Source organism: Anas acuta, chromosome 1, assembly GCF_963932015.1.
Source record: "Anas acuta chromosome 1, bAnaAcu1.1, whole genome shotgun sequence".
Lineage (NCBI taxonomy): Eukaryota > Metazoa > Chordata > Aves > Anseriformes > Anatidae > Anas > Anas acuta.
The window spans coordinates 196,780,434-197,262,784 of NC_088979.1; the positions used below are offsets into that span (position 1 = coordinate 196,780,434).

Here is a 482,351-nt window from a genome sequence, read left to right on the forward strand (position 1 = left end):
GGAGGCTATAACATCACTTTCTCTGCTACAAACAGGGAGCTGTGCACAAAAGTTGAGCATACTTTGCCTGACAGATGGTTAAGTCTAGAACTTCCTTTTTGATTTATTTTTTTTTCACAGCAGGTTTCATTCTAATGGGAATAATCTATAAAGCTGGCATGTAAATTAAATAAATTAAATGACAGACAGAAATCAGTGGCCAATCGAATGAGGTGTGGTCCCACCCACCTACTGTTCTGTGAGTGGGGTATGCTGATGGCAAGAGGCCATCTTCCCTGGATCTAGCCCTGCACATTGTTTTCTCTGTACCTTTCCTCAGAAGAAGAAGCAGAAAATCACCTCTAAGTCATTATAATGGTAGATCTGGAAGTCCCTACACCTATGGGCAGCATAATAAGATTTCCCCCAACAGCAACAGTCCTCAAATTACTCAAATCCCTATCGGTCCCAGAAACACATCCCTGGCTACCAGTACTCAAACTAAACTTCTGTGCTGTCACATACAGCAGGGATCAAGGACTGTGGGTATACCCCAGGTCTCCCTGTGCAGAGTGATTCTCCCTCCAATGAATTTCCTCTGCACCCCTCTGAATGAAGAAGACTGTGGAAGAAATGCTCTCAGGTTTTTCCAGCAGTGGATGGTGCTCTTCTTAGCAGGCAAACTAAAGAAAGAGTGTTTGTAAGCAGATGCCCTGAGAGGTGGAAGCAGGCAGACAAAAACAGAGGACACTTCCCTCATCATAGTTTTCCATTTTCCAATTATTTTCAGCCTGAGGAGTTTCCTAAGCCTGGTGTGGTTTGTCTGCTTGGTAACCCCCAACAGATGTCTCTTTCAAGTACTTACCTGATCTTGATTGAATCCACATAGGCTTCTTGAACACACAACATCCTTTCGTAAGGCATATCATAGAACTGTTACTCACTGTCAAAGAACCATCTCCTTTTGGTTCTTTTAAATCTCTGCCTTCATTTGATGTGCCCTCCTTCTTGTACAGGAAGACAGTGAACAATCAAGCCATCATCGCCCTGTCCATGCTAGACATGATTTTGTGGAACTCTTGTATCATATCTCCTTTCAGTTATTTTATCTCCCTACTCAGATGTTTTATGTTAAGCAGAAGCACTCACTGGTGAAATTCTCTCCATATGTTGTAGGGAGTACCTGAAATTTCAAGATTTTGAATGCTGATATGAGAGCCAGTTTGCTAATCTCTACTCAAGTGAACTTCATGGCGATCTCACTTCTTAAAGCTATGCGGAATAAAATAATGTTTGCGTGTTTGGGGGATTTCATATACTGAAAGAACTTCAGAAATTTAATATGGAATCGTTGTCCTGGCACTGAGCACCACTGAAAGGATCCTGCTCTGTCCTCTTTGCACACTCCCTTCAGATATTTAAACCCTTGAAAAGATCCCCCCTGAGCCTCCTCTTTACCAGGCTGAACAGTCCCAGCTACCTCAGCCTCTCCTCACAGCAGAGGTTCTACAGTACCTTGTTCATCTTGGTGGCCCTCCCCTGGATTCTTTCCAGTATGTCCAGGTCTCTTGTACCGGGAGGTCCAGAATTGGACACAGCACTCCAGGTGTGGCCTCATCAATGCTGAGTACAGAGGAAGGATCATTTCTCTTGACCTGCTGGCAATACTTTGCCTAATGCAGCCAAGAATATCATTGCTGACTCGTGCTTGACTCTGTCTGTCCTGTCTACCAGGACTGCCAGGTCCTTTTCTGCAGAGCTGCTCTGCAGCTGGATGGCCCCCAGCATGCCCCAGTGCCTGGAGCTGTTCCTCCCCCATGTGCAGGACTCTGCATTTCTCCTTGTTGAACTTCATGGCATTTTTTTCAGCTTACCTCTCCAGCTTGTCAGGGTCCCTCTGGATGGCAGCATGACCGTCTCTGGTAAGTGAGCCACAAGCCACAGTTTCATAACATCTTCAAATTTACTGAGCATGCACTCTACCCCATTACCCAGATCATTGTGAGACATCACCTAGAGTACTGTGTTACATTCTGGGGTGCAAGAAGGACATGGACATATTAGAATGAGTCCAGGGGAGGGCCATGAGGATGATCAAGGGGCTGGAGCACCTCTCCTATGTAGACAGGCTGAGAGAGTTGGGGTTGTTCTGCCTGAAGAAGAGAAGGCTCTGGGGAGACCTCACAGTGGCCTTCCAGTACCTAAAGGGGGCCTACAGGAAAGCTGGGGAGGGACTCTCTGTCAGGGAGTGTAGTGATAGGACAAGGGGAACTGTTTTAAACTGAAAATTAATAGATGTAAATTAGATATTAGGAAGAATTTATTTATTCTGAGGGTGGTTAGGCACTGGAGCAGGAAGCCCAGAGAAGCTGTGGATGTCCCATCCCTGGAAGTGTTCAAGGCCAGGCTGGATGGGACTTTGAGAAACCCTACTCTAGTGGGAGGTGTCCCTGGCCATGGCAGGAGGGTTAGAACTAGATTATCTTTAAGGTCCCCACCAACCCAAAACATTCTATGATTCTATGTTAAACACAACTGGGCCAAGTGTTGACTCCGCTTGTTACTGGCCTCCAACTAGTCCTTTCAGCAGTGGCCACTTCTCTCTGGGTCCTGCTGTTCAGCCAGTTTTCAATCCAGTCTTCTCATCCAGCACATACTTCAACAGTTTCTCCATGAGGGTCTTATCAGAAACAGTGACAAAAGCCTTACCTACAAAAAGAGACCAACACCCTCCTCGCTGAAACCTCCTTTGAAGCAGTTGTAGGGAGTGATGAGGTCTCCCCTCAGTCTCCTTTTCTCTAGACTAAACAGACCTAGTTCTCTTAGCCACACCTCATAACACTTGTATTCTAGTCCCTTTGCCAGCTTTGTTGCTCTTTTTACATTCTTGAAGAAAGCTCTGTTGAGTCTTCTTACCCTCTAGCAGATCAAAACTCCTAACCAACGTGGTGTCATCTGCAGACTTAATGAGAGTTCACATGATCCCCTCATCCAGTTCATCATTAAGATATTAAACAGAACTCGCCCCAGTACTGAGCCCTGGAGAACACCACTTGTGACCAGCCACCAACAGGATTTAACTCCATTCACGATGACCCTTTGGGCCTGGGCTCCCAGACAGTTTCTTACCCAGAGAACAGTAGTTGCCATGGGTGGCTAATTTTTCCAGGAGAAGGCTGTGGAAAATGGTATCAAATGTCTTGCTTAAGTCCAAATAAATAATATCTGCTGCCTTGCCCTCATCTACTAAGTGTGTTGTTGGGTTGTCTTGTAGTAAATGGAGGTCAGGTTATACATGTAACACCCAAATCTCTGATTTTAGGTTTATATACAGAGATAAAGGGAGCTGGTACAGGTGAGCCATGGCCTTCTCCAGCCTTTTGAAGGATTACTTTATTTCCATTTGTCATCCTGCAATTCCTTCCATTATTCTAATCAAATGTTACATATTTGATAAATACTTTATACTGCTGCTTTGGGGATGGTAACAATAATGGTAAGTAATGTTTGTTTAATCTCCCTCTTTGGATTTCAGTGACAAAGCACTATTAGTCAGAAAGACAATAGGGACTGAGTAGCACTGTGATAAGAATTTGACAAATCAACCAAAGAGATAAAGGTATAGGATCCTAATTTGAGCAGTCCAAAGTTGGTTCAGAAGGGGAGAGAGATGTTCAAGTACTTCAGGCTGTGAAGGTGAGAATGCTCCAGTAGGTTTTGGGCCTAGTGAGGTTGATTCAAGCTGGAATTCACACAGGTCTCATCATGGAAAAATAGACACCATTAGATTATCAAGTAAGTACAACATGGGAGCCAGGCAGCACACAATTTAATAAGCACAATTCATAGACCTGAAGGACCAAAGAAGTGGATGTGAGAGTCTCCCTGCCCTTAAAAACTAGCACAACAATTAGAGAAATTATTTGAGAAGGGAAAAATTGGGTTTAGGCCTTCTTCATTTTAAGTCAACTCAAAAGGTTTAGAGGGCTGGAGATACCCTTACAACCTACATCTATGCTAGTGAACGTGACAAAGCCAAGGCATGAGACCAAGTACTATCATACAATAACTCAGTCAAATCAGTGGCAGGAACAGTTGAATTTTTCAGCTGGACCAAGTAACACTCTTTCAATAAATACTCACATATGATTCAGGAGCTTGCATAGGCAAACAGGCTGTATTGTTGTGGCTGTCCTGTTGTGGTGGGGAAGATAATTTAGATGAAATGTCATATGTCAGTTAATCTTAGGATCATAGAATGGTTTGTGGCTTATTTTGCTTACTAGTAAATATGCAGCCACAAAAGTTAGGAGTAATGCAGTTAAGCTCCAGAGAGAGGTAACATTTCAGACAACATAGGGCTTGTATTTCTAATGTATTTCCCGTTGCCTAGATGTCCCAATCAACTAGGTTTGCTCAGAGGACTGACTGAGTTACTTTTCTAAAGTTAATCTTTTTCTTTATTCTTGCTGCTGCAAAGAAAACCTTGGCACCTATAGCAGCAATCTGGATTCTATTCTGAGAGCAAATCTAAGTTTTTTTTGGATCTAGTCGTACTGTAACATTGAAGAAGAATAAAAAGAGGAGGATGCAATTGTACAGTAGGGAAAAAAACAGATTAGAGTATGTATTTCTCACTTTACATACCTCTATTGTTGCCGTTTTCATACAAGTTCAAGCTCAGGAAAGACAGAAAAGCTCAAGCTCAAAAAAAGAGAAACATTAAAAAGAGCAGCCATCCTAAACCTCAGTTAAACATGATACTTTATGATGAATTAGAAAAAAAATATTTTTTTTTAGCAGTTTACCCTTAACTAGATGGAAATGGTAAGAAGAGATCTTAAAATGTGGTGGAAATGCTCCCATAGTAGCTTTAATTTCAGCTAGAAAAAAAAAATGTATTTGTCTTTAAAAAAAGGTTGTAAATATAAATGTCAAAAAGGTGAAATAATTTGGACTTCTATGGGGAGGGTGGATAAAAGACCCTTTCACAAGGGTCTTTAACTTCCTATTATGGGAAGAGGTGGTGTTTGTTTACACTTTTTCTAAGTGTGCAGATACTTATTTTAGATCACTGTTGAATTTTAATTGTAATGGAAAATGAGGGGAGGGGAGAGGAGGGAAGGGGAAAGAAGAGAGGGGAGGGGAGGCGAGGCAAGGTGAGGAGAGGAGGGGGAAACACTTATTTTCTGTGATGAGCGTATTAACTGCAGTGAGATTTTTTTTAATTATTTTTCCAGGATTTAATATAATATAGTCTGTTGGGTCACCTCTGGGAATGGCTGAACTTCACAAAGTTGAGCCAATGCTCTATGTGTGACTAACCATTAAATTCACCGTATGATGAAACATTATGGTACATATTCTCAAGAACAATGCATTTAATCAGCAAAACAATTGGAGTCACTTGAATTATGGAACAAAATATAAGTAGATCTAATACTTCCAGACTTAAGTATATTCCACATTGTTTTACAGAATAAAAAGTTCTTCTACCGTTAGATAACAGTCTTGTTCTATGAAATCCAAATAGTAAACAGCTTGAATGTATCATGAAAAAATAATGCCAAATATTAAGCACATACAGTCAGTCCATTTTCTAATGAGGAACAGTGGATTTAAATTTAGGTCTGTCACTTTCACTGAGGGTTGTCAAAAGATAGAAAAAAGGTACAGGAATCAACAATTTTTTTTTTGTTATTCATAATTATTTCACAGTTTTGCTATCCAAACCAGTAAGCACTAATAAAATATCTCCAGGAAAATAACACTTGATCCTATAGCCCTCCTGGCCTGTGTAATCAAATAGAAAAACAAAACAAAACAAAACAAAAACAATATAAAAAAAAGCCTACACCTTGCATTTGTAGTAGAAATACTACTACTGATCAAAGCGTAGATGAGCTAGGCAAGAACTTCTTTCATAAGAGGGAAATGAGAGATGAGATGCAAATTTGTAAGTTTTTTAAGCATAAGACTTTGACTCCCTTTGCTTTAGTTGATGGAAAATGTATTTTATATATTATCTCAAACTAATATTTTATTTATAAATTCCTCCCTAATTCTTCCAAAGTTCAAAAATGTCAGTTGGGGAGACATCGCTATATGATGCAAATCACCTTTTCTACTAAAATTAAGAGTTTGTGGCTCTTAATCAAATAGTTCATGGAAGAGATACTTTCAGAGAGCAGACAAGGCTCAGCAGCATAGCTCCAGACAGAAAGAAAAGGATGACTGATGCTCCAAGATTTGGAAAAAAATTGAAGTGGAATGAAGAGCTGTGCCAGACTTTGGTGTACAGTTAGTCCTTTCTGAACTGCAGAGATGAGCCAGAAATTTACATGCCCCCATCATAATCTAAGATTTAGAAACCTAAAGTTTCACTGCAGAGCAAGAGTCTAGAGGGTTTCTCATTTCTGAAATTCAATATATGAATACACTTGAGAAAGTTCTGCATCCTATTACTTATTTCTTGTTTTAATTAATGTATGTTCTGTCAGAAGTGGGTAGAAGAAATAGTGTGACAGTTTTATTGTATTTCAGATTATATCAAGGGTTTAGTAAGTGAAAGACCAAGTGCTACTGACTACATTTCCCTTTTAGATAATTTAAATGGTAGATTTGTTTTGACACGTTATCTTTTGGAAAGGCTGTCTGTTACCTATGCCAGGTATATGAGTTGTGTAGTGAGTACTACTAATTCAACACTAGCTGATGTGCATCACTGCAGAAAAATCTGTATGTGTGATAATGAATTAATATAGAAAAATGTCATAGTTTAGCCAGAGAACTCCTCTCGTGTTACCCAAAGATTGGATAGGGTCACTGCATCAGTGTTTTTAATTATGAGTCAGTGGAAATTGCATTATTTCATCTCCGTGTGTTCTTTGCAGATCAACTTGATATTCCAAGGACCTATGATTACTCTTACCATAATGGTTCTTCCTTGGTGGGATAATCTAAGGTTTAGGTTTTCTGTTGGATTTGGCATGATTTTTTAGTTTCAGCAGTCTAGCCAGAGATACTATTTTGACTCCTTTCAAACATCTATATATAGTACCTTACACCTACTTGGACAAGCATGTGAAAATATCAAGCATACAGGTCCTTTTTTTTTTAATATATGTGTGTCTGGTAATAGTGTAAAATTAAATGATGGTTAACAACTGATAACTTCATTATAAAATAGGAAAAGTAAGACTTGCTTAGATAACTGAATTTGGAACATCTCTAACTGCCTTTAACCTTGGTTCTTTTGTCCCCTTACAATATCGAACAGGTTTTTATAAAGCTTTTTTTTTTTTTTTGTACAAACAGTACTCTATTCTAGGAATTGTTTGGAGAGATGTACTGTGATATATCATGACAAAAATTCTTGTGTTGATTTCCTTTTTGGCTTCCTGAAGTAAATGATTAGTTGCATATTAACGTTAGGGGAGCCAGGATTTTACTCTATGAATCTTGTCCAAAGGTAAGAGAATCATACAGCCTCATACATGAGCCTGATCCTCCACTCATGCTGCCAAATCACATGAAGAGGCCGAGTTGCATTGGTGAACCTAGATGAGGACACTCTTTCACCCTACTTCCTCTTGTCCACATTGTATAAAAATTAGCTGAGATGCATTGCCATATTTAGAGAGATTTATCCCACCAATCTTGAAATGTGAACAATTGCTGTTAAAAGATGACTGACCCCCTTCATCATCTATTTGTAAATGTATAAATGAACAACACGGCACATCTAAATCTCAAGTGGATAAAATTTGACAACATGAAAGTGTGTAGTTGTTATTAGGGAGAATTTTCAGGAAAAAAAAATAAGATAGCTGGTCTTGCATTACGCAGTAATTTTATGCAGCAAAGGGGCAAGGCAGTATTTCTACTACCTTTGAAAGTCTCTGGCACTAGCTCTTTGCAAATTCAATGTATTAGTTAAATGCTGAACCAAAGTGCTTGTGTTGTGTGAAGACTTAATAGGATGATGGTTTTTGTTTTTATAATAATCCACTGCCATCACAGACTATAATTCCACTGTTCTCTATAGTTCTTTACAGGCAAAAAATAAAGCAGCTGTCTTTGAACCCAGGACTTACAGGATCTGTCTGATCCATCTGAACCATCCATTCAGTTGGCAGTCAACTTTGTTTACCTTTTTCCTGGTCTACTTTGAGATATGGATAAAGGTTTTGGAGGACATATGAATTTTTCTGCAGGTCTATTCCCAGCTGCTTTTTTACATAGAATCATACTAAAATATTCTACATTACTGGACCAAAATGATAGCTTCTTCTACTGGGTAAGGAATGTAAGACAGTTGCATGGAAGAAAATGTACAATTTTAATCACCTAGCATGCCCAACTACTACGTTACTGCATTTGTGACCATTGCAAACCCTTAATATGCATGATTGAACCCCTTATGCGTTCCTGTACCATGGTCTCACAATAGTTGTACTTTCAGTCATGTGAAAGGTGAAGGGCCTCAAATGAGCTGCTGTACCAACATTGTTCTAATGTGGAAGATCATTGTTTGTAAAATAATAATTTGGAAATAAGGCAAGGTTCATGGAAAAGTAGAAGAAACATTAAGGCTCTTGTCTGAAAGCAAACAAGTAATGAAAACCAATGAGTGAGTACGGAGTAATTTAAGTAATGAAAGAGAAAGAAATCTGGAAACCTGGAAAAGACCTTGAAATTGAAGACAAGCAGCTTCTGTTAGACTTGTTGAAGGAGGAAAAGTCAGTGACAGGGTGAAAGGAAAATGTTATATAGTAAAAGCATAGGAATGATGTGCAGTGTTCTGGGTAGATCTGAGCACAGCAAGTTGCAAGTCTGGAGGCCAAAGGAAAGGATGTTGTAATAATCAAAACATCCAGCCCTTCATCTTAAGGGAATTCAAGCTGAGTAAATGAATAGGAAAACTGTTTTATAACTCCCATATAGAGGGAGCTGGCAAGTTTAAGACAAAGCTTTGTCTTAATTTTGGATTCATTGCAAGAAAGGTCTATAGGGTCATTGTGCTGGGCTGGTGCAAATTGGCTTAAATCCTCCGAATATAAAAAATGGAATAGAATGGAATAGAATGGAATAGAATGGAGTGGAATGGAATGGAATGGAATGGAATGGAACGGAATGGAACGGAACGGAACGGAACGGAACGGAACGGAACAGAACAGAACAGAACAGAACAGAACAGAACAGAATAGAATAGAATAGAATAGAATAGAATAGAATAGAATAGAATAGAATAGAATAGAATAGAATAGAACAGAACAGAACAGAACATTTTTAGAATAGAATAGAATAGAACATCAGAACATTTTGACCTTGCTCCAGAAGATGGGGATCTTCCTGTGTACCTGTTTCACATTCTGTTTCCGGTATTCATAAATAAATCCATGATCTACCAGACCCAACCCTAGATAACATCTAAACCCAGAACTGCTGCTGTGACTTTGTGCGTTTCTATTTGCAAGTAATTCCAATTTCCTCATAAAATCACATGAAAAGGAACAAACTTCCTATAAAAGATTCCCTCTGGTGTCCTGTCTTCTGGTCTTTCTGTATGTTGGTAACTTACATTTTTGCATTTTTTAAGGGAGCTTTGGAGAAAATTTTTGAAAAATATCAAAGCAAAGTTCACTGAGAATAATTTAGCAATGAAGGATTAACCATTCATAGAAAGAAAATGCAAAAGAATCATGTGGGAAGAAAAGAGCACAGAAAAGGAACTTGAAGACCAGACTGCATGGGCAAAAGTGTTAACAGGAGCACTTACGCAGTGTAGGAAACAATTCTGAGTATGCTAAACTGTGCCAGAACAGGCAAGGAATTTGTTATGACATAAAGGTAGATTATTTTCCACCGATTTTTGTGATAGAGGTTTCAATTTCTAAATAAAAGACATCACCCAGCAAGCCAATTTCTGTTAAAGATTTCATGGTACCCTTCCTCTCCGCTTCTCTCACCCCTCCTGCAAGATAAGAGTCTTGCAGGTTTAGAAGACGTGTTTAAACAAGCCCTCCACCACTTCATATGTCCGTCTATCAAAGGCTCTTGTTTTGCAGGCAATGTCTGCTAAAAGCTTTAGGTGTACCTAAGACTGGTTTTATGGAAGTTCAGATGAGGGGGATTTACTAAAAAAGGCCAGACACAAACTTTGACATAATTTAGTGCTTACTGGAAACACTGGGGCTTTGTTCAGAAGTTAAGCCTTACCTCTTTAAAATACAGTTCTTACCTTCTCTCTTTCCTTCAGATACCTCTTCTGAAGTTCCTTCAAAGCAGCACGGAGACAGGAATGCATATTTCTTTATTGTATTTTCTTCAAAGAGTCTCATTAAAGTTATGAAGTTACAATGTTGAGTCTACAAAATAATGGCAAGATGCCTTGTAATTCTTCCTTACCATTAAGTTCTCAATCAACAGATTCTCCCAGCCCCCAAGGGCTGTGCTCAGGAAAGCCTTAACCATCAAGAGGATGAAACATGACTGTGTGCAGCACCAAAGTGGAGTGAAGGAGCTTAACATAAAGCCAAAGTAAAGCAAAGTAGTTGAGAGACTGGCAGATGAGTGAAGAGCTGAAGCACTTTCCCCCAACCCCCAACCCCCTTTTTTTTCCTCCTACTGAGCAGCAATTTTCTGGCTCCTGATTTTTCTGCTGTCTGCTAAGAGGGAGAGAGTTTCAGATGAACCAAGCCTATATGCAGTGCTTAGGCCAGTGCTCAAGGTTACTGAAAGGCAGTTAAAAAACAGAATTATTGTCAGGCATGGTCAATATGGGTTCATGAAGAGAAAGTCCTGCTTTAGTAATTTCATCTTCTATGATACGGTAGCCGGCTTGGTGAATGAAGGGAAGGAAGTGGATGTAAAGACCTTTGATACTGTCCCTCAGCTGGACAGATTGTGAGTTGAACAGTTGAACAGTTGGACATGTTCACGCTATGCTGGATTATGAACTGGCTGAACAGCAGAGCTCAAAAGGTCATATTGAAGGAGATGCCTGGCTGGAAGACAGTCACTAGCAGTGTTCCCCAGGGCTCAATTCTGCAACTAGTTGTGTTCAACGTTTTCAGCAATGATCTGAATGCACCTCAGCTAAAAGCTTTAGGTGCACCTAAGTGGTTTTATGGAAGTGCATATGAGGGGTATTTATGAACAATCTTTAAATCTTCCGGAAGGATGAGAGAAACTCAAAGTCAAATGACTGCCTTGTTTTCTGTAAAGGAAGAATCTAAATCCATGTCTTGTGAAGAATGGGTGTTTGCTGTAGCCACTGTCATTTTGGTAACATGGAGACAAGAATGTCTGTTTCTGGTTTTGACCAAAATTTGTACACTATATACAAGAAGACTTTTTAATGAAAGTTTTATCAAAACCAGAAAGTTCCTTTGAAAAGCGTTAATGAATTGGAATTTCCTGATGAAAATGTTCCACCCAAAATTCCTGAATTAACTCTACTGTTCATTTTAGCTAGATTTGGATCCGGTCCTCAATTACTAGAAAATACTTTCTTCCTCTGCAGAGTTAACTAACAAAAGTTCTTTCAATGAACAAAGACAGAGAAGTCGTTATTTCTTTTTTGTTTTCAGGGAAAGTTCTGAAGATGTTATAAAGAAAAATCCTGTGCAGGCAGGTGAGGCTAGAATTGTGACTGTCATATAAATAATCATACTAGCAATCAAACGTGATTGTTAGATAACTTAAAAAAATAACAAAGTAAGCTTGTGAATATGGACTGTAAAAATATTTTTGAATGAACTAGAAGCTTGAAAAATTTTATCATTGTTTTGATTTTATACATGAGATAATTTGCAATCCTGTTTCTTTTAAAGAAAGACTGACATCATTTAAGAAACATGAAGTATGCAAGTGATTGCACACCTTAATTTTCACAATATACATGTAATTTAAGGAAATGAAAACGTTTCAAATTCATGAGGTGTTTAAAAAGTTTTCATTTACATGAAAAAACAAACAAACAAACAAACAAAAACAGTGGTAAAGAAGAATCTTACTCTGAGGACTCATTGAATATATCAGTTTGATTCCATTCTGCTTCTAAAGAATATGAGACAAATCTAATAAAGAGTAAAGGTACCTGCTAGTACTTAACACACTGACTGTGCTCAGTTTTTGGCTATCATGCTGTTAAGTATGAACCTAAAATCCAAAGTCTGGGGTTTGTTCTATACTGCAGGTGAATAGGCATCAAGAAGTGATGCAAAAACTCAATAGCAAGAATGGAGATATGCATGGAGTAGATCCACATAAAATGTAAGCACAGAAGTTTCTGAGATTGTTTGCACTGCACCTTTTTCCCCTCAAAAATAGGGTGTTCAGGCCACAGAAAGAGATGTCTCCATGTGGTCTAATTTGGGAAATTCTCTGTTAAGGACAGGAATTTTCATGTATTCCTTTCAAGGCCTAAACAAGTACTCTGATTTCTGAAAAATAAATTCTTGGTAACAGTTTCAGCATTCTGCATGATAAGTATCATATACTATCCAGTACTCAGAAGTCACTCAGTGTTGGATTTGGGCATCCAAGCTAGAAACATCCAAACTAATTTGAGATGTCTGCAAGGTGCATGTGCACTAGGGTGGAACTTCTTTTCACATAAGGACATGAAGAGAATCTTTTAGGATGCCATTCATCTGATTGATATTACATGGCTAGTGGAATGAGATGAACTTCTCCCTAGCAGTGGCAACTAGCTCAGCTGGGAGTGCATATGAAATATTCCATAAGGATCTAGAAGTGTTGTGATTGCCAGAGTTTGTTATCATGGGAGACTTAAACTTCCCAGATGTCTGCTGGAAATACAGTATCGCTGAGAAAAAGAAAACTTGGGAGCCAGTTCTAAAGTGAGAAGAAAACTTGGGAGCCAGTTCTAAAGTGCAGAGGAGTCCAGGAAAGCTGAACATTCTTCAGGAATGAAATCTTGAAGGCACCGGAGCACAGGTTGCTCTGTGCCAAAAGATGAGCCAGTATTTAACAAGATGAACAGAATGGATGAACAGAATGCTTCTTCTGGAACACAGGAAAGAGAGAGGGGAAGGGAAAGGGGGGTTGGGAGGGAAGGGAGAAAGAGGGAGAGTTTATGACCCTTGGAAGAAGGAGCAGGTAACTCAGCAGTACTATGAAGATGTTGTGAGGTTATACGGGAAGGAAATTAGAAGTGCCAAAGCCCATCTGGAGCTCAACTTGGCCACTACAGTAAAAAACAATTAAAATGTTTTTATAAGTACATATACAAGAAAAGGAGGAATAAGGAGACTCCATCCTTGACTAGATGCAGGGGGAAACCTAGTGACAAGAAATGAGGAAAAGGTTAAAGTACTTAAATGATTTCTTTGCATCTTTATTAGTATTTATTAGTAAGACCAATTCTTTGCAGGGTACACAGCCTGCTTGGCTGGAAACAGGAAGCAGAAATAAACCCTTATGATCAAAGGGTAAATTGTTAGTGACCTATTACACCACTTGGACACCCACAAATCTATGGGGCCGGACAGGATCCACTTAAGGGTGTTGAAGAAGCTGGCAGAAATGCTTGACAAGCCACTTTCAATAATTTACCATCACTCCTGTCTAACTGGAGAGATACCAGTTGACTGGAGGTTGGCGACTGTGACTTCAATTTACAAGAAAGGCAGGAAGGAGGATCTGGGGAATTACAGGCCTGTCGCTCTGACCTTGGTGCCAGGGTAGTTCATGAAGCAGATCAGCTTGAGGGATACTACACAGCATGTACAGGGCAATCAGATGACCAGACCCAGTCAGCATAGGTTCATGAAAAGCAAGTCCTACTTGACTGACCTGATCTCCTTCTATGCTTAGTGGACAAGGGCAAGGCTGTGTATGTTGTTTACTTGTACTTAAACAAGACATTTGATACTGTTTCCCACAGCCTTGTCCTGGAGAAACTGACTGTTCATTGCTTGGATGGACGTACTGTTGACGGGGTAAGAAATGGACTGGGAGCCCAGGTCCAAAGGGTCATTGTGAATGGAGTTAAATCTGGTTGGTGGCTGATCACAAGTGGTGTTCCCCAGGGCTCAATACTGGGGTCAGTTTTGTTTAGTGTCTTAACAATGAACTAAATGATGGACCATGTGCACCCTCAGTAAGTTTGCAGATGACACCAAGTTGTGTGGGAGACTAACAGCACCATGCAGCAGTATAGGCTTTGGAAAGAGAGACTGGAAAGCTGTCCAGCAGAAAAGAAACAAGTACCCAGCTGAACATTCATCAACAGTGTATTCAGGTGGCCAGGAATGCCAATGGCATCCTGGCCTGCATCACAAATAGTGCAGACAATGGAACTAGGGAGATGGTTGTCCCTCTGCACTGATGAAACTGCACGTTGAGTACTGTGTTCAGTTTTGGGCCCCTGCTACATGAAGGATACTAACTCAAGCATGTGCAGAGAAAAGAAGCAAAGCTGGTGAAGGGGCTAGAAAACAATTGTTATAAGGAGCAGCTGAGGGAACTGGGTCTATTTCATGTAGAGAAGAGGAGGCTGAGGGGAGATCTTGCTCTCTCTAGCTATCTTAATGTACGCTTCAGCGAAGTGGGTGTCAATCTCTTTTCTCAGGTGACAAGTAATGCAATATGATGCAGTGGCATTGCTCCAGGGGAAGTTTGGATTGGATATCAGAAAAAATTTCTTCATGGCTTTGGAACATGCTGCCCAGGGAAGTGGTGGAGTCCCCATCCCTGGAGGTATTTAAGAGATGTGTGGATATAGCATTTAAAGACATGGTTTAGCTGTGGACTTGTAGTGCTAGGTGGATGGCTGGACTTGATCTGAAAAGTCCTTTCCAACCTAAATTATTCCATGATTCTATTCAATGGTTTTATAACTTTTGAGTTGGGGTGAGAATTATCAGAGTTAATTACATCTTAATTACAGCATAACAGCATAAGCTAGACCTTCCATTCCAAGATTACCTACAGATGATAAGCGTTTTAGGCAATTAATTCAGTACATAGGTAAGAATAAAGATCCAGACTTTTAGATAGGCACAGAACACTCCAATTTATTTGTTTATTTATTTATCTAGTTATTTGTCTGTTTGTTTTTTGTTTTGTCTTTACATTAACTTACTCATATGGGTCTTGACATACTGAAGTATTCCAGGTAACTGGAAAAACATAAATACTCTGCCAATATTTTAACAGGGTTAATGGGACATTCTGGTAAATATGTGCCTGACAGTTTGACATTGACAGAGGGCAAAGTAATAGAATGGCTGATATAGGGCTTTACTACTCAAAATCTAAGGTAAGGTAATTTAATTAAACTCAGTCAACATGGGTTTATAAAAACAACTCATGTCAAACTGTCTTTCAGTGAGATTGTGCATTCCCATTGATAAAGGTAAATGATGCAATGTAGTTAAACAATGTAAGGTATTTGTCTGTTCTCACACAGCATTCTAAGAAAATTGAACATTTTAAAAGCAACATATGACATATGGAGATTAGAACCTCGCTAGCTATTAAGTCTCCAGATACACTCTGTTAACAGGGAATTATCAAATAAATGTGTTTCTAGAGGTGTTGTTTTTGTTGTTTTTTTCCTGGTTCAGACTACATTGGCATTCAATATTTTGATCAACTGGAATGAAAACACCCAATTCCTAAATATCTTCACATGTCAAATCATGAGTGAACTGTAGGTAATGAAGAGAACTAGTTAATATGGCCTTTAATATTGACAATAAATAAATATATATTTATATATATATACATTATAGTAAAAATGCAGGGAATGCATGCAGGCAAATGTGGTGACTTGTGTAAATGTAAATGGAGGGCTGTCACTGTGGATTTGTAGCTAATCTTCATCCCAGTCTGAATCATACCTATCATATATAATGAATATAATGAAAATCAAGAGAAGTAAGTGAGAGGCTTGCACTACCTCCATGATTACTACTCTGGGGATATTAGATCTTGTGAGAATAATTCTGCTCTAAGAAGAGGGTTCAAAGAACTAGAAAGGGTTCAGAAAAAAAAAGTCAAAAGTATAATTGAAGGTTTAAGAAATATGCATGTGAGTGACAAGATGAGACAACTAAAGGAGCTTAGTTTGTCTGTGGGAAAAAAAAAAAAAAAAAAGAAAGAGAAAAGCCGGAGTGCAAAAAAAATAGATAATAATTTTATGTGTTTTGTTTGTTTGTTTGTCTGTGTGTATGGTTTTTGTCTGTATTTTTCAGTGTAGTAGTCAAAATTCAGTGTAAGAGCTGCATATTAAGGGAACAGACTCCATGCAGAAAACTGCAAAGTGTGAGAGAAATTACCTACTGATACAATCTTTCTAGATTATAATCTATCTAGTAATAGTAATTTTCTTCAATAGAAAATATTCTTAATTAAGGGCATGTGTTTTTCTAATTATATGGTTTGTTGAGATAAAGTGTTTAATATATCTCTAATGTTAATACTAGGCAATTGCATGCTACTGCTTGTTGCAGGACTTACACTGGAGACCAATGGATTCTGCACCAGATTTCCAAATATCTCTGGAAAACAAAAGCATTCATGTTAAAGACCAAGTTGTATTCACTAATTGTATTAAGTGTTGTATTTAGTGTTAAACTGAATTATGGTGAAGTATCTGAAGCACTATTCCAAAGACTCATGAAATGTCATTGCATGAAAAGTATGTTCACAAAAACTCATGTTACAATTGATAGAGGTCTGAGGGTTATACTGAAAGCAAGGCTGGGCTTGTAGCAAATGCATTTAATTATTTCATGAAAGAAGCAATAAATTACAAGAAGTTGAAAGAGAGACTTATAATTCTCCTCCTGTGAAAGTTAGGAATGTTTCAGACTGAAAACATGTACAAATTCAAAAGCTGTTAGTTCTGACCAGTAGAGCATATTCTCAATCCCTTACCACTAGCATGGAAAGAAAAATAAATGGGCAAGTACAAACAGGTATCAGGGTTTTGGAAAAATGCAAAATAGCTGAAAAATCATTAACCTTAAATTTCACTAATGTTTGTTTGCTTGTTTGTTTTCTGTTGTTGTTATTGCTATTTCCTTTATCTCTTTCACCCATGGAGTTACAATTACAGAAATGAACAGTAAAAAAAGCTTGGGGAAAGTCTAAATGTGGAGACCTGGCATGAAGAGATATACATTGATCCATATCTTTTTTTTTTTTTTCTTTTTTTTTCTTTCTAGGAAGCACAGACATACAACTGGACAGAAGGCAGAGAAATCCTCTGAGCAGCACAGGAAAAAAAAAAAAAAAAAGACTTGCGCCAGCTAGGGAAGAGGTAAGGTTAGGCTACCTAAACACAGCAACTCACTGGCATCATTTTTCAGGCGACTCATCTAGGTTTTAAAGCTGTCTTCCGCTGGTAAATATCCAGGGAGGTGATGGTACCAATTCTGGTACCTGCTTTACTCCAGAAAGGAGTGGATTTGCTGGGTTTTCTTCCTCCCAGAAGGTGCAAACTGTAAAGCTTATTCCCAGTAGGCAAATAGGAGCTGTCACGTGCTGTACAAACATCAGTGGAAAGAACCCCTGACGTGCAGCATTCAACACAAAACAGATACTGTCAAGATCATCTCTGTATAGACAGGCAGGAAGGAAAAGCAAATACATTCTGCTTATACTCATTTACACGTTGTGTTGCTCTAAGCTTTCCCCAAATATTATGTAAATGGAAAAGTAGACCTCATGCTGCTGTAAATCAGTAGTTGTGCTGTGGTGGCAGGAGAAAACAGTTAAGGGATTCAGTTTTCTTCCAAGAAAAATCATACTTTTCAAATCCATCTGAATCAGAGCCAAAGGAATATTCCTTATCTGGCTGTAATAAGCGTTCTTTCAAGCAGGGATATGTGACTGACACACTATGCTCAGGAGAGGTCTGTGCTGCTGGGAGGTGGAGGGGAATGAATTATTGGAATATGGGTGCCTAAGTTATTTGGATTTAGAGGCCCTGAGAGATGTAGGCACCCACCTTCTATTGCTTTTTAATAGGATTTGGTCTCCTGCAGCTTTGCAACCTAGGAGTTCCCTGAAATTTATTTTCATAAATAGCAGTTCATATTTTTATTAAGGAAACCACAGATGAACTTCACACCTGGGAATTCTACCACACACATCCTGAGCTGGAAATTACTGAGGAGGAATTAGGGTATTTAAATTCAAGAATTACTGTAAAATTGCTGCTACACAACAAAATCACTGTTGTAACATCAACAATTATTGTACTTGCATTTGGACATATATACATATATATGTAAAACAACAGAAAAAACTTTTTTGTTTGCACCAGACAAAACCTTTGCATGCAATGAATCACAGCACAAACCAATGGACAGAGCTGTGCTAACGACAGTTCTTAGAACTCCTTTTCTTGTTTCACATTGGCTCCCACAGTAAATTAGTAACTGGCGCAATTTCTTTGTCTCTACTGTTTTCTCTCCTGAAATGAGGTATGCACTTTTTTTTTTTTTTTTCTGTTTCAAGACATCTAGCTTTTGAACAGGATAGATTCTACCTTTAATAAGCAGTCTTAAATATAGAATTTTATGCAGTATCTTCACCAGACCCAAGACTATGAAAGGTGAAATCCAAAATCCCCTCCACTGTCCTTCATATGTAACTATTTCTCCCAGTTGTAACATTGCATCTGTTTACCCTATATGTTAATTCCCATTCTGCCCAGTGGCTGGATTAACCATGTCCTGGATGTAGAGACTGAATCAGTCTCAATATAAAGACAGCTTGGGTCAAATGAGCTTTATTACTTCATGGACAGCTTTACCATTGCAGCTACTGTGCTCCAGAACCTTGTCGCCCCAGAATCACTACAAAAGTGAATGTTTGTACTAAGCCTGAGTTAAGAAACCCAATAAGGCATGAGCTGTTTGTGTGTGGAGAAATCTCAACTTTCCCAAAAAACAATGAACATTGTGCTGTTGCTTTGTGACTGGGGATGGAGCTATTCCTCTGGCATGGCCAGCTCTCAGATAAGTATAAATAAGTTCAGCTGAACTCCAGTGACAATTCTGAAGCCTTTTGGATGTCTGCACTCGATTTCCTACAGTCCAGTTATGCCTTGCTCTGTTTTTATGCCTGATGTCTTCTTTAAAATGATGTTATTCAGGTTTTTTATTATTATTATAGCCCCTCAGAGTTCACTGTATTGGAGAGATTTTTGTTGTTTGTTTTAACACAGAAACAACTGATTCCCCCAGTGCCTGTTCAAAGCTATCCTTTCTTTGTGGGGACTTGAGTCCACAATGTCTAACAGGATCCTAGGTAGAAGATACAAGGTATCATGGTATTGAAGTTTTACAGTTTCTTCTCTGAAAGATCATGTATTTTGCATAGCCTAATGTTGTACAAATGAAAATAAAGAGAGAGCAAGAGCAAAAGACAGAGACCGAGACCAACACCAAGAGAGAGACAGTGACAGAGAAAGAGGAGACAGCGACAGAGACAGTGACAGTGACAGTGACAGAGACAGAGACAGAGATAGGGACAGGGACAGAGACAGACAGAGAAGAACATACCCAGGACTCTGCAGCACCCAGGTAAGGCAAGACCAAAAACCTGCCTCCAGGCCCTGCTCCAGTAAATATTTAATCACTTTATGCAAAGCGTGAAAGGTGGCACAGGAAGGATTTAGAGGGCTTCCAGCCCAGAAAATTCTGGCACCTTCCTGGAATGTGGTAAATATGGGGCAGTGAAGGACTTTGAAGTCAAGTCTCCCGTCTCCCAGAGGAGAGCTTCAATTACAAGGCTTCTGAGAAAAAGCAGAGCTCCTCTTCCTTACCGTGGTCATCCTGCAGAGAGTGGGGGAGAGAAAAAAAGGGTCTAAGTGTGCTGTGTGGCTATGCTTCACCGGAGCCAGAGAACAAGGCAAGTGTTCTCCTGCCTGTCTTGTGAATCCTGATGGTGTTTTGGCTAGGAGTAAAAATCCTTATAGTTCAGGCTCTGAGAATATGTGCTGAGCAAAATATGTTTGGGAAGACTAAAGTCTTTACCCATGGAAACTGAAGTACTCAGGTACAACATATGATGTTGGGTTCTAACAACTATAGTAATTCTGTCATTTGAGGAAATAGCCTTCTGTACACTCCCTCTGGACTGGAAACATTAACAAACCATGATCTTTCTCCATCCCTCTGCTTGGGGCACATTCAAGTAATCCAACTTATAGCAGCTCATGGCTTGGAAAGGTACATACTTTGCATATTTAAAAACTGGCTGGATAGCTGGGCCCAGAGAGTGGTGGTGAGTGGAGTGAAATCCAGCTGTGGTGGTGAGTGGAGTAAAATCCAGCTGGCTACTAGTCATGAGTGGTGTTCCCCAGGGGTTGGTGTTGGGGCCCATCCTCTTTAATATCTTTATTAATTACTTGGATGAGGGAATTTGTGCACCCTCAGTAAGTTTGCAAACGACACCAAGTTGAGGGGAAGTGTCAATCTGCCAGAGGATAGGAAGGCCCTGCAGGGGGACCTGGACAGGATGGGTTGATGGGCAGCAAGTCAAGAATAGTGTGGCCAGCAGGAACAGGAAGGTGATTGTCCCCCTGTACTCGGCTCTGGTGAGGCCACACCTCAAGTTCTGTGTTCAGCTTTGGGCCCCTCACTACAAGAAGGACATCGAGGCTCTGGAGCATGTCCAGAGAAGGGCTTTAAAGCTGGTGAAGAGCCTGGAGCGCAAGTCCTGTGAGGAGTGGCTGAAGGAACTGGGGTGGTTTAGTCTGGAGAAGAAGAGGCTCAGAGGGGACTTTATTGCTCTCTACAACTACCTGAAAGGAAGGTGTGAGGACCTGGGGATCAGCCTCTTCTCACAGGTAACTAGTGATAGGACCAAAGGGAATGGCCTCCAATTGTGCAGGGAGAGGTTTAGGTCAGAAATTAGGAGAAACTTCTTCTCAGAAAGAGTAGTCAGGCAATGGAATGGGTTGCCCAGGGAGGTGGTGGGGTCACCGTCCCTGGGGTGTTCAAGGAAAGGTGTTTAGGGACATGGTTTAGTGGGTGGTATTGGTACTAGGTGGATGATTGGACTAGACGATCTTGAAGGTCTTTTCCAACCTTAATGATTCTACGATTCTATGATTCATTTTCTATTTATTCTCCCAAAAGGATCTGTTGAAAATTTTCATGCTAATTACTAGACTGAAGAAGGTCTGTTTACAAAATGGAAAGATGCCTGAAAACCATTGTCATTAGCTTAAATGCATGTTTGCATTTTTAAACACATAATTTTAAATTTTGGATGACATACTCTGCTTTTTGTTGTCCCATTTTGTACTACGGTTTTGCTTAATTATTTTCTAAGATGATATTTTTCAAAAGTAATTAAATTTTTGGAGAATCATAGTAAATGTGTGGAAAATAGATTGAAATTTTCATTTTTTATCTATTTTTACTTAAAAAAACAGCTGGCTATGAGAAAGTAAGTGGAGTTAATATGAAAGTATATTCATTTTTTAGCTTTTGAAAAATAAGATATACTTGTTATACTCTGAAGTTCAATAGCTTTGGAAATTAAATATATTTTAAAAGCAAATATCTTTCTTCCCATCGTTAGTAAATAAAAAGATTGGATTTTCCTTTTTGTTCCCAATAGAAAAAAAACATACAATTATGTCATGTCTAGAATCTACTCAAATAAGTTAGGTACAAACTTAATGAACTGAAGACATACAGAAAAAAATACATCCCTGGCATCTGCATGTGGAGGATTATCTACAAAAATTGACTGATTACACTAGTCTTCTTAGATCTTTAACAGAAAATGCATAAGCTTTTTATTAAACAGCTCTGCTAAGTTACTTCCAGACTTTTTCTCATTATAATTTTAACCTATTCCGTATGGCTGAAGGGGAAAACAGCTAAAAACTGAGAAATAGAAAATGGTATGTCATACACCTTTTCTGTCTTTGCAAAGACCTGGCTACAGTGGATTTCTTGAAGGGCAAACCAAACCAAACCAAACAACAACAACAACAACAACAACAGCAAAAATATTTTTCTCTCATTAAATATTTAATAGGGAAAGATCCTGATGTGTAATTTTGAAGTTCCCTGTGGTATATTCAAGTCACTTGCTTGTAATCCTAAGAACACACACTGTATTATAGTTGGGAAACCAGGACAGGCTGGAAGCAAAAGTACTCACTTCCACACTGTGAGATGGTTACCTAACATAGTCTAACATATTAAGACCTGATTCAACTTATCTTGAAATAAACAGCATAAAACAACCAAGGACGTCTCTTTTCTTTTAACTGTTATCATGTAAACTACATCTAATTTACAGAATGTGAAGTCAAAAAATACTTTTGAAAGTGTGTACAAAACCCTGCAATTTTTACCACGTCCAGTAGTTCAATGAAAGAGAAAGAGTGAAGATTTTCCTACATAAAACCAATATAAACACAACTTTAGATCTACATTTTCATATTACAAACACATGCATTGATAATAAGAATGATGAAAAAGAAAATAGAGAGCACTGCTGTCTTGGGAATACACATTGTTTAGATGAAATCTCCTCTCTTGCTGTCAAATACTGAGACATCATCAAATATTTTTTCACCACCAAGCATAACTTCATATTTTGCCCATATCAATTGGAATACCAAACATGGAAATGGGCTTGTTAACATCATTAAGGATATCTCATCTTTAGCACCAAATTATGATGTAACCCTGCCAAAGGACAAGTGGGAAGCACCCCTGAGCACCGAACAATTTGGAACAATTTGGCTTTAGGAGGCCAAACCATAGCTCTGAGAAATGGAAAGATGCCACAAGGAGGCCAAAGCTTTGAAGTCTGTTACAGGACCTTGACAAATGAGCTTATAACAACATACAGAGGTCTGGAATAATATTTTCCCCACTTGTTCATCTGTGTTAAACTCTATGCAAAAGTTAGAGCAAGGGTGAGAAAGTAATGATTGCTCCTCGGCTGCTGTTCGCAATGTAACTGCTTAGATTGCATGATTAATAGCAGAATGACTCCTAAATTAAAGAATCATACCTGGAGTCCTTTATTGTTCAATAAAAATTGCAGAAAAAAGTCTAGTTTGACTAATCCTGATGCCCCTGTATGTCACCTGCATTTCACAAAACTGTTTTTCCATCCTTCTGCTTGGGTTTGTAAGTTGGAGTGACCACAGACTCTGCTCTTTCTGCAGTATATGAGTGCACTTCTGCTGGCTGGAACAACAGAGAAGCCAGCTCCTCTGCTTAGATGCATTTCCTTTCTACTATACGAAGTGGGGAGCAAAGTACTTGCAACGCTGGACCTGCACCTTTGGGGCTGTGGGCAAACGTTATGGAAAAAATGTAAAATTTCATCACAGCCATTGAAGAACCTATTCAGACAACATTTTTTTCTGGCAGATATCCTTGTAACCTAAGTTAATTGTTCTGCATTTCACCTACTTAGTTAAACTGTAATGTACAAGCATAAAAAAATAAAACTTTATTGTTTGCTAAATATGGCAAACGTCCCATCTATGGTTTTAATTAGTTACAGGAATATATAACATCAGTCTAAGCCCATCAGATAACATCAGGTACATCTCAGCAAAACAGAGTCTAAAATTTTCAAACTTCTTTCGATTTATAATTCCTTATGAACAGTTCAGTTTTGCCACAGGTTGCTGAAAGTTGTCAAACCATTCTGACACCATGGACATTGTCCTTAGGATGCTCTACCTAAACCCAAAAAGTTGATTCTCTACACCCATTTCAACTGAAGAAAACAAATACTAACATACAGTAACTGTAACCTCTGTGTCAAAGAGAGTGAGTATAGCAAAAGAAAACATTTCTAGCATACAGGTATTTTCACATCTTGAAAAAGCAAAAAGAGATCCAACTTTGAAACATCATCACAAAGGATGTGTTGTATGAGAAATGACATGAACTATTCAAAACTGCACTGAAAAACTTTGAAGCACTTGACATTAAAGTAATAGTAGAAAAGTATCAGGTTCATTCTACTTAGTTTTCAGGCAACCATCTTAGGAGTGTAGTCCTCTTGGGATCTTTATCTAGACAGGAGCCTTGAAGCAGCTAACTCATGATCTGCATTACTCTTCCAGGAATTTCTCTCTTTCCTCTGTTGAAGAAACCTAGGGCAACAACACACTGCAACAACTACTACATTTAAGCAGTGAAATCTGGATGTAATGAATCTGACCTTAGGAAAATCATTTTCGCCTCAGATATAAACCCAGTTTTCAGACTGAGACAATTAAATATTTGATCTTCGGCACTTCCAAATGGAGAAATAAGCACTGTGGCTCGCCAACAACATCACAGTACATTAAAAGATAATAATATATTTCATGAATACCAGAAAGTCCATTCTTATTAAAAGGTTTCAGGTCAAGATGCGCTATTCCCTTGATTTCTTTCTCTATTTAATTTTCATGGTGTGACGGTAACTAGTTCACAGTTTGGTGATTGATTTCCTAAGAGTGTTAAAGCATGCAGTAAGTCAGACATAGCCATTTCAAAAATCCAGACAGTGGGGCAGAGCAACTCTCTGCCAAGTTGTCCTGGAAAACTATGTGAAATAAGGTTAAATCATCATCATGAGATAAGTACAGGGATTTAATAATTTAGGGATGTCACCCACTAGATCAGGTTGCCCAAAACCCCATCCAAACTGGCCCTGAAAAAATTTGTATTTCAAGATTGAGAGTGGTGGACAAAGTTTTCAGAAATTAAATAAAAACTATTTTTAAAAATCTTAATTAGGGACAACAACAATTCAGATGTTCCAGTTTTGTTGCCAGGAATTTATTTTTTTTTCCATTTGTTTTTGAATATGTGTATATAAGGCTATATCTTTGAACAAAGAAATTGGGTAATGCTGAGAAAATAGCATAATTCACGAGCTGCTCTTTGATGTCGAGTGGTTCACTCAACAAGCAGTTCAGTTTGTCCTGAATCCAACTTTAACAGCAGCCTGATCAAATTTGCATGTAATCAACCTGTCCCTTGGGTGTATAACTGACTGTTGAGGGTTTGGTCAGGAAAGTAAACTTCTTATCTATTCTGTCACCAACATACATTTGGGTATCCATTTGATTGTTTCTTACCAACTTTATGTGTAACTTCCACAAGAACATCAAAAATAACAGTATTCTTTGCAATTTTTTATTAGAATTCTGCTTTTCAAAACACATTGAAATTTTGCCAATCAGATGTAAAGCAAACTTTGAGAAATCAAATAACACCTATCACTCTAGTAGCATGGTTTAAATCTTTAAAGTTCACAGTCTACATCTTTTGGCAAGTAGTGAATATAACATATAAATATCCTTTTTTAAAAGATATATCTTTATTTAAAACTTTACTTTCATATATAGAATATTTCAAGAAAGTCAAGTCAATTTAAGTCAGTTTGTTAATAGTGATAAGAAGCAGCCTCCATGTGTCATTTATTCTTACTTCTGTTAAAAATAATAATAATAATAAAAAAAAAAAAAAAAGTAGTTGAAAGACCTCAAACATTTTTGGTTTCTAAAGAAGAAACCATATTGGATATTTCAGCTAAATCCCTTGGGAGAACATTAAAGTCAACTCTGAAACATCAACAGAACGTCTAAGCAAAAGGAATGGTAAGAGAGAAATCATGAAAAGAAAATATGATAGTTGTGGGGATCTTGAAAGTTAGATAAACTTTTAATGATATAGCTGTCTTAAAGGCATTAGCCTTACTGTTGCCTGTAGCAGTATTAAACTGCAGCCATCGTTTGTACAAATGATATCAGGCTATCTGGTTTACTCTCTCTCAATTAAAAAGTTTATGTTTCTTCTCCACTGAGACTTGGTGTTAATAAGAAAAGGGATATATTGGAAACAGCTTTTGCAGGTAACTTTAAAGTTTTCTTTTGGCTGATAACATAAGTTCTTTCTCCCAGTGTTTCATCCAACCACACCCTTCTTTTCAGCTCTTAAATATATATTTCAAATATTCCTCTACTCATATGTTGTTAGGTTTTCTCCTTTCCCTCTGCCAAACTTCTCTTGACTATTAATATAGAAATTACATTCCAGATTTTCCACTTTTCGAAACTATATGCTTTCCTGTCAATTAGTCCAAACCATGTTCACAGTCCTTCTACTCATACTTGTGCTTATGTCAGGAAACAGAGACACTTTATTTCTCTGAACTGAAGACTATCTAAGGAAGATACACTCTTAAAAATAGAGAAACTACTGTAATTGTCATTACATATTTCAACTGTGAAAGAATATCAGACTTTTTCATGATTGGCTCAACAATAGAAAAAGTATTAGAATTAAAACAAACAAACAAAAAACAGGCACACACACAAAATAATAATAATAATAATAATAATAATAATAATAATAATAATAATAATAATAATAATAATAATAATAATAATAATAATAATAATAATAATAATACACCTATTATACTGGGCTGATATATTTTTAAAAGGTTAAAAATAAATACATAAATTATTATCAGATCTCAATTGCTGTAGTTCCAGATCAATGGAAATTTGGGAGTGTTTGATTTTACTGTTGGACAGAGGAAGCATTAATTTAGATTGCTTTTTCTGTCAGAAAATTAAAGGTCATGCAGAAGTGGATGGAGTTGAATAGGAAATCTGGACGGGAGGAGAAGCAAACTTTCCAGCATAGGGAAAGGCAGGTCATACCAGACTTGGGAGGAATAATGATCAGCAACAGTTGGCACAAATAGCTTCCTCAAACCAGTGACTTTTGGGGATATTTATATACTCAAAATATGTGAATATATTATATATATATATATATATATATATATATATATATATTTGTAACAACAACTCTAAACTCTCTGTTCTCTAAAAATCTTACTAAGCTGTGTAGCTATGTCCTGAACTAGAGGACAAGCTTTAGATTCAGTCAGAGTAACTCTTGGGCAAGTGTGACAGGTAAGAAAGATCCCAGATCACTCTCATTTCAGATGTTCTCTAGAGGAACAGATCTTTGTTTTCCAAAAGGTCTTAAAAGACACATTCTCTAATTCCTGTGGTAAGAATCACAATGATCTAGGAGCATCAGTTCATGCTGGCCCCAAACTGCTACCTCAGACATTTTTATTTTTTTTTGTAAGCTAGTTGAAATCCAATAGCTTTCAGACATCCAAACCAACCATCTCCCCAAGACCATCATCAGCAATTTATTCCATACCAGCTGGCAAAGCACAGGCTACGCACCTCGGTCTATCTGTACTTTTCCTTTCTCTCGCGCAACATTTGTCATGTTATATGGGGAAAACAGACTAGTTTTTATGACTTGATCCAACTTCATCAAAGTAAATGCAAGAGTTTCCAATGACCTCAGTGGAATTTGGACATGGCCCTTTACCTTCCTGTGTCTTTGAAATATGGATGACAGTCTTTGCATATCTCTTCTGCCTCTAAGTCTAGTACCTTATAAGCTGTTTACAGACAGCCTGGTGACTCTTGCTGCTTCTCTTTCCACCATTCTGTTGATGTTGTTTTACTAATATATTAAATCATTTATATGGCAGCTTAGCAACCAGAATATATGAAAAATAGATGTCAGTCTTGAGCTATATCTGTGTGGAATTTGCACTTTATCTCAACAGCACAGCATTGCTCCTGTTCATGGAGAAAACAGCTGAGTGACCAGGTCTGTATGAGCTACAGACAGACTCTTCACTGAAAAAAAAAAAAATATATATATATATATATATATATATATTGTCCTGGTTTCAGTTAGCACAGAATTAATTTTCTTCCTAGTAGCTGGTGGAATGCTGTGTTTTGGCTTAGGATGAGAAGAGTGCTGATAACACCCCGATGCTTTAATTGTTGCAGAGCAGTGCTTATACTAAGCCAAGGACATCTCAGCCTTTTGCTCTGTCCTGCCAACGGACAGGCTGGGGGTGCAGTAAGAGCTGGGAGGGGACAGACCCAGGACAGGTGACCCAAACTAGCCAAAGGGGTATTCCATACCATCTGACGTCATGCTAAACAATATATAGGGGTGGCTAGCTGGGGGGAGGGGGCCGGACTGCTCGGGGTTAGGCTGGGCATCGGTCAGCGAGTGGTGAGCAATTGCATTGTGCATCACTTGTTTGTACATACTATTATTACTTTCCTATTATCACCGTTGTATTATTATTGTTATTATTTTATTATTATTTTGTTATTATTATTTTCCTGTCTTATTAAACTGTCTTTATCTCAACTCACGGGCTTCACTTTCCATTTCTCTCCCCCGTCCCAGAGAGGGAGGGGGGAGGGTGAGCGAACGGCTGCGTGGTGTTTAGCTGCCAGCCGGGTTAAACCACGACAATATATATATACTAATACTAATACTAATACCAATAATAATAATAATAATAATAATAATAATAATAATAATAATAATAATAATGAGAAGAAACACATTTTTTCATGTTTTTGTTGAAATTATACTGAAAAAATCCTTGAGTATCTGAGGCTGGCATCCATGGAAACATAATATTTGCAGGTTTGAATCATAAGAAAACTGTAAATGGCTGCATGAATTTACAACAAACGTTTAATTCCTTCAAGCAGGGAAGTCACAAGAGTTATGATTTAACAGACATGAAACCAATAAAGATGCATGACTATGCATATCCCTAACTTGATATTTCTGATACTACTCTGAAAAAGACAATGTTGCCTGCCCCATTCCCCTTGCCTCCCCGTACCAAAACACTATAGATATAATATTTCAAATTATATTAATTCCTCTTTTAATGTTTGTTAATTGCAACAGGAATAATATTGGAAATTTTGTTCATTCTTCTGACCCTGTTTCAGGTTTGCATTCTTCTTCTCTCTGCTGAGGTAAATGTATCTGACCCCTATTGTCATTCTGAACTGTTACAATATCTGAGCACTGTTCTGTTACCAAAGATGTTTAAGCAAGTCTTAGTTCTAATAGAAAATGTCTTCAGATTATTTAGTGGATCGGCAACCTCCATTATGTACCCATTTCTCAGATGTCTATTACCCACTCTTCTGCACTTGATCAGTCACTTCTTAGCTTTTGTTGGCACTTCTTAAGGGAATCTCCAACACTTTCTGAGTAGTGACCTGTCACTTTCTTCAGCAGCTGGACTGCCTTTTGTGTAGTGTGGTTTCTCACTGTGTTTTTATTCCATTCACCTAGTTTGGGGGAAAATGAGAAGAAATAGAGTTTTCTAAAATGTATTAAGTAGTGTGGGTTTCACAATTCCTCACTACACAATGACATCCTTTGGTTTTGTTTGGGTTTACAGGCATGCTGAAAAACAGATAAGTCCCTAACTAAAGTCACAAACAAACTATCCATTCTATGGAGGCTTAAAGCATTACTGAGGGGCAGTGCCTAACCACTAGTGTTTCCTTACCATCCAGTGAATGCAAGATGATTGTGCATGATTCATTCTTGTCCCTGAACACTGAACTACATGGTCTGCACTATTGCACCAAAACATTTATTTCATCTCCTATTTTAAACTTTTCGGAACAAGAATTCTCTCTATTTAAATTGATTCATTTTAATAAGCATGATAGGCTTGTGTTCTTATTACTGGATATTTTTGTAAGACTAGCTCCAGAGCGGTGGTATTACTAGAGATCCTATGCATGGTTAAAAATAAAAATAATAACGTTTTAATTTAATAGATTGGAAAAAGACCAAGACATGTTTTAAAATAGCAGTTCTCCAAATTTTAACTGAATGGGTTGTCAAGTAAAAACAATTTCTATGCAACATCATTTTCTTAACTTCAAATATTATGAAAAACAAACAGTAACAACAACAACAACACAAATAAATAAACATACAAGCAAACAAAAACTTTTTAAATAATCTTCTGCTCATGACTTCCAGACCACAGAACCAGGGACTTTGGGCTACAGTTCAGAAAGTGCTACCCATCAGTGTTGGAACTTTTTCAGGAACTGGCTTTGCAAAATTTTTAAGATTATTTTTTTTATTATTATTATTTTTTCTTCTCATACATTTCTTAAACGGTCTTTTTAAACTTCAAGATTTTAAAAATCTTGAAGAATAATAGTTTGTGAATGAAAGGGGAAAATACTGCTGTGATTTTTAGTTAATATCACTGATAATAATAGTAATTATTTAGACACTGTTAATAAATGATATTATCTAAAATGTTTTGTGGTTCTAAACCCTGTTACTAAGGTAGTTCATAATCTTCTATCACCACACAAAGAATGAATCTTATCCTTACTGTTATGTCAAGATAGTCTTCATGGAAGTATTTAGATATGTAATTGGCAGAGAGAATAAAAAAAATATGCCTAATACTCCTCTGATTTTCCTATGGAATGATCCAAAAACACTACAATTTTTATGTAAAAGTCCCTTTTTTATGCAAAATTAGGGACTGTGTTGTATCAAAGACATGTTCATTGCTCTCCAAAAGCAATAAAAGTCCAAAATTGTTTAAAAAACAGAAATAAAGCAGAAGCTTTGAAGTGAAATAATTGACATTTTCAGATAGGAGGTATAGCACTGAGGTACTTTAATCATTGTAAGCTCTGGGGGTGCTTAACACCACCATTTATTAACTTAACCCTTAAAAATCATGATTTCTAAGAATTTTTTTTTTGCAGGAGCAAATTCAGGCTTTGACCATGTGGAAATAATTCCAAGATTTTCTATATATTAAGTAACAAAACAACCTAAGTTATCTGAGCCAGTTCTGAAAATGTGACATACATACATGTATTTCACTGACATTGAATATTACCTAGGGTATAAATGCCTGAAGGTCCTTTAGAAGTTGTGTAAACATGCATTAACTTCTTTTATTCTTTTTCATAGGTTCCAGTTCTTTCTGAATATGTGGGTATAAGAATTTACAATAACATATCCCTGTTTTTAAAATTCAGTTAAAAATAAAGCAAACTGACTTTCTGTAAACAAATATCAGATTTATTCAGTAAGGTTATTCATTGTAGGTCTAGAGAAAGTATTATCTTCTCTTTACGACTGTGATTACTTTTGTTCCTGATATGCCAGGTGGTTTCAAAGAAGATTTACATTTTCCTATAGACTTAGTCAAAGTACTGGGGAGAGCAACTGTGAAGAGAAAAGATGACTATGACTTCATATGCATAAAATATATTTTCTATGAAATGTTTCATAGTTTACTGTAACATCAAAATTATTCATCCATGCAAAAAGGATACAATAGTGATACCAGATGTAAGATGTTCTATATAGCTCTAACAAGGGAAAACTGTTTGAGAGATAAGGATACTATTAGAAAGAATGCAGAAATTACAGTATATCTGTGTTATAGATATGGAGAAGAAATTGAATAGAAAGAAAGATTCTAATAACTGGGCTCAGCTGGACTTCTTTATTCTGGACATTTCAGTGTATATGCCTTAATATTTGTTGGCTAAATTGCATCTATAACCAGACAATACGAATTCATCCTGCAGTTTGGCCTTTGCATTTAGCAGAAAGCCATATAAAATTCATACCAACAAATCAATGCAAGATCAAAATCTCATTTCTCACTTCTCTCAATGCTATTGTTAGAATCTTAACAAGCAACTGTTTGATATTATTGTTTTGTTTTTACAGATTTACAGATACTATTTTACTATTTTATATTATGTAGTAAAAGAAATTCCCTACTAGAATTCCAGGTCTTGGGTGTGTCTGGCATTTACTTTATCTGCTTTGAAGGTCTTCTCAAGGGCTGTGTCTGATTGATAGGTTGCCGCCCTTAATGAACTGAACATGAGGCACATCTTCCTCCCTGTGCACATTCTCTTCTTTCAACATAAGCTTGCTCTGGGGTAGTTATTTGGCAAGCGTAAAACGGCTGAAATGAAAGAATAACTTGTAAAAATTTTGAAACCTCGGCTTAACACTTTTTGTTAGCAGTAACAGTTGAAAATGATAAAAACTGTTTAACCTAAGTGAAAGATAAAGTATTTCAGGGAAAAAAAAAATAAAAAATCACATGGATGTTGATCCATATTAGCTTTTATACATTGACCAGGTTACATTGAGCAGGTTAATCTGGAGTAAACTAATGAAACTAGTGTGACAGGAATATTTGGAAAATGTTCTTAATTAAACAAATTTAATGAAAACAATATAACCAGCAGTGTTATTTTTAAACAGTTAAGCATATTTGCACAAAAGTATTAGCACCACATGCTGTCCAAGAAAATATGTTGGAAGGTAATCAGGGAAAAATAGAATTAAAAAGATATTATTATCTATCTACTAAAATACATATCTGCAGGACCCAAAATGTAAGTAGAGAGTAGCTAAAGGTAGAGAAAAGCAAAACTGAAGTTTTACAGGAATTAAACACTCAATACATCTATCTGTCTTTGTAACTCAATCAAAATCACAGTCATTTTTCATATATGTCATAACTTTCAAATCTTTTTTAGAGACCCCAAATCTTTGGGTCACTTTTATTTTAGTAACTTCTATCAGATGTGGAGTGTTGAGGGAAAGATAAGGCACAGAATTTATGAGCGTATCACATTTATTAGCTAGTACATGTAGACGTGAGCTAGGACAGTTATGTTATGGGAATAGCTATGGCTTGCCTTTGTGTAGATGAAGATATAAGTGAGATATAGACTAACATACATTCACAGTACTGCGGTACAGTCACCTGATGAGTTTCTGTAAGTCAGATATCCATCAGTGAAGTGAAGAAGTATTATATTCTGCTGTTCCTTAAAACAACTAATCCTCAATATTGCTGATTTACCATCCTCTGAATCAACACTTTTTCTTTCAGATTTCTCACTGGTGTTTTTCTTCTGAAATATAAACTATCATTAACACAGCAATCTCACTTCTTTGTTTCCACCATTTTATTATGCACAATTTATGTGCATAGTATATGCTCTCTCACAGATTAAGAGAAAAAGCTGCTGCTCAATGCTAGCTGCACCTACTTCACACAGCCGAGCCTCCCAAAAGGTGACCTGAGCCTTTTCTAGGTGACCCTGATCAGCAGGTTGGTTGGACTAGATGATCTTCTGTGGTCCCTTCCAACCTTGCCCATTCTGTGAAAAGTGGTGCGAGGTCACATTGCTGGTTATGTAAGTCTAATGACACATGGAAGTGCAGACTATCCATGTGCAGTTGACCAAGATGTTATGTTCCCTCTAACACGTGTTTGTTACCTGTGGGCTTGGTGTCTGAAATTTATATTTAGAGATGAAACCTCATTCCAGCTATGTACATTGAACTCATACTGATCTCCATCAGCAGAGAGTCTGTGCTGGTTTTCAGACATTATTGATAATCATGATATTGATAATTGATCATTTTTAGACTTTATTTATAGTCTACCACAGCAATCACTGTCTGTGGGCATGACCAAGATGCTCATCAGTAGCAAAATATTCCTACATTCAGCTGTCCTTGTTTGCAGATGTGCTGCACAGCTGTTTAGAGAAATAACTCATTATCTGTCAGAGAAATAACTCATTATCTGTCAGCTATCAGGACATTGTTATTTAACCCACCAAACTTGAAAGAGAGGCAAAAGGTTTTAGGTGCTTCAACATGAACAGGTGAATCTGTGTTAGTCTTCCTTACAAAAATTACACTCATATAGTAAACCAAACTTGTCTTTCCAATGGACACTGTCAATGGCATGATGACAATAATCTTCTGCTTAGTTCAATGTTTTAAAGTTTAAATTCTTTCCTAAGTACAAAGATTGAAAGACCTAAAGCTAGATTTCATCCTAGATGTTAACTGCTTAATGTCAGTGAGGGTTTGTACATTTTATGAAGTTTTGATAAAGTCAGAAAAAGGAAGAGTGTCACATCATTGTGACCATTCTGTTGTTGACTTTTTTGTTCCCCCCTGTTTTTTTCTGTTAGCACTGGAATGCCTCAAAAATGGGAAGGAAAGATCTGCTGTCAACAACTATTTAAAGACTCTTTCTGCATGGATCATTTGTGGAGCTTTTAGAGCAGGTTTTTCATTTAACTCCATATTGAGATGACTGCCTAACATAACTCTTAGCTCAGGGTTTGCTCCCTTAAGTGTTCACTTTGGATTGCTTAAAAAAAAATACAAAAAATATGACTGTATTTGATAGGAAAAACAAAAACAAAACTAAACTAAAAACTAATTGGAGAATCTCAGAAGGGGAAACTAAAATCACCCAAGATTTTTCCTTCAGTACTTCTATAAGATCCTCAAATGAAAGTTGGCTCCAAAAGACAATTTCCTCCTGTGCCATGGATGTTTTCCATCAACGTTCTGGTTTTCCTTATTAATGTCCTAAAAATCCCACTGTGAAGCATTTCCCCTGTTCTTTCTCCTAGAACTGACAGAAAACTTGCTGTTTTTTTCTTCTTTTTAGCAGGCTCATTTTCTTTAAAAACCCAACAGGTCACCTAAGGAATTTTAGTTATCCCCTGATAAAATACCATTTTTTTTTCTTCAAATTTCACTTGTTCTTTGGTTCAGAACAATGACTTATCTATGTTGCTATTGACAGTTGTATTTATTAGTTTTGTTTTCCTGGCTGTAAGTCAATTATGACAGTTACAGTCAGAAACTTATCAGATATTGATACGACACTACTTTTTTTTTTTTTTTTTTTTTTGAGCACAGGAGATGAAAAGTTTTTAGATATGTCTTGACACCTCTTCACTCTTTTTTTTTTTTCCAATATAAACATGTAGACATAGTTTGCCACCTTGTGGCAAATCTGTTTTTGAAAACTGCAATATTGCCATAAATTGCCATAAAAACCACAACTATTGCCATAAATCATATCTGACTGCAATTATTGTCTCTAATCTAAGTCTGTAGTTGAAGACAATGAATTTCAAAACAAATGAAGTCTTGAAAACATTGACTGTCTTGTTTAGAAACCAAAATACATTAAAAAAATATTTTTCTAAGTAACATCTCAATTTAACTGCTATTTGCAGCCAAGAAAAAAAATTTAAGTATTGTTCATGCTAGCCTTGGATGTAATATAATTTATGCAGGCTGTTGACCGCTAACTAACTAAAAGCAAAATCTTTCATGTGTAAAGGTGTAGTCTCATTAAGGGATTTTTTTTTTCTTCCCTGGAGACCAGTGTTTATGGTTAAACTACCACAAAACATAAGGTATTAAAAGTAGCTGATGTTTCAGTTTGTCAGTGTAACCACAAGTAAACATTTGAAAATTTGACTGGGTCAACCAGAAATAAACATATTGCAGAATTATTTTCTGTACTTTACCACACATTTTAAATAAAAGCAAGAGCTTGAGTAGGCTTACATATATTAATGAAAAAAAGGTAGAAACAGAGGTCCTAACACCTTTCTACCTAATTTAGAGATATAGCTACAATTAAAATGTGTGTTTAACACATTAGACGTGTAAAATCTACCTCCTCTGTCTGGTATATTCACTAGTCAAATATTTTATAAGAAGGTATACAAACAACTGTTTTGGACAAACATCTGAAACCTGAGTGTCAAAGGATTCATTTCTTATTGTGAACAGGGAAAAAAAGTTCACAAACCCCAGTTCACCATATGCCAGAGACACCCTCTAGAAATTGAATCTACATTGTCCTGCTGAATGTCTCTCCATAGAATGTCATTCCACAGAATGTCTCTCCTTCCTCCAAATTTTTGATTTTCCTATTATATATTCCTATATTTTCAGTCATTTGAAGAGTTGTAAGTTACCTGAAATCATTTTCTATTGGTTAGCTAGTAGAAAGAAGAAAAAAAATATATTCTTATTTGGGACAGACTGCTGTTTTGTTTGTTTGTTTGTTTTCTGGAGGTCAACAAACTAAGTTACGGTGTTTGTGGAAATACTAGGATATGCTCAGATTTAGTAACTCATGTTTCAGGTCGTCTTATCCTTAATTTTTTTCAAATGTAAATCCAATTTTGCCTTTTTTTTTTTTTTTTTCTTCTGAAGATATGTCCTAAACATTCTGGATGAAGGGATCAAGTGCACCCTCAGTAAGTTCACAGATGACACCAAGTTAGGTGTGTGTGTCGATCTGCTCAACACACAGGTAGGAAGGCTCTGCAGGAGGATCTGGATAGGCTGGACTGATGGGCTGAGGTCAACTGTATGAAGTTCAACAAGGCCAAGTGCCGGGTCCTGCACCTGGGGTGCAATAACCCCAAGCAGAGCTACAGGCTGGGAGATGAGTGGTTGGAAAGCTGCCAGGTGGAGAAGGACCTGGGAGTGATGGTTGATAGTGAGCTGAATATGAGCCAGCAGTGTGCTCAGGTGGCCAAGAAGGCCAACGGCATCCTGGCTTGTATCAGAAACACTGTGACCAGCAGGGCTAGGGAAGTGTTTGTCTCCCTGTACTTGGCTCTGGTGAGGCCTCATGTTGAATACTGTGTTCAGTTTTGGGTCCCTCGCTACAAGAAGGACATCGAGGTGCTCAAAAGAGTCCAGAGAAGGGCGACAAAGCTGGTGAGGGGTCTGGAGAATAAGTCCTACGAGGAGCAGCTGAGGGAGCTGGGCTTGTTCAGGCTGGAGAAGAGGAGGCTCAGGGGCGACCTTATTGCTCTTTATAAGTACATTAAAGGAGGCTGTAGAGAGGTGGGGGTTGGTCTATTCTCCCATGTGCCTGGTGACGGGACGAGGGGGAACAGGCTAAAGTTGCGCCAGGGGAGTTTTAGGTTAGATGTTAGGAAGAACTTCTTTACTGAAAGGGTCGTGAGGCATTGGAATAGGCTGCCCAGGGAAGTGGTGGAGTCACCATCCCTGGAAGTCTTCAAAAGACGTTTAGATGTAGAACTTAGGGATATGGTTTAGTGGAGGACTTGTTAGTGTTAGATCAGAGATTGGACTCGATGATCTTGAGGTCTCTTCCAATCTAGACAATTCTGTGATTCTGTGAGTGCATGCAGAGTGCCTTTTAATTTTGTATGTTTCACTGCTTTGCTACAGGCTCTGAGGTATAAGGTGGATGTAGAAGAAAAATCCCTGTAATTTAGGTGTTTAATAATTATCCATAGGACTGCTATCCTAGTAAATTAATCGCCTACCACTTGCTACAGAAGAGTAACCAACAGTTTTTCACATACAGCTATTCACATGGAAATATTTCATTGGAAAGGGTTTTTCTCAGCTGCAAATGTATTTTCATTCAAGTTTTTAATTTTAGACTGTAAAGAGCAGTTGAAAAACTATCCAAAAAATAAAGAGCAATTCACGTAATTACACCAAACTGGCAGAGATTTCCACAACAAATCAGGTGCTTCTGTAGCATATAATGTACTAGCCCATTTGCGGATGTCATACGTACCCATACGTGGTTCTCTGGATAACTTTATCTCCATGTAGTAATAAAAATTGAACTGAATTGAAAGATAGAAAAAGAACCCACGGTTATTTCTCCAAGATATAGGACTCTACAGTCTTACTCTTCTTATGAACAAATCTTTCCTGCCTCCTCATCCTTACTGTTTGAATGTATATACCATTTACAAGGCCTATTTTTAGCTTATAGATTGATAAAATATTAATATATTATTCTGTTTCATCTTGCTTTATGGGCTGGTATTGCTATGCCAAGACTTCTATTTCCTCCTCCTATTATAATAGGTTTTCATCCTTTAGAATGCAGATACAAACCCCCATTTTGGCTCCATCTGAGGAGCAATTAATGTAGTTACAAAATGAGGGGAAACTAGATGGCTTTAGCCAGCTTCATCTTTCATTATCTGTATGCCAGACCAGTTTACTAGGTAAGAATACATAAATCTTAAGATTATTTTCACTTTCTGCAGCTATTTTGAGAAACAAAAATAAGAAAAGCAAATGGTTAACCCAGAATTGGCCATTTTCTGTGTTCAAGATAAGCACTCTACTATTTAACAATAGTAAGACTGAAAATCAGTGCAGAGTGGATCAATTCCTTTCCTCCCTCTGCCTACCTCTTTGTTCTGTTGTGTCCTTAATGCATAGCTCTCATGCAGAAGACAGAAAACTTGAGCTTTCTTGTAAAAACACAAGGGTTCAGGCTTAAGAGCTTCCTGATGTCTGAATTAAATGAATTTAGACCATCAGCAGATCAATCATACACTGCTGATCTACTCTGTTTTTCTTTTCTGTAAACATTTAACAGTATTGGTGCACCCAGAAGCACTAAATAATGATTTATTTTTGAGCCTCTAGCATATAAAAAGTCAGCATAAAATAAGGATGATTAATATTCTAACACATGTTGTCTGTAATGACTACCAATCTGAACTTTTAATAAAATCAGTAGCAGATCAAACCCAATGATGAAAAGATGAAAGCTGGAATCTCATGTAAATCTGAGTCCCAGTGCTTTGAATAAAAGGGGAGAAACACCACTAAACACCATGAATCTTCAGTAAAATTATGGGAGCCATGTAAGTCAAGAATGCAGTAACCAATTTTTTCTCCCTAAGTTAGTAGCCTTTGGGCTAACATGAAAGATATTCAGCTCTTACTGTGCATAGATTAGTCAGTCACTAGAGGTAACTGCCCGATTAGGGAGAAAGTGCTTTTAACAGTAGCTGAAGAATGAACAGCTGCAGATATTGTTACTCTATACTTCCGATGGTATAGCAGATTTGCTCTTCCCTTCATGCTCTAACATAATATGTAAGCTACCTTTGGGGGAATAATAGATAATGTAATTAAGTGTTGTGTAAATTTGTATCATTGAGGAGTTTTGCCTCTAAGCAAAAAATTTTGGAAATCTCTGAACTACAATGTGTTAATGAATTTAAATTACATTCCTTACCAATTATCTGATAACCAAGCCAAATTAACGAGTATTCTAGAACTTGTTCAAAGTTCTGACAAAAAATATGCAATTTATCAACTGTAAGGATTTGTGTACATAAGCCTCAAAATCTCCTCAAAATCTTTTTCATGAAAATACATTCTTGCTTTTCCAAGGTGCAGTAGAGACAGCAGATGTTGGTGGGAAGAGGTAGATGTTAAGCTGATTTATGAGGCAGCCTCACAGTTTTTTAGAGTTAAAAAAAAAAAAAAAAAAGTATTGACTCAGACTTTCTCCTAAAGGGCTAGACTCAACTCTTCAATTCATTTTGTTAAACAATCCTTGTCTGCATTCCAGAAATTCCTCTGATTTTTTGCCTTAAGCTAAATGACGAGTATTTGATAACTTTGAGATTTTTTTCCTCAGTAACCTTAACCCAAAACTCTCCCTGTTTTTACACATAAAATTTACCCTGGGATCTAGATAAATGCATGTAGGTGGTCATTCTATCTCTAAAACAAATCAGACCTAAAACCTCAGGCACGAGCACCTTTAGGGACTTCAGATTCATGTTTGAACCCAAATATTGAGGCTTATACTCTCTTCAACAGATAAGCAAACAGTAATCGGAAATCAGAGGTTTCATCTCATGCTGCTTAGAGGGAACCTTTGAAGGATGTAACATCATCTCTTCCTGTGTCAGAGAATAATGGATGTTAAAAACCACCCAACAAGTATAGTAAGGCATTCATATTTTCTTATGTATGCTGAGTCCAATTAAGTTTTCATGGGTTCCTGCAGGATTTTGTGGGTTTGCTTATTATGGAATGCCATAATTTTTTTTGGAACCCTTGGAGTTAAATCAACAGTCTCATGTATGTAAAGAAAATTGTTTTATCTGACATCTGCATGTGGGGGTTTTAACTTGACTTACTGTAGTAAAAAGGCTTATGAGGCTTTTTCTGTCAGTGTGCCCATTCATGTGCATTCCTAATTTTGCACTTCCGTTCTCTTCCCAGTGAAAATGATACTTTCTTAAAAGAATCCAACAGGGGAGTAGAAGTATCAAAGATAATTAAGCTCCTACCTGTTTTGTGAAAATGGATGACCAGCTACAGGAAGAGAACCTGCACGCTATGCCTAAGGGAGGAAAAATGGAGATGTTCATGTTCATGCCTCTGCCTCATGGGAAGAGGTTTTAACCAGTTCCCAGACAGGAAAACTTTCAAATGAAGCCTGTGCTTTCTTAGACTCTGAAGTCAGTCAAGCATAAAGCAGAAATATATGGAGCACAAGGTTTCCTTATTTCCTGTGCTTATGGAACTCTTCATTTAAGTAATTAGTCTTCATGACTGTATATAAATAGCTTATATAAAGGGAATGTTTCTGCTATTTTTTTAATTTTATTTATTTATTTATTTTGAGAGACAGAGAGAGAGAGAGAGCAGATGAAACAACAGTTGTGCAAGAGATTTCCCTTTATGAATTAACCTAACAACTGCAGGGTCAATTACCTCTTATCCTCCCATACAGCAGCTTGGAACAGCAGCTGTCTGTTGTGTTCTTGCTGCCTGGAAGGCATAAGAATATGTGATAGGTACATTGTTTTAATTAGCATTCTTGCATGGACTTACACATACTGTTAGATTTAGTACATGATGAAGGAGCTTGAAAGCTGTCAGAAGGAAGGCAGCTGTATGAGGTTGTTTTGATCTCTTGTTTACCTTGAATTTTCCAGGAAATGGCCTGATTTCTTTCTAAAGAACATTGCCAGTATGTCTTGTGTCTAAAGTATGGCTCATTGCTTTTCAGTCTCATTTCCTAAAAGTCCTGGCTGAGCAATATACCTCGTTTGCCCTGACATGCAAAAATAACCATGACTATTTCTTAAATTTCTGAAACAAGTTATATGGGAGACATACTTTCTAAGATATGCCTGAGCAATACTTTGGCTCTTCAGCCCTGCTATGATACCACAACATCTCATACTTTGCTCTAGAGGTACATGCAGCAAAATATCTTTGAAGGATTTTTTGTGGTACTTTTTTTTTTTTGCTTTGCAATATTGTCTTTTCACCAAGAGAACAAGATATAGCTGAGAATCTATTACTGTTGCAGACACTTCCGCCAAAACAATTTGCCTCGTCCTTGAAACTGGCAGCCTTCTCCTCCTTGTTTTTTTCACAGTTCTAACTGATTTACCAACTCTCTCTTTCTCCTTCCTTGTCACGTACAATTTTGGATTTTAAAGATTCCTAGATTCTTAATGATTTTGGGAAGGTGAGTCTGTCTGTGAGCATAAATTCTAAAAAGTTATTCTGGAAGAAAAAGCAAGAACTGAATAATCTAGGGGGAGAAGGAAAGGGAGAGGGAAAAAGTGCTCTGTCCCCCGGTATATCTGTAATGTCCCTCTGTTTTTAATCATAACTTTAAGGGTTTCATCCTGGGTTATCTACATTAGTAATCCCCAATGAATAAAACATTAGCACCTTTCCCCATGATAGCGCTATCCTGAAAGTGTTTCTCCACATTCCTTCACCCACACCTATTAACCAATAAATCTGTCTTTTAAAAAAAATATTGAAGATTTTCTGCTTTAACATTTCCTCCCTCCAGTCTAACAACAACAATGAAAAAAAAAGGACAAAGATTTCCCTTGTGTGAACAATGAGAGCTATTTTAGAGACCATTAACAAGATTTTTCTGAAAGCATATACTATTATCCGGCTACTGGTGCTTTTATTCTCATTATCAACAAGACAAATCATTTTGATTCAACTCTATTTATACATGTGGTTGACCAAGAGAAAATGTTTTTAAAAAGGCTCAATGAGGTGTTACTTAAATGTGGTTTTCAGCTTTAAGTGATTTATTATCTATAAATTGAAAGATTTCATTCCAGAAGGCTCTAGGACGCTGCACTCTTCCTCCTCAGTGCAAGCCGTGTTTGAGCTAAGATTACAGCAGGTGAACGTTTTAATGTCTGTTCACCAGACCCTATAAAATAATTATATCCAGGAACCATTTGGTTCTCATTAGATACAAGACTGAAGGAATAAAAACTTTTGAAGGAAGGAAACCTCCCTTTCCCAAGCAACACCCCACACCCTCATACAAATATCTTATAGACAAGTTCTTTCTCTCCTCAAAATATGCTTAGTAGGCACAGAAACCCAACTTCATGGACCTACCACTGTTTTTTAAATCCCCTGATGTTTTCATGTCAAAGGGCATTACTAATTAATGGCGTGTCTCAGTCTTCTTCTCCCTTACAGTGTTTTTCCTTCTGCTATATTTCATAGCTCAGAAGTTTTGAGTGGTTTCAGTTGCCTATTCTTGCTCTCTGTTGTCTCCAACTATTACTTTGAGCAGTGCTGTGGCTCTCTTGTATGATAGACCAGGGAATCATTGTCACTAGTTTGGAAAGTCATTTCAGTGGAGGCAGAAAGCAAACGCTCTCTTTCACATTTATGATTCTTGCTTTAATCTGTTTGCTACATTTTATGTAGATGAAGATATTCAGAAATTCTTTCTGTCTCAGAAAATCCGTTATAAATCAGACCCAGGAGATTCTGTTTCAATCTTCTCAATAGACCAGGCATCAGATAATTGGGTTAGAGCTTCTTTTTTTTTTTCCTCTCAGAACATATCTTCTTCCAATTTAAGGTGTTCTAAGAATCTGTGATTCTGTACAGGACCGGAAGGAATGGCATGAATGTGTGACAGGGGAGGTCTTGGTTGGATATTAAGTAAAAGCTCTGCACCGAGAGGGTGGTTGGACATTGGAACAGGCTCTCCAGGGAAGTGGTCACAGCACCAAGCCTGCCAGAGTTCAAGGAGAGTTTGAACAGTACTCTCAGACACATGGTCTGATTTTTGGATGGTCCTTTGTGGACTTAGGAGTTGAGTTTGATGATCCTTGTGGGTCCCTCCCAACTCAGGGTATTCTATGATTCTATATTTTTCTGTTTCTTTCCCAAGGCCTTTGCTTCATTTTCTGTGACCAGAAATGTCACCGAAGTATGATAGGAAAAGAAAATTATCAGCAACTCCAATTGGGTATATAATGGACAGCAGAACATTGCATTTCTCAAGTCCAAAACCTCTTTTTTTTTTCATGGTACATGACAACTGTAGATCTTTTGTCATAATGTCTTATGTCTGGAATGGCTGATTTGGCAAGTCCTTAAAGGTAAACATTTACTGTGATTTTCTCTGTTTTTCAGATAATTAATTCATGATAAATTGTGGGAGTAAGATATACAGTTTCTTATGGGAATTATACTGAGTATTTATTTGCATCCTCAAGTGCCAAACCAGTTCCATGCATGCCACTGGTTCCAAACAGGCCTTCAAGCATCCTCCAAAATTTCTTTAAGACCAATGTGGTAAAGTTACTCTATTGTTCTGGGATATACTCATCAGATTAACATCAAGTACAGAACGTAGAAAGATCTTTCTTTCATTGATTATTAACTCATTAAACGTCCATTGAAAAAATACTAAGTAAAAAGGAGAAGCAGCTGAATTTTTAAGGTGTAAGTTTGTTTGCCAGAATTTCAAATTTATCATTATGACTCATCCTACATAACCACCATTTAAATTTCCTGTGTTTCTGAGATGTCTCTAGTTTGTAGCTGTCTCAGATGGTTTTAATTACAAATACACAAGAATAATTATAGTGAACGTAGTGAAAAAACACAGTTCACAGTGGACCTTGAGATTTAGGTCTACCCAATGCAAAAATAGGTTAAAAACAGCCTGTTTATATCCTACCATCAAGAAGATGGGTAGCAGATGTTGAATAATATTAATATATAGTGCAGGGGTACCAAGGGTGGTGTCCTTCCATCACAAAACACGAGTGTTTCTGTGGTTGTTTGTCTCATCATCTGCTATGAATATTTTCATCACTGTAACCACTTAATATGGTCTTCTATTTCTTATGGAAGCTTGACTCTAGGGTTTTAAGAGATGAGGCAATCTCGCATGCTGTAGAGACAGCTGTAGCTATGCTGTTAAGGTATTTTTAGTTTTTCTGAATTACAGAAGTTTGCCTACCTAACTTACTTGATCACTATATTCTTCCATCAGCAGACTGGATTCTTTCAAGTTAAAGAGAAAAGCTCTCCAGTTCTTCTTAGGTCATCCTCCCTTGTTTTATGTTTCATTCTTTATCAGGAACAAAATTAATTAATTAAGACAGGAAATGGAGAAAGCAAAAGCCTGGGTTAACTTTCTTTTTCTGCTGTGATTTCTCTTGCTTTCTTGGTCATATCTTTGTATGTCTTCTTTCCTTCTCTAGCTAGCAAGGTGCTCTTAGGATAAATACTTGAAAAAATCTTGAGTTGTGAAAATACTATAATAATAGAAGGAGATTTCTAACTTAGAATCATAGAATCATAGAATATCCTGAGTTGGAAGGGACCCTTAAGGATCATCAAGTCCAACTCTTGACACCACACAGGTCTACCCAAGTTCAGACCATGTGACTAAGTGCACAGTCCAATCTCTTCTTAAATTCAGTCAGGCTCGGTGCAGTGACCACTTCCCTGGGGAGCCTGTTCCAATGTGCAACCACTCTCTCTGTGAAGAACCCCCTCCTGATGTCAAGGACTTATTGTTCTGCACCCATTTTCTAGAAGAACATTTTTTTTATTAGTTTGAGACTGTTCCCCCTCACTTGACACCCTCCCCACTCTCTTTTCTACCCAGTCTCTCCCCACCTCCTCCCAGCAACTTGGAAAGCATCTCAGTTTTCAGACTTATTAAAAAGTAATATTTGTCAGGAAAGGATCTTCTTCTTCAGTGTCCTTCCTCTTTTTTTCCTTCCTCATTTCCTTCCTCTTCCAAGGCTCAGGTTGCATGACCCACATATCTTATGAGTTTAACTACCCATTATAGCATTGCTGTGGTTGAACCTGACAGGCAGCTCATAACCACACAGCCATTTGTTCACTCTACCCAAGTGGGATTGGGAAAGAATAAAATAAAATAAAATAAAATAAAATAAAATAAAATAAAATAAAATAAAATAAAATAAAATAAAATAAAATAAAATAAAATAAAAAAATAAAATAAAATAAAATAAAATAAAAAAGGTAAAACTCATGGGTTGTAATAAAGACAGTTTAATAGGATAGGAAAGGAAGGACAAATAATAGTAATAATAATGATAAAAGAGTATAAAAAACAAGCGGTGCACAATGCAATTGTTCACCACCCGCTGACCAATGCCTACCCAGACCCCAATAGCAGCAGCCCCAATCCCCCTAGCCAATTCCTCCATATTTATTGTTGAGCACAGCATCACGATATATGGGATATCACTTTGGCCAGTTTGGGTCAGCTGTCCTGGCTGTGTCCCCTTCCAGCTTCTTGTGCACCCTTGGCCTCCTCACTCTCAGGGTGGTACAAGAAACTAAGAAGTCCTTGACTCTGTGTAAGAACTGCAACAACCAAATATCGGTGTGTTATTAGCATTATTCTCATCCTAAACCTAAGACACAGCACCATACCAGCTACTAGGAGGAACATTAACTCTGTCTTGGCTGAAACCAAGACCTGCGTGTTCATGAGAAGACACTGACAAGAAACTCAGTCGTTTAGAATGGACCTGTTATTTTTGGAAATACAAATCTTTCCCCTGCCAATAAAGTTTATTTAGTATTCCAGTCAAAGCACACTTTCCTGATTAATTTTCCATTAAAAAATAACTCATAAATTGTGCTTCCCAGCCTCTTTATCTCTCCACAGGTAAAGATTATTGTGTGCTACAAGACACATCTTTGTGGAAGTCCCTTAAAAGTACATCTACAGTGTATGATGGTTACTTTATCATGAGGAACAGAGAATGAGAAATCCAAAATACAGAAACAAAGATCTTTTTTCTCTGGTCGTGCAATAGAACTGGCCAGAAATACTCACAGTTTTAACGTGATTAAACATTGGCTAGGGACTACTGCGGTAGAGGTTCCTCACTGCTTAGTATTCAGTATTACCTTTTTCTAAGATAAGCAGAGCGTCCTGGGATTTTTCAGGAAATTTTGATTTCAAATCATTCCTGTAATTGCTGCTATAGTTAATAAGACTTGAGAACATTGAAAATGATTTCAACAGGACTTGAGAACATTGAAAATGATTTCAACTAGACACTAATACAAGGACATTATTAACATAAGTGATCCTACTTGTGTGTTCAGAATTGAAAAAGTGACATGATAGTCACTGGAAGAATAAAAACAGCAGTAAAAGCTAAAGGAAAGAGAAATTTAAAAAGCATGTGATAGCTGATTAGACTAAAGACATAGCTGATTACAAGTTTATTTTTCTTTCCCCTTGTGAAATGGCATTATTTACTTGAAATGGAGACTAATGCCACATAATCATCCAAATACTAAGTCTCTCTTCTGCTACGTATGAGTTTACCTGTATCCTAAAAGACCCTAAAGCCACATCATTGTGATAGGAAAATAGCACAGATTCATCCATTTCTTTCACATTGAACATTCCACAATTAGATTAATCTTGGGTGATTACAATGTCAGGGCATGAAATGTAAAGATACTTTCTCTTCATTCTTGGAGTACTGTGTTCTACTCTGAGGCCCCAACACAAGAAGGACAGGGACAGAACCAGTCCAGGGGGACTTTAAAGAAATAAGAGAAGGAATCACTTACGGAGTCTAACATAAGATTAATTCTGCTAAAGTCTGGTTTAACTTCATAGTGTGAGCAATAAGAAACAAGCTTCCTTGCCTTGACTGCTAAAACCAATGTGTGAAGCCTATCTAGTCTTAGTTCATTTAGAAGCACCAGATCTACTCTTTTAAGGACTGTTTTACTGGTCTCTAATTCTATTATTAAAAAACTGACACTTTCAAATTAGTGCACTGAATGTGAGGTAGATCTTAGCCTGACGGTCCAGACACAATCACATCTGTGAGTCCATCATTTTATGCGTGCCCCACTAACACCGTTCCTACATGTAGCTCTCCCAGACATGGGTTGTCTATGTCCAAAACTGAGCACCATCAGTCAGTGACTATGCACTTATAATTACATTGTATAAATAGCATTTTTAAAGGGACAAATTGCCTTGAAAAAGTATATCTTCACATGCTTACCCATGCAGGAAGAGTTTTAGCTCTAAAATACAGAATAGTTTATCTACATGAAGATCTTTGATTCTCTCCTAAATGTCAACAGCAGGGGCTTTTGTCTCCTGACTGCTGGTACTCCTTTTCAGGTATCTTACTACAAGCTGTTAAAATTTGAGCTTTTAAAACAAGGAAATCTGCAATAAATTTAGGTCATGATTCACTAAAACTTTATGGTTTCAACCTCCTTCACTTAACCAGGTAATTAAGAGCTTAATCAGGAGCTAAGTGGTTGAAGCTTAAGTGAAAATGTATCTGTGATAAAGGAATGTTCTTTGCATATGCATATGCAGAAGAACTAACAGAGCTGTAAATGAAGTGGTACAAACAATCATAGCACATATTTTAACCACAGTAGGATGGTGATGAGAGATTATTATTATTGTTGTTGTTGTTGTTTTCTCCCTGTAAGAGCCCTAACCCCAAGAAAAAGATAATTACTTAGAAGTTCAAGGGAAAGATAACACCCTGACATCCAGCATGCAAGAGGGCAAAACACTGATGTAGTCCCCAGCTAGCTTGTAAACACACATGGGTTCCACATGTTCTCTTCTGATCTGATTTCTGTCTCTGAATGGAAGGGTAGGAAAAGACATTGCTAGTCCTGGGGACCCTGACTTTTTATCAGGCCTGTGATGTTTGTTCAACAGATCCAGCTGACTGGCCCTTCTTTAATGTGCCCCTGCAAATGCTGCCATAAAGCTCCCACATAGCTACCTTTCCAAAACTGCCCTGTGGATGGAACAAATCTTTAAAAACTGGAAGATTAATTTACTTTTTAATTAGGTTCTTGTATGTCTGTAGCATCAAACTATGTAAACACAAGATCTCATTTTTATAGACCACAGTTATAGCAAAGAAAAATATTTAATAATTTGCTTAAAAAGCTAAATCAATAGATATTTTCAAAACTGGCTACAGACAGCAGTACAAGGTATGTTGTTGTTGTCAGGAGACCAGAGAGGAGACTGAAAGCTAGCAAAAGTCCAGGGAGATCCAGTGCTGTGGCTTGGTCATTTTTTCCTGAGCATGATAAGGCAAAAAGCCCAAAAGAGATTCATGATGAAGTATATAGGTTAATTTTTTCCTGGGAGAATTAGAGATCCAAAAAGATTTTTTTTTCATTTTTTGAATGAGGACAAAATCAATCCCCGGATTTTCATAGTGCAAATTAAAATAAAATAAAATAAAATAAAATAAAAATAAAATAAAATAAAATAAAATAAATAAGCCCACATGAAATGTATTTTTTCTGAAGTGTTTTTCTTGGTTCTCATCTTTAAGACAAAGGACTCCTGACATGTTCTATTCAGAGATATAGAAAGAAAGGTAAAGAACTTTAGCAGTACTGATAAATCCTTCATTTGACCCCGAAGAATGGTTGTTACTGTAACATGCAGGCACGTACAAACTCTTGCAATACTTTATGCTGCAAATAGATTTTTTTTTAACATCATCCTGAAGACAGAAGATTGGAAGAGGGATAAATTCATCACTTTTTTTTTTTTTTAATTATTATTATTTTTTAAAAAGCACATAATTCTGGGACATTGAAGCAATGCTTTCTGGGAGTTCAGATATAGTATAATTGATTTCAGAAACAGCCAAAAGCTTCACACCAGAGATACTGTTGCAATCACTTAAAGCTATGCTCTGGCCTTTCAAGCCAAAGTATTTGTGTATACTTTTTTCCTCAGCCTTCCTACTTAGAACATCATGTTTGTCTCCACTAGCCAAATCATAAAATCTGGCAGATGTTGCAGTACTTTGTAAATAGGCCTAAAAATTAAGAAAGCCAATTCTTCATATACTTTAGATCTGTCACTGGAGAGTGCTGAGATGCTTCTACATAGAACATGATTCCTCTGGTTCTTCCTTTGGTCATTCTATCTGAGGATGGTCTATATTTCATTACATCTAAGAATGATGCACAAGGCAATTGTTCACCACCCACCAACCGATGCCTAACCAGTTCCCAAGCAACAGCAGTCCTCACCCCCCAGCCAACTCTTCCCAGTTCTGTTGTTCAACATGATGTCATGTGGTATGGAATTATTATTTTTTTTGGCTAGTCTGGGTCAGCTGTCCTGGCTGTGTCCCCTTCCAGATTCTTGTGCACCCCCAACCTGCTTTCTGGCAGGGTGGTATAAGAAGCCAAAAGGCTTTGACTCAGTATATGCACTTCTCAGTAACGACTAAAACATCAGTGCATTATCAGCATTATTTTCATCCTTCAGTCAAAAACACAGCACCATGCCTACTACTAGGAAGAAAATTAACTCTATACCAACTGAAACCAAGACACCATGAGCAGCCAATACAATGTACTTTAAATCAGGAATAGTCACTTTCAAGAGACATACATTCAAGAGACACTTCAGGAGACATTCCCAATGAATTGTAGGGGAGGCTTAATAAAATGTATGGATATTTGCTTTTACCAGTGAAATATTATGTCTCTTAAAAGTTACATAGGAATTCTAAACTTTAAAATTAGTATTGTCTATTTATGTATTTACCACTGTTTTTCTGAACACTATGAATGTAGAGGAGGCAGCCAATATGACAAACAATAGTGGACAACATTTGAAGGTCCTAATTTTTGTGTTCATTATGATCCTTGCAGAGATCATAATGTTTAGTGGTTGATATCACTCACTTTGTTTTTCGTTTCTTTAAATTAGTTCTATTAGTTCTGTTTGGTTTTGGCAAACTGAACTGTGCAGTCTGCTTTTCTGCGGGTGTGAGGTCTTGCTACCATCTAGTGGCTAAAATGAACCTTTGCATTATTCTCAGTATGCTGACTATTCAGGGTTGGAGGCTATGTCGTGTCCATATCTAAGTAGGAAAGTATGACTTTTAAAGTATGATGTATATCATAACAAGAAAACTGTGCTTTAGACGTCCACCTATTTCAAAAGAGAAATCTGTGCATAATTTTATGTTGAATCTTTCTAACATTCTAGTTAGTGAGACCTGCTACATCTCACTCTTGATCTTCAGACGTTCATAGTGACTAACTCTGATATGAATAATGAGAACTTATACCTAATGGCAAAAAATCTGTTATAGTGGATGCTGGACACAAAGAGATATATTGTCTAGATAATCTTTACAACATCTTGAGTTTAACAGATAGACATAATTGGTGGAATAAAAAACGAGTGAACCACCCAGGACATGATGATATTGTACTGGACAGCAACAAAACATAATAAATAAGCTGCTTGATCACTGTTCATAACTGTCTTCACTCTTGTTTCTGCACAGTCCCCTTGCAAATTCATTGTCCTTTGCAGGGAAAATAGATATATTTCTTATTCCCAGGTGGGGAATATCTTTTGGATTTTTACTAACATCTACAATACTGGCTCAACCATCTAGTGACAGACCTATTAATAAACCATAAAAGTTGAGCTCAAGAATGCTGTATGGATTGGTACTTTGGGTAACTCTGGGAAGTTTGATACAAGAAGACTGATTCAATCCAGCATAGAGAACAATACTGGTAGTTTCCACAGCCTTGTCTTTACCACAGGATCATAAGGTATTCTATTATTGGTCTCAAAAGTGCTTTCTTGTATTGGTAAAGCCTTTTTAGGGTAAATCCTTATTTTTCAATAAGATCTGGATGCCAAAATTTATTTCAAAGCTGTTTTTACTGTTTCACTGGATTCCTGAAAATTACAACAGTTAGGGTTTGTTTACTTATGCATTCCAGACGTGAAGCCTTTGCTTCTTCCCCTAGCCTTAGGGAAATGTCTAGCCTAAAGGTAATAGCTAAGTGGAAGTAAGTACTGTACACAAAAGAAATCCTACATTGAGAAATACCACTGGAACAGATGGAGGAGAAGCAATTGTAAACCGGTAAAAACAAGGATGAAAACAGCTCTGGAAAAGTGTGGGAATTAAAGTCTTTTCTTTCCCAACTTTTAAATGTTTGATGTTATGCAAGTGTTGCTTTCATCTCATAATAACAGCACAGGTTAGAAAATACAATTTAAACGTGAACATGAAAGATCCATCACATCTCTACCTATTGGCAGGCCAAGATGCACAACCTGAACATGTTCAGTCTCCCTGCAGCCTCTTCTGTTGCTGAACCAGTATCTGAGATGATGTCAAGTGTATGAAGTCAAAAAAAAAAAAAAAAAAAAAAAAAAAAGATTCTTTGTGGAGCTGTACTTGCACAGGGAATGTATTATGCAGTACAATTCAGGGCTTAATGGTTTTGAACTAGAAAGCCCACACCACGTCTGCAGGCTCAGATCTTCTCCTGCCTTATAACACCAACATGTAAAGTGTGTCTTCATGAACTGATGGATAAATCAGGCACAGATGGGTAAACATTGAGCAATTGATATCTAGCTATTCAGTAAATAGAAACTTTAGCTTCATCTAGAAGCTAATAGGGTTGCAAGACTACTTCAAAGCTGAAGAGTTTAGGGCCTACTATTGTTTCAAGCATGTAGTATAGATTAATATACTTTACCAGAAGCAATCCTCCAAACTAAAAACACCAAGGCAAATTGGCAGTCCCTTGTGTGGAAGCTGCTTTGTGGTTAAACAGATTACTAATGCAGATCCAGCAGCCTCAGCAAGGACTTGATTTTTCAGTGAAAGTCTTCATATCCCAGCAGCCAAGAGTCAGGCTACAGTAGAAGGGCACAGATATCCCATAGCTGTCTTAGGCAGGTGTTGAGGGATTCTTGAGATAGCAAGGAGGCCATGACTTGCTTCCTCTGAGCAAACAAAATTGCCAAGATGAGTATGAGAAGTTCCCATGATCTACGCTCCCACACACACGATTGAGGAATTAAAAAATATTGTTGCCAGCAGCTGGCTTCAAGGACAAGGTCTACGTGACTGCTAATCACAAGGGGGGTGTTTTCTTGCAGGTGGGCTTGTTTTCTTGCAGTTGTTTGTCTGAGAGTTTTTGACCAATAATCTTGTGTGAGACACTATCCGCCCCTGTTAAGTTTGCTATAAAAGTCAAGCTGTTCGGGTAATAAAGTAGAGCATGATCTGACCATACTAGTGTCTGGAGTGTTTCGGCCATTCTTCCTGCAACAGGCAGGTTGTCGGATGTCAATAAACAAACAACACTGAATTTGGTGGAGAAGTTGATGTAATAATAACAGAAAGCTGTGCTGAAAGAGATCTCCATATTAATCTAAACTATTGCCTAATGACAGGATCAAGTTCAATTTCATCATCTGTAACAGATGCTTGTGTTGAATTTCATAGAAGCTTCCATGACACAATTTCAGTCTCCTCAGGAAACCTCTTCCAGAGCTTTGCATTCCAAGGCTTTTCTGTAATCTAATCTCAGCCAGTATGTCAGTATTAACAGAGAAAGCAAGCTTTTTTCTCGCTCTCTCTTTTTTTTTTTTTTTCCTGAACATTTTTTTAATGTTTGAGCATCAGTAAGTCACCCTGTAATTTCTTCTTTGTTCACTAAGCAACGCTAATTGAATATGTAACTTCTGTAGGAAAAACAGACCAATTTTCTTCTTTGTCTAATCAAAGTCTAAAGACATATTGGGATATGCAAACAGATCTGAATGTTCTTATTTCTGGATAGGGACACTAGTAGCTTGTTACAAATATGACACTGGCTGCCATACTTCCAGATTCACCCAGTTTGTGTTCCTTGATGACAGAAATCTGCAAATCTGTGTGGAGTTCCTTTATTCCCAAAACTACCACAATAACCCAAAACGTGACAAATCAATTAAAGTGTGTGTGTATATTTCTGTATATTTATGTATGCTTATATTAATTAAGAGAAATGGAAACATTCAGAGATAAACTTAAGTGAACATGAAAGGGTATAATTGTACCTTCCTATCCCCAAGCCCTCTATTATTAGGAGTTTATACTTTATCTAGTATAAACTGAGTCACTTAAAACCACCTGAAAATTTGACAGAGATTATATGTTCTCCATTTCCTATGCTTAATTTGAACTTCCAAGGGAATGACTGGTTTGTGCCCAGGTTGAGGGATTTTGGAGAAAGTCTAAAACATATACTATCGTGTTCTGCCTCTGCAGTGAGGTATAGGTGTCACTTTCATCTACAAATGGAAAAACATCTCTCAAAATACATTGAAGAAAAATCCACTGAAACAAGCTATGCTACAAAAATCATGGACTGTTATAAAAAATTGAAAATGTATAAGTACATCTTCACTTCACTTTTCAACACAGTTGATGGCAAGACCACCAATTGCAATTCCATATCAGATGACTTCATTCCCCTATGCCTGCATCATGCAGCACTGGTTTCTCTGTTTGGTGCTGAAGCAGAAGCTTCAGAACAGACTGAATGACCCTCCTGTGCCTCCCCAGGTACACTACCCCTCTGTAGAACTGAGGTGTTCTACCTGAGTCTCAACAGAAAACACTGCACTGTCTGATTTACTGGCACTCCCATCCCAGGCCAGCTTTAATCTGTAGGTCTCTGCAATTTCATGGATGTGGAGCTATTGCACCACTGCACTACTTTTCTTCCTTCAATTTGTTCTGACTGCTCCTAATGCATTATTATGAGCTCTTTTAAATAAAAACACTGACAGATGGCATTTCTTTTATTAATCCTCCATTGTAGTTTTCTTATTAATAGCAGCATATCATGGTTCCAGGCCTGCACAGAATTTTACTAAAGTGATAAAGATGTATCTTTCATTGTCAGCTTGTCTTTTGCATTGCCAGAGATATTTTTTTAAAGTCTTACCTAAATTATGAGGATGGAGAAGAAAACAAAGCAGGCTTTCTCCCTCTGAATTATATGATAGGGATGTCACTGAAGTAATAGGATGATTATAGGCTGAACAGAAAATCAAGTTTCTTCAGTTCTTGTTAATACTTTTCACAGGTATAAAATACCCAGAGAACTTCAAGGCACCCTTCAAACTTTTGTCAAGCACAACTTTTGCTATATTTTTCAGTTACTATTCTATACCTGTACATTCTAAGATGCATAGATTTACTGTTGCCAAACACATCAGTCACTAGATCAAAATTCTTGAATGTCTTTGTGTTAAAACAGGATTCTTAAGCATCTATTCATCTTTATTGTATTTAACTCTAAATATTCTGAAGGGTCAGATGATGTTTTTCTACTTGATAAAGCAGTAAGATTAAGGGAAAAATGTGAAAGGTATTAAGGCATCAAACTGAAACTGAAATCACTGATGGATGAGCCTTGTATGTTTTTTATACACATCTGTTCAGCTGAACTTGCATAGACACACAGACAATCTAGTGACCTAGCTACTTTTTAAATTTCCAATCAAGGTACAGGATTCTGGTTTTAATATCTGGGTATTTCTTACGTTAAAAAAAAAAAAAAAAAAAAAAAAAAAAAAAAAAAAACAAGTCTGGACAGAAAAATTACAGAGAGGAGAAATATTTATCTTAAAACTTACAAAAACCTAGAATCATTTATAGAGAGCAAATATTTCAGTTTTCTATGCAATTGTTATGACAAATTTTCTTCAGAAAACAACCAGTGGAATCAAGCTGGCAAAAGCAACAGGGTTAAAATTTCATGGTTTCCAGTTAATGATTTTTTTCAATGAGAGCACAACAATCTTCAGCAAAGTTTTCTCATTTTATAATATATTCATACCTATCATTCCTATCATACATCTCTGTAATTTAAAGCAATACCATTTTGAAAGACAACACAGCCTAAGGGATCTGTGGGAAGGAACTAAACCTTTTGTCTGTCTTTAATTAGCAGGTGGGAGAGAGGTGATGGTTGAATTTAGATTAAGCCAAAATTATACAGATATTTGGCTTTAACACTTTTCCAACAATTAGAATAAGACAGTATTTCTCTGTTCAAAGACCTCCTTCTATTCATGAAAGATACATTATATAAAGATTGGTAGATTTAAAAAAGCAAGTAAATACAGAATATCTGATACAGAAAGAGAAGGTAATTTGTATTCCAGGCTCTGGCATTTTATAACTTGCATTTTTTCCAGCTTCATTCTTTGATTCTTCATTCAATAAACTGGTCCACAATTGTTAAAAAAAAAAAAAAAAAAAAAAAAAAAAAAGAAAGAGAGAGAGAAAGAATCACCCTTAATATATACCAAAGAAATGTGCCTTGAAAGATGGTGGTAACTTTTCAAACCAAGACATCTGAGTTTCTATTAGCTTTAATTCATTAATGGAAATTATCTGTTTCAGTAATGAAGATAATAAATCTCTTCACAGATGAGCAAAATTTAGCACATTAATAAAGTAAGTAATTAGGACAGTAGCTTGGTAAAAGTTCAAATTGCACAGTCCAAGAAGCCTAGTGTAGCATTTGTCTAACATTATAGTGTTAGACATATATAACAGGTAATAGCCCTAACAACAGCTCATATCCACCCTCCCCCCCCCAAAACAAATCAAAACAAAACAAAATAAGTCTTACGAAGAGCGACTGAGGGAGCTGGGATTGTTCAGCTTGGAGAAAAGGAGGCTCAGAGGCGATCTTATTGCTCTCTATAGGTACATTAAAGGAGGCTGTAGCGAGGTGGGGATTGGTCTATTCTCCCATGTGCTGTTGACAGGATGAGGGGGAATGGGCTAAAGTTGCGCCAGGGGTGTTTTAGGTTGGATATTAGGAAAAACTTCTTTACCAAAATGGTTGTTAGGCATTGGAATGGGAAGTGGTTAGGCATTCCCAGGGAAGCGGTTGAGTCTCCATCCCTGGAGATCTTTAAAAGACCTCCAGATGTAGAGCTTCATGATATGGTTTAGCAGAGGACTGGTTAATGTTAGGTCAAAGTTTGGACTAGGTGATCTTGGAGGTCTCTTCCAACCTAGATGATTCTGTGATTCTGTGAAAACAAAACAAACAAACAAAAAGTACCACCACCAAAAACAGATTTATGGAGGAAACATAGAAAAATTTGAAGATCTGTTGCCATGGAGATGTGAAGCTTCCTTCCATTTTCTGGGAGGGCGAGGTTATCTATGCCTTGCCCTATGACATGTTTTGAGCCCCATGTCATTGCATTCATATGGATCATGTTAAACATGGATGCAGTGAACAAAACAAAACAAAACAAAACAAAACAAAAAACAGACTTGTTTATCATCTCTTTCTGCTCACTGTAAAATCTAAATATATTCTGGAGAAAAGGTAAGTATCAGGAATTAAAAAGGTAAATAAACAAAACAAGCAAATTGGCTTTCTCTTTTGGAGAGCCAACTTTCTGAAATGTAACACTATGACTTGAGGCAAAAGAAAAGGTCATATGCCAGTACAAGAAGGTTTGAGCACACTGAAGCTACTCCATTATATAGTAGGCATCAGCTACAAGACAAGTATCAAAACTTCCACAAATTTATTTTGTTTTAGTCATGTCTGTGTGGTTTTGTTTTCCTCAGTGCTCACTTGCTAAAACTAACTGTTTAGGACTATTTTTTTTTGCCTGCTTGCAACAAGTTTTGTTATTTTTTATCTGAAGTCTCATATGGGTAATATCAGAATAAAGCCTGATAAGTTGTGTCAGAATCTGCTTTCTCATTACATTTAGATATTTGTGCTTAAAGTTTGGGACTGTATACAAGAGAAATAGAACATTTTCAGTTATCACTTTTAAAACAGAGATACAGTAATAGCAGATTTCAAAGTCAATATTAATGTTTTTTTTCCTATTCTGACAGCGTTCTCTTACACTCTGTGGAGGGTACATCCCATATGTGTCTTTACAAAATCTACAGTGTAATTTGCCTTTCTCGGAAGGCATGTTTTCCAAATACAGCAGGATTCTTCCAGAAAAGGGTTTAGATGTAGGGAAAAAAAAATATATGTATATAATCACAATAAAACACCCTTACCTGTTTTTTCTCCCCTTATTATTTTCAATACTGAAAGTTATTCAGTACTGAAAATAATAATGACACAGTTGCCATTCTAAATTAGTAAAATTTACAACTACAGAAGTCAGACAGACAGAGTAATTGACTTGTCTAAAGTACAACGAAGGTCTAAATACTAGTGCTAATTGCATAAGTATGGAATAGATGCACCTAGAGTATAGAATAAGACCTGACACAGCCCTAGTTAATGTGGGGCTTTTGATGGAAATTAGAGTCACTGAGCAGTGACTCAACAAATTCTTTTATGTGAGGTGAGGCGGTTTTAAAAAAAAAAAAAAAAAAAAAAAAAAAGGAAAAGAAAGAAGAAAGAAAGGATATTTTTTTTTTAAAAAAAAAAAAAAGTAACTTCTGATATTAAGAAACTATAATTATTTTCTTTCAGAAATAAAAATTAAATAAAAATTATGGAGTCACTTTATCACAAAAATCAAAGGATTGCTAACAATGAAAAGTCAATGAGAAACACTTCACTCCTAGAGCCCTTTAATGTACCTAAGAAATTTCAATTTCAATTTCAGTTTCTATTACTTGATTGGAAGCAAGACTGTGGTCTGAGAAAATAATTTGTATTTGCTCATTAAAGACTTTGAAACCTTTTTAAGAAAAATGTTACTGAACTTTCAAGTTAGAAGACAAATCACCTCATGTTTCTCTCATTCTTAGATCTCTACATCGACTTAAAGTTAGAAAACATTCATTTCAAATAAAATGGTACTTTGAATATGGGTGCCTGATCCTGTTAATTCAATAAACATACTAACCAGTTAATTCAACTGTGTATTTTAGAGGGACAAGCAATTATTGTTATTATCTTACAGTTTTTTGTTTGTTTGTTTTAATTGCTTTTCATGATAGAAGTTCTTATTTAAGAAAAATCAAGATATGTTTTGTTCAGATTTCAAAGTACTGTCACCTGAATTTAAGACTGTGTAGACAATATAGATCTTAAGATGGTAACAGAGAGTCTGGAGTTCAATTTAGTTGTCTAAACATTGTCATTAAGTGTTGAAGTGTTTCTTTTGACCTACAGGGCAGATAAAGTGCTCTAAGAGTTCCTTGTTGCTTATTCATTTTTACCTATCTAGTGTTGCTAGTGATAAAATGGTTCCTTGACTTTTCTTTTTTACCTTTTCCATTTTCTTCCTCAGAGAATGGCAATCTACTCTATGCCCTTCATTATATCTTCTAGGCCTGTAAGGATGTTTTTGAAATTCAAAATTATCTCCAATGTTTTTAGGATTTTGCAACTGAACTGGTCCCCACTCATTCTCTCTGAAGAGCACAGCTCTCCCACAGGCCCTGTGGCATGTTTAGCAGCCATGTGCTGATGTCTCATGGTTGTTCTGGCAGCCTCCATTGGCTGTATTGGTTAGAATGTCATTGACTATGAGATCTTACACATTTAGCTCGTAAAGAGAGCTAAATGTAGGTGTCTTAATCTTGAAATGAATCCCACACAAAGTAACAGATTAGTCACTGCTAAATGACAAGTTTATCATCATATGTCATATATGATTTCTATGAAAAGTTAGAATAACACTTCATAATTCATTAAGTAGAGTCACATTTTTGGAAATACAGTGCCCCACAATTTAATTAAAAGTATAATGGAAGTGGAAATGGAAAGAAACATTTAAGAGAAGTAACTGTCCCATTTTCTGCTTTTTCCATTTTCAATTTCAGTGCCCAAATCTAGAAAACAAAAAGAATATAAGTTGCTATAGCCCTTTTTATTAAGTCATTAAGTCATTTATTAAGTCATATTGCTAACACTTTCTAAAGATAAAAGAATGAAGAAAACTCTGTATGGGAGTGTGTGGAATGGAGTAGGAAATAGAAACAGAATAACTATTACCATTAATTGAGGAGGCAGGAAAGAGAGGAAGAATAGAGGGAAATGTGACAGACATTTCTCAAGGTCCTTCTGGAAAGAGATGTCACAGTAGTTCATACATCCATGCCATGTTCACACATACAGGTGACATTAATAAGTAACAAATATGAAAGTGGATAAAGACTGAGAGAAAAATATTCATAGACACTGATCTGACAAAGCAGTGATGCTGAGTATCATAGCATTTTATGGCTTTGGAGAATGATCTTTGTCTCACGCAAATCATTAGTTGGGAATTACAATTATGTGATTAAAAACTAATCAACAAGAATACAAACACCCCAATTCTGTGATTCTGTGAAACACACTGTGAAGATCAGCAGAACAATGCCATGCTGAGGAACCCTATAGTTTCAGGGCTAGAGCACCTTCAACCAGCTTATTTTTGGATAGCTGGGACTTTCAAAATACAGTTGTGAGGCCATCATCCCCAGCACAAGTGCCCTCCCAGACCACCTTGCATACAGAAAAGGTTTTTGTTTGCATGTGTAGAGTATTGGTCTGCAATGTTTGGGGATTGCATAAAGTATTGCAGGGTATTTTAAATGTATTGTGGGGATGTATGAGACTTACTATGGGAACTTTAGGGAAGGATAAAATGTGGAGAAAGACAGTAGACAAGGTAAATTGGGAAGGAACATGCATGAAAAAAAAAAATGGAGAGGAAACAAGGGAAAAGCTGTTCAGTTGTCTTTTGTCTTTATGCTTGTCAGACTGAGCCCTGCATTTCATCACCCCAGTCTGCTCTGTCTTCTCATTAAGCCCTATTTCTAGTTATCTTCTGTGTGAAAAGCCCTTCCCCATCTCCACGGACATGAAATATACTCCAGTTCTTGTATGAGTTTTGAAGCTAGATAGGACACAAACATTCTGCTCAGCATTCCTCATCTCAGCTTCACAGTCCTTCACTTCATCAGCTCTATTAAAAGAGGAAAAGGCAACACAGTTCTACTGACCCACAGAGTTTTACATTGAGTTACGCCAGCTTGGTGTCATACAATAATACAAAATTTAATAGTAAGCATTTGATTTTTTCTGAAACTTAAGTCTGTTGTTCTAGTACTATGCTTAATTGAAATTAATGCAAGCAGAATTTTCTTGCTTTTGATTCATACACTGTATTTCAAGACACGTTCTTGTAGCGATTTGGTTTGGATGAGAGTCTAAAGAAAGGCCTTTTCAAGTGTTAAAAATGCTGATCTCCTGACAAATGCAAGCAACTTTCTTGAAATTGCTGCAGATACACTCCAGGTAACTCAAGCAGTTTCTATAGGTGAGGTTTTCTGTGTTCATTTAAATGGAATTGATGTTTCGCAAGCCTCATTTTGCTCCTAATATGGTACCTAAATGTGGTGCCAGAAAAGACTGGAAACTGACAACAGCGGTGAGAGATTTATTCCATTTATTAGGTCAGTTGTCTCTCTTTGGCAGCTTTTCCCTTCTCAAATTATCTTCAGGATATAAAGTAACTAAGGTGGAAGAGAGTAATTTGTCTTCAGTATAGGTTGTGGAGCCAAAATTTTTCACAATCATTTTGTTTGAGATGGATCTTTTTGCACATTGCACTGATGGTTATATTCTTCTTTCTTTATTAAGACCAAGAACCTGCAGGTATGAAGCTTAAGTCCATTTCCCCTTGATAGCTTCACCCTTCCACAGGGACTGAAGTACTGTCTTCATCCTCAGCCCTTAATAGTGTCGTCTGTTTTCTTCATTTTGTGAGTAATAGTTTCCAAAGTGATTTTGTAATCAAGCAGACAGGCAACCAGCCAACCAACTGCCGGCAGTTCAAGAGCATCTTGTACACATAGTGTGATAAAACGGGGCTTCTTTGGTTGTAATATGAATTAGTCTTGCCATATAATCTTAATGATACAATTATAAAACTTTGTTTTATAACTGTATCAGTTATAAAACTTTATATCAATTATAAAACTGTATCAGTTATAAAACTTTGTTTTATAATAAATATTTGTTTATAACTAATTGTGTATTTTTGGCTTTCTAGAAGACTTCTGAAATCCCACTGATCTTCTGATAAGACCCCAAATGATGAGGCATCTGTTGCCACACAACTGTACTATACAGTAGTTGTCAGTGTAATCTATACATTGTGGTACAGATATAATGTTAGCTGCAGCATTTTTGCCTTAATCAAAGGGATTTGCCTGTGCTGAGAATATTGAAAATTCAAAGCTGAAGGAAAGTGTGGACAGCAGTGTTGACACTGCTGACTTTACACTCAAAATGCATTAACATCTTTTACAGATAATGATAGGCTGAATTTTGAGGTACAAATACTTTTTCACCTGAAGAAAAGGGTGTGAGATGTTTACAAAAAAAATAAAATAAAATGTAGATATGAAGATTACTAATTTGATGAAACTACCTAACACACATTGCCTGAATACTATGGCATAGTCTTTATATTGAGATTCATACTTCATATCTCTATTTGGGAAATTCACTACTTTGGAATACGAACTTGGCAAAGACAGAACCCTGAACTTTAGAAGAGCAAATTTCCAGCTGTTTAAAGAACTAGTGGATGAGATCCTCTGGGACACTGTCCTAAGGGACAGAAGAACTGATCAGAGTTGGCAACTCTGGCACACTTCTCTTAGAGTACAAGAGCTCTCCATTCCCATGTGTAAGGAATAGTGGGTAATATTGGTGGTAGGGGCTGGTTGGACCAGATGATCTTGGAGGTCTTTTCCAACCTTAATAATTCTATGATTAAAAGCAGGGAAGGCAGGAAACCAGGACAGCTGAGCAAGGACATGCTAGTCAAACTGAGGTGCAAGAAGGAAATGCACAGGCAGTGGAAGCAGGGACATGTGGAAGCAGGAAGGAGTACAGGGATGGTGTCTGGTTGTGCAGGGATGGGAACAGGAAAGCCAAGGTACATATGGAACAGAACTTTGTAAAGGATACAAAGAGTAACAAGAAGGGATCCTACAAGTAAATTGTTCAGAAAATAAAGGCCAAGAAGAGTGTATGCCCTTTGAAACATGACAAGGGAGAACTGGTAAAAATAGACATGGAGAAGGCTGAGGTACATGAAAAGACATGGCAGTCAGATGAAGTACCTAGTGACTGGAAAAAAGGAAACATCACTCTAATTCCTAAAAAAGGTAGAGAGAAACATTCGGTGAACTACAGAGTGGTGCATCTTACCTCTATGCCTGGGAAGATAATTGAAAAGATTTTCCCACAAGCAATATTAAGGCACATGCAAGACAAGGTATGCCAGCCAGCATGGCTTCACCAAGGATAAATTGTTCCTGACCAATCTGGTAGCCTCCTATGATGGAGTAACTGCATCATTCAACAAGGGAAGACCAACCGATGTCATCTATCTGAACTTCTATATAGCCTTTGACACAATCCCACATGACATCCTGATCTCTAAATTGGAGAGACATGGATTTGAAGGGTGGACTATTTGATGGATAAGGAATTGGCTGTAAAGGTTCAGCCAGAGAAATGCAGTCAACAGCTCCATGTCCATGTGGGAGCCAATGATGAGTGGTGTCTGTCAGGTTATTAAAAAGTAACCATGACCTATCTGTCTAGATATGGTTATAGAAACCCAGATCAGCACCACTCCTTGGAAAAATCCTACAAATAAAACAAAGATGAAACAAAAAAGGTTAGTCTGACACTCAATAAGTTCAGTTTAAAGTTAATAGAGAATGATTTTCATTTCACAGGGCTTTATAAATAATCATGTAGAATTTTATAGTAAGGGTGGTTAAAATTCCAGATGGATTCAAAATCCTTCTCCACACACCCCTACTTAGCATGTGCAAGCACACGCATACTCTCTGTCTCTTTCCCTTCCTCCCTCTCTCTCTCTATCTCTTTCTTTTACAGGGTCATTTTATATAACTGAACAGAATTTCCCATATAAGCCCCTCAGGTTTTAATTTAGTTTTATAAAACCAGTACTGCTCTGTCTTCACTCCTCTCTGAGTTCAGGGACATTTCATGTCTCCCATCCCACACACCCCTAAGCTAGATTCTCATACACTGTTATCTTCGTTCTTCTTTTTTTTTTTTTTTTTTCTTTTTCATAACTAGTCATAACTAGTGATGTGTTAATGTGGAAAAAAAAAGAAAAAAAAAAAAGGAAAAAAAAAAACATTGATTTTAAAATTGCCTTGATATAAAAAGAGGGGTTCGTATATATATATACATATATATATATATATTTTATTTATTTATTTATTTATTTTTTTCACAAGATGCCCAAAGCTCAAAAAAAATCCATTTCTATCAGGTTGTCAGACATACTCCAACGCTGCTACCCCTAGACATCAATACCTCAAACACTAGGTCTTTCACAAGAAAAGACTACTGTTTGTGCCAAGCTTCTGTTGGAGTGAAATATGGTTTCTGTTGGAGTGAAAGGGTGTAGCTCTGGGTGTCTTCTGGAAAACAATTACCCCAGTTTTGTTCTGACAATCTGAAATGCTTGGCAGCATCTTCACTGCCTGTTAAGAGCACGCTGCACTGTTACGTAAAGAAGTACAAGCTACAGCTTGTCCTTGGTTATGTACTTGAGCTTTGTCTGCTTTTCTGTTTTGTTCATTTTATATTTCAGGAATAATTTAAAAAGAATGAAATAATAATTTAAGAAATAAAGAGCTATACTCCCTGTAGACCCTCTCTTCAGATGGACATAGCAGAAAAGGTGACTTTTTGCATCTTTAACACTGAGGTGCAATTCTCTGAACCTCCTCTTTATCTCCTTTCATCCAGGTCAAATATTGTGTGTGAAGCTAGATGATGAAAGAAAGAATGGATATACAGATTCTTCACTTTCTCAGTTTTCTTCACCTTGGAGCAAGGATTGACTTGGAAGTTGCTTGAGAAAAGGGCTGGCTGATGTAAATACACAGCTGACCCAGAAACATTTTGAATTAGACTGTCTCTGGACTTCTGAATGACACTGTTACTTGGAAAACAACACCCAGTATTTTAGCATTTGGGGCCAATGCAAAAAGTTCAAGAACAAGAGTCATACATTATTAGTAACAACATATCAGAAGAAAGAACTCAGAGATGTTTTTGACATAGGCAATGAATGAGGCACTTCTTTTCTGTTGTAGTAGTTCTCAGCTCCTCATGGAGGAGCTTGTGTGCAAGCTACAGATCAGATTTTCAGTGGGTAAAATATTACCTTTGCATTAGCAATGTTAGTACAACATTCAACCTTACATGATTTTCAATAGCTTAAAACCTTCCATTTGGCAGAACAAAATGAGCAGTCAATTCATATATCTTTTGGGCAACATGTAGATGTATAAAACATGAAAAAATCCCTTTTATTATTTATTTTTATTCTAGTATCCCAAGATTTAGTCAGAAAGCTATAACTCCTGTGAAAGATAATACCTGAGGTATTGTTACACAGCTGACAGTCACCAACTCTGAAAAGATCTGTTGAAATCAGAATTTTGCAGTGGGGATGCATGATCATTATATTCCGCAAAAAAAAAAAAGTTTTTTTTTTAAAATTGATTATTTATGTGTAAGGAACAGTTGCAAGCATGTAGCCACTGATCAATTCCATTTATTTTTCTTTCAAATAACTTTAGAAAATGACAACAAAGCCCTTCTTTATATATAGATAGCCACACCTTTCATTCAAAATGATTGCTAAAATTCATTCTTCTAATCTGTTAGAAGAAATACTTCAGAAATGTTTACTTGTTCTCTCAGTTTGGCAGTATGCAGTATCCAAGACAGCTGACTCACAAAGCAAAAGCTCTTTATCTGAAAGTTTGAGGAAAAAAGTTTTTTTTTTGTTTTGTTTTTGTTTTTAATAATTCAACACCTTTCCATGGAATTTCCATTGTCCTCTGACCATGTTCTGAACAAAATGCTGAACAGATTTACTGATATTTTCCACATAAATTCAGCCTCTGGCAAACACCTGGTGTTAAATTGCAAGGCAGCCAGTTAAAGTTTAGAAAGGGAATATGATTGAAAACAGAATTTTAAAGTAGAAAATGTAAGGCAATTTGATAAGCTTTGCTACTAGATCCGCCTTTAATCTGCAAGTAATTACGTGGCTGGTACGCAATTTGAATAGCATAGTTCTTTGGGTTTGGATGATTAATAAACTCCATGCATTCAAATGGCTTATTAGTCAGCTCTTAGCACTAGTTTTTTAATCATGAGATCAAATATGGACAGAACAAAGAGTTGGATAACTACTGTCCTACTGTCATTCACTGTTAAATCTGAATGATTTTGTGGTAGTTATCTGAGATGTCAATGTTTCCAGGATGTGTGCAATTTTGAGTTTCCAGATGTTGGCTTGCACAGAAAACACATCACACTTTTCCCTACTATTACTTCTCCCATGAAAAGAATTTCTATAGCAGATGCTGTGCTGCTATGAATGAAGAGAAGCACTGTGAAACACAAAGTTGTCAACATTGCAAAGTCTGAGAAACTGAACACTGGAAAAGTGTTCAGTGGCAAAGCAAAAACTATAATGTGGGAAGGATAGAGATTATATATGATATGTATCAGATTGTAAACTGGTGCCAGTTCTTTGTTGCAAAAAAGAAGAGCACTGAAAAGATAATTTGTTAGTAGTAGTAGTAGTAATTATTTGAAATTTATTTTTATGTTCTAAAATAGGAGTGAGATGGAGCTTTAGATGTTAGGACTTGTGAGGGAAAGCTCTGAGCTAATATATATGTGAGCTAATATATATCACATGCAAATCAAAGTAAGGTATTCAAGAATTTTTAATTTTAAATTTTGGAAAAAAAAATGATGACAGACAAAAATTAATAAAAATCATTTCAAAAAAGATGTAGTTTCTCAAATAAGTTCATAACTCACTGAAATCCATGGAAGTTATTAAATACATCAGATGCTGAAAAACAGGTCCAGGTTGATTTAGGTAATCATTCTGACATTTATCATCTGTCACATTTACTATACCTCAACCTTATCTTAAAAGCTTTATCCCCATCCGTTTAAAATGAGGTGTTTCTTAGCACTATCATTTAAAAAGGCCCAACATGTACTAAAAAACTAGATGAAGCTTACATAAGGAAAGTAAGTTTTTAACTGATTGTAATGAAATGGGGAAAAAAAGGAATGCCCATGTAATAATGATGATGAGGTTCAAGAATTATACCTAAGAAAAGACATTCCTCTCCTCTCCTCTCCTCTCCTCTCCTCTCCTCTCCTCTCCTCTCCTCTCCTCTCCTCTCCTCTCCTCTCCTCTCCTCTCCTCTCCTCTCCTCTCCTCTCCTCTCCTCTCCTCTCCTCTCCTCTCCTCTCCTCTCCTCTCCTCTCCTCTCCTCTCCTCTCCTCTCCTCTCCTCTCCTCTCCTCTCCTCTCCTCTCCTCTCCTCTCCTCTCCTCTCCTCTCCTCTCCTCTCCTCTCCTCTCCCTTGCTTTTCTCTTCCCCTTACCTTCCCTTACCATCCATTCTCTTTCTCTCTGTCTCTTTGTAATTTGCCACTACACTGTATACATTTGTATTTCTGCCATATACTGATGTTTCTTGTAAGGGTAGAATTCAAAATATTTCCTAGATAGGTGTTTGATATAAATTTGTTTATACCTTGACTAACCATTATGTATGAATTTGAGTTTGTTTAACTCTCTTGACACAGATGTCAAAGAACAAGAAGTCTTTACTGTTTTTAACTGTTGAATACTGCAACAAGAACTTATCCAGATGTCAAAAAATGCCAGATGTCACTAAAATGTCTTTGGACTACTCACTCAAAGAAGAATTGTTGGCACTCAAGAGTCTACATCAAAGTCTGTGGAAAGCAACAGAAAGGTTTCTTCTGACTTAATCTGAGTCTTGATCTGATATCAATATAAATTGTTATAGGCCAATTCATGCAAGTGGTATAGGATCAGACCATGTAGGAGATTTTATTATTTATTACGAAAACAGTATAAATAGATCTGTTTTTGATGTCTCAAAAGAAGAACAAAGGGGGCTGAAGTACTTTTAAAATCTTTCACCGGGACCAAAAATATAGAAGGAACAATATCCTACACTACACAAGAGAAAAATCAGAATTTAATTATGTTCTGTACAAATAAAATCCAATTTCTACTAAGAAACATTCATTTCCAATGAGCAGACAGACCACTGTTCGTAAGATATTCATTATACTTTTTAAAAATCACAGTTGCTAGGAATAGCTCTATTAAAATTGCCTGTATCTGAATTCCTTTGTGCTTACAATTATCCTATTACTTTTGTTTCACAGATCACTTTATTTTATGTAGGAAGCAACAATCAGATATTATGGACAGATGTGTAATAGTTAGGACCATGGAACATTCCTGGATATAGGTCTTAATATTATAATAGGTCTCTTAACATGGTACTGGCTGAGCATGGTACAGGTGTGGGCCAGCTAGCACAATTGGACATGGTTTGAGAATTATGAAAAATCAGGGCAGATTCCCAGTAAGTGGTTTGCAGACACACAGTGTGATTTGGAGTCTGAGTTTACCAACAAGGGTACAGGGTTGATTAGAGCTGGGCATACTAGAAGAGAATGATCCTGAAGAGATTTCATTTACTAGTGCAGAGACAGCTAATGTGCTTCATCAGACTTGGTCCTAGTTAAGAAATGCAGGAATTCCATAAGAAATCCTAGAGGAACCAGTTCCCATGTGAAAGAATCAGGAGGTGTGATGGGGGAGGGAAAAAACTCCCTCGAGTCATTTATGCTTTTTTTCTATTGATCTGCCAAACACAGATCCATGCTATAATTTGCAGCAGTGCATATGTTGTGCAAGCAGTATTTATGAGGACAAAATAATCCAGATTTGTCAGTAAAGGAGACAAAGCAGGCATACAATGAGCTCACTTTGCATCTGGAGCATATCAGGCTTCACAAGAACACTATGTGTCATATGTAACCTACAAGATAGTGATTGATCTTTATAGCTGAAATCTCAGGGGACAGTTTTGTGAAAGATGACAGCATGAATGTCAGTAGTTAGTCTAGCTCTTCTTTGAAATGCATTTAAATGGGAAATAATTCCACTAGACAAGCTTGATCTCTATAAAACTTGGAAATCTGGATCACAAGATATGTCACTGATAAACATCAGCTGTATTAATGTAATTTTACCAAGGAGTAAGAAGTTATTGATCACACTCAGAAGAAACTACACAATATCACGATCCAGAGAATAAAACAACAGAAAAACATAAGTTTTTTCATATATTATCCCACATTAAGCTTAACTAGTGAATCACAAATTCTGAAGCAAGTCATAGTGTCTATCAGCAAGTCTATGTTTTGCTGTAAAAAGTGCACAACTTCATTCGGATTTTATTTTTTTCCCCTGGAAAGAAAAGGTGAGGATTAATTACTGTAATTATGATAACTTACAATGACAGAACACAGAAATCCAGAAAGACAAAAATCTCCTCTGGGTTTTCTGCAAATGACACTCTATAGTAACATTTGGCAAAGACCAGTAGAAGTGTTTCAACCTTTGAATCTGAGAATTTGTCTATATATGGAGATATAAGAGAGGTTATGGCAAATACTGTTTCACCAGTTTCCTTATATCATATCATACAAGTTAAGCATCACTATGGTGTGACTGACACTGGCTGGCTTACTGAGTAACATTATTGCTATTCACTTGGGCACTTGTATACATCAAGTGGAAAGCGTTCTTGACTGATGTTGTTAATATTCTGAGCAAGAAACACCTCAGGCACCCTATAGGACATGCTGTAGAAACCCATTCAGCACTGATTTTTTATGCTTCTGAGTTTGATTTATACTTATACACATCTAATCCAATGTTCAGATTAGTTCAGAATTTCAAAAAAAGTTCATTGTTTCTCAGAGATATACAAGAGACATTAGAGTTTGTTAATCAGTGACATCTACAAATTTACGTAACAGCCTTATAGTTTTAAGAGTTTTCACTAGATACTAAGAATTTGGTATGGGAAACTGCAGAATTGAACTTCTTCCATTACAGGAAACTCTAATAACCACCAGGTAAGATGTAAGGCTGAAAGATTATTTCTTGAAGTAACTCTGCTGAAATTCATGACATGTTCAAACATAAGAAATCGAAACAGAGGGGCTGAATTCAGAACATTCTGTGTGTAGAAACTTAAATGCTAAGATACTATTCATAAATTTTCTGCTAAAGAGCCATAAGATAAAATATATAAAATGTACAAATGCTTGTACTGCACACTCCTTTCCCTTTCCCAGGAAGTGTCCTAACTGCTTGGACCCAAGTGTCTGCATTTCACCTAAACTGCATGTTGGGATTATAAATGCCTCTCTGAACCTCAACCCTAACCTGAGAATATAATATTAGCTTGAGCCTGTGGTGCCTTGAATTCTTTGCCAGAACCTCCTCCTTTTCCATGCCAAATACACAAATGACACATGCGTCGTACTTTCTGTGGTTTGGCAGTAATTTCAATCTGAATCTGAGCCAGGCACATAAACCGTGCATAAGACACCTCCATATGCCACTGGTTACATGGCTTGTTTCCAGATGGAGTGCAGCCAAGAAGCTATTGAGGTGATTGTGGGGAATCAAGGTATCCTGCCTTGGTGCCTGTGTGGTGCTCAGGACTGATGTCAGTCCTAAAGTGCAATTCTAGTCCAACTGTAATTAGCAACAGAGATTCCAATGTGTCAATGAGGTCAAATTTACCGAGACAGCCCTGAGGGGTGATAGATAAGCATTCATCTCCTTGGGATTTGAGTTGCTGCTATACCATTTATAATGAAGTGGCTCAAGGTTGATGAGCATAAATTAGATTTTTTATAGCCCTTTGCATTCTGTAAGGTGCCTTAGAAGGCAGGATAAATTCTTCCTTTTCTTAAAGCATCACAAATGTTAAAGTACTTTTATGTCCTTTATCAAAGTTAATAATATTAACAAATTATTGAACATACAGAGTATGAAATGGGAGGAAAACTAGAAAAGGTGAAGTGTGAAGAGTTGCTTTACCTTTTAGTGAACTCTGTTTCATCAGCTTCACTTTTCTTTGGGCCTAATTCAAGACAGAGAAGTGAAGCAATATTACTAGATGGCTGTAAACCTCAGGGAAATCCTCTATTGAGGCAATGATGGTCCTTAAGGGAACGTTAGGCTTTATTGTTTCTCTGGTTCTTTGAACACCATGTTCTTGAAATCATTAACATCCAGAATTTTACTCTCTAATCTGGGATTGGCTAGATAACTTGGTTATTTTAAAGATATGTATTATAATATTCTATTGAATTTCCATTTCTGCTTCAAAAGTAGTCCACTGGGAAAGGAGAAACATTTCCGAAGGCTCAAACCATAATGGAGAAGACACAGAGTTAGAGCTTCTACAGTCAGAGCTCCTACAGTATTGCCCTAGCCTATAGAAGATGTTAAATTCAAGAGCATGTTTAGAAAATATGATAATTATTTTTTTATTTTTTATTTTTACCTTGAAATACAGGAACTTCAAATGCCTTCACAACAATCTTTTGAAAAACATATTTACACTTTAAAAATATTTCAGCTTTTTTATTATTATTATTTTTTTTAATTTTACTACAGGTATTCTTATATGTCAAATGTTTTCCACATTTAATAAAGGATTTGATTATAACTTTGTACTTTGTTTAACTTCTTTATACATTTCAGAGCATTCAGATATTTCTTTAGTATGGATAGCTTTATAATATAATGTATAATTCATAAATGCAAATGTTTATTACTAGACCTGGATCATAATACAGGTTCCAGTGTAAATTCCAAACACTAGAGATGGCCATGATTCCAACTCACATCTGTACTAGTTGAAATCTCATTAAGTATTCATTAGATTAGGTATGCATAAGTATAAATCAAATTCAGAAGAAAAAAAAAAATGGCATAAGAAGTTTATCTGAAAAACAAACTTAAACATAAAATTCTTAACTAGTGAGAAAGCAAGAGGTGATGGGCACAAACTGAAACACAGGAGGTTGCAACTGACCATCAAACACTTAAGTGTGAGGGCAACAGATTACCGAAACTGGTTGCCAATAGAGACTGTAGACTCTCCCTCCTTGGAGATATTCAAAAGCCATCAGGAAATCATCCTAGAAAACCTTCTCAAATGCTCCTGGGCAACCTGGTACTACTGCTTGAATAGGTGGGTTGGACCAGAAGACCTACAGAATTCCCTTCTAACCACAGTCTTTCTGTAATTCTGTAAGTATTTCCACTTGGGTCAACCTTACTCTACACAGTGCAGCAAGCAGTCATGTCACTTCCTTATAGAAGAAAACATCAAGAGTAAAATAGCTTGTGGGCTTAAGTTTGGAGAAGGTGGTAAACAGAAAAACAAACATTGTTTTAATCCACTTCACTTTTTTTAAGATTAAAAAAAAAAAAAAAAAAAAAAAAGGTGAGTTTGGTTAGTTCCAAGTGAAATTTTGAAAGGCACAAGAAGACAAGAAGATGGAGCTCTCATCTAAATTGCATTCAAAAATATTCTTCCATCCAAAATGCAACCAATTCTTTGTTCTGGCTCCCAGATTCACCATGATCAACACTTCGTCCATGAATAGTTACACACACTCATTTGAAGGATCATGAACAAAATTTTATGTATTTATTTTAGTTGAACTTGTGTCTCACCTGATTTTCTTCACAAATTCTCAAAAATGAGTGGTTTATAACCCAAGGCACCAATTTTACACTATGTAATTGCTGTAAAATCACATTTATTTAAATACATACTTTACACATTCGAGATAAAAAGGGAGTTGATACCTTGCAGACAAGAAGGTCAAGAGCATAATATAGCTGGAGGGCTGTTGTAGGGTGAGAAAATCAATTAAGTAAGGATAGTTTAATTTTACCTCTTTTTAAAAGCTTAGCAACTGGAGGACGAGCTACGTTATTTATATTCCAGCCAGTGATGGGAAAAGGCGGGGGTAGCATTTTCTGAGAGAAATTTCAGGAACCTCTGCTCCAGAAGAAATTTGCATGGACTTTTCTTGCCTTCCACCTCACTTCCACTCACTTCTTCTACCCTATTTACTGAAGAGGGTTTTAGGGCAGTGTTGTAAAGCCTAACCAGGCAAGAAATGAAAATGGAAAATGTTTTTGTACTTTCATCTCACTCTCCCATCTGTCAGGGCCTTGAGGCCATCAACAGGTATGTGCAACCCTCACCACTTCCAGGGCTTCCCCTACACTTCCCATTTCCACCACCCCATTCCAACTCCCCAGGGCCATTGGTTTCTGCTCCAGTAAATCCATAGGATACTGCGTCCAGCTTGGCCATAGCCCTGCCCAGACATGGCCCCTCTAAACCAGGCCTACCCGCAGGCCAACATCTTGTTCTGAAATTGGCCTGCCCCCATCTTCAAGGACATGCCTGGGCCTCAAGGTGCCCTGGCTGTCCCCAGCCTCTCCTTTGCCCAGGCCACCAGGCCCTGGCTGGCAGTCCCAGACCTCAGACCTCCAACCTCAGACCAGGGAGCGGCAGACCTTCACAGTGCCCATATGACAATGTAAAGGTATAGTAGAAGCTGACATTTGACTGTTATTGTTGGTCCTGGCAAGGAAATTAATTTTAGAATCTCTGAATATAAGAGACCAGAGAGGTGCCTCCACGACCTGATTTGTTGCCTTGCTTTGGTCTCTAATGGAAGAAGGGCATTGTTCTTGTAGAGCATTCCCCTGTGAAGAAAGAAGTGGCTACTTCTGTATAAACCACATAATTTTTCTTCTTCTTACAGTGCTAAAAATGGATTTATGTATCAGCTTATATAACTATATTTTATAGGATTTTTTCCTTCTAATATTTGATTTAGAGGGAAGTTTTGTTACATTTTTGTCCCAACTTGTGCAATGTGGTCCATTACTATGGCTTTTCAGAAGCAATATAAGCAATAGTCACATTCACTCCCCGTTCTGAATGGTCATTCCCAAGTTTGAAGGGCATTCAGCAACTTGATGAAGCTAAACTTTCTGATTAGAGAATTTCAGAATGAACATCATTGTTAAAATTATCATCGTTCACTAGGGACCAAGCCGCAGGCTGGCTTTGAGGTTTTCTGCAATAAAATACACAATGAACTCATTGCCCTGTCTGCCAACAGCCAATGTGAGGCCCTTGACAGCATGATGATATCAAACCTCCAAATAAAAAGCAATTCTCCTAGCAGACTGTAGCTTCCGGCAATGTACATAGCTTGATACAGTCATTAGTTTTTATGCAGTTTTAGAGCAAACGTTTTACTAGGAACCCAATTTTCTTCTGACAGAAGAGACTATTAGACACCCCAAGCATGACAAGTGTCAAGAGCTCCTTCCAGCTGAAACATGCTGTTGACAGAAGGTGGTTTGCCATCAAAGCTATATCCGTATATTTTGTTTGCTTGGTTTGACCATTTAAAAAACAGAGGACTATCCTATTTATCTCTTATGATCTCCTCTACTGACTATGGTTAATATCCTTCCTAAAAGTCTGCAAAAGGGGCCTCTTTAAAGGCTGCATTCAAAGAATGCTTTGATTTTTGAATAGGTAACAGCCTTGAGTTTTGCATTATGCAAGGACAGCTGGCAAAGCATGTGGGCTGTGAAATAAGCGGGAGGCTTGATAAAATCCATCCTGAAAGAGAAAACAAGGTTAGGAGCAATGAGCTGTGACTGACTAGAGCTGTGGGAGCTTGGAAACCTTCTCTCCAAATGCAAATGCTTAAGGTTACTTATTTGAATTGTCTGTTGAAAGACATTGCATTCTGCAACAGGATGAAATGAGGAAAGATGAAGCTCAGTCCTCTCTTTTGTTGTTCTGCAATGCCCAACATCCATTTCCAAAGAAAGTGTGCAACTTGGAATAAGCTACTTCATTTCTACTTGAGGGGCACATACTATATGGGAATATAAAGCCAACTGTGTTCATCTTTTTGAATTTCAGAGTATTCTACATTCTACATACAGGGATTTTTTATTTTCCTAGTCTGCTTTCAGACATAATAATTACATGTATTGCTTCATGACACTGATCAAGAATTTCTCATTTAAGTTTGCTGAGGATGACCAACAAAATACGAGATTTTCTTACCCATTAACTTCATAAAGCATGTCCTAGAGACAAAGTGTACATAAAATACAGTATTAAACAACAACAACAACAAAACCCACATTTATGAAGGAATACAATATTTTTTACTACATTAATACAACTGTAGTAAAAACTCTTTAAGTATTCTAGTAACCAGGCAGAAATAACACACCTAGAGACTTTATTTCTCATTTTTGTGGAGATAGTATAGATCACCTCAGCCAACATTAGCACAATTTGTGTTGTCTAGATATAACATTGCTGTCTTCATTAAAAAATTGAGTTACAAGCAGACAAGCTAACTTCACAATAAATTAGGTGGAATAGACAAAGATGTAACACACCTGAAATAAAAATCAAACCTGATAGACTGATGGCATGCCAGCATGAAATATCAAACAAAATTAACATAATTAACCTTTAAGGAATACTAAAAAGCAAGCTGATTTTATGCGCTTAATGGTGTGTTACTTTATTAAGCTTTAACGTTGTGATTACACGAGTAATCACTTATATGAACAATCCTATAGAAGACAGGATCCTCTTTTTATATTAGTCTAATTCAGGCATGTTTATTTTGTGAGTCATTCTATTAGTTTCAAAATAACTTCTCAAGTCATGCTGCAAATAAATTATCTTTTAATGAGAATTGTATGCTAATTCATTGTTTGTACCAAGATTTAAATCATGGAAAAATTAATACTGAAGTTGTCTCTGACTTTCTTGGGACACTTGTGAAGGATGCCAAGTATGCTTCTCTGCAGTATCTGTACAGATGCTGTGGAAATAATCAAGATGAATAGACATAGTATAGTCACAAATCAAACAGTTACAACATAGGTGCCAAAGATGCATTTAAGCTGACTGCATGGTATGCAGGACCAGAGCAAGGTCAAAAGCTGGAAGGATGAAGTACTAAAGACAGATAGGGAGCTGCAGCTTTGATCTTTTAACTCAACTAAATGCTGGAAATGATTTGTGTGAGAAGCTGCTGTTTCACACAATGAGGTGTGATACAATCAGTGAGGTAATCAATAACTTTTTGTCTCAGAAAAGAATATCTTCTGTCCTTCACTGAGTTTCTGTCAGAAAATTTAATCTGTGCTTTGCAAAAGAAAATGTTTTATATCATATACCTCTGAAAAAGTACTGATTTTTTAGAAGTTGTTTTAAAAGTTACTGTAGTTTATATGAACGATTAAGGAATCTGTGTGGAAAGATACACTTTTTATTATGGTAGGGTTGATTAATCCCTACCAGAGCAGATCAGAAGTGGTGGATAGGGACAGCATTAAAAAAATAAAATAAAACAAACTAACTCTCCAAAGAAACATTTAATGGTTCAAAGACAAAGACAATTTCTATTTCCCATTTCCTGTGCAGAAATCGTGGAAGGACTTGAACTAAGGAGATCATACTTGATTAGATTAAGTGATTTTGGAATATATAAAGTACATTTGGAAAATGTAAATGCATACAATTTGATAAAGTGATTTGTACTTATTAGTTATGATAAAAGCTAGTCTATAATAATCTGCCCTTAACCTGTGAAGTTTAAATAGAATAAAAGATTTTAAATATTCCTACAATACAGGGATATATATTTAAAGGAGACTTGGAATTTCACTGAATAGTTTTAGCTTGATTTCACAGTTTGGCAAAAAATATTTTTTTCTCTTAAATGCAGTTGCCATTTAATTCAATAGGGTCTACATGCATACTCCCAAAGCAAATTCTGACAATTGGAATTAGTGTTTTTCTGTTAATGCCATTTAAAGTACTAGGCAATTGCAGGCTCGATGGCTAACCATTATGAGAATTTTGTGTATTCAGGCAGAAAAAGTTTCAGAGGATTTGTTCAAAATAAAATACCTTGTAAAATATAAAATCACAGGAATGATTAATAGTATGAAATGTTAGCCTATGGAACACTGCATCAGAAAATTAGTATTGTAACCTATACACTAGTTTAAATATGATATTTTAGTGAAAAGAAAAAAAAAAAGTTAAAGAGAAACTACACTTGCAGTAATGTAATCACACTGGCTGCTGCATTGCTCTTGTCCATAAAATTCACCATAACACGTCATTGCACTGATGGTGAACTAATAGCTACAGATTAGGTGATAACCATGGCTATGGAAACCTACAAAAATTGTTTCCTCATTACTGAAAAGAATGTAATATCTCCCTTTGGAGTCTGATCTATCTTTTGCTTTAAGTATCTGAAAAAGTATGTCTAAACCATTAGATGGATTTTTTATTTTTTTTTTCTACCAACATTTCTCCTTTAAGTTTTATGAACTCAGGATCTGGATGCTCATATCTACAGTTCCAAAGGTCAAACCCTGCATTTGTTTTGGACAAGGAAAAAGGATTTTCTACATTGTTCAAACTCTTACTGTTAATAAAAATATTCTACTGATTTAAGAAATTAAATTAAAAAAATGCATTAGCATGAAAATATAGATGAATGCAATCCCAGCTTGCTAAGAGACACGTTTTGTTTGTTTGTTTGTTTCTTGTGCATTCTAGAAAGAGGCATATTTTCATAAACAAGAAGGCAAAATGAGATATGTTCAGTACTAAGAACAAATATATATTTTTAATTACTCATTCTATTAGTTATACTTTGCTAAATATATATAACTGTCCTCCTTTTTTTTAAGAAAGATATAATAAATCAGTTATAAAAATATACATACACACAAAAAATAGAAAACACTTTAACAATATGATATTGTATAGTCTTTAATAATAATAATAAATAACACTAAAATGTATTAATCAAGGTATCCATCTACATCTGTACTGAAAGTCTTTCAAATGATGTCTAGGAGAAGGGCGATGAAGCTGGTGAGGGGCCTGGAGAACAAGTCTTATGAGGAGCGGCTGAGGGAGCTGGGCTTGTTCAGCCTGGAGAAAAGGAGGCTCAGGGGTGACCTTATTGCTCTTTACAGATACCTTAAAGGAGGCTGTAGTGAGGTGGGGATTGGCCTGTTCTCCCACGTGCCTGGTGACAGGACGAGGGGGAATGTGCTTAAGTTGTACCAGGGGAGTTTTAGGTTAGATGTTAGGAAGAACTTCTTTACCGAAAGGGTTGTTAGGCACTGGAACAGGCTGCCCAGGGAAGTGGTGGAGTCACCATCCCTGGAAGTCTTCAAAAGACGTTTAGATGTAGAGCTTAGGGATATGGTTTAGTGGGGACTGTTAGCGTTAGGTCAGAGGTTGGACTCGATGATCTTGAGGTCTCTTCCAACCTAGAAATTCTGTGATTCTGTGATATATCAGTTTATTTCTCTACCACTCTATTTTTACCACTCATAGTAATATGATTCCTTCACTATTTGTCACAGACATTAAAAGCATAACTGACTTCCAATTAGTAGAACTGCATATACACCCCAAAGAGAGTCAAGGCCCACTTTTATCTACATGATGTGAAGGCATCAGATAATTCGTCGCATATGGAAAGGAGCTCTAATGTCTACAGGTCAGTTTCCCATGATCTACAGAAACTGAGGAAAACATTTGTTTACAGATATATCTTGACTACTGTAAAAGACACTGCTTCAGGAATTATTAAATAAAGTATAAAATTGATTTCTGGGTACTATTGTGAAAGAAAATTAAACCTGCAGCTACAGAAAAAAACATCAAATCAAATAAACACCATGGGGAATACTGGAGTACTTTAAAAGTGGTGTTGAAGTTTTCACTATTCTATGTCCTGAAGACAAGAAAGAGGTAGCAAAAGGGAACCTCTTCCCATTTTGATTTTTTTTTTTTTTTTAGAATCTTTTCATTCTGTACTTATTCCTCTGAATACCCTTTTGTTAAAAAGAAAAAAAAAATGTTTCCATGGCCCTTGAACTATTTGTAGTATGTACAGTTTGTGCACTGGAACTTCTATCAACCATTGAGATTATTTATGCTATGACTCCACCTATTCCTTTGTATATGATTCTCATATTCACAATGTCAACCAGCAAAGCTTAATAAAAGTAAAAATGATAGCTTCATTAAATGTATGTGTTTCATATAAGGAAAGCCACATATAAGATATTCTGAATTTGTCCCTAAATCTTTGAATTTCTCCATGGGACTGACTTTAATATCACAGCCCACTGTGAGTTTAGGATTTGGATTCACCTGTCCATTTTGGTACTCGGGTTTGTTAATTCTCCTGCTCTGTCACAACAGTAAAGAAAACAGCAAAATTGTAGGTACCCAGGAGTTTAATGCCTTCTTAGGGCAAAAGCAATTTGCTTCTCTAACAGTGAAATATTCTAATATTCTATCAGTTTTAGAGATTATTTTCAGGGTGATGAAAACAATTTAAAGTTTCAAACTGAGTGACTCAGATGATAGGTATTTTCTTCCCTCCTCTGTCAAAGAGAGTTTCAATTCATACACAGGTTTCTCTTTCTTCGATAAGAAAGAATTCTTACAGTAACAGTTCAGTGAACAAAGACAAATATTTTGCAACATATATGGATTTCTGTATTCTCTACAGCACTTGCTTCCCTGTGAAGAAATTCTCCAAAGCAAAGAAGTGAAAGGAAGATCGCTCTGGATAAGTGCAAGGAAACTATTTTAAAATTACCTTCTTTCTTAGGGAGGATACTGCAAAGGGTGAAAGAATACTAAATAGTGTAGAGATTATCAGTCCTGCAAGTGTGACATGTAAGAATTTATTTTTCTTTCCCAATTTAAAATTTAAAAATTGCAGAAGTCAGGATAGGCCAGTGCTTGCATCTCCTGGCTTTTTCTTGGTCTTGCTGATGTCACGGTATTTTTATATGCAGTCTAGTACATTGAGGCTTTATTAGAATTTACAGTCCAGGACCCCAACAAAAGATCTGTGTTCCTTTCCTGACTTGATCTGATTCCTTCAGCAGATCTCCTAATTGGTGCCTCTCAGTCCTTCTGCTGAAGGAAGTGAACTACTGACTTATCCTGATCAAAGTTATGCTTGGTGTCAGAGAGGTACTGCACTTTGCAGTAAACTCCATGTAATTTAAGGCTACATTCATATACTGGTGATGTTAAGCACCTCTTGTTTTAATCTTAGTCTATTGACTTGATTCAACAGAGCTTTTTCATAAATTTTCTTCATTTTTAAAAGTCTTCTACATCTCCTGAAAGTGATATCTTCTATGTATACATAATTTACAGAATAATTCATGTATTAAATTATAGAAACATTTAAAAAAAAAAAAAAAAAAAAAGTAAAAATAGTAAAGAGCAAGCATATTTTGTCTTTTGAAATATTTAGCTAGTGACTTTCCAGGGACTCTCATTTTATTGATAAATTGTTTTAGCAATAACTCTTAGATGTTTAAAGATAAATCCATGCTGTAGATAAATCCTGTGGAAAAGGGGAGTTACTATTAGAGTTCCTTAGTTACTATTAGAGTTCCTTCAGAGTACAACTTAAAACTATTTGTCTTTTTTCACTTCAAGTACAGGAGTGAAAAAAAAATCTCAGGAATGTAGTAATTTGATTTAAAATACAGCTATGTCATTCAGATCAAATACATTTAAAGTAGTTGAGCCTTCTGTCTCTTTTTTTAATTAAAAATATCAATAGACTTCATAGGCTGATGAACATTGGCCATTCACTCATTCAAGTTATTACTGTTAATAGCAATATCTATCCTTCACAAATTGTTCTTAAACGTGCCTGGGGATCTTGAGACCAACTGTGTAGCTGGAGGGAAGGATCCTATCTTGGCTGTATGCATGCCAATAGCTGGAGGTGTCCCTTCTACAGGATGTGCTTTCTGAGGCGAGAGATGTTAATACTGGAATGGCAACCATTGCGTAGCTGTGAGTCAACCCAACCTCGGGAGTCCAAGGTGAAAGCTGCCAAGCATACTCATACAGACGAAATATGAAACTTTCAGAAATGTAATATTATAACCCAGAAGAGCAAAGTACTTGCCCCCAGGACAAAGGACAATTAAGATTTTGCATAACTTCATGTTATTGAAAACTATAACAGCAATTTCAAGTTAGAGAAGTCATTTTAATTCATGTATCAGTAAATTCATAGCTAAAGAAAACTTCAGTTTTGGCACATCAGGTCCACAGGAGTGCTAAATTAAACTAGCCAAGAACCCTTTTAAACCCTTACCTCCATTTTTTTTTTTTCAGAACTGACCTATTACATTTAATTTGAGAAATACATTTATTTTTAATACACTGTTCTACATTGTGACAATTTAGTGTGGGGAAAGTGATGAGAATGTCATAGGACATTGGCTTTTATTACAGAAAAACAGCAGCATCAAAGCCTGGATCTGTTTTTCTGTTGTACCAAAAAAGTATTCTCATTTTGGCTTAGACTTTCTGAAAACCATTGAGATAGATCACGTAAGTGCAAAAAAGATGTTAGTCTCTGTTTCATCTGTTTGACTTCATCTACTCTTTTCTCCTTTTTAGTCTGTGCCTGGCCAGGGAAGAGAGAAGCTCTTCATGGAAGTTGTGGTCTCTAATGTTACAATTTCTAACTCCATTGGGCCTAAGTTTGCTGTAGTACATATTTACCTAATATTTTAGAATTCTTTGAGGTACATTTTCCCCTAACATAATGCAGACCTTTTGTTGTTCTGGTTTGTTTCAGGAGAAATTGTTCAAGGTGCTCATGTGGCTTTTTTAGCATACTCTCCTGACTGTTAGCTGGTAGGAATCATTGTTTAAGAAGGCAAAGAAGACTAGATGACTGAAATAACACTTCAAATATTAACCAGTTTAATACTTCCTGTCCTAATTCCACATCACCTGAAATAAAACAAAATAAAATCTCAGTTCTTCCCACTAAATGGTAGCATAAATTGTATGAGGGTCTCATAACAGAAAATGTCCAGCTTTCTATGACCATGCTTTTGCATCATATGCATCCTAGGGTGTGATGATCTGCTGACACTTACTTTGTTGACATCTAAGGATTCCACTTAAATCAGGCATGAATGTAATTTGCATTTATTTAAATGAAATTTGAGGAAGTCTGTAAAAGAAATGTTACATATCTACCATTTTTGGGGTGAAAGTGGAGGTTTTCTGATCACAGAATCACAGAATCACAGAATTTCTAGGTTGGAAGAGACCTCAAGATCATCAAGTCCAACCTCTGACCTAACACTAACAGTACCCACTAAACCATATCTCTAAGCTCTACATCTAAACGTCTTTTGAAGACTTCCAGGGATGGTGACTCCACCACCTCCCTGGGCAGCCCGTTCCAGTACCTAACAACCCTTTCAGTAAAGAAATTCTTCCTAACATCTAACCTAAAACTCCCCTGGCGTAACTTTAGCCCATTCCCCCTCGTCCTGTCACCAGGCACGTGGGAGAACAGGCCAACCCCCACCTCGCTACAGCCTCCTTTAATGTACTTATACAGAGCAATAAGGTCACCCCTGAGCCTCCTCTTCTCTAGGCTGAACAAGCCCAGCTCCTTCAGCCGCTCCTCATAGGACTTGCTCTCCAGGCCCCTCACCAGCTTCGTCGCCCTTCTTTGGACCCGCTCAAGCACCTCGATGTCCTTCTTGTAGCGAGGGGCCCAAAACTGAACACAGTACTCGAGGTGCGGCCTCACCAGAGCCGAGTACAGGGGGACGATCACCTCCCTAGCCCTGCTGGTCACAGTGTTTCTGATACAAGCCAGGATGCCGTTGGTCTTCTTGGCCACCAGAGCACACTGCTGGCTCATATTCAGCCGACTGTCCACCATAATGTAATGTCCACCATGATGTAAAGAGATTACTTCAGATGCAAGAGACATTTCCCTTGGTGTTGAAATATTGAGATTTTCCTGTTCCTTGCAATCAATATTTGAAAGCCAATCTTCTTATCTTTACAATGAAGTAAAGAGATTACTTCAGATGCAAGAGACATTTCCCTTGGTGTTGAAATATTGAGATTTTCCTGTTCCTTGAAATCAATATTTGAAAGCCAATCTTCTTATTGGGTAGCTCCATTTTGTATCTTTTCTGTCTTGTCATAAACAAGTTACAAAAATATATGTCTTTGTTGTCACAAGCCAACATGGATATTTTTTACCTTTTAATTCTAATTTTCATTAAGATTTACAGAAAATAACAGAGAAGGGAAATTTAAGTTCTAAGTGTATAACTGACTTCATAGGCTATACAGTCACAGGAATGATAGCTAACTTAAACAGTTGTATCAGTTAAAGTCAATAACAATTTATATTAAGTACAATTTAAATAAGTTAATAATGTGTGATCAAGTTCTGCCACTGTTCCTTACATGGATTTGTCTCTTTTCCCTCTGGAAAGCCCTTTCACTATGGGATCAACTACACTATAATTACACAGTGTTAAGCCTTACCTTGGATGGTAAAAAATAACCCAAATAATATTTATCTATCATTTTTGATACACAAACACATCTATCTTCAAACTATAATTAAGGTGTTTAGAAACAACCATTCTTAGTACCTCTTACTAGGAAGCCTGTGAGATGAAATAAGTTAAAGAGCAGAAAAGGTTAGGAGAAATACTAGCAGAAGAGCAGTGCTTTCAATTAATTGTGCACATTTGTAGAGTCACTATGGAGGGGAGGAAGAAAAACTGAAAATATTCAGTTTTTTCATAAATATTAAGGAGTTGTAAGCTGAGGTAAAACCAGCTGTGTAGTATAAAATCATAGAATGGGCTGGACGGGACCTTAAAGGTCACCTAATTCCACTCTCCCTGCCATGGGCAGGGATTCTACCTACTAGATCAGGATGCCCAGGGCCCCGTCCAACCTGGCCTTGAACACCTTCAGGGATGGGGCATCCACAACTACTCTGGGAAACCTTTACTACCCTCATAGCAAAAAATTTCCTCCTAACATCCAATCTAAATCTTCTGTCTTTTAATTTAAAACTATTTCCCCTTGTCCTTTTATTAGTTGTTCTCAGTTTTTATAAGCCCCCTTTAAAGTATTGGAAAGCTGCAAGGAGGTCACCCTGGAGCCTTATCTTCTTCAGGCTGAACATCCCCAGCTCTCTCGGTCTTTCTTCATAAGAGAGGTACTTCAGTTCTCTGCTAGAGAGCTCAATTCTTTCTACTTCCATAGCCTGTTCAGTGAAAAACAGGCTTCAGTTCTCACTTGTGCATGGGACAGATGCTCAGCTCTGTATTCCTCCAGTAGCAATTGACATATTTTCAAGCACAGTTTCTAACCACTGGCTCTGAATGGTTAGATATATGTTCTTGGTTTTCAAGTTTTTGTTGTTTTTGTTTAGGTTTTGTTTTCTAAAATAGGGTCATTTTGCATATGCAGTACCTGAACAGATCTTAGCACTGAAAAACTTGTGATATATCTCTATTCCAAAGAAATATGGTCTTCAGAGAATGAAGACCAACCTAGAGATGTCTTTTAGAGGTGAAGCATATCATGAAGAATGTTGTATTAATAGAAAACATTTCCTTCACAAGAAACAGTTAGCATCATTGCAAACACACTGCGACTGCCAGGCATACAGCTCAAAGCCAAAAAGGTCTCACCAAAATCAGCCTCTGTTTATTACATCTCTGCTGGCTGATAACCTTTGCTGAAATAAATAATAATAATAAATAAATAATGATAATAAAAAAGATATTTAATACCCTAGGAAAAAAAAAAGAAATTATAGCAGAGCTCAAAAATAGCTTATAAATAAAATACTGAAGTGACTAGGAACCATCAAAACTGATTTAATTAAAACAAAGTTCAATGAGTAAAAAAATTAATTTTAAGTAAAAAAATTGCAAAACCTCTTCTTTCCATATGGTTTGACATATCCTGTATCTAGGCTTGCTCAAATGTGTCAAGAAATACTATTGTGGGCTTATTATACAACTTGTCTGTTATGTATTTAACCTTAGGAGAAGACAGGAAGACTCTCTGTGTATGAAAAGTGAGCAAGAGTTTCACAGCTTTCTGAGATATATCAACCAGAAGTCACAAGACATTTGAGAATTTATCCCTCTCCTCCCTTCCTACCTCCTCCCCCCAAAAAACAAACAAACAAAAAAAAATATGTTGAAAATTCCTACTGTCATAAATTAGAAAATGTCATGATGAAGATTGACTCCTGAATAGTGGCTACTTTTGAAACAAGAATGTCTCACTGGCTCCAGCTGAGGAGACAGGAACCCATCCATACCACCTCAGGATCCTCACTGTGCTGAACCACAAAGAATTATGATTTACCTCTCTGCTTGCTCAGAGACCTCTCTACTTCATGACAATGTGTGCAAAGAAAATGTCCTCAGGCTTCACTGCATCTTGTCCCAGGTTATCACACAAAAAGGTGCTTAAACATACTATCGTATTTCACAGAAGTGTGATGCAGTTCTTCCTGAACTCGTAAAGTGCTGTCCACTGAAATGATGAGGGAAACAAAACAAAACAAAACAAAAAACTCCACTGTTAGGCATTCTTTTTTTTTGGCATATTTGTACCTCCTTCTCCATCCTGTTCTTGTCTTCAGGTGTGGTGGAAAGAAGGCTATATTTCTCTGCTTCATCCTGCAGACCATCATCTACATTTGCCCTCTCCAAGGAATGTGAGACACCCTAATTAATTTACACAGGTGTCTTCAAGCTAATTTTGCCAAAAGCTCACAGTCTCTCAGTTGCAATCTCTACTGTGCTTGCAGTTCATCACAGACGTACCTGCCATCACCTGGGTCCTGTTCAAGCTGCATCTCTCTGGTCTCTGTGGGGGCTAGCCACGTAAGTAGGCATCAAGCTTTTAAAACATGGTTTGTAACCTGAAATATGCTGAGCTCCACAGTGCTGCACAAGCAGCTTTTTTGCAGAAGAACTAGCTAATTTAAAACTTGTTTGGATAAAACTGCAATGCAGTTACTTCTGTGAAATTCATGAGTTACGGATAACCAGCTTTAGTACGCTTTTCCTGTGACTGCAGTATAGGCATACTTTGACATGACAGTACTCTGCTGCTTTTTGATATAAATAATCTATGCCAACCTAATACTGGTTTTAATCTTCATCCATCATGCAAGTGTTGTGCCAAAATTCATCAATAACACAAGTCTTGCTAGTGTTATAAAAGGACCGTCACCTTGTGGTGTGTGTCTTTTCTATATTAATTTCAATATTATATATGTATATTATAATTAGAACATAAAGAATACTTTTATTTACACATAGATTCCTGCAGACTCATAATCATCTCCTTACACTGTAACAATCCTGCCTCCAACCAAGTGAGTAAAGACCATGCAACCTATCCTTTTTACTACATCCAACTCACAGCTACCTGAGACAAGTTCCCTGGAGAGTTTTAGATCTGCCTTTTTATGGGGAAACAATACTAGGTTAATCTAGTTCCAATTTTCAAAACAAGGAGATAAATATAAATGGAATGTACAGTATGTGGATAGAGAGCACCAATACCTATTTCAGACTCTTTGCGTTTTGCTGTTAATTAGTTTCCTGCCTCACCAAGATAAATTGTCTTTAATTTATAGCCTGCTTTATTGTGGTAAATTAAAACAAGTGTAGGATAGATTACTTATTTAGAAATAGATGTGTATCTGTATGGGTGTGACAAGTTCATAAAAAGCTTAAAGAAGGATTAGCGTACACCAGTTTAATGACCTATCTTGTCAATAAGATTAAGCTCTAAAATTTGACCTACTGACCATAACTTGTTTGGAGAAAACTTGCCAGTAACTTATTCCACTTGCACTGCAACTGAATGTGTGGAGAAATAGCTCACTTATAAATAAAGTTATATTGTAGTAGTCATGGATCTGTTGCCATGCCACCAGCATTAAAGCACTCAAGTAATTTTGTTATCCATCCAATGACAGTTATAGAAAAAATTTACTCTGTGGCTGGTGCACTTGCACTAAAAGTTATTTTAGCAGCTCAGACCATAGATTTTCTGTGAGTTTACCACCAAAAATGTTAATTACCTTAGTCTTTGAGGATATTTTATGAAATAGCTAATGCTTCATACTATGTATCCCAAGAGAACTCTGAAAACTACTGTTAGAATCCTAGTGCTAATTTATAGAAATTCACTCACTATTCTAGTCTTCAACTATTTAACATATTCTGTTTTGTATCAGTATTACACACACATGCAATTATGTTCATTTTCTTGAGTGATTGCCATATGTAAGCTATTGTCTTTTAATAGTGATGTACAATTAACTCTCTTCTTTGCAGGAACTATCACATGGAGCTGTTCTCTGCTTTTTAGAGCTTTTTCATGCCTCTGCCTTCTCCCGTTAGTCTTCCCTTCGGTACAGTTTGTTCTGAATTATCACTAGCAAAAGCAAAGACTGTGAAAAATCTTTGATCAAACCAGCTGAAATTATCAGTCCGTTTTAACAAATAAACTGAAAACTGGTTAAGCCATTGGTCAAGGTGGTTCATATACCACTCAAGGCTTGAAAATTGTGTGATCAGTAGTCAGCAGAGACTGTAGATCTAGCATGCTTGGCTATGAGTTTGGCAGTAGTCGATTGGTTGTGCTTAGCCTCCAACATTTAAGTAAGAAACTAAGATTTATGTTCTCTGGATAGTCAAAATTTCCACTGAAACTTTTTTTTTTTTTTTTTTTTTTTTTTTTTTTTTTTTTTACCCCCTCTTGGTGCATCTTGATCCCATCCTCCTTTTTGGAAAAGGTGTCTGTTTGTACTCAAGTTTCTGTAGAATGCAGTCTTCCTGCAGTCTTCCTTTTCTAAGAAGTTTGGCTATTTAAAGAGAGAAATACCAAAAGGGTATATTATCTCAGCCAGATTGAATGTTTCTAAACCATTACACATGCTGTAGTACCTCCCAGTTCTCCATGTTATCATCCATCATATGTTTTATGCCTATTACGGTAATGACTAAGCGATTATTAATTATGACACATCATTTTTCTGAGAAGTGTCTAAAATATAAATATAATGATTGTGAAGGAGACATCTCTTGAGAACAGCCTCTAATAGCTACAGCTGACAATATTCTGTGACATGTCAATTGAAGTTTATGCTATACAAAACAATTATCCAAGAAAAATACAGTAAAAATGCAAGTGAATATTTTGTGGCAGAGACAAACTAAAATATTACAGGCGTAATATTCACTAGTATTATAAAACACGTATATGGCTTTCTAGCTGTCTCAGACACAGGGTGTTTCTGTTGTCAGTTGTACCAGTTTTTATTTCTGGGTCCTCTGTTACCACCTGCTATTTCAATGTCTAAACAAAAGTTCAACATATTAAGACATCTGCTTCCCTGGTGGATGTTTCTGAATCTTAAAAATATTTGAAAAGCAATCCTCTTTCCTTTCAATAATGTTCTCTAAAGGTGCTTGTCAAATAATGTGATTCCATATGCTTAAAAGGATTCCATCCTTTTATTTGCCTATTTAGATTATAAACGAATGGGACTCCATACAATTCTTATAATCCAGATTTTGAAGGTTTGAAAACTTATCAGTTGAGATAGTAACTATTTGGTTCCTTAGACTGTGATTTCAACTATTGTTACCCAGAGTGTCTAAAGAGATGAAAAACAGCTGTGCAGGTCTTAAGCTTTTTGCTTGAAGTAGAATACAGAAAGAGACAGAAAAAGAATATAAATTAAATAAAGATGGCTGTAAATGTGAATGTTCTATATTTAAGTAGTTATCATTATTACTGTAGTAAGGCTACAGTTTGAATATGAAATGACCAAAATATGCATCTGAAATGTACTTTTAAGAGAGTTTATATAAAACCTTTATACCATTTTTATGTTAATATAATACTTGAAGTTTATGGCTCTTATAAAGCATTTAAAAGTGTAACTTTACCTTGAAAGCTATCTGTAAATGAAAGTCTACTTGAGTAAGGACACTTTCATTATCTTTATTCTTATCTACACTAAAAAGGTTTATCTACAGTAGTTATTTAAACTGGAATACTGTACTGAATAGCTATGCTACTTTACACTCTCCTTTGGATGCAGTAATATGAGGATAGAGGTGTTTCTTAAAGTTATAGTAGAAATGATTTACATTGATGTAACCACACAAGTTTAGAAAAAAAAAATGAACTATAAAGGTTTAACTGTATGCATATGTAACTCTGGAGTGGCAATGAAGAACAGCACAGAAAAAAAAATGCATAATTTAAACAGTGCTAATACAATTCTTTTTCTAGGACAGACTATACTAATCTAATTCTCCCTCTGTTTAGTACAATGAAAAACTATCTGCTTTATGGCTACTTCCAGGGTTATTCTCCTGAAACAATTTTAGAGACAGATGAAGTTTTTCACTTAATATTTCTTGAGGAAAAAAAAAAAAATGTATTCAGCGTTACTGAAATGTATTGAATGTATATTATTTATAAACTAGAACCTCCCAAATTATAATGCATTCCATTTTATAATTCATTACCTTTCAGGTAGAAAACATGGATGAAAAAATATTTTGATTTTATTTGAAAAATTAGAAATCAACTTGTTCTTAATCTTGAACTTAAATATATTTATGTTCTTTCTGAATTGACAGATCCTTGTTCCCCCTTGAAACAAAATAACTACCCACCAGCAGCATTATCTAGCCAGCACTACAAGTTTGACAATAATGTGAATGAAGCTTTGGGGCTTTAATACCCCATCAAGTCAGCAGCTCTCATGATACATGTTGTGGCTGAAACCTGAACCAGAACCTGGGTAATGTGTTTCCCTCAGCTTTCCCTGTCATCTGCTATGTATTTAATACTTTCCTGAGTTCTGCTCGTTCTGTTTTCCTAATTCCACCTCCTTTTTGCCATTACTGTTATCATCTTTGACCTTTCTCTTGTGTTTCACTGCTCATTTACACACCTTGTTATGCGTTTAGCACATATGGTGAAAAACTAGCTGTGAGTAGAAGCTGTGAATGCCCAGTCTAAAACTCACTGTATGTGAAAAGCCCTCAAAGAGTTTTGGATCAGGACTCTGTGAAAGAACAGTACTAAAACAACTCCCAAGTACATCATTGCCATTGCAGTTAGAAGAACGTTCCAAAATTAGCTTCAGCTTCATTAGATACACCCAAGTAAGTGAGTCCATCAAAGAGTATTTTTGTACTGGCATTTGACTGCTTCTAAAAGTTCACTAGACTTATTTTAATCTTTTGTTTTGTTTTTACACATCTTAAATGCTGACAAACTGTGTGTTGTGATATTGCAGAATCACTACTGAATTAATATTACTTTGTAAGAGGATAATTTATACTAGATTATGATTGCAGACAATCCCATGCATTTCTCCATCTGGCCCAGGAAACAAACTCATGAGCATGCTTAAATTCAAATGTTCAAAAAATAAAAGCAGAAAGGAAATGCTATCACATCTTGTTCTGCAAATAGTCTCTGTGTATAGGTCACTGGAAGTTGGGAGAATACAGAAGGGATGTCTGGCCTATACTGATCTCTGAAACACATCCTGCTAGTGTTGAGTTGCCATGTTGCAACTTTTTTTTTTTTTTTTCTGTAAGATTCTATGCTTTTTCTTGTTTTTTTTTTTGTTTTTGTTTGTTTGTTTGTTTGTGTGTTTCTCTTGAATCCTGGAGGTGTTATCTATCTCTGTTTCAGCAACCTTCTGCTTGCATTTTTGCCCTAATCTTCTTGCATGGCTCTGTTCTGTGAACTTTCTCAAGACTTTCAAGAATGCTTTCCAAAGTGAGAGTCACAGCTGCCCAGTGGTGTTGTGTCACTGGCAGCTGAGCTGAGGCTTGGGGAGGTGGCAGGGAACCAGAACGTACATGGATCAGATGATGCAGAGGATGCAGGAAACTGGAAATGTGACCACAACTTAGAAAAGTATTTGTCAAGAACAGGGAAAACAAATGAACAGTATTGTTATGGAATAGAAAGTTTTCAAGCTTTCTCCACACTCTTTTTACTCAAATTTTTTTTTTTTTTTTTTTTTTTTTTTTTTATGATTTTATATTCGTATCAATACACTGACTATAAAAACTAGTTTGCACAGAATTAAAGAAATCAATCCAGGTTGGTTTTCTGCAACTGAACACCATTAGCAATATGATAAAAGTAGTCTGTAGATTTCACCACAGAACTCCCAGTTCAGTCGTACAGTAACTACAGTATTTGTATAAGGTCAAGCAAAATTGATTTTTTTTTTTTGCTTTTGGACATTACCTTACAATAAACAAACATTAAAATCAACTTGAAACTTCTTGTAAAAGTATAAAAATCCTATTAACTTCTAAAGAGAAAAGAAATATGAATTAGAGAATTGAAAATAGCCATTTTTGTATACATTGTAATTTAGTATGCTGTGTTCATACAGCTATTTTCAATGATAAAGCACAACTTGAAAGTGTTATCTTGGACAAACAGATTAAAAAAATAGCATTGAACTTTCATCAGTTTATTTTTTATCAATGTAGATTATCTAATTTAACAATGCAGAAAAACAGAAAACCCATTTTTGTGCCAAAATTCTGGCACAGTAAGATCTAACTTCCATAATCTGCTTTATAAACTTGGATAAGTTAGTTCATATCTAGCATATCAATCTTTGATTTTGGAGCACAAGAATGTTTCACAAACACATAGTAGCTCTATATATTCCATTACATCAAACATCCTGCAGCAACCTGGACTTTTAACATAATTTCCTCTGCTGACTCAGTTGTTTCTATTAAGGGATTTTTCTTCCATGAAAAGAAAATAAAATTTGCAGAAAAGAACCTAAATGGGAGGATGAATGCATTTTAGCAAAAATGTATAAGCGTATAACCATATTGTGTAATACGCGTATTTGTTCAAAAGGCTAAGCAGATTCATGGGAAAGTTTGCATTAGATCTGTTTTTTTTTTGTTTGTTTGTTTGTTTACTATTCTGTGTATTTGATGTGTTTTGTCTGTCATCTGCCACTGCTCCATCAGGGCCACTTTAAGCAGGTTGTGTAGGACCACATCCAGGAAGTTTTTGAAGCTGTCCAAGGAGGGAGGCTACACAGCCTTTTCCACCCCAGCTTCTCTGGACAACTTGTGCCAGTGCTCCATCACCCACACAATAAAGAAGTGTTTCCTGATGTTTAAATGGCTCCTTTTGTGTTCTACTTTGTGCCCACTGCCTCTTTGCCTGGCACCAGGCACCACTGAACAGAGCCTGGCTCTGTCCTCTTTGCACCCTCCCTTCAGGTGTTTATACAATTGATAAGATCCCCTCTGAGCCTCCTCTTCTTTAGGCTGCACAGTCATAGCTCCCTAAGTCTCTTCTCAGAGCAGAGGTGCTCCAGTCCCTCAATCGTCTTGGTGGCCCTCCACTGGATTCTTTTCAGTATGTTCAAGTCTCATACTCCGGGGCCTAGAATTGGACACAGCTCTCCAGGTGTGGCCTCATCAGTGCTGAATACAGAGGAAGGATCATCTTTCTTGACCTGCTGGCAGGACTTTGCATAATCCAGCCAAGAATACCATTAGCTTTCTTAGCAGCAAGGGCACATTGCTGACTCATGTTCAACTTGGTGTCTACCAGGACTGCCAGGTCCTTTATTGCAGAGCCGCTCTGCAGCTGGGAGCTAGGTGGCCCCCAGCATGCACCAGTGCCTGGAGCTGTTCCTCCCCACATGCAAGATTTTGCATTTCTCCTTATTGAACTTCATGAGGTTCCTGTCAGCTCAGCACACCTTTCCAGCATGTTGAAGTTCCTCTGGAATGTATTTGGAGGTTGATGCATTTTATTAGTGCATGGAATTTCATTAATAACATTAGCCTTTTTTTTTTTTTTTTCCAAAATGACAGATCTCTTGAAGATGAAAAGTACATGTTAGTGATAATCTCTTTTATTCTTCTGAGGAGTTTCCAAAATACCAGGACTCCTGAATCTGGATATCTAGCCCATTTGATTACATCTCTGTTTAAAAATAAATAAATATATAAAATGATTTTTTTCTCAATTACTTTAATAAAAGATTTCTAGCATAATTCATTGAAAGTGGTACCTGACAGTTTGTGGTATTCTGTCACACAACCAATTTTGTGTTCTAGCTTCATAGTCTCTTGTTATGAGGGTTGAGTACTCCCCAAACCCAGTGTTTAACACATGATCCTCAGGCTTGTAGTTGCCCTGACTCAAACAACTACTGTTGTCTGTCCAGTACATTGCAGACTACGTCAGTACTCACACCATAAGGACAAATGTTTGCTAGATTTCACTGGTCCTGTGTGGGTTTAAGTATGGTGGTGCAGCCACTGTTCATGGCCAAGGAGATTGCTTCTGCACATCTCCTTCTTTATAAGTGATATATCACTGGAATGGTCTACACGACAGGGTACTCAAATTTGGAAAGCCTAACAGAGGGGGAAAAGCAATCTGTTTCAGTAATGTGAAAGTTAAAAGAACAGATCTGATGATAGTCTGCAGATATCTATGCAAGGGGAACGCTTTTCTTGGTGGAGCTGTCTAATCTAACAGATGAGGCTGGATAGTGACCAGAAAGAAATCACACACTTTAAAATAGGGGTAATGAATCATTGGTACAACCTATTTTGGGAAGGAGGAATGATGGGACTCCTCAGAAAATGAAGGACTGAATGAATAATATATATGTTTTTAATCAAACATAAATAGCATAAATTTTAGTTTTAAAATAATAATAATAATAATCTAAGCCTGAAGTAGGAGTTCATTTATCTTACTATCAGAAATTGATCAATTTATTTTGTAGAGCCAAAGTAGCAGCTAAAATGATGCTTAACAGCCTGAGTAAAAATGGTCATTTGTATTGTAGGTAATGTGATACACTCCCTTCCAACTTGAACCATTCAATAATTCTGTGATGAATCCCAAACATCAGTGCAGACTGGGGGATGCATGGATTGAAAGTAACCCTGGGAGAAGAACTTGCGGATTTTGGTGGATAAAACTTGGACATGAGCAGGCAGTGTGCACAGGCAACCCAGGAAGTCAATCATATCCTTGGCTGCATCAGAAGTGTGTCCAGCAGGTCAGAGGAGGTGATTGTCCCCCATTACTCCATCCTTGTGAGACCCCACCTAGAGTATAGTTCCACTTCTGGAACCCCTAGCACAAGAATCATAGAATCATAGAATCATAGAATAGTTTGTGTTGGAATTGACCTTAAAGACCATCTAGTTTCAACCCCCTGCAATGGGCAGGGACACCTCCCACTAGATCAGGTTGCTTAATGTCCCATCCAACCTGGCTTTAAACACTTCCAGGCATGGGGCATTCTCAGATGCTCTGGGCAACCTGTTCCAGTGTCTCACCACCCTCAAAGTAAAGAATAGTCTAAACTTACCCTCTTTTAGTTTAATGCCATTATTCCTTGTCCTATCACTACACTCCCTGACAAAGTGTCCCTCTCCAACTTTCCTGTAGCCCTGTTTATGTACTGGAAAGGCACTAGAAGGTCTTCCTGGAGCCTTCTCTTCTCCAGGCTGAACAACCCCAGCTCCCTCAGCCTGTCTCCATAGCAGAGATGGGCCACTGAGCTGTTGGCTGGAACTCTTTGAGTGTGATCATGAAGCCAGTTCCTTACCCACTGAATGGTCCATCTGTCAAATCCACATCTCTGCAATTTAGAGACAAGGATATCATGAGGGACAGTGTAGAATACTTTGTGCAAGTCCAGGTAGATGATATCTGTTGCTCTTCCCCCATTCACCAATGCTTTAACCCTGTTGAAGAAAGACACCAGATTTTTCAGGCCTGATCTGCCCTTAATGAAGCCACTTTGACTATCAGCAATTATTTTCCACGTGCCTTAGCATAGCTTCCAGAAGAATCTGCTCCATGATCTTGCCAGACACAGTGGTAAGACTGACTGTTCTGTAGAAAGAAGACCTAGATGAGTTAAAGAGGGTCCAAAGGAGGGCCACAAAGATGATCAAAGGGCTGGGGAATCTCTGTTTTGAAGAAAGGCTGAGAGATCTATAGTTGTTTAGTCTGAAGAAGGGAAAGCTCTAGGACACCTCACGGTGACCTTCCAATACTTAAAAGAGGGCTTATAAAAAAGATGGAGATAGACTTTTTACAAAGGCATGTAGCGATAGGACAAATGGCTAATGGTTTAAAACTGAAATAGAGTAGATTTAGATTAGATTTAAGGAAAAAGTTTTTTACTCTGAGGGTGGTGAGGCACTGGAACAGGTTGCCAAGAGAAGCTGTGGATGCCCCAACTCTGAAGGTGTTCAAGACCAGGTTGGATGGGTCTTTGGGCAACTTGGTCTAGTGGATGGTAACCCTGCCCATGGCAGTGGGGTTGGAGTTGAGGTCCCCTCCAGCCTAAACCATTCTGTGATTCTGTGGGGAAGGAAAAAAAGGTAAACAAACAAGCAACAACAAAACAGAATAGTAAATAACAGCACAACATTAGTAAATAATAACACATAAATATTATCTTTAATTAAATTATCTTTTTTTTTTTTTTTTTTTAAATAAACAATATATCTTCTATATCTATTTCATAATACATGATTTAATTTCCGTAATGTAGGCCCAGGAATGCTATGACTACAATTCACAGAATATTATATACTATATAATTAATATTCACAGAATACTATATATTATATATATGTATAAATGCTATGTATATAGTATTACATATATAATATTATATATATATATAAATTATATTATACATTCTATACATGTATATTGCACATTATATAAACAGCAAACATAGTATGCATATTATGATATATATGTGTACGTTTGTATGTGTGCATTTATAGACTGTTTTAAACTATGTAAAGCTATAGTATTCATAGTACAACACAAAGTATAGCACATTATATTATAGCACAGTATATCACGCTGTTCCAAGGATGCAGTAAATTGTCACTCACAGAGAAGGATATTACTCAGGGGAGTAAGCTTCACATAAATCAAGAACTTTGCTTGGAAAAGGCCAGATTTTGCTCAAAGTCATCTCCATTTCATGTGCCAGGTTTGCTGTCAGGACTGTGCCCAGGAGAGCCCTCCTCATGCAGGAGTTCCTGTTGGCTTCTATGACAGAGAGATATTCCTCAACATGGGCTCAGCATGGGGCAGGTGTTTAGGGGAGCTTTCTGGCAGAAAAGACAGGTTTGGTTCTTGCTAGACATTGTTTTCTCCTTCCTCATCATCCACTTGTTTTCAGACCTGAGCTGATTCTTTATTTTTTTAATGGTTCTTTGCTCTGTTGTTTTTCTTAAATTCTAGACAGATCATCTCATTGGGATCCTTTTATTTATTTTTAAAGTTATTGGAAGAAACTCAAAATCCTCTTTATTGCATCTGTACTCTTCACTCCAAACTATCCCTTGGCATCCAATGTCAGCTTCTTACCAATGGACTTCATCACCTCATTTCTTTTACTCTTTGAGGTCCACAAATAAGGAAGATTAGGTTCATAGGTGTAGCAGTGAACAGGAACCTCCTTTCCATAGTGCAAACATAACTGCTTTCATTATACCTATAGAAATCATAGAAATCATAAGAAAGCGAAAAAGCAAGAAAGCAAGAAAGCGAGAAAGAAAGCAAGAAAGAAAGCGAGAGAGAGAAAATGAGAGAGAAAGAAAGAAAGAAAGAAAGAAAGAAAGAAAGAAAGAAAGAAAGAAAGAAAGAAAGAAAGAAAATGCGCTTCCTTTTCAAGTAAATTTAGTGCCAAGAAGAAATTATACATTACTTGACACCACAGTTCTGACCCACAGAACTTTGCCTCAAGGCTTCTACAAATTATGACAAGACAATGAGAGGTTGGAAATGTTGAACCAGTCAGAAGACCATAACATAAATTCATTGATGATGAGAGTGTGTGTAACTAGTTGGCTTAAGGATACAATTTTTCCCCATGAGCATACACACATTACACACATGCACATACACACACATAAACACAAAAGTAGTAGAAGAGAGCATGGAGGATAGAATATTCTGGAGAGAAAAAAAAAAAAAAAGAAAAAAAAAGGAGAGGATTTCTCTCATCTATTCTATGGATGGTCTGATAATGGTGAAGAAAAAAAGAATGTGGGAAAAGGAAAAGAAAGTAAACCTCTAAGTCAGTTCCTCAACAAAGCTCTATGTCCTGTGTTGTACCCTCTTGTCAAAAATCTGCACACTCTGTCTACATATACGCACACTGAATGCATATATGCATTCATATATGTTCAATACTGTGGAAGAAGCTAATATCAATTAAGTGTGTTTATTTATATAAGAATTATGAATGCAATTATCATTTTATAATTTAGAGAATAGAGCATTTTGAAATGATTTTGACTTTCTCTGCATGTTTAAATAGCTATCTAACAAAGCACTGCTCCTAGGTGGTTTCTCTACTGTACCCCTCTCCATTCGGTCAAGACCAAGTACATCTGGATAAACGTATGTAATGTCTTTCTCCTGTTCTCCTGCTCTCCATATGAAGAATTGGAAGGAACAAATTGGGCATAGTATTGCTTCTGCTCTTTTCAAAGTTCTGGGTATGCACTAGGTTTGGATGGATATCAATAAACTTCCCAGGAAAGACAAGAATGCATGAGAAATAAGCACAAGTTGAGCTGAACATTTATCTGCATTATTCATTTCTCACAATGCCTTGTTTTCAAGCAGAGAGCAGACACAATATCATTTGTCTTGGGTGAACAACTGCAGCAAAAAAATGTGTGGGAGGTCATATGAGCCTTCTCCTACCTCTGCTCAGTCTGGCCACTTTAAACACATCACAAATTCTGCTGACAAATGATCCCATGCTTGAGCTTAAATCACAGACACAGGGTAGATTTCTACTGAACTACAGGAATTGAGAAACTGTCTCGATCTAGGCCAGAACAAACACCTTACAAACAAGCTGTGGATGTAGAATGAGTTACAGCTGCAAAATTACCAGGCAGGGACTGAGGCCGCCTCTTTCCTCTGCTAAGGGTAAGGCTTTTGCAACCTGCTGCCACATCCCAACATACTTTTCAAGAGGTTCTGTCAGCCCTTAGCTTCCATGAAGAATCATTCACCCCTCCCGGTGGTGTCAACAGACATCAAGCTACTGTCCCTGTGACTGATGAACTGGGAAAGGTGATGGATTTCACAATGAATAACATGTGTGACATGAGATGTAATTCTGTAGGTTTCAGGTGACTGCACCTCAGAGTGTCATAAAGCTAAATTCTGATTTTAAAAAGATTGTTGTAAAGTAACCAGAATGTTGTTGTTGTTGTTATTGATTTTAAGAGTACTGCGAAGGGAAAGAAATCATGTTTATGCTCTTAGCACTGCTAAATAGACCAATCTCAGTTTGCTGTACTTCACAGAAAAACAAATATATAAGGCCTACCTGGAGATAATAAAAAATATAGCCAAAATGCTGTTTAACTCTTATATCTTAGCATTTGTTCTTTAGGAAACAAGTGAATATGAAACTTACAGATGGGAAAACTGAGAGAAACAGCCTTACTCAGCTCCCAAACATAACATAACAACACTCCTGTCTATTAAGTACCACTGCCTTAGCAGTGAATAACTCACATCTCCTTTAATTCCTTTCCAGAATGCCTCTGTAAAATGTAAGCTCTTGACAGCATTTACTGAAAAATTCCCCACAAAACCTTAATGATGCAATCATATAAGCACAAGGGATCACTTACATAGAAGTTGTGAGAAAGAGAGAGAGGGATGATGTACATTTCCATCAGACCAGGAGGAACATGGCATCAGCTGCTGACTCCACTCTCCTGCAACAGCACTTGCTAAGGTAGCACAGGCAGAAAAAAGTGAGGGAATAGGATGGAAGGATGAAGCCTAGTATTGTCAGATTGTTGTGACAACAAAGAGAAAAGGAAAAAATGTAGTGGAGTTTACACACAAGTAATTAAAGTCAGTATTGCCCTTTGTCTCCTGGGCAGATGGTGGCCCAGATCTCTGCAGGAAATTTTTGTCTGTTTCTCTCACCTTTTCTTTCTCCTTCTTACTTTTCAGTAATCACCCTTCCATTATCATATAGAGTAGCAGGAACAGACAGCTAAATGCTTGGCTGAGTGTAACACAGCACAACAAAGACAGACATGTATTCATTCAACCCTGGCTCTAATGAGACCCTCTGCCTCCCTTTACAGAAGGGAAGCTGGTTCGCTGCTCTTCTGCCTCCCCCTTGGGAGAGCTTTTTCTTATCCATCCCCCCTCATGATACCTTGCAGAGATCTAGAGTGTCATCTAATCTTAATTAGAACCACGTCTGTCTTCAAAATCCTTTAACTAGAGTCTGACATTTCAAAGGTACAGGTCTCACATATTTATTTATTTATTTATTTATTTATTTATTTATTTATTTATTTATTTATTTATTTATTTATTTATTTATTTATTAAGAACACAGACCTATAGAGTGGAGGGAATCCCTCCTTGACACTCCCAGTACAAAGAACAATCAATAGCCTAACAGCAATGGAAATGTGGACTGTGTTCATTTTTCTTTGAGGGAGGAAAATAATGAGCTCAGCTGTTCAGACGGTGAAACAGCAGCTTCAGCTGTCTTGTGTATTTCACGCACAGTATATCAAAGTACTTTGTCATAACATCTGTCACCAACCAATCCATCACCAGTCAATCACCATGACACTTTGATGGAAGCCATACTATCTTGTTATATCATGGACTGCACGCTGGGAATATCATAGAAGAATGAGACTATCATACACCTGATGACACACTGGAGCCCAGGACTGTACTGCTGCTCTGCTGCTTATCAGTAAAAAAAAAAAAAAAAAAAAAAAAAAAAACATCAGTGATCATCTTGAAAACTTTAGAAAAATTTCTTTCTTTTCACCTTTCTTGGAATGGACTTTCCTTCTCCTTCACCTTATCCATGTTCCTTGGCAGTGGCCCTAAATCAGTCTTTTCCTTTGTCTCAGATTTTGCAGATCCACTCAGTGTGCAGGGTCAGGGACCATACAGGCGCAGCCCTGGTCATACAGCAGATTTGACCAGGTGTGTTGTGTCTGTCTGGGATGGAGTCACCTTTCCCTGCAGCAGCCCACACAGTGCTCTGCACTCGTAGCTGGAACAGCACTGATATCACTCCAGTGTTGTGTCTATTGCTGCGTAGTGCTGGCACAGCATCAGGACTCCTTCCAAGCCCCCAAGGGCCAGCAGGCTGGGGGTGGGCAAGTGATGAGGAGGGGACATCACCAGGGCAGCTGACCTAAACCAATCACAGGGATATTCTGTAACACCTGATGTCACACTCAGCAATAAAAAGGGGGGCTCTCGTGGGGGAGGGGGCTGTTCCTCCTGAACAACCGTTATACGTTTTGAGGCCCTGCTTTCCAGGACATGGCCAAACATCACTCATTGATGGGAAGTAGAGAATAATTTTTTTTTTCCTTCTCTCTGTGCTTCCGCGCAGACTTATTGTTTCTTTTGTTTCTTTTTCTCCCCATTCCCTTTCCCTTTAATTAAACTATTCTCATCTCAAACCTCGAGCTCTCTGTGTTGTATTTTCTCCCTCTTCCTCTTTGAGGAGAGGGGGAGTGAGAGAGCGGTTGTGGTGGGGCTCAGCTGCCCACCCAAGTAAAACTACCACACCAGGCCATCTCAGTGAGGTAAGGATACATCTTCAAGACTAAACCACTCTTCACATCTTTCCTCCTCTAGTCTCCTATCACTTGTCTCAGCACATATTCCCAAGCCCACCTCTCAGTCAATTGAGGAGGAACAGAAGGTTTTGCTCTGAAGTGTTTGTGACCGGATCCAGGGCAAACAAAAAGGCAGTCCCAGAGATGCATACTTCTCAGCCCAGGTTCAAAAAGCTGTCTCTCTGCCCTTTTAAAAGGGATATTTCTATGTGCATGACAAAATACTTAGGATAGATTCATATAGGAGATAATTCTTCATTTAATTTTCTCAGAACGGGAAGGATACAAGCAGATTTATTACGTTTTCCAAGCTCAAAATGTCCAAAGTGTAAAAGGAAGGAGAAGCTTAAGCCCTGGAGCCCAGGAAAGATCAGTAAAGTATCACTGTCCAAAGCCTGAACGGACTCTGTAAAATCACTTTTCAAACTCTATGTTGTAGATAGCATCTTATTTAGATTCACATTGCTCTTTTAGAAGAACTTGGAGAGGTTCCATGTTCTCATTGACAGACTCTGACACTAATACAGAGCAAAAGACACTATCCTGAAATACTGAAGAGAAGAGTAACCCAAGCTTTCCATTAGTTCCTTTATTTTGCAAAAATGTTAAATAACATATACTTCCAAGAGTTCTTGGAAATGTGGGCTCAGATTGCGTACAAAAGGTACAACACATGTTCCTAATTACTCAATTACTATACAATGTATATATTTATACAGAACAGTAAGAAATATACCTTGTGATTCCTCTCCATGCTGTGCAGGATTATAAAGTAAATATTCAGTTAATCACAGGAATCCCACCAAGACATTTTAGTGATCTCACATATCTGCTTAGGTTTCTAAGTGTATTTTCTTCACAGAGATGTTGAAAGAAACACAATCCAAAATTCAGGGTTATTAACGATTTCCATGTATTGTTTACAGCTTTATTTTTGTGTGCTTCTTACATCTTAAACCACCATTAGTTTGCAGTTGAGGAAACCGATAGAAAAAAACATGGTTGAAACTGGACAGGGACTTACACCACACTAAAGTGTCTCATCTAAATGAAGTGCTCACAGATTAAATGACAGACATTACAGTGAAGGATCATCTGAACTTCTTTCAACAGATTTTGCTTTCATTTGATTTATGTGTTGTCATGTGAAAAGCTGTGCTCATAATCCATCTGATCAGCTGGGTCTCCTTTGAATGTTATGGTCAATCAAATGGACTTAAGCTAAGGCAACTCTGATTAGGCTCCCATAGCATGACAGTTTATTGTTTGATTGTGGTTGTAATAGTTGGAAAGTCTCATGATGATTTAGCTGCTGAAGAAAAAGAACATCTATTAGATCTTTCTGTGTAGAAAGATTAGGTGGCCTAAAGTTTTTGGATAACATTATTAACAGACTGACTGGAATGCAATAAAACTGTGCTGTCACTCAAGCTTCAAACAGCCTCCACATAATTTAGCTTTTCAAGAGAGAAGGCAATACGACAGAAAAATGTATTTCCTTTTCTGTACCAAGTCAGTTAGTTTGAGACAATGAGTAAATCATGCCAGATCCACCTTGTACCATCCAAAAAGATTTTCCCATTATATTTCACAAAGATGATCGTGGAAAGATTTCAGTTTGGAAGCTGAAATGCCACGTTTAGGTCCCAGATTTGATAAAAAACATCTGCTAGAGAAGGAGGAAATTGCTGTTTAACTTTCTATCTGGGTTCATCAAGACAGAAGTCAGCTGGTATGACATTGTGAGAAAGAAGGCAAAAGGTACTTGGACTGCTAAAACTATCGTTTCTTCCTAAACTATGATGATCTTTCAGTTACCTTGGGAGTGTGTGTGGGAGTGGGGAACAATGAAGAAATGCTGTGTGACTTCCTTTGCCTCTTTCTGTTTCCATGCAAGATGCTGGTAAAATATGGATGTTTGGCATTCAATTCAAAAAACTATCTTGAAGTGAATAGAGTATTTTGATGAAAATTCTTGATCTGAGATTAGCTGCTTTGCTTATGCCAGAACATTTCATGGAGATATATTATTGTTGGTAATGTTGTTTTCATTGGAAGTGATTCTGAGTTTCCTAGATTCATTTGTTTCTGATGATGAAGAAAGATGAATGCTGAGAGAAAGGAAAGAAATAATAAAAAATCAAAATTTAGCAAGTCAAAAAAAACAGCCATTTTGGTACATTAGCATTCTGCGTTGTAAAGCCTTCAAACACCTGGAGAGAGGAAACCAGAAATTAAAAAATAGGACTTTCCAGTCAATAAAACCAGTCTAACCCGTCCAGTGTTTATTGGACAGATACACTTGTGTGATTAATTTCACAAGTGGTCACATTCAAAAAATTTTCTTAGACAATTATGATGGCAAAGATGATATCTTTGTTAGACCCTTCAACTTTGTCTTTTCATCTATCTCTTATGAAGAGCAGCAGTTATCCAGTTTTATGTTTTTGTTTTGTGGGTAAGGATTATTAGCAATATGTCAGACATTAGGAATTTATACCCAACAGCTTTTTCAATAAATTCTTTACTTCTTAGACATAAATGTGAATGAACATTGGATATAAATGTTGACCTTCATGCTAGTGTAATTTATAGAGCTGGCTTTTCCCCATATCAGGTTGTTAAGGAATGAAATCACTCTGTCATGCCTGAACCTGAAACATTCAAGTAATTGCAGTAGAGATTTTATCTGAACGATCCTTGGGATTTTTTTTTCTTGTTTTTCCACTGAATTCTGACCTTGGTGTTTCTATCAACATCAGTGATGAATACCTGAGTTCACATTTCTGTTGTTTATAAACTTCTCTGAACAAAAGTTTTGGATATAGAGCTGTTTCTTTTGAGATCTGAATTTTAAAAGAACATCTCTGCATGGCATGAATCTCTGTACAACACAGAAAACCTCTTTAAAGTTGAACTCTCCACAATATCTTTTTATAGACAAACATTTACAGAAGTAAAATTGCTAAATATGATTCAGGTTATCAACTCCATTTATACAATGTGTTGACAGTAGTAGTCATCACATAAGGCTAAACTATTTATGAAAATTTAAACAGGGCAAGAATTCTTTTTCAGTTTCGGTAAAATGTCACCAGTCAGTTTTGTCCAAAAAAACCTTCATTTTAAGTCTCTTCTAGACCTCCTATCACATTCTCATAGTCCTATGACATAATTAATGTTTGTTGAATATTTTTTTTCAATTTGTAGAACCTGAAGTAATGTGAGGGCAAAGTTGCAGCTTCAGAGACAAGAAACGGGGCATATTTTGCACTCTCTGCATCATGGGCTGAAAAACCTGAGGGTTGCACAAATCTGCCCAAAATGTTTAGAAGGATAGCATAAAGTAAAGGGGGCCAAACTTGGTGAAATTTTATATTTGTTGGAAAAGGCCCTGACACACGAAGTTCCCTGAAATATACACAGACATTGCCAGGGACAATAATAATTGCCATAAGAGTATATGAGCAATTAAACGTTATAAGTTTCTCTTTCTGTTTGAAGTGAAAACTGTATTCACCCAAAAAAAACCTCTCCTGTGATACTCCAGCCATCTGTCACAGTTCTTCCCATCACAGCTATGTTCAATGTTTTTGTTTTGTTTTGTTTTCCTGAAAGTGGCAATGAGAACAGGGTTTGTGTTGGAAATGACTTTAAAGATCATCTAGTTACAACCCCCTGCCATGGACAGGAACACCATCCACTAGACCAGGTTGCTCTTTGTCCTGTCACTCTATAAACACACTCCCTGACACAGAGTCCCTCCCTGCAGCCCCCTTCAGGCCCTGGCAGGCCACTGTGAGGTCTCTCCAGAGCCTTTTCTTCTCCAGCCTGTCTCCATAGCAGAGGGGCTCTAGCCCCTTGATCATCCTCATGGCCTCCTCTGGTCCTCATGGACCAAGAGGTCCATGTCCTTCTTGTGCTGTGGCCCAGAGCTAAATGCAGGCTCCAGGTGGGGTCTCATGAGAGCAGAGTGGAAGGGGGACAATCCAACCCCTTGCCCTGTTGCCCATACTGCTTTTGTTGCAGCCCAGTTTACATTTGTCTTTCTGGGCTGCAAGTGCTTGCTGGTTCATGTTGAGCTTCTCATCAAACATCCCCACATCCTTTTTCGCAGGGCTGCTCTCAATCCATTCTTTATCCAGCTTGTATTTGTACTTTGGATTGCCCTGGCATGGTTGAAACTCATGAGGTTTGCACAAGCCCACCTCTCAAACCTGTTTGGGTCCCTCTGCATCCTAAATCACAAAACATTTTTATTTGTTGTTATCTCTCTCTCTCCTTTTTCTAATGTTTCATATAAACTTCTTCCTTTTACTTGTATATCAGAAACAATATTAGCAGTTGCTTACCCCCTCTTGGTTTGTGTAATTCTGTACTTTAACGATGATAACCACATCTCAGTCTAATGTGGCAACATTTACTATTTTGACATCATTTTCTATCATCTTTCACTGATCAATGTATCTTCTTGATGAGACAGAGCTCAAAAACAAAGAGCTCAGTGATATTAGCACTGCAGTAGATGGATTTTCTCATGTTGTCATTACAAAACTGATCTTTTTCCTTTCAATTTCTTATTTAAACGTGCATGGTCTTACAGTGCAAATAACACACAGGTATTCTTAATGCTTAATTAATAAGTCCTTCCCCACCATGAAATTCTGGTTTAATACCTTTAAAGATGAACTTCAGTCTGCTTACTTCATGCCTCTTCCTGTTCCTCCTTACTAGGCTGCACCAAATTAAAAAAGAGGCTTTCTGAAATCTTCTTCTCCCTGTACAAAAAAAAAGTAAGTCCTAAATGCAAAGAACATGGCCATTCTTCATTATCACCTTTGCAATTTTTAATAAGACGTGAAGGATTTTAACAAGTGAAGGATTTCATGTGCTTTATGTCAGCATGTAAGGATAGCAAAAGCTAACTGCAGAGGACTATTCATAGGCTGAAAAGATGTTTTCCATGACAATCAGATGCTTTGAGGACTTTCTTTATATCTTGCAATGAAGACAGTACATTATTGGGTTCTATTTATTTAATTATTTATTTGGGGTGATGTTTTGTTTTGTTTTGTTTTCAAGAGACTATGTGGGACTTCAGACTTGAGTTAATTCCAAACTGGATTGGTCCCACATTTTAACTCATCATTCTATAAAATCCATACTATAGTACACTCTCGTTAAACTGTCAGACCTGATGTAATAATCCCCATGCTTCAGTAGGTGTTTAATAATCTGAAAAGTAAATTCTGTCTCATTAAAAAGATTGCTCTAGTTACTGCAGCACAAAACATGTTCTTACATAAATGCTGCCTCCGTAATCTGTAGTGTTCAAGGAAGATGTAAATTGGTGCCTGGAGCATTAGTTTTCATTAAACCTTGTAACCCTGGAACAAAGACACTCAGGAGGAAGCTATTGATAAGAATAGAGACAGACTTTTTAGTTACAAGTACTGTGCAGTGGGGACAGAAAAGGATATTCAGTGATTTTTCTAGCAAAGTCTAATTTATTTGGAGGCAGAAATGATGTTAGAAAGTAATGAGATACAGTAAAAAGGACTTTCTGATCTATGCATAACCAGCATGTGATCTAACACAACAGTAAATTGGAGGCTATTTTCTAATATCCTGGAATATTTCACCTTCAGCACAATAAGGAGCCCACATAGGAAAAAAATAAATGGATTTCCACTTTACACAAGGCACTTCAGGAGAAGGAGCCTGATGTAAAGCCCACTAGAAGCTAGGCACAGACATAACAACTCCTGAGCACTCTAGATCTTAGACGTCCCCTTTCTAAACTGACAACAAACAAAGATCATGGAGCTTAGATCCACAAATCTTAATTTTTAGATATCTTCATGGGTTGTCTAACATTAGGTGAAGGAATCAGGAAATTCAACCCAGATTTATTTATTTATTTTTAATATGCCTGTTTCTAAAGAAAAAAATAAATAAATAATAAAAATCCCTTTCTACCACTTAGTATAAAAAAGCTTCAGTCTTGTAGCTGTGATCTGCTGAAGAATTGTGGACTGCAAAAGTAAGGTCCTGCCTGTTGTTAGCATCTGCTGAAACAGTTCTCGAGCAATTAAACATTTGACTGCAACAGTGAATTTCTGCCCTTCAGCCAATTATTTGTACTGAGAGCAGGGCTTCAGAAGTCGGATTAGGTTGACATGATTATGCCATTTTTGGAACTTTCTCAGCACAGTCTGAGGATCATTCTCAGCTTAGCCTGATGATCATTCTAAGCATGTCCTAGTGGTGTAGAATCAGATTCCTGAAGTTTGCATTTGTGCTTGTCCCAGTTCAAATACTCTGTGATCACATATGAATCACTGGTTCATGTGTCCTCTCATTATGTAATTTACACAACATGGAAGGAGCATCTCCAATGCCATCAGTGACTTTAGCTGTGAGGAGAATCAAGCACTGAGTTTGGATGCGTATTTGTCCATCTTCAGTACCGTAAATCCTAAATCTGCACATGCCAATAGATGAGCTGTGGTTGTAGTGTGTTTGATTATGTTGCTATGTTGTATGCCTGATGTATACCTCTGACAGAAAATGCAATGGAGTGCCAATGTTCAATTACATGGTTACCCATAGCCGTGCTTCTAATTAGTCATAGTAATACCTTGAAGTTCCTTCATGCTGTTTTTGTGTGTCATGATAAGAGCAGTTTGCCTACGTAAAACTATACAGGAGCATCAGAGTCCAGAAAGTGTCATGGTTTTGGCTGTGATGCAGTTAATTTTCTTTGTAGAGGCTCATATGATGCTGTGGTTTGGATTTTTAATGAAAACATTAGTGATAACACACCGCTGTTTTTAGTTATTGCAGAGCAGTGTTTGCACAGAGCCGTGGACTTTTCTGCTTCCTGTGCTGCCCTTCCACTGAGGAGGCTTGGGGTACACAAGAAGCTGGGAGGGGACAGAGCCAGGACCGCTGACCCAGACTGGCCAAAGGGATATTATGCTTTGATGGTTTTACTCAGCTGGGCAGCTGAACTCCACCACAACTGTTCCTTCATTCCCCCTCCTAAAAGTGAAAAGGGGAGAAAATACGATGAAAGGGCTCAAGGGTTGAGATAAGAACAGGGAGATCATTCAACAATTATTGTCACAGGCAAAACTGACTCAGCATAGGGAGATTAATAAAATTTATTACCCATTACTAACAAAATAGAACAGTGAGAAACAAAAACAAAATCAATCAAACAAACAAACAAGCAAAAAAGCTTCCCCCCATCTACCCTCTTTGTCTTCCCCCTGAGCAGCACGGGGGAATGAGGAATGGAAGATGTGGTCAGTCCCTGGTGTTTCATCTCCACCGCTCCTTCATGGTCCCTTTCTGCCCCTGCTCCACAAGAGGTCCCTCCCACAGAACGCTGTCCTTCTCAAACTGAGCCTGTGAGGGCTGCCCACAGGCAGCAGCTTTTCAAGAACTGCTCCCACATGGCTCTGTTCCACAGGGTCCACCCCCCAGGAGCAAACTGCTCCAGCATGGGTCCCCCCCAGGCAGCAGCTCCCCCCTGCTCCTGCGGGGGCTCTCCATGGGCCACAGCCTCCTCCAGGTCACATCCACCTGCTCCACTGGGGGCTCCTCCATGGGCTGCAGAGTGGAGATATGCTCTATGTCTGACCCATGGGATGCAGAGGGGCAGCCTGCTCCACCAGGTGCCTCTCCACAGGCCGCCAGGGAACTCCTACTGCATGCCTGGAGCACCTCCTGCCCTCCTTCTACACTCACCTTGGGGGCTGCAAGGCAGGTTCTCACTCATTACTCTGAGCTGCTGGCACACACCTTCCCCCCCCCCCCCCTTTCATAAATCTGCTCTCCCAGTGGCACAAAAAACATCACTTACTGGCTCAGCCCTGGGCAATGGTGGGCCCCTTTGGAGCCAGATGAAACTGGCCCTTATCTGACATGGGGCAGCTTCTGGACTCTTCTCACAGAGGCCACCCCTGCAACTCCCCCTCTACCAAAACCTTGCTATGTAAAGCCAATACCTAAACACCACATGACATCATGCTCAGCAATAAATGCTGGGGCAAAGAAAGAGGAAGGGGGAAACATTTGGAGTGATGGCCTTTGTCTTCTAAAGAAACTATTATGTGTGATAAGCCCAGCTTTCCTGGAAGCAGCTGAACACCAGCCTGCCAATGGGAAGTAGCAAATGGATTCCTGGTTTTGCTTTGCTTGCACATGTGGCTTTTGCTTTACCTAGTGAACTGTCTTTGTCTCAACCCATGGGTTCTCACACTTTTACCTTTCTGATTCTCTCCCCTATCCCATCTGTGTGGTATTTGGGATGCCTGCTGGGTTAAACCATGACAGAAGTTTGGAAACAGATAATATGAAGAAGCAGATCTAATCTCAGAAGTATCCACAATATTATACTTAGCAGTAGCAAAACAATAGTTGTCAGAGAGAATGAAGAGAAATTGATAATCTGAGGCACACAGTTTTTGAATTATTTATCAGTGAATAAACTTTTTTGCAAGCTCAGCTTGGCAGAAGGGATGTAACGGATGGTTTGGAGAATCCCAAGACATTTTATAAATATTGGTTCGAGCATTTGATCTACTATTCTTATATACATAACTCATATGAGATGAAAGAAAGAAGACAGAGAGATGTCAACACAGCTACAGCTGGCTTGACTACAGATAATTTTTTCTACAGGTAATTTTCTGGCTACAGTGTATTTCCCATGGGACATCGACTGTTTCAGATAGTTGGGATAAATATATATGTATATAATTGAGTTAGGTGACAACACTGCTCTACTGTGCCAAGCACCAAAGTCAGATCTGTTTTTTAAAAATTTTCTGGAGTCTCCATGGCAATTACAAACTCTGGGACATGTACAAAACTTGATTCTAGGCTCAACTGGTGTTTTCTTAGAGGCTGCTTCATCTGACACTTGAAATTGTTGTGTAGTCTATACCCTTACAGATATTCAAGAACCCAAAAGGACATGGTGCAGAACAGCCTCCTGTAGCTGACTATGCTTTAGATAGAAGGGGGAACTAAACGATCTCCAGAGGTCGCTGCCAGCCTCCACTTATCTATGATGCTGCGATTCTATAAAGCTACAGCAGCTTTGTGCATGCTGAAACAGGTGTTAGGCTAGAGCACTTTTGTGCTCTCCTTAGGGCATACTAAAATGCATTGTCTTATGTTAGTACAGAGCAGAGGTTTCCTCATTTCTCATCACTTATAGTTCTTTCACCTTCCATTTACACTTGCTTAAATAAAGTGATTTAATCACACCTAGATAGACAGAAAATGTGGCTAAACCTGGAATTTATGAGCCGTAACTGAAGTATTTAACACTTAAAGGTCTGTAGAACCCAGCTTTGTACCCTAAAGAAACAAATATTGAAATCTGGGAATAAACTCTTCTTATATGCAGCTGTCTAAGACGGGCCATGTGTCTTGGAGGTACTGTAAGTGAAAATTGAATGTTTATATGTCAGGTGATTACATGTAATGACTCTTGTCAGTTAAAATCTGTTTTACTTTGCATCAAAGGAAGAGAATACATGTATATATATGTATATACTTTTGCCAACACTTCAGTGGATTTTTTTTTTTAAGTATTCTCCTCATATTGCTACAAAAAGCAAGGAAAAGGTTCAGCTGCTGAAAATTCCCAGTCCTTGTATTATCTGTCATGAATAATTACATATTAAATGCTTTTTTTTGTTTTTTTTTTTGTTTTGTTTTGTTTTGTTTTTCTGAATGCAAGTAAAGAAGCAATATTTTAATCACAACAGTATTAAAAAGTATAGAGTCACCTTGTCCATAACACTTGCTTCAGTAAAAAAATAAAATCATCAATGAAATACACTGGTGCATAATATATACAGTTAGTGCGAAGGTTGTAATATATAAACACACACACACACACAAAGCAAATCAAACCAAACCAAACCAAACTGAAAAGAATCCATAGTTATTCATGATATTAGATAATCATTGGTTCACAGCTTTCCCTATGTAATATAGGCAGGCAAACTTTGTTCAGAATCATTTAGTGCACTGTACTAATGCTTGAGCTCTTTTATATTAAGTGGTGACACTGAATAGCTTCAGAGGATCTTATGATTTTATCTTATTAACATTATGGATTTCTCTGACTTTAATTTTTTATTTTAATTTTTTTTAATAAAATATGCATATGCTCTATTACATTTGGGATTCATATAAGAAAAATAGTTTTTTTTTGTTTGTTTGTTTTTTTTCCCATAGACTTTAAAGAGGAAAGTTCATTGACTTAAGATTCAATTTCAGTTTTAAAAGGGGAAAGAATAAATGGGAAGTATCGTCCTAGCATTTAGTTGGTTCAGATGCCAGTAATATGAGATGCTGAAATCTCATTGGTAGGTAGAGAAGTCTCTGTAGGATCTGGCTTCAGCCACTATTATTACATGTAATAATCATTCATTTGACTACACATCAACCACCACAAAGTCTGGAAGGAAATCTGGAACTGTAGATTAAAAATCATAGCTGAAAACCATTTCAGACATATTTAAAACCTAGAACAGGGTCTTCTAAAAAGTGTTAATGAAATACACCCTTCGTATATTCTTCAACAATGTTCTCTACCTTAAGACAAGTTCCAGTCTAAAACTGAAACCGTAAATGTTATTAAAGAATACAAATGGCAGAACTGTTAAATTGTATCATGACACTTTAACTGTTTGCAATCTCTCTTCAGAAACAACAACCACGATTTTTTACTGTGTCTTTCTTGAAAGATAAAATCAAATGAAAAAGGAAAAAATAATATATATATACATATATACTGCTTAACACTGGTCAGTCTACAATTCATAGGCAACAGGTTCAGAAGGTACATAATTGAATCTTTATTTGTCAACTGTTTTACTTCCTGATATTGAAATTATTTTGTCACAGTCTGACACAGCCACCAAAACAAGTGCATTTTATTATCTCACAGCTTCTCAAGCTTCTTCTAGCAGCCTGGAGACTCTTCATGCTGCATTATCAACACACTGATATTTCCCCACAAATTCTAACTAGTGTCTTGCAGCCACAAACCTGTTGGACTGTGAAACACATTCTAATGACATTTTACGTTCTGAGGAAGAATTAGTTTGAAAATAAATAAATAAATATAAAGAAAAACATTTCTAATTATCAATAAAACCTGGGATTGACTTTTCTTGTTTTGTGTGTGTATGTATGTTTTCAATGTTGTAAAGTAATGGTTGTAAAAAATATGGTTTTTTTGTTTGTTTGTTTGTTTGTTCTGTGTTTTTTTTTCACTTTTTTTTTTTTTTTTTTAATCGCAGTTTTAGACCATACTGTAGCTCTTGTGCCATTTCTCAAGACATAATGTTAAAACATGTAAGGTAAGACATGTACTGATAATCTACATATTAACTAATCACTTCATATAAATTTGTTTGATGGATGCAATAGACCTGCTCTCAAAGTTTGGCTTACCTTCTGAAGCAAAGTGTTACATTATTTTTCTGAAGTTCCTTTGACTTTAAGAGATTCACATGGATCATATTTGTTTTCTGGAAGAGCAGTTATTAAATACACAGTTTTGCAGTGTGGGCTGGGAAAGAAAATGTACCAGAGAAGGTAACTCTGAAGAACAGCATGATCTTCAAGCTAGAGGAAATGGCTAAACAAATTTTTATTTATCTGATTGTGATGAAAAGAAGTTACAGATTAGAAACCATGAGTTATTGGACAACCAACTTTAATCCTTTGATATTTCCAGAGATAATATAGAAAAGAGTAAGCCAAAATCAGTGAGAAGAAATTTTATGGGAATAGAGGTGAAGAATTATTCTGGTTAGATTTGAACAGAAATCAGAGCAGGTTTTTTCGTCCCTTCCTCCAGAAGACTGTTGTCAAACTCTTAATTTCTCTTTATCCAGTTCTACTAAAAAAAAAAAATAATCTGCAGAATTTATCAACATAGAGTCAGTCATGTTAATCATGATAACCCCTTTTTGTTCTGGAGCATATTTTGAGATGATCTCAGATGAAGCAAAGAAAATTTGATTAAGTGGAGGTTGTGTAACTTTAGCTTAGCCATTTCCTGTGATTCTATAAGTACTGAAAAATTCCAAATGAAACAAAAAAAAATAATTTTATATATTTTTATTTATTTGAGAAAATAAATGGAAAACTTTGAATGTTGATTAATCTAATGTTGGAAATGGATCTTTTTCATGCATTTTATTGGATTTTATCTGTCCTTTTACTTTACTGCTCTATAGATCTTTATTGAATTTTATTACAGACGAAATATACTGTTTAATAAGAGGTGAATTGTTTGAAATTGGAAATGTTTTTTTCCAGCTTCTCTGTAGGAACAGCCCTGGCTTTATTCCTAGAGAAAAATGATGAGAACTGTGATGCAGGGGCTTTTTGTTTGCTATTCTCCTAAAAGATAGCTCTGTATTTTACATTCACCATGTAGGAAGCATATTAGTTATTCCTTTGATGTGAATTACAATGACTGTATCTTACTCTACTAGATATAATCTCTGGTGTAGTGATCCCCAAACTAAAGGCAATAAATTATTAAGAAAACCACTCTACACTTTCTTCTTCTTGATATGAAAAAAAGTTGTTCTCTGACCATTTGCAGTATAACTCATCTAGTTGTAAAATCGACAGATTTTCAGAATTTCTGACATAATGCCTAGGTTTTTTACCTCCTCAAACATTTCTTCTGTATTCAGGTAAGCCAAGCATCAGGTGAAACATCCAAATTAGGTCAATAATTAGACTGTGCAACCTCCCAGTCACTGATTCCTCTTCTGTGTCTTTGCTTCATGCTCTCTCTTTTTCTTACACTTGTTTTTAAAGCTTCATCTTATGTATATCCCTGCTTCAAGAAGGAAACTCAGAATGGTTTAAGGGGTTAGTACTCTACACAAAATGGGGTGAACATGGAGTCAAGAAACAGGACCGACACTGAACAGATCTCAGAAAGTCTAGTGGGTTATATATAGCTGAAATAGAAAAGCGAGATTCGGGGTATTTCTTCTAAAGCAGAGAGAGGACAAGGGATAAAATGATAAAACTGCTGGACCCAAAGAGAATTGGTGAATGGAGTGAAATCCAGCTGGTGACTAGTCACCAATGGTGTTCCCCAGGGGTTGGTGTTGGGGCCCATCCTCTTTAATATCTTTATTGATGACTGGGATGAGGGATTTGAGTGCACCCTCAGTAAGTTTGCGTATGACACCAAATTGGGGGAGGTGTCAATCTGCTGGAGGATAGGAAGGCCCTGCAGAGGGACCTGGAAAGGATGGGTCAATGGGCAGAGGCCAATGGGTTGAGTTTCAACATGGCTAAGTGGAGGGTCCTGCACTTTGGTCACAACAACCCCATGCAATGCTACAGGCTTGAGGGAGAGTGGCCAGAAAGTTGTGCAGAGGGAAAGGATCTGGGGATGTTGGTCAGTGCTCACCTGAACATGAGCCAGTAGTGTACCCAGTTGGCCAAGAAGGAATACAAGCATCCTGGCTTGTATCAGGAATCGTGTGGCCATCAGGACCAGGGAGGTGATCTTTGCCCTGTACTCAGCTCTGGTGAGGCCACTCCTTGAGTACTATGTTCAGCTTTGGGCCCTCACTACAAGAAAGACATTGAGGTGCTGATGCATGTCCAGAGAAGGGCAATGAAGCTGGCAAAGGGTCTGGAACACAAGTCCTATGAGGAGTGGCTAAAGGAACGGGGGTTGTCTGGAGAAGAGGAGGCTCAGGGGAGACCTTATTGCTCTCTACAACTACCTGAAAGGAAGGTGTGGGAACTGGGGGTCGGCCTCTTCTCGCAGGTAACTTTGATAGGACTAGAGGTCTCAAGTTGCACCAGGGGAGGTTCAGGTTGGAAATGAGGAGACATCTCTTCTCAGAAAGAGCAGTCAGGCATTGGGATGGGTTGCCCAGGGAGGTGGTGGAGTCACCATCCCTGGGGGTGTTTAAAGAAAGGTTAGACATGTTGCTTAGGGACATGGTTTAGTGGGTTATATTGGTGGTAGGGAATGTTTGAACCAGATGACCTTGAAGGTCTTTTCCAGGCTTAATGATTCTATGGTAATTCAGCCTGCTGACCTTTACTACTGTCTTTATTTTTTATTTTTGTTTTTGCAGTGTTAGCTTGAGTACTTGTACTTAGTATGAAACATTTCAGGTCTAAAATTATTTATGGCTAGGAATAAAACTTTTTTTTTTTTAAATCAAGGGTCCCTTCTTGCACAGTGGAGTGATACAGGTTTCTTTGGAAGGCAAATATACCCACTTGGCTAATTTTATTAAAACGTGTTTAATTATTGTCAAGGGGTGTCTATTTTCCCCCAAGATACAAAGGTATTACTAAAGTTTGCCACAGCTCAGGTTTTGACAAATAGATAAAAGTAGCTTAGATCCAAACTAAGATTCATGTGCAAGAATGGGTCAAATATGTATTGATAATGAGACAAATATTTAAGTGAAGGAGAGGTTTATCACTAATCATCAGATTAGCTTGATGGTACATAAATAGATGTGTTCTTTAATATCATTCTGGACTTTTCCACTTGAAAAAAAAAAAAAAAAAAAAGCTTATTTTCTAAATACATTTTTTGATACAGAAAGGTTTCTGAATTCGTTATGCAGATTGCTTTCTGTTTATATTTTAATCTTAGTTGATCAAAAGCTAAAAAATATCTGTACTTGAAACTGTCAACAACTAAGTAAGTATTCTGGAGAACTACCTGTACATACTTGCTTTACATTTATCTACTTCTATATTCTCTTTCTACTTTACTGATTTCAGTGAAAACCGGCAATTAAAGATGGACTTTTAATTGGACCTAGCACAGCTATTCCTGTGGTTCTAAGACTTAAATTTGGGTTGATCTAAAAGAAAGTTTCACACACACAAACCATTCACATGATGTGAAATTTATGCATTCTGGACTTTCTACCATATTTTTTTTCCCACTCACTACTACTACTACTACAAAAGGGCGCTGTAAAATAATATGGGGCAACGTTGCTAAATGTGTCATCATTATTTTCTTTTTTGTTTGTTTGTTTGTTTGTTTCAGTCAAATATAAGAATTCTAAGGCTTCATTTTTTCCTGCTTTCAGCCTGTTGTCACTCCTGTGTTGATAATTTGAAATACACTATTTGTTTTCTCACTCTAGAATGCCATACCATAAACTGAAGTATGCATTTTATGAGGACTGTCTTTTTCTACCTTTCACTGATCATTTGATTTTTCCTTTTTGAACAGTAACTCCCTCTGAAAGTGCAGATAATGAGTAACCATAGTTACTTCCCTCCTCAGGGCACTCTTTTTCTATTCTTTATTTCATTTGTGGTCTTATTCAAAATCATAAACAATACCTGCATGGATTTTATGCTTTGCTCCCCAGTGTTCATTAATATACCCACTGGGCAGTTCTGCAAATGTGATTTCAATAATTCCTTTTTTTTTTTTTTTTTTTGCACTTACTTAGTACAAAACTTTGTCATTTAAAAATAAACAAATAAATAAACCCCAAAATTCTTTCTAATTGTTCTCAGGAAGAAAATAGTGTAATATTTTATAACTCAGAAAACTGTTGGACAAATCTGGGAAAAGAGGTCAGACTACAATCACTGTAATTGTATTATTGGTCCTTTTGATTTGTGTTAATAGTATATGATTTATATTGAAAAGCATTCAACATAGATAGTAACCCAGGAAAACACTTTCTGTAAAGAAAAGGTCCAAGGAATCTTAACAATCATTAACATTTTCTTACTTAAAGGTTCTCCTGGGCTTTTCTGGACTCCAAAACTGATGGCTGAAAACTGAGTCAAGGCTGTATGTCAATGACACAGAGTAACCGTGCAAGTCTAATATCTGTAAATTGATGGAGAAAAGCAAAGTCATAAGGGCAGCTGTTACTTCAGATAGGGGCTCGCACTTCTTATCTGGAATTTTTGCCTAAGCAATGTGATATAACTGATATCTAGTGGAATCAGTCTAAAAGTTAGATAAATAAGCAAATGACACCATGAAAATACTGTGGCTCCATATAAATTATTATAAAGCAATGAAAACTTTCTCAGATATCCCCAATTCAGGCTTTTCCTTGGTAGAATAGATATACTGTGCAATTTTATTTGTGCAATTTAAATATTTGTTTGTCAAAATTCTGCATATTTAAATGAATAGAATTACAGAATCATCTAGGTTGGGAGAGACCTCCAAGATCACCCAGTCCAACTGCTGACCTAACACTAACAAGTCCTCCACTAAACTCTAGTTCTAGTTCTGGTTCACTAAGCTCTAAATCTAAACACCTAACATCTTTTAAAGACCTCCAGGGAACAGAACAGAACAGAACAGAATAGTTGGAACAGACCTTCATACATCACCTTATCCAACTGCCAAATTTTATTTAATTTTAAAGTAATACTGGGTTGCCCCTAAACTATATGCTTTCAAAATAATTAAAACTAATTAAAATATATTTCTTTTGAACGAAGAAAGACGTTTTCAAAACCCCGTAACACTCTAACTGCACCAAAACAAACAAACAAAAACATGGCAACGTGGCAAAGCCACATTAACAACAATTCTGATTGCACTATCAATTTATACCTTTTCAGGGAATCTTAGGAAGGACTTAGACACATCATAAACCTCAATAACTCTCAATGATGCAGATGTTTTTTTCTGATCCCCTGTGCAATGCAGACTTCACTCCCAGATACTAAAATTTGCTGGGGATGGAAAATGTCTTTTCCAGCAATCAAAGTCCATGATAACCCCAAGGGAGAGTTATCTGTACATCAGCAATGTTTTTTCTGCTTAACATGCTAATATGTATGTTCTAATTGTTAAAATACATCAGTCCACAAATCACACACTCCTATGTTACAAAGATAAAAAAGTATATTTCACTACATGATCCTTCCCTGGAGATTTCTTTGCTTTCAAGAGAGCAGAATTCTGACTGCAGAGGTTGTTTGATTCATAACCACTTTCAGAATGGAACAAAAAATCTCCTAATGACATAAAAGGGCTTTGAATTAGGCTTGGACCTTCTAAGGAAATTTCCATCGTGTATACTTTTTGCAATATATTTGCCATAAATGATATTTGAAAACTGCATGCCATTGGGATATTGGGATTGTGGATGAGATATATAAAATCTGTAAAAATGAGGTATCTCATCCAAAAGCTAGGTGTCTAATTTCAGTAATCTATTTTAATATGATATGATATGATATGATATGATATGATATAATATATAAAAATTAATAATATATATATATGATATGATATGATATGATATGATATGATATGATATGATATGATATGATATGATATGATATGATATGATAAAATATAATAAAATATAATAAAATATAATAAAATATAATATATATATATATATAAAATATATATAATCTTATATAATTGGTTTAGACCAGGCACCTGTGGTGGGTTTTCTCTGCTCTAAAACAGACATTTAAGATGCATTTCAGATCATGATTTAGGTTATAGTTTCAGACATCTAAATTTAACAATCTGAATCCACAACTGAATTTCACTCTAAAGGTAATTCTCTAGCTTTTTGATATTTCAGGGTCACTGAGATTAATCTTATCTTTTGTCTCAAAATACTCTTAGAATCATAGAATCATAGAATATCTTGATTTGAAAGGGACCCACAAGGATTATTGAGTCCAATTCTTGGCTCAGCAGAGGAGTACCCAAAATACCATCCAGTTTATGAGAGCACTTGCTGCTTCTGAGAAATGGTAATAACACCCTGGGATATAGATTTTCTCTTCCTTTCAAAGTGAGAAAAAGAAAAGACATAAAACAATAAAAAGTTCAGGCTTTTGACCATGAAATTTGTTGTTTGCCTTCTGTGACAGAGATTTTGGTTGCAACTGCCTGCAAATCTACAACAGGATTTTCAGGAAATAAGTCAATCTGTGTTTTTTAAATTATTAACTATAACTTTAAGTAAAACTTTCTTAAAAACTTTTGGGGCTTATCACACAAAAATCTGCAAATCAGCACAGTGAAGTAACACTTCAGTCCCTTTATCCTCCTGTAGTGACTTAGCAGAACTGTTTGAGACATAAGGGGAGATAGCATACAAAAAATAAATACATAAATATTGTTACAGGTTAACAGAATACCAAGTCAGAAAAAAAAAATAATAATAAAAAAAAATAGGAATATTTCATTAGCAAAATCCTCATCCTTTCCTCATCCTTTCCTATACTGTCTTCACCATCACCTCCTCCATTCCAAGAAGGTTTTTTAACATGATGATTCCTGTAATAGGATCCATCTTCAGAACTGCTTTGTATAGGTGGAATTTGCTCTGGCTTTCTTAGGTTCTTTCCTAGATGCTCAAAGAGGAAAGATAGAAATTAAACTATACATATGACCATCCAATAACAAAAGCAAGAAGCTTGGCATGACACTGGGATATCAAGAAGATTCAGAGGACACTTATTCAAAGACTTTCTTTCACATATTTAAATTCCTTTATGATCATGAAAGGACAGCACCTAGACATGCTCTCATCTCTTGTTAGACATTGGAACAGGCTGCCTAGGGAAGTGGTGGAGTCACCATCCCTGGAAGTCTTTAAAAGACGTTTAGATGTAGAGCTTAGGGATATGGTTTAGTGGGAACTGTTAGCATTAGGTCAGAGGTTGGACTCGATGATCTTGAGGTCTCTTCCAACCTAGAAATTCTGTGATTCTGTGATTCTGTGACAGCAGTATCTATAAAGACTGTCTAAGTGAGACACCTTCTCTCCTTGTTCATTATATACAAAGCCTAGACCCCTAAAACCTACAAGATAACTTAATTGTCTTGCCTACTGAACTGGAAGCTGTCTAGGAAATATAAATATCAAGAGTATACTTAAAATTCAAGTCATCGTGTCCGCTTCTGAAAGTACACAGCACTCTGGTAACAGGAAACTCTGATAGGAGATCATCTGGAAGGGCTCAGAAGGAAACCTGGTGCAGACCAAGCATTGAACTCCAATATTCGTTTCCACAATACAGGAAAGCATTATTTCAATAATGATGGCTTTCAATATTTTCCACAAGATTAAAAAAAAAAAAAAGTCAAAACATGCAGTGTCTTGCTCAAAGCCACATGAATGACAGTACTAAGGGGCAGTACTGAATTTAACCCTGAATTATCCATTATACCATGCTCTGAAGTAAACAAAACTTAATTCCTCTTAATGTTAGCCAAGTAGAGTCCTCCAGTAAATGTCAAGGAATCAGGCCTGATTAGATATAGACTTCTGTCACTAGAGCTTTAACCCTATCAGTGGTTGATGGCCGGGGAGGCCAAAAATGTTGGATTAAGGTTTGGATTTAACAGCAACAGTAATTGATTTTATGTTCATTGTTGACATTTGATTGGCTGATTAGTCAGTTCAGGTTGTAATCTTTAAAGAGAGGAAATGCCACCCCACTGAAATGCAGAATACTGAAAAGGTCAAAGAAGAGGAGAATTCCCCCTTTAATTCATGAAGAAAGAGACATTAAAGCCCAGGGAGTCCACACGCATGACAAAGGTTATAATGAGAAAAGAAAATGGCAAACAGATAATCCATTTTCATGAAAAATACTCTAAGGGCAAACGTCCCATATTAATCCCTCTTGTAAGTGTCTCCACATGTAGAATGCAGACAACTACAGGAAAAAAAAAAAAAGAAAGTAAGCTACATTAATTTTAAAAGAAAATATATACCCCACATTTCTAAATTTTTTATACACAGGAAATGCTTAGATTTGATATTTTGAAATAGAAAGAGACACTGTGGGAAAGATATCATGAAAAAAAAAGATTTGTAAGTTTGTTGAAAAAAGTCATTCATTTCCTGTCAACTGTCCTTAACCAACTGAAAAGACTGGGGTAGAAAAGACAATTGTGGACAAACAAGAAGAAGATTATGTTGTTTTATTTTTTTTTTAATGTTCCAAATAAAGAAATCTGGACCAAGTAAATGTATTTGTTTGTTTGTTTCTCCATATTATTTACTTACAATATTTGCAAACTCATGCACAGGCATTTATCTGTCATGCAATAATTAAAGCAGTGTATGTTACTACTGTCCAAATTGACTCTGTATAACTGTGTCTGGGGTAAGGTTTCATAAGGAAGTTTGCTTTCACCAGTAGAAAATACAAAGATAAATCATTCTTCTGTCTTCACTCTCTTCAGATATATATACATATATATGCATAAGTATAAGAGATATACATATATACTTATATACATCTATATATACATACATATATATAAGAATATGAAGATTTACCTTTCTGTGCATAAATGTACATATGTCTGTTATTTATTCAGACATATTCATGCCCACATGTATACACATGCACACAAACACAAATAAGGACATAGAACTATAAGAAAAGGAAAATAAAAGTATCATAGTAAGAAAAGCATCCTTGAATTCTATTCCCTTGAGCTTTTCCCCAAGGCAATTTCAGAGAGTATATCTTTAAATATACACTAGTACTATGAATAGTTGTTTCTAAAAATATTCAGGCTTTTGCTGCTAAAGCTGAAATCCAACACTCTGGAACATTCTGTTTTTATAGTTTTTAAATTGAAAAGTGAGTTTTGTGATAACCACTTCTCTCTTTCTTTCTCTCCCTCTCAACCTTTCTCATACACTCATTACTTTGTTATTATATTCAGGCTTATAAACTCTACACCGAAACTCTGAGTGGTACTAGAAGTATGAGATGAAGACAGGTGGTTGAAGAAAAGAAAAAGGTGATAAAATAGGGTAACATCCCCATGTTATTCCATTGCCCTATGGTTATTTGCAGCTAAAACTGTCTAGGAATGAAAGACATAACACAAAGAGGTTCAAAAAGAAATTCTGTTTCTTCAAGAAAGTATGCAGAGCTATTGAGAGCTAAAATAAGCAAAACTTTTTCCCATTTTGCCATGTCTGAAGTATTGAATTTGCTTAACAGCCTACATTTACAGAAAGGGGAATGAACAGTTACCTAACTGCTCTAAAGAGATTAGAAATAATATTGTATTTCCAGAGGAAAGAAATAACTGTGTAAGTTTCATAAGAGATCAAAAAGAGGGAGAGATTCTTGAAGCATTTTACCACCTCAGAGGCTATTAAGTCAGACATGCAATTTTGAATGGTTTGTGGAAACCCTAATTTGAGAACAGATTATGATGGTGCTTGGAGACCTGAGACAGAACATTTCAACACAATCTTAAAAAAAATAAATAAATAAATAAAATAAAACAAATGAAATTGCTTTATTCTCCAAATGAAATCAGACCAGATTACAAGTTTAAAAGAGAAAAGGCTTGGGTGAGTTTTTGAAACATAGATTCACAATAGAATCATAGACAAAATAAAAGGAAAATCTCCAAGAGGCTGAAAATGCAAAAGAAACAGTGAAGAGTAAGTGAAATACAGAAGAAACTGGAAGACTTCGGCATTATCCTAACATTTCATAGGACTCTTAAATCTGCAAGATGCAAACCCACTTTTCAAAAGGCTGCAGAGATGTATTTTACAGAATAAAAAGCCTCAGTATTTAGCACAGAGTTCTTTGTAGCTCTAACAGCTACTTCAGAGAAGAATACTTCACAGTGGAATTTGCACAAGAGCAGTTACACACTGTGACTGACACCAAGCAGCAGAAATGACCTTTTTAATTGTAGGTTTAAAATTTGCACAAGTTACTGCAATATTTGAAGTTATAGTTAAGTGCATGGAAAGAAAGCCTGGTCATGTGGAACTGAGGTAGAACTGAAATTATATCAGGGAAAGAACATTTCTACTCTGAATAATCAGAGCTGGGTGTAAAAGTCAACACATCTTAGAAAGGTAGATTTACACATGTTAAGGAATGCAAGATCTGTCTGACATTAGTAATTTGATTCAATTACTCAGGCAAAAGCTTATAACATCACATGACAATTGTAGCAAGATGTACAAAAAACTTGCTCTGTCTACCTGGCTGGCAGGTAAAACACAAGAGCATCCATGTTTTTGGAGTGACAGTCAGAGGCCAGAAGCACACATTAAGCTCTGTTGACTACCTTCTTTATTTACTATAAATAAATATATTTTCTCATAATGTGAGATTATGCTACCTGCTATCACCAGGTAGAAGCCTGCATTATAGACACCTCAGCATAGTTGTCTACTGGAAGGTGAATGTGTGAGGTAGGTATCTATGCAAATCATTTGCCTGAGGACCATGAAAGTATCTAGTTTTTCCCAGGTGTTTCTCTGGAGCTGACAGATAAGACAGGATCAACAAGGCCAACTATGCATTTGTGGATTAGCAAAAGAAGTCAACCACGAAAACTAGGTATCTTGTATGTTAGCTGACACTTCTATGTTAACTCACAAACTGCTCTCAACCCCTATGAGTATACTTCAGCAGTAAACTGGAGCTGCAACTTAGAAACTAGGTCCCATATCTTCTAAAATATTGTTCAGTACAAAGCTTAGAAACATCCAAGTTGGCATCAAGCCAACGTTAAAACTAAAGATATTACAAACACCCTCATGTAGGTTTAATGAAATAGAAAATATACCATGATTTGAAATTATACTTGTGAAAACCTTAGCAGACCAAAAAGGGGTATGTTTATAACAATCAAACGTGAGTGCAACTGTCCTTATGAGGTTTCTATTATGAGTTAATTATTACAGAAATGCAGACTTGTAGTTGCGCTAGCAACTACTGACAGCAAGAAGAAATACAAAAGGAACTGAGCTTGCAAGTCCTCAAATCATTAGGAACCACTAGATCCTAAAATAGCAATGGCTGAGACTGAGCTTTATAATACTGCTAATAAAACTCTTAGGCTGCTTTAGAAAAATCCAAGATGAAAGAAGTGTAAGCAACATTATTTTCACTTCTATTTTCTCAGTGTCATAAGAAAATATATTGTAACGATAGTGATTGTATACATATGTATATACATCTATATCTTGAAAAATATAAATGTTTGTTTTAATAGCAAACTCCATTATTATTTATCTAAACTAATGTTTATATTCTCTTTCTGATACCGCTTCTTGATTGAAAGCATCATATAGCTCTGAGCATGTCTGTGCTACTAAAAGTGAGTGTCTTTCAACACCTGAAAACAAGATAAGGCTCTGATTACTATTATGCCACTCTTTGCTCAACTATTATTTAATTGGAAGCCTCGGATGACCCTTTACAATTAATTCATAAAATATTTCAATTTCTATAATCATTGTATATATAAAGTGACTTTTTTTAACATCTGTATTTTTTTGCTGAAAAAAAATATTTCAGAAGAGTCCCAGATTGTGTGATATTACAGTTTCTTAAATATCTATAACCTTTAAAGAAGTCTTGAATTTAATGTTTTATCTCTTAATGCTTAAAATAAATAAATACATAAATATATAAAAGTATGTAAAGATCAAAATAGCATAGAATTCATAAAATCTCATCACATTAGAGAAATGTTTCATTTCTAATATGATAAATAGTAACTTATTCTTGTAAACCAGGCACTTAAATACTCTGATATTATTAGCTTAAAATTTCTGTCTACAACCCAGAATGATACAAACATTTTGTAAGACAAAAATCTGTCTTTATATAACAAACTGATCTGTTCCATTGGGAGGGGTAGAGGGTGAGGGTGTTGGGGGGAATGGGAGAATGTAAAGGAACTTTATTATAACCGTGTGTGCTAGAATTATGTTCCTTTTATAAGCTTATCATTAACTTTATGTTTACATTCCAGCCTTCAAGGTAGCAGTATATGTCAATAATAGGGTAGAAAAGGCAAATCTATGTTGGTTTATAGGCTGGGAGTGCAAAATGGATGTCATAAGAGAATGATGAATGAAAGCATGAAAGCAAAGTCCTCTCAAAGTCCGACTCCTTTGAAATTTTACAGTGATGATATATGCTTAACATTTTTCAACTGCAGATTTCAGAGCAGATATCAGCAGAGATCAATTGCTGTGTCCCAGTTTAAAGATGAGGAAATTGTGGCCCTTATTGATGGCTTCCTGGCAGAGAAATGAAATTCCATCACTGAATCCCAGTTAGGATTTCAATCTCTGGAAAGCACGGCTTCCCACTATACATTTCCATTAAAGTTTGGTGGGAGCTAGGATAGGTTACAAGGTTAATGATTGTCACAGATAGCATTGCAAATGGATTTTAGGTGGTCACAGCAGATGTTTTACTACTTATGCTACATCAGCATCTACATATTCTGCTTATATGCCCACCTGGGAAGCTATGAAAGGGTGATTCCTGAGCAGAAGATCTTGTACTCTAAGAGTGCAGGATGAGGCAGACAGCAAAGGACAATTATACTCAGAAGGAAACTCATTTCTTGCTTCTTGATAACAGTGAAATCATTTTAACAGCTTGAAGTATTACCTTGCTTGAGTAGTAGCTTTTCCCACAATTGAAGAAGGTTATAATTTTAATGTCTGTCTTTATCTATGTATTCTTGAGTCTTTTTGCATGTTGAAAATGAAAGATTTAACTTATTTCCTCCAAAATAGTTAAAACAAATGTCTTCTATCAGAAACTAGCTTTTTTTTCAACTTCAATTAAACTTTGGAATGACTTTCATGCATCAGAAGCTTCACTGAAAAGATCAGTCAGTTCTATCTTCTCCACATCAGCTTTGTACTGCCACATATGGCCAGCATTGATTCTTCAAGCACTGCAGAGAATTTCACTACATTTTTCAATTTTCTGGCAATTGCACCTTTAACTGAGGGTGAAATTATTATGGCTTTTGCTGTCATCTTAACTTTATTCAAAGTACTTAATATATCCCAATTTACTCAGTGTTAAAAAAATTCTGTCTAATCATTTTGTTTTGACACCAACAATTTAGTTCCCACATGCTATTTATTAAAATAGTCCACACAGCAATTCATTTTGTTTTGCTTTGTTTGCTGAAAACAAGACAACAATAACAACAACAACAACAACACAACGGATCCTGGATTTAAATTTAGGGGTGCAAAAGTCTTGATTAATTGAAAAGTAACATTCATTGAATGCATGAATGAATTTTCACAGAATCGCAGAATCACAGAATGGGCAGGGTTTGAAGGGACTTCTGAAGATCAAGTTCACCCCCCCCTGCCAAGCAGGATCAGCTAGAGCACACTGTGCAGGGTGGCATCCTGACAGGTTTTGAGTATCTCCAGAGAAGGAGACTCCACAGCCTCTCTGAGCAATCTGTTCCAGAGCTCTGTCACCCTCATAGCAGAGAAGTGCCCCCTCATATTCAGCTGGAGCCTCCTGTGCTTCAGTTTGTTCCCGTTGCCCCTCATAATGTTGCTGGGCATCACTGGAAAGAGACTGGCTCCACCCTCTCAACACCCTCCCCTCAGATACATATACACATTGATGAGGTCTTCCCTCAGTCTTCTCCTTTCCAGGCTAAACAAACCCAGTTCTCTCAGCCTGTACCCATACAAGTGCTGCAGCACTCTGATCAGCTTTGTAGCCCTCCTCTGGACTCCATGTCCCTCTTGTACTGGAGAGCCCAGAATTGGACACAATTCTCCAGGTGTGGCCTTACCACGGCTCAGTAGAGGGACAGGATCACCTCCCTTGACCTGCTGGCAGCACTCTTCCAAATGCAGTCCAAGATACCGTTGGCCTTCTTGGCCACAAGGACACATTGCCAACTCACGGTCAGCCTAGTGCAGCATGGTGCAGCTCTGCAGAGTTGCACTCCAGCAAGTCACCCTCCCAGCCTATTTTCAGCAATATCAAAATTTGTGTTCATCTGGATGTGCATTTGGTGTTTCAGTGTCAAGTTTAAATGTGAAGTCTAAGAACTCAAAAGCAGATTATTTTATTTGAACAAAATCCTTGTTCAAAACTAAGTGTGTCCATTCATTACGTCATTTGGAAACAGTTAATCACATACAACTTTTCACACTGAAATCTAGCAAGAACGGAATTTATCTCTTGAGACATTCATTCCAACCATTCTTGTCTTTCCAGAGAGAAGTTATCAATCAACAATCCTGAAATATCTTATCATGGATCAAATATTTGTTCACCTCTGTTGTGCTAAAGGTTAATCATACAATTGCACAAGTGATTATATGTCTGCTTTTCAGTTCTTTGTCCAAGACTAGCCACCAAAAGGCTGATTGATGATAATTTGCAGGGAAGTGAAGAATGGCTGTAGTAAGTGGCTATTGAGCAAATTCCATTCTTACCTCCACTTCTGTAAATCCAGAGCAGACACAAGTCCAGAGGACTTACGTCAGTAAAGGACAAACATTTCTATGTTTGCAGCACTAAATTCAGCTAACACACTGTTCAGTTCCTGCTGTTGGTACAGCTCTCTCTTGTGATTTTGGGCAAATGCTTTAACTTGTCATTGCCACAGTCTTTGCACAATAATATCACTTCTTCACTCTTTTATTTTATTTAAATCCCAGAACAGCAAGCAGCCTACCACTCTTGCAGAAATGCTGAGTAAATGCACAGTGGACAGCCTACACTTGAGCTCAACACTGCTATGTCATGCTGTCTAGGGTCCTAAAACGTCTTTGTCTAAATTTAATTCTCCACATTTGTACTATTTGCAGTCTGGCTTGTTGATGTAGATTTTAGACAACAAGAGACATGGGATGGGTTCCTTCGTATATAGCGCCCAGAAATGGGATATTTCTTTGCTGAACCCCTAGATGCCATAGTATTACAAACAGCAATTGTTTGCAACCTGGAAATAAAAACATAATACAGCTGAGACTTTGAGTTCATCTACCTTCATAGAGAGTGATAGAAGGAAAAAGGAGAAAGAAATATATACTTATATTTAATATATAATATATTAAATATATATTTATATTTCTTTCTATAGGGTAGCTGTAATGGGTGAAGCAGATTGGACAGGTAGACTAGGCAGCTCTATCACGAAACCCCCTTTTGCTGCCGAGATGCCTTGAGCCGCCAGGTGCCGCTGTTGCATCTCCCGATCCGCCGAGCCAGGGAACTGGTGGTGGGTGCACCGAGCTATCCCCTGGCATGTCACAGCGCGACGTCCCCTCCTCTGCTACCGTGGCAGGGGTCTGAGGCAACGCTTTCTTCTAGATGCATGGGTTTCTTTCTTGACTATGTCAAGCTGTTGAAAAATTCCCTGGAAGGCTGCATAGGGAATTTAAATACAAACAAGCAAAACAAAACTAAACACCCACCTGTTATTGAAATAGTCTACATTGACTTTTTTTTTTTTTTTAATTAAAATTCAAGCTTAAGAGAGAAATTTCCTTTCCTTGTTTGAAGAAAATCTTTGTTGTCATTTGTATGTCACAGTGATAAACGTGATACAAATCACTAAATAAATATAAAATTAAACAAGGGCAAGTCACTATCCATAAGACACTGAGAATTTTGAAACTTTTTAGCATGTGCATTATTGCTCAATTCATTGTTTTGTTTTTATTTTTTAATACAAGCAGGCGGGATGCAAGCCTCCCCCACCTCAAGCACTACTGAAGGCCGGGAAGAATCCTGCAGAACAGCCCAAATGGTACGAGAAAATCATGTGACATTAGCAAGTACTGCAACTCTCCTTTAAACATCATCTCTCTGGATTTACTGGGTTCAGGCACCAACACACAAGGTCAACTTTTCAAAGATGTTTTCTTTTTGTAGATCTGAGCACAAAAGCCCAGGCCCTTGGGACTGAAATTTTAAGCTGAAGAGTATTTCCTGACAACATTAATAGTAGCCCCCAAAATGGCATTTGATTCACACTGAAAATGTACATAAATATTAAGCTGAAACATTCACACGATCTTACATTCATCAGTTCCAGGGAAATGTCATTGGTGAAATGCTAATGGAATGTGACAAAATACTTAAGCCAGAAACCTCATGAGACAAATTAAGGCCACTTGACTTTTCACAACCTTTGTAATAGTGACTGAGGCACTGACAGAGCCAAAGAAAGACTTTGAGCTGTTGTTGGGACATAATGATGTGATCCATTGAAAATACCTTTATAAGTTCCTGGCTGACCCCAGGTTTCCAAACTGCTTTTCAGGACAGTAACAGAAAGTAAAGCCTCTGAAAAGGAAGAATTCTCAAGCAGGTACCGAGACTTTTTTTCTGTTAATGTTGCTTATGGCTCTTTTGGTCCTTTCTGCTTTGCAGAGTCATTTAAAAGTAGAAGAAACATCTTTAGTTTATGAGATAAATTAAAGGAAATAAGCATTGAAAAACTTTTCTCAGCTAGTTTCCCTCCACTGTCTTTCATGATTTTTATTTTCCAGGTGTACAACAGGTCTCTTCCAACATCTAACACTAAATACAGATCTCGTTTCTGAGGAACACCTAGTGCTGGTTAAATTTATTCTATGTTTGAGAATCCAGCCCATTGCTTGTGACATGATAGAGAACTGGAAGAACACCCTCCATCCGCAAACATATGTGATTAAAGCAAACAGGAAGAAAGAATAAAGTGTTTACCCCCGAGCCCTAGATTTGAAAAGAATGGTTTCTGGCAGGAGTCCACAAGAAGCAGAAACTGACTGAAAGATAAAAGCCAGCACTATAGGCATCCATACCAGGTACAGAAGAGGTGGATCAGAGGCAACCAAACAGGAACAGAGACCTCCATTTATCTCTTGCAATGAAACAGAATATAAATGAAACTTGGCATCAGTGTGAAAGGATGGTTTGATGTTAAACTGCACCAAGTCCCAAGGAAAAAAAAATAATTAAAATAAAGTAAAGTAAAGTAAAGTAAAATAAAATAAAATAAAATAAAATAAAATAAAATAAAATAAAATAAAATAAAATAAAATAAAATAAAATAAAATAAAATAAAACAAAAGCATTAACAAACAAACAAAAAGTACAGAAGAAAAGAATAGGATATCTGTGAGAGATGGAAACAACTCCACCTAGGATCCTGATAGAATTTGTAAAATTCATTATATACAAACCAAGATAATTTGAAAGATGGGTGGTAAATTAGTTTTAGGTTATGCTAAAACTGTACCTGGAAACCAAAGTAAGGCCCTCCAAAGAGCAGAAGTTTTATCAGTACTTCTAAAACATTTTATTGATGAAATAATGAGAAATACATATATATGTATATATATATAGGTATCAATGATAGATATCAAGCACAAATAATCAAAGCCAAGAAGAAAAGTGAAATATTTGTGGTTATTGAGGGGTTTTTGTAAAGGATGGATTTTGTAAAGAATGCACATAGCTAGTAACATGTTTGAAATGATCATTCACACAAAAAAGAAACACTCAAGAAAACTGATACCATGTAGCTTAAGAAGAAAGAAGCTGTGGGTTTCTTATCTGTCAATTAATTGCATTCTGCTGAGCTCTTCACTTGATACCAGGAACTTTTTTTTTTTTTTTTTTTGCTTATCCTCCTCTGACTTTTCTTTAGAAACAAGATTCTTTATCAGTCCCCAGTGCATTTCCCCAAGGTATAGGGTAGATGTAATTAAAGGCTATACAATTAAAAAGGGATTGCACCTAAGTCACTATACTGTAACCATTTTTCATTCAGAATCTGCTTTATAGAGCTGCAGAAATGTAACACATCAGTGTAACTTTATTGTAATCCATGTCTCCGTATCCATGTGTAGTAGTATGGTAGAGAGACATTTTTCCACCATAAAATTCTCAAACTCAAAGAGCAGTGGAGATTATAAAACTGCGCCTTTTTTGAAGGGTGATTTTTCTTCCAGGTTACCTATTGAAGTTCACACATTTCTCTGATCAAATTGTCATTTAAGTACAGCTATTTGTCTACAAATTTGTTATGGACCTACAGAAGTCAATAGGAGCCTGTCCCTTGATTTAAAGAGGCTTTAACTCAGAATGTTTAGGGGCCAAATATTAATCCTACTGAACATAAACTCTTAAAGTCCTTCTGATTTCAGTAAGGTCAGATTCTGCCTCAGATGAAAGGTTTATCTATTGCCACGGAGATTTAAATAGCATAGGAGAAGCTATGAATCATTGTTTTTTCTTGTTTATGTAAAGAAAATATTACTGAACAAAACTAACTTTGGAGCACTGTTAAGAACTATATAGAAAACAAGCATAAATGGAACACCAGTGTATATATGGAGAGGCTACATGCACTTAAAATTTTTTGAAAATAGTGCTATAACAAAATCCATTGCAATTTAGTATTCATTATCAAAAAAAAAAAAAAAGTTAAATAACATCATTCTTATATTGCATACACCAATTGTCACAATATTACAGTTGCTCAAAAAGATGATCTATCATGGGGCTGAGATAAGGAAGTATTTACACCACCCATCTGTAGGCAACTAACTTTGAGGGCTGCACTAGCTCTGGTTAGCCCTGATCTCCCAATGGTTCCCAGATGCAAACAATGTGGAACCAGCCTTTCAAAAGAGCTTGACCATCTCCGAGCATATATCCATCATCAGTGGCATCTCTTCCTTTCCCTTGCCGTATCCCCTATACTTCCCAGCTGCCATCACAGTCTTTTCTCCACATCTGGATTTTATTTCATTTGCACCTAGTCTTAGCTCACCATTCCTTACCCCTGCCTGAGTGAGTCTGTGGGGGATTCTTATCCACAATGAGGATGTAGTAATGCTAAATCCAGTTATGTAATTTTGTCTATGATATAAATTAAGACAATTTTGAACTTTACCAAAGGACAGAAGTGTGAAAATACGGTATTCGCCTTTAGCCTACAGTGAATAGGGTTATTTGAAAAACATAGAGGTAATGGCAGGGGTAACTGAAGTCTCAGTAAAACTGGCACACCACTTCTACATTTTCCTAAGTGCAACCAAGACCCCCAGGATGAGTTTGATTTCAGAGCTGGGGCAGGAGCACTCCTAATATTGGGTGAGTGCAAAGGGTATCATTTCAGCTCATGCTCCCTGCTGTCAAACCAAGATGTGATTCAGCCAATTAACCTCACTTTAAGCAGACAATGAAAATATACCCATTCAAAGCCACCACAAAGGAAAACAATACTTATATTTTTCTATTCTGCATCACTTCTAAACAAACAATATGCACAATATCTCAAAGCGTCTGTGGCTGTGGATAAAGTAGGAATGAGCATGAACATCAGCTTTGTAGGGTACAGTGGTAGCAGCCTTCACTGTAGGTGCTGAATGCTGAGTTGCATTTATTTTTTTTTTTGCCTTTTTTCATTTCTGTGTTCCTAATGCAGATTTTGTGTGGTATTTATTGCTTTAAAGCTATATTATCATGAAGTATGGAGATGTCTCACTCCAGAATGAGGTTTGCCTATGCACTTACTAAGCAAAATCAACTCTTACAAGACTGCTACCAGCAATGGATACTGGGGTATAAGATTTAAGGAAATATGTTTATTTTTCAATAACCTATGAATGAATGTAAAAACTATGAATCATAAACACACACATAAAAGGCCCAAGGTTTTTTTAAAGGAAATTTGTAATTAAAAAAAAAAATAAAAATCTTTATAAAATATAATTTTCAAAACATTTGCATTATACTCCCTAAAGTTCACTGCTAAACTGCAGACATCTACAGTGTGTTTGTTAAAAGTGCCTGCTATCCTAGGACACAACAGCATAATTACTCTAAGTACTTAGGAACACCTTTGATTGTTCATAAGATCTTTTTCCTGCTTTTGAGACAAAGAAATGAAGTGAGTAACATAACAGGCAGTTAGGACAGAGTTGCATTCAGAAATATGAATAGAAGAACTGCTAACAAAATTACAATTAATAACAAGCATTTGATAGCAAAAAAAAAAAAAAAAAAAAAAAAGTATATAAAAAAAAATGTTATTGTTGCAGATACTTGCCCTGTACAAAAGCATCAATAGCAACAACAATTTATTATTACTGTTGTTATTATTATTTATATAATAATTATAACATATATATATATATATTTAAAGCAGAAAATTCTCAGCATCATTAGTTCACATTACACAGATTCTGCCTGGGTTAATACATTTCAGATGATGTCTGTCACTGAAAGCCTACTTTTGAGCACAGCAGTGTTTCTGCCAGCTAAGAAAAACCTGGAAATTCCTGTCATTCTCATACGTAATTTTCTTTTTCCCCTTGGGAGCACGGCTTCCCATTGGCTACTGACCAACAAATGTACATGACAGAATTCATGTGCGCAGGTTTACCTGTGACTTCTCTGATTGCATCAAGACAAATACAAGCAGTCAGACACAAACAGCATCCTTCATGTATAGCCTTCAGAACAGTGGTTCAAAGACCTTCTGTAGGATGTAAGTATCTGAGTATTTAAGGCAACCATATTTTCCTTATCTCACATGTAGACATGAATTGCTCCAGCCACAACCCAGCCCACAACAGAAATACTGGCTGTCAGAAGATATCTCAAAATTTCTGTCTGTGTGACAAAAGATATTTCCCCATCTCGGTTCCACGTAACACCATTTCCATTTCTGATCCTTATTTCCTTCCTTTTTTTTTTTTTTTTTTTTTTTTTTAAGAACTGTAGCTTCTGCTATCTATTTTGTTATTTGAAAGAAGAAAAAGAAACTTTCTTCAAAGTTTTAAGTTTATTTTAAAGACATTTGTGCAAGTCTACGTCAGAAAGAAAACAATTAAAACCATCTGTATCAGGGAAGAGGTTTTAGCAATAAATCACTGAGATTAGAAAGCTAAGGGAAAAGACCTTTACTGCTTATTTACATTTCCCTAAAAATCAATCTTTAAATTTGAATGAATCTTTGTCATTATAAATGCTGGGCAGCTGCAACACATCAAAGAAGATATATTTATACACCCCTCTGAATATTGTTTTGCAGTCCCTGACTATCTTCCACTGCAAACAGTGTCTGCATCAGAAATTGTTATAACTCAGCAGTTATTCATTAATAATTTTTAGCAATTAACTTTTTGACAATACTGCTATCTATGTAACAGCACAGGTTTATAACAGATGGCAGTCTCTGCCCTCAGTCTGACTTTTAAATTCATAGTGGCATCACCTTATGCTGGCTCCTAATCTACTTATCACAGTGCAGAAATATATGTTCATTTCTCTTCTGGGAGCCAATAATACATCAGAAGGTGAATTCAGACTGTGCTGTTATAATATAAACAATAGATATAGTGTACACAGCCTAACATTTCTAGAATTCAAAACTTTTTTTCTGGCTTTATAAAATTATATGTCAGCCTGTCAATCTCAGTCTGTTTACGGCTGCTTTGTTTCTTGCTTATTTTATCTGTTGGCTCTGTGTGAACTGCAGATCCTCCTTTTCTTCTCCTAACTGAGCAAAGCACCAGAGTATGCTTTGCATCTGTAAAAGCACAGAACACTTGCCTGTTTTGAAGTATTTCTAATTATCTTTGAGTCTGCCAGTTTTGGAGTAACTTAACTATGTCTAATAAAGGTTTAAGGAAGCAAGAAAGCTCTGCACATGTTTGATGCACAATTAATCATTCCCCACAGAATGTGTTTAACCCCGTGGAAGGAGGTCAGACCAGAGCAGCTAAACAGATGACTAACATAAGAGCAGTTCTTAGAAATCAGCTCTACAAAGGGAATGCATGGAAAGGACAGAGTGAAGGAAGTTGTGCTACAGTCCTGTGAACTCCATGTGCAGAATGAGTGATCATTTGCTGCTGTTCTCAGTTAAGCAAAGCATAGAGTAAACCTAGGTAAACCTAAAAAACATCGAGAATTAGAATTATACACTTAAAATTTATATAAATCTATATTGTACTGGGACAAATAAAGAAAGAAAATGGAAAGAGCAATGCTTTGGAGATAGTAGAAAAGAAAGAGTGTATGAGGAAAGGAGATACAGGTTTAAATATGTTGTTATTCTTCCATTACTTATGTTCATATCCAGATCTGTGTAGCTTTTGTATCCTCTACCAAGTGACTGAAATCAGAACATGCACTGAAAGCTTCCACCTCAAGATACTGACATTCTTCAGAAAAGCCAAAGCTATCAAGTTGAGAGAGTGTGAAGGACACATCAGATGTGTGAATTTGTCATCTTATGCTTGGCTTTTTAAAAAATAGCTACATTGTCAGGGACAATAAAAGCAAGGGAAGGCCTTGAAAAACAAGCCATACATTGGGTCAATAAAACTCTCATAATGCATTAGCTTTATTATCATTAGGAACTTAGCGATAGTCATACTGAGCCAGGTGAATATTTTTTCTCATTCAGTAGCACATTTCTGTTTTCTCAAGGAGAGATAAAAGAAAGTCCACAAGGATAATTCCTTGCTAACATTTCCTGTCAGTTGTTGGCTTATAGCCATTCCACGTAATCTAATTCTCATTATCTACATGAATGTCCAGTTGTCATTTGAACCATGCTATTTTTGAGAATGATTTTCATGGTCCTGCTGTTCACTGTGAGAAGAATATAAACATTCTTTGAAAAATTACATTTCTTCTGTCTGTAATTTGAAGTCTCCTGCTTCTTAAATGGTAGTACAGAATAATAATGGGGCAAAATCTGTAGACGGGGCGAACATGAATTTAAAGTAGCAAAATAGGATTTTATACACTTGGTACTCCTGAAGATTTTCTTTGTGGTCTTTAGTAAGTATTTAAATCCCTCTGTGAATTAATATTCAAACATCCACATGTTCATGTGGTTATCCATAGTTGTCCATTAATTCCTTGATTCTGATGCAATAATTACTTAAGGATTATCTTGTTTCCTTTCATAGATCTTCCATATTTATTTTATGCATTATTCTCTACCTCTTGTAGAGTAGATAAACAAATTTCCTAGTTAAGGACTCCCTAGCCTAGTGTCTGTCTCTGGAGTGAACAATATCACAAACCTAGTAAAAAAAAAGAATTAAAACTAATGCAAATATATTAAGGTCTTGTCTCAGAGGAACCCACCAGTAAATTCCAATAAACTTACTTAGAAGTGACACCTAACCTGTTGTGGATCTAATATATTTTACAAATCTGCTACATGGTTGTTTCAATGGATGTCTCCACTTCATGAACTGCAGAGAAACATGCAAACAGTCCTCTGTCTGCAGCCACCCCATCCAGTTCATGGCTTCATAGGTCATTCTCATACTCCATCCCTCCCTCCAGAACAGAATAGTTCAGACATCTTTCACCTTTTCTCATTATAATTAATCATATCTAGACCTTCTAGCGTGGTGCACTGGGACTTAATAGCCTGAACTATTGCTTCTCTTAGCTTCCATTAGTGGAAGTTACGTAGCTAGTATTGTATATGTTTTATGGACAATCTGTCTCCTGCAGTATTATGCCTTTTTTTGCTACAGCTGTCAAAACCCTGAAAAAGTAAATTCTTAGCCAGGATCATCCATCAAATCAGTTTTTCCTTCATTTTGGCATTCTAAGCTTGTTGACGCTTGTGACACTTAACATGCCTGTCTGTTTTCATTCCCTCATGAAAAAAATGAATTTTCTGTTTATGCTTTAGTCTTTATGAATCAGAATAATGCACAGCTAATAATAATATGTTGCTTTGATTCGTTGTAAATAACACGAAAGTTTGTTGTTGTTGATGATATTTGATTGTTTTTTGGTTTGGTTTGTTTTTTTTTCTAGCTGAAACATTTTGAACAAAAGAAATTTCTGCTTGAGATAGGCTAGTGAAACATATTTGAGGTGGAATCATCCAAATATTGAGTCAAAAAGATTTATTTTATTCTTGGCAGCTAAAGAGTATCTAACTGAAGACTACAGTCATTTGAGAAATCTTTTCCGGGTAGGCACACCATGATGTCAGTTGTCAGAAACAGCAAGAATAGGGCTGTTCTAAGAGAAAGAGGAGCCAGGAGACATGGGTGCCCACCACATGGGCATTTTCATCAAGAGGCCACAACCCTGTTATATCTGAGCAGAGCACAGTTGGTGGCAGTAACATGTCTGTGACAGCTCAATGAGCATCTGACACCACACCTGAAGCAGAGTCGTGTCTGACGTTAATAAAACCAACAAGTGAGGTTTGAGAGCACAGGTCAAATATTGCTCTTCGGACATGGGCAGAGGGTGTGCAGGTGCCAGATGAGACTGCACAGGGCAATTAAAGTCTATTTGTACACTCAAGCTTGGAGTGTGTGTGCCCACACACTTACTAGGGGCACTCCAGTTACACACTTACTGGGGGCAGTCTCGTTATACATCTAGGAGTGAAGACTGTAGGCTAAACACCTGGATTTGTCTTTTATTATAAAAATAAACACCCCTCTCAGCTATATACATCATCTGGAGTATTCTTAATAAGATTGCTGGCTAGAGTAGACAAACTGCATGTTATATGCCAGAAAGGCTCAGCTAGATTCATACTCTCTAAAAGAGCACAGAGAGGATATAATGACTGCAATAAAGACAGTTGCTGCCCTTTGGGGGTAGCTGCTGTTATGCTTGGGCACAGATACAAAGACAAATAAATGAACTCCTTGCCTAAAGTGCAAAGCAAATCACAAATTATTTCATTATTACTTGAGGAAAGGATTTCAATTAAATTAATTGCTCTGTTTGCAGTTTATTTTGGTTGGTTCAAGTTTAAATTAAAAAGGAAGTCTATGCCACCAAAAAAGAAATACAGATATTTTAGGAGACTTAGAATATACAAACCTATAAAACTCTGATTAGGGACTGCCCTCAATGTAATTTACTCCTTCACTCTCTAAAAGTGAGGGGTCTGTTTTTTCTGCGAATGTGGGAATACTTGGAGTATAATCCTGATGCAATAATGCAGAGGACAAAACCAAGTATTTTTGGCTACTGTGAATTTGGAATCACACTATTCCCAGATCAATGTTTCTGACTTTTTTGAAGGGTCTATGACCCCAGTCAAGACAATAAAAATAAATGTTATTACATATCTCATTTTTATGTATTTATTTATTTATTGTATTTTTGTAATATTACAAAATCCTATGGAGTCTCGGCATGAACACTCATAAATTCAACCAAACCCTTGGAAGAACAGTCTCTTCTTCATGTCCTAGTATGGATGGGATAATGGGAGGAACTGAATGCTGAGTATCCACAATGTTAAAGGTAGAAAACATGCCTCTCTTTTCACCCAGAAGTGGAGTTGCCCCAAACCAATAATGCAAAAGTAATGTTAATGGGCGGCTAATGGGCAGTTATTTAGCATCCCCTGTGAGCTCCAAAATATAGCTGTTTTTGAAGCAGAAAAAAAAATGAGACAAATAAATACATGTGGGGGTCTATTTAGGAGTGATTTCTCTGCAGACTAGCAAGGAGTTAGGCAATGAGCCTACATCTTGCAATTTCTAAATAGAGCTATTTTGTAGATCAATGGTTTAATACATCTTCAGGTTAAATGCTCTTTTGCTTAAAGGATATTAAATGACAAATTTGCAAGGGGCTTTAAGTAAAATATTGTCAAAGCCAAGGTGATAAATCAGATCTTACAACAAAAGGCACAAAAGTCATGTCCAATCAATACCAATCTCTTGTTCTTATGGATAATGATAATTCATGGTGTCAACTGGACAGTGTGCATCAGAGCAAACAGTCCCAGATCATTTCAAGATTTGATGAAAGGAATAGAGTGTAGCAGCTTGAGCTGGGTGTCTGGACACATACATCTCTCTGTTAGTTCTGGCACAGACATTAGCCAGCAACTTAATGATTCCTATCAGTAAAGAGAGTTAGTAATATATAAAAAGCTAAATTCAGAATGATTTTGGCAGATGCTAGGAAGAAGTTATAAGAGCACAATACAGTCCTCCTATGAATGCGTTCCACTCACCCCAAGACTTAAGTTGCACCCTTCTAAGTGTGACAAGAATATCTGGGATCTCTCTTAATGGAGTGCCTTAAGTTAAAAAATAAAATAAATAAATAAATAAATAAGCTTCTCTTCCTTCCCTAGGCATTCACTAATTGGCCCATTCTTTAGCAAATACCAGTCAGTTCCAGTGCTCTTTTCAGCAGCCTTCATATAATGTCCAGACACCCTTTTTGCAGTACCTTGTCATGAAGTCAGGGAGGGATTGTCACTAATTCAGTCCTCTTTATAGCATACCTATTTTCATTGGATATTAACAAAGACAGAGAACAAGGATAAACAACTCATATTGTTCTCTAGGGCAAGTGATGATAATTTAAAAAGTGCAGTTCATCTAGCAGTCTGCAGGTTGACCTCATCTACAAAACGTTTCTGTGCAGCCTAATGCTTTTGCTATTGTAAGCACACAACAATGACTATAGCAGTAACAAACTTTGCTCAAATAGATAATTTCTGCTTCCCATATCTATCTCAGCTGGCCATAGATATCCAGAATGCTGCTCATGGTGATGAACAGCAGATGATAACTTCTGCTGGGAAGCAGTGAACATTCCCAGAAGTAGTAATTGTTGCTGTTGCTCTTTCCTGCATGTCATCCGTCCTATTACCTATTCCTTTCCTACTCGTCTTTCCCATGTCAGAAGTTTGGCTTTCTTTGGTAGAACCAGACATATTTGACTGATGCGGTTGTATAATCTTGCTTGCATTTGATGACAGAAAAGAAGGTATTGCTCTTGTTACAAGCAAATAGTATGAAGTATTATGGGCAAGATGGTTGCAAGAAAGTAGGAAGTCAGTTTACTTCTATCAGGCAATATAGATACCGGGACCTACCAACTTCTGCCACCTCATCTAGCTAGTGTGCAGAGTGTTAGGTGAGGATTAGAGCGGTTTTGTCTGAAGAGAGAAGGACATAAAGTGAAAATCTGCTCTATTGAGAGGGTTGAGAAGGCTTAGCTTCAGTCTCTTTAGCCATGCTGTAAAGCAAGGGTAAGGTTTTGGGGATATGGGCCTGAACTCAGATTCTGTCTTTGCAGTTTATCAAACTGCAGTGGTCATAGTGCTCAAACTCTGCAAATGCAGTCCTCATAATACTGTAAATAGCACACATACATAGAAATGTATTAAAGCTTCACTAGCTCAGCTTTTCCATTTCTTCATCTATGAAAGTGTCTATGTAAAATGCTTCTTCTTAAGGTAGAACTCTTATGGGTTGTTCATCTAAGTATAATATTTATAAAACAAACAACCATTAGTTTAAACCACTTGGGTACTATGTCACTTTTTAAAGATAGGTTTAAATCACACTGACATTCTACAAACCTAATTAAGAAAAAACAAAATCTTCTCTATTGCAATTTTGCATTCAAATGTATAAGGAGCTAAGGGATAGTTACAAAGCAGTATTTACACACTTTCAGTGAAGCCTAAGCAGCAATTAGGTTCTTAAAGTATGTGTTACCATATTACCTCAAGACATATGGAAATACAGTTTGTTGATAAAACAAACAAAACATACATGTATTTCTTAAGCACCAAGTTCTTTAGATTTATGATGCAAATCCTGAAAGAAAAAAAGAAAAAAAAAATAAAAAAAGGAAAAAAAAACCACCTTGATAGCACCAAAAGTAGTTGTAGTAAAGTAGTTGTAGTATAGTCATTGTTTTGTTAAAAATCAAACAAAAGAAACAAAACCAAACCAGCTTTATACCATCCCACACAATATTGTCACCATGCTTTTAACCAAGAAACACATGAAAACAATACTTCCTGGATTTCCGGTTTTCTAACCATGAAAGATGGTAAGGTCTAAATAAAATTGTTGCCTATCCCTACAAAACATTGTCCTGCTATTTTACAACTGTCACAACAAGAATAGAGACTGGACCCAAACTAAAATACAGTATTTTGAAGTAGACCTAATTTTCTTAGCTTGCTTTTGAGAGTAGCAGGAGAAAGTATAAAAAAAAAAAAACTTACCAGAGTCAGCATCTGACATTCTGAGTAAGATTCAGATCATTAGGACACCAACATTTAAGTGTCCCTCAGTAGCTGTCCAAATGGGATTTAAGTGTCTAGGATCTGATTATAGTCAAAGATGTCGTATTATGATTAGTGAAAATTTTAAAGAATTGTAACCAAATATATCAACCTTAGAGAAATTTGAATAGTTCTCTAAACTTTCTTGATTTTTTTTTTAGCTAGGATCTTGAAATCAGTACCTGCCTATGGTGTCTGGTGTAATCTGAGCCTCCCTAAGGCCAAAAGATCTTAATCATCTTTGAAATTCTTCCACAGGATCTAAGGAAAACCACATCTTTCTGGAACAACTGCTGTAGGACATGTTCAGGACACCTAAAATCTCAATCTCAAAATGTCTATATCTGCCATTTGAGACAACAAATCAAAAGCATCAAGGACCGGATACAATTAATGTCTGTGCTACTAAACTTTTTCTCTATGCTCGTAACTATTTATGGAAGCATTCAGTGAGCAATTAAGATTTGAAGAAACTGACTGAACCAGGGAATGAAACTACGCAGATCTGTAAAACAAGATTTTAAAAAGAATAAAATACATTTTTCAAATATTTTCCAAATAATGCTACAAATATTGTAATTGCAATTGCAATTAAACCTGTAACATGAGGTTTAATTAACCAACGAAAGTAACCAATGAAAAATGTAAGTGAGAATTTTTGTTATGCATAATTTATCATACTACATAATAGTACTGGAATTGGTTGCACATACCTACAGTTTCCTGTAGTCATTTATGGGACTAAGAGTCCTATAGAATATCTTCTAACATCCTGACAAATTTGCATCCTGATAAAATTATTCTAACACAGGATTTTTTAATTGCTTTTATTTATATTTTTTTTCTTAAGTCTTGAACAGAAAAATAGTACATAAAGGACAAAGTCATTTTAGCACAGGGAGAAAATAAAAAGTGTAATATTTCTTTAGTATTTGGAAACTATCCCAATACAGCAAATAGATAAATGTTTGGCTAAATTAGGAAAACAGGAAATCAAAAGATGAACTTCCTAAGCACAAAAGGCCAGAAGAATGCAATTTCTCCTTAAAATCGCTGTTCTAAATACATTTACTATTCCATTTATGAAACATTTGAAACTACTTATTTCCCTTTGGGCATCTTGGAAAGGTTTGTGGCCATGGAGTTAGATTTTATCATCCAGAATTCAATTTGGTGCAAATATTGGAGTCTTTATATCACTGTCATCTAATGTCTTTCATAGTCTGTATATTTATTTTTATGTCTAATTACATACATCTCATGTATTATGCTTACAAAGTGAATTTGCCAGCAGTATGCTTATTAGGAGGAGATAGGGAAATATGAGATTCTAAAAACCTTCCTGCACAGTAAAGAGTGCAATTGGGTTTGGTTTTAACAGCATACCCTCTGTTCTCTAGTACTCACTGAAAGAGGCATACTTTTTACCAATAGACTGTATTAGTATGCTTATTCTAGATACAACAAGGTTATAAAACAAAGCAATCTTTCGTTTTCCTGACAAAGGAATGATATTTCCACAAGTTTCAATTAAAGCAATCAGAAGTGCTGTTAAGGGGTTTCCATCAAAGACGGTAATTAAGGCAGATGATTCGCTAGCAGCCCGGAGTCACCTTCTTTTGTGCTTGACATAATGCGCTATTGTCCTGTGAAAACAATGTATGCATGTGTTTTGCTGCTATCTAGGTGAGAAAGTGGTAACCTCTCCAGTGATGGCTTAATTCAAATTCATATAACTTTATCTACCAAATCACACAAGAACTCTTACACTTAGTGCATGAATTGCTCACAGTCTACAGCTGTTTAACTATTTCATTTACTAGATAGCAACACAATTTTATAGCAAAGAAGCTAATGTCTGGAAATGGGCACAGGTCAGAAAACCTCATTTGAGAACACTTTGTTCTCGGCCAGCAATTTTGATTTTAAGTAATGTACTTTTCTAAGATTTCAGTTTTCTCTGGACTTTGAGTGATGGTATTGCTGACACGTGCAAAATGTAACTCAGGCTTGAACTATTTATTTTTTTCCTTTGGATCCCAGAGCTGAAACAATAAATGCAAAATGAAGGGAGGTTCCAATCTACCACTGAGCTTCTATGTAACTATGGTGGTTCACACTGTGAACCCAACTAGCGCTCATGATACCTGCTACTCAGTGAGATTCAAAGCTGAAGGCAGAAAAAAAAATTATTGCATCACGTAACTTATGTGTTTCCTCTACCACATGTTTTTATGGTGCAGGATATTGACAGCTGAAATGGATTCAGCATCATTGCTTATAGCTGTAGAAATACAAAAAATAACAAGAAAAAATGCCATAGTTCACTTACTTTAGTAGGAGTCACTCATTCATACATTCATACTTAATTTCTTTGAGATGAAAGAAAATACAGTAAACTTTTATTTAGAAAGAAATATATTATTTTGCATGCGTACCTTTAATGGAATTTGAAATGCAAGAATGATGAATCAATGACTTTTTTTTTTTTTTTGAAAGTATTATGGTGGTAGGAGCAATAACAATGAAACCACTCCTCATAAATTCATAAAAGAACTCACCTGTCAATGGGCCAGATTATGAGTTCAATTACATTGATAAGAATCTGTAATAGCTCCATGGAAAGCAATTAATCTTCTTGTTATTCTCACCATTTTAATTGCAAAAAGAATCTGCTGTGACATGTCGGAGCATCTGAATTTGATGACCTTCAAAGTCTTGCAAAGACTTTACAAAGATCACTGCTACTGTAAGCTGCTCATCCATACTGGTATCAGTAAGCCTAAGTCTACGTATTTAGTATGAAAGGAATAGATAGTCACTTTCAGCTAAATAAAATATATCCTCAAACTACAGTTAACAATTCATTGCTAAGCTATGAAGATATTTCAAATAGTTTCCTGTATACCTAGGCCATGGCTCCAGTACTAGTTTTAATGTCTTAGTTGAAGGGCTAGAAATAGTGCATTGGTTTTGTTTATTTGGTTTCTTTTTGGTTGTTGGATGTTCCAGGATTTGCATTTTCTGTCAGTAGATGTCTTACATCACGCATTTGAACTGGTTCTGAGGTGGTTCAGAGACTCTGACCCACTGTTGCCAACGTAGAATACAATTTACAAATGCAAAGATGTAATTTACAGACTTTCATATATTTAATAAACTCTTTATCCCTTTAACTTTTTGGTTAGAAATGTACTTCTCTTTTTTATTTATTTATTTTTTTTTCCATTAGTGTGAGACCTACACACAAGAGCCCCTTCACTTGACAACCCAAGTGGCCTCCTAACCCAAGATGATCAAAGATGAGACATATTTATCACGGTGACATGTAGAAAGCTGACACAGGTTCTCAGAGTGCACATGTAAGATTAGGGAAGCAGAGACTCTTTAAAATTATTCTTTGTTTGCCTCATCATTATTTTCTTAAATAGATACTGCATATTTCTAGACAAAAAATATCTGGAAAAGCACCATACAAATGTTGAACCCCTACCTGACAACTACCACAAAGTATTTCTTCCCAACTAATTTTTGCAGTATTTTTCATTCTGTGTCATTCTTTTAAGCTTTTCATTTCACACACTGATTATCTCAGTAATATTGTCAGTTTCTCTTCTAACCTGTGAAGCACTGCTGAATTCAGCCAGGGAAAGAAGAGAAGTCAAAAGCAACCTACAAGACAGCATCAATATTCAAAATGATCTTAAGAAACTGGGGAAATAAGATGAAATCCAACAGGATGAAATTCAATAATGAGAAGTACACCCAGAAAAAAGAAATCAAATGTGTAACTACAAAATGCAGAATGATTCACAAGGTAGCAGTGTGCCAAGAGAGGCCTGGGAATGATAGTACATTCTGAGAAGAATGAAAGTCAACAGAGAGATGATAATTCATAAATGGTGAAATTCATTCTAGGTTTCATTAAGGCCACGTGAGAGGTAAGATATTGGAAATAATTTTTAAAGTTCGCTCACCACTGTTCCAGTAAGTTACTTTAAGCACAATATTAGAAGACATAGGTAGCTCCAATAGTTTTAAGGAGAAACAATAGAAGTTTAGCAGACATAACTTACAGGGAAAGATTGAAAAAATTAGATTCCTTTCATCTACAGAAGGGAAAACAGAAACAGAGACAGGATGACTATCTTCAATATGTAAAGTGGTATTGTAAAAATGATGATGATTAATTGCTTCCTACATCCACAGGGATAAGGGAAAAAGAAATTAGTTTAGCTTGGGAAAATATAGTAAAAGAAACACACTCTGATTACAAGGGAATATGGCACTGGAATAGGTTACCTGAGTAATCTGTAGAATACAACCCAGTGGATGTTTTTAAAAAACATTATGACAGAAATGTATAAGATATACCTATCTTGTCTCATATCTAGGGGGCAGATTAAAATATGATCTCTTGAGCTCCTGTCAAGATTTGTCTTTCAGTATTTTTTGGTGCGTGAAGGTAGAATCAGATATTAAAAAATAACTAGAAATGTTTGTAAGGATGGTAAGGTTGAAAAAAATGTTGAAACTTGAAGAAAATTAAACTTGTTGGTCAGTCCACTGATGGTAAACATACTAAACTCTACATATGTATATGCACTTTTAAATGCAAGGATACTGAAAAAATATGGGTATCCTTATTCTATACTACAGCAATAAGTTCAGAGAGGAAGTAAACACTGATTTGTTTTTCTGTTTGTTTCTGTATTAAATAGGTCATTTCTTAGTGTAGGGTAGTCTTCATAAGCAGCTCACTTATTTTACCTGCAGCAACTAAGATATTTCTAATTTGTTATTCTAAGATGTTTCTAAATTTATCACCCCTGCCACCTTTCTTAATCCATAGAAGAAAAAATAAGAAACAGTCCATGATTCTTCCAAGAAGTTTAGAAACTTTCTTTAGGATGAGATTAACTGTACTGTGCAAATGTTTGTTTTCCTCCAATGTCTGAAAGAAAAGATGTAGATAATTGGCTCAATTCTACCAACCATCTCCTTGGTCCTAATTCTACATGTTGGAAAGTTAGTACCTGCCATCACAACTGCTGTCCTCTTCGGACAGCCAGTAGTAGAAGTGACCATGAAACAGGCTTCGATCATTAGTTCAACTATTCCAGGTTTGCTCCTAGCAGGAAAACCTTCCATCATTTGTTATTAGCCTTCAGTATGAGAAAAAAGTATCCCAAAGAATGGATTCATGTTTATAGTTTAATGCATCCATTATTTTCAAACCTGTTACAGTTCTCTCTACCTCTGTAGAACAGAATCTTACTTTCCTGGTAGGAACTGTTGGAAGCACCTGTACATAGATCTTGTACTTTTCTGTATTAGAGTAGCTTGTGAAGTCTTTAAGGTGTTTTTTATGTGATTGCCAACACTCATCCATAAAATAAAAATAAAAATAATAATCTTGGTAATAATATTACTAGTGAAATTTTGATATTCAGTCTTGGCACCAGTCAGCTGTTAGGGTTTCATACAAGGTAAAAATTCAATGACATTGAAAGCTGAACGGTGGTAATGGCAGCTGTATTAGACCAAAGTGCAAGGTTATGCATTTCAATTTGCACAAAAAGACGACTTTAACTGTGTGTTTATCAGGTTGAAATAACAGTTTAGGTGAAAGAAATGAGTGGATCAGTAGGTAACAGGTGTGATGAAGCTTTAAACATGACAGTTGTGATTCTGAGACATGTCAGAGGAAGTAATTCCAGCCTTCCTAAAAAGCACTCCACAACAGAATAGTGATAAAAAACAAACAGAAAACTACTTAAATTAAATACATATATATATATATTACCACACAAACTATGTATGATATGACCTTGATTATATTTAAATAGGAAATTAGAAAAAATGTTAGTATTTGACTGATGAGTTTCTCAAAGGAACAGCAAAATCAGTAGTTTTAAGATGGAGAAGATTATGATGTGTCAGTGATGTATGTAAAGTGGATATAATGATAATATTTTTTTTTCTCTCATGCTGAAAGAGTTTTTGATATTGTAGGCAACATAGCTAGTACAGGTGCTGCCAGAAAGCATCTTTGCATTCTCCCCTGCTGTCAAAGAAACCTTCAGTGTAAATTTCTTGCTTTCTAGAAAAACGAAAATCTACACAAAATAACAGCTTTTACCTTGTGTTGTTCTGAAATGAAGCATAGGCTTTTTCTTTCCTCTCTTTTCAAAATCCAGATCCTACAACTGTAACTCCAGACATCAACCATGTTTTCATGGCTCCCTGTTCACCATGTACTGTTTCATTAGACGCTGCCTACCTTTGTCTATGGGCTATTTTTCTGATGTGCATGAAATTCATTAAGAAAATAAATGGTAAAGATTCTGAAGGACAGGATATGATTTTAGCATGAAGACATCACACGTACCAATTAGCTGAAGATCAAACAAATGTAACTTGACTTTTTGGGTGTTTTTTTTTTTTTTTTTTTTTTTTTTTTTTTTTTTTAAACATGACCATTGGAGTATCAGGAAGACGGGGTAAGAGTAACAAGTCTAGGACTTTCTTGTTTATTGTGCTCATTCTCTGCTGTCATGTAACTATATCTGAGTTAATCTTTAAATTAATTGTAACTCTGGCAATGAAGAAACTCAAAATTAAAGCAGTAGCAATTCATTCTAGTAAGAATGTTTACTTCTGAAAAAGAAACAAAATGGATATTGTATTCACTCATTTTTGAACAATTACTGTCATATTACTGAATATGAAAACAGCAACAACAACAACGAAGAAATATTTTGATCTTGATATTAACTTTAATATTTGAACTTTTGGGGTGATAAAATATTGCATATATATTCCAAGATAAACAATTCTAACGGTTAAAGACACAAACTTGAATAAGTAATATATAGGCCTGTGTTTGCCAGTATTCTATCAGAAGTGCTTAAAGTAAAAAACATTTTATTGGTAAAATGATCCTTTCTTTAAGTGACAGTATTAACATGGTCTAGCAAGACACATTGATATGATTTCATACATATTAGCTGCTTTTCCACAATGTGTATATTTTAATAAAGAGTTTCTTCTTTCCAGTGATAAGGAGAATGTAGTATTTCTTTCTCACTTAGATTAAATTCAAGAGTGAATTTTATGTTCGTATGGTTAGTCCTGTTGTCCTGTGTTTTGGATTTTAGATTAAAATAATGTTAATAGCAAATCTATGTTTTAGTTGTTGCATAGAGGCGCTTACACAGAGCCAAGGACTTTTCTGCTTCTTGTGCTGTCCTCCTAGCAATGTGGCTGGGGTTACACAAAGAGTTGGGAGGGGACAGAACCAGGACAGCATATGACATCATGTTGTACATCTCTTGTTTTTCCTTCTTTCTTGCTTGCTTGCTTGTTTGCCTGCCTGCCTGCCTGCCAGGTTAAGCTACAACATTGCACTAACACTACCTTTGGATACCATTATTTTATTATGTCCAAGTACCAAAAGCTGCTGAAAGAGCTTTTCATCTGATTCAACTTATAAGTCATCAACCAAAATCTAAAAAATAAAATAATGATAATTTTTAAAAAGAAAAAAAAAATAATAATGATAATAATGTTGTCCTTGTTCATCTGTCTTCTAGGGATAGAAAATGTACCTTTCCAAGTAGTATTAAATACAGCGCATTCGTCTGATTTTTTTTATGCAACAGTTCTACCTTTGAAGATGTACATTAACAATCTTCCTCTCCCTCTCTTACTAGCTCGAGAACTTTTCAAGTTGGTAATTTGTTTTATGCATTGTAGAATTGAACATTGCTGTGGCTAGGATAAGAAGGATACCATAACATTTGAAGTTCCTCCCACATTTATATCACTATGAAAATAAATAAATCCCTATGAAAATAACATAAATAATATATAAAAGGTGGGATTAAAGCTTGGTAAATTTTGGACTTTGTCCCTATGTCCTTATTCATATATTAAAGCTAGTTGGAAACGATTCCATTAAAAAAAAATGTTTATGAAAATGTTATATTTTATAAGCTTATGTTGATATGTGTTCTTTATATGTACTTACAAAGGGTGCAGTTGGAGCTCTTAGGAGGAGGAGCTGGGAGCCTGGTGATCAGGTCATTTAGCCTATGTTTACAAAAATAATTGCAGGCGTTACATATGGAATGGTAATTCGTGTCGAGAAAATGGTTGATATTAATAGAGAAGGGGGAGATTTGAGAATGTGGCTATGGGGGGCTGGAAAGCCCCGTGGTTGAGATAACATTAGACTCTTAACGATGAGGCCATCAGGAATATAAAAGAGTTTTGAGGGAACAAAGAAGGGTGATTCAGGAGGCTCCATGCAGTCTCGGGTTGCTTGTTCTCCAGCCATTAAGGCATGGAAGTTTCTGGGTGCTTGCTGTTGTTGCTATATTCAAAGTTGTTTGACCAATGAAAAGTTGTTTTGGAAACAACTGCTGTGGAGAGAAGGGTATAAGAGAGGAGCCTGCCCTCAAGAAAAAAAAAAAAAAAAAAAAACCGCGATGTGAAGTCATGTCATCAATAAAGAAGCAGGAAAAAGGAGTGAAGAGGAAAAAACAGGCTGGCAGAATGGAGACCAGGACGGGAATAGGCACTTTGATTGCCTCATGAAGATAGGTTCGGCCAAAGTCAGCAAACTGCTCAGAGAAGCTCATACTGAAAGTCGATGGAAATAGGCGCACTGGAGCTGGATAGAAGCTCAAGCTGAGAGAAGCGGACCCGTGCACACAACTGCTTGTCGCTGGTAAGCAGTTGCGCATTATGGGGAATCCTACATCCTTAGGAACAAAGACTGTCCTGGTAACCTTACAGCTTATTCTCCTTATTAACAATTGGACAGTTTATGATCCTGAAATATGGGACCAAACTGATGTCAAGGTGTGGGACTCTGCAACTAAGAATGACAAGGTTGCAGTGGAATTGCTCGGCACCTGGCGAGCAATCTCTGAGGCCTTAAAGAGCCATGTGGAGCCACAATCTCAAACGTGTGGTTTGCCAGACAGTGAGGGAGCTGCGAGCTCCTTTACTGATCCGGCTGCTACGCCATCGAAGGCTTTTGCTGTTACGCCCCCTGTTGACCTGAACGTACTTTTTGACCCAGGCCTCATTGGCCTTGAAAAGGAGATGGATATGCTTTCCTTCAATATGGGAAGAACGGGGTACATAAGGCCTGAAGACCGAGTTGCTTGACAACTTAAAGCGAGACATATTGTTCAAAAGGAATGGAAAATGGAGACTTGTTTGTAGTCGAGAAAAGGAATGGGAAATGGAGACTTACCTTTTCTGATTTTACATGTGTATAGGCATACTCGAGTTTAGTAAGTCATGGAACTTAAAGGATTGTTCTTTCCTGATAAAGGATTGTTCTTTCCTGATTGTGCGTATGTATAGCCATACTTGGGTTTAGTATGTAAAGCAGTGTTCTGTATATTTAGAATGGTTGATGCTCGTGTGTGCGTGTTGGTGGAGCGTAGACTCCCCACACACCCAGCGCTGTTTACTTGCCTTTTATAACTCTTATACCTTTTATACATTTATAGCTTTTATACCTTTTATAAATATTTGTTTTATAAATATTAGAAAATTCAGATTGAGTTGAGACTTCATTTATAACACAGGTAAGATTCTCAATCTATGTTCCAGTGCTCCTGAATACATATAATCTAATACAAATGGATATACAAGTGTAATGCTATAATAATCTAAACCAAGACAAAGAAGGCTATATCTTAGCTCAAGCACCAAGTTTCAGTAAGACTAACTCAGACCTGCCTCAGAGAAAGGAGGCAAGAAAGAGCATGTGCCTGACTTACTTCTATTTAGATATCTCTATATAGTGATCAATATTTAATTGATCACTCACCAGGTGTTCCAGGACAGAACATTGACGTAACACTGACCATCATTCAGCATTCACTGAATATCTTGGAAAAAAATAAAATATAATAATCTTCAGAACACATGGCATTTAAAAGGCATTCAATTTGCTGTTATGTTATTTGTGCATGCAGGGATTTCTTAGGAACATTTTCTATTCCTCTGCTCTATCCAATTAAACAGCAAAAGGGCAAATAACATTGGCAATAGAAAAGAAAGATCTCTTTTTAGAGTAAAACTAAATGCATTTGCAAAACAAGAACCGCTTTTGTAAATGATTGGTAGGCTGCTGAACACAGGGTGCCGAGACATCCCAGGTAACAGCAAAGCTGCTCTGGGCCTCGTGCAAACAGATCTACAATTCTTTTATGTTAACTTTTCTTCATCTTCTGTGTGTGCGCGTGTGATGACTGGCTCCCAGTTCAACACACAACTCCACTGCTGCTCAAGAGATGCACACAGAAGCTCTGGGAACAGAGCAACCTGATAGCATGCAGAAACCATTCACAGCAGAGAAAAAAAATACCTTCAATAATTAATGAGAGAAAAGAATGTGGAACCACTAAATCCAGCTTGAAGTTGATTACAGAGCTGTCAGTCATCTACAGGGCAATGTAATGAAACAGAGCAACTGAGCAGTCAGGATATGTATGAAAGTCATTTCCTATCACTTCTGAACATTTTTTATGGGCTATTAAACTGACAATTGGATTATTGAAAGGCAAAACTGATGAAATATGTCTGTTTTGAATGGGAACGTATCTTTCTAATATAGCCGCCACACATTCTGCCCTATTTTTATCCAAACTGCAGGAAATAATTATTCAAATGTATTTAAATGAGATTTCTACCCTACCAATATAGTTTCCTACTGCCTCATCTGTAGTGTCATGAACATAAACCAACATAGATTAAGTTTATATTTAATTATTTTGTTCCTCATATATCCTTCCATCCAATATATATCCCTAAAATGGCTGTTTTGTGATTCTGAAACCATATACTGTTTTTCATCTGAAGCAGAATGTCAATCACTTATATAAGGCCATTATTAATAAACAGGTAAACGTAGTGCCAGGTACTTTTTTTTTTTCTTTTATTTTATAAGCAAAAAAAGTTCTCAATCCTAATTTTTTTTTGTGATTTTTTTTCCTGCTAAGTGATAGAAGTTTCAAGTTCCTTACAAAACCTTATTGAATTGATCAAATATAATACGATATGCAAGCAGACAAATGTAGAAGTGTAAGTCTATATGGTTCTTCTGTCTTCCCACAGCAGATCTCTGGTGTCCTTACCCCAGTAACGTGACAGAACAGCTTTGTTTTGAATTGTAATTTCCAATATGACGTGTTCTAAAGAATTAAAAGTATGTAAAGAACTAGAAGTATGTCTGAGGATTGGATTGGTCTTATCAGCTTCAAAAAAAAAAAAAAAATGGGGAAAATTCTGATTGAGGTGAAGTCAGCAGTAATTTTATCACTAATTTTACATAGTTCAAGATTAACCATGACAAAAACTTAAGTACAGAACAGAACTATAAATTCAGAATAATACCTGTGTATTAGGTTCTTGAAATATTTGGGAGCAGTTTGTGTAGTGAGAAGGTAGTGCTGCTCTGCTCTGCTGTACAACTACTCCAGTGACCTAAGGGTAAGTGGACTGCAAAGGAGTCCTATAATCAGCATCCTCTTTGTTAATATACAACTCCTTTCCAGATTTATGGTTTCAGCAAACAATTACTAATGACACTTTTTTTTTTTAGCGGTTATATTTAAAATAAAGGAGAAAAAAATGGGCAAGTAGTTCAAGTTCTATTTGTAATCTGTACTCATTTCTTTAGGTGCAGAAGGCAGACAGTAGTATCTCACTGAATGAAATCACAGTCACCAAAAGTAAGCATATTTCCAATTACTTTAATGCTTTAATGGCTTACATCTGCTTATGCAGACAGTAAATTTGCCCCAAATTTTAGTTTTGCAAAAGGAAAAATGACTATAAATGCAAATTTTTGCATATAAATAACAAGGCAATTTGTGTGAAATGTGAATCTCAAAATTCAAATGCTTTAAATGTAGTACTCCTACTTCTGGAAAACCTTTTTTATTTTTTTTTAATTTATTTTTTGAATATTGATGTCTTGTTTAAGATTTGCCATATTTTTTGCCAAAAATACTCTTTTTGTTTTTTTTGTTTGTTTGTTTTGTTTTGGTGGTGGTAGTGGTTTTGTTTTGTTTTTTAGTGTGTTTGTTAGCTTTTTGTCTGTGATCAGCACACCAGAAATCTGTCAAACACACCAATGGATTTCAGCAGGTTAAAGTGGAGGACTAGGTCTGATACAGTTGTTAAGATCAAGGTAGAATGACTGGATTGATATGAACTTCCAAACAAGGTCAATTTTGTTGACTAGTTTGTATTATTTTTTTGCTGATTTTTTTGTTGTTGTTTGTATTTTTTGTTGATGTCAACTTGTCATAAGAATAATGTTTCTGGGCTACATTCTGTGTCTTGATAATGAGTAGCATCTATATATATGCACAAGTAAACACAAACGTTTGTGTTACATGGCAGCAATGTGTCAGTTATGTGCAACTTGATGATTTAACAGGTCAATAGGGACCAAATATTAGGCTGTAAGAAATGGCAGGTGTTCTGTGACACATAAAGAATGAATCAGCTGTATCATTTCACTTCTTCAGGCATTTATGCCCAAACCAAATAAAACATAAAGCAGGGAGATTTTGTTGTCAGCTCCTAAGGCCAACTCCTAAGTTCAAAGCCCTGAACTGGGCTACAGTGGTTAGAATACTAAGAAGAGTAACCCAACACTTCTTATAATAACTCTTCTGTTGGTGTACAGGAGTTCCATCTCACTGATCTCAAAGAAAACTTACAAGACATTAATTTCCTTAGGCCCCACTCTTTCTTTTTACGATATCAGAGCTCTAAGAAAACAATACTTTCATTTTGTTTTTAAACTGTTTCTCCCCAGCACCAAAGTTTTCTGAATAATTTTATATTGATTTGCAGAAGTCTTTCAAAGATTTTCTCAAGCTACATTTTTGATGCCCTTCTGGGATTTCTTCATTTACAAAGAATATTCGGAATGTCTGTATTCTTTATCTTCATTACCAATGATCCCAGGCCCAACATTATTATGGGTAAAACAGAAAAACAAACAAACAAACAACAACAAAAAAAAACACATCACTTTTCTGTTTACAAAATGAAACTAATTTTGACTTTCCTACTGAAGCCTGTGTAATTGTCAATATATTCAATAGTAGAAGAAAACCTCTGCAGGCAATTTCCAGCACAGTAGAAATCATCCTTTATCAAATCTGTGGTCATGAGTGATAATGAAGAAATAAGCTTAAATATCAATTAAAATCTGATTGGCCAGAGTGGTACCAGAAAAGCACCAGGTACATGTATGCTTTCAAACAACTTTGAACCATGATTCGCTGCCAGCTCCTGGTCCCTTGTCTGTCACACTATATGTATGCTCAAGGCTTTCCTTGGGAAAAAATAAATTGTAATTCTCTAAGACAATGCCTCAGTGTGATCCTGGAGATTCATTTTTGACCTTTCAGCACCAAAAAGCAATTTCTAAGTATGCTTAACAAAGAACTCTTTAATATGTACCTCCTACTTCCTGTTTATCCATGTGAAAACAAAGAGTGTCTCATGTCATTTCCAAGACTATAAGCTTTACTGATAATGCTTGTGAGGTCTAAAATTATGCTACATTGACTAATGAAGATACTGTGGCACAAGACCTGGTAGGTGTGCAGGTCATAAAGATAAACAAGCTATGACATGGAGCACATGATAGACGAGGTTAAGGAGAGATCTTATTACTTATTGCTTTCTTCAAGTCATTAATAGGAGGATGTAAAGAAGACAAAGCTAAACCATTCTTAGTGGTGGGTGGTAAAAGGAAAGGAGGAACATTATGACAAGAGAAGTTCATTTTAGATATTAGGATAAAAGTTTTTAACAAGAGGTAGGTGAAACAAAATAGAAAGACCCTGTTAGAGCAAGAGCTTCATAGGGGAGCCTCTGACCTTGGAGATGCTCTAGACTCTGCTGGACAACCTTCAAACTTTGAAGCTAACCCTGTTCAGAAACCGGTTCTCCTTATATCCTCCTTATATACCTTCAAAATAGATTATTCTATGATTCTGTGATTTTGTATCTTCAAATTTTCGCACATCTCTCATGTTTCATACAGAGTGTATGTAATCCCCTCTTTTGGGATCTCTTCTTCAGCAATGACAGCTCCCTCTTTAGGAGAACAGAATTTCCATCTCTATTCTGTGAGCCCTGCCTTCTATACTAATCTTCACCACAGTGGGCCAAATCACTGCACGGGAGCCAAATTAGCATTTGGTATGTCCCCAGCTTCGCATGAGACCTGCTGGAGGGAACAGTTCCTCGATATAGCATAATGACACCTCACCGTGATTTAAACCAACATTTAGGGAATATCCTTGACATATGACTCAAGCATGTAGCCCTACATACTATTTATAGAACAGAAAAAAAAAATCTACTCTCTACTGGCCGTGCACATGGCAGAATTGAGGGCCTTTTAGCTGGAATTGTTCTGTATGAGTTAGGATAAGGAAAAAACTGAACTGGTATCCAGCAGTCTTCACTTACCTTTGACTACATCTAACGGGTATGCTTATGGCTTTGTGTTCCTTAAGAGCAGTAAGTGCTGTACTCTCTATAAAGAGTCCACTGCTGTAGGTTTTGCTCCTCAGCCAGCAGCAGATGCTGGAGGGACATTTTCCAGAAAGTGAAGTGGGAAGAAACATAGGGAGAGGGACACAGCACTGTGTTGTAGTCACTGACTGTGGCAGCTGAGGAGACCTGAGGCTATGTTTTTTTTGGTAATAGACAGCAGCCCATGGTTTATGAAATAATGTGTCAGCTGGGGACAGTGAGGAGGTGAAAGAAGTGACTGAGGAGAGGAAAGAGATCATGAAGTAAGGCTGAGAAAGCCTCAGGTGAAGGAATGGTCCAGAATGCTTTTCAAAGATTGGTGGCTATTTTAAGAAATAGAAGAAACAAATTGCTTGTCCAAATTACTTGTACATACAAACAAATAACCTGAGCTGAGCATGCAGATTTTTGAAACAGACTGTAAAAGCCAGAAAAGAAGACACTGATAATTTTTCAAATGTACAAATGCAAGGTAGGAAAAACCACTGGAAAATTCTTCTCTGTGTTAGATATTCCAGAGACAGCAAGTATTAGAAACAGTAGTTAACTTTACGCCCCAAACAAGTAGTAGCTCTCTGGTGCTGCTGCCTTCATGAAATAAATACACATGTAACATCCATATGTTGATAGCTACCAGGAGTCCTACAGGTGTGGAGATGAGCCTTTTCCTGTCACCTTTAACTTCCTACCCTTGTGCTCCATATGTTTTACTCCTAGATAGGGCCATTTTTCTCTTCTATGGGGTGTAGATGGTAGAGGATGCTCTGATGAGTTCTGTCGCATGGGATAGCAGCAATTATGCTGAGGACACTCCTGGAGAATGGTATTGAAAGGCTGAGCTTTGTGTTTGGTACATTACCCAGAGTTTAGGTTCATATGGAGTTATAGAACTGACAAAGTGTTTTCATGGTCAAGCAACTGCCTTGAATATCACCAGGTGAGAAATCTTAAATCAGACAAATTGTGCAAGGCTTCCGCAACCTCTTCTACAGCTATGCCTAGAATCAGAGAATCTCCGAACAGTTTGGGTTGAAGGGAACTCAAAGCCCACCCAGTGCCACTCTCTGCCATGGTCAGGGACACCTCCCAGCAGCCCAGGCTGCCCAAAGCCCCATCCAGCCTGGTCTTGGGCACTGCCAGGGATGGGGCAGCCACAGCTCTTCTGGGCAGCCTGGGCCAGGGCCTCACCACTCTCTGAGTGAAGAATCTCTTCCAAACATTTAAATCTCGCGTCTTTTAGTTTAAAGTCATTACTCTTTGCCACGTATACATTTTATCTTGGTTTTAAATATAAATAGAAAAATACTTTAACAATAGGAAAAAATGTTACAAAAACATTGTAAACTAAATATATTTTTAAATGGGATTTTATGAACAATTTTGAAGCAGTGGAGGATTTTATGTTCTGTGGGATGGAAAAATGTTTAAATCTTGAAAATAAGATAAAGAATTCCTGATCAACTCAACTAAAAATGAGTAACATCTGAAAAAAAAAGAAAAAAAAAAGATACAAAGTAGAGAAGCTTTTGGAGTACAACTCTTGTTTATGAGACTTATGCATCTGTAAACTGAAAATACTGACTTTGAAACCAGTCAGTTATTGCTTAGTAATGCATCTTGGTAAGGCTCCTATCCAGAATTTAAAGTGCCATGGCAACTTCTGCTACTGTGGCTATATTTCTGTGAACTTTTTTAAGAAGTTTGTTTTTTTTTTTCTTTTTTCTTTCTTTCTTTCTTTTTTTTTTTTTTAGGAGTTTAAAAAAAAATGCATATTTGGTGCCTTTTGTAGATATTTCAGGATGGCATTTATTTTTTCTGTATCACTGAGTTTCTCGGAGGTGGTAGGAGGGAAGTTTGTCATCATTCCTTGCAAGAAGCAGGCATTGTGCCCAAGAGCAGGTGTTATTACTGCTGCAGGATATTTTGTATAAACACCTTGTGATGTGACCTAAATATTCCCATAGCCTCTGGTGAGAATTAACACTAATGTTTACAACATGACCCATTTCTCCCCAGATTTTTAGTGCATCAAGGAGCTTGTTAACATCACCAGCTGACTATGGCAAGTCAGCTGTCTCATCTTGCAAGCACTCAATGCAGTAGTGTTAAGGCAGGGTGAGACAGAGTAAGCACAATGTGTACAAATGCAAAATCTACTGAGAAGAATAATAGTTCTGGAACACATAAAAATAGAACATTGAAAGAGCTGTGACAAAGCTGTGTTCTGAGCTCTTTTCAGGTAACTTTCTAGGAAATTTCCCATATATTCATATAATATTATTCTTGATACAGAATATGTTACATTTCCATTTTAATGTATTTCTACAGTTGTATAAAAGTTCAGTCCATTCATTATGTAAAAATCCTTCCCTTCCCTTCCCTTCCCTTCCCTTCCCTTCCCTTCCCTTCCCTTCCCTTCCCTTCCCTTCCCTTCCCTTCCCTTCCCTTCCCTTCCCTTCCCTTCCCTTCCCTTCCCTTCCCTTCCCTTCCCTTCCCTTCCCTTCCCTTCCCTTCCCTATTCAGAATGAGAGCCATGCAAGACATTCAGTTTCAGGAATAAAAAAGACAGAAAGGTAAAATTACAATTTGTGGGGATATCAGAAATATTTTTTTTAATCAAAGGATTAAAAGGATTACTTTAAAAAGCCATGGCTGCCTTTTTGCAATTTCTGTCTTGATGTATGTGTGGGGTTCTGAGACTCCTGCTGTTAGGAGTCCTGCTGACTCCTGCCCACTGAGGTAGTGTGAGTATTATGTGAAGTGCCAAGGGAGTCCCAGTGCCCTCCTTCCTCCAAGCACCCTCCCGATGTGTTAGCAGTATTTGTAAGCTCTCAAGAAACCACCTCTGCGCAGGGTGTAAAGGGTTGTTATAAGGTGGAACATTTCCCTTTCGCAGTGACCTAAAACAATTATCTTCCAAATAATTCCTTTCTGCTCTCCTTTCCAGGGATAATTCTCAGCAAGGACAGCCAAACACCTTGGGAAAATCAAACATTCGAGGATCAGAAACTCATGTACACTTTGTAGGGCTTGAAGAGCTATTTAGCTCTGAAGGTCAAAGTGTGGTGAATACATCAAAGAGAACTGCAGAGTGTTCCTTGCTGAATTTGTTCTTTTCTTTTGTCTCTCCACAGAAGAATATCATGTTGCCAAAGGCTTACAATGAAAAGACTGGCATTTTTATTTTACTGTAGTTGAAACAGCACTGGCTGTATCATGATGGATCACATGTACTCTTTGGAGTCAATTCTTCAGATTCAACTGCTTAATTAAATTTTAAGCATTATTGATTTAGTTTACATAGCCTCCCCACTTCCAGCACCACTGAATCTGAAGTCTCTGTACTCTGCACCAAAAAAGGGGGACGGGGGGGAGGGGAAGGGATAAGGAAAATCAAGGCATATTAATAATGAAAGCACTTGGTTGGAAGATGCAGGGGAAATCTTACAGGATGCAGAGATTAATTACTGCAAGATAAGTAATACTCCTTCTTCTGCAGAATAGAAATCTAAAACAATTGAGTGGGATCGGTGGGGCAGGTTCTTAAATTCTGCAAATGAGCAGCAACTGTGCCCCAGTGGTGCTAACACCCAACAGAGGGGAGGAGTTGGCCTGATCTGTGTAGAAGTACTTGATCAATAGAAAGACAAACCAGCTATTAGTCAGTGGCATGTACAATGGAGTTGCCAGAACAAGTCTTTTTCTTATTTATTTATTTTAATTCTCCATTGTTCAATACTACTTTGCAGGGCTTTATCTACACCAGACAGGGAGTCCAACAAGAACAGGAAGTTTAATCTGAATGAGCTGGGCTTAATTGGCAAAAGGCAACATTGACAAATGCAATTAACAGTTTTCCAATAAATACAATTTGTACAATAAAAGATAGTGATTAGCTGTTTTCCACAGCTCTTGGGATGTAATAAGAAGTTTTATGTAAAATGTGACAGTCTAAGATGAATATTATAGAATGACTCTCCCAATGTGTATGGAATACTGGAACAATTTGCTTAGGGAGAATTGAGGAGGTCCTTCACTGAAGGTTTCAAGGAAAACTAATGTAACACTCTCAGGGGTTTTGCATGTATTTTTTATGGTGCTTCCCTGAAGGTGATTGAACAAGAGAATCTCTTAAAGCTGAACATTTCTATGGTTCTAGATTTATTCTGAGCTACTCAGGAGAGGCAGGGTCTTCTGGTATGTTTGTGTGCCTGCGGATAGAAGGTTCATTTTGTGAGTAGTTTAAGCTTGTACAAGGACATTTTTTCTGTTTTTTGTTTGTTTGTTTGTTTGTTTTTTTAATTATATGTCTGTGTTCAGAAACATCTTGTCCTTTACATCCTGCCCTTGATGTTTGTGTTGCTAATGGTTGTAAAAATGGAATGGCCTGGAGATTTGACATGGAATTTTTATGTTATATATATGTGTGTGATTTACACAACTAAATAACTAGAGAAAAGTCCCTATAGCAATGGAGGCATTATTGTGTCTGGACTCTGGCTATTTTTTTTATAGTATATTATCACTACATCAGTTGTTCCTTTGTTACCCAATCAAAGGCTTGCAGCACTCACTTAGATTCTGTCTTAAAACACTGCATGTTACTGAGTATGGTTTTTTCTCCCTTTCCCCATAGGCACTCTCTTCCACTAAACACACAATCTGAGCAAGACAATAGCAAAAGAAAAGTCTTCTAAGGCTGCTTTCACTTGCTTCTTTAGGAAAAATAATTAAAAAAAAAAAAAAAAAAGGAAGAATAGTACTTAGGATATTATTATTTACTAAAATATTTCTGGGGATAAAGAAAGGTTTTAAGGCACTTCTTTTAATATCAAAGTTTCTCAAAAATGTGTTAATGGAGAAAAGCCTGTGTTATGAGAGCTATGACATTTTGGTAAAAGAATTATGCGTTCATTTGAAAATACAGAACTTTATCAAGGTATAAATACTTTCAGTGACCATGGGGAGAGCAAGATTAGCAATACAGGGGAGGGCACAGTCTTTCTGTGCAAAAAGAAACTCAGACTATGTCTACACTGCTAGATAGCTCCAGGCTTGAGCTCACACTCACACCTGAACTTTTCATTGCGTACAAGTGAACAGCTTTGCCCAAAAGAGAGTCATGCCAAACACTTTCAAACTACCTACTTTTGAATTTCAGACAGCTATCAAAAGCAGTGAGGAAAACATCTTACTGAGGTGCATTTTAGAAGCAATCTGATTGGAGGTGACCTTCAATTGCTTGTAGCTTCAGGCCTAAATAGGAAGTGAAAAGGTTAATATAAGCAAAATTGAAATGCATATCCAGTGTGCATTTGGGATTTCTCTGCATTAACCTAACACCCCTGCAAATCTAAATTCCTTTTTACATGCCTCCCATGCTATGGCAGTGACTTTCATTTCCCATGCCTTTTCTCCCTTATCTTTCCATTAAACCATGGTTGGCAGTACACCCTACGCCTTAATTGGCCCAGGTGTTTTTTGAACATCATTTTGGCTCTATAGTCAATCTGTAGCATATAAGCATCTTTGCTTCAGCCAGGCTGTTTTCTGACTGTAACTTCATGCTAGTTACTATTGCTGTAGACAATAGGAACAGAAGTCCTGGGCAGTGATGAGAAAACCGGATTCTTGCCTACATTCTAGCACATCTTTATCTAACTAACAAATAAATAAACATTAAAAATCTATCTTTCTTTTGATATGTCCAGGATAAAAAATAAAAAATCACAGTGAACTTGAAAGATTTCTTCTATGTTTGAAATCCTTACTGGTTTTTTTTTTTTTTTTTCTAAAACAAAAATGCCCGGGATAACCTTCAGATACTCATCTTTAATTTTATACATTTTTTATTTTTATATACATATTTTTCATAAACAGCTAACCATGTAGCTCAATTAAATATAAAGACGGTGGTACAATCAACAACAACAACAAAATAACTAAAAATAAAAGCCAGAATCACAGAACTCTAGGGGTTGGAAGGGACCTCGAAAGATCATCAGGTCCAACCCCCCTGCCAAAGCAGGTTCCTCAGAGCAGGCTGCCCAGGTAGGTGTCCAGACAGACCTTGAATATCTCCAGAGAAGGAGACTCCACAACCTCCCTAGGCAGCCTGTTCCAATGCACCGTCACCCTCACTGTGAAGAAGTTCTTTCGCATGTCAGTGCGGAACTTCCTGTGCTCTAGCTTGCAGCCATTGCCCCTTGTCCTATCCCCACAAACCACTGAGAAGAGGTTGGCTACATCCTTCTGTCTCCCACCCCTCGGATATTTATATACATTGAGGAGAGCCCCTCTCAGCCTTCTCTTCTCCAGGCTAAACAGACCCAGGTCTCTCAGCCTTTCTTCATAAGGAAGATGCTCCAGGCCCCATATCATCTTTGTGGCCCTCCACTGGACTCTTTCCAGGAGATCCCTGTTTTTCTTGTACCGGGGAGCCCAGAAGTGGACACAATACTCCAGGTGAGGCCTGACCAGGACAGAGTGGAGGGGGAGAATCACCTCCCTTGACCTGCTGGCCACACTCCTTTTAATGCACTCCAGGATCCCATTAGCCCTCTTGGCCACAAGGGCACAGTGCTGGCTCATGGTCAACCATTCAAAACCTGTCTACAGAAGACTCTGTAGAGTCTCTCTTGTTAATAACTTGGGATATAACTACACGGATGTGCATTCAGATCCTTTCCATACTCTGAGCTGAAGTGACTTAATGATAATGTCTATGCTATGAAGCAGATTTATGAATCTTGAAAACATTCCCAAGTTTTGCAGTTTCCCCATCTATCCCCATCTTTGGAAGAAAATCCACTCCTTGTGGATTGTCAGGAATGAGGCTGTAGAGAGCATCAGAAAAATGAGAAATAGTTAGCTACTTATGAAACCCCTACCCTGGACAGCCACGGGTGACAGCTACTTCCAGCAGCTCTGCCAATGCACCTTTCATCTGGCTCACACGTTCTTTCAGCACTTGTGCCTTGATTTAATGAGCAGCTGGGGGTTGTGTGGGCTGGTGCCAGGCTGGGCTGGTTTTGTAACAGCTGAAGGCTGATTGCCTGCAGATGAATGGGACCCCTGGACTGCACAGTTTATGCAGAGGAAAGTCCTACAATCACATTCCCCACATCCTCCCCTTCCCCTCCATTTGAAGATTTAATTAGAGCTTAGAAGCTAGGGCTTTATAAACCAAGCCAACTATTTTCTTTTCTTCCTAAGGAAGGAAACTCCTTTTCTTTTTTCCCATTCCAGCACCGCCCATTCTCAGCTCTTGCAACCGGATGCTCACAGCCCTGTTTGGTGACCATCACATAGTCTCACACTGCTAACAGAAAAGCCCATGTTGCCAGTGGTCTGTGGGAAGAACAGAAAGAGCTTTCCCCTCACCAGTACAACACTCACATTACTGGGTGCAGCTTCTCTCAGAGAATGTCAGCATGTAGTTGGGGGGGACATAGATTGTTGGACATCCTTGACCACTCCTCTAGTTTGCCAAGATGACTCCAAGATGACATGTCCAAACTACTATAAGCTGTACTTTGCCACCCCAGCATATGCTTACACAGCACTACTGATGCTCTGCACAAGCACACCTCAAGCCTTAGGAAAAATAGCAAAAAGGATGATTTTTTTCCCATTCCACCCATACCCTTGAGGATGAACAGGGTTGCTTTTGCCTGACAAAATAACCACTCCGTAACCAGAGGGCTGAGATCCAGCGCTCATATAGATCATGAACAAGGCATTGAAAGGACCCTGTAACTGACTTCCAAAACTGTGCTTTTCTTTTGCTCAAAGCCAGAAACCTGACTGATAGGAGTGCCCCTTTACTACAGAGTTGTGCAATCAAGGAAGCCTGGCCTGAGCCAGAAAGAAGTAAATTGGTTTAGATGCCTCACTCAGATACATTTCCAACCCTTCAAATACATCTTTCTCATCTTATCTGTATCAAAAATTAGACTGAGACTTTGCTACTCCATTTGATTGTACAATACATTTGGAATTCACATCAGTAGGAATGGTGGGTAGTTGGCATATTAAATGGCTGCTTGCTGGCAGAATAGAATTAATAACTATTAGAGCAAAAAATATAGGAATATATGGAAATGAACTCCAGGCAAGTTCAAAAATGAACATGTTTGCAGCAGGAGAGATACATAAATCTGATAATAAAAACAAACAAATGATTGTAATCAAAATATTTAATAGCATGCTGTCAATTGCAATTAAAATGTATGGCCCCCCAAAACAATAGAATCCGAAACAAGATGTTAATTTTTTCTTTCATTTTTCCCAATATACATATCATATATCTCTTTTTGATAACATAACGTAATTGTGATTTTATTTTTCATTTAATATTTAATATTTTACAGAATAATTGTTGGATATAACTAGCATTTACACCATACTACAGCACTACTTCATAGTGCAGTTTTCTTGAAGTGAAAGGTTTGTTCTTTATAGAATTGAGATTTTTCAGTATACTGGAATAAAATACTTGGCTATTATTATAAAGAAATGATCAAATCTTTTTTGAATGGAAAACATTCAACTTTGCTGTTTTCAAAAGAGACAATAGCAGGATTTCTACGCTGGTTTAAAATGATCTTCTATTTGTTTGTCCATTGATCCAGGAAGGTAAAATTGTAATAGAGAAGTTCTCTGCTTCATGAAGCTTTGAAAGTCTTTATTTGTCTGGTTTACGATGCCCCGGAGGCTCCTTTAGTGCATTGCTGAAGCACAGCATCTATAGTACGTTCTGGGAGAGGACACTCATTCCACCCAGGAGATGCCACATTTTGGAGCTCTGTGAGTTTACTGCTTCAGGAGGCTGAAACAGTAATGCTGCTGTAATACACAGTAATACACAGTAACTCAATTGCAGCATTAGCCGTAACAGTTAATAACAATATGATGATGCAACGATAACTATTAATAGTTGTGCAACTGTGTGTATCAGAGTAATACACAGATAAAGTCTAGCTCAGGGTCCATTTCACATTACATAACTGGACTAACATCTAAGCAGATTCTATACATGAATCGGCCTTTCTCTACTAAAGTTCATTTTATCTGTATCATCTCTTCTGTTGCCTTTTCTATGAGCACTAAACTTTAAAAGGAAAAGTAATCCATGTCCTCGTTTGAATAAAACTTCAGAAAGAGTATTTGTGAGATACTGAATATTCCAGTTAATTAAAAACTGATTACATTTAATTGTAGACAGACTTTCAGCATATTGGTAACTGTTTCGTTTCACTAGGCTAAACAGCTGTGACTAAAAGGATTATTGGCAGAGAAAAACATTCTTCTTAAAATAAAGGTGAACTAGCATGAAAATATCTATTTGATCGTATGCTTTTTTTAAGATGTTATATGGTTGATTGCCTAGTAGCAGTATAGCATAATGATACCAGCTAACATAGCGAGAGTTTTGAAAGATGAAGTAAGGTCATTATCTGTTTATGTTATAGCAGAATTACAGTTCTTCATAGCCAGCAATTAATTCATAAGTATACATGATCCTTGCTCTATTTTTGTTAAATATAGATATCTCAATACAGCAGAGATGACCTTTACCATAAACTCTTTCACTCTTTTGTGAGCTACAACCCCAGTCTGCTCCAAGACAGGTTTACATGCTGTAGTTTATTCCTCCTTTCCCATGCCATACAGCTGTCTATTCTCCATTCCTGCCCCACATTCCTCTCGATCCCTTCTCCCCTCATTCCCTTTTGTCTCCTAAGCAAGTTACTGCAGATTGAAAGTACTACCACTCTGCAATCTCAGTGTGATGCCCTCAGATACATAAAGTTGTTTTTTGGTTGCACTGCAGTCTTCCAGAAAAGCTTACTGACTTCTACTGTGAGCTGTGTCTTACCTTTAATGTTAGCATAACTCATTACAGAAGCACTGATTGGGAACCTGTATGATATGTGATTATAATTTCTAATAGAGAGATTTCTACATAAACAACTAGTAAAATGTTACTTTATCACACAGGGCATGAAAAAAAAAAAAAAAATCTTTTCTATTCTGAGTCTATAAGAAAAAAAAAATCCCCAAAAAACTTTACACTAGAAATCACATAACTTTTTTCAAGCTAAACACCAAAACCTGGTATTTTCAAGTTGTCATTTCAGAACTGTCATTTTGTCATTTCAATTATATTGAATGATAATGTATAAAATATATATATGATAGAGATAATATAATACAAGTAGATCTCTTATTGTACATTTTCAGAACTGTCATTTCATAGTTAAAAATAACAATAAAATCCTTAGTTTCAGAGGCGCTATATTTTCAAGTGGCAAGCATTGCTTCCTGCAAATCCAACTAGCATTTTATTTACAGCAATAACCTTTTAACATCTTCTTTAATGAATGTTGAATATTTCAAATTGCTAAGTTAAAAATTATTTATCATTATAATTTATTATTATAATAATATTATATTAATAATACTATTATTTTAATATTATAATTATAATAATATTATTACAATATTTATTATTAGATGACACCAAGCTAGGTGCGTGTGTCGATCTGCTCGAGGGTAGGAAGGCTCTGCAGGAGGATCTGGATAGGCTGCACCGATGGGCTGAGGTCAACTGTATGAAGTTCAACAAGGCCAAGTGCCGGGTCCTGCACCTGGGACGCAATAACCCCAAGCAGAACTACAGGCTGGGAGAGGAATGGTTGGAGAGCTGCCAGGCAGAGAAGGACCTGGGAGTGATGGTGGACAGTCGGCTGAATATGAGCCAGCAGTGTGCTCTGGTGGCCAAGAAGGCCAACGGCATCCTGGCTTGTATCAGAAACACTGTGACCAGCAGGGCTAGGGAGGTGATCGTCCCCCTGTACTCGGCTCTGGTGAGGCCGCACCTCGAGTACTGTGTTCAGTTTTGGGCCCCTCGCTACAAGAAGGACATCGAGGTGCTTGAGCGGGTCCAAAGAAGGGCGACGAAGCTGGTGAGGGGCCTGGAGAGCAAGTCCTACGAGGAGCGGCTGAAGGAGCTGGGCTTGTTCAGCCTAGAGAAGAGGAGGCTCAGGGGTGACCTTATTGCTCTGTATAAGTACATTAAAGGAGGCTGTAGCGAGGTGGGGGTTGGCCTGTTCTCCCATGTGCCTGGTGACAGGACGAGGGGGAATGGGCTAAAGTTACGCCAGGGGAGTTTTAGGTTAGATGTTAGGAAGAATTTCTTTACTGAAAGGGTTGTGAGGCATTGGAACGGGCTGCCCAGGGAGGTGGTGGAGTCACCATCCCTGGAAGTCTTCAAAAGACGTTTAGATGTAGAGCTTAGGGATATGGTTTAGTGGGGACTGTTAGTTTTAGGTCAGAGGTTGGACTCGATGATCTTGAGGTCTCTTCCAACCTAGAAAATTCTGTGATTCTGTGATTATTAATAATATTATTATATTTATTATTATTGAAAGCTGTAGATATTCTGAATAATTTTTCTAAAAATAAAAGTGCAAACATATAAAATGAAGGTATAGCATGTAGTATGAAAATGTCTCTAACAGACTTAAAGAGCTAGTGTTCATTAACTGAGTTGAAATAATGTGACCATGTCCATGTTCTTATACCAGTCCAATGAAGTAAAATTAATTTCTTTATGCTTTATGTCATCTGCTGGAATTAATGTAATTATTAGTGACAACTGTTAAAATTAATTTCAAAGACAGTAAACTAACACCGTGGTTTTCTAATGCTAGAATCATCATAGTAGTATGTATTAATCACCATGTCAGCCATGAAATAAACTGTATTGCATAATATAACTTCTGCATTTTTTGTGTTTTAGATGTACGTATTTGTATTCCATATTCTAGCTTGCACTGGTGTATTGCTTTCCACCACAGATTACAGAAACACTTGCATGACTAAACAAAGTGTATGTGCATACAGACTCTATCAGAATGAATCTCTGTTTCCACAGAACTCACATGCAAGAAAGTTCAAAGGAATGGTACAAGTCACTTTTTCCCACTTTAAAAGCACATGACAAAGAGGCAGAAAATACTGAGGAGTACTGAGGAGTGGAAATCAGTTACCTGTTATTGGTATTGACCTCTAATTCTCTCTTTTGCCATGAGCAATCAATGCTGAATCTATTTATTGATAAAGATATAATGCAGAATGTTATGGACAGAAGACATGTCAGAAATGAAATAGGAACACTTCATATTGTTCCAAAACAGCCTTTCATTTACAGCTACAGATCATTCCTCTACACCATGAATCTGTTAATCTTATATACTACAGCGGAAGATAAAGGTATCTATAAACACCAGAGACATTTATCTATAAAAACCTAGAAAATGAGGAAATATTCTGTGACAGTGCATTTAAAGATCCTTAGATGTGTGAGAACAATGATGATCATTAGAAATGCTTCATTAGTACAGCTGAAAATCAGAAAGCATGGGTCACTTTGTTTAATATATGACTGCAGAGATCAAAGATAGGAAAGAGAATTTCTTATTCTAGCAAAACTCCATGAGAAAGGTGTAGGCCAAGCAGTAAAAGGATCTCAGACATGTTGACATAGAACATGTAAAAATACCTTTGTCATCCTTGACAAGACAAAGTTCTGCCCTCAAATAACGTTGCTGCTTTCCACAGTGAAGACAACTGCAGCTTTCCAGTTTACCTGACCCAGGTTGCGTTTGTCATTTGGCAAACAGATGCTGCCAACATGACATGGCTCAGTGGCCATCACATGTCTGATAACCACTTTTGGGTATAGTTTCCCATTTTTGAAACTGCTCTTTGTAGAAGGAAGGCTACAAAATATATCAACTATTCAAGAGCATTGAAGCATTTAAAGATTGTCAAGCACTGCAGCACCTGCTGGCTCAGCCTCCAGAAGTGCACATCAAGGACACTGCAGCAACAACTAACCCCTTTCACAATATTTCAGGAGCCAGGAAGAAGTAGGTAAGTGTACAGGGGTCAAAAGTGTAACAGAACACCTTAGTTCAATAGGGATTAAACTCTACTATTATTATCATGATTATATCTTCACACTACTTAGCAGATTTAACATTGCTGTGCAGGCTAACGCTGCCAAAGAGCCCACTTGACACCAGCGTTGATCCAATTACCTCGAAAATTTTGGGATAAGTAAATTCAGGTCTGTCATATGGTTTAGTCATGACATACAATCCTAGTTGACCTTGAGGCCAAAGAAAAGAGGCTACATGATAAGACAATTTTTTAAGGAATTGCAAGCTAGAAATAGATTATTTGTTACCTGAGCAGGGACTTAGATATTGCTGGAGGACAGAGTCCTCTCAGCCAAGTTGCCACTAAAGAACAATTGGTACAATTTCAATGAAATGAAACTGTATTAGGAGATTATATGCTGTCAAAGCCAAAGTGTTTTCAGAGGTTGGTTTCAGTAAAGTTCCCAGCAGAAAGGAGAAATGTACTGCTAATGAGGTCTGTCCTGAGTACTGCCTTTAGGATGTGAGTGATCTCATTGCCTGCATGCTTCCTATTGTGCCTCACTTAAAGCTGGCTTTCCATTGCTGTGTGCTCAAGCCACACACTGAGCCACATCTGAAAATGAACTTTTTCCAATGATTTTCTTCAAAATCCAGAGATATATAATGGAAAAAAAAAAATGGAAGAGTTTTGCTCATTTGCTCACCTACCAGAAGAAGATGGTTTTGTCATGTGAATTGTTGCTTCTGTGCAAGCTTTCCACAGCCCAGGGAAATACTGTTAGGCCACCTGTACATAAAGGCAGAATAAGCTGATGTATTGTTACTGAAAAATTTACATAGGACCTTTCGGTTAAGACTGAAAACCTAGGTTGATATAACTGTCTTTAAGGAAAAACATTTTCACATGGATTCACTGGAACAACTGTAGGAAAGCAATTCTGTTAGTATAAATTCCCTTCCACTAGCATGACATAATCACCTCTCATGTAAAGATGTCAGATTTCTTGCTGTAGATATAATGTGTGAGAGGAAAATTGGATCTTTCTGCTTTTGAGAGTACAATAACTAGGCTTTTTTACTACTGTTATTTTCATACACTACTTTTTTTTTTGTAGTCACTATTGATTTATTATACCAACTCAGCTGAGTCTGAAGTTTCAACAATCATTAAAACTACCTTATCTCTACTGCTGTATTCTTGAGATGATCCTCCATGTAAACTCTGAGACTACCAGATATGTTGGAGAGATGACTTTGTATATGGTTCATCTGTACTTCAATCAAGAGATGCTAATTTCCCTAAACATAGTAATATAGTTTGTAAATAGTTATTTGCATGAACATTAAATGTTTTTTGCAAGCAATGTTAATTACCCTACTTAATGATCCTGAACAGCTCAGAATACCAAATTTTACCTTTCACAGTTTTCCATCTTGGTAATTCCAGCCATACTTTTCAGTACCATAGCTTCATTGCAAAATAATGACTTCAAAAAAAAATCAAAATTTCAAAATTTGTGTTCTCTTAACTTGGAGGCCAGAATGAATGTATAACTAAAAAGGTACTTTGAATAAAGTTTTTTTTTTTTTTTTTTTCTCCAATAGCCAAGAATTCTGTCCAATAGGAGGCACCTTGATCAGGGACACAATACTCTTTTGTGTTATTTAACTCCAAGGGGGATGTGCTATAAGCAGTCATACTATGTCTCCATATAGTCACTGGTCAAAGTTAAGAAAAAGGTGTGAAAGAAGACAAAACATCACTCTTATTCCCCAGTTCCAACAGAGGATGATTTGGAATGTACCACTGATAAGTTCTTGAAGACACAGAATTGACACAGAATTTGTCTCAGGATATTTTTGATTTATAAATCTGATTATATAACTATAAATATGAATATAAATTTCCAGGGGCAAAACTAATGTAAGTTCAGGCAATTCCATCATGTTACAGACAAGCTCAGTGTCTTTATGTGGCCTTTTAAATCTTTTCAATATGCTATAGGCTGCCTATCTTCATGGTATCTAAGTAATCTCCAGCAGAATATTAAAAGTTTTCTCCCATGTTTTGTCTCTTTTAGAACTAATTCTAGTTTTTAAGAAGTGTTTAACTTAAACGTGAAGCTTTTGAAACTAGATTTTTTTTTTTTTTTTTTTTTTTTTACGTGATGTCATGAACATTATCCCCATGATTATACATCTCTACTGCCTCTTATGGAACTACTGATAACTTGTAGAGGGGGTGGTGATAAAAAGATGTAAAATTGGAACTAGATTGAAATGAAATTACAATGATTTTTCTTGTTCCTTTCATAGACAGCTTCTTTGCCTGGTTTGTGACAACTGAATATTAATTTAATTCTAAGATTCAGAATGATTAAACTTAAATTACAGCATTAAAAAGCATCTGATTTTTCTTTTTTTTTTTTCCCATGGAACACCGAAGCCAAATATATTGTAAAATACACTCTGACATTCAGCAAGAGATAAAGATTGTTTACTGTACATTGCTGAATCCCAAGTAATCCTCCTGAGCTTTTGCTAGTGATAATCCTTCCTTTTGCTATTATGACTACTGGTGATAACTCTTTCTTTAACATACAGTGATAATTCTTCCTCTTTACCTCTGTAAAACTCTTTTACTCTCGTAAAATTTCAAATAAACCAATCCAAACTTCTAAAGCAAAAAGAAATCATCGTCACTTGTAACAGAGAGATAACACAAAGCATTTCCAAAGGCTGCAATTAATCTTGCGGCACCAGTATTGAAAAATTCCAGCACCCAACAAAGAAAGGTATCATTAGCTGCTGTGTTTTGCAAAACACAGTGTAATGGCACACGGGCATATGGATCTCAAGAGCTGCTGGTTCACTTTCTATTTCTGGTTTGGCCCACAAGCTCAGGCACACTACCTCTCCTCTCTTTTCTTCATTCGAAGTTGTCTGCTTCTGCTAGAAGCTCTTTGAGAAGGGCATTGTCTCTCCTTTTATCGGTGTGCTGCATTCAGCTTTATTTGGCACAAAGAAAAGAGAGAAACATTAAAGTGGTAGAGGGAATTAGGCTACAGCATACTGTTTCTTAGCCAGGTGAGCCCAGGAGCTCCATATCCCTGCCTCATCATTCAATAAGCAGTTTAGCAGAGGTGCAGGAGGAAAAGGAGTGTAAAAAAAAACTAAACATAATATTGATTCAACATCCTCCTATCTAGTTAGTTTGTTACTGTGCCTAGGACAATGCCAAAGAGAAATCCAAGTAGATTTCTAGCTATTGGTGAAATAAATAACAAAAAATTATTCCTCCTCTCCTCTCCTCTCCTCTCCTCTCCTCTCCTCTCCTCTCCTCTCCTCTCCTCTCCTCTCCTCTCCTCTCCTCTCCTCTCCTCTCCTCTCCTCTCCTCTCCTCTCCTCTCCTCTCCTCTCCTCTCCTCTCCTCTCCTCTCCTCTCCTCTCCTCTCCTCTCCTCTCCTCTCCTCTCCTCTCCTCTCCTCTCCTCTCCTCTCCTCTCCTCTCCTCTCCTCTCCTCTCCTCTCCTCTCCTCTCCTCTCCTCTCCTCTCCTCTCCTCTCCTCTCCTCTCCTCTCCTCTCCTCTCCTCTCCTCTCCTCTCCTCTCCTCTCCTCTCCTCTCCTCTCCTCTCCTCTCCTCTCCTCTCCTCTCCTCTCCTCTCCTCTCCTCTCCTCTCCTCTCCTCTCCTCTCCTCTCCTCTCCTCTCCTCTCCTCTCCTCTCCTCTCCTCTCCTCTTTTAATTTCATTCATGTCAGTATCCCACAGCTTATTTTAGCTACCAACCATCACAGGAATAGGAAAGGAGAGTATTATATCTTAGGAGTGAAATAAATGCAGTTCTGGTTTACACCCACATAAATTCAGAGTAACCTCACTGAATTAAAAGAACCAGGGCTCCAGGTGGTGTAAATGAGTTTTTCATTAGTTTCAGGGAAATTACACCAATTTTACTCAAATATATGTCAGGTTATAAGTAAATCCAATTTGTGCTAGGCAATATTTGTCTCAGTCTCAAGAGAATAATTTGCCCTCTTCAGTAATATGAAGTATTTATTTAGCTAGTTAGTTAGTTAGTTAGTTTCTTCTTCTTTTTTTTTTTCTTCCCCTCTGCTCACGTCTGCTGGGGGGGGGGGGAGGGGAATGATTTTATGCTCTGAAATTAACATAATTAGAACAATTTCAAAAATTTACTTAATTATTCCTCATAACATGTTCAGGAAGTTGGCAAATATTATCACCCATAGCCGTAGATATTAAGTTAAAGAGGTTAAATGGCTTTTAAATGGCTTGCCTAAGAAAGGCTGGCAAGGCAGTTGGATAGCTTGAGCTGAATCTCACTAATTCATGCTCCCCACAGCCATATTCTAAAGAAAGCACAATTCTGACTATATTTTGTTTTGCCTATTGCCCTATTGCCATCTGGGTCCCTCAACTCCTTCTCACATGGTGATTCAATTGCACGCATTCCTTACCACCCTGTTGAAAAGTAGCCAAGCAAAAAGTTCATTGACGTGTAATTTACTATAAATGTTTGTTCACAGAAATGACTTAAATAGGTATTGCTCTCAAGATGAAGTGAGCATGAGATGTTCTCTGGGAACCCAAAATCCAAATGAAAAAAAGGTATTGCAACAACAGAACATATTACATAGTAATTAATCATTAATCCTGTGTCTTAGCTGTCTGGGAGCTCTGAGGGACTAAATAATGAAGTAGCTGAATTGCTTGTTAACGATACACAATTTATTGTTAAAAATCTGAAATAAAGACCTGCTACCATGGCCAACTGGGTTATAGCCAAGATGGCCTGAATCTTTCATAAGGTGCCAGACACAATATTTTTTAATAGATGGATATGCAGGACATATCTCCACAGCAAGAAAAATAGTCAAGAAAAACATTGAAGGTAGAGTTATAGATTAATTTAATGTACACAACTTGATAGTACTAAAGGTTTGGGTTTCTCAAAGGCCAAACTGTTCCTCTCTCTATGCTGCTGACACTCATTCAGAGTTAACAAAATAGTGAATAAGGGAGAATTGGTGGATAAAATTAATTCAGGCTTTCAAAAGACTTTTGATAAAGACTCTTACAAGAAACTCTTCAGGAAACTTGGTAACCATGGAGTGAGAGGTAAGACTTCACATGGATTAAAATCTTGCTAGGAGATAGGAAAAAGGAAGAAGGAATAATGTTCTATTCTTACTGAAGAAAGAGGTAAATGGTGCAGTAGCCTACACACCAGTGTTTTTTTGTCTGTGCCAAGTCGCAGGGTCCATACTCATGAGCAGATCCATTGAAATCTGCTGCTAACTCTGGTGGGAAGTTTGTTGTTACTTTGCTTCAGGAAGTTTAAATAAGGTTTAGAGAACATAATGGCATATTTATACATAGACTGAAAGGAAAAGAGCTCAGTAAATGAACCATATTAGTTGGAGAGGAAAATCTGTGTGTTATTAAGAGCTGAGACAACTATGAAGGACCTCAAAAATAATCTTAAGTGGTCTTGTAAATGCAGTGCAGAGAAACTCGCCAGCTCATCTAATCAATGGAATGGCTGAATTCTTTAGCAAGATTATTGTTAAAGATATTTAACAAGGTTATTAACATGTTAATTTCCTTTTGGAGGGTGGTATGTGAGTTTTCTACAGAGATTTTACCTTCTCTCTTTGAGCTTCTAGGTTGGTGGAATGTAGGAAATCATGGATTTTATCATGGATCCTGAAGCAAGCATAAGAGTTAAATTCTGTACTTTCCTCAGAAGTCACTCTTGACACAGGTGGAAGTGTGCTCCTGGCCATTTGTGTTAGAAAGCCAAGTGGATGGATATGTTGTTGGTCACATCAGTCATTGTGCACCCCTGTCTACAAAAACTAATGCGCCTTAGCTACAGTTCTCCATTGTGGTAGATAAGCATACTATGCCACTTCTGTGTTTTTTTAATGTAACTGTATTTAAGTTTGTTAATTTCCTTTGAGCTGAACGTTATTTTGAAGGAAGTTTTGTTGTCTTTGTGAAGTAGATCTTTTCCAAACTTAATCTCAAAATTCTATGCAAGGTCAAAGAGATGAATTATGATGTTGGTCTATAAGAAGAATAAATATGATAAAAAAAAAAAAAAAAAGATGATGGCCTATAGCCAGCTATACAAAACTAAGGAGGAAGCTCTGAAAGCATAAAGGGCAAATAATTCTAGTAGGAAAGCTAAGGTAGACCAGTTTGTCTCTTTTCTGCTTAGTGCTATGGCCCTGACTCAGCTGCCTGAAAACACCGGGAAAATGCACTAGTCTCTGAGGCGTAGAGAGAGGACACAAGCTTTTGTTGATGGCATGAACTTGCTTGGGTTAGTAAAATAAAAGCTGACTGCAAAGATTTGCAAAAAGACTGTACAAGACTAAATGGCTGAGAGATAAAATGGCAAATGAAATTCAACGTGTATAAATGTAAAGTAATGCACATAGGTAAAAGCAATAAAGCTTTACTTACAAAATGATGGACTCTGGGCTGACTATTATCATTCAAGAGATGGATATTGGGGGTATAATAAATAGTTATATAAAAACATCAGCTCAGAATTGAGTAGCAGTCAGAAATCAAATCAAATGTTAGGAATTATCAGGAAATGAATAGAGAACAAATAGAAAATGTTATTATGCTGGTGTATAAATCTATGGTATACTTGTATCTCTAATGCTATGCACATTTCTGGTCTTTCTGTTTCAGATAGAGTAGAAATGAAAAAGGCACAGACAGGGGCAGCATTGCTGATCAAAGACACAGATGTCATCTGTGCAAGAAACTATGAAAAAGACCAGGATTCTTCAGGCTAGGGAAGAGGTGGCCCAGAGCAAGAATGACAAGGAGGCAAATAGGGATCAACTTGCAGCACATGATCTTAAAGTCATGAGTTGTACTGTTGGGTGGTAAGTTCAAAACAGACAAAATGAAGTCATTCCTCACATGGGGTGTGAAACATTTCTGAAGGAATCTATTAATATGGTTGTGTTTAAGGTACCTGCATACTCCTAGAAGGAGAATCCTGTGAAAGTGACTAGATACTGAGCTATCACCTCCATTTCAGGAACTGCCTAGCCTGAAAAACTTTGGAAGTGAAGGACAAACACTACTTTCTGGCCCTGCTTTTCCCTTACGCATCTGTCCATGGCCTGTGTCAGAGACAGACAATTGAATTGTACAGAGTTTTGATCTACACATTTTACACTATGCAGCTATAAATAATTCCTGGAAGTTAGACAGGTGTATGCATACATCAAAAATGGCATGTGGAGAGAAGCAACTTGTGTTGCTGGATGGGAGAAGAGCAGAAAAAGGAGTATCCAGGGAATGTTAGAACATTACATGGCTTTATCCTCTTGAAGCTAAGGCTAAACAGCCTAAAAAAAAAAAAAAAAAAAAAAAAAAGTTTTGACAATCAGTGGGGGTTGGTTTAGCCCCTGAGGGCTTTTTTTGCCTCTCCCATATGTTTCCATTGCAGATAGAGTTTCCAGATAGGGTTTATGCTTAAGAGATACTGAGGTGCAGAAAAGTCACTCTGTGGTGACTCAGGGTGCATCTATTTGTTATTCTGTCTGTGTCTATCACTTTCCTTTTCTTGTGTTTTCTCTGATAAAGGACCTTAGTGACTGAAATATAGATCAAAGCCCCAGCCTAAGGCTTGTCAAAAGAAAAGGGAAGGGAAGGGAGGGAAAAAAAAAAAAAAAAGCATTGAAAAATATATCATTGAGCTTAAAGGATTCTTTCTTTTCTTGTTTTCTGCCATTTCTATTTGAAGATTTTCTGTCTCATCCTGCATTTAGTATATCTTACAGTAACTTTGAAAGAAAAACCAAAGAGAGACACTAAACAAAAGATGATTTTACTTTGTTATGTCGTTACTGTACTAAGTTCTAAGTCAGAACTGTTTCATTTTACACTGGAGGAAGAGATGGTTTGCTGTGTTTGGTCTACTGTGTTTATGTCGTCCACTAACCTTTCTGTGACTGCTGACATTATTCCTCATGAAGTCATAAGTCAAGTGATCATGATCCTCTGTGTTTGATTTCTTTAGTTCTAATTGCATTTGTGTTGTTATGTGTTAATTGTGAGGAAAAATATATAATTTATCCTATATTTCCATATCTGATAGTATACATATTTTGGATGCAAGGTCTATAGACGGATGGAAATACCATTTTGTACCACCAAGGTTTGAATACGTTAGATAAATCCTGCCCTGTCTCAAATACTGGAAGAGGGGACAATCCCAGATATGAACTCAACTGAAAATTGAGCTGTGTCCAAATAATCTCTGTTTTGCAAGATCTCAAAGTTTTATATAAAACACTTTATTACATTTAATAAATAAATAAATTGTACAACTGCAAACTTTGTACTCCATCATTTTAATTTCAATGCTTCTCCATGTGTTTTTCTTTAATATTGTCATAAAAGTCATGCCTATACTTTTTCCTGACCTAAGAAACCCATTGGTTCTGCTGTGATGTCTGAGCATACATAGCAATCACATTTTTTCATGGGTTTTATGAAACAGTTTCACTGGTTTCACTACCTACAGTATGATTTAACTATATGCAGTTTTACTGCATTGCCCAGAAGTGGTTGTTAGTTTGTATTAATAGATCAGCATAACTTCACCAAGCTCAGTAAAACTTTATTCCCTTGGACCATTTGATGCTTTTAGTGGGTATGTGCTGCTGAAAATAACATCCTTCTTTCATCCCAAACCAGAAGAAATTTATGAAACTTACAGCTATGGCAAAATTAGAACCTGTACTTTCTGTTATAACCATCATTCATGCTGGCAAGGAAAGAGAAAACCCTAAAGTTTTCAAGATTTTGGTTTCATGAGGAAATTTCTCTAATCCTCCCATAACAGTAGAACAAAGTACTGTGCACTAACAATGACATTTATCCAAAACTTGCTAATGTCTCTGAAAGTTTCTCATGCAAAACAATAGCCTCAAAATATAAACCATTTACTGCCAGATGTTTTGCAAGCTGTTCTGCAATATCACATAAAAAGAAATGAAGTAGAGATACAGCCATAGCAATATACATGTATATTATAAGAAGCTAAAATGGGGATGGAAAGGGGTGTTAGCTTTATAAAATTTACAGGAATGTGAAGAAATCAAGGTGTTCTTGGAAACCGAGTGGAAACAAGCCAAGTGTAAGAGATTTTTTAAAGAACATTCTGTTAAGACGTGACTGAATAAATGGATACATTTTGCAGCATGCCATGAACACCAGAAAACTTTCTCTGTAATTAGGAAATAAGTTTAGGGCTTGAAGATCCCATTTTGAAGCTATGGATTTTTTCCATCCAATGAGCTTTCTGGAAGAATGACTGATCCCACAGATGGATCCATGGGAAGGTTTCTTACATGAGATATGCTAAAATAATAAGTGCTGGGAATGACTTTTTTGCATCTCCTGTCATCTTTTCTTTCTTTCTCTTTCTGTGTACTGCTGATATATGTTGAACACTTTCTGCTAGTGGTGAGGGAGGTAGCATGTTCATTCAGACCAAAGTTAACATACTGGTCAAATGGAAGTAACATAACAGGCTTTGGTCATGAAGGAGGTGAAGAACTGAAGCATGTGTTAACAGGTTTGGAGCTTCTGTTTCATAGCTCCTTTTTAGTCTGGGACCTAACTATTCATCTGCAACACACTATGCCTGGAGCTGATACAGCTTCAAGTTAGTAAGGATGTTTATTCATAGCTGCAAACCAGGAAGGATGACAGTAGAAGCAGTTGATGAAGCAGAGGGAAAGGTGAAAAAAATATGACCTATAACCAGAGAGATAAACAGTTGCGGTATGCTGACCATATTTTGCTTGCTTATTTACTTACAGAGCAAAATTTAGCAAGAACTGAAAGGCTTTTGTCCCATGCAAATATTTGTGTCATCCTGTTACTTCCCTTGACCCAGCTCAGGACCTTTAGACAGTATGGAACCAAAAAAGGAAAAAAATAAACATGGTAATACCTCAAAATCAAAAGATAAAAGATTATTTTTTATTAATAATGGCAATTCTTTCATTATTTCATTCTTAGTTTTTAGAATAGTACCTGCATATTAATCTTTAGTGTGTGCTTTCTTCCTCCTTCCATCATTGTTACATAGAATGTGTTCCTTTCCCTTAAAATACACATTGGCAAGTAAGAAAATCCAGAGAAAGTCAAAACATTCCTTCCTTTCCTATGTTCCATGTTGTAGGAAAATAGTACATTTGTTTCTGTTTGTATAGGCAGGAAAAATAAGTCTAGCTGTTAATTCTTCACTTGTACATGAAGCTCTAATTCAGGTTCAGAGAAGGAGGGTCTAGATTGGATTCCTACATGTAACTGAACTACTAAGCAGAATTAAGTCTAATCAGGTGTTTACAATGCTGTCCATTCTCCATTTACCCAGAACTCATTGACAGATTTAGAAGATGGACCTGCCCTCACTGCTGCCCAGCTACTTTCTTTAGACACTTTGCAGTAGGAGTCATGAGGATAAAAATTGTGTCTAGCTTCTTTGCATGGTTATCAGCAGGGATTCCATCTTTATTTGTTTTTTAAAGTGCCTCACACATCTGTGGAGCAGGGTAAGTCATAAATAATAATAATAATGTCACTTCTTCCTTCTCATTAATAACGAGTCACTAGAGATTCCCTTGTGGTGATGCATAGTGCATGACACTGCACAGATTAGGGCTTCCATCATGCAGACTGTCAGCATGATTGCTTTTACTAAATACAGCCATCACATATAGTGAAATATGCTCAGCTGGGGCACTGCTAGTAAAGCACTGACAGCAGCTTCATAAACAAGAATGTACAGCTTTCACAATTCTGCTCTGGAGACTAAAAGCTTGAAGAATCATGAGGAAGAGGTAAATACATTAACACTCTTTCCACAAGAATTGGGCAGAAAATTTCCTAGAAATTTGCTTTTCTTCTCCATTAGCCATTCACTGACTTTCTTAAGTCCATAAGCTCTCTGAGTCAATGATCATCTTAATCAGTTACACACAGTTTAGAGCAACTGAGATTTACTCAGTTACTGCCACAATGAAAGGTAATTACCATGATAATTAGCTAACCCTGTTGACCAAACTGTCAAAAGTAACTTTAAAACAAGTGCTATAAGTACTCTGTGCAGGAGAAAATAACACTAAATAACAGGGTTTTGTTTTGTTTTGTTTTCCCAACAACAATCTACCTTTGTCTTATCTGCTGAGGCTTTTTATAGCCAATGGACAGAAATGAGCTTCTCTAAGAGGTCATTCAGAACACAAGCCCAAGTGCTCAGAACGATCCTGTAAAAGAGTCTGCCACTGTCAGTTGACCTTCAAGTTGCATGCCTAAACCCTTATGTCAAGAGCAGATGACATGAATTGTTTCTTCATTACTCCTCCTGTAGCTGCCCTTCTTACGTCTGGCTTCCACAGCCACTTTCAGCTGAAAACATTTTGTCAGAAAAATCAGTTGTCCCACTTCACTGCCACCTTTGACCATTCATTCTCTTCCCTGCTCTCCTCTTCGTGTGAGTCCAAGTGTTTTTATACCCAAGTAGCAACCTAAATCAGAGAATGGCTCTAGATGGAAAGACATTGTTCTGTGGTTGGGGTTTAATGTTCTGAAAGGAAATTCTCTGATCTGGTTTGTTGTTTGACCAACACATAAGAGACAGTAGAATTATGACACTAGCCCCACCTAAATGATTTTAAAGCAATTTTGAAACTGTGCCCATTGCTTCTGCGAAGATTAACTCAATATTCCTCAGAAGTGCAGAATACTAGCCTTTATATCAGATGCCGTGTGAAATAGCTACAAGTTTTTAAATAGTTTTAAAATTCATCTCCTCATTTCCTAATAACTTTCATATGTAGGCAAGCCATAGAGGACTGCATATTTTTATTCTTCCAGGAATTCACTTAGCTTTGTGGGACTGTGGGAAAGGGTAAAGCAGAACAATCACTGTAGATGGACGTCATTGGTGCAGATACTTACAACTGCCAAATAAAAGAAGATGGCTGTGGCTGATGTGATTACTCTGCATCAAACTCTGATGAATGCACACCAATTGCAAGTGCATTTCAGTACATTTTCATCTATTGTCACCAGCAAAATGCTATGATCATGCACATTTCACACAGGCCAACATTTTGAAGGTAGGGAAAAAAGTCATCACCATATTCAAGTCAGCTATGGCATTGTCTTGGAGTTCATCCAGAATAGTTGACAAAAAAATAAAAATTAAAAAAAAAAAATCCTTCAAGGCAAATAAATGTATTGCAGGGTTATTTGAAACTTCCCTGAAACATCTGCAGTTTTCTGGGAAGAAGTAACAAAATAAATGGACTAGTCAGGATTCAGAATGGCAATATGCTATTTATTTTTAAAGGCATTCAACATTTTACCTGTGGAGAAACAGAAAAGCAAAACATTAAACATTAAACCATAGGGAAGACTGAGTTGAGGAGAAATACTTTTTTTTTTTTTTTAATGGTTAAAAGTGATGCAGAGGTTCATAAAACTTTGAACTACGTAGGGCTCATCCAGATAGCAAATCAGTTCTGAATAGCAGGATTTTTGACAAATATGGCTTTTTTTTTTTTCCCCTTATACTATATAATTAATGTATTCTCATTTGCATGTGGTAATTGGACTTGTCTGTCACTTCTGTTTAATTGTCTGCTCTTTAGCAAATGCTGCTTTGTTTGTCACTTCCCAGTCTCTATAACTGTCTATGGAGCAGCACTCTTTCATTTTTATAGATTAACAAATGATGTTAATGAGAATAATCTGGAGGAAGAAATAGAAAAACAAACAAACAAACAAAAAACTATGGACTTAAAGACAATTCCAGAAGAGTATACAAGAAGCATAACACAACATCTATGTTGACCAAAGTATTGTTGCACTAAGAAAAAAAGCAAATCTATAGTTTTTTCTTCTCCCTTAGTTGGACAATTGTTTAATATATTTATTATCTCGGCACTATTTATTGTCCTCATATTATAGGAAGTTTTAAAACTCTATAAATCTATAAGCCTATTAGAAATGATTGACTCTTAACTATGTTTTCTGTAGTGTTTTAATGAAAACCAATACAGCAACTGAAAAAAGTATCACCATTATTTTGGGAAATCAAGCTTCTTCTGTTGCACTTGCAAATTAAAAAGTTTTAACAAGAGTTTTTATGTCAATAAACATCTTTTCTGACATTATTTCTTCTATACTTAAGATTCTTTCAAGTGGGAATAAGACAAGCAAACAAAAGAAAAAAACTTGCCACATTTAGTGCTCTGCTGCACATTATGTAATTGTACATTTATTATTATGTAACAATACTTCTACTGCTTCTGTGCAGAAGGAGGCTTTGCCTTGGTTAGGAGTGCTGACGTATTTATGTAGGAAATATCTAACTGGTATCTTCCAAAATTCAGAGAAAGAATATTACCTATGGCAATCTTAGTTGTTATACCTAGTGAATTCACATCATATTAGTTAGCTCCAGTGTGACACTCATGAAAGGAAGAAATCTGTAAGCACATTTGCACATTTATAAACATCCATGTTAATGTGACTTAAAGAAACACATCAGCTGAGGCATGGAGGTAGCTGTCACCTCAGTCACTCCATCATAACTCAGAGACATAATTTTAAATCTCAGTTTAAGCACAGGATCACACAATCACAGAATGGCTGCAGTTGGAAGGGACCTCTGAAGATCATCGAGTCCACCCTCCCTGCCAAGCAGGATCACCTACAGCACATTGCACAAGATGGCATTCAGGCAGGTTTTGAATACCTCCAGAGAAAGAGACTCCACAACTTCTCTGGGTAACCTGTCCCAGTGTTCTGTCACCCTCACAGCAGAGAAGTGCCCCCTCATATTCAGCTGGAGCCTCCTGTGCTTCAGTTTGTGCCCGTTGCCTCTTGTCCTGTCAGTGGGCACAGCTGAAAATAGACTGGCTCCATTCTCTCAACACCCTTCCCTGAGATATTTATGCACATTGATGAGGTCTCCCCTCAGTCTTCTCTTTTCCAGGCTAAACAGGCCCAGTTCTTTCAGCCTGTCCTCGTATAACAGATGCTCCCATCCTCTGATCATCATCATCCTTTGGACTCGCTCCAGTAGCTCCATGTCCCCCTTGTACTGGGGAGCCCAGAACAGGGCACAATACTCTAGATGTGGCCTCACCAGGGCTGAGTAGAAGGGGCGGATCATCTCCTTCAACCTGCTGGCAACACTTTCAAACACAACCCAGGATACTGTTGGCCTACCTGGCCACAAGGGCACATTGCTGACTCATGGTCAGCCTGCTTTCCACTGGGACTCTCAGGTCTCTCTCTGCAGAGCTGCTCTCCAGCAGGTCAGCACCCAGTCTGTACTGGTGCTTGTACTGGCACACTGGGGTGTCAGCCACTCAGCTTTGTGTCACCAGCAAACTGAGTACACTCTGTTCCATCATCCGGAACTAGAGGATTAGGAAATGGATCAGATCTTAAAGGGTTTTTCTTCTCCCCCTAGACTCAGGCCCACAAGCAAATATGTTTACTCCTTGGTCATGTCCTGCCCATATGGAGGCTACTGACAGATAACAAATGGCAGGAGCCTCCATCAGGTCTAACTAGCTTAAGTCAGGACCATGTTCCACAAGTACACAACATCATCTAAAGCGTATTCCTGGGCACAAGCATAAATTCAGTTTCATTGGTTTGTTGAGTTAATAAGCAAGACTGAAAACTGGCCTGCCTGAGACACAGAACCAAGATCCTCCTGCTTCTCCTATGAGACATTGTGGGGCAGGAACAGCAGTTTGAGTGAACAGTTGAAGCACTAAATAACTGATACTACCAGAGTAGATTAAAAAAACAAACCTCTCAGATCCCTCACAGATTGCAGCTTCTTGAGACATGATAAATTCATCATTTTCAATTTTTGAAGCAATTTTCAAGAGCAAATATTTTAAGTTCTTAGTGAAATAACAAGCATATTTTCATAAAGTAAACAAATCTTCTGTTTGCACAATATGAAGACCAAATAAATAAACAAATAAATAAATAAAATGATTTGAGCATAAAAAACTAACAGGAAGAGACATATGAGATGGAAAGAAAAATATTTGAGAATTGCAAGCATATCTATTATGTTAAAATATACATTAAAGTCACAGTTCTTAATTACAAGTGATATTTTTAACTGTTGTAAATCAATTTAGTTCAGCTGCTGTCCTGCAGTCAATGGTATTTGATCAATCTCTATCACCTGCAAATCTGTCCCCTGGTGTGCAAAATGAGATCATTAATTATATCAGCACTGCCAACACAATGCGTGACAAACTTGTGATCAGTGTGAAATTAACATATTTCAGATTTTTGTGTTTGCTTTATTTCTTTAGCTGTTGGAATCCATAGATTTGAGCTTTGTTCTGCAGTCACGCAGAATGGGAAGATTATTTTTTTAAAAATAAATTGTTCATAATTATGGGATTCCAGAAGCTTTAAGCATATGAGTGATTTCTATACTTTGATGAAATTCTGAGAGTTGGCAAGCAGTAATTATGACTGCTGACATTTGTTTTATTGGTCTGATTTCTCATGCTTGTCATTCTCTTTTCTCCTTGTAGAAATCCATGGCAAAAATTGCCATTATCATTGGTGGAAACAATGGTATTGTAGATCACATAATTCTTAATGGTTTGTAAGAAATCTGCTTCCAAATTCAAGTTTTCTCTCTTCTTTTTGTCTTTTTTCTTTTGATAGATGCTCTCAACCAGTAAGGAAAAATCGATTTAAATGAATAAGCAAGTGAATTGCATTTACATCACCTTTATTTCACTTTGCTTCCTTGCTTGATTCTAATGATGCTTTATTTCAGTACTGAGAAGCTTCACTACCTGGCCAAGCCTTCATAAATAAGAATCAAGTAAGTAAATGAAATCACAAACCTGACTCAATGTCAGCATTAACTCTCAGGCATTGCAAAGTTCTATTTAACAATAACAAATGCAAGTTCAGGAAAGTCCAAACTGTTCATTGCTCAGACGGGGCTCACAAATTGCAAGAGATGACAGCAGTCTTTTAATACTTAAAAATTAATAAATAACACCCCTATCAGATGTGCATTCAGTCAGAGGCAAAATTTTATCCTTTTTACTAAGCTCATGGTTCTTCTTTGTTTATTTTACTTTTCCAAACCAGGGAAAAAATGAGGATGAATTCATAAAGGGCCAACCAGAACAACAATGCATTACAACGGACAAGAGCTGAAACATAAATAAATGTTGCCCTCACTGCACAGCTTAAATCAATAGCTAGGTATCTGTACTGATCATGGAAGTCCATAACCTATTCCTCATGAAAAAAGTTGTCTCTCGAAGGGTTCATCTACCCTAACTCAAATACCTAGAAAATAGGTATCTATAGTCTCGCCAGTCAGTTTCACAGACCTCTACAGTCATCTAGGCAGCCACACAATCATAGGATGGGTGAAGTCAGAGGGGACCTCTGGAAATCCTTCAGTCCAACACAGATTTAGCATAAATTTTAAAAAGTGTATGCTATCAGCACAAGTTCTTACTCATTGTATGTGAAAAGAGTGCAGGTGACTTCAGAAACTGCTTCTGGGTACGTGAAGTTGAATGTGATGTTCAGTGAGGGCAAGAGGGAGAAGCTGTCTTGGTTAACATGGAAGCCATAATGCATTGCTTAAAAGTTCTCTTTCTACCACTTCCCAAACTCTTTTGTTTTATGCTGCACCTAAGTTTTTAAGCTTCTTGAGAGTGTGTAGTACTAAAACGTTCATCCAAGTGTGCATCTATAGATAAAAGGTAATCACCCTGTCCTGTCAGCTCTAGCTTTATTGTCCCACAGCTTTGACCAGATATTAACCTTTTTTTTTTTCCTCAGGAAAAACAGGATCTGCCTGGTCTTAGAGAGATTGGTCCAGAATTAAATCTTCTTCAGTAGTTTGAATATATTTATTCTTAGAGCCCCAAATTCTTAACTCTGATTTACTTTTTTTTTTTTTTTTTTTCTACAAGTGAAAGCTGAAGCTCATCAGAGATTTTTTTCTAAAGGGTTACAAATACTGTTATTACTTTTATTATTATTTATTATTATTTTATTTCTTTCTTTATTTGTTCTTGTGTAGTTTTCTTAATTGTAAAAGTCAGGTTCCCTCTATATTACTGTAGGAATTTTCTGAAGATGTCCAAATTAGTCTTCACCACATGAGAAGAGACAGCACGACCCCTGGGTCACCCTGTGCTTGTTATCTGACTCCACTGTGAGCAAAGGGAGCTTAGCTAACTAGACCTGGTCAAGCACTGATTATCCCTCTTCAGTTTCATCACCTTCCTGAGTATTTTCCAAGATTCAGCTGGAATTACCTAAAGACGGTGGCTCCCAGGCTGTCACATGGATTACTGATGGCTGCTCTGTGGAGGTCTCCAGGCTACACACACAGCAGTAATCATCTCTTGAATTCCAGGATTTAATACATTTGGATGTTAAATGCATTTAGGTTATCACAAACTACTGAAGTAGGATGTTAGGGTATCGGTCATATTAGCAATTAAATCTCATGAAAAGTAGAGCACAGTACTAGACAGATGTCATGAGCTTAATAGGCTAACACACATGTCACTTCCCATACTGAATAAGAGAAAAAATAGCTTGTAACTGGGGAAACGGGGTCTTTGCAAGATGTGTCACTACTGTTCACTGGTAGCTATTTAGTATAACTCCCAGACTGATTGTGTTCATAAATTCTTTCTTTCCTGAAGCATATTTGAAAAGAAAAGTCTTTTCTTTCTTATTGAGCTCTTCATTTTCACTGGGAGTTCATTTCTGTGAGCCACAGTGACATGTAGAGCTGACTCTGCTAGAATGTCAGCTGCCTACATCTCTGACATCTCCAAAAAATGATAGTGTGTCCATGGTGACACTGTTGCAGCAGCATTATAAAACATCAGCATTACCTTCAAGTAAAAATTTCTTAAGTTTGCTATAAGCCTCTTGAGATAGGAACTGAAATAATGCAATCCTCATCTTTTTGCTAACTCAAAGCCAGTATTACAAATGTTTACATGTTATAATCTTGTTAATGCTTTAAAGAGAAATACTGAAAAATAAAAGAAAAATACAAGGAAAAAAAAAAAAACAAACACCTTGTAGATACAAGATGGTAAAGATATTCTTACAGATAGTCTCAGCCTTTCATCTTCACCCAAACATACCAAGATGTTTGTATTCAAGGTTGCTTTTCGGCCCAAAGTATTAGCAAAAGTGGGAGCATGTATTAGGGACCAGGCCTACATAAGAGTGAGTACTCCTAACATATAAATGGAAAATCATTTCTGGAGAAGTGGAAGACAGATTTCTAGTTAGATTACCATGGGATAAATGGCAAAGAAGTCCTGGGAAGGAAGAGTAGAAAGTGGGTTACTAGAATAATTTTTCTGTCTTCCAGCTCATTCAATTATATTTTCTTTCTCAAATATCCTTCACCTGACCCAGGCTGATCACCCAGTTTATTGTTTGGAGGGTTTGAATTTGACCTGTAAGCCAAATGTAAAATATTTTACAAATCAACAGATGATTTACCCTTGACTTCTTTGTCTTCATCCAATAAATAAATAAATAAATAAATAAATAAATAAATAAATAAATAAATAAATAAATAAATGAAGCAATACTATGCAGTGAAGTTGAAACTAATTGGTGATGATTCTGACACAGCTATGCCATCTGGGGACTTGAGCTTGCAACTGAGGAGGCAGACATGGGATAGACAGCAGGAATACAGAAGATATTAGGGGTTATAGAACTAAGGCCTTAACCTGCATGTGTGAGAGTGGGTGACAAAGAGAGGGCTTAACATGGAGGCCATGGGTTTCAGATCTTGATTTAAAGATGTGCGAAGCAGTAGAATTTTGAAGTTAGACGGGATCTATTTGGCTTCCTTGTATAGGAAGATGCAAAAAGGAAAGTAAGAAATGGGTCTCAAGCAGGTAAAGAAGTTGATTAATAGGGCCAGGAAATTTCACACTTACTTTCAGGAAGGTTTTGTGAACACTGCAGGGCCCTTGATGAAAGTGTTTTAATTAGAATGATGGTAGGTATAAGGTAAGATACTGTCTCACTGTGATCTATGGCATTACATTTTGTGTCAAAACTGACGTGGGTATAGATAAAGTGTTCTCTTGCTACATGGAGAGTCATACAGACAAAACCAGAGGACCCAATTATTTCAAACTTACATAGCCATATATCCTTCAAGATAACTATGGAAGTTAAGCTTAAACTCTAGATTGCAATGGAGTTAAATGTAGTGTCTGAACATCAGCAGAGACTGAACCTAACCACATTGTAGCCCAACATCTCAGCCTAGGCAACGGAAAGTGATTTTTTAATTATTTTGTCTGATCATATGAATAGCTTCATGATTTTCATAGCTACTTTTCATTCACAGTACAAATACAAAGTACAACTGCTGCAGCAGTTCACAAAATTGTGGGGTCAGATCTGTGGGGCTGGAAACCAAACCTAGCACTGCACACAAATATAAGGCAGCTTCTTCAAAGGCTGGCGAAGCCACGGTTTCCATTGACTTTGTCAGGAGCTGATCGGTATCTCTAAGAAAAAGCCTTTTTAGGCATGTAACTGTGGAGATCAGCGTCTAACATACAGCACTGAAGACTGAAATATGATTGGCTTCACTGCATTATAGCAAGCTGACCTCTGCCAATGTCGTTCCTTCAGCTGGTGAAGGCAGTTTTGTGTGGCAGAGCCCTCACTGCAGAAGACTCACGTGAAAGGCCTTTTGGAATTGTAACACTCTGTCCAGGAGCTAAATATTAACTGTTTTTGTTTGTTTGTTTTTTTGTTTGCCTTTTTAACATGATTCCTTAATTAACAGTGAACTTAAGTAGCTGTAAAAATCTACAACACAGCACTAAATTCACCACTTGATCAAAAATTTAGCAAAAATTACCATATGCGTTACAGGAAGCTCAACATTTTCTGCTTTTCTAGGCTGCTGAGGCAGCATCCTCTTAGTGTTGATAAAAATTGCTTTGCAAAGGTTGTGCCTCTTTGGATTTATCACTATCAGCATGTGGCAGTGTTTGAGCTTCCAGCTAAAAAAAAAAAAAAAAAAAAAGGATTCAAATGGAATTTTACAGTACTTGCTTTGGGGCTGGTGCGTAAAACTGCTCTCTTAGCAGCTTCCAAGTCCCTGGAAACTTGGTCCCTGTGTCTCTGAGTTTCTTCACACTCCCTTATGCACTGCTGCTGATCTTTCCTTGTTGTTTATTTATTTCATTGAATAGTTTGGAGGCACCTTCTTATTATTACTTGGGTTTGATTTTGGTTTCTCTCGTTGACAGGGGTTTACATTAGTGCAAGGAATGATTAATGTACTGTGCATAGTGGGCAAGGAAGAGAGGGGAAAGTTGCTGAAGCAAGATTTTGAGGAAATTTTCATCTTAGAAAAAGTAAGTGCGTGGGTCTATGTTAGCAAGCTGTGAGGCCCAATATTAGAGCAAAGTGGTGCTGAGAATATGATATCTACACTTCGTACCTTCTGGTGGCTATGCTTCAGGCTGGCTCTGGTGCTGTGGTCTGGATGGCTGGTAGCAGTTAGCTCATGTCAGATGCTGCTATGCATATTCTGTTGTAATGTTTTTCAGAAGGAGTACAGTTTGTGTGTTAGGAGAGTCATCCTCAATGTGTGCTATGTGGCGATGCTAAGGAGATACATATAAGGAGTGCACTGCTGAGTTGAACCAAAGCACTAATGGAAACACACCCAGAAAAAGAGCTAATACCTTTGGGCTGGCTGCAGAGGACCAGTGCTTTTACTTCTGGTATAGCAAAACATGCAGATAGGTCTTCAGTGGGTACAAATTACTCTACGTGAGCATCAGTGGATTAGCCTGAAACACACTGAAGATCTGCCCTATATTCTCTTTTAAAGACAAATACTTTGCATATCAAAGTGATTGAGGCATACTAGCTTTTGAATTTTCTGGGAGCCTATCTGGTTTAAATGGGGCTTTTTAGCACTCAACACCTTCCTAGATGTAGACATTTTGATTCCCTTGACAAAACTACACAAAACAGCCCTTATGTCTGATAACTGAACCCATGTTTCCTTCCTGCACTCTTACACCAGAGCCCTTGAGAAGGCTGGAAAAACTCTGGATCCTAAGGCAAACTCAGACCCATTTTATGGGAAGCATGAAAGGTTCATTTCCAAGCCTCTTCTATGTGTTTGATGTTTCACAGAGTTCCTCATTCAATCCATACTGCGCTATGAAGAAGCTGTGAAAGTTAATCCATTTTAGAGATGAATCAGGGCTGGCAACTGTCCTCAGCCACAGGTCAGTAAGCTCACAATGGATGTGCATCCAGGTGCTCTCTGCTGGGAATGATTCCTTGAAAAACAAAACCTGATAAATGCTCAGTCTCTCAGCACTCAGTTACTTCGGTAGTAGGTAGCTGGCTCAGGGCTGAGTTGCACCTTGGCTCTAGGCAAGACAGAACTGCCAGACAGTGATAGTTTTTTGGATGAGAAACTTGAGGAAAAAAACATTGCACATACTGTCCCTCTGAGGAAAGATCCCTTTTGTGCCAATCATTAATATCCAGGCTTCTCCTTTTGCATATTTCTGCTGGCACTATAATGCCCCAAAATAAAAATCTGTCATGGAAAAAACAGAAAACATAGGCATAAAATATGATAAACCATCTTGTTTTGCTCAGCACATGGGCAAAGGACATTTAACATTTCTGATGCTTGATTGATCACACTCAGCAATATAAGTAGGAACAATGATCTGTAGAAATGGCCAAGTAGAAAAGTAGAAAAGTTGATCCAATTAGAGAAAATGCCTGCAAACTAAAGAGTGTTAATCCCAGCATAGAAAATAGAAAATAAATAATTAAAAAAATAAATAAAATCACATATATTGAAATTTAGATCTGCCCCACTTCTGTTTTTTTTTTTTTTTTCTTTTCTTTTTTTTTTTTTTCAGCTCCCTCTGTGAGATCTCTGACTCACTTCTGTGTTCTGTGGTCAGGTCCAGAGAAGTAGGGGTTTGGGTATTTCTTTAAGTGTTACACAAGAAGTTAATCTACATTAACTTTGAAGAAATGTTAAGATCCTCATGCTGCCAATTTAAGTCTTACAGAAATTCATCTTTAATCTGAGTTTTAGTGTCAATGACCAGTTCATTCCCTTTAAGCAAAACTGAAGACATCCCTGTCCAAACTCAAAAACTCTGAGTAAGATACCTGAAAAATGTATTTTTGATACAAAACCAATTAGTATAATTTCTTTTATATCTATGAGTTGAGCAAATTTTGGAAGTGTATGATTATTGCACTGTTCTTTTTTAAGCCCCTCATTTTCAAACACAATTTCAGTCTTTCCTTTAGAAGCTTTAACTTCTGTAGTCCGACACAGAACCACAGTGCATGCTTAGTGCACTACAGTTTTGTTTACATCCTTTTTTCATTCTCAAATATTTCTTTAAGTAAAATTGCAATGGCTAAAATACATACCATGTTGGGAAATCTATTTGCTTTAAGTCATAGCTGAGGCCAGCACCCTCCTCCCTTTTAAGAACTGTGAATACTGTCTACTCTTGGATGTTCTGAAGTGTATGTTAGGTTATTTTTTCCTATTTGGTGAAAAATCATCCTCTAATTTTAGCCTAATAAGTGAGAGTTTGTAGCTCACAGGGAGCTGTCCTTCTCAGTTGGGGTCATTTTGTTGTGCAGCTCCTTTCTTTCTAAGCACAGCTGCTGGAGTTCAGCAGAACAATCTCTAACAAAGCTATCTTAAGAAAAAACAATATAGCTGTTAGAAATGTTATCACTTGAATTAACACACTCAATTTTATCTGGGGGAAGGCTGTGCTAATGGGCATCAGGGACTCCCAAGAAGATAAAACTGTAAGATATGAGTATGCTCTCAGAACAGCAGTCACTAGTATTGCAAATGATATCTAATATCCTCCCTGTCTTTGGTCTGGGTTTTGAGCTTTCTGTGTTGTGTCATCTTTTGCCTCACTTGCTGACCCAGTCTCACCTGTCCAAGCATGTTTATTACTGAAAAATCAAATTATCACTTTTGACATGGGAAATCCTAGGGCATGGAATTTGCAGTGCCAGCAAATGGAAAAATCCTGAATGAACAAAGAAGAAAACAAAACACTTTCTGAGTTAAAATAACCTTCTGGCTATAAATTTACTTACCTATATACTCATAAAATTAAAAAAATAGATAAATTTTAATGATAAACACTGATGCCAAATAACAAATTTTAGAAAATATTTGATGATGGATCTTGGAGATACAAGCTACCCATTTTCTCTACAGTCTTATAGAATAGCCATCACTGATTCTGAAGGAGTCCTCAGAGATTCGTTCATGTCATTAATGTCTATTACATGTGCTGGCTTCTCCATTCCTCTCCTCATAAGTTGTACATAATGTTCTGATGGACTGCATGTTGAACACAAGTCAGCAGCGTGCTCTGGCAGCAAAGCAGGCCAAAAGCCTCTTGGACTGCATTAGTGGGAGCACTGCCAGCAAGTCAAGAGAGGTTATATTCTCTGCTCAGCACTAGGGAGACCTGTCCAGGGTTCTGGGTCTAGTTTTGGGCTCCTCAGTACAGAACAGATATGGAGGTACTGGGGCATATAAAGCAAGAGGCCACAAAGATGTTTACAGGATGAGAGCATCTGACATATGAGGAAAGGCTGAGAGCTTGGATTGCTCAGTCAGGAAAAGATGGCTCAGGGAAAAATTTATCTTTTTCTAAAAATAAATATAATTTGAAGGGGGGAGTAAAGATTGAGACAGACTCTTCACTGTGGTGTTCAGTGGTGGGACAAGAGGCAATGGGCACAAACTGAAATATGGAAAATTCCATTAGAAAAAATTTTTCACTGCAAGGGTGACCAAACACTGGAACAGTTTGTCCAGACAGGTTGTGGAGTTTTTATCCTTGCAAATAATCAAACCCAACCGGACATAGCACTGGCAATCTGCCCTCCCTGATATGCTTTGAGCAGGGGAGGTTGAACCGATGATCTCAAAAAGTCCCTTCCTCCCTCAACCATGCTGTGATTCTATGATTTGTTGAAAGTTATTCTGGCTATAAATAATCCTAAAGCACAAGAAAGCTTGCAAATAGATTAAAACTTTTAGACCCATGTCTGCTTTCTGTGCAAATCTATGCAAAGCTATGGACAGTTCATTTCAATGATGTTCAAGTTCACTCCAATACTCCAGATTTATCTTCAGGATATATATAAGTGCTGGCTAGCATCAGCACTATCTTCAGACCAAGTACCTCACTTCCACTTTGAGTTTAGTTCAAGTTCATACTGGCTCTGTATCCTGAATATCACAAATCCTCTTGGAATGAGCTTGGAACTTATCTGCACAGCTAGTCATGCAACCTAACTCCAGGAAGGAACAACCACACTTTGCAGAGGGTGAAATTTAGGCTGTTAGCTTTCTAAAGGTTAGGCATCCTATCTGAATTAGTCATCTGTGTCCTTACCAGACACAATCTACAGGTACAAAATGTACACTCCTAACGTAAACTAATTGCCTAGACTCTGCACAGTTAGTGGAAGGAAATAGCTAATCTCTTGCTTCAAGGCAGATGTCTAAAACCATTAAATGTCTCATTCTTTAGAAGTGCCTTTTTCTCTCCTCTGCCTACAGAAAGATTCTGAATAATTAACTCAGATACAGATGTTTATAATATAGATGTCTAAAATTAGATAAGCTGACTTTGACTATCAAGGATCATGAACCCAGATGTCAAGTGAGTCTCGGTGTCTTGCTAGCTTGCTAACTACTTTCAGCATGCTGGCACTATCATTAAGTCATGCCTGGGAGTGCATTAGCAGTAACATGACTGGGAGGAGTACCTAATTTAGCTTAATCCCTAGTCCTATAGCTTCTCATACACAGTAGTAAACTGGCACAATGTTGCTCACCAGTGGATAACCTCAAATACCTCTTTCCCAGGCATATCCTGTTTTCTCCATCCATCTATATGATGAGAAAGAACATTTTCTTGTTCAGCAGTGCTTCCAAAATTTGTGGTCAGACATTTACCCTGCTGCTGAATATCTCTGTGAACTCAGGCATGTCTGCCAAACTCCTGTTCCCAGTTATTCAGGTCTTAGGATTCTGCTGAAGTTAATAGCTATGGGTTGGTTGCCTGAGAATCTTTGAAGGTCAGAGAACTGCTCTAGCACATGCAATGCTCAAAGTTGCAAGAGAACAACATTCATCTGAATTTGTGCCATTAGCAACAACTCTTTATTTCACATCTCTGTGAACTGTTCTTACAGATATTATTTATGGTGAAAGAAAACAAACAAATAACGGAGCTATCTATCTGAAAGGAATCATGGAGGGGTTCAGATAAAGGGGAAAGAAGAGCAAAGCAAATGGGGTGTGACAGATAAGTTCATGGCATTCTTGAAAGTGTTGGTCCACCAATTAATTGCGGTAATAAAAGCACACATTATGTAACTTTATGTCAAACACCTCTCACTTTAATGCCTCTGAGTAATAGGCACAAAGAGAAAATGGAGGCTTCTATAAATACAGGAATTAGCTTCTGTAAGCTCGGTCTCTTTAAAATTAGATGTTTGCTTTAAGTATCTGAATGATACACGTTCAGATCTCTCATTGCTGCTAGCCCACGAGCTGACAAAATAAACACTTTCACTATTAAATTCAAATCCCACCACCTGAAGGTATCTTCAGACAAAAAAGTACAACTTGTAACAACCTTTTATATACAGTACATCTGTTCCTATCTAAGTATACCAAAGGCAACCTCTTTAAAGAAATCTTTCTTCTCATCAAGGTGGTATTATACTGAGAACATACTCATTTGTATAGTAAATGCTGTGCTGAACAGCTTACTTGGAAGGAGTCTTCTTTTTATTATTATCATTGTTATTATTATTATTATTATTATTAGCACATTCCTAGTTAGCACAAAACCATTACTCACTGTTGATCTATGGACTGCAGGTGCAGACTGTAAGACATATCATTATAGATTTTTTTTTTAAGTCAGCAATGAATACCACTGACAGCTTAAATTAAAGCACAGAATTATTTCCCCAGATGCCTTCCATTTTGGGAAACGGCTTTAAGGTCTGTCTTTTCAGACATATAGTAATTCAGAAATATAGTAATTGGCTTGGGCTGGAAGGGCCCTTAAAGACCACCTAATGCCAACACACATGACATGGGCAGAGACGTCACCCACTAGACAAGGTTGCCCAGGGCCTCATCCAACCTGGCCTTGAACATCTCCAGGGATGGGGCATACAGAACCTCTCTGGGCAACCTGTTCCAGTGCCTCACCACCCTATGAGTGAAGAATTTCCTCTTAACATCCAATCTAAATCTCCTCTCTTTTATTTTAAAACCTTGTCCTATGACTATCTGCGCATGCAATAAGTTGCTTTCCATCTTTTTTATGTCATGTTTAAGTACTAAAAGTCTGCAATGTGTCCTCCTAGCCTTCTATTTTGCAGGCTGAACAGTCCCAGCTCTCTCAGACTTTCTTATAGGAGAGGTGCTCCAGCCCCCAATCATCTTTGTGGCCTCCTCTGGACCTACTTGAACAGGTTCACACATTACTTGCACTGGGGGCCACAGACCCCAAGGGATGCAGGACTCAAAGTGAGGCCTCACAAGGGCTAAGCAGAGGAAAATAATCCCCTCCCTCCACCTGCTGGCCACTCCTCTTGTACTTCTTGTTGCAGCCCAGGATGCAGTTGGCTTTCTGGGCTGCAAGCACACACTGCTGGCTCATGTTAAGCTTTTTGTCCACCAGAACCCCCAAGTCTTTTTCCACCAGAACCCCCAAGTCTTTTTTATAGGGTTGCTCTCAATGAATTCTCTTCCCAGTCTGTACTCATGGCTGGGATTGCTCTGACCCAGGTGCAGAACCTTGAACTTGGACTTATTGAACCTCACATGTTCACATGGGCCCACTTCTCAAGGTTCATTTGGATGGCATCCCTTCCTTCTGTTGCATTAACAGTACCACTCAGCTTGGTGTCATCTGAAGACTTCGTGAGGGTGCACTGTCACTATGTCATTGATAAAAATCTTAAACAGTACCTGTCCCAGGACAGACCCCTGAGAGAAACTGCTTGTCACCAGCCACCACCTGGACATAGAGACATTGACCACCACTTTCTGGCTGTAGCCTTCAAGCCACTTCCTTATCCACTGAATAGTCCACACATCAAACCCATATCTTTCCAGTTTGGAGACCAGGATGCTATGTGGGACTGTGCCAGAGGCCTTATGGAAATCCAGGTAGATGACATCTGTCGGTCTTCCTTTGTTGAGCAGTGCAATCACTTCATCATAGAAGGCTACCAGAAAGGTCAGGCACAATTTACGCTTGGTGAAGCCAAATGTTCACAACAAATGCTCACAACATTTATAAATGTTTGTAAATAAAGGCAAATGTTCACAGAATTTTATAAATGAAAATAGTGATAGAAAGGTTTTTTGTTTTTGTAGTAGTATTTATATTGTTAAAGCCTTTCTCATTATGAAGAAATGTTGCAGCAAAAAGCAGACTGTAGGAAAGAAGAATTATTCAAGGGAAGAATTCTGAAGGCTTGCAATTGGTCCCTGTGGACTTATTTGCAAACAGCCTGACAACAGCACTGCTCACCAAACCCTTGGGTGCTGTCCCTGCAGAAGCATGTTTTTTCTCTTCATTCCAACTCTTTACATACCAAGTTAATAAAATGTTCAGGATTTGCAAACACTTCTCTGGTTAAATAAGTTATTCAGAAAATTACAAGCAGCTCCACAGAAGGAGGAGTCCACTATTGATCCCTCTCTAACAAGAACTTTAATACTGAAATATTTGACAGGCTAATGTCATAACACTTCTACATCTCTCACTATTTATAGGTTTCCTAAGTACTTGTGATCATCGTGTTCCAGTAAAGCATACTAGATGATTCCTAATTTTTGTTTTGATATCAATGCTTTCTTTTATTTTGGACAAGCTAACAGACATTTCTGAGTGTCAGTAAAATGGGGAGTCTCACGGTTCAAGAAAGCAGAGACTGAAAGAAGAGAACATTGAAGGTTAGTTTTCTTTCTCTCCTGATACTCCCCTTTTATTAGCAATTTCCTGAAATAGAATTATGTAAGTTCTTAATTAATAAAATAGTCAGAGGTACATTTTGTATTTTACTTCTCTTTCTTGGGAGACAATATAAACAAAAATTATTTCCTATCTTAGAGCATATTAGATCAAGTTAATTTTTTTAAATAGCTTTCACAATGAAAAAAAATCTTGAATAAGTTCCTTAAAGAAAGGGTTGGGAAAACAAAATGCTTAGGTGATTTTAAATAGATTTTTTTTTTTTTAACAGTTGGTCATAGTATGTGTTGTTACAAATATAGATGATATATTTTCTGTCTGAAATGAACAATATTTCAAGAAGCAAAAGTAAATATTTGAGCTGGTACAATTCCCAAGGAAATTATATACTCATATCTTTTGAAATTGAAGTTCTTCTATGTCTTGGGTGGATCTTAGCTCTTTCCAGTTATCCCAGAGAGAAATCTATAAGATGCCTCTGACTTGAGTATTTATGTATGTGATATTACTGCATCAGAGCATTCTGCAGGCTCTGATGCTTGCCTTTTTTTTTTTTTTTTTTTTTTAAATATAAATACTGCATGGTTTTTTTTAATAAAGCAGACTGCAGTCTGGAATTTTCTTGGTCTTAAATTAATGTCCTAATCAAAGTTTATTCTGGCTCCCACAGGCAGAGATGATACTTTAATTCTCTGCTGTCACAAGAAGCACAGGAAAAAGACAAGAAAAAGTGATTTCCATGTACTGAAGTCAGATCTTTTCTGAGTGAATACAATTACTTAAGCTAACAGGTAAGCTGTGCTTTTTTAACAGGAAAGGAAATAAGTAAATTTGGTTAACAAAGAAGAGTCTGAAAGAAAACAATGCATTTTAACCCATGAAAGTATAAGATGACATTAGACCTGCATAACATACCACAATATACAGAAATTTCTCATAAGACCATTATGTTCATAGCATATTAAAAATCCCCTTTATTTTCAAAAATGTGCAGTTAGTTTTATAATTATTGTTCTGTTTCACTATACTCAGCCATCAGCATGTTCTTTTCATTGTAATATATATGTTTAGGGATAATTTTAGGGAGAAAAATATCATCTCCCTGCATGCGATAGCATGTGTTCCCTTTGCATAGGCTGAAATAAGCGAACTGAAGGAAAATGTCAGCTACTTGTGCAGACAGCCAGCTTACGGTAGTACAGAGAGATAGTATACATAAAACAAGAGTGTCACATTTAAATGGCAGCATACAGACATACACACCCTGCATGAGTTGCTCAGCCTACACCACCTTAATGTCCAGAGGCCCTTGCTGACAGGTTAAGAGTAAGTAATTGCATCAGGATTGCTTATGAGCTTCAGTGTCCTGGCAAGGATGTTCAGATCCTTTGTGCTGTGACAATCTCAATTAGCCACGGGGGAGTCTGTGATTTAAATCAGCAAAAGAAGAGCTGGGTGTAACATTCTCAATGTGGATTAGAGACACATGCAGGATGAAAACTTGACTCCCTCACTCTCGAGAGAACACCTGTCGCAGTTTAACTTGGCAGGCAGCTAAGAACCACACAGCAGTTAGCTCACTCCCCCTCCTACACCAATAATGAGGTGGGAGAGAGAAATTACAAATAAAAATAAAAATAAAATAAAAATAAAAAGTAAAGTAAAAAATCTAAAAAACTCATGGATTGAGGTAAAGACAGTTCAATAAAACAGAAAAGGAATAATAATAATAACAACAACAACAACGATAATACAAGGCAAGTGATGTACAATGCAATTGCTCGCCACCCTGACTGATGTCCAGACCATCCCTGAGCAGGGATCACTCCTCCCAGGCCCAGACAGCTCTCTCACATTTATTGTTCTGTGTGGTGCCATATGGCATGGAATATCCCTTTGGTCAGCCTGGGCCAGCTGTCCTGGTTCTGTCCCCTCCCAGCTTCAGGTGGACCCCCAGCCTCATTGCTAGGAGGGCAGCACAAGAAGCAGAAAAGTCCTTGCCTCTGTGTAAGTACTGATCTGCGAAAACTGAAAACATTGGTGTATTATTGGTATTATTCTTGTCCCAGCTAAAACCAAGACAAAACTTCAGTTATTCTGAAGAGTCTGATCCCTTCTGCTCCATCGAATAACAGATGTGCTGAGGTTTCTCAGTTCCTATCATTTTTGGCATGGGATGTTATGAGATAGCTCACTGTCATGTTTACACTGAGTTTTCAGGACCAATTCAGAGACTGAGATTTCTAAATAATCCTTTCTCTAGGAAACACCTATAATTTAAAACTCTTTCAGCAGGTGTTTCTCAGTCAAAAAACAAAACAAAACAACAAAAAAAAAGTCTTTCCAATTTAATTCTTATTTGCAACCTAAGTATTTTGCTGGAATCCCATCAGCTTTTTCTAAGCGATCAATGCCTAAAAGAATTTTTACAAATATGCTCTTGCTCAGGCAGCATTTTGGTATATTCTGTTGCAATTAGATATCAAAAATGCATGTTAACTCCAGATTCTGAAAATATGTGGCATGTCTAAACATGAAAGAATGTGAATAATAATAGTTAATAGCAGTTAGGTAATTATTTGCTTCAGAATATTTACCTTGTTTCCTTTCACATTTGAAATGATGAGGGAAAATGATTGGCTGAGTTTCATTCTCTTTTGTCACCTGAGATTTGTCATCTGACCTTTAACTGGGTCTGATGTCAGGATGATGTCAGGAGAAGTCAGATGGTACGGCAGTCCAGTATTTCATTATCTGTTGCCTCCAAAGGACCTAACTCTTATCTAGCACAGGTCACAGCTTGGTGACTTCTGCTAAGCCTCATGGGGATAAAAGCCTGTCACTCATATATATTGTGGCCTTTGCTTCAAAAACATCAGGATCAAACAAGCTTAGGGAAGGCATTAATTTTCAGATGAGCTGAGTTTTCTAAGCCTGTGAGTTTAAGTTTAATATAGCAAATGAACTCCTTACTGCAGTCTTTTTACTGTGGTTAAAAAAAAAATAAAATAAAATAAGCTTTGTGATAGTCTTCAGAAATATCAATGTCCATTTCTATAATCTTTTGGACTGTGTAATTTAGTGCAAAGATAAGCCATAATGATGTCAAAATGTTAATACTTAGTTGACCAAATGATATTCTTTCTGGTAAGTATCATAACCTCCTCCAGAAGCTACAGAACAAGGAAGGGGGAGGTGGGCAATTTGTCTTTAACATGAAACCCTTTCTTGACCCTATTTCAATAAGAAAAGAAGTACTTTCCATTCCCAAGGACCATCACAATACAAGCAAACCAGATTCCAACTCATCAGTGCCTCTGGTCTATTACAGATTGAACATGCTTATTTGTGTGTGTGTGTAAATATTAATTAACCTTATTAATAACATTTACTGCTAATAAGCAATAAATCAAGCTATAGAAAGACCAGTCTTTCTACAAGTTCCTTGTGTATCACTAAGCAAACTGAAGATGTTCTTTTTGTCTTGGAATATGTCTATTGCTGCTGAATGAGAAGAGACCTAAATTTATCCTTCCAATTGTCATCTCAGCTCAAAAAAAAAGGAGAGAAAAATATACCAGAGAACCTGAGATGGTTAGAAATCATACAGGATTTATTCTTTAAGGATTAGCACTCTATTTATGCTGCTATTGAACTTTTGAAGTTCAGATGTCTTCCATCAAGTAAGCTCAGCTGCCTTTGTACTACACTTTCCTGCATTTCAGATTACAAGATTATCTGAGAGATGAACGAATTTTCAGCACTGATTTGGATAGGTATTTTCCCACTTTCTTGCTCCATAGAACAAAATCAATATTGTAATCCACTTTGAAAGAGTTTGTGTTTGCTCAGTGACAGCCATATGTTCAACTGGAGGGTGAAATACTTTGGATACTGAGGGGTTACCATGTAGAGTTGAATTACAATGAATTAACACATGAAAAAGTCATTTAAAAATATTTTAATTTATTATTATTACAGGTCACTTGTCTAGGCAAAATGATTTAATAAAAAGAGCTTTTTAATCATGATAGAAACATATTTTCATCAAAGTGAGCTGCACACTTTAATTAAATAGGATAGAAAACAGAAGATAAGTTCTGCAATGTTATCTTTTGTTGAGGCTCCAGGGGATGAAGGAAATCCTTTCAAAAGCTGACCTTTCACAAGGAAAGCCCATTTCAGTATGTATCTATTTCTTATCTCTGCATGAGTGATTTATGCAGGTAAGTGCCTGCTCTTGAGATGAGAAGATACTTTGTCAAGCATTATAATTCCAAGCAGTAAATTGACCGACAGGTCTAGAGCCTATTGTTGTGAAAGAGACATTATTCCTTGGAAGGTTATAATGGATTAAAAAGCCTTTACTTCTTAAAGTGCAGATTGTAGCTTAGGTGACTGCTAAAATCAAAACTGATATCAGTGTATTTTGTGGCAAGAGGAATCGGAAGGTATGTCAATTTACACTTGCTAAACCATATTTCATATTTTATTTTGTCTATAAGACACGTTGAAAGCCATGGACACATATTCAGCTCTTTGTGTTGATTTCAACAAGGCATATCATAAAAAAGTGAAGGTTGCTTAACAAAACTGTGGGAATTTAGAGCACAAATACAAAAGTTAAACATGGATTTATGCTTACAAGAAGAGCCCTAATGTAATGTTAGTTCCATTATCATCATTTGTAGTCAGTTTTGTTGAGCATACCAGTTGTTACAAGAAAAGAGTGTGGGTAGGAAAACATTGTCAAAAAGGAGCCTCTCAAAGTCCTTCTGTTTTCTTAGTGCACTCAGACAGAGGCCAGGACAGCTTTGACTGGGCCTGTACTTCTGAACTGTGCACCTAATAACGCACTGCCAGACTTACCCAGGGAGGCTATTTGCAAGCATCAGTGAGTTTGCTGGATTCAGTCACTTGTTTTTGGACTAGATGATGTTGTAGGTCCTTCCCAACCTTGTGTTTCAAGATCCAGTTTGCCAGGGCCCCATCCAGCCTGGCCTTGTAGACCTCCAGGGATGGTGCATCCACAACCTCTCTGGGCAACCTGTTCCAGTGTCTCACCACCCTCATGGTAAAGAATTTCTTCCTAACATCCAATCTAAATCTCCCCTCTTCTAGTTTAAAACCATTCCCCCTTGTCCTATCATTATCTACATGAGTAAAGAATCCCTCTCCACCCTTTTTATTAGAACCCTTTAAGTATTGAAAGGCTGCAATAAGGTCTCCCCGGAACCTTCTCTTCTGCAGGCTGAACATCCCCAACTCTCTCAGCCTTTCTTCATAGGAGAGGTGCTCCAGCCCTCTGATTATCTTTGTGGCCTCCTCTGGACTCGTTCTAACAGGTTCACATCTTTCTTGTGGTGGGGACCTCAGACCTGGACATAGTACTCCAAGTAGGGCCTCCCAAGGGCTTACCATAGTAATAATCTTCTGTCAATCACTAGGTCCACATCTCTCTGAGTTAGCCTAACTGCAGAAAATTTATTATTCAAGAGCTGGTAAGGAAGGACAGGGGTGTAATATTGACTGTGCTTAAACAATGAAACGTAATAGAGTCTAGCCTCTTATTTATATTTCTTTAACTATAGACTGAGGGAGGGAGAGAGAGATAGGGAGACAAGAGAAATTAAAAATTAAGGCTTACAAATGTGCTATCTGTAGCTAATTGAGTAGCTGTGGATACTCTTGTTCTTTGCATTCTTCCTGTGATTTGTTAGGGGGAACTCATTGTTCCAGTGAACAGCATCCATTTTTGAAATTATTTTCTGACTGTCAACACATGAGGTTAAACCACAACCTCTGATGCAGGCACAGAGGCATTTTACCTCACTTTAAATATTTACAAAACAGGGACATCTATCCAAGGTAGTTGCTTAAAAGCCTTTTTACTGAGGCCACTGATTATAGTAGAGAATCAGCCATCTGTACAAAATGAAACTTCCCATCTAACGTAAGTGTCAAAAGTACATTATGAATGCCTCCAAGGAGTGTCCTATAAGCTTGAAAAATGAGAAAACACTGATGTATGTATTATATGTGCTAAAAGGGTTTTCAATGCACTCATTAGAGAAGGGTCTGATCTTATCCTAACAACAAAGTGTCCCAGCTTTGCTTAGCTTTGAGCAAAACTCAACTTTGAGCTCAAACTGATACTGTTACTGCCACAAAGGGTGGCAAATACAACTCAATTTCTTCATTCCTATGAGTTATCAGTATTAATTTAACATGTGATTTCCTAATTAAATACAAGCTTAGAATACATTTTGAAGATGAAAGAATTCCATAAGGTTATCAAAATGATCTGTGAAGCAAAGGTCAGTTTTAGAAGCAGTCCATATCAGTGCAGGAGAAAAGAACAAAATGCTCTGTCCAGGCTCATATAAAGAATGAAGTGTAATTTTCAGAGAAAATACTCAGAATAAAACTCCACAGACATCAATTGCAACTATTAATGCACGTTATCAAGACAAGGTATTTCAATATCTGTTACTAAACTGGGTAATCCATCCATACTGTGCCTTGTTAATTAGAGCTTTGGGTGATCCTGGGAAGTGAACTATCTGTGGTTTAAAGGAATCAGGAAAATAATAGATTCTAAGGCAGTATCAAAGGAGGGAAAGGGGGAAGGGGAAAGGGGAAGAGAGGGGAGGGGAAGGGAGAGGAGGGGAAGTAATAGCTAAAAATAAACACAGTTTAGATTTAAACAGTAAATATGTAAATACTCTTATCTGTTATATTAAAAACACAGGTTGGTGGACAGGGGTATCAAAGCAATAAAAGCTGTCCTTCAACAGACCCTCAGGTAAGCCTCTGATTAGAAAGTTCTAGGAGGATATGAATGTACCATATGTTGTCACCCTATGGTACACAAGAGTAGTCTCCTACATGCAAGCTGAAAAAGTATCTCATTAGTTTGCTGAGCATAAAGCATGTTGAGTGACGGAGCTGGAAAGATGGCATTCTATATCATTTTGGGTGGTTTCAAATTCTCTCGTAGTTCTCCTTGTATATTTGAAAGCCTTTCATTTAATCCAAAACAGAACAGATGTTTATTTTCTTTCTGTTCTCTTTTAAACAACAACAACAAAGAATAGCAACTTACTACTTGTAGTTCAGAGTGATGCAAAAGCAACAACACTGTGCTAGATAATGCCAAAGGTAATGAAGAAGCAAAGAATCTTGTTGCCTGAATATGGCAATTGCATTTGCTACAAAACTTTTAACTGAAAACTGGCTTGGTCTTTCCTAGTGACTAACAGAAGATAGTTTACAGAACTGCATACTAATGATAAACCCTTAAGATTTTGTTGCAGCTGCCCATCTGGCTTCTTAACTAATTTATGGGCTATCCTGACACTCTTTAATATTATATTACCTTCTAATATCATCATTTAGAAATCTAAAAATAGTCTCCAATGTCTTGAATAGCCAAGCTATTAAAAATTTAATAAAATGAAATGCAAATATAATGCAATTAAAAATCCATATTGCACATTAACACAACAACACATTGCAAGAATATGGGAAACAATCAAATTAAAAACAAATTAAGAAATATCTATGTAATAAGGAGTCTTACTGTTTCAAACAAATTTACTGTAGACCATGCAGTTTTGCAAATATAAATGATTCAGCAGCATCTCATTAGAAGACACAGTAGACTTGATTTCTTCTTAAAAAAAAAAAAAAAAAAAAAAGTAGCCAAGCAGCTGGAATATCCCTTCACTCTCTCTGTGAGTAAAGAATATTAACTGAGTTCTACATGCTGGAGCTACAGGCGTGCTTGCATTTTCTCATTCTTTCCTGCAATTTTTCCTATGAATTCCTGCTAACTTTCTGGAGATTATAATTTTGATGATACAATTATATGGTTTTTGTTGTTTTGCTTTGTTTTGCTATAATGTTATCAAGGCCAGCTCAGAGCCCTGTTTTTATTTTCCTTCTTATTCTGGTCTTCAGTTCTGAAGACGTTTTGATGATGCAATAACCAAAGGTTGTATATTGTAGATTTTTCAGCTTTTGCGGACATTTCAGCTATAACAGAAAAAAATTAGCTGGTTGTACTAAATCTTCCTAGAGAAGATATTTTTAAGTACAGAGGCATTTAGCTTCTGCTGGCATCATGGGTATGATGAAAGAGATAGATTTCTTCTTGTGTAGGTTACCAGAGCAATGTCTATTTCTTTCCAGCAATGTAGACTGTCCACGAGGAAAACATCCCTTTACATGGTACGTGTTGATAGATTTACAGCACTGCTGGAAACTCATTCTTTCCTGAAGTTCCCAGCCTTATATTTTGCTACCATTACTGGTTTGAAGCACTGCCGTATTTTAAATGCAATGTTTCCCTTAGCAGCAGATCATTTCCTTCACTTGTATTGACTTTAATCCTGGAAAAAAAAAAAAAAGAAAACAAAACAACAACAACAAGATTTTACTCTGAACAAGCAAAGAACATTATTGGCAACAAAAAGGAGAACACATGAAAGTCTAAAACATCGGTTCAGAGTGTTCCTGACATTGACTTCTTGAAGAGGGGCAGATAACAGTGAAAGGGGGCTGTGACCCGTGGATAATTCAGTTGTTACTGAAAGAGCCATCCTAGGACCTGGTGGACCTGAGGCATTTCTTAGTGTCAGAGAAAGGAAGAATATCTTTGGAAATACTCTGCTTCTCAAATGCTGTCTTTCAGAGAGCAACTTCTCCCTAGGATTTTGGTTCCACTTTTACCTAGGAATTTTATGCATTCTTTTGATATTTAAAAGCCTGTCACATAATCCTCTGGATTTCTGTGTGAATTTACAAGCTATCTTTATGAGCAGCTTTGCTTTAGCTACTTGGTGTCTACAAGAATAATGGCATGTTCCTCAGCTTACTTAAGAACAAAGCCCCTTAATGAGAAAAAAAATATTTTGAAATGATGCTTATTTTATTCATGTCTGTTTATTCTCTTAGAAGAGCATTTGAATTGTTATTATAAACATGCATAGCAACATTTTGCAAACCACAAGTTATACAAGTATTTTGGTGCAAGCATCAGTCTGCTTTTTGATTTCTGCTTTCCTTAGACAGCGTGACTTATTACAAGAATCTTTTTTTGTTTCATTATTACTTGATAGCTTCATATTATAAAAGCATTATTTATACAATATGTTTGACAATCCCACAATGAGAGTTTTGTCGGGAAGTTTCCATAGAAACAGTGCACAACATATTAATAGCTGAAATGTCTGACTTGGGACTTCATCAGTGGGTAGTATTGTTGATAACACAGAATTGTACTTTTAGTCTACAATAAAATACCAGAGGCATCTATGACTAGAAGCCTTTAAATCCTTTAAATGATCTTGTATATAATATTTTTATGCCAACATTTTTGCAATTCTAGCATAATAAAGACATATGACAAATAATTATAACTGTAATAGGAAGACATGTAATTATAGACTTTGTATCTAGATTTGATGCATTTCAGGGGAAAAAAAAAAAAGTACATCTTAAACTCAGAATGTCACTTCATTCATTTGTGTCTATTTCTATCAAAATAGATGTCCTACTGGGATACCAATATTATGGCCAAATTAGATGTGGTCTTTTCCTCTAAGCTATGGTTTTGCTTTCAACAAAAATGCCTGGAAACTTTCCACCAGAACACCCCCACATCTACTTTCTCTAAATGGGAGGCAGAAATGTTATAACCTTCCCATGTTCCTGTCACACTCCACCCAAGGTTGGTGTCGCACCCCCAAACAAAAAGCAGAAATATAAATAAATAAATAAATAAACTTGCTTTTTATGTCTAATGAAGTGGAAGTACAGTTATCGAAGCTGGTTCTGCCAGTTGTGTCTCTGGTCTGGATTCAGTGAAACATTCCTTTTTAAACAGGATTCCATCCCAAATCATGTTTCTCCTGATACCATTAATATATTTATAATTATACAGTTATATAAATATATAAAAATTTTGGATCAATTATATTTGCCTTAGGTCACCATCTCAATTTTTCTTCTGCAACAGTGCTGACTAGAAGTTTGCATTTATGATTTTTTTCTGCAAAAGAAAAAATTCCTGGGACTGAAATGCACCCAGCTGCTTCATCAAAGTACCAAATATCATTATGGCTGTAGTAAAGCAATGAGAGTTGGCAATACACCTATACATAAAAGCCTTGATTAATGGACCCCAATGTTACATAATCTTTTGAATTCCTCCAAAAGTAAGTAACATGGTGTTCCTGTAAATAGGACATTCTTTCTCTGTAGCAAGACAAAGTATTTTTCCTGTGGTTTGCATAATCACATGCTAAATCTGATATGACAGCTACCTATCTCAGTCCAAAGCTTTAAGACCTTTGGATCTCTTTGCCAACTTTAGACATTTTGGTGATAAATCCACCATACCTATCAAACATTTTACAACATACTGGAGGAAAAAAAAAAAAAAAAAAAAAGTTAATTTCAGAAATGCTGTTTTTTACTTCAGAGCTGTATCTCATAAACAGCCAGCTAAGACAGGTATGTGGCTATTTTGTATCTACAAAGTGGTACAAGGAAGCTTGAAGCTGGGGCCAGCATATTTAGATGCCTAAAATAAGTGGCCTCATTTTCAGAGATGCACAGCACCAACACCTCCTACCAATGGTAAAGAGAACTGTGGTCTCAGTACCTTTTGAAATGAACAATGATTTTGAAATAAAAGCTTTCCTAACTATATAGAGAGATCCTAATGCAGGTATCATAATCTTAGGTGCAAATAGACTCATGTGACTCAGAGAATTTTGTAAGGCTGCTTGGCATCTATCATTCAGATGGTTTTGAATACATTGGGAACCTTATCCAAACTGCCATTTTATAACAATACTTTGTTTCATCTTCTCTTCCAGTTGAGTCTGCAAGTTTCAAATTATTGGCTGTCCAGTAAAATTCTGTATTTATTACACCAATAAATCTTTTAGGTAACTTGTGCCTTGAAACCAGAGATGCTAGGAAACTATTCAGACCTAATATTTTTAGCTGATTTGATTTCTTCAAGCAAAGTTATTTCTTACCCAGTCTGAGTCAGCCATTTTTCTGTGTGCAGAATGTGTTCTGCCTCAGACTTTCATATTGCACCTTAAGATTCTGGGAGGGAGAGCTGTGTCAAAAATATATTTGTACTCCTTGAGAGCTGTTTATTTCAGCATTCAAGGTTAGAACCTTATCCCAATTTGGGCCCAAAATGGAGCCAGTCAGAGGCGTTTCTTTCTCCTTTCATAATGTTGTTTTACAGACTGCATAATTTGCAGAAAATATTGCTGTATTCTCCAGCAAGGAACATTTTGTTCCAAAGTGCTGCTGTTGCCTTTATCTGCCCTGTGGGGAAGCAGTCCCCTTTCCAGCTTTCAATTGTGGACAAAACTTTACAATACTAGAAGTAAAGGTTGAGGGAAGTGCTTGTGCCACTCTACTCTGCCCTTGTGAGGTCTCTCTTGGAGTCCTGCATCCAGACTTGGCACCCAACACAAGAAGAATGTGGGTCCAGAGAAGGGCCATGAAGATTATCAGAGGCTGAAGCACCTCTAGTCTGAAGACAGGCTGAGAGAGCTGGTGTTCAGCCTGCAGAAGAGAAACCTCAGAGGACACCTCATTGTGGTCTTTTAGTAATTAAACATGATTTATATAAAAGGTGGAGAGCAACTTCTTACACATGCATGTATGATGAGTTTTTTTCTCCCCCTTTCTTCTTCAAAATAAGAGGTGCTTATATGAACATAATGTTAGGAAGTTTTAATTCCATTTGAGTTAAATTAAGTCATTCTTACATTAGCATAGGCAAATCTACGTGGCTGAACTCAGTACTTTCTTTTTCAACATGTTAAATAATGGAATCACAGGAAAAAGTCAAGATAGAAGGGACATCTGGGAAATCTCTGCTCAAAGACAGGCTAACTTCAAAGTTTTAGTAGGTTGTAATAGGTTACAATACAAAGCCTGTTCTTCTAAGACAGTTTGGTAAAACAGGTATAATCAAAGTGGATATAACATGTATATGGAAGAGAGCTAATCCTGTGGTTTCCTGAGGACACTAATGTAGTTTTTAGGACATCTGATAAGACTTTCAAAAGCTCCTCCTAAGTGACACAAGTTGGAACAAAACTTAATTTGTCAAGTTTGCAATAGGTGGTTTGGGCTGATGGAATTCAAGTATATCCAGATTTGTTTGTGCTTTCACAGTCAGTATAAGAGCCGTCCTACAAGATGTCATGGACACAATATAATGCTCTCTGCTAATTCCTGGCAGAAATGCAATTGTATGTTTGTTTCTGTTCCAGATCAAATGTATAGTACCAGGTGACCTGGTAATGCACAAGTATAAATTTAATGAACACAGACTACAGCTTGGGTTATGCCTGTGCAGATTTAATAAATAAGCAAAGACAACCTTGGTTGTCCTCATGTCAATCTTTACTTTCAAATCATGTCTCTGATACCATGGATTTATATGGACTTTTTTTTGTACATAAAAAGTACCCTGCCATGATCTATAAATATCACATATCTCTCATCCCCCCCAGACTCAATCCTAATAGCTGCGTGTTGTTTCTCTAAGTGTTACAAACTGGGGAGTGAAGAATTCAACACTGTCTCTGAGGCAGCAGATTCTTTCCACCATAGAGGAAGCTGTACTTGGAGGACTAGTTCACACTAAGATGTCAAGTGGGAGTGCATTGCTACAATAAAAGGTCCGCATTAAAGCATGTACTAATAGAACTGAAAAGATCAGTAAGAAAGGATAATTGCAGATGTATAAAGTGAGGTGAGGTACTCATAAGACAATTTTGAAGAATCATAATTATTAAGAAATTGACAAAAGTATCAAGAATTTACTGGATGAGTGAAAAAGTGAAGAGAGAGGAACCCATTGATGAACTCGTGGCAGTACAAAGAGTCTCCCTTTTTAAATCATTAAATGGTCAAAAATCATTGTGAAACCTGAGTGTAAATAATGTGATTTCATTTTTACTCAGCAGAGATTTTTTTGCTTTCATATTTTTTGATCATCTGAAACTTAACGTGTTCATTAAGAAATTTCATTCAGAAAAATCATAGCTTTCCCTTTAAGAGCTTTCTTATGCCCATGCACACAGGTTTAACTAAATTGTCAATTTTTTCTTTGTATTTGTTTTGTAAAAGTAGGTAGTTGTAACCAACTCTGTATGTTTAATTGAAAAATCTACTTGAAGAGCTGTATTGGATATCCATCAGGTATTCTGTCATAAACAGGGACAACATTAATGAACGCAGACCTCTTGAAGCCTAAAGAGTCATTAGAAGAGAGCTAAAGTGCCAGCAAACTTATATATTCTCTACTCAGTAGAGACAGATTTGACCTCAAGTGTATAAATACTAGTAAATTAACCTAAAAAAATTTGGATCCTGTCTGATTCTAGGAATACATATATATGCATTTCCACTTCTGTCCTAGAGCTGCAGAATTGCACATAGTCTAAGTTCCAGATCCAGCGGAAATTTCTGTATTTGATACCATAAACCCTTTCCCCAAAAAAGCAGAGCAATTGATCATGCAAGCTGAGATCTCCCAGGATCAAGGATATCTGTATAGAGCCCTCATTATCCTTTGACAACTCCACTTAATTAGCTTTTCTTCAATGATTTGATTAGTTGATTTAGTCCGTGCAAATATTAATTTTAAATTTACTGTTTAAATAAAAGAATTATGTTCATACTTGTTAAATTTATTTCTAAAGTGATCTTCAATTTTAAATAAGATTATATTTGTTATTTTTTGCTGCTTTAATTAGGGGAAGTTATAAATAAATAAATAAATAAATAAATAAATAAATAAATAAATAAGACAAATTCAATGTTGCAGCTAGTATGGTAAGGGTAAAATATGAAAAAGGAAGATCCAGAAATGGGGAAAAGCACTAAATGGAAGGACTATAACCAGCAATAATCCCAAACAACTGTATTAATCAAAGCTCTGTAACTCCACAAGTTTTACAGGGGAGGTAAGTAGCATTTCACCACTTTAAATATACCTCTAAAGTCTTTATAAATGATAATGAAAAGCCTGTTGTGTTTTCTAGTTTCTTGCTTTTCTCTCCAGGGAGTCTATAACTGTAATCATGTGGAAGTGAACTCTATTATGCAAAGCTCGTCTTAGGTGTAACGTGGGCGTCGTATGCTCTAGAGTTAAGCTATTGTTGATGGCAAACCCATTATACTTTAAGCCCCATCTCCCCTCCTCAAGCCCCCACCCCCCTTGGTAAATCACTTCTTGTTTTTCTTGATTACTTACTTCAGACAAAACAATTTTGGAACCTATATAGAGTTATTGTGCTTCTGGGGTTAAGAAGCTGACTTTCTTTGGCTCTCATAAGATAATGGTCCTTAGTCATTTCTGTTCGTAAGACTGGGTTGCCTAATTGACTCAGGGCCATATTGAGACTTCCAGTAATGACTGCCAAATTTAGCTTTTGTGAATTCTTCCATCCGTTGACTGTGTGCAGAAATAGAACTCGCAGTTCCCCTGGATCGTAGGCGTCGGAATGACTCATCAGTCTCTCCACCTCCCATGCCACGGCAGCCACTGAGGCTAAGCTCAGGACCAACAACAGACAGTGTGAACATTTTCTCTAGACTGGATCTTCACTGCAAGTGGGAGTGTGAGTGTCTCAGAAGCATACAGGCACCCGTCATATGCTTCAGGCCTTAAAGAGCTCTGCATAGCTGGAGTAAGAACCAAGAGTTAAACGCTGGAAGAGGCTTCCTGGGAAGTCATGTTATCTCCAACCCTAGACATTTGTAAACCCAGATTAGACAAGTACATACATGTGTGGTCCTTTCCAGCAGGGCTTTCTACCAGTGTCTGATTCTGGCCACTCACATGAGTTTCCAAATCCTGTGAGGATATGAAATAAATATGGCTTACTTAGTCCATATGAAAATTGTATGCTGCATCTTATAGTCTCACATTTTGTTGTTTACTGCAATGACATCCTCCAGAGGCAGAGACAAGTTACTCTTAGGTCTGTTTGGAAAATCTCTTCACAGTACAGAACTATAATATACACCCAGTTTAAGCTGTTTGACTCCCTTTTTGAAGAATCAGTTTCAACATATTCCTTAGCATATTTGCCTTCCTTAAGCTGTATAGGACAGGCTTTGTACCATGTTTCCATTACTGTTCCAGCAAACCAGAATTAATTTGGACAATTTAAAAATAACGGGCTGTCTCACTTTTATATGAAAGTATTTTAATCTATTTCATTAAAAAATTATTGGTATTTCCTTATTTTCTTGGATTGTCAACCAAAGTTTCTGCAAACTACTTTAATTTCCCCCTCCCCCCCAAAAATTACTAAATATACTGTGTTCAGATTTCCTGGGATTAAGAATTCTAATAACTCATTACATTGTACCATTGTAACATTGGCTGAATCTTGCTTATAAATCAGCATAACAAATTCCATATTACTAGCTTAATAAAATACCAATTAACTCCATTTCATTATCATTGAAAAATATCTTGTAAAAATGCTCAGAATAAGAAAAAAAATAAAGAGTCAAAGATTTCTCCTTCCATATTTTTCACTTTCTTCCTCTCAATTTATTAACACTGTATATTATCCATTATAGAGAATGTTTTTGTCTTATTCGGACACCTTATGATTTGTAAAATATTCAGAGCTTTTAGGGATAGAGTTTGGAAAATAGAATTAATCTGGGGACCAGTCCTACCCTCCTTAAAGAAAACTCTACTGAAATATGGGTCACAATGTAGAAATAGTTTGTTTGCCACTGGATTCAATTAAAGCTTAAGGAAAATATCTATGCTTATTTAAATTTCAAATGCTTCTGTAACATTTAGGCTACAAGATGTTCGTGAAAGTGAAGATAACTCCCCACAAACAGGCAGCTGGCTACCAAACAGTTTTTATCCTAAATTCCCAGGTAGACTGGCAATACATTAGATTATCAGTTAATTTGATCTATTTTTTTTTTTTTTTCTAAAATGTAACCTAAATTTATATATATATTTTTTTTTCTGGAGATATAGTACTGCTTTGTTGCTGCAGGAGGAGCTATAGTATAAATATAATGTAATTTAAATCAAAGATTTTCTGAAATTATGCTCTTTCCCCAGATAGGACATGTTAGTAAACATCAGGTACCCCTGATTTCATGCAGACCTAGATCTCAAATTGCATCTCTTTAGTTTAGTACCAACTACACTTGTGATTTAGTATAATACTTAGAGGTATTTGCATGTTGGGGGTCAGAGAGAGTTAGCTGGTCATTATCTTCACTCTGACTTGCCTGGTCTTTAGTGGTTTAAGTTTTAGTAGCTGCACATTCTGACAGGGTATAAGATCTCCTTTCAGTCTTTACTCAGTACTGGAGTACTGAAGAGTGTTTTATTGTTGTTGTTTATTTTGTTTGTTTGTTTTTCAACTGATTAGATTGGGATCACTGAACATCATCTAGCTAATGTTAGAAATGCCTATGTGAATAGCCTCAAAGAGACAAATCCCTTTGCTTTTATCCAAATGTAACATGTGCACATGTTACATTGTGCACATGTGCAACTGTACTAGCATAGTGTTGTGTCCTGATTGGTATTTTGAATGCTGCCAATATTCACTCATCTACTGTGCTCCTGTACCAAACCTGATTCATCTCCGTCCAGCTCAGAACATGAGCTATCTATGCCTGTCATGTAAATATACCATGAAAACGACAAACTTCCCCTGTTCTCCCCAGGCAAACAAGCAATCCCTGAGGAACAGTAGTGCATATTCTAAACAATAAGAATAACTGGCTCCAAATAATATCTCAGCAGAAAAAAACTCATTCTAGTCTGTAGTCTATAGTTGTGAATGAAGATGATCATTTCTGGTAACAGACTGGTTCCCCCATGCTGGCATATGGTTTGTTCTGCATCCATAGACTATTAGTTTGCACAATGGATCCTCAGGGCCTGTCAGCTGTTATTACAAACTAATCCCCAGTTAGCATCTTTATTCAATTGTAAGAATAATGGAAAAAAAAAATCAAGCTAGAATAACCACTAAATGGAAAAGCAAGTTCACTTTAATTAAAACATAATAGCATTTGTGAAAAGCCTTAAACCGAATGGGGGGAAATTCAATAGACATTTATTTTATTTGGGAACTTCAGAACGGTAATTAAATGCACTAATTTCCTTTGAGTCCTCCCTGATGATCTCTTAAATTTGGGGCCTGGTCTGTATAGTGCTACCATCAGATTTATTTAACAATATTTATATAACATATGTTCCCTGATTTCTAATAATAGCTTCAAGTAGGTGGTAGCTTTTGGAAATGTGTTCAGCCCGTAGGGCTGTGCAGGATTCTGAGCTCTCTGGGATTCTTTACTTTTGGTATTATGAACATGGGGATTCTGCTTTCAAAAATGTTTTGTTCAGGCTACACTTTAGTGTCTTCACCATTTTAAAGGTCCCAATAGTATTCACAGAATGTCTTCTTTGTTTCTGTACAGAAGTGCTATTTTATTTAACTGGCCACATTCAAATTATTCTAAAACTTCTATGTCCAGACACCGAAGCAAGATTGTGGTGATATTATATATCTGTATGTATATATATATATATATATATATATATATATAATGTGTAATATAACATAAAATACTTATTAGAATATACTAACATACCATGCACATGCATGCACACATACAAAAACTTGCATGTATGTACAAAAGTCCATGTCCATATACATATGGGTATATATATATATATATATATGCATATGTTTATGTAGAAGATTTTCTGCTTGGCTCTTTTTCACATTGCCTGATATCACACTCATCCACTGGATATGAAATCTGAGGAGTAATTAACAGTTTTAACAGGTAACAGTGGTGTACTTGAGGTTGGTATCTGATGAAATACTGACCCTTTCATCAGCTCAGTATTTATTCATTATATTTGTTTGGAATAGATCTGGAATTCATCTTCCAGCATTTAAAACCAATACTGTAGCCATTACTTATCATAGTCTCCCTTCAAATGTAAAGCAAAAATAAATAAATAAATAAATAAATAAATAAATAAATAAATGCATTTTTAAACTGAGCCTTCCTTGATGCTAGTACACTACCTCATTCCATATTTTTTCTAAAAAAAAAAACAAAAAAAAACCACTGGAAAAATAGATAAAATAATAATCATCATAGCAATTGTGCTTAGACCACTAGCTACAATTAGAAACCTGCCCTTCATTGATCAGTCCTCAGTAAACATTTAGAAACCCTTATCTACATAAGAAAAGGATCTCCATCGAGCATCAAGGCAGATTCTTTTAATCAACATTTTCTGAAACCACTCACTCCTCTGGTATGCTGTTACAAAGTAGTGATACAAGCTGCCTTTTGTTGATCTCTTTGATAATTAGTTTTTGAAGGTTAATCCCACTAGGCATTCCCAGTGTCGGCTTGGAGTTTAATGACTTTCTGAGCTCTAAAGCACAGAGCACTGGAAATAAAATATTGTACAAAATTTAGGTCAGTCTGATCCTCCAGTATGCTGACGGGATCAAACTCCCGGAACCAAACGATCAGGTTAACACAGATAAGGCACTCCCATTTTTATGTTATAGTAACATAAAAAAGTTATGGTAGACATTTTTAGACAAAAGGTAGACAAATCCTCTGGTAGAGAGAGCCATAAGCTAACCTGTGCATCTGGGCATTTTCTAACACTCTCAGAAAATGAACACATATCTATTTATATCTTGATCAGATGGAAATGGCTTTTAATGGAGAACCAGTGCAAAGTCAAGCCCTTACCTCCAACAAGGCCTGAAATTCATTTAGAAATAAAACCCAGCTCTAAACTCTAAGTCATCCCAGGAAAATCAGGCATTATTAAAGGGAGAGATCCTCTTCTCTTGAAGTTGGCTTCTAACAGAGATTAGATGAATCATGTTCTTACTTGTCTTTATCATCACTGGAGAGAGGAAGACACCTTAGAGAACATGTCTTCCTACATACACTAATCACCTATGTAATGATGGAATAAGTTTTATCCCATAGTTATCTTTGCTTAATATAAATATATCCCAGATAACTAAGTTATATTAGATTTCAGACATAAATAAAAACTTCTGTCATGATTATGCATATCATGGAAGTATTCTTGGGGACAGAAATTCCTCATGCAGTGACAAGTTTATTTTTGACAGTAAAGCCTGGACTTAGCTTATCCCTACAGTATCATTGTCACAACAGCACCAAAGTTAGGTTATGTGGTTGAATGTCTTACACTTGTAACAAAGAAGGAATATTGGCAAAGCCATTCCCTTTCATGCACAAGTACCTGTTCAGTGAAAACCAATGTGACTGTGCCAGGGCTCAGCTGCTTGACATTAGGGCTAATGACAGAGCCACCAGGAGATATTTGCAGGATCTGCAGGTTCTAAGGGAGATACAGAGTTTTTCTGTTTATTTGTTCTTTTTCATTTATTGTAGCTCAGGAGGACAGTGTCTGGATCATTAGATTTTTGGAAGAGCTGTACCGGGAACTAATATAAATTAATTTAAGAAGAAAAGAAAAGAAAAGAAAAGAAAAGAAAAGAAAAGAAAAGAAAAGAAAAGAAAAGAAAAGAAAAGAAAAGAAAAGAAAAGAAAAGAAAAGAAAAGAAAAGAAAAGAAAAGAAAAGAAAAGAAAAGAAAAGAAAAGAAAAGAAAAGAAAAGAAAAGAAAAGAAAGAAAAGAAGAAAAATAAGAAAAAAAAAAAGAAAAGAAAAATCACAGTGATTTAATGAGAGCTCTAGTGGAAAGTATGTACATCTCAGTTCAATATGTTTTTACTGGTTGAAATGTGCTTCTTGAGTAACTCACAACTTTAACATTTAGTCTGGAAATCATAGGAACAGTGTAGATTTACACTGAAGGACAGCCTGGCCCAAGTTCTCCTTTCTTCCGTGACTTGAGCTGGGATGACAGCCCCTGTCCCCCCTCATAGACAGGTAGGAAGCCTAGGCCAGGTTGCTCAGCGAATACACAGGATACATTCCAAGGGGAGAGCTTCTGGAGGGAGGAAGAGTTGTTCAAGAGTCCTTGACCTCTGAGGAGCTTAGAGACACAGATCCACAGTGTTGATTTAGGTTTTGATATTCTTGAATGAGAAGAAATTGAAGCTATATCCCCTGTGCTGACCTTCAGTATGGGTGTGTGAAATGGAAGGTAAATGTCTGGAACAAACACTGTGAAAATCCTCAAGTCTCTGGTTTGTGTCCTGTGAGGAGTACTTATTGTGAATATTGTAGTTTCTGCTTCACCTGGCTTCCAGGGCAGTAGAACTACTGTACAGGGTGCTGAGCAACTAAAGTCAGTGGGAGTCAAAGGTGCACAGCACCTTACAAAACCATGCCCAAGGTATACTCATGTACAAAAATCATTTCCTTGCACAGCTTACATAGGTTGAATATCCAGAGTTATGAAGACACTTCATGATGATTCAAAGAGATCTATGCAAGACATATGTGACAATTTATGCACTTCAGTAAAAGTTTCTCACTACTTGAAGGACTGAATACATATCTTGGGTCTAAATTCATGGCCTGCATATTACAGATAAGCAGAATCCAGAACTGAATCCTTAAGAAAATTATATCTTGTTTCATTTATTGTCTTAATCTTCCCACTTCATCATTTTTTTTCAAGTGCAATTTCCCAGTAATGTGCAAATACACATAATGGCAAAAAATTCTATTCACTTAAATGGGAACAACAACCAAGAAATTTTCATGCCAAACTTATGAATATGCTGTGAGCTTTCATTCTTAAAGTGATTAGAGGATGCATTCAAGGTGTTATTCATTTTCTGAGCCTTTCTTCAATTTCATTCATTTTGATTTTGAATATCTATTAATTGGATAATTACAGTTATTTAAAGAAAAAATGTTTAATCAAATGCCATTTCATTAAGCAATTATTATCACATACTTGCCAAAAAGTATTGTTCTTTCATGAATGGTTATAAGCAAAATTCTGAATTAAATTAATGAACAAAAGGCTCAGATTTTATGATGCAATATCCATTGACTTCAGGAAGCTTTGAATCAAACCCAAAGGATTTGAAGGAGGAAATATAGTAGTTCAAAATGTCTATGATTAAATAGTTATGTTTCTTTTTATGATATTAGAAACATTACCACTTGCTTCCCAGTCTGATATGGACATGTGAGAACAATTTCTCATTTGCTTTATTTTTTTCTCCATGTGTATGGTAGGGTCAAAATGAAAAAAAAAAAAAAAAAGTCTTTTTTTATTGAAGACAATTCAAACTATATACGCCTTTTTCTCAAATGTGTATTCAGAAGAAAATGTTTGTTTCTTGTAGTGGTATTTTAAAGAAAAAATAGAATTTATCTTTTTTATTTCAAAGGACATTGTGCCATTAAGGAGTAGAGAAAAGGAGAGAAAAAAGGAAGAAAATAATAAAGAAATCAAATGAAACATTTTCAAGTTTATTTCACGTGAAATTCATATGTTATATTCACAAGAAGTTAAATGAAGGAACTGTCTTTAAAGAAATATATAAATATATTTTTTCTAGTTCTGTGATATGTATTTTCATCAGTTTACTTGCATCAGATAAATATTTTCTTCATGCAATTGTTATGGTAGTCCAATAATGAGATTCAGAATGATGTATTTAACTGAGACAGACAGAGACATGACTTTTCTGTCAAAATGGCATATACCTGAAATTCAGATGGTTCAAAATCATGTTGGTATATTTTATTCTTATCTGAATTTCTACAGAAAACCTTTCAATACTGACTTGATTTTATCTTGGTTTCTACTTGGTTTCTATCACATTAAAAGAATATGTGTTTTATATGAGTTTTACTGGCTAACATAAAACCAACATCTGTAAGGAAACTGAGACCTGCTTCATCCTACCTTGAAAATCCCAAGTAAGTTACATCTGATTTCACAGCCAAACTATCTTAATGTGTAGGTTGTTATGCTCTTGAGCACTCTATAGAGCATACATGATTTCAAATAAGTTACTGATTTTAATATATTTCCTTTACCCATGACTGAAAAAAAAAAGACCTGCAGGCTAAGCTAAGCTAACATGGGAAGTTTGAATATATTTGTAAATATTGATCCCATGAAATCAAAGTAGGTAAAATGTTTTGTGCAGCTTTGTCTATAGCTTGCCTTTTGATGTGATAGAGCTTTACTTTTCAGTGCTAGGCCATTTTGAACTCTCTTGGAAGTTCACTCTGGCTTTAAATAGGCCTTCATATTTATATCTGTGATGAGACAAAAACAACTACAGGCTATACAGCTGATTTCTGCACAGTGATAGTTTTCCCTAATGTTAGCTGAATCCTATTAACTCTAGACAAATAATTTATTCTCCATTCAACAGAGATTTATTTTCAAATGAACTATTAACGCTTTCATTCCCATGTGGTTCTACAGTTTATTCTATCATACAATAATAGAGTCAAAGCCTGACTTGGGTTGGAAAGGACTTTAAAGTTCATCTAACTCCAACTCCCCTGCCATAGGTGGGGATGCCACTTACTAGATCAGGTTGGTCAATCCAACCTGACCTTGAACACCTCCAGGTATGGGGCATGCACAACTTCTCTGGGCAAGATTCTATCCGCCTTTCCAAGTCTGTTTCCATGACCAATGACATTTCTCTGCCTCTTTTCAGGTCATCTCATGAGAATGTGCTCCCCTTTAGGATGGGATAACAAAATAAATCTTTATTGTTCAAAAACAAACAAACAAACAAAAAATGACAGTGAAGGTGGGGTGGAATACTCTTACCTTTTTCAGTAATCACCTGTTTAAGTAGAATGGGAATGCCTTCTCTTTCAAGAGTCTTTAATTTACAAAATTTCTAGGCAAAAATCTGCTCATCTTCCCCATTGTCCTGGTTTGGGCTGGGATAGAGTTAATTTTCCTCCTAGTAGCTGGTGTGGTGCTGTGTTTTGGATTTAGGGTGACAATAATGCAGATAATACACCAGTGTTTTCAGTTGTTGCAGAGCAGTAATTACACAGAGGCAAGGAATTTTTTGCTTCTTGTGCTGCCATCCTAGCAATGAGCCTGGGGATGCACCAGGAACTGGGAGGGGACAGCTGACCCAAACTGGTCAAAGAGATAACCCATACCATTTAATGTCATGCTTAACAATAAAACTGAGGAAAGGGGATACATTCAGAGTGGTGGTGTTCGTCTTCCCAAGAAACTGGTACGCATGATGGGCCCTGCTTTACAGGAAGTGGCTGAACACTTCCCTACTGTTGGGAAACAGTGAATGAATTCCTGGTTTTGCTTTGCTTGTACACAATGCTTTTGCTTTACCTAGTTATTTGTCTTTGTTTTAAACCACATGTTCTTGCACTTTTAACTTGCTGATTCTCTCCCCCTTCCCACCTAGGGAGAAAGAGCGAGTGGCTTGGTGATGCTTAGCTGCCTTCCAGGGTTAAACCACAATACCCATTTATAAATTCTCATGTACACATAAATTAGACTCACTTGAACACTGTGGTCAAAACTAAGAGCTATGTTTCATTATATATATTGACATTTCACTATTTCTAATTGTGAAAGTAAATGGAATTTTACATGTTATAATTTTCCCATGGACCTACACTAAAAAAAAAAAAAAGCTTTATCTTAATTTACCTAAAACATCATGTTGATAAAATTGAAAGGTCTCACTTAAATTTGACTTACAACATACTACATTTTAATAAATATTACTCTGAAAAAAAATGAAGAAAACATTTTGAAAACTTTCCTTCTCATGTGATATCAAGAGTATTCTAAATGAAAATTCTTTATCTTAAAAGGCTGGACCAATGGGCTGAGATCCACTGTATGAAGTTCAACATGGCCAAGTGCTGGGTCCTGCACCTGGGTTGCAATAACCCCAAGCAGAGCTACAGGCTGGGAGATGAGTGGTTGGAAAGCTGCCTGGCAGAGAAGGACTTGGGAGTATTGGTTGATAGTCGGCTGAATATGAGCCAGCAGTGTGCTCAGGTGGCCAAGAAGGCTGACGGCATCCTGGCTTCCATAAGAAGCAGTGTGGCCAGCAGGTCTAAGGAAGTGATTGTCTCCCTGTACTCAGCTCTGGTGAGGCCACACCTTGAGTACTGTGTTCAGTTTTGGGCCTCTCGCTACAAGAAGGACATCGAGGTGCTCGAGCAAGTCCAGAGAAGGTTGATGAAGCTGGTGAGGGGTCTGGAGAATAACTCTTACGAGGAGCAGCTGAGGGAGCTGGGCTTGTTCAGCCTGGAGAAGAGGAGGCTCAGAGGTGACCTTATCGCTCTTTGTAAGGACATTAAAGGAGGCTGTAGAGAGGTGGGGGTTGGTCTATTCTCCCATGTTCCTGGTGACAGGATGAGGGGGAACAGGCTAAAGTTGTGCCAGGGGTGTTTTAGGTTGGATATTAGGAAGAACTTCTTTACTGAAAGGGTTGTGAGGCATTGGAATGGGCTGCCCAGGGAAGTGGTGGAGTCACCATCCCTGGAGGTCTTTAAAAGATGTTTAGATGTAGAACTTAGGGATATGGTTTAGTGGAGGACTTGTTAGTGTTAGGTCAGAAGTTGGACTAGGTGATCTTGAGGTCTCTTACAATCAAGACAATTCTGTGATTCTGTAAAAATCTCTTCCTCATGGATTATTTCAGTATAAATTTAGTAAAGTAGTTACAAGGGGAAAACAAAACCTCAATGTAAAGATTTCATTCTGCAAACTTTAGCTACTGTATTCACAAAAGTATATCCTAGTTCTTTGTTCATAGTTTTGTGTGCAAATGAGATAAATGTTCAAGTTTCTCTTCCCTTGTAAGTAAAATTAAGTGTCTGTCCTAAGTGTAATTCTGGACTGCACACTACATTTGTTTTCAGCCTTAAGATCTCCTTTGTCTTACCTAAGTACAGCCATTTAGCTGATAAGCCTAAACTAATTGTCTAGGCTCCCATTTTAATCAATTGAGAAAGACAGGCATCTCCAAAGCATGATTTTCCTGCTTATCTTAGAAGCATAGGTGCAGAAATGTCATTACCATGGGATAAGTTGCCTTTTCAGAAGTACCTCTCCCTCTCTCCTTTAGCTACAAAGGAGCTTAAATAGTTTGGTTGAATTAAACATGCAACTTTCAAATGACTCGTGAGATGAGATGAATCCCTTTACCCTTTTCGTGTGAGGTGAAAAAGTTTTTCAATATGCTATTCTAACCCTAAAGTTCTGAACTCTGTGGATAAAATCCAGGTTTTTAGTTGGATCAAGGTGTGACCCTGGCTGTGCCTGGCTGTTTTGCCCTGACATTTGAGTTTCCAAGGAACCCACATCAACAAGGAAGGCTTTGGTTTAGCACCAAGCAAAAGGAAGCTGTTAGATGAGCCCCCATGATGCCTCACTACCATGTTTTGTACTGCCCTAGTTCTGATATGTAGTTAAAATTCAGCACAGTTAGTAAATCCTTATGCTTCATGTAGTTCTTGGAGGCATAAGAAGTGCATGGCAATTACAGCCAGTAAATCTTATTATAAATTATATAATATGCGTGCATTTCAGCCACATTATAGATCAATGTTGTATTTTTAATGGCATATTTTTGCACAATTTTAGCTGAGCATCAAGCAGGAATCTAAAAAAAATAGTCTATGTAACCTTTCTATTTTTTATTATGAAATCTGAGTTATTGCTTTCTGGGAGTGGGTAATATTGTTTGTTTATTTTATTTTTTTTTTTTGGTCTTCAAATATATATCAGAAGTGCATGTTAAGTGTTTCTATTCTTGAAGCAATTACAATTTGCAAATGAGAATTCATGAAAGCTTTGTTCTTTAGTTATTTCTTAGCCAAAGGAAGAAAATCAAGCATTGAATTGTTTAAGTGACATGATATGAGGGTACTTCAAGGCCCCATTTTTTTTATTATTGTCTTCTGCCTACATATGCTGAAGCAAAATTACCCAGATAAAACTCTTTAATGTAAAATGGATAAAGGAATCTAAATCTCTGGAAGCCATAAGCTCTGATTACTAAATCACTTCAGGTAAGGTTAACATCTTGTAGCTCTAGACATCTATAATATAGGGATCTTTTTTTCTATGTTAAGCCTATCTGAAGGTAGACAACTAATCCAAAGCAGATGAAAAATGATTTAGAATTGGTTATTTCTCTGCACTGATAATAAAGAGAATTCAAGTGACTACTTCAGATGCAGAATGTCTATGTGGTCATATAAAATCCGTCACATGAGAGTAATGCAGAAGTAGTTCAGATGTCAAGAGAAAAAATTGTACCCTCATTGTAATTTCTTCCTCAGACATAGGAATGCTATTAGTATATTTAAAGTACTTTATGAAGAAGATAAGCAATATGATTCCATTTCACAGATAGAAAAGCTGAGGCTGAGACAGAGTGGTAGGTACAATGGGGTCAGGGCAGACATTGGCAGATGAGGATGACAACTAGTGTCCTCTGGAGCTCTGCCCAGCTGTGGTATCATTTAAGCAGAATCTAAGAGGAAAAATGAAAACATCTGAAAAATCTGACCCAAAGCATTTATGAAAATATCACCTGATGCATCTACAGGCATCAATCATCTTAAGGATATTTTATCCTAAGACTGCTTTTTCAAGGGACTTTGAAATGGAAGCTATATATTTGTAGATATGCAGGGATTTCTCCTTTTTAACACCATTTACACTCACCAGTGTAAAGTAGCCAGAAGCACTTAAATACTAATTATGAATTAATTTGTTTCAAGACCTAAACTGAAGAGTAAAAAAATATTCATTTTATTTGGCATTTTTGGTACTGGCTCACAAATAGCTGAATATAATAAGTAAAATATTTTATTTTGTGCATTATTACAAATAGAGGTGATTAGTAGAAAGTAATTTGCTTCTTCCTTTGAAACAAATCACTTTCCTATCAAAGGAAACTCATCTCTATTGGAATGGGAGCTCTAGCTCCAGGCACTGATCTAGAGTTAGCTCTAGCAGTTTGTCTTTGAGAAAACAAACAAACTTGTGTTGCAGCTCCAAGTTTGCCTGAAAATGAGATTAAGTGCTCAGATACAGTGCTCATAGTTATCAGCAGAACACCAAAACCAAAAGTGAACACAAAGAAAACTGGTGGGAGGTGAGGGGGGTGGGGATGCTGCAGAGCCCCCTGTCTGCTTGTACTGCTGCCTAGACTCTTCTGAGAATGCATTTGCTGGAAATCAGGAGATTTTGTATAACTTTCACAAAAAGCTCTTTTGGATCATCGTGGGGTATTGGTAGATCATGAGAGATGACTACTTCATAAGGGAATTCATGGATGAGAAGAGATTTGGAGACGGACTAAAAGGGAGAGGTCAGAAAGATGAAATAAAAGGACTGGGAGAGGGAGAGTTGAAATTTCCTCAGAGACTTGTATTGGATTGACTTTTAATAAAATTAATTATTCAGATAAAATGAAATGTAGGAGTGCTATATTAACTTTGTCTAACTGTATGATTTTTGGATACGTGGCCAGAACTGAAAATCATAGATCATAGACAAGGTTCTTTGGCATTCATGAAACACAAGGAGAAAATAAGTACATGCAAAAATCAATGTTTTTTAAAAATCTAGTTTTGCCCAGCTGATCAAAAACTACAGCTTGTTTCATCATGCGACATAAAATCCTAATAAATTTCAACTGCATCTTGCTGCAGCAATCATGCTCGGTGCATATCCCTCTCCCATTTTCGTATGCCTTTTGTTACACTGTAATGCGTAAAGAGAGAAATGAATGTGTACAGTTAGTCACTGACAGAGCGAGCAGTTTGTACTGTGAGCTCCTATCAGGACTTAAAAATCACAGACCATGAGTCTGATTGAATTTATTCCTTTTTATACTATCACAGATTTAATGAAGTCTTGATCGTAGTTTTGGTGATTAGTCTTTAAAGTAAACAAAAACCTTATGCAAGACAAATATCCTTAAAGCATTTCAGAAATAAATAGCCATTGCTGCTTAAAATAAGTGCCTTGTTTTCAATCCGAAAATACATATATTTAATCTCCAGCCATCAGTTCTCTTTATGCATATGACAAAACCATCCTTCAACCTTCTCCCCATTGAGCAAACTGAACTGTCATGAATCCTGTCCTTTACTAACTTTCAGGGCTTGAACCAGTTTGATACTGGTAACTGTCCTGCTTGCTGTACTTTCAGATTCAATGTGTCTGTTCCCTTCTTGATGAATGAGGGGAAATACCCATCATCATGCTTTCAGGATGACACAAACCTCTCTTTGGAGGTATGCACCTCTCTCAACTAGTCACAGAGTGAGCCTGGGGCTCAGATTTACATGTCTAACTCCCAGAGGAATACAAGAGGGAAGATTAATCTTATTTGTACAGACCCTGTTTAATAGGGTATCTGGATCACTGTGTACCCATTCAGCTATCACGTCAAAGGCAGCAACAAACTTATCAGCTAGGAGTTTGTATTTGGCCCTTGAACATAATAAATTAATATCACAAATAATGCAGATATAATACCTCCTCTTTGTGCAGTCTCATGAAAACAAACCTGTTCACTGTTAATTTGCCATTTTTATATTATTCAGACAACCGTCACATGCCTTATGTATAATCTGCTTGACAGGTACAATATTAAAGTTGTGCCATCATATTTTCTTAAGCAACAGTTGAAGAACAGTCAGACTTGTTAGCATCACTAAGTCTTTGGCAAAGATTTGAGCATCTTGTTCATGTTAATCTTATACAAACTTTGTGGATGGAGGTCTGCAGGCTTGGTATGAAGGAGGAAGTCTTTTGATGGTGGAACATACCTGTTTTGGCAGCAGAACAGAACATTGAGGACCACAGTGCCTGAGTGAAACCTTTTGCTTCCCTATGTGTGAAATGAATATTAAAGTTATTGTCACTGGATATGTAATGAGATTAATGAATTGCATGCTAACCATGACTGCAGTACTCTACTCTTCACCCAAATCATGCTAAATGTCTCCCCATGAAGGGAACAGATAGATTTAGGATAAAAAAGAATGTTAGGAGTGTTAGTGTAGAAGAACAGAAAAAGAAAAAGAAAAAAGAAGAAGATGAAGTGAGAGTGAGGAAAAAAAGAAGAGCTGGGGAGGGAGGGGGTAAGAAAATAAATTGGAAACCTAATAGAAGCAGTCAATGGGCTGTGCTCCTTTTCCTCCACCAGGACAGAGATGCCTTCTTCATAAGCTCTGTGCCTTCACACTTTGGTGAGAAATACCTGGGAAAGCATTTTGCTAGCACTATTATAATACATTAGTGCTATTGCAAGAAATGTATTTAACAATGGCTATTTAAAATCTATTACGTCCATTGCCTTATTAAATATATTCAACTTTGTGAAACTGTCTCAGTGAAAGCCCTTAGCAAAGCTCTGAAACAAGCAAACATCAGACTCTGATAAGTCTCCTTTAACGTGACATCAGCATTAAGACAAAAATACAGAAATCTACATCTGCCATGTCATTGCTATTTTATTTTCTATATTAGTTAGTATTAGTTTAATTTTCCTCCTTTACAATCGAGTCCTGAGATCAGTACTGGGCTGACAGTAAGACAAATTTATTGTTTCATTTATCCCTTAAAAGCAATGGCATAGCATTCCCTCCAATATTTTGACCTTCCCTCCAATATTTTGACCTTCCTCTTATTCCAGTGGTTACTGAAAATGGAACATGACTGATACTGAGAGTTTTTTGACTAAACAAAATCTCAGGTGCAAGAATCTGGATATTCTGGTTGAAAAACTTTTGAACTACATTTTAACATCTTCCTAAGCATATTTTTCTCTAATAGCCTCATCATTTGAGCCATGTTACTGGATAATTACTGCAGTAATCAAATTCTGACCCTACTAATAACATGTTCAGATGGGCATAGACAACATACAAACCTGTTAGTGGTTTACATATACGTGCTCAATAGTTTGAAAAGTTAATTATACACTTTTTCCTTGAGATGTTTTTTAATGCTTAAATGCATTTTCTTGAAGATGACAGCAACAGCAGTCTGTTACAATATTATGTCACTGGCAGTTGGGAGGAATTCCTTGTGGATGAGTCAAGGTGTATGAAATTCATTGCTGCTTGATGCATGGACTTCCCACCTGCATTATCTCCAAAGCTGAGAGACATAGTTCCCTGTCATCTCTAATGACAGCCCAGTCTCCATCACTTGTATATTTCCTCTGTGACTCAATACAACAGTATTCTTTATATAATTTCTTCTCTCTACTTGATTACTTTTACCATTAGCCACTGTTCTTAATCCTTTACAGGCTCTTCTCATTTCACTTCTCTGACACTTATTTGCTTCTTATGAGGAAGATCAGAGAACTCTCCAGGCTTTGTGCCTCACACATATTGTAGCTTCAGATGTCATTAGTACTGGACTTCCTTGTGCCTCCTTAATTAATACCTACTGCTCTCTTGCATCTATTATTAGATGAAACTACTAAGCAAGAATAATTATATACAACCTTTAATAACTAACCGCAACCCAAGATAACAAATTGTGTATTACACTTGAAAAGTGACTGTCTTGTCCAGTACTAGCACTGATGAACTTTTGGCTGAAATTTGTGCTCTCACAAGATGTTTCAACAAGAAAAAAATGATTTGAGGTAAAAGTTGAGAACGATATTTACATCTTTAGTTGGAAAAGTGAGGAAGAAAAGAGAGAGAGAGAGGGAGAAGTGGAGAGAGTGGGAGGAAAGAGGGAAAGAAAGAAGAAAAAAGAGGGGAAGGGAAGGGAAGGGAAGGGAAGGGAAGGGAAGGGAAGGGAAGGGAAGGGAAGGGAAGGGAAGGGAAGGGAAGGGAAGGGAAGGGAAGGGAAGGGAAGGGAAGGGAAGGGAAGGGAAGGGAAGGGAAGGGAAGGGAAGGGAAGGGAAGGGAAGGGAAGGGAAGGGAAGGGAAGGGAAGGGAAGGGAAGGGAAGGGAAGGGAAGGGAAGGGAAGGGAAGGGAAGGGAAGGGAAGGGAAGGGAAGGGAAGAGTAAAATAGGGTAGAGAGAAAAAAAGGAGGAGGGGGAAGGGAGGAAGGAAGGTGGAAAGGAGTCTCATTCACACAACTATTTTAACATGGTTAATAAAGATTTTCATTTTCTCTGAACAATTTTACTTATATAAATCTATACTTTTTCATCATGATCAAAACTTTCAATAGTTGGCAGTAGTTAGTAATATGCATAAAGGTTTTTGCTCTTGTGCAGCCCAATTATCCTTTAGGCATGAATACCTCTGTGTGTAACATTGGCTCAGCAGCCTAAATACTTGCTGTTGAGTAATCAAGCAAACAGAGATATGATAAAAGAAATCCAGATCCTCAGCATAACGGTACCCTGAAAACATGCATGAAAAAGCCCTTATCCCTTGTCCTATGAGTACAGAAAATTTTGTTCCCTGGGGTTGGAAATATCATGATTTTCCACGTGACACAGTTACACCTGCAGCACTAAGGACGGAGCTCCCATCCATCACCACTAAAAAGATATGAGCAGAGACCAAGGTGAGAGAGAAAAACAAAGCATGCTTGTGGATTTGAATGTTGTAGGAATCCGGGACCTAAACAAAGGCAATACACCAGAGTTGGTTTGATCTCAGGTCTTTGCTCTCTGGATCCCACTTGGGAGCTCTTGCTGCCTGCTCAGGTTGTGTTCCTATGACAGGTAGAATCACAGAATCATGGAATGGTTTAGGTTGGAAGGGACCTCAAAGCACACCCAGTCCCAGCCCCAGCCATGGGCAGGAACACCTGCCACCAGCCCAGCTGCCCAAAGCCCCATCCAGCCTGGCCTTGGGCACTGCCAGGGATGGGGCAGCCACAGCTCCTCTGGGCAGCCTGGGACAGGGCCTCATCAGTTCTGTCTCTCCCCACAGCTGCAGAGTTGCCTTCTCCCAGCAGCAGGACTTTACCTCTGCAAGAAGCAATATGATGTGCAGATATTATCTGTTCTAAATAAAGCAGAAGCTACTGCTTCTGCCAGCATCACAATGCTTCTGGCTGATTGTGACATGGCACAACATCTCTTCAGGAACAATGGACTGGCCAAATGCAGCCACTTCTGCAAAACATGAGAAAGAGAATAGTGAAGGGTTGTCATGTCATGTTCAACACATAAAAACTGTCAGTGTGGTATACTACTCCACCCTGAATTTAGGATATGAAGGAGAACAGAATGGACATATGTGCCAGTGACCACAAACTGCTGCATGCTTTGCTCCACCTAGCAGAATTGCAGTGTTACCATGAAAACCAGGAATTCTTATAAGGTCACAAATAACTAATGACCTAATCTTACAAATTTAAACAGTCATGCAGAATTTCAGGCTTAGAGATGTTTTAATTCTATTATTTATTTATTCATATGTTTATTTTCTCCTGTTAGCCTCACTGGAAAGAGGGAGACTTCTCACTTGAGCAGACAGGTTGGGAAGGGAGCAATGTATTTTGACTTGACATATTTCAGCGGTTTTTCAAAATGTGTGAATGAATATTCACAAAAAGATTGGTGAGGAAATGGCTTGAGAGTTTGTCTCACATTGTGTCCTACAGATTAGATTATGTGAATCTGTGAATCTGGAAAAGTAGCCCCCCCTTCCTCCCAAATCCTGCCCTTACTCCCCCAGGTACCTTAAATACAGTATATTTGGTGTCTTCTCCCCTTCTGAATGCTCAGAAACCTGACGGACCAGCCAGAAGCCACCCTGAGACTTCTCACTAAACAATGTATCACTCTCATATCCTCTAACAGGCAATCTCCAGGGGCACTTGAAACCTTGTATATGGGCTCACCACATACATATCAGGCAATTCAGGCTGTTAATATACAAATCCCAGACACTTTCATCCTTTGAGCATGCCTGTAAGTTTCATGAATCCTGGCCTAAACCTTTTATCTCATGCCAAATTCTTCCCTGTCTGTTAACCCCATGGTATTTTCTGCTGTTTGTGCTCAAGTCCTGAAATGAGATTTAAAGTCCATTCTCTGCTTCTATCCTTCAGCAACATTTTATTTGCAGTTTTAATTCAGATACACATCAATCCTATTAGACGCTCTGAATGATATGCTAATTAAATGTGGCACCCAAAAATGGTTTTGCTGAAGTTAGTGGCAAATCTCTTATTGCCTGTAGGAGGAAAGGATCCAAAGCATTTACAGTATGCTCTTTTGATCACTGTTGTGAATTAAAAGTGACAAAGACCAAAACCAGCTCTATTCAGATACAACAAGCATAGACGTTGAAATATATCAGTATTTATCAATAAAACACCTGTGGGCTCAAGTCTGATGACTGAGCCTTTGGATTCTATGTATTGAAATGAGAAGTTTACAGCATTTGTTTGTGTCAGAGGAATCTCCCATCTTTCAGCAAGATGATTGGTTCAGGATTCAGTTACCCAAACTTAAACGCCTAGCTCAATTTTAGACACCTTACAGTATCTCATCTGGCCTCTGTGTTGCTGCAGAGAGTAAATGTCTCATGTGCTTCAAAGCATCTCACATAGGTAAACAAGTACATTGGAAACTGAACAGCGCTCTTTTTGTGCCATAGAAACTCTACCTTTACTGACATGCATGAAAACAGAAGTGAGGAACACAACAAGCTGTGACTACTGGGCTTTGTGTCTGCCATTCATGTGACTGAGGACAGGAAAAAAAAAAATGAAGAGAAAAAAAAAAAAAAAAAAGCAAAGGTAAACACATAGGTGATGTAAGAATTAAATTCTGTCAAGTGTGAACCTGTTTAAAAGTTCAGATTTCTATCCTGCAGGGACTTCTAGATAGGAAAACTGTTTTGTTGAGAAAGAAAATACCACCACCACCACCACCACCAAAGAAATCAGAGAGAATACACTTGTGTCTGTTTTTTATTAACGAATGAGGGAACTGAGGCATGGAGTGATTTTGTCATTAAAGAATTTAATGTGTATCGTAGCTTCTGATACTACAATGTTGTTCCTTCTTTTTGATGGTCCAATATGAAAGCTATTCTCTTCACCAGGTATCTTTATTTTCCTCTGTTTTATATAGCTAATATTCACATCTGGGTTCACACATACACACTGGGTATCATTAGACATAAGTTAAATCTTGCTAGGTTGCTGAGATGGTATTGGCTCCACACAACAAAAGAGGAAGCTCACAAAACACTCAAGAAGAACAGCAGATTAAATTGCACGTGTTTTCATGAGTTTGGCATTGAAACACAGTGTGAAGTCCTTCACATATTTCATGTTATTACCTTTAATAGTCAGCTTATAGGAAAGGAAATTCATTTTAATTACAGCCTTGAAAGGCAGCAGTCTACTGCCTAGATCTCCAAAAGATGAGCCATTGATTCTGGGAGATTTGTATCCTTCAAATTGCTGTGATAACACAAGAAAATAGATAAATTAACTTTCCAATCATTCATTAATTGCCATAATGATCCATAATGATTGTTGGGTCGTTAAAGGATAATGTGCTCATAGGGAGGAGTTTTTCTTAACTTTTCTGTGTGCATGGTTGATGTATGCCCTGAAGCATGGAGGTTACATTTTTATGATTTACATTCTCTGTAAAATAGCTGTGGCTTTTTGTAGAAAGGACTAATCTTTATTAGAATCCTACTAATGTCCAGGATGGTAACATTTTGTGCTATTGAGCTTCAGGGAATAGATATTATTGTCTATAACAAAATAAAAGGTTTTCAATTCTTTTGTTGTTTTAACTTTAATGTTTAAATGGGAACATTCTCTCTTTAAAATCCTCATGCATAATTTGTTTTCATCTTCCACCAATGTACTGGCTATTGGAGATGGCCATGTTACAAATACACTATTAATGTGTTGCCAAAGTCAGCAAGGTCAGATGAGTAGAACTAGGTCTTTCTTGGACAAATAGCCTATTCTTATGTGAATCCACTCCACACTTCCATTTGCTGTTATTTGAGATGTTAAGTTATAGCCTTAGCTATTTTGATGGGAATCCAGCACAGTTTTTGTCTTTCATCCTTTAATTTGATGGAGGAGGTCCCTATGGCCTGATGCATGACAGATGAGTAGATGGTATTTAAAACACTTTTGTTATTTTGATCAAGAGAGAGAGTTGAAGTAAAGCTCTAATTACTATGTGAGTTTTCAAACTGAACAGAGTATAATAATAAGAAAAAACTCTAGAAACTGGTATATAATTTGCTCAACGAATAGTTACTACAGAAATCCTTTCACCAGAACAGAAATCTTTTTCAAAGTTAAGAGCACAGATAGTTAAACTGAAAGGAATAGATTATTTCAAACAAGAAAGGGAGTGCTGAAAGTAATAGAATTTTAATCCGATCTGAGTTCAAGATTACAAAAAAATAGCCATATCCATGTGTCATTCCATGAACCAGTAGAACATTACCCCAAATAGAAATATTGCTGGTTTATGATGTTTGCAATAGGATTGCTCTTTTCTTTCTGTTGTCTATCTCAACATTTATCAAATCTTCCTTACTTATGGAAACTGGTGTGTAAAAATTCAAGGAATTATTGAGATGGTTGAGAAGATGTTGATAGTTTTTTTTTCAGAAAACAAACAAACAAACAAACAAACAAAAAAAAACACAACAGACTCAGAACAACAAACTTTTTCAAAGTTTTACAAACAGAGTTAGTTTTGAGAAATCTTGTTTCTGATTAGAAGAAGAAAAAAAAAAATCTTAGGGACTTTTTTTGACATTTCCAAAATGAAAAATTCTGCTTTCCTGATGCAAGATATTTTTTGTTTTACTAGTCAGAGTAGAGCAACACCTTTCCAGCAATACCTTATCATCATCAGCTATTATATATAGTGATTATTGTGCTGAAGGCATATTTAAATTTTCTGTTCCTGCCTCAGGGCTGTGTGCAATTGAGTTTATATTCCAGAATTCAGCAGTGTTTAAAAACCCAAACATTTATTTTTTTTTTCTCCAGCTTTGCAATAGAGAAGCCTTCTTAGAAAATACTAGCACTTCAGAGAAGGAAGGAGGGTTAGTCCCCAGTTGATAGATTTAGTCATTGCATTGAATAATAACACAGTAGCAATATATTGTAAAATCAAAGGCTAAACATGGCTATTTAGAATGAGGGTGTCATCACCAGCAGTTGAATCTGTCTCTGTTCCCCTGATTTTTCACTTTGCAGGATCCTTCCCTGTAGCCAATCAGCCAGGTGTTTTCTCAACAAAACTGGAGCACACATGTTTGCATGGGTATGCATAATGGTTTGTGTAAAGAGAGGTTTGTGAAGTCCTTGAGCAAGTCAAGGACCACTCCAAATGCTATGCAGAAAGGGTGAAGCCAATTAATTAGCCATGAGTAGTACAGGTGCAAACAGCTCTGCAACAAGAGGCCCATTACTTGCCCTGGAACAAAGTATGAAGTCAGTATAGGCACATCCATTAACACCATAATCCTGAAGAGAGTTCCAGACTATAAAATGCTCATTTGCTTGGTTGTCTTGGGTGTCTCATGTCCACTCACTAAGATCTCACTCTAGAATGATTATGTCATAAACTGTCATTAAGCATTGGCTTGGTACAGCACACTCTGTCTGTTAATGCATTGTTTGCTTCCTAACTGGGGAACACCTGCATTAGAACCCATATTTATCAATTAAATTGCAATTAAGGTAGTTCATTTAATTCAAGAATTATGAGTTTCAAGATGAATGACAATCATTGTTCAAATGAAAGAAGTGTGTCCAGGACAGTGTAGCTAATCAGCGAAAAATCGGTTAGAATAGTAAATTTTTCTGTTTAATATAAACACAATGTTTTGAAATTACTAACAGCATACCTTCATTTAAATTTTAAATACAACAGGTACTCCGGGGTTAACTCTGATAATGATGTTTGGGAGTTATGCGCATAAATCATATTAGCATATAACAGGATTTGTGTCTGAAACGCCCACGCATCAGTTCTTCTATTTACTGAAAACATTCTAACTAGGTTTCCCTTCCCAAACTATTCTCTAACTCTGATTTACTCCTCCATGAACTGTCATGGGGACAGGATGGCTTCCGGGGTTATAACGCAGTACAATGCTTTCTCTGCTCTGTTGGTGTTACTATTTCTCATCCAGAGAAGGATTATAAAGACAGAGAACCAGTTTCTCCTAATTGCACCAGCATGTTTGTACACACTGGAATAATTTTTGAAACCAGAGATGCAACAAGAGTCATAATAAAGGTAAATGATGTACCCTTTAAATATGTGCAATTACAACCTTTTCCCATGGAACATCTTACCACTTAATGGATATACAAGTTACTGTGTGAAATGAGTAAGAAAGAGAAATGCTGTAAGAAGCAAACCGTGTATGTTTCCAAAAATACCATTTCTGTGTTGAACTGTGAGTTCAAACAGCAAGACAATCTGTCCTTTTAGGAATAAATGTGGATTACAAAAGAAGTACTGTTAGGGTTTGTCAAGAAATACCTATGGGACCTAGAAATTATTTGTAAGTCATATCTTTTTAAATCAATGCAATGGTTTTTCATGTAAATGGGAATCTGACCCAAAGTGACTGAATGTCTGCTGTGTTTCCCAGAGGGGACAAGTTCTGCATGGGGCTTTTTGAATATGCTTAATTTACTGCTTACACCCCCTTATTTCACTGTCCTTCCTGTTTTTTTTTTTTTTTGTTTTGTTTTTGTTTTGTTTTGTTTTGTTTTTGTTTTTGTTTTGTTTTGTTTTTCCACAGAACTGACTTGGAAACCAGCTGCCCACTCTTCTCATTGTATTTTCTATATTGTCCTTTTGATTTCCTTATACTTGAAGGATGAAAAGCAAATGTAGCACTACAGTTGGCTGACAATTGGAAACATGATGCTGATTTTCAAGGTTGTCACTAGCTAAAAAGATTAATAAAAGAGCTCTAATGAAATGAGCTACCTATGTACTGTATTTCCTTCACCCCACATTCACATGAAAGAAGTCATAAGAAAGATTTGCTGCATACAAAAAAGTCAACAAAAAACACTGGGCCTACAAAATCCGCTTTAAAGCAATTTATTATTTCTGGATCTGCACTTGAAAATGCATTTTGAGGCACAGAAGATTATATGAAGCATCAGGTTTGCAAAACTGAAGAATTCTTTCACTAGCCACTGAAAGAATAAACTGACCTGTCTAAATTTGTGATTGCTTTATAGCCTCACAAGTGATAAGAATGAACATAAACACTTGTATCTCTCAAAAATTGTTTTTCTTTTCTTTCCCTGATGCAGATGCAGAGAAGCTGGACACATCAGATCTATGAAGGCAGCACAACTACAAAAGAAATAATGTAGGTTGAAGTTTTGTCAGTCACTAAGATGACTTGAAACACATTACTACAACAAGGATAACACTGACATTTTTTAACTAGATCTCATGTAGATAAATCTAAAATAATTTAAAATTAACTGATTTGGAGAATGGTGTGAGTCTAAAAGTTGTATTAAAGAGCTCAGCACACCTTACAAAACACCTGATGACTTGGGTAATTTCAAGACTGGCTGGCCTTCATTTAGCTCCTGGCTGATCTCAACTCCTGACCTATGAAAAGCTACTTCAAAAATGTCAGCCACCTTGGTCAACAGTGAACAGCAGTCACACAAATAGGTGGACACTGAAACACCTCTGACTTTAATGCTATTACTACCTCTTGGCACCATCCAACTGAAGGACCGTACAGACTAAATATATCTGCTAACTGTGCTCACTCTTAGGCAAGTGGAAATATTATTCTTAATCTGTTCACACAAAGGATGTATTTATAGTACTTTTAGCCTGACGTTGTAACACCCAGTCCTTTACCTCTATTTTTTTCTAATGTCTTATTATTGGTTGACTGCAGACTTCATGATATTACCTTCTAACAACTGTAGTGCTAGACTGAACTCTCTCCATGTGTGTGTTCAGAGCAGGTTATTGGTACCTTCCTAACAAACCAAGACAAGTTTGGGAAGTTCAGCTCAGTGGTCAGTGATTCATGTGGAGGATTTATTGAGGAAATCAAAAAAGGCTATAGATATCCTACTGAAATACCTGCTGTGGCGTGTACAATTTGTGTTATCAGGCAAGCACATCTTTTGATGAGTAAAATTACCTATTCTCCTCCTTTCTTTTGTATCCAAGTCTGCACCAAACTAAACTCAGATTCTCATTTGTACTACTTACCTATTTTCTTCTTTAGATATTAAAGGAAACTTTTAGACTTCTTGTTTTCCTGGAAAGCCAGGCTGTCTTAGTGTACAGTGTTTGGGACTTTTAAAAGAACAGCTTCAATTCTTTAGGAAAGTAGGCTGTTTTTACTTTTCCTTTTCAATAATTTATCATGCCCTTGTACAAAAGACACTTCTTGTGATAACATTTCAAAGTGTTCATTGAATGGAATCAGATTTCTATTCAGTCTTTACATTAGGATTATATTATACAAAAATAGACTTTGAGACCTTTTTCAATCACACACACACAAATATAAAAGTATTGTACTTTGCAGAAATCTCAAATTTGAAGTGGGTGAGTTCTCTTACATCTCTTATCATGCTAATGCATGGCAACTAATGTGCTCTGTGCTCCTATTTATATCACCATTCAAATGTTAGATGACTTACCAGAGCAACCAGGTTCTCATCCATGGGTACTGCAATAATACCTCAACATTTCCTTTATCTAAGCTTTTAAGCTGGACACCAACCTGAGATGAAAAAGATGCTCTGGTGTAATCAATGGAAAGTCAGTTCTGCCTGTTCTACACAGCTTGGGTTTTGCCTTTGCTTTAGGATAAATAAATAAACGGTCTTGTCGCAGAGAAGTGAGATATACTTTACAGATGTCCACTCTGCACTGACATTCAAGAGAACAGTACATGCTCTGTTTTGCAAGTATGTTGTAAAAAACCATCCTCCTTCCCAATGTGTTTCTTTTAAGCTTTTCTTTGTAGACAGCTTAATTAAAGTAGCTGAAAATAATGTAATGGTGATAATGAGGTATCCCATGAGCCCAGGAAGATGTTTGTTTATATTATTTTGCAGAGTCAAGAGCTTATCATGCAGTTTCTGCATTGTATGAATCCTATATAAATGTTGAGTTGGGCTGCTACAGTCTCAGCCAGCAACCCCTCTGTTATGTATCCTAGCCAAATACATTTGGATAGCATCTAGTCATATTTTAAAGATGGCTTTAGGGCACATTCTGTATTCAGCAGCTATTGCTTTCTTTCTTTCTTCACAACAAGGCACAGCTACAAACAATATGCAAATATAAAAGCTATGTGCAATAACTAACAGAGGAATCATCAGTTAGTAGAGGAGATTTGTCTTTAAATGAGTAACACTGAAGAAGAGCTGTATAACAAAAACGCCATCAAATTAAGAAGAACAAGGCATTTGCAGCTCAGCTGCCCCAACCTGAACTTAATATGGATAGAAATGCAGTAATGCCTACTTCAGAAAGTCTTTTGTAAGCAGAAAAGAACAAACTATGGCAAGGATGCCATACAAACAGTACAGATACTGTCTAGGGTTTATGCCAAATCAAAAAGTAAAATTTCTAGCCAGTTAGTAAACAGGTAATGCAGCCCCTTTCAATATCAAAAGTCAAATTCAGATCCCTGTCATATTTACCATTGTGCCTGAATAAAGAAGTTCTGCAACTGGATGTTTGCAACACAAAAGGTGCAGCAGCAGCACTGCCTAAAGAAGTTCCTCTTTATTTCTACCACGGCAATTACTCCTGGTCCTGGGGCATGCCTCTGACCCCCTCAGTGTTGTCAGGGAATCTATCCATCTGAAAAACTTTGCATAAATACGTATCGTTTCTTGTACATAATCTTGCATGTACATTTTCTACTCTACTAGTAACTTAGGTCAGTTTCCTGTGAAGCTAACAGAATAAACAAGTTTAAGAGGAAAAAACAATTGGGCACTAGTGCTTAGAATCAGTGTCCGAATATCCGGAGTTCTCAAGATATGTCACCTCCCTAGAGCATATTATCTCTCTGTCCTTCTAAAATGAAGTCTACAGGGACAACACAACAGAAATCAGAACAACGTAGACTGAGTTGGAGAGCTTTTCAGTAAAGAGATTACAAATAAACATCCAAGAGTTATTGATCTCTGACAGCAACACAAGTGCTGAGATTAATCCTCCAAAGTCTGATCTCAGCCCACCTGTGGCTGTGAGTTCCACTGTGCAGCTCTGTCAGCTGGGAGGTAACTTATCAGCTTCTTCCACTCTTTCTTACTTGTATAGGCTGAACTTTATTAGGGCCTTCCTCTTCAGTCTGTCTCTAGGCAATGTGTTGACTAGGACAACCTGTATCTTTTTTGTTTGCTTGTACTCATCACAACATCATGTACTACAAACATGGAAAATAACAGCATTTGAGTAGGAGAATTTAATTGTACCATTTTAGGATCGAAAGTGGGTATGTTTCTTTTAGGTAGATTAGTCTTTTTTATGGTAGATGGTCTTTAATCTTGTCTGACACCTTGCTTTCTGTCCTTGTAGTAATTACATTTGAAGAGTCCCATTCTAACCCTGCTACTTGCATTGAGTGGTACACTACTCTGCAAGGAGTTTTGCTAAAGTGACTTATTCATTTAAGAGGTAACGTAGTTTATGAATCACTGTGACATACTGAAGACTACGATCATCTATCAAAAGGGTAAGGACCATGCAACCAGACAATTTCTTATGAATTCAACAACAAAAGAATGAAAATGAATAGAGGACATGAAAAATAAACCAGAAAAAAAATGACAATCAGGATTACCCAGCAAATCTCAGTCAACAGAGAGAAGAAAATGGAAGAGAAAGCATAAAAATATCTAGGTCTATATAACAGCCTAAAGGTTAGAAGAGCATTTTTATCTAGATAATATCAGGTGAGCAATGTGCAGACTTCTTTCCAGGAAATCTACGCTCTTACTCAGCTGCACTACTGTGAGGGCTGTTGGAAGAAATAGGATCAGTCTAAATAGTTGTAACTATGGCCATTTGAATAAGAGAGAGAGAAAATTTCTGGATAAATGTCAGTGGTCAGGTTTTACATCTGTAAAACAAGTTCCAAAAGAAGGGGGGAAAGTCTTCCTCTGCCTTTGTTTTAGTCTAGAAAAGATAAAGAAATGAGGAATGGAGTGAATCAAGGAACCAGTGTGTATGTGAGTCTGTAATTACTGTTGCATCCTCTCCCATTCCCAGTGGAGTACCCCTTCTCCCTTCTGAAACCTCAGAGAAGCTGAAGTCTTCTGTTGCCACCCAAGAAGAGCGATGCTAGTGCAGTGTACAGCATCAAAAAGCCAAAGACAGAGAGGTTTGTATAAGGGTCAGAGACCTTACTGCTCTCACTACAGTAAGTACCGGAGTCCCAGCCCATTTACTTTGGGATGTCATCTAATTTGATGTGGTTATGGAAGCGAGACTCCTGGGAACCTAAGAATGCAAGACTAGTTTCATATATATACAGTGCTTTGGACCTCACCACTTTCAATAGTCAAGAAGGTTTCCTATGAGAAGGTCCTCAAAAAAAGATTGAAAGGCTCTTAAAAAGCCATTTTTTTACTCTTTTAGGGTAAAAGTTTAGATGATCAACTTACCAAATTGGAAAAAAAGAAAAAAAAAAAAAGAAAGAAAAAAAGAAAGTAATAACTCAAAAGGAAAAGACTGAAAGTATTTTTGCACAGTTCTTCCCTGGCCAAAGTCGAGTTCTTGCTTTCACTCATAGTGATTGCTAATTTGGGGTTGAATTTGGAACAAGATTAGACACCTAATGCAAGTGTCTATTAGTAGCTGTCAATATATGAGATAAGTATCCAAGCTCTGTTACAGTTGACAAAGATCTAGTTAATGTAGTCTAAATAGAGCCTAGGGAGCATTTCAGATCATGAAAGGAGACACATAAGACAGGCTTCAGTTATGTATGCAGAAGCATCCATCTGTAGCTATTTTAGACAGATGAAAATAAGACATTCAGTTAGAGACGGCAGACATAACAGACCTCTGGGAGATCCATAGCTTTCTAGAGGAATAAATGGAGACCAGGCAGGCTGTCTTTGGGCATCTCAAATGGCTACCACTGCTTTTGCTCCTTGCACTTCCTCTGTCCTGAAAAGGCTCAATATCTGCCCCCCAAAATGAGTGATCTTCCCCACCCAGGATATTCATCTTAGCCCAGTAACTCCTTAAAATGAACTTCAATTTATAGCTGAAAACATCCAAACCAAGACTGAAAGGAACAGGCGATCTCCATCACATCTTTCATCCTTACTTGTTACTTGCTATCAGCTCAGCATGGTTAGACCTAGTGACTGCAAGTTTTAATAAAGAGTGCAGATATTCTGTCAAAGAAGGGAAGGAATACAAAGCCTACCTTCCCACCAGTTATGAATGTGTTACACTGCCCCTTTTACCCCTCTAACCTCTTTTTATCTCTGACTGGTATAACAATTTGAGGTATTTGTCTAGGCAAAACCAAAGATCTCTAAATTCTTATAGACATTCTTATTGTGAAAATTATTGTGAATTCTTATTATGAAAACTGTATAATCACTAGAATGCTTTCTGAAGATGTCGAATATAGCATCTCTGACAAGGTAAAATGCAGTCTTTGTCCCTGACTGGACACCATGGGGAATGATTATATTTAACAGATGTGCACTGGATGCAGTAATTGGTTTTCCAAGGAAGGTGGCTGGAACAAGAAGATGCTACATCCTCCTAATGGATTCACAGAAGAGTGATTCACAGAAGAGTGAGAAAACACCAGTACAAATAGGAGCCAGGTGTTAGTTTAAAGAAATCAAAACTCAGAAGACTTGTTGTGGTCATGGAAGGGAAGTTTGCCCAGGAGGGAGGAAGAGATACAAAACCAGAAGGAAGAAAATGTCCTGTACTGCCACAGAGCTCTCTATGCCAGTAAAAAATGTAGCATCAATAATGAGGCTAGTAAGGTGAGAAAACATGTGGAGCATCTATCATTTTCGTGCAGACCAGAGTATCTCTCACTCTATGCAGTAAATGACAGCAGAGTTTTAGAAGTTAATGGTGAAAAAATATTCCTAATTTAATGTCTAACATGATCTTGAAAAGTTAAATAGTAAATCAGAGACCTTATCTCCTTGATGAAATACTATGGAAGTTGTAAAGGCTATTGAGAGTGAGGAAAGCATCATTAATTTATTGGCCTGAGCAATAAGAAAAAAAGAATTTCTGTAGCAGAGGGAGAGTGTCAGGTAAATTTTTGCCAGGTGGTGACTTTTTGCACAGTTTGAAATACAATTTCATACATCAGTCACAGCTGGAAATAAGCAATTAATCTTCCTTTGGCTATTGAGAATTTCATTGAAAAGGCATATTTATTTTAAACCTGAAAAGGGGGGAAACGGTACAGAAGAGGAAGATGATTATCAAAACTCAGCCTACCACCACCCCACTTTTATTATTTTTTATTCAGCCCTTTGGCAAAATCTCCTTTCTTCTCATAACTGAGTTTTCTTCTCCCTGTTCCATTGCCAAACGCACTCCTGCAGAAGTCCATTGGTGAAATCTGGGTCCTAAGCAGCAAAATGGGTTACTCTGCCTACCTACTGAATATGAACATCTCACTGGATTCAGCAAGTAGATGTCTTCCATCTCCTGTAGGCAGTAACAGAAGACTAAAAAGCAGCAGCAGTCCAATTTCTGTAGTGCAAAGAAGCCAGTGGAACTCATAATTAAAAAAGTAAGTTACTCTGAGGTTAAGAACTAAGAACCCCATTTGAAAGGCCACTTCTGTATGAAGAGCGCATATCTGCATTACAACACATATAAGAAAGCAGTGTGACCTCCATTTTCTCTCCTACTCTTAGAGACTGAGGGCTTGAGGGTCATAAAGAAAATTATGACAAGCACCACAACACACTCTTACTTCACAGCATAGGAAAAAAAAAAAAAAAAAGAGCAATTTAAATATAGCCTTATATTTTTCCATCTACTTTTTTAAAGGACCAATAACAAAATTTGATCAACAGAAGCACTTCTTTGGAGGACAGAGTACAGTGCAGATTAAATATTAGCTCATCAGCAGGGAGCATTTATTCTGTTGTCTTTTAATAAGCAGAATGACACACAGGGTTTTCCATTAGTGACTTAAACTTTGTCTTCCACATATTTTTAGCATTTCCATCTTGGTTAATTCCATTTTTAAATGGCACAAAATTCTCTTCAAAGTGCAGTCTGTCTTTGTGGAAGATCTGTGTCAGCTCTCTGTAGTGTATTGATCATAAATATGATGGACTGCAAACCTAACATATTTTTAAACCACAGACTTGTGGCAGGGTTTTCTGGGAAGTGTAATCCAGCTTTTACTCCAGGAAGCGTTATTTTTAAAGTAGACATGATACCTGAAGAAATGCAAGGCTATCTTAGGCATTTTCACGCGTGTGACAGGTAAGCTCACTAACCAAACTCCTTCCCTAACACTCAAAGCTGTAATTAAAGCTTGGCTTTCAGTTCAGAAGACATAGAAAACTTAGATTTATAGCTTATGCTGAAGGAAAGTGCACCCATTTACAGTATAGTTCTCATCTGTTCTGCAGAAAAGTGAGCAGAGAGCCCCACCCTATGCCTCCTGGAACAAAAGCCTGGTCCCACAATGTTGTTGTACAGTTACTTCCCTGACCCAGCCCATATTTCTCCACTCAGAGACACTGAAAGTCAGCCTTGTTTGTCCATCCCAATAAAGGTCTGTGGAAAGACCCCATGTTTAACAAAGCTTTGAGATGGTTCTGCTTAGAACTTTTATTGCAGCAAGCCTCCAAAGGAACTAGAAAAGCCAAATTTTATTCCCTCAGAATTACTTAATATTTTAAGCAGAGAATCCTCAAAATACCTGAAGCAGAAAAATGAGAAACTAAAAGCCTTCATGAATAACTCTTTCCCACCCACCTGTATCTTTCAAGACATATCATTGACTTCATGGTTGTTAATGCATTGACTTCTTGGGTCGTAAGCCACACTCAGTGACAATTTCTTGGAGCTTTCTCGTTCCCAGAAAGCTTTTGCATTTCTTAGCTCCTCACTGTGATTCCTGCCTACCCTCTTCCTGAAGTCATACCCAAAGTTTCACTGCATTTCCTTCCTTCATTTGCTCTGTGGCTGTCCAGTAAAGAGAAACCTCCCACCTGAGTGATCTTCTTAGGTGAACAGAAAGTAGCTGTGAACAAAAAAGTATGAAGTAAATGCTTCCTGTCACATTAACCTTTGCTGTTTCTGAACACCCACAGTGCTTCAACATACTTCAGCCACCTGCAGCTCCCGGGGTGCTTCTTTCTGTTATGACTTGCTCAATCACTCAAGTCAGAGACAGCACAGCTCGCATTAACTCGTCTTGCTCTTCTCTGTTTTTGACTGATGAGATGACAATTCACTGTGTTGATGCTGCAGGGGTCAGGCAGCTGTCAGGTAGGTAAAGACCATTGTGGCCCACACAAGGGTTACTTTAGGGTTTCTTTAAATTCAGTAATCCCTATTTTATTTTTGTCACTCCTAATGTAGGCTGAGTTTTATTCCTCCTGTAAGGGAGGGATTTCTATAATGCCTCATGCCTCTGACTGTTTCTGTTGTGTTTTCTTCATTAATTCTCACTTGTATAAATATTTACTACCTCATCTGACCAAAAAAAAAAAAAAAAAAAAAAAAAAAGAATGACTGCTATGACTGTTTCAGATGACTCCATGTTGAATGTGGTCACTAAGATTCTGTATTAAAAGAATCCTTTGTGTGTTAGCAAGAAATTTTATTTCTTTTTCTTTTATTATTATATGTGCCATCTAAGGCAAATATTACTATAATGAACCAATAAAATTGAAGGGGATAGAAGAATATTTGTTGTATTTGTATTGAATTGTATTCTATATATTTTAATTAAATCTGTCCAGACCTCTGTTTTAAATTATCTCTGGAAAATATGTTTAAGCAAAAGAGGACACGTTAAAAAAAAAAATAAATAAATAAATAAAAATTTGAAGTCAGTTTCCAACCTGCCCATCCAAATGAATGATTTTATCAACCCAAAAGATTAATACACCCACAGTCCTCCCAGAGAATGAAGAGAGTTAAATTAAGTGTGAATATTTTTAAATACGAGCTACTAAGTAACTGATTTTTATCTAATGCACATAATGTTCTGCCTACAAAATTCTCCTCCCTCCACCTCCATTTTATAGTCATCCAGAAAGGATATGAAGAATGTTGTGATACATTTCCATTATTCTGAGAGGGAAAAATAAAAAAAAATAAAAAAATAAAAAATAAAAAATAAAAAAGAAGAGTTGTAAGAGGTTTGTTTTATATATAGCCCTTGTTTCAGCATACATACCACTGTAATAAAAATTGCCCTGGGATTTATGGTTCGAATGAAAAATTAAGACATGGGTTAGAAAGTAATCACAGCAAAGTTTCTGTTTACTTCTCTTCCCCTCCCTTTCTCCCATCTTGTATCCTGTATTGTCAGAAAGAACAGATGGTTAAGTAATCAACTAGGTGTGAAAATATACAGTAATGTTGCTTCACACATCTGATAACAGAAAAGGCCCATTTAAGGATATCTCCTGGAAGGAAAAATAATAATAATAAAAAAAAATAAAAAAGAGAGAGAGAGAGAAAGGTGATAGGATTTTTTTTAATTGGATTTATCTTGTTAGGGGGAAATCAACTTCCTCTACATAAGTAATTTAAATTGACCTAATTAATGAATTCCACTGTTTTTATTGCACCAGCTGAACTTACATGCCTCTCTGTGTGGAGTTAGACACGTACATAATCTGAACCTTCCCTCACACACTGATCCTATCATATCCTGTAAATAGATGAAGAAAGGGCTTCTGACAAGTAACTGGAGTGCAGAGACATAAATGCCTTGGAGGAGACTTCAATACCTGCCTGTCACTTTGGCTGTGAAAATACAAAATTTAAATCCTCAAAATCACCAGTGCCAAACCCAAAGGGACCTCTGCAGCTATGTGGAAATGTCTCAGGTGTCTACATTTCTGCTGTTGGGTATGCAGTAATACTCAAAACTGTGACACTTCCAAGCCACTGAGTGCCTGGGGGCTGGCAGGATTAGTCTGTCCGCTACCTATTTACCTTCCTGAGCCTGGGGAATGTGCCAGTGGTGGTGCTAGGGGATATTTAAAGATGAATGCAGATGCTAGATCCATTTTTTTTTTGTCTTATTTTTTTTTTTCTATCTCATATAGTCATAAAACACATGGGACTGCTTTTTCTTCTTTATTCTCCTTTTTGCCTTGGGGGTCATTGATTTCTGTACAGTAACCTGAGCAGTAGCTCAGCTGCTGTAGGAAAAAAAATGAGGGAGGTGGTCCCTCTTTGCCCATTCACTTAACATGAGGTGTGGTTGGGTGGTTTCAAACTTCCTTCTCTGAGAGGACCAGAAAGAACCAGTAAAGAGAGTTGCCCAAAATTTCAGATGTGGCAGTGAAAGCTTTATTCCAGTTAAATTTATAAGCAGATAAACTCTCTTTGTTATTTGTTTCAGTGTCATTTGGGGCTCAAAACACAGGCTTTCCAATTTCTGGAGAAGCTTTCTAATCATGACTTACCTATAAAATAGGTTAGAACCACCAGCTCCTCTACCAGTCGAGTTTTAAGAGAAAATCAAGATCAAATTATTTCTCACTATCTGCTCCTTTCTTTGCCATTTGCCTGCTGCATGCCTTTTTCCATTTCTCAAACTTTTGTGCTCAATTCCCTATTAATGGTTAAAGTACTGAATGTGAATTTCAACTCCAAGGCCAACACCTACCTTTTAGACCACAGAAGCTGAAATAACCATAAAAGTCTAACTGTAGGGGACAAGTCTACAGACGCATACTTGTCAGAAACCAATACAAAGGTTGGATGGGGAGGGAGACCCCAGTCCAATCTGTTATGGGTTGCAAAATTCTCATATCTGAGCTCCAGATAAATGATGAAAAAAAATATTGTTTTTCCATGGTTCAGCATTCTGTCTGACAGCTCCTGGCTGGTTTCTGGGAGGAAGTTGCTTTACTGTTAGTTCATGATACACATTACCCCAGCAGTCTGGAACAGGGGTTAGAAGTGGAGTAGTCAAATGGAGTAGCCATTGTTAGTACCCAGAATCGTCAGTGTTAGTGAGGTTGCCATGAATCTGAACTCCTATCTTTTAACATATTTTAAGCTACACCTCCATACACTTCAGATTATAATATGCAACATACAATGGCTTCCAGGGAGAAGCAAAGCATTTTACAACATGTTTAGCAAGCTTTCATTTTTTTCATTCTAATATTTCTCAAAAACGATTTACTAAAGAGACTGTGTAACACAAGGGACTGTGATAGGATAGTCTTTCATCTATGTTTTACTCAGATAAATCCAGGGTGAATACGTTTTCATGTTAATCATTTTGGTTCAGCTTGTTCATTGCAATTCTACAAAAGAAAATTGGAGGAATAAGAATGGCAGGCTATGACACACTGTAAAAACTGGTCATGTCATGACTGCTCAGTAAGTGGTGTACAGTAAGGGCTCTGACTCATCTACCCTGAAGCATACACCTGAAAGAGCTTAGGACCACACTACTACTGATTATCTGCCTGTCCTGTAACTGGTGATTACTGCTCTTAAGGCAGAATCTGCAGGCTGGGATGTATTAATGTCTCAGCACAACCATGTTAAAATAAACACATCTTTATGAGATTTTTAAGCTTCTATAGCAGACCAGGTACCACGGCACAGAGGAAATAACCTCTAGCTGAGAAAACCATAATCTTTTTAACTGTGGTTAGCATGGCTGGTGGTTGTTAGCTAGGATCCAGAGGCTATCGTCCTCATGTTGGTTCTTCTCTCCACAGAAAAACCAGCAACACCAGCATAACTGGAACTCCTTCTGATAACCTCCCTGGAAGAAACATGCAGCATCTTTGTTAGCAATTACATACTTTGTTCCTATTTTCTGCTACATTGCATTATTCGATGATTCTATGATTGTGAGGTTTAGATGAGCCTTTTTGCGTCACCTTTGAACACAGAATTGTCCTATGCTGGCTTTAGGTATAAGGAAAGCAGACAGTTATCAAGGAAAGCTGATTACCAGGGGCAGTAAAGTAGCCATGACCCCAGTGGTTACCAAAACCTCTGGGTAGCTAGACTTGTCCAACTGCTAGTGCCAAAGGAAAAGCACAGGTCAGTGAGTCAACTCATTATGACCATCAGCGTTCACTACACTTCCAATCACTTTGCCCAGGAGCAGCAAGACAAGTTATCCAGTCTTCCCATTTTGTGGCTGGAGCAGCTTGGTTTTGTCTCCATCCTTGTACTGTCCAAGTCAGCTTCATCTTTACATATTCCCAATAAAATACATAAGTCATTAAGGTGGTTGAAGGGGTGGAAGTCATGTTGTATGAGGAGCACCCCTATGGGCGGCAGCTCCCACCAGACCCCTTGCTCCTGCATGGGCTCCTCTCCACGGGCTGCAGCTCCAGCCCAGGGCCTGCTCCTGGAGGGGTTCTCCATGGGCCACAGCCTCCTCCAGGCCACATCCACTTGCTCCACTGGGGGTTCCTCCAGGGGCTGTAGCGTGGAGATCTGCTCCATGTGGGACCCATGGGCTGAAGGGGGACAGCCTATTCGAGCAGAGGCCTCTCCACATGTCACAGGGGAACTGCTGCTGCATGCCCGGAGCACCTGTTGCCCTCCTTCTGCATTGACTTTGGTGTCTGCAGGGCTGATTCTCACTCCTCACTCTCCCAGCTGCTGCAATAGTGCATGGTTGCACTCAAAGAGTTGCAGTCAATGGCTCAATGTCAGAGTAGAGGTCAGTGTCAAGTAGTGTTCCTTATGGGTCGGTACTGGGACCCTACATTAGACCTATATCTCTTACACAGATACATGTAATGGCCTCTGTATATTTCAGTTGATAGCCAAAGTTATGGCACATCAGTATCCTGATTCCTTCAGACATGGCACGAATAGACAAAAATAGAATTTTGTCTATTGTCCAGTCATGACAGCTTTTCAATAGCTCATGGTGACATGGGAGGCATCACTTCAAAGCAGTTTGTTTGCTTGAGGGGAAAATAATGTTGATATCATCAAGGATAAAGAAATAGGCAGAGGATCTGCCAAGATGCTCATGCACACATGTACTTTGTTGTCTTTCAGACTCTGTTTTCCTAGAGGATGGCAGTTGTGCCTTTTTTTTTTTTTAATTTATTTTTAATTTTTATCAGAACATTAAAATCATATTGCTCCAGGCAAGGAGTAGGCACAGAAATAATAAAAGCTGGCAATTGGTGATGGCAAAAAAACAGTGTGCTGCATTTATTTATGAGAATATTTTTTACCTTGTTATTGAAAGTGGGAGGGCATAAGCAAAATGACAAAGCACATATATATGGGAGGAAACATTTTCTTACAGCCAAAGGAAAGATTGAGGAATAAGACTTTCCTAGAGAGAAGGAAGAGTCAGACACAAACTCTAGTGTTGATTTGATGTATGGTTTTAGGCTGACCAGTTATTTTTCTTGTTCTATTATACACAGTGAAAAAAACTAAAGGTATCTTATATAAACCCTGAAGGTTTCAAAACAGAAGACAAATACCCACAAAACAAAACAAAAGAACCAAAAAGAGCAAAAAAACAAAAATGATCTAAATCAGTTTTAAGGCAGACTTGTGATTTGAGATAACACAGATCTGGATTGTTAAATTCTTGAGGTGCGTTGTTCTTCCTCCTTGTAGTTTATCTAAATTTGTTTTAAATAAAGTAAAGGAGAGATGTGTCTGAACTGAGCTATTGTCAGTCTGCAGTGGAACATGGGTAAATAGATTTAATAATTTTATCAATGATTGTTTCGTTTGTTTCTTTGTCTATTTGTGTTCTGTTTTGTTTCTCTGACAAGAAGCTACTACAGATAACTATTAATCTGAGTGCCCCCTCCTCCTTCCCTGCCCAAATGGATAGAGAGATATTCCTACTCCCAGCCAAGTGGTTGAGAGCTGGAGAGCAGCATAACCCAATATGTAAAATCTGTAAGATATTGAAAGTTTTTCAATGAAATGATTTCTGAGTACAAATATTCAATCATTTTTAGTCATAAGTTCAGGAAAATATACTAATTTTGGCAGATAAAACCTCTGAATTTTGTTACATATCAAAACAAGATGTCTCCTGAAAAACTGAGTGAACCCATGCATTCTGCATTTTCTGATACAGGAACTATTACATACTGGTCAAAGTAACAGCTTTTGTCAAATATGTATGCTGTTCATAAATGTTGTTTATATGGACCCAGATAAAGTCTGTATAGCCTCTTAAGAGAGATAAAAGTAAAAATTAACAGACATGGAAAACACATTCATTTTAAGCAGCTCCATTTTATCAAATTGATGTCTTTTTTTTCTCCTGTACTGCTGGGTGAGGCTGCACAAGTTACATACTCCTATGAATAGGAGTATGGACTAAGTTATCTGACATGACATACAGCTTCAGAAGCAGTGGCTTTTGTGCAGTAAGCTCAGATACCTGGATTTTACCTTCTTTTATTCTGTAAAACTTAAAAAAAAAAAAAGTACTTGCAAAAATATTTGGAGGCAAAATACTTTCTCAGTACTGATTTCCTCTGGTACATTCCTAATCTCAGTGAAGACGCTGGAAGATAAGCCAGGCAAGAAGACAATTTTGTTTGTCCCCCAGTGGGATGTCAGGAAAATTAAAATAGGGCCCCTCCTCTCTTAGTGCTCTCAGCTGAATTTGAGCAGTGGGGAGAGGAGAAGGTGCTGGTGAGAACAGCAAGAGGCAGTGAAAGTGCACCTGTGACAGACAAAGTATCTGTGAAGCATGAAGACAGGCATAAATGCCAGCAAGCTCATAAAAGATGAACTGTTCTGAGGCTAATACCTTGTCACTTCTGCGTCATGTGGGTATTATCACTTTTTTTTTTTTTTTTGCTCCTCCTTATTTATTTATTTCACACAATACTGCTTTGAAGATGATGCTGGTTAATTATTGAGGGGGTTGTGTAGGAGGAAGAGATCTGTGAAAAACAATAGGTTGCTCATTGTTTCCTACAAGGATTTCATATAGTGTTGAGCAGGGCAAAAGATGTCCTCCCTCAGGCTCTACAGTTGCAGACAAAATCAGTCAGGGGAACAAAAGCCCTGACTTCTCCCCCGTGGTGGGTCAGAGGTGGACAGAGAAATGTTCCTAGGGAGGTTAACGAGCTGTCACTCTCCATCAAAATGTCATCAAACTTGCATGGATAAAACATTATTTTGAAATCTAAAAGAAATGCCAGATTCTTATTAGTGCCTGCATCTCAGTCTCCCAGTCTGCTCTGCTTTACTCTCCTACAAAAACCAACTGAACAGTACGTGCTCCAAGAATAGGACCTGTTTCACTCTTCGTGATTTAGAGATATCATAATCTGTCAGCTGATTATAGTCATAACCCTTAAGAAGTCATCTGAATTTAAAAGTGCATACATGTTTATTAAGAGGAGATTGGAAATATAACTCCAAAAATGTGTTAGTTAACTCCTTTGCACTTTAACATATTTAGTGCATTTCCCATTTCTCATATCTCCTGATAAACAAATTAGATTTTCTGCAGCAGGTAAATCCAATCCCTATTTTTGCTTATTCTGCAACATCCAGGAACAAAAGATAAAAGAGAGGTTGATGCCTGCTAGGCCACTCATGAATAACAGACTCTGGAAGTCATAAAAATAAAGCCTTGTGCTGTACACAACCATCCCCTTGCCTTGCTAGCAGCTCTCTGTGCTGTGAGTAGTTTGTGCTGACCTGAACCTCATTGGCTGGAAGTTCACATGGCCCTTACAGCATAGGGTAACCTACTGCCCCCAGTCACATCTTGTGTAACCCTCTGCACTCAGAGGGGTTGCACTGGGCAGCAACCAGCAGCACCCAGCTCCAGTTTCAGCTGCAGAGTAACAGAAAATAAATTTAGCAAGTACTGGATGGCCTGAGAATGTGCACTTTGGAGCATCTAATTTTCTTACTATCAAACATAGGCCAATTAAAGCATCAATAGTACAGGGCATCATTGATACCAGAGTAACTCACTGAGGCACAGCATAACTGTTTCTCATGGAGTCTCTGAGTCTTTCCAGTGAAAATTCAGCCTCTGTAATCAGGTTTATTTGTCTTAGGAAGATTAAGAAAGTGCATCCAAGGCGCATCCCTCTAACCTGTTTTAGATGTTTGCTTTAGGAAAATAGAGATCTTGCTGTGAAGTGATTACCATAGACACTGAGTGCAAAACAAGGCTTTTTAACCGCCCCAGTTAATCAGATCCCACCTCTGCCCAGTGGCATCAGATGAAAGAAACCCAGGTGGAAGCTGTCCTCCAGAGACAGAAGATACCTGTATTCCATGGGGAAATGTCTCAGGTACCAATGCATCTGTCCACTCTCTCTTCCCACCTCCCTCCCTTTTTATAATGCTTTGTACCTCAGAACCACAAAATAAATATGGTTGGTCATCCAACTTCCTGGTCAAAGCAGGCCTAATTTCCAGAATCAGGTTTCTCAGTATCTCTGTGCAACCTGTTTCAACATTTGGCTACTAGCGACAAAGTATATTCTGTGAACCCTGCAGTATAGAATAAATGTGCCCAGCAAAGACATTTTTTCTCATATGTAACAAGGATTATGTTTGCTACAACTTTTGACAACTTCCTTTCAGATCTTCCATCATGCCCATCAGTGTTTGGCTCCATCTGCTCTGTGACGCTTGTTTAAGTTGTGGAAAACTGCAATTAGATGCCCATTAGATTTCTATTCTCCAGGATACCTAGCCTCAGCAGACAGAAGAAATGCCAAATGAAGACTCCATGGGTGGGATTCATCTGACTGTATATAAATGTCTGTACAACAAATGCCTAATTATCTCTACAGGTGATAGCTACAGCCTAGGTTGATCCACTTATGACATGGATGTCTAAACCAGGCTTGCCTAAATTTAGATGAAATGGGTTCTATCCATTGTATGTAGAAAGTGAATGGTTTGGGTAATATATAAAGTGAGTGCTAAAGTTTATGTGCCAGTCACATCATGGCTTCCAAAAGCTGCTATAGTGTGGGGTTCATCCCACATCACACTAAAAGTTTTCAATGCATATGTCTAAATCAGAACAGTTTTCTGTATCCTTTGCAATCAATGGACATAAACAAACATTTTAAAAGTGTAATTTACTGGAACTATTTTAGCTGTCAAGAGAATATAAGAGTGTCTTTAGCTCACAAAACAGAAATCCAGAAAACTCTGTCAGGTATGCTTGAGGACAACCTATGCATCTAATGTTAAGAGAGATGAATCCAAAGACTGCATTTGTCAATGTCACAATCATTTCCAGCACTAGTAATTTTATTGTCACTAATCCCAATTTGTTGACTGAACATAGTCTTAAAATTCCAGCACTGAGTGTTTTTTCCAGTTTTATGTATCTGTCTGATCCAAAGCTCAGTGAAGCTACGGATAACCTCTGAACATACACAGATGGGGTTTGGCTTCCACAGGTTAGTGAAATAATTTGAATGGTTTGTATCCAAGTGCACTTGTACCATGTACAAGTTGCAATTCATTACAGCCATATCTGGGTGAATGTATCTAATGACAGGTCCTTAACTTATATTATCCTATTAATCCTCTCTGATAATTTCTTACCAGTATTGTCCGGCAGCACAAGCAGAGCCTTAAAGAGAGAGATCAGAGAGAGAATTAGGACTCTGTGATTTATGATCTGTTCCCTGTACTGTTCCTAAATCAGCAATGAGGAGATAAGCTTGGCTGAGGCCTAAACTGATTATTTAGAACTCATAATATGGGATAATTTGGTATTTCTTGAAATTCATCCTTTGTTTCATTGAGATGAAACTTTCTGAGGTATCTGTGGCTTATATAGCAATGATTTTTAGGATGTCTAAGGATTTTCACTTCTGGAATACTAAGAACAAATTCTGAACTTATTGGCATGAATGGAAAGACAGACTAACTTCACCAACGTCAATGGTGTAAAAACCATATGCTGCTCCTCCTGGAGCTGACTTCAAATGAACTCAGAACTGCCATGTGCCATGGACCTCCCCAGGTACAAATGAGATCAGAATCCAGTTGTTAAACTTTAACTGGCTGAATATATTCTTGGTAAGACTTTATTGCATCACTTGCAGAGACACGAGAGAAAAGAACCTGGGGCAACACAATGCAAAAAAATGATTCATTCATGATGAAGAGGCCACATTATACTTCAGCCATGTTTTAAAATATAAGTGTCTGTGAGAAGAAAAAACAACAATGTTCCCAAGCAAAAGACAAAGCTGGATAATATGCTGTCCTTACTGCTCGTTGACTCTTCCAAACCTGGCCTGTGTTTGGAATGGCAAGTGGGCAAGCCTTCAAGCTTTCGCTTCTAGTAGGCTTGTTGCAGTCATAAACATTCAACATATAATAACAAAGAGTGAAACATTTTTATTGTGAGTTGTTGGGTAGCAGTATACACATACCTTTCCTCAGCACTTGGAGGTTCATGGGGAAAAAATTCTAGACCCGTGAAATAAAGAACAGTGGTTTTAAGATGATCCGGTCAGTTTTTACTTTGTTACTTCTAATTTGTGACCATGTAAATTGCAGTATAACATTTTAAGCAGACTAATCTTTAGTACATATTCTAGTCACATTTTTTTTCTGTTAAGCAAAGCATTTAGATTGTACCTTTAATGCTTCTGCTTTGCTTGGCTTATGTTCCCAGTATATAAAAATGAATAGTTGTGACAACCACTATGTTTGCTTGTACTGTCATGCTGCTAAAGAACAGACCGTGCAGCCTATGCAAAAACACAGGCCTCCAAATGCCTTAATCACCCTTAAACACTCTTATAGCTCTTTTCTTCACTCAGGGATGGCAGTCTTGCAACTCAACACATTTCTCTAGCCAGTGTGTGGAGAAATTATTATGATAATGTACCAGATATGCTGCCGTCACACTTCATCACTTCTTATTATGTACAGCATCAGCTACTCACTTAATGGTCTTATAATCAAGGCTCTTGCATATAATATGTCTTTGGCCAAATAGAAGAAAATTACAGTGCAAGTTTTACATCTGAACCACATTTGTATATGGGAGTAATCTGTGTCACTATTCTCCTTTAACTGATCCTCTTTAAGTTATTGACTACTTCTACTAACCCCTATTAACCAAACAGATATGGGTGTCCTGGGGGCTAGCTGACTTAACTAATGCAGGAAAAAAAGATTAGTATGGCTCATAGATTATCAGCACTAGCCTTGATGTTTGCGATCTTTAGTCCAATAGTCCTGTCAGGCATATATTCCAAGTCCTTTTCACCTTTCTTACCTTCAAAGCCACCAGACCTTTATACAAAGGATCAAATGATATAAGAATTGTATCACAACACTGGGAAATAGCCTGAGAAATCTAGGGCATTCTTAGTTTAAAGACAAGGATGATATAACCATTTATCACTATTAAAAAATACAATTTCTTCCTCAGAAAACCTGTAGGCAAGGCTAAGGAAACATTTCATGCTTTGTTCTCTAGGTATCCATTGCTGTTACAAGAGACAAAACAATGAAAGACTTTTGTTTTGTCCCTTGTTACCTCTAACAATTTACACTCTTGTAATGGTAGACAGTTTGTAGGGTGAAACTAGAGTGAATGACCCACGTTGAAATAAATGAAAAAATAAAAATAAATTAAGACAATCTGATCATGGGAATATTCTTTGAGTGATAAGATTATATCTGAGCAAATCTCATCAACCATAGTAATGAGGTACTTCTTGTTAGCACTTGAAGCAGCAAGACTCTTCACTCAACATCTTTTCAGCTGTGGTCAGTCCTCTTTGTTTCTATCAAAGGAACAGAAATATTACTGGTAGTCAAGTTATTCTGGAAGACAGAATAGATATTCCTGGCCCTGGGAGGCAAACAGAAGTAGTTTGAATGTCTAGAATTATCACATATCGTTATCACGTATGCATTACATAGCAGTTATGCCTCCTTTCACATCCTTCTGCCACTACTTCGGGGAATATCAGTGGATTAATAATCCATAACATCACCTCACAGATTTATATTTTTCATCCTAGATTCATCCGTCTATTATCATATTCCCCCATAAACTTATTAAGGTTCATGTTGGAATAATGCAATATTCGTATCCTATATGTCTTATTTGGGAAGCTATTTCAACACTTTCAATGTCAATTAATTTTCAGTTTAAATGTATCCATGATGAGTTAAATCTATATGATTTTCTGTCAGAATTATTTTCTAACATAAATATTTCTATTCCATTGCTGTTGTTAAAATTTTTCCCCTCATCCTAAAATGTACCAATATGGAATAATTCAGTTTCCCCTCAACAAAATAAATAAGCCAAATTCTGCTAATTAATCTCTTAAGGTATGTTTAATATTTCTCTTTTTGTCCAAAGAAATTATTTTATTTTCTCTTTGATACCTGATCTACACATATGATTCTACATAAAGTCTTCTTAAGTTTTATGCAGTGGTCTTAAAATCTTATCTGTTTTAGTGACAAACTACCTGATTTGATACTTCCAGTGAGTCCATTATCCCTTTTCATGGCCTAATAATTCCTAGTCTCAAGAGCAACAAGTATCCTAAGGGTATCTCATTTCTTTTGTTCCCACCCAACTACTGCAGCATGATTTGATGAATCTCTAAATCAAGAATTTCACACTGTACGCAGTTTGTATTTTCCTGATCCAGAAACTTCCCTTATAATCATGATCCGGTCCATTGCCAATAGCTTCCAACTTACAATCATGTATAGATTTCATATCTAATTCTTATACTAAGATGTAAGAATATGCTTTATTGAGCATACTCAGCAGGTCTGTTTTCAAGACCAAACCTGGAGGAATATAACTAATAACAGCTCTCCACTTACATCTTATTCACACATCCATGCACCACTTGGAGTATTTGTTCAGTTTCAATTATTTTCAAATGATGTCGCATATGTGTCTTGAATCTATAATTAAGCCAAAACAGAGCTCTTGCAATTGTACTTCTGTGTTATCAGCTTTACTTTTCAATGCCTTTTCAGTATGTTAGGGGAAGAAAGAATAGATGAATTTATATCTTTATTTCTGAATGGTATTTCAGTATTCAGAAAGACAGAAGATGCTGAAATATTTCTATTTGCCTGCTCTGTTACATTGCAGGTGTTGCAAAGGACTGTCTAACAGATTTAACGTTACATTTGATTACGTTATATTTTTATAGTCACTGCTAGAAGATCCACAATGAAAAATAACATACTTACACCAACCCAAAATGTGTGCTCCATGCCCCATAGGTTAGAAATATCTTAATCTCTGTTTTAGATTTATTTGTATGAGCTGTAAATAACTTAATCACTGCATTTTTAAATCTGTTTTACTGATATATTAAAGCCAATTTTCCTTACTAAAATCTATCTGTACAGACCTTGTAGAAAAGATAAATGGTACAATAAATTTGAGTAAGAGATTCAAGATGCATAGTTTGATTAAATCCTCATCAAAATCCATGGGAGTTCATTAGGGTTTAAGAGTCTGGCTTTAAATATAAAGTTCACGGTGGCTAGCTTGCTAATCTTTATAATAGATTTTTCACTTTGAGGATGCAGTTTCAGGACCAGTTTAACCCAATTTAAGGATAGGCACTTGGCAAAAAGGATAATTCCTTCTTTCCTCACATTCTTGGCTATGTGATTCCACAGCTGCCTGTAAATCCATCTGATTGAAAACCACACCTACAAAAGTTAATTTGCTTTCAGATATGCTCCTGACCTGGCTGACCAAACACATGTGCTGGTATTAGGAAAGGTGATGACAAAATGCATGTCTGGGACCAAGGACAGAAGGGGCAACTGCCTCGATTAACAGCACTACAACTCAGCTGCACTGATCATGAAATTTAGAGCACCTATATTATGTCAGGCTAACATATGGTTTGGTCATTCACAATCTGCCTTTAGTTAATGTCAGTACTTGTTACCAGAGATGGGAATCCATTTATTTTTTGTTATTCTGGGCAATGTTAAAGGCAGATATCAACTGCAGGCAATTGGTGCAGCAAACATCATTCACTCAGACTAAAAGAAGGAACAATCAAATGTTCTCTTTTGCGAGCATAGGAATTACTGCCTACAGCACAGATTGGTTTGCCAGTGCTTCAGCAGCCAGCAGCTAAACCACGTGAGACAAGGGGATTTTCCCTGAGGACTGATTGTAAATGGCAAGGCTGAGCTCTGTATCATCTGCTTGTGAGCATTCATATGTCAAAAGCAAGACAGAAGCCAGAAACATCAGAAAGTTCAGGGAATGGGAAAAGTACTCTGAATTTCTAAATATGTATCAGGGAAACACCATATTTCTCTTCTTCATGGAACTATTTGGAATTGCCCCACAAAACTGTATAATCTCTCAGATCTGAGGGTAGAAATGTCCATTTCTTATTTTGAGATCATATATACCTCTTCTTCATTGCTGGCCTGTTTGTCTCATCTGACCTTCATTTAGTCTCTCTGCACTATTTCCTAAGCCTGTGTTCCTACTTTTAAATCCCAAATAAGTTATTTTCTGCTGCTTATCATGAATTGAACTAGCTGGTCAATATAGTACCTTATGCTTTCGCCCTTCTCCTCTTCCCTTCTGTCTGCCTGATCTCATGTTCTGCCAAAGGCAATCCGTGATTTTAAAGTACCTGATCCTGATTTTAAAGTACCTTCTTAGCAGAAGATCTCATTTTTTTTGTTTGGTTTTCTTTTCTTTATGGAAAAAAGTCTCTGCATATTTGAGAAATCAAACTCGATAGCAGCAAGTCCAAGCTCTCATCTGCCATAATTAAACCACAGAATCACAGAATTGAAGGGGTTGGAAGTGATCTCAAAAGATCATTGGGTCCAACCCCTCTGCCAAAGCAAGTTCCTTACAGCAGGCTGCCCAGGTAGGTGTCCAGATGGGCCTTGAATATCTCCAGAGAAGGAGACCCCACAACCTCCCTGGGTAGCCTGTTCCAGTGCTCTGTCACCCTCACCATGAAGAAGTTCTTTCGCATGTTGGTGAGGAACTTCCTGGGCTCCATTTTGTGGCCATTGCCCCTTGTCCTGTCCCCACAGAGCACTGAAAAGAGGTAGGCCAAATCCCTCTGTCTCCCACACCTCAGGTGATCAAATAAACATTGATCAGATCCCTCCTCAGTCTTCTTTTCTCCAGGCTCAACAGACCCAGTTCTCTCAGACTTTCCTCATAAGGAAGATGCTCCAGGCCTTGTATCATCTTTGTGGCCCTCCGCTGGACTCTTTCCAGGAGATCCCTGTCTTTTTTGTACCGGGGAGCCCAGAAGTGGACACGTTACTCCAGGTGAGGCCTGACCAGGGCAGAGTAGAGGAGGAGGATCGCCTCCCTTGACCTGCTGGCTACACTCCTTTTAATGCATGCCAAGATCCCATTGTCCCTCTTGGCCACAAAGGCACACTGCTGGTTCACGGCCAACCTGCTGTCCACCAGGACTCCCAGGTCCTTCTCCTCACCAGCTCACTTTTCTGAATTGTTATTTTTAGAGCATTTTTTTTTTTTTTTTGGAAAACATCTTAGGGCGACATTTAAAATAATTTGTGGATTTTTTGTTTGTCTGTTCACCAGTGGTGTTTTGACATCCAGAAACCAATATGTTTCTTTGTCTTTATTACTTTGTATTGTTTATACCTAAGCTATTTGACAGCATTTACCAAAGCTCTCAAAGCTCTACATGTTGATTTTCCTGTCAAAGTCTGTTTCAGTTCCTTGACCTTTCTCCCCCCAAAAAACATATTTCTATTAATTGCAAATATTATAAAATTCCACTTCAGGAGAACTGTCTGCCATTTTGTCATGTCAGTAAAAGAAAGAAAAATCACTGTCATCTTCTGGAGCTGTTCTCTTGGTGGTCTCAAAGGTTTACTTTTCTTTAGACACCTAAGTGAAGTTCCTGAGTAAGAATCATGATAAATTACAGCTGTAGTCCAAAGACAACAGAAAGGGACACATTTCCACTGAATAGTTCAGAGCTAGACTTGAGAAGTGTGTCTCTGTCTGCAAAAAAAGAAGTCCAGGGACACCATGCATAACAGTACCACTAGCTTTGCAGAGAATGATAAGCAGAGAGGGGGGCTTGCACAGGGCTGCCCAGGGAGTGATTGAACAGGCTGCCAGTCTGCTGTGTTGAAGAACAGAGACTGACACTATAAGCCATATTGATTTATTCCCCCCTAACCACAATTAAAGATTCTTTAAAAAGTCAGGATCACCCAAATGATTTTAGAGGCATGTGTCATATATTTTAGCAGGACTGAGACATTCAGATCTTTTCAAAAGCCTAGAAAATGTCATTTTATATGCACATTAAACTCAAGATACCAATAAAATTATCTTCAGATGAAACCTGGTCAAACATTCAGTGGAACTAGAACTGAGTTAACACCACTGAACCAGCAAATATGAGCAGTCTTTGCATATTTTTAAAGTTTCCTAATAATCTGTTCTCAGATAGAAAAAAAAAAAAAAAGTTTTAAAATAGCTCTGCTGCTTAGGCAGCAAATAACATCAATACAGAACAGATGAGTCTATATTTTGCACCTTATGCATTCTTGCCAACTTCACAATTTAATTTAAAGTTTTATTAAGGATGAAATGAGTATTTATTCCAGTAAAATGGAGTAAGAATCAAAGTCCTAGAGAATTCAATGGCAAAACTTCCAGTGACCTCTAAGAGGCCAGAATATTATTACTCAACAGATCTTGTTCCTTGAATATGTATTGTGGATGTGCATTTCACTTACTGAAGTGACACAAGGAGTAATAATTGTTCTTTGTTCCTCTTATTCTCTAGTTAAAGTGGACTGTGCAAGTCTTTCACTAGAAATTCTGTTGTGGTCCTGAAATAGATGAAAAATAGCATTTTAAAGACTAAAACTGTTTCATTAAAAATACCGTCACTTATGTTTCTTATATTTGACAAAGGTCCAATCTGCCTAGCAGCAATGGGCCACTTGAGCAAGACTACACACACACACAGCATGAACAAAGGGAGCTTAGTGCCACATAGAGCAGAGTCACATGGACCCTGTTTTTTACTGTGCCATCACAACAGACATGTCTTGCAATTCTAATCATGTTTCAATTTTAATCTGATAAAAATCAATCCTGTTTTGAGCTAAGGGCTGAAAATATGACCTCCAGAGGTACCTGCCAATCTACGTTATCCTATTGTTTTTTGTGCACCACTTCTTTTTATTGTTATACTTTCTTTGTAGTACAGTGAGTACTTTACTTGATTTCTTTATATATTTATTCGGTTAATAACATATTAACATTATGCAATAGTACACTTTCAAATTCCTTAGAATACCACTCTTGGTCCACCAGTAAAGCCCTGTAATAAACTTAAAGCCAACAGAATTATTCCAGATATTTCCTATGTAGCCAAGTTTGCTTACTGTAGTGCTCTAGTAGAGCATTAAGAATGTTCAGTGGGGTATTTATGTAAAATAAAAGATGTTTTAAATATTCAGAAAATGTCTCATTCTGCAATTTTATGCTTACTGGCTTTAAAGAGAAAACAAGGATTTATATTTCTGTTTCCCCTTGCTATCTATCTCTGTATATGCACTTTAAAAAAAAAAATAATAAAAGTTGCTTCTTCTCAGACTGAATTATAATTTCAAAACAGATATAAGAAAGCAAGATTTCAGAGGTGCTTTTTGCTTTTCAGCAGTTCTGTCCCATGGTCTCCAAACAAACTCCCAGCCTTCTGACCTTCTGTCAGGAAAGTACTGTAAACTGACAAGATAGCAAAATCCCAGAAGTTTTTATGTTGATATCAAACTCATAGCCATGCCATAGTTCCCTTAGTTCCTTAATCAGCCTGACACCTTTGCCTTCACCTCTGCTCCTCCTCTAAGCAAGCAAACTTTTACCACAATAAAAACATGTCAATAGATATGTTTTGTGTTTTAATTGAAAATATAAGGTAAATAGTAGTGACAGCAGCTAAGGATAAATTCTTTGTGCGTACTAAAGAAGTAGAGATTTGCCATACTGCCTCTGGTGTGCAAGGCACCTTCAGGGGAACTTGGAGATATTTCTTGAATCTCTAAAGCTGTCTTGTTAGGTTTTCATGGTTCATTATTCATTAGTATTTGTACTCCACTAATCCCTAGAAGTTCCAGTTATGCACAAGAACTGCACAAACTCATACATTTCTAAGCAAAAATCTAAGAAAGCTCCCTCCCCACAGAAATCAGAGACAGAAGAGATAGAGTTTTAACAGGGAAAACATTCCCTTTTATTCTCAGCCTTATAGGTAGGATCAGTGGGACATCAGGAGAGAGAATTTATCCTTTATGAATTCCTACCATGATAGCCACATGTGTTTAGTTCCATATTCAAGCTCATATTCCTTTTAAGAAACAGTGTATCTCTATAATGAACCTGTAGTTATTTTTTTACATATATATTTGCATGGCTTCTCAGTGACATCCGTGTATATGCACACTTAGATACATAGGCACAATTATATGAGTATACTTGAATCAAGGAGTAGAAAACTCAAAAACTGATAAATCTTACTACTAGCACTGATATCTCTTATTTTTATGGTTTGCTTTTATCAGTAGATGAGTTAGACAACTTATACGAGTTCATCTGTTATTCTGGTGGGTCTATGTAAAGGGAAAAAAGGTTTTGCTGCACTGGAACAGGAACTTTCTAGGAAGTCAGAGGAACCAGCATTATAACTGTAAAATAATACCTGGTCTCTGTGTTTTCAATACACTTATTAAACCTCCTTTATTTATAGGTTAGTAATAATAACAATAATAATATCAATCTTCAACAAGAGTAAAGTAATGGGCAGATTAGCCTCTGACCTATAATGTGCTACAATGACTGAGTAATCATCTTCTTAACCTTCAGGTAACCTCTCAGTGCATATAATAGGAACATTGTTTGCAAAGGTTTAAGCAAGCACAGCACATTGCACACAAAAGAAACACTTAAACTTGCAAACTACTATGCACAAATATTTTGTGCTATTGTACACAATAAAGCCCATGTTCATGGCTCACTATCTCTTCAGCTCAACCCTATAGCCACTGTTTCAGTTCCCCAAATTAATCAAACTGTACAATTCAAAAGCAGCCCAAAAATGATTAATTAGAATCATTTGTTGTTAAACAAAGGGGACCTAGAATGTGGAGAGAAAGAATGGGAAAGTAATAGAAGGAAAAACAAATCCTGATAACGCAAATTAGGTTGGGGAATCTATCCCACTAGGAAACAAATAAAGCCAAGAACAGCAGAACTAAAGAATCTGGGTGAGGCTGATTATGAGTATCAGTTCAAGCTTTGCCTATTGAGTTGCATGCAGTGCAGTTTCTCTGTGGTTTAATAACGCGTTAAGTCAGGCTGCAGCCCTTTGGGACATGAAGATTCCTGTTTCTCGGAAAGACTAAGAAGAAGAAAAAGAAAAGAAGAAGAAAAAAAAAAAGAATAAGAAAAGGAAGAAGAAGAAGAAGAAGAAGAAGAAGAAGAAGAAGAAGAAGAAGAAGAAGAAGAAGAAGAAGAAGAAGAAGAAGAAGAAGAAGAAGAAGAAGAAGAGGAAAGAAGAGAAAGAGGAAAAGGAAAAGGAAAAGGAAAAGGAAAAGGAAAAGGAAAAGGAAAAGGAAAAGGAAAAGGAAAAGGAAAAGGAAAAGGAAAAGGAAAAGGAAAAGGAAAAGGAAAAGGAAAAGGAAAAGGAAAAGGAAAAGGAAAAAAAATTTAAAGGAAAAATGTTTTTAATTCATTCCACTCATTTTATGTTTGGTCACCCTTGAGATTAATGATAGAATTTGTACCATTAGCTGTCCTAACTTTGCCTGTGTTCTAGTCCTCCTCTCCACTCACAGGAAGTACTTCACTTTTTGGCTTCATTGAGATGTCTACCTCAACCTCCATTCATCCACCACTCTGTGAAGTTAGTTCTGCTTAGTTCTGCTTACCCAGCTCCTTTCCTGCCAAGTAAATACCTTTTCAATACACTTTCCTCCCTCTCCTTCCATCCTGTTTGGCTCACAGTATGTGACTCTCAGAGAAAGAGAGGGAAAAGAGGCCAAATCAGAACTGACTTTTCCAGTATCTTTTCTTGCCCATATGGAGAACACATTCAGCTCTGTTGAAGAAGAGTTCCACACCCTCCTCCCCTCACCACCTAACTTCAATATCTTCTATGCTGCACAAAGTTAACAGAGAAATATTTTATTTCTCTGTTAGTCCAGGAAGGCAACATGCTTTACTTTCATTTGACATTACTTTAGAGCGCTGCCTTTTTCTTCCAAGGGAGCTTGCTGTTCTTTGACATGTGACTCATTGCTAGTTGACACTACTGATGCTGTGGTGTCAAAACCCAGCATGTTTTGCTCTGAATCCCATGTGTGCAGAAGACAAGACCTCTGTGGTGAAACCAGATCTCAGAGACCAACAAACAACATCAGCAGCGGCTACACTGGTCTGAGTTTCTGCGTTTCTTTGACTGCCACTAGTGTGGCATACCTGACCAGACTTTAAATGAGAAAGCTCAAATTGTCATGACAGGAAGATGCAACTTAGGCATAGGAGTTCTTATTCCACTTTTGCAGCTAATGCTTAGTTGCTGGCTGCCACGTCTAGACAGCTATCTCTACCCCCGCTGAGTGGTTCGAGTACAGGAGTTACACCAGCTGCATTCAGAGCAGTTACATGAGTCATCTTCATGGTACTTTGGAAAACATCTGATCTAGTACTGAATGTAGCAAAATCTTACACATTACCAGGTGTATATGTGTTGGTGAGGTGTTTGAGTAAGCATTAGAACTGTCCCTGAGGAAAATGTTCCCCAATCTTTCCCTAAACTTTTTTATTTTAAAAGTAATTTCCAATGGGAAATAAAAGAGTTTTTTTTTTTTTTTTTTGTCTTGTTTGTTATTGGAAAAGAACATTTGGTCACTTTTTGAAATATTTTTTAATGGGTATATGGGCGGAGAGGTATTATTGTTTCCTTCAGGATGTTTTTCACACTAGAAATTGTGAAATCAATCTTTGATGTCATGTGTATGATTGAAGCTCTGGCAGGATTATGACAACAGAGGAATGGCAAATTATATATTGTTTTTATTTGAATGAATGAAATTCAAATGTTGAAAAAACACTAGGGATATTGGACTTGAATCCTGGTAACAATGAAATTTTTTTGCAACCTTTTTTGAGCTCAGACTTTGCCACTTTTTAAGCAGTTCGTATTTGCACATGATCATGTAACAGCTAAACAAGTTATGAAATACAGGTTTTCTTGAAAGATTAGGTAATGCTCTAGACAATGTTTCTAGTTAACAAAGTTAATTGTACTCACATTATACACTGAAACGAAAGGAAACATGGAATCTGTAGTTTCCAACACATTACTTTCTGTTTTGTTTCTGTGACCTGGTAAATGTAAGGTATCACTGCCCCAAGGAGCAATTGGACAGTAAGAAATGAAGTTCATATGACTAATACAATGAAAAGTCTGATTGCCACTAAATTTAATATCTGGAAATCTTAGGTGTCAGAGGAGACACAGATAATGCTATGGGTGCACAATGGGATGGAGTAGGTGAAACTGTGGCTGTAACTAACTAGTAGATACAACAGCCATTAAATTCTTTTGCCCTGGATCCAGGGAAAGGACTGGGCAGGATGTTGATAGCACTTGCATCTTCCCAGGACCCTGCATGCCACCATGCTACAGACTCAACATGAGCATATGCTGCCATTAGCAGTCACAGTTGCTGGGCAGCCAGCCAGGCTCTGCCGTTATTGAGCTCTGAGCAGCACTACTGACACAGTGACTAACCCTAAACAGCATGTTACCTCTTCCACCTTAATAAACTTCACTGTTTGCTCTCTTGTTGCAGCAGATTAAATTCTAGGCCGAATTGTAAGTGTCAAAAGCAATAAAAGTACTTTAATGTACTTGGACATATGCAAGAACTTGTTAAAGTTGCATGTTCTTGTGTGCTTGTACTGAAAATTGTAAAGGTGGTTATTGAATGTGTATCCTGACAGTTTTCTGTGTATGTTTGTTAAAAGTTATATACCAGAAGTAATGGGTGTGGCATATCCAAGTAGCAAGGCATCTACCACAAGGCTTAGTTTAGTCTTTGGTGTGCTTTCTTGAGTCTCCTGATACATGGATGAAGGAAGAAAAGTTTCTTCTGCTTCCCATAAAATATTTCAGCAATCAGGAAGGATTTTGTTTTCTTGGATATGCAGTTGAGACAAATTGGAGGTAACTTCTGAAGCTCATGGAAATCAGATAACGGAAAGCAGAGGCTGAGATTCCAGAGCTTGCTGGTGAACAGACTGCACTTCTTGCTTGGCCAAGAAGGATTTCAGTAGTTGTTGCAAGTTTAAAATTTCAATCAATGCTCTGTTATAGGTGCTTGCCAATGAATGCCACTGATTGCTTGTTTCCAAAAAACTGTAATGCTGGGTATCCACATCTAACTGAAAGTGGAAACTACTCCTTGATCCCAGTCCAGAAGGGAAAGAGTCATTATATTGTCCTGCCAGGGAGGCAGAAGGAGCAATACCTAAAGCTTGATGACTGCACTCAGAAAGCAAATCTTATCTGAGCAGCAGAGCACACTGCAGAGCTCTCAAACCCAGCATCAGCTTCAGCTGGTGCCCCCATGAGAGCAGAAGCCAGCTCAGATTTGAAAGCAATGTGACATGCAAGTATAATCCTGAACCAAAACCAATAATCCCTGGCATTCATCAGATTTTAGAAGTATGGTCATAGTTTTATGACTACCTGGCTATTCTGATCCTAGTTTTGTGACTACCTGGCTATTCTGATCCTGGTCATGAAGCTAACATGCTCTTCTCTGGCTTAGATATATACTATCCTCTGCAGCATGCACAGAAGGGGACAGACTTACAGCAGTATTCTGACTATTGCAATTTGTTTATCCACATTTATTAGCACAGCCATACTATCTGCAGAGAAGCATGCTTGTGATTGATCAATTGATGATGGTGATTTTATTCACATTTTGAATAAAGGACTCATCAAGATTTGCCAGTCTAGGCAATAGGTTAGCTAGGAGTCATCAAGAGACCATGCTTTGTTTTGTTTAACTTTAAAACTATTGTTAATGGATTTTTGAAACAGCAAGGAGGCCATGACTTGCTGCAGCTGAGCAAGCCAAGCTACCAGGACGACTATGAGAAGTTCCCATGACAGTGTTCCCACATCGCCCAATTGAGGAATTTAGAAAAATATTGTTGCCAGCAGTTGGCTTCAAGGATGGAATCTATGTGACTGCTAATCACAAGGGGGTTGTTTTTCTTGCAGGTGGGGTTGTTTTTCTTGCAGTTGTTTGTCTGAGTGCTTTTGACCAATAATCTTGTGTGAGACACTATCTGCCCCTCTTAAGTTTGCTATAAAAGTCAGGCTATTCAGGTAATAAAGAGAGAGCATGATCTGACCATACTCGTGCCTGTAGTGTTTTTCGGCCGTTCTTCTTGCAACAAACTGTAACAACATATCTGGGCTACTTATCAGATTCTCCAGCCACACACTCTCAATAGGGTAACCCCATTGTTCTCATGGTGCAGGTGTATGCCTCAGTTTGTGTATACCCATACAGTAGGAGCCACACAGGGCAAACAAAACCTCCAAACACATTTTATCAAACCAGCTTTGTGAATGTGGAGGTGAATACAGAACAGCCTCCCAAACATGTTCAGTTCCTTACACAGTATTTTTTGCTGCCTGCACTGACGTCTGTGCTGCTGTGGTTACAGTCCTTACTGACATTTGGATTAAACTGGCATGGAGTTATCCATATTAGTGTGTCTGTCCCAGAGATTAACTGGGGAATATGCTGGTACCAACCCAACCCAACTCTGGAAGAATTCATCTCAGTGCATAAAAATATATGACAATAAATGGCTAGTGTCTAGACTCTTCTCATTAATCACATGAATTGTGAGGGTTCTTTTGAGTGTCATGAGACATGTCCTAGGGTTTCCTTAATCACATGGATAACTGCAATTAAACTCTGGAGGAAAAGTCCACTGGATTTGAGACAGAAAATTAACAGTGGATGCCAGTAGCTTTGATGTAGTTGCTAAATGTTGCTTTTGTTTTTTAATATAAGTAGAAAAATCAATCATCTCAAACAATGTTCTTTGTCTCCACAGCATTTTAACATCTTTCCTCCCCAAAATAACAGCAAAGCCTGAAGTACTAAATAGATTTTAAGCCCTGGTAGTGTACTGCAATGCAGCATTCACCCAAAACATGGCCAAAACTGCATAAGTGAAAGATATGCACTTAGTAGAACCATGTGTCATCACTCACCTTACAGCACACACACACACTGGGTAGCCTGAGCTTACCTGGAAACTATGTGGGATGCTAGACATGAATAAAGTAGTAGGTTTTGTTTTGGTTTGGTTTGGTTTTTGTCTTTTGCATGTTATTGTGAAAATCAAAGATATCGATGTCTTTATTAAAGCCACAAGAACATTTATTTGTGGGAATACATTGTATTATTATTTATTCATAGTGTAAATTTTTAATTACTTTTATCTTTTTATGATGGAGTTCAGCTTTCTAAGTTTTTCTTTACATTTCTGCTTGTTTGCATTTTGGCATAAAAAGTGACACAAAAAGTGACACCCTCTTAGAATCCACATCTCTAAAAGCTTAGGCTTTGAGAAAATATCAGATGTGAGTCATAAGAATAAGTCACATGTTGGAGGCACTAGAAATTGTTGAGTACCTTTATAAAGTTCTAATATGTGTAATGATACATTATTTATCTCATCATAATTTCTAAGTATCTGATAGATATTGGAAATGCAGAATGAAGTAAGAGCTACTGTCACCAGCTACTATGGTGACAAATGCTATCTATCATCTTAATCACACATGATTAGCTGATATTAAACCTGGTCCAGGAGAACTAATTTATTAGGATTTTTGTCATTCTTTAAGAGATAAAATTGTTAAAAGCCTAATAACTGATATTTGAACAGGATAAATGCCATGAGATGGCTCTTTTGCAGCTAGATAAAAGTCTTTGTTTTTCCATAGATTTAAATTCTGAATCATTTCTGCAATATTGTTGAGAAGCTGCAGTTTTCATGAATGTATTAAAATCAGTAATAATAAGAAGCTGTGTTCTCAGCTAGTAGCAACCATGGCTTAAAAACGGAATTGTTGTCTTTCAAAATGAATAAAGGTCACAAATAATTTTTCATAGAAAAGGTATAAGCTGTAAAATTGTTAATCACTCAAATAAGTATATTTGCCTATATTAGATGCATGGAAATGCAAATGTGACAGAAACATAAAATATGTGCTGACTGACAGGGGAACATTACCATTAAAATAAATAGTAAATTACCTTTCCCAAAATTCAGAAACAACTTTCATAGAATCTTAATCTTCTGAGAAATAGGGAGATAATTAAACTTGAACAAGTCTTTTTGGCTGAAACATCACCGTTATTTACCTGTCGTTAAAATCAGAGGCTCAGCATAGCAACTGAAGCCAGGCCTACTTTACAAAATAGCTCCCTTTAGTCAGGAATGCACCTTTTGCACCAGGTTTCATTTGAATAACTGTATAAATTCAATTGAGATCAATGAGACTTTTGCACTTATTTAAAGTGAGTAACAAGTTAAAGTGATTACCTGAATAATAGTGGGCTGAAATGGGTACTTTTCTAAATAGGTTTTATATTTGAACGCAACCTAAATAGGAGCTATGCATAAATATTTGATTGTCCTTTAGGTTAGATTCTCAATGCTGGTGATATTCCTTTAAGGTGCTGAGCAACTGGGACATATCCTCATGCATTTCGTGAGCTGGTCAGAGAGGAATACAATTGCAAAATAATGTTGCTGTCTTCTGGGCTACCTTCATTTATTTATTTATTTATTTTGGCCAAAAACTGAAACAGCCGAAAGCTGCTAATGGCTGCAAGAGTCTTTTCTCTATTGCACTATTATTATTTATTTTTCAGAAATACAATGTACTAGTGATTGATCATACACAAGAAACTCAAATCCTACAGGGTGATAGTATGAGTCCAGACAGAGAACAGAATTAACATGCTTTTTCTTATTTATTATTCAGGGAATACTTTACTGATCACATCTGTTATTATCCTCCAATTGAAGATTCATTATGAGAAAAGAAGAGGGTACGGTGGGCGAGCACTAACAGTGTTAAGAGCTCAGTGCTTTTTCTACCTTGAATGACTTTGGTGAACCTAGAGATTTCCATTAGTATGTCTCACCCCCTTGGTTTTCCAGATGTGACAAGAGAGAAGGGGAAAATGGGAACATTAATATTGTTTTTCACAGAACTGGAACAAATTAGAGGCAGTTAAAATGAGGTAGCAACAAGTCTCTGATTAATTCAGTCATGAGTTACTCCACTTCAAGCCAGTGTAACCCTGATGGGATAAGGCTTTATTAATATATTTATATGAACATTAAACATATTCATATATTCAAATATGTTTATTCATATTACTGGAGCACCAACAGATCTCTTAATGAGCCTGGAGCTATTATAGCAGAGACTGTGATAAAATATTGGAAGAAATGGTATCTAGCAAAAATAATTTACTGTGGAAGTACTGTGAAAGGCGGAAGTGTTTCATTTGAGATTGTAAAGAGAGTGGTGAGACTGTAAATGATGTAAAAGCTAGCTAATTATCTCAATATTAGAAGTAAGACTCTAACTCGTGTCTTCTGGTTCCAAGAACAGCTTTACTCTGTGACTCAAGGCATAGCTTCTCAAGTCCTTTTTCCTGAGCATTTTCCACCCTCAGCTATTCTGTTTTTTCTGATTGACTCTCAAGCATAGCAAGAGTTACATTTCCTAAACTTACTTACATTGATTTTCTGTGACTTTAACCCTTAATGTACTTAAACTCCCAAGAGAATGTCAGCCTAAGTGGAAGAGGTGCCAGGGACTGGGAGGAGGAGAGAAGGTGCTTAGAGAGTTTCAGATGCTGTCAGTGGTTCACGTGTGCTGGGGAAGCGTCCCATAAATTCTGCCTTTTGGACAAGTAGGCTCAATCTGGATGTGCAACTGAATTAGCAAGAGTCCCTTTTGTACCCAGATTCATGTTAGAAGTGTCCCTGAAAAAAATACAACCCTGAAAGAATATGCATTGCAAATGAGATTCAAGTTCAGTGTAAAATAGTTTCCAACTCATGCATGAGGAGGAGTATAATGGAAATGCCAACACAGAGATAATGATAGTAACTGTAGTAGTGAGCAAGTGTTACAGCTTTTGAACAAGGCATTACACCACAAGGCTACCTGCCTCTACACTGTCATTTCTGCCAGCAACAATGGATTGTTTTATGAAGCGAAGGACAGATTTCAGAGAGCTTTCACAAATATACTGTTGTGGGAGAGTTCCCTGAATTCCTGTCATCTGTTTGTCTGAACTTGTCTTCCTTATTTTGCCTTTGTCATTTAGAGGGAGAGTTACTTGGGGCAGCGTGAGGCAAAAGTTGAAACAATCTAAGAAACTGAGTTTGAATATTCAGAGGAAATAACAAAAAGCCCTGTTAATCCAAAGGCAACAAAGGACAAAAATTATTGCGCCCAACAGTATCATGGTTGCAAATAACAATGCCTTCATAATTTCTAATAGAGCAGCTCACAGTTGTTTCAGCTGAAACTTTTTTCAAAGATGTCCTTTCAATTCTACAGAATGTTTTATGAAACGTTCTGTTACTACAAAAGTCTTTACTTTAAAATATATATATATAAATGTGATATCTCTACATTAAAAGAAAAGACAATTCTTTGCTTTTTTTGTTGTTGTTGTTGTTTAGTTGTTCGTTTTCACTGATATTTTCTAAGAAATTAATCCTATTATGACATCCCAAATTTTATTCCATTTTCAAATATCCTTCTGTGTTCTAGGATGACTTATCCATGTTCTCTTTCAGATGGAAAACTGAGGCATAAAGGCTTATTAAATATCATGCTGCAGTATTTTTTTAAAAAATAATATTTTAATGAAACTATGAACATGATAAAATACTGAGTGGTCACTTATTTGTCTCCTCTCTATGAAGCATAAAAATATAAATCGAGACAATATTTGAGAGATCATGTTCAATATTTATTAAAAACTTCCAACACAGGAGATCCTGCAGCTTACCAGACATGTTCCAGAGCTTTACTATTCTAATAATTAGACATTTTTCCTAATCTCTATTATAAATGTTTGTATTGAAATTTGTCTATTTCTTAAATTTTATTTTAGTTTAATGAAGTCAGGATCTCTTACAATACACATAAAAAATGTGGAGAAAAAATAGCCACTGCTCTCTTTAAAGTCATTAATTCTGTTTCATATATCATTGGGTTTCCCCTTGATCTTCTTGTTACTGGATAAATGGAAATCTTCCAGCCATTTCACATAAGCTGTTCTTTCTATGCCTTTTCTTTTTTTCTCTCCTCTAGAGACTGTCCAATTTATTTACATCTATCTTAATGCTCATTGCTCAGACCAGGGACAGTACACCAGCTGAGGTCTCACCACTGCTTAGTACAGCGAAATAATTACTTTCTTTGTCATGCTGTTAATACAGCCCAGAATGAGATCTGCCTTTTTTGCAACTGCATTATCTTGTCGACTCATACAGTTTGTGAGCCATTATGACCTTGGACCTCTCCTACTGTACTGCTGTTCCTCCAGCTATTCTTCCATTTGTATTTGTTTGCTTCTGGTTTTCTCCACTGTCATTATTATTCATGGCACTTGCCTTTATCGAATTCCATCCTCATGGTTCAAAAGCTTGCCACAAAAGCAGAATGGCCACAAATTCTGATGCTTTTCTCCAAAATACGTACAATCTTTCTCAGCTTGTCACCCAAAAACTGTATGTTTGCCTGTTTCCTTCATACAATTCATAAATAAAAAGATTGACCAGAGATGGGGCCAAGGAAAATCACAGGGTCACCCTAAACAAAATGTCTGATCAAATAAAATGCTGATCAAACAAAAAGTTTGACAGAAAAATGGTTGAAAACCTCTCCCTAAGTGCCATTTTTCAGCCAGCCACAGATCCACACACACTGACTTTATTTTCTTACTTTGTGTATATAGAATATCAAGATTAATAAAGTCAGAATACATCACATTTGTTTCTTCTCCATGTGCTAAGAAAGATCACTTACCAGAGGAGGAAACAAAATAGGTTTGACATGATCTTCTTTTGATTGATGTATGTTGGACATTTCCAAGTACTGCATTTTTGCTCTAGTAAGTTATATAGTGACTATTTAGCAATCTGAACTAGTACCTTTCCAGCTATCAAATTTCTGTATGTCCTTCTTTATGTGTAAGAATAAGTACCATGATATCAGTAAACTCACCATTTATTTAGCCTGCTAGAGAAGAAGTCACATTTTTGAATGAGGAAAGCACAGCAGGAAGCTTCACTATTATGCAGAATTATATCTTAAGTGTCACAAAGGGAAGGCAGCACTTGAAAAGCCATCTCTGCATCATTAACCAGTGTCTTGCAATACATCACTAGAACTTGGAAATCATGCTAACACCTGAGCTAGGTTTGTTGATATTATATCAACAAACAAACAAAAAGTATTGACAGCTCATCCTGGTCTTCAGAACTCCCTCTTTTTTGTTGCTTTTTTGAGGATCAGGGAGTATTTCCATCACTTCTTATGCAAACTGAATGTGCTGTGTGGCTGAGGAAATCAAAGGGGTTCATCATTCTTCAAAGCATTGAAGACTGCTCCACATACATTTTCTGTTTGAAACTCTTCCTTCCCTTGCCCATCTAAGGATTATACCTATTCAGCTATTTGGGAGTTAGTCAATCTGTTCCTCTTTGTATATAATATGTTTATTGAAACAGGAACTCTAACCCTTTTTGCTCTGCTTTTCAAATAAATTTTCAGAAGAAATATCTTTGGAACATATACCCAATCCAAAAAGATATACATTATTCAAACACCTCCATCTCAGCTAGTAGCACTTTATTCCCATTCTTAAGTGATAACAACAAACAGATGTTTTAACATCTATTTAGTTTATCTGAATCATGCCTTAGGAGTAGTTGTTTCTAACAGTTAGAGAAAGCTGAGGCTCACTCATTGGACACTGCGGAAAGACTGTCAAAAATATCAGTTGTGTTTACTTCTGTTCATTGTTGAAGCAGAGCTTAAAATCTTTTTTTTTAAGAATAATCCTTGCAGAAAATTATACTCTGCATCTATGAAAATAATTAATAATAATAATAATAATAATAATAAAAATAATAATGTTTTCATGCTTATAAACTTTAAAACTACCAAGTCATTAAAGGAATATACCCAAGAAATCATAAGCCAAGTTAGAACAAAACATATTCAGCTGTTTTCAAATTATTCCCACGAAAGATCAGTAGCCAGGCTGAAGAATGTAGTTCATTTTTGGTCTGAAGTCATAAGCATCTAAACCAATTTTACTCAGATCTTCACTCCTCCCTAGAACTGCCACTGAGCTCTAAATAAGTCTGGAAAATTCCAGCTCACAATTCAGTTTTTAAAATGTTGCAAATGCCTGACTGCAAACAAAGACATGGAAAGCAGGAAAACTGAGGAAAAAAATATTAACCTTAATTATCCCTTTTATAAATTTTATCATTTAAATAACCCTCATTAAATGATTAATTCATCTATAAGTTTAAGAACAATATATCTCCTTGCCTAAACTTTAGGTTAAATATTGAATTATCTTGTTTGCATGCCAGACTCTAATGCTCTCATACAGAAAAAGATGTAAGAGGTGGAAGGCTTTAACATTATTGTGTGGTGCCACACTGATTTTTTCTATGAAAATATTTGACTTAACAGTGTAGGGATTCAAACAATAAATTAAAAACTAAAGTTGTAAGGAATAATACTAGTTTAATTGCCTGACAGGACTGGGATTATTTCTAACATTCTGCACAGCTGAATATAACCTTCCTAAAGACAAAATAGATTTACTGCTGAATAGAGTGAACTGCATTAATATATTGAACTCTAGGAAGCCCCTAAATAATGTGGTATGAAGCAGTAGCATTCCTTCACCCCTTTGAAGGCTGAAGAAGGGGTGCTTGCTGGATAGAGTTAGGTTCATGAAAGTTATACGTTGGTGAGTGCAAAGCTGATATTATAGGACTAAGTCTTAGAGGATTGCAAATCTTAGAATTGTAATAAAGACACAGGGAGAGGCATTTTTTTTTTGGTGTGTATGTCCTTCTCCTGACATACTACATCCGGTAATACAACTCCCAGTTGCAGCTTGACTTTCATGATTTTGTAGCTGAAACATGAAACAACTTCTTCCATCAGTAGTTGTTAAGTTCTAAAGAAAGAAAAATCTAGAGGAGAGTTTCATGTTCTGACACTGAGTAGTTGTCTGAGGGGGTTGATTTTGTTGCCCTCCTGGGTGTACAGGCATAATTCTTCATGCAGCTGAAGGGACCAGCTACAGTAACTGGCTCTGAAATCTCAGTATGAGACTTAACTGCTGGAAGGAGAGTCGATACCATGGGTGCAGATGTGGGTAGGCTGTTACAAAACCTGAGCAAAAAGGATTTACTCATGTGGTTGTAATACCCCACAAAAGCAAAAGCAGTATTTCTGGATGTAAGCTGAGGTATCAGTGTGATTTTGTGCAGTTCACTATCGAGGCTGTGATAGTACTGGGGTTTTTGTTCTGTGCTCATAACTGGGGTCTATGTCCTGTGTTCTGTTCAGCTGTGAGACGCACAACAGTGCCGGTGTGGGTGATATGAGCCATGCCATCCCAGGTGTTCTAAGTATTGACAGCTCAGCTCTGGCATTGCCTCTCTCAAAAGCTGGGACCAAGACATTTAATGAGCAAAGTTTGACCCTGTATGAGTGCAGGGCTTTTTCTAGCAGTGATTAAGTTTCAGAAGTAACTGCCAGCCAAGCACAGAGGGCTCAGTAAGGATAGGTGAGCAAAAAATGAAGGCACAACTCCAGGTATTCCCACTACATGAGGGATTTTCAAATTAGTATGAAGCATTTCTGACCTGGAAATTACAACTCCAAGGTGGAGCACAACCCTTTGGGGATGATGGCTTTCTCAATCAAGAGAAATGCTCCAGTGAGTAATATAGATATGTTAATAATGTGAATTTCCATCCAGTTTGCCTTTTCACATTTATAGGAAAAGGCTTAAAGGGTTGTGACGAGCAGAATAAAGTGGAGATGGTGGCCATTGAATAGTGAGTAGCCCAGGAATTGATACTGGGACCAGAACTGTTTAACTTCTTCATTAATGCCATAGATGATGGGACTAAGTGCACCCCCAGCAAGTTTGCAGACAATACAAAACTGGGAGAGGTGGCTGATGCATCAGACAGTTGTGCTGCCATTCAGAAGAATCTCAACAGACCTCAGTACAAGAGATACATGGGCATACTGGAGTGAGTCCTTGAACAAGTTTCCAAGAGAGGTCATGGACTCTATCCTTGGAGATACTCAAAATCTGTCTAGACACAGCCCTGAATATCCTATTTTGAGCAAGAGAGTTAGACAAGATGCTCTCCAGAGGTTCTTTCCCATCAAAATCCTTCTGTGATTCTGCAAAAATAATGTCAGTGGTACAAATATTGAATCAGATAATTCTCCCCTCATTCCACTGTGCTTCACTGATTTCCCCATGCATATCATTTCCTATTGAATGTTTATTCAGGTGAACAGACAGCCTTACTAATTTGGGGAATGAGGTCCTGGGCAGTCCCATATCTGTGTTTCTTCAAAAGAAGTTTCCTGAAAAAAAAAAAAAAGCAAAAATAAAAAAGCCCTTATTCATTGCTTATTTGTTTATTTCAGTATTTCTTTCCTGTATATCATGGAACACATAACCAATCCCATGCAAATAACAAATCTTAATTAACTAATCCCATAAAGCCAATATCTATTCATCTCTGTATGTTTGACATGTCATTATTCCAGACACACATCAGCCTTTTATTGTAGAAGGTACTACCGACCTTCTGAAATCACAAAAGGCAGCTTTCATCCACTGCTTCTTCCTCCCTCTGCTCCCTTTGATTTTTACAAGCAAATAGTTATCTTAGAGAACACCTGTTCTCAGCAGGTGTCTGGAGCTTCCCTGCAGTACCTAAGCCTTTGAGGGGCCGTAGCATCTCTACCAGCATGTTCAGAACAGATTGCCCCAGTAATTGACACAGAAGCATGGACTGCTACATGTGGCGAGATGCTATGAGGAGTAGATGGAGGAAGACGTGTTTTTCTTAGGGCTGTAACAAGCTGCTGATCAAAGAATCAAATTCTAGTGGACAACCCACCAGGATTACTAAGAAAATTTTGCAGATTCAGGGTTAGTCTCAGCTGGTAAGGAACACTAATATCTATAAATAAATATACTAGATTTACTAAGAAAATAGTATATTAGTGTACAAATTGGAATATTCAGGAACTACAATAGCTTAACACTAACTGGTGATCCTGAGAAAAGTTCCGTTCTCTCCTCTGCTTTACTCCCTGCTCTGCCAATCTCTTAAAAAGGCTTCTTTATGACATTTGTAGATGTGTTCTTCGCCTTGGCTTCCAAATGGGTGTTGAAGTACCCTCTCACAGAGTAAAAAGGAATGAGCGGCAACCGGAGCTTCTAAGTGTTCCTCCTGCATCACAACTCTGCTCCATGTTTTGCCTGGGACCCCTGTACCACATACATGGTCACTCTTTTGCAACCCTTACTTACTAAGAAATTGTGTTGGAAAAACTCATTCCAATAGAAAAGCCAGAGACCTTCCAGCCTGTGCTTAAATAACTGAATCCAGCCCCTAGCCAGTGTACCCCAGACAGTGCAGTTCAGGCACTAGGCACCTGCTTCAAGGGTGCCAAAAATCTGTTTGGTTACCCTTGACCATAAAGGCTACTTAAGACACATGGCACATTGGTAGATACCTTCATGTAGAGGACTAAATTTAGATGTCTCACCTTCAACCTGCATTTCTCATATGAACTGCTTAGAGAACAGATTTTATACATATCTAAAACCTAAAGATTTTGTTGCCATTTTGGTGCTTGTCCTCAAAGTCATCTACTGCATGGGAGAGGTAGGTCTGGGTCTTAAATATTTTACAAATGACCACAAAGAAAAGGCTGGCTAGGAAGAGAATTGAACCCAAATGGCCCATCCTTCAGCTATCAACATGATTAAAGAATTTCCTGAGAGAATCTTAGTCCAATGTGGGACCTACCATTCCCTGATAAAGAACCCTATGTACAAATGAAACACAAGAATAGAGAAAGGAAACCTGTGAGACACTCACTGAAGGAACACACGGAACTTTAGACAGTAGCAAACAACTTCCTCTCTTTAGCAAATTTGGCTATGTGGCAGTTCCCAGAAAGAAGGATTTACTTGATTTGAAGAAACGTTCTGTACATTATGAGCACACACATAAGAGCCAGGAAAAAAAATAAAAAAAATTTTTTATACGTACATACACAATCCAGGTGCATTCAATCTTGGTTCCAAATTTTTGGCAGCTCCTTGTATAATTCTGATTCGTCTTTGCTTGTTACAGGAATTTTGCATGAATGGACACTGCTCATCAGTATCATGAAAAAGAGTGAATTCAGGCTAGCTGCTGCACATTGAATTAATGTTCAAGTTTTTTACTTCCACTCAGAGCTCAACCATAAATTCTCAATTATGGCCTGGTTGAGGCTCAGTGAAGCATGAGTGGAGATTTTTTTTATGTAAATAGGGTATCAGTCAACTCATTAAAAAAAAACTTGAACAGTAATTGAGCAGCAACTTGTTCATATTACATCTTTTACTCATCTTTTACTTGATTAAATAGGCATGGGCTGGACTTGATTTTCCCTTTATTTTATCAAGTCCTTACTTTTCTGGCATCATTTGAGACCTTACTATTATTTCTGATGGAAATCTGTGTCAAACTAACTGTTTTTGTTTGTTTGTTTGTTTGTTTAAATCTAGGTCCTTATTGGACAGTTACTAATTCTAAGTTTTATATTTCAAATAGGGTAATGAAGGATCAGATCCAAACACAATATTTTGTGGAAATAGATAAATATGTGTTTTAAGATGTTGCCATAAAATTAAGGAAGATGCTACCGCCCCAACCACTATTTAGTGTTTTTCAGATGGGTATTCATATTTTCTTTGGAATATTGAGTCAGTTGTCTAATCATCATGTAAATCATCATTGTACGACTAATTTAATCATACTTATAAGAGTATTTACGCCAATTTCTATGTTCTGTCCACCATACAGATTGTCATAAAGAGCATTACAAAGGTGTTGTCTAAAAGCAGTTAAATTCCACGTGTGCTAGTGCTCACATGTATTTTCAGTGTACAACATTGTGTACCTGTATGGAAGAGACTTTTGCAAAGAAAAACAAAAAATTGATGTTTGTGTGGCACAGGACAATATAGCACATTACAAATGTCACAAAATCTGCAAGGGATGCTTGTGCATTGCTATAGTCCATTCTGGTTTTCATTTTAAATCTTTGAATCAACTCATGAAATGCATAAGGAGGCAGAGCTGGTTAAAAGCGACGGGAAGGGAAGGGAAGGGAAGGGAAGGGAAGGGAAGGGAAGGGAAGGGAAGGGAAGGGAAGGGAAGGGAAGGGAAGGGAAGGGAAGGGAAGGGAAGGGAAGGGAAGGGAAGGGAAGGGAAGGGAAGGGAAGGGAAGGGAAGGGAAGGGAAGGGAAGGGAAGGGAAGGGAAGGGAAGGGAAGGGAAGGGAAGGGAAGGGAAGGGAAGGGAAGGGAAGGGAAGGGAAGGGAAGGGAAGGGAAGATGAAGTCTTCTTAGCTGAAATAAAATAAACAACTGTTTGATCATATGCAAATATAAAGTCTCTTTTAGTGCATCCATCCAGTTTTAAAAGAACCTAAATGTTATAGTTTCTAAACTAATTTATATTGGAAAGTGTTCCAACTGTCCAAAACAGTTGGACTTAATTATTCAGTTCAAAAGAATGTGCATGTGAGAGAAAGAAGTAATATAACACTATTTATAGTGCCCTCATCAAAGGCTCGATGCTTGCATACAATTTACCTAAACCATTTAGTTTGGCTAAGAGTCACCTTTCTTAAAAAAATGTATGTGGGCATCACGCAGCAGAAATTGAAAGACCGGTTTGCATGTAGTTCTTTAGATAGTCATATTGCAATCACATATAATTCTACCAATTTGCAAAAAGTTGAGCAATTGAAAAAAAAAAAATATATATCAATGCAAAGAATTAATGATATTGTTTGAAGGTTTCCCTTCAAAGAAGAGTTCTCCAAATTCTTTTGATTTTTTTTCACCAAACTGATAATCAGTCATTCCTCCTTGTGGTATGACACTGACCTCCCTTAATCTGTCACTATCTGTGACAGCTTTTGGAATCAGCAATGCTAGATGTGGCATATGAATTAAAATACATCTTTTCTCTCACTTCAGATGGATAATGAATTTTAACTATATTACATCAAGAATAGAAACATCATCTATAATTAGATTTAGATGACACCTCCTCTTGTAAGAACATTTCCCCTGTTTTCAGTTCCTAATAGAAATGTTTTTAAATTTGTCTGTTCAAGATGACATTTTCCATGCTGGTATCTGCTTCTGGATGCTTATTATAATTACACACAACTTTATTCAGCTGTTTTCAAAAACAATACTAGGAACAAATATGTTGGTTTTTATCAACATTAAAACTCTCCTAACCTTTTCTTTGAGACAGTGCAGTGTCTTTACTCTTTGGAGAAGGAATTAGAGACTTGGCAAGGAAGTAGACTATTATATCAGCCCTTTTTCTGTCCTCACAATCACCTTGTTTAGAAATAATAATAGTCAGCAAATCCTTGTTGATGGTTCACATCCGGCTCCTCTATATTCTATCTATCCAGAGGAAAGGTTGAAAGGAAGGTGCTGTTTTTTCCATGCAACTTTTGAGGGCATTAATATTTTGTCTCTCACTCCACCTGTGTGGATCAAGAAGACCAGTGATGTGAATGTGGAAAAAAAAATAAGGACAGCTAAAGGATAAGGAGGATAATAGAAGACAAGGAAACTGAGTAGAAGAACAGTATCAAGAGCTGTTTGAGGCAAAATAACTGTGACAAAGAGTTGTTGGAGGAGAGTTATATTCTGGAGCTGACTGGTAAAAAGTATGAGGGAATGAAGTACAGGAAACAGGACTGGGAATCAGTCAAACAAGGTCAGAAAGATCTGTGTAATCATGGAAACAGGAGCAGTAAAGAAGTAAGAAATTAATCTGATGAACTGGGACCTCCCTGTCAAAAAAAAAAAAAAAAAAAAAAAAGAGCCAGATGCCTGGAAAGGATATGCTTAGATGAAGGACAGAAACTGGGAAAGGTGACGGGAAAACATGAATGAACTAAGATATGGTATCTTGTAGGAGAAGATGTCATGGGATGAACAAAGAAGAGCAGAGTGACGATGATGGGAGCAGACAGGGAAGAGGAACTTGGACAGGAAATCCATTGAAGAAAATTGAGCAACAGTTAATTCAAGAGATATCTAATTTAGAAGAGACTAAGCAGTGTTAGCTGGGGCATAACAGAATCATCTAATCACAGAATGGCTTGGGTTGGAAGGGACATTAAAGATCATCTTGTTCCAAACCCCTGCCATGGGCAAGGAAACCATCTACTAGACCAGGTTGCCCAAAGCCCCATCCAGCTGGCTTTGAGGACCTCCAGGGATGGGGCAACCACAGCTTCTCTGGGAAACCTATTCCAGAACCTCACCATGCTCAGAGTGAAAAATTTGTTCCTAATATCTAATCTAAATCTCCCCTCTTTTAGTTTAAAACCATTCCCTCTTATCCTATTATTATCTATCTATGTAAAATTTGCTCTCCAACAGATGAGGAGAAAGAGGAGTTCAGCCTGATGGCACAGGGTTTTTGACTACTGTCTATCAGTTTCTCCTGCTGCTGAGCATTTTAGGAGAAGATAAGGTGCTGTTGTTATCAATCATCTTTCCAAATGGCACATGGTGTCCCGTTTGTGACAGGTTAGTGGTGAACCACCAATGTGCTATGGTCAAAGCATAAGTAAATCTCTCCACACTGAAATAAATACTGCAGGGGTAATATTTCTGTTTCAAAACTGAGATCTATAAACAAAAGCTTTTCAGAATTAAGACCATCTCTTGTAAAGTCCTGAAGACTTCTTTTAAAGCTCTTTTAATAGATGGACAAAAGATGCAATATTATTTTCTTTCTTTCTTTCTTTCTTTCTTTCTTTCTTTCTTTCTTTCTTTCTTTCTTTCTTTCTTTCTTTCTTTCTTTCTTTCTCTCTCTCTCTCTCTCTCTCTCTCTCTCTCTCTTTCTCTCTTTCTCTCGCTCTTTCGCTCTTTTCCTTCCCTCCTTCCTTCCTTCCTTCCTTCCTTCCTTCCTTCCTTCCTTCCTTCCTGCCTTCCTTCCTGCCTTCCTTCCTTCCTTCCTTCCTTCCTTCCTTCCTTCCTTCCTTCCTTCCCTTTCAATACGTCCTTGCTTGCTTGCTTGCTTTCCTTCTTTGGGGGGAGGGGGGGGGGAGGGGGAGAGAAAATCTATCCAACTAGCTCATTGAACCTGATGAGCTATTAAAATATTATTACATGGAAATATATTGTGATGCTTAGTAGCCAGATTCTGTAAATGGGGACAGACATGGGTCTCAAATAAAAAGCATTATATAAATGAGTTCTTATGCTATCATGAGCCTTTGTTCCTGTACTTACCTTAGGGAATACTGTATTGGGGTGCAAAAAGAGCTGGAACATAGCACGGCCACACAGGTCCTGATTATTTGTGCTTCTTGTCAAGACATAATAAATTAAAAGAAACCCTCAGGCATGCCAGCCTCCACAAGTATGTCAGCACGTGCAGGGGGAGGCTATATGGCTGTGCTGTCAGATGTTTTGCCTTCAGCTGACTGGTGGTCATTCCCTTCTTAAGATCCACCTCCTGGAAAATCTATCCCTAAAGGGAAAAGTCAAGTGGTGAAATTACTGAAGAGTTCCAATGCCTTCAGTTATGTAAACAGCACTTTAAAAAATAATCATCAATTTTTCACTCATTCCAAACCACTATTTATTTATTTTTACTGTGACACATAAGGTATGTTTAACAGATAAGGAACAAGACACAAGATATTCCCCTGAAAGTACTATAACCCATAGACTTTCAACTCCATTTGCATACTTTTTCTTCCACCCTCTAAATGATTACTGATGCCATCATTCTAGTACAAAGGAATAAGAACATTAGCCTCCATACAGACTTGTCTGAGGCTTTGAGTCCCATGAGACAGACATGGACAGGTCTAGAGGAGCGTTCATGGGTTATGCCAGATGAATGTTTGAAGCACTAGAGTGCTGAATAAAAGTCACCATCGTGCCAAGAGCACTGTTTACTCCTTTTGCAGTCCCTGTATTTTCTGTAGGAGCTTCTGTTATGAATATTTGGAGAAAGACTTGGTAAGGTAAGTAGAAGGACAGGTAGAGGTAGGATTTATATGAACTGGCTCCTTAGCTACTCCAAACTGTCAAAGCTTCAACAGATTCTCAGGGCATTGATAAGCCCTAGAAATTTCAGTTATTTGTCCTTACAGAAGACAGCTGAGAAGCTCTGAAAGTTTGGGATTTAGTTGCCTAATGTGCCACTTACACCCTTGTGTTCTTCTTCTGATCTGGAGAAACCCACCACATCTTTGGAGAGGTTATTGTAATGATTGATTTTTCTCAAAGTAAAAAAAAATTCCTCACATTTAACTGGAATCTCCCCTGGTATGGCTTGTACGCACTGCCCCATGTCCTTTCTGTGTCTCCTTTTAAAAAGGGAGTCTCTGTCTTTTTTGTTGCCATCCTTTAAATACTGGAACACAGCGATGAGGTCTCCCCCAAGTCATCTTTTCTCCTGGATGAACAAACCCAGTTCCTTCAGCCTCATATGTCAGGCTCTCCAGGCCTTTAATCATCTTAGTGGCTTTTCTTTGGACCCTCTTCAGGCTGTCCACATCTTTTTTGAACAGTGGAGACCCAAACTGAACACAGTATTCCTAGTGTGGCCTGAAAAACACCAAGCAGAGTGAAATAATCACTTTTTAAATTACACTCTGCAGGTGATACCTTTGCTGACACAGATGAGACTCCTGTTTGGATGCTGGTTCAGTTCCTTAGGCTTCCTGCAAAAAGAGAAGATAAACCCACTGGGAATAGAACTGAACTGGGCTGTGAGCAATATGTTTCATACACAGATCTTCAGCAGATCCTTGTGGATCCTGCTCTGCTTGGAAAGCTGGATGTGGCTATGTGTATGCTTAGGGACAGATGATGCTAAGATCAGAATTGTCTATAGATGTAGAAACAGATCAGATCCTTGCTTCCTGACTCTGTTGTAGGAATTTAAATAAATAAATAAAAAAAATAGAAAAAATAAAACAAACAAACAAACAACAAGCAAACAAACAAAAATCCCACAACACCCACACACAGAACACTGCACTCTGACGAGCGTGCAGGGCCTCTGCAAGTGGACCACTGTATCCAGGCTACTGAAGTATTTGCTGAAAGACATCCAAGTCACGAACAAAGGCATTGACCCGTGACTTAAATAAGAACTCATTTAACATTTTTCTGCCACATGTATCCATATGTGATGTGTTAAGCACCAATTTTTAAAGGCAAAAGAGGAGGGCAATTTCAGCAGACTAGCTCAAACCAGGAATCCAGAGTTCAAGATAAAGACAACTAAGACTAAACCAAGAGACACGTGGATAAAAAGAACACAGTATTATTAATGCTTATCACTTTTTATGTCCATGCAGTTCTATGACAGTTTCAAAAGGATGTACTGATAAAGGATTTCCTGGTAGTTTGTCACAGCGTGTGGTGGTTCCAGTAAGCCTCTTGCTGAACAAAGAGCACGGGGGAACTTTTGATATCTGAATGGGTGACTGACAGTCCTGAGCCTGAGAGGGAAGCACTTTATCCAGGTTTTTGTCATTTTTTCAACTAACTACATTAATACTTAAGCTGCCATATAAGCAATTACTTTGTTAGCAAGGGCATGAATCAAAGTCTTAATTGTTTTTAAAGTTTGTGATATTTTCTTCTTAGGACTTAGGATGCCCAACAACACAAGTTTTCAGTTTTCAAAATGGAGCCAAGATAACTGTGATTTTGGGGTTGGATTCAATGCATACCCAGGATTTGGAGATTCTCCGTCCTTTTCCCCATGCCTACCACCCACCCCCAAAACATGGTGAGGTTCAGAATCCAGGAAAAAAAAACAGGTACACATTTTGCAGATATGATTTTTTTCCTTGCACTGGATCAAACTAAGATCTGTGGCACTCAAAGTCCAGAGAGAGATGTAACAGATGTAGGCCTCTCTCTGTCTTTGCCCAGTCTTACATAAAAGAGGCTACACATCCCCTTTTTCCGACAGTCTCCCCTAAGTTTGTGTCTTCCTTCTCCTGCAGCTGGAGTCTCCTTGCAGAAATCAACCTCGCAGCATTGAGAAGTGCTGATCCAGTGTGATTTGTGAGACAAAATGATAACTTGACATGAAAAATTTCTGATTGCCTCAGGGGAGCTGAAGGAGGATTGGAATGTTCCCTCAGCAGGAGGCTTGGACATGCTAGTGAAAGATGGAAAGAAGGAAAGGGAGGATAATTAAAATAGTTTCTTTGCAGATTCACTGAATCATGACAATTCTGAACTAGAGACACCGTAGGAGGGACAAGAAGATTTACTGGATCAAGGAGCTGCTTATAAAGGAGGAACAAATTAAGAATATTTAGCATGAAAATTAACACTGGAAGCCAAGCTTAATACTGACCCAGATACAGATAGAAAGCTACTCCCTGGCTAACATAAAATAATTATTGATGTGATGAGACTCTTTAACTCTCTAATCATCTAGATTTAGTTAAGGAGCAATGATATTTGAAAGGCAAGAGGGGCAGAACCAGGCTTGGGCTCAGAGCCACAATGATGTAGTCAGACAACTTTTGGACTGTGTTTGCCAGCTCAGGAGTATCAATTAAGGGATTCAGCACCCAACAAAACTCTTTCATGGAGACATATCTTTCCTTCTTCTGCAGGAAACAGTGCAGTCTGGCTCGCAGTACTCATTAATTTCATATGGCTGATTTTTCCCAGGATAACCTCTTACAATGTCATGACTCTGGTTACAATCTGTAATGTGCTTAACAGCCACTGCCCACTCCTCCCATCACCCAGGAACGATGAATGTACAACGAAAGCCTGGCAGTTGTCTTAGGGAGGCTGCTAGGGCTCTGCATGTTCTCTAGCTGCCATAACCAGTGTAGTGTAAAGAACAGGTTCCCTGTCCCTGTCTTGTAGCTACATGTATGTTATAGGTATGGATGTGATCCTGCCTGCTACCCTGACATAAGCCCTCATGGGTGCTAATTGAATGGAGATTCTCATCACAAGTCTGTACCACATTTATGGACATATTATCTCTGAAAAATGCTCAGCCTCGGGGAACCAAGGCAAATTCTTCCTTTGAAGCTGGTGAAAGATAATTATCACAGATTAGTGGTGATTTTGAAAATAGCACAGATATGAATCAACCTATTCTTTAATGTTTTAAGTTAATTTCATTACAATCAATCTTGTCCATAATTTCCAGAACTTGGTACATGCTCAGTTTTGTCTTTATCATTACTGTGTCTATTCAAATGTACTGTGTGAGCTACTTTGTACCCAAACACTGCTGCTTGGTACCCAAACTATCTGCTATTCACATGCCTAAAATTTCCAGTCCCATCTCTTGTCTGTCAAAAAATGCATGTTGCTTCATACTAGTTCTCAAAGGATCAAATGTTTAAAGTCATCAAGCTTTTATAGTTTTGCCTGGCCTGCAAACTCTCAAAATGTCTGCACGCTTTTTCTGTCATAAGCAAATCTAGCAGATTTAGCTGGCTCAGATACCAGCCATGGGGAGTTCAATGTGGGATGCAACATCTCACACCACACTTTAAAAAGAAAAGGTCAGTGTTCAAAGTTTTCTCAGCTTGTTAAGAGCTCTCTGCTACCACAAGCTAAGTTAGCTATTAAAGCTAGCTTAGGTAAGAACTACACGGTTCTGCAGTGATGAAATACCCTCTGTCATCTATTAAAAATGCATGACCCCTTTTCTTCATTACACAGAGCTTTAGCATATACTAGATGTTACCTCCACTGTAATAACACCCAAAGGGTTGAACATATTTATATGTACATAGATATGTTTCCAGTAGCTCTGAATTTACTTGAAGTCTTCCCTCTTTAAGTAAGTCCCTGGTAATTCAGCTGTGAAATTAAAGAAACACTGGACACCATAGTGAGCTCTACTTTCCTCTTCCCCTTGTAAAGAAATCTTAATAATGTTAAGTTTATGGCTGTCTATATTAAAAAAAAGAAATGCAAAAGGTTATAGCTTAAGATAAAGTACCAAGCTTCTGTAGCTGGTGGCTGGAACAGTTCATTTTCTCTTGAATTAATCCAGAGAAGTACCTGCACCATGTCTGTGAAGTGTCCTAAATTCTTTATAAATTGAACAAATCTAGTAGTGTTTTATCTCTTTGTGATAACTGTGATTTCTCTGATTTTTGTACTAAAAAATTATGGCCCATCTTAATGAATGCTCCTACATTCATCCCACCTAATTTAAGGCTTACAAATTAGGAGCTACTTATTTTAGATCCTATGTGTAATAATCTAGGTGAGAAGGTAAACATTCCTACAGAGTAGTTCAGCCCCTCCAAGATCTGAAGAAACCTTTACTAATACTGGAATTATCCTACCCTGTCTAGGTTTCTAATGGAAATGCCTCATTAGCTATTAAGCTAAAAGGGAAAAAAATCATGTCTGACCAAGTACATTTACATAACTTTTAAATATTGGCTCCCCATCATTTGACATGATTATTCTTTGATTGACGTTGATGATATTCAATAGCATTCGGCATATTCACAGAAGGATAAAAGGGTCATGTAGATATTGAACGGCTATGTCACTTCTATTTCCTAATACTAGAATTTTGGCTGGGTTGCAAAGATCCACTAAATTAAGTAAAATATTGTATAAGATTAACGATTTTTTGTTTGTTTTTTTAATAAAATAGTTAAATGATCTGTTGATATTCTGAGCTCCCCACTTTGGGGTTTATGGTCTCTGTGCAGAGAATTGTGGGACTGGGTAAAATGTGGCATAGGAGAGCCTATATGATTTCACAGCCTTGGCCAGCTATTCATAGACCCTCACTGAGCAGGAGCTGCAACAGAAACGGGGATCAATTGCCCTTTGAAAGTATACTTTATTGTTAAGTAAGGTAAAGACCATGGCTACATCCTCCATCTGCTCCAGCCCAGGAGTGCTCCTGACAGGCCTTTGGGGCCCAGCCCAGTGCCTGGGGACCCAGGGTCCCAGAGGGACACATTTGCCACTTTCTCCTTTGTAGTTTCAGCTGGTAGCAAGGCTGAGCACACACCCCAGAGACACACAGACACAGACAGACAGATGGGGCACTGCCACAGCTGGCCACAAAGGCTGCCCTGGTCAAGGGCTGACTTCAACAGCACTGAAGCACAGGACTCATAGAACAGACACACAGCCAAGACCCCTTCCTCTGGCAGAGACAGAATTTCACTGCTGCAGGCACCCCCCACACTCTCCATCTTCACCAGAACACACACATCAGTGGATCCCTCAAGCACCAGCACGGCCCCTCTGCCTGCCCAGTACCCCTGCCCATACCCAGGGCCCCTCCACAGCCATTTGTGTACTGCCTGGTCCTCCTCAAAGTTTGCCACAAACACTCTCACATGCTCATTCCTCATGCACATCACATTCATGAGTCCCCTTGGCCTTCTCAGAGTGCACCTTCTGCCCACCTGAGACCCCAGCCCTGACCCAAGGCCCCCACTACCCAGCTTGTCATGTTGTTCCATTGTCACTGGAACCATGGCTGGTTCCAGTTTCACTCGCACACATTCAGGTCTTGTCAGGAGCTGGCACATTATCCTTGCAGCACTCACACAAGGGAGAGAGCGTGAATGTGCACAGAGAGAGTTAAGAAAAGATTTAATGAGAAAATATAAGAACTCTTCTTTCTCTGACTTTGGATGAGATACCTAACTTCTAGTTAGGCATGAGGTAAAACAGAGCTGTGCTGCTAAGTGACATTAGGTTGTCACTTTGGGTGTGCTTCATCTGCCTTAGAGGTAAGATTCAGCTCAGAGATGAAGACACCTAAGTTTAGATGTCTACAACATAGGTACCTACCAGAGTTCTTCTGCTCTATCTGCCAGCTCTTTCCATATATTTCTAATACCATAGTGCATATGGCATTGAATACATACATTTAGGCAGTTTACCTAGACCCATGATAACCCGGGCACACAATGAAATTCATATCATTTCAAAATAAGCATCTAAAATGATTCAGATTATCTGCTCATCTGAACTGCCTACAACTTGCTGCTGACTCTAAAGCAAAATTCAGTCATAACATAAGGGTGTTTAGCTCTTCCATATCAAAAGTAAAGTGAGATAAATCCCACTTTCTGGTTTTGAGCCTCTGTTATTCCATCTGTAAAATGCAGCTACTATGGCTGTAGTATCTCAGGAACAGGTCTAAATCTGTGACTTGTTTTTATATATTTGATTTACTGCCTAGATTTACTATGGTGCATTGCTATGATTCCTGATTGAAGTTGCCTATTGCAGACACTTGAGGGATTTGTTTCAATAATGTCTTCTACTTGCAATGAAATCAAAAAGGACTTTAAAATTTTGTTCAATATCAATTAATCTCTGAAGAGGCAGCAAGAAAAGAGAGTGACACTAATGAAATTATTAATCCAGAAAATGCTGAAGGTTAGAAAGAAGATGCATGTTTAACTAGTGAACTAGTTAAGGCATTAATATAAAACATAATGAAACCATAGGACTATCTCACTCATGTGGAGACTATAATAGTTTGGGGCAGTTTTCATCCCCTTGTATTCTATATAGCAATGCATCTTGAAACTAATGAAGTGCTAGGTTTTTATGCGACTTTTCATGGACAATAAGGCTAATTGGAAAAGGGGTATTAAAGTAATGACTACCTTCATATCAGTAAACTCTGAAGGAGAAATAGAAAACTTGAGGGGCACTGCTTTGTTCAGCAAAGTTTCTAAGATCTTTTACCTTCATATCTAATAAAGTTCTGAGTCATGCTGCTTAATTCTCTGGATTTAGAAGAGATTTTTGAGATATATTAGAATTCTTTTGTATTTTATCTATCAGACCTTCAAGGAAACTCATCCTACTATTCTGCACTTTATTTCCTCAATCGGATGAGAATATAGACTAAAATAACATTTTTTAAGTTGGTCCAGTCAAGTACAATATCATTACTTGGTTAAAATGTGTAGTTTACTCAAAGAAGCCTGAATGATCTACTGTGTTCTATCAAGTTACTGGGAAAAAGAAAGATTTTGATGTGATACATGAGAGTTAAGATTGGACTGCTGGACACAGAACCAATTTTTATTGATATAGGGTTCTGCTCTTTCTCCTTTATTTATCTCTAGTGAAAATACAAGGTAATTTCTCTGATGTCATTCTTTACCACACAGTTTATCAGTTATCACCAGGACCCACCAATTGTATACTTTTTTTATACCAGCTGATTTTTTAACCTTTATTGAGATCGAAGATTTTTGATCACTATATTTTTATTGAACTCAAATGTCTATCACTAATTTTGCCAGTTATTTAAAGAATAGAGAACTGACATTGGCCATGAACTTTGGCTATTCTTCTTGAGATATGACACAGATCTTTATTATTAAGCCTCTTGAATGGGAGTGGAGGGAAAGGGAGTAAAAAAGTAACAACTTCACCCAAAACTTTAAAAAGTCAAATCTGAAAATAAAACTATCATTACGTTAGTGTACAAACTGCACGCAAAGGCAATTCAACTGTAAGTACTCATGAGATACAAAAACAAACAAACAAACAAAAAAAAAATATAGGAAACATTTTAGATGCTCAAACTGCACAAGCTGTAGAAAAGATTTGACTATGGTTTGAAGAAAATCTTTATACAGGCAGTGATTCACTAAGTTTCACCGGACCCTGTAAGAATCTTGTTTGTTCCCTTTTTTACTCTTCTTTAAAAGAAAAAGCAACAAATGCCTCTAGGGCATAGCGGAAATTAAAGAATAAAACAAGATAAAAAAAAAAAAAAGAAGAAGAAAAAAAAAAAAAAGAAAATAAGAAAATGGCAGCTATGATTATTAAAGTAATGGAAAAATGATCTGTGCAAATCAGTGTAATTTATGGCTATTCACATTTCAATAGAAAGCAAATAAAAGATAACATGACGGATAGCAAAGAGGGGAATGTGGGATGTGTCATGCAGTTTTAAGGCAAATTTTATACTGAAAAGAAGTAGTTTATTAGTCAAGTAATTAATCTGGGCAAGTCATTGTCACAAGATATAATCGAGCTAAGTCTTATGGCAGGATTTTAAATGGATCAGGTATTTCTGTGAATATCAAAAAAAAAAAAAAAAATCATCCTTTTATGAGACAGATTTGTATAATATAGGAAACCCCTAATATCACTGATGCTGTCCAGGCTGGGCACATCATATTAGTTTAGACTTCTCTGACTTAATATGGATGGTTCTGTCTTTATGCTGTCTGTCTCATTTGGAATTACTGTGTCATTTAACTTACATTCACCTGGGTGAATATACTCCTGCTGTGCTCTGTTTTATTCTTGTGATCATTTTGAATGCATCTAGCTTGTTTTTCTTTTTCAAATAATTTAGTTTTAAATTGCCAAGAATTTAATATTTTCAGCTATTTTATGGATCAGTGTTCAGATAAAGGTAAAGACACAAATATCTATAAACTTCTAAATGGCATTATTTTAGGAGTTACAGCCTATGGCATAAACTGTATTTCTTCTTCCTCCTCTTTATCCTTTTTGTTCCTTCTTTCCTCCTCTCATCTGTTCTCTCATCTCAATTTAAATGCTATGCCTGGGACTTGTGTCAGAGAAACAAGTGTGAAGTTGCTTTTCAGAGCATAATCAAATGTGTTGGTATAGCTGAGAGGGACTCCTGATGTTGTCTCAGGAACCCTAACCTCTCTTGAGTGATAGTAACCCAAGACCGATCACATCCAGCTTCTCAAGACAGTTAGAATGCTCACTGCCATTCCTCTCTGCCCTGAGGGAGAGTAGCAAGCCATTTTCCTCTTCTTTCAAGTGATTCAAAAAGACCCCCTTACTCTGCAAAGTATTCAAACCATGATTTTTCCCTCTTGGCTCACAGAGCTAAAGGTCATACACATGAAACCCTTTTCTCTTTCTGATATTCTTTTGCTATTCTCTCCAATATCTGTGTAATATGTGACATAGTGTCTGAAGTCTAAAAATAAAATTTTGCAGCTTCTAACTGCACATGACAATTTGGAGCAGAAATAATCAAAGCTTTCTTAAAGCTATAAGCAAACTGAAAATATGATGATACAATGGAAAGCGTTGAATAAGCTTAGTAAAAGCTGATGCCTCCATCCCTGTCTAAAATAAGTACACAAGGAAGCAGCATTGAGAAAAACAGCATGTTAATAACCATGAAATTCTGTTTCAGCTTTTAAAAGAACAAATCTCCATCTCTTAGTGAGAAACCCACTGTTTGGGAAAAATTCCCATAACTTCCTCCTCTCAAGAGGGACGTGTAGGAAGATACAGATGCAGGGAACAATAATCAGTGGGCTATAAAATGAGAGTCTGAATACACAATTCTGCAGGGGAAAACAAGCAAACTGTGAGGTTATTCAAGTTTTCAAATGCCAATAATCATTTGATGGAGGGGTAAATAATATAAAAAAATTTAAATGGTGTAAATTCACCTCTTTGGTGCTTCTTTAAGATTATAAGTGTGAAATTCTCAAAATTCCAAGTGAATAGACAGTGATTTACAGAAGAGTTTTTGTTCAATTGAATTAATTCAGAATTCCTTTCTTTATTCATTATTTCGTAGAGTTTTTCTGTAATGTCTTTAATAACTGCAGTTGCTCAATTATTGTTGTCTTTCTATTTTGATCTGAAGGGACTCTTACCTGAATATAGAAATTTGCTTTAAAGCTTTTCTTAAGCTCTCTTTTCACAATGTTATCTGTTTTTTGTTTTTCTTCCTTGTCAATATCAATTACTACTTCATTCAGTATTTTTTTTAATTTTATATTTTGAAATATCCTTTTGAAACTCTAAGGGTAAACATTAAGCTGGTAACATACAGAACCATGTCATTCTCAGTGCTTTGTGTGTAACCACTATGTGGCCATCAGGAAATAATTCATCTGCACTCAGTAGAACAAAACTGTGCTCCGTGTTGTTACTGCCTGGTTTGTCACAGAAACTTGGATGGCTTCAATGTAGTTTTTCTTCAGAGGTGTGCAATGATGAATCCTCTGTGTGTGTCTCAAACTGAAGTTTACTGCAGTATATTCAAACCCTTGAAGCCTAATTTGGCTTAGTGTATTTGACACATCTCCTCCTGGGTTTTGTTAGTTAGAAAACAGATCTACCAGCATTCAAGACCATATAGTATTGAATTTCTAAGAACTCCAAATTAAGGAATGCTTTTTTTTTTTTTTTTTAATAAAAAAGAAACATCTGTCTTTCTTGTTATGACAATTTTATCCTTCTGTAGTGGGTTTACGTGGCAAGGTTTTGGTAGCAGGGGGCCATAGGGGTGGTTTCTGTGAGAAAGATCTAGAAGCCGCCCCATGTTTGGGAAGGGCCCTGTTGTTTTCCAGATCTGAGCCAATAAGCGATGTTGTTTTGCGCCTCTGTGAGAGCATATTTAAGACAGGGAAAAAAACGCTGCGCCACACAGCAGCCGGGAGAGTCAAGGGAGTGAGAAACAGCCTTGCAGGTGCCAAGGTCAGTGTAGAAGGAGGGGGAGAGGTGCTCCAGGCGCCGGAGCAGAAGTCCCCTGCGGCCTGTGGTGAGGACCATGGTGAAGCAGGATGTCCCCCTGCAGCCCATGGAGTACCACGGTGGAGCAGGGTTTCACGCTGTAGCCCGTGGAGGAGACCACGGTGGAGCAGGTGGCCCTGCACCGACGGAGGCTGCCGCCTGTGGAAGACCCCTGCCGGAGCAGATTCCGGGCCGGACCTGTAGCCTGTGGAGAGGAGCCCACGCAGGAGCCGGTGATCTGGCAGGAGCTGCTGCCCGTAGGGGAGCCAGGTTGGAGCAGTTTTCTCCTGAGAGATGGACCCTATGGTACAGACCCATATCTGGAGTAGTTCTGGAAGAGCTGCTGCCTGTGGGAAGCCCACGCCGGATCAGTTCATCAAGGACTGCATCCCGTGGGTGGGACCCCACAGCACAGGGGACGAGAGTGACCGAGAAGGAGCGGCAGAGAAGAAGTGCTGTAGACTGACCATAACCCCCATTCCCGCGGTCCCCTGCGCCGCTCGGGGGGAGGAGGTGGAAGAGGGTGGATGGGGGGGGAGATGCTTTTGGTTTCTTTCCTTTGTTTCTCACTTCTCTAGCTTGTTAGTAATGAGCAATAAATCTTACTATCTGTCTTCTTATGCTGAGTCTGGTTTGCCCGTTACAATAATTATTGCATGATTTTCTAGTCCTTATCTCAATCCTTGAGCCCCTTTCACATATTTTCTCCCCATTCCTCTTTGAGGAGGGGGAGTGAGAGAGCGGCTGTGGTGGAGCTTGGCTGCCCACTCGAGCGGAACCACGACACCTTCTTAAATAGGAGCTTATGCCTAAATTTATATTTTCAATCAAATAAGGAATCCCACTAGGGTTTTGTGTCAATATTCTACCAATTTTTCTTTCAACAATAAGCATTCCCTCTTCTTCTGCCTCAGTCTGTATTGCTCTTTGCATAATTCAGTTTATCCTCTTCCCTTTCATCCTTTTCACTTTTTCCAATATGCTTGTGGTACCTTGAGTTGGAGTTGGAACCACATTTTCTTCTTCTCCATTTGGTTGTTGATTTAGTGTACTTCTGGCTGCTTGCTCAAGATAACTGAATCCAGCTCTACATCTAGGTTCTCCTCACTTTTGAGTAGAGCAGGTGGGTCAGGTTATATGGTTTTATTCTGCTTATACAGACTTGGGTGGATTTTTTAATTTACTTTTATTTTTTTTTCTCAGTAATCTGTCATTGTGTTTCATAGCCACTTGTGAGTAACAAATACTCCTTAGCCTCTTTCTATACTGCTGCAATCCAGCCATTTCTTCACTATTCTATTGTAGGGCAATTTTTTTTTCTCCTAAAAACAGTATCTTGCATGTATCTCAGCCATGTAGAATTTTTGTTTTGGTTTTGGTTTTGTATTTTTCAGTTCTCACTCCCAGTTTCATAAGGTCATTTAGATTCATGCACTCCAGGCCATCACCAGTCATAGAATCATAGGATCAGAATGGTTTGGGTTGGGTTGGACCTTAAAGATCATTTAATTCCAACCCTCCTGCCATGAGCATGGATACCTTCCACTAGACCAGGTTGCTCAATTCAATTCTACCTGTGAAATTAAAAAGCTCTTATTGGGTATTTAATGGCACTACTGAATAGCAACAGACTCAATACAAGTCCTTCAGGAACACCACTAAATAAATCCTTCATTCAGGTTTAATATTGAACCATTAAAACATATACTAAATATCTTTTCCAAACTTGTTTTCATCTTATGTACTGTAAATTGCCCTCTTCTTTTCCTTCTCCTATTTATAAGAATTATTGTGGAAGCCTATCAAGTTGTTTAATCTTGAATCTGAGGTTACGATGTAAGATATTTTCCACACCAAGGAAATTGGGTTTGATTTGGCATTATTTATTCTTATTTAGTTTATTATGATTTTTTATCTGATAGCTGTCTTTCAGATGAACATGATTATTTGTCTCATTCTTCTTTCTAAGAACTGATTTCCTCTAAACATTGATCTGACCAAGACATGGAGCTACCTGCTGTTATTTGTGTGGTAGTGCTACCATTGACCACAGGTCCCCTATTGACTGTTTCCTTCTGTAATTAATCACCTTTGGCATATGTACTTCACCACTTTCCTACCTTTCTTCTGTTCCAGCATGCAGAACCAAATGCAAAGTGGGAGGGCCAAAGAAGTCATGATGTTTCATTGGATGCAACACTAGATATGTGTGCACACAGCTTCTCCTAAGCTACTGCAAGAGGGGAGAAGATTTATTTACAACTGGGTTCCTCTGGAGCCACAAAAAAGTGCTGAGGCTTGCAGTGACCTCCCTGAGATTTTGCTGGTACCCAAACTTGGCAGCACGTGGATGCCCAGCTTTTCCCAGGAGGCCAGTATTGGAAAAAAATGGGAGGTCTCTCCTAACTCTCAAACCCAGTTCCTCCTTGCTAGTACAGTCCCCAGGGAGGGGGAAAGCTGACTAGTGCTTCAGCCTAAGCAGAGCTTTGTTTGAACACCATCTCCCTAGAGACAGGCATTTGGGGATTGAATTAGACAATCAAAATATTCAAGTGACCCAATATATTGATAGGTCCTTCCTTGCATGGCATATGTGTACTTTAAACTGCAAATTGCACCACTGAAATGGTGCATTTTCAACCCTTCATTCCTTAGGAAAAGCTCACAGAGTCAATAGCGTAGTTATTTCTGATTTCACAGTTGTTAGGTTGCTTTTCCTCAGTACTGCTGTTAGCCATGTCAGAGTTTCCATTTTCTTTCCTCAGGCTCTTGTCACTTGATTACAGCAGTTCGCCAGATGTCCCAGTTTATTCTATCATTTGTATTCTTCCCTTTTCTGGATGGCTCCACATTGATTAGTCTTGTGTAAACATCTAAGTCCAAAGCCAATGCACACAGGCACCAAGCTCTATTCCCATTGAAATCAGTAAGAGGCTACTCTGGATTTGTACTCATTGTTTTGATTTGTGGTTAAATTAGTCATGCCAGCTACTGCAAAGTAGATGTGCAGTCCAAATCCATGCTATAAGATTTTGCCTGTCTACCATGAACATGTTTTTCCATAGACAGCAAAAGTTTTTTACTGAATAATTCTCTAAAAAAAAAAGAGAAGCTGTTCACCAGTGAGTAAAATAAATAAATAAATAAATAATATAATTAATAATAATAATAATAATAATAATAATAATAATAATAATAAATGAATGAATTAGTGTAAAACATGCACTGTTTAAATTGTCTCCAGAAAATTTACAGGAAAATTCAGTTGTACTCTCAATTCCTCTTGGAGGTGACCTACTAACCTCAAAATATCCTTTCCAGTGAGCTTTGGTGTTTTGAATGGAGACACCAGGCTCTCCCATGGTTTCTCAGGAGGAAAACATTTGGTGCTGGACTTTGAATTACAGGTTCTTGTAGTAACATTTGAACACTGGGTAGTTACATCTAAGCAAGTTTTCCAGGATCCCTGAACAGACAACGCTAACAGTAATCAGCAGTCAGTGGAGTTAGGAGGTGAATAATCTCACCCAAGCATGAGTGCCTGGGACTGTGCTGAGCTTTCTATTGTTATAAGAGGAGATTAAGCAATTGGTTCAGATATAGATACCTGCACGTTAAAGTTAACTTGTAAAATTAATTCCATCCCCATTTCTATCTGTTGTTCTGATGGCTCAGGCATTTCTACACATTTCTTAAAGCCTGTCAAGCAATCTTATTATCCCTTATCCCCACATATTACCTCAATTTACCCTGGCTGGTTTACCTCCCTTCTGTTTCTCTTTCTCAAGTAAAGTCCTAGTTTTTCTCCCAAGGGACCAAGCTCAATCTCCACACCATTATCTGAATCATTTGAAATTTGGCTTTACTTTGGTCACTATTGTTCAGATTTTTTGTTTATTTATTTTTTCATTCCATTGCAATTTGTTTGTCCAGCTAATCCTAACATCACACCACTGACCTGTCACCTATAATATTCCCATCCCAGGCTTGTTTTCCTTTTCCTTTTTATTCCAGTTTCCCCTCCTTCCAGTCCCGTGACCCCACTGGTGTCTGGAGCACCAGATTCTGTTCAGTTCACTCAACCCCTTCTGCACTGTGAATTCTGCCCTTGATTTTTTGTCCTTCTGTAGTCATTTCTTCCCAGTGTTACGTTTCTTATTTTACTTTCATTCCCATCCCACAAGTTTGCAATCCCTGTTTTACCTGCCTCTTTCAAACACCCAATGCAGTCTTCTTTTCTCTCTTCCCATCTGTCTTTCTCCTCATTCTATCCTATTTTCCACCCACACAATTCAAGTACCCTTGGTCCAACTTACTCTTTAATTTCCTCTGTATATTACGCATATAATTTTACTTTCCTCTTCATGAAAATAAAACATTTTACTCTTCCAGATGCTTCCTGGACATCTCAGTTCGTAAACAAGTAAGTGACAGGGACAGTCCCTAGCTCTCAGTATGGATACCCGCAGGTAGCACTCACAGAAGAGCCCAGAACAGCAGCCAAAGTGTTCTCCTGGGTCTGCAGATCTCAGTCAACATCTTCAGAACATTTGATGATTAAATATAGGGACCCATTGCAAAACCATGATTATTAAGTACAGCATCAGTATATGAAAAGAAGCACACATCTGAAACAAGCATTACCCTCTTGAAGGATGCTCAGTCCTTGCTACAGACTTTATAAATGTTGGAGAAAGTTTTAAAATTGAGCTCTGAAGATTTTTCTTTACCTTGAGAGCAAAGTTTAGCTGTAAGCCATACTACCAGCCTCACCTATAGTATGGCTCACTGCCTGGAGAAGCTGCTGGTGTGTGCAGAGAGAGACAGAGACAAAAGCATCTGACAAACCCTCACACTGCTTTAGAGCTGTTTGAAGAGGAGAATCTGATCTATTGATTCATTCTGAAAATAGCACCCAGTGGGAGGTGACTGACTGGCTAATACCTGTGGTGTTTCCATTACCGATTGGGATGAAATCTGTTGCCAGGAATCCTAGGGCAGTTTCCATGGCAACCAGAAGAAATGCACAACTGCAATGCACATGACTTTTTAGGTGCTCTTTTAACTCCCCTGAAACAATTGGCTTCCCTGCCAAAACCATACCTACGATAAAGAAAACCTAGGTGAACATCCAAATCATCCAAATGGTGAATAAAGTTTATGTTCAAGGCCAGATTTCAGCTGAACCCAACATCTGTCATGAAACAAACTCAAGAGTTTGTTCCAGAAATCTGGAAGTTTACCATAACCCAAGATGGAAGAAACTTCACAAGATTATCTACCTTCCTTTTTTTTTTTTCCTTTTTTTTTTTTCCTTTTTTTTTTTTAACCTTTGGATAAGAAATTTCAAGAGAATAGCAATATATGTAGATAACATGGAATTAATTTGGATATCCCTATTTCCATATTAAAACCAAAGCCCTCAAATGTCAGAGTGCAATGTGCTCCATGCCAAAGGCACCATGGTTATTTACAGAAATCAGAAGGTAAATATTCTGAAATTATTTTAATGTGAAAGTATGAAATCTAATCCAAATTATTAAACAATAACTGTAAGGAAAGCTTACAATCTAAATTCTATAAAAAGACATTGATTTTATGTACAGTTAGCCACAAATTACTGTAGACAGTAAATTCACTGAAAAATTCCCACTTTCATGAATTGAGGTTAAACTGAGATATAGTTACAGCCTGAATATGGCCAATATGGACAGCAGAGTTTCATTACAAAAGTATTGAAATGTAGTATATATTTTAAAAATAAATCTTCATTTCATTTGAAAAGTTCAGGGTTTTGATTTGAAAATCTATTGCCTTTTTAGGAATACATAATTAATTAATTAAGATGACCCCAAGCCAAGACATGTGACATATGATTGAGAGACAATACGATAACAGCAATAAATAAATAAATAAATAAAAACAATGCTATAGTTTGTAAGCACCTTAGGATGAGGAACCAAAATGTTACTATTTCAGATGAATGCAGGGTTATTTTTAAGTTTAATCAATAGTCAGAGACCTCCATCACCTGCTTTGTGCTCTGGGGGAATAAGCACGTATGAGGGTGTAGAGAAATTGAAGGAGATGCAGCAGATCAAATAAACAAAGTAAAGGCAGTGAGGAAAGGGACTTATCAAAGGTTACAGGCCACGTGACAAATGTAAACGTTTTTGAACTCTATCTGCTGACATCTGGAGGTTGAGTCCACTCTCCTCCCTGTTAGTACTGATGGATGACAACTATTGGAAGTGCACAGGGGACCAGAACTAATTCTTCATGAGCTAAAAAAGATGTGTCATCTGAGATGTGGAATCCCAAATAAAATTTTGACTGGCTGGATCATATGAAATATCATAAACCTTCCCTTATTTTTACTTGAGAGTGAGTTGCAGGAAGAGAAAATAAAATGTTACTGTGGCAAAAAATACCCAAGTACAAAGACTGTTGCATAAAGAAATAAACCAGCCCAGTCTATCATCACTAGGAGTGAGGAACAAATTTCTGAAGCAGAGTGAGACTAGAAGCAAACCAGTCAAGACAGAGCAAAGTACACTATTAAAATAATCAGAGAAAACTGGGTTGACCTGGACATTTTAAATGAGGATGCTGCTTGCATCTGAATGAATCATTAGCAGAGATTTAGGTGCTTTCCTAAAACAGATTACATTCATAATAAATAGACTTGAGTAGAGAATTTTAAAACCATATTAGTGGTAAAGGTTGATGCCTGGGGCCGTATTATCTCAGCATCAAGCTCTGATCTGTCATAGATCAATGAAATGTAGCAAGCCTGAATTGCTGATTCAATTTAGTATTCATTTACTTTTAAAGCAGAACATAAATAGTATGGGAGAAAATGTGAAACATGATCTCTGAGACCAAGATCATGTTCTATGGGGAACTTAGCATTCATGCACACATTTATCTTGTGAATATTTAGGGAGCCAAGTATCAAAACAGTCCAATCTGTTTTGAAGATGAATCTCTCTCAGTGCCCCAGATGTGTAGTACCACTGAAGTCGAAGGAAATTTTGACTTCTCCCCCAGTGGATACTGAATGCAAACATGCTGTGCGCATAACTAAGGATGAACCCAGTCAGAGCAGTAGTGAAACTCCCAACAAGAGTATAGTGGCTGCAGCATCTGATTTTATGCCTGAATGGGAAAATGTCCAGTCCACATAACTAGACAACTGTGTGACAGGAGAAGAAAAAGACAAGGAAAAAATTATTTTATTCTTTTGAAAGGCTTTAACATTTTTTCAGAGAATTTAAGACAAGCTGACATATCTTTAATAAAGCTATGAAAGATCGATTAACATTCCATCTATACTCAGCTGCATATATTTATATACTAAAACTATATTTAAATCTGATCAGATACTGAATTTAAAGCCAGAAAGTCACAAGCTTGGTCACTCATTTGTTGAGAGAGCTTTCCTGTAACATGCAAACTACAACATCCCAGCTTTTGCCATGGGAATGTGAAGCTGCTGCGTGTGATCAGATGCTGGCAGTGAGACAGAAAAGCAAATTGGAGAAGCACTAAAACTTCTCCAAAAGTCATGAAAACTTTTCCAAAAATGTGTTCTAAATTGTATCCCAGTCTCATAGAAGTCATCCTGGGATACTCACACCTGATCCAACCCATGCAGTAGAGTTACTTAGTCTTCAAAGGTATAACTAACTATACTGGACCCTTCCCACTGCCCTACTGACAATCTTGGCATGTTTACTGACAGAATATAATCTAATTATCCCATCTCGTTTACCATGTATCACTTTGCAATGTCTGAATACTCCTATTTCAATTACCCCCATGCATTTTTAAAGTTTCTTCCCTATTAATAAATAATTTGTTCTATCTATTTGTATAAATAACAAATTGACCAAAATAATAATAATGATAAATCACCAATAGCTGGCATATCCTGTGAGGTTTGCTTTCAAACTCTTTCTAGTTCACTTCATTATCCTTGGGTCTTATTTTGATGTGGCAATAAACAGCTTTAGATTAGAGCTGCATAGCTGGTACAGTGTGTTTATACTTAGCAACTGTCTATAGAAATAAAGATTAGCATCAAGGCTTTACCACACTCTTCTGTCAGGATGCTGATCTTTTGAAGCTACAGTGTAGCCAGAAAACTCATCTTTACCTTCAAAATTAGCTCTGCCGTTCATACATTTCATACACTAACACTTAGAGAAGGAATAAAAGACTAGCTTTCTTTCTTGACCGAGTTTGCAGTAATCCTATCTGTGTCAAAACAATTTGAGAGGGAAGGCCTACGATGAAAAGATGCAATTACTTTAATACACTCAGAAACTAGAATTTGTTCTGCCATTTCTCATTCAGACTTAATACAAAATATTCTTAAATGAGAAATTCAAAATGACTGCAATGCAAGCTGTATGTGTGTATATACATTCCTGCATATTTTCTTGTCTGTATGTGTGTGCATGTATGTGTGTACATATATATGTATGTATGTATGTGTTCCTATAGGTTTAAATATGTTACAAATGAATGTATTTTAATGCTGACTAAATAATAAAACGTATCTGGTCATATCTAGCTTTTGGACTCATATCTCATTGCAACCCCAGTCTGAAATGGCTTTAGGATTCATCAGCGTTCTTTTGTTTTAGTGCAATGTGTTTGTTTGGTATCTGACCTAAATCATTGAATCCCATGGGATCACAGTTGGACAAAGGTTGTCTCTTTCTGCAGTGTTTGGACAGGAGCACACTGCTATGTTTACAATGACAAGAACAGGACAGCCTTGATGCTGACAAATATTCTTGGCCATCTCAACAGTATCAAAGCTGCATAGTAATTGCCGTTATTGTGGTACGTAACTTCTGATTATAGTATTTACTATGCACAGTAGCAAAATAAAATGTTATGCTTGTGTGCAATATATTTTTCTATAATGACAGTCACAACAACCTCTATAACTATTAAACTGTAGAAACATCACAGGTCTTCTAAGGGTAGCTACAGAGTTCTTTTTGCTGCTTGTTGCTTCCTCAGTTGGACAATGGCTTGCCAAGGCTGTCGTCTCCTCTGCACTTGAAAAAGGGGAAAGTTTTTGTGCTTTTTTCAAAAGTAACAATTAGTAGCAGAGATATTAATTGTGGTTGTTTTTATTTTTGTTTGTTTGGTTGGTTGGTTGGTTGCTTTGTTTTGTTTTGTTTTATGAAAATATGTGTCATATTCAATATGCATAGCTTGGAACAAAATTTGGTGGATATTGAAGCTGATCAGTATTTAACAGAAGATTTATTTCCTCACTCTAACTAACCTGACAGGTGATAATTCCCAAAACACACGAAGCTGTGTAAAGGACTGACTGCTGTGTATCCTGTCATTGTAGCCATCTTTTCAACCAGATGTAGACATTCTGCTTTACATCCATAACATTCTTTTTCACCGTTTTTTTTTTTTTTTCCTTCTAGATTAGCTTTAACTCAACACCACGCTGATTTGATTTTCTCCTGTTGCTATATATAAAAATGGAGCTGAATTTTAATATTGAAGTTTCTATAAATTTTCTTTCCAAGAAACTACCTTCCACAGCATTCTTAGATTCATGGCATAAACTCCCAAATGCTCTCCAGTGAACTCTTGAATGAAGCCTACTTAGCATCAGTCCGAAGCTGCAGCCAGTATGTGTTCCTGCAGGACTTCAAGGGGAATCATCTCCCTGTCCTTCACATTGTTTGTGAAGCAACATCATGATTCTTGATCAGTGCACTCTCTTGTCCAGAGCGTGAAAGAGAATGATATGCATTAGTAAGAGTTACCTGGCTTCCACAGTGCATAAATCTGTGTAGTTATATGACAGCTTCCATACCTATTAAAGCCAGCTATCCCAGGAGGAAAACACAATTAATGTGCCTGAGAAGCTTTAACATAGGTAGAAGTGACAACTCCGCTATAAAAACAACATCATGCAGTAAACCATAAATCCCATATCTGACTGGGATGTAAATACTTCTGGTTCTAAACCAAACACCAAATGAATGTAAAGGATCTAAAATAAATAAATAAATAAACATTTTGAATTTCTCACCTTGACTGAGTAGTTTATATTAAAAACCAACAGAAAAATAAAAGAAGCTGAAGTCTAAATAATTCATTCTGATATTTCCAAAACTGTATTTTTAACTCAGAAAGGTATATTAAAACATTCATTCATTTCCAGTTTTAAATGCCTATTAGTGTAACTTGATCAGAGATCAGAATAATGTTTGCTTTTCATGAAATGTAATTGCTGTGTGTCATTTTTAGTTTCACCAGTGAACATTAAAATTAAAATTATTGGTTGTTTCATTCAAAACCTCTCATATTTTCATCCATATCAAATTCTAAATTAGCTATCTTGCAATTCGTAGAATATAAAGATTAAAATTAATCTTCTTAGGATGGCGCTCTGCTCCCTTGATAATAGACACCATGTTCTGTTAGTTTTTTTCATTTGCTTTTTTTTTTCTTCTTACCCATTGCTATGAATTTTTGGTGTGATATTCTTCCATTAATACATTAGCAGATAATTCACTATTAAGAAAATAAGCAATAAAATTCATTCATATATTTAGTTCCAAAGGAACATTGACTTAAGTTAGGAGAAGCTGGGAAAGAAGAAGAGAGAGATTTCAAACTTGATAAGGTCAAAATTGAAAACAAACATTACTCATACAAATATGTGGTAAAGGCACAAAATTGAAAAGATTCAGATTTAATTTCTGCAGCTACCATAGATGTATGGGATTATGAGCAAATGTCTGTACTTCATAGCAGGTTCGTTTAATGTCAGGCTTTCTATATTCCCCCTGTGGTTGGCGACATGAAACACTTCAGAAAACAGAAGCTGTCTTCTGGTGGGGCTCCTTAAAAGGAAGATGTGGTACATGCCTACATCCCACCCAATATGGGGTTGATCAGGACATGGGAGGTGGAAAAGCTTAGTGCTTGGTATCATTCATTTCCTGTGTGAACACAGGAACTTAGGACATGGCAAGTGAAGATGCTCATTAGCATGAGGGGTGAGAAACTGGTACTTTTCGCAATGTATCAGAATATTTTAGATGTATATGCAAGGGTATGAACTACACCCTGCATTTACTTTTTACTTTCTCTGGACTATAAAGGGAGATTAAAGATTTAATTTAGTTGCCTACACAGGGCTGCCTAGTGACATGGTAGATACTCTGTAGGATCCAAGACATCTGTGTAGGAATGACACACGACACAGAAACTACAGGAGTGATTTGCATATCTGGAATGGCAGCTGGCAGCTAAAGGGATGCAGGAGGATACATCAAGTGATACTACGCGCCTGAATCTGGGCATCTGAATGAAGCCCTATATGACTAGTTCAGATATTGATAGATTAGAAAGTCTTGTAACTTTGTTTTTTATCTGTACAACCAGATAAAAAAAATATGACTGTGTATGATGTGAAGTAGTGTTGTGAAGACAGTTTCTAAAGTATATGGCTTTTCTTATGCTTCCTTTATATCCCTCAGGAATGGCACAATTTTACCCACAGATTTTATTATTATTATTATTATTATTATTTATTGTATGCAACTCAGTAATCCAGTCATGAAGGTGATCAACTAAAGGAAAAGAAAGCTTTGGCTACACCGAATATAATTTCCAAATTTATCTTAAATTGTAGTTGAGAGTAGGAAGGGCATAAATGTTGAGAGTTCATCAACACAGCCATTCAGAGCTCTATTGTTTATGAGTCAGGCAAACTGCTTAAAAAGCACTTTATTCTTTTCTGTACACACCAGAAAACAGATTCAAAATGAAAGCTTCTAAAATCACATCTCTTCTTCATTTTCTGAATTAAAAACATGACGTAAAGAACAATCACAGCTTTTCTGAAGGCAATCTCTTTAGTCTCTTTTTCTGAAGACGATCTCTTTACATCAAAGATATAGTACAGTCCCTTTCCCCCCTATCCCGAATAATTAGAGTAAATTACTTTGCAATAATAATATTCAGCATTTTTACATCTTCTTTTCAAGAAGAATCAGAACTTGTGAGCTTTAAATCTTTACTGTAAAGCATTCCTTGATGTTGTTTTAACCCAAGAAGTTTACTCACCCTCTGATTAAACAACAGCACAACCACTATTATGTTCTAATCCACCCTGAGACTCAACTAGCAGAAAACTGATTATACAGAAAACAAAGACTGTTTTTTGTTTTCTTGTTTTTAAAGACAGAGAAAAGCAGGCATAGTATTTTCCTGTATCTTTGTATACTGCTTTTCATACTCATGAATACAAATTCACATGCATAAACACACTGAAAAGTTGAAAAACTACATATCCTCCTCTTAATCCATGTTATCTGCGCATCCATTTATCCGTTACTGTCATGTAGAAAGTGGAACCCATCATGTCCTGGTGAGAATACTAAATTTTGCTGTTGTTATGTAAGTCTACATGCGTTCTGGGAGTTTAAGCTCCATCTATAGACAGAGGAGGTCAAGGGCTCAATGTAATTGCCGTAAGGTCAGCACTCAGTGTTGTCTGAAGTATTCTACAGTATCCATCATAAGATCATAGGATAATTCATGGGCTGAAGAGACCTCAGAGGTTATCTGGTGCAACCTTCTGTTCAAAGCAGGGTCATTTATGAGGCCTGATCAGGTTGTTCAAAGTTAATTATCCAACTGGGTCATGAAAAACTCTATGCAAGGAGACTACACCACCTGTCAGCAACCTGTTCCACTGTTGACTGTCCTGATTTAAGAAATAAATTCTTCTAATATTTCAACTGAATCTTGTTCACACTGAGTTTGCACACGCAATACAGGAAACTATAGGAAACATGTCCTCCAGAAGTGGCAGCTGTAGACCAAAGACTTAGTGGCAGGACAGCCAAATGGCTCACCTGGCTCCATTGAATGTTCAGACATGAGCACCTCCAACTACAGCAGGAGCTTAGACACCTACCTCATATCTGAAGACTCAGAGATGGGGCTCCTTTGCCCCAGAATAGTTGCCCCAGATGCCCACTTTCCATTTAGACAGAGCAGAGAAGAATTCTGGTGTTCTTTAAATACCATGTTGCACTTGCCAGTATTGCACAGATACCTGAACAACCTGGAATATCTCAAAGAATGATAAAAAACTAAGTATAGGCAACTGAACTAAGGTAATGGAAGATACCCAAAGAGATGTATTTCGTATCTTTCACCAGACTGGTTGAAGGAAGTTCTATATTTTTTCCATTCTTGACATCCCCAACATTCATTAACCTCACAAGCTCCCCACAGGCAGACATGAAACTGTGCAGTGATCCTTCCAAGAATTTTCAAGATCATTTGGAGGTAAAAGGAACATCCCTTGGCCTTTAGCTGTATCATTTGAAATTACCAAGCAGTGATGAAAATGAAGGTTTAAGCTCAAATCCGTCTACTAGGACCTTGCAGTCAAATAAGAAAGGAAAATCTGCATGCAGCTGAGAATAACCATTCAAAACACTGAATTAATTGCAAAGTTTTCTATTAGAATATTTTAGATTATCCTAAATGGTTAGATTATCATTTTGCTATTACACAGCTGGATAGTTGTATGAAAATCTTAAAAAATATAAAAGTACATTCAGGAAAGTAAATTGAGCTGCTTTTTTATTATTTTTTTAATGGAAATAAATCTTTTGTTTGCAAGTCACAGATATCTTTCCCACTCCTTGTTAGAGATGAAGCATTGTAAATGCCAATTTATTTTTCACTGTGAGGTTAGTCTTTGGAGTAATGGAAAATAATTTCCCTGATCTTTAATGAATAAATCATTGTGGGAGACTCTGCATGATTTTTTGATCCTGCAAAGCTATTTCTTTTGATTGTTTGCAGGGTTGGACATTTTAATACCTGAAACATTATTAACTCATAAAATTTTGCTTTTAGACCTTTCTGATAACTTTGCTTTTTCATTAATTCCTTTTCATTGAGTTAATAGTGAATTACTTTGTTTAATGATTCTCTAAAGATCCAGGAAGGCTAAATATCCTAATAAGTCAATTTGCTTTCAGAAATAATATTGCAGCCACCAATATCATTAAATTTTAATGTTTTCTGCAGTAGGCTATGTCCCTAGCCATGGGGTATGCAACATCCTAATCCAGAAGCAATTTTGGCAAAATAAGCCTGTCCTTTCCCAGAGCTTAGTATCAGTCAGTGGAAATTCATCAAACGTATTGTTTACTCTGAGAGAAATTTTAATATCTCAAGAAAAAGAGAGAAAAAAACCCTCATCACTGATTTCCTTTGGAGTAAAATTCACCATGAACTCTGCTCCCATGTTGCTAAGCTATTGAATCCCTTGAACACATCCCTCCAAGTAAAAAGGTCATGGCTTGGCCACTCTACGGAGAGAACCTGTGACCCAGCCCATCTTTCATGGAGTCTTCAGGTTTCTTCATGGCCACTGAGATATTTAGGAGATTCAGAGGGCTCTGAATGCATGAAATTCTGGGTGCCCATGGGAAGTAGTGGTGGCAGAGTCAGAGTTATTTTTTTGTCATTGATCCATCTTTCCTACTTGGTCCTTTTAAACAATTTCAGTTTAGTCCCCCTAGACTTTTATATGCATGTTAAAGCCCAGGTAAATGCATGTATTTAAAACCTGTGACACGAGATACACAGCCACTAAAATGAAGTTGCAAATGGAGTTGCAGTTTTGGTATATATTCCCTGCTCTACCTAAAGAATCAAATCACATACCAGGAAGAATCACCCACAGCTTAGAGTAAGGATCGGCTAAGGACAGCACACCTGCTTTCAATTCTGTTGATGTTTAAGGTTTAAAAAGAGCTGCTACGTCATCCATGGGTACTCTTTCATTTTCTATCTTTGAACTGGGATGTGGAAAGAAGTGCTTAAGGGAGGACATAAATGCATCCTCTTGCACCATTTTTTTTAATTAAAATTATAATTCTACTTGACAAAAAATAATATTTTTAGGGTGGAATAAGAAAGTCCACTGACTGCACGCATCATGCTCACTATCCAAGTAATTGAGCTCAACCTTCTCAGAAAAGGTGGCTGATTTTGACTGTTCTTATTTTGGGTGTCAGTTTGAGGTGCAACTTGAGGATGGCACCCAGAATGTGTGAATCTCTTCATTGGATCATAGACATAGTATGGTCTTTGAATTATATCATCTCATGATGTAAATCTGCTTTGGTATTTAATGTAATTATTGTTTGTTTATTTGCTTTCTATGAATTGCTAGCTGGAACAAGGGGAAGATGCAAATATCTAGGGATAACTTTTAAAATTAAAATGTGTTAAACCTCTTAAGTAGGGTGTCCATAAAAAGATTTTTTCTTGTACTTTCTCTCTTTCAAAGAATGTTAGTAGTTTTCTGTTATCTAGATAAATGTTTCAAAACTAGTGATTATGGTGCTTTGTCTAATCCAAGCTGTTACAAGAAAAGTCATGAGACAAGTCAAGACAGACAAAATCCCTAGATACCTGGGATCTGTAACTGTGGCCTATAAACATATTAGCAACCTCAAAAATATAAGGATATGCTGCTCTAGCAATTCAGCCTTTACCAACATTGTAGTTTTTCTAATGAAAAGAAATATTGTAGAAATCACAGCTAACTCAAACAGCTTGATCTGCTAAATAATAAGTATTTTATCATAATCTCAGGGTATTTCATGCATGTAGTGTATAAGAAGTCCAACAAAGTTCTGCATGCATGCAGTGTATTTATATTTCCTGCAGTTTTTATAGTGAAGTTTCCAAGCTGTGCAAAAATAATAATATAATAGGATCTCTATTCATTCCTCCTTCAGGAATGCTGTGCATATTTGTTTGCTTAGATTCCTTCTATTCCCCCCAATCACTTTGCTGGAAGACAAGTATTCACTAATAATTTCCCTTTTCCATCTGCGAATTTTAGCAAGCACGTTTGACATTTTTCTCTGATTTTGTTGTGATATTTTCCTTCACTTTTTTATGACAATGGCATATTGGATACAGCCTCTGACACATGGTGTCTTCAGTGTGTCCTTTATCAGTAAAATATCCTGGGAAGAAGAATGGTCCTATGGATGTTCATTCAGAAAATTGGATCCAATACTCAGTTCTACTAAATGACTCTTAGAGGAATTCAGAGCCAAATTTGGAAGTGTTAAGCAACTTCAGCTACAGCCAAATTCCCCCAAATCCTCAGAAAAGCTCTTATCTCATGTTATGCTGTTTGAGGCCAGATCCTGAACGTTGTGTTATTCAGATAATACATGTATTGCTGCTTATTTTTTTTCCTATAGAAGATCTAAGTTGTCTGGAGTTGCCTGGTCATGTGCTTTTATGTTCTCAAGATTACTTAGAGAACCATGTGGGTTTTGTTGTTGTTTATGGGCCTTGTCATCCTAACAGTCAGAGAACATCTTTCTTCACTCTTAATTTTTTCAATTATTTAGCTTGTAAAGTTTTCTGTTTCTCACTGCCTCATTGACCAGCTTCAAAGTCTATAATCAGAGATGCACATGAAATCATCAAATTGAGGAAATTCAAATCTTGTGGGTTTCTGTATTGTGTTTATCTCCCTGCATCTCTCTATGCATGTGCAAACCCTGACTTCAGTTTTCTCTGAAGAACCTCATCATCCACTAGCTTTACATCTGGGCTTTATCTGAGCCAGATTCCTCAACTTAATCCTCTCACAGTTAGAAGGATATTCAATATGGCTAGTGATAGGGATAAGGAAAAGTCTGTGTAGAATTTGAACTGTGTGGAATTAATGAGACACTATTGAATTCTCCAATAACATCTTTCAGGTGTAAATAATTTTAATACTCCCATATAAGCAACCAAACCATACTGTAACCTCTGGAGAAGACTTTGCATTTTGCAGTAATCTATATAAGTCTAACCAAGCAACAATGCATTCAAGTTTAGCTTTTATTTTCAGTTTCATCTGACAAAAACTCCTTGGAAAATCTTAAAGTAACCAACCATCTGAATCTTGCGCCCATTTCCAAACAGCTTCAAACCTTTTAACACCCCACTCTTTTCACTGTTCTATCCATTCCATTATTTTCTAAAACAAGCTTTTCCCAGAGCAGAACTGTTTAACATAAAAATAAGGCAAGTATTTTATCAATTTGTAATGCAAGTATGAAGACAATATTGTCTTTTATTTTGATTTGACAGTGTTTTTTTTTGTTTTTTTTTTATCAGTCTTTTTATGTTTGGGGGAAAAATGATAGCTCAGATAGTCACATTAAAATAATAATAATTAAAAAAAAGCAACAACAAAAAGCAATAAAAAGAGAACTAAATATAACTGTAATTTATTGTTATATAGAACTTTGGAAGATTTTTAGGAAGAAGGACAGAATTTGGACCTGAGAGATCTGAGAGAGAGATTTCTAGATGTTGGTGCACACCTTTGACATGAAGAACCTCACCCCTGTGTTTTCATCCCAGCAATTTTAGAAAGTGGCACATATGAATTTGATGATAGTTTTTTTTTTCTCACATGGTACACAAAAACATAAAAGCACAAGAATGTTTTAGACAAAATAGTGTCTCTCCAGCAATCTCTTCTGAGTTCTTGGGAAGAGTTCATTTAGACTTCTTAACAGTGAAGGGTTCTGGATAATGGATATTGAATTTGTCTATCCATTTCCTGTCAGCTCTGAGCCATGTGTTGCAAATGAAAGGAGGGATTTCAGATGCACTTCTATGTTAAGCAGTTATATGGTGAGTTATCAGGGCTCTCTGCTCTATCTCACAATACTCTCAGAAGTGGCAAACGCTTCCCAGGCACCAGGACACATTTCCTAGATTGCATGTAAATCCCTCTGCCTTGGGTTTCCTCTTGGATGGCTCTGCACAGGCAGGACATGTAAGCTAGTAGGAATCATGGGGACATAGCTGGAAATTAGCTCAGTTTTTTTGTAGCCAATATGCTTACCTCAGCAGTTTCATATTCTGTTTTGGAAGCCAGGCATAGAAGACAGTATTTCAGTCATATATTGGAGCAAACATGAACCTTTTGTGGTGAAAGTTGCCAGAAAATTATAGTCCAACATATAAGACATCCTTCAAAGATATAGATACATAATTTTTGCATCAGTAATAATTTATCCAGCTGTAAGTCTTTTTCAAGTCCTTTTAGGCTACTTCATGGCATCTCAGCTACAGAAACAGCCAACATATTGAAACCAGCATATATTTTGAAAATTGACAGTTAAAGAAACAGATAAAAGATAATACATAAGCAGCAAAGAATCAGATTAATATGGACAGCATGGGGAATGTTCTGCCTATGCAGGGAGCAGTGTTGGATATCAGCGGGCTCTTTCATCACAAGACCCAGTGGCTGAAAGCCAAAACTTCAAACTGGAAATGGAAAACAATTTTTTAGCGAGAGGATACTTAATCACTTGAACTGTTTACCAATGGGTATAGAAATTGCTCTTTCATTCAGAGTATTTAAACCATGGGCTTTTTTCTTTTCAAATGAGAACTGGAGTTCTCAATGAACTAGAAGTTTTCAGGGTGATCACAACAGTCTCTGGGTGAAACCTAACCCTAAGTTATGGGGATGGTCAAACTGAAAATAACCTTAAAATTCATGTCCTTACTAGTGAGGAAGCAGGTAAAATCTATCTGTTTTATTGGAAAACAAAACTTAGTCTGATTTTCTCTGAATTTTAGGAGCTCAAGTATTGAACAGAAAACCAACGTTACACTGGAGTTATATGATTTTCCATAAAAATAGAATCCTTTAGGTGTTTACATTTTAACTTTCTAGATAGAACAGATTTCTTCACAGGAAACACACACACAAAAACAAAACAAAACAAAAAAACCTTGATATTAGTTACAAACTTAATTTTTCTGTGTAAAAAATATTCTTCTCCTGTTCTCAATATTTGTTTTTTAACAAATTTTAAGAATCTCTGGACCTTTGAACACTTATCCAGATGTTCATAACAGAAAACAGATTAAAACACTCTTTAGCTACAAAAAGAAATCAACAACCTCTTTAAAATAAACAACAAGAACAAAATCAACCTATATTTTTGTAGTGGTCAATAAATTGTAATATCTGAAACAAATAACTATACCAAGATTCAAAACCTCTGCACATAAATGTATTAAAAGGCCTGAAAGGAACAATTAATGATTGACTAAAAACTCTTCAAATTCCAATTAATGTAAATACATGTCACTTCTTCTTTTCTATCATTCAATTTATATTGATCATTTATTCTGTTATCTTTCAACAGTGACCTCACACCACATCTTTGAATTTGTCCGATAGACCATGCAGAATTGACTTTTTTGTGGTTAGTATTTATTGTTACAAAAACCTGCTAATTATTTGCAAACTTCTACACGTTGCGTCCTTCCTAAGTAGGTTATTCAAGAAGGTGCCACCTCATGCATTGCCATTAACTCTACTTCAGACATAAGTATCAAAATGACTTCCTTAGCCAGACACTGTATAATTTAATCATGCTCAAAGGATTTCCATAATTGTATCCACAAACATTACTGCAAGATCAGCTTTCTGCTCCACAAGTTTCAATTAGAATATGCAACACACCATTGAATTTAATAAATAAATAAATTAATAAAAATGAATGCTTCTATTCCTCTTATCTTCAAGAGTTTTTATACAAATGCTTAGCCATGAGCACTTCCATTTCTCACTTTCTAAATATTGCCTTTTATAGTGTTCCTCTCTCCTGCACTACATATCATCCTTGTAATTTCTAGCATTTTGCTAATGAACTAGCACAGGGAACTGAAAGATGCAGCAGATTACTAATGAAATAGGGAGCCTTCACTGCTAAGTTACACATCTGCTATCTGGCCTAGGTTTTCCTTAGTGTAAAGATGTAAATACTGTCTGCAGGCTGTTCAGTAAGCTATATGAAAACTGTTACTAGTTTCAGTCTCCTTGCTATGGATCAGGGGCAATTAACTGACCGAGACACAGAAATTACAGACAACATTTTTGGAAGTAAACTGTCAAACATCTAAAAATCAGATTGCTTTCTGAACAGTGAAAGTTGATCAGGGTGCTAACTTTAATGTCCCAGTCTGAAAAAAGAGTGGATTAAAAATCTTAATTGCTCATGGTGTCTTAGAAAGCCTTAGTAAACATGGAAAAAGGGAGTTTAATGTATATGCTTTGTGCTTACTTAACACACAAAATTTTGGCTGAGAATTCAAGTATACCTAAAACACATTTAAGCCTAGATTCAATATTGTCAAATATTTCTTTATGGCTTGCTAAATTCCAACTGTATATTAACAAGTTACACTTATTAATAGGTCATTCTGATTAATATGTAGCCCTGTTCTATCCTAAATAAATATTTTAAAATACTTATACATAAAGAGCAAAGTCTTGAAAAATTATTTACAAAACCTGAAGAAATATTGAATATGTTATTCTTCTTGTGATGAGGTTGTCAAATTTTGGGCCACATAAAATCTCTGGAGATAGAATGAAGAGAATCAAAAGGGCACAATATTTCTGCAATTAAAGAAGAATGATTTATGAAAGGTGTATGAAAGAGAACAATGTGACTGGTAACAGCTATCATGGATTTAAGAAGAACAGTCAAGTTCGATCAACCTGAGTGACTTCTCGAATGGAAAGTCTGACTCTGTGAATAAATTAGGATGGGCCTCTAAAGACCTGTAGTCCACCATCCTGTTCAAAAGGCCAAGCTAATTGCAAAGTAACAGGAGGTTTGGAGAGTTATCCAGCTGAGTTGACACTGTACCCTCAGCGCCAACTCCTGAGGAACTCACATCAGGTGGATTAGGAGTGTCACAAGGATGACCAGAGTGCTGGAGCATCTCTCCTATGAAGACAGGCTAAGGGAGTTGAGGTTGTTCAACCTGGAGAAGAGGAGACTCCAGGGTGACCTTATAGCAGCCTTCAAGAACATAAAGGCCTACAGAAAAGCTGGTGAAGGACTCTGTCAGGGAATGTAATGATAGAACAAGGAATAACGTCTTTAAACTGAAAGAGGGTAGGTTTTGATATTAGGATGACATTCTTTACTGTGAGGGTGATGAGGCACTGGCACAGGCTGCCAAGAGAAGTTGTGGTTGTCCCATCCCTAGAAATGTTCAAGGCCAGGTTGGATGGGGCTTTGGGCAACCTGGTCTAGTGGAAGGTGTCCCAGGCAGGGGGGTTGGAATAAGATGATCTTTAAGGTCCCTTCCTACTCGAACCATTCCATGATTCTATAATTCTATGATTCTATGATTCTATTAATTAATAGAAGGTACATGGGAATATATGCCTTAACATTTCCATCAGGAGCCCATCAAGAATTTTCTAACCTCCTAGTAAGCAAAGCTCACAATAGGAAATGGGAGCAGCATAATCCAGCCATGATAAAATTGCCAGCGGTGGAAGTGCTTGATCAAAGTCCATAGGGACTAACTTTTATAGGCACTGGATGATGGCTGTACTCAGCAAAGCAGTCATTTTTGTCATAATCCACACTTGCATCTCATTTGTTGAGAGTTGTTTTATGATGAAGTTGCGGCACAGACTAAATGCTTACTCTGTTGACTAATTACCCTTCCAGCCCAGTGGGTAACTATGCTCTGTAGACCAAGATTATAAAGTTGGACACTAGCAGTATAGAGAAGTACTTGGATAGGGTGATAAATTAGTGACAAGTCACTCTCTCCTCCACAAGTACCAGAAGCAAAATAATGTCTGACTTCCCAATTATTTTAAGCTAAACTTCTGGGATAGTAAAAAATTGCACTGTCTATTATACTCTGAGTCAGTTTTTGCTCTGATGGAACCTGTAAAATTTCATTTCTTATTTTAAGGAGGAATCTCTGTGATTTTATAAACAATGGATGCTAATATGAAATGACCGAGATTTTCATCTCTACTTTCCTAAGAAACACTTGAAAAAGACAAACTGTAGTACAAACTCTAGAGGCCAACTGCCTCACAAATTTCCTCTCAGTGATTTGAAAGCAAAGCCTTTTGTTGAGTTACCTTTGTCTCTTCCTTTTTTTCTGCTCATTTGCATTTTTGCCACTATGTCCACATTTTATTTCTTGTGGGGCATGCCAGCACACATATCCCAACAGCTTTGAAATAAAAATATTAGGAAAATCTGAAATATGAGACTTAGATAAGCTTAGGAATTCAGGGAAAGTTGAAAAATAAAATAAAAAAGGAATTGTTTATCTTTGCTTTTTATCACCTCAGTCTTATGTGCTAGTAACTAGTCTCGAACAAATATTTACATTTATTTCAGAATGAAAACACTTTTTTAAACTTATGTATTTTTAGGCAGTATTAGAAACATAAAGTCTTAATTCATCAGCTGTGACAACATGAAAAATTCTTTACATTCATTGCCCGCTGTTTAAAATAGAAGCTGTTAGGCAGAGCTTGTGGCAGTTTAAGCATAGCTGTGTTCTAGCAATGTAGTTGCTAAGAAAAATAAATCAATTAGAATAGTTTGCTAACATAGCACCATTATGCCACATATTTTCTGTTTCATTTATGGCCATATGGTGAAGGATTCATTTTGTCTTGGCATAAGGACATTTTTGCAAAAGAAAAATTGGATTGACATTTTATTTTTACACCAAACTAAATTTCCTTGTAAGATAATTATTTATGAAGTATGATGTGTAATTTGATGCATGATCTCTGGAAGAGGTTACTAAAGAAGGAATTAAGTTGATATTTTTAGCAGTAGTACATAAAATATATACTCAGGAGTTCTGTAGAGAAAATTGTCTGGTTACCAACATAGGAGCTGCTGTTGTGATAGCTGCTCTGCTGGCTGATATAGCTGGGATTTAACCCAGTACCTCTGCAGAGAAAATTATCAGTTGGTATAGCTATAAAGCTCTTCTACCAACAGCTCTCATCTTGACAGAATGGGTAGAGAGGGTGGAACTTGTAAAATACACTTTCTGCAAGTGTAACTCCTATTATATCTATGATCTTTTACATAGTCATATGGAAGTCACACATTAATGCCAATGATAGGCCACTGAGAATGATTGCCCTGCTACTCAGACTTAAATCTTGCTACAAGCCTAAAGCTAATCAAACTGAGATGAAAGCTGACATAGACAAGATCTGATCCAACGATCTTGGCCTTTTGTCAGGAATGTCAGTCTTGTCTTCCTATAACCACCTCTTTCCATAGGCGGCACCATTATTTCATCCTCCAGTCTGAACTTTTTCATATCACAGATATTGAAGATTCTTAGTATTATTCCTTTATGTATTTAACCATGCTTGTGACCAAAAGACATCCTCACCAAAGAACTCTGATAAGATGAAATCTGGAAAAAAGAATCCACTGCATCTTTTTTTTTCCTTATTGTTATTATTATTATTTCCTCAAGAGCATTCTCATGTAATCACAGAATTAAAACACTGTCTTTCACATCTTAATGACCTTTAGCATCTAGCCTTCTCACTGGGCCTTTCCTTGCTAGACTGAAAAACAAAAACAAAACAGTATGATTCACAGAAATGCATATTCCTCAGAATCTTGAAAAATACAATAGATTTATTTTTTAATTTTGGAATATTCTTTTTAAATTGTAGACTCTAAAAATACGTGTAGTATGATAATATCCATCTCAATAGTTCTACAGAAGGAGATACTTTTTATTTATCCTATAGAAGGGCGTATATTTTATTTCAACTGCTGCTGTATACAAGACTTTATATGAGTCTTTTCTGATGTAGAAAACCACTGGAGCATCCACTGATTCTCATCCTAGTTGCTCTCTAAACCTTTCAAAAAATATTACTTTTTGGAGTCTTCTGTTGTAGGTATCTTTGTTCCTTTTACTTACGTAGACAAAATTTTGCATTTATCTGAACAGAAAAGGTATCTTGATTGAATAAACTGATTCATCAGGCAGCCCTGGCCATTGTATATCACTACTCCACTTCATCATTTTTTGCTGTTCCTCCAGTCTTTGTGCCAACCACATTTCATTGACAATGATGATGTATTTACTGCCAGATTACCAATAATAATGTTAAACAGCATCAGGTACATTTTCCATCTCTGAAGATTCCTACTAGAAAAAGCTATAATGAAAATTCCCCATGAATAACAACTCCTTAACATTTGTCAGTTATACCATCCATCAGCTCTTTCTTGGTAATGCATGATGCTATATTTTTAATCAGAATGCCACATAGTTCTAAATCCTTACAAATGTTTAAGTAATGTAACAATTAATAATGACTTGAATAATTCAAGTATCTTTGACAACATAACTGTAATCTCCTCAAAAAAAAAAAAAAATATATATATATATATATATTTAAACCATAAAGTATATTGACATTACTTATATGTCAAGCCTTTGATCTTCACTAATGAAAATGCATTTCTTTCCCCTTGGATAGAAAATATAGCAATATTGTTAACCAAATATCCTTTTCAAATACTTACAGATCATTGTCACTCTTCTGGGCTTCATCTGGGTTTTCCTCAGGATATATCAAAATGTTCATCAACAGTTTCAACTGTGATGTGTAAGTCATCTAGGCCATGCAAATTCCTCAATCTTTATCCTTAGAAAATGTTGTTATGTGAACTAAAAGTTATGTCATCATCTTTATGTTGTACAAGTACATTATTCTTGTCTGTTTCCAATTATGGAACAGAAATATTTACTGACTATTTCTGCCTTCTATACAAGGTTGTTAATTGCATCATCCTTCTACGAATTGCCCTTTATCATCTCTCATGACATATCTAATCTAATTAGAAAATGCTCCTGTGAAGGAAGTCAAAGCGTTCCCTCTTGCCCCAGCTTCTCCCAGCTGGAGAAGTGCAGTGTCTCAGAAAAAAATATATATATAAAAAAAAATAAATAGCTGCTTTGATGTTACTATCTGTGTAATTCATCTGACCATCTTTGCTCTCATGCTGTGCCTTTCTTTGTAGAATATTTTTTCCTAGGAGATTTAGACATAAAAGCTACATCATGAATACTTTCTTGGGATGCATTGTGCCTTTGTATTAAGACTTCTCAATAGCCTTTGTCTTATTTCAAGATTCTATACTCCCAAATGCAAAATTATCTTTAAAGGTTTCTTGCAAAATGTTACCAAGGAAACAGATAATAAAATTCTTTGTCCAGATAAGCTGAAAATGCATAGATATTTTTTCTTGGATTAAATGTATCTTGTATATAAAAGTGATTTTGTATTAAATACCATTAAATCATTTTAATGATAATTTAACCTAAACTGTAACAGTAGAGCAGCAGTAGTAAGAATATTAAATGCTGTCTATCCACATATTGAAATGATATTTGCTGGGCCCATACAGGTACAGAACTGGAGAGATCAAGTCATTTGCCTAAAGTCATATGAGAAAGAAAGTGCCTAAAGTCATATGTGCACGTGTGAAAGGCTTGTGAGCTTGAGCTATAGGACTTCTCTTCCACAGTCCCGTATATTTTCTGTAAGGTCTTTAGGTATGTTTTTCTGTTTGTTTGTTTTTTTCCCTTCTTTTTTGGTTGCAGCTGTCAAGATTCTTTCAACAACATTCATCCTTAAGGATGGAAAATATCATTTTTTTCTGACAGAACTGGAAACAATAGAAGAGGAGGAAGAAAGTCTTCCTGACATACAGTTAAACAATGTTGTATAAAAGTGCTGTTCCCTCTGCCAATTATATGAAGCAGGGAGAGAAGCTGGGACAGCTGTGGCAGGGAGAAACGAGGTTTATTTTCAGCAACATCCAGCAGTCCACTGAATTTTGGTCCTTTTTCCACCTCTCTTGATGAAGATAAGCCATCTATGTGCCCAAGAACTAGCATGACCAGTCAACATAGTTTTTCTCCAAGGACTATACTTGGTCCTAATCACAATATTTATTTATTTAAAAAGAAATACTAACAAATCCAAGTATATGAAAGTCATGATTACAAGGGCCTCTATTTGTTTACCATGATGCTGTTTTGCTCATGAAACAAAATGGATATGAAACAAACAAGGAACATATTATGCTGAGGGGAAAAAAGAATACAATGGTGATTCAAACTATTTCCATAGGGGAGCAATGTTGGGAAGCTCCATTAAGTTGCCTGGCACTAGCTGGCAGAAAAAAATTAATGAAAACACAGCTTTAAGAACACTGCTTTATTTACTGATGACCGTAAATGGAGCAAAGCTGGAAGATGGTCAAGACTGCTGACTGGCTGATTGTCACAGCTAATTGTTTTTGACATCCAAATGTCCTACACATCAATATGCACAACCTGCCAAGCCACAGGCAGCATCTATTGGGTAGTTAAAACTTTATAAAGGAACAAAGCACCCAGCACTAATACAACGTATGGTCATGAGATCAGGCACATCATTTAACAAAACTTATTTTCCATACGCATTATGTTATTATCTTTCTAAAGATTATAGTTTGCTACCTGACAAATTAAAGTTCATCTTCTAATATATGATCACAATGCTGAATGAGAGTTTTGGTAAGTTTTGTCCAGAAATGTCAGTCTTGGTTTGATAGGAACCAGCGGAATTTAAGATTTGCAGAAAAGCTAAGGGAAAGGCTTAGAAATGGACTGGTAGTGAAAGCACATTTTGGAAGGATCAGTAAAACAATCTTACTGTCTTTTGCTTTGTGTAGTTGCAAGTACAACTTAAGTACCCTCAGCAAACTGGTGGAACTTTCATGTATAAATTCGGAAGGGAGACATTTTCTTGCTATATCTTGGTGTTAGCTATATCACCTGAAATAATAATGAATCCCTCAAAATTAATCTTTTTTTTTCTTTCTTTCTTTTTTTTTTTTTCCTAAATCTTTCTAAATGGGAACCTGGTGTTAAGTTAGAATTACAGCCATCTGTTGAGGGCTTTATGAGCACTTCAAGATTTGAATACCTAAATCAAAACATGTGACTTAATGTTCCAAGATGTGGTACTCCTTACTTGAATAAGATTTCTTTGTTTCTACTGGAGTACTCTGAAACTGAAGCATGTCAGTTCACTAATGACTTCTAAGTGCGTGCACCTAAAAGTCTCAGGAAGAAAAATTTGAACAACAGCATTTATTAGGTCCTAGATTTTAGTACCTACTGTAGCTATTAAGTCTATAAAAACTGAGTTCTGGCAGGTCTGCCAGGCTTTCTCATTATACAAATAGAAAACAAGTTTGCTATCACAGAAATTCACACAGATTTACTTTGGTTTCTGACAGTGGACCTTTCACTCTGATACAATATCAGTGAAAACAGAAGTTCAGTAAGCCAAAATGTGATCTAATCTCCTTTTCAATCCGACCATTGTCTTCAAAATGTGATCTCAGTGACATCAGGGTAAATATCTACTGGATTCATTGGCCTAAACAAATATAGGAGTGAGAGCTAACTGAAAACTCTTCTGCTGCAGATCTGGAGTTGGAGGTTTATTTTATATGGATGCATTTCATCTGGCTCCAGTTTTTCAGACACCATGTCCATGTACGAAATTGAAAGCTTTTTCCTAAACTATTTTTTCATTGTTTTTTTCTTTATGATGAATCTTGAGCATTTGAATTTTAAACTAACACTTTATCTTTCCTCTGCCCCTTTTCCAAGCTCTAAAAATCAAGAGTTTGTGGCCCTTCTTCTGTCCTCTGTCTAGCACTTAGCAAGTACGCAAGCATGCTATTATACCAATCAGAATGTCTCCTGAAAGATAAGTATGATTAGGCCTTTTTCTAAGGACACGTGTTGAAATTTCTCTGGGAAATGAACAGCTATCACACTTAGTTAGCTATTGTTATCTATTGAATGAATTTTCCTTCACTGCAGATTAGTTCCATAACTTTTTTTCTTACTCCTCTTGGAATTCCCTCTGTTTTGTTGATCTTGTTCTAGGAATAAAATTCTCAGAACAGACCATAAAGTATTTCAAATGTTACATTTCAGGAGAGCATGAAGCATAAAAATAAAGAGCAAGTAGAAGAACTATAGCTATGAGGAAATACGACTTTGAGTCTAGGTACAGTTCGTGTGTTGCTGGGGTAAGCAGATCACAGTAGACACCCACATACCATATGCTGTCTACCATCATTCACAAGAGCTTCCAGACACCTCCCACCCATACAAGGTATTTGTCCTACGTTTCTTTCCCCCCTTGATGCATAAGTGCTGCCACTTTGTGGTTTAAATTTTCTCTCTGCATACACCTCTGAGCCACTGTAACCTGTTCCTTGTTTATCTTTACTTCATTTTATATCATTCCCTCAATTAGAGTACTCTTAAAATAAATCCAACAGACTAAAACCCATTTACCTGCTCAATGGAAAGTCTTCTTTGAGACTCTGGAGGTTCAAAGAAAGAGGTTACCAATCACAGAAATTCAGCAAATATCTGTTTCAAAGATTAATAGTATGAGTTCTCCAAACCAGGAATTTTCAAAGCTATTGCTGCACCATGGGAAGACGTTCTTTCCATTTAATGGGTAGCAAAACAACACAGGCCTTACCTAGATCTGGGACAGTATAAATCATCATATTATGAAAATTTAGTCTGCTTCACAGTAGTTGAGATAACAAAGTCTTTTGCAAGCAATTAAGACTGTGACTACCTCCAGGACTGTTTTATCAAAATAACTCCAAACTGACATAAAAAACATTTGAGAAAGTAAATTACATTTGTTATGTTTTTCTTGCACAGGGAAAACCTCAGATGTAATGATCATTTTACATCTAACTGATATAAAGATGATTTAAAATAAATGTCACTGAGACTCTCTGTGCAAAGGCTACACTAATATAAAAAGACTCCAGGGTAAATAGATTTGTCTACAACTGTCTTCTTTAAAATGTCTTTTAAAAATCACTATTGTTCTTTCGCTAAGCAACTTTTAATTTTATTGCGAACTGAGACAAAAGAAATACTAACTGTCTGGAAATTAGAACTAGAAATGAAGATTAATCCACCAGAACATAGATTCCTATATGTTTAGCTCTAGATTATTATTGCCAAAAACAGTACTGGACATGCCATTGACCAAATATGATTCAAAGTTATTTGACACCTATGTGACTGAAGAGAGTGTTATAAACACTGTAGCCTCTTGGGACCAAATTAAGACTGTTTTAATTAATCGTCTAGAGGATTGTTGATACCATACACATTCCAGGTGTCCACTTATAGAATTGCGTGACAAATTCCAGTTGGATAGAATACCTGACATCCTGTCCTGGGTCAGCTGTCTTTCACCTCATACCTGTCATCTCTCCTCTTCTTGCAGACTCTTGTCAAAGGTATAAACCCTCTGCAGTACCATGCAATTGGCCTTGAGAACAGAAAAGCTATCTGAATAATTGTGAAACATCACAGGGGAGCCTGGATTCCCCATTTCTAGGTGTTAGGATGCACAGGTGATGAGAATTGTGTTTTTCCCTTCAGTTGCCTAACTTTCAATTACCTAAAATGAGAATCAAGTCTCTGGATTCACAAATCAATTCAGAAAATGGGATTTGAGCAGATCTGATTTCTTTCTCACCATTTTTATCCTTAAATATTTGACTCAGAACTTGAAAAATTCTCCATGCACTTTAATTTACATGTGTAATTCTACTTTGCATTGCTGACTTACTCCTGCAGCTTCCTACTCATAACTTTAGCATTTGATCCTTTGATTGCTCAGGTGGCTCACAGTAACAAAGACTATCTTCATTTAGTCTAGTAGAATCTTCTACTTCATAAAAAATAGATTATTCAATCAACAATCATTTATATTTCCATATAAGGATTTTTGAATATGTGATACATGCTTTGACACAAATTTTGGCTCTTTCACTAGCATGAACCAAGTCAAAATAGATCAAAATAAAACAAAAGAAAAAAATAATTAATCTAAATCAATTTAAATACAAATTTTGATGAATTTTCTGTTTGATACTAATTTCCCTCATTTTAGGTTGACAAAAAGCTTGTGCTGACTGTCATTCTGTTGATGGATTTCTTGGAAAAAATGGTTTAGCTGATAAGAAACCAGGGATGGCATCAATGGAAAGTCAACCCATGAACAGTGATTTTGATCAAAGGTATTACGTGCCTTAGGACTTTGGCAACAGATGAGGCATGACTGGAAGCTTGTATCTAAGGGAAGGATTTTGAACATAGCTTCAGTTTTGCAGTGCTTAGATTTTGCATTTTTAATTTAAGCCTTCTGAAAGTGGATTCATTTATTTTGCTAATGAATTTTCTGAAAAGCAAGATCTTTTAGAAAGCACCTTAAAATCATCAGCCAAATTTGTAACCATGAAAGTTCTCAAAACTCTCGGTCCTCCATTATCAGAGTAGGTATTTCTTATTGTTTTTAAAGTAACCATTTTTGCACAGATGTCCTAGAAGAACATTCAGAAGAAAACCTCCTTGTGCCTTCAGAAAACTAAGAAGTCACATGGAGATGACTTTTTGACTTTTGACCTTTGACTTATGACTTCTTGACATTTAAGAGAAGACACATATTGCTTTTCTTTCCTCACTAGAGGAAAGAAAAAAAAAAAAAGTTAAACTTGCTTCCACACCACTATGTGTATGGAAGAGTTTCAAAAGCCAGAGGAAGAGAGAGAGAGAGAGAAGAATAAATAAATAAATAAAAATAAAAAACAGGAAGAAGAAAATACATTTCTTGCCTCAATGACATGAAAAAGAATCACACATTTAAAAATTCAGCAGTCCCTTTTTGATTCTTGGCCACAGTTTTCTGGTAACACTTCTATCAGTCACATTCATTTGAAGCATGTGGTGACACATATTGGAGATACGAAGACACAGTTTCGGCATTTGCAATTTCCCATCTTCAAAGTACTTTTTGGTTTTATCATCAATCTGGAGAAAACCCTGTAGCGTATGATACAGATTTTATCCTTTTTTTATCCTTTACTCATTACCATTATTTTATTTAGTTTCTCTCTCACCCAGAATCCTAATATTAATTTGTATCTAGGACAGTTTTCAAGTTTTGCGGAACCAACATCAAGTATAACCGCTGGTTAAGCCTTCATTTAACAAAAGTATCAACTGTTATATTTCAATAAAAAGGGAAAACTGAGGTAAGCGTTGCAACAAAAAGCTTCCACGCTTCACTTTTTAACCTGAATGGACCTGTACAAAATATAAAAGGAACCAAGAGCTAAATTAGCATAATGTTGAGTCACCCCTATTGAGCTCCATTGGTTTAGAAAATAATTCACTTTTGAGTACCCATTAGTCTAAACAGATAATTACAGGGAGAAGAAAAAAGACTACATTAAAAAAAAAAAAAAAAATATATATATATATATATATATATATATATATATGAGATATGTATGAGAGACCACCGGGGCGAGTCTAAAAAAATGTGAGCAATTAGTAGAGCAGGATTATTATATGTCAGAAATGTGGAAAAAAAAAAAAAAAAAGAGAGAGAGAGAGATTGTGTGAACAATAAATGTACATTTTTATATATTGACTGAAATGGAAATTTAGACATTCTTCCAGATATGCCAGTCTAGTTATTTATGAGTTGTTTCTCTTCATCCTGTTTCCCTCAAACAGAAAGTACCAGTACATGTGCTTGAAACAGTTTTGCAGCATATTGGTGTATAACTGACCATGCAATGACTTGCTACCTGGGCCTGATCCAGAATCTCAGTAAAAAAAAAAGTCCTTGAAAAGAAGCCTTATTAAAAGAAGCAAGAAGGTCAGTGAAGTTCCGTAGAGGTATGCAAAGTCATTTTATCTCTGAAACAGTATTTTCAGATGACATCATGCAAACTTGTCTCAGTAAACTGGGTATTTAGTTTGAAATCAGCAAATGAAATTTAATAAAAAATGAAAGATTCTATATTTGAGAGAAGGAAACACAGCACAGAAATAAAAATGACTGTGCTGCCACAAGGCAGTATTAAACCTGAAGGAACACATGAAATAACAAACAGATTAGGAAACAAAATTTTAAAATGGAATATTGCAATGTGGGAAGACTTTTTATTAGAAGACTTGTATTTGATGCAAATGTTGTTCTTTTAAGGACCTTATGCATTAGAGTTTAAGAAAGAGTGTGACAGACTAAAGAACATCTGAATTAGACTGGAAGAATATGAAAGGCTAAAGAAGCACATCCTAAAGCAAGATTTTAAAAGAACTGGGCCTATTTAATCTAGAAAAGACTAAAGGAAAACATGATAACAATCTTCCAGTAGTTGTTTTTATTGTAACAACAAAGGGTTTTAAGAATGGAGTGATCAAATGTTCAGAGAGTTCAGTAGGAGTCAGAGAAGAAGTAATTGGTTCAATTTGCAGTGACAAAGATTTAGATTAGATACTAGGAAATACTTTCTAACTGAAAGTGTAAGGAAGCACTAGAACAGATTACCTAGACAAGTTGCAGAATTAACTTTACTGGAGATCTTAAAGTAAATATCTGCTACAGGTGGCCTAACTATATATTACTTGCTTTTTTCAGTGTGGAGTATGGGTTTAAAAGGCCAATTAAGATCCATCCAAGCTTTACTTTTTAAAGATTTATGATAACTGAGATCATGAGTTGTCCCCCTTTTTCTTAAAGGCTTATTAGAAAAGCTATCATACCTGTTTTTTTTTTTTGTTTGTTTGTTTGTTCGACTAACCTTTATAGTTGAAAACAAACAAACAAACAAACAAACAAAAAAAAACACCTTACATCATGTGACCCAAGAATTGATATTCAAACCTCAGTTTGACTGAAGCAACCTCTGCTTGTACTTCTGCTTAGTGTGTTAGAACATTAAGTAGACAGTAGCACTAGCATGAACAGAGATTTTACAAATTCCCACAGAGACCCAACAGGCCGGCAGAAGTCAAATATCATTTGAGTCCGCAGTAAGCTACACATCAAGGCAGTGTCATTCCTAAGACACAAGTACCTCCTGTAAAAGAATCCTACCTTGTTTCATCTGACAGTGCTACCTGAATAGATGGGAATATATTGTAGTGTGTTGTAGTTCACAGCAAGGAGAGAAGACAGAAAATGATTTCTACTCACTGTCTAGGAATCCAGTTACCATTACCAGGATCCTTTCTTGCTTGAGCAAAGCCTACCATCTGAAGAAGAGGATGGGATGGTAAACCCAAATCACACCATCATCTTCAGCCCCTCTACTCCATGTGCACCACCTAGGAATAGAATGCACAAGCATCTCAATAGTAAAATAAATAAATAAATAAATCTAGCCTTAAAAATAAAAAAAAAAAAATACAATATCTATCTATCTATCTATCTATCTATCTATATATACTCCATATATATATATTTAATTGTATTTATAAAAGTCAGAATCTTTAAATTTCAGTCCCTGAGGCAGTTCTGCTTTGGATACAGTTCTTATGAAAGTACATCAGATATCTGCTTGAATGAATAATGGAGAATCTGACTTTTATTTTTTTATTTTTTAGAATCAGAAATTACATAATTTAAGAAAGCTTTGTATATATTACGTGTCTCTTCTGCCTGGTCTCTTCTGATTGTTTGCTTAATTAGGAATACTCTTAAGAGTCCAATATCTGACTGCAATGTGGAAAGGGCTGTAGTTCAGGTGGGGGCAGAGGGTGAGAGCTGCCCTGGACTATGGTGGGCCTTGCTCTAGACTCTCCACAAACTGCTGGGGGCCTCTCGCCATGGTCCTTGGTGTAGGGGCACCCTGAGCCCCAGCAGCTGGGCCAGAGGTGTGAGGCTGTTTTCAGCACCCCTACAAGTGGTTCTAAAGAGAGACTTACTAAGGAATAGGTGTCAAAGACCAGTGATGGACTAACCCACCATTCCCTTCCTCCAGCACTTCAACTTTTTTCCTGATATGACCAAAACCCACCAGTATAGCACTGCTGGGACTTTCACAGTGCAACATAGGATTTCGCTTATGTCCGAGAAGATCTCCAGCTCCTGATAGTGTTATAGATCGTGCTATATCCCACTGAAGAGCTCCTAGGGCACTTTGGAGAGCACAAGCAGACCACTAGGTCAATCATTACTTACATTTCATAACATTTAAATTATACTGACAGTTCATATGTCCTAATAAGAACTAGAAGCTCAGGTAGGATTACTTCATTTTTTATCATGGTTACTATTGCAGTTTCCATCTATATCCATCTGTTTCATAGGATTAGTGAAATTCATAACCAATGTTCTCCAAACTTCTCACAGTCCCATTCTATACCTGATAAGGGAGATTTCTAGCTGGGAGATTGCCACAAAAGGAATTACGCACTTCACTCACAAGAGAGAAGCAGCAATATGTTTATTGATGAAAATAGTGATTTAGCAAAGCTTAATACTGAATAAGACTGATTTAACAATATTCTGATAGTAAATGTGACATTAACAAGATTCATGATGGCAAGGTCACTTGATTATTTACTGCATAAAGGAGAAGGTCAGACTAAAAGCATCATGGAAACCCTCACGTTGAGTCACGAGGTTCAGGATGGAGTCCCTTTTGCTGTCCAAACTCCAAGAAATCTGCATACAACCAGATCCTACCCCAATTCCAGACTTAACGGTTTATGTCTAATATGCACAATCAGCCCTTTACATCACTTAGCTAAGATTACAAGATTTCAGCATGCCTAGCAAATTACTTGCAAAGTTTAAACAAGCTAGCTATTAGTCATTTACTGAGTATCTATTGCAGGTAAGGAATCTCTTGACATTGAGGAGTAACCTTGAGAGGCATCCCTGCACAAGGAGAAGATCCTGGCATGCAGCCTGCTGCAGTACAGGACTGCTGAATTAACTTGGGGCAGTCTCCTATTTATGGGGTAAGATGATTGACTACTAATCATATTTGTGTACCAGCCATATTTGGTTGGTACATGCTCTATTAGCCCTTGGACCTATCTTCCCCAAGTCCACCTTGAGCCCAGTTTGGCTATCATGACCAGATACATTCATCACGGTTGTCACCAATGATTACCGCCCAAACAGGTTTATTGGCAAAAGGACTGGAGCAGGTGTGTGTGGCAGGGAGAGTGCACCACCACAGGGATTTTTCACATTAAACTACATACCCAACATGAGCACCAGAATTTCACACAGTGCAGTCGCTGAGGTAAGCTTTGTGAAATGCTGACGTGCAGAGAAATAACCTTGTTCATTCTTTTGTTATATCCAGCCTTCCAGCATCTCCTAGATGTTGACAGCAACAATCAGCAGCCTCATTCATGTACTGCCTCTAATAAAGAATGTGTACAAATGGACCCAGAATAGAAAGAGAATTGTCAAACTCCTCTACAGACAAGGTTTACTAAATGTTGTGTAGACATAAATGGAGTAGGTTCTCTCCCTTCACCACTCTTTGCTTTGCATTTTGCACATGGAGAAGGAGACATGCTGTTGTCTGTTAATAAGGATAACTCCAACAGTATTTACAGTTAAGACACTGGGTCAAATTCTGCCTTATTTTATCTCTGGAGGAAATATCATTGTACATATGTGCAAATGTTATATTGAACAGGGAAGAAAAAAAAAAGTGAGTAAAAAAGATAAACCTGAGTGAAGTATATCTTGTTTTCCTTCTGCATTTAGCTTCTGGAGTAATGTGAGTGAGTCTTCGACATTTGCGGTTGGTAGAGCTGCACGTAATACAAGATTATTGAAATTACAGAAGCCAGAAGTGAGCAGTGGACCAGGGTCAATTTAGTAGCCAATACACCGAAACTGGAACAATTTATCTTGGGCCTCATTAGAGCAAAGTGTGAACTCACAGATCTATAGAAGTGATGGTTCATTCATGCTGTGTTAATTGCAAAACACCTAATAGTTCACTGCTGGAAATCCATAACACATTGTAGGATTGAATGTTTCCACTGTGGATTTAGCTTTACCAATTGCGGTAAATAATGAAGTGACTGAGTTAAGGGGAAAAAACAACAACAATAAAAAAAACTAGAGTGTCCAATGCATTCTTCAGAGTTTCTCTTTACATGTTCGTAAGATAATTATTTGACAAGAACATATGACTGCATTTTTCATAGAAAAATGTTCTTACCTTAGTATACCTTAGTATTTTGTATCTGACAGTTTCACGCTAGATATTCTGGGTCCTGTTCTAGGCTCTCCTCAGAGACAAAACAAGCCACTGCCTTTCACTCTCACTGGGTGACGCCAATCAACACTCTGACATCTGGTATTGAGCATGCTTGTCCTTCCATAGCCAAAACTTTTCTTCTAAGCCTATTTGTATTTCCTCAACAATCAGTGGAGAGATGTAGACACTTCTTGAAGGCAACTCGTAGCAGTATAAGACAAATGAGTAAAAGACATAAGATGAATCACTCTCTAGAGATTCTTCTCCCTCTCTCTACTCAGTGTAAAGAGAGTCAAGAGGACTGCTTTAGTATAAACACTTTTCAAAGAGCTGAAATTAGATTTGGTGAATCCCACATTAAACCTCTGGTTTTCCCTCTCCTACAGACAGATTCATTATCTATACAGAAGTTTTCTTTCAGTGGGGATTGTAGGAGTGAGTTTGTCACAAACATTTTGACCAGATCTACTTTTTGTCCTAACATGCACATGTTTATGAGTTCTAGAAACAAAATTTATAGCTCCTACAAAGACCAGATCTACACACCAGTGTAGGGTTTTTACATGACTCTCGTTATAGCCCATTATTTCAAACTTTTTCTCTTTAATGCAATTCCCTTTAGTTCATTTTTGTGAGGAAACTCCAATTAGCTGATTAGTAATTATAAGCTTGGAGATCAGGTTAAAGTGTTGAGTTATATATTTCTTGGCCCATATAAATTTCCTTTGACATTTATGAGGTAACTTCACTGTCCCTAGTCCTCAGTAGGAAAACAGTTTTAAGAATGAATTATCCATGGGTAATCTTAGTCATAAAAAATTAAGGGTCGTAAAGCTTAATAAAAATGCAATGCACACCAAGTTTAATCACCACATAAATAAATACGTTTGGTTAAAGTTTTTTTTTTTTTTTTTCAGTTTAAATTTATGGTCTTTCTCCAAATTTGTGTCAGTGTTGATGATAGATTAAGTTTTGGCAAAGTTTTTAGTAATATTCTTCTGTGAAACCTTAAAAAGCAAACAAAACAAACAAATGACAACAACAACAACAACAACAACAACAAACAAACAGCATCAAAGCAGAAAGAACAAAAAAGTGTTGAAAAGTGTTGTGACATTGTGACACATTTTACTTTTTTTGGTTTTGTTTTGGCCTTGGCAGTTAGTTTAACATTACATTTGTAACAATAAATAGAAAATATAGTAAAAAAAAAAAAATTCACTTGTGTCACATGTTGTGTAGTAACTGGCTGAGTTTTCCCACTTCCACATTACTCCAACTAGAATTGTGTTGCCACCTAACCTCACACCTCCAAACAGCTTCTTCTGGTGATTTGGAGTTATTTTGATGATCTCAGTTCTGTCCACAGCTCTGGAGTGAGCTGGATACACCCCTGGTGAAAGGGACAGAGGTTTTGGAGAGAGCTCTGTATGAATAGCAGGATAATCTTGTACTGGATATTTCCAAGAGTGCATTGGGGTTATGAGGGACCTGTTCTGAGGATAACACAAATTTTAATATATTTACCTGTTAAGGCAGGCCAGCAGAAAAGGAAGACAGCAAGACAGGCAGGAAGAAGTGGCTCTCTCTATGCCACTAAGTAATGTAGTATGCAGAAAAGATTTGTAGGGTGAAACTTTAAATGCTGCAGGCCTTCCATTATTGTAGAGTAATTTTTGGGGACAGCATCTGGGATTAGTTCCCATCTGTTCCTGTGGCCTAAACACCTACCAGTCGTTGAGGCACAATGAGTGTATTGAAACTAAAACATCAATGTAGACACATTTAATTTGAGAAAAAAAAAAAAAAAAAAAAAAAAAAAAAAAAAAAGCTTTGTTGCTTGGTTCCATGTTGCTGGCTCAAGAAACATGGTGTTAGCAGAACTTCTCACATTTTAGAAAGTAAAATAGATCCTTTCTAGTGAGAGACAGCAGACATGCAGGTGTGAGCTGTAAGTGTGATTGATCAATTGCAAGATAAAGATTGGCAATCGACATGGGCTGGAGGGCCCATGGGGTGTTGGATGTTGTCTTTTCTCACTGTCAGACTGCTTTGTTGCTGCTAGCTGAGGAAAGATGCCTGGCTGGCACTGTATCATTTGGCTTCCACCTGTTTCTTTGCCCACCTTTTCTGTCTCTTCATTGCAGCTAGCACAGCAGTTTCCAGCAGTAGGACATGTCTCTGAGAAAACGAGAGCACGCTTTCATTCACTCAAATTAACAGATACTGGTGTCCTGAGGAAAACATTCTCAGTGTGAGAAAGGGCACAGCCAGCAGGACAGATCTCCTGGAGGTGGGAGGGAAAAGGTTAAGGGCACAGCATAGTCTCCTTGCATATGAGGCAGTGTAACTTCTTACTTTGGGGAATGCCATTGCTGGAAGAGGGAGGAGGAGGAAAAAATAGCTCAAGAGCTGTCTGCTTGTTTGAAGGTGGAGGGGAATATGGGAAGACAAGATACAATTGCTGCTTTGCCCTTTCCTGCTTAATTCCAGATAATGGGATGTGCTCCTCTGTTTCTTATTTTACTGTTGTGTTTAGAGTGTACTGCTCACAAAATACCTTCTGGTAGTGTACATGTATGCAGGAAACAGAGATAATTTGGGGGAAGATAAATCTCCCTTTCCTTCATTTTGTTCCAAACACTTGATTGAGCAGCAAAGCACTTGCTTTTTCAGCAGGGTGCTAACCCAAGTTCTTTAATTTTCTGTGCTTTTCAGTACTGGAAGATAAAATATTATTTTTCTGTGCTTAACCTGATTTTAGGATCGGGGATTAAGCAAACATTTTACTCCTTGTTCTTTAACACTTTAATTCCTAACAGTGTAGAATGAAATGAGTTCTTAGATGACTTTGAGCATTTCTAATGTGCGGTGTTGACTCATTTAGACCAGACATATATACATATACATATATAATAAATAAGGGGAGGAGGAAGACTGAATGAAAAGCATACAGATTTGACAACATTTGTTTTTGTCAGACTGTGCTCACAGAGCTAACCTTGTTGCTGTGTTTTCACTAGCTGGGATTTGACAGGAGACTACCACAGTTTGTAAGATGTCTTCTTCCAACTTTGTTTTTCCTTGGCTTTTCATTCCTCACCCTCACATGACACTAGACAGCAATACCTATACAGGATCTCATTTCCAGCTGGCGCGTTGCATGCCGTGACTACGTTGTTATGCTGTGTGTAACTAAGCCTCAGGTGTCAGAGAGGCCAGAAGGAAGAAGGTGGGTTTGGATGGTTGAACTTCCACTTTTTTTTTTTTTTTTTATCCCTAGTGTAGAGAGAATCACCCTCTTGTAGAGGAAGAGAAAGAATGAGGAGGAAACTTCTTAAAAACATTTCCCAAGTATGCAAACTGCATGTGCTTCCAGATGTCTTACAACTTTCCAGTTTCTTACAAATCTTCCAGATTTACAAGGGCCACAGATAGAAACACATATCAGTGGGTGGTGGGATTTTTAATATAAAGCTAGTGTAGAAATGCCTTATACAGCAATTTCTTTCTAATAAGAGATTCTAACTTATTCTGAGTTTAGCTGCTCATGCAGAAATAAATGTATGACAGAAGAAAGACTGCAGGTGGATTTGAATGACTAATGCATTGAGAAGTGTGAACATCGCTTTCCTTCTCACAGACTTGAAAGCTGACACCCTGTAGTCCTCCTTACATGACTCAGGGTGGTGTGTGAAAAGGAAGATGTTATACAAGCTCACCCATTAGGATCATGGACTTAAAGCAGTGAATTGGCTGCCATATCCTCCAGTTCCTCCTGTTGGAACAATGTAGACATGGGCTAGCTGATAGCTGGCATCCTTATTTTATCATGTTCTTCCAGTAGCTGTCGAATAGCAAAAGGTAAACGCCTTCCCGCATTGGAGTCAGAGAAAAACCTCACTCTGAAAGCAATCCTAGCCCTCTTGAAATATTTCAGAATGAAAAGGAGCCAGAAAAACTGCAGAGACTGAAACTCTGCTGCCAGCTCAGGACTGCAACAGAGAGGCATTTGGACCTTCCAAGTATATTCAAGCTTTGTAAAGGCTAATGGAAAAAGTCTTTTGTTTCCATGCTCTGTCTAGCATTTCCTTTGCCGATCAATAGTTCAAGGCACATACCTTTTGTAGACAATGTCTGTGGTCAGTGGCTGATAATCCCTTGTTGAAGCTGGGTTAGGTGAGTATTGAATTCATGTATCCACAGATATCCTAGTGGGGGCAGTCGAATAGCATTAACCACTACAGTGGTAGGTTATTGGTGAGGTGAAATAGCATAAACAATGCATTTTGTGTTAACTTCATAAAAACACAAGTATGAATAAGAAACCTGCAATTATGAAGGAATTGGGCACACTGAGAATCACAATATAGAGGTTTGTCAAAAAAATCACTATAGATAATTCTTGGGTTATAAAGTCTTTTGACAACAATATAGAAATCTGGAGCTGAAATTAGAAAGCAGTTTTGTAGGCTTACTAGAAATCTCTGCCAGAGCTGAGTTGTATATTTGTCATGTGTTGAGTGTTTCAGTACAATTTAGGATGATCTTTCTTGTCTCATTTCAGTCTGACTGGCACTGCCCTGCTAAGACCACTCACACTGGTCTCCTACTCTGCAGAAGGTGGCAGCAGTACCTACTTGTGTGATAATGCCTACTATGAACCAACTGGACAGGGAAGCACTGATAAGCAAGATAAGCTCCACCAAATGGCATCAAATACATTACTCCTCAAAACTGAATCAATATGCTGACTGTGAGACTCCTGCGGTCATAACTTCATTTCTGGTGTCCTCCTGAGTTTGTGAACAGCTCTTCACTATTGCAGCTGGTTGAGTTGGATGGCTCCATTATCTTCTCTATGCTGTCACATCAGACGGTCCTTGCAAGAGTGTTCAGATAACTGTCTCCATCCTAAGAGTTTTATTGGCAAGAAGAATGCACAGGAAACCTGAATAATTCATAAGAAAAGCTTCCAAAAATATGTTGCTTGGTTTGGGTCTACCCCCAAAAATCAAAATACTTTTTAAAGTGAAGAAATAAAAACTTTTCTTGGAAACATTTCTGCAGTACCTTATGGCAGGTGACTCCCTGATTCTTTACAGTCCATTTCTCCTCTGCATACAATCTCTTTAGAGCAAACTGTGGCTCCTGTGAGGCATCATAAACCTGTTCTCTTGGGGCTTGTGCATTATGGGAGCTGACAGTCAGTAATGCAGTCAGTCAGAAGCAGAGAAGACCCAGAGAAGAAGAGTACATTGCAATCATAACTACCATAAAGGATTTTCAATCAAAACATTTTGGTTTGACAGAGAGCTTGTTTTAGAGGCTATATCAAAATTATCCATGTAAAGTTCACATATTTTATAAACTATTTCTGTTAAATACTCAGTGTTTCCAAGGAAAAACAGTTTCACTGGAGATTTTCCAGTCAGAAAGATAATGTACCAAGACCAAAGACATCCTTAAGCTATCTGAGTATTTAATATGAAAAAATAATAATAATAATAATAATAATTCACTTCCATTCACTCAAAATAAGTTCTAAATGTAACATGCAAAAGAAACTTAATTTTACCTAAAGGCAGGTGGTTCAAGGATAGAGTTCATAAGTATTTGATAAAAACTGTTGACTACAGATGTAAGAGAATTCAGAGTATTTTCAACACCATGGTGAAAGGCACTTAAAGATCAGATGTTTGCCCACTGTGAAAGAGAGAAGTCAGCATTCATAGTGTCCCTACTGTTCACATACGTAATTTTGAAAACTCAGTGCATGGCATCCTATTCACCCAGAAAACTTGCAGAGGAATCAGGAATGAGCTAGAAGCCCTGTGAAATGCACAGGAGAAATTCTAAGTGCACAGATCCAAGGAAAATCAGGCTTCACGTTCCCTGCTGTTACCAGGATGGACCATTCTTTCTCCATCATGTTCACAGTTAGTAGCTTGATGTCAAGGATATTTTGCATGTTGGAATGAAGGATTAATAATGACACATTTCTGATACTGTTGTTAATATGAGCATTTGTGTTATTAAATTTTTATGCCAAATATATTAGACATTGCAAGGCAGGAAGAGGAATCACACTAGGTTTACATTGCAAGGTTTTGGTAGCAGGGGACTGCAGGCGTGGCCTCTGTGAGCAGAGCCCAGCAGCTGCCCCATGTCAGACCAGAGCGAGCTCCAGTCAGCAGTTCGAGGAGGAACACCAGTGGGGTGGAACAATGGGGAGGAACCCCATGTGGAGTAGGGGCAGGGAGTGACCGTGAAGAGGAGGCAGAGACGAAGCATTAGGGACTGACTACAGCCCCTCATTCCTCATTCCCCTGTGTTGCTTGTGGGGAGGACATAGAAGAGAGTGGAGGGAAGGTGTTTTTTTGCTTGCTTTTAGGTTTGCTTTTAGTTTCTCACTGCTTTAGTCTGTTAGCAATAGTCAAAATGTTACATTAATCTCCATATACTGAGTCTGTTTTGCCCATGATGGTAACCAGTGAGTTATCTTCCTGTCCTTATCTCAACCCATGAGCCTTTTCATCATAATTCCTCCTCCTGTTCTGTTGAGAATGGGGAGCGAGAGAGCAGCACTGTGGAGCTTAGCTAGCCATCAGTGTGAAACCACCACAGGAATAAATTATAACTTTCTTCCACTTTTCTGAAGTTTTAGAGATGCAAAGTCATGCATTGTGAATTCTTCATAGAGATGTCACTACTAGCCATCTTCTGTTTTATTTCTAGATGCAGCACTTATTTTCTGTGGCAGTAGCAGAATGAATATGTTAGCCAAGAATTTCCAAAGCAATGAGTCAGTTAAGACTGGCACTGAAGAGAGGATGGGGAGCAATAACTCCTTCCCCATTAGTATTACCTGGCTCAGCGTGCCTACTCCAAGCTACCTGACTGGGCAGCAATGCCAGCACACACATTACTCTCCTTCCTCATTTTACTCCCATATACAGTCCAGACACATCCATCTGACAGGTTTCCATTTTTAAGTTCCCTAGTCAATTAATTGGCACATTCCTTTAGACCTCTCAGCTCTGGCATGCAAAGACTCCAGTTATTTTTAGAAAGCTGAACTGCTGCTTTTCATGAGTAGAAAATTCACATTTTAAGAAAATCTGTCACAGTTGTTTTGTCTTCAGGAAAAGCATCACCAGAAACTAAAAGCTGTGTCTTTGCAGCCTTGTGTTTGCATTGTGTGGATCAACTACAGAGTGGTCAAAGGCTCTGACATTTAGTATGAAATTGGTAGGAGCATTTAAAATAAGATGAGAGAATGGGACATTTCTTTAGCATCCTGGCAGAGAGGCTGTTCCTGGTGATATGTTCAGAATTATCAGGAGTGTATCAGTGGTTCCTTTTCTCCTTTCTCACTGACCTACACCTCAGGGAATATTTACCAACAGCATATTTTAGAAATTTACCTCTTGAGATTATGGATATTTACCGGCCCAGAACCTCTGATGTGCTCATCAATCCAATTGTGCATTAAAAGAGGAAGACATTAGCCAGGTATGTCATTGCCTGGCAATCATATTGTCACAATCACAGAGGAAACCAACATGGAATTATAATTCTAATCTAACAAGGGGCAAAATGCAAAATGCTCTCTTTTTCTCACCATATTGACATATCATTCCTTGCTTAATGAGTGAGGTAAAGGCTGCAGAAGAGGCTTTAGAAAGCTAAAAAAAAGGGGCAAATTGTATGGGTCAATTATTGTTTCTCCAAGTTTGTATCTGACCATAACTCCAGAGGAGAACAAGCTGAGTTCCCAATAGTCCCACCCTAACCAGGGATGAACCAGAATAAAACTGGAAATAGTATGGTTTCTACAGCTTCCCATTATACTCAAAACCCTGCTTCTACACCATACAGTGAATATAGACCTGAAGGAAGACTACAGATATTCCTAAAATACATAAGGGAATATATATATGTCCCATAAATACAGACATAAGGGACCTGGTAGGTCCCTGTTCTTCAGCTTCTACTGGGATTCATTTACTTCATTTTTGTTAATTCTACATCAACAGAGCCTTGGAAGACAGAGAGGGAGTTTATGGCTCACATTTTAACAGCATGGAAAGGGCTAAAAAGTGCTTCATCTCACACCTAGTCCTGCTGAAATTTCCCTGCTGATGAAGTAGAGATATTGCTCTATGTAACTGTGGAGGTTTTACCCAGCCTGAGAGCATCTGATCTGTAAATCAACAAGTTAAAAAAAAAAAAAAAAAACAACATGAAATTCACCCAGAATTTTTTATGTTAACTTCTCCTTAGGCAAAAGATTACAGTTTTAGAAGCAACCAAGAATATACCTACATGACATAAAGCAGTACAGCATGAAGATACCTGAGCAAGTGCTGAACAAACAAGCTTTATTATGGAGCTCTGTTGTGACTAATTAACACAGCTAGAAGTAGCTATATTAGTCCAGGCAAGCTGCCATGAAAACCTTCTATACTGCTTTTTGCATCCAAGCAAATTACTTTAGAACTACCTAAGGCATCTGGAATGCAATAGGCTATATGGGATGGAAGAGTCTTAGTCTCACAAATGATTAGAGATGCAAGGCTTCTGAAAGCCTAAGTCACCCCTGAACTCTACTTTAAAGTAGGGATAAGCTTTAGGGAACAGGTCAGCTCAGGAAATTGGACTCCATACTTAATCTTTATTTAGTAAATTCTTACTGTATTATCCATTAAAATTCTTCACTCATCTTGTCTGGTCTAGATATTAAAGAGTATGCAAAGAAATAACTTCTAACAAGCCCAGAGAAAGATGATTCCTTTTTTTTAAAGATAACTGGTATGAAGCAACTGATTACTTTTTGTTTCATATAACGGGTTTATCTCCAACATCTCTCTTCCAGCAATGAACTTACATTTGTTACCACACTTGTGAGCAGAGGCCATAGTATACTACCTCACTTTGTTGTTCTTCTTAAAGGCAGTGCTATTTCTCCTATCTTTTATCTTTCCAAGAAGCAAAGAAAACGCCTCCTGTAATGGGCTGAAAAAGGTAACATTTGCTCTTTCTGGAGCTTTATTGACTGTAGAGTTCATGAACAGTCTTGGAGAAATGTTTATCTTCAAAATTAGCTGAAACAATGCAAGTTGCTCAATGGATCTATATGTGGGAGTATGCTAAGAAGATTATGCATTGAAGCTTACAAATATGATGAGCTGTTTTAGTAAAACAGAAGATATATGAACTACTAAAGGAGGGAGAAGGGATCTGTCTGTCTACTCTGCCAAGATGCTGTCAACCAACATTATCAATTGGTATGTCAAATCACAATATTTCAATTAAAGGACTAATCAGTGCCCATACACAGCTGTGTGAGACTGCCTTGACCTACAGTACTAATCATAGTCTTCAAGGAGTTCCCACAAGCTATTCAAGCCATAAGAACTCTGTTGTAATTGCAAGTAAAGGTGCTACAGATTGCCAGTTGCTGGTTTCTGAAAAATGAATCTGTAGCTGCTGGGAGCTGATCCAAAACCCTCAGTTGATTTGATAAAAGCTTTCCAGTGTTATTGCTATCACTTACCATTTCTGTTACTATAATGCACAGCAGTTGCATTCAAACCACTAATATAAGTGCCTGACTTAAACTTCCCAGCATGTTTCAAAGAACAGTGGTAGGTGGGTTTTGTTTTTGGTGTTTGTTTTTCTGGTTTTCTGGAGTTGACAGATCTAGCTGTTTGTCTAGTAAGTGCTGACAAGATACAGCCAGCTACTAGAGGCATGTAGGATAGTTATCATACATCTCTCCTAATTTTAAACATCTAGATAATTTTTATATTCAGAAGAGAAAAATAAAAGACCATTGATTCATCTTTATGTGTGCTTGCAGCCCAGAAAGCCAACCGTGTCCTGCGCTGCAACAACACAGCATGGGCAGGGAGGGGATTGTCCCCCTCTGCTCTGCTCTCCTCAGCCCCTACCTGGAGCCTGCGTTCAGCTCTGGGCCCAGCACAAGGACAGGGATGGATCAGAGCAAGTCCAGAGGAGGCCACGAGGATGCTCAGAGGCTGGAGCCCCTCTGCTGTGGAGCCAGGCTGAGGGAGCTGGGGGTGTTCAGCCTGGAGAAGAGAAGGCTCTGGGGACACCTCCCAGTGGCCTGCCAGGGCCTGAAGGGTGCAGGAGATGGGGAGGGACTGTGTGTCAGGGGGTGTGTTGGTAGGACAGGGGGGAATGGCTTTAAACTAAAAGAGGGTAGATTTAGATTGAATATAAGGAGGAAATTCTTTACTCCTAGGGCTGTGAGGCCCTGTCCCAGGCTGCCCAGAGGAGCTGTGGCTGCCCCATCCCTGACAGTGCCCAAGACCAGGCTGGATGGGGTTTTGGGCAGCCTGGGCTGCTGGGAGGTGTGGACAGGGGCAGAGGGGTGTAGCCAAATGATCTTTAAGATCCCTTACAACTCAGACCATTCTATGATTCTATGGTTGTATAATTCTATGATCTTACCTACCACAGAAGCCTGTCTCGGGGTATGAACTGAATCCTATCTCCAAAAGTAAGCGGTCTACCTAACTGGATAGGATGACTACTCTGCTTCTGGCTTTCCAGCACACTCAGTCATCTGACCCACCACAGTAGCTTTGATATCAGTGCTAGGTCTCTTTCTCATTATAGCAATAGGAAACCTAGTCATATACCATGATCTTATTGTGATAAATACTGTAATGGTGCTTATTAGTATGTAGTACAAAATGTATTGCATTAATCAGTAGATGGACAGGAGAATGTAAGGTAGCAGGAGATCCTATTCATTACTATCATGGCATGTTATCACAATACATGAGCAAAGTAACTGCAAGCAACTTCTGTGTGCATCATGACAGAGGCCAATTTTAAGGATTGTAAGGTAGCTTTGCAGACATTCAGACACCACTTCCCAAATGCATCTTAACATTTCTCCAAGCATTAAGGCACTTGATCTACCAATACTGTTCATTCAGATCTATGAGAAGACCAAACTGAAGGCAGAAATTCGACTCATTTTGCCTGGGACATACAGCACTGAATGCTACTTGATCTTACATGCAGTTTCATTGTACAAAGTCTGGACAGCCAGACTATCCATGGAGCAGAAAGGAAGCCTGTTGGGGATACTGTTTTGAGAGTTTCTCCCACTTTGCTCCTGCTTCTCTCTATATGCTGTCTTGTACTCCTGCTGAAGGTTGCTTCAGCATTTCTTGTGATTAACATTTTTGATAATATCAAAAATACAACTTTTGAGTAAGTAATGGACTGTTTCTTCTTTTATTTGTTCCCATTCTTCCCTTTTTGACTTTTAGCTCGCAGGCCTCACCTCAGGTCAGAGAGGTCCCCTGACTTCATTGAATATGTTAACCTGGAAACAAGGAGACCCACAGTTAATTCTCTGCTCCACCAGAACCTTCTTTTGTGACCTGACGGGAATTCTCTAATTTCTCTGAACGTCATTCTTCCCAACAGGTGATAACATCAATTTTTTTTCTAAGACATGTATTATGATTTTAAACTTTATACTGAGTCTGAAACACATGGACATGTAGGTGACCAGGTATGTATTCAGCAGTGTTAACGAGGGCATTGACTAAACACTGGCACAGGCTGCCAGGGGAGGTTGTGGAGACATTCAGAATGGCCATGGTTCTGGGCAACCTGCACTAGGTGTCCCTGCTTGAGCATGTGGATTGGACAAGATATCTCCAGAGGTTCCTTCCAACATCAACCACCCTGGGATCTCTCATCTCTCTAATTCAGGACATTGTCATTTTTTTCTCTCTAAATGATTTAACATCATTATTTCTAAACAAGATAAGACTTAAGGTCCAAGGACTTTTTGCATGCCCCCAGCATTTGTGTGCCTCCCAAAGAAATATGTTTAACATAACATCACATCAATTTCGAAAATTAGACAAGCTTCACAAGGTTTCTCTGCTCCAAAGCTGATGTAATATTTCAATTATTTCAGTCTTATAAAACCCTGAAAACATTTTTCTTGGGTATCCATAGACAAGAACAGTTATAACACTACTGTTATTACTTAACATTAGATACTGTAAAACTGTTGCCCATAAAGATGTTTCTGAGCCCTGAAACAAATCATTTGAATGTTTTAAAGTAAATATTTTATTTTTCTATTTACTCCAAAGCCATCATTCAGGGAACAAAATGGCAGATTGATACAGAAGTTGGAAGGGTTGAGCTGTATAATTTCACTGCTAATAAATAAATCATTTGTTCTCTAAATTACAGCATTTGTCATTGAATACTGATATTTTACAAACAGTTTGCTTTATGGCTCATGAAAGTGCTAAAAGAAATATCAATGCCTGCTTCTTTCCTGGATTTGTTTGACTTAAAGACTAGTGAGGGACTTGCAATATATTCAAGATCCAATATTTTTATTGTTACTATTTGCAACCACTTCTAATAAATTTCTCCTGAGGCTACTAATTTTGGAGAGGTTTTGTTTGCTTTGTTTTGTTTTGTTTTACTTTGAGATTTTTGTGATTTTTTTTTTCTTTTTTTTTTTTTTTTTTCTGGGAAGCTTGTTTGCAAGGTATACTCTATTCACCTATCAACTTGAGTCGGAACTGAATCTCAAAGATGACACCAGTCTTATTTTTCTTATCTAAAAAGAAACATTAAGATGACACCTAACAGGACAGAGTTGAAGTAGACTATCATGATAAATATACATTTGCTAGCCAAGTAACAGTGAATATAGTGGTGCATTTCCTCTTGACAAGTAATTTAGAAAAATTGGTATCTACTCTGAAAGGTCTTCATCCAAGATTTTAGCAGGTGTAAAGGAGCTTTTCTATAATGTTTAGTGGAGTGGTTAGGACCTTTCAAGGAGCTGGCATGTTACTTTTGGATATTTTTTCTTGTCCCTCGACTTTGTGTTCCAAGTACTTATTTTCTTGTAGCACCTCAGTAAATGTAATGTCATTTCTTGAGTATATGCCCAAAGATATGTCTGTGCAGCAGTGCTTGTCCCCAAGGTAAAATCTGTGGAGGACAGCAAAAAGGATGCCCTCTAACATAATACAGGAGAATGCAACACAGCCCATTCCTGCAGTCAGATGAGTCTATATGCAACACAACATGTTTGATTCTGCTTGTGTTTGGGTAGGAATTTCCCGGCTGGACATCATAATCAAGTTTTAAGTATTTGTGAATAACTTTATTCCAATTATCGCCAAATAGCAAAAGGAGTATGGATAGAATGAAGAGGCTATTTTCTCTGTAACCCACAGTGCCAGGAACATATAAAAAGCTTTAATGTTCAGGACAACAGTTTTTCAGTTCCATTATAATCAGAAAAATACAGGTAATTCTTGTGAATAAGAGCTATGCTTGTAAAAGACTTTCCTATTAACCACCCAATATTACAAGTCTCACTGACTTTTCCATAGCTAGTGATTTGTGTTTCCATACCATGCACCAATCTGTAGTTGAAATTTTTATGGCTGAGTGTGAAATTACAGACATTCTGAATGGGTTTAGACTTTGTTCATCAATACACATTATCCTGGATAATTGTTTGGAAGGTATGAAAGATTCTAATACTCAGAAACATAAAGCAAACCTAATTTTGTTCTGGTGGGGCTTCTCCTGAGTTCTGCTACAAAAGAACTCAACAAAGTGCCACATTGTTAGTAATAGAATAAAATAAATTGTTTCTGAACCAAAGATGCATTCAGCAATCACTGGATTATGTGCTAGTCGAAGTGCTAGCAGACAATAAAACATGACTCTAAACAATTGCTTCAGCCTTATCTTTCAGAAAATCATAAAGTCAAAATGCAGTTTCCTGAAAACAAATAGAGAATGCATTTATAGCGAAACGTATCATTTAGTGAATAAGATACACAGTCAGCCATAACCCCAACTAAGTATCAGACACCTTTTGAAGTAAATCTGTGGGTTGCTTATAAGCATACTGAACTAAAATATTTAGGTTACCACTTGAAAGGGTCCCTCTGCTGAGATTCATCCATGACAGTTGGAAGCCTAGTCCTGCAAATATGTTTGTGCATGTCTATAAATATTCCAGCATTTCCTGTAATTAGTGTTGCTTGATACTCCATGTTTTAGGATCTTTTATTAGTTGCTCATAACTTTCCTAATAATTTTGATTAGGATTTTTTCCATGCTAGTTCTCTCCAGGATGGCCCAGAATTCATTTCATAAAACTGCTATGATTTTCTTGACAATACTCCTGTTCAATATTAGAAAAAAAAAATAATAATAATAACGATATAGGGACAAATATGCTCATCTAGCTCTTGGTTTCTTGGGGGATTTATTTATTTATTTATTTGTTTGTTTATTTATTTTGATTAGTTTTTTGGCTGGTTTAGGTTTTGCTTTTCTGTTACAGTTCTGAACCCCAAACTCATTACTGATCATTTGGAAGAGTTAAGCTTTCTGACTAACCTTTAGAAACATGTAAGCAATTGCTCTTGTCAGCAGAGATAATGGTTAAATTTGATCCTAAATGCTGTATCCAGGCCTACCACATACTCACAGAGTTGTGCGTGTACGTGTAAATACACACGCAAGTACACATCCAAACAAATACACTGCTGTATATATGCAAATGTTTTCTTCGGACTATATTCAATAGAAGAAGCTTTGTCTGGAAAGATGCAGCTGCTACTTGCCATGGATTTGTTGATACACCAGAGCTCTTTGGCATTGCTCCACTGATGCAGAGAATCACAAATGCAGCTCAGAGCAGTTTACAGATGCTTTCCATCATCTGAGATGCACCATGTAGAAAGCTCATACTAGCAGATCTGGTCTTATCTTTATTTTCAGACATTTACAACCCTGCTCAGTCTGTCCTTTCTGTTGATTATCCTTACGTAAACGGTCTTTAGATTTTAGATGATGAGACAGATTTGCACGGTGATTTTTCCCTCTGGAGTACAAGTCTCCTTGGAACACTCTTAGGTGAAATTATCCTACTCCACAAAATATTATAAAGCATTTTCAAATCAGTATTTTATTACTAAAAATTGGCATTTTTTCTGATAATTCCCAGGAGGAATTAACAGCAAACTCAGAAAAACTAGGTATGGTAATCATGAGGAAGAGCAGTATTAACTAAGTTTGGAGACTGAATGATAGCCTTCAGTCATCTAAGTTTGCACCTAAATCATGAAAAATATGGGATAGGTAATAGATATCTAAATGGAATCTATGTAGCTCTTCACTTTGAGAATTATTAAGAGTTTGATTTATTAGCACACTGAGAGCATATTTGATAGAGAAAGTGTTGCCTAAGTATTATTGTGTGCAGCTTTAATGTCACCAGCCCACACTAATATCCAACAGCTGAATGACACCCTGCTTTTGTATAATTTGGGAATTGCCAAAGTTTCGAAATAAGGAAATGCTAGATAATAAAAGATATTCACTTGGTATCCTTTATGACATTAAACTGTTTAGAACTTGAAATTCTGAGAACTGTGATTTAAGTCTCCCTATTTTATGAAATTTGAAGTAATGTTCTGTTTAAAGATTGAAATGATTATTGAAATGAATTGGTTGAAATGAAAAATTAGCATTTTCTATTGTTACATTGCTCTTTGCAGTTGAATGAATTCTCCTGTCCTTTGGATCAGTGTAAGTCAAAACTATCTGCAGATGATGGTGTGCTATATAATGAGACTGAGACCAGAATCCAGTCAAAACAGGTTCAGACAACTACTACTGAGCTGTTAGTGCATCAGACTAGGAAGCACCTAGCTTTTTCTAGCTTTTTTTTTCTTTTCTCCAGTGTCTTGTTCTCAATAAACCACAGTATATTGATGGTAAAAATACTGTTATCTGTTTTGTTATCCTAAAGCTTCACAAAACAGTCATCAGACAGTTCAACTTTCACAGATATCAGTTGTGTGATCATAAAAGCTAAACTTGGCAAAGAACTCAGGAAGCTAAAAACCGTACAAATTAACTGAGCTTTTGAGCAAAAATATAACAGTGCACTGTTCTGTCCATACCTTCATACTAAGTTACAGCAATTCAGAGACTTACATGCTGTGTAATTCAAGCACTCATCCAATTCAAACATCTACAGAAAATTCAAAAACAAAAAAAAATCTCATATTTAAGAACATTGCAGTTGAAAGAGTTAGACTTAATTAGCACTTAGTATATATCATAAAGGTAGCTAAAGGAAATATGTTGACTTAACGTTTATAATAGTTTCATCCCATATTGCACATCTTTCAGTTCCTCTCTTTTCAATTCCTCTAGGCTAATTGCTGTACAAACATACTGAAAGTCATTGAGTAGCATTTCTAAATATGACTGCAACTTAATAACTTGCAGCCCAGTGTTACCACAAAACTTTGGGCCAAGCATTAGAACCGGTTTTAGTACTCATTGAGCTCCAGAAATTTTGTCCCAGACATTCTGCTGTAACATTGTAGCTTATAGGGCTGAATATGCCATCATTCCCAGAGTTTGTGACTTATTTAGCTGCCTGCTTTTTTAAAACTTCCCAGTGGGCTGTACATCTGAGTTATGGCTTGAAGCCATGAGATGGGCTCCCAGGGTCTGAGAGTCAGGAAAACAAACAAAAAAAAAAACAACAAAAAAAACAAACAAACAAACAAACAAAAAAAAAAAAAAACAAAAAAACAAAAAAAAAAACACTTCAGGTTTGAGTAGGTTTGTGGCAACTGAGGTTTTCTGCAGTTCAGTCTAAAAAACTAACTTCATTCAAGTATTCCCACGATCTCCAGAATCAACACCCGAGGTCCTTGAAAGACCAACACCCAGAATCAACACCCAAAGTCCTTTACAGCTCCTTTGAAAGAGCTGCAAGCCTTGGGAGCCTTTGTGGAGACAGCACAAAATATGACATCCTTGCTCATTTTGCAGCTCCTACTACTGCTGTGCAACTGACAAAATCATCAGGCAGACACCCTGTGTGCTTAGTCCCACCTTGAGTCTGACCAAGTCCTAAATAAGAAAAAGAGAAAAAACATGGAAATAGGAAAAAAGTTACTTCTTCTGAAACCAAATTTCACTGGCTACAGTACTTCCTAGTGGGACTGATGGCCTGAATCAGACCACTATGGAGGTGGTGTTTCATCCAGCAGACTAAAACCAGTATATGGAGATAAGAGAGATGCCCAAACTCAAATCCTTCTGCTTCATGTATGTTGATCCTCATCCCCAAAGTAAGCTTTAAATGTCAATTCTGAGGCAAATAGGGACAGTTGTTCAGGTGAGAATGGCTTCACCCCTATAGGACAAAGACTCCTCCCAACTTTTTATCTATCTCTGTCATCCTTTAATGTTCCCATGTGCAGAATCTTCAGAAGGAGGAATTCAGAGCTCCCTTTCCTGTTACTTCTTTCTTCTCTGTCTCCAAAAGTACAAACATGATGGTTGTATATATTCCTCATATGACAGCTGTATGTTCATCTGTCCTGGAGAGCAGTGGAATTTGAACACAAATGGCCTATCTAAACCTCATGTGAATATAATCAAGTTATTGGGAAAATAAACACTGTCTCCTCTTGCTGTTCTTCTGTACATTGGGCATGTAAGAGGACTGCTACCACACTGTGCTAGGTGAGAGTGGGAGCTTTTCTTGCTGCTGCAGGTGGTGCTTAGGCATGAAATTCAGTCATCTCCTCAGCACTCTCAATGTTTCTCTGATTTTATATATGCTGAGTAGTACAATGATATGTGTTTGCCAGACTCTTCTGCTACAACACTGAGATACCAGTGACTTGAAATACCCACTGATTCAAGAACATGGGATATTAAAGTTAATATTTTGGTCATAGACATTAGAACATCTCATAATTTTGCACCTAGACACTTGCACCATTTTGGAAATTATCTTCTAGATAGCCTAATCCTACTGAAAGTCACTGTGTTTTGTTTATCTTAAATGCTTCAATTACATTTTAAAATATTCTAGACTTCTAAATCACTTCAACTGTTCTAAAAAAAATGTTGGGGAGATCTATGAAGTATATGACATGTATTTAAAAATGACAGTGTGGAAGATTATTCTGAAGCTATAAATCTGTCTATAACTATAAAGTTTCAGAAGCTAAGAGCATTCTTATCGACTAGCTAGGTAGAATAAAATTTAAAGGCCTACTTTCTCCCACAAAAAAAAATCAAGACACCTTCAAATCTAGCTATTTTCAATTAATTCCAGCTATGTTATGTTAAGAATGAGGTTGGAAAGGAGACAAATCCCATATATATAGGTCAGTATTTGCTTGAAAAGTTTTGCCAAAATGAGAGTATTGGTTGTCACATGTAGTGTCAAATTTGAGCAAATATATTGATCATAGGACAGCAGTGTAACCAGGATATGTTGATTTCCCCTGTGGAGAGGAGTTAGCTAGTACTGCAGAATTTGTGCTCTTAGTATAAAGATATGACAAATCTCTTCCTGGCAGCAATACTGTGAATAGTCAGAGAATCCATAGCTCAAGGAGATTACTTGGATTCAGAGAAGTCCCAGAAGGAGCCACGCGACTTCAAGGCATATGCTTGTGGCTTCACAGCTATAAGACAAAAGCCAATACCGGTCAAAGCTCATAGACAGTGCTTACAGTATTTATTTGTTGAGTAGCTAGATATTTCTGTATCTCTTCTCTTACAAATAGCATCAGATTTAATCAGTATAAGCATGAATGGCCTAATAAAACACTTCATGACACGTGGAGAATTGAGCAAAGTTATCTTAACAGAGATGTCAAAAGGTCATAAATGTAAAACAGGATTCATAAAATGGAACCAAAATCCTGCAGTAATATGTTTCTTTTTCACTATCATAACAATCAGATTCTATGGCTGAGTATTTTACTTCTTTGTTTTGTACTCTAGAATTTCCGTCTTCTAACCGCACCCTCCTTATTCTGTTCCCCTGGTGTGTAATGCTCTAAATTCAATCTGGTTTTGTTCATTTTAACTATGTTGTAAGTCTGTAGAACTCCTTAATTTAATTGCTTTGCTGATGCTGCAGCCCTGGAATAATGGACCTTTACTCACGAGCTGAGAGGAGCAGCCTGGTTCCATTAGACACACCAGCTCCCATTTGCCTCTTGTTTACACCAGGCACCACTTAGAAGAAACAAACAAACAAACAAAACAAAACAAATCAAACAAACAAACAAACAATAAAAGAAACCTAGAAAATCATTTATTGAAAGATGTTTTCAGGTAGCTGAATCATCATGTTTACAAAATTCACATATTCCATTTGAGGAAAAAAAAAAAAAAGTGTTCAGAACATTGAAATATTTTCATTTGGTGTTTCTACAATAACACAATATTACATGGGAAGCAAGATTTATAAAAATAGATACTAGTAGCAAAAATGAAGCCTGTTTTCCTGGGTTTTGTGTATACCTCAACTATTGGCACATCCTTCAGCATGTGGAAAACCAAGGTCCAAAGATCTTACCTGATTTGGAGTAAGGACCAGGATCTCTCTGGATCTTAATTTATACAACTCAGACTTCAAACAAATTTGAGTTTTTGCTTCTTGGATAAGGATGTTCATTATTCTAAGAGAAAATTACTTCAGCACAACAAATAGCATCTAAATTCACTTTTTCAACCTATTTTTTTTTATTTTTTTTATTTTTTCCTGTATCTTATTTTTGGCTGTCCTACCCAACCAGCTATTTGCACATTTCTAATTAGGACTAACTACAAGGAAGTCAGAGGGCAGAACAAAATGTGTTAAGTAAATTCAGTGAAGTTACTCCTGTTTAACACTGACATAAGTGAGAAGAAAATCAGGTACTCTGCTTTTAACACTTCTGTCATTTGCATTCATATATTAAAAAATTTCAAGTACTGATAGCCAGATCCCCTGTTTCTGTAACTCAGCAAATCTCCACTGAGGCTTCCAAATTTGCAGCAGCTGTGATTCTGGCCCAGTTAGCACTATGTGATTTAAGCCAGTTAGCACTGTGTTATAGAGTCTTATTTTTCCATGGTCACCACTTCTGACTGATTCTAGAAAGGGACATGCTCACACACCTGCACCAAGAACTGGCAGTGGCCATGCTTCTGACTGAAAAACAGTATCTTGCACCTGACCATTCCATTCACCTTAAGCAGACATTATATCCTGAAGTATTTGAATATCTCTGGTTAAAATTTAGAGTGTGACAGTTCTTGCCCAATTCTTCATATTCAATGACACTTCTAAGAAGCCATGGTTTTATTGCTTCCTCTTTCTTACACTGTTTTGTTTTCAATGAAATCATTAGGAATTGGATATAAAATATTCACAAAGAGCTTTCTTAAATGAAACTTTCACTTTAATCTTAAAAGAAAGCATCTGTTTCTGTGTATAACAGATATCACATGCACAGAGGATATATTTGAAATCCATGACTTTTTAAAGATGTATGCGTGAAATATCTTCTTAAAAAACAATTGTGGGCACAGAAAGGCTCACAATTCTCAAATAAAAGAAGTCATCCTTTGATAATTCACTTTCACTTGCCCTTTCTGGATACCTGGAAGACAGATTCTTCTCCAAGTCCAGTTTCTGCTCAGTACATAGGGAAAAAGCCATCACGGAGTAGTCACCAACTCCGTTATATATTATACTCATAATATGAGAATCTTTTGTAGGTCATCAAGAATTGGACTCTAGTTCTGTTCCTGCATTTGAGCAAGGAAATGACTGGAGATCTTTATGAGTTGACTTATCTGTTTCAGAACTTCTTTACTGAAAGGGTTGTTAGGCACTGGAACAGGCTGCCCAGGGAACTGGTTCAGGCACCATCCCTGAAGGTCTTTAAAAGACATTTAGATTTAGAGCTAAGTGATATAGTTTAGTGGAGGACTTGTTAGTGTTAGGTCAGAGGTTGGACTCAGTGATCTTGGAGGTCTCTTCCAACCTAGATGATTTTGTGATTCTGTGATTTGTAGTAATCTCTCCTCTCTGCCAAGTTCTCAGTTCCGCAGAGAACTTCAGTCCACTTAAAATAAGGGCAGCAGGACCAAACCCCAGCTGAGGATGGGTCAGACTCTATCTTGGTCTTATTTGGATAAACGGTATTATTCTCTGCATAGGAGTATGGGAGAATTGCAATTCCCAGTTTCAGGTAGATCTATGAACATCTTTCTTCACCCAGGAAACCAGAAAAAAGAAGGAAAGACTAGCTATCAGCCTCAGCCAAGATGGATTACTCCTAGGGAAGAAACCTGAAAGAAAAAATACTTTCAGACCAGGCATCCAAGATTTGAGCATTCAGGAGAGGAAAAGCTTCTCTTTTTACTAACCCACCTCAGCAAATGTCGCATCTTAAGTGCTATGAAATATTTCTGTTTTTTAATGTTAAAGTTATTTCCACAGATCTTCTTCCATTTCAAATGGGGTTACTTCAAACTCAAAAATGGGGTGGATAAGGTCAAAATAAGGCCTGGTTTATTATATTTGCATAAGTCCAGTCAGGATAAGTTCAGAGGTTCTCACTCCTTCTAAACATTTTTCTCCTTTTCAAATCATTTCCTCATATACTTCTTAAACTCTCTTCTTCCAAGTTAGCAAGCTTTGACTATAATAACTATTATTAATGAGAGAAAAAAAAAAAAAAAGGAAAAATAAAGTAGGAAAAAAAAAGGAAAAAAGAAAGAACATGTAGTTCAAAAACATAACTAATATATAAATAAATACTATTCTAAATGAGGCAGACAGGTAAAGACACTGTACCCAGACATAGCACTGGGAAGTGAATACAAATCATCCTTCCCAACAACCACACTGATGTGCACATCCTTAAAATATCTGTTACAGAGGCAGCACCATTAGATTTCCAAAAGTTAGAGTATGAAACTAGGTTTATTTTTATCTTTGTTATGGTTTGTTCTGCATCAACAACATAACAACAAAAACTCTATTGACTTTACATTCAAAATGAAATAAACTGCTTTTATGAGAGATCAGTACCTCAACCTTACTTCTGCATTTGATCAGCCAGAGCAGCTGTTCATTATTTTGTAAATTTCAAGGCAGCAGAGATTATCACTTAAATAGACCTTAAAACTTGTGGTGGGGGTAGTAATCACCTCAGCTGTTGGGAAACAGATTTGTTTGCTCTCTTAAAATATTGTGAAATGTTTGAATGTTTCTTTGACAAATGTGCTGTTTTGACAGCTCACTCTATCACTTCAAATTTGTGTATAGGCAACAGTTATCACCCTTCTTCTGACTGGTCTGGAAGGTGTCAGAGGCTTGCAAGGAAAACCCAAATGTTTTTTTTATTAGAAGTCAAGACACCTTCCAGAGAGAACACTCTATTAGGACTCCAAAATGCAGATGTGATTCCTGTGTGCTACTTTGCATGAGTCATGCAGGTCCAGCTATTTTAATGTACTGAACAATTAAAAGAATCTTGGAGATCATAAAGTAAAATCTCACTGAGCCCCATAGCTCTCCAAAATAGGGTAACTGTTTTCTTTAAAAGCTAGCTACAAATTTTGAAACAAAAATTCAACATCGTTTACTGATTGAAATTCTGTGACTTCTCCTATGTAGGAAAGCAAATTAGGTGATCACAATGAAAAATTCTGAGTGTGAAATCTGGTAATTTTAATTCCCGGTGAACTGCTTAGATATTGAGATCATTTCTTGTCTTCCTGGACACAATATTAAAGAACATAAATGAATACAAATGCAAGTTTGCCATCAGGTAAGGCCTGGTAGTGAAAATAAAGCCCAATTTCATATGTTTTTTCAAAAGATAAGGGTCTGGCAGATTCTTGTTCCTATGTTTCTAAGGTCACAGGTGTCCAGATGAGATTTTTCTGTTAATTTCCACTTCATGAAGGCTCAGAGTGCAATTTAAAACACTTGTTTAGAAATTGTGTTGATTGGAGACAATCTTGCTTCTGAATCTTATGGTCATCCAATTAAGCACAGAAACACCATTCACTGTTATTACAGAAGCCTTGTTGCCCACTCATGCTGTGCTGGCTGCATATGTATGCAAAAAGAGAAAGATAGTATCTACCCTGCTAATTTTCTAAAGACTGAGATCAGCTAAAGGCAGCTGTTATGCAGAGAAATTAAGGGAAAAGCAGGCTGCTAAAGATAGACACCTTGTGAAATTTTTCAGCTGCACGTCTGTACAGGCACCTGAAATACCTAAGGCTGAGCAAAATCAAAGAGACAAAAGTACTTTAAGCTAGTAGACTTGAAAATCTTGCTTGAACATATACTTACGTTTAGGGGTCTGACCATCTTTAAAGATCTAGATTAAGACCAGGTCTGCAGCAGAACCAAACTCTTTATGTCTCCTGTATCACATCAAGTATCTTACCCACAGGACTATCAGACTATCAAAAATGACTATAATGACAATATTTTGTTAAAGGATATAATGAAAGTTCCATGGAGAAATGGGAAAAATAAAGCTTTGTTATAAGACAAATCCTCACTAGTCACCTTCATGGACCAGAAAGTCTAGAAGAAGCTACTCAGAAAATCATGTGGCAACACCCACGTGAGCAACATTGCTAGCTCTTGTTAGCTGGAGAACAGAAATACTGTATTTGGTAGGTTTCCTTCTGACAGCTTCATTTTTCCTGTCTGTAATCTGCCATCTGATGGGAAGGGATAACACAAGAGCCCACACTGTGGTGTAATGAGGTGAAATCAACAAAGTTTAATACAGATCTCTGTTTTCTTCTTCTCTTGATTTCATAGTCAGGCAGAAGTGTTTGCAGATGTCCCACTTTGTGTGCTAGTATATGGCACAAAGATCTGCAGAAAGTCCCTGCTGGAGCTTTGTTCTGGCATAACTGACCTTCTAAGGCATAGGGAATCTCATCGTGACGACCATTATAAGTGAGACTGGGGAGTGTATAACTGGGCAAAACAACCTTGGGCAAAACAACCTTGAGGACTGCCCATCTTTCTGTCTCTTCTCCAAGTTTTTAAATCAAACACAGCCTTCTATTCCTGTCTGTGAGTAATATGTTAGGTTCTGTTTTAAAATATATTGAGTGTTTGTATTCATGAGAGGACTGAAATTTGGTCGATGTAAATTATAAATCCTCCAGGAATGTTATTTGCTCTCCTTACTCACCAGTATATCTCTAAGCAGATTTCATGGTGCAGTTGCTTTCAGAGCTCTTTAATTTGCATTCCACGAGTAGAATGCATCCTTCCATTCAGTGCATCCTCTAGGCTCAATGTACCTTAAAAAGTCCAAGTCCATCCTAACACGCAATTCACTTCTCACCCTAGTAAGGTATTTAGTTATTTAAGTGCAATTTAAATTTCTGTGTCATTTTAGAGTTGTCAGGTTAACTTGATCTGAAGAAATTGTGAGCTTGCAATGAAGTGTTAGTAGGTATCCTATAATTAATACCATTTCCTCAACACAGCAGTTGACAAAAATGGTTTTCCCTAAAAGTTATTCTTATTTCCTCTCTCTCTTTTTTTTTTTTTTTAAATAAAAATCATTAATTCAGAACCTCATATCTGCATAATCCCTGGTGCATAAGATGCTAATTTGAAAATACCATGAATAAAACTTCTTTTGCCCATTTATTGGTTGGCTTGTTACATTAACAAGAAAACTGATAAGTTTAATTACTTTTATGAAAATGAAAGGAAACTATTATTATTTTGCTAAAGCACTAACGGTAGTGCCACTTTAAACCAAACTAGAGCATACCACAAGCTAAGTGACATGCTTCCTAGGGAGCATATCAAACAATGGAAGAGAATTTTTATTTATTAGGACAACATTAGCATTTTATGTTACAGAGATTGATTACCCAACCCTGATTTGTTTGTTTCTTGCCTGCTACAAAGTGTTCTCCTTTAGGCCCTTGTATAAATCCCTATTTCCCAACAGCAATAGTGATTATTTGATTCAGTGACAGATTATTTAGCCTGTGTGTAATCAAGAGCTAGTAGCAATTACATTCCAAATTTAAAGGCTTTTAAAAAGATGTTTACATGGTAGATTTAAAATAATATAGATTAAGTGTCACAGGGATTCCCCCTGAGATGACAATGAGGGATTCCTGTTTGCGTTTTGATTTTATAAATAATCCAGTATCATGTATATCATGCACATTTTATTTATGAATTATTAAGCCAGCTTCTCCCTTGCTAAAATCACAAAGTTCTTTTGCCCCCAGTAAAACTGTCCAGGTGGGAATTGGGAAATAGCTCTGACTAGGATATACTCCCAAGTAAATATAACTCTTGTGTAATTCCATTGATTGTCTTAAGGGTTACTTTTGACTTCAAACCAATAGAAGCTAGACTGGGTTGTCAGTCACTCAAAACTCTATTGTTCCTCCACAAGAGATCAAGGAGGTTTTAGGAGGGATCAAAAGCATCACACTGAAGTTTCAAATAGATGTGAAGGTCATTTTGGATTTGGGTGATGAGTAGCATTTGAGGCTTCAACTGTCTCTGAACAGTTTTAATGGCACAACTTTTCTAACGTACACATTAATTTAGTAGTTGGGAAACTTCAGGTTTAAAGATATAGATGCAGCTTTTATCTTCTTATTATACTTCAAATGAAGTATAATTAGAGCTTAAGTTCAGGTTAAGCTTTGGTTATACTCACACAAAGTCAACTAACATGATTTCATTGCTTTTGAACAAAGGCATAACAGTTTATACAGCTGAAGATGAAGCCAATAGATAGGCCTTGGATAGATCTTTTTTCCCTTGATTGCCTGTAGTTTTGGAGCAAAATTTCAAACACAAAGTGGAAATATCCACCGTTTCCATCACTAACAGTACTGCAAAAGTTATTATTTTTATTTATATACATCTCAGTGCTATCTTGCAGAGAGGTGGTAGGATTCTTCTTGACTCAGTGCAAGACTAGGGGAGTCTGCAATATAGGGGTGCAAATCAGCTGTCTAAAGACAAATTTCCATAGTATCCTGCCTGGCCTCTAGCTCCTGCTTCAAAAAGGTACTGGCCTTTCATAGGTACTGTGTCTTATGGGCATGCAGGTAGCACAGATATTCCAGGGTATTTCAAATGACACTCCATGACTGTGCTGAGGTAGCTGACACATCTCAGGCACCTACATTCAGGCCAGTTATCTAAATTCCCATACTGGTCAAAGGAGGTCAAATCAAAATCAAAATAGTCCATGAAGCCTAGGGAATGAATCTTTCCATTCTAAGTTCTGCAAAAGGTCAAAAATAAAATAAAATAAAATTCAGTACCTTATCTCCTCCCTATAAACAGACTGCACAGTCAGCTGTATCCATCCATGCAGTAAACACTTTAAGCTCCCACCCTTCCTTCCTGGGATGTTGCTGACTGTACATATAGTCAGTACCATCTCTGGTCATACAGTTCATCTCAAGAGTGAAGGAGATGATGGAACATCACATTAGTGGGTGCTTAGAAAAATAATAATTCAGGCTTTGGTTTGAAACCTAGTTCAGGTTCTAACTCTGTCGGAGGCTTTGCATGCAATCTCATCTAACAGAACAGGGATTATTCATACACAATTTTGGAGTCAAAAGTGTCAATAAACAATTTTACAGATAAACTGGTGTGCTGGTTTTTGTGTGCAGCCCTTTTTCTGCTGGGCAACATGGTGAATAGCTGCCACTAAAAACCATTAATTGTAAATGAAGCAGAAGAAAAGACTAAGTAGAAATATTCTGTAATTTGATGTAGCACAGTTTGTAGTTGCACCATGAGTGAAGGTGGTATGACCCCTCCATTCTATCATTAGGACCAAATAAAGATACTGAAATAAGATGAAGGAGTGCAATAACCTCCTCCTTACCTTATCTGTTAATTAGAAGTCACTTTAAGTTTCTTGGTTTGATTCCTTGCTCTCAGGCAATCCACAGAGTTGAATCACAAACCTACAAAGCTTAAGTGTAAAGTACTAGAGCTTGGAGGCACAAGACAAGTTAAGTTGGATAATCTTGGAACAGAAAAGAAAGGAAAACTCTCCCCAGTTAATTTTCTAAGGTAATTGTTATCTGTTCTTGTTTTTCTACATGGTCATAATATAATATTTCACCCAGTAAGAGTTGTCATTTTAACATTACTTCTCTACACCATACCAAAATGAAAATATTAAATTACACTTCTCTGTCTGCTATGCTTGTTATCAATGGTCTGGCTGATTACCAGTGTGAACTTACACAGTAGAGAAAATAAGCTGGATGCACTTCTTTCTGAGGAAAACATAATTGTTTGGTAAGATATCAACTTATAAATATGTTTTATGTATATGAATTTATATTGAGTTTCAAAGGAGGAAAGAGCAGAGGAGGGAACAGAAAGGTCTCATCTTAGTCTATTACTTTAGAGAAACAAGTTGCATAGGTTTTTTCAAATATCATTAAGCACAGCTTTGGGTGTCTGATTGAGATACACTGGCTTATTAATCAAAAGGAATCACAGAATCACAGAATATCCCAAGTTGGAAGGGACCCACAAGGATCATGAAACCAAAACTCCTGCCTTCACACAGGACTGCCCAAAAATCAGGTCATGTGTCTCAGAGCATTGTCCAAACTCTCCAACTCCAGCAGGCTCAGTGCCATGACCAGTACCCTGGGAAGGCTGTCACAATGCCCAACCACCTCTGGGTGCAGAACCTTTCCCTAACCCCCAGCCTGACCCTCCCCTGTCCCAGCTCCATGCCATTCCCTTGGGTCCTGTTGCTGTCCCCAGAGAGCAGAGCTCAGCACCTGCCCCTCCGCTCCCCTCATGAGGGAGCTGCAGGCTGCCATGAGGCCTCCCCTCAGCCTGCTCTGCTCGGGGCTGAACAAACCTAGGGACCTCAGCCACTCCTCATACGTCCTCCCCTCTAGACCATACACCACCTTTGTAGCCCTCCTTTGGGCACTCTAACAGTTTTATCTTTCTTATATTGTGGTGCCCAAAACCACACACAGACCTCAAGGCCACACCAGCACAGAGCAGAGTGGGATAATCCTTTCCCTCAACTGGCTAGCGGTGCCATGCCTGAGGAACCTCAGGGTATGGTTGGCCCTCCTGGCTGCCAGGGCACACTGATGGCTCAAGTTCAGCTTGCAGTCAACCAGGACAACCAGGTCCCTCTCTGCAGGGTTCTCAGACCCCAGTCTGTACGTACAGACAGTGTTCCCCCTTCCCAGGTGCAGAATGCAGCACTTGCTCTTGTTCATATTGTTGGTGATTGCCCAGCCCTTGAATTTGTCAAGGCCTCTCTACTCTCAAGGGAATCAATAGCTCCTCCTAATTTAGCATCATCTGCAAACTTACTTAGTATGCAGTCAAGTCCTATATCCAGATCATTTATCAAAACTTTAAAGAGAACTGGTCTGAAAATGCAGCCCTGTGGAACCCCAGTAGTTACTGGCCACAAGCCTGATGTGTCCACATTTGCTATAATTCTTTGAACTCAACCTATCAGCCAGTTATTTATCCATCATATGTTTAGTTGTATGCTGGATATTTTGTCCAGGAGGATCCTTAGAGAAACAGTACTGAAGGTCTGCTGAAATTCAAAAAGCATCATCCAAATACATCCACTGAAAAACCAAAATAGATCAACTGTCTTCCCTTGGTCAACTAGGTGGGTAACCTTGTCATAAAAAAAAAAAAAAATGTAGTTAAACAAGTCTTTCCCTTGTGAACCTTTGTTGGCTATAACCAATAACTGCATTAGTGTTTTTCAATAACACTCAGAATAATCTTCCTTATAAGTATTGCAGACACTAAGACTGACAGGCCTGTAATTACCAGGATTTTCTCTCTTGCCCTTCTTGAAAACTGGGACATTTTCCAACTTCTGGTTGACTGGAACCTCTCCAGATCCCAAAACCACTGAAAAATAATTGAGAGAAATCTCATGATTACATCAGTGAGCTCTTTGAATACCCTGGGACAAATCCCATCAGGCCCCGTGGTCTTATATATATCCAGCTGAAGCAGCAAATCCCACAGAAGTTCAGAGTTGGCCCGGAGTTTATTGTTCCTCCATTCAAGATCCTCTATCTCAGGGCTCTGGGGGCCCCAGGACCATCATCAGTGTTAAAGACAGAGGCAAAGAAGGCATTAAACATCTCTAGTTAGTCTAAGGCACTATTTGTGAGGTGATCTTCCTCATCAAATAACAGGCGGGTGTTATCTCTGGTCTTTCTTTGGCTGTTAACAAAACAACAAAGCAAATAAACCCTTACTTTAGAGAAACAAGTTGTATAAAATTTTCAAATATCATTAAGTAAAGCTTTCAGTACCTAAGGATTGATTAATTACACTGGCTCATTAATCAAAAGGAAATGAGGTGTCACTTCAAAAGCACTCCCATTTTTAAGTATTTGCGGTGTTACTGAAAATCTCACCACTCAAATAAAAGCATGGGATGGGAAAAAGAAAAAAAAAAAGAGAAGAAAAAAAGCTTTTCCTCCACAGTCACGTAAGAAAGAGCAATTGTTCCCAGCATCAAAACAAGCTTCTGAGATCCTTTACTAAGTCCTGTTCTCCTACCTCCTTTTGTCTACAAGTAAATGTGCCCCAGAAGAAAAGTGCTTATTTTAATACACGCTTGGACAGAATGAATTGTTGCAGTGTAGTCTCTGTAAAAATGAGATAAAGAAACCTTGCACAGGAGAAGCATGAAGAGGCAAGGCTTAATGGAGAACAGAGAAGTATAACAAAAGGATATTATAACAAACCTGGTAGCCTCAGGCTTTCCAAAATCAGGAAGCAAAACTCAAACATTTTATGATTAAGAAATACTGGATTTCTTTGCAGTGGTCTCTTTGTGTTGGGACTGTTAAAGAGGACACCAAGGTCCAAGACATCTATTCAGGCACTGAAGTATGGTAACATCCAAAAATAAATGTAACAGCTACTCTAACTGGGAAGCTAGGCTTCCTATGCAGTCACTTGGAAGTAATGAAGGTGACTCTGATGACTGCCCAGAGAATAAATTTGCTGATTGTGGAGGCACTACCCAAAAGAAGAAGAAGAAGGGAAAAAAAAAAAAAAAAAGTCAAAATATGAATGATTATATGGCATTTCTCTTCAGGTTGGATGCCTGACCAAGACTAACTCTCAGCAGTGTCTTCATTCAGAATTCAGCTGTGTTCAGACATTTCACACCTTAGATGTGGGACAATACATCATCCTGCTAAATGAAGTTTTAGAGATGCAAAAGACCCCAAAATAGATGACTTTATATACAAACAGCTGGGAGCACTCAGTTACAAGGAAGCCACATCTGCTACTGCTTTGTTGATTCTTTGGAGCAGGAAATATATTTTGTTTTGATTAAGAATAGGTTCCCAAGAGAGCAGCTCAGGGCTACCGAGATATAGTTAATCCACATAGTGGAGGCAAATAATTTAATTATTTTTAAGAAAAATATGGCAAATGGCAGATGCATAAAAAGATACACGCTCAGGGAAAAATATTTGGAGAATGAAGGGTGGAAGCCCTTTAAAATCATGGTATTGAAAAGCCAATGAAACTGAAAAGGAAGTCATTAGAAAGGACAGAGAGTCTGGCAGAGGCTGAGGGAGCATCAAAGCTCTGTACCAGAGGTAAAATGATGGATGAAGGAAAAAAGGACAGGGCTTAACAATATGGCAAATCCTCTAAATGAATGCTCTGTATACTCTGTGTAAGACAAATTTTCCAGTACAACAAGGCCTGAAATATTCACTTCACATTGCTTGTCTTTTGCTGATCTTATCATGAATTAATATATAATTATAATCTATCAATAGGAAAGGTATTTAACAGGTATTTTCCAGAAGAAGGTAGAAATATCACATCCCTGAACAGCATGAGTGAGCCCATTTGTATGAAGAGGGACAGATTTGATTGCCTGTCTCTTACAAGTTGCACTCACATAGGAAGCACTGGTGCATATGAGTAACCCTACAAATATGAGTGGTCCCACAGTGTGTCCTCTACATAAGCATTTGAAGGAATATAGAATTGTTACTGGGAATAGGAACCATTTCTCTTAATCTTACAGGGTAGTCATCTTCACTTGAGCTGGTTGCCGGAGTCAATGGAGAGGAAAAGGCATCTTCAGATACCAATTCACCTCATCCTAAGGTAGGCATGTAATAAGCAAGTTCAGGATGGGTAGCTCATGGGAGTACATCTATATTATCTATATGTGTCTTTCATCAGATGAATCTTGCATATTCTGTCAGTGTCTTCAAAAAGAAGCTTGCAAATGAGAGATCCAAGGGGATCAGCATTTCCCCTAAAAATTATGAAAGAGCTGCTGTCTCAATTGAGGTGCAGAACAAGCACATCACAAGCTCCCTGTAACATGTTTTGCGTGTGGTAGGCTCTGATGAAATGTATTAGCAAAAGGTCACCAGCATAGTAGGTTAGGATCATGCTTCACAGCTAAGGCAAGCAATGGTTAGGAAACAATTATTTCATTGGTGCTGATGTTACTTAGTCATGAGGTAGATGTTGGACTGTTCCACACCATGCAGAAAAACTAAGGCAGGCTCCCAAGTTCCTTGCAGACCCACCAAAAACAAGGGCTTTAAAGGTGCAATGAGATGGAGTTTCTATTAATACCAGGGGAATCTGAATTAGATAGCATCTTAATATGTCTTCAGGCACTTAATTTTTATATGTGAATCTGATCCCCAAACTGTCTAAAATACATTTTCTTGGAAGAAAATAAATTTTCTTTGACTGGATAATGAAGGCATTGAAAGCTGAAACACTTAGAAACCTCCCATACTAAGTGGTAAATCTTCTCAAAAAGCTGAAAACCTCATTCTCATGGTATAAACTTCCCTTCCACATTAAAAGACATATCAACTATGAAAATTGAAGATTTATGAAGAAAAGTGTATATTAAAAAAAAAAAATCATAACTGGCCTAGAGTGTGTCCCACTTTTGAGATGACTTGGGCTTTATCTTTCTGTGTTTGTTATGATTTTATTAAGAGCATCTCAGGGGTTTATGGTAATAGAATGTCCAAAAGCAATAGATTAAGAAACAGTGCAAGTGATAGACTGCAAAGTTCATTTTAAATTCAGTCACCAAATGGCTTTGCAGGATATTCCATTCATATCATATCACAGGTCTGTATTTAATATAGGTATAAATGCAGAAGTTTTTGCACTGTAAGAAGTAACATAAGGTAAACAGAGTTTGTTTACAAAAATGTGTCTTTACTGAAAGAATAGCTGTTAGCAACATTAAAATTTGAAAAAACATGAATGCATCATTCAGGGAAAGCCAGTATACTTGTCTGTTACAAAAATATTTGTTGCTCTGTCTCTAAGGCAAATAACACATAACTGTAAAATACAAAACTTAATATCTGTTGGTTTTATTCCTCCTCCCCCCTCCCCCAATGTTATTTCTTCACATTTGGTAAAGGAATGCTTTTACTCACATAGGAATGATTTTTAGGCTTAGTAAGGTTTTATAAATCTTAAGATTAATACCATTCATTTGTTTTGCTTTGCTTTGTTTTGCTACTTCTTTTAATTAGAATATGTAATTAAACTTTTTGCAGTCCATACTTTTCAACTTCCAGCTGGCACAAAAGGATTAAATACATGAGAGTGACTGGGAAGCTACTGTATAAATCAAGGTGAACCAGGTACATCCATTACTGTGGTCCTCTGGTGCCCCAAATCAAAAAAAGCAGTAGGGATTTTCTTCTTTCTTTTTTTCATTCTTTCTTTCTTTCCTTCTTTCGTTCTTTCTTTCATTCTTTTTTTTTGTTCTTTTGTTTTCTCTTCCTTCCTTCCTTCCTTCCTTCCTTCCTTCCTTCCTTCCTTCCTTCCTTCCTTCCTTCCTCTCTCCCTTCCTCCCTTCCTCCCTTCCTCCCTTCCTTCTTTCTTTCCTTCTTTCTTTCATTTTTTCTAATTCTCTCAGCTTCAGTCAGTATTAATAATACTGCAAAGGAAGGGGATGATTTTGTGGCTCTGCTTTGGCCATGCCCCTGGACCCAGCCAAGGAGCAGTCTCATGATGGGAAGAGAGGATGAGCATTGCTGCAGGGAGGCTGCAGACCTTTCCAACTACCTTGCCACATTCATTTCCAACTGTCAGAGCTTACTTTAGGGTTCAGACATGGACATCAACTACGGCATTTACAGAGGTATTCACCTTGTCAAATGCCCGGAGTGTTGCTCTGTTTCATTTGGCCCCCAAGACTCATTTTACAATTAAGAGAGGAAAAAGGCTGTTTAAAAATGTGAATCATCTAACATTCTACATCTAAACATATGCCTAAAATTGCATCAATTTTACTGCTATAAAATATAGAAATAAATAAGTTGATTCTCTCCGTTGTCTGAAAGTAATTTGTCCTTTGTACCCACTTACACCATAGGAGCTTCACAATCTTGAGGTCTAATTCTCAACAAGTATAATTTAGAGCTAGTCTGTCAACTGGCCTTTTTCATTCCATCTCAGTTCCTCAGATTGTCACAGAATCACAGAATCATCTAGGTTGGAAGAGACCTCCAAGATCACCTAGTCCAACCTCTGACCTAACACTAACCAGTCCTCTTATCACTAAGCCCTCCTCATATCCTCATCCTCATATCCTCTCTATCCTCATGTAACTAAACTCTACATCTAAATGTCTTTTAAAGACCTCCAGGGATGGTGAATCAACCACTTAACATTATAATCAATGGCAAATCAAATCTTTACTTTGCCTGTCTCATCTGCTTCACCAGTGGCAGGGATTTATTTCTGTGGCTTCTGCAGCACCAACTTGACACAACCGCTCCTTGCCTTTGCCATACTCAGATGGGCGATGCCACACATGATTGGATACCTACATTTTCACATTGTACTTCCTTACATGACGCACTAACTGCTTCAGAAGCCAAAAGCTGTGCTTCTCAGCACTGAAATAGTGATGCATTTTTTAGGAGCAGTGGAAGGGAACCTTGGAAAGGAACTGGAGGATTATCTTGACTGATTTCAGCAGTACAAGCCAGTGTCTACACTGAGTAGGCCAGTGCCTACTGAGAGGCTGTGATAACACTTATGGAGTTGCATGCACATGTTTTGCAGCCCGTCCCTCTCTGGGGCCATGGAACTTGAAAACAATAATAATGCTTTAAAGCAATAGTATTTGTATGTTTTGACTGACAATAGCTGTAGAAAAAAACATAACACACAAAGTATTTATTGCAGTGACACCACATCTCAGCTAAGGTTACTATGCACCACATTTATGTAATATGTGTTATGTATATATCTATAAACCATGTAACAATGCTTGTAGTTGCATAAGCTTGAGAACTATTATGAGCCTTAGCTAGGATTGTATTAGTTAAGCTCTACCTCCAACTTTGTCCTTCCGCATGCTTTTCTTCAAAGATAATGCTGTCTTTTTGACATGCATTTCTACCTGGAGATATTCCAGACTGCTGTAGAAGCATCAGCATATTCTTCAGAAATGACTTTTCTAAATATCCTTGTGTTTATTTGCATTTATACATTTAACAAGTGTTTTATTACTTTGTATGTGACTAGCAGGTTAGGAAACTCAGAATTATTCTGACAGTCACCTCTCAACACAGGCCCATCTCAAGCACTTAGCAGGATGTGCTTGTATGTGTGTGTGCAGTAGTTGTAACTTACTGTTTGCAATAAATAATGCCAGATCTTTTGCAAGCACTTAGTTTCCTCTTTCTCTTGTTGAACAATGTCAATAAGACCCATGTTGTGCTGGAAAAGTGCCTTTTCTCTGCAGACATCCTTAAGCCTTTTTATTCATTAACATGCACAGGTTTCCTTCAGGTGTACCTAGCCTCAAGTAAAGGAAGTTAGTTGTAAGCTATAAAACCAACTAAGCCAACTTCATCTTTCTACTGTAGTGAAAGAAAAAAAAAAAAAAGACATATATTGATCTGTCTGGTGTAATAAGTTGAACTCTCTTTCTCTGCTCTCATAAAAACAATTCAGGAAATATGAACCAGGCACAGAAAAAGAGAAAGAAAAAAAAAAAGTCTTTTTTACTGGTAGTGTAATATCTCTAACACTGTTAATGTTTATAAGTATGACCAAAAAGGTCAGGGAGTCATAAATGAAATAGCCCATCCAAAGAATGAGCATTCTTTTGAGCAGGGTCAGCAAAGTATTTCCCATTTATTTCTCTGCAAGGCTCTCTACAATAAGGTTTGACAACATGATAACAGTTGATGAAGTAATCCCGTATCACTGAACTGGTGGAAGAGGCAGATGGAAATATACTTTGGGATTCTACTTAATTGACTTTAGGAGTCCTGGCATCTACCTCATACTCTACTAGTCACATGACCACAAATATTCATGCCTTCAAAAATAGTTGTGAAATTCATCTTTACCATAGTTTATTTATATTTCCCTTCTTCTGTACTGCATGCCTGCTGGTCTTACAGATAGTACTAAAGTAATTATTTTAACATGCTTAAAATCTTCAGTGTCATGCACTAAGCCAAAAAATGTTCTAAGGTGCAAAAAAACATAAAGGGAAATAGTATTCTTTTCTTCTTTACTACATCAGGTAAAAGCTGCCAGGGTTAAGAGGACAATGAATAGTTAAGACATAGAAGAAGCACTCAAGCATGGTAAGGCTATAAGAGGAAACTAGGAAACTTAAATAAAGGTTTTGCATCAGTGCTCACCAAAGCCTTACTTTACAGATGACAAGTCTGAGGAACTGTCTCAAATCCAGATGTCAGGAGCAGAGACATTAAGAAAAAAAAAAAAAAAAAAAAAAAAAAGATAAAATGAACAATAAGTGTTGTCAGACCCAAGATAAAGAAATTGAGATATGAAACTTCTGACCTACTGCCTGTGGTCTGTACGCTATTTCCTAAATCATCTTTGTTACCAAAGGAGTAGAGCATGTCAAGTGTTGTTTAAAAGCACTTTGAGGGTAATCTGAAGAAATACGGACCAATAAATCTGTCTGTCAGACCAAAAAAGTGCTAAGGAAACTATGGCAAGGAATAGTATTAATTAATGTGCAGAACAATCTGTTGGGAATAGGTTCTTGATATGGAGACAGCCAAGTCTGAAGAGCACTTTGGAGCCCATAAGCAAAGAATACACTATCTTTGCAACCTTTTTGACAAATCTCCTCATAAAAGGCTCTCAAGGATACTTAGCAATGACAAGAGTGTGTAGGAAGCAGTTGAAAATGAGGAAGCAAAGGATAGGAATTCATGTCAAATTTTCACCATGAAGGAAGACTCCCAGTGTGTTCCTCAATGTCTGTTCTAGGAACTAGACATAGTAACATGTCTAGGAAACATAGTCTGGAAAGATCTTGAAAATGATTGTCTAATGAGAGATGACACTCTTGTTCATATAGAGAGGTGTTCAGAATAGTAAAAAGCCAGACTAACAGCTACAAGATACAAAAGAAGCTTACAATATTGACCAGCTGTACAATAAAATTGCAGATGAAAGTCATTGTCAATGAAGGTAAAACAGTGCAGATGAGGAAAAAGTAACTCCATTTATGCATATGATACAGTGGACTCTAACTATTATTGCTTAGGATAGTTCTCTGAAAATGCCAGCTCAGCTGACAAAATGACAAAGAAGATGTTAGGAATTATTAGGAAGGAATAGGAAAGAGGAAAGAGGGAAAGAGAGAATGGAAGGAAGGAAGGAAGGAACGAACAAACGAACGAAGGAAAAGAAAGTGGTGTTTCTTCTCCAATTTTTCTGACAGAGCCAACTCTGTCAGGCCCCTCTAACAGGAAGTCAGATGCTAGAGATGGTGGGCTTTGCTTAGTCTGGAGGTGACTTCACCTTCCCTTGTTATATGTGAAGCAGGGAGGAAAGACCCATAGATATATGTCCTTATGAAGTTTGAAAATAACATATCTTTGGAAAAGAGTTTGTAAAAGGCCAGTAAAAGAAAGAGCCACCAACCTCCTTCCCAGCTACCTTTACCTCAGGAATGAAGTAAAAGTAAATGGGGAAACAAAAAGTTCAAAAGAACGTTAGAATGTTTTGCTGGAGATTGTATCATTACTTCTATAACTGAGGGTATGAACAGTACACAGAATATAAGGCAGAGTCATAGAACAATGCAGAGAAATCAAACTATTGACAAAGCCCTATTTCTTCAGGGTGCTGAATGTGTCAGGATTCTTTGCAAAAGAAAAAAGACTATTAAACCAATTAAAGAGTGTATCAATTTGCATATGAGCAAGGGAGATGGATTAAATTTCCACTGTCAATGTTAATTCTCATATTTGCTAAATTTGGATTGCTTTACAACCTCAAGTTATTCTCCTAACCACATTTACTGGTGTGCAATTTAAATAGAACTAGATGAAGAAAAACATACATTTTTTTTGTCTCCCTCAATTTGCCTATATTTCCTCTCTTTTTTAAGTCCAAGAGGACAACAGAGTTCTGACTTTTTGTCAGAAAAAAAAAAAATGTTCAAAAAAAGGTTTTAAAACAGCCCAAATGCTATTTTACTCACTACCTGCTCTATTATATTTTTGTGCTAGCAGCAGTTTTCCAAGTACAGGTACACCTTCCTTGTCAGAAAGTGTTTTGTCTTTGTTAATGGATTGGCAAGGGCCTTAACCTCTGATTTTTACTTTTTTTTTTTTTTTTTTTCCAGTCTCATTTCCAGGAACTTCAGTCCTTTTATTTTAGCTTTCTAACTATGGACTCACTGTTCCTTTCAAGAGTGCTAATAAAATTAAATGGTTGGGAAAAAAAAAAATAAATAAATAAAAAAAAAAAGAAAAGAAAAATAACAGAAAAATAAATGCTATCAACAGATATCACAGCCAAGATAAAATCCAAAATGTCTTTCAATAGACAAACACAATAAACTTCCTGTTTATAAATTTAGCTATTCATTTTAACTAGTGGCAAAGAAGAATCTCAGCAGGACATTTAGACAGTAGTATATCCAGATGGATTCTCAGTGTGAAGGGAGTCTGAAATACACTCACCAACATAATAAAATCAAGGTTTTCAGGCTTGCAAAACAGTGGCACAGGGGCTGTGAGTAAATTCATTTTGCAGGAAGCCCATCTCTTGAGCTAATGGGAAAATGTAGATCTTTTGCCTTGCTCTGTATGTGGTAGGTCAGAGATATGATAGGATTATAAAGGAAATGGATCTGTGTGCCACAGTCCCTGACAGCACTGTGCTACATTTCTTGGCCCGTGCCCTAATTCAGAGTCACAAGCAATCCCTTCTACCAGCCAGTCGATGCTTTAAGTGGCTCACAGCTTGACAGCGTCCCATAACCCCCTAGGGGTAAAGCAAACTTGTCAATAATTCCTAAGCACCTTAAACAAAATATGTAAATGCAGTAATTCCTACAGAGAAAGGAGATGGGGGAAGGGAGAATGTTTCCAAAGACTGGAGATGCTGTTAGGGGATTTGGGGATAGGGAGGAAGGAATAGTTTGAAGAAGCCAGATTGCTAACCGCTCAAATACTAATAAAGAAAATAATAATGCAGAGGAATGTAAAGGAGATTTCTGTCAAAAGCAAAACGTGTAAGGTGATTCTTGTATCTGGTACCCTGTTACTCATGTGGTAGGAAAACATATAAGTAGGATTTTGTAGAATGGGATCAGATGCCTGCATTAATTTAAGGAATGTCATAGAGACTACGATGTGCTATCATGCCATGTCCTGTTCCCCTGTGAGGAAGACCTCAACCTCTTCTGGGAAAGGCAAGCATCCTCTCAAAAGTCAAATATTGCTTCCTATACCACAGAGTTAACAGAAGACTGAGGGAGGACAGGGGAAATTGGCTACAGAGCAATGGACATCAGAGGTGGTTTGAAGCACGCTGCAGATACCAGGCATACACCAGGCAGAGCCTGAGTTGTGCTCACCCCTGCACCTGCACAAACTGCTGTAGGATTTTGGCTTGGGAATGGCTGAGGTGTAAAAGTAGGATATGCACACTTGTGTGCCTAGCATGGACCTGAACATCCTCACCAGCAGTAGATAAATGAGGTCAACTGTCTAAAGTGTAGAGGGAAGAAAGTGAAAAAGGCAGAGGGAGACTCCTTGAAAGAGATGAGAAATTTGGCTGGAGAAAAGGAAGAGGATAGGTAGAGGCATTGATGGTCCTGGGATTTAGAGGAAGAATGGATGGTGATGCTGGATTTACACAGACAACATGGAGCACAGCTTTCCTCCACGTGGTGTACCTGTGAAGCCCACTTTTGCTGGATTGAGCCTTATAGTCAGAGTTTCCTTTTGGCTGAAAAAAGCTCATGCTGCCCAAGAAGTGCCTAAGCACGTCATGTTGGTGTCAGGCCAATATCCCAGAAAATAACAGGAAATAACAACATCACGTCAGCATGTCACGTGCTAATCAGCTGCAAGAGGATAAGTGTTGTTAGTAGGAAAGTACATGGGTGCTTTTAGCAGCATGTGTATTAACCTAAAATCCCTTCAAAATCACTTAACAATAAGAAAAGTAGATATTACATCTTGATGACAAGCTTCATGATGAAGTTCATCCACCATTAGTATAGTTAAGTGAGAAGTGCATGTTTGTTCCAGGAAAAAAGCACACTAGATTGTCACTTGTTGGCACAGTGCATAACTGTCCATGGTGATCCATGAAGCCCTTAGGAATGACACCCTGCACAATTTTCATAACTGTGGATCTCCCTTAGAATTACTAATTACAGTTACATGTCCCACTGAAAGCCCTGTGCTGTTGGGCTGTTCCTTTGTAATATGTCAGTGTCACCTAAGATTGGCAGGGAGGGATGAGCCAAACAGTGTGGGGCTTTGAAGATCTCCGCATCAACCACCAACAATTTGTTGTCCATGAATCTCCAGAGATGGAGACCGCCTTGGCCACAGTGTTGTGAAGATATTTTTGGACCCCTGTGGCTACCCAAAAATGGAAGAATAACTCGCATCTTTCACCAAACTGGTGTTTGGCACCCCGAGATTGGCAGACTCTCAGGAGAACACTATCTTTTCTAGCTGATGTGTGACCCCAAGCCACTGAGCTATGTCAGCTTTCATCTTGTAGTGATGACCACCACTGTCAACTCAGGTTAGCTGGCCACAGGATAGGATTATGCTCAGTCACACACAAAGGAAGCAGCTGCAGAGCTGTTGGAAATCAAGTAGCAGGGGGGAATTTGCCAGAAGAACTCATTGATCCATGGCCCTATTCCCTGTCCATTTCTGTAAGGTCCCCAGGAAAGGAGGAAAGATCATAGATCTCATGAATTATTCAGGCAGGATGGGTCCAATACATAGATCACTCACTGACTGTACATGCACGCTTGCAACTTTCCTAAAGCATTGCTTTAGGCTTTAATCTGCAAATAACTTGAGCGTGTCTCAAAACAGCTGTTTATAGCAAGTTAGGGAACCCTACAAAGTGCTCTTCTGGAACAGTATCTTGCCATCAAACGTAAAATTGGAAAGTTCCCAGGTGTGCAATCTTGAAACTCATGCTGAAATTCCATTTAAGAAAATGATATGCACCTGCTTAATTGTGGTGCTAAGCCTGTTAATTAATTACATTCATGAATTTTATAAAAACAAACTCTTCTGCTCATCAAACCTTCCTGTGAACTCAGTATAATATGATGTGGCAACTCCCTTTGAAATGAATCTGTCTTTTAAATTTCTAGAGCTATTATTTCACTAAGAGATAATTCACAAAAGCAAAATATCTATTTCAGAAACTTTAATTCTGCTTTTACTTTTTTTGTGTCAGAAAGAAAATAAACAAATAAATAGCATATTAAGACTTCTTCTCTGGATCCAGGTCAAAGACATTGAGGGCTCTTGATTATTTTCTCAGAGCTGTCCCCTGACAGACCTTACGCTGTCTGATTGCTGTGTCTGACCGTGGGTATATCTGCATTTAAGTGTATCATAAGGTGCACAATTTAGCTTCAAGTGAGCAATTTGCCTAGTAACACCCAAACACAGCTTATTAGAGCTCTGCATCACCTTGCGTCGTACCTCTGTGTGTACTCATCTCGGTAAATAACTGTCTGAAAATACATGCTTAATGTGGGACTGCATCTTCACAACACCTTCTGCACATAGCACGTGCTATCCCCAGAAAGAACAGCAGCACAGATATTTTCCCTACAAAAAAATAAAGGTGGTTCTGCCCATTGTACGCTGGAATAAGATCACCAAAATCTGTTTTAGGGACGACTGGTATAGGTGCTCTGATGGATGAAATGTGACCCCATTGTGCCAGAAGAATCAGCAGAGGAAGAGCACTGGCAGAAAGTAGGACTGAAATCTATGTGTCTTCACCTGCAGCTTGGCCAGCTGGGTGGGTTTACTCTCCTGCTTCTCAGTAGCCATAAATCAGATGGAAATGCAAGGGGTAGCAGCATTATGGACTGTTACGGGACATTGCACAGGAGCAAGTATGGAAAAAGAATAAGCCATCTGTGCCAAGGATACTTCTTGAAGCACAGGCATGAGTGACCAGGTTGCCTTGCCCCTACAAAAGTTGCCTGCTGAAAATTTTACAGTATCTCTGAGCCAAATTCCACTTGGTACCTATGGTGACCAATTTCATACACAGTGGGTTTTATATCCTATCCAACCAAAAAAATTACTTTCCTACTCACTTTGAGCCCTGACTACTGTGTACAAGACAATGCAGAATCAGATGCTCCTTTCCACTAGACTTTCCTGGCAATCAGCCTGCAAGAGTGGAAAAAAAAATATTCCAGACTTGTCTGTCACACTGTGCTGTGATTTAAAGGACAGGAGACTGATTTCCTACTTATTCCAGTTTACCCTGATGTTACTGCAATGTCTTATGTACTTTTAATCCAATTTACAGTAGGGTAACCCTGAGAGGAACTGGACTACTTCATTTTGCTTCCAGCTTAACTTTGAAGTCCTTAATGAAACAGTTTAACATGCACATTTTAGCAAATGTCCTTGGCTTCCAAGAAAAATACTCTTATAAAATTAGCCAAGCAGCTCAAACGTAATGGGAAGATCACAAAAGTAAAGAGATGTTAAATAACTTAACACAAAATATTAAAAACAAGGGATAGATTTTCTTGGTTTATTTTATTTTACTTTGAATTGGCTTAATTTCTCACTGGAACCGGGGCTGCTGGAACAATAGTGGCCCCGTGTGAGTTGCTGGATTGCAGCTCCTGACTGCAGTGCCTCTTTCTTTGTCTTACCTGAGCGCTCACGGTGAGCAAGTGGGGAGCTGGGCTGGGGGCAAGCCCGAGGGTGGGGGAAGCACTCTAGGAGAAGCGGAAGGGGTTTATCTCCCCGCTGAACATTCAGGGGTGAGAAATGCACCATGTCCCATCTGAAACTGTAACAAAGAGGGAGGTACTGGGATTTTACAGACACCATCTCCATGCCACACTCAACCAGCAGGCAGCAGCTGCTCACCGTCCCCCCTAGCAGAGAACGAGCAGTGCAGCCACATCTCATTCCAGCGGTGAGTGCCCCATGCAGCAAGTCAATCCATCCACCCTCCCTGATGTTACACTCACCTCATGGTGTTTAATTCTCTCTTTAGGAGAGAATTAGGACCACGACCTCCCGTTAACATTTTGGGTGATGCAAACCTTTGGTTTTCAAACACATATACCACAAAACATAGTTTTCTTTTTTTTTCTATTTTTTTTTTTTTCCTTTTGCATCCAGCTTTGCTGCACTCTGGAGTGCTCTTTCTCCAGGAACAATTTCTCTTTTGTCTTCCCTTATGGGAGCATTAGAAATAGAGAGAGAATATAGAGAGATAATGTAGAGAATATAGATAATGCAGGCAGAATATGTAGGATATATGTTTCCTTATCTATCTATAAACAGAAATGTTTGTATATTTGGGTCTATATGCATACAGATTATTCTTTTTCTAGGAGATGTAGAGCAGAAGCAAAGCTGGAAGAGGGGAGGCAGAGGACGGCGACACGGCACCCTGGGCTGCCTCGGCTCTCGCTTCTGCTCGCGGTCCCCTGCCCGCTCCCGGCTTTTTGAGGATGCGCCAAGGCGCAGTGCTGGGGCGCAGCATCCTCGGAGGGGCGGCACCCCCCGGCCACGTCCAATCAGGCGGCTGAGGGAAGGATGCTCGGGGCAGGGATGCAGGGTTGCCAGGCGACAGCAGCGTCCCCGTGTCTTTTCTCCCCCCCTTTACCTCCTCCGTGTCCCCCCCCGGGACCCCACTGCTCTTCTGCCCGTGCCGTTAAACAGCCCCGCAGCATGGGGACGGCGGCGGGTCCCCTTCCGAGGGCTCCCTGCCACAGCCCCGCTCCCGGCCGTGCCAGGAGCAATAGGCAGCTCCCAAGTTAGACGTAGGAACGCAGTGAATGAATAAATGGTAGGAATAAGCCTCAGGCAGCCCCTCCGCAGAGCTACCGCACGCCCCGAGTACCGGGAGAGGCAGCCTGCGAACGCCAGCCGGCTCTCCCTCCTTGTCTTTGCAACTCTAGGTCGCCTCCTAATTTAAAGCTTTGCGCCAATCCCCTTTGCCCGGGAAGGAGAGGAGATCTAGAAAGATGCCAGGCTGCAAAAGGGGACCCCAATTAGCAGTGCTGGTACCGGGCGCTGCCTGGCCAAGGAGAGGCAAAGTTGCTCGGAGGAACGGGAAGCGGGTGCTCCAGAGGAGAGGGGAAGGGAAGGGGACGATTACTTGGTGATCGCAGTGTCTCCCTCCCGTTGTCCCTCTCTCCTCCTCCTCCCTCCCAGCCTTACCCCCGACCGCTTAGGAGGCCTTGATGAGTTTCCATCGGGATCCGATCCAAAGTGGGGGGGAGAGACCGTGACTGTTCCCAGAGGAAGCAGCTCACGCAAGTTTGGGGGGTGAGACTCCCCGGTGGATGTTTAACGAGCACATCAGGAGGCCCGCGATGCCCGAGAGCAGCTGGAGACCCTCGCCGGGACCTACCTTCACGGCACGGTAAGGAGCTGGGCACTGTTAGCCCACGTCCTGGACCCTGCATCCCACATCCTAATCCCTGCATCCCACATCTCGGATCTCTGCATCCCGGTCCTCACATCCATCCCTGCATCCCACATCCCAGTCTTCACATCCCTCACCTTGCATCCCAGGTCCCTGCATCCCGGGTCCCTGCAACCCACACCCTGCATCCTGCCTCTGCCTGGAGGACTGCAGGCTGTGCAGCCACGGGAACAAAAAAAAAAAAAAAAAGTTTAGAGCAGCGTTTTACAAAGAGGTTTGCTGATGGGAGCCAGGGGCCAGGAGAGGGTGGTGCCGGGGGGCTCAGGCTGTCACTCCTGTGGAGGGGAGGTAGGGTGCAGGGGGACCCCGGTGCTCCACAGCTGGATGGGGGGAGGTGGCCATAAAGGGGGCTGGCTGGCCCCGGGCAAAGCAGCTGTGTCCAGATGTTGCCCAGAGGTACCTGCTCCCATAGAGGCAGGCTTTGGGGGTGAAGGGAGGAGATCTTAAGCACGCTGTCCTCTCCCGTTCCTTAAGCTGGGCTGGAAAGTGCCGAGCCAGCAGCTGGGAGAGCAGTGCTGGGTACCCAGCTTATCTCCCTGGATCTGCTGCTGGGAGAGAGGTGGGGAACCTTAAAGAAAGTGGAAGGGCTTTGCTCCTGCAGAGGTGTCTCCCAGAGACCCAGCTCACCCCAGGGTCCAAAAATTGGAAGGCTTCAAACAGAAAGGAGAAAATAGCAGGGATCTTAGAGCTAATGTAAATTCTCCTTCATATGTGCTTGTATATCTATCTGTCCATGTGAGTATGCATCTAGCTGTACAGGTATATGTGGGTGCTTCTAGAGTTGTTTGTGCTTATGTATGCACCTTGCCTGCGTTCCCGTGTCTCTGGATGTGTGTTTGTGTATATCTATGCTTCTGTGTGCTTAGGTGCATATAAGTGTATATGTGTATAGATTCATAGGAATGTGTGTTTATTCCTAGGTGATATTTATCTGTGTGTAGTCCTGTAGGTGTGTGGCTACATATGTTTCACCTGTGTGTGTGTGTCAGGCTCACATTTCTATAGAGATACACATGTGGGTGTGAGAAAGTGTATCTCCACACTAGTGTGTAAGTAGGGTTTTGGATAATGGAGGATATTTGGGAGACTTTTTCCTCCTATGTTATTTCAGTGCTTCCATGCTTAATGCATATATCCCTGTATTTCAGCAATCTTGATTAAAAAAGGTGAAAACACAAGCAATTATTGAAAATCTAGTCATCTTACTGATACTGCATTGAACTATTGAACTGAGCTAAGGATTTGTTGCTAGTTTGTGAATTTGTTGGCTTTTTCTTGGTTTATGCCACCTGCTGAAAATGTTTTTTGAGCATTTTTTAAATAATTAATTCAAGTTTTAAAAAAATCTATATTGGAAGACTGTGAAACAGAGCAGCCTGGGACACAGACTGGTACCTATTTTATCTTGCATAAGTATATGCCTCAGGTTGATTAAATATGCATGAAAACAATCTGAAAAGCACACAACCCACCTGATTAACTGCATATTTTAGGAGACCTTTTTTCATTTTCTCCAAATACACCTAGATCATCATGACATCTTCTGCTGTTGTTTACATTGATAAATGCAAGTATTACAAGAGAATGTAACTTCCTCAGTTACACTAGGAAAAATACACTTTAAGACAACCTTATTCACACTTAGGGTAAAGGAATGATTGTACTTTTGTAATGTTTCTGTTCACTCTTTGGGTGAAATCATTAACAATCCTTGCAAATCCTTCTTAATAAGGAATTAAGTAAGGAAAGAAGTTCCTTACTTAAGGAACAATACAAGTTAATTTGTCGTGTTAGAATAATTCATACATTCAATTTCTGTAGCTCTTTTGCTTGTTGCTCTCTTTTGAGAATGACACTGTGCACCATTGCTCTCTCTCTATTTCTAGAGTCTTGCATTATGTATATAAAATGAAAAGTGCTTTAACATTGAAAATCTACCAGTTGCTTTACTGTTCTGTAAATTAGACAAAATTGCATGGCTATCAAGTACACTAAAATGAGAATTTCATCCCAGAGCTAAGACACTTCTGTAATTGCAATTGGTCTTTGTCTGGGTGACTTGTGCTGGTGACCTACTTATAAGCTTCTATGAATAAAGTTAGGCAAATGTTGACACCTCGTCTAAGAGTAGGATTCTAATTTTATCATTTAAGGAGTGAATGTAAAACGAGATGCGGGTAAAATATCTCTCTGGATTCACTTAATGTTTTTATGCTTAACAGAAAAGAAAGGAAAAAAATTAGTTAATTAAGGTGGAAATGCAAAAGAAAAGAAATGCACTAGAAATAGTAGCATAATTCAATTCAGTGATTACTTAAGTAGAGCTGAATATGGAAATGAAAAAGGTGTAAGAAGGCATGCCAGCATTTAAATGAAGAGCTCTCCAGATGTTCCGTGCAAATACACTTCTGACACTGAAGTGTCCAACAGAAAGTAAATTATCCTGAGCCTCTCACAGAGTCCCATGTAGAATGGTGTAAGACCTGAGTGACCCAGTTCTCACTTATGCTGCGGTCAATCTGCATTTTTTCCTTTGAATTTGGTGGGCTAAATGTAGAGCCAGGTGTAGAGCCAGGTTTAGCAGTGTGATTTGAGAATCAAGCCTAAAGGTTTCATGGGGCACAAGATTCTCCCTAAGAGGATGCTGAACTTGCCATTAGTATCCTGTAGAAAGGACTTCACTCTGTTCAGTTTTAGAAAGCTGTTTCCCAAGCCCTGTAAAATGTTTGTCAGGATTTCTGCTGCTCATTTCTTACAACTTGTACTGTAGTTATTGATCAATTTGTATGAATTTTTCAAGATGATAAAATGCTAGGCACACTATCACTCTTAGAATGCCACAGAACACAGAGGTGTTTGACACACTCTAGGATCAGAGAGCATTATAGTTAGAGTGTGAATATGTGTAACCACAGTAAGCTACATGAGCTCTCGTGAAGATGATCATGCAATATTGACCAGCTTTTCTTTCCGCTTGTTGATATAAAACTGACAGCTGGTCTTAAGCAATTTAGAACTTAGTCTAGGTTAGACATGAGTATCTTCTCACTCTCCACTTTATTGCACAGAATAAGTTTGTACTTTTAACCCCTATATTTGCAAAACAGCGAGAGACGAGGGTGAGCAGAAGGGTGATGCCATTCTGTCCCTGCACCCTGCACTGGATCTCCAGAGCCCGACGGTGATGAACACATGCTTCAAAGATGGAAGGAAAGGAGCGTAGTATTCAGCTGGTGTCATCTTCCTACATCTCTGACAGTCACTGTCTCTGACTATGAACATTAAGCCAACTTTCACTGTGATAATCTAGCCCTAAACTGGAAGAAAAATTTGGCACATATTTCCTTTTATGAAAATACAAATTGGCTTGAAAATCATGAGTTTGATCTTAGTAGTAGGAGTAAAATGACAAAAAAAACATGAATTTCTCCTGAGTATAATGATGCCTGGGAACAGCCTCAGTACAATTGTCAGATATTTCCACTGAGACAAAACTACAGTTCTTTGTTAGATGTGGCTTAACTGTTACGGATTAGTGTAATTTGTCCCTTTTTTCAAGTAAACCCAGAATCCAGTGGGTAACCTAAATGAATTTTCTGGCTTATCTATTGTCCAACAAAGTTCTCCAGTGTTTTGTTTCAGGGGTGTTCATTTTTAACAACATACTCCAAGAAATATACTACCTAGCTGTGTTTCTAAAGCAATGCAGCAAATTTTCATATCGGGGTAAATCGCAATGAACCTATTAAAGTCAAAGAGAAGAGAATTTACTAGAGCTTTACCAAATTACACAAAAATAAAGGCTGTAGAAGTACATTGCTTTCATCTCATATTGGCCCTCTCAAATTCAAAATGATGTAGCTGGAACTATTATCATGCTATTGTTCATAGCTCTGTTGAGATTATGGGAACATTTATGTAGTTAGGGATTGTACTGCTTCTGTAAGAACTTATTGGCTCCTTGCGTAAATCAATAGGTTGTATCAAAAATCTATGCAGCAGTGTGGCAGCTTTTCCAAACCTTCTAAGACCCAACTTGTCCACATGCATGTTTTTAACCTCAATTACAGAGGCAGCATTCCCTCAGAGCACTTTAGATCTAGCATGTGGCTTGACCTTGATGGTACTGATGACCTTGAACTTGAAAGTCATTTTCAAAGGAATCCAAAGGAATACAGGATGATGACCATGTGTTTAAACTATATCAAATATGCATAGGGGACAGAGTGTACAGAGAGAATGGATTATGAACACTTCATAGATGAAGTGGGAACTTGGGGAAGACTTTTGGTGGATGCTCTTAGACTCTGAAATGCTCCATTAGAAAGGTGAATAGAGAAGAATAGAGTCATGAAGACCAAAAATACATGTATGTTTCAGGAAAATGGAAAGAGCTGTAGGAGACAAAATGGGAGAAAATAAAAAGAACAAAATAGCTTGATATGAAAGGAAAGAAAGAGCAATAAAGACACTCAGATGACTATTCAAGCTGAGAGAAAAGTAAATGGACTAGTAAGTCAGTCGTGGGCTGAGGAGATGTAAAAGCAGGTGACGGTGACATAGAAGCACTAAAATATTGCATGTGTTGTGGAACCAATAACTGCAAAATTTTGTAAGGAAAAGGGTTGCATTCAGGCATATTGACTAAAGTAGGGAGCAGCATTGGAGATGGTAGGGCAAGCTAGCAGAGAAAATGTAAAACTGATTTATTTTTTTTCCACAGTAATTTGAAGTCATAAGAGAGAACGAAGATAAAGAAGCTAGGTGGAGAGGAGAAAGGTAAAAGAATTTTAAAGTCCATGTTAACCAAGTAGTGTTACAAGGTATCAACATACAGTGACCATAGGTGAACACACATAAACAAATCAGGATACCCTTGAGAAGAGGGAGGGGAAACCTGTAGTCTTGTACAGGCTCTGGGTAAAATCCAGAGACAGTGCAATAAAAACGAAGGAAGTAAAAGCAGATTGATAGGTCATTTAGGAAGTCAAGGAAAAAGTAGTTAGGGTCCAGAGAAAAACAAAGCAAGCACACCTGTGTGAGAACGAAGTCAAAAGCTCTTTGGGTTACCACAAAGTCAGTAAATTCATGGATCAGAACTGTGTCAGGAGAATTAGTCTGTTAAAATTAAGGTATGCATGAAAAGAAAGATGAAGGGCATTTGGACCTGATAATCTTTGCAGGTTTGTTCTCAATGAACTACCCTATTCTAATGAATAGAATAGAATACAAATGAATAGTTAGTTTAGGCTACCTCCTTAAGCAATCCATGGAGTGTAGTGTGGGACACCATTTGAAAAGGGCTTGGAAACCTTACAAACCCCTATTTCAGCATCTAAATCAATTGCTTAATTGGCAGAAGTAAATTGCTACTGGAAGTTGCTTACAATAGTTACATTGCCACTGGCTGGGAGATAAGATTGTTTCAAGTCTATTTTTAAATATTGTTTAATTAGTGGTGGGTGAAAAGATTCGATATTCTGATTTTTTTTACCCACCTGTGGCTTTTGTCAGGAGTAATTCAAGTGTAGCTCCCTGCTCCACCAATACCTAACTAACAGCAGGTATTAGATGATGCAGGAGCTGTTGGGTAACCTCCAATCTTCTGCTGTGGGAAGAAAAGACACTGTGAGCCAGGTACACTCCTCTTCTCTGGTGAGGAATACAACCTTATGTAAAGCTAGTGGATGCCCTGAGAGGTTCCTAGATCAGCACTGGCCTTGCTGTCCTTGACTAATATGTGTGGGGTACACACAGCAGCTCCTAATCCTTTCAATATTCAAATCACAGTGCTGGGATGGTTGCCATCTCTTTTATATAATGGAGTTGTCATTAGGGCTCCTTACACCACATACTGCCTCCAGCTTGTATGGGCCATGTCCACCTGATGGGAGACTTGCAGTGGAGCTTGAATGAACATTTCTACATGTGTGTTTTATAAGGGAATTTTGGCTCAGCTGTTTACTGATCTGGTACTCCCTGCCTTGCAATTTCTATGTAATTTTATTATTATTATATATTTATATTGTTATGATTAATTTCATTCACGGTGGTTGCAGCAACCAGTGAATGAAATTATTAGAAAAGCATGAGAAGAAAGTGCTCTGATAGTATATGAATGTCACATATCCATAACTGTGAGTTAAATATATAGTTAAGCTTAGTAGAAATTGGTTGTCCCGCTGTTAGGATCACACAACCAAAGAGATCTGATTTAAAGGAGAAAAAAAGGAGAAAAAAAAAAAAAAGAAAAAAAAAAGAAAAGTAATTGCTGGGGATGTCTCCAGAACTCAGATTTTTTTTTTCTTCTCACTGCTTCTACATTTATTTTTTATTTTTTTGAGAAAAGAAGATGGATAAACAGACAAAATGATGGAAGCAGAGAAAAAAAAAAAAAAAAGATATTGTGCAGTAAAATATAGAGAGTTCAGTTCTGAGGTGTTAACATAGTTGGGTTGCTTGCATCTGCTTACATGTTTAAGGAATGCCAAAAAATATCTTTATCTGTAAGAATATTTAAAATTTCATATTTTATACAAAAACATAATTGGTTCTGCTATGATGAGGCAGTAAAGAAGAAAAAAAAACTACCTCTTTATAACTTTTGGTGACATTTTGTATTTATTTGAGTAATTAGTGCTAGCAGCTAGGAAAATAGCCATAGACTTTCTGGCTTTTTGTCATAGACTTTTAATTGCATTTTTACTAACATTCAGTCAATCAAAAAGACATTTGCACTGTATGTCAACTGACACCAAATTTGTATCATTGTAAAAGATTCCAGATGTTTCAGTATACAACAGATGAAAACTTTTTACCTGCAAACAGATGCTTTTTGCCAGTGTTCTAAACTTCTCCTTTTAAAAAGTTAAAAAAAAAAAAAAAAAACACCAACAAACAACAGCAACAAAAAAAACCACCCTCTGATATCAGTGTAATAATACTGCAATAAAATTTAGCAAAGTGGTGTGAAAAGAATATCTTATACCACTGATTTGTACAGCACATTGTTTGCATAGACAGTAATAATGGGCTGGTTTTCCTCATTTTCAAATACTTGTCAAAAAATACTGCCAGAGAATGACATTTTACTGGAAAATTTACAAAGTTTTATAGGAATCCTTTTATCATATTTTTCTAAACACTGGAAGAAAACACTTGTCAAATCTACCCTGTTACTGTTTTCAGTGTATTCCCCCAAGTTCTCTTAATTGTGTTTGCTCACTTTCTTCCTTGCAGCCATTGGGGTTTTAGAAGAGCCCTGACAATGACAATGACAAACAATAAGAACAACAGACAATGCATTTTCTAAAAAAGGTGCAAGTCCATCCTACATGGGACTGCTGCACAAGGCTGAGTTATCTGGCTGCTCTCTTTGCTCTCAAAAGTTGAGAAAAGGGCAGTGGTTGCCTGTATGGTAATAGTACATCAACACAAAAGTCTGCTTGTCACTTCTTTATCTTACCATTATTACAGGGTATATTTACCTTGAAGAAGAGCACTTTACTTCTACCCCAAAAATAAGCTGTCTGCCTTAAAGTCTTCTTGGCAGGACAAAAGTGACTGCTGTTTTCGCAAAAGCAACATGCAGTCCGTGCCCTTTTTCATCCATTTGCTTGTCAATGTGGCTGTCAATAAAGATCTATTTACATATGGCTAATCCCACAGTTGACTCATTAAGATGATTTTATGAGTGAAAAGGGACGATGATCTAATGGGATAGCTCCTGGAATACAAATAAAGCAAGATAACTTTCAGGGAATAATAATTTTTCTTACTGAAGTGGACTTTAAATCTCCTAGAAGAGAACAGCCCTGCTTTAAAAAACCTTTTCTTTTTCACTCAGAAGTGATCGCAGATTAATTGTGCAGTTTAACTGAACTTTGCTTTCCTTGGTATCCTAGGAGAAAAGCTCTGACAGACTGGGAATTTTAACTTGTTTGTAATGTAAACTCAGTATACTGGTGGTGCTTTTTAACACTCCAGAAACTGTTTGGAGGAAAAAGAAATAAATAAAAAAGCTTTGATCCTCTAAGCAAACAAAGTGGAGAGAAGGATGTTAAAAGAACCATCATTTGTGAAAGGCAGAGAAGGAAAATGTGGGAAAGGTGTCTTTACTTCAGCAGATTCAGAGACTATTTGAAAGGTTATTTGAAATATCAGACACATCACCAGCATTAGAGCCCTCTGATGAGTAGGGAAAATTGATTTCTTTTCATTATTTTATCAGCATTTTCAAGATTTCTGAAAACTATTAATTTCTCAATGATAGTCAACCTGACGAAGATTTTTCCCAGAAGCAGATACCCAGGATAAAGCTCAGAGATGAAGATTTAATGACTTGGGTATCGAGCTCAGATAAACACATTCCTAGTGGCATTATTCATTAGGATGAAAGGAAGCAGAATCTAGTCTGGAACTAACGCCACCTCCTGGGAACTAGGGAATGACTTGAAGCACAGATTTCTTGACCAAAGGGTGAAATGTGATTTGTGGCATCCAGACATAGCAGTGGGCAGTGGTGTGACCCAGTAATGCCTTATGTGTGGGAAACATTTCTGCTCCTTAAAATGTCACTAATCTTGGTATTTCGGGCAGTAGGTAAAGAAGTAGAGCCAAGACTCCCCAAACTCCTTTCAACCTGCCCATTTCACATTCATCAGTTTTAAGGAAGGAAACAGACAAATAGCTCCTTTTAGACTCAGATACCTTAAATCAATGTCCAGGGAGCAGCTGCAAAGAATAATGGAGTTTCTTAGTCCCTACGATTTCCTGGCAAGGGCATAAGGTCCCAATTAGAACCCACCCTGAACTGGTGCAGTATCCATTAGAGTAGAAATGGATAGAAAAAGGTCTTTTTGATGTAAGCTTCTTCATTTTCAAGGACTTGTACATAATGTTCCATTTTCCTGAACAGAGGAAAATTTTATGTTTATAGTTCCACAGATTATAACATTGGTAGGGACTTCATCTATTCTATCTCATCCTTCAAAGACAGTATAAACTAACTCTAAGTCTTTCCTAACTGATATTTGTTAAACCTTTCCCTACAAATCTACAACAAGAGAGATTTCACAGCCTTCTGCAATAGCACATGCCAGTGCTTCACTGTTGTTATGAACAGAAAGTCTCTAAAATTTAACTAAATCCCTCTTTTTGCAACTGAGTCTGACACTCTTGTCCTTTCTGCCATGGAAATTGGAAGAAGTTTAGTGCTTTCCCTTCCACCCCAGCTTTTTACATAGAAAAGTGTTTGGGGCTTGGCTTTTAAAATGTCATTTATACATTTCCCCTCTCAGTTTTACCCTCTTGACTCAATGAAATAACTGTTTTTTTGTTTTGGTTTGGTTTGTTTGTTTGTTTTTGTTGTGTACTTTTTTTAAGAATCTTGTTATTCTTGTTGTTTTTCTTTGGACCTTTTCCAGTTGCCCATTTGGATCCATACCCAAAAGATGAGTATATCTGGTGAATGACTTGACTTCACTTGTCATGGACAGAACCTTCCTCAAAGAAATCCTCTGTGTCATTTATTTGTTCTGTGCTCCAAGCCTTATCCCAGCCCACATTTAGTCCAAAGAGCTCTCCAAATCTCTCAGGTTATAGTGATATTTTTGTTCTGTCATCTTCCAATTTCCTACATTTTTTCTTGACTGCTTCTGGTCATCTCTAGTTGACAAACACAGGTAACTCCAACCCAGCAATTGCCAGCCCTCACAACTATATTTACATTTCAGAAGAAAACTTAGACAGTTTGAACCACCTGGTCCTCTGTCTTTGTCAGAGGTATCTATATGGGTGATGGCTTCTTTTGGTGCAATCATTACTAAGCAGAGGGATGTTTAACTACTGCATTGTCTAGCACTAATAGTATTTAGCGTACTTAGCATAAAGTGAAAATCACAATCACAATCTGCATCTATCAGATGATTGTCCACACGTCAGAGACTAGATCCCTGGCAGCCTGAAACCTCCAGGTTTCATGGTCATCAGGGACTTTGTACTGCAGAAACCCAAGGAGAGGTTTAGTGATTATGCAGGGATGTCTTTGCAGACATTTGTACCAGAGAAGCAGCCAAGCCAGCTCCAAGCATCAGAAACACCAATGAATGCTGAGATGAATAATGGATACAAATACAGGTTCAGTGTTTGTTTGGGTATTCCAGCTATAGACACATGAAAAGGCAGAAGATGTTCATGCTTTCAGGACCATGACTATGGAGCAATGCATCACAAAGTCTCGCATGAGAAGTTCGACTTTGCTCCTGGCAAACCCACATAGAGTTCATCTACATTAAGTCTGATGAGTGTGGCATTAGGCAAGAATCCAGAACCTCATGCCCCCTAGGCACACTTTCTACCTCTTTTGTTTAATTTCTTTTCTGTTTTTAAGACTCAAAATTTACCCTGGCCAACCTAGAACATATCCCAAAACAGTCAGGACACAAAAAACATCACAGATGGAACTGCCACAGGTATTTGCCCCAAAGGCTCCTTAGAGAACCCTTTGCAGCTGTTAGGTCCATGTATATGAGAGTAGCTATAACTACCACCAAAAATATAAAAATAAAAATAACAACAAAAAAAAATAAACAACAACAACAACTCAGAAAGGGGGGGGGAGGGAAGAAAAAAAGGGGTTAAAAAAAATAAGCATTCACTCAAGTATCTGCAGCAACTCATGGAACAACTTAACATTACAACAAAAATGTCCCCTCTAGCCTTCAAACTAATAAACATGATGTTTTAATATACCTCAGTAAATTAAAACACGTTCACTCCATCTCATTAGTTCCTGGCTGTTAGTTTCCAAACCTTGAGTTCCCATTGAACAGGTAAGCAGCTGCTCTGAATGTCTAACTGGTGTGATTGTATCAGAGTAAAGCCACTCTTATGCACAAGAGTAGTCCTTTTCCTCCACCCTCTGTCTAACCTAGTCATGCTTGGCATGCTAAATAAACACTGCATGGGTGCACTGAGTGAAGGGGAAGGTTGCTCTCCTTGTAAGAGAGAACTTATTACAGTCTGGGATACAAAGACACAGAGGGGCACATTCAGAGAACCAGTAGGATGCAGCTTGATGCTCTTTCCCTCAACTGAAAATGCATGGCTTCAGCGTTTAGCAATCCCAAAGACTTGTTTGATATGTTGTCTTATGAACTTGGACCATTTTAATTAAGTACCTAAGTTTCACTGTCTGATCATGGTCAGCAGAACCTGGCATCGTAATGCCATTGACTGATAGTCAAGCGTGTTCCTGAGGCCTTATGAAACAGCTTCCGTGTGAAAAGTCATCTGTATTTAATCAGTAGTAGCCATCTCAGTCCTATTTCGTAGTGCTGCAAGTTTTTTTGCACCACATTTTTAAAGCTCCAAGTAAAAGGTGCTCTAGCATGTCCCATTTTTTTCCATTCCCATTTATAATGTGGTTTCCATGCCAATGATTACAGTGTAATACTAATACCAGTAGTTTCAAAAACAAAAGCACATTTGAAATCATCCATGTTTATCTTTATAGAGTAAAAGCTGCAAAAATAAATGGATCAAGGAGGATTAAATACTACGCTAATTGTTCATTAGACAACCTAAGACCGATTAAATGTGTTAATCCATTTAATATTTTTTTTTTCTATTTGTTTCCATTATTATCCCTGCCAAAATTCTTTTGCATGTATTAATTCACCTACATTACTTATTAACAAAGGAATTTGCTTGAAATGCAGGTCTTGAATCCTATAGTCCTTTCTCAAGCAAAACTTCCATGACAGCAGTAGCAGAAGGAATTCAAGATGTGATTGGAACTCTCTGTACTGATCTTTTCCTAAAATAAAATTTAAACTCTTTCAATAAGATTAACGTGAATGCATTCTCCATCTGTATTGATTCCATCTACTCTCCATGTTTAATTAAAATACTTCTGCAAAATTATGTATAGTTCTATCTGTTGTCCTATGAAAGTGCTCCTGATTGCACCTGACCCAAAGGAATTGTTCTAAAATTGATTGATGGGAGCTGATTACTATTTTGTATTATTTTTACATTATTTTGATGTGTAATTGGCCATTTGCCAGATACATAGAACTATCAGTACCTGACTTGATTATCATGTCTTCCAAGTTCAATAAAAGAATGTTGGTGTGTTTTATTTTCAGATCAGCTACACTTCAGGATTGCCAGAGTCAAATTCACAAAATAAATTCTGAAGAAAGGTAGACTCATCCTAAAATTACTTTTGTAGGTAATACCGCAAATAGGGGAAGATGAGCAACAAGTCAGGTACCAGTTCAGTAGAAATGGATATAAAGCATATCAGATGCAGAAAATGACTCTACACCATATCATATTGTTGTGGAAAAGACAATTTTCCTACTGGTATGAATAAACAGGAATATTGTCTGTAAGATTTGGAATGTAAACATTATTCTTTACTCATGAATGTTAGGGATACATTTGGAATATGGTGCCCATTTTTGAGCATTTTGTTTCAAGAAGAAATATAAAGAACAGAGACAGAGTCCAGAGAATTGCAAGAAAAAGACTTAGAGGTGTGGAAAAATGGATTTATCACCTGTAAGTCACAGGCCGCTGTTGTCACACAGAAGACTATGCCTCAGGAAAAACTTTTAATGGTAAGGAGAGTGAAATAACAGAATAAATTGATGGGGTGTCTACAGAGTTCCCATCTCCAAAGGTGCTTAAAAACAAGTTAGCCAAGACACAAGTTAGATAAGATCTAAGTAAAATTGGTCCTTGTTTGGGTAATAGAAAAGAAAGATCAGAAGGATCAACCTCCTTCTTCTGTAGGTGACCTGAACATCATCCAGGATTCCTGCTCCAGGATCTTACACAAGAACACTCCATATGGCAAACATCTATCCCCCTAAGCAAGCAAAGTCATTCTGTTGGAGAGAAGCATGCTCTGTCATAAAGAGGCAGAGCATGCATGTATGCATATAACACATGCCTAGTCTGCTTAATTTGCACACAAACTCATTATGAGTGTTTATTCAGCCCCTGCTCTCCTCTAGAAGCAGCAGCATCCTGCATTACCTTCAGTATAGATAACAATCTAGTCTGTTATGTAAAGCCCATTAGCTATCCCTACCTCTTACTATAAGAACTGTGCAGAAGTGTACGTGTCTACAAAATCCAACGTTAAATGAACTCTAATATTAGGAGGGCAGACAAACAAGAAATAAAGGAACAACACAACTTGCACTCTCAACTTTAAAGTCTAGCCTGCATAAGGTTTGATACTCTCATGTGTAGGCAATACACTATATTAGATCCTAAAGTAATGCATGTTATTGGAATATTTGCATAAGGAAATGAATGCAGTAAATCTATTGACGTCGTCAATGCAGAACTACTGTAACTCTAACACTTTCTGCACTGCAGTGATGATTATGAAACTAGTAGGTATTTTATATTATTAACTCAAGGCAGCGTCTTGTAATAAATACTCATAAAACATATTGGCAAATACATAAACTGCAAAAACATAAGTAAGGAATTTTGATATGTTCTCTGTCATGAATAAATTGTTAATACTGCTACCCAGTAATTATTTAATCAAAAGTATACTTAAGGAAATTCTGAAATTACTGAGAGATTTTAGTTGTTAGAAATAAGGGCCCTATCTTCATGATAATTATTGAAGCAGGGTTAGAGTATATTTTAATAAAAGTGTGAGACAGTATTGAAATTCAAATAACTCCTTGGAGGTTTTATGGCTCATACAAAATGCAAAGAAAATCAGAAAGAGATTTTTCAAAATTAAAAAAACTCTTTCTTAAAGAGAGATATAGAATTATATGTCTTCTTCTGAAAAGACATTATGTTTTGTCGTCAGTTTGTAAAATATGCATTATTCATAACATTGACAGAAAAGATATTTAGCCTAAATTACACTCTTTCTTTCCTACCCTGGAATTTTTCTTCTATTCAAAGTCTACTGTATCTTTCATCTGTTAAGTCCCCTCTGCATTGACCCTGGAGAATACTGAGATATTCATGAGATATTCCTTTTATTCATCCTAAATCAGGTGAACAATAAAAAAATATTGATTTGTTATGCAGTATAAATAGTTCACGAACATATAAAAATTTAATTCAGGATTCAGTGGGTCAAATCCTAGACTGTGATAAATTAGCAACAAATGCAGCTGCTCCACGTTACACCAACTGGCAATGCTGTTCAATTTGTCAGGTGTACTGCATTTCAATCATTTAATAGCTTCAAGAGATCAATAAGATCTGCAGTTTCAAGTTTTCAAATGTCAGCCTACTTGCTTTCCATACGCTTACACAAGCAGTAGGGAGGAATTAGCAGCAAAATCCTTGCAATAGTGTTACCTTCATACATGCTCACAAGCTTGTTTAATTGGGATTGGATACTGCACTCTGACTCTTGACCTTGGTCATCACCAGTGGGAAGCTGCTGAGGAATTGATGCCGTGAGAACATGAGTCACCAACATGTTATCCCAATCCCACAAGTGGTGTAAATCAATGTAACTGCGCTATTATAGATCCAAGGATAGAGACAGCTTGTAAATATGGGAAATATGGGGGTTGAGCAACAGAAATAAGGTCGGAAGAGACAACAGAAAATCATTCCATCTATCTCCTGCCCCAAAGTAGAGCAGTGTGTTATTTCTGGCAGAAGATTGATGAGTATTTTCTGGAAAACTTCTGGTGGAGAAGACTCTAAAACTTGTTCAGGCAAAATGTCCTAGTGTCACATTATGTTTATGATCAGAAAGTTTTCCATAACGTCTACCCATAATGTTTATTTTTACAGTTAAAATTAATTGCTTCTTAGTTAATGACTGCAGTCAAAGTTCTCCTTTCATCCCTATTAATTTCTCACCTCCTGAACCTGATGCAGCTTAGCTACAATCTCTTCTGGCCACATCTGCGATGAAACTGAAACTGATAATATGATCTGGAAAATGGAGAGTTTCAGGCAGTTTTCTGAAACTGGAAAACTTCTCATTTTGAATTTCCAGTCAGCTGAATCAGCCACTAAGTCATGAAACATTCATTGTCACTGGATCCTGAAAAGACTCAAAATAATGCTTATGGAACAATGTAGTCCTAAGCGTGGTTTTCAGTTGTTTTTTGTTTGTTTGTTTGTTTTTCTTTATCATCAATTGCAGGGATACTCTGTTATGTTTTTTAGTATAAGAAATAAAAATATGAGACCAAGACACATTTTAGACCACTTGTGAATTAGTGCAGTGTGTCGTAAGAATAAGTGTTCCAAAAGAAAGCACTTGATTCTCTGGCTTTTCTCTGTTTGTTGGCACAATCATGGGTAGCTTAGTCCTTTCTGAAAGAGAAAAGAATTTGGTGGCTGTAAAACCAAATAATCTTGTGTGCATCATGAGATGATGAACTTTGTGCATTAAGTGCTTTTTAGATGGTACTGAATTCTAGCTGTGTGATGGTTCCAACTAATGATTAACATGATTCATTGTTTTCTCTTATGCTCATTAAGGAAAATATTTAGATTTTATTAGAGTAAAGGACTCAATGTTTGTTGAAAGAAATAATGGTACTTGAAAAGAAAATTGAAAGGTAGTAAAAAGCTATTGCTGGTGAAAAGGGAGTGATAAAAAAGGTCTTGAGAATGACAGAAACATCTATTTTTCTCTGATAATCTTTTCTCTATGAATGGACTTTTCTGCTATGATCAGTATAAGAAGAAATGTGGTTAAATCCCTCAGATTGACTCAGATGATTTAACAGTCACTGTGCTTCCTAAATTGATTACTGAAAAGAAAAACAATCAGCTCACATCCTTTCTTGAGTGTACAGTTACTAGTAACACTTCATCTTCCTTGTTCATTGTTCTTCACTAAAGCTTGGCCTTGGTCCTCAGATAACCTCTCCTACATGGCCATGCCTGAGCTGGGGTTGGACAAGATGACCTCCAGATGTCCCTTCCAACCTCAACCACTCTGTGATCCTGTAATACTTGGAGGCAGCTTCAGCTAAACCTCAGGCTGGTGGGCATCTCTTCCCTAAGAGCTCTAGAGTACTCTTCTGGCTCATGTTCAGCATCCATCTGGTATCTGTGTCATTTTCTTACTGCTGAGAGGAAGGGAATGACCCTTGCCTGCTTGATGGACAAGCATATGTGCAGATTTTTCCATACCTGTGGTACTCATTGCTGGTTGATAGGGCCAGCAATGCTTTAGGGCCTGAAACTCTTCCTCTGTCTAATCCTCTTATTTCATTGTAGAATCCAGGCATACAGCTTACTGACATCCTTCAGATGTTTCCAAAGCACTTGCCTATCACAAATTTTGTAGTAGCCTCCAGTCTATGGACAGATTGCTTACCCAGTTCTATCCAATCTCCATCATCTTCAGGAGCTGCTTCTCTCTAGTTCCTTGCATCCATGTCAACTTTCAGAGTGACATCCAGAAAAGAATACCTGAAACTACATAACAGGCTTATTTTCTCAGCTCAGATACATTCCTCTGGAGTAAAACTACACTGTGCTGGGGGATATTTAGGCCTGTAGAGAGTACAATATGATCTGGATCTGTGCCTGGCACGTAGGCAGTTGTCTCCTTGTTTTGCCCACAAGCTTCCCACTGTCTGTAGTGCTGGGAACCTTGTGCCCTGAGCCCTTGGGGTCATGTGTGACTCCAGCCCAGGCAAGTGTGTGGAGAGTGACTGTAAAGGCTCAGCTGATTGCACAACTATGCTAATTATTTTGCCTTTAGGTCTGAACTTCACATCATTCAGTATTCCTATGAATTCCTAGCAGTTAAACAAATAGTTGCATTTCATCTCAGATACTTCAGACCTATATCACATTAAAAGTTTTTCTAAGAAGTCAAGTGGTCCTTTCCACTTCAAAACAGATACATGTATTTATTTTTAATCCTTATGCTTGTGATTAATACCAACAATGAAGGTAATATTTAATTTGCTTTACAAACCTCATAAAGACCAAAACTGCCTTGAGTTCTACTCAGATATCTGGAAGAAGAAGCAGTCTCTTTCCACTGCCTCCTCTTTCATCAGGTTTTCAAATTTGTGAGGAAAAAAGAAGATAATGAGAAAGAGAAAATGAGAGAACAAGAGAAATAAAATATATGTAGTAATTTATTGCACTTAGCCTTCACTTTTGTGGCTATCCAGGCATCAGGACTTCTTTTAGTCACTTCACTGCATAATCTCATTCTTTGTTCAAATCAAAGAAAAGAAACATCTCAGTATGGGATTTATTTCAGCAGATACAGCGTGAAGAGACAGTCATAGTGTGGAGGTCCACATCTTTAGGAAATCATATTTCATGAGAAGAAGGAAAATTATATTTTTAAGGAGTAATTCAACTGACCTACTACGGGCATCTACTATAAGAAGACAAGACTGTAAGCAGATCAGATATAGGTACATATAATGTGGCTGTGTGGCTAAAAGAATCTCACCTAAATGTCTTTTGTAGGATTCTTGCAGACCAGCCTCAGTTTTATCCATGTCTCTTGCTTAACTGAAACTTTGGTCAGACCCTGCTCTGTAACTGATCTTGTACAAATTGCCACGTCAGCGAGAGAGGAAAACTTGGTGCTGCTGTTTTCTCTCTGGTCTTTGTTAGGTTGTCCTCCCTCATTTATTTCCACAGAAGACAGCTCTGTATCTCTTCCAAAAAGCAAATCTCTCTGCAATGCAAGATCCTCCATAGGAGGAAGGCAAAGTGTGTCTAATACCCTAAGAAATTGTCTTCAGTATTTGATGATGTTTATCCTGCAAAAGGAGTTTTATCTCCCAGAATTCTGAGTTTGCTTTTCCACTGAGATTGAACTTTTACCACATGTGTAAGCAACAGATTAATGAAGGTGTGGTGGTTTGGCCCAGCTGGACAGCTGAACTCCACAATTGCTCTCTAGTTCCCCCTCCTAAAAAGGAAAGGGGGAGAAAATACAATGAAAAGGGAAGAAAAAAAAAAGGGGGGGGGGGGGAGGGGATAAAAGACAGGGAGATCACTCAACAGTTATTGTCATAGGTAAAACAGACAGACTCAGTATAGGTAGATTAAAATAATTTATTGCCTACTGCTAACAGATTAGAGCACTGAGAAAATAAAAGCAAACTAAAAACACCTTCCCCACATCCACGCTCTTCTATGTTCTCCCCCCAGGTAGTGCAGGGGAATGGGCAATGGGAACTGTGGTCAGTCCCTAACACTTCGTCTCCTTTCACAGTCCCTCTCTGCCCCTTCTCCACATGGGGTCCCTCCCACGGGATGCCATCCTTCCTGAACTAAGCCTGCGGGGGCTGCCCACAGGCAGCAGCTCTTCAAGATCTGCTCCAAGTGTGGCTCCGTACCACAGGGTCCATCCATCCCCCAGAAGCAAACTGCTCCAACATGGATCCCCCACGGTGGGAGGCAGCTCCCCCCAGACCCCATGCTCCTGCGTGGGCTCCTCTCCACAGGCTGCAGCTCCGGCCTGGGGCCTGCTCCTGTGGGGGCTCTCCTTGGGCTGCAGCCTCCTCCAGGCCACATCCACCTGCTCCACCGGGGGCTCCTCCATGGGCTGCAGCATGGAGATCTTCTCCATGTGAGACCCATGGGCTGCAGGGGGACAGCCTGCTCCACCAGGGGCCTCTCCACAAGCCGCAGGAGAACTTTTGCACCGTGCCTGGAAGAACCTCCTGCTCTCCTGCTACACTGACCTTGGGGGCTGCAGGGCTGGTTCTCACTCCTCTCTCCCAGCTGCTGTCGCACAGCAGCTTTATTCCCTTTCTTAAATCTTTTTTCCCAAAGGCTCAGCCAGCATTGCTCACTGGCTCAGCTCTGGCCAGCAGCAGGTCCCTTTTGGAGCTGTCTGGAGCTGGCTCTGATCTGACATGGGGCAGCTTCTGGGTTCTTCTCACAGAGGTCACCCCAGCAGCCCCCCATTACCAAAACTCGCCACATTAATCCAATACATAAGGTCATGGGGATTTTCCACCATCTGAACCTTCTAAACAGATATTGTATGTTTCTTAAAACATCATGAAAAGGATGTTACTAAAAGGATCACTCTATATGTCCATTGTTACACCTGTGCTTCCCTAAGCATACACTCATTACCTCTGTCAGAGGCTGAATACTATCAGACATGGGCTTCAGGGACCTTTGCTTTAACTTAGCCCAACAGTTCTTAAATTCTTAGTGATAAACTATTAGATTTGGAGTGGGTATTAATCCAGATAAGTCTTTTTGCTTGCCTTATGCAAGCAATCAAGCTGGAAGATCATTATGGCCTGTATGCCTTTAAAATCAGTAGGTCTCTGAACTACATATTCATAATCTTCAGGAATGACAAATTAAAACTGTGTTGAAGTGAGGCAAAAAAAAAAATAAAAAAAAAATTAGAAAACCTGGCAAGTATTCAAGCCTAGGCACACTATTCATCTTGATCTTGTTAATTTGAAAGATTATCATTTCAAAAAATTCTGAAAATACTGAATTATTCTTCCAATAATCTCATGCTGTCAACACTCTGGTCCAATATTAAAGTATGCAAATGTGAATTCTCTTCTCAGTTTACATACCACGCATATGTGATAACTTTCATCTTAGTTATAATAAGGACTGAACTAGTGATTTACTAAGCCAAAAACTTAACATTCTTAAACTAAAACATTGTTTCCTGTTCATAAAGCTGAATTAGGCTCAGAGCTTCTGTGATTTGAGTGTGGAGGAGGTTGCACTGCACAAATTAAAGCAAATACACTTCCTTCCAAGTGATGTTGTCAGAAAATGACTTCTGTGAGACTCCAGGTTTTCACGTAGAGGCGTTTGCAGGATCATAAATACCTGTTCTTTCTCCTTGAGTCAGGAGATCCTGAGACCTCAGGACTCTTGTTTTCATTTTTGAACACAGATGCCCTGACAGGGTTCACCAGAATTTAGTTTAGTTTAAATTCAGCGACTGGTGGGTTGAGTTCTTTCTTTTCTTTCTTTAGCCTTTGCTGTCTTCTCTGTTAAAAACTGTCATACATTTGAAATTCACTGATAAAAGGCTATACTTTGCCCCTTCTGCATAAAACAGCATGAATCTGGGTCTTACAGACCCCAGGAGTAGATTCTTATGATTTCCCTTGTGTGCCCCTTTTTTCTTCTCAAAGCTACCTTTTATTATTCCTCCTCTGCTGCATTTCTCAGTGTCTCTCATTCTAAGGTTGGCTCATCTAGAGCTAGCAGAAGACTTTCTGGAGACTGTCAAGGCTTCTTGGAGATTCCCATGTACCATAATCTTGCAGAGATTTCACCGCCCACTTGATTTTCTCCTCTAACTAAGCCAGCTGACTTTAAACCCACAAAGACAAAGTTATCAGCAGAATCAGGACTGGGGCATTATAACATATATCATCTGCTAAATGCGTCTTCACCGCAGTCAAAAATAGAATCACTTCCTTGGGTTTGGGTTAACATGGTTTGTTTTTTCACATATTCAAGTTCTACCACTGATTATTTCAAGATGGCCCTTCTGACTTTGGGTGACATAAGCAGGTATTAGCAACAACTGCAAGTGAATTCCCTGCTGAACATCAAGAGGATGTACAATTTTTCAGTCCTTGTGGACTGGGTTGTAGCTGTATTTTAGGGTTCAAGTTTGTGGTGGACTTTTCCCCCTTTTAACTACTTTAACCGATGTTCTGTGCTTGTATCAAGAGACTGTAATACATGTACACACACACCTTTCAATCAACATCTATAATAAGAGGGCAGACAACAATTTACAGTACAGGCACCACTGGACCTGCACGGGGACTGCACATAGCCCTGCCTTGGTAGTACTGGTCCCCAGTACCAACTTTCAGGGATGATGCTGTTGCACTGGTCGGTTTGATGATTTAATCTTCCTTCTCTGCAACTGCATTACAAAAATTGGAATTTAGTATTAGCAGATTCCTGCTGTGTTTCAGAGCATTCATTTTTGTTAATATCTTTACAACTGAAAATGTCTCTCCAGCATAAACTTGAAGGATCTCTGCTGATTTTCACTGAATCACTTTTAAGTTACAGCACTACAAACAGCAGGAAAGCAGACCAACTTATGCTTTTGTATCCTTCGAATTCTCAAATCCACCAATGCTAACTGTCTTGTGGTCATAGATGTATTTATATAGACCAAAGAAGCTGGTTCCATAGATGAAATGTTAATGTCTCATCAGGCTGCATATTTACTGCTTAAATCCATCAAAAATACTTACAGAACAATGAAACAGCTCTCGTCATGACTCATATATTACTAGGTGCAAACAGTTCCTAAACTGCTCTAGTCTAAAGTTAACATAGTTTCAAAACAAATCCTGACTGTCAATGGATGACTACAAGTACAGAACTTGTGTCTAAAAATTATTCATTTCTAATAATCAAGTTGTGTTTAAAATAATGTGTGAATATCAGGCTAGACTTTCTATGATACTGGACACTTGTCTTTGACTAATATGTCATATTCAACCAAATCAAGTCTGAAGAGCATTAGGGATTTTACCAATATTTTTAAAAAGTCAAGTGTAATGAATTGAAAGAATTAAGGTCATATTTTTCACAATATACAGATGAACAAGCAGCTAAACATTATTAAGATGGTGTCAAAGCCTGTCATTTTGTAAAGTTTTATATGTACCATACATCTGAGCTCTGTGGTTTCAATGCTCCCATCCATGATTTACTCTCGAAGATATGGATTTTGCCTAATTGTTCCCACAGATCATAGGTTTTATCTGAATGATCACTGTTTTTCTTTTCTTTTTCCTTTTTTTTTTTTTCCTAGATGATTTGGCTTGGTTTGGATCTGTTGTGTGAGTTGAGAAATGCCACGGATATTAAGCAGAGCAGACAACCTTTGATCTCCTATCCACCTGTTAACTCTCCATTGGATATTTTACAAAAATTCCTTGCACAGACCTGCCACAAAAACGAACAGCAGTTCAATCTGCAGAGCGAGTGCGGAGTACAGACAATGCCTTGCAGAAAGCTGGCTGTTGTTTGCTGTTGACAGGCTATTTTTAGCTCACAGACTGTTATTCCACTGAGCAAACCCAAGTCAGGTAAAAGAAAATGCACTTTGCAGGCTTATCTGCATAGAGCACTGGATCAATCAGAATTCTCAATACCTTTAATGTGCTCATATTTTTAATACTTGGCTGGCAATGTCATATCTGACATTGCTGTAGCAAATCTAACAAAACTCCTTCAATGGGCCAGTCATCCTGCTGTATAATAAAATGCCCCAAAATTTACATTATGCTAAAATAGGTGCTATGGTAATCTAAAAACAGGCGGCTAGCAATTTGCAAAGGCTTCTGCTATATTTATTGTTGCAATAAATGAAAAAGACAATCAGCACTTTCCCCTCTTTACCTGTCCCTCACCAGCCCCAAGCTACTTTTCCCTGTCATCAGGGCTAATGATAGGATTTCAGGTCTCCCACTTCTCAGAGCAAAGAGCCGTGACTCATGCACCAGGTTAGAGATTTAGGCCACAGTCTAAATCTCCAATTCCCAGTGATCAATTTAGCAAGTCTGACTTCAGTTCAGCACTTTCTGTGCTACTTTCTTTGGGCAATGACAGTGTCAGCCTGTTGTCATCGAGCTTCTTTGCCTTTCAGTCTTTCTTGACATAAGTGTAGGTGGTCCTCCATCAACCAGGGTTTTTCCATCTAAGTCAAAAAAAGGTCATGGGAATCTTGATCCTTTTTCTCTTGTGCTAAGAAATGTTACATTTATACCAGTCATTGTCACTTTTTTCTCTTCACTAAACCATTCCTATTGACCACTGTGGATGCAGAGTCTGCTGTAAGTCTATTGGCTTTAGGATTGCTTTTTTCATAAAAGTAGAAAAGCATGAATGTTAGGAAATCGGGTGGATTCAGACTGCTGACTGAAAATTGTAATCTTACTGTTGTTGAGAATTAGCAAGAAAGCAAGAAAGAAAAGCAGTGTTCCAAGCAAAGTTTCAGATTTCCAACTAAGGCTTTAGAAGAGCAGACAGTGATTTGGATTAAGAATTTTTCTTCAATTAGGTGTTTTTACAGTGCCTTCATTCATATCACGCAAGCTCATTAAAGGGAGATTTTGCACTTTCAATTTCCTAGGAAAGCACCTCTCACCCAAGAATTTACCCAATTCATCTTTATGCTGTCTTTCCCAAATACAACATTAACACTATATGTGCTAAAGTATTTTAGTAGAAACATATCCAATGATGATAACAAACCCTACATCTCCACAACACTTGACACAGAAGGTATTCTGGTTTGTGACTGCTGGATGCGATGCCCTATGCACTTGTCTAGTTTATGCTCCAAAGGTGATGTTCAGCTCTTATTCTGTTGGCTTGATGGACGAAATGAAGCAGACCTCCCTTTTTATATTGACATGACCACTTCCCACTTCACTTCTTTTCAGTTCTTTTTGACATACTAAAGCAGAATGATAAACTGATCATGAAATGGCAAGGCTTCTCCTGTTTGTCTGCCTGCTGGAAGATTTGTGTCAGCTATTCTCAAACCCCTATGTGATATTAGCTCACACAGGTAACTTCCCCTTAGGCTCATGCAGGTACACACAATGTTTACAAATATGATCTATAGGTATTTGAGCATCCTGAGCATTTTGAGCAGCTGATATAACTGTGTCAACCTGTTTCCAACATCTCACATCTGTCAGAAACTTTATAGCGCATCTAGCAAAATCTATCATCTGCCTTCATTAAAAAAAAAACAAAAATGGTCTCATCTGCATTTCACAATACCAGAAATCACAAATAACTGTAATAATCCTAGTCATGCCATGGTGATCTTAGGCCAATTTTTAAAAAATGTCTCAAAGAAGGAGTAAGCTCCAAAGTGTAGCTGTTGGTAAGGTTAGATATCTTACCTACATGAAATTAGACTTCTCCAGTTAGGGGAGAGGCAGGGTCTTCAGCTATCCTAATTTTAAATACTTTTGCTGGGAGAGGTAAATCTCTTTCCCCTAAGGTCTCTGCTTCTCTGCACTGATGAGAGAAGGAGCCCAGGTGGCATACAGGTTACTGTTCTTTGCATGATTAAAATTAAATGGAATTATATTCACCCATTTTGCTTATATTTTTCACCTGTTGTAACAACTGGGAATAATTTGCCTAACCGTCTTTCTTCTCAGTAGCAGTTTGGAGATCTTTTAGTACTTCTAAGTTGCAGATTTTTAGCACAAACTACGATGTATATTACCAGTGAAAATATTATGATATAGCAGGGGCTTCACCACATGCTTCAGTTGTTTTTATACCCATTATTGCTGTGCCATCGTAATGCAATTTTCCTCAGACTCCCGTGTTATTAACCTGCATTCATCATTTATATCTCTCTCCTGAGGCTTGTTCTAAGACTCTATAGAAGAAGATAAACAAATTACAGATACGGGAATTAATTGTTGCCTCATTGGAGCACCCCAATCAAGAGATTTTAGGAACACTGGTTGAACTGAAGCAGCCCATATACCATGCTGATGGGAATGGTAGGAATGAGGGTTGAACAGAAATGCAGAAAAGTATAAACAAATAAATACACATATTAGGGAAAATATGAAAATACAAGCCAGAAAAAAAAATATGATAAAATAACTGTAGACCTCCAAGGAATGAGACTGTGCAAGCCAGATGTTAAATACTCCTTCCAGCAAGGTTTGTTCCCTGTTGCTCATGCAGCCTTTTCTACAAAACACGTCACCTCTGTCAAGCTCCTTAGAAAGCTCTGCCTCTTCTTTCTGTTTATCTCCCTTCCCACTTAGGATCAGGCATAGAAAACCCTACTCTCTCCAAAGGGAGAGGGGCCAAAGTGGCCTGAAACCCTCCTGGCAGCCCTTTGCTGGCCCCCAGCCTCATCCCTGCCCCAGGACAGCTGCCAAAGGCTTGGCAGCATGGCCCTGGAGGAGGGCACGGAGAGCGTGGGGAAAGGGAAGAAGGACCACAGTGGAAGACAGCATTAAAAGAAGAATTGGTAGAGGAAGAAGAGGGACAGAAGAACAAAGCAAATTCAGAGAAATATGAGGGCACATCAGAATGACTGTGTATATTAAAGAAGCATATGGTGCCTTGAGCCACAGGGGACCCGTGTTGTGCTACAGTGGGTAATGACACAGAGTGACAGACTGTCCCTTTTCCCTGAAAATCATGTGGCTGGAAAGGATGAAATACTTCAGAGGGGAGAGGAATGACTGACGCAGTGTCCATGAGGAGCTCTGCATCGGAGCAACCAAGAGCACCCAAGCTGCCTCCAGCCACATGTGCTAGCTGCTGGGTACTGCTCTGGGAGCATGGCAAGATGCAGTGGGGAATGCCTGGGAAGGGGGAGATAGAAGACTGTGGTGGGGAAGAAGGGTATAAAAAGGGCAAGGGAAGGATCCAAAGTTTGGCTCCAGGTTTGCTAGCCTGACCTCAAGTGTACACAGAGCCCGTGAGAGGGTGAGAGCACGACTGAGCTCTTTGCTGAGAGCAAAAATAGCGACTGTGAAAGAAATGGGAAAGAGGCAGGCAGACAAAAGAGAAGAAAGCTGGTGAAGAAAGGAAAAGCACATGAAAACACTATCCTCAAAACCAAGGCAGACATGCCAGCCATAGTAATTTCCAGTGCAAATGCCCTGCCTGCACTGCAGCTCAGCAGGGATTCAATCACAGTAAATTTTAGGTGACTGTGGGGTTTTTCGTTTTTCTTTTATTTTCTTTTTTGGGGGGGGAGGATAGGGGTCTTTTTTGTGTAACAATAATAACAAAAAGGCTGTTTAATTCTGCAGAAGGAACATAAGGAGAAGTTTTGCATAGAGGTGACTGTGTTCTACTCTGTCTAAGGAAGAGATTTGTGGGTGGTTTCATGCAATTTCAGTGGTGTAGCTGATAATCCTACAAAACAATCTCTTCTGCTATGTTCTACGGTTGATTTTTTTAGCCACGGCTATCAATCAGGTTGCTTTTCAAAGCAGGCAAGTGTCAGTGTCTCTGCTCTGTAGAGGCAGCACAGCAGCACAGAAGGGAGAAACAACTTGCTGGGGGCTTTGGTGTTGATGTGCTGGTATGACAGACAGAGAAAGGCCTGCACTTCATTTAAAACCACCAGGCAGACTCCCGTGTGGCTTGACTGCTATGTGGCCAGAAAAAAGGTGGTCATTTTTACATCAGTGAGCTGAAGCAGACTGTGGGAGTCTATTTTGGACTGGAATAACTAACAACATGGGTGGAATTCAGATTTTTTTGGCTTGGTTCTGGTCATTCAGTGTATGATTAGGAAGAAGCATTTTGTGCTTTGGACAAGGATATCTAGAGCCTGAACTAGGTACTTCTTCATTCTTTTTTTTTTTTTTTTTGTCCTAATGATAGAAATTAAATCTACACATAATAGTAGCAACAACAATAACCAAAAATTAGGAAGATGTTTCCCCCACTTGTGAAAACATAACAGCCTCCACAACTTCTCTTGTAACATCCTCTGTAGTATCTCGTGTTGGCCTCTCTGAGACAAATTGCTGGTCAATATTGCACTTGGCTGCAGTCCTGCCTGCAAATGTCTGTGTTCCTAAATAATTTGTGAAATATTTCCACATACTGCTTCTAAGCCTGTATTAGAGATGCCCAAATAAATTATAATCTTCCCCTTCAAGAAATCTCACATTACATACTTTCATGTATTCTAAAGCAAAATTCCTTTCAGTTCTCTCTTCAAAGCACTTGTATTCTCAACAATGGTTTGTAATGTGCTTATCTTGGCCGTTCTTTCCCAGCTGAGAGGCACAGTTAATTACTACAGTCACAGAGCATTTGCAGCAGTGGTTCCTAAACACCCTGCTGTCCTCAAAGGTATGCGATCGGTTTGTTCTTGAAATGGCCACCTCAAATAACAAAGTTGGTAGAAATGCTCCAGATGCTTTGCTGATCTTACTATGAGATTATGTATCACCCTTCCTACTTCAAACTTCATTACAAAAAAATAATAAATAAATAAATTTTAAAAAAAAAGAAAAAGATGAAAACAGAGCATTTGAATCTGAACTCCATTCCATCAGAAAATGTGCTACAAATCAAGGATGGATAAAGGAAAGCTATTTGTTTAGAAACCAGGAGACAAGATTGGTGCATGGATGAAGTTGTTTATTTTCTTATCTCTTTAAATTCACATCAGTGTTCTTTCAATTTATTTTTCTGGAATTAGAAAAGGGATACATGTGTGTATCTTGCATAGCATAAGGGAAACATCTATGTTCCTTGACTGGAACTGTTTCAAACAAACTACACAACAAATAATCAGCACGTGCACTTCATTGGAGAAAAATACAGTGTCACAGGGCTCCAACAAGCAGAATCCAGGATCTTTACCATGTCATCTACACAGTTACTGGGAACAGATGTGGCTGGCTATCTTTTGAGGGTCAGACACAGAGCACTCACCCTGTGTAAAAACCTGGTAAATAATAAATCCAACCTTGCAAGCAGTGCTGAACAGCTTGAGTTTTCAGATACCTCTGTGTGAATGATGAGGGAAAAATCAACTCCACATAATCCACAGTGTTAAGCAGAAACAGCCTTATGGTAATCCTTAAACTATGAATTTCCAGAAGCTGGGAGCTTTTTTTAAAAACAAATTCATTCCACTAAATGTTTCCCCGTCCTTGTATTTTGTATGTTTTTGTACAGTTTAAGGAATTATGTAAAATACAAAGGGAGAGGACAAAGAAAAACAACCAAGCCTCCAAGTCCCTATAACAAGACAGCGGAGAAAGCAATCAGCCAGATTCATCATCTCCCATTCATCCAATTTACAATTGCTGTAGAGCTGACCCTTGTAGCAAAGAAATACCTGCCAGCTATCGTCCAGTCACGTTAGGTATTACATTCCCTCCCCACAGACCACCGGTGGCCAATACATTGATTTTACAATCAGTCCAAAAGCAACATCTTTAACACCACTCTGGATTATTGCCCCAGCTCTGACTCAGGGAACATTTCCTCTAACTCCTGTGTTTTCCTTGGAGACTTCTCCATCTAAACACTGATTGAGCTCAACCAGCTTTATCTTTTAAAATATTACAAGGTAATAAATCACATCTGGGGGAGAGCAGGGCAGCTGTGTTACTGTGGTTTATCAGGAAGGCCACCATACAGCAAAATGACAGCTTTCCACTTTCCACTCAGGCAGACACGTGCACGTACAAATTGTGCCCCAAGGTCAATAGCCAGGTTTCTTCCTGTGTTCACAAACCCTGGGGATGATGGGGAAGGGATACAAGTGGCAGGGACACAGATGAAGTACCGGCTTTTCAAAATTAGCCTGGATGTCACAGACTTCTCAAACAGGCCTTCAGCATGTAGACACCATCCTTCATGGATAAGGCCTCAGTGACCTGCCCTGCGATCCTGCAGGCTGGAGGCAAGTAAGCAGCAAAGCCTGATGCTCAGTAACACTGCAGAGCAGCAGGGGACAACCCCATGAAGCAGTTCCCATGTTCAAAGCCACTCCAGCAGCTCTACCAGCTGCCCACCCCTCATAGGCCAGCGTGTGTTCTGCTCCTCAGAGCACCTCTCAGACCACGACACTCATTGGGAAATATGAAACTTTGGAGACTTGGAGCCAAACAACAAGCCATTGGGTGACTTTTAGAGACTTCTATCCTGCAGACAAGAAATACCAGACAAAGCTGTGTTCTACAGCTGTTTCACTGCCAGGCTCATCACAGCAGGGCATGGGACTCAGTATCTAGCTGGTGGACCCCTGCTCAGCAGGCCAGCTCTCTGCCAACAAGAGGAATCCTCTTCTAGGCATTTGCAGCCTGCATACAGCTGCTACAAGAGTTTCAAGGGAAATCTGGCCCTCTGCTGCCTGCAGCAATTTGTGCACATTTGCAGGTGTGACACGTTTGCTTCACATGACCTCTGGGAAGGCAAAAGCATTGCCTGGAAAGTGTGTCAGTGATACCACTTAGCACTTAGATTTTTGACTTCAAAGTGTTCTACCAACATTAATGAAGTAAGCTTAAAAATAAGAGCTGAAAACACCCTAATAACATGGAAATGTTGCCCTGGAATGAGAATATAAACAAGAAGACAAGAATGCCATTATAAAATGAAGAGTTTTTTTTTTCTTTCTTTCCTTTTTTTTTTTTTTCTTTAATGAGCTGGCTTTGCCCAATCTATTCTAAATCTAGCTCATCTGTTAAGCTCAGCCCCCTCTCCCCCCCCCCCCCCCAGCCATTTTTTTTTTTTCTTTTGATAGAACTGTTCTGTAAAATATAGCAATTTGAGATGTAAAATTTCAGTTCCTGTGACCCTGCTGGCCTGGGAGAATATAGTACTCCATTTAGAGAGATTTTAAATTACTCCACTTATAACTCCAGACTATTTTTCAGGCTATGTAAATGTATGGTACAGAGTCCCTCAAAGAAAGCTTCAGTCCCTGCTTTGAAGTCCTGGGACTGAGGGACACAGCTGGGGTTTCTTCAGGAGCTTTGGACAGTCAGAGGTACAGTTTTCATCAGAAAGCACTGTCAGGACACACATAACTGTGAGCAGAACAGATTGGTTTGAACAAAGCAGGCAAAATTGCCAAATAGGGGCATCTCTTAAGCAAGACTCCCATTGCTTTTAATGGGGTTAGGGTTATGCCTGCTGGAATGAATTCCCAGCTCTACGCTGAATTTGCTGTAGTAGAAATCCCTTAATCTCTCTGTGGTCCCTTCCCTCTGTGCTCTTTGCTATCTCCTCATCTGCAGATAAGGATGATACTAATGTCTGCCTCCACGGGTGTTATGAAAACTAATTAACTGAGCTTTCAGGAAAATTTCAGCAGAAAAGGCAAATTTTTCATATGATGATGATGCAAATACATTCACACATATTTCCCCTCTGTAAAGAAGTAGATTTTGTATGCATAGAGACACAGATATATATATAAACCCTACCTAACACCTGCCACACCTTTCTCTACATCAAGGCTCTTCTCTTTGCCTTATCTTTCTGTTACAATCCTGCTATTTTTAAATGCTGGGCTTTATTCCAAGTCAGTGTGGGAATGTCAGGTAGGCAGCTGTTAAAAAAAAAAAAAAAAAAAAAAGAGGAAGGAAGAAAAATGGAAGGAAGGAAAGAAGGAAGGAAGGCAGGCAGGCAGAGAATTTCCCTTCTCTTTTTTAATATCATTTTTGTTCTATAACCATCGTCCCTGCCAGTCAAAAAAGCTGCTTGGTTTTTAATGAAAAATCTGAGCACCAACAAATTGCAACCCTCCTTTTCAACACAGACATGCCCTTTGAATTTAATTATGCCTCAGGCAATGCATTATAGCAGACATGCGATAAGTGACACCGAAATCTTACAACAAACACAGCAAAAAATCTCTCAGTGGGAAAAAAAAATAACTAGGAGCCAGATTTCCTCTTTGGGTACCAGCATCTGCCTGTTTTATCCCACCTGGGCCCCGTGGATGCCAGGAGAGCTGCAGCTATTTTTAGAGTCCCCATGGGTCCCATCACTGCATGTCCCTTGGTCCCCTGCTCTGGAAGGTGTGCAGGATAACATTAATCCAGAGGAAGGGTGGAGAACCTACTCTGGGGCAGGGGCATTCCTGGTGGGGTCACTTGAAGCACCCAGCAGGAGCTGAGAGGAGCACGAAGGAAGCAGAGGAGTCTGGGAGGGCTCCGTTCCTCCCAGGGTAATTTCTCACAAGCTGTGTCAACTATCCACAGTTAGACAAATACTTGAAATGTCAACATTTCCCATTTTGGTGGGGAGAGGCAGCACCCGTTACCTTTGGTTTTGTTGTCCTGGGAGCTGCAACAGCCAGTAAGAGGAGCCTGCCTGGGAGTTTTCTGAATGTTTGCAGAAGAAAAATTCTATGGAAAACAAACACACATGGCCCTGCTGTAACGCAACACCAGGGTCAAGCTCTGTCCTTTTGCATCCTTCGGGATGCTAATATGGGGTAATGTAGTGCCCCTGTATTATTTTGAGCCTCTGTGGTGGCCAGTAACTCCCAAGCAGCAGCAACTCTGGCGGTGCACAGCGAATGCACCTGTGAATTATCTGGGTGCAAGGCATTTGTATGCATTGGGAGACAACAGTCACTGATACCTTCTGATTGCTGGTGGGCAAATATCAAGACAAATTCCATCTAACCTCGAAAGTCATGCTGCTATAACCACAAAATGAAGCAATTGCAATCCTGCCTGGGAGACTCATTCTCTCAAAGTGGTTGTATTTGACCTGATCTTTGCCTTTCATCCCTTTTCTCTGCTGTACAGGTAACTTGGCTCACTGGCTTTATAAGAGAAGAGAAATTTTTTCATTGTAAATCAGATATAGCTGTTCACATCTGAAAATCCTTGCTTATATCAGGGAACTGGTTTCTTTTAGTGTGCAGCTGTCACAAGCTTCTGCAGCAACTGTTTTCATTGAAGTTTTAAAGGCAAGAGGCAGATAGTGCTTTACAGAAGAGAGGGCTGGGATGCGCAAACAAGTTATTGGGGTTTAATGTGTTTCTCTGCAGCAGCTGAGCAACACGGGCCAGCTGAGTTCACATCTTCAGCTTGAGGTAAACAGAGGATTTCAGCTACACACGTCACCACGACCTGCTAAGGTTTCTTGCCAGGTATTCACAATAAATCGTTCCCTTTCTTGAGCACAATAACTCCATCACATAACTGAGTCCTCCAGATACTTAAATGTTTAATTCCTTATTTCACCACTAACTTGCCTTGCAACCAAGGGTCATACCACCTCTTTACGCTTCAAACTTCAGGTGTAAAATGGATGTAACAGGAATGCTCAGTCAAAAGGGTGTTGTAAAGCACAAATGCAATAAAGCCTGTGAGGTGTGGAGATATCCCAGACACCTCAGCTGGTCTGAGGAACATTTTACACACACCTTTCTGCAAAGAGGAATCAGAATAGCCCTGCTTTGCTTTTAGTCATTCACAGTGCTCCTCATTATTTATACAGCTGTGGAGCTGACAAATGTTTTAGAGTCTTCTCTTTTGCTGCAGTAAATAGAACTCAACTGAGCTGTGCTACTCTATGGGAACCAAAAATCCAGCCCACTACGCTGCTTGTTTTAATGAGAACCTGCAAGTCACAATTCTCGTACCAACATATTTCTGAGAAGTACACCAAATGGAAATCTGGTGATTTATCAAGCTTTAATCGGTTTGATATAATTCCATAAATTTTGCACCCGAAGGTCTCAGATTGCTGTCCCGGTTACCTGTGCATAAAGCTCGCTTCTGGCAAATGATAATTAATTCTTAAACTTCATAAGCGTCTGAGTTTCAGAGCCCCCAGAGCACATTTGTATGAAGATTAGACATTGTTTCTTTTCTCCTGTTCTCTTTGAAGTCTTCCCTTCAAAGATTGCAGCTTGCTGTTCAGGCTGCAGAGAGCTTTTCCTGACAGAGACTGCTTTTCCCTGCGCTCACAGAGGCTTTGGGTCTGACGCTGCACTCCCTTACTCCGCTGAAATATACAGAGAGATGCCAGCACCGCCTCGCTGCCGGCAGGGAGGAGAATCAAGCCCTTTGCCAAGCGCGTCAAGTGAATTGCTCACCCCCTGTGGGGGAAATTTACCACATAACAACGCAGTAATTGATATTGATGGTGTGCGTTGTTCGCATTTCATTTTTTCAGATGCTTGTTTTCAGGGTTGTGAGAAGTCAGGTTGTGGTGATCAAAGGTCGAAGCCTTAAGTTCCCTGTAAAACAAGTTCCTCGGGGCTATGCTTAATGTGAAAAGAAATTAGCGGTGAGATTTATACCAGGCACATAACTAAGCTAAAACAGACCAAAGACATTAAATTGCAAGAATGAGACACTTCTTATTTACATCCCTGCAAACTGTAAGCAATTGCTCCGATGCTAAACAAATGACCTCCTCCCCAGTTTTACATGGAGTAGGAAGAATCTGGCCCATAACAAACACAGCTGAACTCTGCTTTCACACCTTAGATGAACTTCTTACTTCTCTCTCTTCAAGCTGCGTTCTTCTTGATCTTGTCATGAAAGAATATTTTGCAGCTTCTTTTCTAATGGGAAAAAAAAAAAAAGTGCAGTCAAGAAGTGTTTTTGTCTTTTTGTATTCTGGGGAACTTTTTCATGTCAGATCATTATAGGTGGTGGAGGAAAGGAATGGAAAGGAAAGGTTCCTATTATTCAGTTTATTTTTATTATTATTATTCATTTTATTATTATTATTTATTTTCCAGTTTCATATATAGAATAGAATAGTTCATTTGGAAGGGACCTACAAATATTATCTAGTCCAACTGCCTGATCTCTTCAGGACTAACCAGAAATTAAAGCGTATCACTGAGGGCATTGTCCAAGTGCCTTTTGAACGTGACAGGGATGAGGCAATAAACACCTCACTAGCAAACCTGTTCCAAAGTTTGACCACCCTCACATTAAAGAATTTTTTCCTAATGTTTAGGACCTCCCTGGCACAGCTTTGTGCTGTTCCTGTGTGTTCTGTCATCAGTTACCAGGGAAATTGGCCAGCACCCCCCTCTCTGCTTCCCCTCCTCAGGAAGTTGCAGAAAGCAGAGAGATCACCACTTGGTCTTTTCATCTCCAGACCAGAAACCCAAGAGTCCTCAGCCTCTTCTCACAGCATGTGCCTTCCTGCTCTTTACCAGGTTTGTTGCCCTCCTCTGAATGTTTTCAAGGACCTTAACATCCTTTTTATAGTTTGGATAAACTATCCCCATTAGTGAAAAAACAATAAAATGAAACAAAATGAAACAAAACAAAACAAAATAAATAAAATAAAATAAAATAAAATAAAATAAAATAAAATAAAATAAAATAAAATAAAATAAAATAAAATAAAATATAGGGTGACACCTTCATAATTCAGAAATCATAAGGCTGATTCAATAACATATATAGGGTCTCCATAACATATATAGGACTCCAGGGTCACAATGTTAAACAACACAACTCTCCACGTATTCCCATGGCTACCAGTACTCTCAACTGTGCTCCCTCAGTGGCCACTTACCCTCCATGCCATCTGTGAGAAAGTCACAGTGGAGGCAAATAAAGGTTGCGCCATCCAGATGAATCCTTCTAGATTAAATTTCTACTCAATGTACTCACAGTAATGTTCCAAAACACTGGGAAACAACAAGCAATGTTTTACAGTGTAGCCAAAACTGACACCTTACAGTCGGCATCAACAGGGTTTTAGCCAAATCATTGCAAGTCACTGCAGAAGCCATCACACTGATCTTATGTGGCTCTATGTTCAGTGGCACAAGTGGTACTTAATTCAAGAAGTGTCTTGCTCATTAGCAGATATCTTTAAAAGAATGTTATCATTAAATCTCTGCTAGATGCGAGGAAGTAGAAGTGCCAGACAATTGAAGTGCTTTGCTCATGTCATCAGGACCAGTGACAGAATCAGCAGTGGAGCGTGGAGTCCTCACACATCCTATCTTTGAACCATCCCTTATGTTATATTGCTTCACAATTTACTTTCCTAACAGATCGAGTCTTTCTCAGTACTCCTAAGCACTCTTGAGTGTTTGAGTGTCATTTCATAACACACTGCCTGGTGAAGAAAATGCTTCTACCTCCTGTGAGTCTTTTTCTTTTATTTTCTTTCCTTTTTTTTTTCCTTTTTTTTTTTTTCTCCACAAAATTCAATGTGCAGACCTGAAATTTCTTGAAAGTCATGGTCCAGGCACCTCAACCCTCCACCACCCACCTTGAGCATGCACAGCACCATCCCATGGTGGCCCAGGGGCCACCATCCAGATGAAAAAGAGCCAGGAGAGGAGGTTTATAGCTGAATGCCTTTGCCCAAGGGAAAGCAGGCCAAAGAATACAAAATGTCGGCAGAGGGCATGTTGCCCTTGATTGAGTGGAGAAGGGCCCCCGCTGGCTGGAAACCCAGAATTACAACAACAACAAGAAAATTAGTAAGGCTTGCCAGCTGGGGAGAGACATCTGGCTAGTGATCAGAGGGGCCTGTGAGTCAATTAATCCATCTCTGAGCTGGATTAGCACATTGAAACATGCTTCCCTTCACTGCTGTGGAGCGACCTGTTGAATGAGCTGTAAAGATGAATGGAACTAAAGAAATTTCATTTAGATAAAGAAAAATGGCTCTGAAGTAGTGGGTGGGTGGTTTTTACATGTGCTAAAAGAATTAAGCACAGCTCAGAGAATTTAGGGCATGGAACAGCCATTTGGATATAAAAGCTCTTAAATTTAATATATGCTGATTTTAAAGTTAGTATCTAGATATCTTCCTCTTTTTTTCATGTTTGTAGCATACCCAGGATGGATGATACTGCAAACACAGATTAGGACAAATAACTCTTCCAGTCCATTCTTCCACAGCTTTGTGTATTTCTGCAGGAGCTACTCCTGCTCTCTTTTGCTATGAAAATGCTGTTGCTCAAGGACATCATCCCACATTTAGCCCTGAAGAGACTGAGACTCAGTTTCCACCTCCTCTGTCTTTGCAGATCAACAGGACATGGTCTCCTTAGATGGTTTTCAGATCATCAGATATAGGACTTGGCAGAACCTCTTTGGTCACTGAGTTCAGTTTGTTCTGTCAAGAGCCATCAGGCCCTTAGTTCCCTCTTCAATTTTGACTTTTCTCTATTTTGGGTGGCTATTATTCCTGCTGTCAGAAGGCTTTTCCAAAACTTTATTCCTTTACAGTTTAGAATCTTCTTCATAATTTCTATTCTCTGTTTATTCAGACCCAGATTATACTCACACATACTTGTACCAGAAATGTCTTTAAAGTCTGTTCTCCCTCCTGAGTACTCAGCCCCCTGAGGTGTAGAGAGAGCTATCAAAAACTTCAGCTTTTCTTTTACTTATCTAAATAAGTGAAGCCACATTACTCTCCTCCCCTAAACCAGGCTCACCAGTCTTCTGATTATTATTCTTGTCTTTTTCTGCACCTATTCCTATGAGATTTTTTTTTTCATATTTATACACAGATTATGCACAAGCTTAAAATGATATAATGTGCAATGGCACCAGCAGTCCTTTGCATCTACAGAAAATACCCTCTCTGTCTATACCCAAGAGTTTGCATTCATTGATTTCATTGCTTCAAGCATCCAGTCTCCTCTGTTGTTTTCAGCTAAGAAGCTTTCGGCTTGTGGAAAGCATGAAGAATTTTTTGGTAGCACCTGGAAGATTAACACTGAAAACCTCTTAGGAAGAGATGCATGGCAGTGTTTTCATCCAGGAGAGGATGCCCAAGAACAATCTTGATGCAGCTATCAGCAAAGCAAATTCAGTACTAGGATACATCAGGCAAGATTTCTCCAGCAGAGGACTGTCTTTGTGTGTTACTAATAATCTAAACAGTGCCAGTGAAAAGACCTAGATGATATGAGCTGCCCATACAAAAAAATTGGAATGGTCCGTGACATGGTTCTGATAACAGTCACTGAGTTCTCTTGGGATATGCACTGTCCTAAATAATTCCTAGACTTGGGTTGGGGCTTGGCAAATGGTGGAGACCATTCACCACAAGTATTTTTCAATGCGGGCACCCTGTTTTAGTGGCTGAGAGAGGCTAGCTGTGTGTGGATTCACTATTGTAAGCCTACTGATCTCATTGCCTCAGAACATCCCCAGATAAATTTAATTTATGAGACTAGACATGGTTATTGATGCTAGCACACAGCTCCTCATCTGAAGGACCGACAGCACACAGTTCTGATCATCTGTATTCATGTCAGAGGAGCTCTAAGGTTGCAACTATAGCTCTTAAGCAAAGAGTGACACAGCATCCACCTGAATGTGATCATCCATATCACTTAATTGCTGCCAGAGTCCCTGGCCCTTGAGTTTTTTGCCAAGAAAACTTTCCCAAGACAACTCCTGGAAAGGGGCTAGAGACTGGCTCAGCCCCAGCAGCGTTCACAACAGGCTGCTGGGATGTGACCATCCAGTTCTGGAGATTTTGGCTTTAAGGGCAGAGCACAGCTGTGCCAGGTGGCATCCTGGCCAGAAAGTGGTCCCTGACCCATCCTATTTGCTAATACATTTGCAGCCAAACTAGATAAGATGCAGAAAAGGTCTATTTGGTTGTTCAAGGGAATGCAGAATTAATTCCATAAAAGAAGGTAAAAGAGATTTTTAATGCTTTTGAAAATTCCCCTTTATACTCAAAGACAATTTTATGTACAGAAACTGCACATAGCCCCTGGGAATTTGGTCCCGGATTCCTTTAACTGGAACATCCCAAATGACTTCAGCTGTCATAGGCCATGTTGTCTGAGAGACAGTGAGCTTAGACACAATATTCACCTTCAAACAGATGCATTGCTTCTCTGGGAGGCAATGACAATTGTTGAGCATTATTTCCTTCCCAATAAATATGAAAACTCCACAGGCAGCAGTCAAAAGAAATTCACTCTCCTTCAAGACATTTCATATGAATGCCATTCTTTCCTCTATCCCTCTGCTGTCTCGTGTCTCAAGGAGAGTGCCAACATGGATAAATTCAGGGCTTATCCCTCTGAAATATAAAGTGGCCTAGAGTAATGAAAGACCAAACCCACAAACATCTGTATATAACCAGGGTCATATCAGGTTTGCAGATATCCGGTCCCTGTTGCTACTGTGTCACTAAGTGTTTGTCGCCAGCTATTGACTCTTATCCAAAACAGATGATGAGGGAAGGATTTGTTCTCTGGATGTTTGTATAAAGCCTAGTGCAGTGAGTGTTTTGCCAGGTTAGGACTCCAACTTAAACATCAACGTCATGCTTAAACCACAGTATTTCTCTTAGATTCAGGTATTTTATCTGTGGAATCAGGGAATGGCTGAGGAGCCTTTTCTTTAAGTGTGAAAGAAAGACAAAATTGGTCTCTGGTTTGGGACATATTCAGCTGCAGGCATGTACAGAGTGTGCCTGTACCTGTACAGAGAGAGTCTGGTCTCTTTTCTGAGGGTCATGATTTTTGCTGTGTGTATGTGCAGTGACATGTTGAGCACTGTGAACCAGGAGCTAGTGACCTAGGATTGTTATTACAGGTATTTCTCAAATGTGTTTATCCACTTTCATACTCAGAATTCTCAAATCAGAGCAGAACAAGCTATCAGAAAGTGTTAATCAACACATCAAAATGCAAAAGGGTCTTCTCTTCCCAAACCACTAGCCACTGTTAGCAGCTAGCATCTCACACGAGCATACAAATCCCAGGTGCCAAATGTTTCTAATTTTTACAGTTTTGAGATATCTGTATACTCCTCAATTCATTCATTTTGTGGTTATGTTCAATCAATGTATGCTCTAAGACCTCTTGAATAATAAATCACAAAAGCAATCTAATAAAACAGGTGATCATAAATAGATATATATGCTTGAAAGCAAGATAGAAATTTAACAAGAAATACAAGGTAGATATGAATAGAACATCTTGAGTTTATGGGCTTTTCTTTGCCTTTATAAATATAGCTCAGCTTAGTCTCACAGCCCATCACTGGGATGAAAGCATTCCAACTAGTCTCACATCACCAGTGGGGAATATGGGACTTAGAGGGATGAAGAAATGTCCCTACAGTCACACTTGGTACAGAACCATGAATTCAGCTGAGATTTCCTGATCATCAGCTCATAAGTTAACAATGATGAGAGAAGAGAGTGAATTAGGACTGCTCTAGGAGCATGAAATAGCTCTAAATTTCCCTTGGCGGCCATCAGACTATCCATGTTCCTTCAGTACTGCACAGCAAGATGACCAAGGAAATATAAATACAATCAAGATCATTTTCACCCATCTACCCTCTGTCAGCTGTAACCATACAGGTGTTCACCCACAGCAATGGCCATCTCAGAAATAGGAAACTCCTCATTCAAGAAGTAAAGGCAAAAAAAAAAAAAAAAAGTGTTTTAAACCTACCTGCAAAATGACCTGACCTTACACTTGTGTGTAAGGGGGGCTCAGTATTATAAAAATAGTGTTGTTAAAGCAGAGGTTATTAGCTTGTTTACCAGCATGTCCACATGAAACTATGGGAATAATAAGGAAGTATTTAAAACAGATTGGCTGCCTCATTCAGATGTCTCAAGGAGCTGATCCAAAGTGTTTTAATGACACCCAGGAACTCTAAAAGGCACTGGAGCAGGCCCATCAATTTATAGAGCTAGTAGGAGCCGAGCTGTTAGTGCCTTTGCATGACATCCTGTAAGAGAAAATGCTGGCATTTGGCTTACTCAGGAGAGATTTCACCATCTGTTATTTTAGAGAACCAATAATGAGAGAAAAAACAAATAAGCAAAAACCCCTAATGCTCTGTCACCATTTCAAATTTAGTGAGGTCTTAAAATATTCCTGCACAGGTAGAGGATTTTGCTGGAGGAGAATCAGCACAGCAACGGGCACAATTACATCCAAGTTTCCTGCGTAAGATCTGTCAAGCAACTCCTATCATCCCGTCTGTAAGTGAGTGTGAGTAATGGGTTTTATTTAAATTCATGTGGCATTTACTACCTACACCCAGACAGATAATGGACAGACAGCAGAACAATGATCAGCAAGTGGCTATCACTTAATTCATGTTTTATTCTGCAGTTTGCCTGCCTTCATCTGTCTTCCCTTCTGAACAAGTAAGCACATTCCTATGAATTCACTGCAAGTTTTATATTTTCCAAGCAAAATCATGGCAGTGATAAAAATAATAATAGTAAAAAAATCCCACTGTATTTGTTTCCAAAAGTGTTTTGTTCCATACATACATGTTTATATTTCTGCAGTTGGATTTCTTATCCCCACAGACACAGCCATCATCTGAACTTCCTAGGCAGCAAACACAACATTTAAGGACTCTATTTTCCTTATCAAAAACAATAGGTACTAAGCATGTTGATAAGGGCAGAACATCCTAAGAAATATTGAAATAATCTGTTGACTTGCTGCAGTTCTATTGATTTCAGAAACACAAAGAGAATATGCTGAACAGGAGGGAAAAAAAAATTAAATATCATCACGTGAATGCGGTAGTAAATCATCCTACATACTCTCATCACTGTCAGCTTCCTGCAGGAAGAAAATATGTGTTCAGCCCTAAAACTACCTCCTTTCAATATGAGTATCGCTACGCATTCATTTGCTCCAGCTATCTGAATTCCTTTGGGTTTAGTGAAGCTGTCAAAACCTTACAAGTGTGAATGCTGTTGTGTAAGTAAAATTAATGACTCTTTTTCTGCTTCCCATATTTTAAAGCTTTAAATGAATCCTATTGTTGGGGGAAAAGTCATGAAGAGCAGAGGGGGCTGTCAAAATGGAACTGTAAATCTTTCAGCTTTTAAATTCTTAGACCTGATTGACCTCACAACGGTGCTTCAGACCAGCATTTGTCTTGGTGTTGTAAAGCAAGCAAACTGTCTTTACCCAGGCTTGAATCCCACTTCACAATCTGTTGGAACTAGCTGGGGTATGAGGCTCAAGTGGAACACTCCAGTCAAGCAAGTGAACATCAAAAAACAAACAAAAACATTTACATTTGCAGAAGTATTATCCATATTTATAGTCTGCCCTTTGAGTGCGTGTAAGTGCTGGAGCAAGGGAAGGTAATGTGAACATAGTTGTAAGGCAATTATTACATAAAAGTGAAATATGTGAACAGTGAATAGCAATAATAACTGGTGCTTGCCAGAATGGTGTGTGCTGAGGCTTTAGTTGATGCTTATCATGATTTGGGGTCACAGATAGAGTAGTTTGGAGAGAGGGTTTCATCTGTGCCCTGATAGCCCCTGCATATTGGGAACTGCACCTTGAGCTCTAGTTTGGCTTTTTTCAGGGCTCTGGGGAGGACTTTCCAGCAACCCTCTGCTTACAGCTGCAAGATGAAGGCTGTTTATAGAAAGCAGTGTCAGCCTGCCAAGCACCACTGACTACATGCTGTCTGTCTATGCCAGTGGCTCTATCCCAGGGTAATTTAAACTCAACTCAACAGAGGTTATTGACACCCTCATATTTCAGCTTAGCCACCCTAAGCTCCCCCACAGCCATTAGAAAGGCTGTCCAGAAAGCACTTTGGAACAGAAACCAAATCCAGGAGCTCTGAAAATCCTGTGAAGGAACCTGCTTGTGCCCAGAAAGGAGAGGGAGCCCTGGGAAGATGGCTAGGTTGTATACTCACTGCCTAGACTACCATTCACTGGTATATACATGTAATATAATATTATAATATCCTATATACTGTATATAGCATATAGCACATTACAAGCATTAACTCTTAGGACACACCCACATAGTCAAAAAGTAATATTATCCCTGTTTTATATAGGCACAGAGAGGTGAGCCAAAGACAGAGCTGAGCCTGGAACCAAGTTTCCGAGCGCTGTTTTACTTACTAGACTGGACCTCTTCCAGAGAAAGAAGGAGGAATGTTTATGTCACATTGTGAGCCAAAGCCCAAAGCCTATAGGAAGATTCTCATGGATTTTAATGAGTAGACTGCAGAAAATATGGGGTGAATATGAGCTTTCCTAAGAGATTTGTGGAAGTCAGTCTTTAAAGTAGAGATTGCCTTAAAGTCAGAAAATACTGAAGGGTACCTTCATAGAAAATGCCAGGATGTTCTCTTTCTTGCAAAAGAAAAATGGATATTCTGGGCACTTTTGTTCTGATCTAACATTGTAGAGCTCTCTCCTCTTGGTTCTGCTATGGGCACTACCCCAGTGAAATTCAGCATCTTTCTGGAAATAACAGCTTTATGAAGCATTGGTGAAGTGGCCAAGGTGATGTGATTAAGTGAAACAACATTTGTAAAGTGCGATGGGAGATAAATCACTGTTTCTGGGGAGAAAATGAAACATGAGATAACGAAGACCTCAAAAAGAATCTTGGTACCCAAAATAGTGTCTACTTTCCCCAACCATATTGGCAGAAACCACTTCTTCCTACCCTCCTGCATTGCAGATGGACGTGGTTGTACTGAAGGTAACAACACCTTTCTGTCCCTAGCTCCTTGGTCTCTTCATTGTTCTTTACTGCCAGTGCTCCCTGAGTATTAGATCCTGGCACTGGGAAAGAAGTGCCTTTTTCTTTGCTTCCTCTGCCATTGATTCACAGCCATGCTTTTTCTCCTCAGCTTCTCATTGTTAAAACATAAGGGACAGTACTTATCCTCAGCTATAAGGTGGTTTTTAAGTAGTAAAGAAATAAAAAATATTATTGTTTATTAGTTCAGGTAGTGGAGCGGAGAGAACTGTCTAAAGCTCGTTAAAACAATATTTCTGAATGGAAATGTTAGGTGTTTAAAACAGAAGTAATGAAAGGAAAATGAGGTGTGTGGCAGGTTTCCTTCCATGTTGTCTTGCTTAGCCACCTGGGAAACTAGCAGTTCCTGAGTGAAAATCATGCCATTGCTTTAAACTCACAACATGCACTGAAGCACAGCTAATGCTCTACTGTAATTGTTTCCTGAATGTTGAAAACAGCCAGAAAGCCCACATGCATACATACTTATATATGCTGCTCTTAGCCTGATGGAAATTTTATAAATTGCTTACCCTGTCTGAAACAGTGTTGCTTGCAACCAAACATCAACACATTGATTTGAGCAACAGATCTAGGAGTTGAAAATGGGTTATGTGAAACAGCAGGCTTAACAGCTGAAAGCATCAAAGCTCCCAGCCTCCATGCTGACCAGCTGATGAGTTTTTAATTCCTTCTCTGTGGCTCCTGAGATGCAACAGACAAGCAGGGATGAATTTGGAAACTACTCCTGTTGACCTTTATGTATTAATGAAGAAAATTTGCACCTTCTGCCAGAAATGGAAATAATCAGTTGGTGTACTTATATGGAGCTCTAACAGTCATTTAAACATGGTACATGTACTCATTTTGCAGATCTATTTTTCTCCTTATTGAAGATGTTTACAATGAGGACCCACCCACACTTGCTGCAGGGGGCATCAACATGCATCTGTCAAAAATTATTTTTTCACTTGTATGCATGTCAGGTAAACTGTTGTCCCAGACAGTAAAAGCAGTTGTGTCCATATTCCTGAAGACAAGATCTAGTTCTACAACACCTACACATACATTTTCAAAATCTCTGACATACTCTTCAGAGAAAGGCTTTCTTACTATACCTATTCTAATTCAATAGACTTTGCACTAGATCCATCAAATAAGATAGGGAAGGAGGAAAGAATTTAATTTTTCCACTTGAAAAATTATGGATTTGTATTTCATTCCTATGTCTTCCCACATTACACTCATGTTTAATTTAAGATATTAACTGGTTTTAAATAAGATTCTAAGATTCAGTTAAAGTACAAAATTTTGTTATTCATTCAGAATGAATGAATTATGCTGAATATCTGGAACAAGAGAACAAAATGATTTTAATGTTAACAATGGGCCAGATCCATAAAAAAATAACTACAATAACATAATTGGAATGTTTCACCAGATTCCAGTGAGCATGATGATTATGTTCCTAGCTTAAAACAGGATGTGTGTACAAGAGAATGCATATTTCAAGCTTATAATGCTCCTGACTCAGTGAACCAGAGTCATCCAAAGGTCTCATATTGACTCTAATGAATGCTGAATGAGCAACAGATACAAATTCTTAAATTCAGCTTGAAAAAATTATGAGTTTTATCCCAACATAAGAGACCCTTTCAGTGGTGCCTGTTCCTAAATTTGTCAAACATTTCCATCACATAATTCTCTGAAGAGCATGAGTTGAATGGAAATGTTGGATGTGGTCTATGTAAGGTTCAGTTTAAGGTGAGCTGAGAGTGGACTGAGGGTGAGGTTTACAGGGTGAGGGTGAGGTTTTCAGACAGAGGTTTTACGTAAGAGCACTGTTTTGTCATTTTATAAGTGTGTAGCAAGCTTTTATTCCAAAAGCAAATGCTGTTGCTTATGCTTTAAAACAGGGCACCGAAAGTGAGGACAAGAGGCATTTGGTCAAGACTTTTACTAAACCTCTGAGAATATCCCAAAGCTGGTCTGTTACCAGCCCATCAAAATAATCACTGCTTACACGTGCTCAGGAAAACCCTCTTAAGAGCCCAATAGCTAAAGACTTTAAAGAATCTGTCCTCATTCAATGCATTTGAGCCTCTCAGCTCTTCTAGTGCCATCTAGAATAATCTCACACAACAGAGAAGGAGCTTGCATTGCTTCAGTGTCTGCTTGGGTCCCCTTTATCCATTCAGAGAATGACAAGAGGACAGAGGCAAAGCCAGGATTTTGGTGCAATTGGTGTTCTCAGCTACAGGCCATGATGGGGGTGACAACCAGAAGTGTGTTGTCTCTGTTGTCAATGCAATCAGGTAGAATAAAAGAAAAGAAAAAAAAAAAAAAAAAAAAAAAAAAAGGAAAGAAAGAAAATAAAAGAAACACCAAAAAAAAATGCCACTGAAATGATAAGGGCACCCAAAGTGTCTTAGAGTGGATGAATAGATTGAGAGAAAAAGGCTGCAGAAATGAGGAGCAGAAAGACTTGAAAGAGAAGCCTGAGAGGATTATGACTGGGAACAAGGAGTGGGAAAAAGCTGAGAGCTCATGAAGGATGGAGCTGAGCAGTGATCAATGCAGGGAGCAGTTGACAGATTGACGAAATGAAACTGTTAGCATCTGCAAATCTATTGTAAAAAGTAAACATCGTACATACAAGCATCCTAGCTACAGGGTACCAAGTTAACTACCAAGTTCGTGCTGGACAAACTTGGGCATGCTGTAAAGATAATAAGAGCATTTATCTGTCATGAATGTAAGCTTATAGATTGATAGATCATTTGATCTCTGTGACTGTATTATGGATTTGCCATTAGCTTTCATCTTTAGCCATGCTGACAGAATCAAAAAACATATTTATTACACTTGGTTGGTTTTAATTGACTCTGCATTTTCCCGTGAGTAGAGTTGGAATACAGATAAGCTGCAAAAGATACCGACAATCTTCCCCTTTTTTCTGGTTTATTCATATTTTTCAAAAAACAACCTGAAAAGCATATCACAGATGCATTCTTCTGTAAAAGCATTATGTAAGTTTTGAAGGAGAATAAACTAGCATTAGCCATATAAGAGAGAAATGTGCTGTGAAAAAAAAAAAAAAAAAAAAAAAAAAAAAAAGAAAAAAGCTTATCCTCTGGGCTCAACGAACAAAACAGCTCAAAGCCAGCAAATCAATGATTTTGGAGTGCAGCTAAGACACTACCCATAGAGAGAATGGATTTGAAAAATGTGAATTCTTCCTATTTCATATGGCTCTTATCACAGTGGGGGTGCTTTTCAGTATTAAGGCACACAGGAGTCTGATAGTATACAAATAATGTGACAGAGGGGCTGGTCTTTTGCTATATCAAAAAGGTAAATTTGCTGAAGGGGGAATCCATCTTATCTGAACATCTTTGTTGTAGATGTCTGCATGTGAACTAGCTGTCTTGACTTAATGTGGATTAAATCAATATAGTCAACAGAGCGGAGGGTGTGATTCAGCCTAAAATGGATGCCAATATTTGATTAAACAAACTGCACGCCCAACTCATTTGGCTACACTGACCTCACTGAATAAATGGGAATCTAATGAGTTCACTTGATGTAGAAAACTCCGTTGGCTGAATCCACAGGCCTTCTTCACTGTCAGTGGCACCCAGGAGCCATCCAGGTTCCTAAGGAAGATATATCTAAGAATATCTAAGGAAATACAGCTTATGCATTTACATTAATGGTCAGTTCTGATAAAGTTTGAATGCTAGCCATTTTCAACAAAATTGGTCAAAATGTGGACCTCAAAGATATTCATTTTTTACAGGTTTCCTTTTGAAGGAGGGAAGGTGGGTGAGTAAATGAATCGGAACAAGATTAAAATCCCACTGAAAAAGAAAGGCTAGAGAGTGAGCTCAGCCACAATATCAGACACCTGAGAATCCTCCATGGAGAGAGCTACAGGAAAATAGACTTTCCATAAACCTCCTTTGGGGTATGTCACTGTTGTAACTTGTCTTACATCAGCTGGAAACTGCCAGACAATGTATCAGTCCTGGAAATAAAATAAAATGCCCTGGCCTTATAGCACATCAGAAAGAAAATACACAAGCTGAGACTCAGCGTAGCCTGAGTTTGAGTGAAATTCATGGAACTTTGGCTCTGATTTCAGTAAGCCTTGGTTGCATACCTTGTAGCTTTGTTTCAGAGAGGAAAGCTTAACAGGAGAGGCACACGTAACAGTTTGGTAGGGTTTTCAGACCAGTGAGAAATCTTTAAATCAGGCCAACTGACCGTCCCTGACACTTGTTACCTCTGCACGAGATAGCTTCGTATTGAAGATGAAGGTGTCTGTTCCGCAACCCACTTGCATGGATTGAAAACTGCAGCCTGTGAGAAAAAAAAAAAAAAAAAGTGGACTGTTCCTTACATAATTTTTTTGTTTTGTATTGGAGAGAGGTCATAGGATTAACCATTTGAGTACTGTCACCTGCTTTCACAGAGTTCATTCATCCTGAACATAGGTTTTCCATTCCTGTGTGTAGCAGGAAAAGGCTGAGGATTTTGGCCACACTGATTCTGCTTTCCTAAGAAAAACTATGCCAGCACCTTTCACGGCAGCTGGGTCGGAGACCTGAAGGGAGGGTTTGGTTTGTTGCCAAACTGATCCTGGTGGTCTTAGATGCACATGGCATCACCTGATTTAAAACTCTGTAACCTACATTTCTTCTCACCTGCAAACCACCATGTAGCTTAAAGGTCTAGGGTTTTGCCAAAGCCCTAGAAAGCAAACAAATTTCAAAGTTTCCCCTTAAAATTGTTTCATTTTTCCATGCTTGCTCTCCTTCCACAATTCTCCTCTGCCCAGGCACCATTAATAAGACCTCCAAAATTTGTCCCAAGGCTCAGCAATGGCTTGGCTATGAACCTTTTGCTGCACTAGTGCTGGAGCTAAGCAACGTGCAGGGCTCTCTTTTGCTTCCTGATTTCTCTCCTTGCTCCACCAAAGAGACCTCTGCAGTTCATCACCTCTAATGTAGGATCCTTCTCCTCTTACAGCTGTGGGGCTGGTGTAGGAGCCCTCTTTCCCTCCCTCCATTTTCTCCCTACACATCTGTACAAGGGGAAGAAGAAGGTCATCTGCTCTCTTCTGCCATGTTCCTGCCCCATGAAGGAAGCTGTGAATTTAGAAAGATATGCCCTTGAGGGGAATGCAGTCTGGATCACAATCTGGCATGTATGATTCCTAACCTACTTTTTTTTTTTTTTTTTTTTCACCTGGCCTTTTGGTTTTCCAGCTCACATTTTTCAATCTGTGTTCGACAGAAGAATCTGGGGCAACTATCAGAGAACAGCATTCTTTGTGCTCCTGCTGCAGCATGGACAGTGCTGCTGATGTTCCTGAGGTCAGGAGAAATCTTGGCAGATGTGGAACTTCTCCCTGATCAAAGCAAGGAAATGCAAGGAGAGAAAAGAAATCCTCACCTCTTTTTCAGTTTTGTTAACAAACACATGCAGTGACTCTTGGCCAGTTCCTGAATTCTTTAATGGGTTTATTATTCATTCATGCTGGCTTCAGTGAAATTTAGGATAAAAGTATTAATCTTAAATTGTGATAAGAAGTGTAATAACAGGAAAGCTTATTATTACAAGGCACACAGGCCACACAGAAAGTAGGATATTCAGCACTGGCTCTCCCAAAATAAATCAGATCTAACTCCTCCTGGAGTGAGAGAAGAGTACATCCCTGATGTGGACTGTATCTTTCAAGAAATAATAAACCTCTATACAAAAAGAAATGCAAAACAGTTTTAACTCTTCCTTGACCAAAATCCACCCTGGCATTTTCTGTAGTGGTGGCCCCACCTGCAGAGTGCATTTCAACCCACCCAGGACATGAACTGCCATTTGGAAATCCTGTCTTCCTCCACTGACAGTAAAGGAAAACAAACTGAGGAATCTCACTTTAGCTGCCTAAAATTAGCTATTTTTTTTTCTTCAGTGGAAAAATTTGGAAATTACCTTATCTTTTATGGTGTTTACCCAGACACATCACCTTTTCGGTATAAAAATGAGAGGCATAACATCTGAGAGGTGACTCTATCAATCAGGGAGGTGGTTCTCCCCAGGAAAAAAATAGAGGTGTTTTTCCTTGGTGACCTCCAGAACCTCATTTCAAAATTCTGAAGACAATTTGGTGGATGCTAACAGTTTCATGGGTTCAAAGGACAAATGTACTTGTTCACAGAAGACAAACCTATTCACAGCTACCAAATCCAAAGACATTACCCCCAGTGAAGAAAGCCTCTGCGCTGTAAATTGTTGGAGGTTGCAAGCATGTTCCTGGGAAGCAGCAATATGCACTTGTTCAATTTTTGCTGTCTTTCTTAGGCACCAGCTTTAACCACTGCCAGAGAAGCCTACAGGGAAGGTTCACTGTTCACAGTCCACTTACAAATTAAGATCCAGATTCGCTCTGCCAGGGCACTCATGTCTTCCCACAGAAAACAAGCAGAAGACACTGATTTGTGCAAACCATGTCAATGCAGTAAAAGCTCATTGTCCTGTAAACAGTGACTACAAGGTACAGAGAACCTCAGTAGCTGGCCCACATCATGCAGCAGTCTATATGGTGCCAGCAAACCTGTTTCAGATCCTAGTCAGTTTGGCATTCTTGTGCACTAGCTCTCTGACTGGAGTTCAGAAAAGATTTCCCAAGGACTTTTTATGTAGAAGGACATCAGTGGCCAAAATGTCTCCCTCTAAACGATTTTAAACAATTAACGTGATTCTTTGAAAGAGTAAAGAATGAGTAGAGATATTTTCATCTGGACTTTTGTAAGATGTGGCTGTATGTAAGAACAGAGGTCAGTTTTAATCAGATTTAGAAAGAAGCAAGTAAAGGATTGAATTAATAGCTCTCTCCTAAATTCACCAGGAATTCTTAAAATTATTCATGTTGGCTCCTCCTCTGTTCTATCAACCATATAATTCTCATGTTTGGGATTTGGCACCACGGAGAGGCTCCTTACAAGGAGAAGTGTCACATACACAAGGTGTGCTTTGTCCTGCAGCACAGCTGGTCCCTTCACCAGCCACCAGGCATGCTGGTGGAGAACACTAATAACATTTGAGAAACACTATATAGAGCCTGTGTCTTTCCCTGACTTCATTACCAAGGATTTTCCCCCTCACACTTTCATTCCATGAAGTATTTTGGCAAAGGTATTGACGACCTGCCTGATATGCCAACAAACTCAATTCTGTAGCTGATCAGATGGCTGAAATGCCATTTACTGTCCGTGCACAGAAGAATAAAGACAAAGCCAGGACTAGAGAGAGCTGTTTCTTGTGCCTCACTGAGCTGAAGATGCCAGACCACAGGAAAGGTCCTCAGGCTGTCCTGGAGCAAATGGTGGTTAGATCCATGGTGCGCCATAAATCTGTAGTTCCACGTAGCACACTGTTGTATCTCACCATTTATAATTTGTGCTAAGTGCCCCTATACATTTTGAATTAAACAGCTGTTGCCATAGCAATAGCCATTTACAGTGAGAGAAGGCAGCAAGTGTGTTGGGGACATGAGTATCTGATCTGGCTCTTCACATAAAAATATATATGTACGTATATCTTTTCCTGTGGAGCCACATGAGAGGACCAAGCAAATGGCTTACATGAGGTCTGAGGGATGGACAGAGGAGATGGAAAAAGGAGCAACTCAGTGCAGTCAGGAGGTGTTTGGTCCAGGGTGCACTTTTACCTAAGAGCTGGGTTAGAAAAGGAAACAAGCCTGCATAGTATTGGCATTATGTTTGGTCTCGTGCCAGTAGAAGTCACTCCCTTAGTCAGCATGAGGCATGTTTGTTGCCACCTTTGTGGGATATAACTTTCCAGAAACAGGAAAAATTGGCTTTCATGGGTTTATTTTTATTTTTATAAAAATAAGAATAAAAAAAATGTACTGATAGCTCTGCTAGTAGGAAATGCTTTTCAGCAATCTACTCCTTGTTTATATCAGATTATTTGCCAAGACACAGGCTGCCAAAAAGTCAATCAATAATGCAGGTATCGTATTACTGCATTTCAGGTCATCTTCTAAGATTTTTCTTCACTGCTAACACTAGCATTTCTGGTGGCTACGATAAAAACTCCTGTCTTTTTATTTTTGCTTTAAGACACCTCTTTGTAAAGTGAGAAAACTTTATGAAAATTCATAGAGCTTAAATACCCATAGCAAAACGGTTAGGACAAAGTGCAGCCCACGTACCTCAGTATGTTTCTTTGGGGACTTTGGCATGGTTCAGTCTCTCTCTGACTAAATCTGGCTAATAAGTGGAGCTAAGTGTCACTCTACCTTGACCAGCAAGTGCAGGCAGTGCCTGAAGTTAAATGCTTTGGGGATTCTCAGCCTAAGAGTGAGCAGCATTAAGTGGTGCAGAAGAGCAGACAGTTTGCATCACTGGCTGGGACCCAAATTCTGTCAAAGTCCCAGATTAATCTGCTTGTGGATGGTCTTTTTAAAATCCATGTATTCATACCAGAGCATCCAACTTTGAAAAATATAGCCATAAGCCTACTGTGGCATAACTTGTCTGCTCATGAGAAGAGACAGGGTCATGGATCAGAATTAAATGCTATTGGGTTCCCGTAAGTGTACACAATTTAAGATTTGAAAATAATTTGAGCTCAAAAGAGAGAAATAAAAGTGAATTTCTGAGTACAGTTCTGTATTGTTGCTTGTTTCTCAGTAAAAATAAACCACCAGACCCTGTTCCCTCTTGGTGACATTACCTGCTTCTAAGGGCAAGTCAAGTGAATGGCAGCTCTGAGAGATTGAGGATATTTTTTCCATCAAGCTCCCAGTGGTACTTTCGGCAGAGACAAGGCAATCTCACACCTTTCTTTGTTGACTGGGGAACAAAAACACAAAGCAGAACTCTTAAGTCAGCAGAACCCATAGGTTTCTGTAGTTTACTGATCTACAACATCTGTGAATCAAGTTCACTAAATTTTTTAGAACAATCCTGTTCCTCACAATAGCTGAATGCAGCTTTTGTTTCCAGTAAACTTCTGTGACATTTGTGATTAAAATTATAAAGCAAGTAAGCACAATTCACAATCAATTATGTTTTATTAATGTTTTTTTAATACACGCCACAGCCCAGTAATCATGAAGCTGCTCAACAGTGTTGTTCTGAAATCAGCTAATAGCAGGATGTAATTTGCAGCAGTCTCTGCTCACTTACAAAACACTTGCTCCGTTAATTGTGATTTCACACTCCACTGAATGCTGTAGCCTGGAGGTAACATTCATGTGATGGACGAGTTACCAGTCTGGGCTCTGGTGCCTTCATATGAGGGGGAAGGAATGAGGGGGAAGGGATCATTTAGAGAGAGGCTACTGTTGTTAAATTTTTAATCCTTTCATTCTGAATAAATACAGAAATAAATAACTAAAAATAAACAACACACCCCACACACAACACACACATCATCAGAAAAAAAAAAAAAAAAAAAAGCTATAATCCACTGCTAAACTCTTCAATTCTTTCCTTTCCTCATAAACCTGAATAGAGTCTTTCACCATTTTGATCCTTTTCTATAGTTCTTTGATTTTATGAAGAACATAACAAAACATACAACCAGCAGGTGAGACGCCATTCATGTAACTGAGGATTTACCTTGATCTCATTTTGTAGATGCCAGGTGAGCAAGTCCTCCTAAAGCAACTGTCTGAGTTTTCATTAAAAATATTTCTGTGACCTTTGAAGGTCTCCAGAGATATCCCATGTATTTCTTACAGGGTCCTGAAGTCAGAGTAATCAGGAGATTCTCCTGAGGGAGGTCAAAGGTGCCTAAAACATTGCCCTATGCTAAGTATGCAAGTTAGGCAGATTGATTCTCATCACTAAATGGTTGTTGGTGGTGAGACAGAGCACAGCACCGAACAGCCACGGGCAAGGCAACAGCTCCTGCTCTGAAGAACTCCCAGTGCGTGTGTCAGAGGGAGAAATATTGCCTGATCTGACAAAGGAGAGAAACCCTCTTGGAAAATTCACAGCTGAGTGTTTTGTACTGCTGTGGCAATCAGGCCAGACAGTGAAGGGATCAACAACCTTGGAAGGGTTTTCTTTGACTTCTGACCAAGTTACGGATGGGTGAGGAGGAGCCATGGATGTAGCTTGGCCTACTTGCAGCCTTCGTCTTTGCTATTTCAGAAAAGTTTCTCCTGACCTGATGGTGAGGTGGAGTGTACCGGACCATATCTGAATGCAACTACCTGGGGCTCCAGGCCAGGAATAGGTCCCACCATCACCTTAGGTGACAGCAAAAAATCATCCCTCATGCGGGTAAAGAGAAAGGGTACAGACAACTTTACCAGGCATGCATGACTAACCCTGGCAGTGCTTGCAGCCAAACTGAATCTGAACAGCAGCACTAGTGAGAAAGGACTCTGCCCTCCACATATGCATTGGTTCATCTGTATTTTGGCCCCACTGCCACAGAGTGATGGAAATGTCTTGGCAGAGGAGCGATGAGAGTGAAATCTGGCAGCTCACACCGATGCCATTCGGAGGGAGCCAAGAAGGCGCAGGCAGAGCACATCAGCTGGAGATGCTCACCGAGAGATCTGGGCCCTGGAAAAACTCTGCAGATGTTCCAGAGTGATGACAGGTGGTTAGGAGCACAAGACAGAAATGAGCTCTGTTAGGGCAGGAAAAAAAAAGAAAAAAAAAAAAGTTGTGCTTAAGAATCAAGTGAGAGAGAGAGAGAAAGACTACACACTTGTCCAGAGATTAAATGCACAGGTACCCCTTAAGCAGACATTAACTTCACCAGCTAAGCTTCGCTTTCATCTACCACAGGTATTTAAGCTCCTCTTAGCTAAAAGCTACATCGAAGGACATGATGCTGAATGGTTCACAACAACTCTACATTTGTGCCATACATTTATTAACTCTCTCACCCAGCCTTTGTCATTGCTGACCTTAGCATGGTGACGGCATCCCCACAGCACCCAGCAGGAATAATTGCTGTGACATCCACAGGTCACAGAAGCCAGCTGCTCCTTTGTCCCCAAAGTCTCTGTGTTCCCACTTTTCTTATTCCATGTGTTTCTGGGACCACACAGGAAGACTGAATCTAAAGTCGAATAACACACAATCAATAAGCAGACAGCACTTGTCTGTTCATTGCTGTCTCTGCTGATGTGCTTTCAGCTGTCGCCAATGCCTGGAAGAAATAAGCAGATGGATAAAAAGCAGTAGGATTCAGCTCAATCCAAAAAAGACAGACGGGAAGATGGTGGGACTTGCAAAGGTCTAACCCTGCATTACATCAAGATCATTACACCACAAATTGTCCAGATGGTGCAAAGCCTCAGGCTCATGGCTGGGCTTCCCAATACACTTGAATATACTTATTGTCAAAGTACTGAAGAAACTCAGACGAGTTAGGAGACTGCATGGCCTGACCCAGATCTCTAGCTGTGGGGGTCTGCTTGCTGCGGCTCTGTCTTCTGAGACCAAATTCACTGTGAAGGGCTCAGCCAGTGCCAAACACATTCATTTGATTTAATAAGAAGCAAAGACCCATATTTCCACATCACATTAATGTCCTGTAATCTCCACTGGCTCCTTGTTCCTTGCTAGGCTAAATTAATAGGTCCTGTTGTAATCTACAGAGTCCTCTAATATCTGGAAACTTCAAGAATATCACATCGGAGACATTTGTTTTTCTGTGAACTGAATATTTTAAATTCTATTTTTGAAATGGGATGAATATGCCATAGATTTCTGAGGCAAGGGCTGGGCATCTGTTGTATGTTGACACTGTAGAAACCATAAAGCATCTCTTGTTGATGCTAACACAGTACAAACAGTAATGCGGTGTTCTGATTTCTTTTTCACTTTTCCTCTAACATAACAGAATATAAATTTGTATTTTAAGAGGAATAATCTCCTTCTACATGGACATTTTAAGTCCTGCTTTGGATGTCATTCTTTATATTGAAATCACGCCCCAAAATTTTAAGGTTTTTCAAACAGATCAGCAACACTTCTACAATATCCCAGGCATGGAATAAACTTGTATTGCTTGTGTATTCACGATACTGTCAGTGGTAATTGTATTAATTAATGTTTTTCAAGCACAGATATCCAAGCTGAAATGCAAGGAACAAAATCACCTAGATATAAAGCCATTTTTATCTTTTTTTTTTTTTCTCAAGGAAATAAAATGAAATAAATAAATAACTATAGATATAACAGCCAGAAAGTGAAAATCACTTTGATTTATTTTCAGCAAATTTATGCGTCAGCACCTGATTAACATTTCATGAAGGAAATATTTTCATTTTCATGGAAGAAATTTACTTGTTTTCTCTACCTCACCATCCTTTCTGCAACTTTTTTTCTTCTTCTTTTTACTTCCTGATTCAAGTTATCAAATTTCAGCCAGCCAGAATCAGGATGTGAGCAATTTGTGTACCTGGCACATATCTGCCACTGGAAGGCTTGGGTTCCTTCAAAAATATTCTTTTTTCCAGAGGTGATGACACCCCTAATTATAATTGGTAAGGAGACTCAAGCTTTTCTATCACCCTTTTCCGATGAAATGAGACATCTTATCTTTCAGAGCAGTTCTCATCAGGCGTTAAGGTCAAGTTCTGGCAGAGCACATATAAATGTGCCAAATGTGTTGGATGAGCAATGCTGCTGTGCAAGTTATCCATGATCTCTGGGAGAAAGACATCATGGCGTTTAACTTGTTGTGTCAGTCCTTAAAGACACATCAGAATTTTGAGGCAGAATTGGAATTGTTTTAGAAATGTGCTTCCCTAGGCTGAGATTTGTAGGGCACAGCAAGGACTGAGGGAAAGATATATCTCCTTTGGGGTGCCTTTGGAGACAGATATATTGATGGAACTACTAGCTTCAATGTTATAATGTGCAACAGGAGCACAGGCATGGGGAGCCTCCCCTGTGACCTTCCACCGGGCATAGCCCTCCTCTAAAGAAAGTTTATTAAGTGTGGTAGGTGATACCAAGTTGACATATGGCTCCAGCACCACAATATCACATTATAGTCCTGAATAATGCAGTAAAAATCCACGACTGCCAAGAGGGAGCCACCCACTATAAATCTAAACATAATCTTCTCCAGCACCCACGTCAGCTCTTGTTGCATCCTTTCTCAGGAAGACGGGTAAACAGATAAGCCTTGCAAAACACTGCAAGGGGGAAAAATGTGGGGGAATTTTGATAGCACAGTGTAGGGAGGGAGAAAAAAAATCCAGAATTTTAGCCCATTCATGGAGACTGACACATTTGCTAGTTAGTTAATGTCATTAAAAACCAGGTAGGAGATCTGAGGTGCAATCAGTAAAGTTTCTCATCCTGTCTTTAGCCTTATGAGTGGAGAATTGGAAAGTCTACAGCTGTTGGATGGCCTGCTGCTGCCAGGCTTTGGTACTGATATGGTGGAATGTTTCAGAAAAAATGTCACCGCACTATGAACAATCATACTCCACTTAAAAGTCATCAGGCTAAGCAAAAGATGGAATTGCACTTCTTTTCAGAGTTTGACACTTAGAAAAATAGACTGCAGTGCCCAAGGCACTAAGCCTAACAAGGATTCACTCCTGAACTGATAGCACAGGTGGATCTGCTCTCTGAGCTGAAAGCAAAAAGCCTGCAGAAGACCAGAGCTGTCATTTGGATATAGCCCTGGAAGAAAGCCACGAAAGAGATTTTGTTTTGTAGATGATATCACTGGGATACTGAACGTGGAAAACCCAGACATCCTTTTTCTCATTCTTGTTGCTTTCATGGAAAGAAGTATGTGCACATCTATAGTAAATAAGCAAACTGGCACCCAGCACTGAATTTGTGCAATCATCTTTTTACAAGCACAGAAATAGCTGGGGGGGGGGGGGGGGGGGGGCAGGGAGAGGGAGAGGGGAAGAAAAAAGAAAAAAAAAGAAAAAAAAGAGAGAGAGAGAGAGAGAGAGAATATTTCAGACTAAGAGACAAGGTTATTTTCAACAAAAGCCACACAGCTGCTGTCTTAACACAAGTGAGTCGTTTTTTTTTCTGAGGGAAGTGCTGACAATGTCCCCCACGAGCAGATGTCACTCTCCCCTGGGGACCTTTGTGGTGGAAAGAGAAGGGGCTCCAAAGGCAGGGTGCCCAGTGAAGGTGTCTCACAAGCCATGTGCTGCTGGCTGAAATTCATGTGGGGAAGTGCTGGCAGAAGCTTTCTGATCCAGGCATAGAAACCTTTCTCTTCCTGCCTGTTTCTGTTTATTTTTCATTTTGATATTTGGATTGACTCTACTCCTAGGCTTTACATCTATTTCCACCAGGGATCCACAGTCTATTGGGCTGTACATATTCTTAATATTTTTGATATTAAGGGAACACCTAGAACAACATAACCCTGTCCATAGCTGGAGTTAAAACATTAAACACAAATGAAAAATGAGAGAATTGCAGTATGATCAGCAGGCACTCCTTTTTGAAATGTTAACTTGCCATCCCCAAAACATGCTTTTAGGGGATGATTATTGCAAAGCCCAGCTGGTATTGTCAGTGTGGTGAAATGGCAAGGGTCAGCTCAGGGTGGTAACTGAGTAGCATAGTTCAGGGCAGGAATATGATCTGTATTAGCCTGGAATAGGTACAAAATGTCCGTATATACATTTGCGAATTATACAACCTGCAGAGAAGGTATGTGGGAGGTGCATGCCAGAGAGAAAAGGAGAGAAACTGCAATGCTAGCCCATCTTTGTGAGCAGCTTTAAAATAACCTCTCTCCTTCACATCAAGCTGCCTGTTCAGTGTCACCATAGTGACTCCAGTCACCGGCCACCCAAATCTCGCATCTTCCTTCAGGTGTCACCCCAACAAGAAACCATTGCCCCTGGAAGCGCCACTCCTTGAGAGCCCCGAGGGGAAGCCCCCCGGACCAAGCAGCCTTTGCACTAACAATTTCACTCCCTGACCCACATACAACACCTTTGCTCTTCTACAGGATGCTGCAATGCCTCTACACAGGCAGCAGGACGCAGGCTACCAAGCCTGCAGAAAGAGAGAAACATATCTGGTGCCCAGCACAGCATTCCTGGTACCTGCCTCCTGTTTATAAATGAAGAATTTGAACACATAAAACAGGATGATCATGTTTTCCTGGAAAGCAGGATGTTGCCTGTGTGGTGTCTCCCTACAGCATCAAGACAGAGTAGATTGTTTTGATTGTAGATATTCTTTCAGATTAAAGAAACAAAGATGAAAGTCCTTGGCTTATGTGTCTGGTGTCGATCTTTATAGGCATTGCCAAGCAGAAGGCTAAGGTGGCAGCCCCCCACCCATGGGCACCAAGCGGCATGTCCCCAGCTAGAGCAGGATCTTAGCCATCCCTGTTCTCCAGCCCCCATGCGCTTCCCACCACCTCCTCCCTTCCCATCCTTGGACATCTTCAGCATTCCTCAATGCACAGTGTCAAGGAAACAGAGAAATGGTCATGCCTATTCCCAGCTCTCAGCTACTTCAGTTGCTCCTTGACATCTGCTGGGAACGATCCTCTGCTCTGCCATGATTTATGCAATTCACTCAGCAGGGCAAGCTTCACTGGTAAAATACAGAAAATATAGAAATCCTTTTTATTATCTGTAGGGAAAACCATTTCTCCAAACCATAGCAACATTCATTTCATATACACCCTTTTTATGTGCAATGTACAAACATTTTGAGGTCCTTTTCTAATATTTACTACTGACTCACCAGAAACACAGATCCCTCAGACACAGATGTGATGCGAGGTGAATGGTGACACCATTTGAAACAACTAGCACCTATGAAGGAAGCAGAAGGATGAAAACAGCCTCCTTGTCATTCATGGTAAATCCACGCTCTAGGCATGTCTTTGAGAGGTTTTAGAATACCTTATAGGTCTTCCGGGAACGATGGGGTGCAGAGCAGTCAAAATCATGTTTTTCAATGCCTAAAGGGAAGCAGAGCCCTTTTCAAAGTTTGATAGTGATTGTGAGTGCCAATAAAATGGAAATCTGGACTTAGACTCTTCTGAGAATCTCATTTCATCTTTCTGTGCCTCTTTTTCCCCAAGTGTAAAACAAGGGAAAATATTTTATGAGTGTTGCAAGGATAAATATATGAATATTTGCTGAGATGCAGTGATGATAGAAGCTACAGATATAAATAGGATGAATATTACATGGGAAAAAAAAAAAAAAAAGGTCTTTTTTTATCCATATAGTGTATTAATGACTGAGAACAGTGGAAGTTGGTCCAACTGAATTATTAAGCACACAAAAAAGTATATGACAAATGTTACCCTTTTGTCTGTAAATTATTTGCAATTGGATATTGTCATCATGTTTATATGTCCTGTATATGCTTGAATATTATTTGACAAATTATAGTACTAAGTCTGAAACAGAAATGACTGCTGAACATAGTTACTTCATTACTCTTCCTAACATTAGAGAGAAAAGATATTTTCTTAAACTGGTTAATAAGCCACAAGTGATCAGCAGTCTAGCTTGCTTATAGATCACTGGGAGATGGTGAAGCTTGTTTTCCATTGATATATCACATATTTCTGAATGGAAAAAGCTGCTGAGACAGCCTTCAGCTCAGACTATACACGTATTACTAGGATTGGAGAGAAAGACCTTTAACTGTGCATATGACACCTCTAGGAGAGAACTTTTTTGGAGTAAATATGAATAAAACACTATCTTTCATGCAACCTGGTAAAGCAATATTGAAATTTTACCTGGATAAACAAATGTCTTGAAATAAGCTTGCTCATCATTCACTGTTAAATCTTAATTGTTGCTTATTTCAATTCCTTTGTGTTAAATATTTCTAAATTATAAATAACCATGCAAGGGTCATAGTAATATGTATTCTGCTAATAAAAGGTAAGTACAGAAATAAAAAAAGTGATCTATTTAAATATTACCATACCTGATGTATCTGAAGAGTTGGAGATCAAGGCAGCCACATAGACAAATTTGAAGAGATATTGACAAGAAGTCCAGAGATAAATCATGAAGCTATATTGCATAAATAGATTTTGTGTATGAGTTACAGAATTGTCGCAAAATGATCTTCACTCTAAAGCTTGATTTTTCTCCTTTTAAGGTCATTGGCAAAATGTCTCGACCTTAGTGAGAGTAAAATTATATCCTAAGTACATACATCACCGCTCTGTTCTCCCTGTGATCCAAGCACTGATCTGTGATTAACATTAAAGAGAGCAAGTCCAGCTGTAGGCATTTTTATGCCCTAAGCAAGCATCAAGTACAAGATTCCTCCTTGTCATGTCTCTTCTTTTTCTCTTTCATCTCTTTTTTTTTTTCTTTTTTGACTTAATTTGCTTGCAAAAAAATCTTCTGTGCCTTAAGGAGGGATGATTTTGTGATTAAGGCGTTTGATGAAGATTCAGGTTCAATTTCCAGGCCTTCCACGTAATAATTACCCTTGGTAGGTCACTTAGTACAGTGTCTTGCAGAACTGCAATGCCAATAAAAAAAAATGGACCACAAACCATTCTCTGTTGCTGAGACCAAGCAGCATTAAAGGGACAAAACTTTATGGACACATCCAAACTGTTCATTGGGAATGATGTCTGGTCTCTGCTTGCCTGTGTAGCTTGTTCAGGCAGCATTTAGAGAAGTGTTTGTTGACCCGAGTCAAACCCCTGCCAGGGAGCATGCTGAAAGTAAAACGGCCCGACATGACTTTGTTTGTCTGTCTAACATACAGCCCTCGTTTCCCACCTGGTAAAACAGGGCTTCTCCTGTGTTTCAGACAACTTGTGCAGCCCCAAAATAGAGGTGAAACCACAAGAGGATGATTTCTTCCATCCTCTCATTGCTCAAGCAGGCCAGTAAAGGAGGGCAGGGCAGGTGGACTTCAGCCAGAGACTTTTGATCTGAAGACCAAGTGCTGAGCACAGCAAAAGCTACCAGCAAGGAGATAGCACTGTGGCAGTGCTATAGCTGAAGGAATTGTAAGTAGATTGCAATCCAAAAAAAAAAAAAAAAAAGAAAGAAAGAAAGAGAGAAAGAAAGAGAGAGAGAGAGAGAGAGAGAAAGAAAGAAAGAAGAAAGAAAGAAAGAAAGAAAGAAAGAAAGAAAGAAAGAAAGAAAGAAAGAAAGAAAGAAAGAAAGAAAGAAAGAAAGAAAGAAAGAAAGAAAGAAAGAAAGAAAGAAAGAAAGAAAGAACTTACTAAAGGAAATCTAGGAGCAGCTGAGCAGCTGAAAATACAGTGAATAATAATGCATAAGACTCCAAGTCTAGAAGAGAGAGAGGATGAAATAAGAGGGCATGAGAAAAATACCAAGTGTGGTCTCTGTCTTTAAAATATAAAACATTGTTGAGCAGTGGTCAACATCAGATATATCACCCTATGTGCCTGTGATCTTTGTGCATGGCTGTCAGAGCAGATGCTTAGTCTGCAATCATTTATGGAGTGTGGAATAAGGTGCTGTATGAGAGCACAAGACAAATGTATTTCTCATCACCTGTGCTATCCAGCATTCCCTTAACACTGCTCTTGAATGGTTTATTGATAAAGGCTTTGTAACAACTCACTTCTCCTTTTGCCTTTTCTAATTACTTTCGTCTCTTCTTTAGAGGTGCAGCAGAAAGTGTTGCTGGCTTGTTCTTCACTGGCTTGTGGGACAGTGCTTCAACTTTGGCGATGGACCAGAAGGACTGAAGAGCACTTTGGCTCCTACCCATGTTTCTCAGAGCTGCTAAAACAAGACCAACGAAGATGTTCACCAGACTCCAAGTCCTTGCGCTAGCTTTGTTTTCCAAAGGAGTTTTCCTTTCCCTAAGTGACCACAGCTTTGTAAGAAAGGAAATCAAGATAGAAGGAGACCTGGTCTTAGGTGGCTTATTCCCAATCAACGAAAAAGGCACCGGGATAGAAGAATGTGGGAGAATCAATGAAGACCGAGGCATACAGCGCTTAGAGGCCATGCTGTTTGCCATTGATGAAATCAACAGAGACAACTACTTGCTACCAGGAATTAAGCTTGGAGTCCACATCTTGGACACATGTTCCAGGGATACATATGCCTTAGAACAGTCTTTGGAGTTTGTCAGGGCATCTTTGACTAAAGTGGACGAAACAGAATATATGTGCCCAGATGGCTCGTACGCCATTCAAGAGAATTTACCTTTACTCATTGCAGGAGTCATAGGCGGTTCCTACAGCAGCGTCTCCATACAGGTAAGACCCAGTATCCCTGGCAGGTGAGAATCTTTTATCTACCATTCCTGTGAATCTCTGCTCATATAGGATGGACAAAAATCAAGTCTTAGATCAATCAGTTTACCCTGAGGTTCAATCTAGCGTATAATCCTTTACTGAATTCGTATTAGTTTGATTTATCCTTTACAACACTTGTTGTAGTTCAGCTGCAGAACATCTCTGCCAGCTGCTCACTTCCACTAGTCATGATGTATCCTGGGAGCATTTGAATTTTCCTCGAGTCTTAGTATTTATTTTGAACTTTGGATTTCATGAGACTTCTATATACCTATGCTTAGATCTCTGCTTTCACATCAATAATAAATAATGACATCTATATTTCTGGATATATGTATGCCTGTCATGCTATGTTTACATGCTATTTGTCATGTAAACAGTAGAGATTTAAAATGAAAGAAGAAATCTTTGTCTTACTTCCAGGGTGTAATAAGGCAAAAAAGGCACACTAGCCAGAAACTAGAATTACACCTGACCCAAGGGATTACAAGCATTTACCATCTAATTAAGCACACTGAAGTCAGTGAAAATTATTCTGCTGACTTCAACGAGCGAGGTCTCAAATATCGCATGCAGACAATACAGTTTCTAAATGGATTCTAAATTTCTTCTCTTTCCTTTAGCTTTCATATGTTGTTCATACAAAGAAAGATTTTGCCAGGAAATTTTGCCTGTCAGAGTCCAGTGTAAGCACCGTCAGAAGTCCAGCACAGAAGGCAGATGCCCTCAGTATTTCTTGCTTCCTTTTTCTGGCACATTATGCATAAGCACAGATTTGTTTCAACAAATCACTTTTTTTTTTTTCTCTCTTTTTTGGTGCAGTGCATGCCTTGTCTTTGTAACCACAGAAGGGAACAAGTGGACAAATAGTTACCCATACCACAGGAGAATAGTTTTGGCTGAGAAAAAGATCAGCAGTCTCTTAGAGAAGTGGTTTTGTCCTACCATGGATCAGCTGGGGTGGCGGGGAAGTATCCAACAGAAGTTATGTGGATATGATCGCTTTAAGTTCAAAGAACAAGTTCCAGGTCTGGAAAAGATATCTGAAGAAGAGAAATGATAGCTACAAAACCTTGATTAACAGAGAGCATTAAGGAAATCATTATCCGTTGTGTCTTCCAGTCAGACAAAGGGTACATCAAGTGAAAGCAGCAAATGGCATTCTATTGTGAATGCTAAAAATTAATCCAGCTTAAGAAGTGACTAGGAAAAATCAGGACATTCTGTGTAGATACCATCCTTGGCTCATCAGTTCCCAGAAATGCAAGTATCTCAATGCTGGTAAAATATTTTGAGGAAGAAATATTACATGTTTACCTAACCCCCTGGCGGAGAGGCACCAGTGACTTCACTGTACCTTTGGTCTGGCTGTTTGCAGCCAGCCTGTTTTCAGTCCTCTCTAAATTCAAGCATGTCCAAAGGACATAAAGTAGCCTAAAAGGCATATCCATAGAAGTATTTACCATGGAGGGAACAGTACAGGCATTTCCTTCCCTCCCAGACACCCCGAGGCAGTCACACCACACTCCTAAAATGTCCTAGGGCTTCTTCTACAACATCTGTCAGTCTGTCCCTTTGAAGCCAGTCTCTGACTGACGCAAGATTAAATCCATATGTGAAGAGGCAGATTGGATGCAATACACATTGAATATATTATATGTACCGATATCTCAAATTCCAAAAGCTTGGGTTTGGAGCAGCTGTCAGATGGAAATCAGAAGTCCTGATAAGAGACTCTCATTTTGTATATGTGAAAAATGGCAATAAAAGTGTATGCATATCTGTATATGCACCCAATTTTCAAAAATTGTTAATAATGATGAAACAATAGGAATATCTAAGAGTACTCTATACATAGTTTCCCTATAGTTGCCAGTAGTTGTTCAAACATAAGATCTTTCTTGCACGGCTCTTTAGAAAAAAATAAATAGATTCACAAATTATGTTGTGTGTCATTGAGTCTATTTTCCAGCTAGAAAAGAACTACTCAGTAGATTACTTCCCCTTGACATAGATTAGGTTAGCTGTTCTCCAGTCCATTTCTTCTAACTTTCCTCTAGATTTCAAATTATCTAGAAAATATTTAATAAAGACATTAATTCCTTCTGCTCATATAGCTAAGATAGCTAGTCGTGGCTTCTTTCTGAAAAGAAAATCTCCATCAAGAAAAAGGGGCACTGCAGGCTCAAGCCTGAAGACATAAGGACTTCAGAGCACTAAAACCAAACATTTTGGTGCCATGCCAGAAGAGGCTGTCAAATTTACAAATACTGTCACCTGTACACCATAGTTGCTGCAGCAGCTGTAATCCTTTCCGTGCTGAATGTGAGAGCACCTTGGTAGGTGCAGGTATGAGGCTGAGCACCCCCTGGTCCCGTGCTTCCAAAAAGCCCTTGGGGTGCTGGGGGCTTTCCCTTACAGCCCTGACAAGTGTTTCTCTTTTGCCTGAGAGCTATAACCAGCATAAAGTCCACAGCACAGTTTCTCAGCCTTAAAATAAACTGTGCTGAGCCCTTCAGACAAGAAACTATTTTTGTTTTGTTTTGTTTTGTTTTTTGCCTCCCATGAATTCATCATTATATTTCAATACCTCCTCTTCACCTCCGTTCACCTTCCCTCTCCAGATTTCTGTCCGGACAGCTGTCTGCAAAATCACCTCATGATGCTCCTGCTGTCAGATTTCTGCTTCTTTCATTATCCTTCCACCAAGGAAAAAAGAATTTGCTGGTAAACCAGCAACGAACACCTTCCCCACTGAGTCAGTGTGCACGATAGGCACTTTTGCAGAGAGAAAAACAAGAGAATGCAGAATGCTTAATTATTTTCTGGTCAGACTAGGCTATTATCGTTAATGATGATCTGGATAATTAGTTTTTAGATGGTGTGTTTAAATTAGCAGTGGGTCCAATCTGCACAGCATTTGATCCCTCAAAATCCAAGTCTAGCTTCTCAGTCAGTGGAAAAGCTTATTTTAAAAGTTTTTTTCATGATAAAAAAAATCTGACCAGAACTGATTCTGGGATCAGAAGGTGAATTCTCCAAAGTTTGGAGGACTTTATTTTGGGATAGTGGTTTTCCAGCCTAGCCAGATTGTCTGCTGTCTCCTAGTTCACAACACAAATGTCAAACATATTTTCCTTGGAGAAGTTTAATGACATTGTAAAAAGGATAAGAAAAAAGCATTGCTCATTTGCATAGAGGAGCACCTGCTCATAATCCAAATGTCATGTTTAAAATACTCAGGTCAGCTCTGTCAGGAATAAGCCTGTGTAAGCAGGAATATGACTATTCAAACATTGGATTTGTTCACCCGTTATCTTCTCTGTTTCTGAAAACTGGACCTATCTTCTGAAAATGAAGATTGTGCTGCATTCCCTGCAGCCAGCTCTCTTAAAGACATTATTTTAGCTGGGCTGGGCTTTGTATTTTTATATCCACAATATCCATGCTGATGTAGGGCTCTAGCTATATGTAGTTTTCTTTATGTTACTGACCCACAAGATCTCCAGATGATAGTCATGGAAGGTTATTCCCTATTTAGAGCTTCATCCAGAAAAAATGCACAGAGTACAAACCATTGCCCAAATGACTTCTCTTGAATTCCTCTTTGTGTCTCAAACCATAGCAACAAACATTGGAGAAGGTTTAAAGTTACACTACTGCTATCACAAAAGCTAAGGTCTCTCTAAGTGAGTGACCATCTGGTGTGGAATTTGGAGTATGTACTCATTTACTGGCAATCTTTTCTTGGCTGTCATTTCTCTTTAGTCACACAAATTGGCCAAGGGCTTGTTGAGCCTGAAAACTAACCACCTACGTTTCCTTTCTCCAGGAATTAACCATCTTCCTTCCATCCACAGAACCTAAACAATAGCCTGTGATTTCCGTGCCCACTGAAACCAATGCAAAATCCTCTTAGAAGGACTAAATGCAAGAAAATGTTGTAACATAAGTGGTCCTGCCACCCTGCATTAGGAATACACCATAGGGAAATGGACAACATATGTGTGTGAGGGGCTGCCAGTGTTCACCAGGGACCACAGAGCATATATGCCATTTGTGTCGTGCTGTGTAGAAAAGCTTTCAATTGAACTGTGCAACATCCTTAGGTGATTTTGTGCTTATAACATTAACCAGATCCTTAGTGAAGGATCTTTTCTGTGAAAAGGGGCATCTGCCACTAATATTTAAGTTACATATGTTCTTTCTGACTTCTGTCTCCTTCAAGCTCCTTCCCCCTTTCATCTCAGTTCTTTCTCTCCCTCCTCTACCCCACAGCCAGGTCCTTTCTGTTTGTTCCTCTCTTTGTTTCTGTTCCACATTCAGAAACTGAGCATCCGCTAGGTTGAGGTTTTCAATGTGCCCAAACAGCATAGGACATGTGTTTCCTAAAGGCTTCAAAGAAATCTAGGTATACCTCCTTCTGGCTGCTTTCTTTGAAAATCTCAAGCTAACTGATGCTTTTGCAGTTTTGTTTGCTTGTTTGTTTGGGATTTTTTTCCCCTTCTGTGCGAGCATTTTCTCTTCTTGCCACATGGAAATGTCTTTACAGGGGTGGGTAGCCATCCCCTGAGCTCACAGGTAAGGAGAAGGGAGCTTACCACATTCCAAGTAAGAAAGGATGTAACTAAAAGAGAAACTGTCCAAGAATAGGAACTAGTTAGGGACATCTTGGCACCACCCACATTCATTCTGTCCCTTCTGACTAGGACTTATGCATCAGTTAATGAGTCTGAAACAACCATGTTTATCAATGATGGCTCTTTTAACTTCAGGAACTATTTCATGCTTTTAGAACCATCAACTGCAGTTTTAGTTCCTTTCTTTCAAAGCCTGTCAGCAGGTGTAAACATGACATGAGTCACTTGTAGTCAGATTTAGGAAGTCTCAGAGTAGATGTCTCACTCCCCATGCACAAAGCAAGGTCTTCTGCACAGGTCTCTTCTCAGTGTGTTGGCTTAGCTCTAAGCTTATACTTTACTTCAACAATTAATGCTGCATGGAGGCAGAGTGCATATGTAACAGCTCATTGTGCTGTCCCCTGCAGAAACAACAACAATATTAAAAAGATTTCCAAATGATTCTGTTCTCAGAGTATGATGTTTCTCTGCATGTCCTTCTTGGTTTAGTTTTGATTACACAGGATATGCATATAAAAAGATATTGCTTGGTCCTCCACAGAAATCCTAGATATCATTCTGTCAGTGTTCCCAATTTCTGGTGTTTCTTTTCATAGATGCGAGTATTTCACTGTTCAAACAGTGCTTCTCTAGATGTGACAACTATTGAGTCCTCCATAAACATTGAGCTACATTTTCCCATCTTTCTTGGCAAAATTTTCAGGAGAAGAGCTAGACTGAAAACACTGCTTTCTTCTCCCCTCTCCTGTCAATCAACATATATATATACATATGTTTGGTAATTAATTGTTTTGTTTTGTTTGTTTTTCCTAGTCATACATTATTTGGAATGAATTTTGTTAAAGAACACAAACTAACATTAGTAAACAGGTCTCCTAATACCAAAAAGAGAGGAAGCTGATGAAAACGACTGCCTCAGTCCTGCAACGTGCCAGAAGATTGCACACAAGTCTAAGCTCGGATGGCATTCCTAAATAAATTCACTATTTCTGGCTTAGTTCCTGTCTACTGACCTCAGCAGGGTGAGCTCCCAGGCTGTTATGCTAAAGGAGATCGTCACCTTGTCTGTCCTCTATCTAGTGCTGAAAATCTGTGCGTCGAGTTGCACCTGCAGAGTTTTTTTAGCTGCTGGGATCCCCTTCCTGAGTGTCATAGCCTGTTAGAACATGTTGTGGTACCATGTGCACTCACTGCCCACACTTAACACAAGAAGGAAATAGGACTATGAGATGTTTTAGCAAGGCTTAAAAACTTTTGATGTGGATGGTTCACACCATCCCCAAGGGGAGAGCCATACCTTTGAGCCTACTGAATCCCAAAAGGACAGGAAAAGTTATGGTAGAGGCCATGAACATTAACCTTTCCTTGCAGCAATTCAGGTATGGTGAAAAATGGGCTAATTCAGGTAATCCAGGAGGTTATGAAGTAGGGACATGGTTTAGTGATGGGACTCAGTAGGTCAGGCTGATAGTTGGACTCAAGGATGTTGAAGGACTTTTCCAACCTAGATGTCTATGATCTCTTCAGTAACATTCATATTTATTGCTGACAGTGCAGTCAGCGAGGCTTGCTGTGTACTTGGCTGTACCTACAGAAACACAGCCAGCAGATAGATGGGAATTATTATTCCCTTTTGTTCACATTAGATAACATCTGGAATACTATGACTAACTTTTGATCCCTCAATAAGAGAAAGATTTACTAAATAGAGGAGGATGAGGGGAAGGAGAGTCTGGAGCACATACGTTACAAATAAATAAATAAATAAAAAGAGGTAACTAGGTGCATTTAGCCTGTAGAACAAAAGGCTTTTAGGGAACCCAATATCAGCCTTTAAGTAAGTAAGGGTTTGCCTTCAAGAAAACAATATTACTATTACTATTACTATTACTATTACTATTACTATTACTATTACTATTACTATTACCGAGTTTTACTGGGTCTTTACCAAGATGCATGACAAGAAGCTGGAAGAAAATGGTTATAAGTTGAAAGAAAAGAGGTTCTAACTAGACATAAAATTTACAAAAGAGGAGCTAGGAGTATGGGGAGCGTATAAATGTATTTCTGTGTTCTGTTCTGGGCTCCCCGGTACAAAAAGACAGGAATATCCTGGAAGGAGTCCAGCAGAGGGCCACAAAGATGGTGTGGGGCCCAGAGCATCTCCCCTGTGATGAAAGGCTGAGAGACCTGGGTCTGTTCAGCCTGGAGAAGAGAAGACTGAGAGGGGATCTTGTCAATGTTTGCAAATACCTGAAGTGTGAGAGACAGAGGGATTTGGCCAACCTCTTTTCAGTGCTCTGTGGGGACAGGACAAGGGGCAATGGCCACAAAATGGAGCCCGGGAAGTTCAGCACCAACACACTAATGAACTTCTTCACAGGGAGGGTGACGGAGCACTGGGACAGGCTGCCCAGGGAGGTTGTGGGGTCTCCTTCTCTGGAGATATTCAAGGCCCATCTGGGCGCCTACCTGGGCAGCCTGCTGTAGGGAACCTGCTTTGGCAGGGGGGTTGGACCCAATGATCTCTGGAGGTCCCTCCAATCCCTACAATTCTGTGATTCTGTGATAACAGCCAGTGTAGGCAGATAGAGGTACATGGTTTATTTTTGCACTAGGTTTATGCCCACCACTTATCATACAAGTGATATCAGCCCATTCAGAACCAATGTTCCTTTCCTGTCTTTCTAGAATTGCACTTTCTGCTTTCATTTGGGTATTGTAATTTTTGAAAAAAGGGAAAATTCAGATAAGATAAAGAATATTTGCATTTTAATAAATGTTTATAGTTTGACCTGCAACTACCCAAAGAATAAAATAAAATAAAATAAAATAAAATAAAATAAAATAAAATAAAATAAAATAAAATAAAATAAAATAATAAAATAAAATAAAATAAAATAAAATAAAATAAAATAAAATAAAATAAAATAAAATAAAATAAATAAAATAAAATAAAATAAAAAAGCACTCTAATTACCATCATTTAGAAATTAGATGCAATGCACACTCGCAGCAGCACACATTTCTTCAAAGCAGGAGATCAGCTCATGGGTTACAGCAATGATCTAGCCATTAGCAATTCCTTGAGACATGGCTTTGCCACGCTCTCACTGTAGGAAACTGGGCCAGCAACTTATCCTCAGGAATACAAAGATTTCTGGGGGGAAACCAAAGGCAGCAACTGAATCTCTGCCGTCTGTCTTTTAGGACAGATTGCAGCTTACTGGGACAGGGATTTCTCCAGTTTCTCAGTGGAGACAGTCCTCCTTTACCTCTCTCCCATTCTGCTCAGCAGCCTAATTTACTGTCTGTTCAAAACAACCACAGCAGTACTTCTCTGTCTCAAAGGAGCTCCATGAAATTAGATTCATTAAGCCATGTTAAGTACCATGAGATTCTCACATGGAAAATGTTTCAGAAGTGCAGTGCTCTGTGATTTAACAAGGACACTCCCCTGTCCAACCAACATATGATGCACACTTGTGTATTGTGTCAAACAAACCTTATCTGTTCTCAAATTTATGAGATTTTTTTATTTGTCCAAAGTGTTTACTGTGTTCCCCAAACATACACAGACTCAAACATCCCACGTGACAGTCTCTGGGCTAAGAAGAAGGGAATTTTAACCAAAATGGAATAAACCAATGAAATAAATCTTATTACCAGGAAAAAAAAAAAAAAAAAAAAAAAAAAGGCAAGAAAAAAAATAATGTCTACAGGATAGGCAAAGTGCTTGATGAGATTCAACAAATCTCCTTCAAAAAAAATCAAAAGACAAACCAAGGTTTCTGATACACAAGGATGTTTCCTACCTGACCCCATCTATCATCTGAACTATGAGATGGATGGAAATTCACTGGGAAACCAGATTTACGTGCTTGAAAGCTGTACCTCGTTCACTGCCCCTTGCAGGCACTTATCATGAAGCCATATTCAGTGCTATACACTGGCAATTTGCCATGAGTATTTGTATGGCCCCTTATGTACAGAGCAGCAGCAGTAACAAACTGGAGCCATGGCATTGCGGAGGTGAAACAAGTGCAGCACTAGATCCTTGATGATGTGGCCCCAGTACTGCCTGTTCCTACCAAGGGATGTGTATCACACTGGACTTTCTGCCCTGCTCATGTTGGGGAGTTCCTTACAACAGCTAGGTGTGCAACCATATTTGCTTGGGAAGTGGATGCGTGAGCTCAGGAGAGCGTCCATACCTATAAATTCAGCATCTTGATGACATAGTTTTCCCATCACTCTGGAAGCTGACTATATCAGCATGCTTTGTTCACAGCAAACTGCACAAATCAATTGCTTTAAAATTGCAGTTAAAGAGATCCAGCCTTATTTTCAAAGGTGCTATGCATCTGCAAAACCCAACAGTTTCAACAGCAATATATATATATATATATATATATATATATATAATCTATATATATATATAGAAGCTACTACTGCTTACTTAAGTGCCAACGCATGCATTTCATGCACCATGGGTTGATTAAATTGCTGCCTGGAGGTTTGCCAAAATGGATTATTTCGCTTAACAAAAGCTAGATGTGCACTGCAGTTCTGTAGCACGCAACCCGAGGCAACACAGAGTTACATTGTAGGTATGCCTGCAGTGGTTCAGGCTTAGTACAGGTAATTCTAGTTCATATTATGCTGTCCTGTACTACAACGGTACTCTGCAGAATAGACATAGCCTTAGGCATCAGATCTCCTCTGAACCTGTTGCCTCTGTCTTTATCTTGCTAGTCTGATTTTCAGAATTAAATGTTCAGATAAGCACAGAAATGCCTGGAAAGGTGGGACCATTGTCGAACTGGCTGCATCACCTAAAAACCCGTGACCAGAACTCTTTTGAAAAATCAATCCTTAAAATCAGAATGCTAAAATATTGCAGGGAAAATAAATAAATAAATACAAAAAAAAAATATATCAAAATTTCCAGAGGAGTTTCTTGATCTGAATCAATACCAGATACAGCTTATCTGAGCTCCATCATCAGTCGTAGCTCAGGGTAACTATCCTCTGTGATTAATCAGGCTTTTTATTTTATTTATTTATTTATTTTTGGCTATGGAAAAACCTACAGAAAGCACTAAAGAGCATTGCAGCAAACAGCATTGCATTAGGAAAGCTTACTTCTCCCCATAGCACAGGAAGCAGAATTACAAGCAGATTGCAGTGGCCCTAAAAGTATAAAAACCTTCAAGGCACAAGGCCTCATGTGAAATCGGGAAGTAGTTCTGTTTCCCTGTATAGGGGTAGTTTTGTTGTTTGAACTAAAATAAACTAACTAACAAAATAAATAAAAATAGAAAAACTGCTATATTTGTTAGGACTATCTTTTGGGGGGTGCTAAAGGCTTAACTACACACTAAATAACACCGCTTTAGGTAGAAAATTGAATTTTTTTTTAGACAAATTGAGGGAAAAAAGTGCAGAATTATATGTGTACATATCCTTGTTATGGTCCAGCTCAAATAAAATAATTCCTGCTAGAATAAACTGAGACAAGAATAGCAATAGCAGCCCACACAGTTCTACAATAAATCTGGAATAGCTACACTGAGGACATTCTTATCACCAAATCAAAGTGCTCTTTTTGAGTGAGGACATGTGAACCTGTGAATATATGGACATAATCAAAAGTTACAGAGCCACAGAAGTTGAACGATATTCTCAGACTATCCATTGCACCCTGATGACAAGGCTCTCAGCCCAACCCATTGCTTTATGTCTGTTAATTTAAATGACCACAATGAAAATCAAATCCCTCAGTTCTAGAAAAAGAAAAAAAAGACAGACAGACAGACAGACAGACAGAAAGGAAGAAAGAAAGAAAGAAAGAAAGAAAGAAAGAAAGAAAGAAAGAAAGAAAGAAAGAAAGAAAGAAAGAAAGAAAAAGAAAGAGGAGTTTAATGCATGTTACCACTTGGCAGGGTGGTTAGGAATGCATCAGCTGTTTTCTGAAGGACAGTAACTTGTTCAGCCACATTTCCCTGACATGTGCCTACACCCTTAGGCAACACCACAGGGTATTATCCCAAGCTTCCCATCAGGACACACCATCCAAGCAGTATAGACAAGGCTTTACTTTCATTTAAACTAGAGCAAACTACTCCCAGATGTCTTTTTTACTATGGCATGGCTCAGCTCCCCACATACAGACATCTAGAGACTTAAGATGCCAGCGTCTTGCTGGTGTCCCAGAAGGACAGGAGGATGGAGTGTCCCTAGGTCCCATGTTTCAGACAGCCCAGGGTGCTGTGGAAGTCTCTGTGCACATATGGAAAGGCAGCAGACGCTTCTATCAACATCCTTAATCTCTAATTGTCCAAACACCTCTTATTGAAAACCACTATTTTCTGCCTTTCTCTAGATTTTTCTATACATTTTTTTAACACTACCCTTTAAAAATCTGTGTTCTCATTCTTCCTTCCAGGTGGCAAATTTGCTCAGACTCTTCCAGATCCCCCAGATAAGCTATGCCTCCACCAGTGCCAAGCTGAGCGACAAATCCCGCTATGACTATTTTGCGCGGACAGTGCCACCCGACTTCTACCAAGCGAAAGCCATGGCTGAGATCCTACGGTTCTTCAACTGGACCTATGTGTCAACGGTTGCCTCAGAAGGAGACTACGGGGAGACAGGGATTGAAGCCTTTGAGCAGGAAGCTCGCCTCCGCAACATCTGCATTGCCACCTCCGAGAAGGTGGGACGGTCCAACATTAGGAAGTCCTATGATGGTGTGATCAGAGAGTTGCTCCAGAAGCCCAATGCCAGAGTGGTGGTGCTCTTCATGCGAGGTGATGACTCTCGGGAGCTCATTGCAGCTGCCAACCGCTTCAACGTTTCCTTTACTTGGATCGCCAGTGATGGATGGGGAGCACAGGAGAGTATTGTCAAAGGTAATGAGCACATAGCTTCTGGGGCAATAACCCTGGAACTTGCTTCCCATCCGGTTAAAGAGTTTGACAGGTATTTCCAAAGCCTCAGTCCTTACAATAACAGGCGTAACCCTTGGTTCAAGGACTTCTGGGAGCAAAAATTCCAGTGTAATCTCCAGAACCGAAAGCCACATAAAAAGACTTGTGACAAGCACTTCACCATCAACAGTTCCAATTATGAGCAAGAATCCAAGATCATGTTTGTTGTGAATGCTGTGTATGCGATGGCCCACGCCTTGCATAAAATGCAGCGGACTCTGTGTCCAAACACCACCAAGCTCTGTGATGCCATGAAACATCTGGATGGCAAGAAGCTGTACAAAGATTACCTCCTGAAAGTAAACTTTACAGGTAATAACTATGCTTTCAGTATGTACGGAATATCACTGTAATTAATGAAATGTTCATTGGTCACAGTAAAAGCCAACTGAATTCCCAGTAGCCCCTAATATCAGAGTTCAAGCCAGGGCCATATCCAGTCAGAAACACTTCTATCATAAGAAGAGAGAAAGAAGAGGAGGGATAGAAAAAAAAAAAAAAAAGAAACCAGTTTTCTTGCAGCTTCCAGAAGAAGGAAGAAGTGGAGGTGGCAACAGTTGGTCTTGGAAATGTTATCCTCCATCCTCTACACTTCTGTACACCAACCTCCATTTCATTCATAGCCAATTTGTCTTTTGCTAGGCATGTCTGGAGGCCAGTGACCATTTCACCACCTGCTAAGCTGGGCAACAGCCTGCTATGCCTATGCCAAGAGTTGGCCTTCTCTTCATCATTTGTTACGAGAATTTGCATAATAGTTGGACCCTGATCAATGACCAGTGTCCCTGCAGTAGTAAAACAATTCCTGCTATAGAATCAGATCAGTATAAAATATTTAAATATGTGAGACAGAGCCATTACCTGTGTTACAGATCTCCATGATCTTTAAGCTTTATGACCAAGTACAAAAAGATAGATTAAAGCTTCACAGGTGAGTTGTGAAGAGGGAGTGGGTGATCTGGTGATGATGTTTGAAAACCCTCATTTGAGCATTACATGCCAAACATGGTGACACCTAGCCCAATCAACATTATGTTTGTATTTTGTCTGCTCCTAAAGACTGCTATATGAGAAAGAATAGTTGAATACCATCTCATATATAGATGCATAGCCAATGTACATATATCACATGAAGTGCTATAATTGTATTTCAATCATTTATTAACTTAATGTGTCAAAGAAAACAGCAAGGGACAACCTTTTAGACTTAAAGAATAGTCTTTAGACTAAAGAATCAACCTTTTAGACCTTATGGAAAATAAGAAGTAACCACCATTTCTCCTCCCCTTCCATACCACACAATACATAGGAAATATTTTCTTATTTGTTTACACTTATCCTCAAAGATACTTGAATGTCCTGAAGTTGCTGAAACAAAAGGGATTTAGGAGCACTGCAATTTACAGGAGCTAGGTACTAACAGCTTGATTAGAAGGGATGGCAGAGGTGAGCAATGCCTCAGCAGTTCTGCCCCTGCCAGAGACAATTAGGGTAGTAGCAGCCTACCCAATCCAGTACATCCAGTCAATTCAGTAACTTAAATGTTTAAAATTTTGAAACATTATCTGGCATCTTAATGGGTTTAAATGCATACATTCTTTAAAGAGTAGAGCCTTAGTCTGTTGCTAGACAATCTTGGTTACAGTACATGATTAATAATTTTTCTACCATGCAGAGTTCCTTAAGCACCCACTTTCCCACTCAACATTTAGACATGAAGTCAAAATATTTACATTTATGTTTGTGATTGACCAAAACTCCAGGCAAAAATTCATTTAGATACAGTCAGAAATTTTCATTTTAATTGTGACTAAAATATATTTTATACTGTTTATGAATTAAAAGTTGAATCTGTCCAAGCTAAATAAATAATAACAATAATTCAAAACACATCATTTTGTGACTTCAGAAACAGAAGACTACTTGGAATTAAGTGAATTATTTTAAAAGTCAACATGGAAATCTTTGAAACTCTGAAAAGCTTTAGTTTCTATTAATTTTCATTTCCAATTTGTAATGTTAAGATTCTGGTGAGTTCTTTTCTAATAGTCTTGTTCCATATGTATTATTGCTAGCTTAGAACATGTTTTGCTCATCTCCTTTTTCTTTTTTATCAGTTCTTCCATTATAATGTGAATCCATGTTTTTAATGTCTGTAATTTTTGAAACCAGATGACTGATTTCCAAGTAGTGAAAGAATCAGCAAGTTTCCAAACACTTCTTTTCAGTAAGTTATAGAATCATAGAATCATAGAATATCCTGAGTTGGAAGGGACCCTTAAGGATCATCAAGTCCAACTCTTGACACCGCACAGGTCTACCCAAAAGTTCAGACCATGTGACTAAGTGCACAGTCCAATCTCTTCTTAAATTCAGTCAGGCTCAGTGCAGTGACCACTTCCCTGGGGAGCCTGTTCCAGTGTGCAACCACTCTCTCTGTGAAGAACCCCCTCCTGATGTCAAGCCTAAACTTCCCCTGCCTCAGCTTAACCCCGTTCCCGCGGGTCCTGTCGCTGGTGTTAATGGAGAAAAGGTCTCCTGCCTCTCGACACCCCCTTACGAGGAAGTTGTAGACTGCGATGAGGTCTCCCCTCAGCCTCTTCTTCTCCAGGCTGAACAGGCCCAGTGCCCTCAGCCGTTCCTCGTACGTCTTCCCCTCCAGGCCTTTCACCATCTTCGTAGCCCTCCTCTGGACACTCTCCAACAGTTTCATGTCCTTTTTATACTGTGGTGCCCAGAACTGCACACAGTACTCGAGGTGAGGCCGCACCAGTGCAGAGTAGAGCGGGACAATCACCTCCCTCGACCTACTAGCGATGCTGTGCTTGATGCACCCCAGGACACGGTTGGCCCTCCTGGCTGCCAGGGCACACTGCCGGCTCATATTCAACTTGCTGTCTACCACGACCCCCAGATCCCTCTCTTCTAGGCTGCTCTCCAGCGTCTCATTGCCCAGTCTGTACGTGCAGCCAGGGTTTCCCCGTCCCAGGTGCAGGACCCGGCACTTGCTCTTATTGAACTTCATGCCGTTGGTGATCGCCCAGCTCTCCAACCTATCCAGATCCCTCTGCAAGGCCTTTCCACCCTCAACAGAGTCCACAACTCCTCCAAGTTTGGTGTCATCAGCAAACTTGCTCAAAATACCTTCTATTCCTACATCCAGATCGTTTATAAAAATATTGAAAAGTACCGGCCCTAAAATGGAGCCTTGAGGGACCCCACTAGTGACCGCCCGCCAGCCTGACGCAGCCCCATTTACCATAACCCTTTGGGCCCTGCCCGTTAGCCAATTGCTCACCCACCGTATGATGTTTTTATTTAGCTGTATGGTGGACATTTTGTCCAGTAGGATCCTATGGGAAACCCACACAAGTTTTGTCATTGATTACCATGAGATGAAGAAATCACCTTTGCTCTTTTCTGGTTGAAGAAAGTCTTTGGGTGTGTTGTTAATGCAATTTCAGGATCCTCCTGCATAGTACATTTGGTCAATGATCAAATGATCAGTGCACAGAGAGGGTAGTATGGATGCTATCAGCCCATCAGCTACACTAAAACCAAATGAGATTGCAGCTTTTCTTACTTCTTTAACACAATTTAATGCACACCAACCAAAAGGAATCAGGAAATAAACAGAACAAAAGTGATAACCATGTTTGCTCACCCACAAATAACTATTTAAGAAATGTCTTCTGTTCTGAAAGCAACAGGTACAGACAGATGTGCCTCACGTGCATAAACCTGCAGTAGGTATCACCTTGCAACTTAACATGAAAATATCTGACATTTAAGAGGCCCCGAATATGTTCTCCTTGCTTCCCAATGTGATGGTGTACTTCAAAGACACCAGTCAGGGCAAATGACAGGGTGCAATTATATGATTGGTGTGAGACTATGCAATTTTAGACACTTTTTAACCTTCCACACTTTAACTAGTTTTAGTCATTCTCCAATTATAGTTTTCAGAGAGGATCAGCACTCACAGAGGGAGATCCGGCCCACGTGAAATATGATTTGCCCCGATATCTCTTTCAACTGACTACAGAAGGAGCTTAGAGCAACTGAGATTCCCATTTACTGTTTAGCTGAAAGCCTGAGGTAAGCCTCTCAGGCACAGCAATAATGGGATCTGTAGAGAAATACTCAGCATCAGCTAATAGCATGGTTGGAGAATAGGACTGGTCAGGAGCTGTGCACTCCCATGCAACCACTACCACTGACATGCTGTGTGACAGGTATTTCAAGAACATCTCTGGGGTCCTACTTATTTCTTCCTTTTCCTTAAATTGAAATAACTCCACGGAACTGTAATGTGGCACAAAGGCATACTGAGATTTCATTCCTTGTTGTCTGTGAGATACACTCAGCACTTATTTTTCTTGCAAGTCAATAAGATGTATGTGGCAAATACAATATCCTGAATATTTTCTGTAAGGGAAAAAAGAGCTGTATAGGCCCAGTCCCCAGTTCCAGCAGCAGGACCTGAGAACACAAAACCCAGCCCATGGCTAAACATACTCATTCTCTGCCTGTTTGGACTTTCAAAGACATGTAGGCTGGTTTACCTACTTGATCTTCCTATGCTCTTTGTTCCCTCCTAAGGGTACAAGTGCAGCAATTGATGTTCTGAATCATGATGCTCTTCTGCTGATAGAGAGATGCTGGTTCAAGAGGCTGTTACCTTGTATTACCAGAACAACAAAGAAGTGCTGAACAAAAGCAAAGGGCTCTACAGGAGAGAGCACAGAGTAAACTCAAATTCCCACAGGTGCCCAGACGCTTCTTGGTGGAGAGGAGTGCACAGGAGGCTCTTGAGAGGGACATGATCCAGGGATGAGCACCAAAACAAGGCAGAGCTCCAAGCATCCAGAAACATCTCTCCCTCTGAGGGATGGAGAGGCATGTGCTGAAACCAGCTCCACTAATCTTTTAAACTCCTTTTAGCCACCAGAATGAAACAGAAAAGCACTATTACCATTGCTCACAGCTATTACAGTGAACCTCAATATTTGGCACGTGCCAGGACATGGAACATTAGCACAGACAGTGCAAAAGAGATGTCACTGCTTAGGAAAAAGGGATGGGGAACTGCATAGATGTGCTCTGTATGTTGCTCCTGGTCTTGCTGCTCCTCCAGGACAAAAGCTACATGGTCAAACCTTGCTCATATCAGACAACATCCTCTCCTGTGGGTAAACAGAATGATCACTTAAAATGAGAAAAGGGTTGTAAAAGTCAGGTCTGATTTGTCCCCATTCACCCGCTGGACTTTATAACTTTTTTTTATATATATTCCTGGTTGGCCATATATTTCTCTGTGAAGTTTATTTTCTTTTCTGCCTCCCCACTCATATTCAAATGGCATGAAATTGAAACACAAATTTGCCTTCTCATTTTCTCTTGAACACTGCTGACTTCTGTGGTGGGAAAATACTTTCACAGGCCATTTCTGTGGTAATTCTTCAAATTATATAGGAAAAAGCTTGAAAGTCATGTTCTGCAGCAGGCAAATGTCACCTTACTTCTGAGCACAAGGACACTGCAAAGCCCCTGCTCTGGGATTTAGCCTTAAATATGTCCCATCAGATGTCCACTCTGAAGCTCGGATTCCTACAAGGCTTTCATGGAGTACAGATGAACAAATGATGTGAATGCAGATTACAGATACATAAACTGCAAAGGCCAGGTGCATGTTTGAAGCACAGAATACCCGCTGGTAGACATGCAGACTAAAGCTAGAACACAGCCCCAGATTCTGCAGCAGGCAGCCCTGCTGCTCCATCATCTCACCCAAGGAGCTCCTGTTCATCAGGTCAGATCCCCTTTGCATCCCACATTCAGTCAGTCAGTCCATGTGGATCTGCAGTGTCTTTCCTTTTTGTTTATTTACCCCTCCAAGAGGAATCTGTGCAGAAATGTTTTGCTTAGCTCTTCCTAAAGCTTTCAATATGTGTGCCTGTTTTTATACATGTATATTAACGTGCATATACATGTATATTTATGTGTGCATATCATAGACTCATAATTTATAGAAGCATGCAGTTGAAGAATAAATCAGGTTGGAAGGGACCTCAGGAGGTCTTTAGTCCAACCTCACTCTAAAAACAAGGTCAATTGAAAGATGAGGCCAAATTGTTCAGGGTTTTACAGATGTAAACTGGCTGAAATTAAAATTTAACCATTTTGCTGTGGAAACATTTAAACTCTAGCTTAGTTTTGAGGTATCACGATGGCAAACAATCAGATCTGCACCCCAGATGCCTTCTGTACCATGCACTGTAACATGTAAGCTGCGTACTTGGTGAACTGCCAGCAGGATGCAGACATTGCCACCTCTAGGGCACTACTCCCAGATAAAACGTCCATTATAATTTCTCTTGCCATGACAGTAGGTCTTCAACCTACCTGTTAATGGTGTCATAAAATGTTGCCTGTTCGTGCTTTCATTTGATGCTATTTAACATGAATTGGCCCAAGTGATCAGGAGCAGAGGTGGAATTCTGCCCTCGCCTCCTGAGATGAACTCCAGCAGCAGAGGTTGAGGTGTGCTGCCTCATTGCTTCCCAAGCACAAGGTATTTCTGCCTCCTGTCACCACTCTGCTGTCAGACCTGGGCACTGAGCTCCCATGGACAAGAAGATGGGAAATGCAATGTTGGCAAGATGCAGAGCAGCAATAACTATTGGTAGTCCTCAGAAAGACTGGAAGAGTGCTGCCTTTGGCCTTCACCCAGGTGGGTGTCATTCCTGGAAAGTCTGCAGAAGCCACAGTCCAGGCTCGTTAAAACAGCATATTTAGTTGAAGCTGCCTTGACATCCCTAAAATAACAAGCAGTTCTCCATTTTGGTTTCTTCTAATCCAATCTAATCCAATATTTATATGAGCCACCAGCTCAGCTGAACTGTGAAAAAATGAACATGAAGTTAAACAGCCGCTGCTTTGCATGCAACTTATAGTCAGCTTTGTTCATAAGAGCCTTTAGGCATCTTATAAATCTATAGGATGCCCAGGTGTGTAAATGAGAACGAGATTAAACACCCTGTGTTTATAGAGCAATGCATGACTGAAAACTGAGCAGTGCTTTTCTTTCAGATCACACATTTGAGAGACAGAAGGCTCAGTAACCTAATTTCTCTAAATCACAGACTTTATGTGTTTGCCTGCTGTCTGTTTTATAATAGTTATTATTTCATCTTTTGTTTCACTGGCAAATGCCATATGAATCCCAAGCACCTGGGTCTTGCACAGCAAAAGTGCTCGAAGGAGCAGGAGGGCTCAGGCAGCCTTTTCATCCCCCAGCCAAACACACTCACTTTTCCAGTCCCACATGTCTCCACAACCCTGGAAATACCATAGGATTATGTTATTATTCTTCATACAGATTTGCCTGTGCAAGAATTCACGTGTTCAAGCTGTCAGGACTGCTTCTTGTGACCTGGAAGAGCAAGGTATCACATCAGAAAAAAAAAAGAAAAAAAAAAAGAAAAAAAAAAAAAGTCTGGTTCGGGATTCCTGCTCCTTACATTTTAATATCTAATTTGGCTCTGAAAAGCCCAGAGGATGACCACATTCTGTTTTTACCTCCTATAGAAGAGTACTTTAGCACTTCCAGAGGTAATCTCAGTTAGTATTACTCTCATGGTGAGGTGCTGTTGTAATGGCTAGAAAAGGCAGGGGCTGCACTCAGAACATGACAATGACAGTACTAATGAGGATGAGGACAAGGACAAGAACATGAGTAAATTGCATAAGGACACAACAGGACAATGTGACACACTGGAAACACAAACTGCTCTTTTGGGCAATCCAGGTGTGTCCTGGACTTCCACTGTCCCAGAGAAAAAGGTCTTTTCAAAAGATGATGCAGAAAACCACAGAAAGTCACAAACTCAGACAACTAATTCCCAAAATATCTAAATGTTACATTATTTTTTTACCAAAACTCTATTTTTGACAGCTAATAATTGTGCTAGAAAGACAGAACTGAAAGCATCTTGTACAGAAAAATATTTTTTTCTCAAGCAATATCTTAATATCACTTCTTTCCTGGAAGACTTTTGCTTCACCTGTTAGAGTACATTACAAAGATATTCTGAGGCTCAACTAACTAAAGGGGTCAGGTACCAAACCAGCACAGCTACATTAATGTAACGCTAACCTTCAGAGTAGCCTGGTGCTGTAATCTAGACACAGATCCTGAATCCCACATCACTTACACATGACACATTTCCAGGTAAAACAGCCACAAGCTGACTGCTGTACTTGTCCTCGTTAAACTACAGCCCAGATGAGCACGTAAATCTATTCTGGCTTTCTGTAAAGCTTGAGCTATTCCCTTTAAGCTTGTCTCTGCCTATTTCCAGCTCAGTACAGAAATAATTGGCTTAGTGATACAGTTGTGTTTCTTTGTCTGAAAGACTGAATCATTTAAAAAGGGAGAAAAGAACTCAACCAAACCCCAAAACAATCCTTGTGTATTTTTTTTCACTAACACATTTTTTCTCAGAAATTTATATTTACCCTTTCCTTTTGTGTAAGTGACCTCATGAATCAAAAGAACTACTTAGTTTCAGAGGAATGACTGAAGGGATTTGCAGATCCTAACACAAATTTACCTTTCTTATTCATGCAAATGTTTTTTACAAGTAAATAAGCAAATAACAATAAAAATAAAAAAAAATAAAATTAAAAATCACTCAGGCCAATATATCCCACCCACCTTCTAAAACTGAGTTCTTAAAAGCAACCAGCTCTGCACTTTCATGGGGCAGAAACTCCTTTTCTGTAAGAGCACTCTTCACAAACTGACCTTCCACATGATTTCCATCAACTGCAAACTCGATGGAGCTGGCAGAGAAATGTGTTCAAGGGTCACTTTCTTTCATTTCCTCATCTGTTAGATCCACATTTCTAAACACCTCTAAAAGCATTTCAGAGAATGTCTGCTTTGGCATCACTGCAATATTTATGGGTATTTTGTTAGCAGATACAGGATATAATGTAAAAAGATATTTCATTGCTATTATCTGAGTGAGTCATTTCCTTGTGTTTTCTTCTTCCTGCCATGAAAACATATTGTGTCTGAGGATGTAACCAGTGAATACAAAGAATGCTAAAATTCTTCAAGGCAGCAGGAAGAACACACATATTCATGCACAGGGGTATCAGAGCAGAGAAGCTTCTAAAAAATTGGCCACAAAACCCCAGCTGGAGCATGGCTCAGTCACAGAAGACATCCTGTGATTTGTTTTCTCACCTCTCGCTCCAGCCACAGAGCAGTAAGTCAAAAGCAATTGAGCTGCTCACATTTGGGATGCAAAGGGGTTCAGTGGTAAGCCACAGTGGTGATTTCTCCAGATATAAATCTTTAATCTTGAGGCATATAAATCATAAACTAAGATCATTAAGTTGTCTTGTACGGCATACACACCCAAATTCACTAACTCTTTAGTCCATAAGAAGAGCACAAACCAGAAGCAGTGGTGATGTGAAGAGTTGCTGCTAACACCCAGTAAATAGAAAGCAGAGGTTTGTGTGCCTCCCACTCCGAAGGACCCAGCCACCCCAGTTTTACACCCACTTTTCATTTCCTACAGTTTTGCTTTTCTTGTTACAAACCCATCTTTCTACTTGCCAATACATGAATCATCTCATCTCTTCTAGTCTAATGGCACATATATATCTATCATTTTCCCTGCCGAAGAAATTCAAAAGTACTTCTGAAAGCTGAGAGACACTAGCTGAATGTGTATGTGCTATCAGTCCTCACTTCAACAGAGGTTTCATGCTGTACATTTTCCTATTTGCTGCTACACACAGATTCCAGACAATTTGCTGGACAACAGAATAAGATAATGCAGCAATTCCTTTGTTGAAATGAAATATTTACCACATCTTTGGCTGAAATGTGAGTCTCAGCTAAGACACATTAGTCTTAGCTGGGGAAAGAAAAGGTCTGTGATGAGAGGAAACAGGGAATCTGTTAGTGCAAAAAAACTGCGTGAAGCACAGCCCTGAACAAAGACTTCACACAGAATGTGTCCCAGAAATCCTGTGTAATCCTGTGGCTGAGAATGTACAGACTTTTGGGGTGGAAAGTGTTAGCTGCATCTGATGTCACTTTGACTCCGTGACACATTAACAACCACACTCTCATATGGGAAGGTTGCATCAGGAGACAGACGCTCACTCACTGTTCTTTAAAATTCTGATTTACTTAACCCAATTAGCACTACTTCATGTATGATTACTGATTTTGTATTAGTGAAATGTAGTAACCAGCAAATCCAAAAGCAGCAATCTTTTCCTACAGAAGGAGAGGGGGAGAACCTCCTAGTTTTCAGTAGCAACACTGGTGAGTTACAGCATCTATGACCAGGAGATAGTCCCAAGAGTCAGATTCTTCTCTCCATTTTTCCTTTGCTCCCTTTCTTCTTTCTTGTTTATAGTCCTTGTAACTTCTCATTTTCTTCTTTGTGTTTTCACCATGCACAGGATGTTTTGCATATGATGTATATATGTTCTTCTTTCTCTTGATTATATTCTAAAAACAACCCTGTCTTGTTTCCAAGCTTGAATTCATTTAGTGAGCAGCAACAGATCCTTTGTGCATGTACATCTGGAGCCTCAGGCATCTTCCTGTGCTTCAGCTACAGAACTCTCCTACTCTCTTCCTTTGGGAAAACTTTCTTTGTGATTCTTTACCTTTTACAGTTAATCTTAAATTTGCTACAAAACATTAGAAAATGCTTGATCGTATGCAAATGTAGCTGGGCATGCTGAACTCTTCCAGTCTAGGCAGCAATGACATAACTGCTTGTACCAGCAGAAAGTTGGGTTCTTGTGATCCCTTCCAATTTTCCTTTGATGTAAGTAACCATACGTTATGTGACCCTCACAGTCTTGAGAATGAAAGATATAGCAACAAACAAATTTTACCTACAGTTGTTTGGTTTTTGTTTTCTTTTCCATGGTGTTTATGTATGGCCCTGGTGGAGGGAGCAGCTGATCATTGCTCCAAATCCTGATGTCAGTTCAGTAGATTTTTCAACTGGCTGATGACAAACCTCCACCAGACAGTGGAAAATAAGACACTGTTGTGAAGCTGCTACTGGGAACTGATTAAAAAAAAAAAAAAAAAAAAAAAAAAAAAAAATTACAAAAATATGTTAAACTTTTTCTATTACATTTACACATGTATTTGAATGAATAGATAATGGCTAGTAACTGGAAGTTCAGTCCAATAATTGACAAAATAATTTGGGGAAAAAAAATAATCTTAAAGATTCATTAGAAAGGAAAATATCTCAAGCCAGATGAGGGTTTGAGACAGTGCTGTTAGTATTCTTTCTAGATCTTGGAAACACTTTATCAGTCTAAACCTATCAATGTGTCTCTGCTTCAACCATTAAACAGGCAAATAAATCAACATTTTCTTTTTACATTTTCCCCTGAGGTCCAGTGATTGCTGTTGCTGAACTGATTCAGTGGAGCAAAACATTAGCAAAAATGATTCTGTGCTCTCAGTTTTATCTTTTCTTCCTGAAAGCAGAAGAATTTGCAAGTATTAATAGGACATGCGGCTTGCATGTTGTAGGATAATGCACACCAGTGAACACTGATGATGCTGGGAGAGGTGATGTGGTTCCTCCATATCTGGTGTGTGATATGCATGAATAACACCAAAATCCAGGTGTTCTTATCCTTTATCTCACTATCTTTACTGAAATTCATTGGTGTGAGCACCCACTTTCACATCTAGATTGACTGACTCAGCATTTGTTCATTCATGAGACACACTCTGTTGAATGTTGTCTTAACCTGACATTTTTATTAGATGTGCATTTCTAGCTATTGCTTTATTATATGGAAATCAGGAAAAAGAAATATCCAGAATCAAATTTTACAAAGGGAGATAAATCATATTTGATGTACATAGAGGGCTTAACCAAAAGCATTACTTGGATGCTTTCTCCATCACTGGCCAAAATTCAGCTCAGCCAGCTTTCATATCTTCCTTAACATATCTAGTTTTTTGCCCTAATAAGAGAAATATCAATGGAGAAAGCTCCCCACTTTCCTAATGGTAACTCAGTTTAGCCAGAGCTCGCCTTTGGAAGTGCCTATTTCTCCCCACTGATTCTAGGAGATCTATAAAACTACACATATGATGTAAACATCCTGAATAAGTTTAAATTAAATAAATATAAGTCACTTTTTTCACAGGCATAGTACATTCACAGAGAAATATCTGATCCTCTGCAGAATCTTAACCATAGGATGCATGAAACATTCACATTTCCAGCAGAATTCCAAGTTTTCTTTGTTGGTCTTCCACCAGATGTGCCAAACATTATACCTGAGCTGCATAACATATCTGAGCATAAAGGTTGCTATTTGTGTTTCACTATAGCATTGTTTCTTTATTCAAGCTTTGAATAATCCTACCACTCCTTTATTTCCGCAAAAGATTCAATAAATTTGAGCTTCAGTTATTTCAAAAAGATGCTCTCCTTAGAATTCACTGCTTCATGGTTTTATCTTCCTACTGGAAATACAATTTCATTTGGCAAATTGCCTCATTATTAGCAATTTGTAGTATGATTGCTGAGAGTTTTCAGCAGCTTTTTAACAAAAATAATAGCATAGAGTCATAAGATTAGTAGGAAGAGGCAATACTTTTATTAGACTTCCCACATAGCTGGGAAAAAAAAAAAAAAAAAAAAAAGCTTTTGGCATGCTGTATCTTTGTCGTGTCTTGTCTTGCATCTTCATGAGGGCCTTGTGTTTCCAAGCTATATATTTTTAAAGGAAACAAAAACCTATAAGCAATCATTCTGCAAATAGATAGCAATGAGACATTTTGCAACGGAAACTGTGTTTCCAAAAAGAAAATAAAAACCTGATATACTGAAGTCCAAGCAGAGTTGTTCCTTCAAAATATTTGAAGGTCAAATTTATTGAGCAATTTTTCTGATGACCTAATGGAGTTACCTTGTGGCTGAAAGCTTGTGCACTTCTTCCATCTATAGACTGTTCTAATGAAAAAATTCCTTTTATTACAAGCTTGAAAATTCTTGATTTTTAGACCATCAAATCTACAACATTACTACTACTAAATACAATGATAGCATTATAAGTAATTAAATCTATGTCAACCCACCTGATTTGGGATTGTTTTCATATCACACCAATTAGGAAATAACTGCCAGAGGGTCTATTTCAAGGTTCATTTGGTTCTGATCTCTAAGGGCAAAATATCTAGCTGAATTATTCAGAGCACTGTCTAGAAGCACCTCTCTAATCCTCAAATCCCCACAGAGGAGAGAATGTTTTATCCACCTTCCTTTAATATTTTAAAAACTGAATCTATTCATATTTCCTTTGGGCTGACAAAAAAGGACAAAAAAATTTGTTAGCTGTTCAACACTTCCTTAACCACCAGCTATATGCAATCTGGGGGGTACAATTAGCACGTTACAGAATGGTGCCTCCAAAACCAGTAAGATTCATGTCTCTGTAACTTAACCGAATACCTCAGTTTGTCCAGAAGCAAGTGAATTTAAAATAAATAAATAAAAATGAGCCTTGAACTCCTCCAGCCACACCAGAGAGGCACTGAGAAACAAAGTGTAAGGCCCATTACAACTTCCCATTGCTGAGGTTAAATGAGAATGTCCTTCACCCAAAAGTCCACATCAAGCACAGGGAACTCCTAACCCCTTGAATGTAGAAAATCTCAACCAAAATCTCAAGGTCTGAAAGCAATGTTAATGTTCTAGTAAGTGTCAGATAACTGCCAGTGCATTTCAGAAAATACCAAAGGCCAGCCCAGAACTTGTGGTTCCAGTTCCCAAGCTGCTGTTCTGTCACCCTAACAATGGTCATAATTCTTCATAATGGGATTGGGTTCCCCTTGCTTATGTTTACAAAGTAACTAGTTGGCCTGAGGGAGGAGTTAGACAGTTTAAAGTCATGGTTTAATTTCCTTTGTAATTACAAGTTGATTGCTAGTATAAATTACCCTGTATGCATTTTGCCTCTCATGCCAGCCATTTCCTAAAGTGGATAATCTTAATTTAAAAATTAAAAGAGTGGTATCAATAAAAAGGCATTGCTATGGTGGAATCTCAAAATTCGTTCGTATCAGTTATCAACCAAGTATGTGTAAGGGGGGGGGAGGAAAAAAATGAGAGAAAAAAAAAAGACAGCTTGGATGTTATTTTTTTGTTTTTCAAATTCTTGATTTATTTTTTAGTTTCTAATGCAACTTTAACGAAAGAACTTCAAGAAATTTTAATTTTAGGGAATACATTTTGTATTTTTAATGGAGAAGTATAAGGGTTATTAAGTATTTATAAGTTTTTGCCTTCCGTGTCTCAAAACAGTGAAACACAAATCCTTTAATTAAGCAGAAATCCCCTTTTTAATTCTCTAAAAAAAAAAACAAGAGTGGTTTTCTAATGAAAAACACATCTCCTTGATGAAGAGTTATAACTTCTAAGTCATTTTCCCTGAGACCTAAGGACCAGTCGTATGCCCAAGAGCTCCACAAGCAAGGGGAAAACGCAACCCTGAAGTGTAAAACATTACACTCGAGGGAAGTGTTTCATAAGAAAGGTAGCTAGGGAATTTCACCTTTAGCCAAACTGAGGAGAATGACAAGGTAAATTAATTCCTCTAATCTTTCAGACCCTTCTTAGTTTCTTTTGCCAGTCTCCACTTTACTTTTCTCCCAGACTGTTCTCTCTGATAGTCCCCGCAGCAGTCACAGCAGCCCATGGGGGCAGCTTGCAGGAGATACGTCTTCCCATGTACTTTGAGGAGAGCTCATACAAGTTGCTGTCACTTGGTTCAACCAGCTGTAGGCCCTTCTGGTCCAGCCGACTGTCACATGTATTCATGTCACCCAAATCACTCAACCCAACATCTCACCTGGACACCTTTACGGTGAGTGTATCTGAGCTAGTCACTCTCATTATGGTTTGCAGGAAAAAAAAATAAAAATAAAAAAATGGGTACAGTTCAGCTGGCTCTAGATGAACCCTAGAAATACCTCTCTCTTTTCTAGGATAGGAACCTGGGATACCTAATTCATATGAAGCTATCTGAGTGCTAGACCTTTGCAGCTAGTCCCAGAGAAACATTTCTGTGTTTGATTACTGCAACCTTAAAAGGGTCTGTGATGTGTTAAAAGTGCCTACAGCAAGTGATTTTCTAACCTGAGGGAGGAACCAACAAGCTGAATGGAAAATAGGTAGACATAGAAAGGAAAAGTAAATTTGTAGAAGACTAATCAGGGGTGGTTGTAACCAGCTGCAACCCTGTGCCCCTCTCACAAAATATCCTGACATTGCCCATGTGCCCATGTCTCTACACATTTTCACGTACCAGACTTTTCCATCCTGCCTAAGCTGCTTCTGAGAAAAGCTGAGCCTAGAGAGAAGGCATTCAAATGCTTACACATCTTTTTTTTTTTTTTTTCTTTTTTTGAATGGGAAGAATCAATACTACTCATGACCCAAACACATCCAGAAATAATGGTGCAGAGGTTATAAGTGTCTGCTCATCTGTGTGAAAGCTGGTATTTTAAGCCCATTCATTCATTATTAATTGCGGAGAGGTACAAACCACTGACACCTCACTCTGAGTATTCCTTACACTGGAATTCCAATTGCCAAATTTCAGTGTCTCTCCTGCCAATCAGGTGTGAAAACAGCTGCATTATGCTGAGATAGAAACAGGAGTGGGTGGATCAGGTCTCCATTACTTGGTCTGAATGTTCAGCCAAGAAGGAATAAGTCACTTTGACCTCAGAAAACAACATCTAGCTAAAATTAAAAGAAAATTAAGAGATATATGGATTCTTGTGGTCCTTTGTGATACTTTCCAAGATAAGACATCATACATACAGATGAGTCTGTTGAACAAACACACCATATCCTGTTGTTATATTATTACCATGTTTTTTTCTTACAGTGTTTTAATAAGGCACTGCCCAGGATATGCAACAGGAAGGAACAGAGAGCAACAAAACTATTTTTCCATTGAATACACAAATGTCTTGTTTTGCTGTCTTAAATCAGAAGTTCAGAGTTTTTGCAGCACTTTCTAGTGAGAGTGAAAAGATTTTACTCAACTTTCCAGAAACTCCCATCTGTTCCCTCTTTACATTTGCACTTGTTTTTAATTCCACTGTCTCCTTAGAGTCTATTGGCTGAATGTCTTTGGGGCCAACAGGCTGTTGAAGAAGGTGCCTTTGGTGCACACGATATTCCTTTCTACATTTCTTTCTGTACCTCATGAAATCCCACAGCTTTGCAAGCTGCCGAGCTGAAAAACTGCAGAGCCTTCATCAAGCCTTGTTATTAATGAATTGCCTCCTAGCTAGTGAGCTGTGCCTCTGATCAGTACCTTGTTTTGAAAGGATGCACTCTGCAAGCATGGAACAGATGCGTGTTTTATCAGCTATGAAAGATGTTCTCAGATGTAGGCATACGTGTCTTCGTTCTACCAGGAAGCGTTACAGATGTTATTTTCTATAAGACAACATCTATACACTCAGCTCTGTGCCAGACACATGCAAGACTCTGTATGCAAAACAGCCTTCCTGGCCCAAAGACGTCGCTGGCAAACAAAGCTCTGTCTGATTCCAAACCCATTAAGATGACGCTCATTTTTTCCTAGGCTGCCCTGTCCCTCAACAGTTTCCTTGTGCCTAATTAGGATTTAAACTGCTTTGCTTTTTTTCACCTACTCATCCCTCGTTGAAAGATCCTGAAGTATTTTTCACCTAACTGACACATTCTGCATCGCAACTGACACAAATGACTGCATTGAGATGCATTTCAGAAAAGATTTCCCATACCGCCTCTTAAAACAATGTTTTACTCGATAATTAAATTAATCCCCCCTTCAGAACTTTCCTTCTGAATTATTTAATGTCACCAAGAGCTGTGCAGCCCAGACATGAAAAATTATAATGGTTTCCAAATGAAAGTGACTGATTTGCTTCTAACTGCACATAAGCAAAAACATAATGATTTTATATTCATGAGTTATGTGATAGAAAATATGATCCCAACCTAAGAAGATAGAAATGAAATTACATAATTTACTATATAAAAGCTATGCCATGTTCTTATCCGTACCTGATACTGAAATAGTCATAAGGCTGCACAGTCTTTCTTCTGTTATTTGAACCTAAAGGAGTTTGTCCCCCACTTCTATAATAGCATCTTTCTCCTATGATAGGACTTCTTCACTAAGCCGACAGGCATGGTCTGCCTGCACCATGGCTCCATAGGTTTCTGTTTTCTGCACTCTGTGTACCTTTTTCTCCTATTCTCATAAATGTCACTGCTCCTATATCTTGATTGCAAAACTGCTGCAAGCTGGAGCGCAAAGCATTGCTGGTTTACCTTTAAGTCATTTTTAATTACCCTTTCTCTTCCCTGATAACTTCTTATACAGAATTTCTCCTGGATAACTTGTTTTACATAAGGATAATTCACTTCAAGACATGCATGGGAAGGAGAAGACTCCAAGATACTGCTCAAAGAAGTTGAAGCTTATATTGTCAATCAGATAGCATGGATAGACCCAGGGGGACTTGCCTCTCATCTCCCAAGGGAAGAAAACAAAACACCATAGCCAGAACTCTGAAAAAGGTCTGGCAGAAATGTCTGTTTTAAAGATCACAGGTTTACTTACAAAACTGAAATCTAGCTATGAAAAAAATCTCATAGTGATCTGTGACATAGCCTTGACATTTCATCTCTGGGAAGACCATCTGACAGTACACACAAAAATATTCTTTTAACCTAGAAAATAAAATCTTATTTTCTTATTTCTTTTCATATTCTTGCATATAAACATCTTATTTTTACTATAACAATTAGATCAACTTTTCTGAAAACATGTCTTTTTGGAAGTGGTATTACAGGATCTAGAATATGTTGATAAATATCAGTTAAAATGCCTGAGTGATTTTACATAAAATCAGTAGGTATATTAATTGCTGCCACCCAGTGGGCTCATTTGTATGCTTTGGCTCACCATAATATAATTTAATACATCGTTGTTTGGGTAAATGACTTCATCCTCTCCATTTGAGAGAGTGCCATTTATTTTCCTCTATCAGCAGCCACTAAAAATGAATGTTTCCAGCTACAAGCTGTGGTTGATCTAAAACAAATTGTCCTACAAAAATCTTTTCATCATATTTCTAGAGTGGAAACAGCCTCATGGAAAGTAAAATACATGCGAGCTTCAAGCTAACCGAATGTGAGATTACCTGCTTAACCTTCTGGACCTACCTGCAAAATCCAAGGCAAATACTTAGTTCTGTATAAATGACAAATACTCTAGCAGAGTTACCTGCAGCTCCACTGGTTCCAGCAGAAGTCACCACTTCTCAGCACACCTTAGGACATGGCCTGTATGACATCAAAGTGAATAAACTGGCTCTTAAAACTGGGCTGCTGTGTTAACAATTTCTACAATCTATATAAGTGTTATGAATAATGAAATAAGACACTGGCAATGACAACACATTATTGAAGAGCTGTTAAGTGCTGCATTATGATTTCATTTAATGCTGCTTTTGGCTGAGAGAGCTTGCGTGCCTATGTGTGAGGAGGAGGGAGTGAAGGGATGTTGCTTAGTATTCTTCTTGTTGACCTATGTTTTTAATTTAGCTACTTGTTTAATTTAGAGCATGTTCTTTTCGGAAGGACTGGCCATTTGGAGGAGTATTATGCTGTCCTTAATTTTTGTGCACTCAGAGGTCTTATTGAGTAAGACTGTAGTACAACTTGATGCCAAGAGTGAAGAAAAAGAGGAAAAAAAAAAAAAAAAAAGTCCACTTACATATTCCTGGACTACCTAGACTTAATTTGTAATCCTGCAAACCAAGGCTGTCCACCACAACACTGGATACAGGTGAGGGGGCAAAATGCAACAGAGAGCAGGGATAAGAACTGAAAATTAAAACTTAGTCTTGAGTCTTGATTCAAAACCAGAAAATTATGCATAGAAATAAATTATTTTCCTGCCTTGCCATAAGATAAAAAGAAGGTTGAGTAAGAAGCACGCTTCCGGATATAGCTCCTGGGGAGGTCCTTTTTCAGCAAAAGGGACCGTCCCTGTTGCTGACTTTACTGGGAGTGCCACAAAGTAAGGTAATGCTCTGCAGGAGAAAAAGGTGAAAGAATTTGGCCTCAGTGGTTTATAGAGGCTAAATAAATCTACTGCAACAAATCCAGAGTATCTGGAGGTTGAAATGGAGGAATATATTACATCCGTATACAATATTGCTGGTGCTCAAGCACAGCATGGGCACAGATGCAGGGAAAAAGATTTATTCCAGCAATGACAATGGAACCACTTCTGTAACCAAAGACACTGGGAATGAAATCACCTTTATTGCTCATCAATGGCAAAAAAAAAAAAAAACACAACACCCTTTTGCTTCCTGCCTATAAAGCCATTCACCTTTGATGCTACAGAAAACGACCAATAAATCACATGGTAAATGCAATTTCCTCCTACATTTTTAATAATTCCTCATTCCCTGCATGAACCTCAGCTGGAGGAAAAATAAAAACTCTCCAGAGCTTACCAGTTGGAAGTGTTACAATATTGATTTCCCAGAGAAGGTCACAGATCCAGCTTGTGTTTTTTTCGCCTATTCCCCAAACAAGATATAAGACCAAAGCATCACATGCCGGGAAGTTCAGACCAGACAAGAAATTACAAAAAAATGGGAAAACTGAAGCAAAATAGAAGGGATTCTTGAATTCCTACAACATAGGGAGAAATTAAGAAAGCATAATAAGAAATTGTTGAGGACTTCATAGTTACTTCATCATCACTGTCACTAATATACTATTCAACTTCATTTCATCATTTAGACCATAGTTGGTCTAAAAACTGATGTTTATGGATCTGACCATTTAATATTTCTTATTCTATGATAAGTGAATTTCACCAAATAACTCTGAGTCTGAGTTAGAAGCAGACCTCTTTGTTTCAAGAAATAACGTGAAAGATCGTGATTGTGCATGCTGGGGGAGGAACATTGAATAATTAATTTGTACCCAATAAAATGATAAGGATGTTGGTAATCTAACATAACTCTCCACATGTACAACTATTACTCATTCAATCAAGTGAAATAGAGTTCTATTACTTGAGTTCTTTGTTTCTTCCAAGTTCAAACAATGCAAAAAAAAAAATCTTAGACAGATACAGACCTCTTGCCTTACATGTTGGCAGTTGAGTTGGACTCTGTAAGCCATCTGGTGGCTATGCTTAACAAAGAGATAAAAAAAGTCAGCTACTGTTTTGACACTAATATTTTTTATTTTTTTTTCCTTCACAGCTCCATTTAACCCTCCCAACTCTGCAGACAGTATGGTCAAATTTGATGCCTATGGAGATGGGATAGGCCGGTACAATGTGTTTAACTTCCAGTACACTGGAGACAGATACTCCTATGTGAAGGTTGGTCACTGGGCAGAAACCTTGTCACTTGAGGTGGACTCCATCCACTGGTCGAGGAGCTCTGTCCCTGTCTCGCAGTGCAGCGACCCCTGTGCTCCGAACGAGATGAAGAATATGCAACCAGGAGATGTCTGCTGTTGGATTTGCATTCCCTGTGAAACATATGAGTACCTGGCTGATGAATTCACCTGTGCAGACTGCGGGCCAGGGAAATGGCCCACAGCTGACCTGACTGGCTGTTATGACCTACCAGAAGACTACATCAAGTGGGAAGATGCTTGGGCAATAGGTCCTGTTACCATTGCATGCCTGGGCTTTATTTGTACTTTTATGGTCATTGCAGTGTTTATCAAGCACAATAATACTCCCCTTGTCAAAGCCTCTGGCCGTGAACTCTGCTACATATTGCTCTTTGGGGTCTTCCTGTCATACAGCATGACTTTCTTCTTCATAGCTAAGCCTTCTCCAGCTATCTGCACCCTGCGTCGCCTGGGGCTAGGAAGTTCCTTTGCTGTCTGCTACTCTGCCCTCCTGACAAAAACAAACTGCATAGCCAGAATATTTGATGGTGTTAAGAACGGTGCCCAAAGGCCTAAGTTCATCAGCCCCAGCTCTCAGGTCTTCATATGCCTGAGTCTCATTTTGGTACAGATTGTGGTGGTGTCTGTGTGGCTCATCTTGGAGGCCCCTGGCACCAGGAGGTACACTCTTCCTGAGAAAAGAGAGACTGTCATATTGAAATGCAATGTTAAAGATTCCAGTATGTTAATCTCCTTAACATATGATGTAATCCTCGTAGTTTTATGCACTGTGTATGCCTTCAAAACAAGGAAATGCCCAGAGAACTTCAACGAAGCCAAGTTTATCGGTTTCACAATGTATACAACGTGCATCATTTGGCTGGCCTTTCTCCCCATATTTTATGTGACATCCAGTGACTACAGAGTAAGTCTTTGGATATGTGTTTCCATAAATCATGTGCACCACTTAGAGGACCCTGTCATCATTCATTCACTAATATCTTCTCTCAACATCCTTTGTCCCCTGGATCCCACACACAAACTGTTTCAATGTTAATGCCCACCCAAGAATATTACAAAATTTTAGCTTATTTCTAAGAAAGATGGTCTCATTTTGAACTGTGTATGTATGGCTGGAGGTGGAAGTGATTAGTACAATAACTCTGATTGTGATAGAGACAGAACATACAAATTAAATATTCATACTAGTACATCAGTATGTGGAGCTATAGTCCTACCGGTAAACACAAGATCATGAGCTAGAGTGAGTCATGAGCTAGAGTGAGTTATTTTGTGGGGATGGGCCTTAAATTAAAACTGAAGTAACTAGTTCCCTTCTTTTTGTTGTTGTTGTTTTGTTTTGGTTTATTTTTTGTTTGTTTTTAATTTCAAACATTTTATGCTTTAACATAGAACTTTTTAGTTTCTCTCCACTTTGTAGAAGATAAAACACATACCTCACTGAGCAGAAAATATTGGTCTACAACCTTAAAAAATACTAAATTGTTTAAATTGCTACATATTCTTGCAAAGCTTCAGGTTCAATAAGATTGTATTTTTGGACAGAAGGAAATTGTCTCAGAAAAAAAATCTGATCTGCTCCACTGGAAATCTCACAGTTATTATGATGTGAGAAGTGACTGATGGAGTTGGCCCTTACAACAAATTATACTGAATTAATTCAACTTTCTGCCCAGAAGAAGGGTAGGAGACTAACTTAGGGTGCAATTATCAACAGTAGTATGTACAAGAGATGGCTTGTAAAACCAGAGACTTAATAATGTCACTTAACATGCTTAGTGCGACCATCCTGAACTATTATGTTTAGTACTATTTTTCTCAGCTTAGGAAAGGTACTGAAAACCTCGAGAAAACAAGGGTAGATAACAAACGACCACAGTAAGACACGCAGAGTGACAGTAAAAGAGCTAAATATATTTAGTCTAGACAAGAGTAAACCCAGGGAGACGTGATCATAGACTATAAATAATTTCAAGGCAACAAAAAGAGAGAAAAGAATTATTCAGTCTCAGGAGAAGTTAGAATGGAGAGTAATGACTTGAAGCTAATGAAGGAAAAGTTTAAGGTGTGCACTGGGGAAAAGCTCCTGACACTCAAAGTAATCAGGAAGATAGACACAGAAGGAAGGTAATATTGGTGCGGACTGTCACACAAGTGGGCAGCACAGGCACTAATGGTCAAGAGGAGCATGACAATTGCTCAAGCAATATTTTTAGCCTCGTCTCCTGAGTGGGATTTTTCAGCAGCACCTATGGGGATTTAATTTAAATAAAGGGTTCCAAATAAGACAACTTGAGTCCTACTGAGATAACAGAAAATTAATTTGACACCTTTTTGATACTTTCATGACATGTCAGGAACTTTTTAAAAATCCCATTCTATATGAGTATATTTTTGGCTTTCCTTTGAAAATCTCATTTACTTTCCATGAAGTATCACATGTAGACTACAAATCAACGTTTGCCGTCCTAATGTATACTGATACTGGTGGCATCACTAATGAGAAAACATAATATTAGAGAAACATAATATTAGCAAAGAAAAAAGTAAATGCTGACTGGCTTGAGATTCATTACTAGGACTCACACTTCTGAAAAAAATAAGGGGGAGAACTTCTAGAAATGTATCCCAAGATTTGGTGTTGGCCTCAAATTCAGTTCAAATATACATATATATATATATGTATATATATGTACATATATATATAATACTAATCCCTACCAATAATGATGTGGAAATGTCCCTGTATGAACCCTATATGAGAAGCACCAGACAGCATGTTAGATGTGTTGGGATAGCATGCATCTTTACATCTTACAGATCTACCCACCAAACAATCCTGCTATTTAGTTAAGGCCTCCTCTACTTTGATAAGGGTTTATAGTATAGCTGTGTTTTTTTCTTCTAGACTAAGCTTGCTTATATTTTCAAGACCAATATTACTTTTTTTTTTTTCCCTAAATAAAATCAATTTTACCAGCAAATGAAATTCTGAGGGAAGAGTTTACAGTTGAACTCATAGTGATTCGATCATGAGGTCAGCTGTGGGATTTTTACACACACATTTTGTCTTCCCATGAGCACCAAGGTTGGAAAGGACCACTCCAGATTGCTTCAACCAACCTTCCCTGCTCAAAGCAGAGTTACCTGCAACAGGTTGCTTAGGGCTATGGCCAGTTGAGTGTTGAATATCTCCAAGGGTGAAGACTCCACAGCCTCTGTGGGCAATCTGTACCAACATTTGACCATCCTCATAGTTATGTTTAAAGAGAATTTCCCTTATTTCATTTTATGCCAATGGCCTATGTCCTGTCACTGGGCACTACTGGGAAGAGTCTGGCTCCCTCTTCTTTCCTCCCACCTCCCACACATGCACACTGATAAGATCCATCTCAGCCTTCTCTTCTCTGAGGTTGAGCAACCCCGTCTCTCTCAGCCCCTCCTCACAGACAGTTGCTTCAGTTTCTTAATCATCTTTGTGGCCCTTTGCCGCACTCACTTCAGTAGATCCATGTCTCTCTTGTACCGGACAGTCCAGAGCTAGGTACAGCACTCCAAATGTGTCTCACTAGTGCTGAGAAGAGGGAAAGGGATGCGTTTCTGGACCTGCTGGCAACACTCTGCCTAATGCAGCCCAGGAGGCCTACCAGGAGACTTACCCAGAGCTGCAAGGGCACATTGCTGGCTGATGATCAACTTGCTGTCCACCACAGCCCTCAGTACCTCCTCTGCAAAGCTGCTTCTCAGTTAGTTGGCTCCCAGCTCATACTCGTACATGGGGTTATCCTGCCCAAGCTGCAGGACTGTGCTTTTCCCTTCAGTGAATGTCAGTGAGTTTCCTAACTACCCATTTCTCCAGCTTGCTGAGGTCCTACTGAATCACAGCTCTCTTGTGTATCAACCACTCCTCCCAGTTCTGTTTCATGTTTCATTTCCAAAGTTATTGAGGGTGCACTCCGTCCCATAATCCCAGCTGTTAAGGAAGGTGTTAAGCTGCATTGGCCCCGGTATCATCCCCTGGGGTACAACACCAGTGAGTGACCTCTGGCTGGAATTCGTGCCACCGATCAAAAGCCTTTGAGCCTGCAGCCCAGTCAGTTTTCAGTTCACCCCACTGCCCACTTTTCATATCGTCAGTTTGTCAATGAGGAAGTTATGGGAGAGAGTGACAACTACCAGATACTTTCTCATCACCCACATTGTCGGTTATTTCAGTGTAGAAGGAGATCAGGTTGATTAGCAGAAATCTTCTAACTTCTGCAGGAAGACCACCTCCCAGTCCTCCCCGGTTCTCCCCAGGCATCCCTGCAGCTCCAGCACTGCAGATCTGCATCCCCCCTCAGGAGCTCAGTCTGGTTTGATTCCTCTGGTGTGTCAGGTATAGTTGTCCCAGTTGGGGACCATGCCCTGTGGCACACCACCATCACAGAAATATAGCCTTCAGCATCATTTCTAACCCTCTTCTGTGCACACTTCTGCATGCTGCTGAACCTATTAGCTGCCCAGCACTTACAGAAGGCTCTTCCCAGCACCTGCAACATGAGTGCCTAACCCTCCTGGGGCACAAGCTCCAGCACTCTTTGATCAAGGGCAGCTGACAGCTCCTTAGGAGCTGCTGGAGGTTGGTAGAAGTCACAGCTTCCTACAGGAATCCTTTTCCCAGCAGCAGTAAGACACCCTGACATTCCTTGGAGTCTTCCCAGGAATCCCTCAATGATCCCAGAACTAGTTTCCAGAAAGTCCCAGAAGCAGAACCCAGAAACTGCTGTATTCAGTGGCTGCACTCTCAGAAATTTAAATGAGAGCTTCTGGAAAAGACTGATGCTATTGATTTTCATGCAGAGGTCCACATTGATTTCATCGAGGAGTTATCCTTCAGAATCAAAGATACAAAGAAACCTGATGTGACTAATAAGCACACATATTTCACAGCAGCTCCAATACCTAGCACACTTGAGGGATTTTTTTTCTTTCACCCAATTACCTCAGACAAAACCTAAAGAAATGCAGATACACAGGAAGGGAAAAGTCTGGGAGTCAGACTGGTTATAATGAAATCATGTGTCAGAAGTTGCTACTGTTTAGACAGCTTCTTCCTGCATTTTCTTCAGGGGTAATTCTGGCTGCAGGAGCTCACTCCCCTGCCTGGGAGATCCTGCATGCTCTAGCAGGATTGCCTTGGCTCTGCCAGCACTGGGGTCTGTGGGGCTAGATTACACCTGGAGCCTCTGAGTGACACGGGTGGAAAGACACCCTGGGGGGACTATTTTTATCCCAAACCATTTCATTGATCAGCTGTGTAATTGTGTCTGCACAGCTGAGCTGCTCCCGAAGGCACAGACCATATCTTGAAAATACTGGATGGATGTTTGTTTTATTAGAAAACTTCTAGTCCTATTTTACCCGTACAGTGCTTGGTTCAAGACCTGCTCAGAAGTGATGGCAGATGCCTGGGGACCAAACACAGATTGGTGACCTAGAAAGTGCAGAAGGTGTCCCTTTCTCATAATGTCCCTATAGGGTCTTCCATGATCCCTCACCTCATGAAATCTGAGCATCTTTCCATTACACTTGCCACATCCACCTTTGGTAAACAGTGAATATTAATTATTTGATGACATGAATTTTACTCACTGCTAACAACGCACTTGGTGCTCTGTGGTTATATAAAGCTACAAAGTCCGTTCCGTACCCAATTTTTATTTTGCAACAACTATTTCTGATGAGGAGACATGAGAAGCATTCCCATGGAAGAAGGCTAATCTCCAAGGACTGCAGGAGTGTAACTAAGGCAAAACGAGTCATGGATGTATGATCATTCAAATTAAGCAGTAGATTTTATGGCAGTTTAATTCAACATCTTAATTAAGGAATCTGCTTGGAAGAAAAGAATATAAACTGAAAATGAGGCAGTAAACCAGCACCTAGTTGTGAAAAAGGAGGAAGATAGACAGTGACAGAAAAGCTATGCTAACAAATGGCCCAAGACAATTACTCCAAAATCCTGTAGACTTACAAAAAAAAATCATCTCAGCCCAAAGGTCCCTGCCTCAAACCCAGGGCACGTTTCAGGATCGGCCTGGCAAATGTCACCAGTTCTTAGGCTTACTCAAATTCATACCTATGTCTCAGTAAGGGATTGATCAGGTTCTCTTATTAGGATTGAAGCTGGAGGCTAAAAAGGTTTTCAAATGGATGCTTTGCATGAAGCATCAAATGTTACCCCATGTGGAAGCACTGTGCCTGCAGCCTAGTTTCCAGTGTGGCTGGCTTTGCTCAGTTGCAGCACTACAGTCTTCAAACTGGTAATCAAGGGTATCAGGGTAAAAGAAAGAGACCCTTCTCATTCTTGTGCTAAGCTGAGGGAGAACACACTTGGTCAAGCACCCCTTGATAATATGCAGAGACACAGAGTACCATCAGCACCATGCAGCTCTGTTGTACGATCCTAGGATTGTGGAAGATAGGGATGAAACAGATGTTCAAGCCAGCCTGTACCAGTGCTGATTGTGATTCCTACTGTTGTATGATGATGATGCTTCTAACACTCTGAATTTCCGAGCTTTCCACACTGAAACCTGGCCCTTTGCCCCCGCTCTCTCCCAGGTGCAGACCACCACCATGTGCATCTCCGTGAGTCTGAGCGGCTTCGTTGTGCTGGGCTGCCTGTTCGCGCCCAAGGTGCACATCATCCTCTTCCAGCCCCAGAAGAATGTGGTCACGCACAGGCTCCACCTCAACAGATTCAGTGTCAGTGGGACCGGGACCACTTACTCCCAGTGTAAGTAGCAAAACCGTTGCCTTTCTGTAAAGATGGGGGCTTGCAGTGGGGTAAAGGCAGAGGATGTTTTTTTACCAGCAACTAAAAGCCTTTTGTAGGCAGGGCTGTGTAGCCCATGGAAGCATCACTTCATTTGTGTCAGGAGAGAAAAACCTATCCTCCTCCCATGGGAATGAGCTTGGAGCCTGATCTAAAGCTCACTGAAGCCAGCAGAGAGCTTGCAGCAGGCTCTAACTCCAGCCTGTTCGGCACAAAGCAAGGGGGACCCGTCGCTTGCTGTCACTCTGGCAGCAGCACCAGGAACAGATTGCCCTGGGGTATTCCCATCAAAATGACACCCTGGCAGGACCCAGGCCACAATGCAGCTCTCTCTTGATGATTTTTATCACCTGAGTTAAAAAGGAAAAGCTCCAATTCTGCAGCAAGCACGTACAAGGGATGCCAGAAACCATTTCTGTATGCTGAGTGTGAGCAACACCCTTTGTAAATGCCACAGAAGGGAAAAGCAAGCAGTGCTGTGCTGCAAGGACAGCTCACCTGCTCAGCCTCCCTCCTTCCCTGTGCCTCCATCCCAAGCAGACTCATGTCTGTGATTTTGTTATGAGGCTGTGGCTCTTCTTCTGGGTGTGTTATTCGGAGATTTTTAGGGTTTAAAAAAAAATAGGTCACATATATGTCTTTTTTTTTTCCTTGTCTAACTTGCAAAGCAAGGATGGGAGCACACAGCACCTTGCTTATGGAACTCTGCAGACAGCATGCCTAACCTGGATAGCTCGTCGAAAAACACACTGCATCTAGAGAGAGACGAGGAATAAGAGAGAGAAGAAAGTGGGGATGCACAGAGCAAGGTTTGCCAGGAAGTTCACATTAATCTAGCCTCAGGTTTTTGAATGTGACTCAATTTTCAAAAATTTCTAGAAATTTTTGGTACAACAGGCTTCAGTCAGAATGTGTAAGAAGCTATAGACCCTGCAGTGTGTCAGATGGGCAGGGATGAGGAGGTAAAGGGAACCTAGCCATCCCTGGCTCTCCCTTCCCAAACCACTCTGTGCCTTGTATGCCTGGGGGCCCTTAAGAAGAGAGAGCAACCATGTGGCCCTGCACATCCTCTATCTCATCCAGCCCAGGCTCCAGAATCCAAAATTATTTGCTATTTCTGAAAACTTAAATAAAGAGGGATGAGATGACCCTAAATGTCTAAAGTGCAGAGCACTCCCAAAGGGGCTGGACTTGCAAGACCCATGGTTTCCCAAAAAACTTTAGAAGCTTGGCCATCTGACAAAGTGGTAAGTCTCCTGTGATTATTTTTGTCCCCTATGGATTTTGTAAAGATTTTTTTTTCTGATTATTTTTTTTTAAATTCCCTCATACTATTAAATAAGCTGTCTGAAACCCATTTTATTCATGGACAATTTTGTACAGGATCGCATTTTGGAATTAGATATTTTGTTTTTAATTGTAAGTACTGGATAATATAGGTATGTATATGTGCATGCATGCAACTGAGATCCTTAGTCTATACCTTTAGATTAAGAGCTCACTTTTTCAAGTTTGTAAGTATCTTTAAGACATTAAGGGAAATATAAAGATCAAGTCTTACAATCTTTTGTCACTTCAGTGGTTAGAAAGATTTCCTTGTTCCTTTGCCTTTCATGCTTACACCTGGCTGAACAAGGCGTGATGGTCTCTGTTGGTCTTTTTGGACCACAAGACACAGAAAGGACCTGGGAGAGAGACAAAAAGTTCCATCCTATATAATGGAAAAAAAAAAAAAGCAGTTCCCACCTAGGGAGATTATTTAAAGAAATAACAGTGGGAATTTGTTATCTATCCTAACAGCAATATTTTTGAGGAGAACTCTCCCTCACACCCTTCCATTTATTTGTTTATGATTGTAATGCATTTTTTAAAACTGTGTAGTCATTCATAAACCTCCAAAGCCATTGTCATACAAATGTATTCTAATCCATACCACTGCCCTTTCCATGCCTGCTATCGGCCTGCTTCTACCTGCTCATCACTACCAGTTCATCTCTGGGTACGTTCCTTCAGTGGCAGCAGGCATACAGCAAGACAACATCAATAACCACACAGCATCTATTCAAAAAAAAAAAAAAAAGGAATCTGAAATATTCCTCTCATCAGTCCCAGAGCTGTCAGCTTATTTCTCCTTTGGTCTTGATGGTGTTTTCATCAGTCAGAAACTGCTTAATATGAGGCTGATCAAAATTAGCTCCAGGGCATTCTGGTGTCAGCAACATCCAAACAGCCAGTTCTTGTTCATTATCAGAGCTTCAGAGAACAGGAGGTCCCCCTACACCCTTTTGCAGCTCGGATTCTTGAAAAGTATGTTTCTTACCCCCATGGCTTTCCATCTCTGTTGGCTAGGGGCTGCCACCACCTCCTTACTCTATCAGTCATTAATGCCATGAGCTGAGTGGGCCATGAACAGCAAGTGACTTGCTGAGACTTTTAAGTAGGATATATGTGTACCTAGATACACAACATGCTCTGAAATGTTTATATCCATACATGCTTATTTGGAACTGAAAATTCACCTTTGGCAGAGCACAAATTCTGCTTCCCTTATCCAGAGTTTTGCCCAGTTTTCCTGGGGACTGTTTTATGGGGCACAGAAAAGGTGTTTCCATAAGGTAGGAGATCAGCACTCATAAACCTTCCTAGAGAGCTCAGGACTGATTTAAGCACCTACATGATGGGGGCTGAGCTTTTACAGCCCAAAGGTGTAATTCCCTCCATTTATGTCCCCATGGAGAGCTGCACACAGACTTCAACTCCTCCAGGTGTCCTCCACAGGGGTCAGAGTAAGAACTGAAGCTACTGTTTACAGCCAAGCTGGTAAATTTTCTCTCTCATAACTTCTTTGCCTGGCCCTAGCTCCAAACGAGTGCTGATATATGGCTTTTATACATAATTAACTCACAGCTGTCCAGCTGTGAGCATGGGTAGAGGAAGTTGCACACAACAAGTTTGAGTCTGCCTGACTATAGAGGTATGGTGCAAGGTGCCTACAGTGGTGCTGAGCTCTTGTGGTTTTGCTCTGATTCTTTTCCTTGGATTATCTAATCAAAATTGATTCTGGAAAAGAGGAGATCAAAAGAGAACAACTTTTTACTTGGGCAGATAGTGATAGGACAAGGAGTAATGGCTTTAAACTAAAAGAGAGGAGATTTAGATTATATATTAGGAACAAATTCTTCACTCTGAGGGTGGTGAGGCCCTGGCCCAGGCTGCCCAGAGGAGCTGTGTCTGCCCCATCCCTGGCAGTGCCCAAGGCCAGGCTGGATGGGGCTTTGGGCAGCCTGGGCTGCTGGGAGGTGTCCCTGCCTATGGCAAAGGGTGGCACTGGGGGGGCTTTGAGGTCCCTTCTGATCCAAACCATTCTGTGATCCTATGAAAAGCATGAATTGCAGGCACATCAAGACTTCTGGTCTTGTCTTACATTTCTGCATGACCTGAACACAAGGCAAAATGGAGGTGAGGTGTCCCTAGCAGGTTTACCGATCTTTCAGGAGACCCTGCACTTGCTACATGGCATGAAGTTCTGAACTCTACAGTGCCAATGCTTAAGATTGCCAAGGTTTGTAAGGAAAAGTAAAATCTTTTGTTCAGACAACTGAGAGAGCTGGACACTCAGTGTGAACCCTTTACTTCATCCAGCAGTTAACACCTGCCTCCCAGCACTACAAGAGCAGTGCTTTCACATGCTGTGAAGAAAGCCTAGGGACTGAAAAGGCACGGCCACTTGTTCGTCGCCTACCACCATATTCCTCTGTCCAGATTTGGCATCCTCCTGAACCACTTACTGTGCTATTCATACTCTTTAGTGGGCTGGACTTCAAAGAGCCCCTGAAGCTAAAAAAGTTCTGGGTGGGCGACTGATTCTGACAGAACCTAAATGCTTTTGCCTGTAGTAATACTGGAGAAGAACTAGGGTTTAAAACAAGTCTCCTAAGTAGTACGGATTTTTCTGTTTGCCTATATTAAGTGGTAATAAAAATAACAATAAGAAAAACTTCAGGTCAGTGTACTGCCAGGCTATCTCCAGTTAAAAACCAAGTATAGCTAATTAAAACCTGATAGCTAATTTTCATAAAATCCTGGACTTGAGGTCCTGTCCCCTTCTGCCCACAGATTTAAGCACAGATACAAGTTGTGAGAGATGAAATTTCATCTCATTCAGATCAAGGGCTCATTCTTGGTTCTTCAGCTTATTAGGGTATGTCCCACCCTCGGAGTATCAGGTTAGTCCATGGCTTCCTCTAAATTTGTCATGTTAAAGCAGTTCTATTTTCCATGAAATATTTACTCCATCAATGGAAGAATTAGAAATAGGAGTTTATTTGAAGAAATAATGATCTATTCTGAAAATGATGCTGAGAGTATTTAGAGAACCAGTCTGCAACCAAGACTGCAGCCAGCACCAGTTTTGGAAGAGTGAGCATGCCCTTGTCAGCTACATAAATTGCTTTTTACACTGGATGATTGAGTTTACTAAGTCATTGCTTGCTGTGTGTTTTCTTTGATGAAGGCATCACATTTCTCGGGGTCACTGTTATCATTAACCCAATGTATCTTTCAAAAAACAGCTTTATGGTGCTGTAAGCAGAGATGTCACAGAGCATCGGAAAACACATTCCTGATGCCCGGTGGATAATTTTTACAAAGATGGACAAACCAGCTTGCTTTTGAATTAAAAACCACCTGTCTTTGGCAGAATGGTAATACATCCTACAGTCAAAATACAACTACATTTGAAAACAGATTCTGGTACTCAGATTCAATTGTCATATCACTGAAGCAATGAAAACGTTGAAAAAAACATTAGGCAATATAGATAGGGAAGAGAAACAGAATTTAGCTCTTACCTCTGGATGCACACTGGATCCTGATCCAGAGATCCTAGAAATCAAGGGGATTATGGCCACAAAATATTCTGGGACTACGTGAGAAATAATTTTGCTTTCAAATTCAGATATTTAAAAAATATTAATTCCATCCAATATGCACATAGATTTTTTATTATTTTTTTTTTGTAATTAAAAATAGAGTAACACACTGCTCTAATGTGCAGAGGTGAATTCTCTCCTGGATTTAAAAATGCATGTGTTTTATTTCAGGAATGTCCACTCCAATCACATGAAAGCTTGTAGGATCAATTCATGCCAAGAAGAAATGAAAAATCCACAGGTTCACATTTTACTCTACAGAGATATCTTTGCACCACTCTAGCTACATTCGTTCACGCTACCATGCAAAATGTTACGATTTGAGACCTATGGCCCAGAATCATCACCAAAAAAAACAAAAAAACAAACAAAAAAAAAAAAAACTTCAGGCATTTTATTCAGACACTTCTTCATCAAGCTTAATCACCTTAAGCTCTCTTAGCAAAGAAAAATCAGGTTCCTCCAGAGGGTTCCTCAGCCTCAGATCTGAATTGTCTCCTAGAGGTGCAAGCACACCTCCAGCAGCCCCACAGCTGACAAAGTCACCTCTGCCAGTGACTTGTTATTGGGTATCTTAGTTAAATTGGGTGAGATGGTCCAGATCCTAATCCTATGCATTGTGATTCTGTCACCCCCAAAGTTAGTTGATTTTCTCCTCTCTTTCTCTTTCAGCATCTGCTAGTATGTACGTACCGACCGTCTGCAATGGAAGGGAAGTCCTGGACTCCACCACCTCATCTCTGTGATTGTGACTTGCGGTTCAGTTCTTGAGTTTTTAGACTGTTAGGCAAAATTTTGCACATGTTGTGCACTCCAGAAACACCAGAAGACAAAAGAAAACAAAACAAGACTAGTACCTTTTTTTAGAAACAGTGTAATAAATTATTTTTGAGGATTGTACAGTATATAGTGATGTTCTGGAACTTTTTAGACTGATTTTAGCCCTTCTGTTGTTAACGGTTGTAAGGGACGTGTAAATAGCCATGGTTCACAACGTGCATAGTCCTGCAGTAAGGGAGTGATTTGTTGCAAGCACAGTTGCAATGTTAGGTGACTTCTTTCCTACGAAATTTTTTTGTAGCTCCTTGTTGTAATTAACTTAGACTGCATTTCTATGTTGTATATTACAGTTACCTTACGTGTAACAGGTTGTTTTTCTCAGCACAAAACAGCAGTATTAATGTAAAGGCACCAATAATAAAGAGATAAAAGTTTTTCAGCATGGTTTCATTTTTGTTTCTTCCTCCCTCAAGGTCATCATGCTCCTGAGGGGACTTCCCTAAACACCAGGGGAGGTAGAAAGGATAAAAAGCCTGCAGTTTAAGCATGTACGTGTACACTTAGGTGTGTATGAGTGTGTGCCTGTGTTACTAAATCCACATCACATAGTATGTGTTTATGATGGATGCTTTGTCAGGGCCAAGTACAAATTTCCTCTCCTTAAAAAAATATAATAAAAAAGCACATTATTAAAGCATCTCAAGTGCTTCTCTTGTTTTTAAAATGCAGGATAATTTCCAAAAGTGAAAATGTCTAATTGCATCTCAATGAGGTATTAGCAAAAAAATAAATAAAAAAAAAAAAGATTACTGGTTCACTCATTTGGCATGAATTCAATTCGTCAAGCCCAGAGTAGACTGGTAGCATATAAAAAGCAGAGAGATTTTAGATTAGGTTGGCAAAGAGAGAGAATAAAATCTGTCAGAAAATTAGCTAAGACGGTTTTACACCTCCAGCCAAAACAAAGCTGGTTCCGTTTGCCTGCATCACCGCTGCCGTGAAAAGTAATTGGAGCGCTACGGAGACCAAAAAAAGTTACAAAAGAGAAATGTAGGAGACCTTTGCACATGTCTCTGAGGTGACCTTTGCATTGAAACCAAACAATTCGAGACACATACACACAGTGGCTACTGAGATGACTGCAAAATACGCTTAAAGTCTGGCTTTCATAGCTGCTCTCTGCAAGCCACGCTCGCTCTATTGAAACAATCTGAAATCCTCCCTTCTGCTGGGTCCAATAAGTCATTAAGGAAACAAACACACCTTTGATTAATGTGTCTGGGCATATTTACCTAAGGGCTTGTTCCCGTTGATCTCATTCCAGCTAAGGTCAATAGCAAAAGTCGCATTGACTTCAAAGGCAACACCAGTCAGGCTTGAAAGGCAGAGACCAGAGATACATGTTGGTTGTACAAGTTCTCTGGAGCCCAATTTTCATTTACTTTCAGAGGTTTTTACACATTTCTTGAAAGGTGCAAGTCCTTAGGGCTGAACTGGCAAAGGAAATAGTCATTTTGAATGTAAAAATTAAACACATTCTTAAAATTCCTACTCACAGGTAGATGAATAATTCTTTTGCATACCCACATGTTCACCAGTGAAGATGTCTAGATGTCTACTCCTCTTCAGCTAGCTACATGAGCAGCTATTTCAGCCTCTGGACCGTTCAGCACTGAAATCCCTGTGACTTTCCCCAAATAGCTATTGCTCAACCCATGTTACATGCCGAGCCCTGCTGTCAGCTTCTTTATCTCCACAAGCTCTAGAGTGCCTGATGTTTCAGGCCTGGTGCCCACCTTGATGCACAGCACAGGTTCGGAGTATTGTTTTCTCAATCAAGACCCCTCAAAGGAACTCCAGTTGGGCAGTGGCATTAATGGGACCTTTGTATGCTCTTTTGTAGAATAAGAGGCAGTTCACGGTACGGCAAAAGGTCAAAACATCTGATCATAATGTTAACGTGCTTGCATCAACATCATCTTTATGAGCATCTTAAAAATGCCCAAGCGAGGGAGAATTTCTTCTCAGTTTTTATGGGAAGCAACAATCAGGGTCAGATCTACTTCACCTAACACCCACTGCCTACAATATAGATAACTACCTATGAGACAGTCAACCTCTTCTCACTTTGTGGATAGAAGTGAGCACAAGTCCCCTGACTTACCTTGGTTTGCTACTTTAGACTGAGATAAATCTCTCTAAGCAAGGTCTAGCACAGCTTGTTCAGATCACGAAGTTTACACCAAAAAGAATGGCATTCTGTCAGATGAACCGCGCCCCTAAAATCTAAATTGGCATCACTGAAGCTAATTTATAACAGGTGAGGATCTTATTGTCCCCAAGTTTTCATTCATTTCGATAGCACTATTGAGAAAATGACCTAATGTCTGTGTCAGAACACATGTTATGAATACTAAGGGGGTTTGAAAGCCACTTGCTTGTGGGTTTTTTTGCACACACGCACACACACACACAAAAAAAAAAAAAAAAAAAAGCACATTGGTCTTCTGGAGTTCCAGCCCCATTTAATGTTCCAGATATTCCTGTATTTCACTTAGTTTGTTTTTTGAAAGCTTTTTACAGCTTTCTGTTGGAATAACCTGGGATTCAGGGTATGTGATATTGCCTGACGCTTCAAGTAATCCAGTTTCAAAACACAGCAAAACAAAAGGAAAATGTCAAAGTCTGGCAAAACCATTGCACACTGCACTGGCATAAAAATCTCCTGAGAATGGGCAATTTTATTCTTATTATTGCTGATATTGTTATTATTATTATTATTTCTGTTGTTTCACGCCATCATTTGAGTTTGTCTATTTTAAACAATATAAATTTTTTTTTTGTTTGCATTTATATAAAACTTCATTTTATAGTATACAACTCTTTTGGTCTCTTTAGTGCTCCCATCATAGAATCACAGAATGGTTTGGGTCAGAAGAGACCTGCCCTGGTTCCTTACAGGGCCCATGGGATCCCCGGGCACCCCAGCTCTGGGCAGGGGGAAACACTGGGGATGAGAGTGAAGCAGTGTTAACCCAGTGTCTGTGGTGCCTATGGAGGCTACAGACAAGTTTCATTTTTCATTCAAAAGACAAAACCTCACAGCACCTTAGCTCACTGATACAAATCATAAAGGTCTGCAAATAGCTGATCATGTTGTATTTATTGCTTGAACAGAGAAGTAAGACTCAAAAAAAAAATCACTGCAGATCGATCTGAAGTAAAGACATTTGGTTTTGGTGGTGGTGGTGGTGTTCTTTTATTATTATTATTTGGTAGGAGAGGTGTTTCTTTTTAAAGTCTTGACAGAAGTTTGGAAACAAAACCAAAATCCACTGTGGTAAAACAAAACATTTTGTTTTGTCTTCAGGTGATTGCTTTTCCTGAACTAATTGGATACAACAGGTTTTAGTCGTAGTCAAAGGAATCCCAAAAGGAATTCCAAAAGTCTTTTTAAACTGAAAAACTCTAATACCTGTCTCAAAATGATCAAATCTTACATTAAGAATATCATATTCTCCTTGAACAACCCAAAAAATCATTGCAAAATATCTGGAACATACTGGTTACACCTAAAAATGTGAGCTCTGGTTCAAAACTTTTCGGATGCAACCCTTCACACAATTACTACACTTAAAGAAAGGGAGACCAAAATAACACCAAACCTCATCAGGCTGATTTCCATGATGTCATTCCCTACTCATTAGCATTTACAGTTTGCAAGAAGAAAGGCTGATGTTGTATATCCAGAGCCACCACAAAGCTTCTCAGCAACATAGGCAAAAGCTCGGTTTTGTCACTGCAAGGAGAAAAGAGGCCAAAGCCAGGCTGGGCTGTTCTGAGTGGTATGAAATGGCATTTTCATAGCAAGAGCCCTCCCTCTCCTTCCTTTTCCCACCTTTAATTGCTGAGTGTGACACCACATGGCACGGAATATCCCTTTGGTACATTTAGGTCAGCTGCCTGGTTATGTCCCCTCCCCATTCCTTGCCCACCCCCAGCCCACTGGCTCTGGTGGGTTTGGGAAATTAACTCTATCCCAGCCAGACCCACAACCTCACTGGCTTTTAGGTGCTGTTAGAGCACCAGACAGCTCACAGGGCTTTACGGATTTCTTCCTGATGAGGTCCCATATTATATACACCCAAACACGGCGGCAGCTGGTGACCAAGCCACTTTTCATGTCTCTCTCTTCCCTGCTACCCAGTGTGGGCAGGACCAACAGGGTGTCTGGAGATGTCACCATCTGTAGTGACACATACCCTACATTTTAAGATGATCCTAACCTAGCAATTTTTATTTCTGTTCCTATCTCCTTGCACGTTTGCCAATGAAGCACTGTTCCCACGCATTTCGAAGCAACAAGAAATAGAAACAAGGGATTCTGTGAAAGATGTATACAAGGGGAAAGACAGAGAGAACACCACCAAAGATAAGCAGAATTTCCCAAGTTTTCTCTTAAGGTTAGCATTACCTAGAACACCAACTGAAGTCCTTCATGCTTCATGACACAGACCAACCAGTGGCATTGCTTGCTTTGGAAAAAATGCCTTTGTCATTGGGACATCAGCACCCACCATAGCTGCTTTTACTCTGACATTGAAGCATATGTTGTGGCTGCTGGAAAAGAGTCAACAGCTGGCTCCTAAATGGCAACATCTTCTTTTACCTTGTCTGCTTACAATCAAGTGTCTCCATTATCTGGGTATTCCTGGCTCTGGCACAACAGGCCAAAATAAAAATAAAAATTATAAATAAATAAATAAAACGCTAAAAACTTTCCCCTTGATTAATGAAGCATCCCCAAACTTCTTAAAGAGTAAATCCTCTCTTTGAACGAAGATGACAGCTCCTTGAAGCTACTCAATAACTTTTCATTGTGGCTCTAAGACACTTAATTTTCCCCAAACCTAGACTCTAAA

The 482,351-nt window shown here is 38.1% G+C and overlaps 1 protein-coding gene and 1 long non-coding RNA gene across 8 annotated transcripts; one reads left to right on the plus strand and one right to left on the minus strand.

Annotated features, from left to right (window-relative positions):
- Positions 1–28,064: 28,064 nt before the first annotated feature.
- Positions 28,065–477,868, plus strand: GRM3 (glutamate metabotropic receptor 3). 7 transcript variants are annotated; one of them, XM_068669969.1, is made up of 8 exons: positions 370,620–371,387; positions 376,174–376,229; positions 410,796–410,894; positions 432,078–432,681; positions 443,809–444,664; positions 464,736–465,802; positions 471,505–471,679; positions 477,322–477,868. In XM_068669969.1, exons 4-8 carry the CDS (start codon positions 432,184–432,186, stop codon positions 477,393–477,395), a joined length of 2,670 nt encoding a protein of 889 aa, XP_068526070.1. In that variant the 5' UTR covers positions 370,620–371,387; positions 376,174–376,229; positions 410,796–410,894; positions 432,078–432,183; the 3' UTR covers positions 477,396–477,868. The 7 variants fall into 7 exon arrangements, with proteins under 7 accessions (XP_068526072.1, XP_068526070.1, XP_068526071.1 ...); XM_068669967.1 differs by having other exon boundaries at positions 370,621–371,387; positions 410,796–410,904; XM_068669970.1 differs by lacking the exon at positions 410,796–410,894.
- On the minus strand, positions 401,569–407,052 carry LOC137850334 (uncharacterized). The gene is made up of 3 exons (XR_011092487.1): positions 406,179–407,052; positions 405,471–405,585; positions 401,569–404,496 (listed from the first exon to the last, which is right to left on the minus strand). It is a non-coding gene; the product is annotated as an uncharacterized lncRNA (long non-coding RNA).
- Positions 477,869–482,351: the final 4,483 nt, after the last annotated feature.

What these genes read in the sequence shown, in the direction of transcription:
- GRM3 (XM_068669971.1), top strand. Translation starts at nt 432,184, where the DNA reads ATGTTTCTCAGAGCTGCTAAAACAAGACCAACGAAGATGTTCACCAGA. An exon ending in CCTGAAAGTAAACTTTACAG is followed by an intron (nt 444,665 to 464,735) that starts GTAATAACTATG and finishes TTTCCTTCACAG; the next exon opens with CTCCATTTAACCCTCCCAAC. An exon ending in TGACATCCAGTGACTACAGA is followed by an intron (nt 465,803 to 471,504) that starts GTAAGTCTTTGG and finishes GCTCTCTCCCAG; the next exon opens with GTGCAGACCACCACCATGTG.